Source organism: Lissotriton helveticus, chromosome 4_1 (assembly GCF_964261635.1).
Source record: "Lissotriton helveticus chromosome 4_1, aLisHel1.1, whole genome shotgun sequence".
NCBI classification, from domain to species: domain Eukaryota; kingdom Metazoa; phylum Chordata; class Amphibia; order Caudata; family Salamandridae; genus Lissotriton; species Lissotriton helveticus.
This window is the reverse complement of record NC_136063.1, coordinates 928,448,994-929,025,709: the sequence shown is the minus strand read 5'-3', so window position 1 is coordinate 929,025,709 and position 576,716 is coordinate 928,448,994. Positions and strand designations below refer to the sequence as shown.

The 576,716-nt window shown below is 45.6% G+C and overlaps 1 protein-coding gene across 1 annotated transcript; it reads left to right on the top strand.

Moving 5' to 3' along the window:
- The first annotated feature begins 121,880 nt into the window (after positions 1–121,880).
- On the top strand, positions 121,881–554,898 carry LOC144828917 (cytochrome P450 2J2-like). Its single transcript, XM_078687535.1, has 9 exons — positions 121,881–122,122; positions 179,854–180,016; positions 195,642–195,791; positions 196,284–196,444; positions 274,436–274,612; positions 317,055–317,187; positions 383,466–383,653; positions 478,684–478,825; positions 552,483–554,898. Exons 1-9 carry the CDS (start codon positions 121,964–121,966, stop codon positions 552,659–552,661), a joined length of 1,452 nt encoding a protein of 483 aa, XP_078543661.1. The 5' UTR covers positions 121,881–121,963; the 3' UTR covers positions 552,662–554,898.
- The last annotated feature ends 21,818 nt before the right edge of the window (positions 554,899–576,716 follow it).

The window sequence follows — 576,716 nt, the reverse complement described above, 5'->3', positions numbered from 1 at the left end:
TAACTCTAGTCTGTTCCGTTCTCGAGAATTCTGTTCTGTTTCTGTTTTCAGTATTTTTCAGGTAGTATTCTGTTCGAACTGTTATTTATAATGTTGTTTAATGTATTCTCAATGTCGTGGTATGCCTGAATTGTTTTCCCAATTGTTATTGTTTTTCGTGTATTATATTGTGTTCCGATTTAAGTTTAGAATGCCGCTCTTTTCAAAGTTACGTCAGTTAAAAACTAGAAAGGGTCTGCTGGAAGCAGCAGTTCCTGTTCCGCCTAGGGACAGTCCAGGTCATTTTATGTATCAGAAACATGGCATAAGCGCCATATTGTATTTAGATTTATGGGTAGAGTATACCAAACAGTTAGAAGAAAAGTATAGATGGCCCGTATCGGGTACATGGGATGCCGAATGTATCATGCGAGTAGAAGAAGTATTATGGAAAAAGAAAGCCAGACAGTCACAGAAAGATGCCATCGAGTTATGGCGTAAGGAAGCGCATAGAAGAACGGAAAAGGAAGTCAGAAAGTCAGAGTTAAGTAGAGAATCCCAAGAACGAGCCCAAGAAAGAGAATTAATCGAGATAGGTGAACAAGTCAAAACTGAACAGTCCGACAGACAGAGGCATGCCCTCATTAAGGGTATGTATCCTCTCCTTGCCGAGGGTTTGCCAAAAGCGACCCCAGAGGCATCCAGTAATTTGCCACCACCATTAGTTCCGACCAAGCTACGTCACAAACCGACCGCAGCTGATATTTTCATTTCGTCCTATTTGGATGACACAGTTCCAGAATATGCAAATCCAGTTCGCGCTCCACCAGTCCCTGTAAATCAGGCACTTCCCGCTCTTCCAGGCACCGGAGTACCTGTTACGGTACCCCCGGGTCAGCCCGCCATACAAGTTCAGCCCACGTTACAATTACCGACCCTGCAAGCACGAAGAATGTCAGTTGACGATTCTAGTTTAGGGGCCGCAGGAGGAGGTCCTCCTCAAACCCCGCCGCCACACAAGCGTTTATCAGCACTTGAATTACATGCTCAAGCATCACAGCGTACTCCCAAGAGTAATAAGTCTGTCGCAGAAATCAGGCAAGCCCTTAACGAATGTGTTTATGATCCAGTTCCAGGCGAAAATACTATGGTTTTATATTCCTTACGTGTAAGAAGGGTGACCGAGTATCTAGTCACCTTGCCGAATATGAAAGAAGACCTAGACAGAATATATCGTTTCATCCGTACAGGGGATGATCCAGAAAGTATTAGCGAGATTATGTCTCAAAGAAAAGCCGAGATTCAGCTCATGATATTAAAGTTCCTGATCAATTGTCTAATAAGAGAACAAGATTACTCGACTAAAGATCCCGCCGAAATGAGAACCCTGACAAGGTGGAGTGATAATATAGCCGAGGGTAAGCACAAGACAATTAGCGCCATGGAAAGTATGTACAAGAAAATTCGTAAAGAAATAATAAAGTTACACGAACAGCGTAAGGCAGCACAAGTAAGCGAGAAAGAAAGTGCCTCTGATCCTGAAGAGGAAGACGAGACTCCCGTCAGAATAGCGTATGTAGGAAAATCCAGATTTCCAGATCGCCATTTACGTCTAGAACCTAAGTCTATTTTTCATCATCCAGAACGAGAACGCGCTTCTCTAGAACAAGTATTTCAAGCTACCGATCATATTCTGAAATCACGAGTCGGTTATAGCGAACTAAGTACTATGCACGAACAAGAACTAGCCCGATCAGCAGTCCGATGGATTACTGATTCTACCACTTTTCCAGACGAAATAGTGGCACAAATGTTTCTGAAACTGCCCCCAGCCGAGCAACGACTGGTGGGTATGTATATGATCCAGCACCTCATTACTCTGTATGAGGGTCAACATTCTGATCCAGGCCCGTTACATGATATCCTGAACGAGTTACTCCAGTATAAATGGAGAGGTCTAGGTACCGATTTAATTAGTGTCATTCTAGAACAGCGCCACAAGTATAGAACGTTCCTGAACCCGCATTTTGTTCATGTCTCACCCCCAGAAAGTAAACCATTCTATATAGACAGACAGAATCCGTTACGAGAAGTCCACCCAGTCCAGGGGGCGGGTGGCGAAATGCAACGAGTGTTTGTATACACTCCGATATCAAAGATGGAACTCCTTGAAATGAAGAAATTAATTCCCTGTCATGACAAAGATCCAGCAGGGTTCCATAGAGAATTAAAAGACATGCTCCGTATGGGAGAATACACTTACCCAGATATCATTAAAATGTTAAAGGTCCTGTTACCCGCAGGGGTATATGAAAAGTTAAAGGAAAAAGAATGGGAGGTGGGAGAGAAAAAGATCGATTGGACAGCTCTGGAAGCTGAAGACAAGGCACGAGTACCAGGTACCGGTCTTGGAGATAAATGTAAAGAATTACCAGAATTATTGATTCAAGTTTTACCCAGATTATTGACAACTAGGAAAGAAGACTGGGATGCAATCTCAGCCTGTAAACAGAAACAAGAAGAAGATATTAGTGATTTTTATTCTAGATTCGAGAAATGTTTCAGTATTAACAGTGGTCTCAAGACAAGTAGTGAGTCATACCCTCACCTCTTCGTTACCAAATTAGTCGAGAATACAAGTCCACAAATTAAAAACCGAGTTTTGAAAGTCGAAAGTACCTGGCAAGCAAATAGTCCGTCCCAGATGCTCCAGATGCTCCAGTATCACCAGAATAGAATCAGAGAAGAGCAAGAACACGAAAGAAAACGTATGAAAGACACGAAAATGAAAGTGCTAGTTGCACAATCTATTCCTCAAGACAGTCAGAAGAGGGGTCCGAATCAAGCCAGTCATCCTACAGCTCCCGTTAAAGGGAACTGCAATTATTGTAAACAGCCAGGTCATTTTATAAACGAGTGTGCAGTTCTGAAACACAATATAGCTACTGGTAAGACTAAAGAAAGACCACGTCCGCCTAGACAAGAACAAGTTTCACAGACTCCTCAGTCACAGAATGCACCACAGACAGTTACAGTACCGCAGCCTATTGCTGCAACACAGCACGTTACATCGCAGATGTACCAATATGCACAGTCTGAGTATCCAGAGTACCAGTCATATTCATGAAACAGCCTAGAGAGGGAGGTAGGCTTGCCTCTCATCGAGATACCTGTAGACCAAGAAGGTCCCTATGTTCATAGCCAAGTATTAGGGAAAGACAGAAAATTCCTGATCGATACAGGGGCAAGTAGGACCACAATTAGTCATGCCGAAGTTCCAGGGGCTCCGCTCTCAGGCTCAAGAAATGTTTCCCTTGGATTTTCAGGAAAACCCATAGTTAATGAAATATCTCAGCCAGTTACTCTAGAAGTAGGTCCATTGTCCCGTACTACTGATCTGTTACTTACTAAGTCATGTCCAGAAAATCTGTTAGGTATTAAGACATTGAAAGAATTAGGTGCAGTTATTTGTTGTTCCCCAGAGGGAATACGTCTGTTCCTACGTGACTTTAAGGGTCACTATGTATTACGAGATTTTGATTCAAGATTGTCTAATGTTCCGCAGCATTTATGGGCGCAAGGTCCAACTGATGTAGGTTACATGCAAATCACACCCTATCGTGTGACTCTCAAACCAGGTGTAGTGTTACCCCGAATCAGACAGTATAGATTGCCACCTGAGGCTGTAGCAGCCTTATCCAAAATTATTGACGAGCTCATGGCTCAAGGAGTAGTTGTAGAAACTGACTCCAATGTATGCAATTCTCCGATCATTCCAGTCATGAAACGTACTGATCCGAATGCACCCCCAGTATATCGATTAGTGATTGATTTACGAGAGCTTAACAAATGTATTATTCCTCAGTATCCAGTTGTTCCAGACATTTCTTCTCTGTTAACAGCCATTGATTCCGAAGCCATGTTTTTTACTGTTATTGACCTCAAGAATGCATTTTTTAGTGTTCCAATTCATCCAGACAGCCAGTTTCTTTTCGGATTTTGTTTAAATGGAAGGAGCTATATGTTTACACGCGCTCCTCAAGGTTTCACAGAAAGCCCTAGTATTTACAGTCAAGCACTTAAGAGACAACTAGACAACATTCACATGCCAACTGACACTGCCCTGCTCCAGTATGTCGATGATCTACTGATCACAGCCCGTTCTGAACGTGCTTGCGAGCGAGCATCACTTACAGTTCTGTATTTTCTTGCCGAGATGGGACACAAGGTGTCACCTTCGAAGCTTCAATTCTGTGTCCAGCAAGTGGTATACTTAGGACACTTGCTGTCCAAGAGGGGTAGGCAGTTGACACCCGACCGTATCCAGTTAATAGCGAGTCTTCCCCAGCCCAGAACCCAGAAGGAGGTACGTGCTTTTATCGGCCTTACTTCTTATTGTAGACAATGGATTCCCCAGTATGCATTTCTAGCCAAGCCACTGATACAGTTAACGACACAGGAGGCAGCCGTATCGACTGTCCTCCCTTGGACATCTGACCATACACTTAGTTTCAACGAGTTAAAGAAAGCCCTATGTCAAGCTCCAGTTCTAGCTACACCGAACTACAGTAAGTCTTTTACACTTTTCGTTACAGAACGCGAAGGTACAGCATTATCTGTTCTTACACAAGATCAAGCTGGTCAATACAAGCCCTGTGCTTATTTTTCGAGCACATTAGATCCAGTCGCCCAGGCGTTGCCTGCGTGCCTGAAGTCAGTTGCAGCCACAGCACTAGCTATCAGACAAAGTGATTCCATAGTTTTAGGACATTCCCTGACAGTACAAGTACCCCATTCAGTAGAAGTTCTTTTAAACCGAACACAGACTCAGCACTTGACAATTGCACGTTTAACAGGTTATGAATTGACACTGTTCCAGCCACACATAGGAATTAGACGCTGCAACGTCCTGAATCCTGCTACACTGTTACCATCAGTTAGTTTAAATCCAGACACACATGATTGTGTGGAAGTAGTTAACATTACGACAAAGCCAAGACAAGACCTTACAGACATTCCGTTACCAGATCCTGACCTGACACTTTATGTGGATGGTTCATGTATGAGAACTAGTACAGGAGAACTAGTCGCCGCGTATGCAGTGACTACTGACACTGAAGTTATTGAAACACACCGTATTGACACTCTGTCCGCTCAGGCAGCAGAGCTAGTCGCTCTGACACAAGCCTGTATGCATGCCAAGAACCTGAAAGTTAATGTTTACACAGATTCACGTTACGCATTCGGAGTTGTACACGACTTCGGAGTGCTCTGGCAAGAAAGAGGTTTTATGACTTCTCATGGAACCAAGATTCAGCATGGTCTCCTTATTCAAGCCCTGTTAGATGCCATACATTTACCGACATCTATTGCTATCATGAAGTGCAAAGCACATACGAAAGTTACAGACATTATTTCCCAAGGTAATGATCTAGCAGACCGCACAGCCAAGCTTACAGCACAGACACCAGACATTCCAGTTAATCAGACACATATTCCAGATCTGATTACATGCATGACAGTTAAGGACCCTACACAAGATGTCATAGATATCCAGTTACATGCTACTCCCGATGAAATCAAGAAATGGTCTGTACAAGGAGGGGTCCGGACAGATCAAGGATGGTTAACGAAGGGTAGAGCCACATGGTTTCTCCCCGATTCTATGGTTCAAGTCATTATCAATACCGCACATAGTCCAGCACATTTAGGAGAAAAAGCTATGTTAGACAGTATCCAGAACATTTGGTTCAACAAGCATTTACGAGCTGCAGCCAAGCAGAAAGTCCGTACCTGTATGATATGTTGTCAGTTTAATCCAGGTAAAAGTGTCCCGGTGGAACAAGGTGGTTTCCAGCCCCCTGACCACCCTTTTGAGGTCCTCCAGATGGATTATATTCAGATGGAGCGATGTCGAGGTTTCAAGTATGTCCTTGTAGTTGTATGCGCTTTGTCCAGATGGACAGAAGCATATCCAGTCCCAGATTACACAGCCGCGACCACTGCCAAGCAGTTGGTTCGTGAATTTTTCCCTAGATATGGACTCCCTAGAGTCGTATATTCTGATAACGGTCAGCCATTCTCATCCGAACTCATGAAGCATGTTTCCCTGTTGTTAGGGTACCAGTGGAAGTTCCATTGTGTACGCCATCCGGAAGCAGCTGGACTAGTCGAAAGACATAATCAGACTCTGAAAATCCGTATAGCCAAAGTCTGTAAAGACAAAGGTGTAGACTGGTTAGTAGCTTTGCCAGTCGCTCTGTTCTACATGCGTATGGTCGCACATTCCAGATCAGGTCTGTCCCCGTATGAGGTCGTATTCGGCCGCCCCCCTAACATGTGGGGTACTCCTAGACCCCGAAGTATTACCGATGTTTCATGTAATATGCTGACAGATTACCTAGCTTCCTTGATGTCTGCCCTTAACTCATGTCGTTCACAGGTTGCCGCCGCATTTCCAGACAATACCGAGGTGGCACCGCATGAAATCGTTCCAGGTTCGATGGTCCTCGTCCGCAACTTTGACCGATCAAGTCCGCTGGAACCCCGTTGGAAAGAGCCACGTCAGGTCCTCTTGACCACCCGAACTGCCGTCAAGCTAGAAGGCAGGAAGGGGTGGGTACACCTTTCTCATGTAAAACTTTTCCAAGGACCGAAGCCAGACTTCAAAGACATTGCCAAGAACATTTTCCAGGATTCCAAGGATTGCCAGAATATTGTTTTAAAGGACTGTCCCGCACCAGACTTTGTTACAACCCCTCCCTTGTTAGAGAAAACTCCGCAACAGGAGTATAAGTTAAAGCTCAGGTCTAATAAGTCAGCCAGTTTGATTGTATAAGTCCTCCCCTAGGTGAAACGGTTAGACTGTTTCTGACATGTATAAAATAGACCCCCATAGTGAGAGAGTCAGTCGCAGTTCACTTCATTGCATCGTTTTTCTGAGTTTCATATTATTTCTCAGCCTAATGATTTCCTGCACCAGCTACGCATTTTTCCTGTATTTACCAGTTCCTCATGTAAATATGTCTACTAATGCTACAGTAGAGCACACGTTTAGTGATCTGCCTCCTCACGAATATGCATACCGCCTTGCCATGCGTAATAACACATTCATCCGTATGTTACATTATTCACACCAGACCAGCAATGCTACTAATTGTTGGGTGTGTGGTCGACTCCCCCCTTTTCAGACATCGAAGGGAGTTCTGCCACTCTTTCCTTATCCATTCTCACACAATGGTTCGTGTGGAGCATGGTCCACGTTAACGTCATCCTCAACAGATATGTCTTTTCTTAACAGTACATGTTTTCCAGACAAGCAAGGTTTCCCCCACAGAACAGGTTTAGATTTAGAAAATGAAGTATATAACTTAGGAAATTATTCGTCGAATTTCATGGTCCTGAATGTTCAGTCTGATACTACTCCAGACTTACCTGCTATTTCAGTACTACCAGTCAAAGGCGAATTATGTGTCCGTAGTTATGGTTCTGTACATATAGGTCATAGTGAATGTACTACTGTTATCCAGTATAGGGACAGTAGGAAATCTATTTTCAGAGCTTCACGTCATTCTTATTTTGTTTGTGGTCAAACTGCATATGTCCGTCTGCCCCTCGATTGGGAGGGAACCTGTTACATTGCCTTCCTACTGCCACCTGTTTTTTTAGCCCCACCTGATTATCATAGGAATTCTTTCTTAGTACACACTAGACATAGAAGAGAGTCCCCGATTGTCGATCAAACTGAAACTACTCTAGAACAGTATACAGATTTCAATAAAGGTTTCTTCTTCTTCATAGGTCCTGTCCAGAATAGTAAACTGATCCGTAGGCTAACAAGAACCCTTGAAGCTGTAGTAAATGAGACTGCCTCTGCTCTAGGTAACCTAACCGAAGAACAATCTGCTATGAGATTTGTCGTTTTACAGAATCGTCTCGTCCTTGACGTCATACTGGCCGATAGGGGCGGGGCCTGTAGAATTCTCGGATCTAGTTGTTGCATTTTCATTCCAAATAACGCGCCGTCTGTTTATTCAGCTATAACCAGACTCCATAAAATTGCCCATCTGTTACACCAAGATCCAGGCACCTGGACATGGTCCAGTTGGTTCTGGAATGTAATTTCCGCATGGGGATGGAAAGTCCTGTCCTTCCTAGGTATTGCAGTAGCGATCATATTTAGCTGCTGCCTCTGTATACAATGTGGCCCTGCGATTTGCAGCATGTGTGCTACCTCTTGTATTCCTAGTCCCAAGCCTCGTTCTAAATCCCGTTCCAAGACAATTCGAGACGAGCAAATGGTACTGTATGAAATGATAGACGGTATCATGAATATTGATGTTTCCTGATGTAAACGTAGTGACAAGGAGGGAATGTGGAAAAGTAAATTTTGCCATGTTCTGTGTCCCTACGCCCCATCCATCATATGTTATGTATGCATGATCAATATGCATATGTTATTCCCCATTTCTGATTAAAGACGCAATTACAGTTGTGTCCACCTCTGGTATGCTATTTTCCAGTCCTCGTGAATACTACGAATATCAGGCCTATGTAAGTACTGTTGCCACGTTTCTCAGTGTGCACGTTATTCCATTATAAAGTCCCCGTTTCTAGGCCTCAAAAGGGCCCGGACCACAGATTCAGCTCCTGTCTCCTGAAAGCCTCGCTAAGGAGCGATACAGCCCCCACCTGTATCCTCGACCTTTCACTTACTTCCTGCCTAGCAGTGCCCGGTGCAGCCCGGCTCTGCCTCTGAGTCTGCCAAAAGTATGTTATAGTTCCTGCTATCAGTTCAGTCCTCCTCTTCTGCATTCCTAAGCTACTGAACTGCATCAATAGTTTCCGTCATTGTCTAGCCTTCTCGTCTCCACGTTAGAGAAATACTGTATTTACTGGTCATTTAATATTCTTCACGCACTACATGTAGAATAATGCATGGTCCAGTCTTAGAGTCAAGTTAGCTTTTCCCCTCATGACTTCTAGTTTATATCAACATGTTCCCTAAACATTAGATACCAGATAGGGTTTAGGTACATGTCGCTCCGACCCTCCAGACTCTAGTCTCTACTCCTAGCACAGAGTTCGTAGCCCCCAGCTTCTCCTAGTAATACGTCATCGCTAGTTTTCGCGCACCATTAGGTTAGAGGTCCCGGCTCCTTAGGTAGCCCCCTCCTATGTGTCCGCCCATTCATGACATGTTCTGTTACGTTTGCATCACATGTCTATGTAAACTCCCAGTTACACCCACTTTTACTCTTATCTTTCGCGACTGCTACACGTCACGCCTTCTACTCCACCCACTGTTACGCCTACTGCAATGTAATGCTATGTGTTCGCGCTATGTATATATGCCTGTTTTTTTTATTGAATGTTAGCGCGCTCATTCCAAGCTCATCCCAGACCAAGCCCCAGCAGCTGCTGGGCATCTTTTTCCCCTACTGGGTCCCAGTTGTCCTGCTGGGCCCTGTCATTCTGCTCACCCCATGCAGGTTGTCCTGATCCTGTCCTTATGCTGTAATAAACCTGCAGAAACTCCTACTACCTCGAATCTTGACTCTTATTTATTGAGCTATCTGTTATTCATTCAAGCATTCAAAAATAGGGTATTATTTATTTATTTACCACAATCAAATAAATTTGATGGTAAAATACCGATTCCGGTGTGCATGCACATGTGTGCATGCACACCTATGCCATGTGACAGGCAGACCTGCCCTTAGGGCATGTATGCCTGCCACATGGCACCCGAGCCTGTTTTGGGGGTGCCAGAGGGTGTCAAAGTGACACCCCCTGCAACCTTGTGGAAATCGGTATTTACCGATTCGGTAAATACCGAATCGGTAATGCCCATTCATTCCTATGGGCTTCATAGCCCATAGGAATGAATGGGCATTACCGATTCGGTATTTACCGAATCGGTAAATACCGAAATCATCCGATTCGGTATTCCAGCACATCTGGAATACCTACATGTCGACCCCATAGATTTACCGATTTTTAATTACCGAATCGGTAAAATCTGGTAATTTAAAATCGGTAAATCTATTTCACCTACATCTGGCCCTAGGTCCGCAAATTGTGTCACTGCTCTATGGGCCAGATGTAGGTCGGTCGGTAACGGCCGAAAATCGGTATTTCCGGCCGTTACCGACCGGTATTACAGAAATGGTATGTAGGGCCCTTAATTTTACAGAATCGATAAATTTACCGATCGGTAAATTTACCGATTCTGTAAAATACCGAATCGGTATTTTACCATCAAATCCAATTTGATGGTAAAATACCGATTCCGGTGTGCATGCACACCTGTGCCATATGACAGGCAGACCTGCCCTTGGGGCATGTATGCCTGCCACATGGCACCCAAGCCTATTTTTGGGGTGCCAGAGGGTGTCAAAGTGACACCCCCTGCACCCTTGCTAAAATCGGTAATTACCGTTTCTGTAATTACAGAATCGGTATTGCCCATTGATTCCTATGGGCTTCACAGCCCATAGGAATCAATAGGAAATACCGATTCGGTAAATACCGAATCTTAAAGATTCGGTATTTACACATCTGGAAATACCTACATCTCCCCCCTTCATATTTACCACTTCTTAAATACCGAATCGGTAAAATTCGGTATTTAAGAAGTGGTAAATAAGAATTACCTACATCGGGACCTATATGTTTTAGTGCAACAACTGAGACCCAGTATGCACTCCTCCCAGGTATAGTGTACACTGGTGCCTGTGCATCATTTAAAGTGTGTGGAGACCTCCCTACAGTATTCCATCAGTAACTAGTATACAGAAAGAATGTGCAAGAGTTCCACAAAGTGGTAAGGCAACGGGACATACAGCATCAGCGCGTTTGAAGTATTGATTAATCTTGCAAGGTGTTAACTAAGCTCTATGTAAAATATAAAATTGCCTAAATTTAAAAAGGGCATCCGGTATGTGTCCAAAATGTTTGACTCAGTGTCTACTCAGCAGATCGAGGGGAGGGGAGGGTAGCGGTGCATGACCATAAAATGCTAGCCAGCCATTGAATCAGATGGCTATCCATATCCAGTACATGCCGCTACTACACCATGAGATGTTGTGAGGATTCCTGCTGTACATCTCCCCAGGTCCCACCCAACAATGCCACAAAGGAAGCATGTATAAGGAATTGGTCCAGCAAAGCTCAAACCTGTCAATAGGTCTTCCATTGATAGGAGACACCCATCGCTATATAAGTCCCACTGAATGCCAAGGTTCTAGCTCCCTAAGGGTGGTCAATATATGTCCCACCGCATGCCAAGTAACAGCAATGCTGAGGTGTAAGGCATAGATGAGCAAGTGATGAATAGGTCTCCATGGAAGCACCAACATGCAACCCGAAGTAGGAGCCCACTCTGCAGCAGTTCACTGGCGACGGGCTGAAGAATGAGAAGTAACCCTTCCAGATAGCATTGTGCAAGAAGTGTCAGGGTATCCTCCAGATTGCAACCTGCAAACCAGCGCTCCTACCACTTCAGCGGCCAGGTCAAATAGTAGTGTTCGAAGTTAGACAGACACACTGAGCTTGCCACAGCATGCTGGCAGATAAAGTTTGAGGAGTGTCACTCTGCATTGTGTATTATTCTGGAGAAGATCACCCAGGAGACATTACAAAGAACCAAAGAGAGGTCTATGGCTAAAAATGGGAAGGTTGGCAAAATAATACAACAACCTCCGCAGTCCAACCACCTTTATCATGGGCCACCCTACCCGCCACTAATAGTGGCCAGGTTTGCCAGCATAAGATCTGAGCCCTTAAGGCAGAGACAGCATGCACCAGGTTGCCCACCAAAAGGTGTTCGGGCATGTGATAGATCCTCAAATACCAAAATGTGGCAGGTGAGATAGAAGCTGTTCGCATGATATATCAGGTCTGTAGTATTATTATTGAAGGGTAAAAGACAAGACTTAGTCCAATTTACTTTAAGGCCTGATACAGCGGTATATTTTGCTGGAATGTGTTCAATGCACAAACCAGATCTCATAATAAGATGGGAAAATGCGGTTTGCCAAATACATCTTACTTATTACCACGGACATCTAATAGCACCTGCCAAAATATTTTGTGATACAGACCAAAGATTACAAATCAGTGACAAGTTACCAACGTGTACAGAGATTGATATTCCTGTAAATAAACGATTCTGAAATGCCATGTGTATCCACAGGTATCTACTGCAGTGGATACACTTGTCTTCAGCAAATGTTAATAAAAGAATCCCCTTAGCTTTCTGATAACTTTGAGTCCTTCATGACATGGAAAACTGCCTTTTTCAATTTTAAGGGCTTAGTTCAGAACTTTGAGTGATGCAATCCATCTGGAAGAAATTATGCTCACGGCAGGCCACACTAAGAATACTACTGAAAAGTACTACTGAACTCAGAATGTAGACTGAGAGCAAATGTGACAATGCAAGGTTGACAGAGAATATTAAAGGAGAGCTAGACTTGCCCTTAAAATGAACACATATATACCCAAGTACTTGTTCTGTTCATGACCAGGTTGTTGGACGTATTTTCAGATGAGGCCAAAAACATTTAAACATTTTGCTCTCCATAGAGACATCTATGCACCCCCTAATGTCTGCTTAGCCACTCTCCCTGTGGGCATCTGTTCAATCAAATTCCCTTCCATGCAGATGATTCCCAAAAAAGATTCTTTCTGATTTATGCATCTCATAAAAGACACAATATTGAAGCGACTGGTGGGGTAATTTGATAGAAAGAGGAGCAAGTGTCTATAAACGTGGTTTGAGCTACCCACCTTTATATTCAGTTGAAATCCCTCACATATTGCCTCATATCCATTTCTATGATTGTGTACCTGGGTGCAGAGAAAAAAGCAGAAGTTATTCAAAAAGCCAGGTAAGTCCCTAACAGATTGGAAGTATCATTGTTTTAGGACTAACAAAAATGACTACCATTAATGTACTTCTTACACCCAAGCATGGACAGATCATTTCTGCATTTGTTTAATTTCACAAGGAGTTGTATCATTACTTTTGGATATTAATGGTAAGACATATTGTAATCAGGATTGTAAACTTGACATCATTTTAATAATGGCAAGATTATGCTCCAGACCACAGACACTAATCTCCACATTTCCACAACCATCTTCATTTTGTGAAAGACCTTAACTCTTCTGTCAGTAACTCTGACATCAGCACCTTCCATTTTACCATCCAACACCATCGAAAACCATACTGTCACCAATGATGTCACTTTCACCAAGTCAGTAACCAGTGCTAACTATGATGATACATATTCTCAGGCCTATACCTCTATAGATAAAGTTACAAATAAATCAACCTCTCCAATGCTCAGAGATAGTTTAAATTCATCGCTCTTCTAACTTATATTATATTCTTTTTCAACCGCTAATTGCCTTACCCTAATGGCACTGTTTTCCCATTTCACCCACTTTCTCTCCTTTCCTTTTCATCCCCACTGTACTTACCTGTTTGTAAGTTCCATGGAACGTTGACACTGAGCTGTTCTCTGTGACAAGTTGTCAGTTGCTCTGGCAGTTAGCGCTGACCTGGAATAAAGAGTCTTCACCAGAGGTGTGTGGAAAATTCTTCTTTTTAACACTGCCAATGAGGATGGGATCATGCCATTCCTTGAAATTCATGCTGGATACTATGGCTGGAGGGATTTAATATTAAAATGGAGTACTGACTAGGGGCTGTAATATGTATGTGATGCACTTTCCTTATTTGCGCCACAACGCACCTTTCAAAAGGTGCGCTAGGCACTAACAGACAAAGTGTGCTGCATTACAAAGAATGTGCTGCATCCAAGGCAGCCGTGAACTGGTGCTGCCCAGGGGACAGTGCATTCAAGTGAAATATGGTGCAGGTGGCATGCCATCTGCACTTTTAAGAGGGGAGAGAGATCCCCTTCCAGGCGGGTGTTGTAAGTGACTGCATCCGCCTTCAGGGGGATGTCTGGTGGGTCCATGGGACCCCCTTTCTCCCCTCTAAAGGGTTGCTTTTAGGAAGCACCCTGAAATTGCACCACCTTTTTGTGACATACTCCGTGCCCCTCCTAAGGGCATGTTTGCCCACATCCATAATACAACATGGGTGCAAAAGCAAAGAGCTTGCCTCATTCACATGGGGCTTCAACACCATGAAAATGAGGGAACGCCCTCTCATGACAGCGCTGGCGCTACTTGTGCACCAGCGCTATCAGTATCACAGAAGGGGATGCACAAGCATCTGGGGCCCCTCTTCAATACCATTATGCCCTGGGGCACAAAGTGCCCTAGTAACCCAAATCATGGTAGCAGATTGTCTTTCCCACATGCCATTGAGGAAAGAGCACGAAGAAGACAGTGTGGATCTTAAATGCATTTACAAAAGAAGGAAGGATTTGCTATATCCTATCTGCACATCAACACTTGTCTCTTTGTTGTCCAGGAACAGTAATTATAAATAAATACCAACTTTTGAGTGCAACCTTGATGTCGAATACTTATCCTTCTTAAGGATAAACCATATACCATCCGCCCCACAAAAGTGTTGCAGAGTGTCACATCCATGTAAAAAAAAATAATATCAGTGCACATCACAAATAATCTCTTTCATCCATGTGCTGTTAGCACGCACAGACACGACTTCTTAGTCCAAAGGAATCACGTAGTGTAGACAAATTCCAGATTTTTATTTCTTTTAAAACAAGATTCTTCACAGCCGATGCGCGTTTCGCCCTCTATGGGCTTTCTCAAGGCAAAAATCCAATTTGTACAATACTCTATCAGCCGATGTTTATATAGTTCACACTCCAGGGAGTGTGAACTATATAAACATCGGCTGATAGAGTATTGTACAAATTGGATTGTTGCCTTGAGAAAGCCCATAGGGGGCGAAACGCGCATAGGCTGTAAAGAATCTTGTTTTAAAAGAAATAAAAATCTGGAATTTGTCTACACTACATGATTCCTTTGGACTAAGAAGTCGTGTCTGTGCGTGCTAACAGCACATGGATGAAAGAGTCTATTTGTGATGTGCACTGATGTTACTTTTTTATACATGGATCTTAAATGTAGTCTAGCAGTTGAAGTGCCTGGGTTGAATGAGGATGAGTGGAAGGATTGCATGAGAAAAAATTAAAAATCTGAGAAACGTCATAATTAAATTCTTTTGGACAGGCCAACATATTGCAGGGACCTTCCAGAGAATTTAACTGGGTACTGGGAAGGTAGTAGTGTACTTAGTGTTGAATCAGGAAAGATTACGTAAGTTGGTTCTCCAAACTGGGCTTAGAAAAACAAAAATAATTTTGCCCATAGGGATATTTTAGCTAGAAGCCTGACCCAGTGTAAAATCAGATCAAGTTATGAGTGGCCTGGTCTTGACTAACAGGTGGAGACTAAAGTTAAGTTGTGTTCTAGTTGTGCTGCTAGCTATAAGAATAAAGTTTTGTTAACACCCACCCTGGACATCCCCCGACGCTGCCACATCTCCGGCCACCTGAGGGACCTGCACTGGCTCCCCGTCAACAAGAGGATCACGTTCAGGCTCCTCACCCACACACACAAGTCTCTCCACGACCTGGGCCCCAAGAACCTCAACGACCGCCTGACCTTCTACACTCCCACCCGCCAGCTACGATCGACCAGCCACGCCCTCGCCGCCGTTCCACGCATACGAAGAGCCACCGCCGGAGGAAGATCCTTCTCCTACCTGGCGGCCAAAACATGGAACTCCCTCCCCATCCACCTGCGACTGACCCAGGACCATCTCGCCTTCAGGAGACAACTCAAGACCAACCCAAGGCTGTTCGAGCAGTAGCGGACCCCTTCCCCCAAGCGCCTTGAGACCCTCCCGGGTGAGTAGCGCGCTATACAAGTGTTATGATTGATTGATTGATTGACCCTGTCTCCAGTGGAAGTTCCAAATGAACCATGGTTCAATCAGCTCTTGATTTCTTGGGGCTTTTCAATGAGAAAGGTTTCCATAAAAAGTTTATCCTTGTGCTGATTGATTATCATTCCTGTTGGATTGATGTGAAGTGTGTGCACAACACTACAAGAAATGTATTAATTGATTTTCTGCAAGAGGTTTTTTACAATGAAGGCATACGTAATTTTTTCATTGCTCATAATGGGTTACAGGTAACTTCTGACTTAACATGCGACTTCCTGCAAGAGATGGCCATTCGTCGCCATAAGACGGCATTGTGCTGTGCTAAAGCAAATGGTCTTGTTGAAAGGACTAATCGCATGAGTAAGGAATGCATACAAAGAGCAGTTGTGTGTGGTATGTCTGCGGGGGTGGCACTGCAAGAATAAATCTGATCTTATCAGACTACACCCATTAGTGATACAAAGATCTCTCTATTGGTTTCTCTTAAAGTTATTCAGGCAGAAACCAAAATGGTGCCTAGATGGTTGAAGGGGTGAGGTGAACAGGAAAAAAAATTATGAAAACAAATTAAGATCCAGCAATCAGGGTACAAGCAGAGATATAATAATATTCAAGGGGTCAGCTCCCCACTTGTGAAACCTGGGGATTGGGTACTGGTCAAGAACTTCTGAGTGCAGAAGAGGGGTGTCATTGCTTTCTCAACACCCCACAAGGCCAAGCAGGTGAGTCAGAATGTGTTACTCTGGAGATTGTCCAAATATGGAGTATGAAGAAGGATGTGAGAAGACTTCTTCCTGTCCCACCTTGTGTGCCATGACAGATGGAAGAGTGAAGAAATGAACTCTGCCTACTGATATTAGAAGCCCAGGGTTGCACAAAGCCCTATCATGAGATAACCTTGATCCTTCTGTAGGATATTTATTGGGTGTAACAAAGCTTAGATATCTTCTGTACAATCTTTACCTTTTCTTCCCTATTAGAGAAGAAAACATGTTCTATTCTTGTTCTTCCTCTAATTGCCTTGCACTACTGTCACTGTTTTGCCATTCTTCCCACTTCCTCTCATTTCCTTTTCTCCCCTAATGTTCTCACTTGTTGATAAGTACCATGGACTGCTGATGCTGGATTATTCCCTCGGAAAAAAACATTTTACAGCAGAACTGTGTGGAACATTCTTCTTTTTAACACCTCCCCTCGTACCCCTGAACCTCTCAGTACCAATGGAGTCCTTCTGAAAGATGCAATACCATCTCTTTCCTACTCTAATCACCACTGTCTCTCTCTCCTCTCACTCCAGTCCACTAACTCTGTGAAGGTCCTCCCTGTCTGAGGTTGCCCACACAAACACTAGTCTGTAGTACTGTATTAAAAGCAGACTGCCATCTATTGTGCTATATGCAATTTGCAAAGCACAGTGTGTGTCTTGAAGTATATGTGTCTCTATTCCCTAATCTGAAGCTCTAATACTGTTTACCCTTCACTCTCGACTGTGCGTACCTCACCCTATAATTCGCTTCACCCTGAAATCTCTCCGGGTACAATGAACAATGTATCACACATATACCCGTCTTTCCCTTATTTTCTATCCCTGTATCACGCAGGATATTGGACCAGTAACTAAATACAAATCGACGCGAGCCACCATTTTAAATACTCAGGCCAGAAAATTTGGGACAAACTGCCTCCAAATTTCCGCCATCACCATAAATAGAATTTGCAGACCAAATCGCAGGTCAGTATGCACTAATAATTTGATCAGTTTTAAGACTGCAAAATGCAAATCCATCCTTTAGAGCTACAGTGTAGCGCAAAATGCATCCTTGTGTCTATTTTTTTATAGGAGAATGCATTTTACGGTAACAAAAAAAAAATAGCACGATAAACACAAGTGGCAAAAGCATTTGCCCATTAACATTATTCCTGCATGCTTTGAGTAAAACTTTACGGCGAATGGTGCCTAATTCCATGATGTGGCATAGTGGCGCAATTTCGAGAATTTTGCGTGACAAGCACATGTGAAAACCCCCAAATTATGCAAATTACAGCAGGAGTTTTTCCCTGGCCTAATTAGTATCCAGTCCCCAAAATCAAACATAAGACACATTGCCTGGCAGAGGTGTCACAAAAAGCGTATATTTTCAATCTAAACTTCTGCAGCCACCCCCCACTTGATTTAGACAACAACCTTGACTTGCTATGTACGCAAAGGAGTGTGGTTTACACTCCCAAGCAAACATCATATTCCACCTAGAAAGAACTGATAGAACAGACAGTGGAGCAGCTATTATTTATAAATAGTCTTTGTCCTGTAAACTGATAGATACCTTCTCAGCTACGCCCTTTCAATCTTTCACTGCTAGCAATGGTCCTGACTCACCCTCTAAAGCTAGATTACAAAATAAAGTATCTATTATAATAATCTATTTCTAGAAGAATTGCCACAAACTCTTGCCAAGGTACATCATGCCGCCTCCTGATCATATGACTTGAAATCATAAACTCCCCTCTTGTGCCAGGTGCTTTTCTGGATGTGCTAAAAGTGGAACAAGTTCACCCTCTATTAAAAAGCAAGTAATGTTGTCATTGTCTAATGCTGGTCCTCGCAACCTTGGAAGCCACAGACCCATTGCAGGGCTACCGTTCCTAGCTAGAGTAATAGAGAAATGGGAAGCTGCCCAGCTGGTGAAATTGACTTTGGAAAGCCAGTTACTGGACTGCATCAGTGTGGTTTTAGTTCTGCTCACAGTACAGACACCTCTATGCTTATGATGGCTCCTTACAAATCTTTGATGAAGGCAAACACAGCATCCTAGAATTCCTAAACTCATGCTCAGTATCACTAACACAACGTCCTCTTACCCACTTATGCAGCAGGATGAGTATAGAGTATTCTCCAAATGTTATCTTCAACTAAAGTAAGATTTGTTTGTTGGACACTGCCTATTTTTATGCTACATAAAGTGGAGACAGTGGTAAACAAAAGACACCTACTACCATTCCTACACAAGCTACTTTCTTCATATTGCATGGTACATGAACCATCTTGAAGCTTCCTGGGGTCATAATGGCTGTGATATAAATCAGTTAATCACGCACAATGTTACACCCAGGCCAATACTCACCGCAACAAGCTGCTGTTAGGCCCTCAAACGTCCATCAAGCTCTGGCTGGGTCACTGCCAGAATGAGGGCCATTAGGGGGGGTCAATGTCTGACGCACCAACCTGCCACTTCGAGGGACCAAACCAAGCTGCATCTCTGAGAATCATGCTGATGCGGAAGATGTCATCCCACCTCTTGTGGCAGTGTGAACTGAGCCAGTTGGAGACCCTCGGGGTCTGCACCTTCCAGGTGATGCCCTTCCAGACGACCGTTCTCTGATGGACTTTGAGCTGTAGGCATAGAAGATTTGTAGAAAATTATCATCACAGATATTTAGTTGACTTTTGTGTGCAAATTATGAAGCAACTTCACACCTACCACACACATGAATCAATGGACAGCATAGTTGTACAGACCATGTCACATGTTACGCTCACATAAAGCTTAGAACTCCAAATAGTGTACGCCTGTGAGGATGAACCTACAACCTGGTCATTACATGCACATACTGAGGCTGCCTACTTAGATCAGGTTGACCAAGGGCATCATTGGTGGTACGTAAGGTGAGGGACCATGACAGACAGTACACCGGCCTAAAATCCTCTAGGCAAAACTCACTGTGTCTGACATTTACAAACATCTTTACAGCCAGGCCCATTGCATTGCAGAACGTGGTACATAGGGCATAGTGAGGTACTCAACATAACATGCACTGACCAAGGTGACAAGGTAAGGGCTCGCATGTGTGTCAATCAGAGCTAGTACAGTTTGGGCCTATATAAAAGTGGGCACTACTCAGATGCCTCACATTGTCAGTAGTGTGATGTGGCCTTTCTACATTGTGTATTCACAAGAAAGCACTTTTGCCAAATGAGACACTGTAACTGGGATGCCATTACACTTCTCACCTGCATGTGGAATGTGAATGTGGAGGCAGTACTTACACACGTGATCCTCACCACAATATCCTACCAATAGTAGGATTATTTCTACACTGTACGTTACTCAGATGTGTAGGAGGGGAGTTCAGCTGAAGCTAGACAATACAACATTCTGGCCTTGCTCCCTGTAGGTAGACCCCACTCATCTCCATTGTGGCTCAATATACAAATTGGAAAAAAATATCTATCCCTCTGCCCAATTGACATGTCTCATATCATTTCTGTTCACATTGTAAGGATGACTGTGATTTGGAAGCACCTCCCAGGGAACTGGTGCACAAAGTGTAAATTAGATGCAGAGGTCAGTGGAACAGTACAATTCTAACACCTCATTATGTCTAATTTCTCACTGTATGCACTACTGGCTCAAGGAAAATAATGCTCTACAGACCAATTCACCTTAACTATGTAGTTGTTATGCAAGTCAAAGTAGCTGATATGAATCAGAGCAAATCAGAGAGCCATCTCTGAGGTAATAGTGCCAAAAGAGAGCTACACTCATGCCACTGCAGCCATCCTCTCCACAGACTAAGGGCAGCATATGCAGGTACAAGTATGGGCCATGTAGTGGTCATACAATCAATGCTACTACATTGGCTTGCACTCTGAGGCATATACTGGTCAACATTGACAGAATCTAAGCATTCAAATGGAGTCAAAATTTACACATGTACCTTGGGTGAACCATATAGCCGCCGGTACTGGCCAAGGATTGCGTCCACGAGGAGCTCCAGCTCCTCTGGAGTGAAGGGATTGGCCATTATCTTCTCTGTATGGGCCATGAGTGCTTCCAGGGGTTACAAACAGCAGAAGGTGATGAGGAGGTATAGCAGACAGCAGTGTCTGTAGGCAAGTGACAAGTATTCCTAGATGCTACCTATAAATAGGCCACAATGGTGGTGTCAGTACTAGACTGGCACAGACATTGGTCCGTGTTGCTCACCTTTTACAATATGGGCCAAAAGCAGTGACCGCTGTGGCTAAGCATGCCTACTGTGAGGTTCAAAACGACAGGTGGGGGACAATATAACAGGGCCCGTTGCCTTCCATGGGATACTCATAGGTGGGCTTAGACCGCAGGGTCACATTTTCTCTACCACGTTGCTCGCATTTCACAATTTGGACCTATGGCACTGGCCGCCATGGCCGAGCACGCCAACTGCAAAGTTAAAAACCGCAAATGGCAGACGAGATAACAAGGCCCATTAGCTGCCTTTGAATTCTCATAGGTGGGCTTAGACCGCCGGGGTCACATTTTCACTACCGCGTCTCTTGCATTTTACAATGTGGGCCAATGGCAGTGGCCGCCGTGGCTGAGCACATACGGTGCGGTCACACCAGCTAGTGTTCTCGGTCCTTGCCTAATAAATTGCAGCATAGTGCTCCACTGAGTATCAGGCATCAGTAGCACCTTGTCAGGGGAGTCAATAGTGTGTCACTCATTGTTCTCAGCTTTACCAGCATTGCTCTGCCATACCTCACATGTCACCTTACCAGTTGAGCTGTGTATTGTTGTAGTGACTGTGCTAAGGTGTGTAATGCAGATTCCTCATACATGTACAGTAACTTTTGCGCAAAATGTGTATATATGATGTACACTATGCTGTAACAGACTCAGGTGCTGTCTGGATTTAGGGAATGGCAGACTATGTGGATGATGGTGTGCATCCTTTCCATCAAAATGTGTTATGTTAAGAGATAACAGGAATGTCAATATCAAGCCTAATGCTGTGTGCCACCTGTGATGTGTTCACACACCACATAGCTCAATAGCCATGATTTCGCTATAGACTATATGTCAGTCACCAATTCCACTGCCCCCATAGTGGTAATTTGTATGTACATATTGTCAACGTCGTACCTAACTGATCATAATGTATGACTACAGCTCACACATGCATGACACTGATTCCACATGACTGTTTATCTTGTGCTGGTATGAGTAAACATGTACTCCGTAACCAAATCTTTCCTTTTAATATTTCCACACATGGGTACCCTGGCAGAGGGAGGAGGAGACAAGCTCCTGTCTCCTAGCCTTTTCCAGACCTGTTGACTATGGAGAAGAGAGAAATCATAAAGAAGTTCTGACTAAATTGCAAGCCAATTCAGGAGCTATGTTGCCAGTTGGCGTCTCAGTTAAAAGCTCACAGAACCTATCCCACAGCTCTGACCCCATAGGTGAAGGTGATGGCCACACTGCATTTCTTTGTCTTTGCCACTGGTTCATTTCAGTACACATTGGCTGCATCTGGTGAGATGTCACAACCCATGTTTAGTATGGTGTTACGTGATGTCTTGTCTGCACTGATGCAATACATGGACAGTTATATTTATTTCCCAAGAGGAACCTTCAATGGTACACGCATTGCCCTTGAACCACCTCAAGCATGTGGGCAAATATATAGAAAGTTAGGAACTGGAAACATTATCATTCAATCAATGTGCAAGTGACATGCCTTGTGGATTTGACCATTTCTCATGTCTGTGCCAAATTCCCAGGATCGGCATACAACTCCTCTGGTATGCAGAATAGCAACATTCCCCAGTTGATGTCACATCTACAATCTGAGAGGGCCTGGCTTGTTGGTGATTGAAATTTGTCCATCATTTATGTGTGTGATACATGCTGTCATCCTCAGAAAATTTCAGTATTATGATTGCACATCTGTGTGTCTCACATCTAAGTGACTCAGCGTATCCCAACCGGCCTTGGTTTTTGACCCCACTGAGAAATCCAATAACGTCAGGGGAAGTCCGCTTCAATGAGGTTTATGGGAGGACACTTTGTTTAGTGGAGCAGACTTTCGGGCTCCTGAAGGCCAGATTCCTCTGTTTGGCCAAGACTGCGAGAGCTTTCCTCTACTCACCCAGGAAGGTGTATCACAGTCGCCTGCTGCATGCATCCCTCTGTTTGTGGAGCATGGAGATCAGCAGCAGCCCCAGAGTGATAATCCTGTAATGAACACTGATGATGATAGTGGCAAAGAAGAAGGGCTTTTCCTGCATCAACAGCTCATCAACAACTACTACCCTTGAGAGTAAGTATGCAGAGAGATGTTGTGACTGTGAAAGTTACACTAGCTGCATTTGTGAAGCAGTGAGGATGTGGTGGGTTTGGTGTGCACAACTGTGGGGAACTTTGTTCGGAGCTGTAAGTGGATGAGCTCTTGACTGATGTAGACGTTGATGATGTAGCTTTGTGTTGTCTGATCTTATCCATATACTGTGTCCTCCAGAAGTGGACTGTCATTGTTGTGACATTATTGGACTGCTCCCTGAATTATCCTTGTTGTGTTGCTGTAGGTCCCTTCGACCGGTCATTTTCATTTGGACATGTCAGAGGATTGACGTCAGCTGCACTATCATGCTGTTCTGCAAGGCAAAATGGACATGAGGTGTTCCTGAGAACGTCTGACATTGACTTTGTGAGTACAATACAGGTTCCTAAGAGAGGGGGCGTGGCCAGCTGCTGAACATGGCGGTCGCCTTCTGAAGGAGCTCCGGACCCGGGCATTCATAATCCTGAATATTTGCCGGATACTGCGAGTCCTGTCGTTTGCCGAGTTCGGACGCCGCAGGGGCTGCCAGGCGCCAACCTCCATAGCGCCCTTTGGGTCCCGGTGAGGACCGAGTTGTGGAGAGAGTGGACCTCGTCTGGAGGGGCCTACGCGGTGCCGCGAGACCTGAGATGGCCCAGGCTGCTGTTGCTGTGCCACCCGATGGGGATCGAGCAGTACTGGCGGTAACTTAGGGGACAGGTGACAGGAGACCCGAGGCGGCGTCGCGGGGATCAGGCGACGCCGTGAGCAGGCAGAGGCGGGCAAAACAAAGAGGAGCGCCCAGCGTGACGTAAGCAGGCTGATCTGAGACGTGAGTCCCGAGGTGCGGCCACGTAAGGGCCGGGGACCCAGCGCGGCCTACGCGAGCCTGCACAGTCGGGGGTGAGACCCAGAAAGTGTGGTAGAACAGAGAGTGAGTTGTGCAGCAAGCCCCCACAGAGGAGGACAACCATACGGAGTGACGTGCGTGGCCTCTAGAGGCAATACGGCTGCCATGTAGTGCCGCCTGCAACAACGTACTGTGGTGCGCTAGGAGACGGCACAGAGGCAGGCACTGTGGAGTTGCACAGAGCTGGAGGTGAGGCCATAACGCCCATTTTGAGCTGTAGATGGTGCGCTACCCTCTGGGGAGTGGGCCCTGGAGTGAAGCCACAGTAAGGGACGCCCGGAGTGATTCTACTCCCCTGCCCTTCTGTAGATGTCAAGACCTACATGACTGGAGGACACCGTGTGGCTGTGGCACGAGGCTGTTGACTGTGGCTCAGCATATGAAGGTGTAGACCGGAGGCTTGCAGACTGGTGTCTGACAGGGAGCACCGTGGACTGTGTTGCATACAGACAGCTGGGTCTGCTGTGACAAAGGGCTGGCAGGCAGCATATGAGCCTAGCCCCTCGGCCGTGAGAAGTGTCAATCTGCCCTCAACGTAGCGGACAGAGCGTTTGCACATGCGGCGATGGGCCGTGTAAAGGGCAAGCAACATGATGGCGAGGCTGGGAACGATCTAGTCCCTGACCCTGTGACATCATTTTAACGCTCCAAGCAGGTCAGCTACGTACCACCTACTAATGCAGTGGAGACGTCGGACAAGCTGGATTTAATCCTACAGGAGGTACGGGACTCTAGAAAGGCTACAGAGGCACGCATTATCGCTCTCACGTCTGGCCTGTCGTTACTGCGGGCGGACCATGCCAAAGTTGCTGATAAGCTAAAGGACCATTCAGTGGAACTATAGGTACTGTCCCCACAGCAAGCCCAAAACACCGCCGATATCAAGCAGCTGCAGTTGCAGGTGGCCACCCATATGGACCTCGTGGAGGATGCGGAAAGGAGAGCATGGAGGAACAACATCCGGGTGATAGGGCTGCTGGACGCAGCTCGATATATGGAGGGGTGGCTCAAGGAGCATGTCACCTCAGAGGGCTTCTCTGACCAATTTAGCATTGCTCCAAAAATCGAGAGAGGTGCCCCAAATTAGTTTTGAGAACACCAAGGTTTCGTTGTACCCTGACTACATGCTTCTGGTGCAGAAGCAGCGCTCCTCCTTTTTGTCAGTCAAGAGGAAACTACGGGATTTGAATCTGCAATACGTCCTCCTCTTCCCGGCACGCCTGAGGGTTATTCACGAACGGAAAACATATTTCTTCGAGAGCCCAGGTGACGAGGAGGAATGGTTGGAGGTGATGGAGTTGGGGAGACAATTGATGGCAAACTCCCAGATGTCGACGTCCACTATGCAAGATGGCCGCGCGGCGGGACGCCGCATATCGAGGCGACTGTGCAAAAGAAAAACACAGCTCCGGCCAACGTCTCAACAGATGCAGAGTGGCAAGGAGACAGCGATTCTGGCGGTCTCCTCCTTCTGGACCACGGCACAGATCAGCGATCAGACTACGTCTGAAGTAGACACCCAGAAATCGGACTCGGATGGGAGTGTGGCCCTGTTTCCCTCTGTGACCCCACAGACTGCCTGATTCCCTAAATGAGCGACCAGTATTACGAACTCGAAACTGAATAGTAATGTATATGGCTGCGTTATTATTGTCAATATATTAGCTATGTAGGCATTTTATCACTTGCATTTAAGGCCCGGGGCTGTTTGAGTTCCAGGTTAACACAGAGTAGGAGAGGGCACTGCATGGGTAGGTTTGGCCACATACCCCAAGAAGCGAAAGACTTTCAAGGATGTTACACAGGTTCATGTGTTTCCAGTTTAGTTGGGTGGTCCAGTATAGTTGCACAACCGAACCGAGTATTGGGGTTTGCTGGGGAGGGTAATGGTCCTGCAGGGTGCACTTTCTTGAGGTGGCGCAACGCAACGCCGGTTCCGCTGGATACATAGTGGCCGTATCTAGTTACACGATGCAGACACAGAGTAAATATACCATAATAACGTGGAATGTCAGGGGCCTGGGGTCAGTTCAGAAGCAGCATAGATTGCATACACAGTTATTGAGGTGCAAGGCACAGATAGTATACCTGCAAGAGTCCCATTTGGTTGAGCTGGAGGTAGGGAAACTACGTAAAAAGTGGAGGGTGCAAGTGTTTTCGACTACAAGCTTGTGGTTTGCGCTAACCCTTCCTCTACAATCTGGGTTAGGCATGGAGTGCCCTTCATGTTAGTGGAACAGAGAGTTGACCAACAGGGGAGGTACATCCTGGCCAGGGGCACCTTGGATGGCCAACTGATAGTGCTGGGATCCATATATGCGCCAAACTCGGAACAAGATACGTTCCTATGCAAGCTGTCGGCCATCCTGGTAGGGTGGGAAAGCTACCCATGGGTTATCGGTGGGGATTGTAATGCTGTGATGAACGTCATGATAAACAGGTCGCACCCTCCTCTGCATGGGACGGGGGTTTGTAAACAAGCCAATGCATTGTGTGAATGGGCGAAGGGCTGGGGATTGTGCGATGTATGGAGGATCAGACACCCAACACCCAGAGAATATTCATTCTATTCACCGGTGCACCTGTTACACACATAAATCGACCGGATATACTGCTCCAACAACATTGCGATGCAGGTCCTGAGCACTACATATCTGGCAAAATCCCCGGTTACAGTCCCTTGGAAGTGGTGCTTGGTTGGGGCAGGGTGCCCACCCCGGTACCAACATGGAGATTGTGCCCTCAAATGCTGGAAGATTCGGTGTTCCGTACCACAATATCGGACACCATACAGCAGTACTTCACAGACAACAGTAACACAGCGTCCACCAGGCTGATTGAGTGGGACGCCTTTAAAACGGTAGTGCGGGGGAAGGCAATTGGGGCGACGGTAGGGGCGCGGCAAGAAATCCATAGGTACTTGATAGATGTTGAGGACAAGCTGACTAGATTGAAGCAGGAATCTGTGCTGAATGACGATAAACAAGCCCCTTTGCAGGAAGCTAGAATTAGACATGCCGAACTGCTAGAGTCTCTCCCAGTCATAGACTACCAAAGATACACTCAATTGACCCCCACGGAGGCAGCTAAGGCTGGGACCCTATTGGCAAACCTACTACGAGATGACCCCCTATTGTAGTGATTAATGAGGAAACTAATATTGCAGGAAGTGTGGCGACTACCCAGGGAGAAATTAATGAGGCCTTCCGGCAATATTATGCCAGACTTTATAGTGCACTCGAAGTAAGCACGTCTATAGATGAGTTTCTATCCGCAGTTCAATGCCCCCAATTGTCTGCAGTTGCACACAAAGACCTACTAGGCCCCATCACACAGTCAGAAATTAGGGCTGCCATTAAGGGTCTACCCCGAAACAAAATCACTGGACTGGACGGCCTTCCAGCTGAATTTTATGCCTCTTACGCTGACCTCCTGGTCCCCCAATTGGAAATCTTATATAAAGAAGTACTGAAGGAGGGATCTTTGCCCCTCACTACAGCGCAGGCGCTGGTGGTGTCACTCCCAAAACCAAGTGGTACAAAAGGGGGTGGTGATGGACGGACCATCTGAACCAATCAAACACTCACACCCAGTCAACAGATCTGGGTTTAATCCATCACTGTTCTTTGGCCCACTCTGCCACCCCAGTTCAGACAAAACCGGGCAGGGACCCCACAGATATGGCGGGCTACCGGGCCTCTCTCATTACTGTCGACGGAGTACAAAATGGGCCTGGCCAACAGACTTCTGCCCACATTACAAAAACTGATCCATAAGGACCAGACGGGATTTTTACCTGTGCACAGTATATCCCTGAACACCAGAAAGCTGCACCACTTTCTTGCAGAGGCTCCGAACCGGGAAGATTATGCGGGCTGCATTTTCTTAGATATGTGCCAAGCGTTTGACACGATCAAGTGGGATTATATATTCAGGGCCCTAGCGAGATTTGGACTTCCGGAGGAGTATATTAGGTGGATCCAACTCCTATACAATGCTCCCAGAGCTAGAGCGCGGACAGGAGGGAATATATCGGTAGAATACCAAATACGTAGGGGTACGAGACAGGGTTGCCCGCTCTCGCCGCTTATTTTTATACTGGCACTTGAACCCCTAGCGTTAAAGATCAGGGCGGAAATGACGGACATGGGGATAACTGTAGGTAACATCACACATTTGTTATCATCATATGCTGATGACATCATTCTGTACCTGCACGATCTCCGCTCCCCTGTGAATACTATGGCTGCACTGTTTGCGACCTTTGAAAGACTGTCATGTCTCGCTAGTAATCTGGCAAAATAGACAGTCTTCTTCTTTTAAAAAGCAGGCGTCGCCGCTGGACTTTCGATTTGGCTTGCTGCAATTCAAGGTTGCTCCCCATACATTTAAATACTTAGGCATCAAAATATATAGGACCCATACGGATATGCTAGATGGAAATCTGAACAGAGCTCTCAGAGCCCTACGGTCCAGCATTAACTTCTGGACATCCCTACCGCTGTCGGTAGCAGGCAGGGCGGCAATCGCCAAAATGGTGGTCCTTCCGTGGCTGCTCTATTATTTTACGAATATACCACTTATGCTCCTGAGCAACACCTTTAAATTAATGAATACCTTGTTGGTTGAACTTATTTGGGGGTCGGGTAGGCGGAGGATTAGCCTAAAGAAATTGCAGCGTAGCACATCTGGAGGTGGCCTAGGGGTGCCTGATCTTAGTTTGTATTTTTATGTCTGTCAACTGCAGTGGCTATCCTCTTGGACAGCAGGGCGGAATTTGCAGGAGATAGGGATGACTGAACAAGATATAGGTAAAGGGGCACTTCACACCCTTTTGCTACCTCATAGCAAGCTACCGCGGGACCTCTCCCCCTTCTGCGCATGGCACTGCAATGTTGGAAGGCAGCGCTGCAGTATACAGGGTCCTCTCCTGCATACACCGGTAATATACCTCTTCTTGGCATTCCTTTACAAAGCGGATACCTATCGCTGCGCAGGCTTACACCCTGGACTGATGTGGCGGTCACTACAGTTGCAGACCTCTTCGGTGAGGGACTACTTCTGAACCATGATAATTTCGTTCGGGGAAAAGGGAGCACCAGACCATATGTACTTCTTGCTGCTGCAATATGTCCGGAAGTATTGGGCCCCACAGAGACAGGAGCCGCCCACTAACAACCTAGTCAAAACGCTATATTACATGGGCAGGGGACGCCACCTCATCAAGTGGTTATACATAGGACTCCGCTCCCATGCGTAAGCTGACCCGACACCGCTACGCACTGCCTGGGAAGAGGACACAGACAGGGCCATAACGGATAAGGAATGGGAGAGAGCGATGGAACACCCAAAAAGGGTATTGCGGAATGCTCGCTTTAAATATATTCAAACTATGATCCTACATAGGGCGTATCTTATGCCACGTAAGCTCAACAGGATATTCCCGGCAGAGCGCCACCACTGCCCTAGATGCCAACTAGAGGGAGCGGACCTAGTACACATGATATGGTCCTGTCCGTGGCTTGGAGGATATTGGGCTCCGGTCAGGGGACACACAGCGGAAGTCACACAAAGGGAGATAGATGCTACAGTTGAGGGCTGTATCCTGGGGCTGCGGAAGGGAACATCTAAGTTCAAGGTGAAATATAGATTTGAGAACTTGGCGCTCCTCCTGGCAGTGCGGGCGATCACTATGCGGTGGAAGTCGAAAACGCCACCTACTATCCAAACATGGCACAGCGAACTGACACGGTGGGGAGTTGCAGAGAGCGCTGCATTGAGACGGAAAGAAGCCAGGGGGGTTACACAAGACACCGATTGCGATGGCCTGGGACATTATGTGTGAGGCATGTAGGTCTTTGGGCATAGCCTTTGACACCAAGGCAACAATACATAAGGCGATGGTCCAACCCACGGAGGAGAGTGGCATGGACCTGTGTACCAGGGGAGGTGTGATGAGGATGCTGAGGATAGTGTTTGTGTCAGAGCAGGCGACCAACCCTAGAGAGAGTCACTATGTATATAAGCACGAACAGAGGGTGGGGGGAGGGTGAAGCACAGTTGTTGTTTTTTTTTTAAGCATTACATGTGCTGGGGACACAGCGATACACCTGTATCCAGGAGTTTTGTATTAATGCTGCGAAGATAACATAATGTCATAATGGTCTCCCTTGACAATGCACTGGATCAGTTTTGGACTGGCCAAGGCATAAGAGCACTGCTGGGAATATCTGGAAGAGGGCTTTGGTAATATGTGATATGGACATTGTTGTTTTACGCTTTCTATATTGTCATAATCTGTTCAATGCACAGATGTACAATGTTATGTCCATATATGATGTGGAGAAAACTAAAAATCAATAAAACTATGTTTAAAAAAAACACAGGTTCCTAAGCAACTTGCACAGGGAGAGGATGGATGTTTCAAATACACCTTGGTATTTATTTTATTTTCTGTTGTGGTTCATTGCCCATGTGTTCCATCGTGTTCTCCACCACATTGTGTTTGTTGACCAATACATATTTGTCACTGTTCACATAGATTGCTACCTCTCTGTGGGTGAACTGGATGTAGGTGTACATGTGTCCCACGAAGGTATGCCACAGAGATTAAGGGACACCACTGACAGATGTTCAAAACAATCTTGAAGATGCAGCTACACCTGTTTGGAGTGTACCAGTGCTGAGTTACTGTTTTGATACCGTTTTTGCTGTTTCGGTCTGGCTGTGTGAAGTCATACGTGGGCTACTTAACATGCCTGAGGCTGCATCAATGACTGATCTGTGAGATCGCTCTAGCATTGGACAGTGTCTGATTTTTCCTGTCCCTAATTGTATTTGAGATGTTAATATGTGAAAATTGTAGTACTTGACATTCCACAAGTGAAAGCTGTGCCATGTTACTGTGTGGATGGACTTCTTCTCCTTGTAACTACCTATGGCTGTGACACTGTGATCAAGGTATGTGTGTACTTTACACATCAATATCTGTGTTTGGTAACATGTTGAGTATACTCATCTGCAATGTTAGCTTGCGCTGCACCAAGTGCCTGCATACATTAGTTACCACAAATTACATCTGGTGATACATTAGCAGTGACTTCATAATATACTACATCCATAAACTGGGAAGGTGAACACAGAGGGGTGAAGTTGTAAGTGGTGGTAGTAGAAAACATCGGAGCTGTTACCACATTGTTTACAGTCCACAGTCCAACAGACTCCTGGCATCCAAATAGAAATGTATGACAGGATGGTCAACAATGTCAACTTTCTGAGCACAAAGGGTGACATCATGGTCAGGGCTGCTTCCTGACTTGGGTAGGTGCCTTGCCACTAGAATCTCCCAGTGGGTTCTTCGGACATCCCCACTTACATTTGGGGGGGTCCACCGCTGCAGGCTCTGAGGTGTCTGAGGACTCTGCCTCTGACAGGGCCTCCCTCCCTGTGGCATCCACAGTAGTAGCAGGTGCACCTGGAGGCTGGCCGCAGGGTTGTGGTGTTTTGGAAGGAGGCCTGACAAAAGCTGTGCTGATGTCCTTCAGCACCCCAATAAGCTGGCCAATGTTTTCAATGAGCTGTCCAAACCCTTGGTCCATGGACCACTTCAGCAGTTTCATCTCCCAGAGTTCCTCCAGTACTTGGCCCATCTGTCCTTGGTTGCCTTAATATGCACCAAGGAATCTTGCGATGGTGGCCAGACCTTCAGTGTCCACAGTGTTGTCACATTATTGGCCCCCTGTGGCCCTCCTACCAGCCCAGCCCCCCGGACCTGTGCCATTGGATGTGCCCACACCCTCCCACTGTCCCCAGCATCCTCAAGGAGTGTGCTGTAACTACTCACCTTCAGAACGGTTACTCTGGTGCAGGCGATTGTGGTGGTAGTGGAGTTAGGTCCACAGGTTGTTGGGGCAGTGTTCTGCTTTGATGTGACTGCTCTGGTGGGAGTTGTGGTGGTGGGGCCAGTGAGACTCTCTGACTGTGTCCACCCTGGCTGTCCAGAAGAGCCAGGTTGGTACTCCCCGTCTGCATGAGTGGGAGATTCTGCATCAGAGAGTTCTTGATCCTGGGGTGGGGACTGACTTGGCTCGGTGTTTTGAGTCTCAGCAGATGGTTGTTTGTGATCCACCTGTTGGACAAAGGTTACATTGTAAGGATGTTAAGTGCATTCCCCAAACTTTGGTATGCAGTGAGTAAATGGCTGAAGTTAGACATGATGACCTGTATCCATGGGTTAACCTGTATGACGTGAAATTTCGGTACATCCATTCCTTGTATGTAAACTGACATGAACATAAAGAGTTCTGTACATCTTCATGTTGTTAATGTTGATGGACATGATATTACCTACCAGCTTGATGCTCATCCACTGTAGTTTTTGGCTTGTGTTATGCTCTTTTTGCACTCCAATGTGTTTATCATACAGGCATAGTCCCATTTGTGTGGTCCATTTTGCAGTGCTCATCATATGTGCTGTGTTCTTTGAATGATTGACCAGTCATGTAATGAGGCTGTATTACCTTCATGCTTTCCATCGTATGTATTTACACTTATTATTGTTTGTACGTTGTGATATATCTTGACATTTTATTACTAGAGCCTTGGTGCTAGACAGTTTGATTAGTCAGACATGTACATGAGCAGAGCTGTATGTGCTTTGTGTGCAGTTAATGTGACATGTGGAGCAGCGTAGAAATAGCTGACAAATAACTCTGGGGTGAGAGCAGTGTTGCATCCTGTTCAGTGTAGGAGGGGGGGCTGGTGGTAGATGTAATGCTGGCTGGCCCAGCCCACCCTAGTAAGACGCCTACCTACCTGTAAGGAGACGCAGAGGAGAGAAATGTCAGCAAAATGGCTATGGGGTGTGAGCATTGGACATGATAGTTGGTAGCAATAATTGTGCAAAACAGCAGTCACGGTCCGTGCAGGGAACAGTGGTGGGGCCGGGTGGGAGGAATTCTGACAGACGATGCAGAGGGAAAATTAATTATTTATATAATTTTCCTTTGGCATCATCCCTCAAAATACCACCCCACTCCACCCGGCCCCAACATCCCACCACTGTTACCTGCATGGACTGTAGCTGTAAAACAATTTCTGAATGTGTTGTTTTGCAGTTTTTTAGTTAGTACTTACCAGTTTCAGTTCCCCCAGCTATTCCGAAAAAACTCTCTGGATGCAGTGTGTCAAGCAACTTCTCGCCCCATGCAGTGAATGTAAGTGGTGGCACGGCAGTGACATTGCCACTCTTTTGACAATGATTCCTTCTTCTGCTAAATTCTTTTCTGTTATTGACTTGAAAAACACATTCTTCAGTATTTCCATTCCTCCTGATCGCAGATATCTGTTCAGGTTCACCATAGCCTGAAGAAGCTTTAGATTCTGTTGCGCTTCTCAAGGCTAAACAAAGTCTGAGTATCTATAGTCAGTCATTGAAAGGCAAGCTAGTTTCCTTCTGGCTTCCCACGGGTAATTTATTGCTCCAATATGTCGATGACCTGCTCATTGCCTTGGATACAGAACAAGGTTGCAGAGACAGTACGGTTAAATTGTTAGCACGTTTAACTCAACATGGCCAGTACCATTGTTAAAATGCCCATTCCGCAAACTCAGAAATATGTGCGCGCTTTCATAGGTATCACTTCCTATTGCAGGCAGTGGATACCTGGCTATTCGCTGCTTATTAAGCCCCTGCTTGAGCTAACACTAAAAGAAGTGCATGAAGCCCTTCCTTGGACGCCTGAGTGTCAGCAGTCTTTTGAGCAATTAAAAACTGTGCTTTGCCCAGCTTCAGTGCTTGGTACCCTCAACTATGCTAATTGCTTTGTATTTTATGTCCACAAGAAGGGTGGTTGTGCGCTTTCTGTTTTAACTCAAACATTTGGGTATAAGCAACAACTGTGTGCTCATTTCTCTGTTGTGCTTGAACCCTGTTGCACAAGCCCTCCAGAGCTGTCTAAGAGAGCTTACGGCTGTGGCTGTCTCGATAAGACAGTCAGCTGGACTCGTACTTGATATGGGCCTCACAGTTATGGTACCCCATGCTGTGGATACACTTTTTAATAAAACAAAGACGCAGCACCCCACCAGTGCACGTGTGACAGGTTACAAGCTAACGCACTGAGCAAAGCAGATTACAATCAAATGCTGTGCCACTCTGAACCCAGCCCTGTTACTATCCCTCCCTTCTGAGAATAAGGAGATTGAAATACATGATTGTATATTCCGGACGGAAGAAGAGACGAAAGGACGGGTAGACCTGACTGAGGTTCCCTTATCTGACCCTCAAGGAGAACTATATGTCAATGGCTCTTGCTGTTAGTTACGAGATGGCAATACATCTGCTGCATATGCCATTACAAATGAAAAATAGTCACACACCCATCCATGGGCATGTCACCCTTGGCACAATCAGACAAGACATACATCACAATATTCATCTAAAACTTTGAATTCATTGCAAAATCATCTGCAATGTGTTAATACATCCTTTTTGCTGTTTCAGATTCCCAAATCTGTAATAATATTCTGCATGAACGGTTGTAGCGGAAGATTATTATGGATTTCTCCGCATGTATTTTTTTACGAATGCACTATTTGTCCCCTGATGAAGGGCCTAGTGCCCGAAATGCATTGGGAATCTGAGGTATAGACAAGCAACATATAACAGGTATTCAAGAATAAAAAGTGGATTTCTTTCTTTATTTTTAAAAACTTAACAAACCCTACCAAGGGTCTTGATTATGCCACAGGTGACATGCCCATGGATGGGCGTGCGACTACTTTTCATTTGTATTCACGTTCGTGACCGGAGAACATTGGAAACTGAACAATTCAATGGGAATTGATTACCTTTAGGTTGTGAATGTAACACACTTTTTGGCATACGCCATTACTACACAGAATACAGTAGTTGAGACATCATGAGTTCCCTATCAGGCGGCCCAAGCTGCGGAGCTTGTTGCCCTTATTCGAGCCTGTGAATTGAGTGAGGTACTAGTTGTCAATATCTATACTGACAGTCAGTACGCCTTTGGAGTCACCCTTAACTTTGGGCGGCTCTGGGCAGAGAGAGGGTTCCTTACCTCCCATGGGACAAGAATCTCATACATAGGCTTCTGTCCACTCTGACACTCCCTAGGAAATTGGCCATAGTGAAGTGCAGCGCTCATAGAAATGTTACTGATGATTTGGGTAAGGGGAACACTTTTGCAGATCAGACAGCTAAGGAAATAGCCTGAAATAGGACGAAAAGAATGTTTGTAGCAGGTCCCGCTAGGTGGGTGCCCGAGGTCACCATGTTTAAGGATACACTAGAGAATGTGAAGGAGTTCAGAATGAGGCAACAGTGGAGGAATTAGCAGTGTGGCAAGCAAGTACAGCACAATTGAACAATGAGGGATGTTGGATTGACAAGTCAGGGAAGATGAGATGGATGTTGCCAGATGCATATGTTCTTCCTGTAGTCACGATGGCTCATGGCCCATCCCATATCAGTGCTAAGGGTATTTGCAAGTTGTGGGACCCCCTATGGCAAAATGGCAGCATTTCGAAGACAGCTGCACATTTAGTAAAGTACTGCATGGTGTGCATGATGCACAATCCTGGCAAGGGTACCCCTACACCTCCCGGCAATTTTGCACCTCCCAATTTCCCTTTTGTGGTCCTTCAAATGGACTACATTGAAATGGACAGGGTCAAAACTTTGATAAATGTGTTGGTGGTTCTTTGTGCATTCAGTAAATGGGTTGAGGCTTACCTTACTAAAGAGAATACAGCTGTTGCAACTGCAAAGGCACTCCTGAAGGAGTTCTTTCCCTACTCCAGCTTGCCCTGCTTGATCTGGAGTGATACTGGAAGTCACTTTAGTGCCAAGGTTATCCAATTAGTTTGTGACGGTTTGCACATAAAATAGAAGTTTCATGCTGCAAATCACCCCCAGTCAGCAGGTTTGGTTGAGATGTACAATGGTACTCTCAAACTGACCACGCCCCCAGTGTGTATTTAGCTACAAATGTCCTATCCCTGTAGTGTAGTTCCTATATTCCCAATAGGCTCTGCGCATTGGAATAATATAAACAGCAGTTTAGACGTAGAACTGAGGCCATCTAGGTCCCTACTGACTATATTAGACTTAATTAGGTTTGCCAGCTAGCTCAGAGGTCACTAGAAACTTTCTCGAATGAACAGGAATGAGTTAACTTTCCTGATTAGACAAGAAGGGATTAGCTTCTGACAGTCAATCGTGCATGCTTAATTTCACCAGGAGTGCAGAGAAATAGAGAGACGGGAGTTTTCAATAAAAGGTGTTATTTATTGAGCAGTCTTCTTTCTCATGCAAGAGAAATGAGTTGCCACAATTGCAATACTTATCATGAAGTAAAGTGCATACAGTAAAAATTGTATTATGAAATAATACTGTAAAAGCATTGATATGGTTTCTTAGCCATATGATACTTTAAAACGGATAAAATATATACATACATAAAAACATTGACTAAATGTACTCAACTGGTGCTTCTAAGATACGCCTACCACGGTGTACCTGACCTAAGCCTAATATGTAGGAAGGAGTAAGTAAGTTGCAGTTTAAGTTAAGTTAAGTTTTTGCCAAGAATCTGAATCAAGAATTCTCTTAGAGTTTTAATCAGCTCCGTATCTTGGTTCTAGAATGAAGGAGGTCTTGTATCTCTCTCTCAGGACTCCATCTCCCAGCAACCCGCAAGGGTGACTGGAAACACCGGAGCTTGAATTTCTCGACAGGAGAAAAGACAGCGTCTCTCTCAGTGCGTCAAATGGGAGGGTCAGCTTCCTTCGGCTCTCGCATCAGCTGGGCTTCGGGCAAGTAGATAGCCGCTCTGCTCCAAACCACCATGTGTTTGCTTAAGGCAAAGTTGGTATATTTATACCTGGAAGGTGCCGGGCTTGACGTAAGGTTGGACATAAGACGTCACTAAGAACTAACAGTTCTTTCTGGACTTCAGGAGTTCTTGTGCAAATCAAAACAAAAGCAGGGGGAATTCCCGGGCTGCTGGAGGCTTGGTTTGTTTAAAGAACGCGTTGTACTTTCTAGGAGTCTATGGGAGTAGCCTTGCCGTATTTGAACTGCATTGGCTTTGACTAAATATGCACATGATTCTTATGCCTTTATAAGGATATGTTTCGTTATAACCACATAAGGGCATGAATCAGGGATATCTTGATTAGGGTCCTAGATAGATTCACAACACCCACTCCACGTATTAATGTCCATCATTACTAAATACTAAGCAATACTAAACATATAACGATGCATGTGTGTTTTCCAACCCACCCCAAAATACATAAATTGCATTTGAAATGGTGTATGGTATATACACGAAAATGAGTATTTATACTGTAGGTTTTCAAGCAGTGGTATCATTCAGATAATGCATATATAAATATCGGCTGAATGAATTGCGAAAAATTACATTCATGAAATGGCTCTTAATACAGAAAAGAAGGTCGAGACCATTTCATCACATATTTATACAATACTGTACATGTGCTAGAGGCTGAGGTAAAATATTGTCTCTAGTGTCTCTAAAAATAGAAGCTCTGTTCTCTAAGAATAGTTCTACTTTAAGCAGAGTACTATGTGCCAGAAAAAGGTAAATATTTTGGAAATGGAAAAAATAATTTTGCTTTCAGGGGAAAAAATTGTTCCAAATGTTTTCAGTAGTGTTGTTTATCAAAAACTGAAGGCCGAATTCAGAGTTCAGGGAACGCTGTGTGCTCGTTGTTTTAAAAGTTATTCTCGTTGTTCGGAGAGAACATCATATCAGACAGGGTTGCGAAAAATTGGTCTACAACAGTAGGTGAGAGGTAGACCAAGTTCGAAAAAGCTGCAATAGTGCATATGTGAGAATCATTGGCATCATCGATGTCGGGATCAGCAATGCTCACAGAAGGTTGTACCTGTGTGGTGCTGCTTTCATCTCGTGCTTCACCGCCACCTAATCGTAATGGTGAAGTCTCAACGAATGCCGCCATCAGAATAGGTAGCCGCTGGGGACAACACTTTGCATGAGCCGTTACCGAACCAAGAAAAGTATCGATATCCATAGGTACTGCTGATGGTAGTGTAAGACAGACGTCCAACACGCATTCTTCTCCGCATAGCAGACATCGAAGCACAGGTAAGATGCAATCTTGCCAGATTGGTCTGAATGAAAGAAACCAAGTTGTATTCAGATCTCTTAGCCGGGCTAATCCGAGGACTCTAGTGATTCGGTCTCGGTAGCGTATTGCTAGGATCATTTCTTCCATCGTAGCTGGAGTTTTGTCTGTGGCTTGGCTTGCCATATCGGAGCAGAAGGATCAAAAATAAAATTCCTGCTACGAGTCCCAAAAGAAGAGGCAGGCCGCCGAATAACAAATGCACAAAATTCGGGAAAATGCCCAGAACTGTTTCAAAGGGTGCTAACAGTCCCGAAATTTTTTTCTTAAATACATGTGCGATGCCACTGGTATCAGACATGTTTAAGATTTGGCTTAACATTTCTACGAAATGCACAGGGCAATTTGTCGATAATAGGGTGTGTATCTCTGCCGCTGTCCTTGCAACTTGCAGATCATACGTCTCTTTGGACGAGGTTAAAGGCACAGTTGTCTGTAAAAGAATAGACTTCATTCTGCTTAAAGTATCAATTCGAATAGAAGAGATATTCAAAGAAGGCCATATTGCCGCCTCCATGTCTGGATTGCTGTTTGGATACAATACTTGCATACAGCAAATGACCCTGGAAGTAACGGTTATGAGATAGGCTTTTCCTGGCACCATGCCACAACAGCTGTGGTCACTTATTAGAACATAACTGCTGTTGGAAAGCTGTCTAAAAAAGGCTCTATCTGTGTTACAGGAGTGCCGTGCAGGTGACATGAAAGGTTATTTGAAGCACCTTCGCAGGCTCCATGCAAGTTAATACCTTGACACAGAAGTGTACCGCTTAGTGATTTTTTACAATGGTTACCACTAAGGAATACCTCTTTTTTCCCTTCACTATAACATTTGTGTGTATAAGGTAGATTCCAGGTCGATTTGATGTATCCTCTACCCAACCTTTCATACAGGCCTGCTGGTATATATTTTTGGCAATACTTAAACTGGAAAGTTGTTATCGGAATTGTAATTGTTCCGTGTATTATCCATTCAATGACAGGTCTCTCTGACATTGTCAATGGTAATCTCTCAAGTTTTTCAAAGAATAGTCTGCTCCTTTTTGTGCCAAACTGATTTGTTTATCAGTAAGGTTAAAGATAGAAAATAATGACTTATGTTGATTATACGCCATGGCACGTAGCCTGAACGCAGGTTTTGCAACGTCCAGCCTAGCTGTACAATAGAACGCAATTGGGACTGACCATGTTGTAACATTAGTAAGTCCTGCTCTATTATATCAATAGCAGATGATACAATGCTGTCCAGTGAATAAATTCTGGAGGACAGAGTCGTTAACCCATTGTCCACTACAGAAAGTGATTTTTCCAAATTTATACGATCAATTTCTCGTATTTTTTCAGCAGTTTCAATTTGCGTTACTTTCCAAGCTTCGTTGTAAGTAGCGTATATACCGGCGAATATGAAACGTTTTTGACGCTGTTTGCGAGGTCCCAGTATGAAATCTCGCAAGTCAGCACCGTCTTTAAGTAAAGTCAAGTGTTGCTTAATTTCAACCAGTGTGGATTTTTGTAGCCACTCAAGGCATAGTTTCCCTACACTGTATGTTGTAACTATCCCTGGGTGTTGTCTCTGCTAATATCTTGGGTCTGGCCTGGTCTGTTTTAACTAAGCATGGGCAGATCTAGCGGATTCGCAATCCGCGAAGATCCGCGAACTCTAGCGGATTTGCGGATTTTCCCGTTTTTTGTGTTGGCGCGCGTTCGCGCCGATTTTGGGACAAGTTCGCAATTGCGAACTTACTTTTCGGCTCGCAACGGCCGCGACTATGTTGTTTCTACGTCTGGTTTATCATCACAGGTTCACAGCACCCTCTGTTTCACCACTGCCACCCTCTGGGACACCCATGCCACCCTCTGGTACATCCTCACTGCCACCCATTAGGTTTATTTATCACTGTAGATTATGGTGGTTGAAAAAAGCAAGCACACCTGCCCTTCTTCAACTGCCATCAATTAATTTGTGTTTCATTAATGTGTCAGTAATTTTGAAAGTTCCAGTCTGGCTGGCACCTGCTTCCTTCCTTATCTGTAATTTGCTTTTTGTTGCAGTGAAACATTTTTTTCACAGGACCTTTATGGTCTACTTGTAGCTATTCTATGAGCCTGCTGTTTGGGTCATAGCAGGGTCATAGAATAGTTGCAAACTCTGGAGGGGCCCATCAGGAAGCACTACCTTGAATGTTACTAATGTTAAGTTTGAACTTTTGCACCTGCTCATTGCTTTCAGTTTAGCTAAAATCGTTTTTTTCTGCAATTTCGCGCGTTTTTTGGGGCGCGAATCCGTGCGAGATCGATTTCGGAAGCCGCGAATACGTGCGAATACAAAATTGTTTTTTTTGCAAAGTGTATGTTTGCGTGATCTTGCGCGTGTTCGCGAGGCGCTTCTAGCTATACGTTTGCCAAGTTACCCTATCGGTCGTACACGGGCGCGGCCATCTTGTTGGCGTGACGTAATTCCGTTTCCGCCCGCTATGTGTAATCTCGCAAAGTGTGCTGCTCGCTAGTACAATTTCGCGCGTACTCGCAAGGAAAATCTCGCGCGAACTTACCCACGCGGTCGTGAACGGGCGCGGCCATCTTGTTTCTCATTCATTGCTATGGTTCTGGGCATGCTTTCTCTATCCTCTCTCAATCTCTGCCATCCTTTGCTTGTTTGAAGTTTTTTTGATCTAATTTTACTTATTATCTATCCCTCTATTTTTCTAGCTCTATATTTTTGTGTTTTCTGCAGCTTTTAGTTACTTTTAAACTACTTTTTTAAACTCTTTTCTTTTTTTCTTCACTATTCTATTTCTTGTTTATCATTTAACTCTATTTCTGCCCAGACCATGGTAAAGGGAGCCGGGAAGCACCCTGAGAAGGGGAAGGGTCCCGCACCCCGTGCCCGGCTCCCGTGCGGGCGTTTAAGGGGGGAGCAAGTGGTCCCGAGGGAGATCTTCAGCGCGGAGGAAGTGGCGGCACTGATCTTCCACGTCCAGCGCCGCCTCCCCAAGACGATCCTGGGAGGCGGCAAGATCGCGACTGGCTATGGCATCCGGGAGCGTCGCAAGCGGTGGGAGAAGGTGTGCCGGGCCATGTACAAGATCTCTGGGGTCCGGCGCACATATAACCAGGCCACCCACCGCTGGACCGATGTCATGGACCGGGAGCGGGACTTGCTGGACGCGCTCGGCGTAGAGGTCCCCGGGCTTGGTGAGTAGTAGTAGTAGTACATTTACTACTCTGTTTTATCCTGCTCTGTTATTTGCAAATCTTTGTTCTTTACCAAGAGCAATAATGCTGCCGATTACATTGAGGTAAATTATATTTCAAAATCTTCTATGCATTTCAGGTGCACTGCTCTCCTTCTCAGTAGCCTTGCTTGCTACTATGCTTCTTTGTTTTGTATGTTGTGTTCAGAAGCATTTCATTGGCCTGAGAAATTATGTATGAGTGTAGTGTAAAGAAAAGAACTGCGTAATGCTAGACAGTAAGGGTCATATTTTCAATTACCGGCGCATCCCTGCAAAGTAGCAGGGATGCGGCAGTAATTGTGTGCCATGCCACCACCACCCATTGGCCCAAAACGTCACAGAAGCCTTACGCATCTGTGCCGTAAAGGCAGCGCATTGCTGGAGTTGCGTGCCAACGATGGCGCAGCTCCAGCAATGCTCTGGGGTACCCTATCTCCCCAATGCTGCATCAAGCCGTACGTCGGCTTCAAGCGCGCAGGGTTTGAGTCATGCATCATTGTCCTAAAAGTGACTGATTGACATCTTGTAGATTTCCCTCAGCCACTTTTAGGATTCGTTCCTGCGCAGGTACGCCCTCCCTTGCGCCGGATCGCCCCCTGATGGCGCAGGGCTTTACAACGTGATGCATCGCCCATATGCCCATATGTGTTTTTTTTTAATATATACGCCGCACCAACACCATGGCGAGTCTTTTGTTCTGCCGCTGCGTCACAAAAGGCACGCAACAATGGAGGAAAATGAGCCGCAACTTCCGCAAGGGACTTCTAAATCAGCCCCAACAGACTGAAGTCCAGTCCTTCCTTTAGACACATGGCTATAAGAAAAAATAGTGGCGGTGGTGGCGGGTGGATTGATAGTTTGAGTATTCACTGATCTGCAAGCAGGATGGACTTTGTCTGTCACTTCGCGTGCTGCGCACTGCTGCCTGCAGTGCCAGGCCTAGGCAAACCTCTTTAGTAGTCTGTTTATTGAGTTACATAGGAACTTTCTAAGTCAACGTTCCGCAAATCAGGCAATACGAATAACGTAGTATACCACATGAGATAGATCCCGTGGAATAGTGGTCTATCTATTTGCTATTTTTCCAAAATATTTTGTTATTGTTCTTTTGAAATGTTTGATTTGGTTGAAAAATCTCATCCATGTTTTCTGGTATTTCTTTCTTTCATGTTGTACATCAGCTCCCCCCAAGGGCAAGAGGACACAGGAGGAGGGTGCTGAGGATGCAGGCCAGGATCGGGCAGGCGAGGGCTCCTTTGCTGGCCCCAGTAAGTTTACATTTTAATAAACAGTACCTATTTTTTCCTAGCGTTCCTCATTCGATTTTTTCTAAATCGTCTTTGATCTTCTTGTAGACTGGATATAAATTCTTATCCTGCCTCGAATATGACTCCCTGTGGTATTACTAGACTATTCTTATTAGTCTGTCTGTGTAGCTAACTAAGATTGGACATTTGGCAATTCCATTGGACTCCCATTATATTCAGCAATACCTCTATGCACTGTCTCCTTACTGACTAGATAGTGTGGCAGAGTCATTCAGCTCCCGAAGTCACCGATTATAGATCCCCAATGATCTCTAGATTATCGTACGCAGGACAAGAGAGTAGTACGGAGTCACAGCACAGTCAAGAAGTGTCAGAGGCACTCATGCTTGCAAAAATTCCAAAACCTTTAGCTCATCCACTCTAGTCTAGAGGAACAAAAACCACAGAGTCTATTTAAGTTTAAAAGCTTTATTAAAAGTAAACACATTTATTAAAATCTACTTTGTCATAAAACTATTTAACTGAAAACGGAAAAGTGGTTAGTGCTGACGATTAATTGGACACATTTCTTGTGGTCGAGCCGAGCTCTCACCTTGTTTGAACTTGATCCTGGTCGTGTTCTTAGGAGTCAAGCTTCTGTCTGTTAGGAGAAAAAGTGGTGCGTGTTAAAAATCAAAAGCAAGCATTCATCAGTTGTGCATAAAAGTGCAGCAAGACAACAGCCTTCCCTGGAAAATGGGACATTTTTACTATGGAGTAGACAGTCACAAATTATTACATTGTATTCTGTTTTTTTAACATTTCTCCTAGACCAAATATTATATAGTAGTGAGTGGTGTTGTATTCTAACATTCTTAAATGTACTTTGTAGGTGTAACATCTGGTGACGGGGCCAGCGCGGAGGTGGCTGTGTTGGGCGAGGACTCGGAGGCCTCTGGGGAGGAGGCGGTGCAAGAGCCGGCGGACGGTCCTGTGGGGGATCAAACGGTGGTGGCGGAAACAGGTAAGCTATATATTCCTTACTTATTGAGATTGAAGACTGCATAGTGTGCTTTCTGCACGGGTGTATTACAATTACAAATCAACCAGGTAGTAGCCTCCTCGAAATGTACTTCGACTTAGCTGTGAAGTTTTTGGTGAGAAGAATCCCAATAAGTTCTTAGACGAACGTGATGGATGGGATGAACGAAAAGCGAAAGAAGGGTGTAAGTAAGTGGGACGCGAACTTGTATGATGGCTGGCAAAGAAGAACGATATTTGTTTGCTTGGCCCCCGAGGTGGCTGGGAAGGAAAGAATATGGTATGGTGCATGGCTGGGTCAATGATGAAGCAAGGATGGGTGGAAGGACAGCAGCCTGGGTGGGTGAAACAGAAACTGTATGTGTGCGTATACTTTGACTGAATGGATGCCTGGAGCATGGTATTCTCTGACTCTTAGATAGCACATGTGTATCTAGAGAAAGTAGATGGTCGCCAGGTGAAGTAAGTGTTACCTTGAAGAGCATGTACCACCGCACCCGCACGTCCGTTCCAGTGCAGGGAAGGCAAGGAAAAGAAATTGTAAATGTGTCCAATACTACCATGAATAGTAGCAGTACTTTGTATTGCGTTTGCAATCACAGCATATATCTGGTTATTACGGTGGACACTCCGTACCTCTCTTAATAACTTTAGTTTACTTGTAGTACGTCATTCATGTGTGGGTGTATCACTGTTCACTCAATATTAAGCAAAGCACCTAAAGTCATCTCATCTGTCATTAAATACGTCCCATGTGAAGTGATAGATAATCAAATTAGTTAGCTTCTTCATTTTCCTTTTCTAGTACTCATTTGCACTGTAGGGTGAAAGGTAAATTAATTAAGCAGTAGCCCTTGTAACAGAGTATTCTCAGTGCCACCCGTAATAGAAAAGTAATAGCTTCACCACCTGCATGTACTGGACCGGTACAGTAACGCAAGTCTGTCTCACTCATCATGGTGTGCAACTTTTTTTCTCGGGTGCAAGTTCACTGTGCTGTCCATGTCATTCTGCCGGCTTGCATAAGATAACGTACCAATTTCCCTAAACAAGAGAGAAGAAGAAGAATAAGACTGGTGTACTGTCATAGTCGACTGTAATGGAAGTCCATAGTGGTCGTAGAATTTGTTCATTAAACTACCACTAATGTTAGAGCAAGGATGCAGAAGTGGGAGGTTACATAGATACTGTCCTCAATAGTTATGTACTGTGCTTTCAATTTGCTACTTGTACTCTGTGACCCAACTTTCGGCTCAATCACTTTGTGTTATTAATAAGGAGCATTGGTTACAGACTATGTCTTTCTTTCTTCATATAGTTGCTCCTTCCAAATCAACAACAAGGAGGGAGCAGGCTAGATTGGCCCGGCAACGGAGGCTGGAGGCCACAGTCGCCGAATATCGGCGGCTGGTGGCCCTGGAGGAGGAGGAGGACACGCAGTCGAGCGGGGCAACAACGACATCCTCGACTGTGACCACTGCATCCTCCTCCGTGACTAAGCCAGCGGGACCGAGCCGGGCTAAGAAAGACGACCGCCACCGCCAAGCAACCGAAATACCAGCTGCCCCCCACAGGAGCTGCAAGGACCGCCAACGCCGCCTACGAGTCCGCATGTCCAACCTGGAGCAGGAGGTCCTCAAGTATAAGAACTTGGTTAAGGGCCTCCGCTCCGAGCTTGCCACCCTCCGCAAGGAGTATGATGCCCATGCCGCATCATGCACCAGCACCAGCACCCTCCAGTAGTGGAGTGTCCCTTGCCCTTTTTTTATAGACTTTTGGGGGGTGGGATTTGGGAGTTGGGATCGTTTTGGGACGTTTCAAAGACAATCGTTGGGGTTAGGGTGGGTGAGGGAGATTATTTTGTTAGGGCTAAATAAATATATTTTTAAACTTTATCTGACCATACCTGTTTTTTACTGATTTTCAGTCTGGTGGGTGGGGGGCGGGGGTGTAACAGTAACTTTGTTTTCCTGAACAGTCGTAGGACTTTAGTAGTACAACCGTCAATCTCTTGTCTACTCCGAAATAATACTCCATTATACTACCTCCCACCAAACGCTTATCTTACCTGTAATTTGTGTTAGAAATTAGGGCTAGGCCCAGGGCTGGCTCCAGGTGAAATGGGGATTAACGTTGTCAATCCTGGGCGGGTGACATTTCCTCATTGCGGTGGTACTAGTGGTGTGACACAGTGGCAGTTGCATGCCTATGGAAAAAAAGAAAACGAAACCTTGTTTGTCCTCCTTACTGTAGCATTACAACGGTTACGGTACGATCGAGAAAATAGCAGGTGACAGTACACTAGAACAGTGCCATAATGTAGCCTAACAAATGGTAAAGTATTTGCTTGCAAGTATAACTAGTACTTGCGTTGAATTTATTTGACATTGGCTACTACTACTAGAAGATATAGTACTGAAGCTGAGTAAGTCTAGAAGATATCCTCGTATTCCTTCACCAGCCTGTTGCTATGACCTTATCCTCCCCAGCAAGTGTGTGGAATTATTGATGTCATTTTAGTCAGACATCAAGCAAAACAACACAGCCCGGGGGAAGAGGGTTAGGGTTTGTAAAATGGATGGGAATGGGGGTTTCTTTTTGGGTAGGTTTTGTTGAGAGAAGAAAAAAAAAGCAGAGCATGGACAAACAATAATTGAAGATACAGACAATCTTTGGTTACAAACTAAAGGTAAGCACATGCAGTCACACTCATAGAATAAAAGACAACAATGGATACTGTATCTGTATTGCGTATGTTGTTGGAGTTGTCCTGTTGAATTTGGTAAGTAAGTTGCATGCAGCAAACAATTCCTCTTATTGGCGGCACTCCTCCATTCCAGCTGACGCTTCGTCCATCAATGTGGTGACAGAAGACACCCTGTCCACTGCCTGCCTGGCGGATGTTGACTGAAACCCGGCCTGTAATTATTGAACGGAAAACAGGAAGTGCTATTACAATACCACTGATAAATAAATAAAAGGTATGTACGCTGTGTGGTTCAAAAAATGACACTTTGATTTCCCTAATAGACAGTACAATATTTTTGAAATTGCGTGCTCTGTCTGAGTCACCTTTTTAAGGATCAATAAGTATGGCCAAAATATTATAGCGGATCTTTCCCCTCAAGGTAGGTGTACTACTGTGTTTTAGAACAAAATTTGACCTTCCCAGCAATGCTCCCACCAAGACCCTTACTAAAGCCAGTCGCAAAAATGTAGAAGAACCCCAATCATATCTCCAAAAACGATGCCTAGCAGAAAAATGGTTACAAAACGTACTTTAAAGTAACTGTAGGCCCAAATACAGACCGTGGATTGTATTCAAACCACTTGCAAGCAAGCAAAAGTATCCATAGCCAGCATCGCTCCAACAGTGCTCTACAACAACAGAACTGCGTTGCAATAGAACCCCCCGAAACACATGCAATCCTGCTGCTAGGCCTAACCCTAACGAACCCTAACTTACAAAAAGTGCCAAAACTTGTGTTTCCTTATGGATTTTGTCCAACAAACTTCTAGCCGGTATTAGACCTTCCCAGGAATGCCCCAGGCAAGACCCGCCAACCCACCCGCAAAAAAACACCCGACACAACACCCCCAAACAGCGAAAAAGCTAAATCTCATACTTACAATGTCTCTCGGCCTTCGGTCCAAACGCGGCGCTGTGCAGCTAGGTCATCATCATCATCAATCATCATAACTCCTGCTTTCCACCACGGATTTCCTGAAAAGCAAATGCAATCAAGATTAGACTGTCGCAGCAGTGCTTCGACAGAGACCCTGGCCGCAACCCACCCACGAACAGCAGGAAGCCCCCCAAAACGCTACATTGAGCAAGATGTCAGAAGAAATAGCAAAAAAAAGGCTGTTCCTTATGGATTTTGTCCAAAACACTTCTATCCGGTATTAGACCTTCCCAGGAATGCCCCAGGCAAGACCCGCCAACCCACCCGCAAAAAAACACCCGACAACACCCCCAAACAGCGAAAAAGCTAAATCTCATACTTACAATGTCTCTCGGCCTTCGGTCCAAACGCGGCGCTGTGCAGCTAGGTCATCATCATCATCAATCATCATAACTCCTGTTTTCCACCACGGATTTCCTGAAAAGCAAATGCAATCAAGATTAGACTGTCGCAGCAGTGCTTCGACAGAGACCCCGGCCGCAACCCACCCACGAACAGCAGGAAGCCCCCCAAAACGCTACATTGAGCAAGATGTCAGAAGAAATAGCAAAAAAAAGGCTATTCCTTATGGATTTTGTCCAAAACACTTCTATCCGGTATTAGACCTTCCCAGGAATGCCCCAGGCAAGACCCGCCAACCCACCCGCAAAAAACCACCCGACAACACCCCCAAACAGCGAAAAAGCTAAATCTCATACTTACAATATCTCTCGGCCTTCGTTCCAAATGCGGCGCTGTTCAGCTAGGTCATCATCATCAATCATCATAACTCCTGTTTTCCACCACGGATTTCCTGAAAAGCAAATGCAATCAAGATTAGACTGTCGCAGCAGTGCTTCGACAGACACCAAAAATTACCCACAAACACCCGGAACCCCGCCAAAGAGCACCTCAAAGGCAAGCAAGTCAGCAAAAACGGCAAGAAATTTCCACCTCATATTTGGTCCAAAACACTTTTGTCCATTATTAGAGCTTCACAGCAATGGGCCCAAATCCGTCAACTCACCCGCAAAGAAGTACAACACCCCCACAAGTGCTGAGTCTTTCTTCATTGGGCGTAATCCAGCACTCTGCTTGGAGGGAAATCGCAGTCTGGAGGAGGAGGATAGAGGAGCATGTTCTTCAGAACTTGTGAACCTGAGGAATGTAGACTGCGGCACCTTCAAATCAATAAGCAAACAAGTGAAGACAGTTCTGATGATGGTCTTGTTTTTGGGATTAGGTGATTAAAGTTTGAATTAAATTAACTGTGCAAAACAAAGAAAGAGAGACACAAAGCACACAGGAATAAAAGTGAATAAGGACGAAAAAGAAAGTTCTTGATTGATTGTCTCATTTTCAGGGCTCGGTGTCAGGGAATAAGAACAAGATTTCGTCATCATACTCTGCGAATTCAGGCTGGATGAGGTCAGTGCCACCGAACAGAGAAAAAATCCCCTCATCTACGTTGCTGTCCTCCTCGTCTTCATGCGGCGTGCTTTCTCGTACTTTGTAATCTGGTGGTATGAGGTGCTGATTCATCTTGATCATTGTCAGCCGCTCCACATTTTTGGGCGAGAGGCGGCTCCGTTTGGGAGTTACAATGCCACCAGCAGCACTGAAAACACGTTCAGAAGACACACTTGCGAGTGGGCAAGACAAATAGTTTATAGCCAGGTTGAAGAGCTGTGGCCACAATTGTTTTTTGCCATGCCAATACTGCAATGGCTCATCATTAAGGAAGACCTCTGTTGAGTCATTCAGATAGTCCTGCACCATCGACTCAAGGTCATCAACTGTTCCTCCACTTTGCTTACTTTTTGCTGTGCCTGTGACATTTTTTCGAGAACCATACCCCATCAAACTTAGCCAATCCTCCTCCGCAGCCACTGTTAGTGTTGTCATTGTGTGTGGTGCAGATGATCCAGTTGCCGGTGTCTTTAACGGCTGAGAGGTCACTTGTGCCCCAGCCACAGGTGCAGAAGTGGATTCTTGTGACTGCGGATGGCCTGCTGATGCTGATGCTGATGTACTGGCTTCTCCTTCAATAACCTGCCGTTCTTTTTCAAACCTCTTGGCTGACCAGGCTAACCAATGTTTGTACTTTTGAACATCTGCATCAGCAAAAGGAAAGAATGCTTCGCCTGCCAGCGCCTTTTTGTAGCGTGGATCCAGAATAGTAGCACAAATGTAATGCTGATCTGACTTGATGTTTTGAAGACGTTCATCACCACGTAGGCGATCTAATAATTTCTCAGACAAAATGAAATGTTTTTTTTTTTTTCATCTGTTTCAAACTCAGAAGACACCGCCTTCAGTTGGTGCTCCAGCATGCACAACAATGGGATAGCTTATCCCAAATTACAGTCCTCCTGGCTGACTGCACGCGTGAAGAACTCAAAAGGACGAAGCATGTCTGTCAGGCTTTTAACTATGTCCCATTGCGCCGCACTCATCCGCAGGTCCTCCTTCTGAGATGTAGCCTCTGTGAAGAAATAGTGATCGAGTACCGTATACTGCTCATACAGACGCTCAAGCATGTAGAAGGTTGAGTTCCAACGTGTTGCCACCTCCTGGATGAGTGCTTTCACTGGCATTCTACGTTGAAGTAGCAGTCTCCGCAGATGCTTCCGGGCCTTAAAAGAATGGCTGAAATGGTTGCACATTTTGCGGCAGGTGGCCATTACCTCAAACGCTGGACTCTGTTTATCACTCAAGAATTTTTGAACTACCAGGTTGATACAGTGCGCCAAACACGGCACTCTAACATGGTCACCCATGAACATGGCCTTAACTACATTGGCGCCATTATCCGTGGAAACATAACCAATCTTGCGTTTTAGGGGGGATAGCATTGTCAAGACCTTTTTGTTAAACTCTTCCAAAAGGTTTTCTGCTGTGTGACTTTTTCCAAGCCAAACATGGCTAGTGTTGCATGTTTCCGAGCAGCTTTGAAGACTTGGTCCGGGTCAACACCTGCGTTTAGCTTTGCTTTAACACCTGAAAAAGAGACCCAGTGTGCAGTGATGCACATGTAATCATCCCCTGGGCCACTGGTCCACATGTCTGTTGTCAGATGTATTGTGTGAACAGCACTCTTCTGCAAAGCTGCCCCAATCGCCTGCAGCACATCTTCATGTAGTGCTGGAACCGCAACTCTGGCAAAATAGTACCGGCTCGGAACCTTCCATTTAGGGCAGAGCGTTGCCACTAATTCAAGAAAACCTACCGCTTCTACAAAAGAAAAAGGTAGAAGGTCCACAGCTAGCATTTTAGCCAGCTTAGTGTTATACAGACGCGTCAGTGGGTGGTTGCGTTCATATGGCACGTCTGAAGTAAGCATTGTTCTAATGTTGCCCTGGACCAAGCATTCACGGGCTGATAATGACTTCGTTGACCCAATTTTGCTCGCTGGTGAACTTTTGTGCGTTGGTGTCTCACTCGCTCCAACACTCTTAGTGTGCCTCACATTGGGTGTGCTGCTGACAGGGGTACTGGGTGTAAGGGAAGTCTTTGACACGTCTTCTTCCTCCTCGTCATCATCAGATGAAACATCAACGTTTCCTTGAATTTGCCCTTTCTTGATCGCATCTAGGTGCGCAAACCATCTGACAGTGTGCTTTCTCTCAAGATGACCTCTCTGGCCGCCGGTACCATGGTTGGTACCTGACTTACCACGACTAACTGCAAGCTTACAAAGGGTACAAATGGCAAACTTTGGATTTTTTGGACAAACAGTAAAGAAGTCCCAAACTGGGGACTTGAAGTGTCTGTGGGACCTGGAGGAGGCGGCGATACTGGTGGTGGTGGTCATGAAGCTAATGCCAGATGAAGTGGAGGATCTGGATTGCCCAACTTTTGTACGTTTTGCACTTTCACCGCCACTAATTAAGGTCGAGGTTGACGGAGGTCTCTTCTTGCCAGAAAGAAATATGGAAGCGGGACGAGTTGGTGTACTACTTAACTCCAATGATTGTGGTGTTTCCACTGCCTCCTCATCGACAACATCATCATCATCATCACGCGCAGCAGCTCTTCGGGCTAGGGTCAAAATGTCTGTTTGCTGCATGCCCGCTGGGGCTGCAGTGACCTTTATGATGACTGGGTCGTCGTTGGCAGAGTCTTCATCAGCAGCAGTATCCGCCACTTCTTGTTGAGCCTCATCACACTCCATAACTCTGAGACTTTGGACGAGCTTCCTTTTACGCTTAACTACCTTTGTTGGATCATGGTGTGCCTCACTCTCAGACGGCTGTGGTGCTGGTTCCCAAGTTTGATCCGTATCATCAGAAGGAGGTGTGCTTGAAGAGGATGTAGACACCACCCTTGATCTCTTCCTTGCTAGGGGTGCGGAAGACAATAAAGGATCATCAGGAGGAGTGGCTTCCTCAAATGATACCTCGCCTTGATTGTCGATTTCCTGATGTGCCCCTACTTCGGGAGGAACAACTATTGTGGGCACTTGTGACCCTCCATGCACCTCTGCTTGCGCATCTCCTTGCGCTGCCTCTCCTTCCACATGTACTTGGGCTTGTACTTGCACATGTGATTGTTGTTGCGGCTGTGGTTGTTCAACACTCGTCAGATGAGCTACAACAACCTGTGTTGATTGAGGGACATTGCTGCTGCTTTCTTGCGATGAGCCAACATCACTGGTCGATGGTGATTGAAGAACTATACTGGCTGCCTCTGCAGCACTCAAGGGCTTGGACTTAAGTTGGCGTGGTGGTGGTGGTGGCACTGAGCCCAATGGAGCGGGGGTGCTGCTGCCAGCTTGGTCCCCAGCAGATCCCGCTGCTGCTGCTGCAGGCATACTTTTTTTTTTACTCCCAAAAAAAGGGGCGGGCGGCACACCAGTGTCCTTGGTAACTTGCTTCTTCTGCTCCTTACTGGCACCTTTATTGCTAGAGGAGCTACGGGTTACTTTTTTTGGGGCCATCTTCTTCAGAGCAGGTCAGCAGGCAGCAGTTGCACGAGTTGCAGAGGCTTCTGTGTCCAGACGTGACGTCGCGTGACGTTATGCTGCACACACCGCTGCAGGACTTCTTCCTGGCACTGGTGGTTCTCTTGAGTCTTCTTGTGCACCTAAAAGCAATGGAAGACAGAGGAACATCAGTTCAGTTATACACCCCAAAAAATCGACAAAACACAGAAAAATGAGCACAATCCCATGCCATCCATGATGTTTACATTGAAGACACCCCACAGAAAGACTAGGGACATGCAAGTATGCAACACTCACTACCCCTGGGCATAATGGATGAAAAGTAGGCAAAATAAGTGCAGACCTCAGACACTGCCTCTCCTCAAAATGGCCCCTTACACCCCAAGCACATGTTGCCTGTTCCAGCCAGCACTCAAGATGGCCACCACCACCACCCACATGGCCAGTCCACATCAACAGTACACCCCCAAAAAACAGAAAAACAGCCAGAAATCACCACAATCCAATGCCATCCATGATGTTTACATCAAAGAGAGTGAGACCACACCACAGGCACACTCAGTCCATGCACCACCACCACCCCTGGGCAAGCAAAAGGCCACACCACCAGCCCCCCAAAAACGACAAAAAACAATAAAATAAGCACAATCCCAGCCCATCCATGGCCTCAATTATGTTTAAATTCAAGAAGACACCCCACAGAAAGACTAGGCCCATGCAACACTCACCACCCCTGGGCAAAGGGCCCCACCAGCAGGCCCAAAAAAACGACAAAAAACAATAAAATCAGCACAATCCCAGGCCATCCATGGCCTCAATGGTGTTTAAATTCAAGAAGACACCCCTCAGAAACACTAGGCCCATGCAACACTCACTACCCCTGGGCATAATGGATAAAAAGTAGGCAAAATAAGTGCAGGCCTCAGACACTGCCTCTCCGCAAAATGGCCCTTTACACCCCAAGCACATGTTGCCTGTACCAGCCAGCACTCAAGATGGCCACCACCACCACTCACATGGCCAGTCCACATCAACAGAACACCCCCAAAAAACAGAAAAACAGCCAGAAATCACCACAATCCAATGCCATCCATGATGTTTACATCAAAGAGAGTGAGACCACACCACAGGCACACTCAGTCCATGCACCACCACCACCCCTGGGCAAGCAAAAGGCCACACCAGCAGCCCCCCAAAAACGACAAAAAACAATACAATAAGCACAATCCCAGCCCATCCATGGCCTCAATTATGTTTAAATTCAAGAAGACACCCCACAGAAAGACTAGGCCCATGCAACACTCACCACCCCTGGGCAAAGGGCCCCACCAGCAGGCCCAAAAAAACGACAAAAAACAATAAAATCAGCACAATCCCAGGCCATCCATGGCCTCAATGGTGTTTAAATTCAAGAAGACACCCCTCAGAAACACTAGGCCCATGCAACACTCACTACCCCTGGGCATAATGGATGAAAAGTAGGCAAAATAAGTGCAGGCCTCAGACACTGCCTCTCCTCAAAATGGCCCCTTACACCCCAAGCACATGTTGCCTGTACCAGCCAGCACTCAAGATGGCCACCACCACCACCCACATGGCCAGTCCACATCAACAGAACACCCCCAAAAAACAGAAAAACAGCCAGAAATCACCACAATCCAATGCCATCCATGATGTTTACATCAAAGAGAGTGAGACCACACCACAGGCACACTCAGTCCATGCACCACCACCACCCCTGGGCAAGCAAAAGGCCACACCAGCAGCCCCCCAAAAACGACAAAAAACAATACAATAAGGACAATCCCAGCCCATCCATGGCCTCAATTATGTTTAAATTCAAGAAGACACCCCACAGAAAGACTAGGCCCATGCAACACTCACCACCCCTGGGCAAAGGGCCCCACCAGCAGGCCCAACAAAACGACAAAAAACAATAAAATCAGCACAATCCCAGGCCATCCATGGCCTCAATGGTGTTTAAATTCAAGAAGACACCCCTCAGAAACACTAGGCCCATGCAACACTCACTACCCCTGGGCATAATGGATGAAAAGTAGGCAAAATAAGTGCAGGCCTCAGACACTGCCTCTCCTCAAAATGGCCCCTTACACCCCAAGCACATGTTGCCTGTACCAGCCAGCACTCAAGATGGCCACCACCACCACCCACATGGCCAGTCCACATCAACAGAACACCCCCAAAAAACAGAAAAACAGCCAGAAATCACCACAATCCAATGCCATCCATGATGTTTACATCAAAGAGAGTGAGACCACACCACAGGCACACTCAGTCCATGCACCACCACCACCCCTGGGCAAGCAAAAGGCCACACCAGCAGCCCCCCAAAAACGACAAAAAACAATACAATAAGCACAATCCCAGCCCATCCATGGCCTCAATTATGTTTAAATTCAAGAAGACACCCCACAGAAAGACTAGGCCCATGCAACACTCACCACCCCTGGGCAAAGGGCCCCACCAGCAGGCCCAAAAAAACGACAAAAAACAATAAAATCAGCACAATCCCAGGCCATCCATGGCCTCAATGGTGTTTAAATTCAAGAAGACACCCCTCAGAAACACTAGGCCCATGCAACACTCACTACCCCTGGGCATAATGGATGAAAAGTAGGCAAAATAAGTGCAGGCCTCAGACACTGCCTCTCCTCAAAATGGCCCCTTACACCCCAAGCACATGTTGCCTGTACCAGCCAGCACTCAAGATGGCCACCACCACCACCCACATGGCCAGTCCACATCAACAGTACACCCCCAAAAAACAGAAAAACAGCCAGAAATCACCACAATCCAATGCCATCCATGATGTTTACATTAAAGAGAGTGAGACCACACCACAGGCACACTCAGTCCATGCACCACCACCCCTGGGCAAAAGGCCACACCAGCAGCCCCCCAAAAACGACAAAAAACAATACAATAAGCACAATCCCAGCCCATCCATGGCCTCAATTATGTTTAAATTCAAGAAGACACCCCACAGAAAGACTAGGCCCATGCAACACTCACCACCCCTGGGCAAAGGGCCCCACCAGCAGGCCCAAAAAAACGACAAAAAACAATAAAATCAGCACAATCCCAGGCCATCCATGGCCTCAATGGTGTTTAAATTCAAGAAGACACCCCTCAGAAACACTAGGCCCATGCAACACTCACTACCCCTGGGCATAATGGATGAAAAGTAGGCAAAATAAGTGCAGGCCTCAGACACTGCCTCTCCTCAAAATGGCCCCTTACACCCCAAGCACATGTTGCCTGTTCCAGCCAGCACTCAAGATGGCCACCACCACCACCCACATGGCCAGTCCACATCAACAGTACACCCCCAAAAAACAGAAAAACAGCCAGAAATCACCACAATCCAATGCCATCCATGATGTTTACATTAAAGAGAGTGAGACCACACCACAGGCACACTCAGTCCATGCACCACCACCCCTGGGCAAAAGGCCACACCAGCAGCCCCCCAAAAACGACAAAAAACAATACAATAAGCACAATCCCAGCCCATCCATGGCCTCAATTATGTTTAAATTCAAGAAGACACCCCACAGAAAGACTAGGCCCATGCAACACTCACCACCCCTGGGCAAAGGGCCCCACCAGCAGGCCCAAAAAAAGGACAAAAATCAGCACAATCCCAGCCCATCCATGGCCTAAATGGTGTTTAAATTCAACAAAACAGTTGTATCATGCACCCCTAACCAACCCTGGTCCTACTGGATACTGTGGCTACCCACAATATAATTTATTTAATGTTCTGAAAAAGTTCCAAAATTTTACTTGCAGCAACTGTAATGCCCCAAACAAACTTACTTGTGAAAGTTGATTTCTAATCCAAAAGTGATCCAAAGACAGTCAAAAAGGCCTCAAATCCAAATATCCAGCAGCACCCACAAAAAGTAATTCTTCCAGCTCCAGATCCAAATGAAAGTGACCAGGAGATGGACAAAGCACTGGGAGGAGCCTGCTGGACAGGAACAGGAAGTTGGAGACTGTGGGGCACTTCCTTCCTCCCCCCCCCCAAAATGGACTCCTTTAAAAAAAAAAAGGCCATGCAAATGTCAACCTGAGGAGTGATTTTGATAAAAATCATAATTTTCTGAAGGTTTATCCTGTTTTGCGGATTCACGGATTTTCGACAAATTCGCGAGCGTTCGCGGATTGCGAATTTGCCGAAAATCCGAAAAATCCGCGAGCGGAGCGGATTTTACGCCCATGCTTAGTTTTAACCCCTGTGTTTTGTTCAGGAATCTATCTTGACAGTTATTTGTGTCTGTGGGTCAGATCAACCATTTTTTCCAATCAGGATTTGTTCTGTTTTGATGTAAAATATGGGATACGTCTATCTCCACATCTGTAGTGTTATTACTATCAGGTATGGGCTTTGGAATAGACAGTTTGTTCAAGTCCTTTATCTTGGCTAAACCAAGACAGGTTGTTTGCTGAATGGTGTCATTCAGGAATATTATCTGTTCTGGGATCATGCAGGCTCTAAATAATGCTTCTAAACCTTGTACCTGCCAGTCTTTTGTAGCCCAGATGGTTTTTGTTTCAATGTTTTTTTTCCAAAATTCAAAACCAAATGTAGACATTTTGTCATAAAAAATTTCTGAATAAATCAATTTAGTATTTGTCAACATTGTTTTCATTCCTGTCTTATTTAACATTTTAAAATAAAAAGTTTCTAGTTCACTGTTGTTAAACACTGAGAAGTATGGGAATTTCTCATAAAATGTTTTCGAACTGCCTTTTTGCGGTGTTGGACAATGTTCCCATTGGTTATAATTAAAAACATTTCTAGGTTGAGCAGCTTTATGCAAATAGTGATGACCAAAATTATTGTAGCAATACATTTCTTCATAATTTGATGAACCCTGTAAATAATCATGTTCTGTGAATTTAGCTGACATTACTAAATCTGACATCATATTATTAATATTTTCAAAGTCCCAATCATCAGAGAAAGTACTTGGTCTCACAAAGTCACTTAATGAAACCTTGAACTGGTGTAGATATTTCAAGAGCTTAGTCGGGCCATAAATTTCATAATCCGTTTTGTCCCATGCTACCCCACCGGGTATTGGATTGGCTGTGATGTTCACTGATGACAGTTCTCTTTTCTCGATGTGAGAGGATCTGTGAGGCTTTAGGACCAAGTTGATGTTCTGACTTGCTGTGTCCATTGTACTATATTTTCCATCAATAAATCTACCCAAACATAAAACCATGATGAGCCAAAGCAGGAGGAAAAGTACACCTAACACAATCCAAAATTCAATCCATGGTGAAATCCGATATGTTTCTTGGAGTTGATTAAAGAGTTCAGTTACTTTTTCTTTGAAAGTTTTTGTTGCTGGCATTTCTCCATGTTCACTTGGATCATCAGAAAAGTTATCGAAATTGATGAAGTAGCCAGATGCAGTTCTGTCAATTGTTGGAATTGCTTCCGGATTTTCATTTGTCTTTGGATCTTTCTTTGGTACATTAGTATAGTCCGATCCTACATCATTGTAGGCTGGTGTTTCTTGACGAACTGTTGCAATTTGGGTTTCAAGAGGCACAAGTTCCATGGCTTTGTTGCATAGTAATTTTTTGTTCACTGCAGGTTTATCAAAAGTGATTAGTCTCTCAGTTTGAACCAATTGGATTGTAGCAAGGTTTGGTCTTCTGCTATTTCTTGGGAGTCCACTGGGCCTACTACTTATTATTGGCCACATGATTGTGGTTTCACCAGGTCGATGGATACAACTCTGTTCTCCTTTTTACCAGCAAGGGGCGGTCGTACTACTGATCTTGTTCCGCTGACAGCTAAGACAGGTACTGCTTTTCTGTAAGAAGGCCCAAATTCCTTCTTCACCGCGATCTTCTCTCTGACTAGATCCCCAATCTTTGGAACCCAGACAGGTCTTGCTGGGACAGGTGGTTTTTCTTCAGTGGCTGTTGGCTTTAACTTTATGTTACTTAGACTTCTTCTTGTTTCATTTAAGTCCTGTAAAACAGCCAAATGGTCTTTGATATCAAAGGCTTTTTTTTTACCACTGAAGTCTGACAATCTAAGTCCTGGATTTGCATTCTAGTGCCAAACAATAGTTCGTAAGGAGTGATACCCTTTAGAGAATTTCTTGGCAGATTGTTAAGACTACATTGGACACTTGTTAGTTGTTTGACCCACCCATCACCCGAACCTAATACCCTCGCCGTTATAGATTGCTTTATGTCACGTTTTTTTCTATCCACTACCGCATTTCCCTCAGGATGGAAGGGAGAAGAGTACCGCAATGCAATGCCCATGCTGGCCATGGCCTCTTTGTAAGCTCGAGAGATAAACGCAGGACCCTGGTCAGAAGGTAGCATGCCAATTGCGTATGTGCCGATAAAGACTCGCAAATCTTTTATAGCAGTTCTGGCGTCAGCCGAGCGCTGGGGCCTACATCTTAAGTGAATCTAGTCTTAATAATTATGGGACCGCCTTTTTCCTTCTGCTTTTTTGCGTATAGATAGCCTGATCCTTTCTAATAATGGTATCTGGGCTGGTGTCTCGTCCGGTTCACCACTGCAATCTCTATTGCAGTTCTGACAATTAGTTGCAAAGTTGTAAATTTGCACGCACATCCCCGGCCACCAGTATTGTGATTATAATTCCATTACCGATTTCAAGATCTCTTGGTGCCTCAGACCCTGTCCCATGTGTGCTTCTTGAATCAAGTAAGCCCTCCGGTTCGTGTTTGGAATTGCTCTATCCCCCACTCCAGAGATTTGAGCAAAAGGAACGGAGTTTGCATCAATTATGTATTTATTTCCGAGTGGATAATTTAGAGGTAACGCCGCATAGTTGCCTTTCATTGAGGCTTTTACTTCTAGTAGCGTTTCACCATCTATTTGTTTTTCAGTGCGCTTTTTTTTGACTACGGAAGCCGGTTGAACCGCTGCCGCTGTGGCTCTGTTAGCCAAGGAATTCCCTGCAACGTGAACGCCATCACGTTGATGACTCAGTGTATGTATCACGTGAGTCTTTCGTAGTTCTTTCTGCAAAAGAACTACTTGTTCCCATAGCTTTTTATGCTTTATTGTGGCACCTGTGTCATCTTTGTAACAGTTTTTGATCCATGTCTGCATGTCATTATTGTAAGACCTGACGCAGTAATGCGAATCGCACACTATTAGTGTGGGGAATTCGCGATCAGCATTTTCAAGCGCCATTTTTAAAGATCTTATTTCAGCTCGCTGAGCTGTACAGTTTCTGATTGATTCAGTTTTGGTGATTAGCGGTCTGAATTTACCTAAGTGCCAGCGACCTTTAACAATCGCGCACGCTGCATTGTAAGATTTTTTATCCACATTGTAGTGTTGTGCAAATCTGTCCATGTAGATTACACAGGTGTACTGTTCTAGAGGCAGAATATCGATTGGCAGAGAATATTCATGTTCGTGTCCTAGATTTTCTAGTTTTTTCATTTTCGGATCAAAAGCGTGTTTCACGTCTTCTGCAGCAAGAGAATTTTCCCATTGTATCCATTTTGGATCTGATGCCACAGCATTCGGAATGCGTGGTCTTGTTACTGCCTCAAGGGCTGATACTGCTGTTAAAACAGATATGCTCTTGCCTTGTGCTAGGGCTCTTTCTTTTGCTACAGCAGTTTGAACCGCAGTTAGTATGTTTTCAGTAGAACTGGATTTCATTTCAGCTTGTGTGTACAAGTGTGATTTGTAAGCTATTGGTACCGTTTCTCCCTCATTAGAGGTCAGGTACGTGAATCCGCATCTTCCTGGGATGACTCGGATTACAAGGTTGCGTTCATTTGCGCGTGTTTGCAGTTTTGTTTTAGTTAACATGTCTGTTTGTAATGATCTTAACATTTCTGTGTGTTTCTGAGTCCAATTAATTTGTTTGAAATCAGGTTTTATTAATTCATAGAGAGGTTTAACCCTCTCTGCATAATTTAGAATGTATGTTCTTCCGAAATTCAGGAAACCTAGTATTGATTGTAAGTTCTTCAGCGTTTTTGGAGCTTGGAGTACAGCACACTTCTCTAAGAAGTTGTCTGCTAGGCTTTTGCCTTCACTTGATAATTCATAATCTTAAAAACAGGACAGTTAGATGAGCAATTCATGACTTTTTAAAGTTGAATTCATACCCTTTAGCTGCGAACCCAAGTATTATGGTGTTCACTCTTATTAAGTGAGTCTCCAGGTCGTCATCTGTAAGATAGATGTCATTGACATAAGATAATGCCTCATCATCATATATTTGTAGTAACTCTGTTACCCTTGCTGAGAATAATCCTGGGCTGTTCTTGAATCCATGTGGGAGTCGACAGAATTGTTTTGAGACCCCATTGTTGAGAAAGCGGCCAAATACCTTTGTACTGCAAATGTTTTGCAACAGGAGTTTAAGTGTCTGTAGTCCAAAACTAGACGATATGAATCGCCTGGCTTGGAGACAGGAAACAAAGGATTGTTCATTTGTGAGGTGCATGTTTCAATCACCCCCTGATATTCTAGTTGATCTAAGATCTCCCTGACTTGCTTTTTAGCTTCTTGCTTAACTGGGTACTGCCTTTGTGCAGTAGGTTGACTTTTTAACTGGATTTTGTGGGGAGGAGAATCCTCATCCCATCCTACATGATTTTTATATAATGCAAGGGCTTGGGCCACTGCCCATTTTCTTGCAAATGTGTATTTTTTATGAATTGGAATATGATTTGAGAAGGCAGGCATTATCATTTCTTCGCCATTAGGGCACTCCCTGACAAACTCTGGTGGCCAGTCTTTCTCAGCTAGAAGGATATCATAGCCTTTAGATAGGTTGTCCCAAAAGAGACCCCTTACTTTCCTAGTTTTGTCCCCCTCTATACGCAATGGTATTTCATATAATTTATGGGGTTTGCTAACTCTGGTGTCTGCAGTTTCCACCTGAATGTATTCATTCATGTCCACTGTCTCCAGAAGATTCATCAGGATCTTGCGAGCTATGGTCACTTCTGCTGCGCTGTCTAGCATTGTCTGGGACCACTCTCCGTTTTTCAGTTGTGTCCTCAGAATCCATGGCATGTTTTATATTAATACTAGCTACCTTCTTCTTTGGAAATTGTAATTGTTTACTTTGATGAGCAGGTTCCTTGTCTTTGGACTTGACGTGCTCTTCCTTGCGTTCTGACCGTTCTCTTCTTTCCGATTTCTGTGAGGAAGTCTGAAAAGATCGAGAGGGACGTGTATCAATATCTTGATATCTGTCGGGTTTTCTCAATTTATCCCTATCTCTAAGGTTGTATCTTTTCTCAGAGGGCTCCCTCTGGGGAGACTTGCCTCCTCGTTCTGGAGATCTATCTCTTCGTTGAGGAGACCTTCCTCTGGACTGAAACCGTTTTTCTCTGGGAGTGGATTGTTTATTACACTCCCAACTCTTTTTTTGGAGTGTTCATATTATCTTTAATAAAAGTTTTTTCAGGATTTTCAGTTAGTTGGTGTTTTACTTGTTTCCCACCCAAACTATCTCTACCTAGTTCTTCATAGGATTTTTCTATGATTCTGGCAAGTTCAAAAGGTTGTTCTGCTATATCTGTTTCTTTCAATTTCTGGCGGATCGCCACAGATGCTGCTTCTCCTTTTATGTTGGCTAATAATATAGCCGAGCCCTGCTTGAAGTCTTTCAGTAATTTCATACCTAGAGTTAAAGCAGGTTCTGGACCGTATTCATTTTGAATCTGTCTTAGTACGTCTGGTATAACCGCCATGGATGGAACACCATGTGTTTTTGTGTAAATAGAAGCAAAGACTGTGCCCCAAGTGTCACAGTCCCCCACATGTGGTGCGATCCCCATTGGAAGGCAGATAGTCAGAATTCTGTTTCTCATGAGGTGTAGTATCAGGAAATACTGCCTCTATCTGAGTGATTTTTTTATGCTAACCAGAATGGAATTTGTTCCTGTTTTGCAGGTATTTTGCCAATGGCTGATTGTATATTTTGTGGTGTGATTTTATTTGTGTTCCCCTGGTGAGGGGTTTGCTGTGGAATTTTTATTGCTAGTTGGACTGTTGAAGTCCGCATGACATATTGGACCAATTGTCTATGTATTTTAATTAGTAGCTTTAGCTGAGCTAAAAGTTCCCGGTCTGACATTTTTTCATTGTCTGGATGTGGTGTGTAGCTGGCTAGAACCGGCCATGTGGCTCCTGGTCTACCTTGTGGACCGAACCTGGTAATGTGATTTTGATGTTTTAGGGCGCCATTAAACCAGAGCAGGTGCTCTTGGTAAGTTAATGGGATTTCAACGTCCTCGAACGGAGCGTATTCATCCGGAGGTTCCTCTATTTTGTAATAGTGGAAATCTTGTGTCACAGCGTTTGCTGCTGGAAAATGTATCCATGAATAGAATACCTCTGTCTGCCGATATTCATGGGCCTCTACCACAAATATGACTGTACCACCTCTCGATGATAGTCCATTTTCTATAAGTTTAAGAGTTATAGTTCTTCTTACATTGACCGGAATGATTATAGCATTCGGGTCATTCTGTTGGAGAGTTGTGTCATCTAACAACAGTTGAGACACTAAAACATCTCTTTCTTCATCACTTTCCGTCATTTTTATTAACAGAAAGCTTTTTGTTGCAGATCACGTTTCAAGGAAACAAAGATTAGGTGCACAATATTTTGGAACACTGTATCCTTCAACGTTGACTAAACCAAAAACTAATACATAAGAATCTCTTCCTACTAAGTTGCGGCGGATATTAACCTTTTACCCACTCCAGACGTGTTTTGGAGTTTTTACGGGAAAAGGGGTCTGTGTGAAAAGCACGACTGAGTTACTCTAAGGTCTTGCGTTGGATTATCGCCTTACCAAACGTTGGGCGCCATGTAGTGTAGTTCCTATATTCCCAATAGGCTCTGCGCATTGGAATAATATAAACAGCAGTTTAGACGTAGGACTGAGGTCATCTAGGTTTCTACTGACTATATTAGACTTAATTAGGTTTGCCAGCTAGCTAAGAGGTCACTAGAAACTTTCTCGAATGAACAGGAATGAGTTAACTTTCCTGATTAGACAAGAAGGGATTAGCTTCTGACAACCGCATAAACATGACAACTTTGCTCCCTCAGAATAAAGAGTATATCTCTAGAGTCGTGTGAAAACAATAGACAGCTATTTCACTCAGTCAATCGTGCATGCTTAATTTCACCAGGAGCGCAGAGAAATAGAGAGACGGGCGTTTTCAATAAAAGGTGTTATTTATTGAGCAGTCTTCTTTCTCATGCAAGAGAAATGAGTTGCCACAATTGCAATACTTATCATGAAGTAAAGTGCGTACAGTAAAAGTAGTATTATGAAATAATACTGTAAAAGCATTGATATGGTTTCTTAGCCATATGATACTTTAAAACGGATAAAATATATACATACATAAAAACATTGACTAAACGTACTCAACTGGTGCTTCTAAGATACGCCTACCCCGGTGTACCTGACCTAAGCCTAATATGTGGGAAGGAGTAAGTAAGTTGCAGTTTAAGTTAAGTTAGGTTTATGCCAAGAATCTGAATCAAGAATTCTCTTAGGGTTTTAATCAACTCCGTACCTTGGTTCTAGAATGAAGGAGGTCTTGTATCTCTCTATCAGGACTCGATCTCCCAGCAACCCGCATGGGTGACTGGAAACGCCGGAGCTGGAATTTTTCGGCAGGAGAAAAGACAGCGTCTCTCTCAGTGCGTCAAATTGGAGGGTCGGCTTCCTTCGGCTCTCGCATCAGCTGGGCTTCGGGCAAGTAGATAGCCGCTCTGCTCCAAACCACCGTGTGTTTGCTTAAGGCAACGTTGGTATATTTATACCTGGAAGGTGCCGGGTTTGACGTACGGTTGGACATAAGACGTCACTAAGAACTAACAGTTCTTTCTGGACTCTTGGAGTTCTTGTGCAAATCAAAACAAAAGCAGGGGGAATTCCCGGGCTGCTGGAGGCTTGGTTTGTTTAAAGAACGCATTCTACTTTCTAGGAGTCTATGGGAGAAGCCTTGCCGTATTTGGACTGCATTGGCTATGACTAAATATGGACCTGATTCTTATGCCTTTATAAGGATATGTTTCGTTATAACCACATAAGGGCATGAATCGGGGATATCTTGATTAGGGTCCTAGATAGATTCACAACATCCCAAAGCGTTCTCCTTAGTGTCCCGAGTAAAATGATACATCACTTGTGTGTGTGTCCAATGCAGAATTGGCTAAAAATGTATAAAAAAAAATATAGCGCTTAGAATTCTCTGTGCTATACCATTAATTCCTGTGTTTTAGACTCTTCCCAGTCACAGGCCCTTGCAAAACCCACACAAGTGAGGTCTCATTTTACTCAGGAGGCTTAGGGTAACGCTGTGGATTAGGACATTTGTGCCGGCACTGTGATTCCACCCAAAAATATGTGGAAAATTGTTTTTTAAGGTAAATTTGAGGTTTGCAGGGCAGTCTGGGTAGGAAAACGTTGGGGGATCCACACAAGCCATACATCGCTGGACTCCCCCAGGTGTCTAGTTTTCAGAAATGTGTGGGTTTGGTAGTTTCCCATGATGGCCACCAAGCAGTGTCCAAAAACCCAGGTGACCCCCCCTTGCAAAACCAGGTTGTTTTGTGATAGGTCATTTTGATGTCTTCTCAATACGTTTTGGGCCTTTGGCTGTTGCGGGTACTTGACCCACCTAAACAAGTGAGGCATAATTTTTATCAGGAGACCTGGGAGAATGCTGGGTGGTAGGAAATTTGTGGAATAACATAGACTCCAGAATTTTCCCACGCAGACATTTGAGAAAAAAGTGATTTCTTGAAAATGCTGGGAGACCCACGCAAGCCATACCTCGCTGGACTCCCCCGGGTGTCTAGTTTTCAGAAATGTGTGGGTTTGGTAGGTTTACCAAGATGGCCACCAAGCCCGAGCCAAAAACCCAGGTCACTCTCCCTGCAAAACCAGGTTGTTTTGTGATAGGTCATTTTGATGTCTTCTCGATATATTTTGGGCCTTTGCCTGTTGCAGGTACTTGATCCACCCAAGTGCGTGAGGTACCATTTTATCAGAACACCTGGGGGAATGCTAGGTTGTAGGAAATGTGTGGATCCACGTAGATTCTAGAGCTTTCCCACACAGAAAGTTGAGAAAAAGTGATTTTTTCAGCTAAATTTGAGGTTTGCAGTAGATTCTGGGTAGGAAAATGTTGGGGGACCCTCACAAGCAGCCAGCATTCCCCCAGGCCTCCCGATAAAAGTGGTACCTCACTCGCGTGGGTGGGTTAAGTACCCGCGACAGACAAGGGCCCAAAACTTATTGAGGAGACATCAAAATGACCTATCACCAAATAACCTGGTTTTGCAAGGGGGGTCACCTGGGTTTTTGGCCCCGGGCTCAGCGGACATCTTGGGAAACTACCAAACCCAAAGGGCAGATCAGGGGCTATTGCTCCCATTTGCCTCCCAGGAGGGGCAGAGAGACTGTAGCTTTTTTTTTGGGTGGGGGTATTTGCATGCCAATTCCGGACAGCCCCGCCCTACATATAGGACCTAGTTTCCATAGAAAATCTGAAATATTCTATTGTGAATAACTTTGGCACCGGTTGATGAATCTTCGCAAATTTCTCAAAGAAGATGGCCCGCTCCGCTCCTTCCCTAAAAGTTTTGGGGGGATTCGTCAAGTGGGGGCTGAGAAAAAAGGAGGCTCCCAAAACGTGTTTTCCCCATGTTATTTTCCATAAGATGATTAGACACGGCTACAGCCCGAACGGCTGAACGGAATTACAAGAAATTTGGCAAAATGGTAGAGTCTGATTCACAGATCACACTTTTGCTCAAATGGTGTAAATCCATCCAGTAGTTCCTGAGAAAATCAAAAGAAAAAATATATATATATATCTATAAGCGCGCACCGTGGGCGCACCCGTGAGCGCACGGTGTGTGAATCGGGTGTGCGCGAGAGGAATTCTGATTTGTTGTTAGACAACATTCCAATCGGGGGAAACCAGGAAGTTTTGTCCGCCATTTTGTCACTCCGAGGCAGAAGAGAGCTCAAACAAAAGTTGAGAACGTGAAAAGGGGGCAGGGTAGAGACTTACTGACCACCTAGGCCTTCTCAGGGGGTCCCTGAAGGACCCCAAAGGCCCCCTCAAAAAAATTTAAAAAATTGCGAGGTGCGCGCACGTTGCACGCACCCCCGACGCAGAAGAGAGTCAAAAACAAAAGTGGAGAATGTGAAAAGGGGGCAGGGTAGAGACTTCCTGCCCCCCTAGGCCTTCTCAGGGGGTCCGTGAAGGACCTCAAAGGGCAAAAAAAAATTTAAAAAAATGAAAGAATTGCGGGGTGCGTGCACGTTGCATGCACCCCCAAGGCAGAAGAGAGTAAAAAACAAAAGTGGAGAACGTGAAAAGGGGGCAGGGTAGAGACTTCCTGCCCCCCTAGGCCTTCTCAGGGGGTCCGTGAAGGACCTCAAAGGGCAAAAAAATAATTTAAAAAAATGAAAGAATTGCGGGGTGTGCGCACGTTGCATGCACCCTCGAGGGAGAAGTGAATCAAAAACAAAAGTGCAGAACGTGAAAAGGGGCAGGTTAGAGACTCCCTGACCCCCTAGGCCTTCTCAGGGGGTCAGGGAGGACCCCAAAGGGCAAAAAAAACTTAAAAAAAAAAAATATTTAAAATCACGAGGTGCACGCATGTTGCGCGCATGTCGGGAAAAAAATACCCAAAAAAATACAGTTAAATAGCAAGTTTGAGTGTTTGGATGTTGGTTGGCTCTAAAAAGAGCCGTTGTGCTCATTGAGTGTTTTTTGTACCTACAAGTAAGTACCGATGCAGAGTCTAAAGTTCAAGAGGAAGACTCTGTTTCCCTCATCGGTGAAATGTATACATCTCCTTTATAAATGCCTTGCATGTTGTAACGAAAGTTGTTGTGGTATATAGAACCCATACCATAGTCTCTGAGGAAAGCAGAAACAGACTTATTCACATGTTTCCTTGCTTTCTCAATCTGTGGACAATATTGGTTGGACCAGTTTCATTTTTGCCTTTGGCATATATTAGAATATACAAAGGCAGTTTATGGAAAAAGTGACATCAATTGCCCAACGGTGTCCTTTAAAAGCATTTCCAGACCTACCCCAGTCAAAGTGCCTAGGTCATTGCCACCACAGTGCACAATTATGAGGTCAGGGTGTGGGAGATGCAAAAAGGATTTTACCAATGGCATTATTTGTTGACATCTCAATCCTCTCTGGCCAATCCACATAATATCCACATTTGGTAAATCAAGGTTGAGAAAGCATCTATTGCTGCATACCTTTCACTCCAGAAAATATAGCTGTGTCCTACAATCCACACTCTAAGCATCTTGAAGGGAGATATGGTTGTACTCAGATGGGCTCTGGAAATGAAATGGCAGTTTGAAAAGTAGGAGTTTAGAAAAAAATGTGGATGAGATTCAGTGCACTTGAAAAAAAATGAAATGATTGGTGGTTTCTGAAAATTCAACATTGAAAACTAGGGTGCATGCTTCTGTTTTTTAAAAGGAGAAATGCTAATGGTTGAGAAAAAGTCATTGAAAGGAACATTGCACAGGATAAGCTGGTATATTGAGAAGTCAAACACCCTTGCTGGTTTGGTTTGCAGATGAACTTTTCACCTGTGTGTTCAGTTAGGTGTTCTATGGAGTGTTACCATGGTAACAGGCAGAGAGAGCAGTGGGGGAAGGTTGAATATTATGTGAGATTGAAAGTGTTGCAATGTAGAACCAATTAAAATGTTAGTTTGGTTTTGAATTTGTGTGGGAAGAAATGTAATTGGTTATTTACAAGAATATGTGTGTAAAATGAGAGGGAAGCTATGTCATTCTATGATTCCAGTGACTGTTGCACAATTCAGAGATTCTGCTTAAGAAAATATGGTGTTTGATTGACACTGTTCTAAAACTACAAAAGCATTTTTAAAGGTGAGTTGTTCATTTGTAAGGGGATCTATGTTGTGCACTTTAAGTTAATAAGAAAAATGTGTTCTAGTGTGGAAGCAGGAGTTTATTTGCATAGAGTCTGATTCTACATTTGTCTGCTTTGGGAAAAACATTGTGATAGTTGCATTTGGTATGTTAATGTGTTTGAGGAGATATTTTTTCAGTACAGTGCTGTTGTTAAAAATGTAGAGTGTGTACATGAAGTGGTCTAACCACTTACACACTTGTATATCAGGGTTAGAATTCTCAGATAGTCTCCTTGCAGTCTAGTAAACATTCTGGGTGTGTGCACAAATGCCATAGAAAATCTTTTAGTAGCATGTGGCAGAATAATTTGCTTAGTTGATGTGTTTATAAATATGGGAATACATGTACTCATGGAGTGAGTCAGGCTTTAGGACATGTAGTGCTAGAAAGTTCTATGCAGCATGTGTGTCAGGCCTCTTAATTCCCAAATAGTCTCCATGGTGTGTAATAGAGATCCTGGGTGTGCTGTAGAAATGCCATAGCAACTCTCTCTGTAGCATGTAGTAATCATTTCAGTGAATTTTCCTTTCTACATTCTCAGTCCCACCTTAACCCCTTATACTGCCTGAACACCACTGCACTGTCCTAAACCCTGAAACACCATCCCTATCAAAACCTGCTAAACTCTTTCAACACTACTGTACTGCTCTAAACCCTGAAACAACACTCCCAGCAAGACGATCTTTCACTGTAGTAATCATTTTACTGAATTGCAAGGTATACTGTCATGTGTCTAAGATCACACTGTGAGTTAGTATTCAATTCAGAAAATGGTGGCAGAATAATTTGCTTAATTGATGTGTTTAGAAATATGGGAATACATGTACTCATGGAGTGAGTCAGGCTTTACGACATGTAGTACTAGAAATTCCTATGTAGCATGTGTGTCAGGCCTCTTAATTCCCACATAGTCTCCATGCTGTGTAATAAGGATCCTGGGTGTGCTGTAGAAATGCCATAGCAACTCTCTCTGTAGCATGTAGTAATAATTTCAGTGAATTTTCATTTGTACATTCTCAGTCCCATCTTGACCCCTTATACTGCCTGAACACCACTGCACTGTCCTAAACCCTAAAACACCATCCCTAGCAAAACCTGCAAAACTCTTACAACACTACTGCACTGCTGTAAACCCCGAAACAGCACTCCCAGCAAGAGCCTCTTTCACTGTAGTTTTCATTTTACTGAATTGCAAGGGATACTGTCATGTGTCTAAGATCACACTGTGAGTTAGTATTCATTTCAAAAAATTGTGGCAGAATAATTCGCTTAGTTGATGTGTTTAAAAATATGGGAATACATGTACTCATGGAGTGATTCAGGCTTTAGGACATGTAGTGCTAGAAAGTCCTATGCTGCATGTGTGTCAGGCCTCTTAATTCCCAAATAGTCTCCATGGTGTGTAATAAAGATCCTGGGTGTGCTGTAGAAATGCCAAAGCAACTCTCTCTGTAGCATGTAGTAATCATTTCAGTGAATTTTCATTTCTGCATTCTCAGTCCCACCTTGACCCCTTATATTGCCTGAACACCACTGCACTGTCCTAAACCCTGAAACAGCATCCCTAGCAAAACCTGCAAAACTCTTTCAACACTACTGCACTGCTCTAAACCCTGAAACAACACTCCCAGCAAGACCCTCTTTCACTGTAGTAATCATTTTACTGAATTGCAAGGGATACTGTCATGTGTCCAAGATCACACTGTGAGTCAGTATTCATTTTAGGAAATTGTGGCAGAATAATTTGCTTAGTTGATGTGTTTGATAATATGGGAATACATGTACTCATGGAGTGGGTCAGGCTTTACGACACGTAGTGCTAGAAATTCCTATGTAGCATGTGTGTCAGGCCTCTTAATTCCCAAATAGTGTCCATGCTGTGTAATAAAGATCCTGGGTGTGCTGTAGAAATACCATAGCAACTCTCTCTGTAGCATGTAGTAATCATTTCAGTGGATTTTAATTTCTATATTCGCAGTCCCATCTTGACCCCCTACACTGCCTGAACAGCACTGTACTGTCTTAAACCCTGAAACACCATCTCTAGCAAAACTTGCTAAACTCTTTCAACACTACTGCACTGCTTTAAATCCAGAATCACCATCCCCAGCGAATGCCCATATAATGATGAAACACCACTGCACTGCCCTAAACCCTGAAACAACACTCCCTGCATGATTTCCTACAGTGCCCAAACACTGCTGCTATGCCTTAAAATCTGAAAGAAGACTTCCTGCTATACCCCCTACACTGGTTGAATACTAGTGTAGTTTTCTAAATCCTGAAACAACACTCCCAGCAAGACCCCCTTTCACTGTAGTAATCATTTTACTGAATTGCAAGGGATACTGTCATGTGTCTAAGATCATACTGTGAGTTAGTATTCATTTCTGAAAATTGTGGCAGAATAATTTCCTTAGTTGGTGTGTTAAAAAATATGGGAATACTAGTACTCATAGAGTGAGTCAGGCTTTAGGACATGTAGTGCTAGAAATTCCAATGTAGCATGTGTGTCAGGTCTCTTAATTCCCAAATAGTCTCCATGATGTGTAATAAAGATCCTGGGTGTGCTGTAGAAATGGCATAGCAACTCTCTCTGTAGCATGTAGTAATCATTTAAGTGAATTTCCATTTCTACATTTTCAGTCCCACCTTGACCCCTTATACTGCCGGAACACCACTGCACTGTCCTAAACCCTGAAACACCATCCCTAGCAAAACCTGAAAAACTCTTTCAACACTAATGCACTGCTCTAAACCCTGAAACAACACTACCAGCAAGAGCCTCTTTCACTGTAGTAATCATTTTACTGAATTGCAAGGGATACTGGCATGTGTCTAGGATCACACTGTGTGTTAGTATTTATTCCAGAAAATTGGGGCAGAATAATTTGCTTAGTTGATGTGTTTAAAAATATGGGAATACATGTACTCATGGAGTGAGTCAGGCTTTAGGACATGTAGTGCGAGAAATTCCTATGTAGCATGTGTGTCAGGCCTCTTAATTCCCAAATAGTCTCCAATAGATCCTGGGTGTGCTGTAGAAATGCCATAGCAACTAGAAGTCGTTATTTACCACCAACTAGAAGTTGGTGGTTGGTGGTAAATAATGAAAACCCTCTCTAAAGCATGTTTTTTTGCTTTTAAAGCGGTGCCATGTTGCAGACATACATGCCCTAAGGGCATGTATGTCTGCAACATGTGTACCCATGCACAATTGAGGGGTGCAACAGGGTGTCAAAGTGACACCCTGCCACCCTTCTATGTTTCCCCCAATTAAGGAATCGGTATTTACCGATTCGGCAATTGACATTCATTCCTATGCACCTACAGGCCCATAGGAATGAATGGCAATTACCGAATCGGTAAATACCAATTCGGTAATTACCGATTCATACAGATTCGGTAATAAATTCGGTAATATTAGGTACATCCCGATTGCCAGTTCTTAAATACTGAATCGGTATTATTCGGTATTTAAGAATCGGTAATCTAGGATTACCTACATCAGGCCCATAGTGCTTCTAATTGCTATGTAGTATGCTAGTAGTAGTCTACAATTGTAAAAAAAAAAATTAACATGTTTTTTTTTCTTCACAACAGATTTTAATTATCTACAGAAGGAAAAAACAATATGCCGTCAAAGAGTGAGAAAAGAAAAAGAAATAAACAGGCTTACTTTTCCAAGAAAAAAGAAGTACAGGATTTATCTCAACAGCAATATGTGGAAAAAACAAAGAAAGCTCCTGGTAAGTCAACAAAGGATTTTATAAGGAAAATAACACAAACTAAAAAAAGTGTGGAGAATCAGGAAAAAAAATATCTGTAACTACAAAGAAAAACCAGACAAAAAAGAAAAATTGTGTAAAAATATGTGGTAAAGATAGTGTGTATAGTAATAGACGAAAAAATCAGTTTGTTGAAATTCGCAAGCAAATGTTTTATAACAGAGTTGTTTTGAATTTATAAAAAATATAAAGAATTGTAAAAGAAAAACAGCTTTCTATAAGAAATAAAACATATAGAGACAATTGTTGAGAAGGCTTTTGAATTAGATTTTTTTTTCCTTTTAGTAATCAGTAGGATTCGAACACTAGATAAGCCAATCAATGTTATGAAGGCCCAAAGTAAGTGAAAAAGACTGATTAATAGAACTCATTTTTGTAATGTTTTTTCTGGAGAATGGAAACATAGTTCAAATTGTGAGCCGTTTTTTAATGAAGAGAGTTACCTTCAGAGTAATGATTTGTTGCATGCAGTTGACACCAGTGGTCGAGCTTATGAGGTTAAGAATGGTTGTCCGATTGAAAAAGAGAAAATTGTCCCTAGAAATGCAGAAGAGGTGTTACCTGATGACGTTTTAGGGAGATGTCCTAAGGTTCCAGTGTACACTTGGAATTGTAGTAGTATTTGTAGTGTACGACAGGATTCAATTGATTTTTTTTCGCAATTTCTTACGTAAGTATAGTAAGAAAAATGTTAAACAAAAGATTAAGATGTTGCAAGAATTAGATCCTTGCAAAGTGAGAGAAAAAACAGGTTTGCAAGGTCATTCTCTGGCTTGTCTTTCTAAAAAAAGTATGTCAGAGTGTTTTTCACCATTTCAGGATGTTAGCAGTACATCATACTGAAATAAGAAAATTAGTGAGAAGGTTGTATTATGCAAAAAGTCCAGCACTAATGTTAAAAAAGTTAAACAGTGCTCTTTTGCATGGATCTGTATTACATGTAATCAACATTTGTGAAGAAATTGAGGTTAGTTACTTTGGTCCTGAAGAAGACAGTGCAGAAACAGATACATTAATAGAAGGTAATGTGGAAGAAATTGTACAGAATTTGAGTACAGAAAATTTGGAGCAAGAAATTACAAGGTTTAAGGTCATTTCAGGTGAAAGGCCAAACATTTCTTGTATTTGTTGCAGACAAATTCATTATAAAAATCAGGCCAGGTTAGTTGATCTATATTTAAAAAGTGAAAAGGAGAATAATAATGAGTGGAAGGAATTTGCAACTTATTTGTTGGTAGAGAATTGTTTTGATTTGGGTTCTGATCAACGTTTTTGTAAATATTGTTATAACAAATTAAATGAAAACAAAATGCCTGCTAGAGCTGTACATAATAATCTTGAGTTGGTAAATATTCCTTCTGAACTGATGGATTTAAATACTTATGAGTCTATTCTTATTCAATGTGTGCATCCATTTCAGGCTATTGTTCGTATGGAGCCTAAGACAGGGAAAATGCCTCCTTCAGATTTACAGAGAGGATTAAAGGGAAGGGTTGTATATTTGCCTCTAGATTTAAAGAAAAATATTGAAACAATTGGTGTAGAAAATGTAGAAGAGGAACCTCTAGTTATTCTAGTTAATGGCGTTCCTACGAAGAGTAAGAAAATCTGTCAAGAATTAGTGGATGTTAGGAAAGTGAAAAAGGCAACGATGTATTTGGTAAACAATAATCAATACTATAAAAAATGTATGTAGGAGAAGAGGAAACAACTGTAGAAGAGGACAGTGATTTGTCAACTGCACAAATTGAAAAGGTGGATGTGTCCAGATCTGAAGAAATTTATGAACATTATAGTGTGCATCCACTTCACTCTAAAGAAGTGATGGGGAATACTATTGAGTTATTCCAAATGAAAGAAGCGAAATGAAGTCCCATTAGTGTATGGGAAAAAAGCTTGGAAGCTCATTGTTTCCCTCAGTTATTTCCAACAGGCAAAGGTGGACGATATGATGAACGACCTGTGCAGATTCCTGCATCTGAATACCGGACATCAAGATTATATGCAGAAGATCCAAGGTTTCACCAATGTATTCCATATTTGTTTCATCTTCTGTTTGAGAGTGACTTGTCTGGACTTTCTTATGCAGTGAACCATATACTAAAAAGTGGAGTACATTTGCAAAATGTTTTGGCAAAGGACTTTATGGATAAAGTGCAACAGAAAGATACTGTTTTGGAATCTCAGCTAATTAATCTCATGGCATGTCAGCGTGGTACTAATGCGTATTGGTACCGTCGTCATGGGTAATTGAAATGTATGCTAAATAACTTAGGAACTCTTATATGGTTCCTTACTCTAAGCCAGAGGTCTTCAAACTTTTTGATGCCGAGACCCCCTTGTCAAACCTTTTTAGGAATAAGGACCCCCTTCTGACATAAGTTTCTAGAAACTGGTACTCCTCATAATCAACAACTATCGACAACCATAAATGCGCCTGTTAGACCTGGCATCTTTTGGCATGTTTCCACTGTTTTTTTCCTTTCTGACATCCTAGTTTTTACTCTTTTTTTCTGGTTTAGTGCGTCTGCGCACATTCTCACTGCTGTTCAGTGTTAAAGTGCAAGTGCTCCTATTGTAAATTGCATTATGGAATGGTGTTTCCATGATTGGCATGTTTGATTTACTAGTAAGTTCCTAGTAAAGTGCACTGAGGGAGCCAGGGCCTGTAAATCAAATGCTGCTGGTGGGCCTGTAGCACTGATTGTGCCATTCGCCAAAGCAGTCCTGAAAACAGTTTTCAGACCTGCCACTGCAGTGTGTGTGTGCAGTTTGTAACTGCCATTTTGATCTGGCAAGTGCACCCGCTTGCCAGGCCCTATTCTTCACTTTTCTTACATGTAAGTCACCCCTAGGTTAGGCCCAAGGTACCCCTGTGGGCAGGGTGCCATGTATATTAAAAGTAGGACATGTACTGGTGTGTGTGACATGTCCTGGCAGTGAATTACAGTGTGTTTCATTTTTCACTATGGAAAGGCTATTTGTCCCACAGGATAGAATGGGAGTTTACTTATAACATCTTACAAGCATATCTTCCTATTGGGACAAGATGGAGAAATGGGTTTAGCATGCCTGAACTCAGAATATAAAAATGAATCTTTTAGTAAAGATAATTTTTATGTTCTGTGTTTGGAAATAGCACTTTTAGAAAGTAGGTATTTTGTTGCTTAGCCATCCTGTGTGTCTCTGCTGGGTTTGTGGATTGACTATCTGGCTTTGGAGTGACAGGGGCTGGGGATGTGCATTTCCATCAGACAGCCACTGGGGTGGTGAAGGTGTGTCCAGCCTTTCCTGGATGAGTCAGGCCTGTGCTGAATAGACCTGGGCTACATTTATAGTAGTGGGAGGAGATTTCCTGGCACTTGAATGGGTCTGGTCTGCCTTGGACAATGCTGTCCCCACCTCCTGACAGGAAGCTGGGCCAGAGAGGATGGAACTGGTTTGGCACAGGCACTCTCTGCCCAAAAGCACAAAGTGAAACTGAGTATAAATATTGGGGCCCAGACCCCAGAACTGTAGAACTCGCTGGAATCAAGTAACCTGCCAAGAAGAAGAACTGGAAGAACTGCCAAGAGGAGTACTGCCCCTTTGCTGTGTTGTTGCTTTGTTGGGTTGGCCTGCAGTTGCTGCCTCTGCCTTGGGCAGTGAAAGGACTGGACTAAATTTACTTACTTATTGCTGAGTATCTCCAAGGGCTTGAAGTTGAGCTTGCCTCCTGTTCTGAAGTCAAAGGGACCGCAAATACTTCACCTACCTCTGGTTACCGCCTCTGGAACCTTGGATTCAGTTGCCACAGAGGGGGGAAAGCAACTGACTCTTCACCGACTCTGTTGTTGGCTCCGTCGCTGGATCCGTGTCCCGGAGGCACCGCAGAGGGCACTGTAACCCTGGTCTCACTGACGACAACGCATGCCGCATAGCTGCTGCTTGCACGTGACCTGTGGCCACCACACTCTGCACCACCTCGCTGCACTTTGCCGCCCTGGTCTCACCGATGCCGTCGCTGACTTCGAAAACCATGACCGCACCCTGGCTTGGGGGCACTGCTCGCAAGTCTTCGACACACCGTCCCATCCCACACCACAGTCTGGACTGACCAACACCAGCTCCCAGCAACTGGCACTATTACCTGCACCATCAGCACAGCAAAGATCACCGTCCCCTGGTCTCACCGATGCAGCTGGATGACCGTCACCGAGCCGAACAAATCTTTGTCATCACAAAGAGCCAGACTGCTCCCAAGCAACCAAAAACACTTACAGATTAACTAATAAGGCACATTTGCCTTTCATTCAGGCAAGCAAAGCAGCTGATAAGGATCTAAATTAGCCTTCCCAGGGCAGGAGGGCTGTCTTTTTGAAGGGACAAGTGAAGGTGGGAAATCTGCGACCCCCTTCCCAGGACTCCATGACCCCCCTGGGGGTCGCACCATCCACCCTTTCATCCTTCCATACATCCATCCTTCAACCAGCCACCCTTTCATCCATATATCCATCCTTCATCCATCCACCATTTCACCCATCCATCCACCCATCATTCATCCACCCACCTTTTCACACATCCATCGATCCATCATTCATCCATGCAACCTTTTATCCATCCATCCTTCATCCATCCACCCTTTCATCCTTCCATCCATCCATCCAGCCTTCATCCATCCACCCTTTCATCCATCCATCCACCCATCATTCATCAACCCCCCTTTTCACACATCCATCCTTCCATCCATCATTCATCCATGCAAATTGTTATCCATCTATACATCCATCCTTCATCCATCCACCCTTTCATCCTTCCATCCATGCACCCATCCTTCATCCATCCACCCTTTCATTCTTCCATCCATACATCCATCCTTCATCCATCCAACCTTTCATCCTTCCATCCATACATCCATCCTTCATCCATCCACCCTTTCATCCTTCCATCCATACACCCATCCTTCATCCATCCACCCTTTCATCCATTTAATCCATCAACCCATCATTCATCCACCCACCTTTCCACACATCCATCCATTCATCATTCATACATGCAACCTTTTATCCATCCATACATCCATCCTTCATCCATCCACCCTTTCATCCTTCCATCCATACATCCATCCTTCATCCATCCACCCTTTCATCCTTCCATCCATGCACCCATCCTTCATCCATCCACCCTTTCATACATCCATCCATACATCCATCCTTCATCCATCCAACCTTTCATCCTTCCATCCATACATCCATCCTTCATCCATCCACCCTTTCATCCTTCCATCCATACATCCATCCTTCATCCATCCACCCTTTCATCCATCAATCCATCGACATATCATTCATCCACCCAACTTTTCACACATCCATCCATTCATCATTCATTCATGCAACCTTTTATCCATCCATACATCCATCCTTCATCCATCCACCCTTTCATCCTTCCATCCATCCATCCATCCATCCTTCATCCATCTACCATTTCATCCTTCCATTCACCCATCATTCATCCACCCACCTTTTCTCTGCCTCTCTCATGGAGGGGAGTCAGTATCTCTCTGCGTCGTCTTCCTTCTTCCTCTCTCATGGGAGGGCATCTCTGTGCCTCACTGCTGGGGGCGGGGGGGGGGGGGCAGACAGGCTGTAACAACATCTCACAGTGAAGAACAGACTCTCAGGCACATTACCCCCGCACAGGCGCCAGGTATGAGGGCTCGTGGGACTTGAACCAATGATTTATGGGACGTGTCGGAGGGGGGGAGGACCTTTCACGTGCTTTACTGGCAGGACCCACAGCTCCAGGCGCGCAAGGCCCATTGAACTCAAAGGGCTACAGCCTCCTCCCCAGCCACCCCCCACCTCCCCTCCTCGTGTACGTGAGCCCGGCTGAAACAGCTTCACGGACACACACAAAGCCACACCTGAGTACTTCACAGGTCTTTAAAAGACCTTTTGCTTGTTAATGAGGCTTTGATGTTTTTCACCCCTCGGTGTGAATTAGGCCTCCGTCGTGAGCACCCTCAAACCAGCCCAACGCCACCTGCTCTCGACTGGCCCTTTTATGTGTGCACAATGAGCACAGCAACGCTGCGGGAACCTTTCAAATATGCAGGTATGGCGCTTATGGGTTAAGGCAAACCACGCGTTTCAAGGCACTGCATGCTCTGACAGAATCTGCGACCCCCCTTCCCAGGACTCCACGACCCGCCACTGCTCTAAGCTGTACAGAGTATGCTTGGGAAGATTTACTTCAATTTCTTCGAGAGGCAAATGCAAACATAGCAAATATAGAATACAAGACACCTGGAGAACTGTGCTCTTTGGATCCAGTTAATGTATGCAGGTATTTCAATCATATATTTGAAGCTATGATGTCTTTTATCACAAACAAAAAAAATCCTCCACTTGGAGAGGTTCTGGATTTCTTTTGGAAAAAGGAGTATCAAGCAAGAGGTGCTCCTCACATACATATGCTGCTATGGATTAAAGATGCCCCCAAATTTGGAAAGATTCAGATGACACAGTGATGAGTTTTATTGAACAATATTCTACATGTGATGAACCAAAAAGTACAGAACAAAAGAATTTAAGACATCAAGTCTTACGGTTTCAAACCCATCGTTGTGGAAAATACTGTCGTCGAAAGTACAAATCTAAGGATACGTTCTATACAAAATGTCGATTTGCATTTCCACGTCCAGTATTATCAAAAGGAAGAGTGAACAATTTTATGCCATCTTTGCGACATACTGTCACAAGAAAATCACCGAAAAATACCTACAACTTAAGAAGAAATGGAGAGTCAAAATACATAAATGACTATAACCCAGTCATTTGTCCATGTGGAATGCTAACATGGATATTCAATATGTTGCAGACAACTCCATTGCTGTGGCTCGATATGTAACATCTTACATTACTAAATCTGAAAAGACGGAACTAAAGGAAATGTGGGAAGAAATTTCTCATGAAAAGAGCCTAAGTAAGAAATTGTACAGCTACAGTTTGAAGATGTTGTCTCATCGAGAAATCGGAGCATATGAATGTTCAGATCGGTTATCATCTGCAAGTCTATACTCCAAATCTAGAACAATCATTTGGGTGAGTTTAGGTCTTGGAAGAACACGAAACCGAGTTTTGAAATCTGTAGAAGAAATTTAGTATTTAGCAGAGAGAGAACCAGAAAGTACAGATATTTTGAAGACAAATATGTTGGATACAACTATCCAAATAGAAGTAATCATCACGAGAACGTTTGTCTCTATGAAGTACTGCAAAGCTATACTTTTAAGAGGAATATTACAGAAGATATCAATAAAGGAGTATATGCTGTGATTGGATCTGAAGAATGTTTAGTGAAACAAAGAAAAGGACATTTATTTAATCACCGAAAACTGAGTTTGAAAACTCCTGAGAAAAGGAAATTTTACTATTTAGCTCTTTTGTAACTCTTTAAGCCATAGCGTACAGAACTGGAACTACTTGGAGATTTTCACAGTTATGAAGATTCATTCAACGCAACTAAAAATACTATGGAATGTCCTGTTTTAACTAATTATCTGAAAATGTTGAACGACGAAATACAGCAAGAAGCTACAATTGCAGCAGAGATTGCAAGAGACAGTTCTCACGACAGTCAAAGTTCTGCTTCGTTGAGTCAGGATGCACTAGGAGAACCAATTATTCAAAATGAAGCAGCAACTGCCATGGATGAGGTGGAAACAGCAATGCAACAAGCTCAAGAGGATTTAACCTCTTCAGCGCGACCGCGTTTCCCCCTCCGGTGCTGGGCGGTAATAGAAACGGGCGTGGTCATGACGGAACGGTTCCGTCATGAGCACAGCTCAACCGTAGCTCATGACGGAACCGTTCCGTCATGAGCATGGAAGGGGTTAATAAACTTAGAAGAATTGGAAAAACAACTAAATGTTGAGCAAAAACAAATATACGATCAAGTGACAGAACAGATTGAGCATGGTTTATATCATGAGAAAAAAGAGTGCTCATGTACGTCATTTAAACCTGTCCAACTGTACGTGAGTGGAGAAGCAGGAAGTGGGAAAAGTTTTCTAATTAAAGGAATTGCAACTTATCTACAGAAAATAACTGAGTCGTCACTCTCTTGTGTTGTTACTGCTCCAACTGGGTTGGCAGCACATAACATTAAAGGGATTACTTTACATCGTTTATTGATGCTGCCAGTAGAGCATGAAAATAAATTAGAACACCAAAAGCTATCTGGAGAAGCTTGTTGTGAAGTTTCTAGAGTCTTGAAAAAAATAAAACTTCTCATTATTGATGAGGTAAGCATGGTATCAAATTTAATGCTTGCCTTTGTGCATTTAAGAATGCAACAAATCCTTGAAACAGAGTATGATGTGTTATTTGGAGGCAAACACGTCATAGTTTTTGGAGATCTACTACAACTAACTCCTGTGAAAGGACAGCCAGTATTTAAAACAGTTACACATGAAGACACCAGAAAGTGCCTGGGAAGCATTGGAAATGTTAATATTTGGTCATATTTCGAATATTCAGAGCTCATTACAAATATGCGACAGGCAAAGGACGCTGATTATAAAAGTATTCTTGAAGATATAAGAATTGGAAAAGTGAGTGAACATGGCAAAGAAGCTTTACAGGCACAATTGCTTACAAATTTGTTTCCAAACGAAAATATTCTTCCAGAGAATATATCTAGAAAAATTTCAGAAAAGAAATCAGTGATATGCTTGATGCCAACTCTGCAAGAATGTTCAATATTCAATGAAAAAATGTTAAAGTTAGAAAATCAAGAAATTATAAAACTGGAAGCTATTGATAGAATAGAGCATGAAGGAGCTACTATTATTTTGTCAGAAAAGTTGAAGTCAAAATTGGATTCTTTAGAGAAATCAATATCTAAAACTGCTGGTTTAGAAAAGAATCTATATGCATGTATAAATTGTCAGATAATTTTACGACGTAATTTACATGTGGAAAGAGGTTTAGTAAAGGGAGCAATGGGTAATGTTGTTGATTTTGTTAATTACCCAATTAGAGATGACATTGAATTTTTGAAAATCAAATTTGATGAAATTGAAGAAGTACAACAATTGAGTCATTGTTCAGCTCGATTGTTGCTTGTAAAACATTTATATGTCCGCCGAAAACAGTTTCCTGTTTGTTTGGCATATGCGGTGACTATTCATAAATCTCAAGGTTTAAGTATAGATTGTGCTTTTGTGAATATTGGAAGTGCTGTGTTTAAAGAGGGTATGGCATATGTTGCTTTATCTCGAGTCAGAATTTTATCTGGATTATACCTGATTGATTTTGATGACACAAAGATTAGTGCAGATGTAAATTGTGTAAAAGAGTATAATAGGTTAAGAAGAGAACATGCTCCCAATTTACCTCAATATCCAGTACTTGAAAAGCGTGTGGTAAAACGAAAAACAGATATGAGAAAAATTGTAGCGAGGTTGCAGAGAAAAGAAAAAAACTAGATGAACCAGTGATAGTAACCAAAAAGAAAAAGGATTTTATTGAAGAGGTTGTTGGTTTTCAGTTTGAAAACAGTTCTGGTGTCAACTGCTATGCTAAAGTAGTGGTTAATGTTGTTGTTTTTTTAAACTTTACGACAACAAATTGTTGAAAATCGGGACAAAAGATTTTGTTGTTTGTTGAATTCTGTGTTTGAGAAATGTAGTAGTGATAAAACTAAAATAGAAAGTGTTTCTGATAATCAAAATGTTTTAGACATATGTTCTGGTTTAAATCAATGTTCACAGAATATTCAGCAAGATTGTCAGGAACTTCTAATGTATATGCTTGTTGTATTGCAAGATGAAGGTATAGATATAGAAAATCTTTTTGGCCTTTCTTATAAATGGCAACATGACTGTGACAATCGTTTGTTTTCAAGTAGTACTGAAATAGACACTGAAAGATTTATATATTTGACTTTACCAGACTGCAAATCAGTGTCTTTTAATAATCTAGTTAGAGAAGCAAATCAAAACATGGTCTGTACCCAATGTAACTCACAAATGTTATCCACATTATTTATACAAAGATATGGACAGTATGTAATTTTAATGCTGTAACGATGCACCTGATGGAAGAAAACTGACAACTTTAGTAAAAAATGTTGTGGCTTCTCAACTATCAATATCAGGAAGAACTTTTGTTACTGTAGCAATTATTTTCCATGATGGTCCTTCTACAACATCAGGACATTACACAGCTTATTTAAAATGTACAAAAGGCTGGACTCATTTTAATGATACTCAATTGATTTTTAAACAACGTTTGCCTTATGACTTACCAAATTCTTACCTAGTGTTTTTACAACCAAAATTTTAGGGAAAATAGTTGGCCTGGGAACATTACTGCTGTTAAGAAAGGGTAGTCTGGTGTTGACAAGTACTTTGTGAGTGAGGGTGATCAGGTTCAAAAAATTCTAGTAGTTGAGGTAGAGGTAGTGTAAGTGTATCAGATAGTGGGTGATGTGGCTATCACAGGAGATGTTGATCATCAGTGAGGCAGAGGTGTTTTAGATTTGTTGTAGTTGTGGGAGATGTTGGTGACATTTGTTATTCCATTGTAGAGGTTTCTTTTAATGGTATACAGCTCCTTGCTAAGATAAAGGATGAGCAGAGTGTCATCGGCATACCAGATGATGTTGAGATTCTGATAGCATGCTAGTTGTTTAAGGTTCTGTGTACATGATAAATAGCATCGGGTGGAGGTATAACCATTGTTAGATGGTACAAAAGATGTTTGTGCTTTTGAATCAGAAGGTTGGGAAATGGAGGCTTAAGAGTACTATTAAGTATCTTCCAACTTAAGGATTTCACACACACTATTTGGCCATGAGGAATGGTATTTGAAACAAATAAATTACTATTTCGGGTAAATGTTGTTAGCATATGTTTGTACATAACTTTATTTAGAGTTTATAAAAAAGAAGTAATAATGTTTTGTTACTTTTTGATTGTTGGAGATATCCCATACTTCCGTAAAAAATTGCTGTTCGAAAAAAATATTTAAGATATATTTTTTTTAAAATTTTTACATTCTTAATAAAAATGTTGAATGGGGTTTTTAAAGACAATCTTATTGATTGTCTTTTTTTTGCCCGCTGTTATATGATGAGTACTATTGAACTCACTGTTTTCAGTGAAATTCAATATATTCTGAGAACAGCAAAATAAAATACAATTTTTTCTTCTCTTTCACAGATATTATATTTATAAAAAATATATTATTAACTTTTTATTACTTATAAGGTAAGTATGACAAACAAAAAATACTTTCTCATCATTCTCTTAATTCTCTTTCCCTTTTTCACTTTCTTCACTCTGTCTCTTACTCCATTTCCTTTGCTCATCTTACTCTCCTTCCCTCACTCTCTTTACTCCCCTTAATTCACCTTTACACTCCTTCTTTCACCATCAGTACCCTTCCCTCACTGTCACTTACCTTCTCCTGCTCCCTCTTTCCTCTTTGTGACCCTCACTTCTCTTTTCTTTCTTCCTCCATCACTACCCTTCTTTTGCTCTATCCCTCACTCTTTTCTCTCTCCCCCTCACTCTCTTTCCTTCACACCATCCCTCACTCACTTTCAGTCACTCCCCTTCTCTTACTCCCTCACTTCATTTTGCTCACTCCCCTTCCTTTATTCCCTCCCTCACTCCCCTTTCCTCCATCCGTCTCTAAGTCTCTTCCTCTGTATCAGTCACTATAACTGCCTCACTCCCTCACAGTCCCTCACTCTCCTTCTCTTTCTCTCTCTCACTGTCTCCCTTTCTCCACCAATATTCCTTTTCTTTCCTCTCTCTTTCCATAAATTCTTCTCTCTCACTCACTACTTTTTCCTCTATCTTAATATGTCTCTTTTTCCCTCACTGTCACTGCCCTTCACTCAATCTCACTCCTCTTCCCCTAATTCATATTCTCCACTCTGTGCATCACGCCCATTCCCTTTCACCTGCTCCCATTCCCTCACTCCCTCTCACTCTCTTTCCCTCACTCCATCCGTCAGTCCCCTTCCCTTACTCCCCTTTCCTCATTCACTTTTGCTAACTCCCATTCCTTTAGTCCCTTACTCCCCTTCACTCCATTTCTCTCTCCCTCTCTCCCTCTGTCTCACTCAGTCTAACCGCCTCACTCCCTCTCAGTCACTCGCTCTCCCTCTCTTTCTCTCTCACTCTCTCTCTCTCTCTCTCTCTCCCTCATCCTTCCTGTCTTTCCCTTTCTGTTTCCTTCACTCCTACTTTATCCCTCAGTCCCCTTTCCTCTCTCTTAATCTCCTTCCTTCTCTCTCATTCCCCTTTCGTCACCCTCATACCCCTTCTCTCACTGTTACTGCCTTTCACTCACCCTCAGTACATTTCCCTCACTCACCTTCCCTCACTCCCCTTCCTTCACTCCTCTTTCCTCAATCCCTCACTCCATCTCACTTATTCCCCTTCGTTTATTCCTTCCCTCACTTTTTTTCATCCATCTTTCTCTCCCTGTCTCCCTCTGTTTCAATCACTCTAACTGCCTCACTCCTTCTCAGTTCCTTGCTCTCCCTCACTCTGTCCTTCTCTCTCCCTTACCCTTAATCTCCTTTCCTCTCTCTTTCTATCACTCCTCCTCTCTTCCTCACTCACTTTCCCTCTCTCTTAATTTTCTTCCTTCTCCCTCATTCACCTTCCCTCACCCTCATTCATCCTATCTGTATCTCTTTCCCGCTCCCTTTTCCTCACTCCCCCTCGCTCTCCTTCTCTCACTCCATTCCTTACTCCCCTTCCCACACTCCCCTTCCCTAACTCCCTCCATCCCCTCATTCCCCTTCTGTCTCCTTCACTCCCATTCTCTCACTTTTCCTTACCCCCTTTTCTGATCCTCATACCCCTTCCCTCACCGTCACTCCACTTCCCTTTCCTTCACTCTCCTTACCCTGCTCTACTTCCCCCTCTCTGTCCCTTACTCCCCTTTCGTATCTCCATCCCCGCTTCCTTTCTCTCACACCCCCTCAATCACTCTCCTTTCCTTACTGCCCTTCCCTTACTATTTCACTCCTCTTATCTCACTCATCTACCCTTACTCCACTTCTTTCAGTCACTCTTTAACTTCCCTTGCCTCACTCACCATACTCCCCTTTCCTCACTCATTCCCTCAGTCTCTTCCTCCCCTTCACTCAGTTATTTCAGTCATTCATTTATACACTACACATTCGTTAAAAAAATGATGACACAGTATATTAGAAATATAGCTCTACTTGGAGAAGTGAAGTTAGTTCTAAAAATAACTGTTTTTTTTTCTTTTTTGTTTTGTATTTTTTTGTAGTTTTTTTAACAATTTTATATATTTTTTGGATTTTTTTGAAACAAAAAAGTAAACAGGTAACGAAAAACTACTCAACAGAAACAGGAACAAAAATAATAAAAGAAAAAAATTAATGACGAGAGAATCTGTGCTGCCTCTCCTTTTGCACAATTAAATCAATACTCTGTTCACCATAACATAACAATTCTTTGCAAAATTTGCAATGAATTATAAGATTTCCGAATTCTGGACGGATGACTGGACCAGCAGTTGATGTAGATACACCCGGTGCAGATGAAGATGTGCTGGGGACAGCAGCTGCAGGATTTTCTCTCATATGCTGAGTGGATGCCCGGGCATAGTTGTTAGGGTGAACGTTTTTGACATGACGGACCATAGTGTGTATACTAAACAAATAATGTTTAGTGGGATCTCCTCTTGATAGAATCGAGCCACAGATTTTACATGTAACTTTTGGGGCATTTACTTTTTTTTTGCCGTTCTGCATATGAAAAGAATTTCCAAATAAAAGAGTCTTTGGTCTTCTTCACCTTAGGTTCCTCGGGTACAAACTCCACATCACTATCTGAAGATTCCTGTGCCTGCTGCTGTTCTGCCATGTTGAAATCTTGAAGAAAAGACTGAAGATCCTTCTCCAAAGAAAGTAAAACAGATTATGAGGGAAGTGGGTGGGGTTTTTGAAGATTTGGAAAAGAAACTACTATGAACCAATCAAAAGTATTGTTTTCAAGTCACATGACTTTTACGTGCGCACAAGGTGCGCGCACGCATGAGCACACTGTTTTCGCACGTCGCATATGATTGACACACCCTCGACGCAGAAGTGAGTGAAAAACAAAAGTGAAGAATGTGAAAAGGGGGCAGGGTAGAGACTCCCTGACCCCCTAGGCCTTCTCATGGGGTCTCTGAAGGACCCCCAAGGGCAAAAAAAAAAAAAAAAAAAAAAAAAGTCGAGAGGTGCGCGCACGTTGCACGCACCTTCGAGGTAGAAGTGAGTCAAAAACAAAAGTGGAGAACGTGAAAAGGGGCAGGGTAGAGACTCCCTGACCCCTAGGCCTTCTCAGGGGGTCCCTGAAGGACCCCTAAGGGCAAAAAAAATATATATATTTTTTTTTAAATCGCGAGGTGCGAATACTGTGCGTGCATGCGTGCAAACACCATGCCCACACCTTAAAAAACACCCAAAAAAATAAAAATAAGGCCAGAATTAATTAAAAAATCCAAGATTAGTACATAATAATACATAAACCAAAATTAAAATTTTAATATTGTTAAAAATATAGAACATTTGTATAATAACACAAAAAAGACAATAATACATTTTAAAATTAGCATTTGAAAAACCTTTGAAATTCACTGAAAAAACCATAGGTTTCACACACGTTATAGTTGGGAATTAGCATTTAAAAAACCTTAGAAATTCCCTGAAAAAACCATAGGTTTCACCCATGTTATAGTTAGCCTGACATTTCTCTCATACAAAACCTTTGAAATTCCCCCGTTATAGTTAGTTCAGCTAACTATAACTCGCTCCCGCAATGCACTGCTGATGACGTCACATATTACATCACTCATGACATGGTCAGTGACATCACTCATGACATCACTGATGACATCTCAAATGACTAATGCTAATTCCTAATTATGACGTGTGTGAAACCTATGTTTTTTTCAGTGAATATATATATTACCTACTGGCGGTCGCCAGTAGGTATATATAGTTAGGATTTTTTCTCTATGGGATTTTTGAAAATTCTATGTCTAATAACTTTGGCGTTTGTGGACGGAATTGGATGACATTTTCTGGAAAATGGAACATTTTGTTTCTGAGCAGCCCCTGAAAATTTGGGGGGTGTTCGTCCAGGGGGGGCCGAGAAAAAAGGGGGGTCCCAAAACGTGTTTTTAACATTGAGTTTTCCATAGGGCGGTTGGCCTCACTTTTAGCCCGAACGGCTGAATGGATTTCAACGAAACTTGGCAAAATTGTAGGGACTGGTAGCCCGATGTGCCTTTTGTAGGTCTCAATATATGTGCTCCAGTGGATTTTGAGAAATTAACGTTTAAAAAAAGATATATATCTGTAACAGCGGACCGGGCAGCGCTCCGGTTCGCGGACCTTACGCGTAACGGAACTTCGCGTAGCGAAGCTGATTGGCTCTCCGGTGTCTGTCAACATTCTAAACAGTCCGGTGCGGCCGCCATCTTGTCTCTCGGTAGGATCGAGAGACAAGATGTGGTGAAAAACGAAGGGGGAAATGAAGGAAAGGGGGCAAGGTAGACCCCTCCTGACCCCCTAGGATTGATGAGGGGGATATTAAAGTCCCGCGGGGTAAAAAAAAATTTTTTTGCGATTTTTCGCCCTAGAGGCGCGTCCCGGTATGCGAACCGGGCAGCTCACCGGGCAGCTAACCGGGCAGCTAACCGGCAGCGTAACGGGAGTCCGCCATCTTGTGTTTTTGGAGCGTCCGGTTCGCGTACCGGGTAGCGTCCTGGTAAGCGTAACAAAGAGAAACAATAAAAAAAAAAAATTCCAGCAAACTTGGCAAAATTGTAGGGACTGTTTGTTTGATGTGCCTTTGCAAGGCTTCAAGATATGTGCACGTGAGGATTTTGACAAATTAAAGTTAAAAAAAATATATTTATCTGTAAGCGTGCTCCGGCGCGCTTACGTTATGGGTTTGGTTTGCGCTGCAGAGCTGATACGTCGCGACGCGTCATGAGGCGTCTCACGTGGCTACGTGATACGTCACGTAATAAACAATATATTTTACAGCTATAGATATTAGCTTTTAAAAAACCAATGAAATTCACTGAAAAAAACATAGGTTATAGACCATATATAGTTAGGAATTTGCATTTACAAAACCTTGAAAATTCACTGAAAAAACCATAGGTTAGAGACCATATATAGTTAGGAATTAGCATTTAAAAAACCTTATTTTACCCGCACAAAACCATTGAAATTCCATATATAGTTAGTTGCACTAACTATATATCGCGCACCCGCAATCCACTGCTGATGATGTCACATATTACATCATTCATGACATGGTCAGTGACATCACTGATGACATCACTGATGACATCTCAAATGACATCACTGATGACAACATCCAGTGACTGTATGTTTCTGTAAAGTTTAATATGTCTTACATATTGAAGAATGAGAGGATGTATAAGTGTCTGGATGCAGGATTTAGTAGGTGCATGAATGACTGTATGAGTGAGTGATTAAATGTGTCTCTCTGAGTGCATGGATTAGTGACTAAACTGTCTTAATTTGTGCATCATTATGTTTGTTGTTCTGTAAACTGCTGCATGTGTTGATCAGTAGCTATATGAGTAACTATATGGGTTATTGAGTGGTTGCCCAAGTATTTGTATGGGAGACTGAGTGTGTGTGTGGGTGGCTGGGAGGTGTATGACTTTGTGTATAGATGTGTGAGCAGTTGATTAACTAGATGTATGGGTTCAAAAGTGCATGTGGAAACAGCTGTATGGGCGGGTGACTGTGTGCATGAGTGTATTGGTGAGTGAATGGATATCTCAGTGCTACATGTGAAAGTAAGTACATATGTAAAACACAGTACATGTGAGAGTTGACATATATAAATAGCTGTGCATAAGAGCCAGTGAATGTGTGAGTAGCTGTATGGATCGTTGAGAACTTGTATCAGGGATTGTATAAGAGAGTAAATATGTGTTAGTATATTTTTTAATAAATAAGGTGTGTATAACTGTATAGTTGAGGAAATGGAGGTGTGATTGATTCTTTGCATGACTGACTAGGTGTGTGAGTAACTCCATGGATGAGTGACAGTCTGTGAGTGTCTGTTTACACTGAGTGTATCTAAGGTTATATTAGAGTCTGAAGAGGTTCATCGTATTATCACATGAATGATGTCATCAGTGTTGTGATCAGTAATGTCATCAGTGATGTCATCAGTGATGTCATTTGAGATGTCATCAGTGATGTCATCAGTGATGTCACTGACCATGTCATGAATGATGTAATATGTGACATCATCAGCAGTGGATTGCGGGTGCGCGATATATAGTTAGTGCAACTAACTATATATGGAATTTCAATGGTTTTGTGTGAGTAAAATAAGGTTTTTTAAATGCTAATTCCTAACTATATATGGTCTCTAACCTATGTTTTTTTCAGTGAATTTTCAAGGTTTTGTAAATGCAAATTCCTAACTATATATGGTCTATAACCTATGGTTTTTTCAGTGAATATATATATATATATATATATATATATATATATATATATATATATATATATATATATATATATATATATTACATACTGGCGGTCGCCAGTAGGTAGTTATAGTTAGGATTGTTTTCCATAGGAAATCCGCAACATTCTATTGGGAATAACTTTGGCGCCGAATGAGGGATCTGCCTGTAATTTTCCTTAACTTTGCCTCGCTGTGCTCCGCTCCTTCCCTGAAAGTTTCGGGGGGATCCGTCAAGCGGGGGCCGAGATAAAAGGGGGAGTCCCAAAACGTGTTTTCCCCATGTTAATTTCCATAGGGCGGTTGGACTCACTTTTAGCCCGAACAGCTGAATGGATTTCCACCAAACTTGGCAAAATTCTAGGGACTGGTACCCCGATGTGCCTTTGCTATGTCTCAAGATATATGCTCCAGTGGTTTTTACGAAAATTTACTTTGAAAAAATATATATTGGGCTACATTGGGCTATATATATGTTAGAGCCCAAATGTAGCCCAATGTAGCCCAAAGATGGCCACCAGAAACAAAAAAAACAAATGTAGACCAAATATCAGCCAGATGTAGCCCAACTATAGCCCAATGACAGAATGTCCCAGAGTGTTCTAAAGAACAACTAGAGCGCTAACAGTCTTACTTATGGCAAAAGTATGGCACACCTGAAGTCATCTTGATTGGAATATAGTTTTAACACTTAAAACATTTAATTTGCAAAGGAACAAAATGAGGGGTTTCATTTTGCCATAGAAATTATGATTAGTGCTGAAGAAAGAAAAATTAGGGCACATTTTGAGTGACTTCTCAAATCCTCTTATATTTCATTAAAAAAATTCTGATATGCTGTCTCCCAAGATGGCCACCAGAGACAAAAGAGCCCAAATGTAGCCCAAATATCAGCCAGATGTAGCCCAACTATAGCCCAATGACAGAATGTCCCAGAGTGTTCTAAAGAACAACTAGAACGCTAACAGTCTTACGTATGACAAAAGTATGGCACACCTGAAGTCATCTTGATTGGAATAAAGTGGTAACACTTAATACATTTAATTTGAAAAGGAACAAAATTAGGGGTTTAATTTTGCCATAGAAATTTTATATACACTGGGCAGCCCCCAACCAATAGCAGACCTGAAAGGACTGGCCGAGCGGCACGAGGGGGCCCGAGGTCACTGACACGGACTTCTGAAGTGGTCTGAGTAATCCCCCACCACTTTCCTGCTTGTCGGCACGGACTTACCGTCTGTCCCACTGTCCCAAGCAACCAACTCAGCAGCGCCGGCACAGTGCACTCTGGGGCTGGTAGTTCTTTGCCACTTCTTGAACTACCACAGGTGTGCCGATCGTTTCAGGGGGAGGGGCACTAGTGCTGACTTGTACTTACAAGCAGGAAGCAACACTCAGGTGATGGACTCGTTACAGCGCAGGGCGCTGAAGAAGACACTACTGCCGAAATGCATTCGCCCCCACTGTAACCTGACGGAATAAAGCTGTTTATTTGACCCTGGAAACCCCTCTGGCCTCTGATTTCTTCCTACGAGGGAATGTTTTGCCATATATATATATATTCTCTGAAAAAACCATAGGTTTCACACCAGGTATAGTTAGGAATTAGCATTTAAAAAACCTATTAAATTCACTGAAAAAACCATAGGTTTCACACCAGTTATAGTTAGGTGGAAATTTTACTCGCATAAAACCATTGAAATTCCCACGTTATAGTTAGTTGGACTCACTATAACTTGCGCGTGCAATGCACTGCTGATGACGTCACATATTACATCACTCATGGCATGGTCAGTGACATCACTCATGACATCACTGATGACATCTCAAATGACATCACTGATGACATCATCCAGTGAATGTGTATCTTTCTGAAAAATAAATATTTTTTATATATGTATATCTAAAGGTTGATGGAAGAATAAATGGGTAAATAAATGTCTAACTAGATTTTTTTTGTGTAAAAGACGATTTGTTAACTGACTTATTAAATGTATCTTAGTGAATACATATATTAGCGAGTAATGTTTAAATATTTAAATATCTGTATCTGTGTCTCACTTTGTGTATACGTTGCTGCATGGGTTGGTGAGTAGCTACATGAGTGTGTATATGGGTTATTAGTTGTTTTTTTGAGTATCAGTATCAGTGTCTGTATGGTTCGGTGGGGGATATTACTTAGAGCACAGATGCATGAATGAGTGACTCACTATTTGTATGTATTTTGAAGACAGCATGTGTGCAAGACTGTATGGGTGGATGATTGTGTGTATGGGTGGGTTAGTGAGTATGTGTTTTTATAATTGATTGTTTAAGAGAGTAAATATGTTTCCATGTAGAAGTATGTGTAGTGGTGTGTATATAGCAGTATAATCAAGTAAATGGTTTTTTTGATAGTTTATTTGCATGTGTGAATTTGTGTGTGAGTAACTATATGGATGAGTATTAGTGTGTAACAGGATGTATAGGTGTATGAGTACACATGATGAGTAAGTACATGCATGAGTGACTATATAGAACTGTTGGTGAATAAGTGGATGTGTATGTAGATGTTGGAATTACCTAATAAGTTGTTGTAATTGGTATTGGTTTCTCCTTTTTTAAGAAAATGTTAGTTTCTATTTTTGAATGTGTGTGTCAAAGGTTATTTTATGCTGATAGGAGGTCTGCCACTTTGTCACAAGGATGTTGTCATCAGTGATGTCATTTGAGATGTCATCAGTGATGTCATGAGTGATGTCACTGACCATGTCATGAGTGATGTAATATGTGACGTCATCAGCAGTGCATTGCATGCGCAAGTTATAGTGAGTCCAACTAACTATAACGTGGGAATTTCAATGTTTTTATGCGAGTAAAATTTCCACCTAACTATAACTGGTGTGAAACCTATGGTTTTTTCAGTGAATATATATATATATATGTATTATACGGGACACTGCCTTGGTCCCGTTGGTGGCACCAGCCTGTATGCGCTCCCCCTGCGACGAGGCAAGTTGCGAGAGTATATATATATATATATATATTCACTGAAAAAACCATAGGTTATAGACCATATATAGTTAGGAATTAGCATTTACAAAACCTTGAAAATTCACTGAAAAAACCATAGGTTATAGACCATATATCGTTAGGAATTATTATTTAAAAAACCTTATTTTACTCACACAAAACCATTGAAATTCCATATATAGTTAGTTGCACTAACTATATATCGCGCACCCGCAATCCACTGCTGATGATGTCACATATTACATCATTCATGACATGGTCAGTGACATCACTGATGACATCACTGATGACATCTCAAATGACATCACTGATGACATCACTGATGACATCATCCATTGACTGTGTGTTTCTGTAAAGTTTAAATATGTTTTACATATTGAAGAATGAGTAGATGTATAAGTGTCTGGATGAAGGATTTAGGTGCGTGACTGACTGTATGAGTGAGTGATTAAATGTGTCTCACTGAGTGCATGGGTTAGTGACTAAACTGTCTTAATTTGTGCATCATTATGTCTGTTGTTCTGTAAACTGCTGCATGTGTTGATCAGTAGCTATATGAGTAACTATATGGGTTATTGATTGATTGTCCAAGTATTTGTATGGGAGACTGAGTGTGTGTGTGGCTGGCTGGGAGATGTGTGACTCTGTGCAGATCAATGTGTACTTGTATCAATGATTGTATAAGAGAGTAAGTATGTGTTAGTATATGTTTGAAAATGTAAGGTACTCTATGTTTAAATGGAAAATTGAAAAAATAGAAAATGGAAGTGTGATTGATTCTTTACAGGACTGACTAGGTGTGTGAGTAACTCCATGGATGAGTGGCAGAGTGTGAGTGTCTGTATAGGTGTATGAGTGCATATGATAGTGTTGTAAAGATGAGTGATTGTATGTATGAATGATTGTATGGGTGAATGAGTGAATGTGTGTGTAGACGTAGGAATCAGTGAGTGCGTATGTAGTAACTAGTATTGGTGTGTCAATGGTTTCAAAAATTATACTCTGTATTTAACACTGGGTGTAACAGAGGTTATATTAAAGTGTGAGGAGATGCATTGTATTGTCACATGAATGATATCATCAGTGATGTGGTCATTGATGTCAAATGAGATGTCATCAGTGATGTCATCAGTGATGTCATTTGAGATGTCATCAGTGATGTCATCAGTGATGTCACTGACCATGTCATGAATGATATAATATGTGACATCATCAGCAGTGGATTGCGGGTGCGCGATATATAGTTAGTGCAACTAACTATATATGGAATTTCAATGGTTTTGTGTGAGTAAAATAAGGTTTTTTAAATGCTAATTCCTAACGATATATGGTCTACAACCTATGGTTTTTTCAGTGAATTTTCAAGGTTTTGTAAATGCTAATTCCTAACTATATATGGTCTATAACCTATGGTTTTTTCAGTGAATTTTCAAGGTTTTGTAAATGCTAATTCCTAACTATATATGGTCTATAACCTATGGTTTTTTCAGTGAATTTCAATGTTTTTTTAATAGCAAATATCATAAGCTGTCGAATGTCAAGTACGTGGTAAGTAAAAACATTTTCGTGTTTATGCACACTGATCTGCTTTGAATGCTGCCCCCCCCCCTCATTTCTATTAGGAGTACTCTCTCTTTGCAGATAGTGAAGGGTAGTTAACGCAGGCCTTTGCCCCCGTTGTAATCCGTCGTGCCTGCTTCTCTCTCCATTTGATTGATTGTTCTCTTTGGTTCATTCTCTATTTACAAACAAGCACAGAGTCGCAATACTCTGTTTAGTCTTTGCAGATAGCGAAAAATCGTGCAAAAAAACAAAAGGAATCGAGCAAAATCAGTAGGCCACTAATGGGATCTCTTTTTGACCTCGCTAAAATAGAAACATTAGGAACAACCTGTTAAAAATAGCAATGTGTATGTACATAAGCGGCGTTCATTTGTGTTCACAGTACCCCTTGTTGATTGTTTGAATCGAGCATTGAATTGTTCGAAGTTGGTTCTCTTAAGGATCTTCTCTGCCTGCAAACGAGGAAGAATAGGAATATTCTCTCTCCCTTTGCAGATAGTGAAGGGTAGGTAACGCAAACCTTTAACACGTCGTGCCTATTTCTTTCCTCATTGATTGATTGTTTGCCCGAACATTGACTGTTTGGGAATTGGTTCTTTTTGGAGGTATTCCCTGTTTGCAAATAAACGTAGGAAAATCTTTGCAAGTAGTGAAAGGGTAGGTAATGCGGACCTTTCTCCCCCGTTGTAATCTGTCATGCCTATCTACTCCCCACTGATTGATGCACCTGTTTCACCCGGACCATTTACTAGAGATAGGTCATCTGGCCCGACCAGAGAGCACCCCTAGTGAAAAGGACATATGCAATAATAACGAAGTGATCACTGTATCCTGTTAACAGAAACTTTAGCATGAAACAACCTGGAAAGAAAGGAATAGGAAAACGAAAATCAGTAGGCCACTAATGAACTTTTTATTAAATAACAAACAAAGAAACGATAACAATACGTAATGATAAAACCTATTATTGTCCTAGAAACAAGAAACGTTAGAAGTAAGCCCGTAATAAGAAACCTGAAAACAGTAAGAGAAACCAAGTGTGACATTGCAACGGCCACAAGGCAACGAGGCTTCATCGCCCCTCACTGCCCCAAAACGTGTCTGTCCCACCGCCTGCCACGGCCAAATAACGGCAAACTGGGAAAGATACAAGTCAGCAGACATCCTCCCCATTCTGGAAACTTCCAAAGTGCAACAGGTTTCCGGCTACGCCCAGCCGGAAGCAACACATATAAGGCGGGTCCTGCTGCCAACCGTCGGCCAGGAGATCATCACGTAAGGAGTAGCCGGAGGAGAGGCCGAGGCCAGCGGGACCCGGCCAGGGGGATTGACAACACTGGAGAGTTGCAGGGGGGGGAATGTCTATGTCCTCGACCCTCCCCTCTCTCTCCCAGTCCGGCCGCGGTGGCACTTGAGAGTTGCAGGTTGTCCCCCCACTCTCTCTCCCGGTCCGGCCACCAACGGCCGGGGGCTGGGGCCGACGGGATCCGGCTGCAGCCGATGAACCAAGGAACCCGTTCATGGGGCCAGAGCGAAGGGCGTCCGGCCGCCATCCACCGGAGGTCCGGCCCAAAGACGGACGGGACATTTCTTCTTTCTTTTATAATGGCTGCGACAACACTGGGGGGGCATGTCTTGCACATGCCTCCGACCCCCCCCCCTCGTCCTCATCGCCTGGTCCGGCCATAACAAATGTCAAGCGAGACGCCGTGGGGTGCACTGGGTGGGAGAGACGGTGCGAACAGGCCTCTCCCGCCTCCCCAGGTGGAGGCTTCCCAGCTGCACCCTCAGCGCTCCAGGCGCCCGGAAAAGGGTTCTTCCACTGTGGCGATGCTGCAACGTCTCGCCCGGCAGGGTGGAGCCCGTCCACTCATTTGACCCCGCGATCGCCAGTAGCTACCGAACTCTCAAAATGGCGGTCGACCTGGCAAGAGCGGGCCCAGCATAAAGAAATGGCCCGGTCACTGGTTGACTCCACCACCGTAGTCCTCCACGACCTTGAAGATTCTAGAGGAGCCGCGGGAGTCCCTGACCCCCGCAGACACCCCCGATGGGGAATGACTGCCATGATCGCCCGTGGAGTGACGAAACTGTAGCCGCGGGAAGTGGGCGCTCACATGCTGGCGCCAGACTCAGTTTGAATGACTAGAATCCTGCAGACCTCAGTTCCGGTGAAAGCACGGTGTGACCCGGTAGGAAAAATTGTTGCACCCCCTCCCCTTTTTGACTGATGGTTCAAACCACCGATCCTTTCCTTTGCCCTTTTAACGGAACTTTGGACTGCCTCCCCCCCCCCCCGCGGCGCCCCACGCCGTTATTTGCTGGGCGGCAACTTACTAGACATCACCTTCGTGCCATCTAGATTTCAGCGCGTTCTGCTGCCTTGGAACTATTCGCACAACAGACCGCTACTGACGACCCACCCCAGGCAACATCTTCTGAATTTTCATAATTTGAAAGAACTAGTAACATGTCCTCATCAGGAATTTCCTCTTCAATCATCTCATCAGGAATCTCCTCATGAAAAGTCTGCAATGATGATTCTTGTAACTCTATGGTCTCCAAACATTCGATAAATTCGCCATCAAGAGATTGATCAAAAAAATCATTCAAGTCATCTCCTCCTTGTGAGAATATTTCATTATTGGTGCTGTCAATTTCATTAAATGTAGTGGATAATTCAAAAGAAATTGCCACGGTCTCTTCATTGTTTAAATGTTTTTACTGTTTTTGTTTTGTTGTATATATTTATAAGTTATTAAAGTTTTATATTCCTACTACTTTGTTGGAGTGCTATATATTTTTAATGTGACACATAATTGTAAAAACTTTGATGTACAAAGAGTCATCCCTGGAATCTTCCGCTTCAGGCTCGGTCCCCTCCCCAATCACAATACAGGATGGTTTTCAGATAGTAGGAACGCGTGTGGTTTGACCGATCTCATCGGTGTGGGCCTTGATCTACTATAACTCCTTTGAAGAGGGGTGATTCTTTACAGCTGGGGCCATAAACTACATCTGCAGGGCTAGCTGATAGCCTGGACAATCGGACACAAAGGAAGAGGAGTGTCAGAGGGTGCGGTAGTGAATAGGGCGAAAGGGAGGTGTCGGGCGGGCACAGAGTGTGATTCTCAGGGAAGAGCAGCGCAGATGGGGGGAGGTTTATTGCCGATGCATAAGACAGAGAGCGGGGGTGACCAGTGCCTGGGGAAGATGCTTGCGAGGGTGGGGAGCCATACTACGGATCAACAGCGTGCAGAGAGTGGGTCTGATCAAGGCATCTAAAATGGCTGCCGTGCACGACAAAAGTGTGGCATTTCAAAAAAGGCAAGATGGCGCAGACAATGTTTTTCAACACTTCCTCATTTCCTTTGAATCGAACGTTAACAGACGTTGGTGCATATTACCAAAGTTAAGCGATATTTATCGCTAACGATGCTTAGCAACGAATTTTTTACCGCTAAGCATCGTCAGAAATTATCGCAGATAAACCTTGCTATTATCAAGGTTTATCGCAAATGCGATAAAAAACGGCCGCAATGCATGAATATCGCTAAAAAGTCAGCGATATTCATGCATTACCGAGCTAATGCTCTTAGCCATGTTATCCACCTCCCATTGGATAACATGGCTAAGAACTGCTCAGGGCAGGTGTTAGTTTTTGGAGATATTCGCACTTGGCGCGAATATCTCCAAAAGTTGGTAATAGAAGATAGATATCTTGCATGTTGTAATGCAAGTTATTGTGGTATATGGAACTCATACCATAATCTCTCAGGAAAACAGAAACTGATCCTTTTGGGACCGCCTGAGAAGGCCTAGGGGGTGAGGGGTACTCTACTTTGCCCCCTTTTCACGTTCCGAACTATTTTATTTTACTCTCTTCTGTAATTACACAAAATGGCACCGATAAGATGCATCAGAGACAGACAGTGAGAGAAAGGAGTCCGGAGATGAAGAAGAGATGTCAAATACACATTGGAGATAATATAGTGGGGGAAGGGAAGTAAATATGAGTAAACTTACCATGTAACATAAAAATGTTGCACTCTATACTATAAGTCTCATTTTATACTACAATCACTTCGCTACAACCTCATAAATTAAAAATAAAAATGAATAATGTCTCAAACAATTTTTGATTTCTAAATATAAATTTATTCTTCTGAATTTTCAAAATTTGAAAGAACTAGTAACATGTCCTCATCAGGAATTTCCTCTTCAATCATCTCATCAGGAATCTCCTCATGAAAAGTCTGCAATGATGATTCTTGTAACTCTATGGTCTCCAAACATTCGATAAATTCGCCATCAAGAGATTGATCAAAAAAATCATTCAAGTCATCTCCTCCTTGTGAGAATACTTCATTATTGGTGCTGTCAATTTCAATAAATGTAGTGGATAATTCAAAAGAAATTGCCACGGTCTCTTCATTGTGAGCCATTTTATTTTGAAATTGCTTGCTGTAAATTGCAGAAAAAAATAATCACTTTCATTTATCGTTTTTAGTAATACATAATATAAAACTAACTTTATCAAGTATTTAGTATAACAGAAGGACTGTAAATAAATAACAGAAAACATTTTTCAAATTATCTTAAAGTGTACAACATAGTTCCCCTTACAAATTAACAACTCACCTTTTTAAAAGTAGGAGAAGTGTTAGTACTGTGTAAATCAAACACCAGAAATTGAGCACCAAAAATTCCTCACAAATGTACCTCAGACAGTAGTATCACAAAATGGCTGTGGTTTCCTCTCATTTTAGATATATACATAACCAATTAACTTTCATCACACACAAATACAAAACCAAAGTAACATTTTAATTGGTTCTAAATTTCAACACTTTCAAATGTGTTTTCCCCATGCAATTTTCCATAGGACATTTAGATACGTCTACAGCCTGAATGGCTGAACGGAATTACACCAAACTTGGCAAAATGGTACATCAAACCTAAGAGGTCAGGGAGGATCTACTATGCCCCCTTATGGTCATTTGCCCCTTCGCTTTGGCCTCCTCTTGTCTCTCGATCCTACCGAGAGACAAGATGGCGGCCGCTACGGACTGTTTGGAATGTTTACAGACGCCGGAGAACCAATCAGCTTCGCTAAGCTCCGTAACGCGAAAAGTACGCGAAGCGGAGCGCTGTTACAGATATATATCTTTTTTTGAACGTTAATTTCTCAAAATCCACTGGAGCACATATATTGAGACCTAGCAAAGGCACATCGGGCTACCAGTCCCTAATATTTTGCCAAGTTTCGTGCAAATCCATTCAGGCGTTCGATTATTATTATTATTTTTTTTTTTGCCCCGCGGGGCCCTTTTAAAACCTCCACATCAAACCTAGGGGGTCAGGGAGGATCTACTATGCCCCCTTATGGTCATTTGCCCCTTCGCTTTGGCCTCCTCTTGTCTCTCGATCCTACCAAGAGACAAGATGGCGGCCGCTACGGACTGTTTGGAATGTTTACAGACGCCGGAGAACCAATCAGCTTCGCTTCACAAAGCTCCGTAACGCGAAAAGTACGCGAACTGGAGCGCTGCCCGGTCCGCTGTTACAGATATATATCTTTTTTTGAACGTTAATTTCTCAAAATCCACTGCAGCACATATATTGAGACCTAGCAAAGGCACATCGGGCTACCAGTCCCTACAATTTTGCCAAGTTTCGTGCAAATCCATTCAGCCGTTCGGCTAAAAGTGAGGCCAACCGCCCTATGGAAAACTCAATGTTAAAAACACGTTTTGGGACCCCCCTTTTTTCTCAGCCCCCCCTTGACAAACCCCCCCCAAATTTTCAGTGCCTGCTCAGAAACAAAATGTTCCATTTTCCTGAAAATTTCAGCCAATTCCGTCCACAAACGCCAAAGTTATTAGACATAGAATTTTCAAAAATCCCATAGAGAAAAAATCCTAACTATATATACCTACTGGCGACTGCCAGTAGGTAATATATATATATTACCTACTGGCGATAGCCAGTAGGTATATATAGTTAGGATTTTTTTCCTATGGGATTTTTGAAAATTCTATGTCGAATAACTTTGGCGTTTGAGGACAAAATTGGCTGAAATTTTCAGGAAAATGGAACATTTTGTTTCTGAGCAGCCCCTGAAAATTTGGGGGGGTTTCGTCAAGCAGGGGCCGAGAAAAAAGGGGGGTCCCAAAACGTGTTTTTCCCATGCAATTTTCCATAGGGCGGTTGGCCTCACTTTTAGCCTGAACGGCTGAATGGATTTACACCAAACTTGGCAAAATTGTAGGGACTGGTAGCCCGATGTGCCTTTGCTATGTCTCAAGACATAGGCTTCAGTGGTTTTTACGAAAATCAACTTTGAAAAATATATATTGGGCTACATTGGGCTATATATATGTTGGAGCCCAAATGTAGCCCAATGTAGCCCAATGTAGCCCAATGTAGCCCAAAGATGGCCACCAGAGACAAAAAAAAACAAATGTAGCCCAAATATCAGCCAGATGTAGCCCAACTATAGCCCAATGACAGAATGTCCCAGAGTGTTCTAAAGAACAACTAGAGTGCTAACAGTCCTACTTATTACAAAGGTATGGCACACCTGAAGCCATCTTGATTGGAATAAAGTGGTAACTCTTAAAACATTTAATTTAAAAAGGAACAAAATGAGGGGGTTCATTTTGCCATAGAAAGTATGATTAGCGAATATATGACGAAATCCCACATACCATCAGTCCGCAAAAAAAATCCCGCATGTACTATTAGGCCGCAAATTAAAATAACGAAAACTTTTAGAACGAATATGCCTTTAGCATACACTAAACAACTAAACTACCCTAAACCCTAAAACACTACCCCCAGCATGACCCTACACTACACAAACAGTACAACACTACCCTAAACCCTAAAACACTACCCCCAGCATGACCCTACACTACACAAACACTACATCACTACCCTAAACCCTAAAACACTACCCCCAGCATGACCCTACACTACGCAAACACTATAACACTACCCAAAACCCTAAAACACTACACCCCAGCATGACCCTACACTACGCAAACACTACAACACTACCCTAAACGCTAAAACACTACCCCCAGCATGACCCTACACTACACAAACACTACAACACAACCCTAAACCCTAAAACACTACCCCCAGCATGACCCTACACTACGCAAACACTACAACACAACCCTAAACCCTAAAACACTACCCCCAGCATGACCCTACACTACGCAAACACTACAACACTACCCTAAACCCTAAAACACTACCCCCAGCATGACCCTACACTACGCAAACACTACAACACTACCCAAAACCCTAAAACACTACACCCCAGCATGACCCTACACTACGCAAACACTACCCTAAACCCTAAAACACTACCCCCAGCATGACCCTACACTACGCAAACACTACAACACTACCCAAAACCCTAAAACACTACACCCCAGCATGACCCTACACTACGCAAACACTACCCTAAACCCTAAAACACTACCCCCAGCATGACCCTACACTACGCAAACACTACAACACTACCCTAAACCCTAAAACACTACCCCCAGCATGACCCTACACTACGCAAACACTACAACACTACCCTAAACCCTAAAACACTACCCCCCAGCATGACCCTACACTACGCAAACACTACAACACTACCCAAAACCCTAAAACACTACCCCCAGCATGCCCCTACACTACGCAAACACTACAACACTACCCAAAACCCTAAAACACTACCCCCCAGCATGACCCTACACTACGCAAACACTACAACACTACCCAAAACCCTAAAACACTACCCCCAGCATGACCCTACGCTACGCAAACACTACAACACTACCCAAAACCCTAAAACACTACACCCCAGCATGACCCTACGCTACGCAAACACTACAACACTACCCAAAACCCTAAAACACTACCCCCAGCATGACCCTACGCTACGCAAACACTACAACACTACCCAAAACCCTAAAACACTACCCCCAGCATGACCCTACACTACGCAAACACTACAACACTACCCTAAACCCTAAAACACTACACCCCAGCATGACCCTACACTACGCAAACACTACAACACTACCCAAAACCCTGAAACACTACCCCCAGCATGACCCTACACTACGCAAACACTACAACACTACCCAAAACCCTAAAACACTACACCCCAGCATGACCCTACACTACGCAAACACTACAACACTACCCAAAACCCTACAACACTACACCCCAGCATGACCCTACACTACGCAAACACTACAACACTACCCAAAACCCTAAAACACTACCCCCAGCATGACCCTACACTACGCAAACACTACAACACTACCCAAAACCCTAAAACACTACCCCAGCATGACCCTACACTACGCAAACACTACAACACTACCCTAAACCCTAAAACACTACACCCCAGCATGACCCTACACTACGCAAACACTACAACACTACCCAAAACCCTAAAACACGACCCCCAGCATGACCCTACACTACGCAAACACTACAACACTATCCTAAACCCTAAAACACTACGCCCAGCATGACCCTACACTACGCAAACACTACAACACTACCCTAAACCCTAAAACACTACCCCCAGCATGACCCTACACTACGCAAACACTACAACACAACCCTAAACCCTAAAACACTACCCCCAGCATGACCCTACACTACGCAAACACTACAACACTACCCTAAACCCTAAAACACTACCCCCAGCATGACCCTACACTACGCAAACACTACAACACAACCCTAAACCCTAAAACACTACCCCCAGCATGACCCTACACTAAACAACCACCACAACTCTACACTACACTAACACAACACTACACTACACAACACTACACTACACTACACAATCACTAACCCACGAAAAAATTAACACAAAGCCACTTACCTCTCTCGTCATCGTGGTTTTCACAACGCAAATGCATTTACCATACATGCCTTTAAAACGTAATTCTTTGTAAAGGCATGCGCGATAAATGCACATGCGTTTTGAAAAAATGCGGGATAATGGTATGCGAGGTCAATGACCTTGCGGGATAATGGTATGCGGACTGAAAGTCTGCGGGATAAAAAATGCGGGAAAATGGCTGCAAACCATGATTAGCAGCAGACTTCCCTGGTGAGCACTAGCTTTACTACAGTGATCTAATGAGCAACTAGAGTGCTAACATTCAGAATTTATGGAAAATGTGTGACACATCTGAATGCCTTCTTGATAGAACCAAAGTAAACAAGCATTGAAAATGCAATAGATCTCGCCCTCGTTTAAGTTAAAGCCATTCTGTTTGTAATGAGGTGGCTTTTTAGCTTTGCTTTTATTAGTGTTTTTAAAACTTTCATGTAAATAACATGCATAGGTATGCATATATGTATATGTATGCATGCATTTATATTTATATAGATATTCAGATTATATATGTTTATATATGTATATTACCTACTGGCGATAGCCAGTGGGTATATATAGTTAGGATTTTTTCTCTATGGGATTTCAGAAAATTCTATGTCTAATAACTTTGGCGTTTGTGGACGGAATTGGCTGAAAGTTTCAGGAAAATGGCACATTTTGTTTCTGAGCAGCCCCTGAAAATTTGGGGGGGTTTGGCCAAGGGGGGGCCGAGAAAAAAGGGGGGTCCCAAAACGCGTTTTTCCCATTCATTTTTCCATAGGGCGGTTGGACTCACTTTTAGCTCGAACGGCTGAATAGATTTACATGAAACTTGGCAAAATTGTAGATATGGTTTGCCCGACGTGCCTTTGCTATGTCTCAATATATGTGCTCCAGTGGATTTTGAGAAATTAACGTTTAAAAAAATATATATATCTGTGACAGCGCTCCGGTTAGCGCCCCGGTTCGCGTACCTGACGCGTAACGGAACTTCGCGAAGCGAAGCTGATTGGCTCTCCGGTGTCTGTCAACATTCTAAACAGTCCGGAGCGGCCGCCATCTTGTCTCTCGGTAGGTTTGAGAGACAAGATGTGGTGAAAAAAGAAGGGGGAAATGAAGAAAAGGGGGCAAGGTAAACCCCTCCTGACCCCCTAGGATTGATGAGGGGGATATTAAAGTCCCCCGTGATTTTTCGCGGTAGAGGCGCTTCCCGGTACGCGAACCGGGCAGGCGTCTCACGTGGCTACGTTATACGTCACGTAATAAAGAATATATTTTACAGCTATAGATATTAGCTTTTAAAAAAACCAATGAAATTCACTGAAAAAACCATAGGTTATAGACCATATATAGTTAGGAATTTGCATTTACAAAACCTTGAAAATTCACTGAAAAAACCATAGGTTAGAGACCATATATAGTTAGCTGGACATTTTATTGACATAAAACCAATGAAATTCCATATATAGTTAGTTGCACTAACTATATATCGCGCACCCGCAATCCACTGCTGATGATGTCACATATTACATCATTCATGACATGGTCAGTGACATCACTGATGACATCACTGATGACATCTCAAATGACATCACTGATGACATCATGACACACCAATACCAGTTACTACATACGCACTCACTGATTCCTACGTCTACACACACATTCACTCATTCACCCATACAATCACTCATACATACAGTCACTCATTATTACAACACTATCATATGCACTCATACACCTATGCAGACACTCACACACTGCCACTCATCCATGGAGTTACTCACACACCTAGTCAGTCCTGTAAAGAATCAATCACACTTCCATTTCCTCATCTATACAGTTAAACACAGAACACCATACTTCAGTGACATCACTGATGACATCACTGATGACATCTCAAATGACATCACTGATGACATCTCAAATGACATCACTGATGACATCATGACACACCAATACCAGTTACTACATACGCACTCACTGATTCCTACGTCTGCACACACATTCACTCATTCACCCATACAATCACTCATACATACAGTCACTCATTATTACAACACTATCATATGCACTCATACACCTAGTCAGTCCTGTGAAGAATCAATCACACTTCGATTTCCTCATCTATACAGTTAAACACAGAACACCATACTTTTCACACATATACTAACACATACTTACTCTCTTATACAATCACTGATACAAGTACACATTGATATGCACAGAGTCACACACCTCCCAGCCAGCCACACACACACTCAGTCTTCCATACATCCACTCATTCTTCAATATGTAAAACATATTTAAACTTTACAAAAACACACAGACACTAGATGATGTCATCAGTGATGTCATTTGAGATGTCATCAGGGATGTCATCAGTGATGTCATTTGAGATGTCATCAGTGATGTCATCAGTGATGTCACTGACCATGTCATGAATGATGTAATATGTGACATCATCAGCAGTGGATTGCGGGTGCGCGATATATAGTTAGTGGAACTAACTATATATGGAATTTCATTGGTTTTATGTCAATAAAATGTCCAGCTAACTATATATGGTCTCTAACCTATGGTTTTTTCAGTGAATTTTCAAGGTTTTGTAAATGCAAATTCCTAACTATATATGGTCTATAACCTATGGTTTTTTCAGTGAATATATATATATATATATATATATATATATATATAACCTGGAGCCTAGTGTGCTTTCTGCGCCCACGGGGGCAGATCAGGGGTTATTGACCCCATCTGCCTCCTGGGGGGGTCAGAGAGTCTTATTCCTTCTTTAGGGGGTAGGGTGGGGGATTTAGCATCCCCATTCTGGGCAGCGCTCACCCCTGGCGTATAAAGAAAAAATCCCTGGCGTCTAGTGTGCTTTCTACCCACCATGGGTAGATTGGGGGCTACTGCCCCCATCTGCCCCCCAGGGGGAGCAGAAATGGGGGAGCAAAGGCCCTTGCACAAAGGGCCGATCTCCCCTCCCTGGTGGCTAGTGGGTAGAGCCCTGCTAGGAGATCACCCTCCTGGGGCCATCCCCAATTAGAGATCCAGTAGGGAAGGGTACCATTGGAAAGAGGAGATTCTCCCCTTTCCAACGATACCTCTCCCAAGTTTAGTTTTCAATGTAATGACGACAGTGCGCCATGCGCGTGATCCTCATTAGATTGAAAATGAGTGAAGGGCCCCTGGAGGTTGGGGAAGCTCTTCCCCACCTCCTGAGGCTCCCCCCCAAAACATGGAAATCCCTCTGCTGTTTGCAGCAGAGGGATTTCGTGCCCCTGTCCTCATTGTTTTGAGCTTAACTTACGTTAACAAACCATACCATCGCTTTGTATTGATTAGATTTCGTTTGAATATGGTCCCTTGGCTCTTGGCATTCCCCCTAGGCTATTCGAAGCCTGATTCGCTCAAACCTTGCCCCTGCAAAAACTTTTCAGACCAGGATACATTACATTTTATGTTTTTCTGCACTTTTTACGACCCTCAGCGCAAGTCTCACATTTTACCACTGTTCAAAGACCGACAGTTTGTTCAAGTGAGGCCGGCTTGACCTATCTTCAAATGCTACCTTCCCCCACAGTGTGTTTTGGGGTTGCAAGCTTTCTAATAGCGGCCATCAGATATAGGAAAAGCTTGCCGGCTCTAGAGTCAGTGTGTTTGGTTATTTAACGTGTCCTTAACGAGACAGATCCAAAAGTTTCTGGCCATATATTTACTGCCTGTTTGTACTTCCTATTGCTGCTCTCTCTGAATACCTATAGTTGCTTGAGGAATCTGTAAACTGGTATACATTTTATCTGTCTTGTACATGCATTTTTAGAACAAAATTTCAAATCTTTTCTAAGGTTTTATGTACCAATGTCTTGTAATGAACTGTGCTTTTATGACTCTTAGCTGTCGAATAAAGTATCTTTTGACTTGACTTGACTTGAGTTTTATATAGCGCAAACCTGACCTAAAGGTATCAGGTATCAGAGCGCATTACATGAGCACCAGTTAAGTTACACAAGGACACATTCATTTTTTTGTTAGGCACAGAGAGATTAAGTAATTTGCCCAGAATCACAGGATATTGAGCATCATTGCCGGGACTCAAAGCCGGTTCCCTAGACTTGAGATCGGCCGCCCTAGCTCGTTATGCCACATCCTCTCCCCATGCTTCAAGTCCTGCAGAACTTGTCCCACCCCCAGCCCCAACAGACCATGCCCACAACCTCGGCATCATCCTGAACAGCAAACTGCCAATGAAAAAACAGGTCAACAGAGTCTCATCTTCCTGCTTCCACACTCATGCTCTGCACGATCTTTAGGTTGCTCCCAGTCAATGCCAGAAGAACAGCCACCAAGCCTTTGTCAACAGCAAAATGGACTACGGAAACACACTCTATGTAGGAATCAATGCACGCCTCCTGAAGGGACTCCAGACAATCTAGAATGCAGTGGCAAGACACAGGTTTGGTGGATTCCAATTTAGATAATAATCCCCGTTTAAACCCGCTCTCCGCGCACCGGCCATCCAACTTTCGCCAGGACCTCAATGCGCGCTGCTTCAAGTAAAAAGAGTCTGGTAAGAGACTCGTATCTTACCGATCAGAACGTTATCCTGGGTCCACTCCCATCATCGGACTCACCATCGGACCCACTGCTTCAGGTTGGAACCCTCTGCTCTGGAGGTCCGTCACCCCTGCAGCAGAGTGCCGCACATGGACTCTGCCAACCTCTCCCATCAGAACAGCACCGTCGGTTGAATCGCCCGGATCCCACCACAGCCAAGAGACCTTCGGTACCCCACAAGTGCATGGCGGGCTCCACGGAGACGTTCGTGCCACAGCGGGATCCGGGTCAAGAAAGTGGCGGCGTCTCTGCACCAGCGCAGCAGGAATCCCGATGAGAGGGGTAACTCGCCTGGTTCCCGTGTTGCGAGGACATGAAGATAAACGACGAAGTCTAAATTGCAGCCTGCCTGACCTTAAAATGGCGGCCGCTGCCGACGATCAGAACTAGCAATTGCAGACAGTGTTCAGCTCTCCTACAACAAAACTTGCTTATCCTTTTTCCTGCAATCGTGCAAAGTGATGCTCCTGTCTGTTCTTATTGCCCCATACAGTTTAAACAGGGATTGTTCCTTCTCAAATCCCCAACACATCTCCAAAATGGTAGCAATCTGGGACAGGGCAATAGAAAGAGGACTGAGCAAGTAGAAACTAACAAGGACCTACAGCCATTTCGATCAGCTTAGATCACTAAGACGGCAGCCATCTTGGAACGACTCACCATAACTGCAACATCACGGCGAAATATCATGGAATAGTTCTTTTGCAATACGCCCAAACCAATTGTTATATAAGTAAATTAAGTCTACTCCTGAGGAAGACCAACAGGTAAAACAACAAAACCTGTACACATCCGGAGACAGCTAAGATACATCTAAATGAGACTGGTAGTGGTCTAGAGGACACATCAGAGTGAGGTCACACCTGCAGGAACTACCAGGTGAATTATGTATTATTTACCACCATCAGTAAATATGACCAGAATCAATTTAAAATCAACAGGCATCAACTCTTACGTCATAGAGTACCCCACTAACCTATCCAAGAACGCAGCCAAAAAATGCAAACACAATCTAATTAGGAAAAACCCTGACACACTGATATCTGACCCATTCTTTGATCTAACTAAAGGCACTATTGAAAATGACCTGATATTTTTCACCAGAAAAACGGCTAAATGACGCACTGTCATTACGAAAATGCTCAACATAAAAAATACAAGCAATATCCCTCATGGTACCAAAATATCGATCATCCCATCACCAAGACTAAGAGCGGTACTATGTGTCAGGGTTTGATACCTGGGCGCCTGCCTTATGTGCCGGGTATCACACCGCAATTATGCTGCAAAAACTACAATACCCAGAAGGCCTTCTGGGAAGTGATGTCATCTCATATATTCACGCACAGCGCATCGGAGAGCTGTACGTGATACTGGAGTTGTTGCCTGTTACAGAGCGGCTGCTCTGTCCTTCGCGGTACCAGGGATTGTCTTGCCCTTGGCTCCGGTCCTTCATCCGGAGTTCCTGAGTTCCACGCGTCTCACTCGGCGAATGAGGACGCGTCTCCTTTTGTCGTTTCTCCAGTTTCCCCGCGCGCGGCTGAGGATCGGGGTTTTCAGGTGCCTTTCCCCGCTCGCGGCTATGGCAGGGTCTCATTTGGGCCCCTGGTGCTTCCTACCCAATTCGCGCCTGCGACGGGGGGAACTTTGACATCTTTGACTTCGCTCGGCTGAACAGAAGGGAGGCGCCCGTCAGTTCTGGGAGCCCGGGATCATTGATACCCATCCAGGTAGGAAGCTTGACTTTCCTTTTTATTTCATTTCGTTCCTTGAGACTCTTAGGGAACCTTGGATGTACTATCATGCTTTAGTCCCTGGATCAGGATTTCAGGACTTGGTTTTCTTTTGTTTTGCTCCTGGATTTCAAGACTGTTTCTCTCCCGGCTGGGAGTCTATATCAAGTAGTGTTTGAGGCAAAACTCTGCTCTCTGCCTTCTTTGCTATATGGACTATTTTTGTTTCCTTATATCCCCCCTATATTTTGTGGGATACAAGGGTGTTTAAAAGTGAGTATGAGTGCGTGTATGAATGCTGAAGTTGGTTTTGCTAGTTGGAGATAGGTGGTCACTTACAGCTGGTATTTGTGTTTTTAGGTGGATAGTGTTATTCCTCAACGTAAGAGAAGCATCTTACTTGGAGTTCAGGAAGACGCATCAGGGGAGAACCTAGAAGGTATTGCTCTAAACCTAGCGAGAGATATTGAGAGTAGCAACAGTGTATGTACTGTATTAATCCTATGCTTTTTTGTTACAGGTTGTCACCTTTCCACTGCTGTACCCACCCTATCCCTTTTTCCCTCGCTTAATCACCTTTATACTCTGTGTGTCTATATGGTCAGAGTGTGAGGAGATCAGGGGGTGGACCCACTAGAGCATCATCCTGATCCTGAGGAGCATACGGGCGTGACACTATGCATAACCATCTACAAGAACGGTATTGTGCTTATACAAGCAGCCAACGACGAGTTAGAAAAGTTCGACAACCTGTTTTCAACCTTAAAGGAATGTGTAGATAACACAAGGTCTCAACAGAAACAGTCCACACAAGCTACCACCCTATCTACCATCAGCATTGCCAACACAGACGTCAGTATACCTAGAGACCCCCTAAAGCCGCAACCTACAATGCAGTCAGGTGACTCAAATTTGAAAGGAGGCACAGTGGACGGGAGTGCTGCAGAGATAGGAGGAGAACCAATAATTGACGCTAACACCGCCCCGACGCCGGTACATTGGTATAAATCAGCGCCTCCCACTCAGGATTTGTTTAATCACAATCGTAGGTCATTCAATGGAAACAGCCATCTAACAAAGAAAGATAGGGAAGCCAACATCACTTCCATTAGTTCCGCAGCGTTAGAGCACTGGGACACAAACAAACCTCGAAATAAGCAGATGTGTTCTCCTAATATATCAACTCAGACTCAGAAATCAAAGCCCTTCAAATTCAAGCGAATAATATGGCACAAAACATTCTAAGAGCACTGTAAGTTATGGAAAAAATACTAAAAATCACTGCAAGTATTTCACTCCAAAGTCGAGCTCATTCAAAAATCAGTACATGATACTCTAGGAAAGAATAAAGTGAAAGCCATGCCATTATCAAACAGACATAATCGACCGTACAGAAATCTTAAATATTTGTCGGAGATTGAAACCGAAACCCTACTCCAGTCATATGACAACAGAGGTGAGGAAATTAGATCAGTCCCGATCAATGCAAATAGAACGTCTTGGCCGAAGAACAGGAAACCGAATCTCAACAACCTAAAACAAGTCCAGATAACCGCAAATACTCAGGAGATAAACCCTAGTACCTCAGGGAAACCACTGCTATGCCTGCTGCTCAACTGCCGGTCCACAGCAAAACATGCCTCAGACATCGCTGCCCTCATCATTAACCAGGAAATTGCTGTGGCAATCTTAACAGAAACATGGCTTACGGAATCTTCTTCCCCAGTCATGGATATACTGGTGCCCCCTCACTATAACATTGTGAGATTAGACAGACTAAAAAAGACTGGAGGCGGTATAGCCTGCATACACCGATCTGACATCGAAATTAGCCCAATACAATCAGACCCTCTTGAATCCTGTGAATACCTCGGTATCGGTATAAGAACTGCAGATAATCAAAGATGTAACCTGCATGCGCTTTACCATCCACCAGGCAATAATGCCACCTTCTCAGACCAGTTAATGGAGATTATCACGGCCAACTGTAACAGTCACACAAACAACATATTCCTAGGAGGCTTTAATCTACACTGGGACGACAATAATAACAAACGCACTTAAAGAATTTTTAAGAGATCTAAACCTTACTCAAGCCTGTACAGAACTAACACATTCAAAAGGGGCAACCTTAGACTGGGTATTCTCGAGAAACAAGGATGTTACAATCCACTCGATTTTGCCGTGTGATTGGTCGGATCACCATGCCATAACCTTCTGGATACCCACCATAAAAAAGACCAGGACTACACAACAGGTGAAACTTAAAAAGTGGACTCGAGACACCAAAGACCCTAGTATTGAGCTACTAGTAGAAAGATGTGAGAAGGACCTAAGTCCGCCCAGCAACTTGCTAAACGTCAACGAGCTCACTGATCACTACACTACATCAATGACGAATATAGTCAACTCCACCATGCCTCTAAAACTAAAAAGAATCTCAGTAAAGATAAAAAAAGTCCATGGTTCAATGGGGCACTGAATGAAGACAGACGGAAACTTAGACTAGCAGAAAGAAAATGGAGACAGCATCCATCATCCCCCCAGCTGAAAACTCTCAGAAAAATCAGAAACGAGAACAACAAAAGTGTTTTCAATTCCAAAAAGGAATTTTTTAGATCAGAACTAGATGACGCCAAAAACAGACCCTGGAAACTATTCGAGATGTTAAAGCAGCAATCCAATAAGCTGGCCAAATCTGCCCAAGAGACAGCTAAAACGCAACTGAGCTGCGAGGAATTCACAACATTCTTCACGGACAAGGACATCACTCTGGAAAGAGAGCTCAGGATGGCAGCCGACAACCTCGCTAGCCAAATACTACAGCTGGACGATGCTAACACGAAAAACGATCTTGAGAGTTCGAAAAACAATGCGCAATGGGCAACCTTTAAACTTTATGACCAAAATACCATTGCCAAAACTATATCGTAGATCAAACCAAATAACCACTACAAAGACCCTCTCCCCTCAAAATGCCTAAAAAGAATCAACCATGTCGTCGTCCCTATATGGACAAAAATAATCAATACATCACTATCTCAAGGGATCCTACCAGAATGCCTGAAAACCGGTCAAGTCCTCCCCATCATCAAAGAACCTACAGCAGGCCCGGCAGATCCAAATACCTTTCGCCCAGGAACAAATATTCCATTCCTTGCCAAACTTATTGAGAAATGTGTGCAAAATCAACTGAGTGACCACATTACTAATTTCAATCTACTGGACGACTGCCAATCAGGATTCAGACCAGGCCACAGTACGGAAACAGCAATCTTACATATAGTGGATGATGCGCTGCAGGCCCTAGATCACAATCAAACATGTTTATTAGTCCTTCTTGACCTGTCGTCAGCATTTGACACGGTAAATCATGTAAAATTGCTAGCATGGCTTCAAGGCAGGATGGGAATATCTGGAAATGTTCTGAAATGGTTTGAATCCTTCCTCCAGAACAGAACACAGAAGTTCCTGGTCAATCAGACGCTGTCCCCTTCATGCCTGAATTCGATTGGAGTTCCTCAAGGATCAACACTATTTCCGTCACTGTTCAACCTGTATATTGAACCCCTTACAGATATTCTCCGAGACGCAAACATATCACATCACATGTATGCAGATGACACTCAGATCTACATCAAGATCGCGTCACTGGAAGACATCAAGACAATGAATGAGGCCTTAAAAGTGTCACTACAATGGTTAACTAGCAATCATCTGAAGCTAAATGCATAAAAAACGGAATTCCTTTTAATATCACCTCCAAAGAACCCCACGAATGTGAAGGAATGGACCAATCTGATCACAGCGCTAAACTGCACCCCTACCCTAGTTGACTCAGCTAAATCACTGGGAATAACGCTGGATAAGAACCTAGACATGAAAGCCCACATCAATGCAATGGCGAAAAGTGCCCGGTTTCACCTGAACTATCTCAGAAAAATGAAACAACTCATCACTCCGACGGACCTCAAACTGGCAGTTCAGTCCTTAGTTATTTCAAGGATTGAATATGGATGTACAACACTAGCAGGTCTACCAAAAATTTCTACAGCACCACTAAAAGCCTGTCTGAATGCGGCCTCAAGACTCGTTACTGGGTTTAGAAAATATGACCATATCACCCCACACCTCAAAGCATTAAACTGGCTACCATACGAGGCAAGAATCCAATTTAAGATGGCATGTATTACCCACAAAGCGTTCCACTACAAAACACCAAGGTATTTAGCCCAGAAAATTGAGATATCAGGGGGAAGCAGACCAGCTAGGAGTGCCAAGGAGATGTTGCTGAAACCACCCATCTTTCGGAAGAAGAAAACGTATGACAGAGCGTTCTCCGGGGCAGCCCCCAGAATCTGGAACTCACTTCCTCCAATCATTACAAAAATTCCAAACATGGCAACATTCAAGAGGGAAGTGAAGAGCTTCCTAATGAACAAATTCCTCTCTTAAACAAGACTTTCCTCAGTACTACTCTGGGTCCTTGATGTAGAACTTAATGGAAATACAAATCGGGACCATTTGGAGAGGAGTAGAGGTACACCTCTGTAAACTAAACAGATCCTAAATGTGCTTCTGTTGAAACTGCTAAGAAAGACATAGATCGGAATCTAACTTATATTAACACTACTATACCGTTTGTTTTCTAACTGTAACACATGAAACTGTGAAGCGCTCTGACACCCTTGGGTCACGTTCGCGCTATACAAAACTGTACGCTATACAAAACTCTATAAATAAAATTTTAAAAAAACATCCCACCTCAGAAAACTTCACTGGCGCACGATACAGTAGATATGCCAGTTCAAGATGCTGATGCATGCCTACAAAACCCTACATAACCCTACATAACGAAGAACTAACATACCTCAACAAATGCCTGGCCTTTAACCAACCGACCAGACACCTCCATTCCGCTCCCTTTTGACTCGCAGACACCCCCAGATCCGCTGAGCCAACAGCAGAGGATGCTCCTTTTCGCACCTGGTGGCCAGGACATGGAACAACCTTCCCCTGCACCTCAGAACAGCCCCAGCACCCCATTAATTCAGGAAAGAACTCAAGATCTAGATGTTTGATTGAAGACCACCACACAGCGGTTAACATCTCAAGTGCCTCGAGACCCTCACAGGTGATTTGCTGCGCTTTATAAATGCTTGATTGACTGATTTGTAACAGTGGCAAGTTCCTTAGAGAATTTTTGGGCACTTATTTTTTTCTCCAAATTATGCAGTGAACTTCTCCCAAGCAGCCCCGATATATGTAAGCAGTAGAGTGCCTCTGAGTAGCATGCAGCACTGAAGTACTCAAGCTGTGAGTTTTGTGACTTGAGCAGAGCGGCTCAACCTCTCCCTCCCAGCACAGCGACCATAGACAGTGCACCAGCTACTATTTACTACAGGAGTCAGTCCATCCAGTGCTTAATTAGTGTTGGTGTTTGCAGGTGCTCGGCGCTGACACTTATTTCTCAACTTTGCCACTTATTTTTTAGTCTCCCATGCTGTCTTTGAATTTTTCAGCAGAGCACAACAGCAGATTGGGTAAAAATCCATTACATACATTAAATTAAAATAACACCTTAACCAGGACATTCTTAGAGCTGTGGGTGACATGGAACAATCAAAAGTAACACACTTGTTAGAGTATGAATGTTAGTAGGTAACCCTGGTACTGCCACTGGCGGCACTGGCCAGGTCAGTGGGTGACCCATGTTGCATTTACCTTTCGTGAAATACCTTGAGCACTTGCACTATTTGTTCTTCACAAATTAAACACGGAGTCCACCTGCCTCCAGCTAGACAGTAATATTCATGGCCCCCTCTTTCTATAACAGCTAGTTTGGTTGTGTGCAGTAAGATCAAGTATGTTGTTTTAACTGTACACTTGGAACTAGGCCCACTGACTTGTTTGTGAGTAGTTAGATCAGGCCTGTGAGGGATGTCAAACGAGGGCATGACTGAAGTCACCTTTTACTTGAGTGCCTATCAAAAAACGCTACCCTTTAAGATCCATAAGTACTCCTTTTTTTGTCTCATCCAGACTGGAGTCTAGCTGGAGCATAACATTTTGATGCCATAGCCACCAAAAAGCACTTTGCCTTGTCATTTTAAAAGTACTTGAGCTAAACTAAAATTTGGAAATGTGTTTGAATTTCCAAACTCTGTGGGTAAGGAATGTGGGCTGTAAGAAGACGAGATATATCTTTCTATATGAGCAATTACACTAATAATCATTTCTATACTAATAAATCTTTATTACTACTCAAAGAATCCTTTTTTGCAACCTTAGCAGAGACTGTTTAATAATTATTATAACTTGTGACCTGTAAAATCTCTGTAGGAAAAGCAGTAACCCACTTACTTGTCTGCATAGAATATAAATCTGTGACCTGCATGCTACAATTTGTGCTTAGGGGCAACATTTTAACCTTATATGTTATGTTTTGAGCAAAGCCTGTGACTAGACTGCCCATAGAGCTCTCCAGCCACTGCATTAAACCGAAAGGAGTTTTCTGATCTTCAATTTCAAGGGTTTTGCATCAGTTTCAAGGCCCTTTTCGAGCTTCTTACTATTCAAAAGAAGTCATTTCTGATATTTATTGTAAGAAGCTGGCTTTCTATATAGTGTACCAAAACGAGTACACTGTGCATAGAGTCCAGGTAACTCTCATTGGTTTCCAGAGGCAAAAATGATAACACTACATGCTCTCTTGTGTGGTAGTGTGAGTGAGCAGTTTAGGCTTATCAGAGGATAGTGCTAAGCTGTTGTTGTACTCTCAGAGTCATTAAATGAGGCACACACTCAAGAACAAATCCAAGACCAATTTAGAAACCAATAAGTCATATTTTTAAATAATGTTTGATACCAAGAACTTCATTATCAAGTAAGTACTTTCTTAAATATTTATTTTTACAAGTGAGTAAAAAGTTCACAAAAATACGTCTTTATGCAGCAATGCTTTCCTAGGCATATGTTGCATAGAATTATTTACGTTCAGTTTCTGGGTGTCTCCTTCAAGAATTAGGGTTGTAGGCAGCCAAGATCCAAAGTACTGCCAGCAGTTACTCGTTATCTGCCCTGGGGCATCCGGGTGCAGAGGTGCTGGTTGGGTTGGTAGCTTTGCGCGCTATGCCGGTAAAAAGAAGGAGGGCCGCCTATAAACAGGTGGCAGAGCAGGAATTGGGGACAAGTTCAGGAGCTCCCAATTGGTGCCGGCTTTCCCGTGCAAGGGGCCAGAAACCTGTCTGTGGGGGCAGGCTGGTCTATAACAGTCAGCCAGTACACAAGTGGTTGATAGATTTTCAGGGGGCACCTCTAAAGTGCCTTCTGGGTGCATGTATTAATAAATCAATCACTGGAATCATTGTGGGCTTATTAATCCAATATGTTTGATAGAAAAACATCATTAGTTTCACTGAAGTCGTCATGTAGCTGGGGAACTTGTAATCACAAGTACTGGGTACATACACTCAAGATGGCTTCCCTGTTCAGTGGCAATGTCCAACAATCGACATGGACATCACAGGGGCGATATGTCCTCACATCTAATATAATGCACCCTGCCTTGGAGCTGTAAGTCCTGCTGTAGGGGTGACTTACTTATATTACATGCAGTGTCTGCAGGCATGGTACAAAGGAGGTGTGCCATGTCGTGTCTTCACTTTTCTCTTCACCATGTCATGCAGCCTGCAATGGCAGTTTGTTTGAGTGTTGTGAGGGGTCCCTTAGGGTCCCCTCCCCACAGTACAATACTTGCTCCAGACTTTAGGGACCCTATTTAGTCTCCTTCCCCTAGGTACCAGGGGTACCATTTACTAGGGACTTATAGGGTGTGCTAAAGCTATTGCCAATTGGGGGAACACCTGTACAGTTTTAGGGAAAGAGATCCAACTCTGTGGGCCTAGATAGCAGGAACCCAATGCACTCCTGTCAAAACTGCAACAAATAGCAGGCAAAATGCGGGGGTGACCAGGTCAAATAAAGGGCCCATTCCTACATTTGTCACTTTATGTGGGCCTTATTGCATGGTTTAACTCGTGAGAAATTATCACTGAAAGTCAGTGACCGTTTAGGGCAGTGCAACTCGTTCTGCTGCACCAGGCATCAAGCTTAAAGGAACACCCTTTGCATTACAAGCTGAGGCGAAATAAGAGCAGCCTACAAAGATCTTTGAGTGTCTTGCACTTTTCTGGGGGTAATAACGCAGGCATGATAACTTTGGTGGTTAATGCACATGATGGGGAGGTCTGTGAATTGTCTAGTCACAGTTTTAACTCAAGAAAAAGTAGTACGGTTAATCTTTCTAGTCTACTACAAAGCACAATGTGTAAGAAGCAGATCCCAGATTAGTATTTTGTGTAGATAGCCAGTGGGTTACTGCTTTTTGTCACAGAGATCGTTTTGTTTGTTTTGAAGTTAATAAGTTACAGTCCTTCTAATATAGAACATTGAGCAAAGATGGGGGTATCAAAGTGCTGCATTCAAATCACAAACATAGATTTAGAACATAGTTTTTCTTTCCTCCATCTTTTGTTATTCTAAGATTGCTTAATAGGGTTCCTTTGGGTAGTAATACGATTTTATGTATCCCCAATCTTTTGTTACATTTCAAATCCTGAGTTTATGGCCAGGTTTATTCACACTTTGCTCATATTTGCATCAGGAAAGTGATGCAAATCTTATTCACAGTGATGTTTTGGGGTGAACTGTCCAACGCAAATCCAGATTTGCTTTGAAAAGTAGCTCTAAAGTAAAACATAGAAGCACAGTGCTCTGCTTTGTGTAAAAGAGGCGTACCATGGGTGATACATGGAATTACCATGCACCCACCCATGCATTTAGATACTAATCCCTATCAACTAACTTTTCTAGAAAGGGATTTGCACCAGAAACTTACACCTCCTATAGGCAGGCATAAAGTTGGAGAACGGTTTTATTTTTTCCAAACCTTTGCAACTTTGCATGTGTGCAGCAACTCAAAACACATATACAATGTGGTAAAGGGTTCACTTTTGTCAAAGCATAGACTTTTGTGGCAGAAGTGTACCCTTGCAGCATAAATCTATGATTGACTTTAGGCTAACACTGGTGCTCTATGGTGCAAGGATGGGTGTATTGGCGCAAGGCAGCCTAAGGTATGCCAGCACTACAGGAGAGAGCAATAGCATACATATCGTGGTGTTGTGCTCTCTCCTTTTCACCCAGTGCAGTGCCGTTCAGCAACTTTGGTTAATACACTGTGTAAAAATGTAGTAAATCCGCCCCTTCATTTCTCCAGACCAAGCACTCTATAGTTCTCCTCTCTTAAGTAATATTTTCTATCCATTGATTTACACACTTGCATGACTCATTGTCTTGTGCCAAGGAGAGATGAGGGGCACCATTGGAGGACTGATAGTGAGGAAATCCATGAAGAAAGACGTGATGGCAGGGGATGGGGGCACAACACCTACACATATTGTCGCACCAGGTGCCACTAAACCTAATGTCGCCCCTGCTCGAAGTGTCACAAATGAGGCAAGAGGATGTAATTCATAGTGAGCTAAAGCACATAAATTTCACACATAAGCATTTTGAAAACCTGGCCGCTATATCTGCCCTGGAATCAGGCCAGACACTTTGTTGACATTGCTGCTTTAGCTGCTGACCAATCACCTGGCCCATTCCTTAACTTCTGCCTCTCTTGAGCCCCTGTCCACAGCAAGAATGCGATACACTGCCGACTCTGAGAGACAGCTCAGTTTGCACTCCAGATTCCAACTGTCCTCTTGGAGTTGGTCCCACTTACAATGTGGACTCAAGCCTACAAAGTTAGCCAGTGAAGTTTGCTGCTTCACTAGTGAGTAGGAGTAAAAGACAGGGTTGGACTCGCCTACAGGGTAAACAGGCAGTACCTGATAGGCTGGTCTGACAGATCAGTGTGTGGGCCAGATTTTAGGTTGAAGCCTACCAGACTCCTCAGCTTTCTGCTTGTGAAAAGATTTTTTATGGACATTCTGAAAACTTCCCTGGGAATGGATTCTGTCCATTGCTTACCATTGGTGTTGTACTTTGTAACTACATTTTCTGGCTTTCTATTTGCTGGCTTTGTTTTCGTCCCTCCTGTGGAGCAAAGCTTGTTTACCATCGATCCTTGTATTGCTCCACGAGTACTCGCTTTCTGTAAACAGGCCTTTACATTTTTTTCTTATCTTGTCACATTTGCTGTGCTTTCAAAGACAGAGGTCAAATGTAAGGCTGTGTCCTCCCAGGGAGCTTGCTGTCTACTCTTCTTTCTCTGACTTCAAAGTGAGAGGATTTATGTGACAATATTGCCGGGTACTGGGAAATAAACTTTTTTTTTCTAGCACACAACAACATTGAAATGTTTGTAAATGAACTGTGGAAATATTTCAGAAAATATCAGAATTCGGAAAGCACACATGAAGCAATTTTTTGTAATCCAGAAGTGTGGTGGAAGCAAATATTTGTATAAGTTCAAAACAAATCAGTACACTTGGTGATGCCATTTCTACACATTATCGCTTGTGCAGTAAAATTGTATGTGCAAATGTACTGATCATTTCAATTGAAAATGGGATGTCTGTAATGACAGTACAATACTACACCATATGTACTCCACACCACACCACTCCACTCTACACCACTCCACTATACAACACTCCACTCCACTCTATGCACTTCCACTCTAAGCCACTGCAATCTAAGCAACTGCACTCTATGCCACTCCACTCTACGCCACTCTACTCTATGGCATTTTGTTCCACTCTACCACTTTCCACTCTATGGCACAACACTCCACCACACTCTACACCAGTCCATGCCACTTCACTCTGGGCCAAGCTCCTCCACTCTACGCCACTTCACCCTACAACACTCCATGCCACTTCACTCTATGGCACTCTACTCTACGACACGTCTCTTTATGATATTCCACCACAGTGTATGCCATTCTTCTCCACTTTACGACCCTCCATTCCACTTTACTCCACTCGGCACCCCTCCACTCTACTACACTCTACTTTACTCCACTCTACTCCAGTCTACGCCACTTCACTCTATGACACTTTATGTGTCTCCACTTTATGACCCTCTACTCCACTTTGCTCCACTCTACTCCACTCTACTACATTCTACCACACTTCACTCAACTCTATACCTGTATATGCCATCCCTCTCTATGCCACTTCACTCTACAACTCTACTCTACTGCACGCCACTCCAAATACGACACTCTATTCCACTCCACGATGCTCTACTCTATCCCACTTTACAACCCTCCACTCACCAACACTTCACTCTATGACACTTTATTCGACTATATGCCCCTTCCCTCTACTCCCCTCCACTCAGTGCCTCTCCACTCTATGCCTCTCCACAATCCTGAACTCTACGCCTCCGAACTCTATGCCCTTCCACTCTACGACACGCCATTACACTCCATTCCACAACACTCCACTCTATGACACTCCACGGCACTCCATTCCACACTACGACACTCTACTCTACTCTTCGCCACTCTACTCTACTCATCGCCACACTACTGCTCTCTTCCCCACTTCACTCCACTCTAAAACGTTATACTACACTACACTCCTCTCTATACCAATATGCACCACTCTATGCCACTCCACTCCAATCTACACCACGTCACGCTATGGCTCTGCTCCACTTTACGACACTCTCCTCTGTGCCATTAAATTTTAGCCATGCTGAACAGCAGCCACGCTGGTGTAAAACATGGCTAAAATACAAAGGCAAAGCCAAAAGTGCGACCTCTTGGCTTTGCCAATGCTTGTTTAGCATCAGCAGGCTTGTTTTTACTGTCGATTTACCTAATATTGCCATTTTTTTAGCTATTTTTTAGCTATCTGCTTAGCTAATGGGGCCAACTTTTATTTTGGTGTTGGGTCTATTATTTTTTCACAATCCGACCCTAATAAAGGAGGTTGGGTGTAACATTTTTACTTATAATGTTTTTTTAAATCTTTCACTGAGTAGGATTTTTATATGCTTTAACGGATTTGTGGATCCAGCAATGTTGGGCAAAAGAACATGCTGCTGTCGTATTCTGTAATGTTACACATTATATACACAATAAATACTGTTTGATATTTTGGGAAATAAGACGTAGGTCTTCAAAAAACCCTGAAGACTAGATTGGCACCAATTCCTGGTTTGTTTTTGGTCCCTCTGTGCTTTAAACGAGTCTCAAAATGAGGCAGCAGTGCCCGTGAGCAGTAAATTGCCAGGTGTACAGAGCCTTCCAAGCGATAGGATTGCTGAAAGATGAGACACGCAGAAAACGCCAAAGAACCATTAATATCACATTCCACTGAGAGGCACTCTAACTGAGGAAGTGCAACCAGGAAGTTAAACATTAAACATCAACGGGATAACATTTTTTAACCCCTTGATTGCTGTTTTGACCAATAACAGACTCCAAGCGGTCTGCCCACACCACACCACAAACTCTGTATCCAAACGAGATCGGAGATGTAAGCAGACATTCTGTCGTCGGAAGCCGCTGCAGACAGTGGTGGTGAGAATATGGTGCTTTTTTTAGGAGTCGTGGTGTTTCTGTTGGTGTGGTTTGCACTGAGATTCCGGAATGCCGTTTCAAAAGGGCCCCCGGGTCCCACGCCTCTACCTATCCTCGGTAACATGTGGATGCTTGGCTTCAAGGTGGAGTTTGAGAAACTTATCGAGGTAAGGTAATCATAAGATTTCCAAGCGCTTTATTTGTACTGTGGCGTGGCTTACTGTTCTGCTTTTTGAGTGCCTTTCCCTCCCTTTCGCACAAATAAATTAAGGGGCAAATGTATTAAGATATATCGCAGCGCAGCGTCCAAGTCACCTTGCTGCGCTGCTCTGCATGATAGCGAAAGGGCAGGAATGCACTGTATTTAACAATAGAGGGCCTCATTTACAAGCTTTTGACGCATGGCAGCGCAGCAGGCGTTCCCGTTGCGCTGCGCTGCTGGGCGTGAAAGGCAAAGGGTGGGAATGCGCCATATCTACAAGATATGGCGCATTCCTGTCCGTCTCCCCTGCTCTCATGCACAAACAGCTGGCATGTGCCAGCGCAGGCACCCTTGCGTCTGGGTTGAATCCATCATCGTTCTTTAGCTCACATCGCCACCCCAGGTCAGACCCAGGCATATGCAACTGATGGATTCAACCCAGATCTGTGACTGGGGGTGAGTGTCTGATAAAAATCAGCGCTCCGTCCATCATCTCCTTGTGTTTGCTTTGTTCGCCCTAAGTTGGCAGTGTATGACCAGAAGTGAGTTCCTTGCTCACTTTTCCACCGGACTCAAGCTATCCTGGTTGATGAGGGGTGTTACCCCGAAACCGGTCCCAGGATGCTTGTTTCCGTTCTAGGGAGACCTGGCTTGGCAGTTCCGGCTAGACTGTTCCCATGAGATACAGGGTCAAGACTGATTTGCATATGGCTGGGTCTGACCTGGGGTGGTGAAGTAAGCTCAAGAACGATGATGGATTCAAGCCAGATCTATGACTGGGGCTGAGTGTCTGAAACATTTCAGCGGTTCGTCCATCATCATCTCCTTGTGTTTGCTTTACCATACAGATTGCCTGCAGCAAGCACAAGTACATATAGTCTCCCATACCTCGTAAAGCACGTATACAGCGTGTTTTTAGAAGTTAAAAACCATCCATGTGTGGGCCTTTTTTACCTATCTGATTTGATAATGGAGGTGTTGCAAAATGACATCTGTCCATTTAGTACACCTGAATATTTTTGCTTTTTTGATCACCTGGTTTTGGACTTTTTACTGTGGGTGATTCTCCCTACTTGTGCCTCACTCATACTAATCAAGAGGTAAACCGACTGCACATGTTTACCATCAGTATCTGCCTTTTAAGAGAAGGCTGATGTGATACAGAAAGTTCAGGGGGCACTTGACTGATTGCACATGAACATGTCTGCTCACGCATGTGCACACTTGTGAGGGCTGTGTGTGTGAGACTACTGTCGGGAGCAACTCTGTAACAGCACACAGGTTGCCAGGGGCAGAGAGGACTATGCAGGGATGATATGGGGTAGGCCATATAATATTGCAGGCACTCATAGGTAAAGTCAGCTTTTGCTGAGTGACTCTGTTTGTATAGAGGGGGAAATCTGCCTTAGAGTTCAGTTTAGCTTCCCTTAGACCTTAAAAGTCCAGTTTGATACAAGATATTAAATGGGGATAAAAGTGTGTGACCAGTTCAAATGTGCCCCAAGCAGCTAAATGTACCTCTCATGGGTCGTTTAGAATTTTCATATTTCTCTGGCTCAACCAGAGATCAGGGCGGAGGCCTTTTTTCACTCTGCTGGGCCATATTAAATACTCTGCTCCCCATTACAGGGAACACAGGCTTCCCAACATGGAAGGAGTACATAACAGTGCTTTCCTCAGCTCCTGAGGAGGAAGGCGTGGGGAAGAAATTCTGCATCTGTTTATTAGCATTCACACTGTACTAGGGCTGGGAACAGTCAAGGCCTCCTGAACAGAGGAGAAAGCCTAAACAACTGGAGCCAACACAAGGGTTGGGCTCCTCTTTTACGTTTTGGTGGGAAAAGCCCTGCAGTGATGTAAGCGAGGTGCAGAACGGAGGTTCCAAGGGGAGATGTGACCAGTGACTTGTGGATGGCACCATCTTCACTGTACCAGTATTCTTTTCAGGAGAGTTGTGACAGGGTTGGAGGAGTGATGTGGCACCCTAGGACTGGCCAGGGTTGCCTTACTTCTACAACCTTCTTGCCCACAGAAGATTGCTTTTGACTGGAACTGGACGGCAGTGGCAGCCATGGATAACTGGAAGGACAACCCCCATGATGCACTAAAGGACTATGGACTCTGCACACAGTTGATCCCAGGATCACTAGGTCTCTCTGAAGACCAGTGAGGTTGGCCCACTTACACCCTCTGAGGACCTGTTGTGGAAAATCTGAACTTCTGCTCCCAAGCAAGTGGAAAGGAGCACCAGGGACTGAGGAAAGCTAAGACAGGGAGGCAGTAAAACCAGTGCCCTGCATATCACATCACTTTTGAGGCTAGAAGGTCTGCTTGAACTTTACCTGGTGGCTAGAGATCACCACTAGGAGTAAAATGAGCCCATGATCACCCAAAGTAGCCTGAATAAAGTCCTTTTTGTGGTTGGTGACCTTTGATCCCCAGTGAGGATCAAAGCGTTTGATTATCTGATGCCTCTTTGAAAAATAACCCCCTGGGTGGGCCATGATGTAAAATGGATTTACCCAAAGGAGGGGGTGTACGTGGAGTTCCCGCCGCATCTTTAGTTACCCCAGGGGCCCCCCTCTCCCCAGGTGCTGAAGCAACAGAAACCGGGAGAGCACCGTCATGCAACCCCCCCCCCAAGAAAGATAGACGGGGCCTGGGACCCCAACTCTGGCACCCCTGATGACAAATATAACCTGGGCCTTGTCTAGGGGCAGCAGGGCAGCCACCACAAAGAAATCACCCTGCCTGCATGGAGCAGCCAGAGGAGAAGCACACTGCCACCTCCCACGCCGGCAGAGGAGGATGCCGGGCAGAACTTAAACTGTAATTGAGGGCTGCAGGAAGGCAGCTGCTCCCCTTGTTACAAGTTTGAATTTAGGACCCACATGATTTTCATCAATATTTCCAAGGCACTCCCAAGGCTGGAGCTTTTGTTATATAGCTGGAAGTGCAGCATTCTTTAGGCACTGGTTCTGTGGCTGCATTTTGTGTGGCCTGAAGTTGTATAAAAAAGACAGACACGTTACTTTATTTTCAATGCCTTATTTACTCTTTATGCTTACTGTCATTTTAATCAGTGTTAAAATGCTTTATTGACAATTCTTTATTGACATTAAGGTTTGCATTCTCACATGATTAATGACTGTAGTAAAAGGGTGATGATGTTTACCATGTTGATTGTTTGCCTTTTAACGTGGTGCACCTTTGATAAAGTCAATAGGCTTACCTTACATGATGCGATGACACTTGAGAGAGCCAATAGGCTTTTTAAATTTGAAATGATTCCCCCCTATATTATGATGTGCTGTTTGGTATAGGTGGGGGAGGGGTACTGTGATTTTGAGGGGTCATGGCTCTTTAGGGATCAAATGTGATTTCATATTTATTACATCTCACAATTTTTTATTGATTAAATATTTTAATATGTATGCTGAATGTTAATGTTGAAAAAGCTGTATTGATTGCAGTTTTTTTTTACATGTTTGTCCGTACTTTTATGGCCTTCTCAGGCCAAAATAAAGTATCTCTTGACTTGACTTGATTTCATAATGTAATCTAATGACTTTTTTTATCTGCCTTCTGTATATATTTGTAAGTTAATGCATAGTATTTAGTAGTGTGTGCGTAATAAATGTATTTTTCCTTTCCGAAAGAAAAAGCATGGGCTGAACAATCATTTATTGAGTATTATTATTGCACACAGGCAAATGGTGATTACTAGGCCTTGGACTGCTCTGCTTTTCTACCCTGATAGAATCAAGTGCTACAATGAGGTGCTTCATTCCCAGTAAGAGAAAATTGTGGACCTATTACTAGAGCAAGCCTCACATCTTGCACAGTTAATAACCGAATTTCCAAGCAGTTTCGAATTCACGGAGACGTGGGCATGAGTAAAGAAAGACTGATTCTATCCCCATAAATAACCAACCCAGGAAATATAATCCTTTCAAGACCAGAAATAAGGCATATAATACAATATTAAGACATCAACAGACATCGTTAAAATGAGATGGAGCTACTATATCCTCAATAATACGGAGGGCATATAACGACTATAATATAACTACAGATCGTATTGCAACTTACTCTGCTTCTTCGTATAAGAGCACATCCATTAGGGATTTTTTTTTATTAAACATAATAAAAGTTTGATGACAACGATCTGGACGTCCAAATATTTTTCTGGATCAGAGATACTTCCAGTTTTCAAGACACATATAGACCCCCAGACCACTACACAGATGAACAGTATATTTCTCTTTTGGTCCTGAAGAAGATGATACAAACCTTTTATTTTCACCGAAACGTGCGTAGACCAGTGATCACACTCTGGGAGTCCCACCTAAGAACTAAGTTAAAAGAAGAATCAACCAAAAATTAATTTGATGGACTTGTGAATGACAAAACTGTGATTGTGAGCAGGACCCCATCACAGATGTGTTTTTATTGTGCATTTCTTTGTATGGTATGTATGAGTAGAATGAAAGGTGAGAATGGAAGGATGATTGTGTAAATTTGGGGGATACTATAATTTGTATCAATATTGAGAGCAGCTAAGAATGGATTCTTTCCAATTGAAATGACAATATATTTCCGCTTCATCTGTAAATGTTTTTGTGAATTTAATACAAGTTATAAATAAGTATATGAAAATAAAGGAAAAAAATATTTTTGATAAATAAACAAAACTAGAAAGAAAGTAATATTTGTGCTGAGATTTTGTGTTATGGGGAAATGTCTTGTCTGAATAATTACCATTTTAGAAACTAGATAGGCCACATAAGAGGTTGTTTTCATTGTCTTTATTTCCTCTCCCCTCCTCTTAGGCCTCAAAGTAATTGGGGGTTACCTTTGTGTAAACAAATAACCGAATTTCCTACATTGGTGTTCAGCACTGGAAAAATAGTAATCCTGTTACAGTACGCATTGCTAACATTCGATAAGTTCAGTTTTGTCACACTATACCTATGCATTAATCCTCAAATTTCAGAGTGCAGTGCTCTGAGAGGGGTTCAAATGTTTGTTTATGTGAACTCCAGGGGTGGGAAAGGAAAGCCCCAGCAAACATATGTCATGTGAAAACATTGATGGTTCGTTAATGAGTTACCTGTGTTTATTATGACTGGGTTACATTTTTGAAATGATGTGATGATGGGTGGGCTTTCACACATTGTGTTCCCATTATACTGTTCCAGGCCATAGTGTCCTTTGAACCCCAGTACTACACACTATGCCTGTGTGAGGAGGGGTTTTCGCTATAGGTTTAAGGACACAAACAGGCACCACACCATAGATCTTGGTGAAAGGGTACCCTGCTTCTTGAGTGAGGTGATTGGGGGGGGGGGGGGGGGGGGGGTTGGGGTTCCAGGAAATTCATGCACTCGCCATGGGCACAGCAGATTTCAAGCAAGTGAGCCCGCCTGTTTGGTCAGACCCTAGGACTGAGAGTGGAGGCCCTGTAGATGGATGGTGTCCAGGCACGTCTGTTAGGGATTGTCACTTTGACCTGTGCCTTAGAAGACCACTGCCTGGTGCACTGCTGGTGTACCAGCCTTGGGGTGAGGCCATGAGTTCCCTTGAAGTACTGTCTTGCCAGACATTGTTTTGGCTGGTGGGTACAGGCCCCAGTATGGCGTAAATGGTGCATACCAGCTGGCCAGTTGGGCCCTATCTTAAAAGGGACGTGACCCTGTGCTTCACTGTGGGAAAGGGTTAGTAACGTCTGTCCAGGAAGTTTACTCTGAGCTGTCTCCCAAGCAGTTGACAAGGACTCTACCTGGCAGACTTCTGGTTGGTGCACTTTAGGTGTTCCGGTGGGGCACATGCCTGTGTTGAGTGTGTTTGGAAGGCAGGTGCTCCTGCAATGGCAGTACCAGCTGGCCAGATGGGCCTGATCTAAAAGGAAGGAACCATGTGCTTCAAACTGTGCTAGTGTTAGCCACTTCTGTCCAGGAGGGTTACTTTGAGTGAGCTGTCAAACAGGCAATTGACGACTGTACTCATCAGACTCAAGTGTGGTGCACTTTAGGTGTACCAGTCTTAGGGTGCATCCCTAGGATCCCTCCGAAGTCATGGTTTACTAGGCAAGAACTCAGAACCGAGAGAATACCTTCATCTGAGTGAGATGAAAAGAGGTAGTGTGGGCCTCAATGAGACTTGTTGAACTTCTCCCTGAGGGATCTTTATGGTCTCTGATTGGTTTCGTGTTGACAGCATGGAGGCTGGGAAATGGCCTGCAGGGGGGTCTGGGTGAGGCATGTCTCACGTAGTGTCCAGCAGTGCTTCCTGTTGACCCAGTGGGGCTTTAGGGAGTCCACAGGTGAGGGGGTCCTGTGATGGATCTTCCTGGGTGACATTAGTCCAGGAGCATTCCGTGATCGTACTGGAGTCCGATTAGGAGAGGCAGTCACCCAGAGACGGTGTGGGGAAAGCATAGATCCCAGAAAAACTACTGTGGTGAGTGTCAGAGGTCCTGCGAGGGGCCTGTGTCTGCACATTCGGGTGAAGTGACCCAATTGAGGGAGGGTGATGAATGATGCATTGTGACAGAGAGAGCAAATTTCCCTTATCTACCACATAATTCTAATGCAACAGTATTACAGATAATTGATCAAATATTGGTGAGAGAGGCTCATAAATGACCTATATTTCTTTCAGAAAAATAGTTTATTTCATTTTATAAATATAAATCACATTAGTTTACATCAGTTAATATTTCTTTGTCAGTTCCTCATGAAATACAAAAATTCAATTTTTATAAAGACAAAGCATTTTTTTTATAAATAGTGTAAACAAAGAAAAGCAATATAAAGTGCATATAAATCATAGCTATATACAAATTAGGATTATCACAAATTAATACATGATTCATTAACCCCCTGGAATTTTTTTTTTCCTGTGCCTACACACATACTCAACAATCCAAACATTCTCACTCTAACTACATACACTACCACACCATTTGAAACAAGGAAGTAAACTCATGAGAACAGGTCTCCAAGATCAATGTGAGACACCGCACTTGGTCGACGCGCATTTCGGCGGCAGAAAGCCACCTTCTTCAGGACCACTTCCAATAGAACAACCCAATTATCCAGGGAATACAGAATAGCGTTCTAATATAGGGTTAGGTGTTCATATAGTTTATGTCATCCAGTTAATGATCCCTTTGTAAATATTTGCTGAGATCTAATGGGGTTACTGTAGTTCCTTCATTCAACACGAATCTTGACCTTTTTTTAAAAAGATTATGCAGCTCTGTATAATAATAGATTGGTCCACAGAGTCTTGTAAATCCAGATTCTAATTGGTTTTTTGTATGGGGGTACTCCAACACAACTTTTTCAGAGTCCTCACTTCATTAAGGCGTCGGTAACGGCGTGTCTACCTCCTGGTTCGCTTGTTACCGCTGACTGAGTAAGAGGACGCATAAGCGATGGCTATTTCTTCCCTTGATCCAGCCGGTGGTGGCAATTGTTGCAAAATGAAAAATTCGTTGGCTTTTCTGATCCCTCAATTTTGAACTTTTTACCGTGGGTGAGTCCTACTACTCGTGTCTCACCCACGGTAATTACATGGTAAATGGAATGTATGTGTTTACTTTTAAGATAAGGCTGCGATGCAGCAAGGTTAAGGGTTACTCGGCTGGTTACACCTGAACACATGTGAGGGCTGTGCATGTGAGACTACCCTGTGTGCAGTCTAGTAACTGCACACGGGTAGCGTGGTGCTGAAGGTGCTGTAGGTGCTCTGCAGAGTTAGATATTGACCTGGAGTAGGCCTTATAATATCAGTGGGCACTCTTAGGTAAGGTCAGTATTGTTTACTGTTTTATCTACAGTGACACTGTATTATACATATAGGGGGAAATCTATCTCAGAGTGCAGTTTCACATCCCTTAGGCCTGCACTGTTGCACCACGGACCGTGATTCGGCCCGCAGTGCTGCCCGCTTCTTCCTTGCAGGCCGCGATACTGCCCGCAGCAGCTCCCTCTTTTTCTTTGGGCACGTTGCGGTGCTGCACGGCGACCCGCTGTTCCCGTTTTGGCGTCGCGGGTGCATCCCGCGGTGCCTGCTCTCTCTCTGTGTCGGGCACGCTGCCTACTTATGCGGCGGCCCGTTATCTGACAATTTACATGACAGGAATGGTGCAGATCCAGTTTTGGAGCTGCAGCTTCTTATTTTCACATGTTGAAGCACTATATTCTCACCTTCCTTTCACTGGATATATATTTCTTTCTGATAACAACACAGAGTGTCTGTAGGTCAAAAAGAGAAGAGGGGAAAAGGTTCAACTGTGGTAACTTGAGTGTAGCCTAGCCAAAAAGCAAGTAACTAAGCAAAAAGGTGCAAAAGTGTACCCAGTAGCACACAATTCCTAAATTTGGAAAAGGTGCCCATCAGTTCCCACACGGTACCGCCCTATTCATCATTTGGGCTCTCCTTCTTCCAGGAGAAAGGGTGTAGTCTTTCACTAGTTGTTTTCGTGAAAAACAATCAACCTAATGCGAGTAGTAAAATATGTGAAAGGTAGGACCGAAGATGTTAAATATATCAGGGTAACTGAATTTGCAGTGCAGAAAAAGTGTGGTGAAAAATTAAAGTATATAAAATTGGGTAGCAAATGAGTAGAAAGATACAATTTTAATAAGTTCTCTCATATCTCCCAACATTAATACCAAGAGAATGGACTAGCAGATTTAACAAAATATCCGCAAGCTAGTAGGGTCAACATGTTTCAGCATAAGTGGCTACAGATATGCCACTGCTTTCGTCAGGACCTAGATATAAATGTCTGCTGCAAAAAATTGAAATAATATCACCTGTTTAATTTCAGGTTGTGCTCAGTCTCCTCCAACATGCTGAAAAGGAAGGCACACACACACAAAAAACACACAGAGAGCCATTCACAAGTTAGCAATTTGCACATATATATTTCTTTCTTCATGTCTTCTTCGGGCCATCTTGCCTTCCAATGATTCCATAGCGTTCTTTCCAGAAGGCCTTGGGAATTATCTGCCCTATCAATTTAAAATGGTGACCTTCCTATTCCGTCCACAATCCTTTTCCTTATCCAAGATGGTGGTTACTTGCTTCCTGTTTGGTCACTTCCTGTTCCTGTTTATTCACTTCCTGTCCATGGGTATTTAAATAGCTGGATCCTTCATTCCCTTGCGTTGCAACCCTCTTCACTCCTCTTGGTGTGTCCTAGCTTCTATTGGTATCCTGTGCTCCTGTCAGGTGTACCTTTGATTCCTGTTGGTCTACCTTGTTCCAGATTTAGCCTTCTCTTCTAGTTCGAATTCCTGCCCTTCTTTTGCTCCTTCTGTAGGTTTCTTTCCTTCCTCTTAATTCCTGGAGTTCCCACTTCCACCAGAGGTTTTCCCTATGGGTTTTGTCCTATTGGAACTCCTTTTGGAGGGCATGGTTTGCTTTGGCTATTTCAATGTCAGCAGCACAGTGGCTACCAGAAGAGGTCGCCCTTATCTCGGACAGACCAGAACCCTCAAGAACCGAAGTCTAGAATCTCTTCAACCCTCCAGAGCTGGTAAGAACATCACAAGTCTTGAAATGCACAGTACTGTGAGGTATCAAATGGGGGTGAAAAGTCTGCACACAGTTCAGATATGGAAGTCCCCAGCAGATGTATGTTTATCTTATGGCTCGTCCAGCATTTTCATATTTCTCTGGCACAGCTTAGGATCAGAACCCAGGCCTTTTGTCAGCCTGCTAGGCCAAGTTAATTGCTCTGCACCCAGGCAGCGGGAATAAAGGCTCTCACCACAAAAAAAAGCAATTAATATTACTTGCCTTAGCTCCTAGTAGGAAAGAGTGGGGAAGAAAATATGTATCTTTTAATTAGCTGTTTCACTGTAGCATGGGTGGCAACAGCCTAGGCTAACTGAACAAAGGAGGGAGTCCAGACAACTGGAGCCAACATAGGAGGGAGCTTCTCTTTGATGTTTTGGAAGGAAAGGCCTTGGCAGTGGTGTCAGAAAGGAGCATAACTGAGGCCCCCAACTGTCCCAGCATGGGATGCAGGAGGGTACTGACAGGGCCGGAGCGGTGATGTGGCATTCTAAGATTGACTAGGGGTGCTTTGCTTCTAGAACCTTTCACTCCATTTAAAAAACTCTTATATATCCAGCGAAAGGGAGAGTGCTTTTACTAGAACTGGGTGCTGGCGACAGCCCTGGACAACTGGAAGGACAAGCCTGCTGATGCCCTAAAGGACTAAGGACTAGCCACATTTAACTCGAGGCCAGTGGGTCTCTTTAGAGGCCAGTGAGGCTTCCGTCCTTATACCCCCTGAGAATCAGTTGGGGGAAAATCTTGACTTCTGTGTCCAAGCAAGAGAAAAGGAGCACCAGAGACAGCGAAAAGGAGGAAAGCTATTACAGAAAGCCAGAAAACCCTGTACCCTGCAAATTACATTGTTTTTCTACTGCAACTGCTACTTGTGGCTAGAGCTTGCCTCCAGAAGTAAAATAAGCCCAGAATCCTCCAACTCAGCCAAACGGTTCCCGAGTTAGGACCTTTTTAGATTAGTGACCTATTACCTCCAGCGAGGATCGAAGTGCAGTAATAGCTGAGGTTGGGGTCCCCAAGCTGCTCAACAATGAGGCATGAGATGATGCCTGGGTAGGTCTAGACACACCAGAAAAAAACGGAAGGAAGAGGGTGTGCAGTGTGAAACCATGCTCAGGTAAACAATATGTTCTGAGTCGCTAATATACAATTCTCGCTTCGGCTGCGGCCCATAATACCCCGTGGGCTGTACTTTGCATATTCTTCTTTGCTTTGTGGTGGTCCCTAAACAAGCAGGGGCACTACCAACAAATTAAAAAATGTGATTCAGAACTGCCAGAAGGTAGCAGCTCCCCTTGCTACAATTTTGAAATATGCTCCTATGTTTCTGGGGTCACAGAATTTAGGACTCTCAGATTTTCATCACTGTTTCCAAAGCACTCCCAAGGTTAAAGCTACGGATCTACAGCTGAGAGTACAGCGTCCTCTAGGGGTTGGTTCCACGGCTTAGTATTAGGTGGCCTGAATGCTAGACCTGTCATCCTTAGGGTGGTCTTCCCCCAAATGTATTGCTTGTTTACCTCCTCTTTTGCTGATTCTTTTTGCTGGCTATAGAACACTGAGCACTTTACCCCTGCCGACTGCTGACCAGTACTAAGGTGCATGTGCTTCTCTCCTACACATGGTACTATTGGTGTTTGCACAATTAGCATTATTGATTTACTCGTAAGTCCCTTGTAAAGTGGTATACCATACACCCAGGGCCTGTAAGTTAAATGCTGCTAGTGGGCCCACAGCATTAATTATGCCACCCACACAAGTAGCCCTTTAAACATCTCTCAGCCTGCCACTGCAGTGCCAGTGTGTACAGGTTCCTGCCAATTCGACTTAGCATTTAAAACCCTTTTGTCAATCCTTAATCCCCACTTTTATTACACATAAGTCACCCCTAAGGTAGGCCCTGGGTAACCCATAGGGAAGGGTGCTTTGTAAGTAAGTAAAAGGTAGGACATGCACTTTTAGGTTTTGCATGTCCTGGTAGTGAAAAACACCTAAATTGGTTTTTCACTATTGTGAGGCCTACTCCACTCATAGGTTAACATTGGAAACTCCTTATTATACTTTTAAGCTGTAATTCCTGATTATAAAGGAGTAGCTGTACCATGTTTTATATGTTTGAATGGTAATGATTAATCGCAGTTACTGATAAAGTTGGATTTAACATTACTATTTTAGAAATTACACTCTTACAAGGTGGACATTTCTCTCCTCTTATAGCTCTATGTGCCTGCAGCCTGTCTTCAATACATGTCTGTGGAGGGTGACAGCTTCACTTTGTGCATTCCCTCTAGACAGCCACAAACACAAGAAGGTTAGGTGTGTCTAAGCACCCATCTGCATTCTGATAGCTCTTCTTTAGCAGGAAGAGAGAGAAGAGCTGACACTTACACCTAGCAGAACCGGCGCATCGACCCTGTTGCAGGAGTAGAATCAGCACATTGCTCTCTGAACCAATGCATCGTTTTGTGAGCGTGACGCAATCGAACGGTGCATCACCTTGACTGCATGGAAAAACCTGGCCCATCGCTTTCAGAACCAATGCATCTCGGCTCACGCTTTGTCTACAGAACCAACGCATCACCACCAATGCATGGAGAAAATCGCTACACCACCTTGAATGCGGTGCTCAGCATCAATGAACCAATTATCTGCACCCCACATCTCGCTGTTGTGACCACGGTCAAGGTACCCTGTTCATGGGGCCTGCGTGGCTCTTGTCCCTGGCCGGCACTCCATCGCAATGAGCCTGAACTGTTAACTTTGCCCCGGTCCAGTGCAATCAGAAATCTTCAATTGGTACTTTTTGCTTCTAAGCGCAAGAACTCTTTTTATTCTTTAAAAATTTCTAACTTGACTTACATTTATTGGATTTTTGGAGTTTTGGTCTTGATTTATTTATAACATTATTGTCTATTTGACTAAACCAGTGTGAAGTCTTTTTGTGGTGTTTTCAGTGGTACTACATGTTGTGTTGCAAATATACTTTACACATTGCCTCTTTAGATAAGGCTGACTGCTCTGTGCCAAACTACCAGGTTACCTTTTAGTGTGTTTCCCACCTATGCTGACTGAGATTGTGGTTTCTGCTTGGACAGGGTGCATACCTCTGCCATCCAGAAACCCACATTCTAAGCTGAAAGTGTATACAAAAAAATCAGACACATTTTATGTTATATTCAATGCTTTATCTACTTTTCATGCTCACAGTAATTTTGATCAATGGTAAAATTTATTGAATTTAAGGATTGCATTTACACATGATTAATGACTAGTAAAAGGTTTCTGATACTCTGTTTGCCTTTTAACGTGGTGCACCTTTGATAAAGCCAATAGGTTTACCTTTTATGTTGTGATGACCCTTGAATAAGCAAATAGGTTTGTTATATTGAAGTGACCCCCAATATTACGATGTGCTGTCTCGTATAGGGAAGGATTACTATGATTGTGGGGGGTCATGACCCATAAGGGGTGACTGTGATTCCATAATGTAATCTAAGGTATTTTTGATTTGCCTTATGTATATATTGGTAAATTAATTTGTTGTATTTAGTAATGTGTGTAATTAATGTACGTTTTCTTTTCTTAAGAAGAAGCACTGACTAGACAGTCAGTTATTGAGTGTTATTATTGCTTGACAAGCAAATAATTATTACTACATCACACCACCTTTCCTGAGTAGGACTTGGACTGCTCTGCTTCGCTACCCCGAGAGAGTCAAGTGCTACAATGGGGTGCTTGGTTCCCAGTAAGTGGAAATTGTGGACCTATCACGTGCTCAAGCCTCACATCCTGCACAACTAATAATATTGCCTACAGGAGGCCACTTTTATTTTGGTGCTCAGGCCTATTTTCTGTCCTAGTCTGACCCTGACTAGGCCACTAGAACAAATGGCCTAAAAATACGCCCACAATTCTTTGTCCAGTACACCTTTTTATTAGGCTCACAGTAACTATAAGAATTAAGCATTGGTAAAGCCAGTAGGTCTCGCCTATGGGACCTATTGGATTAGCAATACATTTGAGCCATGTTGTTCAGCATCTCTGATGCTTCCACCATGGCGCAATAAGAAAAAAAAATGTATTGTCATTTTGTAAATGCGTGCGCCAGGCATGTGGATGACTAGAAAATAGTGCATCTTTTTTTTGGTGTATCTCAATCACCAAATAAAAAGAATAAAGTGGACTAAAATATATATATATCTTTTTTAAAGCTTTTAGAGGAAGCAACATGGATCAGGGTGTGGGAGCAACACTGGGGTAACACAAGAGGGGGCTAAGCAAGACAGGCAGGGGGCATGAAAGTATCACAGGGCCTGTAGGGGATAAAGTAACATGGGGCATGTGAGAAGTTGGCCTGATGTGCAGTGTTCACTATTCTAGTGATCACTATATATCAGTCCAAACAACCCTTATTGATGATTGGTTGTAAGTCAACCTTATAGACCAGCTATCCTAGTAGCATGGATACGAGCAGTCTAAGGCTAAGACTCTAGAGGGCGTGTTAAGCCAGCTGTTTTACCATCACATTACCCCTTGAACACCCAGTGAAAGGACACCACACAAGTGTTATGAAAATAAACAGTGTATTTATTAGAATCACAACAACCCTGTACTCTTTATGAGGACAGGGTGCTAGGCACACAACAAAACTCTTACGAAAATACTTAAGTTAGCACGTTATACACAAATGCCCGAGGGGCACGAAAAACCATATACTTTAAAAGTGGAATGCGAATTACTAGCAGGTAAGTAACAGTTCTAATAGGCTTTGGAATCGCTAGGACTGGACTAGGGAATCGTTAGATTTCTACTAGGAGACCCAGGGGACTCGGGTGCAGAGTGTGCACTCTCACGCGGGATGCGGGACAAAGTCTATGGAGGCTAGTAAAGGCAAAGTTAGTGTTCACGGGCGAACCCGACCTGGTAGGAAGAAAACGACAGTGGATCCTGACCCTAGGATAGTGAGGCTATGCTGGGACACCGAAGTGCCGAAGTTACCTAGCCCAGGGGCTGCAGCTGCATAGGTCTGAAAAGACGTCGGGGATCTCGTTGCCGGACCAGGAGCCTGGAAGGAAGAAGTTGCTGGCAGGCGACCAGGGAAGAAAAGTTCGATGGATCCAAGCCTGGATCAAGGAGGAAGAAAACCTGAAAGCAGAGGGGACCAAGTTCTTGAATCACTAGCCAGTGATTAAGTGGGCACCAGGATGGCACCGGGCGAAGTCACCGCAGTCAGGTGAGTGGGCGCTGCTGGGCTCTGCAGTCTCTCGGACCAGGAGGCGTTGTCGGCGACCAGGATGGAGGTGCGAGCTGTCCCACGAAGGTTCTTGCTGTCGACGTCGCTGGACCCAGGATTGGGCAACAAGTCTTGGCAAATGCAAGGCCCACGCGGTGGACCTAAAATGGCGTCTTGAGTGGACCAGGAGGGTCCAGGGTACTTCTCCGATGGAGGGAAGCAAGGGCCAGTCTGGAGCAACCAGACCAGCAGCAGAAATGTCGTCGGGCGTCGTCAGGAAGGCCACAAGCCAGCGGCTAGTAGCCAAACAACGCGGTGAGCAGCAAAAAGCAGAAGGGCCCCACGCAGATCGTGGAGATGCTGGGGGGCGGCTCTTCGGTGCTGGAGCTGCTCAGGGTGGGGGCTTCTCGGACCCCAAAGCACTCACCAGGAATTCACTCGGCGGGCTTGCTGGAAAGAAGTTGTGCAGTCTTGAAGATGGCCGGTCCCTCGAGGTCTCGTCACACCCACGAATCTCAGCGTGACTGATGATGCAGGTAGAGGTCAGAGGTGCCAGGGAAGCCGGTTCTCGTCGAGCTGGGCAGTCTTGATCCAGAGGAGAGACTTGCAGCAGACCGCAGTGTTCTTTAGATGGTGCCTGCGGATGCAGGGTGACTACTCCTTAGTCACAAGGGAGAAATCTTAGGAAGAAGTCTTGAGTTCCTTTCGTGGAAAGTAGTTTCAGGATTCAAAGATGATCTGATTTGGAAGGGGGCCAGTTCCTACCTTTATCCTGTAAAAGGGGGCTGGCACGCGACTAAGTCCTGCCCTATGGGTGGGACTAGGAGGGGGGTGGTTACACCCACTTCCTTGGCGGGCTTTTCCCCAGCACAGGGTCTGGAGTGACCCTGGAACTGGTTCCAGCCAGCCTATGCACAGTGAGCACCGGGGTGCCACGTGCAGTCACCTTCCTCTAAAGCCCTGCCTACCTACAATACACAAAACCCTGTCTGGGACGGTGCTGGCACCGCCCCTGGCAGGAAACCCTTTGTCCTTATCTCCTGCTCTGGGAGGACTCCCAGCAGCAGGAGGGCAGACTTGTGTCTCGGTGGCAGCATCCATTTTGTGGATGCTAAGGCTCTGTCTGACTTTAACCGGGGTTAGGGGTTACATACATGTCGTGTCCCTCTAGAAGGGTGGAATGCTAACCCCGTCGCCAGAATTGGCGAGGGGTTAGTATTCCAATTCGTATGACACCTTACTCGACATGTTTTGATAAAGCGATACCAGAGTCGGCACATAACCGCGAGGATTATAATGCACTTAAGAGTATATGGTATGCGATATCATGGAAACGGCTAAGGGATGGATCCCGAAAGCCGCAGACAGGCTCAGCTCATGCCAGAGCACCATCTCACACGATTCCAAGCACTCTGCCTTCAGGATTGTTAAGGCCTGCCATAGGAGTGACTGATAGGAGATCTGTGTGTCCATTTTTAGGGTTAGATATAGGTATACTATATCTAAAGCAAAGGGTGAGTACACCACCTTGCCCCAGCTGTCGTGCAGCCAGTTGTGTCAGTTTTAGTTAGTCAATCCAGGGGTGGCACAATACATGCTTCAGCCCCTGGGAGACTTCTGGGTGCACCTCAGCCCTGGGTACAGGGACTTGGAGAGGGCCCAGTGCCAATTCAGTACCTAAGTACAATTTGGATAGAGAGAACAGCTAGGCTGTGGGTCTGATTAGCAGGCCCACAGCCAGGGAAAGTCGTAAACCAGTGCAGCAAAAAGCAAAAATCTGGGTGATCATAGGATTGCAGACCCTACTCTCCTACAGGGCAGCCAAAAGCAGCACAGAGAATGTGGATGGAGGCGAAGGAACGTGATAGGAATGGAGGAGTAAACAGGTGAAAGAGAGAGCAACATGGAGGGCAGAATAGAAAAGAAAAGAGGCAGGGGAGCACACAAGGGCAGGCACATCATGTAGTGGGGTGGTGAGAACCACACAGCTAAGAGAGAGAAGCACACTAGGGAGACAGCAGGAAAACACATGCCTGCTCATGAAGGGCCAGATTTACTAAGGGCTTGCATTGCCATTGTGTAACACAAGTCATCACAAGGCAACACAAGCCCATTCATGGGATTTACCTAAGTAACACAAGTCAGAGGATAGGTGGATGGATGAAGTATGGGCATTTCCACACATCCACCCATTGATTTTGGTGCATTCCTAGATTTACCAAGATTTGTAAACAAGGGGGTGGGCGGAGCCTGCAGAGTTTCACTACGTGGAATTCTGCAGACTTACCAAAAACACTGTGGAATTCCGAGGAGTTCTGCATGCAGGCGAAGTATTGCTCACCCCCACCTTGACCTCAATGGAGAATGTCAGCAGCGCTGAGCAGAATGTCGGGGCAGCACACAACCATTCTGCATGCCTGCGAAGAGGTTAGGTGCAACGACAGAACAAGTCGGTAACAAGCTACTACAAGTGGTCACATAAATGAGGTATAATAAGTATACTGTACTCACCACCAATGCTGTGCACACTGCTGAATACTGCGCCTTATACCACGTAGCTCCTCCAGTGGCACAAAGGATTAAGCATTAATCACCTCAGCCTGCCCTTGTTATTTAATTTTCCGCAGCCGTTGCAGGCGGCTTGGGACTGGGCTGACCAACCTCGGGGGTCTTGATGGACTTTGGTGTGTTTGGCTGACGTGGCTGGGGGTCCCGATGGCAGTGGCCCAGTATTGGGATTTACTGCACCGTGCACCCTTACTCGTGAAAGTGGCTGCGCAGCCTTTGACACTCCTCGGCAGCCCGCGACACCGCAGCCTCATCTTCGGTGGGGAGCAGAGAGATTAACAGGAGTGAGGAGGTCATTAGTGCTCGCTCTGATATCATGCTCGACACATAGTAAAGACCGGGTGGCTCTTGGTGTCAGAGCGCATCAATGACGCTGCTGAGCCTTTACCTTTAGCTTGCACTGCAGTTCTATGACTTTGTTCATGGGGGTGAGCAGCAAACATTCTGTGGCCCGTGAGCCTAAAAAAACTCTGCTCGGCCGTTGGAGTTTTCTGAACTACATGATCCAAGCAGAACATGGAGTGGCAAACACTCAGACAACTCCGCTGGCGGAGCGGAGTTTGCTGCCTCCCCCTATTGTAAATCAGGGAATGCATCAAAATGGTACGCCTCCCAGACCAAGGAGAAATATCTTTATTTCTCATCATCGCTTCCTTTTCTATGTGTGATGCATTCTGCATCACACATAAAAAATGGAAATAAAAAAAGGAAAAAAAAATGTGTGTGGAAAGGTGTCCCTTCATGCACAAAAACAATACTGCCTGCAACTCAGGCTCCCTTGCACCATGGTGTAATAGTGCCTGTGTTGGTGCTAGGCAGCACACAGTTCGCCAGCACTAGAAGTCAGCAGAAATGCACCATATCTTAGTAAATATGGCACATTTCTGATGTCTCCCTTCCACGCAAGGCAGAGCAGCATGTTGTCTTGTTGTGCTGGGTTGCGTGAAATGTTAGTAAATCTGTCCCGGAGTGTTTAAACAAAAAGTAAAATGAAGCGCTGGAAAAAGTGAGTAGTGTAAGTACACAGTAATGCTTCCATATTCTAGGAGAAGGGCAAACACAAGAAGAGGAAAGAAAGCCCACACACCCTAACAAATGAGAAGCAAGCAAATGAGTGTGACAATGAAGCCAACCAGTAGTAAGCAATGTGCGGGCTTCAAGTCCAATGTAAACTAGCAATACACCTCGCAACAGGCAACCCATGTGCTATACAGTAGGCGAGACCTAAAAAGTAGTCTCTCCATGTAAAAACATCAAGAACTTGAATTCATCCAACTGGTGTATAAACAGGATTCCTGAAGTTTGTTAACTTAGTGAAGCACCAACCGCAACCCCTCTGGACAAGCCTACATTCACACTAGAAGACAAAATCAACTAAGCACTAATTATGGGAGAGGTCAGATGGGATCATCGTTGGCTCTGTGTCTGTAATGGAATCCTAGCCTCACATTATGTTGGTGGGGAATATTTAGTATTTTATTACAAGATTAGAGGAACCATTATGACTGGTGCAAAGCACATGAAACATGAATTAAAAGTAAGACATTTTAAAAGCAGATTGTTCAGACCAGTCTTTCACTTTCATGACAGCCTCCAAATGCTTGAAATCAATACATTCCTTGGCCACCATAACCACTCTTGAAGAGTAGGCTCCGAACTCCGAGGCATCAATGTCAACCTTTGCCATGATATACTTGACCCACCTTCCTATTGAAGCGGTAATTTCACAGTAATTTCTCAATGCAAAATCTCATCAACCTTTCGTGCAATACCGTTAGTAGTAGAGTCAAGGATATTAAAAACACTCGACTCCCTTATGTCGAAATTTTTATGGCAACACGGAAAGATTAGGAGATCACATAAACTCCTCTCTCTCCCTATAGAAAGAGGGGGACTTGCTGTTCCAAACTGTACACTGTACCACTGGGCTTCGATTCTAAAACTCTCAACTCCTATGTTTTGTAATAGTAATGGAACTACTCATGTTGATACTGATTACATTCCTTCAATATATGAGCTGGCTCTCGGTAAAGCAGCAAAGGGGCTCTTCCTCCAGGCAATTGACACTAAGTATATGAAAAAGAAATACAAGGTTGAAATTATGTTAAGCGCTTGGAAAGTCTGGGAAAAGGTTGTTAAACGTATCCAATTTAAGAAACTTAACAGTTATACGCTATTATGGAAACATAATACTCTTTGTGCACCATCCTATGATGTAATAGCAAGAAAATGGGAAAGGATTGGTATAACTACAATTAGCGACTTCTTGATTAACGATTTTGAAACCACTTTTAACGACCTGAAACAGAAATACCAACTCTCATATGGTGACTACATTAAATTTGCACAGGTAATAGCGTATCTAAGAGCAAAACGTCCCTCTATTCATTTGGGGAGAGTAGAGATAATTGAAGCCCTTAATAACACAAACACTAGAATAGGAGCACTTTATAGGCTACTCCTAATTAACATGTCGGATGACCTGGAAAAAACAGAAACTAGCTGGGCTACAAAATTAAATAATCCTGACGTGGATGTTGATAGGATACTAGAGATGAGCCGGTCTTTGATTATGGCCAGTAACTTAAAAGCCCAAATATACAAAACAGTCTTCAATCTCTATTATACACCCGCCAAGCTCTTTCAATGGGGGAAAAGGGAGAATGACATCTGCCCAAGATGCTCGAAAGATCCCGCCACCCTGATACACATGTTTAGTAGCTGTCCCTCACTTGTGTTAATTAAGAACATGCTCTTGAATTTTTAGGAAGAGCTTTTTGGGCACAGGGTACCAGTTTCAGATACACTCTTTGTCTTAGGATTCGATACTACTTTAAAATTGACTAAAATAGAGCAAAAAATACTATATATTGGTACCGCTGCCTTTAGAATCATTCTGGCAGCTCGCTGGAAGGAGCAAGAATCTCCTAGTTTTCAGATGTGGCTTTCCCGTTTTCTGGCAATCTATAGCATAGAGACGGCTATATATACTACAAGGGGAAAAAGAGCAAGGAAACACGGGGAATCACTCTGGCTTCCTATAACTAATTGGAAATCTAAGCATAATCCTATGACTATATAAGGCTTTTAGATCGCTCCATTCCAGTTGCTTGCTTGTTCTGATGCTCTTTGATATATTTCTGTTGTTTCTCTTTCCTTTAATGAATCTGTAATGTTTTGTGTTATATGATGTATTGTATAGATTCTGTCTGGCTCTGCCTGTGTTGGGTTCGTAATAAAAAAAAAAAAAAAAAAAATTTTTAAAAAAAGCAAAATCTCATCAACCATTTTACCGCTGAAAAGGTGTTGGGCCCTTGACACCATGTATTACCTTCAGGATACTTTGCATAAACATGAAAAATCAAAATAAAATTATTATTTAAGCCAATGAAGAGAGTTGGTGAGTATTTTAAAGGGTATTATTTTATTAGTTAAAAATTAAGGTTCTCTGAGTCTTTATTCATTAGTCAAATATCAATGAGGTTACAGAGTTTGGAAATTAGGAAAAATAGCTTTAAATCAGAACATAATACAGTCTGCATATAAGCATCACATGTAGAAAAGAAAATGTGGCGCAAAATGTCAGCCACAACTCGTGAAGAGTTTCTAAGAAAAGAGTGAGTCTTGCAAGGCTAATCAATAATTCATAGTTGGCAAAAATCTCCCATAAAGGGAAATAAATGCATAAGACAAATAAATCTTTTCAAAACTAATTATTATTCAAAGATTAAAGTTTTAGCATTCTAAATCTACCTTCTGTTCTAATCAGCTGCGCTCTCTGTCTTAGTCTAATCAATCTGCCTGTCTGTGCTAAGGAGTAAGACAGCCCGCCCTTCACAAGTCCACAGAGGAATGTGATCTGCCTTACCAAAAATATGACGTGCAAGGACTTCTCTAAAAAAAATATGAGCAAGAATTCCCACCTCTTTCTGTATCTCCTCGGACGCAATATCCTCCCAAGCTGCACCCGCAAAGTTTTTCGTACCTAACCCATATGATGTCTGGTCTAAACTGCTCCCTCTCAACAGCTCACACGCCCCCTAAAGCCTAAGAGACAACCATGCCTCCAAAGAGGTCATTATTTATACTCTAATTCTTGGCTGACTAAACTAATAATGTTGCATTTTTCAGTAAAGCTTGTACCTGATTGGTTAGCACGGATGGCATGAGGGTCTCACCATCCTGTTTTCATTGCAAATTCCAAACCATACCGGTTTTAACAAAAAAAAAAAGTTAATGATTAAAACATTTATATGTTTTAGCAACGTTTATGAAAAAATGTTTCAGTCTATTTTCCTCCTTCCTGTCACATCGCATGCAGGAAGGATACTTTCTGCAAACACTGATACATTTGCAGGATACCAAGAATGTACAGTTCACAGTGGCCTTGACTCCTTCTGTACTTGAGGCAAGCTGGTATAATCTGCGCATGCTCTCTTCTTTCAATACAATTCACAGCCTTGCTGGATTCACAGGCAGCCATTTTATCTTAGGCCCAAAAACAAAACAAACACAAAAATTGTATTAATTTACTAAATGAATCCCATTATGTTTACCTCCCCCATACTAATACCCTATATAAATGATTACCTAACAAAGCTATTAGTTTAAAGCAGCTTTTCGTATTGTTTGTGCAGAACATGTGCAATGTGCAACATAGCATAATACATGCACTAGTGCAAATTTCAAAGCACACATAGTTAATGCATACTCATAGCAACATGCTCTAATGTTTTAGATAGCTTTCCATGCAAAACGCATTTTGCCCCGCGTGTAGTGTTTGGTGCATGGTTAATTAACATACATTATAAGATGTGTTCTGAACTGAACCTGTTTTGTGTAAATATGCAACAAAGCCAAAGTCTCTTAAGACAGGAACAGGGGTGTAGATTACAAGAAAAATGAGCTGGCGAGAGAGAACACATTCCATGGTTATCTTCAAAAATAAAAAAGCCACTTAAATCACGAGTTTTCTTTTACGCTGCAAAAAACACATGTTAATTCAGCACAAGCATTTCAGACGGACTAGGCCTCATTTCATGTCTGATGTGCCATGTGTTTTCATTTGCACCAAAATGTGCGTGTCAATTTCAATGCAGTCTGTCTGAAGCACAAAAATAAAGCAATGCCTGACTCCAGATGAAATCTGAGCTCCATCAATCCACCCTTCTGATGATCTCAAATCATAATACCTCAAATGATTTGTCAATCATCACACCTATTTAATTTCACAGGTGACATTTTTATTGCAAAAGCTGAGCATATAACAATTTTACTTTTATTTCTAAGGCAAACACAAGTTTTGTATGTAATCAGATCATATATAGCCAAGCTCAAATGTTTAGTGCAGAGTTCTTTAAGTAGCTTCTTGGAACGTTTAGTCTTCTCTAAAATAAGTAACTAAAATAATAAAAGGAGAATTCAACAGTACAGTTTCAGGCATTTCTTTGTTCTTCAACATCAGCTTGCCATCAGTATGGCTCATACAGTGTGGCATTCTGTACCTTTTCCATGCAAATTTGACCACATAGGTGCTGAGAAACTCTGACAGAGCACCATCAATCCTTTGCACTTTTTCAACCTAAGCCTTTCACTCTTATTTTCACTTTGATCAGATTCAGATGTTTCAGCACAGCATCTCTCTGAACAAAGTCGTTGCATCATCCATTATGCAGATCTTGTGTAGAAGCTGCAATCTGGTGAGAAACTGCACGCTTTATATCAACCAGACTTACACAGCAATGGTTAGTGTTCTCATCAGTGTTTTCCACAAGTGCATTTGCATGTGCATTTTCAAGCCACTCCGGTGATGCTGAAACTCAGTCTTTTGCAAAGTGTAACTCTGTGCTGCCTTCATGTTGCTTTATTATGCTTAAAATTTCAGGCAGATAGCTACATTCCATTCCTTGTCCAATCTGTTGTTCTGCACTCAATATCTTTGAGACCTCATTATGATCTGATTTCAGAGAAACTGGCAATCTATACCTGGGCATCAGTTTTTGCAATAACACATTTGCCACTATGCAGTTGTTACTTTTCTCAAAAACAGTTCTGATCCAACCCGGTTGTTCTGCTTCCGAAACATTTTCTTGAGCCTCTTTTAATTCACCTTTGAAGATTCCATTGAATGTATATGCTAACAGAACACAATTTTATGCAACTGAATTAGCATTTCTCTCTCCCACGACAACAGTGACTCCCAATTGAGCAGATATACTGTTATGATAAGGGCAATCAATTTCAAATTTTGGGCTGAGGTAACTACTGAAAGCCATGAAACTTTGACCACATAATGTATAAGGAGCACAGCATGTGCTGCTCTTAATGTGTCATTGTTACTTTTCAAACATGGACCCTCTACAAAATGGACATTGTTGGGCTCAATCAGACGTTCATCCTTAAAGTCTGATATTGGCTTTATGCATATTTTCATGACATCTAGACACTCATATTCAATTTATTCATAAACCAATTCATTTCCTGACATTTCTGTGAAGTTAGGGTCAAAGGTCATTGGAAAATACATCACAGACCCTTGAAGACATTCATGTTTTTGAATAGGCACTGAGAGAGCGCAGCCCTCCCTCTCACTGCAAATTAGTGTATTTTCTTTCAAATAAACTTTAATTCCTAGTGCTGGGGCGCGGCACTTTTTCTCTTTCAACTCTAGGAATGCTTTTGTGCAATTGTTGTCCAATGGAAGCGGATCAGACTCATCCTTGTGTGTCAGCCTCAGTAAAGGCTTAGCCACTAGGGAAAGGTTTAGTAACTACTCTCTACAGCAGTTAACCATTCCCCAAAATTTCCTGACTTATTTCTGAATTTGAGGTGGAAAACCGCAGCGGAAAAACAACCTGCCTGAACACGGCGGATTCCCCACGGCCAACAAACCACACATTGCGAAGATACCCACCACAAGCAGCTCGCCCACATGGACCCAGCGCTACAAGCTTTTCTGATACTCTTCGCGATCCTCCACCAGCAAGTCATGGACCATCATCGACGACGCAGGTACGCTACACACCATTTACTGCCGGAAGGGGAGTACCTGGCAGGGCTGTGACGTTGGGAGGGGGAGTGTCATGTCACAGGAAATACATTTTTCGAACGCACCAAAATATACAAAATTGAAGTACACAACCAGGAATGACAGCGACAAACCACAAAACATGATTTATTAGTTTTATTCAACATAATAGTTGGATAATTTCAGATTATCCAAGAGCATGGGCACTGGGTACAACAGATCATGTACATCATTGGCAGCACGTGAGAGGGCAGAATGCAGTATCAGAACAGCAACAGGGCATTGTGGACAACAGAACAGGTACATCATTGGCAGCACGTGAGAGGGCAGAATGCAGTATCACAACAGCAACAGGGCATTGTGGACAACAGAGCAGGTACATCAGAGGCAGCACGTGAGAGGACAGAATGCAGTATCAGAACAGCAACAGGGCATTGTGGACAACAGAGCAGGTACATCATTGGCAGCATGTGAGAGGGCAGAATGCAGTATCACAACAGCAACAGGGCATTGTGCCCAACTGAGCAGGTACATCATTGGCAGCACGTGAGAGGGCAGAATACAGTATCAGAACAGCAACAGGGCATTGTGGACAACAGAGCAGGTACATCAGAGGCAGCACGTGAGAGGGCAGAATGCAGTATCAGAACAGCAACAGGGCATTGTGGACAACAGAGCAGGTACATCAGAGGCAGCACGTGAGAGGGCAGAATGCAGTATCAGAACAGCAACAGGGCATTGGGGACAACAGAGCAGGTACATCAGAGGCAGCGCTTGAGAGGGGCTAAGTGCATCAACAGTCCATTGCACTGAACATGTCCATCAGAGGCAGCACTTGAGAGGGCAGAATGCAGTATCAGAACAGCAACAGGGCATTGTGGACAACAGAGCAGGTACATCAGAGGCAGCACGTGAGAGGGCAGAATGCAGTATCAGAACAGCAACAGGGCATTGTGGACAACAGAGCAGGTACATCATTGGCAGCACGTGAGAGGGCAGAATGCAGTATCACAACAGCAACAGGGCATTGTGCCCAACTGAGCAGGTACATCATTGGCAGCACGTGAGAGGGCAGAATGCAGTATCACAACAGCAACAGGGCATTGTGCCCAACTGAGCAGGTACATCAGAGGCTACCCAAGTACGTGTGTCAAGCGACCCGTCACAAGGAGATTAATAAAACCTATGTGGTTACATTCGTCAATCTACACACAAACTTAAATGACATGTGACTGATGGCAACTAGACCTCACACCACAGAATCAGGTGGACTGCTTGAACAACCCGCCTCGGACACACCGCCAGCACCAGCAACAGGAGTGTGAGACACAGCCACCGATCTACTGACTGACACATGAGCCCTAGACCCAGACACACCACCAGCACCAGCAACAGGAGTGTGAGACACAGTCACCGATCTACTGACTGACACATGAGCCCTAGACCCAGACACACCGCCAGCACCAGAAACAGGAGTGTGAGACACAGCCACAGCTGTGGTGACTGACACATGTGCCATAGACCCAGACACACCACCAGCACCAGCAACAGGAGTGTGAGACACAGCCACCGATCTACTGACTGACACATGGGCCCAAGACCCAGACACACCGCCAGCACCTGCAACAGGAGTGTGAGACACAGCCACCGATCTACTGACTGACACATGGGCCCTAGACCCAGACACACCGCCAGCACCAGCAACAGGAGTGTGAGACACAGCCACCGATCTACTGACTGACACATGGGCCCTAGACCCAGACACACCGCCAGCACCAGCAACAGGAGTGTGAGACACAGCCACCGATCTACTGACTGACACATGAGCCCTAGACCCAGACACACCGCCAGCACCAGCAACAGGAGTGTGAGACACAGCCACCGATCTACTGACTGACACATGAGCCCTAGACCCAGACACACCGCCAGCACCAGAAACAGGAGTGTGAGACACAGCCACAGCTGTGGTGACTGACACATGTGCCATAGACCCAGACACACTGCCCGGACATGTCCCTGTACACTGACCAACAAAGACCATGCCTGCACCTGACACATGTGAGTGAACAGCAGCTGAGCCAATAGGACCACTGAAATGGTGAGCCACAGGGCTGTATGGACCAGGAGGCAGGGTGGCTCTGGGAGCTGGGGACAGCTGGACTGGAGCGACATTGGGGTGGTCAGGTCTCAGTGGTGTGTGTCTGCGTTTCCTAGTGAAACATAGGGGCACCCCGGACATGCCTGGACTGGTAAGTGGAGTGGCATCACCAGACATCAAAGGTGTATCATGTGCTTGTGGTGGTCTGCTCTCTGGGGACGTGCTAGACCCTGCCTGCCGTTTGCTGTGGGCCTGCCTTCTGCCCTCTGCATCATGTGTAATGGGGGATGCAACAACAGTGTACTCCTTCCTCTGCTTTAGCGGGGCGTGGATGGGAGTAGAGGTATGGGGGGACTCCACCGCTGATACATGTGTTGTACGTTCCTTAAACATCATCCTCAGTGCAGCCAGGGGTGAAATATGCCTGTCCTTGATGGTGCTCGTGTCCATGGGAGAACCCTTGGCCATGGGATGTGCCTTGGAAGTCGGAGGTGTCCTGTCCCTGGAATGGGCCTGATCCCTTTCCGGTGCCCTGTCCCTGGGTGCAGGCATGTCCATTGTAGTGTCACTCTCCTTTGAAGCTACCTTGCTCTTGGGAGGTGCCCTTACCGTGGTACTGTCCTTGTCCTTGGGAGTGTCCCTGCTCTTGGGAGGTGCCCTTTCCTTGCTACTGTCCTTGTCCCTGTGAGTGTCCCTGCTCTTGGGAGGTGCCCTTTCCTTGGTACTGTCCTTGTCCTTGTGAGTGTCCCTGCTCTTGGGAGGTGCCCTTTCCTTGGTACTGTCCTTGTCCTTGTGAGTGTCCCTGCTCTTGGGAGGTGCCCTTTCCTTTGTACTGTCCTTGTCCTTGTGAGTGTCCCTGCTCTTGGGAGGTGCCCTTTCCTTTGTACTGTCCTTGGGAGTGTCCCTGCTCTTGGGAGGTGGCCTTGGCTTGAGGTCACTTTGGTGGGGGATGGCTGTGTAGCATGTGAATCCATTTCCATACACACCCCTACATGATCCTGTCTGTCAACTCCAGTGTTGGACATGTCGTCTTCGGATAAAGAGATCACAGGCTTAGGGGATGGTGTCTGTGCCCTCCGTGCCCTGCCTTGCTGCCTGTGGCTGCTCCTAGTGTCATGACCAGAATAAGAGGCCTGGTCTGAGAACTCACTCTCCCCTGTAACATCAAGTGGTGTGGATGGTTGTACAGAAGTAGCACCCTGTCTATGCGACTGTACAATGGCTGAGGACACAGTGTTTGCCAATGACTGAACTGTTCTGTGGAGACAAGCAACATCACCATGCATCCCCTCCATGAATGCCACCACCTGCCCCAACTTCCTATCGTGGTCTTGGAATGCATTGATCATGTTGGTCTGCCCTACACACAGCTGTCGCAGCAGATCAACAGCCTCTGCACAAAGTGCACTTTGTGTCACTGGGGCAGGGGCGGCGGTTCCTGCACCGAAGGCAACTCTGCTACCCCTCCTCTGGCGAGCACGAGCAGTACATGTTGCAGTGGGTGGCAGTGTGGGCCCTGTGTGCTGTGTCCCGACTGAAGGGGTCGATTACCCACTCCCTGTCTGTGCCAACAGTGCAGACTCACCAACACTTTCAGAGGATGAGGGCGATGGTGTTTCCACATGCGAGTCCTCAGGGACGGTCCTGTCCCCCTCTCCGGGGCTGCCCTCTTCAGTGTCAGTCTGCGTGTGTGTGACCTCTGATTCGGAATCTTTGCCACCGCTCATCTCCGTCGTCTGTGGGTCAGTGCCCTCTGGAAAAGCTGAAATAGAGAGAAACGCGGTGTGAGTAAGTGCCACACTGATGTACTGAAGGACAACAGATCTAGGATTCTATTACATACATTGTACATGTAGCACACATCCTGCACACGTCACACCCCTACTATCTGCACACATGTCATGCCATGGGACCACAGACCTCAACGGCATGTCCTGGAACCCTCAACTACCAAGCAAGTGGGCTGTCCACCTGGCGGACATGGATGCCAACGCATACTCCGCTAATGGCACCAGCATGGTATTTCAGATAAACATACGCACCACGGAAGCCACTAATGTGTCTGAGCAGCAATACATGCATTGCAGGCCCAAGTAACATACACATACAATCTGCTCACCGCTAGTTTGCTGTGCTTCCCCACTCAGCTGGGCGGACAGGTCAGGATGCGTCACAGCAATGATACGGTGCATAAGAGGGGTCATGGTGCGGCGGGCCAGACGTGTAGATCTCTGAATCATCCCCAGTGTCATCTCCGCCACATTCTTGCTAAGCCTGGAGATGTCGTCCCAGCACTTGTGGCAGTGTGTGTGTCGTCTATTGCACAGCACTGAGAACACACTGCTCTCTATGACAGAACATCTTCGGTCCGTGCTTGACTCGGGTCAGACCGCGGCGCTGATCCTGCTGGATCTCAGTGCCGCGTTCGACACGGTCTCACACAGGATTTTACTTCAACGTCTTGGTGAGGCAGGTGTGTCGGGCACTGCACTTGACTGGTTCAGATCTTCCCATCCGTTGCAGCTGGGTGTGCCACAGGGCTCGTCGTTGAGTCCCACATTATTTAATCTTTATGTGAGGCCGCTGGCAGGTGTCGTCAAGCAATGGGGCATCACTATGGTCTCGTATGCTGACGACACTCAGCTGGCGGTCGTCCTAAGTGGTGACTCCGACCTTGATGCCCCCAGATTCCGGAATGGACTCTCTGCAGTGGCCAGCTGGATGAATACCAACTGTCTCCAGTTAAACGCCAAAAAAAACCGAGGTCATGGTTGTGGGCAAGCGGGCTGGCCTTTGGGGTGACATATGGTGGCCCCCTGAGCTGGGTGTGACCCCCATTCCTGTCCTGGAGCTAAAAAACCTGGTGGTATGGCTGGATCCTGCCCTTAGCTTTTCTGGACACACTAAAAAAGTGGCGGCCATCTGCTTTGGCATTCTGCGAGGCTTAAGACCGATTCTGAGGTATTTTGATCCTTCCACCAGGCAGCTGGTTATACAGGCCTCTATTTTATCTTGGCTTGATTATGCCAGCTCGCTCCTATTGGGAGCCAATCAGGCAGAGATCACTCGGTTGCAATGTGTCCAGAACGCCGCAGCCAGAGCCCTGGTGGGCTTACCTAGATTCTGTTCTGCAGATAGTACCATCCGTTCGCTACACTGGTTGCGTGTGGAACAGAGGATCCACTTTAAGACCTTGTGCCTTTTTTTAAGATCCTTAAACTGGCCTCCCCCCAGAATCTTCGGAATCTCTTGGTGCCCTATGTCCCTGCCCGAAACTTGAGATCCTTAGGACAGAATCTGTTAACTGTCCCTCGGTTCAGGCTATGTAGAGCCGGCGGTCGGTCCTTTAGGGTACTGGCCGCAAAATTGTGGAACTCCCTTCCGCTCCATATCCGTGAAATAGATGATCTCCTGAAGTTCAGGCGGGCTATTAAAACCCATCTTTTTTCTCATTTAGTCTAGCCTTCTTGTAGTGCATTCTCTTTCCGTAGCTGCGGTGTTGTGTTTGTTACTCTTGGAAGCGCCGGGACGCCCCTTGGCTGGGGCAGCGGTGCGCTATAAAAGTGCCTGTAACATAACATAACATAACATTGAACCCCTCCACTGCCCGTACATCATGTGCAATCGTCCTCCACGCGGCCTTGCGAAGGGGCAGCTTTACCTGCCATGATGGGAGACAAGAGGGTAACGTAAGTGGACAGTATGACATGCACAAACATCGTAGTAACACGTTTCAACATGCAGCCATGCTCAGCACTATACATGTAAAGGTCCCACAGCACACCGCACGGCCTGCAGAAGACAGGAGCCACAGAACACCTCATGACCAACAACATGTACACCACTGTACTTACCACCTGTCCGGGCGCACCGTAGAGCCCTTGGTAGTGGCTGAGCACACCGTCCACAATGACATCCAGCTCCGCTGCGGTGAAGGGACGCGACCGGGTCTCTCGCACTCCCTGCATGGCAAGGACCTGGACTGTGGCACAACAGCAGCAGCCGTTGGTCAGCTCAGCAGCAGCAGGTCGAGGTGATGGTCACAGGCAGGAGCCGTTGGTTAGCTCAGCAGCAGCAGGTCGAGGTGATGGTCTCAGGCAGTAGCCGTTGGTCAGCTCAGCAGCAGCAGGTCGAGGTGATGGTCACAGGCAGCAGCCGTTGGTCAGCTCAGCAGCAGCAGGTCGAGGTGATGGTCACAGGCAGCACTGGATCAAAGCAGTGGATGTGTGCTTGTGAAAGTCACACATATATAGGGCCCAGAGCCCATGTCAGTGGCACACGTGGCCAGCTATTGGTTCCCCCTTGATGCCTAATTCAAAAAGGCCCAATGACAGGCCCTGGTGTGGCGGTGTACTGTTTCCGCCATTGTCGATGGCGCATACGCGCCCCGCGTTACCCCTTCCCATTGGCTGCCTGTGCACGTGCCGTCACGGACACACATCGGCAACCGCACGTGCGCACTTCCGCAACGGTTGCATCTTTTGGAACAATGTTCAATCAGTGGCGCCACCATGGCGGTGCACGCCTTCCGCGGGGGAGGTGCAGCAGGCCAATACATACTTGTAATTATGGAAATCGAAATGGCAGGTCATGACCCCCCTTACAGTCACATTGCATCATCCACCGTAGACCGACCGTCCCTGCCCGGTGCCCCCCCGCCATGCCAGGCATGTCACCCACCGCCGTGCCAGGCATGTCACCCACCGCCGGGCCAGGCCGGTGCACACCCACCGTGCTAGGCATGTCACCCACCACCGGGCCAGGCCGGTGCACACCCGCAGTGCTAGGCATGTCACCCACCGCCGGGCCAGGCCAGTGCACACCCGCCGTGCTAGGCGTGCACCGGCCTGGCCCGGCGGTGGGTGACATGCCTAGCACGGCGGGTGTGCACCGGCCTGGCCCGGCCGTGGGTGACATGCCTGGCACGGCGGGTGTGCACCGGCCTGGCAAGGCCGGTGTACGGTGGATGATGCAATGTGACTGTAAGGGGGGTCATGAACTGCCATGTCCATTGACATCATCAGAAGGATGTGTTGGCCTGCACCTCCCCCGCGAATGCGTGCACCGCCATGGTGGCGCCAGTGATTGAACATTGTTGCAAGAGAAGCCTCCGTCCCGGAAGCTTCCACATGCGGTTGCCGATGTGTGACCGTGACGGTCCGTGCACATGCAGCCAATGGGAAGAGGGAACGCGGGCCGCGTATGCCCATTTGAAAATCGCGGAAGCAGTGCACCGCCATGGCGGCGCCAATGATGTTATTAATTGGACCGCTGCACCGTGCTGTATAGTCCGCTATTGCGTTATGAGGGTTGTGACCGTGCTGGCGAAAGTGCATATGTCATGCACTATATCATGTGTGTTCATACTATGCCCATTGATGTGCACACAATGTGCTACACATGTGCATGTCGACGTGTTGACGTCTTGTATTTCCCTACACACGTTTCAAATTCTTCACATCTACACAGTACATCAGGCCTGTCTCGCCACATTCTGAATCTGTTGACAGTGTGTAGTTAATGTGTGCTAATAACAATGGTGGGGGTACACATGCATTCTGTGTATGCGTATGTGTGTTGCCTGTGGTTTGACCATGCATGTAATGAGCGGATGCTCACCATTGTCAGTGTCGTCATTGGTGCATGATGACATGGAGTGTGTGTAGCATTATCGTTTAGTGTTTGCACGTGCATGTGTGTCTGTGATGAGGCTTGTAGACATTTGGGTCCTTACACATGTCTTGTTGGCAGTAATGTTGACATGAGACTAAGTTGCATTGTACATGTTGACACACTTCATGTTGCTAGTGACTGCACATTGTTCATAGGGCACTCCGTATTGTCGTAACTTTCTGAGATGTCACACATATGACTATTGTCCACAACATTTATCTTCTTGCTAGTGTTGGCTTACATGTGATGGAGTTGCACAGCCATGCGTTGTTTGTAAGTTGACTTATATTACATCTACTCCCACACAGGAGGGCACCAAATGTCCATCGCCCATACACTGTGCTGGAGGATATGGTTGACGAGGAGGTGATCAGGAAATTCCGGCTAGATCGACGTAAATTGGAGGAGCTTGTAGACCAATTGTCTCCTCATCTGCAGCCACGAAGGACGTATCCTGGTTCCATTACACCCACAGCTAAGGTGATGGCGGCACTACACTTTTTTGCTACTGGCACCTTTCAGTACACAGTTCGACATGCCGGGGGGATGTCACAGTCCATGTTCAGCATGGTACTTCGGGATGTTCTAAAAGCCATGATGCTGTACAAGGATGACTACATCCATTTCCCACGGCCGGCAGAGTTGGCAGCAGTCAAAGCAGACTTCTATGCACTGGGCCAGATACCACACGTAGTGGGTTCCATTGATGGCACACATATCGCTCTCATTCCACCACGGGCACGTGAGCCGGTATATAGGAATCGCAAGCACTTTCATTCACTCAACGTGCAGGTGGTGTGCCTGGCCGACAACATCATCTCCCATGTGTGTGAAAGATTTCCAGGCTCCGCACATGACTCCCACATCATGCGGAGCAGCATTGTCCCCCAACTGATGGCAAATCTGCGTCCAGGACACGCGTGGCTTGTTGGTGAGTATGCTGTGGGGACATTTGTGATTTCTGTGTGGCATGGGGTACCCACCAATTCTGGTTGTGATATTTGTGTCTGTCATCCCCCTACATAGGTGACTCGGCGTACCCAAACCGGCCCTGGCTCCTGAGTCCCATACGTAATCCTACTACAGCGGGTGAAATGCGCTACAATGATGCCCATGGAAGGACACATAGAGTGGTGGAACGTACTTTTGGACTGCTAAAGTCCAGGTTTCGGTGCCTGGATAAGACCGGAGGGGCCCTGCCTTACTCACCAGGCCAAGTATGCAGGATCGTGATTGCCTGCTGCATGCTCCACAACCTGGCAGTGCGCAATAACATTGAACTGATCTTGGACCCTGAAGACCAACAAGTTCCTCGGCCTCCCATCCCACCCATGTCGACTGATGAGGATAGTGGTGAGGAGGAAGGTGTGGACCAGAGGCGTCAGCTCATTGATCGCTATTTCCCTTGAATGTGAGTGACTACCTCCTGTGCCGGTTGACAATGCGTTATGTATGTTTGCTGGTGGTGTGTGGATGTGGTGTTCATCAGCTGCCTGTTCTGGTATGTTATGTTTGCATGTATGTGTGTTTATTTCTCTGGACATGCAAGTCTCCATGATGTGTGTCCTCTCATCCACTGAATTTGTGATGGGTGTGGTTTGTGGAATTTTGCACTGCTGTGTGTTGTGATGGGTGTGATTCACTTTCCTGACGTGTGTTTGCTGTCTCTGATTTTCCCTAGGTCACTCCCACAGCGGCAGGATTCTGTACGACATGGTTCCCTGCACCTGGTCAGGTCTGTTTCTGAGACAATCATGTGAATAAACATGGAGGCAACACATCATTGAGTGTGTAGGTGAAATTTATTTACAGGTTGTGCATTGGTGCTGGTGGATATATGCAAGTAAGTTGGGTGGGGGAGTGTGAGTTGAAGGTCATGGTAGATGAAATGTCAGTGCTGACACCACATTGGGTGATGTCGGGCTAGTCCAGCAGACCTGTGGCAATACTTAGCGTAGTGGGACAGGATAGTTTGCGGGTGGATGGCAGCCTCAGGCAGTGTTACAGTCATTGTCGGCCCCTCTTTGAGTGTGTAGATGGAGCATCCCCACTGCTCTCACCTCCATCCAGCCTCGGATGGCCCCTCCGTCTTTGAGCCGGTACGGAGTCAGCTTGTGGGGCAGGTTGCTCAGGGGCCACATCCGTGTCCAGGAGCACAGGTGGCGGTGGCGGTGGTGTTGCTGACCGTGGCGACTGGACACTTGGTTGAGGGGGGGGGTGTTGCGGTCTAACCATTCCCTCCACAGTGATGTGTGCTGGCCCAGGAGGTCCACTATTTGGCCAAGGCGGCTGTCAATGGACCGCAACACATTGGTGTTATCAACCGAGTCCTGGTGGGCACGATCAGCATGTCCCTGGCCATGCTCATAGGAAGCCTGGACTCTGCCTTTGGGCTTCCAGTGTCTCAGCGGCAGGATGGGGTGGGTGTCCTTCCCCAGCTCGCCCGTGTGAGGTACTCCTGCTTGGGGGATGTTGCCTTGGCTCTCTCCTTTCCCGTCCACTCTCCCTGCTTGGCTGAGATATTGATGGCCCTGCATCTTGCGGTGGGTCAGGCAGGGTGGCACAGGCAGGAGTGGTGGTAATGGTGGTGGTGGAGGTGCTGGTGGTGGGTCTACAGCTCACTGTGGCAGGTGTTGCAGGAGTGACACAGGCCACGGTTGTAGAGGCAGGGATTTCCAGTGAGGCAGATGGCCCTGGCACTGTGCATTGGCCCGCTCCCTCCTCCGCACCGGAGCTGGCTGTGGCATCGTCCCAAGAGAGTCCTGGATGTGAGTGAGGAGAGTGTTACGGCGGGTTGCTGGTTTCAGCAGTCAAATTGCGATCACCTGAGGGACAAGATTTTGATGATCAATACTTTGGACATGACATGTTTTGTTTGCCATACATTACTTTTCAGTGTCCTCTCTCACACGCCCCTCCCTCCACCACCCTCCCTGTGGGCATGGGGGCCTGTTGGGAGTTGTAGTACTATCCTCTCTCACACGACCCACCCTCCACCACCCTCCCTGTGGGCATGGGGGCCTGTTGGGAGTTGTAGTTGTGACCTCTCTCACACACCCCACCCTCCACCACCCTACCTGTGAACATGGGGGCCTTTTGGGAGTTGTAGTTGTGACCTCTCTCACACACCCCACCCTCCACCACCCTCCCTGTGGACATGGGGGCCTGTTGGGAGTTGTAGTACTATCCTCTCCCACACGCCCCACCCTCCACCACCCTCCCTGTGGGCATGGGGGCCTGTTGGTAGTTGTAGTACTATCCTCTCTCACACGCCCCACCCTCCACCACCCTCCCTGTGGGCATGGGGGCCTGTTGGGAGTTGTAGTTGTGACCTCTCTCACACACCCCACCCTCCACCACCCTCCCTGTGGACATGGGGCCTGTTGGGAGTTGTAGTACTATCCTCTCTCACACGCCCCACCCTCCACCACCCTCCCTGTGGGCATGGGGGCCTGTTGGGAGTCGTTTACATTTTGGTGAGTATGTAGCCCACATGCATGGGTATGAGCCTGGGAGCTTTTTCTTCTCAGTTGTGTGAGGCAGGCCATGTCTATGTGCTCGTGGTGCTTGGTTTGTACTTACCAGCCTCTTCTCCTTCCTCAATTCCTTCCAGGCTCTCTGGGTCAAGTATGCCCAGCACCTTTTCCTCCCAATCAGTATAGGGTATGGGCTCCGGAGGAGTGCCGCCGCCAGTGTGATATACTCGCAGATGGTTTTTAGCACGGATGCCTTTGACCCTGGTTTTTAGGTCATGCCACAGCCTCTAGATCTCGTGCTTTGTCCTTGGCACGGTCCTTGACGCATTCACCCGAGTTACTATCCTGTCCCACATGTGATTTTTGTGGGCCACGGTGGTCTGCTGGACTAGTGTCCCGAATAAGTGGGGTTCAACATGGATGATTTCATCCACCATGACCTTCAACTCTGTCTCCGTGAATTTCGGGTTTTTCTTGGGTGCCATGGTGTGTGGTGCTCAAGGTGTGGGTTGATTGGTTTGGGAGGTGCAGGTGTGTGGTGTGTAGGAATGGTGTGGTGGGTGTTTGTGTGGTGGGTGTGTTTGGGTGGTGGTTGTATGTGTGCAATTTGTGTCTGCTGTTTGTCGTCTCGGGCCTCTTGCTAGCAGCTATGCTGTGATGCAAAGGATTGTGGTAGTGGGTGGGAGTAATTTTATAGTCTGTGTCGTGGTTGTGTCCCAATGGTTGTTGGCAGTCAGGTGCTAGGTGGGTGTGTTGACTAGTGTGGATTAGTAGGTGCTTGGGGGGATGTCATTGTGGCTTGTGATTGGTGTTGGTGTTTCAGGTGGGTGGTAGTCCTGTTTCGTGTGTTTTCTATTAACTTCCGTCAGACATTTTGCGATTGGTTTGACGGTAGGGATGTTGTTCGTGTTGGCCTTCCGCTGGGATGCACAGTTTCTCGTTGCATTGTTTCCGCTGCGGCCGTGGATGGAGGTGCGTACCGGGGAACAGGCGGCGTTATCCTAATCGCGCCCACGGAGCCTCCGCTGGTATTGCGGTGGTTGTGGCTGTTCCGGCGGTCATGTTCGTCCGCGGCGGTGGGTGTTTCTTAGGTTCCGTCCGCTTGCGGCGGTCTCCGGTGTACTCCGTTCGCCGCGGACGGAGTTTGATGTGGTCCATCCGCTGCGGTCGGACTTTAGTCCCATTTTTATCCTAATTGGTACGGAGGTTTCTCCGCGGTGCGGTCCGGGGTATCTTGGCCGCTTCCTTGGCGGACGGAACCAGTTTCCGTCCGCAATCCTATTCGGCCCCTAAGTCTGGACCTTCCACTGCTTTCTCAATGGACTTTGTAATTTCAGAATTGTGAGGGTAAAAACTCTCATTTTCAAACACAGCAACCTGTTGGACTGGGTTCTGATTTTGTCTGTGGAAATAATTCACATTTGCTCTGGACAACTTATTTAAATTAATTTTAGCATTTTCCATATTTTGTGGGACCACCTTTGCTTGAAGAATTCCTGCCATTGGTACCTGTTTCTGAAGTGACATTTGCATTTGCTTAGCTGGCACATTTTGCATCTGCATTTCTCTATGTTTTTGTGCATCATGTTTAAATATATATTTCTTCTTCCCATGCTCAAATCTGTTATAAATATGGCAAAAGAATATTTTTTCCTGCAGTACAACACCCATACCAGAATTTGCACAAACCAAAACACCTTTACTTCCATCCTGTGTTCTTTTAATCTGTACCCAATCAACATCCTTTGCTGGCACTCTGCCCTTCAGGAAAGTAATCACTGCTATGTGTTTCTCCATAACAACAGAAAATGATGGTGCATTCATGGAAACCCTTTCATTGTCTCCTCACCTGGCCTTTGCACAGCAACTTTAGATTCAAACCACAATTCAGTTTGCATGGCAATTTAAAAGAACATTTCCAATTTAATGCACAACTATTTTAAAATGTCAACCAATCCATCACCTTGTGGGTACCACAGCATACATTTTTCTCTCAATTGTGGGAATGTGTTCAGAAATAATGCAAGTTCACTTTTATTATGTGGCCTATGAGCATGCACTTCTCCCACCTTTTCTGAGTAAGCAAAAGTTTCTCCCTCATCTTGTTTATTATTTTCCTTAACAAGGTCTGGTGGTTTCTTTTTCTTCTCACGTTTTCTTGCCCATATGTCTCCTAATTTCTCAAACCCATTGAATTTGAAAATATATTTTATTATTTCTGCAATGTGCAAATGCCTTCCTGAAGAACACATTTTCTCATTTGCTTCATCATCCATATGTACCCTGAAACTTTTTTGAAATGGAAAACTTTCTGAAACATCAATTTTATATTTTTGAGCCAAATCTGTCAGTCCATCATGTGTAGTTACTGCACATGCAGCTGTTTCCTTACTCAGGGAAATTAATTATTTCTCCTGACACCTGTTCATATTTTCATGACTTAAACAGCAGGGACTGTTAATTCCTTCATTTTCAAAGGTTGAATTTAAAACATTAAGCTGTCTCTCTTTTTTAGGATCTGTGTTAATATGTTCCCCCATGCTCTCTATCTTTTTAATCACTGCTGCTTCCTCAAAGCAGGTTTGAAAAATGCCATTTTCAAATTTATTCTTTTTATCCTGGGCTGCAAATGTTGTAAAGATCAATGTCTGTACAGTTCTCTCAATCTGTGTTTCTCTCTGTTCAACACCAGCAGTAGCCACTGTAGTACTTGCTGTTACACTAGTTTCAGTATTTTTAATGGGAACCACATAAAGTGGCAGACACTCAGTTAACAATGCATCCATTATTTCATCCCCTGAATCATTATTTCTTTGAAGCTTTTTGTCATCAATAATTCCCTTCTCCTGCATTTGGTGCTTTACCTTTTCATCCTCACTTGCTTTGTCTCTTGCTGTCTTTACCCACATGCTTAAGGCCTCAAATTGTGCAGCTCTAGATGGTGTCTTTATTTCACATAACACTCCCTTAATTTGTCAATGATTTGCAATTCAAAAGTACCATCTTTTGGAAACCTCAAAGGGCCTTCTTGTTCAGTAATCTTGCACCATTGGTGAACCCACATACATGAATGTTGTCCCAAATTGGTAGACATAAAATTAAAAACAAAATTTTCATTTCCCTCCCAACAGTTTTTTTAAACCTTCAAACAATTTCATTTCTGCAATAGTTCAATGCAATTTCTTTTCTCCAATGCTGTAAGTCTCACTTTCAGTCAGTTTTACTCCTACTACTGACCCTCCACAAAATCTTACCGCAATATTTTTCTGAGTTTTCCTAATCAAAGTCTGTTAGTAACAAAAAAAACATTAGCTACTCTGTCTGTTCCACTAAACAAAGGATAGAATTATTTTCACTGCGAATAACACATTCCGCTTACTCTTCACAAAGTAAAAAACTTCTGTTTACTCTTCAACCACTGCAAGTAAATCCCTTTCGCTTACCCTTCACTCAAGCTCAGAATAACCTGCTACTCCTTCAGTGTTACCCTTTCTAAGTGATATAACACCAAAGTTTCACCAGCGAACTCTTTGCTATCAATCACTCTCACTTTTACACAGAAACTAGTCCCTAATTTAACACTGCCAGCCCTACCCAGCTTCTCAGTGTTATTCCAACAGACAAGTAACCTCAGAGCAGTGTGGCTTCCATTTACCAACCGCTATTCCAGGTATCACTGTACCTGTGTTTCCAGACAACAAAAAACAAGACACTAACTTTTCATGTTAGGAACATATAATCAATAATAAAAAATTCTGTCCTATGAAATTACCAATATAATCAATTACACCATCAAATCAAATGAGCAAAATTTCACCAACAGTCAAAACCCGTACTATTTTTAACACAATACATCCTAGCACATTAACAACATTTCACAACCCTATTGATACTCACATCACTCTAGCAATCACCTTCTTGCATCACCTTCCAGTACTGCTTTGCCAGTCTTCAGGTTCTAAGCATTGGAATCAGGAATCAGGACTTGGACATTTATCTAACTTGGGCAATTATTTTACTTCCCTCCTAAGGTCAATGATCCATTAGTTGAATAGTTGATGGTGATATCAATAATCCTTAATCACCAAACTAATCAATAATGACCATCCTCTGGCTACCAGAAACGGATACAGCGGTAATTTCACGGTAATTTCTCAATGCAAAACCTCATCTACCTCTATTTTACCGCTGAAAAGGTGTTGGGCCCTTGACATCATGTTTTACCTTCAGGAGACTTTACATAAACATGAAAAATCAAAATACAATTATTATTTAAGCCATAATTAAGCCAATTATTAAAGGGTTTTATTTTCTTAGTTAAAAATTAAGGTTCGTTGACTCTTTCGGCCACATGCATCAAGCGATTTTGGAGTCGCAAACGGTGCGAATCGGAAAATTCGTCCGTTTGCGATTCCAAAATCACTTTTTGGGATGCCTTAAACAATTTTTTAAAAGCCGCAATTTTTAGCGATTCCTAAAAATGCAATTGCATTTAAGGAATCGCATTTGTGCGATTCCTTAAATGCAATGCATGAATGTTTAAAAAAATGCGAATTCGGAAATAGGAGGAGCAAATTAACACGAGGTTGACCCTCGTGTTAATTTGCGAAATCTTTCAAAAATGCTCAAAAAAGCATTTTTGAAAGTGTCATGTTACACACACACATGTCCTTTGGACATGTGTGTGTGAAACTTGCACTTAAAAAAACATTTCAAGGGTGCAGGGGGGGTCCTTTGGACCCACCTTAGCACTCTTGAAATGCATCAACAAATTGCGATTTGCAAAATAAAAATTGCAAAAAGGCATTGATTCCTATGGGCCTCTAGGCCCATAGGAATCAATGTGATGCCATTCCTTAATTGCGATTCGCAATTAAGGAATCGCAAATACAGAAAATTAAGAAATCTCAAAAACTTTTAAGATTTCTTGATGCATAGGATTTTGCAATTCCTAAATTGCGATTCCTTAATTTTCGCAATTTAGGAATCGCAAAATCTTACAATGATGCATGTGGCCGGTAATTCATGAGTCAAATATCAATCAGGTTACAAAATTTGGGGCCAGATGTAGGTGGCTAAATACCGGTTGGTAACACCTAAATTCGGTACATTTCAGCGTTAACGACCGGTATTTAGCCATGTACGATGTAGGTATTACGGAACGGCATCCGTAATAAGGAATCGGTAAAAATAAGGGAAACCAGTTACCGATTCCTTATTTACCGATTGGCAGACAAAAATACCGAATCAGTAAATAAGGAATCAGTAAAAAATCGCAAATGCGATGTACCAAAATTCGGTAATACCGAATTGGCTAAAAATCGGTATTTAAGAATCGGTAATTAGCACTGACTCAAAGCAGGTGGTAATCAGGTGCACTGCATATAAACAGCCCCAAAATGCAACAGTGTGAACACAATGGCGGCCCTCTACGTGATAGCAAGGCGTCTACGTTTGCGAGCAGCAGGACTGAGGATCTGGAGATGGGAGGAGCGCGTGTACAGACTGCGCGTTACACTGTTCCAACTAACTGAGGCTAAAATCCATGAGAGGTACAGGCTATACCCAAACACCATCCTGGACCTGATACGGGACCTGCACCCACTCCTGGAGCACCAGACACTAAGGGTGATCGCAATACCCACTCATGTACAGGTACTCTGTTGCCTGCACCTCCTGGTATCTGGCAGTTACCAAGGGGTAATAGCTGTGGCAGGTGGAGTCTCACAGAGTTGCCTGTCGGGTTTTTTCCACAAATTCCTGGATGCCATGTTGCAAAGGATGGCACACTACATCAAATTCCCCAGCACCCAGGCAGAACGGCTGAAGACCAAGTTGGACTTTTATCAGAAGGCCCAGTTCCCACACGTCATTGGTTGCATTAACGGGACACTTATACCAATCTGCCCCCCTGCTGTGACTGAGTACATCTACCGCAATCGCAAGTCCACACATTCGATCAATGTCCAGGTCATATGCGATGCGTCTTCCATCATCACTGACATAGTTGCAAAATTTCCAGGGAGCACCCATGATTCATACATATTCAGGAACAGTGGGATCTATACCCGTCTCCTTGCAGGTGAAGTTGGAGAAGGCTACCTGCTAGGTAAGTACACGTGACACCTCCTGAAGTATACACTTGTTGCTGCGATTGTAGACTGTGAATTACTTACTTACTTCTCACACACAGGTGACAGTGCCTATGCGGTGCGCTCTTTCATCCTGACTCCGTACCTGCACCCATCCACCCCAAGTGAAAGGCGATACAATGTTGCACATAGAGCGTCACGCTATGTGGTTGAGCGAACATTTGGACTCCTCAAAAGCCGGTCCGCTGCCTGCACAAAAGTGGAGGTGCACGGCAGTACCAGCCCCTGGTGTGCTGCAAAATCATAGCTGTATGTGCCATGCTGCATAACCTTGCCACTAAGAGGGGGACACCTGTGGAAATGTGTGATTCTGAAGAGGAGGATGAGGATGAGGAAAGTACTCAGCCACAGCACGGCGCAGCAGGTGGTGCAGCTGCAGCAGTTGGGAGACAGAGACGGTCGGAGATCACACAAAATTATTTCTGAGTAAGTAATGAGACAAAGCCAGGTAATGCATTTGTGTCAGGGTGTTTAATAGACCTTACAACAGGCAATTGTCCAGCACACCGTAACACCAGCTATGTGTCCAATGGGTTATGTCACCCACAACTGAATGGGATCAGAGGGCTGTGCCTATCTCCTGCGCCCCCGTACACCAGTGCTGCATTCAGCATGCACACTGTCCTCACCAGCGCTGTGTCCTGCAGCAGAACCATGCCTCACACTGCGCCTCCTGCTCTCTGGCAAGGGGGGTTTCAGTGCTGTGACTGCTTGCCTCCTCACTCTCGTCCACATCCCCTGCACCAGTGGCAGCAATCTGGTTAGTCTGCATCACCTCTACGGCACTGTGACCAGGCTCTGAGTAACCTCACGGCTGCACTTTGCCATTTCAAGTTGCATGGCCACAGATCTATGACTCAACACATGGGTTGCATTGCACAGCCTGTTCATGGACTTGGTGAAGCCTGCAAGTACCTGCCTGTTTCTCCGCCTTGCAGTGCGCTCACCATTTATTCCGCCACATAACTGTCTAACTGCCTCCGATAACTCCTTCATTTCCTCTGCCACAGTATTTTTGAGGAAGTAGATGGCCTCCTTCATGTCGAAAACCTTCCTGTTGTTAGCCACCATCTGTCTTTGAATGGCCCTCATTGTCTTCCCCTGCAGGCGCTGCACTTTGAGCATCTGCCCCGCCAGTCCAGAGAAGACACTGGATCCTTTAGAGTCTGGACTCTGTGACCTCTGTCGCCGTCTACGGTCACCTGTGGTGGTTTCCTCCACGGGGACTGTGCCCCAGATGCCTGTGTCTCATCGCCCAGTGTGGTCTGTTGGGCTTCCTACCTGTCCTCCTCTGTGGCATCTATCTCCCGGAGTGGAGCCACTGTGTACCTCTTTGACCATGGTGGTGGTGGTGAGGATGTTGGTGTAGTGTCTGCAGGTGACATGACTTCCTCCCCAATTCTGTTTTTCTCCCTGGAGGCATCACCAGTCTCCCCTTCTGCAGTCTCGGGCGATGTTCCGCCTGTGGATACAGAATGTACTATTAGCCACTCTTCTGCCAGCATCTGTCTGCAAATAAATTTCACAACTGACATTCTAGATGTCTGTCCTCCGCTATCTTATCTATTGATGTGTGTGACATGCCTATGCTTATTGGGGGCTGGCTGATTTGCTACCAGTTGACAGGGACTACATTTCCCATGATGCCTTGCTGATCTCTTGGATGCTGTTGCTGAGCTATCCATGTCCCCGATGCCACTGATGCTCTCTGGCTGGAGGGTGGACTGTTATAATGAGCTGTCTGCTTGTAGAATATGGAGTGCATGACATCACAGATTGTGGTGTAGCATTCCAACTAGAAAGGATTCAGTTGGGAGCAGTATTTGTTGGTGGTTGCATTCAATAAAGCTGGCGCTTGAAAAACTGCAAGATCTGGACATTTTATCACTGGCGACAAGGGAAAAGCTTGATTGGGGACAAGCACTCACAACCATCAATTCCCCTGTGAACCCATATTCGGATTTTGGACTAAGTTGGATTACAACAGTAATTTCCGAAATTCTCGGCAAGGAACAGTTTTATTGAAGAAACTCTCAACACTTCTATTTTGACAGAGGACTTGAACAATGTATGCATTTTTTTTGTACTTTCTGAATTTAAACTTACTTTTAAATGCTCCGGTGTCGCTCGCACTTTCACGCGATCAGTTTTCACTTGAATTGCTGCTCGTGCTGGCTCGTGAAGGGCTGGCTGGCTTGAAAGAAGTATTCCGACTTCATCACCCTGACCCTGACTCTTGAATACACGTCAGGTCACGCAGCGTGCAACATTTTGATGACACAGCGGCCATTTTTGTTAAGTTAAGAAGCTTTTTTCAGTCGGAAGCTTCATATTTTCAGTACGAGTGTAATGGACGATTTCTCCAATGGATTTGACTGTTTAAATCAGTTGTGTTAAACGCATTTACCAACCATACGGTGAGGATTTCTTTTCTGTTCTCATTTTTCTTGTACATCATTTTTCTTGTACATCATTCTCATTTTTACATCGTTTTGTTGGAAGGGACTTTAGTGAATTGCTAACAAATGAGAATAAGAACATCATTTTCTCAGTTGTTTGTGCTGGATATTCAACTAACAATGGCCACAGCTACCAGTGTGTCACAACCTCCACCATTTCTCTCTGAAGAAGGAGAGCCAATTCTTCCTTGGAAGAGGTGGAGGAATTTGTTCGATTGTTATATAGTTGCCATTCAGGGAAAACGTTTTCAGCCTTTAGGAAACAAGCAATTTTGTTACATAATTTGGGAGTGGAGGGTAGAAACACTTATGACAGTATGGACCTTATACCAATAGGCGGTGGTGATGGTGAACCTGCAGACATATATGATATGTCCAGGACTATGTTGGAACTTTCTTTTGGTCCTAGAATTAATGTTGTTTTAGAACGACACAGGTTTTTTACACAAGTACAAGGTCCTGCTGACCGATTGGGTACTTACGTTGCTCCTCTCAAAACATTGGCACGTACTTGTGAGTTTGGAGAGCTATCTGATTCTCTTGTAAGGGATCAACTTGTAAGATGTACAAACAGTTCAAGAGTTCAAAAAAAGCTCTTATCTAAAAATCCCACGTTATTTGAAGCAGTTGCCATTGTGGAAGGCATGGAAAATACTGCCACTTGGGTTAACGAAATAAGGAAGAATCGGGAGGATGGTAATCAAACTCCTAATGATGACAAGAAAAAGAAACAAGATAGTGTACATACGTTGAGAGATGGTGATATTAATGAGGAGTTCCCTGATGGCGTTGCTAAAGTGTCTGTCAATACCAAAAATAAGACTGTACCAAAGAACTCTCAACCTCAGAGAAACTCTTCTGACGGTCAAGCTCGTTTCTCAACTGGTAGAGACGTTCCACCATCTAATGAACATGATACTCGTCAGCAAAGCTCTTCCGTTCATAAAAAAATGCGTTGTTATAGATGTGGCAGTTTCTCGCATTATTCAAGTGTAGTAACGACCAACAGAAGAGAGTCACGAACGGAGGGTTAACAGGAAACATTTATTCCATTTCATCAAGTGCAGAAACAAAGACCCCAGCCACAGCTGACTCGCATAAACAGGCCATCACGTTTCACTGCCGGCGCTCGCCTTGGAACGCTGTCCGCGGTGACATTCGAAGTGATGTCACTGCAGCGCGTTCCAAGGTGGCGGAGCGGGCAGGGGTGACACATGTGGTGGCTGTCCTGGCTGGATGGAAGATACCACACATCCCCCTTCCCTACAATCTTTAAGAACATGCAATATTTGAAACAGAAAACCAACATGGTGGGAATCTACTTGGTGACATATTGGTCCAGATGTTTAGGGCGACTAACCACCCTTTGGCTACTTCTGCGTGAAGCATGGGGTTCCCCTCTATGCACCCTCGCGGGCAGGTTGTCCCCCCTCCGAGTCGGCTCTTCTCTCGTGACCTCTTCATCAATGTCCTCAGGAGGGAGGTGGTACTTTACCACTCTTCCTAGGTTCCATATCTTCCCCTCCTGGGTTTTTACCGCATTTTTGAACAGCTTTACACTCTTTGTAGGTTTTGTAAACTCAGACCAATGCGCCCTGCCTGTAGGTGCTCTGATTTTTATTGTGTCTCCTACCTTGAACCCTACCTCTTTTACCGAGTGTAGCCTGTCAAACATGTCTTTCCTCTCTATCATGGCTTTGTGCTGCCTGTCCAATCCTTGTAATTCTCTAGCGTGCCTTTTCCACCCCTTCTGCCACCCCATCCAACCTGGTGAAAGTCTCGTGTTGGGCCTCCTAGCTCTGAGTAGTTCGAAGGGGGTGATCCCCGTTGTTTGGTGAGGGGTCAGGCGGTAAGCTTCTAGACGTTTTCTCATCTCCTCTTTCCAGTTCAACCCGTTGGTTCTTGCAAGTTAGATGCTCTCTTTGAGCGTTTTATTGAATCGTTTTACCATTCCGTTGGTCTCGGGGTGGTACAGTGCGCAACGTTTGTGCACAATCCCATTGTTCTCGAGGAAGTCCCCCATCTCTTTTGAGCATAGCTGTACCCCATTCCCCATCAGGAGACTACTGGGCAGACCTTCCCGGAGAAAAAGTTCTTGTAGGAACTCAATGACTACTTTGGTGGTTATTTCTGACACAATCTTCACCTCTGGCCACCTGGAATACAGGTCTACAAGCACTAGGATGTAGGGTGTATGAATCTCACCTGCGAGAGGCCCTAATCTGTCCAATGCCACTTCTTCCCAAGGCCCTACAGGTGGTGGTCTGCATTGAATGGGAGGTGTGTGTTGTTTAAGGACTTTATCGCTCGTGGTGCATGGTATACAGTCCCTGACTTTTCTCTCTATCATGCTGTCCATGCTTGGCCACCAGTAGTCTTCCAGCATCCTCTGCTTGGTTTTGGTGATTCCCATGTGTCCCTCGTGGGCGAGATCGATTAGATATTCCCTTAACGCACTGGGAGGAATCAGCCTTGTTCCACGGAACAGACACTCATCGGAGATAGATAGTTCATCGTTGATCATCCAGAACGGCCGTAGAGCATCATCCTGTTTGTCTCGGTTGTTCCAATTTCCCTTTACTTTCTCATACACCTTCATCAACAGGTCATCAGTTCTCAGGGCTTCTTTCCAATTCTCCTCACCCACGGCTCCTTGGGTGATTACTCACACCTTTTCTGCCAGTGTCTCGTCCTTGTCTTCGTCGTTCTCTTCACCTACTTGTTATTCTTTCATTTCCCCCACAAGGCGCGAGAGGCAGTCAGCAGCCCAATTCCTTGCCCCGGGTACATATTCAACGTCGAACGTATACTCCTGCAGATTTACCACCCGTCTGATTCTACTTGAGATCGCGTCCAAACCTTTTTTGTTGAAGACCTCAACCAGGGGTTTGTGATCCGTCCTCAGATTGAACTTTGCACCCCAGAGGAAGTCCCGGAACTTGTTCACGGCCCAGTATACAGCTAAGGCCTCCTTCTCTATTACTGAGTAATTCACCTCGGATATCTTGAGAGATCTTGACGCGAAGGCTACAGTCTCCTCTCCACACACTCCCATCTGGGTAAGGACCGCCCGAGTCCCTTTGAACTCGCATCTGTTGTTATGACCGTCTTCCTATTAGGTATGAACGGTTTGAGGCTAGGGGCTTCTGCCAGAGCTTTCTTCACCTCTTCGAACTCCCTCTGGCATTCCTCATTCCACACGTATACTACGTCTCTTTTCAGTAATTGTCGTATGGCGTAAGTCCTGCTTGCAAAATTCTGCACAAACTTGCTGTAAAATTCCAGCATGCCCATAAATGATTTAATTTCCTCCTTGTTTTTCGGTGGGGCCAATCCGATTATGGTGTTCTGGAGTTCAACTTTAGGCTGAATGCCTCTTGACGTTATCTTGTGTCCCAAAAAATCGAGCTCCTTACACTTAATCTTGCATTTTTCTCTTTTCACAGTTAAGCCCTGTTCCCTGAACCTCGCCAGCACTTGTCTCAATCTGTTGTCGTGTTGTCTGTTGTCTCCGCCAAAGATAAGCACGTCGTCTTGGTAGCACAACAATCCAGGGATGCCGCTAAGGGTGTTGCCCATCAGTCTTTGGAATACCGATGCAGCCGAGACCAGGCCGAACGGCATCCTCTTGAATTTGAAGGCTCCCATGGGTGTCACCTCTTGGGAATCCGCATGGAGCTGGAAATATGCGGAGGTTAAATCCAACGTCAAGAACACTTTTGCTCCTTCCAATCTGCTCATCATTTGGGTGATGTTGGGCAGCGGGAACTTGTCTACCACGACCTCTTTATTCAGTGCCCTGAGGTCTATGCATAAGCGGACTGAGTTATCCTTTTTCCTTGCTGCGACGATCGGCGCCAGCCACTCCGTAGCTTCCACAGGTTCAATCACCCCTAGGTTGCACAGTTTCTCTAGTTCCGCTCTGACCGCTTCTTGTATGGATATTGGTAGGTTTCTCACTTTTTCTACCACTGGCACAGCATGCTCCTTCAACTTTATCTTGTGGGAGTAATTTTTGAGGCACCCTAGTTCTCCGCTGAACACTTCCTTGAATTCTTCTTCAATGCTACTAGACGTCTCCTCTATTTCCTGCACTAAGATTTGTGGGGTTTTGTTGGGGTTGAGGTACACGCCCAGTTCCTTTTGTGCCTGCCAACCTAGTATGTTATCCCCTTTCAGTGATACGTATATCTTGGAGACTGTTAATCTGTCTTTGTACCCAACTGTGCCCCAGAAGTAACCTTTCATGTTGATGGGGCGATCCCCATACCCCCCTGGCCTGACATCCATTTTGTTCAATTTGAGTTTACCTTTGCTCACCCTTCCAAATTTTTTTGCAGTGATGATTGCGATTTTAGAACATGAGTCAAACATCGCTTCTAAACCTGTCTCCTCGATCGTTATACTGTCTTTGGGATTGCTAACTTGTTCACCCTGCACTTGCAAGACAATTTCATCACACACACTTGTAGCATTTTCTTTCCCCTGCTTCTTGTATCCTTGACCACTCCTGCAGTACTGTCTGAAGTGTCCCTTCCTACCACACTTACTGCAAGTGTATTTCAGCGCAGGACAATTCTTGTCGTTCGCCATGTGTCCTTGCTTGCCATATCTATAGCAGTTACCTTTAAAGTTCCACCCCCCCTTTGTTCTCCGTCTGTTCTTTCTGCACCTTCTTTTGCTCTTTAACTGCTAACACTCCTTCGCCTTCCGTCACCACTTCACTCACCTTGATCTTATTCTCACTGACCTTATTCTCGCTGCCTTGCTTTATCTCATTCACACACTGCATCATGTGTTCAACCTGCTTGGCTACTATCAGCACCTCCCTTAGGGGAGGGTCATCTTTTAGCCATAATTCCTGCCGCACACGCTCTGTCCTGCATGTTAATACAAACTGTTCTCTGATCCTCTCCTCACACGCGCCTCCAAACTTGCATGTGGAAGCTAATTTTCGAAGATCCAAAACAAAATCTTCAATAGATTCCCCTTCCTTCTGACCTCTCTTCCCAAAATGGTACTGTTCCATAATGCTGCTAGTCTTGGGGAGGTAATGCAGGTCAAGTTTTTTCAGACTATCTTCAAATTCCTTCAAACCCCTGGCCTCCTGCGCACCCAGCTCCAGGAGACGTTCGAACACTTCCTCCCCTGCTGCCCCCATGTAGTACGACAACAATGCTATTTTCCTTTCTAGACCCAAATTGGGCCCACATACAGTTGCGTAATTCAGGAAGACTTTCTTCCACTTATTCCACTTAATAGCGGTTTCCCCAGGGCTTGCTAAAAAGAAAGGTGGGAGCGTCACGTTTTGCATGCTTGCCTCACTATAACTTGCGTGTAATGGTTACAGACACTGCACCCCGTGGACCTACACACAGCAAAACCCTTTACCTCAAAGGATAACAATTTAACTTAGAAACAGAGATTAGTGCATAACGCCACTTTCCTTGAAAAAAACATTTCTAGCGTACTATTGAGGACTAGTCCGGCTTAGATTAGCAGTCCACAAGGTGGCGCCGTATCTCCCTTAGGTTTCACCATGAACGTCTTTCCTTAATGCAATAAAAGTTCCTGCTGATCCCTTTCTGCTGTTCCTTTGCCTGTCAGATGACAGTGCTATGGGGAAGATGAGCACTCACTTCTACACTCTTCAGGCTAAGATCACTTTAGTTCATCAGCGGCAGAAGAGCGACTAATTTCTCCACAAACATTTTCTTTTTTCCACAGTATGACCCTGCAAACTCCAGCCGTTAAATCCTGACCCCTGTCCATTACACTGTTCCTCCTGGATTTATTCGAGTACTTCTGGTGGCGCCGCAGTCTCTTTACGAATCCTTCGCTGACGCCGCTCTGCCCGCTAGCAGACGCACCTCCGCTACCACTTTCCATAGACAAGCGTCTCTCAGTAGCACCGCCGTTTCTCAAAGGTGATTCTCCTGACCCACTGCAGCCACTCAGTTACGCTGTTTTTCTCAATCGCCAGCGCACCGCCACAGTCTTTTCATGAATCCTTCGCTGACGCCGCTCTGCCTGCTAGCAGGCGCACCACCGCTACCACTTTCCACCGACAAGCGTCTCTCAGCAGCACCGCCGTTTCTCAAAGGTGATTCTCTGGACCCACTGCAGACACTCAGTAACGCTGTTCTCCTTATTCACCAGCGCACCTCCTTTGCGATCCACTACAGGCTCCTGCCTCACAGTGGCTCCCCCGTTCTCCTTAACTTTTCTGTCACTAACATTAGCGCAGACACTCCTACGCGCCTTCAGTTCTTCGTCAAAATTCAATCTGCTCCTCTCTTGCCAGACACCACATCTGCGCTTTACTACTCCACTCACCGTAGGAGTTGTTACCGTCTGCTTCTAGTCCAACCTCGCACACCAGCCAGTTCAAGTTCCTCACCCGGTTTTCCCGACACCTTCGTCCAAGGCTGCTTATTTTTTTCCCTTTACTTCCACAATTATGCTATACTCCGAGCGTGTTGGGGTCCGTCTTCTTATCTTCAACCCTTTATGTCCTCGTCGCCAGTGTTGCTAGAGACAGTATATGCAATAATTGTGGGATCAAGGGGCATTATGCTCATGTTTGCAAGTCATCCAGGAAAAAGGATTTGAATGAATATGTTTCGGATGTTATTCGCACTGTAGTGGTGTCAAATCTAACTGTGAGTGATGGAGTGATTGAGTCTGAACAAATTAGTATGCCCTTTTGTAACATTGGTGTAGATGGTATTGTATTTAAACTTATGGCAGACTCAGGATCTCCATTCACCTTAATTGGTAACAAAAATTGGGATGAGATTGTAGGATTGGAAAATAAGACACTTTTACCTCCTGACATTCCTCCGGTAAGTTATGGAGGGTCTCGAATTGATGTTCTGGGTATGTGGTTTCAAAAATCACATTCAAAGGAAGGGAAATGGTTGGGAAGGTATATGTAGCTGTGAGGGGAGACAATCTCCTGGGTTGGAGACACCAATGTGATTTAGGGATAATTCTTAATCTGGGTGCTAAGAATCCTCAAGATCAAGTTATGTTGATGGAAGAATTGGTTGGTAACTTCCAACCTGTATCGGTTGATACTGTGAGTGATACAAACAAATATTTTATAGACTATCCTGATGTGTTTTCAGATACTCTTGTTTGTTTGAAAGGGTTCGAGCACAAAATCATTCTTAAGAAATCGGCTAAACCTTGTGTCCACAAAGTGCGGAGAGTGCCAAATATGATGGTTGAGCCATTGAAGTTGGAGATTGAGAGATTGTTCAAATTGGGTGTGATTGAAGAGATTGAGGCTTCCGAATGGTTGGCTCCGGTGGTTTTGGCGCCCAAGGATGGTGGTAAGTCCGTGAGAATGTAAGTGGACTTGCGCGGATTAAACAAATTGATCTGGGTAGATCACCAGCCTCTTCCAAACATTTCTGAATCCATTAGTCTGCTGAAGGGAGCTAAATTTTTTATTGTGCTAGACCTTTCATCAGCGTATCACCAAATTGTACTTCACAAAGACTCACGGCATTTAACATCCTTTGTTACTCCTCTGGGGGCATACCAGTTCCTGAGGATGCCTTTCGGGTTAGCCTCGGCGGCAGCCTGCTGTCAGAGAGTGATAAAGATGGTTCTTGGAAATATATGGAATGTAATGTTTTTTCAAGATGACATTTTAGTTTATGGAAACGATGAGAATGAGCATGAAGATGTGTTGAGATCAGTTTTGAGAGCAGACTTATTGTCAAGAGAGAAAATTTTCAAATTGGCCTAGAATCCGTTACTTATCTTGGTCATGTGATCTCAGGGAATGGTATACAACCAAAGATGGTACTTGCGGAGAGCATTGTTAAAGCTCCTGCACCAGAAGACAAGGAGCAGATTAAATCCTTTTTGGGTATGGCAGAGTTGTACTCTAAATTCGTCAAAGGTTTTGCGAGTGTTGTTGAATCCATTAGAGTTCTTTTTAAAAAAAATTGTAACCTTGGACAATGGTTGTACCTGGAACATGTCCAGATTGTCAAAGTTCACGGAATCTAATGAGGGTTCTGCGATTACTCAGCATTTTGTTCCTCCAAATAAGAACTTGAACACTGGACATGTAAGCAGGCGGCACAAACATTTACCAGAGACGCTCAAAGATTATGTCCTGTATTGATGTATTTTTCTGTTTAGTTCACTCAACATTTTCTTTAGTTTTTGAGTTAACGTTTTTGATGACTTATTATTTATTCTATTAATTACTTTGAAAGGGGGATGTGTTATAATTAGCTGTCTGCTTGTAGAATATGGAGTGCATGACATCACAGATTGTGGTGTAGCATTCCAACTAGAAAGAATTCAGTTGAGAGCAGTACTTGTTGGTGGTTGTATTCAATAAAGCTGGCGCTTGAAAAACTGCAAGATCTGGACATTTTATCATGGATTCTACCAGTTGGCCTAGGGCAGTAGGAGCTGGAGCTTCCCGTGCCTGTCTTCCTCGCTTGTTTCTGCCAGTCAGCCATCTTCTCCTTCGCACGTGCCCTCAAGTCATAACATTGCTTTTTTACGCCCTCAGTTGTGCGATATGTGACGCCAATCGCTTTGGTTTTCTGCTGGATTGCCAGCCAAATGCTCCTTTTCTGGGACTAAGGGACGTTCAGTGATGTCTTGCCAGAGAGCTGGTCATGGTCTTTGACAACTTCCTCTATGAGGACCTCCAACTCCCTCTCACTAAACTTGTGCTTCCTTTTCCTTCCGGCAGCATCCTTCCCCTTCTCCTGTGTGGCCATGGTGCAGTTCCTCTGTGTTAGCTGTGCAGCTCCTCTGCTCTTGCTCCTGCTCCCTGTCTCTCCATCAGCTACAGATTCAGTGCACCTGCATGGGTGTGGCCACTTCCTGGTTGTGAGGTAATGTGGATGCACAGGATTCGTTGATTCGACAATTACAGATTTTTTTAAATTACCGAACCGCTTATTACCGAATCGGTATTACAGATTCGTTAATACCGGTTCAGTAATGGGGATTCGGTAATTTTCTTACTGATTTTTAGGAAATTGCTAATTTTATGCGATTATTACCGAATCGTGTTTTTTACCGATTTTTTTACCTACATCCAAAATATCGAGTCCTTAATAGCGATTCGGTAAAAATTGCTATTAAGGACTCGGTATTTGGGGATTACCTATATCTGGCCCTTGGAAATTAGGAAAAATAGCATTAATACAGAACATATTACAGTCTGCATATAAGCATCACATGCAGAAAAGAAAATGTGGCACAAAATGTCAGTCAAAACTCTTAAAGAGTTTCTAAGAAAAGAGTGAGTCTTGCAAGGCTAATCAATAATTCATAGTTAGCAAACATCTCCCATAAAGAGAAATAAATGCATAAGACAAATACATCTTTATACAACTAATTAATTAGTCAAAGCATAAACTTAAAGTTTTAGCATTCTAAATCTACCTTCTGTTCTAATCAGCTGCACTCTCTGCCTTGGTCTAATCAATCTGCCTGTCTGTGCTAAGGAGTAAGACAGCCCGCCCTTCACAAGTCCACAGAGGAATGTGATCTGCCTTGCCAAAAATATGATGTGGAAGAACTTGTATAAAAAAAATATGAGCAAGAATTCCCACCTTCCTCTGTCTCTCCTCGGACGCAATATCCTCCCAGGCTGCACCTGTGACGTTTCTCGTACATAACCCATATGATGTCTGGTCTAATCTGTTCCCTCTCAACAGCTCACACGCCCCCCTAAAGCCTAAGAGCCAACCATGCCTCCAAAGATTCTTGGCTGACTAAATTAATAATGTTACATTTTTCAGTAAAGCTTGTACCTGATTGGTTAGCATGGATGGCATGAGGGCCTCATCATCCTGTTTTCATTGCAAATTCCAAACCATACCGGTTTTAACAAAAAAGGCGTAAACGATTAATACATTTATATGTTTTAGCAACATTTACTAGGAAAAATGTTTCAGTCTATTTTCCTCCTTCCTGTCACATCGCATGCAGGAAGGATACTTTTCACAAACACTGATACATTTGCAGGATACCAAGAATGTACAGTTCACAGGGGCCTTGACTCCTTCTGTACTTGAGGCAAGGTGGTATATTCTGCACATGCTATCTTCTATCAATACAATTCACAGCCTTGCTGAATGCACAGGCAGCCATTTTATCTTAGGCCCAAAAACAAAACAAACACAAAAATAGTATTAATTTATGAAATAAATCCCATTATGTTTACCTCCCCATACTAATACCCTGTAGAAATGATTACCTAGCAAAGCTATTAGTTTAAAGCAGTTTTTCCTATTGTTTGTGCACAACATGCAAAAATGTGCAATGTGCAACATAGCATAATGCATGCACTAGTGCAAATTTCAAAGCACACACAGTTAATACATACTCATAGCAACAAGCTCTAATGTTTTAGATAGCTTTTCATGCAAAAAGCAATTTGCCCCGAGTAGTGTTTGGTGCATGGTTAAATAACACACATTGTAAGATGTGTTATGAACTGAACATGTTTTGTCTAATTATGCAACAAAGCCAAAGTCTCTTAAGACAGGAACAGGGGTGTAGATTACAAGAAAAACGAGCTGGGAGAGAGAACACATTCCATGGTTATCTTCAAAACTAAAAAGGCCACTTAAATCACGAGTTTTCTTCTACACTGCAAAAAACACGTTAATTCAGCACAAGCATTTCAGACTGACTAGGCCTAATTTCATGTCTCATGTGCCATGTGTTTTCACTTGCACCAAAATGTGCGTGTCAATTTAAATGCAGTCTGTCTGAAGCACAAAAATAAAGCAATGCCTGACTCCAGATGAAATCTGAGCTCCATCACTATGGAGGAAGAAATTGGATTGTAGGGCTTTTTAAAACTGATTAAAAAGTTGAGAAACTTACGGGGGTTTGAAAGTGTCAGTTTGAGCTTCATAGCACTTAAGGCAATTACCCACATCTAAAATCTAACAATTAGAGAAATAGGGATTAAAAGAACTTAAAGAACTACAATGCACTCAGTATAGTTTGGGCTGGACCGACCTAGGTCTCTTTGCAATATGCCCCTGTTTGACCTCCTCTTTGAGGAAAGAAAGGAGCTACTGTTGAATGTTGATGTATGGTCTCCATATGTGGCAAAAAAAGACGTTTCGAATGAGCTCTGCCTCACCTAGCCTTCCTAAAAACCTTACGGTTGAACCTTGCCTAAGGAAGTAAAGTTTTGTATGTAGGCTGAAATTTTTGTGACAAATTATCTCCACACAGGTAACCCTCGGTGCTACCACCCAGTTCTTTGTCATACATTTCATCCAACTTTGGGTTAATACACTTAAGGAGATATTTGCATCTTCCAGCAAACATTTCCATTCCACAAAATGCATATTGCACATTGTGCCCAACCTCGTACAATTGCCATTTCCACCTATTTACCAGAGACCATACGCTCTTCTGTCAATCCCCTTTTTGGATCCTTTCTTTCCCTTGATTAAAAAAGATCTTTTTTTTACTTTAACCTGAAAGAAACCATTGCAGAATTATCTTCTAGGGTCTGAGCCAATTTATATGGCAAATGAGATCTAGGCACTCAGATCACAATTTGTTTTTATTGATCCTTCTCCCTGGGCAACATATTCAACTGCTCACAAAGTTGAGAATGGAAGGTGAAGGCATCTGTATCTCAGACATTGGATATTATATGATGTCGGGCTCAAAATAAGGGTTCCACAGTGCATCTAAAATAATCAAATCTGTTGCTGAAATCGAGAAGGACACTTTATCAGCTCGTGATACTTCCATCTATAAACTGAATGTTATTCATTTTGGGACTTTTGTAGAAAACTTACCCATGGAATAATTCAGATTTATTCTGCCCCGGAAATGCCCACGTACTGTGATTTATTTTCAAAACTGCTTTCTTACCCTTAGGAGGTTCAGCAACACACTTCAGCTGACTTTGACAACAAAGAGCATCCTCTTGGGAACAATGTGGCAAGTGATACGTGATGATGCAGTGGAATCACCAATAATGCTGTGCCTGGAATGCATAGCCCCATCAACTGCTGCATTATAATATGATGTCCTTTGCTAGCAAACACCTCTCCTGACAAGCAAGACTCATGGTGGTCTGACTGCAGACAGCAGAGGTGTAAGCAAAGCCAACTTTTTGAGAATGCTCTTATCAGTGTATTCCTTGGTCTAAAGTAGGAAACAGGTAACCACTAAATATGAACCATCTCCACAATAAAGCAATAGGTTTAATTTAGTATGAACCTAATTAACTGTTCGCTAAGTGAAAAATAGGGAGAAGCTCCTCAGAAAAGTAAGTATCCCTTTATATTGTGTTTTCTTTTTTAGAAATTAACTTAAAAACCTAAGAAACTACCTTACTACTAAATCCTTACTGTAATTTTTAAATTTGCTTTAATAAAAACTGTAACTCACATGCAGTTCCTTATGAGAAACTTGTGAAAGAAAATCCTGCTCACAATAATGTAGCCAGGCAGTCGGGCCGGCATGACTCGTGGGTGGGGGGGACGGGGGTCAGGCAGGGAGGAAGGGAGGGTGTTATTTTAAATAAATAAAATAAAGTTAACTTACCTGAGTCGGCCTGGTCCGATCCTGCGTTGTGTCGTCATGTGTGTCTCTGCTCCTCCACTAAGCCAATCACAAAGCTGCAATGGCAGCGTTGTGATTGGCTGAGATGCCGACCGCACAGGCCTCTATGGGGAGGCCATTTTCTCCATGTAGGCAGTCTACATGGAGAAAAGGGAGAATGCGTATGACTAGTTTAGTCGCCCCTGGGGCCGACCAAACAGTCAGCGCCCTTAGAGTGGGCAAGCCACTCCTCCCCTGCCCTGGAATAAACCCTTCTTCTTTCTCGCAGTGCGAGAAGCAGAAACATAAAATGGTATTTATAATACCATTTTATGTTTCTGATTCTCGCACTGCGAGAAAGCAGTGGCACCCACGTGGAGGAGCCGCCCCTGTAGCCAGGTTCCATTCTGAGGAGAGCTAAGAGACGGAAGCCTGGGTGGACCAAAGCACAAGTGTTCAAAGCCAGAAAAGAGAGTGGACTTTCGCCACGGTCCTCGCCAAAAAGCTGCTCCAAATACTTCAGAAGGTGGATGAAGAACATGTCTTTCACTTTAGAGCATTTTCGTTGTGACTTAACAAGCACCTGGGTTGGGAGAGCAAAATAGCACCCCTGTAACAGTCCAGGGGCTGTGAGCCTGAGAAATATTAAACCAAAATGGGAACTTTGGGGTGAGCAAGCGGAAGTCCAACTCATTGAGCTGGTAAGTTAATATGCTGGTTCCCAAAGCAAGACTCGTTTGGGGATGTTGACATGTTGATGGATGCCCCCTAACATACATGATTGAAAGTGCCATGTACTAAGAATTAGCTTTTTTCATTTGTTTCCTGTAACCTTCTTTCCCCTAGTTAAGCAAGACATACGGAAGCGTATACAGGCTGTGGATGGGGCACACTCCTATGTTGGTGGTGAATGGATTCCATGCTGTGAAGGAGGCTCTTGTTCATCATGCAGACGTGTTCTCTGATAGGCCAGCTGTGCCATTCTTCCAAGATCTTTGTCATTCTGAAGGTAAGGCTGATTTTCTCTAATGTGATAATTCTTTTGGAGGAAAAATTGTATTAAATTTTTTTTTTTAATTTAGGCTTGTTTCTAAAAACCGCATAGAAACTCAAAAGTAGACTTAATCAATCAGTATGAAAAACAATACATCATTTAGAATTGGGGGCTGAATTAGGAGGGCAGGGGTTACCGAGCAGGATTGGAGGACAACAATGGCATGTGTTCCATACTCAGTCAGCACAATGTGGGGGCCGTGAAGGCATGGTTCACGGGAGGTCCGGCTTTAGGTCAGTGTGACCGGTGCGGCGGCACTGGGCGCTGACCTGTGGAGGGGACGCTGACCTCAGCAGGGGTCCTTTGTTTAGCAATAACCTACTATTGAAGAGATGAGGGCCACTTTTGCCCTGCGGTAGGGAGAGAATCATGTCATGGGGTGTGGGGGCGCCAGAAATGATTGTCGTACCTGGTGCCACCAGAGCTAAAGCCGGCCCTGGTTCCTGGAGAGTTGACGGACGGAGGGGGAGATAGATAGGAAAGCATAGGGAAATGTGCAGTGGAAACCTCCATGTTTCACTTCATTTTTGGCACATCAGGCAATAAAGTAGTTCTGTCAGATCAACAATGGGAGCTAGTGTCACTCATTCTGATGGAGGGCTCCTCAAACCATCTCTCTCAGTTAAACTAAAGCTAGTTTGCACTGCAGTGAACAGAGGAATGCTGCAACGCAAATAAATATTCCTAGGCTCCGCAATGAACAGTGGAACAGAAATATGTTAAAACAGATGAACAGTGTCTTGTGCTTAATAGCTGTTTACAGGAAACTAGTCAGCATCGTTTCGTAATAGAATCAGTGTATAAGGGTGTGTAACAATGCAATCTTATGTGAATAATGTGACTTGGCTGGTCCATAGCTGCCGTAGCCTGTGCTTTAAGGTAAATGTGGAGAACTGGCCCAACTTCATAAACCAGTTTCATGTGGTGTTGTTACAAGAAAATTGGGCAATCTGGGAGGGTGTGAGGTGGATTGATGGCATGGTTTAAAGCGACCTTAAAATGTGCCATCTTGCCTGTAGCTGTCCTGAGTAATTTGATTCAGGCGTTTAATCTTCATTAGTCCGATAATTATAATTTCACTCTGATCAACTTTTATAACAATGACTTTTCTATTAAGGGCAATCGAAATTGTACTATATTCTTTGTTTTCATTATTGAGTTGAGTACTTAGCACTTTTCTCCTGGCCGGTCTTTTCTCGTTTTGTTGGGGGGGAAGTTAGCTGCTAACAATCCATTTAACTAGAGGGATCACCAGGATGAATCAACTAAAAGGGACAACAGGTGCAATCTTTCATATATTTTTTGATGTCACATAATTTGTGCAGCGGTACGGATGCCTTTGTTGGTAGAGGCTGTTGTACAACAGTTGATTAAATTTTTGCCTCCAGGGAATTGGTTAATGCTGTACTGGAGGCTACTGTCAACACTAAACCATTCAGTGACCATAACCCTCTCGAGGCCGCTTTAGCAAGACTGTTTGGGCCCGAGTCACAGAACTAACAAGATAAAATCCTAAACTTACTACCATTGTGGTATTCTGGGAAGGCACTTACTCATTTTGGTATTCACAGAAGGCCCTTACTCATTTTGGTATTCACAGAAGTTAGGAGTCCTAACTTTAGGACTCCTAAATGCCTTCTGTGAATACAGAAAGTCTTAAAGTTAGGATTTTTGTCAGTTTAGGAATAGTAAAGTTAGCACTCCTAACTTTAGGACTCTTAAATGCCTTCTGGGAATACCAAACACTCACCCCCAGTCAACTGATCTGGGTTTAATCATTTGATTTGTTCAAACGCTCCGTCCATCATCCCCTTTTGTATCGCTTTGTTCGCCCTAAGTGTGGCAGGGTATGCTCAGACGTGAGTCCCTTGTTCACTTGGCCACTGGATTCAAGATAGCCTGGCTGATGAGGATTATGAATCCGAAACCGGTCCCAGGATGCTTGTTTCCGGTCCAAGGAAGACATGGCTTGGCAGTTCGGGCTGGACTGTGTCCATAAGGCACAGGGTCAGACTGATTTGCATATAGCCATGTCTGAACTGGGGTGGCTGAGTGAACTAAAGAATGGTGATGGATTAAACCCAGATCAGTTGACTGGGGGTGAGTGTTTGATTTGTTCAAACGCTCCGTCCATCATCCCCTTTTGTATCGCTTTGTTCGCCCTAAGTGTGGCAGGGTATGCTCAGACGTGAGTCCCTTGTTCACTTGGCCACTGGATTCAAGATAGCCTGGCTGATGAGGATTATGAATCCGAAACCGGTCCCAGGATGCTTGTTTCCGGTCCAAGGAAGACATGGCTTGGCAGTTCGGGCTGGACTGTGTCCATAAGGCACAGGGTCAGACTGATTTGCATATAGCCATGTCTGAACTGGGGTGGCTGAGTGAACTAAAGAATGGTGATGGATTAAACCCAGATCAGTTGACTGGGGGTGAGTGTTTGATTTGTTCAAACGCTCCGTCCATCATCCCCTTTTGTATAACAAATAGAACCAGCTTTCAAAAAGGGCAACAATAGGGATCCCTGTTGTTACCTCCAAATATCCCTCTTGAACTCAAGCGTGCAAATTGGAGGCAGGATTATTTTGAAGAAGCTTCTGTTGACTTCCGGGCATGGTATAAATGCAGGGGACCAGTATGGTTTTAGGACTGGTCTAGGGGAACCTGAACAGTGCTTGAAACTATATGTTCCCATTTCTAACTATACGGTGGCTTAAGGCTGTTCATTTGCTGTGTCCTTTATGGACCTCTCCTGTGCTTTCAACAGTGTCAACAGGTCAAAACTATGTGAAATTCTGTGTGGTCTAGGTATTGATGAAGGCCTTGTGAACCTTTTCCATGCATTGCATTCGGACCTCTCAGCATCTGTACGCTTTTGTAGCAATAAGGAATGCATAAATTCATTTGGCCTAATGCGGGCGTTTGGCAAGGATGCGTCCTAGCCCCATTTTTGTTCTTAATATACATTAATACATTTGAGGCAGCCTTGCTGAAAGCAGGGCCAGACATGCCAGTGGTAAATAATAGGCCTGTGCATGCTTTGTTATATGAGGACGACGCTGTCATTATGTCCAGATCTCCAATGACCAAAAGAAATTACCTTGTTCTTTGTGCAATTTAAGGAGCGCCTAAATCTCAAGGCCAAACTCACTAATACAAATACTATGGTATTTAGGCTAAAACATTGCAAGTCCAGTTGTTATGCCACTAAAGGCAAAAATGAAGAGAGGATCCCACACTTCTCAGATTTTTTTTTTTTTTTGCCGAGTTTTATATAGCGCGAACTAGACCCGAACTGAATCAGGTATCAGAGCGCTTTTCATAGCACCAGTTACGTTACATGAGGACACGCATTCATTTTAGGCACGGGGAGATTAAGTGATTTGCCCAGAATCACAGGAGGTTTTTGGCATCGTTACCGAGACTCGAACCCAGTTCCCCAGGTCTGAGGTCGAGCGCCCTAGCCGTTAGGCCAACCCCTCTCCCCCTTAGATTTGGGGGTGACCTTTGATTCTAATTGTACTTGAGACCCATGCTTCGCTTAATCTTTGGGTTTCCTATTTAATCTAGCTTCAAGTCTAGGGAAAAACTATTATTCCACTTCTGGAAATTTATACGTGTGAATGTCCACCAAAAATTACATTTGGGGTAAGAATCTGGGGGTTCTGCCATGTTACTTCAGTACAGATAGAGGAAAATTGTGCCTGTTTTTTTTGGAATGTTACATCAGTACAGGTAGAGGAAAACCATGCCCGTTGGTGTATCTTGGGACTCCCTATGGGCAGTTCAAAGTATGCAATTCACAAATAACTTGGGATAGGATTTGTGGAGTACAGCATTCATATCTGTATGGTGCAACAAATTCACAAACTTCAATAAGGTATTTATAAAGGACTCTCTTTTTTGTGACCGTGACCTTGCTATCCCTTGGCTTCAATGTATAAAAAAGTGGCAGTGAATCTGGGCAGACCTTCCATGTTTTTCGCCCCAGCCGGGCTGAATAATAGTGATTAATCTTGTGTTGTGCAAAACAGTTTTTTTGAGTAGCAGGCATATTGAGAGGCAGAAGGTAAAATTTCAAAAGTTGTCAGTTCAAAATTACATCTTGAGCCAGACTACATTTCGCCCAGAGCCATATCTTAAATATGTTCCCGTCTGACTAGGATTAGAATGGGCTTCAAAAGGTGGCAGCTGTATTTTCCCCTTGGTAAGATGATGCAGATTCTATATGTTGCTGTCCTTTTGACAAATTTTCATCACAGAGCCTTATTCATTTTGTGTTTTTTTGTAACTTTTATTTGCTCCTCTCAAGGAGATATCACTTTCAACATTATGGAAGCTGGGGTTTGACAAGTGTAGACCCACAATACTCTACTTACTTATTCTTCCCTGTTAGATTTGGGGGTCTCTGGTTGGCACAGGTATGCACTTGTGACAAACAGGGACCCTCTCCTCTATTCAGGGCAAGGGAATTACCCCTTGAGAATAACCCCTGCTCACCCTCTAGGTTGCGTGGTGCGAGCAGTCAAGTCTAATCTTCAGGGCGTTAAGTTAGTTAAGCATTTATGATCATACACAGTAAAAATATTGACCCACCACAAATGGACACCAGGCTGTAGTTTTTGTATAAAAAATACGTAGGCGTTATATAAAAACACTTAGTTTTAGGCAGAGTTATCACAAGACCAATATAACGTTATGCAATTCAAGGCCACAAGATCTAAAACCAATGGCAAGTGTTAAAGTCTTAAATCGTTCTAGGCTGCTTCCACAAGCTACCAGGTACCAGCGTTAGTCTGTTTTGGTAATGCGCTCACTGTTGTGTGCTTCGTAGTGCTCCTGTACATGGCTAGCGGGAATGAGGGAGCCGTCTTGCCGACTCTCACGCGCCTCGCTGACACGTTCGTCCCAGGCGCGGCGCGTAGTTCGAAGCGTACACCGCTAGAGGTCTAGAATGGAGTGCGCGTTGTTCCCTTCTGTGCGAGGCGTACCTTAACAGTGGACACGAAGGGCTTCTAGAGGCTACGCGCCTTGCTTGCGAGGCGTACAATGTGGGATGGGTAGGAACATGCACGGCTAAGCAGATAGAGACGTACAGTAATCAAGGGGAAAACAGAACGTTGCGGACCCCGAGTCCATGTCGAGCACTGTACCTGGATTCACTTGAGGTTTCTTGGGCGCTTTGGTCCACGCAGCGTACGTCAGGGGGACAAATTGTACTCAGCGAGTACGCACCGGTGGGGAGAGCATACCTTGGGGTCTTTTTACAGCTGGCGGCTTCCAGAAGGCAGGCGTGGCACGGGGCCTCCAGTACGGTCAGTACTGGGGGTCCTTTTCGGGGTGCGGCGCGGCCTCTTTCAGAGGACTAGAGGACAAAGCGGGACGGCCGGGTACGATGCCACGTACGGGCGGCCGTCCAAGGCATAGGATTGCGCTCTTACCAGAATTTCGGCGGGAGGGACGAGGAAGCACTCCGCGCGCTCCAGTAGCAGGCGGGGTGGCAGAGGAGCAGGCGGCCTGACCGGACGGGGAGAGAGCGACTCTGTCAGAGCGGGGCTCTCAGCGGGCAAAAAGGCGTGCAAGCTCCCGAGTGCCACGGCCCTAGGAGGGGGCGCAAATTCAGCTCCGGCGGGAAGGAAACACACGGCTCAGTTTGAAGACAAGACAAGGCACAATGAAGCCACTGGTCCTGGGGTTCAGTTCAGGGGGCAAGCTCAATCAAGCCCTTGGAGATAGTTTAAAGCACAATAAAGCAAAGTCCTCTTTGGTCTTTTCCTCTCCTTTCTCGGCAAGGCACCACTGCAGGCCAGTCCTTCAGCTTCTTCTTGGTCCTTCTAGTTGGGCAGAGGTTCGTTGTGGTAAAACTGGATCTGATTTGTTAAGAGCAGAGCTCCTCTTTTTATACACAGTTTCTTTTGTCTTTTCAGGCCAGGGGGGGCTTTGCATAGTTCAATTCAGCTTTGGAGCACTTTGTTGTGCAGACTCTGGCTTCTTCTTTCAGTGTGTGGGGCAGGGACAGCAGACGCTCCGCAGGAGGTGGAGCCAGCATTGAGATGACAAGTACAGTCAGGAGCACTCTGTTGACAGTCCTCCCTCTTCCTGGGCCAGGTGTCGGGCAGAGTCATCAGTCACTCCCCTGGGGGTGGAGCCAGCATTGTGGTGGCAGAGCACAGCCCTATTCAGAGTCAAGGGGCACTCCCACCACCCACTCTGGTGTAATCCATCCATTCGCCACCTGTCATCCCCAGCCCTGTCACTCACAAAACCCAGGCAGCAGATACACATTCTAGCAGAGGCGGGCTGAAATGGTTAGGCAAGCAAACGCTAGCTTTCTAAAAGTAGCATTTGCAAACCCAGGATATTAAAATAAACTTTACTAAAAGAAGTATTTTATTATTCTGAATTCAGGCATACCAAACTTGACTTTCTACCATGTTCCCTGAGCCTGCTGGGATTATAGAGTGTAATAATTCCAGCAGCCCATTCTGGCCTATGAGAACAGGTAGCCTTACAATCGTGAAACACGAAAATGGCTGTAATTCACTATTAGGACATGCTACACACATCAGGGCTTGTCCTACTTTATGCTTACAATGCACCCTGCCCTAGGGCCTACCATAGGGGTGACTCACATGAAGTAAAAGGAAGGTTTAGAGGCTGGCAAGTGTGTGCACTTGCCCAGCCAACATGACAGTACCAGACTGCAGGCAGGTTCTGCAATGGCAGACCTTAGACATATTTTAAAAGGCTGCTTCTGTTGGTGACGCAACCAGCGCTGCAGGCCCACTAGCAGTATTGGTATTTGCAAACCCTGGCACTCCTGGTGCACTTTACTGGGGACTGACAGTAAATCCAATGAACCAATCATGGAAACCAATCACATATAGCAATTTACAGTAGGGAGAGCATATGCACTTTAGCACTGGACAGCAGTGGTAAAGTGCCCAGAGTCATTAAACCAACAAAAACAGGTCAGAGAGAATATTGCAGGAAGTCAAAAAGTTCAGGGATGACCCTGCAGAGAGGGCCAGGTCCAACATTCCCTCTGTTGATATGTGTGTGACTGTTGGCCTTTTTCTTAAATCAGCTGTCCTTTATCATAATAGCATGCTTTTTTTGATACAGTAGTACTGGGAAAATTTGTCTGACTTCATGGTTACCATTTTGTATCTTTATTTATGTATGAATTTTTATTCTTGTGAAAATGTATTTATTCTGGTGCTTTTATGATCACTTTTACTGATCGAAGACTTGATGATGATGATCACATTTGACTTGGCAGGTAAGCACAGTGAAAAACGTTAAGACAGGGAGGAGTAAGGAGATATACTGAGCTACTAAAGATCTGATGATGAAAGAAACTTATTTATGACCATATTTTATCAAACATCAACATTTCATTGTTAACCCCTTAGCTGTTGAGGATTGTCCTACCACAGTGCTGAGCCCTTTAAAAAATATTTTAGGTGTTTTGAGCTTAAGACATTCCTAACTTTCGTCCAAAAGAGGTATCCAAACCAAATTAAGGTCCTTTTTTCCTACAGGTTGATGATCTAAAGGAACCTAGCGTTTCATGGTTTCCCATTAAGTGATCAGAGAAAATATCCAGAATATAGAATATAGAACCATTGGCTCACTGTATAGGAGGTCATTCTCCCAATGGACAAAGTGATCTCCAGAGGTATCAATTGCTGCCGGGGCCTCAGCTTGCCTCTTCAAGTCCTCTAGGGTCGGGCACTCTCCTTACGCCTTGCAGAGGCCCTCCCTGGTAGGTCAACCCTCAACTTGCCACCCAGCAAGCTCAGGCAGCTCTCTTAGGGTGATAATGTCCTCCGCTGTAGGCACAGAGATGGCCTACCCAGGTACCCAGTCAACCTGCAGTATGGGAACTTCAGGGGATGGTTTCCCATGCACCTTGCCCTTCCTCTTCTTGACAGCTGCCTGGGCTATTGTTCCAGACTCCAGGATCCCTTGATTTCCTTGTTGGGCAGCCATGGACCTTGTGGTCATACTGACCAATTGAGGCAAGCCTAACATCTCCAGGTGTGATCTGAGCTCTACTTCCTTCCAGATGGTGTGCTCTAGGTCACTATCTAATGGACAATCAACAGACATAAAAAAAAAACAACAAAGGTGGTGATGGACGGAGCGTTGACAATACAAACACTCACCCCCAGTCAACTGATCTGGGTTTAATCCATCACCGTTCTTTAGCTCACTCCGCCACCCCAGTTCAGACATGGCTATATGCAAATCAGTCTGACCCTGTGCCTCATGGGAACAGTCCAGCCTGAACTGCCAAGCCATGTCTTCCCTGGACCGGAATCAAGCTTCCCAGGACCGGTTTCTGGCATTACAGCCGTCTTCAGCCGGGCTTGCTTGACTCCAGTGGCAAAGTGAGCAAGGGACTCACGTCTGAGCATACCCTGCCAACTTGGGGCGAACAAAGAAAAAACAAAGGTGGTGATGGACGGAGCGTTGACAATACAAACACTCACCCCCAGTCAACTGATCTGGGTTTAATCCATCACCGTTCTTTAGCTCACTCCGCCACCCCAGTTCAGACATGGCCATATGCAAATCAGTCTGACCCTGTGCCTCATGGGAACAGTCCAGCCCGAACTGCCAAGCTATGTCTTCCCTGGACTGGAATCAAGCTTCCCAGGACCGGTTTCTGGCATTCCAGCCGTCTTCAGCTGGGCTTGCTTGACTCCAGTGGCAAAGTGAGCAAGGGACTCACGTCTGAGCATACCCTGCCAACTTGGGGCGAACAAAGAAAAACCAAAGGTGGTGATGGACGGAGCGTTGAAAATACAAACACTCACCCCCAGTCAACTGATCTGGGTTTAATCCATCACCGTTCTTTAGCTCACTCCGCCACCCCAGTTCAGACATGGACATATGCAAATCAGTCTGACCCTGTGCCTCATGGGAACAGTCCAGCCCGAACTGCCAAGCCATGTCTTCCCTGGACCGGAATCAAGCTTCCCAGGACCGGTTTCTGGCATTACAGCTGTATTCAGCCGGGCTTGCTTGACTCCAGTGGCAAAGTGAGCAAGGGACTCACGTCTGAGCATACCCTGCCAACTTGGGGCGAACAAAGAAAAACCAAAGGTGGTGATGGACGGAGCGTTGACAATACAAACACTCACCCCCAGTCAACTGATCTGGGTTTAATCCATCACCGTTCTTTAGCTCACTCCGCCACCCCAGTTCAGACATGGCCATATGCAAATCAGTCTGACCCTGTGCCTCAGGGGAACAGTCCAGCCCGAACTGCCAAGCCATGTCTTCCCTGGACCGGAATCAAGCTTCCCAGGACCGGTTTCTGGCATTACAGCCGTCTTCAGCCGGGCTTGCTTGACTCCAGTGGCAAAGTGAGCAAGGGACTCACGTCTGAGCATACCCTGCCAACTTGGGGCGAACAAAGAAAAACCAAAGGTGGTGATGGACGAAGCGTTGACAATACAAACACTCACCCCCAGTCAACTGATCTGGGTTTAATCCATCACCGTTCTTTAGCTCACTCCGCCACCCCAGTTCAGACATGGCCATATGCAAATCAGTCTGACCCTGTGCCTCATGGGAACAGTGCAGCCCGAACTGCCAAGCCATGTCTTCCCTGGACCGGAATAAAGCTTCCCAGGACCGGTTTCTGGCATTACAGCCGTCTTCAGCCGGGCTTGCTTGACTCCAGTGGCAAAGTGAGCAAGGGACTCACGTCTGAGCATACCCTGCAGCTTGGCAGTTCGGGCTGGACTGTTCCCATGAGGCACAGGGTCAGACTGATTTGCATACGGCCATGTCTGAACTGGGGTGGCAGAGTGGGCTAAAGAACGGTGATGGATTCAACCCAGATCAGTTGACTGGGGGTGAGTGCTTGTATTGTGAACGCTCCGTCCATCATTTCCTTTGATTTTTCTTCAATCTACAGACATAGCAGGGATCACGGCTACTTCCAGAGAACCTGCCCCCATCCCACTGAAATGGAACCAGAGCCACTCGGTAGTGGTTCTCATGGTTGTCTGCAACTATGACCTGTTGGAATGTATTAGGGATGACCTGCTCTGAGGATGTCAGATGGCACCTCACAGTAGTTATACTGCCTCCAGTGAATCTCTGAATCTCCACCATTTGCCCATTGATGGTGACCCACTGCCTACACTAATAAGTATTGGAAGGCATATGGGCACTATCGCTCTATCCCTTAGGGACACTAAGGGAACCTCTGCTCTCTCTCCCAAACTAACTGGGGCCACCTGCTCCCCAAGAACTATACTAGCCAACCCAGGTTTATGCCCACCTGTGGTGCCCGGGCCCCCTTGGGACATATGGTGTCTCCCTTTGTAGTGTAGTTCCTATATCCCTGATAGGCTCTGCGCATTGGAATAATATACATTATAGTATTGACATAGGACTGAGGTCAGTATGTCTCTATCAAGTACATTAAACTCAATTACTTGTGTGTGCCAGCTAACTCAGAGGTCACAATAAACTTCTCGAATGAACAAGAAGGGATTAGTTTCTGACAACCGCATAAACATGACAACTTTGTTTCCCTTAGAATCGGAATAATCTCAGAATCATGGAAACAATAGATAACCGTTTCACTCAGTCACTTGAGCATGCTTCGTTTCTACAGAGTTTACAAAGAAATAGATAGAAGGGCGTTTCAATAAAAAGGGTTTATTGAACAGTCTTATTTCTCATGCAAAAGATATGAACTGCTACAATCGTAAGATAGAATGTGAAGTATAATACGTACATAGTTGGCGGTAAGATGAAATATTACTGCAATAGCATGGCTTGTAGCTATGACATATATTCATAAAAATACATACATAAATAACTCAGGCTAAAATACTCATCTGGTGCTTCTAAAAGAATCCTACCCCAGTGTACCTAACCTAAGTGTAGTACGAGGGAAGAAGTAGGTGCTATTTAGCTATAGTCTAGTTTAGCTATAGTTTCCAAGATTTGCCAAAAGTCCCTCTAGGTTCTAGTCCGCTCCATACCTTAGAATGAGTGAGGTTGGAATCTCTTTCCGGGTCTCGATCTCTAACACCCCGCAAGGGGAGTGAGAAACTCTGGAGCTGGATTCTCTGCAAGGAGGATGGCAGCGTCTGGTCAGTACTTCAGTTGGGGACCCCACTTCCTTCCAAACTTGGCGTGGCGAGCTGCGCCGTTCAAGTAGGAAGCCGAACCGTGGACCGTGATTATGGCAAGTGAAGGTATATTTATATCTTGAAGGTGTTTAGGAATGCCAATATTGACGTAAAAGTCGGGCATAAGAATGTCATGAAAGAACCCCTAAGGAATAGATGTTCATGCATAATAAATTAGTTCTTGGAGAAATCAATATCCAAGCAAGGGGAAGTCCTAAAGGCTTAAGAGTCTGGTTTTCCAAGAACTCATTGTGACGTAAATGAACGGATGTAGGTGACCATGCCTGTATTTGGTTAGCATGGAGAATGCCTAAATAAGGGCTGGATTTCTATGCCTAAATAAGAGCAATGTGAATTGTACCTATATACGGGCATAAATCGGGAAATCTATATATGGAATATAAATCGACACACAACACCTTGGAGTGTCCATACTTGGAGCACTGTACACTGGGGAACAAACCTCCCTGTCTGTTTATGAAAAAAATGCTTTCTTTTAGAGACTGAGCTCAGACTGGAACTAGTTACCCTTGTTTCATTGGCAATTGTTTTGGAGCCCTTAAGAGAAGTCCTCATTTGAAAGTTTTTCTCCCCCCTCATTCTTTCGGCGGGACCTCTGATGGCCCTTTTTGTGATCCCCTACCTCATTAGCACGCTTCCTGGGGTCAGTGAGCTTAATGCAAATTAGGTGCTGGCGCAGCTCTGTAAAACAGATATTGAACATGTGCTCTCTTAGTTTCAGATCAAACAACCCAGTGAAATCATCAACTTTTATGCCCCACTCAACCCTTCAGGGGCATAATCAAGAAAATTCACCCAACACTGGTTCTGCATCTTTTGTCTCTCCCTTAACCTAATGCAGTACTTCTCTAGGACGAGCCCAAACTTGGTGGCAGGGATGGTTTGCATTGGGATGCACTTAATTGGGTCCCCCACCACTGAGATATCCCTAACCACTGGAGGCATGGGGTTCCTCCTCCTGCTCAGCCATATCATCCTCCTCATTATCATCCTCTGTTCCTGTCAGTAACAGGTTGACCTCTGTACAGGCCTCAGATCTTTCTGATGCTCCAACGTCTTGGTGGCTTTCTTGGTTTGTTGTCTCCTTTCCTTACAGAACTATTTGAATGCAAACAGCTCAAATTCCATTAAAGCAGGTATGGACACAGACAGTCAGGTGGCAATGAGATTTGTAAAAATCAAAAAGAGCCAAACAAGGAGAATTTAAAAGAAACTCAAAATGGTCTTAAATTATTTAGCTGGGATTTTAGTGTTACATAAAATCCCTGTATGGCACTGCACAAACACAAGTGTAACTCCCACTTCAGACACCAACATTGAAACGTAGGTCACTGGTTGGGGGAGGGTGTTGGGGGGGGGGAGGAACTGTACTCAAGCAGCAACCACAATCTCTCTCAGGGTGAAAAACAAGCAAACCCAAAATTAACCTGTGCTTAACTCTCTGGTAGCTTGGCACAAAGCAGTCAAGCTTAATTTAGAGGTAACGAGTTGTGTCAAGTGTTCATGCAGAACTTCAAACAGCAATAAAGTGGAAACACAGCCCATGAAAAATTCCACACCAAATTAAAAAATAGAGCAAAAGTCAATGAATTACTAGACACCAAAACAATATAAATCTAATATTTAAGTGGAAATAGTGCCTAAAAGCAAAAAGCACCAACTGTGGTTATCTGGTTGTGCAGGGCTGGAATAAAGGCACAAGTTCAGGCAGACCACCATGGAGCGCAGGCCAGATACAAGAACCAGGTCAGGCATGCTTAACAAAGTAACTTCAATCCTAGTTGGTCAAGGATGCGTTCTGTAACAGTGGTTCCGAGAAACTACGAGACTACAATGCAAGGTCCTATGTCGTCGATGAGGAACCTTTGATGAGGGGCTTGCAATGCATAGTCCTGCAACGAAGATGCACTGCGCACAGGCAGTTCTGAAGATGCTGCAGGGCTACGATGCAGAGTCCTGCATTGCTTTTGAGGGGCTTGTGATGCAAAAGGCTACGCTCAGGATGCCTTGCGCAGCTGCAGTTTTGAGGAGAAAGCAGGCTGTGATAAGAAGACCTCCTTCAGGAATGCATTGTGCAGCAGCGGTTCTGAAGTCTAAAATTATTAAAAGACATGAGGCAGTGATATTTCCAAAGAATTTATTTTTCAATAACTGCCGAGGACCCAGGTGCTAATGTGGAGGTGCTTCCAAATGCAGAAATGAACATGGGTTTTTATAGATTAGAAGACATATTGCATGAATTGTACAAATGATATATAGCCACTGAAAGTCAGAGCTTAGTGAAACCATCGGGATTTCCACTCAGATGTCCAATCATTAATCAGAATAAGATCCTTAGCAATACATATACATTAATTTATTAAATCAGCACGAGAAGCATAGCAATAGCTTGTCACGTACCCTTATGACTTGGTTATTTCTCAAGGCTTTATGATTACAGCAAAAGTACAGACAGTTCAAGTTCACTTAAAGGCCTACGGCCTGTGCACCTTCTGCAGACTTACTCCTATTGACTGCCACTAAATGAAACCTGAAATAAATGGATTCCACAAATGATGCTTTGACAGACAACTGTTCTGAAGAGCAGCAAGGCTAGGATGCGAGGTTCCACGTCATCATTGAGGATGACATTGACGAGCGGCATGAGATGCAAAGTCCTGCATCCAAGATGCATTGTGCACAGGCAGTTTGCGAAGAAGGTACGGGGGTGATGCAGAGTCCTGCATTGTTGTCGAGGATGGCGTCAATGAGGAGCTTGCGATGCAAAAACCTGGGTTGGGGATGTGTTATGCAGCAACAGTTCAGAGAAGACTGCAGGCTGTGATGCAAAATCCTGCTTCAGAGATGCATCAAGCTGTAGGGGCTCTGAAGCGGAGCTGTGAGGAGATGCCTTGTGCTGCTTTGGTTCTACCCACAGGACCACAGCTGGACCAGCAGAGCACCTTCAGGCCTGCTTCCAAGGGTTGAGGGCTGGGTTGATACTGTTTGAAGAGCAAGACTTTCAACAGACTGAATCCAGGTGCTGGGTTCAAGGTCGTTGGAATATTTTCTGTCTTGAGGCTCTGACCAGGAGGCCAGCCAACTAACCCTCGTGGTCACTCTGGTAGTCCTGGGATCAAGATACAGGCCCAGTCCTCTCACTCAGGCAGCTAGACAGAAGGGCAGCAGGTTAACAGAGTAGCAGTCCTTCTTGCAGATCAGCGCAGCAGTCCTTCTGAGTCTTTCACAGGTCCTGAAGCCTACTGATAAGTCAGGTCTGATTATCCATTATCTTTACCTGGTGTCAGCTTTGAAGTAGAAGAAGGTTCTGGAGGTCTCCACCCCAAGGTGTTTGGGTTTTCCTGCCTCCTTGCCCATGCCCCAGCTTGCTGGGGTCACAATAGACTAGTGTCAAACCATTTATGAGTGTACTCTGGTAGAGTCTTTGTGATGTGCAAGTGTGGTAGGTGACAGCTCCCGCCACTCATCAACTCATAGATGGATCATACTGCCAACACCTATGCTCCTTTGTCTCACTGTCTCGGAGCAATACACAAAGACCAACGGCCAGCTGCACCTAGTCATGTTACCCAGAAACAGGTTATAGGCATCAAATAGGACAATAAAAATGTCTACTTTCTAAAAAGTGGCCTTTTTAGAATTGGTACTTAAAATCTGACTTCATCATTAAAGAGGGCTTAAATTACAATTCTTTAGATACCAAACTCAACATTCCAACCTGCTCCCGATTTAAAGTTATCTTTTATTAAATGTAATAAGGCAATCCAATGGTATCCCTTTGGAGAGGTATGCCTTGCAGTAGTGAAAAATGAATGTACATGTCAAGCTTTTTAAATACAATGCATCCTGTCCTATGGACTGTTTGGGGTCTGTCTTAGGGTGAATTATATGTATTAAAAGAGGAAGGTTTAGGCCTGCCAGGTCGAAATTGCAAATTTAAAACAGCACACACAGGATGTAATGGCAGGGATGAAACATGATTTAAAATCCTACATAAGTGCGTGGCACACCAAGTGCTTCAAGGGCACCAGCAGCATGAGTACATGTAGTACCACTTTACTAGGGACGCACAACCAAATTAAATGTGCCAACTTGATGTAAGACAATTTCACCATGTTTAAAGAGAGAGAGTGCATGCACTTCAGCACTGGTTTACAGTGGTAAAAAGCACAGAGCCCTAAAGCCAACAAAAATAATATTAACAATAAATGCAAACATTTTGGGGTCAGGCCACCCTAAGACTGACAGGACTGACAGGTCTAACAGTGACTACAAAATAGGTTAGTATATTTGGCCCCAAATTATGGTATCCCACTCAATGGGTAAACGTTCTTCTGAGAATCTGAAACTGATGCACTACAAGATGTGTAGAAGTAATATATGCCTATTTTCTGCAGGTATCATATTATCCAGTGGTCAACCCTGGAAACATCAAAGGCGTTTCGCTCTAAAGGCTCTCCGAAACTTGGGACTTGGAAAGAAAAGTCTGGAATGGCGTATCCAGAAAGAGGCATGCAAACTGGTGAAGTTTTTTGCTGCCACCAAAGGTATTGACAGTAGTGAAAATTACAATTGAGCACTTACTGTATTTTATAAATAAGTTGTTACGAAGATCCTCTCTTGATATACAATAAGAACGATGATGAGGTTATGGTTATGATGCCTATACACTGTTGAGGCAAAATGTGGAAGATGGAATCCACAAAGCATGGGAGTCTATTAGATAAGAAATAATTTGTGTGTGTTGGAGGTAATGGTGTGGTATACGTTTAAGAGTTTGTGCAAAATATGTGCAAGTGTTAATTTCCAGATAAGAATGGGTGTAGTATATAGTTATACTTTTAATTTTTTCATTGTATTTCTGTCTTTCACATTGGATTGTGTATCACTGAGGATGTATTTTTCATTCATTGATTAACCATTCTGCGGATGGCATCACCTCACTGTGAACCAAAGGTGTGAGCTGCTGTTATTGATGCTGTGCCCTTTTCTGCAACCTGATTAACAAATACAAATTTATGATACACAATTGTTTGCAGGAAATCCAGTGGATCCTCAGCCCCCAATTTCTGCCTGTGTTTCCAATGTCATTTCCTGGGTAGTCTTTGGTCATGGTTTCTCGTTTGAGGATATCCGCTTCCAACAGCTACTTAAGGCATCGGAAACAATTGCATATTTCCAAGGAACTGTTTGGGGTCGGGTGAGTAGATAGATACTTTCTCTTTTCTATGTAATTTTTGGTATCAGTAGAAAGGGTTTTTGTATAAAGGGAACACTTGTGCTGTGCAGGATAACCGGCTGTCAAGTGGACATAGAACTAGGTGATAAGGTGCTAACAGGAAAGGTGTGACCCTACTAACCCCTTATCTAGCGTTTGGAACTCCGAACCCATACAATTATAGCCAAAGACCTGTGCCCACATATATCAAAAACAGAGTATGTTCATATTATGTACAAATGGACAAAAAAGTCGCCATGAATTTTCTTGTTGCTTTTAATTCTTGTTAGCATAAAGACCAGCCAGCCAACACGTGTTTCATCAGAGAACAGTCCACTCTGACTCTTCAGGGCCACGTCGTATTGACGGAATGAGTAATCCCTTGGCCGGTGATAATTCCAACCCGGTCAGGGTCTGGGATAGCGTGGAAAGGACCGCGTACAAGATAGAAGTATGGGTTTCTCAACTCTGATAGAGATACTGATGAATGCTTGATCCATGTATCAAGAAAACGATAGGATGAATTATCACGTCAATCAGAGTTCAAGCGTAGAGAGTATTTAATTTATTAGTAAACTGTGAGAAATTGCTGGCCGATATGGGGTCGAGGAAGGACGGATAAGTCCATAAGATAATGATCGTCTTAATTAAGAGGTGGTCAAGTGAACATCAGGAAACGGGATTAGCGTCAAGGTTCAAGAGAAAAGGGAGAGCCATGTCTCGGCGGTGATTCAATCTACCCGGCGGGTAGATTGAATCACGGCCGAGACATGGGGTCTCCCTTTTCGGCGGGTAGATTGAATCACCGCCGAGACATGGGGTCTCCCTTTTCTCTTGAACATTGACGCTTATCCTGTGTCTTGATGTTTACATGACCACCTCTTAATCTTGCACTTTTTTGACCCGTACTTTTATCTTGTACGCGTTCCTTTCCACGCTATCCCAGACCCCGACCGGGTTGGAATTATCACCGGCCAAGGGATTACTCATTCCGTCAATACGACGTGGCCCTGAAGAGTCAGAGTTGACTGTTCTCTGATGAAACACGTGTCGGTTGGCTGGTCTTTATGCTAACAAGCATTAAAAGAAACAAGAAAATTTGTGGCGACCTTTTTTGTCTATTTGTACATAATATGAACATTCTCTATGTAATTTTTGTCTGCATAAGCAGTAGTCTCAATCTGAGCTCAATGATGTCCCCACTTCACAAGTTCTTATAATGTATCTTTATGTTGTTGTTATGGGTATTATTCTTGACATTAAAACCATGAGAATTTGTACTGTTTCTATCAACTTCTTAGGGTTATGTTTCTCATGCCATATTGCATGTTAAAGGCAAGCATGAAAAAACCAATTTGCTATTTTATCAAAAAGTCTACCTTTTTCTATTCTTCTTATTCTGTGTTAAGTGTCCTTATATATTTATTCAAAAAAGATACTAATGGTCACCGCCTGCCATGTCCTCCAGACATGTAAAACTATCCAATATCCCATAGTTCTCTCCATAGTCATTGCTTTAGGCAGTGCTAGCAATGCTGCAGTTAACTACTCCCTTAATTTCCTAGGTTTTTCTCTTTCATTTTAGGTCATTGTTTCTCAATGACCTGACTAAGTTACTGTCTCTGAAATGCCAGAAATAAATAAATAAATAAATAAACAAATAAATAATCATGTTATGCCCAGTGTTGCCTGTGGCAACACTGGGCTCCAGTAGCACATTGATAGTATCTGAACAAATCTTAGTGTCCCTTCTGAAACCAGACTGATTTCTACAAAAACAAAGGGAAGTGGGGGGTGAGGGGATGGAGGGGGTTTGTTTCTCTCATAAGTAAATACAACACCAAGAGTTCTTACATCAGACTATAGCCGACCCGCTACTGTGGGTGGAAAGGGAAAGAGGCCCTTTCCTTAATATAGCCCTCACTCGCTCTAGTAGTGACATGCTTCATCATAGAGCTCACCCCAACTCCTGAAGGTCGGGGTGGGCTCAACCATGTTTCCGGGAGCACTTATGAAAAAAAGGTGTATGTGGCGTAACATCAAAGATAAAATTCTTCACCCACTCCTAAAGTATCCTTTATTACTGGAGTGAGACGGATGTTGCGGCTTGCATGGGATGACAGAGAAGGAAGCTGGACCACAGCAGTGCACCTGTAGAGCATTTGTCGGAACACTCAGGTGGGTAAGAGAGAGGGATTGGTGGGCTCCTTCATGCCCAAAAATGTTCTGGTGCACACCTATCATGGAGCTCCAGGCCGGTCACAAAACCTCCAAAAGCGGGTTGTGTCAATGTGCCCTCCCCTCAGGTCATCCCAGCCAAGTAAAGCACTGCAGCGTGGGCTGCGCACAAGCGAGCCACAGCGACACCCGCTCCTCAAAATGGCAGTTCCGTGGATACAGGCCACACTTAAGGGTTGGTGGCAAAACTTGCGGGAGCCCAAGAGCAGGTGAATGGCAGATCACTCAGGGCTCCCACATCAAAACTACTTTTTTTATTTGTCTTGGAGCACTCCATGCAGTACTCATGGTTACAGTTCACTTGCTCTGTCTCTGTTTTAAATTAAATTCAGTTTTATATAGCATGAACACTAGCTTAATGTATTATTAGGGCGCTTTATGTGAGTGCCAGTTACTTTACAAAAGGACACCTTCATTTTTTTAGGACTAGGGAGATTAAATGATTTGGCCAATCACAGGATGTTGTTCCTATGCCGAAAAAACACTTTATGTGAGTGCCAGTTACTTTACACATGGACATGTTTGGTTTTTTTAGGAACATGGAGATTCACTGATTCACCCAAGATCACAGATGTTGTGCAAATGCCAAAACACAAATGATGGTACTGACGCTCAAAAAACCATACCCAAAGCTGAGTTGTGGCCCACTGCCTGGTGTTAAACCAATTCTAGTGATTTGGCAGCAGTGGCACGCACTCCAAGTGGAGGCAGTGTTTGTTTTGTCACTGCAGTGGATCATACTTGCAGTGTATAATGGGAAAGGGCAGAGTTTCTAATAGAGCTCTTTTGCTGTCTGTTTAGATAGTGCCTGCTAAAGTAGCAAGTGTTAATACCAGACCAGAGGACTGTTGTCTACATAATTATCACCTTCTTGGATTCTGAAATATCGACTAGCTTACTGTGAGGACAGCAGCACATGGTGTGGACATTAAGAGTAATGAGGTTCTCTGACTACTGCTTCAAACAGATTAGCGGTGCACCTCTTCTGAGGTCAAACTAAGTAGTGTTTTGCAGAAAAACTATTCAACTGTGGCTGAATGGCCCCAAACTGTACACTCTAATGTGGGCAAGAGCCGAACACCTTTTCGTAATGGTAGCAGTGACACACCTCTGTTTGACCCTCTTCCTGACCACCTATCCCCTATCTACTGATGCATTTGTTCTAGTCATTGCTTGCTGGGTGTAAATATGTGCAAATGATAAATGTATGCTGTGTCTTGTTTTCATATAAGCCTTAAAGCCAATCATTGTCTTTATGCTTTCTGACTTAATGTTCCGTGGTCTTGGTGCTATGCACACTGTTTCTTGCCCAAATGCTGTCACTGCTAAATAAAGGTTTTTAGTTCTCAGCTCTAAACGGCGCACATGCGCTCGAGAAGAGACCTGTTGTTTGTACTTTGTGGGCTTCAGTCCACCCATAGGCTTGCCATTTGCTGGCTCCCTCTTCTCTCCATCATTCATTCTCCTCATTTGCCCATGGCATGCATGCATGCATCATGCTTCTACCTGTCTTTAGCCCTCCCTGAGAGCAGGGACCAAGTACTACTATTGATAGGGAGTGGCTATTTTAGGAAATGTTTTCGGGACTACTTTGTTTTATTTGTGTTGGTTCACTCCATACAGTGCTTGTGTTTTCAGATGACTTTCTCCGTCTCCTTTTTTAATGCAGTTTTTTTATAGCGCGAACACCACCTGAATGTATTATTTGACCTCTTTACGTGAGTGTCAATTACTTTACACAAGGACTTGTTCACTATAGTACATACAGGGAAATTAAGTGATTTGCCAAAGATCACAGGATGTTGTGCTCATAAGGAAAGAGTGCTTTACGTGAGCGCCAGTTACTTTACACAAGGACATTGTTTTTGTTGAAACAGGGAGATGATATGATTTGCCTATGATCACAGGATGTTGAGCTGACACTGAAACTCAAACCAGGCTTCCCAGCTCCATAGTCAACAGCTCTGGCCATAATGCCCCTTCCTCTCCTTCTGTCCTCAACCTCAGATTGCAAGGGCTCCGCACTTAAAAAAAAAAACATTTAAAAACGATCACTTTTCACAAGTACCTGTCAGTGCCTTGCCATATTGTGCTGTATTAATTTCAAAGTTTCCACATGTTAAAGAAATACACCCTTCGAATATGTTATAAACCCCATCACTCGCTTAGTCTCATCTTTTTTTTAAAAAGGGACACAAACGGGGAGATTAAGTGATTTGCCCAAGATCACAGGATGTGGGGCTCATACCGAAAGAGTGCTTTACATGAGCGCCAGTTACTTTACACAGGGGCACGTTAGTTTTTGTATGAACAGTTAGATTAAGTGATTTGCCCAAGATCACAGGATGTTGTGCTCATACCGAAAGAGTGCTTTACATGAGCGCCAGTTACTTTACACAGGGGCACGTTAGTTTTTGTATGAACAGTTAGATTCAGTGATTTGCCGAAGATAACAGGATGTCGTGCCGACTCTGTGATTCAAACCCGGTTTCCCAGCTCCATAGTCGGCAGCTCTGGCCTACTGCCACATTCTCTCCTCCTTGTCCTGTACCTCAAACTGCATAGGCTCTTCACACTTTTTAAAAACGTTTAAAAACTATCCATTTGAACAAGTACCTCTCTGTGCCACATAATGTGCCATATTAATATCAACGTTTCAACATGTTAAAGAAATATACTCTTTCAGGTATTTGATAAACCCTATCATATTTTAAGTGACGTGCTTTGCATGATCTACATTGCAAACACTTTCAAAAGCTTTGCGAGGGTTGTTTGCGCACCCATTTCTAACACTGGTACATACAGCTCCTCTCTGCAGTAACTGGTCTTAGAAGGCACGGTCAGCTGCATACCGGACATCTGCTCCCCCACTGGATACAGCAGTGCAAGCGTGAGCCGAAGTGATTAGCCACTGGATCTGAACTCAGGAGCCTGGAGTAGGGTTTCTGCAAGCATCATTAACTGTGACACAGACTATTATTATTTAAGAATGGGAGAAATTATTTTCCCTCTGGAGATATTTATCCTAAGCCGATAATAAAGGCGCTGGTTGGTCTGCCTATTACCCAGGTTGATGACATTTGATACAAGCCGTATTAATGTATTTCACTTATGAAATCAGCTGGATAGCGTGATATATCAAGTGTTCAAACTGATCTGGTTAATCCAACCCACCACCTTCCATAAATTAGCTGCTCTAAAGGTTGCCAAGCAACACCTGCACCCATCTTTGTGAAACTTGAAATGTTAGAAGTTTTGGGCTTTGTTTGGGCTCTTATTAATTGCTTCAGTAGCTTCGGAGCACTAAAATAAACGAGCAATTCTCATTGTCTTGTTTAAACCTGTAATTAGCTATTTGTCTCCCTAATTGTGTGATTGTCAGATAACTGTGGTGAAGCAGTTCCAGTTTTGTTTTAATAATCTACCGCAAAAACTGCCATCCGTGAAACACATTACAATATTCCCTCTGTTCAAACACACACCTCTTCCCTGTTGTGCCATTTTTGCTAAGGGCTGTAGGTGAGGGCATGCAATCAACGAAAGCAAGCCATAATTGTTGTCCAGCTTTCCCTGTAAAGCCAAACTCTCAATCACAACAATGGCTGAGAGGGTTCTACAGCAGCAAGTGACACAGAGACTCCCCTCGACCAGAAAGAAACCACCATTCCTTTCACAACAAAGGGTTACATCAGTCTCCACCGGTACAGCTCAGTATTCTCCCACTCTACTGAGCATTGTCACAAAAGATGGGCAGACATCGTCCTTGCGCAGCATACCATTCCACAACTGGTCTTGCTATTCTGCAAAAAGATCTGGAAGTGTGTATTAGAAGTTTAAAATATGCTGTACAAAAAAAACCATTTCAAAAGGGGGTGGTGATGGACAGAGTATCTGAGTTAATCAGAACACTCCTACCCAGTCAACAGATCAGGGCTTGATCCATCACCGTTTTTTAGCTCACTGCACCATCCCAGTTCAGAACCCGGCTATATGCAAATTAGTCTGTCCCTGGCCCAGTGCATCATGGGAACAGGGCAGACCAAACTACCAAGCCAATTCTTCACTGGAAAGAAAACAAGCTTCCGGGGACCGGTTTCTGGCATTACAGCCGTCTTCGGCCCGGCTTGCTTGAATCCTGATGGTGCAGTGAGCAAGGGACTCATGTCTGAGCATACCCTTCCACACTCATGGTGGCCAAAAATATTTCAAAAGGGGGTGGTGATGGACAGAGTATCTGAGTTAATCAGAACACTCCTACCCAGTCAACAGATCAGGGCTTGATCCATCACCGTTTTTTAGCTCACTGCACCATCCCAGTTCAGAACCCGGCTATATGCAAATTAGTCTGTCCCTGGCCCTGTACAAAAAAAACCAAGCAAGGAATTTCAGTAACAAGTGTGAAAAATGTAAAAAGGGTAAAAAATGTGGACACTGATGGTCAATGTTATGGAATTTAAAGCCCTTTAAAATATTTTTTAACTCCACATATTTACACTCTACTCAATACCACACAAATACACCCCACATAAATCCATTCTATGCCACACAGCAACAGTGCACATAAATACAGTCCACACCATGCTGCATAATCCCCCTCACCATGATTTCGCTCAATTTCTCACAGTTCCACACCACGCAATTCCACTCTACACATTTCCATTCCACACCACATAAGTCCACAACAAGCAACGTAATTCCACTCCAAAAGTTAATTCCACTCCACACCACACAATTCGCCACATACATTGAATCCACACCACAGAATTCCCCATAATGCACATAATTCAACACCACACCACATAATACCACACCACTACCTGCCATTACATAACACACAATACCCCTCCACATAATTACACATCATGGCACATAATGCCACCCCACAGAATTCCAGTACACTAATAACAACATAATTGCTATCCACATATTTCCACTGTACATCATGCCACATAATTCCAATACACATAACTCCACTCAACACCACGCAATTCTGTGCCACATAATATCACAACAAATAACTCCAATCCAACCAGCATAATTCCACTCCACACCACATACACCCACTCCACTCCATACCACATGGCTAAAAGACATTATCATTGACAACTCCATTAGCTCAGGGACATCTTAAGGATTTCGGGGGCCATTGGCCAAATGTAATTTGGGCAACAGCTTTGAATATAGGATCCAGTTTCACTTCTTTGATGCCCTCTTTGACCAGGTCACTGACAGTGGTCAGGCACACTGGTCCAAATTCTAAATGTGTTTTAATCTAATATTGAAGGACAGTGATGTGTTTTCAATATTATTATACAGAATCAGCTCACTAATAGTATTGAAAATAATCTTTGTGCCCCCCTCCCATTTCTCATATGTAAAATCCTGTTTTAATCTAAAAGAAACATTTTTATGTATGTATGTTGCATCATGTTGACAAACATAAACAGGTCTCTGCAAAATATCTGTAATAGACTCCCATACATCACCCACAATTTTCTTTAAAGAAAAAAGAAAATGGCATTTAAAACTATCTGTTTAAGAAATATTGAAGGTAATCAGGGCAAGACTCTCTGCAAAACAGAGCTGGTTGTATCAGGTATAAGGTATAATCTATATATATAAAAACGAAAGTATGTCTGTCTGTCTATCTGTTTGTCCTTTATGCATTACTACACCATTCATCCGATTGCCATGAAACTTTGGGAAGTTGTTGAGTACACTCCCGCAAAGTATGTCCGAATGAGGTCGCACACTGCTCGTCCCATCAGCGTGTGACCCCGGAGCATGATGGTCGATGTGGTCGGTATCAGCGGGTGCACTTCTACCCGAGTCTTGAGTCTTGAGGGTGTTCACTGGTGTGCTTGCCATCCCTGGACACGTGTTTCACGTTCATTAACGCTCATCAGCAGGGATTAGGCGTGTGCACGGGGTTGCTGCGTGGGCTGCCGAATATATTTGTAGGTCCAGATACCTCTTAAGGCGCGCAGGTGCGTTGTCTCGAGGTCGTCACCTCCACCGGCTCAAGGGAGCCTGTATAAATAGTATGTCCGAATGAGGTCGCACACTGCTCGTCCCATCAGCGTGTGACCCCGGAGCATGATGGTCGATGTGGTCGGTATCAGCGGGTGCGCTTCTACCCGAGTCTTGAGTCTTGAGGGTGTTCACTGGTGTGCTTGCCATCCCTGGACACGTGTTTCACGTTCATTAACGCTCATCAGCAGGGATTAGGCGTGTGCACGGGGTTGCTGCGTGGGCTGCCGAAAATATTTGTAGGTCCAGATACCTCTTAAGGCGCGCAGGTGCGTTGTCTCGAGGTCGTCACCTCCACCGGCTCAAGGGAGCCTGTATAAATAGTATGTCCGAATGAGGTCGCACACTGCTCGTCCCATCAGCGTGTGACCCCGGAGCATGATGGTCGATGTGGTCGGTATCAGCGGGTGCGCTTCTACCCGAGTCTTGAGTCTTGAGGGTGTTCACTGGTGTGCTTGCCATCCCTGGACACGTGTTTCGCGTTCATTAACGCTCATCAGCAGGGATTAGGCGTGTGCACGGGGTCGTCACCTCCACATCGACCATCATACTCCGGGGTCACACGCTGATGGGACGAGCAGTGTGCGACCTCATTCGGACATACTATTTATACAGGCTCCCTTGAGCCGGTGGAGGTGACGACCTTGAGATAACGCACCTGCGCGCCTTAAGAGGTATCTGGACCTACGAATATTTTCGGCAGCCCACGCAGCAACCCCGTGCACACGCCTAATCCCTGCTGATGAGCGTTAATGAACGCCAAACACGTGTCCAGGGATGGCAAGCACACCAGTGAACACCCTCAAGACTCAACACTCGGGTAGCGGAGCACCCGCTGATACCGAGTACATCGACCATCATTTTCCGGGGTCACACGCTGATGGGACGAGCAGTGTGCGACCTCATTCGGACATACTATTGATACAGGCTCCCTTGAGCCGGTGGAGGTGACGACCTTGAGATAACGCACCTGCGCACCTTAAGAGGTATCTGGACCTACGAATATTTTCGGCAGCCCACGCAGCAACCCCGTGCACACGCCTAATCCCTGCTGATGAGCGTTAATGAACGCGAAACACGTGTCCAGGGATGGCAAGCACACCAGTGAACACCCTCAAGACTCAACACTCGGGTAGAAGCGCACCCGCTGATACCGACTACATCGACCATCATACTCCGGGGTCACACGCTGATGGGACGAGCAGTGTGCGACCTCATTCGGACATACTATTTATACAGGCTCCCTTGAGCCGGTGGAGGTGACGACCTTGAGATAACGCACCTGCGCGCCTTAAGAGGTATCTGGACCTACGAATATTTTCAGCAGCCTACGCAGCAACCCCGTGCACACGCCTAATCCCTGCTGATGAGCGTTAATGAACGCGAAACACGTGTCCAGGGATGGCAAGCACACCAGTGAACACCCTCAAGACTCAACACTCGGGTAGAAGCGCACCAGCTGATACCGACTACATCGACCATCATACTCCGGGGTCACACGCTGATGGGATGAGCAGTGTGCGACCTCATTCGGACATACTATTTATACAGGCTCCCTTGAGCCGGTGGAGGTGACGACCTTGAGATAACGCACCTGCGCGCCTTAAGAGGTATCTGGACCTACGAATATTTTCGGCAGCCCACGCAGCAACCCCGTGCACACGCCTAATCCCTGCTGATGAGCGTTAATGAATGGGAAACACGTGTCCAGGGATGGCAAGCACACCAGTGAACACCCTCAAGACTCAACACTCGGGTAGAAGCGCACCCGCTGATACCGACTACATCGACCATCATACTCCGGGGTCACACGCTGATGGGATGAGCAGTGTGCGACCTCATTCGGACATACTATTTATACAGGCTCCCTTGAGCCGGTGGAGGTGACGACCTTGAGATAACGCACCTGCGCGCCTTAAGAGGTATCTGGACCTACGAATATTTTCGGCCGCCCACGCAGCAACCCCGTGCACACGCCTAATCCCTGCTGATGAGCGTTAATGAACGCGAAACACGTGTCCAGGGATGGCAAGCACACCAGTGAACACCCTCAAGACTCAACACTCGGGTAGAAGCGCACCCGCTGATACCGACTACATCGACCATCATACTCCTGGGTCACACGCTGATGGGATGAGCAGTGTGCGACCTCATTCGGACATACTATTTATACAGGCTCCCTTGAGCCGGTGGAGGTGACGACCTTGAGATAACGCACCTGCGCGCCTTAAGAGGTATCTGGACCTACGAATATTTTCGGCAGCCCACGCAGCAACCCCGTGCACACGCCTAATCCCTGCTGATGAGCGTTAATGAACGCGAAACACGTGTCCAGGGATGGCAAGCACACCAGTGAACACCCTCAAGACTCAATACTCGGGTAGAAGCGCACCCGCTGATACCGACTACATCGACCATCATACTCCGGGGTAACACGCTGATGGGACGAGCAGTGTGCGACCTCATTCGGACATACTATTTATACAGGCTCCCTTGAGCCGGTGGAGGTGACGACCTTGAGATAACGCACCTGCGCGCCTTAAGAGGTATCTGGACCTACAAATATTTTCGGCAGCCCACGCAGCAACCCCGTGCACACGCCTAATCCCTGCTGATGAGCGTTAATGAACGCGAAACACGTGTCCAGGGATGGCAAGCACACCAGTGAACACCCTCAAGACTCAACACTCGGGTAGAAGCGCACCCGCTGATACCGACTACATCGACCATCATACTCCGGGGTCACACGCTGATGGGACGAGCAGTGTGCGACCTCATTCGGACATACTATTTATACAGGCTCCCTTGAGCCGGTGGAGGTGACGACCTTGAGATAACGCACCTGCGTGCCTTAAGAGGTATCTGGACCTACGAATATTTTCAGCAGCCCACGCAGCAACCCCGTGCACACGCCTAATCCCTGCTGATGAGCGTTAATGAACGCGAAACACGTGTCCAGGGATGGCAAGCACACCAGTGAACACCCTCAAGACTCAACACTCGGGTAGAAGCGCACCCGCTGATACCGACTACATCGACCATCATACTCCGGGGTCACACGCTGATGGGACGAGCAGTGTGCGACCTCATTCGGACATACTATTTATACAGGATCCCTTGAGCCGGTGGCGGTGACGACATTGAGATAACGCACCTGCGCGCCTTAAGAGGTATCTGGACCTACGAATATTTTTGGCAGCCCACGCAGCAACCCCGTGCACACGCCTAATCCCTGCTGATGAGCGTTAATGAACGCAAAACATGTGTCCAGGGATGGCAAGCACACCAGTGAACACCCTCAAGACTCAACACTCGGGTAGAAGCGCACCCGCTGATACCGACTACATCGACCATCATACTCCGGGGTCACACGCTGATGGGACGAGCAGTGTGCGACCTCATTCGGACATACTATTTATACAGGCTCCCTTGAGCCGGTGGAGGTGACGACCTTGAGATAACGCACCTGCGCGCCTTAAGAGGTATCTGGACCTACGAATATTTTTGGCAGCCCACGCAGCAACCCCGTGTACACGCCTAATCCCTGCTGATGAGCGTTAATGAACGCGAAACACGTGTCCAGGGATGGCAAGCACACCAGTGAACACCCTCAAGACTCAACACTCGGGTAGAAGGGCAACCGCTGATACCGACTACATCGACCATCATACTCCGGGGTCACACGCTGATGGGATGAGCAGTGTGCGACCTCATTCGGACATACTATTTATACAAGCTCCCTTGAGCCGGTGGAGGTGACGACCTTGAGATAACGCACCTGCGCGCCTTAAGAGGTATCTGGACCTACGAATATTTTCGGCAGCCCACGCAGCAACCCCGTGCACATGCCTAATCCCTGCTGATGAGCGTTAATGAACGTGAAACACGTGTCCAGGGATGGCAAGCACACCAGTGAACACCCTAAAGACTCAACACTCGGGTAGAAGCGCACCCGCTGATACCGACTACATCGACCATCATACTCCGGGGTCACACGCTGATGGGACGAGCAGTGTGCGACCTCATTCGGACATACTATTTATACAGGCTCCCTTGAGCCGGTGGAGGTGACGACCTTGAGATAACGCACCTGCGTGCCTTAAGAGGTATCTGGACCTACGAATATTTTCGGCAGCCCAAGCAGCAACCCGTGCACACGCCTAATCCCTGCTGATGAGCGTTAATGAACGCGAAACACGTGTCCAGGGATGGCAAGCACACCAGTGAACACCCTCAAGACTCAACACTCGGGTAGAAGCGCACCCGCTGATACCGACTACATCGACCATCATATTCCGGGGTCACACGCTGATGGGATGAGCAGTGTGCGACCTCATTCGGACATACTATTTATACAGGCTCCCTTGAGCCGGTGGAGGTGACGACCTTGAGATAACGCACCTGCGTGCCTTAAGAGGTATCTGGACCTACGAATATTTTCGGCAGCCCACGCAGCAACCCCGTGCACACGCCTAATCCCGGCTGATGAGCGTTAATGAACGCGAAACACGTGTCCAGGGATGGCAAGCACACCAGTGAACACCCTCAAGACTCAACACTCGGGTAGAAGCGCACCCGCTGATACCGACTACATCGACCATCATACTCCGGGGTCACACGCTGATGGGACGAGCAGTGTGCGACCTCATTCGGACATACTATTTATACAGGCTCCCTTGAGCCGGTGGAGGTGACGACCTTGAGATAACGCACCTGCGCGCCTTAAGAGGTATCTGGACCTACGAATATTTTCGGCAGCCCACGCAGCAACCCCGTGCACACGCCTAATCCCTGCTGATGAGCATTAATGAACGCGAAACACATGTCCAGGGATGGCAAGCACACCAGTGAACACCCTCAAGACTCAACACTTGGGTAGAAGCGCACCCGCTGATACCGACTACATCGACCATCATACTCCGGAGTCACACGCTTATGGGACGAGCAGTGTGCGACCTCATTCGGACATACTATTTATACAGGCTCCCTTGAGCCGGTGGAGGTGACGACCTTGGGATAACGCACCTGCGCGCCTTAAGAGGTATCTGGACCTACGAATATTTTCGGCAGCCCACGCAGCAACCCCGTGCACACGCCTAATCCCTGCTGATGAGCGTTAATGAACGCGAAACACGTGTCCAGGGATGGCATGCACACCAGTGAACACCCTCAAGAGTCAACACTCGGGTAGAAGCGCACCCGCTGATACCGACTACATCGACCATCACACTCCGGGGTCACACGCTGATGGGACGAGCAGTGTGCGACCTCATTCGGACATACACCCCCGCAAAGGTTTCTGGCATAACATTTTTTTAAATATCGGCCCCCCAGGGCCATCATAATCTTTCGAATACTGTTGTACGCACCAGACGGAAAAACAACAAATCGTGTATCCACAAGCACTCGAATAAATAATTAGAATTAAAACACCATTAGGGGTAGGGCCTAACATCTGAGGCCACCAAACCGATGACCAAACTGACGGAGCCTTCCCTATCACCAGTACCTCGGTCTTAGTACCGCTCAGCTCCAGACAATTACATGCCATCCACTCAGCCAGTTCTTGCAACCAGGACATAAAGTTAGAGGCAGCTTCAGACTGAGCTTGAGTCAGAGAGACCACCAGCTGGGTGTCATCAGCATAGGACAGGGCATTAATCCCAAACGTATCCGCAATTTGTGCCAGGGGGGCGACATAAAGATTGAACAAGGTCGGGCTCAGGTTAGATCCCTGAGGCACCCCCTGCGTCAGCTTGATGTTCCTGGAATAGTGAGCCCCTTGCATAACTCGGACAGAAAGGATTCCATCCACTTAAAAGCCCCGTCAATAACACCGCCTCTCCTTAAATCCTGCAGCGGGGTATGGTGGGCGACAGTGTCAAAAGCGGCACTAAGATCTAACAAAATTAGGGCCGCTGTTTGTCTGTCGTCCACATGCTTCCGAATAGTCTCGGTGGAGTACAATAACACACTCTTCTAAATTCCATCCCCAGGATTCTCAGGTAGCTCCGTACCTGTACTTCCAGAAAACATAGAATGAAACACTAACTCTTTGGGGCCGATTCCGATCTCGCTGGAAGAAGGCTCCGTCTGACTCGGATCCGGAGGGCTTTCTGACTGACTTGTACTCCGGGGCTCTGACGGACATGGGTCACTCGGAGCCCCATTGAAGTCAATGGTAGCCTGTTGTACAACGCGAGAATATGCTCCCATTGACAAGCCTATGCACAAGGGCGCCCCCTGTAGTGGGGATGTGTCTGTGCCACCCGCACCGTATATGCATGTGTAGGGGGGTCCCTTGGGTTCCCCCCTGTGATCGACTCGTACAACTATGGGTGTTGGGGGGTCGGCATGGACGCCCAAAGTCCGCTTCCTGGAGCTTTTACGTGATGGAGGCTCCGACTCATTCCAGCTGTCCGACTCGTGCATCGTACTGGCCTGGTTGGAAATTGCCTCCAATACATGGCACGGTTTGCCTACGGATGAGACGGAGCGGTTCGGACCCGGAAACGATTCGGTCGGAGATTTAGCGTTTCTCGCATCGTGCTTGCTCGCTCGTACAGCTGTACGGGACGGTCGGAAAACATGCGTCTGGTACTTTTTCCAGCCGGATCGCATTCGGAGCCCTTCAGAGCGAGTTCGGAATCGGCCCCTTAATGTTAAACATATAGTTAATAATCAATAATTATCACCAAACTAATCAATAATAACCATAACTCTCCTACCAGAAAAACAGATCCATCGGGTGTGCCCGGGATAAATCCTCCACATAATTCAGTAATGCCCATCCACATTTACCCACATTTTCATCACTTTTCCCTGTACCCGCTGGGGGTCATGTTTTATAATTCACTCAGAGGTCAATTAGTTATTTTCCTGTAGTCTTTTTCAAAACAAAATGTATAGCCTAACTAATCTTTCATGGAATCAACACACTTTCCTCTGGTTGATGGACAATTAGTTGAGTTAGTTGATGGTGATATTAACAGTTTTCTAACTAATTCATATATCTTAGTAAAATAACCACATACTTTGGGTAAGATTAATTGTTTTATCTAAATTTCAGACAAGAAGGTGAACGCTCTTTCAATACAAATTCACTGTGCAAACACCATCATTTTCACATGGAAGAGATAAATCTATTTATTTATTTAGTAGTTTATAGAGCGCTCAGCTACCTCCGACGGAGGTGTCCCGGCGCTGAAGACTTTTTTCTCAAGAGGATCAGGGGGATGAAAAAGGGAAAAGGGAAGATTAGATGAGGGAAAACAGCCAGGTCTTGAGTTTTTTTCGGAAAAGGGATTCTGACGTCATAAATCTTAGCTCTAAGGGAAGCTGGTTCCACAGTTTGGAAGTGACCACTGCAAAGGCCCTATCTCCCATGCGTGCCAAACGGTAACGAGGACAGATCATAAGGCGGAGATGGTTGGATCTGAGGTTTCGGGGTGCATGTGAGAGCTTCATTCTGTGACGCAGGTAGATGGGGCCTCGATCATTCAGAGCTCTAAAAGCCAAGATTAAGGCTTTAAAGTGAATGCGGAGTCTGATTGGGAGCCAGTGGAGTTTCATCAGATGGGGTGAGATAGAATGGCGAAAGGGAATGTTGCAAATCAGCCTAGCCGCTGCATTCTGGAATCTCTGTAGTTGGTTTACGAGGTATGCCGGTGCACCTACATAAAGACTATTAGCGTAGTCCAAATGAGCGGTGATGAGGGCATGGACTAGTCTTTCGAGAGTCCAGAGGCAGGTAGGGGAGGATTTTTTTTTGCATGCAAAGCTTTCCAAAGCAAGATGAGGTGACTTTGTTTATTTGTGTCTTGCAGGAGAGGGCAGAGTTAAATTGGAAGCCTAAGTTACGGGCAGCTTGGACTGGTTCCGGGGGAGGATTGAGTTCAGCAGGCCACCAGAGAATGGCAGGAGTGGGAGATTTCTGGTTAAAAAATAAGACTTCCGTCTTTTCTGTGTTGAGCTTTAGGTTATTGGCAGACATCCAAGTGCCATGCAGTGCCGAAAGTTGTGGAATGATGTTTCGGCGTGGTCTTTAAAAGAGAACACTAGTTGGGTGTCGTCAGCGTAAAAAGTTACTTTGACGCCCCAAGATTCAACCACTTTTGCTAGAGGTTTAAGGTATACGTTGAACAAGAGCGGACTCAGGGCGGAACCTTGTGGAACGCCCCAGATCAAAGGTTTCTTGGAAGACAGAAAGGGGCCTAGCATCACCTGCTGGAATCTGTTCGTCAGGAAGGATTTGACCCAGGTGAGGGGAGTTCCACTAACCCCTACCTCTTGCAGCCGGGTAAGTAGTATGTCATGGGAGATGGTATCAAATGCATACCATCATTTAGCAGATACAGCCAATGACACAAACTCATCCAATAAATCTAAGCAAAAGGAGTGGATAGATGAAGAGACAAAAAGAGTTCAGAGGCAAAAATACATTTGCAAAGAAATATGCAAAGTATGAGTCAGAATAATATTTACCTATTTGAAATACTGAAAACCACCCCTCTGGCCAAAGGACTGGTGGGGGTCCCCTGAGTTAGAATCAGGAGACAAAGACTATCAGACAGGACCAGGACAGGACAGATACTTTCTAGACTTCTCTACAAACCTGACGTACCACGGCGCATACCTCTCTTATACTCTCTCCCTCCTCGATGTTCTTCTGGAATCTTCTAATCTAATCAGGCTGTCATTCGGATCTGAATCGTACCAGACTGCTCTCTCCTTTTCTTTTTTCTTGACCTTGCTCAACCCAGCTTCCCTCTCTCGACCCAGCAGCAGCAAGCTTAACTTGACTTCTCTTGGTTTCGGCAATTTATTTTCCCACTAGCATTCTAAAGTCACTCTAGTTATAGTCTTCATTTCTACATGTCCCTCCCTCAATAGCCCATATATTAATAAAATACGGAATACGATTGGACAGGGCTAGGGGAGTTTTGATCACACTATGCTGACATATTCATTTTTATTAAGGTACCATTGTTTCACAAACCCTTTCCCTTTAGCTCATTCATGCTTCCTTTCACATTCATATATTGTTGCAACTTTTAATAACAATTTCAATGTATACTCCATAAACGAGGCATACACGTCTTCACTTTCCCACGTCTTCTGTCCTTGATATTTGGCATCAGTTCACTTTTTCGGTCATTGGATCATATTCCGAGTCTACCGAGCATGAGCAACTTCATCTTCATTCGACTCCATTTACACTTCCTGTCATATGCGAAATAGGCCCAAATGCACACGATTGATAAAATTATCATAAACAGATGTTGTTTTCTCAAACGTATAATCCTCACTGTTCACCACCCACTTCTACTCTATCCCATGTTATTATTATTTTTCTGGGCAAAAGCATTAACGTAAGCAGCTTTCTTTTTAGTTCAGGCAAGCAGATGCCGGGCATGCGGTTCCGCAAGACCACATGTTAGTCCTCCTTGCGCATGTGCAATGATTTACCTCCAAAAGCGAGCTAGTCACGTTATCTGTACGTGATTCTAGCTTGCACTTGCGCAAATCGCTTTTTCGAAGTTAAAGCGGGTTTTATTCTCGTTGCACTTTATTCCACATAAATTAAGCATGCGTAAAACTACAACTTTTAACGGTTAATAAAAGTTAATGAAGGATTTGTTCCGAGCAAGTTTTGTTTTCTTGAATCCTTGCTCCATCAATCCCCCCTCTGATGGCATTTTTGAGCCATCAAAAAATACCCATCATTACCAAGTGCCAACTTTGTTTATCTGATATCAGTGTCTTCTTCTCTTTCTACAAGTTCATCACTTATTTCTTTCCTATCTAATTCTTTCATCTTATCATATAGACTTCCTTTAATTTCCTCTAATTCGATCTCATCCCTTTTTCTCTTTCTTCCCATTCTATTATTATTTGTTCCAGTCACCATTATGTTTCCGGTTCTACCCTTGCAACACTTATATATCATCATTATCATCAGGGTTACTATTGCTACTGATATTATTGGTATTAGTGTTTTCCCTAGTAAAGTACTTCCAAAGGTAGAAAAACAATTATCTATAGAGGAAATACTTTTACTTAGTCTTTCCCAAACACCGTCAACCCCAAATTGGGTTAAATCTTCATAAATCTTTGTAATATTCTTAATATATCCCTAAATACCTTTACTTTTGTCTGGGATATATGTACAGCAGAGTTGAATTTTCAACATGGGACAGACTCCACCCTCTTTTGCCAATAAAATATCAAGGGCAAGTCGGTTTTGCAAAAACATAGATCTAATTGCAACCATTTTCGTGTTGATCATCAAGAATCCTCCAGCAGTATCTGTGATAATCATTCAACTACTGTCCTTGACTTAACTAATTGATTTCATTGTTCTTAGTTATATGATATACCTTCAGAAATGCTATTCCAAAGTAACATCTACCATACCATTGTGTAGGCAACCTATAATAGGCATTTTTAACACACATGTAATAAATACCTGGGAAAACAGGATCAGTTCCACCTTTTAGTCCCCATCCCCCCATTATTAGGAAGGTATGTTCACATTCACTAGAACCAATGAAAACGTTGTTATAATGTGTTTTTAGTGTATGAAGACAGAATTTCCCCAATCTTGACAAGTCCAGGGACATTGCAGCATGAGTCTCGCCTTTCTTACAGTCCCTCTCCTGATTAGCCCATGGCAGTGCATGTGCATTCTGTTCACCAGCTTTCTTTTGGAAATCCTGCCTTCTCTCCTCCACTAAATTTAGAAAATCTTTCTCTTCATCACGTAAAATGCATGTTAAATTGTTCTTGTGAGCATATGTTATATATATTGGGTGTGTTGTTAAGAAGAACTCGCCCATGAACTCTGCATCTTCAATACTAAGCACTGCGTTCATGTTTCTTCGAATAGGGATTTCTGAAAACACCAAATCCATATTTGAATAGTAATACTGCAGCTTTCCTGTTACATAAAACAGACTGGACACAACACTACATGACATACCATATGTTAATGTAAGATGGTGATATGTCACCCGCTGAGACAGATGAAGGTAATTTCATGCAAACATAACATTCACTCACATCCATTGTGTTAACGTATTCATAAAGGAATTTAGTAAACACATTTAACGACAAATCTCTATTTGATTTGTCATGATGATACATGCTCTCATCCATTTGCTCTGAAATAGTAGTAGTAATTCCTTTTGTAACTTCATTCACTCATTCACTAGTATTTGTGCTATTTTGGTTGTTCGTTACCATTTGAACAGGTATTACAACAGTTAACAACAACCACATCAATATTAAGATACTACACAAACAAACACATCTTTATTTTAGCCCAGATTTCGGATGTTCAGTCACTTCAGTTTTTGCCATTTTTAATATTAAAAAAATTATCTAATTTACCTCTTCTAAAAAAAATCCTAGGAAAAGTAGAATCTTGACCCTTTTTCTTTTATCTTTCTTCTTTAATTATTCAATAATGTCCACACTTAGTGTCAAAGTCTTTTCCTTCTAAGGTGGTCTCAATTTGCTTACATCAATTCTTTCAACAACAATATTTTCTTGTTCTTTATTCAGATCTAGATTTTCAAGTACTCTAGTATTATGTGCGTCCATTCAGGAGCTTTATATTTTCTGCTTGGAATTCTCACTCTTCTTGACTTTCGTATTGGATTGTTTTTTTTAATGGTTCTTGCTCAGTTTGACTTGAAACCTCATTTATTTGCTCTTGTTCTTTCCCTGTTTTCCTTCTCAGAAAATGCCTTAGTCTTTTCACTCCACTTGGCCAGTATCACCTTTTCTAACCCTCTTAGTTTGTACTGCTTTTTCACCTTCTTCGCCCATTTAGAGTGTTCTTTTATTTTCTCTTTCTTTTAGCTGAACTTGTTCTAGACTTTCTGATCTTCCTCTTTCTGCTGACTGAATTTGTTCTGATCTTCTAACCTGTCTTCGTCTACTGACTGGGCTTGATCTGGATTTTCTGTAGCTAGTTCTTCTATTCTTTGCTCAACCTTTTCTGGTCTTTAATTCTTGTGTTTGTTTTGTTTCAACAGCAGTTTCCCGAGACCCAGTAACTGGTGCACACTCTACTCGACTGGTACTTGGTTGTTCATTGTCGATGTGCTCTTCAGAGTCTGTTACTCTGATTTCTTTGACTTCACAACCTTCAGCATCTGGTTCTTCGCTTTGTTCTACCAGTTGCTGCTCATGTCGTTCAGGTGGACTTGGGACTCTTTGTGTATGACTGGCATGGTTCAAATTTTGTAAGCCAGCACACTTCACTGCTGTCGTCGTGACCAATATGATTTGATATGGTCCTTTCCATTTAGCTTCTAAACACGTTTTTCTCGCATGTTTCTTCACCAGGACCCAGTCTCCTAGACTTAAATCATGAGCTTCATTTGGCTGTGCTATGGTTGTGTTTTCTCCAACCTGATGAGACACAGAATGTGCCAGATCAGCTAGTCCTTTGAAATAGTCTAACACTAGATCATCACTTATATTCATCGGTTTGTTTCCCAGTACTAATGCTTGTCTCATTGCTCTTCCCATGATATTTCATGTGGACACAATCCTATTCTTCTGTCAGGAATGCTTCTAAGACTCATTAATAGAAGTGGCAAAGCATCAGGCCATTTCAGTGTTGTGGATGCAAACACCTTTCCTAGCCTAGATTTTATTGTGCCATTAAGCTGCTCAACCACTCCAGAGGCTTCTGGTTGATAGGCACAATGTAACTTCTGCTCAATTTTGAAAGCTGCACAAACTAATCAAATTATCTCATTGTTAAAATGAGGTCCTCTATCTGATTCCAAAGTGACTGGAAATCTGAATCTAGGGATAAGTTCTCTCAACAGTAGTTTAGCAACCGTGAGGCTGTCATTTCTTCTTTTGGGATACCCATCGAGAAAATAGATATACAACAACAAGGACATACTTCAAACCATTCCCTGGTGGCAATTGTATGAAGTAAAGCTGCAGTCTGGTAACTGGTCCTTCTATCTTTTCAATTTTTCCCCAACTGCCAACCGTCTTTCTATCTGGATTTTGCTGTTGACGTATCAAGCACCTTTGGCGGAGACTCTCTGCAATTATCCTGAACTTTGGATTATACCATGTCTGCCTGAAGTGTCTAATCATAGTATCTCGCCCAATGTGTATAGCTCCATGATATACCCTCACCATCTTTGATAACAAACAATCTGGCATTATTGGCCAACCATCTGTAAACACCCATACCTCATTGTCTGCTCCTCTTGTGCAACCTGATTTAATCCAGAGTTCCTTTTATCTTGCATCTGCCTCATCCTGCAACTGCCTAACTTCATCCCATGTTTCAAAAGAAGAAAAGAACATTAGGTGGCAATTGGTAACTTCTTTTTCCAACCATCTGTTCAAAGACATTGTATTTTGAGCACAAAATTGTGCAACTTGATCAGCATATCTGTTGCCCTGTGTCACATAGTCATTTCCTGACTTATGTGCGGCACATTTGACCTCTCCAATTTCTTTTGGTAATTGTGTTGCTTCCAATAGTTATTTTACATTTTTACTATTCCTGATAGGAGAACCTGAAGAGGTCAGAAATCCCCTTTGCATTAATATTTGTCCAAAGTCATGCCCAACACCAAAACCATATTGACTATTCGTAAATATGGTTACTCCCAATTTCTTCCCAATTTTGCTTGCTTTTGTCAAAGCGACCAATTTGGCTATTTGTGCCGACTTGACTCCTCTTAAACAGGATGCTTCCAGGATAGCGACCACAGTATATACAGCATAGACAGAACTCAATTCTCCATTTTCTTTCCTCAGACATGATCCATCAACAAACATCACAGAGTCTGATTCTTCTAATGGGAAATCAAGAATATCTAGTCTTGGCTTTGTACACATTCTGTCACATCTAAACAATTATGATCAACCTCCTCTTTTACTTCCTCACAGTATGGATCAGGTAAGGTTGCTGGATTCACTGTGGTGCATCTTATCACACTTACATTTTCAGCGCCCAGAATCTCTCTTTCATACTTAGAAAGTCGACTAGGGGTCAGGTGCTGAGTAAGAGTCCTTGGATCTCTGCTGAATGTGGCACATATACTTTTATGTGATGTCCCATCACAATCGATTCACTCTGTTCCAGACTCACACAAGTAGCAGATACTGCATTTAAACAGCCAGTCAATGCCACAGCCACTGAATCCAAAGTGGCAGAATAGTATGCCACTGGATGTCATTACAATCCACGTCTCTGGGTTAACACTGAAAGTGCACATCCTCCCTTTCACAACATAACAAAGCAAATTCTTTATATAATCTGGCATTCCCAGTGCAGGCGCTTGACACAAACAATCTCTCAATTTTATGAATGATTCCTTACTCTCATCATCTCACTCATTCTGATCTATCACATCTTTTTATATCAATCTCTGTAAATGCTTTGTAAACAGTTTGAAACTGCTGATCCAATGGTGGCAGCATCCAACCACTCCCAAAAACATTTGTACTTCTTTCTTAGGTTTAGGCAGGCTCATTTGTCAAATCATTTTTATTATTTCTAGTGTCACTTTTCTGACTCCTTTTTCTATCTTGTGTCCCAAATACTGAACTTCTTGTTGACAAAACTGTAATTCTTCTGGTGACACCTTAGGTCCTCTTTCTGCCAAATGGTTCAGTAAGGCAATTGTATCAGTGACACAAGCGTCTCGTGTTTTCGATGCCACCAATAGGTCATCAATATACTAAACCAAAACTGAATTTCCTGGCATAACCAATGTCTCCAAACACTTTTTCAGAATCTGATTGAAAGTCGAGGGGCTTTCTGTGTACCCATGAGAAACTCGGCCCCTTGCCAAAACACGATCTCCGAACCGGAATGCAAAAAGATATTGGCTATCTGGATGTAAAGGAATCGAAAAGAATGCTTGGCACAAATCAATCACTGTGTACCAATGTGCATCCCAAGGTATCTGATAAAGGATCACTGCTGGATTTGGTACTACTGGACAACAGGGTACTACTATCTTAATATTCTTCCTCAAATCTTGCACTATTCTATACTTGCCACTAGGCTTTTTAATCCCCATGATTAGCGTGTTACAAGGACTGGTCATTATCTACTTCAAAATACCTTGTTCAATCATTTGATCAATTACTGGAGCAACTCCTGCTTTTACTTCAGGACTCATTTTGTATTGGGGTGTGTTCGGATAAGTCGCACCCTCTTTCACCATGATTTTAATTGGGTCTACATTCACTATCAGACCAATTTCTTTTCATGAAAAATCCAACAATTCTGACCTCACTGTGTTTTTCAGCTCGTCCGGCACGTTGTTTTCTGAAAGTAGTAAAAACATCTAATCCACTTATGTCCCTTGCTTCGCTTACATCATCTTAAAAGCAACATCCTCATCAGGTGTTTGGAAAGCAATACCATCAGGTGTACGTTAAATGGTGCAATTCATCTTGCACAACAATTCTCTTCCTAACAGATTTACTGGACCCGTATTTCATACCACAAACATATGAATGTCTCCGACATTTCCGATATTCACTTCTATTGGTTTTGTAACTGGGGTCTTTATATGCTTATTTGAGACTACTACAACTTGGATAGTGTCTCCCGAGAGGGGTAGGTTTGGAATTTCTGCTGCTCACAGTGGAAAGGCTAGCACCAGTATCCTCTAGAAAAGTGATGTCATTACCTTCCACTTTTCCATCAACAAATGTACCTGACTGATCTACTACCAAGGATGCGCCAAGCACGCACTCTTTCTCCCCCCTCAGGCACCGTCATTGACACGAGTCTGAATCACTTTCATTACTCTGCATCCAATATTGTAAAACCATTTGTGTATTCTTACCACTCTCTCCATGAAATCCGGCGTTCGCACTGTATCTCTGCATCTGAGCGTTCACATAGTTTGGCATAGGGGCTTGTGGTACCTGTAATTGAGGAGTAACTACCTGCTGCTATTGCTGTTGGTTCACAACCACCTCATTCTGCATCTGTGGATTTGATTTACCCCATCCTTACAATGTCCATGCTTTCCGTACACGTGACAAGGGTATTTCTTTTTCACCTCCTCTCTAATCATCCATCCTTTTCCTTTACCTCCATTAGAGACCTGACCATTCTGATTCTGACCTTTCATCTGGTTATCATTTTGAGACCCAGAGTTTGCCTCTTGTTACTCTGCCATATTCACTTGTGCCCACATAATTTTCTCTTTCAGCTTTCTGTGTTTTGCATCAATATCATCACTACAATACTTTGCATACTTTAAAATATCATCTATGGTTTTGCTCTGCCAACAAAGCATGTGTTGCTGAATCATCTGACTGATTTCTGGTCTTAATCCATACACACACCTACATACAAAATGTCCCATATCCTTATCAATGATATTTTCTAATCCATTATACTGTTTGAATACCTGCAACAACCTTTCATAATATGCATTTACTGACTCCTTTGGTTCTTGAGTTGTTCGGTCTATTTTTACGCAATCTGTTTCTGTAGGAGGAATTCGCCTTTCAAAAAAGTGATCACCTGTTGATATTTTTTCATCACATCCTCTGAAGGTACACCAGTTGTAGCTTCTCTAGGATGCTCTCCAGTCAGCCAATCAACAGTAATTCTACACTCTGTCCACAAATCAGCTGGTACCACTATGTCAAACATCCCATCCAAATCTTTCAGTAAGACCTTTGAAACTTTTACAAACCTCCCTACCTGCTTGTACCACTCAAGCGGTTTCTCTGTCAATCTAGGAAAAGCATTTGTAAAGTATAAAATATCCTGTCTAGTCCAAAGAACATGAACATATCCACCACCAGGAACTTCTCTCATTGGACATACTCTCTCAACTTGTTCTGTCTCTCTTAATGGAAATGTAGATGTTTCTGTTGTAGCTGCTTATTTATTTATTTATTTATTTATTTGTAAAGCGCAACATTCATCCTGACGGATATTATGGCGCTGTCTTGCGGAACACATGGATAAGAAACACAAAGGGGTGCTATCGGTCTATATTGGCTAGAAAGTGTCTGTTTTCTATTGGAAGAGTGTATGTATGAACTATAAATGTGGAAAAGGGGGAAGAACAAGAAATAGGAAAAGTAAACCCATCAGCCCACCCATTGGCGGAGCATCATCATCTGGGATTTTAGAATACAAACTGGTATCCACTAGGTACCTCACCGTGGGAGAGTGTGAGGGAACTCTCGTATTGGATCCACCAGTGATGGAAAGCCAGACAGCAGTATATCATGAGCTGTGGGAGATGAAAAAGTTGCAGTGCTCAAAGAAAGTGTGTGCTAAATAGAAAGTGGTGATTTAAATTTGACTAGCATGGTGCCTAATGACTAATTTTATTCTGGCGGTCACCATGTTGACAAGGTTAAAAGCAGAGTGTGGATGGATGAAACCAAATATTACCATCCATAGATGAGTTAGTTGGTCGACATGTTTCAGCCAAAAAGGCTTTCTTCAGGACCTATTGTAACACTACTGCAACTGTGAAAAATAATAAAAAGTACCAAGTACATACCATGCAAAAGCAATAAACCTACCATACGTGTGCATACTTTGTGGTAGGAAATGAAGTCATGGTGTGTAAAAAATGTATCCGCTCCTAAAACACATTAAATAGTAAAGACAGACACATATATCAATTGTGTAAATATGAAAACAACATATATGTAATGAGACATATAGCAGCCACAGAGTCATTGCTCAGTTAATGTTCATTATGTAATCACTCACCCAAAATTTACTTGGGGGTGGCCTCACTTCGCCTGGCGCTCGCTCATGTAATGAGGCCCCGCTCTAAAGAAATTGGAAAGAAGGAGAAAAATATCATAACATCAGCTTATGTATGATATGGATCCATTTCATAGATCTCCTGGTGTTCCAGAAAGGCAGAAATGCAGAACAGCAGTCCTCGATGGCCTAGCCAGCCGATGATCAGAAAGGTGTTAAGACATTCATCAGTTAAATTTGTGAAAAGAAAAAGACGGCTTGCGTCTGTAGTTGTTTAACAAACATGGCCTGACAATAGGCTCAATAACCTGAATGGCACCTATTTGGTTAATCAAATAGGAGATTGTTATAAATGAATGTCCATTTGCCGGGAGTATAATTATGTTATCTTTATTTAAGTTGAGTTGCTAATCAAGTTATCAAGATGGAAAGATAAAACCCCACCAGGAGTGACCTCCTGGCCACTCAGCCTGCCAGCGCCAACTGCCAGTTGACACACAGGCTGAGCCCCCAACATTCCATGATGTCACTGAGGATTCTGGCAGTGACACCATGTGAGGCACAGGGGAAAGGAGACATAGATAAATACAACACATCTCCTTTTTTTAGGGAAATTATAAAAGAGGTATTGGAATAAGCAACAACAACATCAGTGTACACATCAACATCAGTGCACACCATACTTTGAAAATAAAGCATTTATATTGAAAAGGAGATATTAACATAAGATTCTCAGATAATCAGTCCCATCCCCTTCCCTTGGGAAACACAACACAACACAACACAACCACCAAGAAGACTAATTCGGTTTCTTCTCCTTCACCACATCTGTAACAGGGTATGAACCACCCTGTGAACTAAAACCGGAGTACATTCTGCTCCGCCAATAAAACATAACAGGATACGCACTTAACATAGACATCACCCACACAACAAAATAACCCACACACTATTACGCCCACGCATCACACGCTCAACCCAGAAACCAAACAAACCGACTGGCCAGGTCAGTAAGCGGCAAAAAGGTCCAAACTCATGGCGTAACAGTACAACACCCAAAAATTTGAGCATTCTCCACTCCGTAACAGGGTACACATGACCCTGTGAACCACACCCGGGACAACCATTGCCCACAACCACACGTGTAACAGGGTACACATTACCCTGTGAACCAAAGATTTTAACAAGTTGGAGCACTCTTCGCCCCGTAACAGGGTACACATGACCCCGTGAACTGTAACTGGGATCACCATGACCCACAACCAAACATTTAACAGGGTACACCATACTTTTGAAACAAACACAACACCCTGTGAACTGAAATCGGAGCATTTAGCTTCCACACCAACTACAAAAGGGTACTCACCACCCTAGTGCTGGTACACTTAGCTTCCATTACTTACTGCCCTGTGAAAGATATTTGGGATATTGAGCTCCCACAACCTTACAGCCATAAGGGTAGACTAAAACTGAGGCATGCGCTACCACACAGACACTAAATATATACTTAAAGCCTCACTATTTTTAAGGAACCCTGGCAAGGCTCGCAAGCCTTATAAATATAACTAGGGCAAAATGACGACATAAAATGTAAATCTCTCCCTAAAAGCAAGTCGCAACTTCCATCATCATCCTCACATAACAACATAGTCATAGTAAAATTGTACAAAAAACAAAAACACAAGCTCCGGTGAACGATTTTCCACCCGAGGTCCTCACCGCACCGAGTGCTCTGACGATTTCAATGCTGATGAATTTACTGCTGGGGTGTATGTTCGATACAGTCTTGAAATCTGTACGATGTAAAGTTCACAGGAGTATTCCGACGCTCGGTAAATATCCTTATACCTCTGGTAGTCAATGCGTGTGGCAGTCATTGTGTGTGGCAGTCAATGTGCACTCCACGGAAGCAGTCAAAATGGCAGCACGTAAGACACGCAACACCGGGTGGCTCTCGGCACGCCAGTGCTGGCAAACGTGTATATGCAGCTGGCAAACGTGTATATGCAGCTACGCACAAAGAAGACAAAACGTCACAGAAGGCTAACCGGCTGTCCGGCTGAAGCTTGTGAAACGGTGAGCAGCGCGTGTTCACTTTGAATTTTAAAATGTCAATACAGCCGTTCAGGATTGCCACTCAACAGCCCCTCCGTTGTCGCAACTCGAGTGTCCCAAATTAAATGTTACTCCATTGCGCCGAACTGTCACTCGTTTGCTGTGCACATCTGAATCTCCGTGACACCAAACAGTACTGCATCGTCAATACAGTACTTTTATTTTAAAATCGCTGTATTGCTAAACTCCATGCGCTGTATTGCCACACTCCAGCTGTAACACGCCATCACCTGCTCACACCATGTGCTGCACTCTCTCTTTGTGTAGCACAATATAATATATACTAGATCGGTGTCTTCTTGTCTTGCCGGTACGCGTAGTTATTGTTAATTTAATTCACTTGAGCAAACAGTACACATGCATAGCCACTTCTTTTGCACAGGTCAGCACGGTCAATTTTAGTTAGCAGGACGACTCACAACAGGGCAATCATAAAACAACGATCTTCACTGTAAGCTGACACTTACTTCTTAGATGGTTATACGCCTTTTGCTTGCAGGCTGTCAATATGGCAAATGACACTGGTGGGGTTAGGCAAGGCGTTTCTGTTCGTGTAATTAGCTTAGTTTCAGTAGTATGTTTTTAATCACAGTCTCTTCCCAATGCTGTGGATTCTTTTCCGTAGTTCCAGTTACTCTTGTCTCTGTAGGTCTCTGTAGGTGTATGTAGGCCCTTTCATGTAGTTGTAAGTTCCTTATTTCTCTTGTAGATAGGCTCTTTTCTGCACGCTGTAGATTCTCCAAAATGTCGCCAAAATGTTATAAATGAATGTCCATTTGCCGGGAGTATAATTATGTTATCTTTATTTAAGTTGAGTTGCTAATCAAGTTATCAAGATGGAAAGATAAAACCCCACCAGGAGTGACCTCCTGGCCACTCAGCCTGCCAGCGCCAACTGCCAGTTGACACACAGGCTGAGCCCCCAACATTCCATGATGTCACTGAGGATTCTGGCAGTGACACCATGTGAGGCACAGGGGAAAGGAGACATAGATAAATACAACAGAGATCTGCAAAAACAAGGTAACAGATCTATGAAGAGAGAACTGCAAGTCAAGATAACTAGTTTTTAGTCACTTAGCTTAATAAAAACGAAGTTCTCAAGATAAAAATGTGGCCATCAAGACTTAAATTGTAAACCACCTAGCTGTTACAGTATAGGGTTAAGAGTATAAGCCTCCCATGTTTGTAGCCTCTAGCACACTCACCTGTCCGTCGGTACCTCAAGCCCCTACTGAGTCGAGGGGAAGGTAACTAGACGGACAGGGAGATCCGTGTAAATACAGGTTAGGCGGACCTGAGAGGGAACTGCAATTAAGCACCGACCGCCAGTAGAGAAGCGGCCTCTTGATTGGTTTACAGTGTGTGTAAGCACTCGCTATTGGTTATAGCGCTAGCCAATGGGGATGGAGTATGAGCCCCATCGTCCAATGAGAGCCAAGAGAGGCGTCCAAGGTCATGTGTTGTCGTGGTATTTTATTATCATACTTGCAAAGTTGCAATTGAGCAAAATGTCAATTGAGCACAGACCATCTGCGATGTATGGGACTCTCCTCATTGAATCCCAGCGGACCGAAAACAAGCCGTTGCTCGCGAGGAGTCCCTCAGTAGAAACACAACCTCTGAAAGGTTTACAGCGTGTGTAAGCACTCGCTATTGGTTAAGGCGCTGGCCAATGGGGATGGAGTATTAGCCCCATTGTCGAATGAGAGCCAAGAGGGGCGTCCAAGGTCATGTTTTATCGTGGTATTTTGTTTTCATAATTGCAAAGTATAAAAATCAAAAGTACGAAAACAATCATTATGAATGGAAACGATGTAAAAAAATGAAAAACCATCTTAGAATATGACAACACGGTAAAGGGAGCTACCAATGTAGATCGCGAGCAGCGTTGCAAGTGCTAAGGCTCGCTATTGGTTAGGTGGATGGCCAGTGGAGAAGAAGTATTCACACAATGGCCCAATGAGATGTTGATAGTTGCCATTGGAGATCATTGGGAGAGGAAAAGATCGTCATCTCCTTAGTTAGTTGATGGACAGCAAAAGCTCATAGAAGTAAAAAACCTTCATAGAAGGATCACAACAGAGTTACTGACTCTTATAAAACTGTATATGTTGCTATTGTGAGTAGAAATTGTCAATCTATAAGGACTGGATACTCACAGCTACAGAAATTTTATGACAGCCATGAGAGTTGCTACAGTTGTCAGTAATAATCATCAAATCTGGACCCACAGGATCTCATCGTTTAGCCCTCCAGTGACACAATTTAGTTTAAAAATCCACTTTTGTTTCTTCACAAACAAATGGTGAGAAACATCACTAACATGCTGGGGAATGAAAGGTTTTTCGAGTACTACCCACTTCAAATCTTCAACATTGTGCTTCATGGTGAGGAAATGATTTGTCAAGCGTGTTGCCTGTCGATTTCGCCTAATAGTGCTTTTGTGTTCCAGTATCCTGAGCTTTACTTTTCTCGTTGTCATTCCTATATAGCGAAGGGGACAAGGACACGATATCATGTAAATCACCTTTTCGCTATTACAATTAGTGTGATGTTTCAGAATTCAAGGGCGTGCTGTACCAATGTCCACCGTTAAAGTCTTCTGAGTTTGAGGACACACAGAGCAACCCCCACAATGCTAATGGTCCTGAACTGATGGTAAATTCCACAAAGTGGTGATAGAATCCTGTGGGAAGGAGCAAGGCCTGGTATGTACCAGACCATCACGCAGATTTTGGCTTCTCTTGAAGGCGAACAAAGGGCAGGGGATAGTCACTCCAGCAGTGTTCAAAATCCGCCAATTTTTGCGGATTATTTTCTGTACTTGTGTGGAAGCTGTACTACAAGTAGTTACAAAAGTCAGATTCTTCAAAGGAGGTTTCGCAACTGGTGGGGCAAGTAAGGCCTCACGATGGTTGTTAGAGGCCCTCTTTCTTGCCTTGCGTATAAGAGCATTCGGATAGTTACGTTTTCTCAGCTTATTGCTCAGGTCCCTAGATAGATCTTCATAGTCACACATTTGAGAACAATTTCTACGCACCGTAAGAAACTGCCCAAAGGGCAAATTCTCTCGCAAAGAGCGTGGATGGTGGCTATGAAATTGAAGCAAGAAGTTCCTTGACATAGGTTTGCGGTACAGTCTGCTGCCCAGGTGGCCATCTTTCAGAAAGATGAGTAAATCCAAGAAAGGAAGCTCTGTCTCAATGTGCTCAAGGGTGAATTTGAGAAATTGGTTCTGGGCATTGAGCCAGGTCTGGAATGCGAGTATAGATGTAATATCCCCACGCCACACTACCAGGACGTCGTCTATATATCTTTTCCACAATATCGTTTGTGTAAAAAACGGATTGTTGCGGTCAAGTACAGACTGTGTCTCAAAGTGATGGAAGTAAAGATTCGCCAGACTGGGGGCGAAGATGCTCCCCATTGAGGTACCCGATGTTTGAAAGTATAGTGAGTCCTCGAATTGAAAAAAGTTTTCGGTCATGGCTATCCTGGCTAGCTCCATAATAAAGCTAACAGGGGTAATACTTTCAAGATTTTGGGTTTCCAGTAGATCTCTAACTGTCAGCAGAGTCTCCTCCTGAGGGATACACGTATAGAGCGATTCAACATCAAAACTGACCATTATGTCAGTATCGGTGTAGAAATCAACTTCAGGCAGTAACCGCAGATTAGGGGTAGGGTGCATATAGGTCTTTAATCTCTTTTTCCCCTCAGACCCTCTATTCACTGTTGTTTTTTGTAGGTTATATTGGGTGCCTTCAGCTGCTCACACTTACGTCATAGAAAAAAACTGGGTTTTTATTTTTTTCCGAAAAGTTACATAGTCCTCAGTAAGACTTAGGTCTAGGGGTAATTTGTTCCAGTGTTTAGACTACAGGTATGAGAATGATCGGCCTCCTGCTCTTACATTCTTTATACGTCTGGGTCTGGCTAGTGTTTGGTGTCGTGATCTTAAGCACCTTGTGGGAACGTAGAATTAGATTTAATCTGGCAAATTCTGGGTCCAAGGTTATGGAGTGCCTTGTGCGCATGACTCAGCAGCTTGAATCTTGCTCTTTGGCGCATAGGTAGCCAGTGGAGCTGTTTCATGCATGCAGACGCTGAACTAAATCTGCGTTTGTTACACACAGGCTTGGCAGCTGCATTTTACAGCACTTGTAGGCGTGAGAAAAGGTAATCTGCCATGCCCACATACAATGCATTTCCATAATCTAATATGCTGATGAGTAATGCCTGTGTAACCGTGCTTCTACATTCTAGTTGGATCCACGGAAAAAGCCTTCTTAGGAGCTTTAAAATCGTAAAATCTCTTCCACACAGAACCCGCACATGATCCTGCATTGAGAGGGTGTTGTTGATGGTTATACCCAAGTTTTTTGCACAGTGTTTAGGTGCTGGAGCATCTCCCAGGGATTGTGGCCACCAAGTGGCATCCCAGATTAGGTTGGCTCCTCCGAAGAGCAGTATTTCTGATTTACCTGCGTTTAGCTTAAGGCAGTGCTCGGACATCCAGGTTGCCATCTCTGAGAGGCAGTTATTTAACTTAACCCTGGTGTCCTCATGCCTTTCTTCAATGTTTATCATCAGCTGAGTGTCATCCGCGTAGGAGCAGATACTGAAGCCCCATTTCCTGCTTATCAATGCCAGAGATGACCCATAGGCATTAAAAAGTGATGGGCTCAGGAAGGCTCCTTGGGGAACACCACAGCTGATGCTTTTTGTTTGCGAAGAGAACTGGCCCATTTGTACCATCTGAGTTCTGTTCCTCAAAAATGAGTTAAGCCACTGAAGAGCTTTGGCATGGGTATCCTTTTCATAGAGAATTTCCAACAGGAGATTGTGTGAGACCATGTCGAACGCCGCAGACAGGTCCAATAAGATCATGGCAATAACCTTTCCTTGATCAGTCAGGGATCTTATGTCGTCTAGGATGGCTAGGAGAGTGGCCTCTGTACTGTAAGTGGCTCTAAAGCCAGTCTGAGAACAGTCCAGTTGTTCGTTAACCTCCAGGTAGTTGGACAGTTGTCTGTTCACCAGCTTTTCTAAGACCTTAGAGAGGTATGGAAGCTGAGAAATGGGCCGGTAGTTATCTGGGTTATGAACATTTGTTGCAGCTTTTTTCATCAGAGGAGTCACTACAGCCTGTTTCCATATTTCTGAAAATACTGCTGTGTCCGGGGATCTATTAAGTAGGTGAGTGACATAGGGGCATATTATTGATGTAATCTGGGAGAATATAAAGTGGGGGCATGGGTCGAGGGGGGGATCCTGATTTTACTTCCAGCATGGCTTTCTCAACCTCTGGTTCTGTAAGAGGGGAGACGTTGCCCATCTGTATTGCGACCTCTGGGTGTGGGGGTAGGTGTTCCCAGTTAGATATGGCAGAGGAAGAGTTAGTATCAAATGAGGAATAGATTTTGTTGATTTTATCAGCAAAACATTTGCTGATCTTTTCACATTTTTCCTTTGAAGGAGACAAAGTTTGAGACAGGCTGGCTGGTTTACAGAGCTCCTTCACTACCTTAAATAATTATTTTGACGAGTTGCAAATCACGTTTATCCGTTGTGCAAAATACGTCTTCTTTGCTTTTTTGATGGCATTATTATAGATGCTTAATTCAGCCCTACATCTTAATGTGTCTATTTCCTGTTTAGACAGCCTCCAGGAGTGTTCTAATGATTTACACTTCCTATTCAGTATTCTCAGATCCTGTGAGTGCCACTTGTCAGATGGAGGTTTATTTGTTAGTTTAGGTTTAAGTTTGAGAGCAAAGGTATCTAAAGTACTAGTGATCTCGGCTTCAAGTTTTATTGCTTCCGCATTAGCTTGCAGAGTATCTTGAGTAATTAGGTTATCTGGGGTAAAGTGGGCCTGGAACAGGTCCTGAGTGACAAGTTTCCAGGCTCTGTTTGCCACTCATACAATCTTCAGGGGTTTGGTTACATTCACCGGCAGGTTGAGTGCAAAAGATATGAGTGAGTGGTCTGTCCAAGATACGGGAGTAATCTCCTGGATATTTGTTGACTCTATGTTTGAGAATAATAGGTCTAGAGTATGCCCAGTGCTATGTGTGGGGCCTTTGACCTATTGATTGAGCTGGAGAATCTGCATGTCTCTTTCGAGGTGCCTTGCTGTGGTACTGAGTACTTCCTCAAAGTGTACATTAAAGTCTCCAGTAACTAGGTAATATTTATATTTCAGGCATAAAGGGAAAAGTTGAGTAAAAAGTTTAGCACTCAGTTCGGTTTGGTGGCCTGGGGGGTTTTAGATTACTGCTTCCCCAAGCAAAGTGTGACCTTAACTGGATGCCTGAAACATTAGTACTTCGTGCTCTCCAAATGGCACCAATTCAGGGTGGAGACAGGCGAGATGGTCTTTAAACAGGACAGCCAGCCCCCCTCCCCTCTGTCTCAACCTATCTTGTTTCTATACACAGACAGGCTTGCCTTTGGCGCGCCAGCGGTGCGCCCGCTGTGTGAACGCTGACACATAGGTCCAATGTAGGGGGAATCGTGGGAAAGTTCCTCCTCCCCCTTCTGGACTGGAAGTGCCTCACCGTAGTCCCTGATGCTGCCTGACCCGCCCTCCACACAAACGGCACACAGCTGAGATGGACCCGGGCAGGGAAACTAGGTGCAGCCTGCGGTCAGATGAGGAGTGAGGGCTAAAACAAGTAAGTACAAAGAGTGAGATAAAATCAATGTGCAGAGCTTAAAATAAGATTTTTTTTTAATATTAGCAGTTCGTTTATTTAAAAATGCAGATTCAGTGAAAACAGTTCAGTTTAAGTCTTTATATGATGCAAAATGAACAGCGCTAAGAATGTACTACCGCCCGGCAGCCTTTCCAGGTTACGCTGCGCGAACGCTGACACTTCGGTCCTATGTAGGGGGAAGCACGGGAAAGTTCCTCCACCCCCTCCTGGACTGGAAGTGTCTCCCCGGAGTCCCTGATGCTGCATGCCCCGCCCTCCACACAAATGGCACACAGCCGCAGTGGACCGGTAGAGGGAAACCAGTTGCAGCCTGCGGTCAGATGAGGAGTGAGGGCTAAGACAAGTAAGTGGAAAGAGTGAGATAAAATCTAGGTGCAGAGCTTAAAATATGTTTTTTTCCCCAATTCTTTTTATTGAAACAAAGCATCAGTAAAAGACACAGCACAGAAGAATATTGTCATTGCCAATATAACACATTCGGGGTACAGGACACAAGAATACACACATGTCAGAAACCTTACGGGGATGAGGGTACATCAAAAACAACATCCCTGGGTGGCACACAGATCTCTCCTCTATATTTATTCCAAGGTCCCCATATTGAAGCCCACTTTCGAGGGCAGCCTCTTCTCCCGGAACATACTCCAATCTAAGTTATTTTTCCAGATCTCAAGGGTGGGAGGCTGTACGGATCCCCACTGCTGGGCAATATTCCTTTTCGCTATCATGAAACTCAAAGTGGCCCACTGTGTCTGTGCAGAGTTAAGGTCAGTAGGTTCCCATATGAAAAGGAGGCATCTCCTCGCCTCTGGTAGCAAGGAGACCCCAAGACCTCGTGTATAGTGTTGTGAATCTTACGCCAGTACTCAGTAATATATCGACACTCCCAGATGATATGGAGGAACGTCCCCCCAAGACCACACTTCCGTCTACACAATCCGGTATCAGACAGACCCATCTGTACAAGGTGGGGCCCCATGACGTAGACCCTATGTAGTATTTCTAACTGAACGTGTCGCAGCCGTGCAGGAATGGCGACCATTTTAGGAGAGGACCCAGCCGATTGCCAGTCCTCATCGTCCAGTTCTATTCCGTCTCGCACCCACTTATCCCTCAACTCCCTAAGTAGGTCCGCCCTGTGATTAATTCGCTTCCTATAGATCAGGGAGATCATTTTTTCGGGGAGGTGACCATCTAAAATTCTATCCTCGAGAAGTGAGGCCTCCGGAAGGTCCGCGTCCACAGGCAGGAACGCCTGTAGCGAATGTCGAATTTGTGCATAGCGAAAATACTCAGATCTCGTCAGCTCGAATTCAGCCTGCATTTCCTCAAATGACTTAATCCTCCCCTTGCCCCAGATGTCTTTAATGGTGGAGATCCCTATCAGGCAGGGCCGGACTGGCAATGCCAGGCACCGGGCAATCCCCCGGTAGGCTGGATGGGGTGAGGGACGGTTTTTCAGCAGGGGGGCGGTTTTGTTTCTGGGGCCGATATTTGGTCCAGCAGCGATAGTCAGAAAAAAAATCAGAGAAATAAGTTCACGAGTACCAACTCACTCTCTGCATGCATCTCTCCTCGATCTGTGCAGGAGAAAAAAAGCGCAAATCTGGATTCTCTCTGCATCTGCATAAATAATGACATGCGAGCACTGAGCACCATTTAATGGGGTGGGTGAGTCGCGCGCAGATGTCTCCGCCGCCGCCCGTCTGCGTGGTCTCTTCAGGCGGCTGGTGGTGATCAAGCGCATTGGGGCTCGCCGTGACCAGTGACTGAGGCCAGGTCGCGGAGCATTCCAGAAGTAAGCCAGAGCATAGACTGAGACGACGACACCTGGTGAGAGAGGCACCCCTTAATTTAATTATTTCTAGCCCCCTCAGGCACCCCATAATTAAATGTTTTCTAGCCCCTGCAGCCTGCCTGTCCCACTCCCTGGCCTGCTGCCGACTGCCTGCCTGTCCCACTCCCTGGCACCTGTCTGCTGCCGCCCGCCCGTGAGTCACTCACTGAGTCAGAGAGAGTCACGCTAACAGTCACTCTAGTGCCGGTCTGTCTTTGTCCAGATTCCGGCGTCCAGTCGTTTGCATTTTTTCAAACTGCAAGTTTCTGGGCCGGGATTAAACAAAAGGTATAGGCCCCAACCAGCCCAGCCGGCCCAGCCGGCCCAGCCTTGGCCTATACCTTTTTGTTTAATCCTCAGTCCGGTTCTGCGCAGGATAGGCGCAGCGCACTTGAGCCGGGCCCCTGAGTGTGAATTCATTGTGAGCAGGGCAGCCAGGCTGAGGCCTGCTGAGCCTGTTGGTGACTGTGATCAGGGGCCAGGTGGACGAGTCACGACCTGGAGGGGGCCGAACTGGCTTCCGGAGCGAGGTGGTGGTGGCTGCCTGCGGTCTGCCTGGCATGAGTAATTAAGTAGAGTTGTTCAGGCCTGGTTGAGTTGTGCTCCTGGTCTCGGCTCGGTGGCGGGCCGCGGTGCCTGTGGGCCTGGCCGTCCCTGACTCCCCAAACCAAGACACACACTGGTGAGTCCTCTCTGGGTACAACATAGAGTAATCTGGAAGCACTGTGGGTTAATATTAAAGAGGAACAGACAATGTATAGCAGTGCTACATGAACACGCTTACTCCAGGGATCAAATGGGCACGCCACGGCGAGGTTTGTTGCTTACAGCAGGTGATAATTTCAGGGTGTGTGAGGCATGGAAGGGCATGGAGACCAAAGCATTCCATTTCCCTGTAGAAGTACGTTCACCAGTGACTATAAGAGTGAATGGGTGTTGAAAATCTACTCTTTTCTCCACCTTGAATTCCATTTTTCATTAGCTCTGCACCAATGATGCATACATCTATTGAGCTGTCAATTCTTGTTTCCATCCGTGGTATCGCTCTTTGTGTCCCATCACACCATCCATGGGTGCCTGTATGTGGGCCCTTATTAGTGCTTTATGTGAGCAAAAGTGTACCTTCGTGTGTTCTATCTAAGGATGTTCTGTTGCGACTATATTTTGGTCTCTCAGTGTCCATAGGTACAGTTATGCATGTTAGCGTGTGTTAAAAAATTCCTCTATACTTCTTGGCTTGGCATGGGTGCATGACCTGTGTCTGATTATGCATGTAGGTACATGTACTGTTTGTGGGAATAAGTACCCATACGTCATGAATGGAGGTCTTCTTGATTATCTGTTGGCTTGTGTGTGTGGTTGAGCTCCTGTATGTTTGCCTCTGCACATAGGTACTTTTCTGTTGATTGGTCTTTTTTCACTGGTATACGTATGTACATGGATGCTTGTGTGTCCAGGTGCTTGTCTGACTGTGTCTGTTGGTCTGTGTGCAGAGGTATCTCTAGGCATGTTTATCTGCATGTGTGCATAAGGTGCCTGTAGAAGTGTTATCACCATCAACCCCCTCTCTGTTTATTCAACTGTCCATCCATATATGCTTTAATATCGTGTTTGTGATTAGATGCACATTATATGTTGCAATGCGTCTCTGTATGTGTGTTTTTCTGTCTGCTTGCGGATCTGCATGCACAAATGGCTGTGTGCCCATTAATCAAGATATGCTTGCTAAGCTGTGAGTGCTGGTGCGGCTATGTCTTTTAGCACTCAATAGAAGCTATTTTTTTCACGATTTGGAAAAGACAGTGGGACTATACACACCATTCCTTTATCTACCTAAAATACTTCTTCCTCTGCAGAAGGTCTAAAAATTAAGCCACCTTCTCTGCACCTATTGTGTATCCCGCCACACCCAATCCATCTCTCCTTTTGCCCATCCAACCATCCATGCATCTATACGTGCATGGTATATGAATGTATATTTTTAAGTTTAAGCTGACTGTTCACTGAAATCCTTAATCGATGTGCTTGGTGCTTGAGCACTTCATGTGATGTCTTTGATCATTGCCCCTCAAACGCAGAATGTGTGACATTTTAGTTATGAAGACTTGTAGCCCTCCACTCAGTACTGCCTAAAAAGTTGGTAATTGAAGTATTGATAACATTGATTTTGCAACTCATCCTTAGAGGAAAACAGCAGGCAACCCATGTTTCACATTGGCATTTATCACAGAGATTTCGCCAGGCTGTGAAGGAGCGATCACAAGACATTTGTAGGCATAAACCATTCTTTCTGCATACAACCTTCAGCATCACCCATTAGCGACAACCTTGTAATTGAAAGTAGGGACACCCCTCAGTTATATCACCTAATAGAAATGTGCAAATGATAAATTAACAGTGGAGTTATACAAGAGTGCAATGTGCACATTTTATCAGTAGTGATAGAAACAAAATAAGACCACACTTCCGTTGTGAGTTGCTGTTGTAAGTAACTGGAGCGAAAGTTGGGGTCAGCCAATCTGCTTATAATACATTTTTCAGCACAAGCCCCAACTTGGGGCTTGTGCTGAAAAATATATTTTAAGCAGACAAGTTATATATTTTTTAATTGTCCAGATTTCAGTCAGGATTTATTTAACAAGAAAGCTCCTTTCTAAGAAAAGAGTTTGCGCTGTTGAAATGCGCACTTGTGTGTTCAGTGCGGGGTGGTGCCACTGCCTTCTGCTAGGGCCTGCTTTTTTGCTGTGAGGAAACAGAAACGGGCCCAATCAGTACCGCTTGGCTAGCGAGTTGGCACTTGGCAGCCATGTGCCAAATAACACTGTCCTTGGTGCGCGTAAACAGACACACACAAACAGGGAGGCGGCGTGGCTTCATGGCTTGTTGACAACAAGACGTAGGGACATGGCTGGTTTTGCGGCTGGTTGACGTTTCCTGTATTTGGCTAACGTGGGCGCCAGAGAGCAGCCCATCCAACACCCTTCACTTCCCCCAAAATACAACTTAACAACAATCATTGGCATAGCCAATAGGTCTCGCTTTTGGGACCTCATAAGTATTTAGTTATGCAGCACTATATCCTTCATGGAACAACATTAACTGTTGCGTGGCTAAACACTTATAAGGTCCCAAAGGCTATGCCAATGCTTGTTTTATATAGTGCTTCCTACCACATTTTCTATTTCTTAGTGTTGTCAGTAGCAGTTATTGCTTTTAGCCCGTTCACTGTTATTAAGTTTATAAATCTTGGAATCATGGGACGCTTAGTTAGTGTTAGTTGACTTACATGCTGGCATTGCCTGAATCAAAGTACAAGTGCGGGGAGGACCTGGGTGGACGGAGTGAGTACCCTCACTAATTTAAGAGAGCGGACACTACCCCTCGACTTGAGTAAGATATGTAATTCTTTTTATAAGAAACTGAAACTCGTGATATCCCCTTACTTGTACCCAATATCTACAATTGTTATATTATAGCCAGGGCCAATAGAATTATACGTAGGTTGCAGTAGGTTGACTACATTATGTGGCAGCAAAAGGCAAATAATGCTGCACATGTTGTGTTAGCATAAGTTTATTATTTTAGCTTTTTAACACATGTAAACACTTTTTTTTCAAATGTTGTACCCAGTTTAATAATCCAAATACAGAAATAAGGAACATAAAGGGGACCAGTCAAACTTTAGGAAGGACCCTCCACTGTGCTGCAATGCGTTTCTGCATTTTTAGTAACTTTAGTTCCGTGGGAATTAAATTTTTTTGTTGTTGTTAAAATCTGCAGTTGATAGGTCATTTGTGAAATGCAACAAATCCATAATTAACGCGCAAAACGCAGCAGCCTCAAAATCGCATGATTCTCCAGTGTCTTTAAGGTCATCATCAACTATTTACTGTGCTTTGAAAGTAGCTAAAATTGAATGTGTAATGAAAAATGCCCTGTAAAATTAATCATTTTGGTCATTCGTTTTCCCAAATTTTCTTGAAGGAGAAAAGCCCCCTAACCCCCCTGGTAGCGGTGGGGCTCGCTTGCTGCGCTCGCTCGCAACGCGTCGGAGGGGGGGCTGGTCTGGAAAAAGTTGCCAGGGCTGCCTTCAGTTCCCAGTCCGGCCCTGCTATCAGGTCCCACTAATCAAACCCTCTCGTCTTCCAGAGCTTACCCAGCCGCTCCGAATCAAAGAGTGGGGTAGCTAGCGTCAAGTTGTCCCTCCATCCCAAATAACTTGTGTCATCGTTCCAGATCCGAACAGCATGATTAGTCGGCCCTGTCAAGTCCAACTTCGCTGGCTTAGAGTACAGTGCCGTGTTGTAACTGCCTCCGGGGAGAAGCCATTTATCTATGGCGTAGCCGGGATCGGCGATGGGGCCATAAGTTCCATGATTGATCACGGACAGCTGGGAGGCCCAATAGTACCGTTTAATGTCTGGGAGTGCAATGCCTCCATCATACCAGGGGAGCGTTAGCTTAACTAAATCGATACAGGGTCTGCCCTCCCATAAAAAACTACGCTGTAACCCTTCCACCTCACGGAAATAACTGGCCGGCACTACATCTAGGGTATTCTGAAGGGCATAAAGGAAACGAGGCAGAGCCATCATTTTGAAAAGAGCCGCTCGCCCCAAAAAAGAGAGCGGAAGTTTTCTCCAGTTAGCAATGTCACTCCTAAGCCTCTGCCAAGGAGGAAGGAGATTCTTGGCATACCTGACTGCTCGGTCAAGAGAGGTGAAAATCCCCAAATACTTGAACCCCTCTGTATTAATTTGAATGGGACAGTTTCGCAGAGGGACCAGGGGTTCTCCTTTAAGGACAAACCACAGAGATTTCCCCCAATTAATGGAGAGACCGGAGTTCTTACCAAAAGAGGCCAGAACGTCGCACACGACAATGAGGGACGTCCGGGGAGAGGTTAAATAAAGCAGAATATCGTTCGCGTACAAGGAAATTCGGTCCTCCCAATCAGGGGACCACCGAATGCCGGGATAGATGGCTCCCAGTGCAACGAAGCCGCTAGGGGTTCCAGGGCCAGTGAGAAAAGAAGGGGAGAGAGAGGGCAGCCCTGCCGAGTGCCCCGACCAATACGAAAGGACACCGAGACCTGATTATTAACGACTATTTGGGCGAGCGGCTCAGTATACAGCAAGCGCACCCAGCCAATAAATTCAGGGCTAAATCCAAATTTAGTCAGGACCACCCACAAATAGGACCATTCCACGGTATCAAAAGCCATGGTTGCATCAAGCAAACAATTACGTCTGCTTCCTGCAGAGTGTGGGTCCTGGCTATCACGCCATGCAACCTGCGTAGATTTACGGCCGTGTTTCTATGAGGAATAAAGCCCAATTGATCTGTATGGATGAGCCCACGGACCACTTTCACCAGCCTATTAGAGAGAAGGTTGGCCAGAATTTTGGGCTCAGCATTCAATAAAGAAATAGGCCTATAAGAGGCACAATTAGTCTTGGGTTTACCCACCTTATGGATCACCACCACTGACGCAACTCTCTGGTCACTGGGCAGGATCCCCTTTTCTCGGGCCTCAACAAACATACATTTAAGGTAGGGAGCCAGCTTATTGGGTCTGAGCTTGTAGAGTTCAATTGAGAGCCCATTGGGTCCCAGAGCCCTACCCGAGTTCAAGGAGCGAATAGCTTGGGCTATTTCGTCAGCTGTAAGGCACTATCCATAAAATCACGGTCTTCACAAGACAGACAAGGGAGCTGTATATCACGAAGCAGCAAATGAGAGTCCTCCTCCGGTCGATCAGAGACCGAGGTATAAACAGTTTGAAAGTATGCCACAAAGCTATCGATGATACTCTGCGGATCCGTAAGCAAAGCTCCCTCCTCTGTAACAAGCTGTGGGACGACACGGTCAGCCCAGTCCTTTTTGTCCAACCAAGCAATAAGTTTCCCTGCCTCATCCCCAAGGTCGTAAAGCCTGCCCTTCTGCTCCGTGCCTAGAGCCCTGGCACTATCAGCGACCAGTGATTTATAATCATATTGCTAAAGGCTCAAGAGATGTAATTTAGCTTGCGTTACCTCCTGTTCCAGTTCCCCCTCCAGACAACCAATCTCAGTCTCTGCATCAACAACCTCTCTATTCCTTTCCTTTTTTGTTCCAGCTATCAGTGACAGAGCCTGATCCCTAATGACCGTTTTAAAGGCTTTCCAAAGGGAATGGAGGAGGACACAGAACCTTTGTTGTCCATAAAATAATCATCTAGAGCTTTAATGAGGTCCTTGCAAAGTTTGGGGTTACGTAGATACCAGGGGTTGATGGGGGCTACCCTACCTGCCGTTCCCGAAGCGATACAAAGTCGGAACCAAAGCGGGGAATGATCAGAGATACCCCTGGCGAGATGAACAACCTCGGTGACGTGAGACGCCTGAGCCGCTGGGACCAAGCAGTAATCCAGGCGTGAGAGGCTGCCATGGGCACCGGAATGAAATGTGTATTGCTTCTGATCAGGGTGGAGCAATCTCCAGCCGTCCACTAAACCCATTGCGTCAATAAAGTCGGGTAGCCATTGCATGGCGCGCCCCATATCCCGCCGGGGATGTCTATCCATAGCTCCAGAAAAAACTGCGTTGAAGTCACTCCCCAAGATCAAAAGCCCAACCGGCAGTTCGAGAAGTAGCTTTCCCAAATCAGCAAATGAGGTGGACTGCATACCCGGGGGGACATAGACAGACAAGAGGGTAAGAACATGCCCTTCCCACCGACCTGTAATGCCAACATATCTGCCCTTGTCATCTTCCCACGTGGAATCTATCATTAAAGGGAACGCCTTCCGAGTTAGGATGCCCACCCCCCTGGAACCAGATGTGAATCCCGCATGGGCCACCAACTTGTACCCCATTCTGTGCATAGCCTTACATGAGTTACCGTCTAAATGTGTTTCTTGAAGCAAAACCACATCCGGCGCCTGGCATTTAAGATACTGAAGAACCACACTACGTTTAATTTTGTCCCCCAACCCATTCACATTCCAACTCAGAACCTTCAGTTTCCTACCCCCCATCATCATGTATGAAAAGGAAGTGACAATCCTCTGTCTGCTGCATGCTAATCAAGTAAAAAATGCTGATGCCATCAACAATCCAGCCAACTGGTGAAACAAACTTCCCTCCCCAACTCCCCCTATCCCGCTGCCCTGCCCACTAGGCTTAGAACTGCCCATTGAAAAAGCAGAGTGCCTGTCACCTATAACATTCAAAAGAAATAACAAAAAGGTACTTAGGGGGATACATCATAAGAGCTCCGGTCAGCACCCAAAAAGGCATAATGATGAGTCTGTAGGAATACAGTTATGCGAAACATTATACCTCTCACCCCCCCAAATGAAACAAAGGATACATCATGTCCCACTTCCCCCCACACTCACACACCCCGCCCCCCCCCCCCCACAGCTAAGACACACGGCTGGACGTCCATTCAGGAAGGCTGAGCCTCTGAGTCACCATCTCTCCCCCGGTCCGCTCGACCCGGAGGGCCCCGAAACTCAAGCCACTCCGACACTGTCTCCGGCTGATCAAAAAACCATGCCCTACCATCCGCCTCAACTCTAAGACGGGCCGGAAACAACATAGAGTACTTCATGCCTCTCTCCCTCAGGTCGCGCTTCACAGACAAGAAGGATTTTCGTTGCTTCTGCACTCTTTGTGTGAAGTCAGGAAAGAAGGCAATAGCGGCATTCTCATATTTAATGGTAGCACTGGGTCTTGAGCACTGACGAACAGCATCTGTCTCTGTAGTTCAGGACTCGGGCCAACATGGGCCACGGGGAAGCGCCCGGTCTGAGACGGCTGCCCCGGACCCTATGTGCCCGCTCAATGACAAAAAACTTACTGAGGCCCTTCGGCTGCAGGTGCTTGAGAATAAGATCCTCAACAAACAGGTCTGGGGCCAGCCCCTCCGACTTTTCAGGTACACCCAGAATGCAAAGATTGTTGCGACTGAGGCAGCCTTCATAGTCATCCAACTTGAGGTCCAAGGCAACACGTGAATCACGCAGCTCTCCGACCTCCCTCTGCAACTGGGAGACGTCTTCCACGAGACTGGAGGTGGTAAGTTCAACCTGTTTTAACTTTTCCTTCAGTTTCCCCATATCTGCACAAATCAGGTTAATATCTATGTCCATTGAATCCATCTTATGCTCCAGCGAGGTTTTAACCCCAGATATAGCGTCCATGACATCCTCAAGAGAGAGCTCAGGTTCATCTCCAGTCAGTGCTCCCTTCACCGAATCCTCCGACAGCTGTCCCTTTGGCATATCCTTAGTGATTGTGTGCCTGTCGAGCTTATTTGATTGAACCGGTTTCGACCCCCTGGTACTAGTGCCCTTTACACCCTCCATGTCCCGATGAGCAGAGCGCTATCAGGGGTAGCCTCCAGAGACAGCCAGGGAGCACTATCAACACAGTAAATCCGGACAAGGGCCTTCCAGAATCCACAGCAGCAAGGATGAACAGCACAGCCCACCAATATTATGAGCTCTGAGACGGGCCCTGTGCTGGCACGCCGCGTCGGAGAAATGACAAAAGGGTCAGTCCACCCCCGCAGGGGACACCGGCTGCACCTCTGCAGCACTATCAGATATCAATGCCCATTCACTGCTCCCCATACAATGCCGTATCCAGAAAAGTTCAGTGCACCATCCGCTGACTGCCCAATAGTCCACCACACCTCCAGAGGATCGAACAGCAGAGGGGAGCGGCTGAGCAAATAAAGGGGGGAGAGGGACTCTTCCCCCAACTCGATGTCTGCCCAAGGGAGTAGTGTTCCGCAGTCCAGATCCACCTCCACACACCACCTCAAAGCAGTGACATACCACCTACGGTGAGGGCCCCAACCTCTCACAACAGGCCCGTCACACTCCTGTAGACTCAGCATGCAACAGTTTCCATATGACACCAGTGGAGCCCCCCAAAGCAGCGCAGCGTCACAAGGGCCCAGTCCGAAGGGGGCAGGGGGGTTCCTAGCAACACAGCAGCCGTGGACAAGAAGCGATTCCAGGGCCAGCCATCTGCCCCGCTCCTCACAGCACCAAACAGTGGTGCCCTCCACCATACAGCGCAGCCTGCGCTACCAACTTAGCAGGCAGATCAAGATGTCCATCAAGGGGGGGGGGGCCTTCCACCAGGCCACAAATGTATTCAGAGGTGTCCACGAAGCTGCAACCCAACCCCACAGCTCCCCGATCTCAAGGACGCCAGCGTCACCAAATTGTCTCAGCGGTAAAGGAGAAGAGAAGGGGAGGGGGAGGGGGGAAGAGACAACACCCCGGAGGATCAGCAGTCGAAATGGGGGGGTGAGATCCACAGGCTCCACAACACCTCTGGCCCCGGGGGGAACACTCCAGACAACCGGATGGAAAGTCAGGATAGATTTAGGGCTCACCGATCACGGAGCTCTAAGACTACGTGGCCATTTCGGATCATGCTTGGCCACGCCCCCCTAAAATACATTTTTTTTAAAAGATTAGGAATACGTTTATTTAAAAATGCAGATTCAGTGAAAACAGTTCCGTTTAAGTCTTTATATGATGCAAAATGAGCAGAGCTAACAATGTGCTACCGCCCGGCAGCCTTTCCAGGTTCCGCTTCATCCCTCTTTCTTATCCACATATCTCTTCGGTCTGCATCTCCCCATTTCTTCTAAATATACATTCATTCTTGTATCTGTGATCTCCTTCATGATTCATTCAAACTTTACAAATCCTTCTCAGTAAATTCTGATCTATATGGTTTTTGCATTTTTTTTTATTTTTCTACATCTATTCCAAACTCTGAAGCCACCTGTTGGAAATGGCCCTTTTTGCATGGGTATCCCCAAACATTTTGCTTCTTCCTCCTATTTTTCACTGATCTGTTTGTGTTAGTTTTAGGACTCTGGGCACTTTACCACTGCTAATCAGTGCTAAAGTACATATGCTCTCTGTGTAAATTGTGTTATGGACTGGTGTTTACATGATTGGATATTTGATTTACTTGTTAGTCCCTAGTAAAGTGCACTGAGTCTGCCAGAGCCTGTAAATCAAATGCTACTAGTGGGCCTACAGCACTGATTGTGCCACCCACGTGAGTAGCCCTGAAAAGGTAACTCAGACCTAAAATTGCAGAGTCTGCGCACAGTTTGTAACTGCCATGTCGACTTGGCCAGTATACACCCTTGCCAGTTCGTAACCTTCCCTTTTCTTACATGTCAGGCACCCCTAATGTAGGCCCACGGTAACCCTGTGGGCAGGGTGCTGTGTATGTGAAAGGTAGGACATGCCCTGGTGTGTGTGGCATGTCCTGATAGTGAATTACGGCCAATTTCGTTTTTCACTATTGTAAGGCTACCTGTTCCCCATAGGACAAAACGGGGAGTTTGTTTATAACATCTTATAAACAAAACTGGCCCGGGGAATTAGGTAGGGAAATAAAGTTTAGTATGCCTGAACTCAGAATCTAAAAATGCATCTTTTAGTAAAGGTGATTTTTACATTCTGTGCTTGAAAACACCACTTTTAGAAGTAGGTATTTTCTTGCTCAGTCATCCCATGAGCCTCTGCCGGAATGTGAAGTGCCTGTCTGGGTTTTGGATGACAGAAGACTGGAGAGCAGGAGTGGCTCCAGATAGTCTAGGTGGGTCAGGAAAGGGCTGAATAGACCTGGGGTGCATTTGGGGAAGGGGGGAGATTTCCTTGCACCTCATAGATCCTGGTCTGCCTCTGACAATGCCGTCTCCACCTCCTGCCAGGAAGTCACACCAGAGAAGGCAGAACTGGTTCTGGCTGGGCACAGACTCTCTCTGCCTAAGAGATCAAAGGATGTTGGCCCTGACCCCTGAACTTTAGAACTCTTTTGGATGCTGTAAGAAGGAACTACCACTTTGCTGTGTGCATTGCTTTGTTGGCCTACAGTGGCTGCTTCTATCTTGGGCAGTGAAAGGACTGGACTGAACTTTCTGCAATCTACTTTTGTGAGTTTCTCCAAGGGCTTGAGGTAGAGCTTGCCCCCTGTTCAAGAAGTCTCAGGAACAGCAAACACTTCAAGCTCTTCTGCCCTCAGCGCTCGGAACTATGTGTTTTGGGCTGCAAAAGAGGAAAAAGCAATCCAATGCTGGCTACGACGCTGCTCCCGAGTCCGTATCCTGAAGGCACAGCAGAGGGCACCGCCGCACCGCGATTGTGGTCTCACCGACAACGCCTGCTGACGGCGCCACTGAGCCTCTGCTCACACCTCAACCTGTGGGCACCGCACTCCACACCGCCTTGCTTCCCGGTGAAGCCTTGGTATCCCCGAAGATGCCGCTCCACGCCAAAATCTAAGCTGCTGCTTGCACCTTGGTTCGAGGGCACCGCTTGTAAAGTTGCACGACGCACCGCTCTCATCCCACACCGCAGCCTTGGCCTGCCGATGCCGGTGCCATTGACTCCAGTTCGTCAGCCGATGACAGAACTTCAGCAACGACACCGCAGCTGCTTGCACTGCGACCTGCCAGCACCGCAACGAGCACCGCATTCACTTCGCACCGGGACCCTGGTCTCACCGACGCCTCCATCTGACTCTGCCACCAAGCCGCTGATACACCACGACCGGAGGGCGCCACACTAATGCACTTCGCACCTTAGCGCCCAACGCCTGTCGATGCCAGCACTCCTGACTTCAACAGAGAGGGGTTTGATCAGCAACGCGTGTGACTTTGAGTGCCCCAACAACTCCTGCACTGACCTCCAGAACCGACACCTCCGGACGCCATGCTTTTGGAAACCGACGCCCTGCATTTCTTAAAAGGTACTGTTTTGCCTGTCTTCCTGACACTGTAGCTAGCACGCGACGCCGCGGTCAACCAGAACTGTTTGGATTTATTTGCTCACGGACAGAGCTATCGACATCAAGGAACTGTTTTTCAAGCATATTTTGATAACTGAAGATTTTTAAATACTGTAGTGTGGATTTTTATCGTTTTTGGTCTTGTCTTAAGTATATAAACATATTGGACATTTTTCTAAACTGGCATGGTGTCCTTTTGTAGTGCTTACACTGTATTATTGTTGGGTATGTGCAAGTGCTTTACACACGGTAGGATAAGCCTGACTGCCTGTGCCAAACTACCAAGGGGGCGAGCAGGGGTTATTTTATGAGTGTAACTCCCTTATCCTAACTAGAGTGGTGGTTTCTGCCTGGCTTTGGCACATGCCCTAGCCTATCAAAAATCCCATTTCTGACACCACCTCTACTATTTTCTCGTGAAGATTCTTTGCTCTCCGTGTTATACAGCACAAAAAAAGAACGATTCTTCATCTCCCTAGGAGCCTAATCTGTCTGAACTTATTGTGCCTAGAATCATTTCCTCCAAATCCACTCTCAACTTGCTTACATCTATATTTTCTTTTCTGTTCCTTTTGCCCACTCCTCTAGGTCTTCTGGGAAAAACCCTGGTTCTTTCTTCCTTGTATCCACGGGTGAAATTCTCTTAGAGGTTTCAGTCACTGTCTCAAGATTTGGGAGATCTAATACCGAGACATTCGAATCACTCTCACTAGTTTGATCTTCTAATATCACTACCTCTTTTCTAACACCACTCCGTGGGACTGTCACTGTTTGTAATTTCGATGTGTCTCGTTTATCACCATACAATGGAATAACATGACCAAGTACTGTCAATGCTTCGGCATTCAAACCTAACTGATTTATTTTCTGAATGATTTCTTCTTTTGTCTTATTCAATGCATCTTTTTCTTTTTCTTGTAATACTCGGGTGACTGTTGGATCATATAGAACCTGTAGAACTAATGGAGTTTGCATCATTGGTGCACTTGGAGTTGCATCTCTGGCATTCTCTTGATAAGGCTGAGGTCTTTTAAGCAAAATGTCCTCTAATAACTTATCATCAGATTCATCACACCCTACTCCTGTCATACCTATATGTTTTGTTTTTCTTTACATTTACTTCCTATTTGATCCTCAGCCATCAACACTGGATACAAGCCCTCTGTTACTACAGCTCTTCTCCATCTTTTCATCTGATTCTCTCGAGTTTCAAAAGGGTAGGTGGACAAAAATCCTCTATTAATTTTTCTACCCCCTCTGTATTTCTCTCGTTCAAATGACTCAACTTCCCATTCTTTCAAAGCTTCATACTGTGTTAACCTAGGATTTGGTTCTAATGAATACATCCAATTTCTCAAATTCTGAAGAATCCTTACATTGAACGTACCGTGGTCTGGAAAGCTAGAACACCATCACCTTTCGTATATTCTACCCAATTTTCCAACCAGACACCGGTATGATATCCTTGTTCCATCATCATAAAAGAAGAAGGCGTTTTAGGAGGTGGAATAGGAATTCCCTCCCTAGTTATTACATGCTTGTCCTTCTTAAAGACATTTTTGATTTTGTTAATCAACTTCATTTTCCCCGACTTATGTGACTAACTAATTCAGCAGGCAACATCCAGAAACTCTTCCGTATTTTGACGTATGCGATTTGTTAACACTCGTCCTATACCAGCACGACTCACACTAACAGTTCAATCAGAGCTTACTACGTATTTATTTCCACAACCAATACCAGTGCGGTTCTTGTCCACTGGCCAATCAGAGCTTTTAGCACACCCATTTGTCTGACCAATGCCAGCGCGGCTCTTTGTGACATCAGTATTACTCCTACTACTGCCCCTCCTTTTACAATCTGCACCTGTTACACGCCCGCTGCCTCAACCAATATCAGCTCTGCTCTTTGTGGCGTCAGTATGACTCCTGCTACTGACCCTCCCTTCAGAAGGTAATACAGCAATGTATTTTTCTAACTTTTCTTTATCAATTTCTGTTAGTAACAATGTAAAAACAGCGCTACTATGTCTGCTCTGCTAAACCAAAGATAGTTTTCTTCATTTCTTCAAAGAGCGTTTTTTCCTTACACTACGAGTAAAAACCACTGTTTACCCTTCAATTAGGCTCAGGGAGGACCTAATCCTCCTCTGGGGATAAGGCCAGAGTTTTGCAAGCTGACTTTTTTTTAGTTAAAAAAAAGGTCTTTGGACTCCTCTGAGGATAAGGCCAAAGTTTCAAGGGTGGACCCTTCGCTATCACTCACACTCTACTTTTATACGATATACAGCCTGATTCATGTACGGGCCGTTTTGCGTGGCCCTAATAGCGAATCATAGCGACTCGCTATTGAGGACACGCAAAACGGTATTCATGTAGGAATTGCTAAATAAATAGCGATTCCTACATGTTCTCTATTTGCGAGTAGAAAATTGCTACTCGCAAAAAAAGGAATAACTCCCCATTCATTCCTATGGGCCAAAAGGCCCATAGGAATGAATGGGGAGTATCCCTTATTTGCGAGTAGCAATTTACTACTCGCAAATAAGATAGCGATTTTAAGGGTGCCAGGGGTGTCCAAAGGACACCCTGTAGCACCCCTAAAATGCACAATTGAACAGGTGTTGCGCACACACATGTCCAAAGGACATGTGTGTGTGCAACATGCAACTTAGAAAAATGCTTTTAAAAGCATTTTTCTAAGTTTTTGCTATTTACAGAGAGGTCTGACCTCTCGGTAAATAGCGGCCCAAATTTGCAAAATCGCAATTTTTGAAAGTGTCATGAATAGCATTTAAGGAATCTCTAATAGAGATTCCTTAAATGCTAATTCTCGCATATTAGCTAATTCTTCATTAGCGATTTTTGCATTTGGGATTGTGAATCCCAAATGCCAAAATTGCACTCGCAAAAGGCAAGATTCTGAGAATCTTGCCCTTTGCGAGTGCAATTTAGCTTCATGAATCAGGCTGATAGTCCCTAATATAACACCTACAGCTTTTAGGTAGTATTACAACAGACGAGTAACCTTCTGAAGTGTGGTTTCCTTACCACACTCTTCTTAAATTCCATTCCCGGGATTCTCAGGTAGCTCCGTACTTGTACTTCCAAACACACAGAACACAGACCGCAACACTAACTCTTAATGTTAAACATATAGGGCCATATGTAGGTAATTACTATTTACCGATTTTTAAATACCGAATTTTATCGATTCGGTATTTGAAAATCGGTAAATAGTATGTAGGTAATAATTCGGTGACATTTACTGAATCAGTAATATTCGGTATTACCGATTCGGTAAATACCGATTCGGTAATTCCCATTCATTCCTATGGGCCTGGAGGCCTATAGGAATGAATGGGAAGCCATTCACTATTACCGATTCGGTAAATACCGATTGGTAATAGGGGGAACATATCCAAGGGTGGCAGGGTGTCACATGGACACCCTGTTGCACCCCTGAATCGTGCTTGTGTGCACATGTGGCACACATACATGCCCTAAGGGCATGCATGTCTGCCACATGGCACTGACAAAAAAAGCAAAAAAATGCTTTTTTAAAGGTATTCGTTATTTACCACCAACTTATAGTTGGTGGTAAATAACGAATCCTGAATGCAAAAATGCACTCACTTGAGTGCCTCCTACATAGGTTTCAGGATTCGGTAATTTACCGAATCAGTATTTTATGAATTCGGTAATTTACCGATTCCTTAAATTACCGATTTGGTAAATTACCGAATCCTGACACCTGCCTCCTACATCTCACATCCCTAAATACCGGTCGGTAATGGTGAAATTTACAGAATTTCACCGTTACCGACCAGTATTGCCTCTCCTACATATGGCCCATAGTTATTTATCAGTAATCAATAATTATCACCAAACTAATCAATTGAAACCATAACTCTGCTACCAGAAAAACTGATCCAGTGGGTGTGCCAGGGATAAATCCTCCACACAATTCAATCCACCATTACCCAAATTTTCATCACTTTTCCCTGTACCTGCTGGGGGTCAAGTTTTATAATTCACTCCGATGTGGATTAGTTATTTTCCTGAAGTCTTGAAATTTTTTAAACAAAATGTATAGCCTAACTAATCTTTCCTGGAATCAACACTCGTTCCTCGTGTCGATGGATCAATAGTTGAGTTAGTTGATGTTGATATTAACAGTTTTCTAACTAATTCATATATCTTAGTAAAATAACCACAGACTCTGGGTAAGATTCATAAGTTTGATCTAAACTTCAGACATAAAGTTGAACGCTCTTTCAATACAAATTCACAGTGCAAACGCCATCATTTTCACATGGGAGAGAGAAATCATTTACAGATACAGTCAATGACACAAGCTCATCAAATAAATCAATGCAAAAGTAGTGGATATATGAAGAGACAAAAAGAGCTCAGTGGCAAAAATACATTTGCAAAGAAATATGCAAATTATGAGTCAGAGTAATATTTACCTATTTGAAATACTGAAAACCACCTCTCTGGCCAAAGGACTGGTGGGGGTCCTCTGAGTTAGAATCAGGAGATAAAGACTATCGGACAGGATCAGGACAGGACAGATACTTACTAGACTTCTCTACAAATCCGACATACCACAGCACATCCCTCTGTTACACTCTCTCCCTCCTCGATGTTCTTCCAGAATCTTCTAATCTAATCAGGCTGTAATTCGGATCTGAATCTTCCCAGACTGCTCTCTCCTCTCTTTTTTCTTGATCTTGCTCGACCCAGCTTCCCTCGCTCGACCCAGCATCAGCAAGTTTTACTTGACTTTTCTTGGCAATATTTTTTCGCACTCTAGTTATAGTCTTCATTTCTACATGTCCCCCACTCAATAGTTTCAAATATTAATAAAATACGGAAACTATTTGGACAGGGCTTGGGGAGATTAATCACATTATGCTGACATATTCATTTTTATTAAGGTACCATTGTTTTGCAAACCCTTCCCTTTTTGCTCATTCATGCTTCCTTTCACATTCATATATTGTTGCGACTTTTATTAACAATTTCAGTACAGGCTACATAAACGAGGCATACACGGCTTCACTTTCCCACACCTTCTGTCCTTGATATCTGGCAGCAGTTCACTTTTCCGGTCATTGGGTCATATTCCGAGTCTACCGTGCATGCGCAACTTCATCGTCATTCGACTCCATTTTCTCTCCTTTTCATATTCCAAATAGGCCCAAATGCACACTATTGATAAAAGAATCATAAACAGATGTTATTTGCTCAAACGTATAATCCTCTCTGTTCACCACCCACTTCTACTCTATCCCATGTTATTATTATTTTTCTGGGCAAAAGCATTAACGTAAGCAGCTTTCTTTTTAGTTCAGGCAAGCGGATGCCGGGCATGCGGTTCCGCAAGACCACATGTTAGTCCGTCTTGTGCATGCGCAAAGATTTCCCTCCAAAAGCGAGTTAGTTATGTTATCTCTACATAATTCTAGCTTGCACAGGCGCAAATCGTTTTTACAAATTAAAGCGGGTTTTAGTCTCGGTGCACTTTATTCCACATTAATTAAGCATGCGTAAAGCTTTCTTCCCACGTGTCAGTGTTTGGTGTATATTAGTTTTGTCTCATCTACAACTTTTAACTGTTAGTAATAGTTAAAGAATGATTTGTTCCGAGCAAGTTTCGTTTTCTTGAATCCTTGCTCCATCAATACCTTCTTGTGGACCCCAGTGCTGACCCTGTGGTTTGCCTCCTCAGCAAGGTCACTGGGGTCAGAGAGATTACTGTCAATCACGTGTCGACATAGATCTGGAAAACAAAGACTAAACGTGCTCTTTTGCAATCAAGTTGTACAGCCCCTGATAATCCTTGACTTCATTGCCCTTCACCCCACCATCCAGTGCCTTGCAAAAAGAATCTGCACAATCTACCCATGTCTGTAGGGATAGCTTCTGACTCTACTGAACTTCCACTCTACTTCTCTGGGGTCAAACCATATTTCCTCATCAGGGCTTCTTTAATGAGGGAGATGTCTCATCCTGTCGCCCGCATCTAGGGCCAGTAGGGTGACCCTTCCCTCAGTAGGGATATGTTTCCACAGACTAGCCCGTCAGCCTCCAAACATCTATCTATGTCATCTACCTCTTCATTGTCAGGCACCAGACCCTTGGGAATGTGGACCCTCTTGTCAGATGACACTGAAGAAATGCTGCCACCATCACTGCTGGACTGAGCCTGCCTGGCCCTTAATGTCCAGCTCTTTCAGACTCAGCTCCTGAGCCAGCATTATTTTCCTTCCTTCTATGACCAATCTTTTCTCCTCTAAAGGTCTCTCGTTCTCCATTTTCAGATTTTGCAAACTATTACTTTAACTTTCTCACCTCCCTCCTATCCTTCAGCTCCTCTGGGGACAGGTCTCTGGATGATCCTGCCCCACGCAGGAAATTGCCCCCATCTCCACAGGCAGTTTCAGACTCCTCTATGAATCAGGGTCCACTTCCTCCTCCTCATCCAGTTCCACATCTTCCTCTGGGGATACATCCACAGAAGCATGGGCTTCTGCTCAGTCCCTCAGAGCATTTTGCAGGACCACATTCCTGGTGATGCCATTTTCATAAAGTCCTATTTCCTGGTAAAAAATCCTTGAGCTGGGCCACAGTATAATTATCTAGGATGGCCTGCTCAAAACCCATTTTTGCACATGCAGACGTAGATGTAGATCCTCCAGTCAGAGACAAGATTTTGGGAAAAAACTGAAATGCCATTCAGGGAGAATTGAAAAGAGTTGAAACTGTTTTTTGACATGGATAGTAGTGCACACCAATTACTGGATGGCACTGCACAAATGCATGTCCTATCCTCACCACTGGATAAAGAAAGCGCATTTTCCACACCCCCAGAGCTAAAATACTCGGACTACATAGAGGCACAGTTGGCTCACAGGAACAAACATGGACAGTCCATCAAAAAGCATGAGCCTACGGGGAAAAGGATGGCCTGCCTCCTATAAAGAATGTGGACTGCAACGTACTCAGAAAGGGAAAGGGGGTCAGGTTTACCATAAGAAACCGCCCCCGAGGAATCGCAGAAGTACCTTAGTGGCGGACGAACATTCCCCCTTAACTACTTTTTAAACTCTAATTTTTAGTACTGTCTAACCAACGTTTTTCCTTTTTTAACTTATCACAAGTACTAGAGTCCCTAGGCTGCTATAGATATTTTTAACTGCTTTTATTGCTGCTGTTTTTTTGTAATGGTTTTTATTAACTGTACAATAAAGTATTACTTACTATCCTCACCACTGATCATCAATGTTAGAAATTGGGCTTCAAGTTGGCAGAGGTATGCACCATGTCCAACCAGGAATTACAATCCCAGTCAGGGTAAGTCAGATACACATCATAAATTAACCTGTTCTCACCCTCTGGTAGCTTGGCAAAGAGCAGTCAGGCTTAACTTAAGAGGTAATGTGCAAAGTATTTGTGCAACACTTAAATCAGTAATACAGTGAAAACATCACAAAAAGACTCCACACCAGATTAGTAAAACAGAGAATCATTTTATGAATAAAACATAGACCAAAACAAAAAAGATCTAATAAGCAAACCGGAGTCATGAATTTTTAAAGATTAAACTGAATTGTAGTGCTCAAAAGCATAACGCTCCAACCAGGGGCACCTGGTCGCTCCTGACCGGGGTAAATCCAAATGTTAAGGCCCACCACGAAGGAGCGCAGGTTGGATACTGTGACCAACCTTGTACTGCTGCAAAGTACCTTGGTTGCATTGCCAACGAGGATTCGATACATGGAGCAGATGCATCATCGTCGATCCTCGGGATGTAACTGATGCCTGTGTTCCGATCTGCTTAAAGTCGGAGATGTGTCAGAAAAGCAGGTAATGTGCTGACGGTGATGCCATGTACTCGATCCTCGCAGCAGCTGTGATGCGTACTTGTCAAAAGAGAGGCACCAGTTCTGAGTAGTGCAACAACAGGGATGCATGGATTTTCACTGAAGCAGCACATTCCCCCCACTTTCAAGGACACAGGACTGGATTGGCACCAATTGGCAGGGTAAGACCCTCAGATGAGAAAGTCCAGGTGCTGTAATGGGTGGTTGTACATCTGACATCCCTGAGGCTTAGAACAGGGGGCAGTCCCTTGGAGTCACTTTGGTTCTGGGTTGTACAGCTGCAGGCCCAGTCCTTCTCACCCCCAGGCCAGGAGGGCAGCAAGCAGAAGGTCAGCAGAGCCCAGCAGAGTGACAGTCTTTTCAACAGCACAGCAGTCCTTCTTCCTGGAAGAATGTCTTCAGATCCCGAAGTGTACTGAGTTGGTGGTGTCAGAGGTCCATTACTTATACCTAGTTGTTATTTTGAACCAGGGGAGACTTCAAAGAGATGCTTTGAAGTGCACAGAGCCCCCGACTTTCCTGCCCTGGCTATATACTCACAACAGGGGGTATTCAGGCCTTTGTGTGGGGTTAGGACACAGACCTTTCAGATGTAAGTGTCAGCTTCTCCCTCCCATCCTGCTCAGGATGACCTATCAGGATGTGGATGGCCCATCCTATGGGAGAAAAAGGTCTTGCAATAGTGAAAAACGAATTTGAGAGTTGTTCACTACTTACGCACGTAAAACTTAAAAGGGCTACCCAAGTTCTACCTTAGGGGTGATTTACATGTATTAAAAAGTAAGGTTTGGGCTTGTAAGAGGATTAACTTGCCAGGTTGACATTGCAGTTTAAAACTGCACACACAAGCTCTGCAGAGACGGACTGAGACAGGTTCAAAGGACTACTTAAGTGGGTAGCATTTAATTTATAGGCCCTGGGCACATGTGGTGCACTTTACTAGGGACTTATAGGTAAATTAAACATGCCCATTGTGGATAAACCATTGTTACCATGTTTTAAGTATAGTGCACATAAACTTTAGCACTGGTTATCAGTGGTAAAGTGCCCAGATTTCTAAAAGCAGCAAAAACAAAGTCAGCAGAAACAACAAAAACAGGAGGTCCGAAAGCAAACAGTACTGGAAAATCAAAAAGGTTGCCAGGTTTAACACCATGGTTTTTCCATTCAGAAACTTCATGATATGTGCCTTCTAGGTGGTGTTGCAAAGAAGCATATTTATAAGTCAAGAATTCTTAATCTTAGATGGTATAATGTTGGCTTTTTCTGTGTTAATGCCTAAAAAGGCCACCAGGTGCAGTACTTGCTGAGCAGGGTCTCTTTCAGGCAGAAAGGGTCCTTCGCTGTAGCAGAAGTATCAGTCCACACATTGAAAGGGAATGCAGCAATTAATTTTTTTAGCACTAGAATAAATACTCTTTTTTTAAATAAATTTTTTTGGGGGTTTTTTAAATTCAAAACATCAACATGCAAATTGCTACTGTTTAAATCAGCAATATTCAATTTAAAGCCTCCAATCCTTATGCTTTGGATATAGTATCACAAAGTGGTCAAAGTCCAGCAACTAACCTCCCCACCCCCCTTCCCAGTCATCCATCCAACAGTTTCATCTTGTGGGTTTCTGTAATAGTGTCCATGTTTTGTTATAGCAGGCTCTACCCTGGCATGGCCGAGACTCACCGTCCAGACCATTGGCAAATAATCTTTGAAGGTTGCTTGTTCTTGTTTTCACCATTGACATGGCACTCCTTTCTTGGTCAGTTATGTGCCTAGCATAAAAAAAGATGATAAAGAGAATTTAAATTGTCTGTAGAACTTCACAAAGTTGACACATCTTTGGATTTCTTTGATGTATGAGTAATTTCTCCATTGGGGAATGTATTGGAATTTACTTGTTCCCACGCAGGCTGTGTGCTAATAAAGTATACCCTAGAAAATCACTGGGGGTGCCAAAAGATTTGCATACATTTAAGGCCTCATTACGATGTTGGTTGGAATTGCCTCCAACTGTCTCGGTTACAGTCTCGGGAAAAACCAACCTCAAGTTGGTGGTTCCAACCACCTGATTACGATGTGACCAAACACTGTTTAGGTGCATACTCCCTTTTCTCTATGGGAGCTTGAGCTGTGGCTGTAAACCAGCTGTAATACAGGCTCCCAAAGAGAAATGGGTGTGTGTGCAAAACCCTGCACCCTGTGGCTCACACCCCATGGTACCTGCCACACAGTGCGAGGATTTACAGGGGGGCACCCTAGGTACCCCCTCGGCCACCAACTGTAGGCTGCCGTGGCAAAGGGACCCTGCTAGTGGCCCCCAAAGTCGCGTTCCAACAGCATTTCCATATTGGAAAGGCCAGCACGGAAAGGCTGTCGGAAACTGAACTGACATTGTAATCCTGACCGCAGAAACGCCATCCATAGGGGATTATGGTGCGGTCCCAACCAGCCGGAAGACTCCGAGAGCTGACCAGAACCAAGTCGGAATGACCGGCTGGTTTACGCTCTGACCGCCAACATCATAATTCGGCTGTCGGACCACAAACCGAATGTGTCGGTCGGAAAGCCTCCGACCATGGTCGTAAAGTGTCAGACTAGTGATCCGAGACTTTCCGATCAAGGTCATAATAAGCTCCTTAGTGTTTTTGTAGACAATATTATATTTAACATAGACGGTGTTGATATTCAGAGAAGACGGCAATGAAGATCAGTACTTATTAAGGGTACACCATGAACTACATTTCCAATATGCCATGTAATGCCATGTAAAATGTCATTAAATAGTTGCTGGAAGACAGTGGGAGCATTACACAAGATGAGGGCATGAATAATTATTTGTGATGCAATAGAGCTCTCTTAGTTTCATCAACTGCTCATACATGCCATAAGTTGTGCATCAATGACATCAAGTTTCAATGTGCCTGTATCTCCTGAGTAATGTGTCCAGATGTCAAGTGTGTACAATCAACTCGTCAAATTGGTTGTGAGGTTGCTTTGTCTTCTAATGGAAAACCACACTATATAAAGGATCCCAAAGAGGAGACAGCAACATTTGTATTTGGAAATCAAAACTGTCATCTGTTGGTTTACATTTGAACTCGATTTTTGCTTACTGCTGAGGTTTGAAAGGGATAGTCTTCCAATAGCTGTGGACCTTGCCAGAATGTCCAAGCAAATCAAAGCAAAAACACATTTTGCTTTTCATCTTCTTTCCTTCTCTGTGACACTCAACTTCTTCCATACCCTTTGGATTTTCACTGATTATTTTGTAGAGACAAAAGAGTAGGTATAGTTACTTTGGTGCGAGTTAAGAAACGTGACTGTTCACTTTTCCGGTACATTGTTCTTGTTCAATTTGCAAACATAAGTTTGTTAAGATATATATTGTGGTAGGATGATTTGCTACCAAAAGCAGAGTCTTTCTCAAAACCTCTCATAAGCCTTAATAGAAAACAGATGCAGCTGCCCCATCATTCCAGAACGTTCCAGGCAAACACTGCATAAAATGAGTAACATATCAAATCAATTTCTGGCGTCTGTGGTGACTATGCTCGGCAGGTTGGGATCGAACCCCTGTAAGGCAGGGGCATTGCAAACATCCTCTTTAAGAGAAACAAACCACCTCTGACACTCAAGGGTCCATTAAATTTGTTCTTACTTTTTAGCAATTTTCTGATTTCATACTTATTAGTGGAAAAATTCTTCACAAACTTGTTTTTAGGCAACAGGAACCTCTCTTATGGGACCCAATAGTTCTGTTTTGGGTCTGATACCGTCTTGTGTGATCTCGTGGCCTAAGTATGTCACCTGTTTTTGTGCAAACTTACACTCGTTGTAGTCCGCTGTCAAACCTTTTTCCTCCAATTTGTGCAATACATTACATAAATTACGGTCATGCTCCTCTTTTCTGTTACCCATCACCAAAATTTCATCTTGAAAGATGAGCAGTCTCTCGAAGCCCTTGAATAACACACGCATGAAGCTCTGAAACATTGCGACTGCTGATGCTTGCCCAAAGGGAACTCCTTTAAATCTGTAACACCCGAAAGGAGTTATGAACTTTGTAAGTACTCTGCTTTCTGGGTGTAAGGATACCTGGTGGTAGGTTGCCGTGAGTTCGATGGTGGAGAACCACCACATGTGTTTTGTACGAGCCAACATCTCATTGATCTTGGGCAGGGGATGCTGATCCACTTGGATGCTCTGACTGAGATTGCACAAATCGAAGCAAAGTCTTAATTTGCCATTGGCTTTACTGGCTGCGACCAATGGAGCAATCCACTCAGAGAATTCAGTGGTTTATATGATCTCAGCTTTGTGCAAAGCTTCAAGTTGTGTTCTTACTTCATATCTCAATGTAAAGGGTATGTTCCTTACTTTGTGTATGCATGGTTTAGCATCAGCCTTGAATTCTATTCTATGCTTAAACCCTTTTAGTTTCCCGATGCGTTAAAAATCTCGGGAAATTTCTTGGACATGAGAAATCCTGGGTTATCTTCTGCCTTTGTAAGTAGTTTCTGGTACTGGGCTGTTGAGATCCAGGGTGATACCTAACTTTGCTTGATCCCTTCACCCCAATACCAAGGGACATGTGACCGACACATACAATTTGCTTAGGTTGTCTCTATTTTTCAAAGCAAATTTCAATTTCCTGTAGCCTAACATCTCGATGGGTTCCCCCGTGAATGTTTTTAACCCCTACGGTGCTCATGACGAGCTCAACTCATCATGAGGTACACCTCTCGTGTGTTCATGACGAGCTGAGCTCATCATGACCACACCCATTTCTATTATGGCCCAGCACAGCAGAGTAATGACTCCAGCAGCCATGGTGTTAAAGACACATCCGATTGGGTTAAGTCATGACCCAAAGTGTGTACAAACTTTTCCTTCCAGACATCCTTATTAACTATGGTGTATGGCGATCTTCAATCTGCCACGATTTCTTTGTCAACGCCCCCTATAGCCATATTGCATATTTTCTCGTCACCCGTGTCTATGTTAAGTACGAGGGTTTCAACCACATTGAGAACATACATGTTAATATCAGAGTTGTCGGAAAAGTCAGAATCATACTCCTCCTTCTGCACAACTAACTTGACTCTATTGTTACCTTTCTTCCTTCTGCAAACCTTCATGAAGTGTCCTATAATGCCACAATTGCTTCATTTTTGTGAGAGTGCGGGACCCCTTTGTCATCGGCTAAATTTTCAGTACTACCTCATCTGTAGCACTTCTTCTGTGATGAAGCCTTCAAGAAGTTCTGGAGCTTCGAGGCATCTGTATTACTCCACATGTGGTTGGGCTGGCTGAGATTGATGCTTCACTCCACTTATTCTTGCAACTGTAGAAGGTTCCTCTTGCTTTGATTTGCTTTCGGCCTTTAATGCTTTGGCACACCTACCAGTTAATTTGGCTCTCTTAACTATAGCAATGACTTCCTGTAGGGGCTTTCCCCCTTTGCCCATAATGAGTCCTGAATAGTAGGATTGGCTGAGCACATGACAATCAGATTGTCAGGTAGTTCTCCTCAGTGACATGTTAGAGCCAAATTCCTGAGAACAGCAATGTAATCCTCCATTGACTCGTCCTTGCCTTGTTTCCTGTTATAGAACCTGTACCTATCTACTGCAACACATACCGTAGGCTTGTAATAATTGTCTAAATCTTCCAATGCTTCCAAATAAACATCCCGCTGATCACCTGAGCAAATCTTTTGTATGTATGCGATTGTAAACTTTGAGCCCCCCAGCTCCTAAGCAGTGCAACAACATTTTCTTTTTCTTCTCCGGAGTTAAGTCGTCCTCCTCATCATCAAATGTGGAAAAAAATGGGAGAAATACTCCTGCTACACCTCCTATTTCAATACAGGTTCCCCAGCAGCAGGTAGAAATGCTAGCGGTGGTGATAAATTGAACACTTTGCCGCTGCCGCGCGACACGCAGGGGAGCATGGTCGGGACAGCGCCCTAGTCCCACACGACGGGCGAGCAGAGCTCGTAGCGCGTCATCCCCTTTGAGTCGCCCTCCTCGCCAACAGCCAATAGGGAGGGCTCGCCTGTGGAAAGGGGCGTTCCTTCCGGTATAAATCAGGCCCAGCAACTATGCTCGGCCTCTTTTCCCGCACCTGGGTCCCTAGGCTCTGCGCTGATCGGTCGATTGCTTTCCGGTCGTCCTGTGCCTGCCTGCCACGTTGGTCTTGCCTCGGGTTGTTTCCCATCGACGTGTTTTGCGGTGAGTGCTGGTGTTCGTGAGCCCGATTGCGGGCGTTTTTGATTATAGAGGGGCATTTCCCATCGACGTGTTTTGATTGTAGAGGGGCACAGAGCGGTAGGGGCAAAGAGCGGAAGTTTTGGGGACGTTGGTTGTACCCGATGCCGAGCAGCAGTTTGGGTGGCCTGGGGCGCCGAGGGAGAGCGTGCACGGGATGTTTGGTCAGGCCGTGTTCATCGAGGGTGCTGCATCTGTTAGAGGCTGTTTGAATGTCTGGACTAATTTCCAGGGTCGTGTGAAAGGGGCCGCGTTGATCTTGTCTCCCGCGACCAGCGTTTGTCAGGCGGTGTCCAACGGTGGGAAAGATCGGACTAGGTTTAGGTAGGCGGGGTGGACATTTCATCCCCATAAGGGGATGGGTAGCAGCGACGCCTTACAACGCATTCGCAAACGATCGGTTTGCCAGTGTGGTTGGTTTTCAGGGAGAGAAGGTGGCCTAACAGTTAGGGCGGTGGACCGCGGAGCTGGGGATCCGGGTTCGAGTCTCGGTAGACGCGCAACATTACGTGATTAATTCTCCGTGCCTGTAAAGTGTGAAAGATTGTATTGCAGGAACAACTCACTTTGCTCTGACAGTAAAATTCTTCGAACTAAAGTTAGATCGTGTTCCTACTTTGAGACTGTTCCAAAACACATGTTTTATGCTGGCTCTAGCAGCAAGCTTGTATTAGATAATCTGATGATTAAAGTGCAGAATGTATCGCATCTTCCCTCACAGCATTTATGTTGTCTGTGAGTCACACTGTACATTACGCATGACTGCGTACAAGTGAACTATGTCAAAGACACAGTGAAATGTTTTTCTCATGGAAACTATTTAAGGTTTTTAATTGATTCAGGTGGCTTTCAGATCTAATTCATTAAAATGCAAGCAGTTTTCACTATTGCCTTCATTTTCCCACCAGAATTTCCCAAAATGTAGTTGATTAGAGACTAAAAAAAAAAAAATGGTTCAATTCAAATGTAAGTTTATTTCGATTTGAAAGAAACGTGAAACTCAAGAGAAACATCCGACCGGCTGGGGGGTTATGATGACAAACAGTCGGTGCTGGGCGCATGGGTGGCTCTTAATTGTGCAACTTGGTTGTTGATATTTAGTCAAGTGGAGTAAGGTTGCTAGATTGTGGAGTCGGATTTCGGGGACACGGAGACGTCTACATGCATGCGGGGAAAGCCACGAGGTGCATCGAATTATTGTGCGTGTACGGGTTCAAACAGGCGGGTGGGCAGAGCGAAGCGTACGTATTCTGTATTATGGCCAGGCAGTGTTGATTCGGGCGGGTGACGGGAGTGTCCATGCAGCCTCGGTGTTTATGGGTCATGGCGCCCACATGTTTCCCCAGCGCTGGCTGCGGGAGGATTCGGTTTTTCTCGGGTCTGTGGCCCCATGTGCGCTGAGCCAATTCCAACATGGCGGATATTTGCTATTGGGGTATGGTAAGGAATTGCGGATTGCAGTGGTGTTGTGGAAGAGTGTCCCGTCCGCTGTCGTATTAGGCGGCCACTAGCGTGAAGCGAGTGCACCGGCCAGCTTAGAACAACCAGTGTTCGTGGGTCGCCTGTTGAAGGTCAGCGAACGATATCTCGTTTCCATTGTTTCCTGACCTGTCCTTTCAATTTGAGGAGCTCTAATTTCAGAGAACGGGGCTTCTTTGAGTGAGGAATTCAGAAGCCCGTATCACATTTGTTCAAAGTGTCCCCTCCTTGGGCGTTACGCTTCTGTAAATAGGTCGCAATAGAACTATACAGGCTGTCTCTGCCGAAGTCTGGCCGAAGTCCTCGGAGATGCAAGAAGTAGGCAGTAAGATCTTTTAGCTCTCTCATCGTGGTTTCCTCGTTACACGGGGACGTTTTCATTGAAGCCACCTTTCTTCATAGTACGCGATGTAGTCCAGGAATAGGTTTCGGCTGCTTCAGTGTTCAGCTCTTTCATTTAGGGGTCGGTGCTTTATGAAGCGTAAGCTGTTTTCCTTTACGCACAGCAAAACTCTGAACAAGGAAGGTGCAGGCTTATACCCACTTCTTCCAGGTTTACAAAGACGACATGGTCATTGGCTAGCTGACAGCCGTGCGCACGAGTGAAATTCACAAACATGAGTTTGCACTGTTTTGGGAGGGCGGGTTGATGACGAGAGTTTGATAACGCGAGCCCCGACCTTCCAAGCACATGAGGTCGCACGTGCTGGGTATTCTGGGATTTGTAGTTCTGTGGCTCGGAACGCGCGCGCGAAACGTGAAGCACGGTGAGCCCGCTGAATGCGGCCCAACCAAGGGCGCACGTAATCCCCAGCAATTCGAAGTCATTGACTTCCCAACTATGGCGAGGCGCTTTATCGTTTTACTATAGTCATGCACACCGGAATATCCAGACTATCCCCTGGCACGGCGCGAGTGATGTTTTGCTGCACACCGCAGAGTGAGGGCTTAGTGTGAATTAATGCGTCTTGAGCGATGGTCATTATTAAGTCTGTCTATAATGTGCGCAACGCCCTGTTAGCTGATGCCTGCATCAGTAATTTTCCCGAGGTCGCAAAATCGAGCGTGAAACCGCGTGGCTCCTGCTTTACAAGTATTTAAGACAACAGCATCCCATACTGTAGCACAGACCCGTTCTGACCATAGCGCTGTCATGATACAACCTGTGCTTAGAGTAGTGTCGCCCGACTGGTAAATTTGCTGCTTTTGTTATTGCATCCAGCTATATAATACAAGTAACATTACACCTACAACAAGCCTGGACTATTGGCTTTGTCGGTGGTTGTTAATTACACAAGATAAATAAGCAACAACCGTGGCTTTATCTATAATATTGAAAATGCGTCAGTGCTGAAATGGTGACACTGTGAAAGAACTATACTGAGTCCCTTGGAAGTTACAATAAAGGCAGCGAAGAGTGGCCCAGCTTCAGAGTTAAGATCTTTTTCCATCCTGAGGGTGAGGAAAAAATAGCGAGACAAACAGAGACCCGTCTCATCATCTTCTTGTGATTAATGGCCGCCTTGGAGCACTACCTACTCCAGGCTTTTTCTGGTAGCTATAAAGCGCCAGCTGTAAAAGGTTTTCAGAGCGCCTCCATGCATATATCCCTTGCATGCTCTACAGTCTATTGATAGATTCCGGGGCCCTGTGTTATCCCTGTGACGCCTCCCAGAAGCTGCTCGTACTTTCGGTCTCTCCATAGTGCCCGCATGTGACGACACCAGCTAGCTACAGACACCTGCATCACTCAGCAGCCGCTTAAAACCGCCTGCGCCACGATATCACCCTTTCAAAGTCCCAGTAGGTGGGGCCTTTAATCCGATACTGAAGATGCTGAAATTGGAGGTCAACAAGTGGAGCGGGACCAGTCAGCACCCGCAACAGGCCCAGCGATGTCATGGGGGTCAAACTTCACAAGTGCGACACGAGGTCACGCATAGGTTTCCACGGGGAAGCAACCATTAAAATTCGGAATTCAGAGTATCCCCAATGTAAACATAATTTACCAAACGGGTATTTTGAGGGCCTTGAGTAATCCCCTCAGTAAAGGGACTGGCATCATTGTTTATAATGTCACGTATGTTTGCCACGGGGATTAAAATTCTCTCCCTGACTTGTAAGCTGAGCTGCACATCTGTGATACAGCCTTCATCGGATGATGGAGAGTGAGATATTAAAGGTTAAACCATAAAAACTACGTCACCCGAGGTGTTGCCCTGGGTGTGTATACCTTTGTGTATGAATTGGTCGGGGCCATTCAAGTTATACCTGTGTCAAGAAACCAACACTGGGTGAAAGGGCACAGCTTAAGAATGCCAGTTGTCTTTGTCTGTCCCGGCACTTACCCAAATAACAATTTAAATAAGTGAGGCACCGTAAGAATGCCAGTTGTCTTTGTCTGTCCCGGTACTTACCCAAATAACAATTTAAATAGCACTATTTTATTCTTTATAGCACCACGCATCCCAATGCAGGATGGCAGAGCAGGGTTGGGTAACATGCACGTTTACAGGGACAATACATTGTGTAAGTGGGTGAATAAAACAGTATGCATAGTATTACATGATACAGCGAGGGTTACAGGTACAAGAGTCCCTTGTTCAAGTAGCAAAGGCAAACAGCATGGAGAAGTAGCATACAGTGTTACAAGTGGAAAGCGACGTGGGAAATACAAAAGAGTACCACACGCAGGTGCAAGGATAATACTGCAATAAATGGCAAATACTTCACAGGGACTGCACCACTCTTTCCGAGGCAGGATGGGAGCGCCTGGAGGTAACATGCACACGTTACATGGACATACAGGCACACGATACATGGACATACATTGCGCAAGTGGGTAATTACAGCAGTATACATGAGGGGTTACATGAGACGGCGAGGGTTACAAGGGATAGGAGTACCTCCTCCTGATAAGTGTACCTGCCAGGCCATGCTATAACATTCCAGGTAATGACCTTGCAGGGTTTAGCCAGGACATGCACTGCATAATTGTTTCGGCTACTGTGTTCACGCAGCAAGCAATTAATCCTGATCACATGGTGACTTCCATAATGCTTTCGCTTGCTTGGTCACATATCACGGGTTTTCAGCACCAGATACAGTAAGGCAAATAGTCACTGGCCGAAAACAGCATACGCTTGCTCATTAACCAGATAGTAAGAAAGGTGCACTAATACGACAATTTGAATTTGGCCGAAAACAGCATACGCTTGTAATTAAGCTGATAGTAAGAAAGGTGTACTAATATGATAATATGACATCTTGAAATAATACCCTTAAGTTCCCTGAGGGGAAGGATAGAGCCTGAAGCGAGGTCATGGCACTTGAAAGGCCTCTAGCAATTACCGTATTTACAACATTGAACGGGAAGGACGTTTTGACGGTAAATCCATTGTCATAATGGCTACTATGCCGTGCCCGCATTACGGTTACATGTTACAAAAGAGTACTAAACACAGGTACAAGGATAATACTGCAGCACACATGGCAGGGACTTAGGAGAGACATGCCTTGACTTTGTTCAACCTACATATAAGTACAGGCACTGTAAGATTGCCAGATATCTTCTCTGTCCTTGTACTTACCCAAATAACGTTGATGAAGCACTATCATTCCTTATAGCACTACCCTTCCCATTGCAGGCTGGTAGAGCGCTTCTAGTAACATACACATTAGACATGTACAATACATTGCATAAGTGGGTAATGACAGCAGTATACATAGTTTCATGTGACGGCGAGGGTCACAAGGTACAGTCATCTGCATGATACATGAGGGCTTTTCACTGCAGGCATTAACCTTATGCCTGCCATACCCATCCCTTTTGGTTCCCGGGACCAATATCACCGGTCTTCCATTAGCATCCAATAAAATATTGCAAATAACATGCAGAATGCATCAGAGAAGCAGGGACAAAGCAAGGATGTGCGGCTCCCCTTGTAGATATTGACAGGTGAACAGCTTAATTCAAACTGCAGGATTCACAAGAGGTGGAGGGCCCTGGGCCAGGTACACTATAAGAGGGTGCCCTGAGTCAGTGAATTATGGGTGATTCAGGTCCCAAGGTGGCAAGATCAATGTTGTGGTAACTAGTCCGGGAGAGTGAGACCTGCCCTTGTAGCACAATCAAGTGCGGGCAGGTTCAGATGGGGCGTTACCATGCGGTAACCGGGTTCCAGTATGTAGTAAAGCACTTTGAGGCTAAAACAAGAACAGCACCCTGTGTACAAAGGTGTGTTTTTTAAGGGCGTGGCCTAAGAACAGTATCTACGCAATCCCCATTAGAGGTGCGGCTTGTGTAACTAAGGGCGTATCTACGCAATCCTCGTTCGAGGTGCGGCGATGTAACTAAGGGCGTGTCCTAAGAACAGTTTTAAGATATCTCCATAGTGGTGTGGCAAAGGGGACTATGATAGAGGTGCACGAAACAGCGTCAGAAAGTAGCTAGGTGGGTGGGGGGCTCTGTCATCGACGGGGGCCTCCTCCAGAGCTGTGGCGGAGTACAGGGCGATCTGGAAGCAGGTGGACAGTAGGGGTACCTCTGCGGCAGAAGGATACAGTCTAAATACCTCTGCCTGGCACAGTAAGGGTGCCTGAGCCAAGAACCTGGAGCCGAGGGGGTTCCAGAAAATAGCGTCGGCGCCCCGTTAGTCCTTCGGGCGGTCGGGGGGCCTGAACCGACCGGGGGTGTGCCTCATCGCTCCGCCCTGACAGGGGGGGCGGGGTGTAACGAAATAAAATGGTAATTTACTGCACCGTCTGAGCATCGACTCGCCGTGCAAGATGGCTCCTTAGGCATGCGGGTCAGCGAGGGGCTGCCGCATTGGATCGCCTGTAAGATGACCCACCTTATGCTACCTGTTGTACGAAATAAACCTGCAACAGTGCTTTCCCACAAATATGTCTCGTGAGTTTTCCTGGTATATAAGTGTTAATGTGCGCAGAGCGGAGCGAGCGCTGGCGGTGTGGGCACTATGCCGCTGCCGCGCGACACGCAGGGGAGCATGGGCGGGACAGCGCCCTAGTCCCACACGACGGGCGAGCAGAGCTCGTAGCGCGTCATCCCCTTTGAGTCGCCCTCCTCGCCAACAGCCAATAGGGAGGGCTCGCCTGTGGAAAGGGGCGTTCCTTCGGGTATAAATCAGGCCCAGCAACTATGCTCGGCCTCTTTTCCCGCGCCTGGGTCCCTAGGCTCTGCGCTGATCCCACCCTGAACCCTGACCCAGCTGCAGAGCGGCGGGCTAAAGTTGTGAATTTGTTAATGGTCATGTTTTTGTGTTGCAGGCGGAGTCACAGGGCGATCTGGAAGCAGATGGACAGTAGGGGTACCTCTGCGGCAGAAGGATACAGTCTAAATACCTCTGCCTGGCACAGTAAGGGTGCCTGAGCCAAGAACCTAGAGCCGAGGGGGTTCCAGGAAACAGCGTTGGCGCCCCGTTAGTCCTTCGGGCGGTCGGGGGGCCTGAACCGACCGGGGGTGTGCCTCATCGCTCCGCCCAGACAGGGGGGGCGGGGTGTAACGAAATAAAATGGTAATTTACTGCACCGTCTGAGCATCGACTCGCCGTGCAAGATGGCTCCTTAGGCATGCGGGTCAGCGAGGGGCTGCCGCATTGGATCGCCTGTAAGATGACCCACCTTATGCTACCTGTTGTACGAAATAAACCTGCAACAGTGCTTTCCCACAAATATGTCTTGTGAGTTTTCCTGGTATATAAGTGTTAATGTGCGCAGAGCGGAGCGAGCGCTGGCGGTGTGGGCACTATGCCTGAAGCCATGGTGGCGGAGGTAGTGCACTTAGTCACCAGGTGGTGTCAACAGACCAGAGGGGACAATACACGCAGTGATGGGGGCGTGACTTTGGTGAAAAGGGGGGTGGATTTCCCAGTGGGCACCGGTGGTGGCAGTGAGGGTATCAATGCCCAGGGCGCAGAATCTTAAACGAACAGGAGGCAAGAGAACCTTGGAGAGGTAATGGCAGGCTCAGTCACATTGCGCTGGCAGAAGAGAGACAAGTGCTCTCACTCGCCGAGTAAAATGTAGCGCGAGGGTGTAGGCGTGTAGCCAGACAATTGGAATAGAGACGTATACGCGCGGCAGTGATGCAATTGGCCACTAGGTGGTGTCCAGAATGGAACTCCACCTCACGAAACTGACGAGGGAGCTCTGCAAGCCAGATGCCGGGTGTGACGTAGCGGGCGTGGAGGAGGGAAAAACAATGCGCACGATTTACAGCTTAGGAGAATTCCTGTCAGGCACACAGCTGTGGGTAGGAGACTGCAGGCAAAGCACTGTTAGGTGCACCAGACCAAACTAAGGAGAATTCCTGTCAGGCGGGCCTCTCTGGGTGGCGGACATCGAAGAAGAGTCAGTTTCAGGTGCACCAGACACCAATGGTCCGAAGGAGGTAGCAAGGCTTGAAGGATCTCACAGCGTACACTTCAAACGAGGTGGAAAGCACTGAAGCAGGCCTCTGGGGAACGCACTGTGTATCCAGGTATAACCACTCCCAACCATGTGGGGAGGTGGGAGATCACTGTGGAACCGCAGGCGTAGAAACACTTCTTTCAGCAGGCATTCTAGAACGCCAGCTGATACGTCACAACACAAGTGGCACTTGCGGGGGTACAGGTGCCCAGGAGGTGGGAGAGGGGAGGAAGGGTGAGGGGGGGCCTACATTACAGACGCATTGTTTACACATTTTTGTACCAAGGCTGAGCATGAGTGACTTCTTGCTCCATAAGACAGAAACAAGCATTTGGGGAGGCTATAGAAGGATTGTGATTGTAAGAGTTTAGAGAATTAATGCAGCCAGATATGTTGTATGGCTGGAGCTAATATAGACTCATTTTGTGGGCAATAAACTAGCAAGTTAAGGACGTGTGAAGAATTATCAATCAATCAAAAATATTTATTCCAACATAAGCCATAAAAGAAAAAAAAAAAGAATAACACTATACTAGTACAATATGACACTGCATAAATACATTTTTTCGAGACAGTTAAAACGTGATAGGATAAAATGATTAGTGCCTTTTTAACCTTTACCCTAATTTGTGTATTATCTGCTGAGTTGTTTATAATAATCATGATCATTCTGCTACACTAATTGGATAAACAACCACTGCGTAATAATCATATCATTTAAAGTGCCGATCATTGTAGGCACTATTCATAAACTGCACTTTGTAATACTTGTATTAGTACTATATTGATACTACAGAAGTGCCACGAAATGCTCTTCACAAACCTTTTCTATGGAGAGATACTCAAACAGGTAAGCTTAATACTTAGCAGTAAATGTGGTAGGGACCAACAGGAGTGGATGGAAAAAGGGTAATACTTACTAATGAATGGTAGGGGTTTAGAGAGTAGTAAGGAGAGATGTTAGGGAGGGTTAGGGAAGAGTTTAGGGTGGGGCATGCACCCTACCACAAAAAAATAAGCCCTTTACTTTTTACAAACTACACTGCTGCAGTTACTATAGCAAAAACGGGACCCAAAACAGTAGTAAATGATTCCTGCTCAGAGCTGGAGTATGTCCATCACCACGCATGGCCAACCACTGGTACTAGAACACACTCCCATAGAAAATAATCAAGCTAGGTACTTAAAATAAAACCTCATGGAAAATCATGTTACGTGTTTAAAAGTATTTCAAATAGTTAAGAATATAAATTAATTTAATTTATTTAATGTTAAGAAAGATCTAAAAATATATATTTTTCTTATTTCATTTAACAATATTGTAACAACCTCTTTTGAATATATAAATTAATGTAATGTAACATTCGGTTTACGATTTAAATACTTTATAGGTTTTTATATCGACACACGACAGCTAGAATCTGCATAATGGGCCTTGAATCAGATCTGGTGTATATTACACGGGGTACAAGGCAGGGATGCACCTGCTCCCCCTTGTTGTTTTCATTATATATCGACAATTTTTTAATGATGTTAGAGCAAATTGCAGGGATAGAGTCGGTAATTTGGAGACAAGAGCACTATCTTGTGTTCGCATATGCGGACGATGTGGCAGTGGTTACTCCAAAGCCTATGATGGCCATGCCTAAGATAGAGCAGCTGGTGCTTGAGTTTGGAGCTGTTTCAGGATATAAACGTAATGTTTCAAAGACTCAAATTTTGTGTTTAAATCAAGCCGGGTATGACGATCATCGGATTTTGAGTGAGGTATCATACCTTGGGGTCATAATAAGGACATGCTAAAAGGCACTAGTGGAGGTCAACTGGGGCAATATTTTAAATTCTGGACGGAAGCAAATAGACCAGTGTGAATGTCTAAACCTCTCACTTGTGGGAGGATGCAATGTTCTTGACATGTTAATATTACCCAAGGATTTATATTTTTTTAGATCTGTTCCGCTAGAAATCTCCTCTATCCAATTGACAGCACTTCAGTCAATATGTGCTAGGTTTCTATGGGCGCAGGGGAAGCCTCATAGAGCAATGCAATATATGATTCTCCCTCGTGAGAAAGGCGGTTGGGCAGTGCCAGATTTTACTTTATACTACTTTGTGGGTATACTACAACATATGAAACTTTTATTAAGGGAGTAGAACCATTTAGCATTGCAGAGGCTCCCTCCAGATATCAAATGCTATTGGGCAGGGATGAAAAAAAAGCGGTTATTCGTTAGCTTGGAGTCAAGCTACTATAAAAGAACAGGTTTAAGGTTTTAAATGCCACTTATAGGGTGTGGAAAGCTGTGTTATGGAATGTTATAGATTCGAGAGGGTCTCCCAGTATACCCCGTTCACAGCTACAGCTACAGCACTTTTGCCACCTATATTTTGGGATAGGACCATTGATAGATGGCGGATTAAAGGTATTCAATATATTAACACACTGGGTGTGAGGAAATTTGTGGATCCACGTAGATTCCAGAACTTTCCCACACAGACATTTGAGAAAAAAGTGATTTTTCAGCTAAATTTGAGGTTTGCAGGAGATTGTGGGTAGGAAAACTTTAGGGGACCCATGCAAGCTATACCTTGCTGGATTCCCCTGGGTGTCTAGTTTTCAGAAATGTGTGGGTTTGGTAGGTTTCCCTAGATGGCCACCGAGCCCGGGGCCAAAAACTCATGGGACCCCCACTTGCAAAATCAGGTTGTTTTGTGATAGGTAATTTTGATGTCTCCTCAATAGGTTTTGGGCCCTTGCCTGTCACGGGTCCTTGACCCACCCGTACGGGTGAGGTATCATTTTTATCGGGAGATCTGGGGGAACACTGGATGTGAGGAAATTTGTGGCTCCACGTAGATTCCAGAACTTTCCCACACAGACATTTGAGAAGAAAGTGATTTTTTTCAGCTAATTTTGAGGTTTGCAGGGGATTCTGGGTAGGAAAATGTTGGGTGACCCACGCAAGCCATACCTTGCTGGTCTCTCCCGGGTGTCTAGTTTTCATAAATGTGTAGGTTTGGTAGGTTTCCCTAGATAGCCGCCGAGCCCGGGCCAAAAACTCATGGGACCCCCCTTGCAAAACCAGGTTGTCTTGTGATAGGTCATTTTGATGTCGCCTCAATAGATTTTGGACCCTTGCCTGTCGCGGGCACTAGGCATACCCACACAAGTGAGGTACCATTTTTCTTGGAAGGCTTTGAGGAACGTGGGGTGTGTCAAATTTTGTGGATCCACACAGAATCCACAACTTTCCACCACAGAAATGTGATGAAAATGTGATTTAGACACATGTTTAGGTTTGCAAGGGATTCTGGGTAACAGAACCTGGTGAGAGCCAGTCAAGTCACCCCATCCTGGATTCCCCTGGGTGTCTAGTTTTCAAAAATGTATAGGTTTGCCAGGTTTCCCTAGGTGCCGGCAGAGCTAGGGTTCAAATCATACAGCTCGGCAGTATGCAAAAAACAGGTCCGTTTTCACTGTGAAAATGTTGTGTGTCCACATTGCATTTTGGCCCGTTTCCTGTTGCGAGCACTAGGCCTACCCACACAAGTGAGGTATCATTTTCACGGAAGACTTTTGGGGAATGCGGGGTGGGTGGAATTTTGTGGATCCATGCAGATTCCTGCACTTCCCACCAGATAAATATGAGGAAAATGTGTTTTTTTTTACAAAGTTTGAGATTTGCAAGGGATTTTGGGTAACAGAACCTGGTTAGAGCCCGACAAGTTACCCTATCCTGGATTCCCCTTTGTGTCTAGTTTTCAAAAATGTACAGGTTTGCTAGGTTTCCCTACGTGTCAGCTGCCCTAGGGCCCAAAATCCACAGGTAGGCACAGTGCTACAAAAAAAGTCGGAGCCTAGTGGCCTTTCTGCCACCCTAGGGGGGATTCGGGGGAGGGCGTTCACCCCGATTTGCCCTCAAGGGGGTCAGAAAGACTGTGGATATTTTGTTTTGGGGGTAGAGGGCATTGGTATGACCATTTTGGGCAGCCCCCACCACACGCATAAAAAAAAGCCTGCCTAACCGCTGGCACATAGTGGGCTTTCTGCCCCCCCAGGGGGCAGATCAGGGGCCACTGCCCCCATCTGCCCTCCTGGGGGCAGAAAGACTAGAATTTCTGTGGGGGTGGGGTGGGGGTATTGTCATGCCCATTTTGGGCAGCCCCTACCCCTACACGAATTAAACAAAAAAATCTAGTGGACTTTCTGCCCACCCTGGGGGGCCAGATTGGGGGCAGAAAGACTGCCATTTTTGTGGGGGGTGCCCGTTTTGGCGTTTCGGGCAGCCCCCATCCTAAAAAACAAATGCACAAAAAAATACCTGGTGTCAAGTGGGCTTCCTGCCCCCCCCGGGAGGGCAGATTGGGGGCTACTGCCCCGTCTGCCCCAAGGGGGTGCAGAAAGTCTGTAATGGTGGTGGGGGTGGGGGCATTGGCGTGCCTGTTTCGGGCAGCCCCCACCTTAAAAAAATGTGCAAAAAAAATCCCCAACGTCAAGTGAGCTTTCTGCCCCCCTGTAATGGTGGTGGGGGGAGGGGGCATTGGTGTGCCCGTTTCAGGCATCCACCACCCTAAAACAAATTATGCAGAAAAAAGCCTGGCATTTAGTGGGCTTTCTGTACCCCTGGGGGGCAGATTGGGGGCTACTGCCCCATCTGCCCCATCGGGGGCAGAAAGGTTGTAATAGTGGTGGGGGTTGGGGCATTGGCGTACCCGTTTTGGGTGGTCCCCACCCTAAAAAAAATTGTGCGAGAAAAAACTCTGGCGTCAAGTGGGCTCTCTGCCCCCCTGGGGGGCACAGTGGGGGCTACTGCCCCATCTGCCCCCCAGGGGGGCAGAAAGGCTGTAATGGTGGCAGGGATGGGGGCATTGGCATGCCCGTTTCGGGCAGCCCACACCCTAAAAAAAATGCACCCAAAAAAAATCCCTGCTGTTTAATGGGCTTTCTGCCCCCCCCCCCCCCCAGGGGGGCAAAAAGACTGAATTATGTCTGTAATTGTATGGGGGAGGAAAGGCTGAGGGCTGAGTTAGCCCCCTGAGCACGTAGAAAGTGAAACTGAAATGAGCCTAAAGGTTCATTTCAGTTTCAGTTTATGTGCAATGACGACAGCGCGACATGCGCACTGATCATCATTGCACAGAAACCAGGGAGGGGGCCTCGGGAGCTGGGGAAGCTCTTACCCAGCTCCCAAGGTCCCAGGGGAGTAATAGAAATCACTCTGCTGTCTTCAGCAGAGGGATTTCGTGCCCCTTGCCTCATGATAGAATGGTTCCGTCATGAGCACAGGGGCACCGATGCTCATGACGGAACCATTCCGTCATGACCATCAAAGGGGTTAAATATTTCATAATTACATCATAACATTTTTTGGCTAAACATTTTTTAAATATTATTTTACATTTGTAACTATTTTTAAATACTTTAATTTAACATTATTTCCAGTGGGATTTTATTTAAGTCTATACAGGGGATTGCCGTTCTAGTGGTAGGCCATGTGTGGTGCTGGATTTGGTACTGTTTCTTTTTGACAGTAGTAACTTACACTCATAAATATGGCTCCACCCCATTTTCAGGGGATTGAGACAGGTAAGTTCACACTTTTGAATAACTTTACACTCGGACTTTGTGAATCGGTAATAGTGCTAACGTTACTCAGATGTATAAGAGTAAACTTACATGTGCAAATTACTCACAAGTGTAAGTTACCTTTGTGAATAGCCCCAAGTGCGAGCACACTGATACAAGGGTAGAAGGGTGACATTCTATAATATCATCACATGGAAATATATTGTTTGATTCCTAATGCTTTCCATTTAACAGAGCATAAGTCACTAGAGGAGGAATAAGAGACACTTGCCAGTACTCCTTTTCTACCAAAGGTACATTTTCTTTTTGGGTTCAGAGGAATTACTGGGTTTGACTCCAACAATATTGTTGTGACCACAACTTGACCTGATAAAAAACGTTACTTACAGGTGACAGTTTTTCTAGCTACAAACTCTTCTAGATTTACCCTTGAACAGCCAAAGCCATTGGTGTTGCCCAGCAAGCTGTGGGTTAACGGCTATGGTTGAGAACCATGCTCCCAGTCAAAAGTCTAAAGAGCACAACCTTCATCTGCTCTGAGTGACTTTAGGCATGGCATTCAGCCACACTTTTCTCCAGGGATGACTCCTGCCCTAAGGCAGAGGAGCATCTCCCCACTGCTCAAAAATTAAATTATAATAACGTTGTTATTATCATTTTATTTTTTGTAGCTGAGGGGCTGGGTTAGGGCTGGGCTGATGGCACTAAAGGAGGAGTGGTTTGCACACTTCCTAAGTGCACATGACTGTTTGGCCGTCCTTCTTGGGCCGACCAAACAGTCATATGCACTTTGCATGTTCCCCACCAGGCTGCATTACACAACCTGGTGAAGAATATGCAAAGCCTCCCTGTCCCCTTCTGAGCACTAAACTAGGGCACTCAGACCAATCACAACGCTGCATTGGCCCAGGGGAGCCAGGGCCGGACTGGGAACCAAAACCGGCCCTGGCTTACTGCTCGGCCGGCCCCCCAGAGGGGGAGGGGCGAGTGCGGCCGAGTTGTTTGTTACGGCCAGTTTCGGACGATTTTGTTAAAGGGGGCTAATATTGCCAGCCCCCAGTAACAAAAACAGCCCTCCAGGGGCCCAAAACCGGCCCCCACCATGGCGGCCCACCGGGGAAACGCCCGGTGCCTTCTACGGCCAGTCCGGCCCTGAGGGGAGCCCGGGAGCTGGGTGCTTCCTGCTGCGGGACTGCAAGAAGAAGGAAGCTTAACAAGACGGAGGAGAGGCGGTGGCTAGCAAACAAGTAAGTGTTCATTTTTTTTCTCCCCCGCCACCCCGCCGCTCCATCGCCATTCCCTGCCAGCTGCTACTTCTTTTTTCCTAGCCTGGCTGCACCCATTGGGTATTACCCCTCGTTGTACCCTTCATTGTTGCCCCAGTATGTACCACCGTGCCAGAAATATTATTTCTGTTACTAGACACTATTCAGCAGAGTTTCACAGCAATGTGTTAAGTCTAACTATCCATTAGCTCTTTGGATTAGTCTTACATAATGTACATGTTCTAATTCGTTCATACTGTTTCGCTATCACAGACATTTCATTGGCAGGAGCAGAAAAAAAATGTTTTCTTAATTCATACAATTACTTCAGTTCGTATAGTTCATGACTGTCGTAAATGACAGTATGGCTTGCAGTACAAAATGGTGAACGGACACAAATGAACTGTGTTAATATACAATGCATAAAATCATCATTTCATAGTCGCAAGTTGTGAGCGCCCTTTCTTCGTACCAAGCAAGGAATAGAGTTCTGTTTCATGTCTTTCTTAACATGCTTTGCTTTGCTCTCTATCCACGTAGCTGTATGATTCCTTACCATGGTTGATGCGCCACCTTCCTGGACCCCACAAGAATGTATTCAAGGAGTATAGACAAGTTGCCGAATTTGTAAGAGAGGAAATTGCAATTCATCGTAAAAACTGGACACCTGATGAACCGCAAGACCTCATTGACTACTATTTGGCTGAGTTGTTGGAGGTCAGTATAACATTTTGCAAAGCATTTTTTCTGGTTTGTGCAAATTTCAGAAAGATCCCTGAATGATTCAAAAAAGATTTGAGAAAAAATACTTGTGTAACAATCTAGAAAAAGCTGACCCACAAATTCAGAAAACGCCACAATGTAACAAAAGCCACATTTGTACAAGCTAGCAAGTGTGTGTAACAAGCCCAAGCAGTAAACATTCCTTTTTCAAAATGGACGCTTACCTACCAACTCAGACTGGTGAAAGCACACAGAGGTCTACCACAGGAGCGGTCAGTGCAGGTAAGCACCGTGGAGCGGAGGGGTGGGCAGGGGCGAGGGGGATGTCGACAGATGACGGAATAGGGCAAATTAAATAAATACATAACTCCTATTCAGTCGTCTATTGACATCCGCAGCAGCACCCCACCCCACCGCCCACACCTGCATCAGCCGCTGCTGGTCTACTATAACTCTGTGTGCTGTTCTCTGCTGCCATTATGGTAGAAGGAACCAATTTGCAAAGTTAGAGTTTTGGATCTCATTATTGGTGCTTTTAAGTGGAACAGCCTTCAAAAGTAGATAGACCCGTGTCGTGTCCCCAGACCCAGGAAAGCATGCAGGACACGATGGTGTTGTACAGGTATGCCTTTATTCTTGTTCCTTACAGCATATGCAGATCACGACCTCATGCTTCGAGGTCCAGTATCAGAATGTCTCTCTCCCCACCCCTTGACCGGATGTGGTGTCCGGTGTCCCCTCGCCCCTGCGCTGCCCCAGGGTCCTAGTGCCCTTGTCCTGGACAGGACATCTCCCCCCCTGTTGCAAAACAAACATTTTGAGAAAGGAAAGAGAGAAAGAGAGAGAGAGAGAGAGAGAGAGAGAGAGAGAGAGAGAGAGAGAGAGAGAGAGAGAGAGAGAGAGAGAGAGAGAGAGAGAGAGAGAGAGAGAGAGAGAGATGTTGTTCGATGGCCCAGAGGCCTCTTCGTTTACACCTCTTCAATTAGTCTCTTTGGTTCCATGTGTTTCCTTCTTGATCGCTGTTTTCTGATATCCGCTTGAGCTTCTTCCTTTTGTGTGCCTTTCTATAGTTCTTGCTTTGACCTTTCCGCTTCTCTTGCGTCTGCCTTGCTGACATGCGAAAGGTGCCCTGTGACGTGACACTGGCCAAACTGCCGCCTTTGCCATCCATTCTTTTGCTTTTGTCATCTTCAATTTGCCTCCGGGGATCTCGTTGCTCCATTTCCTCGCTTGTCCTTCTTTGACCATCGCAATGCCTCCTTTCTTTCTTTTCCGTTTCGTCGCATGTCTTCCTTTTTTCTCCTGAGCCTTTGTTGTTGCGTTTGCTGTTTGAGCTCTTGCAGCAGTATCTTCTTGTTCCACGCTTTTTCCTTTCTTGTGTGTGATAGTCTCACTCTTCTTCATTCTCTCATTGCCACCACCTGTCTTCGGTAATTTTTTTTTTTGTTGATGTTGTGTCACCTTTGCTACCAGTTCTATTTCGTTGCCATCTGAATTTGGCTTTCTGCGCTGTCCCCGGTCAGCATGTGCTGCGTCGTCCTCGGCCGTCATAGCAAATCTGACCTCTTTCAATTCTTTGTGGTGCTCTTCGGTCCATGTGACACGTTTTCCTTTGTTTGTTAGCCCCTTCGGTGGGGTGCTTGTGATGGCATCATCTTCTTCCAGTCTTTCAGTTGCCATGAGACCCATCATTTGCGTTGTGACGTTGCTCAACAGGCACGGCGCTGTTTCTTCTGTGAACTTTCCTCGCTCCATTTCTTTTGCGTCTGCTGTCGCTCTAGCCTCCGCTCTTGCCAGGATGTTTTCCAGTGATGTTGGCTCTTTTAGTATTTTTGCACGGAAGCTCCTGTCACGGCATCCTTCTATTATCCGCAATCTTATTGCTTGTGTGTTGTCAAATTTGTCAAATTCACAATGTGTTACAAGTTTCCTCAGTCTGGTCGCAAAGTCATCTGGTGTTTCGCCTATTTGTTGAGACGCAGTTGCGAAATTGTATTTTTCAAGATCAATATTTCTTTACTGGTCAAATTTCATTGTTAAACATTTCTTTAGTTCTTTATAAGTAGTTGTTTCCTTTGTTGGTAGCGTCACTAGGAGGTCCCCAATGTCATCGCCTGCATAATTTAGTAATAGACCCAGTTTCTTTGCCTCTGTCACATCAGTCTCTTCCATGTATCTCTCCAGATGTCTGATCCAATTCTCCCACCTTATTCCTACTTGTGGCTCCGACAAGTTGAATGGTGGTGGTGTTCTGTATTGTGCACTTTGTCTTTCTGGCTTGGGGTCTGTCATTTCTTCTTTTCTGTGCTCTTCTTGACACTCTTTCGTGTGCGCTTCCAGGTATTCTTTTGTTGTTTCCCGTGCTCTTTCTGGCACTCTTCTGTTTCCTGTGCTCTTCCTGGCACTCTTCTATTCTCCGTGCTCTTCCGGCACTCTTCTGTTCTCCGTGCTCTTCCTGGCACTCTTTTTTTTTTTTGTTATTTCTTCCACTATCTTTTCTTTTGTTGTTTCCCGTGCTCTTTCTGGCACTCTTCTGTTTCCTGTGCTCTTCCTGGCACTCTTCTATTCTCCGTGCTCTTCCGGTATTCTTCTGTTCTCCGTGCTCTTCCTGGCACTCTTTTTTTTTTTGTTATTTCTTCCACTATCTTTTCTTTTGTTGTTTCCCGTGCTCTTTCTGGCACTCTTCTGTTTCCTGTGCTCTTCCTGGCACTCTTCTATTCTCCGTGCTCTTCCGGCACTCTTCTATTCTCCGTGCTCTTCCTGGCACTCTTTTTTTTTTTTTTGTTATTTCTTCTACTATCTTTTTCTTTGCTTTTTCCCGTGCTCTTTCTGGCACTCTTCTGTTTCCTGTGCTCTGCACTTTGTCGTCTTTATTTTCTCTTATGTGTCTTTATTTTCCTTTCTTTCTTTTTACTTGTTGTCTTTTTCTCTTATTCACTGTTTTTTTTGTCTTCGCTTGTGCTTTATTAGCGCTCAATTCCTTTAGTTCGATTCTCTTATTCGTCCTTGTCACCCTTTGTTCTTTCTTTATTTTCTTCTTTGTCTGTGCTTTGTTCTCTTGTATCTTCTTTATTTGCACCTGTTCGTTGTGCTGTCACCTTCTTTTCTGTTCTTTGTTCTATTGCTCCTTGTTCAACCCTTATTTTCTTATTTTGCCTCTTTTTGCCTTTGCATATGCTTGTTTGTGCCTTTTTCTTGATTTCCTTTCTTTTCTTTCCTTTGTCCTTTTATTTGCCCCTTTTCTTCTGGTGTTTCTCTTATGTACATGCCCACTTGTCGTTATTTGTCCTTCTTTGTGCCTTTTCTCCTCTTTGATCGGCACTTTCTGATGTTTTTCGCCCTTTGCCTGACTTTAAGATGGCCGCCGCGCTCGTTCTCTGTTCCTATTGGCTTGTACAGCCTGATTCTAAGATGGCCGCCGTCTTCTCGCGGGACTTCGCGGCCAATCGCGATGCAGCCTGACCTCCAAATGGCCGCCGCGCTTGTTCTTCGTCCCTATTGGCCCTCGCGCCTGGCCCCAATATGGCCGCCGAGACTCTCGCGAGAGCTCACGCTGGCTTTTCTTTTCTATCTTGAAGCTCGCGCTCTTTGGCTGGCGCTTACCGGGCTCGTTTCTTCTTCGTGTGCGGCGGTCGGGGTGGGCTCCCACGTCGCTGCTTTCTTCTGGATGGCGCTTCACTCTTCCCTCTTCCTTCTTGACCACGACGCAATCCAGGGTGGGCTCCTGGTTCAACTCACGATGTTCCGATGGCACAGCATGCGGTCCGTCGTCCTCGTCGCCAGATGTCGTGTCCCCAGACCCAGGAAAGCATGCAGGACACGATGGTGTTGTACAGGTATGCCTTTATTCTTGTTCCTTACAGCATATGCAGATCACGACCTCATGCTTCGAGGTCCAGTATCAGAATGTCTCTCTCCCCACCCCTTGACCGGATGTGGTGTCCGGTGTCCCCTCGCCCCTGCGCTGCCCCAGGGTCCTAGTGCCCTTGTCCTGGACAGGACAACCCGGACAAATGTGTACGTTTGCAGTGGACACTTATCCTTGCAGGCAGTTTGCCACCTTGGAATTGCAGGTAACTTTGCTCCTATCCACTGCAACTGCATTTCATATATTTAAGGGGGAATAGGAGGAGTTAGTTCTTGGAAAAAAAAAATCCAAGGTGAAATATGTTACACAGGCCTATTTGCATCACAGTGAAGCATGCTGGGTTTTCCACATTGTGGGTTACACGTATGTATATATATATATATATATATATATTTAGTTACACACTAGAGGGCCTCATTTACAAGGCTCATAGCGGCACTTTTGCGCCACGGGCATCACTTTTTTACTCTCTGGTGGCGCAAAGTGACCCAGCATATTTACAAGGCCACGCAAAGCCACTTTACCTGGCATTTCATGGCCTTGTAAATATGTGTCCCTTTCAAGCAGAACACTGAGTGAAAGGGGTGTTCCCACGCAACACCCATGGAATCTGAAGCATTCCCAGATTACGAGGAATTGTAAACCCGCAAATGCGTCAGATTCTAACACTAGCCGAAGGGTGATGTTGGTGAGGTGCAATGAAGAGAAATATTGTTATTTCTTCTTGATTTTTCCTCTTTCTATGTGTGCTGCATTCTGCAGCACACATCAAAGAGGAAAACACCTCGTTTGATTGTTTTTGTGCAGGACGATGTCCCTTCCTGCACAAAAACAATCACCTCCACATGGCAGCTCATTGTGCGCCAGTGCAGGGGAAAAGGACAGGAATGCGCTGAATATCATTGAAACATGCATTCCTGCCCTTTCCTTTTGATGCAGGGCAACCCAGCAAGACTCTTAGGTGGCATTGCCCTGCACCAAAACCTTGTAAATGAGGCCTTAGAGTATGCTTTGATACATACAAATGTTATACATTTTTTGGAGTACTCCTGGAATACTTTGTGAATATTCATAGGTCTTCAAGAAACCATCCACTGTAGTGGTAGGAGCACGGAATCATTACTTTTTAATGTAGAACAGTCTAAAACTTTCTTCTTAATGTATAATGTTCAGAGATTTTGTCTAAGCGTGAATGAGCTTTACTAGGATGAACTGAATAACAAACACATTTGTTTTTATACGAAAACATTGCGCAGTGAACCCTAATGACATAGAGAGCTGAATGGACATACATGCATTTGCATATGTGTGACATCATATTAAATTAGACACCTCTTGAAAGAATTGCCTGCATTTGGCAGAAAATGTACCTGTTAGCAATGTCATGAAGGAGTTTTGAAAGCAGAACTTCTTACCATTAGTGATGAATTCTATTGTCATAAGGAGTATAGTGACTGGAGAGACGTTGAGCTCTTTCAATTGATGTAGACTTAAAACAATTTAAGCTCCCGAAATCTTGTATCAACAAAATCTTGCATCTTGCTATCTTGAGGAGAGGAGTTGGCCTAACGGCTAGGGTGGTCGACATCGAAGCTGGGGAACCGGGTTCACATCTCGGCAAGGACTCTCACCATCCTGTGATTCTGGGCAAATCACTAATCTCCCCGTGCCTAACAAAACTTAATGTGCCCTCATGTAGTGCAACTGGTGCATGTGTAAAGCACTCTGAAACCCAATACCCTTGGGTCAAGTTGCGCTATATAACACTCTGTAAAATAAAAAATATCAGGTATTGGATTAGGCAACAAGAGTGCAATGGCTTTTGGGGTTGACCTGTTATTATCCCATTCCTTGTCCTCACTATAGATCTACTTCCGCACAGTCCCTCCCTACAACCCTTCCATCCACTGGGGCATTCTAAAACTCAGAGCTTAAATAGCTACCTGAGTCCCACGCCCCCCCAGCTACCGTATAAGACGCTGAATACTAGCGCCTTTTACCAGACCTGACCACTACTCCTGAGGCGGAAATCCGGGAGAGCACGCATTACTTTTAAAAAATTTTATCGTGTAATTTGTTACCTTGTGTATTGTGATCTCCTCTATTTTATCATGCCGCAGGGCACTTAAGAAGCTTCACAGGCACGGGTAGCTGAGCCTAACGCTGCCGCGTTGCCTTCACCCTTTCACTTCCTCGGCGAGCACCGCGAGGACGCAGGCCACGCTCCTTTCAGGCCACGCCCCCCCAGCTTTCGTCACCCCCACCAACCACCTATAAAAATGTGCCTTGGCCGGAAGCGCAGTGGACGAGCGCAGCGGGAGCGCCGTTTGCGCGCCAAAGGCGCGCCTAAGGCAAGCCCGTCTGCACCCGTCCGCGCCAGGCCGAGCCCAGAGCCCATAACCCCTGCAACACTCACCCGACTACCTCTAAAATACTCCCAGGAAACACTGCATAGGCTGAGGGTCCTCCCAACAGCTTCTTGCAGTGGCACTATTGCCGTAGAGGAAGGTCACTCCCGCTGCCCAAATTGCTCCTATAGGTTCAACCCACACTCCTCCCTTAAATCTCTCTGCCTCGGCATGGCCCTGCTTAATTGTAGATCCCTCCCCAAGCACCTGACCGAAATTAATTTGCTCTTGCAGGACTCGGAAATCGAGGTACTTTTTTTAACAGAAACCTGGCTCACCCAAGACTCGGAGCCAGACATCATCCAATCACTACCACCTGGGTACCTTATAAAGTTTCACAACAGACCCACTGGCATTGGAGGGGGGATAGCGATCATTTACCGAGACTACTTGTTATGTCAGTTGAAAGAAAGCCCCATCTTGGACTGCGAAAATGTACATTTCACAATCCACTGGCCCGCTTCCACGACCCTCTCAGGGATACTAGTGAATCGCCCACCAGGTCCGCAACGACGTTTTGGTGACTCCCTAATAGACACTCTGTCCTCCCTCGCATGCGGTTCCCCAATTTTCACGGTATTGGGAGACCTGAACCTCCACTTCGACGACCTCTCTAACAAGATAGCCGCCGAGCTTAAAGCAGACTTATCCTCTATAAGTCTCCAGCTACAAAGCAACTTACCCACCCATATCAAGGGCCACCTGCTGGACCCCATATTTACCAATCTCACGAGACTGGTAGTAAAACCCCCTATCCCGCTCCCATGGTCAGACCATTTTTTAGTTCCTTTTAAACTAAAACTCTCGGTTGAGGCTCCTGAGAGGCCCCCCCCTCAACCACCATCTCGCCCGTGGAAAAACTTGGATATAATCGCCTGGTCAAAAGCACTGTCCTCCACCATACCTGCACTGGACCCAGATCCCTCCAGAACAGACATCCAACTACACGAGTGGATCAACCAATCTCTAGACGCCACCCTGCCAATCAAATCCCTCCCCAGCACAAAGAAAACTGCCAAATCCCCGTGGTTCACCCAGGAATTACGAAATCTTAAAAAGAGTTGCAAAAAACTAGAGCGCCTCTGGAGAAAAAAATGGACGACGAAATGCAAAAATGAGTACAGGGACGCCATTAGGCTCTACAAAAACTCTATAAAAAAAACACAGGCTACCTTCTTCGAGGACAAGATATCAGCAGCAGCCAATTCCGCGAAAGAAACTTACCGGATAGTACGCCTGCTCACAAAAATTCCAGACCCCCTACCCAGACCTGACCCTACGGGCACCAGATGTAACCATCTGGCGTAGTTCTATTCATCAAAAATCGACAAAATCCTCACCTCTCTCTCTGGCCACCCTCCCTTTCAAATCCCCGCTACCCCACCCCTTGGTCCAGAGGCACCAGGCCTTAGAACCTTTCCCCAGATCACCACAGAAACTTTTCTGTCCACCCTACAAACTGTAAAAAGTGGTGCCCCTTCAGACCCAGCTCCCATCAGCAAATTAAAATTAGTCGCCTCCACGGTGGCCCTTCCTTTTACCCACCTCATCAATGCCTCCTTTAATCTGGGTTCTGTTCCGGCTAACTGGAAGAAAGCTACGGTCAAGGCTCTTTAAAAAAAAAACCACCTCGACCCAACGGACCTAGCCAACTTCAGACCCATATCACTTCTCCCCGCTATCAGCAAAGTTGCTGAACGAATTGTCAACCACCAACTCTCTAATTTTCTGGAAGCTAACAACCTCCTCCGCCAATCCCAGACAGGGTTTAGACCGGGACGGGGAACTGACACCGCTTTGCTAGCCGTTGTTGAGGAGGCTAGAACCATCATAGATGCAGGAGGATCAGTGGCAGTGATCCTCCTCGATCTAAGTGCCGCCTTCGACACAGTGGACCATGCCATTTTTATCCACCGGTTAAGTTTGATAGGAGTCGCCGACTCCACCCTGTCCTGGATCAAATCCTTCCTGGAAGAAAGAACCTTCCAAGTGTCAGATGGCACTGCCACGTCCAAAGCCCGGCCACTTCAGTGTGGGGTTCCCCAGGGCTCCTCCCTGAGCCCCACGCTTTTTAACGTTTACATGTCCCCTTTAGAGGGCATCATCGCCCCATTTGGCATAAAAACAGTCATGTATGCCGATGACACCCAGCTGGTGGTTTCTGTTAACCAGCAGAACAATAGCCTAGACAATCTGGCTACTTGCCTCGACAGCGTTTGCAATGGATGTGTGAATCCCGTTTAAAATTGAACGGAGATAAATCTGAAATACTTCTCCTGGGAAATCGACACAAGCTCCCTCCATCCCTCTCGTGGCCCCCATGCATGGGAACACCTCCTACCCCCAAACCTGAGGTCAAAAGTCTGTGCATCTGGCTGGATCAAGAACTCAATTTCAAGACTCAGGCCAGAAAAACCGCAGGTACCTGTTTTGGCTTCATCCGAATGGCGCGAAAAATCCTCCACCTAATCCCCTTCCAATCAAGAAAACTATTGATGCAGGGGCTGGTGAACTCCAGACTGGACTACGGCAACGTCCTGTACCTGGGGGCACCAGCATCAGTTATTCACAGGCTGCAATGCGCTCAGAAAGCTGCAGCCAGAATCCTAACTGGAAGCAAGGCAAGATGTTCGGCCAAACCTGCACTCAAAAACCTACATTGGCTACCTGTGAAAGAAAGGATTACCTTTAAGACCCTATGCATTTTGCATAAATTAATGCACGACAGAGGCCCCCGATCCTGAGACCCTTGATCAAACCCCGCAAGTCCAACAAACAACTAAGATCAGACTCTCTGTCCCTCGCTAGCGTTCCAAGAATAAAAAAGGCCTGTTCCGCGGGGCGTCTGTTCTCTTACAACGCCCCTAAGCTCTGGATCGCCCTCCCACTTGCTTTACGGAGAGAACACAACCTCCTGGCCTTTCGGAGGCAATTAAAAACATGGCTCTTCCCTTAAACACCCCAAACTCTTCTCTTCTTTTTCCTTTCCTCTGGAATTCGGTCATGTCTGCGCTGGGACGCCCTAGGGTAGCTACGCGCTCTACAAATCCCAACTCAACTCAACTCAACTCAGTGTTGCCAAAAGGTGGGCTTTGGTAGGGTCCTGCTTCCTAGGACCATAGAACCTGGCACCACTTCACCCCTTGGTGGGTGGAGTAGACTTATGAGCTGACAGTTCTCCCTGAACCTTGCATGGATCACAGTAGTAGCTGCTAGGCTAATGAATGCTTGATGAGTGATCTGATCCACAGTCTTGTGATTTTTGGGCTGTCTCTCCTCCCAACCATAGGGCAATGAGGAGATAGCTGGGAGGTGGTAACACTCTACTGAGTCGGGAAGTGGGTGTCCCCAACCTTAAAGCTAAGCCTGGAGAGAAACAGACACTAAAAGTCATCACAGGCTTTCAGGAAGATCAAGGGGATTGTATTTTGGGTCTACGACAAATGTAAATATATCACTCCACAGTCTTGGAGAAGACTAGAGAAAGATCATTGGAGGACCTGACAGATTGTATGTGGTAAAAACAAGTCATAGATCTTTATTCAGAACAGAAAATAAGATTTGATATTTAAAACTTCCAAATTCACTAAAAAACCTCTGGTTGCTATGGTTATGAGCAAGTTATCCATAAAACCCCTCCAATCGGAAGATACTTGTAACAAGGAGTACAGAGATGGGTGCTAACCCATGCATTTTTCTCGAGACTGGATGTCCCCATGACCATTAAAAGCATTTCTGGGAATAACAAGGAAAAGGACCTTCATGTTATAAGCCTTTAGAAAGCCCCCAGCCCATAAGTCAATCAAGGGGTGAAGCACGTGTTGGCTGTATCTGATACACTACCAAGGGAAATTACAGCTTAACTTAATCCATTACTACACTTGAGCAAACGTGAACTAAAGTCCAATTGGCAAATATGCAATGATGTACCATGTAATAAAAACAAAACGATAAAACTCTCAATAAAGAAATTTGAAACAAAAAAAAACTTAATCCATTACCATGGAGAAATACGTCAAAATATGATTTGATATTTTGGTTTATTACCAAGGAGAATTAAGCAGTACTTGATTTTATTACCAAATAAACGTATGAGAAGATATGAGTTTGTCATGATAAGAGCAAAAAATATAAATATAAGCCAGAGGGTACTATGGGGTAGATTAGGATCGCGGACGGACTTGAGTCCGTCCGCGACCCCAGAGGAGGAGGGAACGTCCACATGGGCTGCGGCGTTCCCTCCGTTCAGATTAGGATGTGACCGCCAGGGTGGCGGTCACATCCTCTATCTTTAACATTGCGGCGGGTGCATCTTCAAGCTGCACCCGCCGCAATGTTAAAAATCCATGCATCGCATTTGGGTGCACAAAGCGGCAGGCACCGCGCGGTGTCTGCTGCTTTGTGCACGCAAATGCAGGGGGTACCATAGGTATCCCCCATGTGCTCCCCCCACCCCCCCTTTACCCAAGGGGTCCCCAACGGCCCCCCGAAGTGAAGGTCCGTATGCCTTTCCACGGCGGAAAAGCTGCCGCGGAAAAGCATACATTTTACACCATCCTAATATGGCTGGCGGTGTCTGATAGACATCGCCAGCCATGTTAAAGCTTTTCCGCTGCGGTCGGAAGGCGACTGCGGCAGAACAGCTGCGGACAGATTTCAAGACCCACCGCCATACTAATATGGCGGTGGGTCTTTTGAGGCTCCGCAGCGGTTTTCCCGCATCCTCCGGGCCGGCGGTGGCTTCTGCCGGCCCGGAGGATGCGGGAAAACTGCGATCCTAATCTACCTCTATGTTTGTGAAGTGTGGAAACAGTTGCATTGAAGATCATCTTATCTTTCGCTTGAGAAACACATCTCTTTTATGAAAATAAACAAAATATGTGTGATGAACCGCAAGGGAAAGAAATGTCCTATGTGCTATACATAAACGTTGTGATGCTATAACTGTACAATAACAGACTTTTGTTCATTAGAGACCCTACAAAAACATATTTATTTTGAAAAATACATACTCACAATAGTAGAGTTTAACTGAATTAAGAGGAAGAGTTAGCTCAACCCTAAAGAAGTGTAATATGTTACCCTATTACAAATCGCTGAATACTAATATCAAAGGTATTAGTGAGTAGGTTAGAGGAAGTCAGGCCTAAGATTATATATATATTACTACAGTAAAATATATCTGCACTCTGCGCATTGATGTACCCAAGCTCCAAAGGTGGATGGTTGACAACTGTTTTAAGCTCAAATCTCAGGAAAATAAGGGTATATTCACAAGCCCTTATCACTTCATTACGTTCCTGTGGCAATAAACCCTTCGCCTTCTGTACAAGGCTAAGGTAAGCCACTTAATGTGGCTTAACGGTGCCATGTAAATAAGGACCCCTTTCACTCTCCACTCTCCACTTTGCATGAAAGGGACGTGCAAAGGATGTTGCGGTGGGCGTTCCGCCTGAATACCCATTGATTTTGCTTAATTTCTCCTAGTTTTTGCTGTTTCTATGGGTGCTGCATTGTACTGCACACATAGAAACATCAAATCGCCATGAATGATTGTCCATGTTTAGGAATGTGCCCCTTCCTGCACATAAACAATCATTTAACTCCGTGGGTGCTTATGACGAGCTCATGAGGCTCAGTGGTGTAGTGTAGTTCCTATATTCTAGGAGCAATTGGGGTTGATACGCAGATAGGTTACTAGACCATATTGTGGCTTATGTTAGCCGACTAAGGGGAGAGGTTTTGAACAGTGAAGATCAAAAATTAAGGGGGTCAGGGAGGCAAGTAATCCTGCACATACATTCAGTTGTATCTGTGCTGACTTTTAAAATATTAATTGCTAGCAATGTTGTCATTTGATGGGAATCACGGTTTCGGGTCACAGGTCTCAGGTCCTGTGATATATCATGTTGAACAGACTAAAGAGGTGAATGGTAAGGTTTATGAGAAAAAGTATATATGCATCAAAGAGAGTTTGAAAGGTGAGATGACATCCCCTTTGATTGGATAGAGGTGATTTGTAGAACGATACCGTAAGAGGACTTTTTAAATTTGCAGAACTTTCAAAGATTAAATGACTAGATATTCCTTGACAACTGAATATTTTCACGTGTTTTGGTAGTGGGGTACATAGCTTAACAGAAGCCAGTCTAGTACAGTGATATTCTATTTTACTCGTTAGAGGTGCACGTAATCAATTGATACCGGGTATTTCGAGGTGAATTGGGTCTCATATTAGCCAAATGGGATGGGTTGATAAATAGTATGTAGGAAACATTAGTTCTTTCCATCCCTAGGACTCAGGTGATTTACATTAGTGGTTACAGGGTAGAGATTTACATGAAAGGGCCAATGTTATTGTATAACAGTTGTATACTGAGCAGAGAGGGAACCGGGGACCGCGGTCCGAGGTTAACGTGGTCGGCGTGGTTGGCGTTTGGCGACGGCGACGGCTGGGGAGTGCCGGGTCTTTGGGCTTGGCTTGGTGAGGGCTCCTGCGGAAGGCTCCCGCGTGCAGAGGAGGGTGCGGAGGAGCAAGAGGAGCCACGGATAAGCTGGGAGGGAGAGCTGGTGCGCGGGAAGTGTGATATCACAGATTGTTTCCTGGTGTGGCAGGCAACGGTTATGAGGAGAGCCTCTGTGTAGAGGTACGAACATTCCTGAAGGTGGCTAAGAAGTTACAGAGGCCACAGAACAATCGTGGGTTGCCTCCAAAACACGGCCTGGAGCCAGGAGCCAAAAACAAAAAAGCAAAAAAAAAAACTTTAAAAACATTAAAGCTCTAACTTCAAAAGCTTGTGAGTGACTCTTAGTGTGATAGTGCTCTCTGACGAGCTGACATAGGGGCATCACTGGCAGTTTGGCAAAAGGAGCAGAGGAGCTAGAGAACTGAGGGGATTAGTGTGAAACATGGGGCCCTGGAGCGCATACTTCCCCTTCTCGGTCTTGGTCTCTGATGAGGTGAGAGGAGTAGGGGAGTAGGGGAGAAGGCAAGGGAGAGGGGCAAGTCACAGTTACTGACAAAGTTCATCAAAACTGTTCACTAAACTGTTTACTATTGTACTAGGAACAAATAAGCTGTTTACAAGTTGTTTATCTGCTCAGGACTAATATTCTGAGTGTGCTGCAATGCAGTGTGCTTGTTGCGGGGGGCTGATTACTACTGTTGAATCTTGTAAACACTCTCATAAAATAATAATGAGCTCAGGAAGGGAAAGGCCACTGGGTCCTCCAGCGGGAAGGCAACAGAAATCCCAAGCACCAACTATATTAAAAAAAAAGCCAAAGCACAACCTAAGAAACTGAATCAGACGCTTATATCACCTATAGCGAGGATGTTTGAAAAATCCTTAAAAATCCCTCACAAATTTGATTTCCTAGAGGATCCAACTGGAGCTATGATGTCAATACAAAGTGACCCTGAAATAATAAAGACCGCAGAGAGGTGAGTATCAAAGAGCTCCCGAAGTAGGCCAGCCACAAAAGTCTCCATCTTGCCAATAGCCATGGTTTCTGGTATGCCTGTGATGCGCAGGTTGTTGCGGCATGACCTCGACTCCTAACCCTTGTTTTTGGCACTGATTAACCCAACACTTTATCCATCTGCAGAAGTTGTTCCTTCGTTTCCACTTGGAACTCATGAAAGTCGGAGGCTTTATTTTCAAGTGTATCAAGTCTGGTCTCATGAGTTCTCACCTGGGTTTTAACAGCGTCCAGCTGGGTAATGAGCGCGTGTCAATGTTACGCAGACTGGACAGCATTTCAAGTATCAATGTGCATAAGTCCTCACCGCGATCCTCTGTCTGCGGCTCCTCAGGACTCTCTGCTCCGGCCTCAAGGTCGGACTCCATAAGACTAGTGGTTCTCCGCTGGTCGAAGGTTAGCTTCAGCTGTTTAGCGTCCTGATTCCCCATGTCTCGTGCAGACGTCACCAATCTCTGTAGAAGAGCCCACCATCATCTCGCGGCACGAGCAACACACCCACAGTCCACTCACTCCTGCAGCTCACCCACAGGCGAACCCCAAGCCCACAGGGGTAATGCACAGCCACAGCCTGTAGGGACAGCCAACAAGGTCCGCCCACACCACAGCCAGAAAAGGGGAGCACCTGCAGTTTCCAACACACTCCTTATATAGGCCTTGCACTCTATTGGATTGCCAATCTGTCCAGGTCACAGCAGCACCAGGGTAATGTCAACGAAGCGTCCCTACAGTGAAATCCTCACCCACTCGGCATCATAGCAAGGCATCCCACCACCAAGCCTCTCTCAACAAAATGGCCTGCGCAGCACGCCCAGGTCCACAGGCGCAAAATGGTGTGTGAGTCACGCCAGGTTTTAATCCGGAACCAGCTAAGGACCTTCTCAGGGCAGAGGTAGCTTCTTCCACTTATGGATATACAAGGCCTGGGCGCCGAACCAATGTGCGCCGCCAAACTCCAGCAGGCAGGTCCTCATGGATATCCAGGGCCTGGGCGACGAACAAATGTGTGCCGCCAAACTACAGCAGGCAGGTCTCACGCCCAATCGGGCTGCAAGATGGCGCCACAAGGCGCTGCTACGCCACACGGCCACTCCGGAACAGAGTTCAGGGATGTAGGACACAGCGATCGATGCCGCACAGATTCGGCTGTTAGTGGATGAATGTGTTACACGGCATTAGCTCCCCAAATGGCAGGATAAAAGCAGGATAATTATACGGCCGACGGAGCTCACTCACATAGTGGCCATTTTGCAGCATGGCAGGCAACGCCCCCCCTCCCAGTGAGATTGTTCATGAAGCAATGGGGTCGAGGAATAATTGTGATTTTATTTGCCTAGGCCTCCTGCTTTTATGGTTATCCCTCTGGTTGAAGGATGAGCTAGAACAGAACATACTCATAGTGTGGGATTGTATGAACCTGGACCACGTCTTGTATTCCATTGCTGTCATTCATTAGAAGAAATCTTACTGAACTGGGCATACCAGAACTTTTCTGAGATCACGACTGCATAGTGAAAGGGGACATGGCCTGGCTGAAGCAGGCTTTTTCCTCAAGGGTGACAGCGTAGCGAGAAGCCTCTGTTCAGTCTAATCGCTCATTGTAAAAATTCATCATGGTCAAATCAGTAAGTGGGATGGAATTTTATTTGAACCTGGGTATGTTGCTGACCTATTTTAGGTTAAATCTGTTTTATCAATTGATGTTCTCCAAGCGGGCTGGACAAAAGTAGGGGAGCCTCAAGCATGCATCTGCGATAACATCTCCACTCCTGACAGCTTACATATCGAAATGATTTGCCCCAGATTTAATAGTTTACACCACCAGTACATCTGCCTGCTGCTTTGACCCTTGAACTTCAGAAAGGTGACACCTGCGTTCCAACTCTTACAGTCCTACAATGTGTGTTTTTCTTTGTCACACTTTTTATCTGGTAAATTACATTGGCGATTAGTTCATTTATGTGCTCTTCAGATTTTAATTACCTTGATGTATTGTCTCACATTTTGTAATGCTCCCAAGGAGCTAATTTTTGTTTCATACATTGTTGGTGTATGTGTTTTCCTCATTTTGCAGTTGTGTTGTAATTTTTTTTTGTTTTTGAAGATATATTTGCTCTTACGTAGAGAGTTTCTCTCTCTTTTCATTACTGTATTTTTCATGTGTGGACTTTTACGATTTTTAGGAATACAAATAGAGAGTTAGCCCCACAAAACCAGGGACAGGGCTCAATACCAAAGCTAGACCTTATGTCCCCCTAACATAAATGAAACAGTCCCACATCTGACTCACAGACATCACTCAATAACCTTCAAGGCCCAATTCAGTACCACAACAGTATAGTGAGATTTCAAAATGTACATAACAAGGCGTTCCCCCCAAATTCAGATAAATCCTTACATCTATATCATAAATTGTTAAAATGAAATTACAATAGAAATCCCTTCGCAATAGTTTAAAAAACCCTACTTGGTTTTCATAATACGGCGCAACGCATATCAGTAAAAAGTCTCTTCTCAACAAAATAACAATAAGGGAGAAACATAAAACAGACACAATTATCAATATTGACAACTGATCTGTTAGACCTAGGGTGTCAAAGCATTTTGTGTGGTGATTACATCACCATCTATATAGACCGCTGCTTCTGCAGTTTTAGTTTTGTGAATTATGTTGACGTGTTTCGATGGTCTGGACTAGTAGGTCTCTACCTTCTTTGGGGCAAACATATTGAATCCCACACACAAAGAAACATATAGCGTTGGGATTATTATTCGAAAGATGTACCTTGGACCTCACTACTGTAGTAGTAAGTCTTTCTCTGGTCTTTCATCAAAGTGAAAAAGTTACAGCCAGTTTGATAAAACATATTTTAAAAACATATTAAGAAGCTCCATATAAGGCATGGCTGATACCCTAACTTAAAACAATCCTAACCACTGTAAGGGGTACTCCCTCCTTGTGGAAAGGCCTTCCTGTTGAAATGGGCATGGGTCTGCCCTTGATTCCCCACCACAGGGTTCAAGGGCTTGGCTACTTCACTGTTCTTCTATGGCCTCCTTCAACTTGTTAATGTGGAGCCGCATTATCCTCGTACAGCATTTTTTCATGACAAGACCCTGTGGTGGAATCAATCAAGGACAGGTCCCAACACATATTTCAACAGGAAAAACTATCCACGAAGAAGGAGAACCCTGACAGTATTTAGCATTGTTTTAAGTCACAGTTACAATGAAATATGGAACTGGGTGCCAGGTCTGGAACTAACATTACCCACTGTAGAAGGGAAATATTATTGCAATATTGTATATCAATTGTAGGGTTTTTTCATTAGTTTTCTGCATGTGCTACTTCACAATGGCACTTAGTACCAGTTCAGGTAATGCTCTTAAGATTGCTGTATAAGGCAGCTCTATGTTCCTGGTTCAGAATTATATGTATGGATCTGTGCTGACAGTATGGGATGTTGATGCAGCAGTGGTTCTGGGTTCTATGCTTGCTAGGGGTGCTAACAATTATTTTACAAGTTCAATGCAAGGATTGCCTAGAAGTAAGACCATCTCTAATAATTAACAAACATAAGAGTATGTCATAGCACACTCAACGGGAATACATGTGAATGTGACAGAACTGGCCAAGCAGGTCCTTATCTAATTCTAGGTACTCTGTAGTAGAACCAATCTTAGCTGCCCTCTCTGGTGGTCAGAGTGTGGACACCATACATCTATCAGCTGTTGAACAACAAATACGTGCCTCCAGAAGAGTGTTCATAGGGGCCAAAACCTTGTGAATAATGAGGCCAGTGAGTGTGTATCTTGTGTCAGAGTAGATGTTACTGAAGATGGGAATAATGAAGCTGTTGAGGGTCTTTTTGAGTTTCAATGTGTGTTGAATAAATCCTGGTCTGAATGAAAATATTAAATAATTTGTATACTTTTCCTCCAAGCAGAATAGGATTAGGTTATTAGATGCTCTGCAAATAGAATGATTGAACACATTACATTTCCAAAATACTCTGGCCTGTTGAAGTGCAAATGTGATGACATCTTGAGGTGGGATCACTCTTAAGTATTATTTGATTGGCCTACCCAAAATAGAGATATCTGCCGGGATGGTGGTCAAGAGTAGGAATGAGTCGGCAGCTTGATTCACACTGCTTGGAGTCGGAAATAGGATTAAGCCAACAGAAGTGTGCTGATGAGCTCTAGCTCAATGGTGACATAAGGATTGATACCTGGGGCACCCCAACAGAACCAGAAGAATGGACATTTCTGACACCAAAATATCTGAGGTTCTCACCTCTGGATTTTTATCTTTGGCTATCTTTGGTGTACTGACCATTAATGCAGGAGATACCTATAAAATTGGGCCAAAACTTGAGAGACGAAATTTAGGCCTATAGTTGTCGGCGAATGGTAGACGTCGGCTAGTGAATTTTAACTTTCTATACAGGGTATACCACACTCCGTTGAGTTTGCAGAGATGGGGGACTCATGATTGAGAAGTGGTGCCAGAGATGTAACACACCAGAGGTGGGGTATTTCCATGTAGCATAGGAGTGTCCAACAATAAAAAATTACTGGCGAGAAATTTTTATTAAGCTAAATATCATGATAGAAGACAGCCTAGAACCAGAACCATTCCAGCATTGCTGGGGAGGGTGCAGAATATCCCCAAACACCATAGAAAGTTTACGGCACTAGCATTGCGGCTGGCGAAGTTGCTAGTGGCATTGTGCTGTGGCAGAGGCAGATCACCTAAAAGTGCAGATTGGGTGAAGGACCTAGTGTGGTTTAATATGCAGTCAAAGATGGGGAACTACAGCCTTATCTGCCAAAAACCAGAGACATTTGGGACACCTGAGACATTACTTAATGACGGAGGCTGCAGAATCGAGCACCAGTAGTGGTGCAATGCCTCCACAGCCATAATGCCAAAGAAAATGTAAGTCTGCTGAGTGCCTCCCGGCAGGTCAACGGATGAACAATTTCAGGATGTTATGAAGTGTGATGACTTGTCGATAGGCTTTTTTGTTCAGGATGACAACCAAGTGTAATGTATTAAACTTAACCATCCATTAAAGAGGTTTCTGCTTTTCTTATATGCTACTTGTAACCCCAAACGAAAATAAATAAATGAACAAAAAATCTAATAAGCCTTTAGGCGAGCACTCACTTGCAAATCTTTCAGCCTCCTGGAAGGGGTTGTCAAAATCTCCATCCTCAATAAAGTTTCCAGATATTAGATGCAATTTTCTGTTACGAAGATTGGGGAAGTGTCTGGTGATACGTTCAAGAACTTCGAAAAGTTGATATGATCATTGTAACTCAAACTCATTACTATATGATATAACACATTTTACTCTCCTGAGAAGATATCCATCTCTTGTTAACATATCCCCTCATTGCCCTAGATACTCACACTTCTCATTTGAGTAACGTACCCCTTCCCAGAAGGATTGAACTCCCCCTAGCCCCTTTTTATTATTTCTTAATGTAAAATCTCCTAGTACCACTCTAGAGTGCCAAATTTATTCCTGTCTGGTTACCTCTAAGCTTTCCCTCGTATCACAGCTACATCCACTGATCAATAGTTCAGCTTTGTAAAATGAGCAGTCTTACAGTTAAATTTTTTTGATCTAAACAGTTGTGGCTGGTATCGGGGCAAAGATGCGGGCGGAAATAAAAATAAAAAATTAAAACACTTTTATTTACCTGAATCCCGCCGCTCTTCTGGCTCCACTGCAGGCACAGGCTCTCAGATTGCCCTGCTGCTAATCCTGACGCTGCTCTCACAGCATGAGAGCAGCATCAAGATTGGTGTGAGCGCCCTCAATTTGAACTCACTGGGAGTCCGTGCCTGCTGTATACAGCCTGGCAACACAGCTCGGGATGGAGACAGCTTCAGTGCGCATGATGGTTTGGGCAGCCTGAGACGGTTGGCCAAACCGTCATGCACACTGATAACAGTGCTCACCACTACCCCTCATTGAGTGTCATCCCCTGGCCCCACCCCAACAAGACTCCATGGTAGGAATAAAAATAAACAATAATGAACATGCTTTATTATAATTTAATTTTTCAAGTTTTTCAGCTGCTGCTGCTGCTGCTGGTGGAGAGTGGGGGGCGATACTCCTCCATAGCAGAAGAGTAGACGTTAGATCCAGCTGCATGAAGCAGGGTCTTAACACAACCCCCATGTCAGCAGGTCCTAGATTCAGTAGCATGCTGTTGGTATAAGCCTTTGTGGTGTCATGGCTGGGACTCTGTAGTAGAACCAATCCTGTGAGAAGATGGCCTCCATGCTGCTGCAGATAAAGGAAGAGACACACAATTGATGTATTGAATGCAGAATAAATCAAAACATTCACCCCCAGACAAGAGATCTGGTTAAATTCATTATTCTTTAGCTCGCCATGCCACCCCAGTTTAGACCTGGCCATATAAACAATGGATTTAGGCCCAGATCTCTGTACTGGGGTGAATGTATGATATTGTTCTGCATTCTGTCCATCAATTGGGATTTTTGCATTTGTCACCCTGAGTGGGACGGGTATGCCCAGACGTGAGTCCCGTACTCTCCATGCCACTGGAGTCAAGCTATTGTAGCTGATGAGAGGTGAAACCCTGGAACCTGTCCTAGGATGCTTGTTTCTAGTCCAGGGAGGACCTGACCTGGAAGTTCAGGCTGGACTGTTCCCAATGGGTGCAGGGTCAAGACTGATTTGCATTTGGCATGGTTCAAACTGGAATGGCATGGGGAGCAAAAAAACTATGGATTTAGGCCCAGATCTCTGTACTGGGGTGAATGTATGACATTGTTCTGCATTCTTTCCATCAACTGTTCTTTTTGCAGCTGCAGATAAAGGGGCATCTCCCTCCTGTTTTCAAAGTCTGGTCCATGTATGAAGGTCTTTAAATAAAGTATGTGAGGAATGCAGTGCAATTTCTTTCGCTGTTGTGGACCTCTTAAGGTGCTCACAGAGCCATGGAGGAGAGGCCATAAATACATTTGCCTCCCCAAGTTTGCATCAAAATAGATTAAACAATCAGAGTGAAAAAGGGATTAACTTATCAAACTGCTCCTGAAAACTGTTATCCATGTAAAATATGGCCAGCGATGTTTGCCCCGTCTCTTATAGCTCAAGCCACACTGCACTCCTGCTATTACTCTTGCAATTCCAGACAATTACAAATTATTGAGACTGGACCGCCCTCTGAAAATTGGCGGTGGAATAGCTGTGGTGTATAAGGAGGAACTAAGAGCTACGATTTTAGAGGAATTTAGTTCCCCTGATATTGAAATCTTGATTTTCAAAATACAGTCATCTTCTAAGGAGAACTACAAAGGTGCCTTAGTCTACAGACCACCAGGTCCATATAAACAATTCACTAATAATTTAGTTGAACTACTTGCCCCATATATTGTTGATAACGATGAGTTCACATTAGTTGGAGATTTCAATGTCCATTGTGAGAAATCGGATTGTAGTGACGCTCAATCACTAATAACCGACCTATCAACTTTAGGTTTATTGCTGAAAAATAGTGGCCCTACTCACCAGGCTGGCCACACTTTAGACCTAGTTTTCTCCAATGTTCAGACGATATTATGCCCACCCGCTACTCAGATGAGCTGGACCGATCATTTCATCGTGGAATTTACCACACCCCGTAGAGAACCTAGTCCAACATACTCCAGCACTTTGCCTTGCATTCGTAGACAGTGGCATAAGGTTACTATGTCTACTTTTACAGAAAATTTTATTCCTCCTGTCTTTCGGCCTTCGGATGACATTGAAGTAGCTCTCATGAAATTCGAAGGCGAAATAAGGATAACTATTGATAAAACCGCCCCACTAAAGCTTTTTAAACCCAGGCCAGCAAAAAAGCATGAAGTCTGGTTTTCTGACCACTTACGAACTCTTAAACAAGGAGCCAGGAAACTGGAGAAAAGATGGAGAACTTCCCATCTCCTTGAGGATAAAGAAAGATATTGGGCTGCACTATCCTCTTATCACAAAGCAATACGGTGTGCACGGAAAGCACACATTGCTATCCAAATACAGGAGGCTGGGAACTCCCCTAGAGTTCTTTTTCAGATAGTGCAGACACTTGCTAAACCATCAGCATGTGAAGCCCCTGACATGTCATCGCAAAAATTGTGTGACGAAGTTTCCTGTTTTTTTACTAGCAAAATTGATAGAATTTATGACAAGATTTTATGTACAAATCAGTCCACACCCACCAATATGACATTCCCCTCTGATCCTATAAATTCCATCGTGGACATACAATCCCTGGACAGTTTTCCCCTTATCTCATGTCTAGAAACCTCTACCCTTTTAAAACGGATTAAGAGTGGAAGTCCAGAGGACGTTATTCCTGCTAAGTTAATGCCTATTCTGGAAGAACATTTAAGTCCACTGGTCACAGAACTAGTAAACCTATCACTCACGTCGGGTACTGTCCCCAAGGAATGGAAGCGAGCACTCGTCAGACCTACCAGGAAAAATACCACCATACCTTGGTCTGACTTGAGTAATTTAAGACCCATCTCTCTGCTACCCTTCTTGGGGAAAGTTATAGAAAAACACGTTAACAAGCACCTGTCCATACACATCGAACAAGTAAAAGCTCTTGATGAATCCCAATCAGGATTCCGCCCCAGATATAGTACTGAATCCACCTTGCTGTCTGTTACCGATGACCTCCACGCCTACCAGGACAAGGGTCTTTCTGTCATCCTGGTTCTACTAGATCTATCGGCAGCGTTCGACACCGTGTCTCATTCCATCTTGACTCAACGGTTGTCGAACGCTGGCCTTAAGAACAAAGCCCTTGATTGGATAAGGAGTTTCTTAACAGATCGCACCCAGACAGTCACCATGGGTGCATTTCGCTCGGCGGAAACAGAGATTTCTAAGGGGGTGCCACAAGGCTCATGTTTGAGCCCCACGCTCTTTAATATCTATGTGGCACCCCTGGCAGGAGTGCTGCGTAGATACGGGTTTGTTCCCGTATCTTACGCAGATGACACTCAGCTCCTGTTCCCTTTTAAGACTCTTTCCGCTGAGGTTAAGAACTCTTTCTCATCTGGTATGGAGGAAGTGGCTAATTGGATGTCCAACAACTATCTCCAATGTAACGTCAGCAAGACGGAGATCATGCTATTTGGGGAAGCCAAGATACTTTGGACCCCTGACTGGTGGCCATCTGAGTTGGGAGCAGTCCCTGAACCCAAACAGGTAGTGAAGAATCTTGGAATTCGACTTGATCACGACCTGTCTTTAAAACAACATGTCAGCTACATTTCGGGGATATGCTTCCACACCATTGGCTTACTCCGCAAAATCTTTCCACTCTTACCCAACTCTACAAGAAAAACTCTGGTTCAGGCACTTATCCTGAGCCGGATTGATTATTGTAATGTGTTGTTACTCTCTGTCAATGAAGGAGTACTGGACAAATTGCAGGTTGTTCAGAACACGGCGGCTCGCCTTGTTCTGAATGCCCCCCCGAGAACTGCATCCAAACCCCTCTTTGAACAATTACACTGGCTTACAGTCAGACAAAGGGCAAAATTCAAAATATGCTGCCTAATCCACAAATGCTTGAACGGACAAGGACCCACCTACCTAGAAAGGAAATTCAAACCATATGTTCCTTCACGATCTCTCAGATCAAGCAATAATTTTCTTCTTGTGGTTCCACATGTTAAAAAAGTTAGACACGGAGGTAGAGCCCTGTCCACCATGGGTCCCAAGATGTGGAATAAGCTTCCTTTGGCCCTAAGGTTATGTAAAGAGCACCTAACCTTCCGGAAACAGTTAAAAACTATCTTGTTTAAAAACGAAATCTAAACATCTCTCCATTGTGTAGTTGCTAATTTACTGGGCATAAAGCGCAGAGATACTCCTGGCGGAGTGATTCTAGCGCTATACAAACTCATAAATAAATAAATAAATAAATAGCTACTCTGATCATTAGGGTTCATGTTGCCCACGTCCTCTCATCCACCTGTACTAAACTCAAAGGACCTACCTGGGCCTACATTATAAAATAGTCTATATAGGTTGCCATCTTCACACACTGTGATTTCTCATTTATCTGGGTTCATTGTAATGCATAGTGGTTTCATACAAACCTCTGCAAACCTGCTGGAACTGGTGAGAGCAGCATACTTTCTCTTCTTGCCTTCCAGGATGGCAGAGGCTGCGCTGTCAGTGTTTCCTCCTCCCTTTCCGAGTCTAGCTCTACTAAGGGAGCATTAGACCTGAGAATATGGAGGAGCTTGATTGCAGTGCTTAATTTGTAAAAAGAAAATAAAAACTGCCAGGGCTCTTGTCAGGTGGAAACTGAAGCTTGCTCCACACATTGCCCTTGCCATGCTGCTTAAGATAATAATAGCACAACTACTAGCTATCACACTCCGACAAGTGTGACAATTTGGACTATTTCAGGCCCCCAAAGCTATAAGAATGGTTTGGATGGCAGGGAAGCGTCATTTTTAATGTACATTGAATTAAGAATGAACTATTATTGTGGTCATCTCTAAATTAGCCAGACAGCGCCACCTTGTGGCAGACTGTCACAAAAGCCAGTTTTGATAATTAGGTGCTGGTGCTGAGCACTGGAAACCACTGGCTCAAATTAAGCACTGATTGTTTGCTTACTGATGTGGAGCTGGCATTCTCAGTGATCTTGACCTTAGGACTCGATTGTCCCCCTCTCTCTCTCCCTCTCTTCTATCTCTTTCTGGTAAGGTGCCCACTTAATCTCATTTCCTCTGGTTGCACCGATTCCAGAAGAGCAAAACTGTTTTCCAAACTTTGAAAAATAATCATCTAGTTTTACCAAACTAATATCCACGATATAACTACTTATGTTGATATAGAACATTGCCGTAGGGTTACAGTACCTAAAAACGCCATGTATGCTTGATTATGCATATCCGCGCCTTGCGGAAATGGCCATTTATGACATTTCCGGCATCTTGATGGGAAAAGTGCTGATTAGTTTGCTCAGCCTCAAAAGTTTACATTCTAAATGCAACTGCACGTCTTCTGCTTTCGTTACTTTCAATCAAAGAGGGGGAGAAGGAAGGTTCGTGGTCCCTTCAGCTTCCTAGGCTAATTACAAAAAACCAATGGTGGGGGGGAGAAGGGATCACTTATCCTGAGTAACCAGTGTTATTCGATTCCGGGTCCAGAGGGGCAGAGCAAGCACAACCAGTGCATGACCGCCGAGGAGCTGGTCTATTCCCTCCCCCTGGCCACCTGATGATGTTGTAAAATTTATACAAAAGAGGTTCTACCAGACCTCCATACCGGCCAGGTACAATACCTAGACCACCTTTGTTAAAAACAGGTACATAATCCTTAGGTCCTGAAGAAAGCCCATCTGACCCATTCTGGGTAACCAAAGGGCTGAAACATGTCGACCTTTTTATTGGACACATAAAAGTGCGCAAGACTCCCAATCACTCTTCCTACGCACGCCATTATTTTAATTAGCCTCATATCTAGATTAAATAAAATTCACTTTTTATGGTTATCAGGCCTTTTTAAACATTTTTCTTTAAACCCACTTATCACAGTTGTCTCTCATCACTACTGTATTAACCAGTGGTTCACCTCCTGGTGGAGGAAGCACAACAACTAACCCTATGATGATGCTATCACGTAATAAGTGAGGCGGAGAAACAAGATATACCGCCAACCGATCCTAAGTACGTGAATGAGGGTTTTTTATCGGCATAGGAACAAAAATTAAGAATAACCCTGGTTACGCAGGACAAGTGATCCCTTCTCCCCCCACCATTGATTTTTCGTTTTCTGCTTTCCTCATGATCTCTGACCCAGGCACCTGTGCACTCCTTTGATTTACAAAGTCATGTGATATTTATTTGGAAGTCTTTATGTAATACACAAGATATAGGTGCCTTGCTTAAAACTTTTGCTTCAGTATGCTATACAGGGGGACCCTTTGGCATACTAAATCCGCGATTCCCAGATAATATAGTTTTCTTTCCTTAATAAATCTTATCAGATTTATATTATGTGAAGTTTGATTGCTTTTATCGACTGTATGAAGATTAGTACTGATATTAAAATTGTCATTTGGGCAGATGATGATGAATAGATCAAAAGTTTAGGTGGGTCGTGGGTGTGAAGAATGGTTCCTGAGATTTTAGGGTTTAGAATGTGTGAATAATCCACAACTGATGGCTGTAGACTAGATAAGTTCAGAGAAAAGAGGGCAGAGAGCATCTGAATGCTTTAGCACAGACTCTTGTGGTTAAACATGTGTGTAGAATTGTTACTCCTGATAGACCTGTGTGCACCACTTTGGACCTCCGTGAGTGGTCACTATTTCGTGTGGTTATTCTTGTTAAAACATGTGATTGTTAACTATGTTATTTTAACCTTGTGTTTATATTCTTCTTTCACCCTTCTCCCTTTCTTCTTCTTTTCTTTCTTTCTCACCTTTCTTTCTCTCTTGCTTTTCTACCTTTCATCTCCATTCTTACAAAGTTCTGAAAATGATACTGTTTTATATTAGTATTGTTCTTTCAACTCTAGGCATTATTTTTCCTCTCAATCTTTATCTCTTAGTTGTTATACCTTTTTAGATATAATATTTCACTGTTTTATATATTACGCTTACATAATGCTTGAGTAGATGTATCTCATTTCTGTTTTACAAATTCATTCAATTAAGCATTTCTAACTTTTAAAAACATAACGTTTGCAAAAGAGGTGCGCTGATCTAGCCTCCTCGAAACCACTGTGAACCCCAAAAGGCTGTGACCAAGAATTCCGATTATAAAGGGGTCAGTGTGCAAGCATGAAAGAACTATTCCTCCCCAAAAAGCATATTGGAAAAGAACTGTTGGATCCACCTTTACCCTTCTTCCTTTCTACCCTTCCCCTCCACGGATGAGCTGTGGCACAAGATTGCAGGCACGTAATTGTGTATCTAGTGGTAAATGAAGATGTAGCAAGGACATGGTGGCAAAAAAACTACGGGGCATATCAATAAAAACACGCGATAACTATCGCTAAATGCAATAGCAGCGTATTTGCAACGCTTTGCTAACAGGCGATGTGAAATCCGGTGATAGACAATGAGAATGAGCATTAGTGTGCAAAATCCCATGATAAGGGAACTGCGTTAATGAAAATGTAGATAATAGGGAGATGTGGACTTAACCTTGTGATCCACCTCCCATTATACAGATAGCTAAGTCAGAAAAAAGGAGACGTTAGATAACAGCGATAACCACGGTTAGCGTGGCTTTTATTATCGCTTTGCTTGTCCTGGGCCGGCTTGCAAATACAGCGATGTCTGGTTAGCGAGTTTTTCCCTGTTATTTCTGGGAAGCAACACCTACTTCGCATCTCATTAGCAATGCGGGCTGAGGCGGTAACGTAACAGTTGCTAACATGCGCTAGTGCATGTTAGCAGTGCTTTGATGATAATGAGTTAGAATAATCTCCGCTTTTCCGGCGCTATGTGCCGGAAAAGCGGTGTTATGTCTCTTGTTGATATGCCCTCAAATGTTTAAAAAGTCCCAACTAAAGGACCTGCTGCCTATGTGATGTACCACTGGTATGGCAAAAGCACATACAAATATTTTGGGTCAAATGTGCTAGCAGTGAGGATTTAGGGCAATTTTCATAAGAAGGTATCTTTGAAATCAAGCACTTAAATAACTTAACAAAACAAGTGATTAATCCTAAGTATAAATTGATCCGGACCAATGTGCAGCCTTTCTAAATTGGAAGAAGGAAGCTATAAAGTTTAAGCAAGAATCTCAGTTACTGGAATTGAAAAACACCCTTGAGAAACTGGGATACCCAATTAGTCACTTGAGGGACTGAGTTAGGGCATGTGACCACTCTGCAACACCTTCTTTTATTACTGAGAACCTAAAAGCATGGAAGAAAACTTTTGTTAAATTGTTGTGTGTACTCTACATCATATTGAAAATTGTCCTTTACAAAACATTAATTAATTCGGCTCAAGCAGCGGGTCTAATTTCTGTAACTTGTGCATGTTCTACCTGATAACTGTAACAATATTAACTGATTTGCAATATGCCTTTGCGGTCCCCTACGATTTTGGGATTCACTTTGGGTTCCTTGCCTCTGCCGGAGTCCCTATCAAAAGGGGAACCTATCTAAAATATTTGGTGAATGCTCTTGAACTGCCATCTAAACATACTACTGTTAATCATGCTGCTCATCGGCCTCCACAAGATAAGATGTCTAGAAGCAATTCCCTTGTTGATCAAACAAATAAAAAGTCTTCTTTATCGGTACTGAAGTTACTTTGTATGTGTCTTAGGTTTCCAGGCCACTCATAACCTCCTTAAATTATCTTCCTCAACTACACGTAACTATCCCCAATATTGAGATACTTTTGTGGATAAAGAAAGACTGTAAAAGAGACTCAGATGGTGAGTGGGGGGACAAGAAAAGGAGCGGTGAAAGCCCCGAAAGTGCTGGTCCCAAACCTTGCCTGACGGTACCATTGTATCATCCACTAAAGCAGAAATGGCATGGTTTGTCCTGAAAGTACTCATTGGTATGCCCCCTCTGTCTCTTCCACTGCCCAACAGTACTGTCATTCATGTACAACTTTCCAAGCCTGGCACGTTGGAAAGATTAAAAAAAACAAATGATGGACAGAATGCTGAACAATGCAAACATTCACCCTCAGTCACAAATAACTTGGTTTAATTCATAATTATTTTTGCTCACCATACAACCCCAGTTAGGACCCAGTCAAATTCAAATTCGTCTTGATCCTGCTCCTCACGGGAATAGTCAAGCCTGAACTGTGAAGCCAGGTCCTCCCTGGAGTAGAAACAAGCATCCTGGGACCGTATTTGGGGTATCACACCTCATCAGCCAGGCTAGCTTGAATCCAGTGGTGCAGTAAGTATTGGACCCATGTCTAAGCATACCCTTCCCACTTGGGTGACAAAAGCAAAAAGACAAGATGTTGGATGGAATGCTGAACAATGCAACCATTCACCCCCAGTCACAAAGATTTAGGTCTAATCCATTGTTTGGAACCAGCCATATGCAAATCAATCTTGACCCTGCTCCTCATGCGGACAGCCCAGACGAAACTGTGAAGCCAGGTCCTCACTGCACTGGAAGCATGCATCCTGGGGCCAGTATCCCGGTATCACCCCATACCAGCCAGGCTAGCTTGAACCAGTGGCACAGTGAGCAAGGGACCCACGTCTGGGCACATCCTTCTCACTTAGGGTGACAAAAGCAAAAAGAACAAATTATAGATGGAATTCTAGTCAATGCAAACATTCCCCCCAAGTCACAAAGATCTGGGTTTAATCCATAATTTTTTTGGCTCACCACACCACCCCAGTTAGGACCCAACCACATGGAAATCAGTCTTGACACTGCTCCTCATGAAAACAGCCCTGCCCGACCTGCCAAGCCAGGTCCTCCCAGGACCAGCATGCACCCTGGGACAAATTTTAGGATGTCACCCCCAATCAGCTGGGATAGCTTGAATCCAGTGGCACAGTGAGCAAGAGACCTACGTCTGGGCATACGCTTCCCACTTAAGGCGACAACATCAAAAAGAACAAATAAAGGACAGCTTTCTGAACAATACAAACATTACCCCCACTCACAAAGATTTGGGTTTAATCCATAGTTTCTTTCTTCACCGCGCCACCCCAGTTTGGACTCGACCATATGCAAATCAGTGTTGATCCGGCTCCTCATGGGAATGTTCTTATGTTTAAGAACTGGTTCTAGTATGCATCTCATGTGAATGCATTGAAGCCTACCCATGTTCTCAAACAGACACATTCTCCATAGCCAAGAAACTGCTTAGAGACTTTATCCACAGGTTCACAATTCCTCTTCAGATAGGGAGTGACAAAAGTACTCCCTGTATCCTGTCTTTAGTCAAAGATTATTTGACAGATGTATTAAAAATGGGTCTAAAAAATCACCTCAATTTGTGACCAGCATTTCTGAGACCAGCAAAGAATTTTATGGACCGACCTGTGCAATAATAGGTCAGTTTGTAAAATTCTGATTTAGAGTAACTCACTCTGATTTAGAGTAACTCACACTTGGTGACAATCACACTGTTGGGAGCAGTAGACCACACCCAACTTTCATTGAGCATACTATCCTGAGTCCTGGGAGATTATAAAGATCAACTGACTTTTAAGAACAAGATAGCTAAGATATGCAGGGAAACGAAGCTTAAGTGGCTCAACACCCTACCATTGGCACTTTGGTCAATTCAAACCACTGCTAAGCAAAAGTCTAAACTGAGTCCCTACAAGACATTATTATTTCATCCAGTGGTTCTCCCCAGTGTCTCCTGATTTGCTTGAGTTAGATCTGAATGATGATGTGACCACGCAGCACTGATTTGCCGTCTCAACAGCTTCCGTACCCAGGTACAAGCTGTCCTGCCCACCTCCCCAGCTATAGCCGTTCACAGTCTGCAGCCTGGGGAATAGGTGTACCTGAAGGTTCATCAGTTAAAATCAGCACACTAACCCCATAGTGAAAACCCTACCAGCTGCTGCTTCCCACAGACACTGCTGTAAAGTTCCAAGGACAGCATCTTGGATTTAAGCATTGCACTACGACGGACCATCGAACTGAGAGGCTCCAGACCTGCTGACCGAACTCCTCTTGCATCTGTTTCTGTCAGCAGAGGAAGTTTTGCAACTTCTCTGTGAGCTGATACTGCCTCAGCAGGGGTCTGTGCCCCTGACTAAATAAGCTGTTGCTTCTGTGCAGTTGCAAAGTTCTCACTGTGAAGAAGTCCCTCCTGATGGCCACAACTGCAGCCTAGGACCCTGGTAATGAGAAACCTCCCAGCTATGTAAAACATTAAGTGGTTTCACAGGCCCATTTAATTTTCAGATTGCTTGGTTTGCTCACCCTGTAGATATGCCTGGGGACCGGGGTTGGCAGTTGAGAAGCAATCAACAGCACTGACCTCGTTGCCTACCTCCGCTACAAATGATCACTCTACAAATGCAATACTTTCCTTCAAATTATGGAGCAACATTTGAACCGCTCTTCATGCTGGATGTGCCTGTCCCTGCCAATGGATTCTAATGTAGTAATGCTCATAATTATGTTTACTTTTGATTGGCATGATTAATGTGATGATTTACATATTCATGGACACTACATTTTTTAACTTGATTATCAAATCAATTGCCTTCCACTGGCTGATCGGGTAATGCTCTTGCCTGACCAAGGCATTTATATCTTCTGCTGTTCATCTTACTGCTACTTTCCATGGACTGTTGTAAGACCCTGTTCATAAGGCCACAGGGCAGAGAGGGCTACTGGGCCTCAACTATGGTGGTTAGGGTAATTTGCCAATGGTCACAATATGGCTGTGCAAACAGGCCAAGTACAACCCTTATTGCACTTGACCCTCAAAGAAGTGAGGGCAAGGCTTCCCAGGGAAAAATTTAGAGAACAAAAGCTCAGAATTCAACAGTCAACGAATAGACACAGTACCAAACTGTCCAGGCCATTGTTGTTGCTTTGCTAAAAAAGAAGAACTTTAATCTTTCAGCAAAACGCAACAGTTCCCAGCTCAAAAGTAATGTCATATCAAATTATAACCTAAATTGTATTTGTTAGAAGAGGGTTTGTTAGTAGGTGCAGGTGGGTAACTGCAGCTAGTAATAACACCACAACCATATATAAGGTCCAGTCAAGTCGCAATAAATTAATCCTTCCTCAAGATTGGCTACACGCAGTCATGCTTAATTCAGGAGACAGGTGTGTCAAAAATGTAATATCAGCAAAAGAGTAAATGAGTAGGACATAACACACAATAAAAATCCAACACCAATTTATAAAAATATAGAATATTTTTATGATTAAAATTACACTAAAACTACAAAAATGCAATGTAGGGAACCGGAGAAGTGAATTTTTAAAGATTAAATGCAAAAATGTGCTTCCTAGCGCTGAAAAATTCAAAGCGGCAACTGCAGATATCTGGTTGCACCTGACCAGGACAAAGTCAAAGTTTCAGGCTGTCCACGATGGAATCGGATGAGTAAATGGCAGTGACTTGCATCAGTGTGAGGCCTCAGTGAGTCCTGGAGGTCTTTGTCTTTATCGTGGATGGTGAAGAGCTCCCGAGCTTTCAGCAGGGCAAACCAGAAATTCAGGCCAAGTCATAGTTCGATGTCACCGATTTGACTCTTGTCATCGACATTGCTGAACTTATGAAACTTTTTGCAAAAATTTGTACCAATGATCTCAAACTTCTGGATCTTCATCCAGAAAGCCTCTTTAGGTTCTTGCAGGGGCCACAACACCAGCCAAGGGTCCAGAAGTTCAGAAATGTCTCTTGGAGGTTTGGGACTACAATTCTCACAATGCACCTGGCCAAATCCAGTAAAGTCCAGGTGAAGCTGGTCAGTTGGGGTTGTCCTAAATTGAGTTGTTGCAGGTGACTCCACTTATCTCTTTTCTACCTGTTGCTGTCAGGGAGTCCACACCTTCATCTTTTGAAGCAAGGCAAAGCCCTCTTTAGTGAAGCCCAGAGTGTGCAGGAGGTGTAAGCCCTGTATTGCAGTCCTCTTTCTGCACATACCAGGGATTCAGCAGGCAAGTCCTCCTTCTCTTGTTATTTCCAGGCTGGGATCTGAGGTGTTGTGCAGTTCTCCCATATTTATTGCAGTTTCTCTTCTGGCAAGAATAGGGGGCACCCCTGACCAATGGTGTTCAAGTTGTTATCCTCCGTGATGACCACTTCAGTGTGGCATTTTTTTTTGCAGAATGCTCTATTTACTATAAATCTAAATGGAGAAAATCTCTCTTGGAGGTTCAAGTCTGGCTAACCCAAACCACAGATGTGGCTAACTTTTCCCTACACTCCCCTTCTAGACCCTCTCCTAATTGAATTACAGGAGCTTCCATCTGGCTGGGGGTGCAGGAAGTGGGGTGGGCCTGGTCCCTGTCCTAATTGTCTTTCTCCCTTTGAAGACCAGTTTGGCTACCCAACCTCCTTCTTGTCCTGGCATCTGCAGCTGCAGATCTCCTCCCACCAGAACCTGTACCTCTATGGATCCTCCCAGGCCACTACAAACCTCATCGGGAGCAGCTTGGCTCAGTTTGTCAAAGGCTCACTAATCAGAAGAGGCTGCTACAGAGATGTTTTTGGCAACTTCAAGTAAGCAGGTTCTATAACTACTTCCCCGCAATAGTTATAGTAAATCTAACCTTGAAAAGTTGTATGATTTATTGTAACTGTTATTTTGATATCTTAAATTATTGTCCTAGCTCACTCCTGTGAAACGTTAGGCTTTATACAACTTTAATAAAGACTTCTTATATCAGCTATGGAGCTACCAACACTACAATGGGGAAACGAAATTGGCAGTATTTCCCTCACCAGGGCATATAAAACATCTATTATAATGTCTCTGCTTTTTATAACAAGGCAACCTACCCTAAGGACACCTAGAACAGACTCTAATGGGGACATGTCTGTAATAGAAAGGTAGTTTAAGATGTTGGAAGTACTTTTAATTCTAAAGTCAAATTTGGACACAGTTTTATTTTGAAAGCAGCCTGCAAAGCAGGGCTGGCTTTAAAATGACGCAAAAGACACACAATTGATGGACGGAATGCAGAATAAATCAAAACATTCATCCCCAGTCAAGAGATCTGGGTTAAATCCATCGTTCTTTTGCTCACCATGCCAGCCCAGTTTAGACCTGGCCATATGCAAATCAGTCTTGACCCTGTGCCTCATGAGAACAGTCCAGACCGAACTGCCAAGCCAGGTCCTCCCTGAACCAACCATCCTAGGACCGGTTTTGGGGTTCCACCCCTCTTCAGCCAGAATAGCTTGAATCGAGTGGCACAGTGAGCCCGGGACCCACGTCTGGGCACTTAGGGCGAGGAAGCTTAAGAAACACAGTTGATGGATGGAATGCAGAACAAATCAAAATATTCACCCCCAGTCCAGAGATCTGAGTTAACCCCTTCCATGCTCATGACGAGCTCAGCTCGTCATGCAGCACAGTGCTTGTGTGCTTATGACAAGCTGAGCTCGTCATGACCACACCCGTTTTTATTGCTGTCCAGCACAGCAGGGGAAACTCTCTAGAAGCGATGAGGTTAAATCCATCATTCATTTGCTCATCATGCCACCCCAGTTTAGTCCTGGTGATATGCAAATCAGTCTTGACCCTGTGCCTCATGGGAACAGTCCAGCCCGAACTGCCAAGCCAGGTCCTCCCTGGACCGGAAATATGCATCCTAGGACAGGTTTCGGGGTTTCACCCCTCATCAGCCAGGATATCTTGAATCCAGTGGCACAGTGAACCCTGGACTCATGTCTCGGCAGACCAGGCGCACTTAGGGTGAGGAAGCAAAAAACACACAATTGATGGACGGAATGCAGAACAAATCAAAACATTCACCCCCAGTCAAGAGATCTGGGTTAAATCCATAATTCTTTTGCTCACCATGCCATCCCAGTTTAGACCTGGCCATATGCAAATCAGTCTTGACCCTGTGCCTCATGGGAACAGTCCAGCCGGAACTGCCAAGCTTGGTCCTCCCTGTACCGGAAACAAGCATCCTAGGACTGGTTTCGGGGTTTTACCCCTCATCAGCCAGGATAGCTTGAATCCAGTGGCACAGTGAGCCCGGGACCCACGTCTGGGCATACCCTGCGCACTTAGGGCGAGGAAGCAAAAGACACACAATTGATGGACGGAATGCAGAACAACAGATTTATTCAAGAATATAGGCAAAAAAATGTTAGCCAATTGAAAAATAATAAATATGACTTGTATGACGTCCAAAATAGATGCAGGTCCGTAGTTTCGGCTAGATGTAAAATTATCTCTTGTTGTGCCACCCATTGTGTTTTTCCAACATCTCAGAGGGCTGAGATTTGTTTAGTTGCCCATCTCCTTCCTTATTCCAGTACTTTTATGACTGGACTCCTGACTCATTTAGAGCTTTTGCGATGACATTTATTATTTTTCTATTGGCAATTTTTTTTTTTTGCCCATATTCATGAATGAGATCTTAAACGTTTTTCTGTTGTATGCTCTGTCAATTGTTGTGTTTATCCTGTTGAACACCATACTAATTCTATTTGGTCAAAATTCTATTGACGCATTTCTTTGGCATTTATTCAAGAGGATTTATTAATTGCCTCTCCTGGTTTTGTGTTTTGTCCAATCAATTTTTCTGCGAATGTATTTGCCTCTGCCATTGTTTTTCTGTTTACACTGATAATTGTGGTGTCCGATCTTGTTTTGTATGTAATTGTGTGAGCACCATTTGTTTAAGATTGTATTGTATTTTTATATGATGGTCTTGCTGAAAAATTGCATACATTTTCGATGGGTATCCATATTCTTCTATTTTTCAACTTTTTATGATTTGTTTTTTGTGATATAATTTTCCTTACCATATTTGCTTCTTGAATTATTTTCTATATGTGTTATTTATGCTTTGTATAATTATATACTTGAACCTCTGTTAGTATTATAGTATTCAATAGTTGTGGCCTCTAGTCCGAGCAGGGCTTCTTGCTTCGGAGGAAACGCAGCTTCACGTCCAAATATCAGCAGAAACAGAACTAGTCTCTTGAGTCCATGGTGGATTGCATGGCAACATTGTAGTATTTGATCTTGTAAATGCTTTAATACAGCTTAAACAGGACGCACTCAGAGAGACCGTGGGAATCTCTTCATTGAACTGGTTAGCATTGGCTTCACTGTCTGTGCTCATCAGTTTTCTCTGGGTGCACCTCATGCTACGAACATGCTCAACGTTTTCTTCTGGACAGCATATTAGAGCAGGGAAATGGGAGAATTTGAAAACAAGTTAGAGGAATATGTGTTCCTCATTGATTTATATTGAAGGTGAGACAATTTTAGGTAGTAGACAGCTGAAACACAGCCATTTTTGGCTTCAACAATCAGAAGTTTCCTGCCTGATTCAGGCTTATTGGAGTGTATGGGACAGTCTCTTCTCCTGGAAGGCCGGACATGCGCCTTATTTCTATCAGGAGCAGGCTTCTAGGCTCTTCTGGCACACCATCAGTTTCTCCCGCAGAAAGTACAGACTCTAGGTGATGTCTCTTCAACTTTAGGAGACTGTCTGTCAGGCAGACACCAGGCCTAAGTGCACAGATGCTCTTTGAACTGCTCTCCTTGAGCAAGAAGAATGTCAAACTGGAATCAAGGGGAGTGGTATGGAATCCACATTTTAAACGTGGGCTCTCATAGAAAGTTACAAAGAAGGTGTCAAAACAGGAGTATCCCAAGCAAGGGTGAAATGAAGTGCAAGATTTCTAAACCATTGCTGTCATTATCTTTCCTGAAGCTCTAATCAGAAACAGAAAAAAGGATAGGCCCTCCCTAGATACTTCTTCACCTTGAACAACAGAACATGCAGTTCCTCCCCTCACCCTTACTTTCTACCAAACTACAGCATTCTCAAATTCTCAATTAGTTGTTTTGTTTTTGAACAAGGTGCTCATTGAATTTTTATAGGTAGCCCTGTCTCCATTCACCCGCAGGTGTGCAAAATAACAATGGATTGAGATGTGACATGAGTAATTACTAGTGGCTGAGATTAATTCAAGCATTTATCCACCTGAACTTTGACGGGTATACCTAGACATGGTTCTTGTGCATAATGTGTCACTGAAAGCAAGCAATTCCTTGCTGATGAACCCTAAGAAAGGCAAAACCGTTCCTGGGTTGCATGTGTCCAGGGAGGACCTGGCTTGACAGTTTGAACTGGACTGTACCCATTGTAGCAGGGTCAAGGCTGATTTGCATATGCCTAAGTCCCAACTGAGGTGGCATGGTGTGCACAATAATGACAGATTTAGATGCGGCCTGAATAATTGCCAATGATTGAGATTAATTCAAGCATTCCATCCATCACTTTTTTGTATACTTTAGTGTGTTGCCTTAAGTGAGACGGGTATGTCTAGACATGGGTCTTGTGCACACTGTGTCACTGGAACCAAGCTATAACTTGCTGATGAGCCCTAAGTAGGGTGAGAACGATCCTGGGTTGCTTGTGTTCCAGCTCATGGAGGACATGGCTTGGCAGTTCAGGCTGGACTATTTCCATTGGAGAGGGGTCTAAACTGATTTGCATATGGCTAGGTCCCAACTGAGGCGTCATGGTGTGCAAAATAACAATGGACTTGGATGGGTCCAAAGTATTAACAGTGGCAGAGGTTAGTTCAAGCATTCGATCCATCATTTTTTTGTCTACTTTAGTCCATTCATCCTTACTTCGGTGTCTGGTTCTCCACTCTCCAGCTACCACAATGCAGGCACTACTCTTCCACTGTCTGGGGAAGCTGTCCTCATCCCCTACCTTGTGCCATGTTAAACCAGAGGCATCTAATACGGATCCCCAGCCCTCAGGTCTCAGAATCACACTCACTGCACATACACCCACTCAAACATTCACACAGGTTGCCGGTGCAAGGTTCCAAGTTTCACATAAAAGCAGACTTTATATGAGAGAGGCCAGTAGGCTTTCCTCTCCTTGACACAGAGAAAAATGTCTGGTTACACTACTGATTCACAAAACACAGTGCGTTGCGGCCACCACATTATGTGATGCACCCTGTACCTGGACAGTAGTCCAAGCCGCACTGAGTTCTTGGTGCTCCCCTTCAAATCACAGAAAGAATATTAGATGTTGCCTTACCAGGAACAGGCCCAGGCATCCATGCACATGCTAGATGAGCATGATGGCAGATCTAAAATAATCATCTGAATGTCAGTTTCACATGCAATTAGGCACTCAGGGCAGATGTACGTGTCTGTTTACCATGCACAACATGACACAACAATTGGTTTGGGACTTTGGAACGTGAGAGTCTTGGGTATAGTGAAAGTAGAATGATCATAGCCAAGCGTACTGAGCCAGTCCCTTAGTCTGTCTTCACTAACGCAAACCTATTGAGAACAATCTATATTTCCGAAGCTCTGATGGTACATAGTGGGGCTGTCATAAGACCTGGCTCATACTTGCAGGAATAAAGCCTGTGAAGGTTTCCCAAGGACTAATCAGTATCCTATAACTGCTAAGTTGTATCTGGCGTAAGATACACTCATACAAAACTCCTTACTGACAGAGCTTATCTAGAGCTTACAAGAGAAATATCCCAAATTGCCTGATTCTTTACTAACCTATTGATTATCCAGGGAGTAGCACAGTCTATCTATGAAATCCAACAGTTAGCCAAGGTATTAGATGAGGCTGGAAATTTGATTGAAATTGTCAATAGATTGATCTTTGACCAATTAGAAACACAAGCTGCAATTTTACAGACTAGGACAGCTCTCAATGTTGCCTTGGCTGCCGAAGTTAAAGTGTGTACACTTGTAGGGTCAGAATGTTTTTTTAATGTCATCCAAAACTTTACTTTAGGCATTCACAAATAGATCGATCAAATTGATGAAAGTGTAAAGAGCTTACACAAAATGTATCATGGACATGTTCTGAAGGGTAGACCATTTGGTCTTGGTTGACAAGTATTTTTACACTTTTAGGAATGAAGGTTCGTGAATTTACTTTTTCATCCCTATGTTGATTCATTTTATTATCTCAATCTGTATTGCGTATGTCAACAGCTTCACCAGAAGCAAGGGTACTTCTCCATCCTACTATCTTACCCCCCACAGATAATCTTTTGAGCCTGATGTAAACTTGGAAGGTAATCCCTTAATGATCATTGACGTATCTTATGTTGAACAAAAACATACTACAAGAGGAAGGAGTTGATCATGTAAACCATTGCCTTACCATAACTGTAACAGCTCCTCCCATTTTTCTAGCTCTTGCTAACTGAGCTCAAAGGAAGTACCATTATCTGACATTTTGAGTCTCTCGTTCACATCATGGTTCCTTAGATGAGAAAGTGTTGGCTAGCTCGCTCTGTCAAAAATGCTTACATTTCTGTTTCAACTGAAGGTCATCTTCTTCCTTTCTCATGACTTTAGACCTAGATGTATATACTCTCTTTGTTTTGTGAAGTTATGTGATCACAAATTTGTAGTCTGTAAGTAAAACAGTGTGGGTCCAATTACGATCTCAGTCATAAGGCCGCCGACCTTAGGTAGGAGGCCTTACAACTAAGATTGATGGTTTCACTTCCGGCCGGCTGATTACAATTCAGAATTGAAACCGTACGGTTATTACGGCAGGGTTCCAATGGCCTCCAGGAGCCCATCTGCCAGTCGGTAACCGACTCATAATCCAAATGGAAGATGTTTCCGCCTTCTGGATTACGATGCATGGTTTCCGGCTGAGTTTCCATGCCGGCCTTTCCGACATAGAAACCCCTGGCAGGGTCCCCTTCTGTTTTCGTCCTCCGGTTGGGGTCTGAGGGAGCCCCATAGGCATCCCCTTGTTGATCCCTGCACCTTGTGGCAGGCACTTTGAGGTGCCTACACGGAGTGCAGGGATGAACACAGATTCTAGTTCCTCTATGGGAGCTTGTGTTACGTCCGGGTTACAGCAGTTACACGAGCTCTCGTTGAGGAATGGGAGTATGCGACCACACCATGTGTGGTCACATCGTGATTAGGCGGTCAGGACCGCCCACTGGAGGTCGGTCGGTCCAGTTTCCGCGACGCTGTGGGGCGATCGCAAGTCCACCGGACATCAAAATAAGTCCCTATATATTTACCTTTGCTAAATAAATTTGCTCCGCTATGGTTTGCAGTGGGACCCTTTTGCTGACTGAATCTGTGATTAATAGATAATAACTTTTTTTGTTAATGAAACCCATTCAGACTTTAATTGGTGCACAGATTTTCTTTGACACTCTAGAGTCCAATGAAAAAAATATTTAGATACCATAAACTGAGCTTTTGAATGATGTTTGACAGTCTTAGTAGTTTTAATGCATTTAATGATCAAATGCAGGAGAGGGCAGACAGTCTCCATTTAGGCACTTATGCGCCCTCTGATCCAGATCATCATAATATGACCTGGATACTATGCAGCAAAAATATTATTCCAGATTTCTCAGAGCAGTACTTGGAAAGATTATTTGGATATGATCAGGTGTGGAGCAGCAACCTCACTATCTCCTCCCCCATTATATGTCCCTGCATTTGGTCGGATCATTTTTTGATAAAATTCACTATCGTTATGGTAGGCGATAATAAATCGCCGACAATGGCTGGTAGCCTTATCAGGAAATGGAGTACTATTGACAAACAAGCTTTCCTAGACAATTTAGCTAATACTGTCCCTACGGATAATGTAGATCTTGTGCAGGCTGAAATGAACATCTCCCGCTGGCTGCTGGATGCAAGCGATATATATGCTCCCCTGAAGAAATTCAGAACGGGTCATCGCCCGGAATCCCAGAAATGGTTTTCCGAGGACTTGAAAGCAAAAAAACTAGACATCCGCCATAAGGAACGCAAGTGGAGGAGAAATTATGATCCTCAGGCCAAATCCACTCACACAGCCGCTCGCTCTGCCTATAAACAAGCTATCGTTCAGGCCAAGGCACTTTATTTCTCAAATCTAATTACCGATTCCCAAAATAAGTCCAAGGACATTTTTGCCATCGTCAATAAGCTTTCTAACCTGGAGAGAGTCACCCCTAATATAACGGTGTCTCAGGACTGGTGTAATTCACTTAATCTTTACTTCCGGGACAAAATTTAGCAATTAAAGCCAGTATTCCAGTTACTGACACTATACTGAACACCACCCCTCTGATTCCTAGTGATCATGTTTTTGATCACTTCCCACTTATCAATGCGGAATCCTTACAAATCCTTACTACCAGAGTGAAATCCGTCTCCCCTAGGGATTGCTGTCCCCCTTATATCTTAAAGGAAATCTCCTCGGTTCACCCTGCCCCTATCCTGACGTTTCTTAACGCCTCCCTCATTCAGGGGGTGGTTCCTAAAGCCTTCAAAGAGGCAGCAATTATCCCTCTGCTAAAAAAACCAGGGGCGGATTCTTCAGCCTTGCCTAATTACAGGCCAATTTCTCTTCTCCCCTACTTGGCTAAACTCCTTGAAGCCCATGTCACTACCCATCTTTCCAATTTCTTCGAGGACTCTAATTACTTAGACCCCCACCAGGCTGGGTTTCGGCCAGGCCACTCCACCGAGACTGTTGTCACCGCTGTCATGGATTCTCTCCGTGTCAACGCAGACAAGGGAATACCCCAAGCCCTGGTCCTTTTAGATCTGTCTGCCGCGTTCGACACGGTCGACCATGCCATCTTATTGGACCGTGTCGAACAGGCAGGCATCCGGGGCCCGGCCCTTAATTGGATTAGGTCTTTCCTTAGTGACCGTACTCAGGCGGTCCGCTTGGCCCCCTTTACTGCTTCCAAAATACAGACAACCTGTGGGGTTCCCGAGGGTTCTTCCCTGTCCCCTCTTTTGTTCAACCTATACCTTGCACCTCTGATTCAATCCCTGGGAAAGTTTAAAATCGCCACCTTCAATTATGCCGACGACTTACAGCTCATCTTTACCACCGACAGCTCTTCTGACTCAATCAGGGAATTCCAGGACACCATGCTGCACATCCGTTGTTGGATGGATGCTACTCATTTAAAATTGAATCCAGGAAAGACGGAAATAATCCTCAATGGCAAAAGCCAAATATGCTGGGGCCCCCAATACTGGCCGCCGGAATTAGGTCCTGTACCAACCCCTTCTACATCAGTTAAAAGTCTAGGAGTGATCACTGACAGTGACCTCACATTGAAAACTCAGGCGAGCGCGGTGGTATCCTCCTGCTTCCACCAGCTTCGCAGGATAAAGAAAATCAGTCGGATGTTGACCCACTCGGCCTTGATCCGGGTGGTGATAGCGCTAGTCCTATCCCGCCTGGATTCTGCCAATTCCATCTATCTGGGTCTTCCACTGCACCTTGGCAAACGTCTCCAACTGGTTCAGAACAAAGCCGCAAGACTGGTCTACCTACGTCCTCGTTGGCAATCAGCTAGGCCCCTGCTCAAACAGCTCCATTGGCTCCCTTTCACCCAACGAGAACAGTTCAAGATGGCGTGTATGGTCTTTAAGTCCTTAAACATCCGCAGTTCCCAATTTTTTAATATTCTCCTGCCCAGATATGTCCCTTTCCGTAATCTCCGGTCTGCTAACCTTCACCTTTTGTCCACACCTATTTTTAAGTTGCAACGCCAGGGCAGTCGCAGGTTCGCCGTCTTGGCATCTAAACTTTGGAACTCCCTTCCTCTGGAGATTCGCTCCTGCCCTGACTTCCTTATGTTTAGGAAACAGCTTAAGACTTGGCTCTTTCCATCGGCCTAGGCTTCCCTATTCCATCTGGGTCAGACTCTTAGTCAGCGCCATGAAGCCTTAGGGTGTACGCGCGCTTTAAAAATAGCTGTTAACATAACATATGCTTTTCTTAGACAAATTTACCTCGGAAGCTGGGTGTACTTGATTTTAAGTTGCACAGGATCTGTCAGAAAATTATAGATTGGTGCTGGGGTTCGAATCACTCGCAAAATCACAGCGCACGTTATATAACTACTGCACGAGAGTTACTTTAGTATTGGTACTACTGGTTGTTATGTAAAGCCTAAATGTGAAGGTGTGTTTTTTATCCTTCTCCATTCTTTCCAGGGAGAAAACAGCGCCTTCAGTGAAGAAAACATGATACAAGTTGTATTTGACTTCTTTATGGCAGGTTCTGAAACTACTACTGCCACCCTGGCCTGGGCATTGCTCTACATGTTGGAAAATCCTGATGTTCAAGGTACTTTTGTTTTGGTTGACCTCACGGTGTCCTGTGTACAGGCAATCCAGAAGGACAGGATTGCATAATGAACTACTCTCATGATTATCTAGATGAGGACCGATTAAAAAGCCTGCATGCACCTTTAAGAGGGACAAAAAGCATAACAAAATGATATAAGTGTCACTGAAAAAGAGACAAGTTGTTAACTTAAATGGTAGTGCCATTAGGAGAGGATTAGCAGATTTACACTAAGTTTATAGGTGAGGTATTTACAGTCTGACATTCTAACTTTTGTTTATCACTAAGATCCTGTTCTCTTTTTCACTGATACAGTTTTAGCTCCACTGGCATGAGCCCTACATTGACAGCAAGTATTCCATGCAGCGGCCATCCCAACACGTTTTTAGAAATAATTTCTAAACACAAATTCCCAAAGTCTGGAGAGTAAAAAAAAAAATGTCCCTGTTGCACTCAGATATGTCCACTAGCACTCTGGGGAACTTTCATATTTTATCAGTCTAAGTACGCAGGATACGTGGTATGCCTACAGGACATAGCTTGAGGGTTAGGTTTTCAATTTTGCTTTACCTAGCAAAGGCTGTTCCTTGTTCGGGTTATGTGGGAAACAAATGAATGGGGAGGCTTCCAGTGTGCATCAGCTGTACTGTTAGTACCCATCTGTAAATATTACCCAGAGTATTTATAAATGGCGCTCTAAAGCCAAACCTTGACGCTTTAGTGCTGCTTGGCGAGTCCATGTTGTAGACGGCCCTAGGAAATCTCACTGTGCGGTTATGTGAACATTCTAAAGATGAATATGTGTTATAATTCTTAATAACATATAAAGGTCCACCAACATGACATGGTTGTCATAAATGGGTATGCTCTACTTAATTCAGGGAGCTGGGAAGGTTGATCAGATCAGAAGGACCAGGATGGTGTCAGATTTTTAGGATAATGTCTAGCCGTGTAAGTGATTATGCTCGTGCTCATCATATGCAGTGGTCGAAGTGGGAAAACAAAAGTAGGGGAACTGTGGGTGGAGAATCAGGGGGCGGGAATAACCGAAGATTGAATCAGTGGGCGGAGTCAGGGGTGTGGCTAGAAATAGCAAAACATACCAATTTTTTGTACGTCTACCATTTCACTGACCAGTTACAGCTTATAACATTATTTAATTAAAAGAATGGATATGTTTATTTGAGGTTTAATTCAGGAAAAAGCAAACACGCATAGGGAATACAGGTTTATGTAAAGCATGTGAAATACAAGCAGGAACAACATGTTACCTTAATGCTTTTACTCTCATTGTTCAGAAATCCATGATTATTTTTTGTCTCAAACATGGAGGTCATGAATACAGGGCTCCATATGTACACATGTGTTAAGCAAGGCTCAGAAGAGAAAGGGACTCTTCAGGAGAATCTAGACTCAAGGAAACCCACAAAGGCTCCTTCATATTCATGTCAGCCAGCTAGCTGCTCAATCATAATATAGCAAAAAGAACAACTGGTGGACAGAATCCAGAACAATATCATACATTCACCCAAGTACAGAGATCTGGGCCTAAATCCATTGTTTCTTTGCTCACCATGCCATTCCAGTTTGGACCCAGCCATATGCAAATCAGTCTTGATCCTGCACCCAATGAGAACAGTCCAGCCCGAACTGCTAGGCCAGGTCCTCCCCGGACCGGAATCAAGCATCCTAGGACCGGTTTCTGGCTTTCAGCCCTCATCAACCAGGATAGCTTGATTCCAGTGGCATGGAGAGCACGGGACTATTGTCTGAGCATACCTGTCCCACTCGGGGTGACAAATGCAAAAAGAACAATTGATGGACAGAAGGCAGAACAATGTCATACATTCACCCTAGTTCAGAGATCTGGGCTTAAATCCATCATTTTTTGCTCACCATGCCATTCCAGTTTGAACCAAGCCCAATGCAAATCAGTCTTGATCCTGCGCCCAATGTGAACAGTCCAGCCCGAACTGCCAGGCCATATGTATTCAAGTGTCCTTTCATTCGGGAAGTGAACACCAAGCAGTACCCACTGAACTATGCACATAACATATTGCTCTTTGATATGCATGGTACATGTTCTTTGCAGCAGGCATATTACCACTCTGCATTACCTTAGATGAGTAAAACAGCCACTAGACAAAACATGCTCCCATCTCTCTCCAGCAGGTACATTGATCACCAAAGTTATCTTGGCACTTGTATTGTTGACCGAAACCTGCTGAATATACAAAGAACTTTGCAGTGTTTTTAAAACTCCTGCACTTGTACAAAACCGGTCCCCCCCAAACTAAACTGGCCCCCTACCCTTCCAGTCGCCCTGGGAAACGCCTGCTCCTGCCCTTTTCCTGCTCCAGTCCAGTCAGTACTCCTGCTCATGCTCGATCAACACTCCTGCTTCGCCAATTCCCCTGCCCCCTCCCTTCTCCTGGCCCGTTACTTCTCCTGGCCCGTTACTTCTCCTGGCCCGTTACTTCTCCTGGCCCGTTACTTCTCCTGGCCCGTCACCTCTCCTGGCCTTTTCCCTTCTCCTGCCATGTTCCCTTCTCCTGCCATGTTCACTGCTGCTGCCCTGTTCACCGCTCCTGCCCTGTTCACCGCTCCTGCCCTGTTCACCACTCCTGCCCTGTTCACCGCTCCTGCCCTGTTCCCTGCTCCTGTCCTTTCACCGCTCCTGTCCTTTCACCGCTCACGCCCGGTTACTGCTCTAGCTCATGCCCCGTCACTTCTCCTGCCCGTCACTTCTCCTGCCCCATCACCTGTCCTGCCCCATCACCTCTCCTGCCCCGTCACCTCTCCTGCCCCGTCACCTCTCCTGCCCCGTCACCTCTCCTGCCCCGTCATCTCTCCTGCCCCGTCACTGCTCCTGCCTCGTCACTGCTCCTGCCTCGTTCACTGCCCCTGTCCTGTTCACTGCTCCTGTCCTGTTCACTGCTCCTGTCCTGTTCACCGCTCCTGCCCTGTTCACCGCTCCTGCCCTGTTCACCGCTCCTGCCCTGTTCACCGCTCCTGTCCTTTCACCACTCCTGTCCTTTCACCGCTCACGCCCGGTTACTGCTCTAGCCCATGCCCCGTCACTTCTCCTGCCCCGTCACTTCTCCTGCCCCGTCACCTCCCCTGCCCCGTCACCTCTCCTGCCCCATCACCTCTCCTGCCCCGTCACCTCTCCTGCCCCGTCACCTCTCCTGCCCCGTTCACCGCTCCTGCCCCGTTCACCGCTCCTGCCCCGTTCACCGCTCCTGCCCCGTTCACTGCTCCTGCCCCGTTCACTGCTCCTGTCCCGTTCACTGCTCCTGCCCCGTTCATTGCTCCGGCCCCGTTCACCGCTCCTGTCCTTTCACCGCTCAAGCTCATGCCCCGTCACCTCTCCTGCCCCGTCGCCGCTCCTATCACGTCTCCTCTTCTGCCCCGTCTCCTCTCCTGCCCCGTCTCTTCTCCTGCCCAGTCGCTTCTCCTGCTCAGTCGCTTCTCCTGCCCGTTCCCTGCTCCTGCCCCGTTCCCTGCTCCTGCCCCGTTCCCTGCTCCTGCCCCGTTCCCTGCTCCTGCTCCGTTCCCTGCTCCTGTCCCGTTCCCTGCTCCTGTCCCGTTCCCTGCTCCTGTCCCGTTCCCTGCTCCTTTCCCGTTCCCTGCTCCTGTCCTGTTCACTGCTCCTGTCCTGTTCACTGCTCCTGCCCCGTTCACCGCTCCTGGTCCTTTCACCGCTCCTGTCCTTTCACTGCTCACGCCCGGTTACTGCTCTAGCTCATGCCCCGTCACCTCCCCTGCCCCATCACCTCCCCTGCCCCGTCACCTCCACTGCCCCATCACCTCCCCTGTCCCGTCACCTCCCCTGCCCGTCACCTCTCCTGCCCGTCACCTCTCCTGCCCCGCCACCTCTCCTGCCCCGCCACCTCTCCTGCCCCGTCACCTCTCCTGCCCCGTCACCTCTCCTGCCCCGTCACCTCTCCTGCCTATTCTCCTGCCCCGACACCTCTCCTGCCCTAGTACCTCTCCTTTCCTGTCGCCTCTTCTGTCCGGTCACTGTGGTCACTGCTCCTGCCCAGTTCACTTCACTCCGTGTACAACATTGACAAAGGTGTCAAGTTCCCCACAGTACTCTGCTTGGGGAAAGCTCCTCTCTAATCAGCGACTCCGATCTCAGGGGCACCTGATATGTTAAAGGTACTTTTTTAGAAGTAGGGGCACGCCGTGCCCTTCCGTCCCCGCCCACTTCTATCACTGATCATATGTAAATGTATCTCCTGTTCATATCATTTAAGTATTGCATGGCTCCTGTTTTCATGGACAGATCTTTAACAGTCCTCGACCTCAGATTCTATGGATTATGGTAAGTGTTGCATACATAAATACTTGCACACTGGTCTATGTATTTCATCCAGTTTATTGGTGAATACGTTCTTCCTTCCATGTGTCCACCAACCAACTGCCTGTACATTCCTTCATGCTCGAACATGAACATCCCATGTGTCACATGGCTACGGCGGTGTTCCACATCCCTAAGCAACATAACACACCCCTCCCCTTTCCATTATAAAGAGAAATAATTAAAAAAGAATAGAATATAAACGTACTAAAACAAATAATCCTACTTACCATAAAACCGTCCTAAACTAAGGCATTAACAGAGCAAAGCTTGATAGCATGTAATGATTTACATTGTTTCTGACCTGAATGTAAACCATGTTTTATGCGTAAAAACAATTATTTATTGTTGACAAAATATTCCTTTAGCCAACACAAAACTTTCCTCCTTCTCACAGAAGTTTGACAGGAGTCAATATCCTCTGTATCCCCAGAACAAGGTTCAACCTCCTCCAACGCATCCTCAGTGTCTGCGCCAACAGGCTTGTCATTTTCACAGATTCGTCTTTTGCAGCCTTCGTGGAATTCTTACTCTCCATTACTTGTCCTTCCATACCAGACATATCACCTGACGCATTCCCTTCAAATTCATCCTGTAATCAATCATATTTATCCTCCTTAGCTCCATCAATCCTTCTTTCAACTGCAATTCTATTTAAATTCCACACTTTCCCATTCCTCAATCTTATAGCATTATGCAAAACTTCTTCTGGTTCAAAAAAACAACTGTCACCCTTTACGACAATACCTGTTTTTAGGTCTCGTGTCTAGCGTTTCAGTGCGCAGCACTGCTTGTGCAGTGCAAGACCTCTTGTAAGGGGGTTTTGAAAGCTGACCACACGCAAGTGCGTGTGATCAGGCTTTCCCCTGCAGCCATTGAGTTTCACATGTTTTTTTTTTTTTAAAAAGGCACGCGATTGGGAAAAGGCGGGCGCATGTGCCATCTTTGCTCCACCCATTCCCGTCCGTGGCTAGCACGCGCAGCAGCGCGCGTTCGTCTCGCTGCCTCTGCCCTGCTACCTCGCCCTGCTCCTCTGTGGTGTCTTCACTTTCGCCCATGCGGCCGTGTCACTTTCACGGTAGCACGGCCATTGCACAACAGTCATCTTAACACTGTTCGACTCCGCTTTCATTTAGTACACTAATGCATTCTGGGAGCTGTAGTCGGGGCATAAATTACAATAATTGTATTCTTGTAATATGTTTTTTTTTGTTGCTTCGTAGCGCTATATGGTTGGTAAAAAAAAATGCAGTGCTTCTGCTTAGCAAAACTCATAGTCACCCCACCCCCCATTGGGAAGGCCAGCCAGCCGGGCAAATGTTTGTTTTTTCGTACATGAGTAGTTCAGTAGGAGCAGTCTCTTGTCCCCTCAGATGTGTTCTTTTTGTGGCGGTTTCATGTTCCTGGGAGAGACCGAGGTATCTGATGTGGGGGTGGGAAGGTTGCGCATCAAAAAGAGAACCCATAGCAACAGCAGTCTCCTCCGGGCCTCTGCTTTTCACTGCATACTTACTATTTTTAGAAATAGGAAAGAAACAGCGTCTAAATTTGGAAGCGTTTTCTGTAAAATATAAAATACTTTTTCTTACTCCAGCAGCCCCCGGTCGTCCTGCGGATTAACGTTTTCAGATGACTTTAGGAACTGCTTGAAACAATTTCAGTGGTAAACCCAGGCCTCGTGTACCAAATCCCATGGCCTGGTGGTACATAAATGGTGCCAACCAACTCCACCCCGTAGCCGCATAGGTGCACAGATTGGCCGATAGGCAGGCGTCATGCCACGGGTGCTGGCAAAGTTGAATGGGAAGAAATGAACATGCCAGCCTTTAATTTGTTTGTAATGGGGAGATTAGGGTTAAACTCCAGTATGACGAAATTCTTTAAATAGAAAGGAATCTGGCTTCCTATTTAATCCAGGCAGTTCTCTGGGAACCACAGTCCAGCCTGTGCATCTTGTGCGTGCATGCACCAAGAACTCGCACCCTGCACACCTGGGGCTTACTTAGAGGTTGGTAGATTGATACTCCGAAAAAAACGTGACAGATTATTGTAACAAGTGCCATAAAATATTATCGGGGCCACTTGAATTATGCGGAAGTAGAGGAAAAAATGATGTGGCGCAGGTTTTACAATAATATGCCGACAAGAAAAGGTAAATTATGAGGCGTAATGAGACCTATTTTCGAATGGTTTTACCACGTTATCTTTAAAATCTTGTACATACTATCTGGGTAACTGTTTCACCTCATCAGTACTAGTCTGACACCCAAATGTAATATAGCAATAGTCAGCGGAAGGGTGAAACCACTGCGCCTTCCTCTCCACTAGGCTTCAACAGGTTTTGCTTCAGTTTACTTATTTTTGATCCATGTGAGCAGGATTTTTTGGGGTCAAAATATTCGTTCTGTGGCAACTGGGGCAGATCTGTAATTTTGCAGAAAGGAAGTGGCCGCAAAATGACATAATTCCAGTGGCCCCAAATATGCACTTGTAATAAGGTGTCAGATATCCATAATGTTTGTTACTGGGAACCAACCTGCCAAACTGTAAACAAGGTCCCTGGTCCCTATGAAGGGGCTTTATCAGTGGTGATGCGTGGAGTTGATATGTCAGGCGTGCTGGGCAGGGAGCCCTCATAGCAAGACTCTAAACATTGTTTCCCTAGCTACGAACTGCCAGTGATGTAAGGGACAAGGTAACTGTTGCTGAAAACAGCTGTTCTTGACTGTGCTGGCTTAGTGCACACTTATTCTCAATGGTGCTCCTGTCAGCATAGATATTTGTTCTCTCAGTGGTGCTAGTGTCTTTAGCTTTGTGAGGTTAGTGATAGTGCCCTAGTATATTGAGTACCTGTTCTCAATGGTGATCCTAGCATCACAGCAATCTTTGCGCACTCAGATGTGTTTGCATAGCACTCACTGCTTTCTATGGTGCTAGTGTGTTGCTGATGGGCTCTCTCAATTCTCTAGTGGCAATGTGCTGGAATAGTGTAAATCTGCTCTAAATGGCGCTCAGTATCGTTATTTTTTAGCTATGTGGTTTGTTTATGTTTATGCACATTTATAAAGCGCGCAACTACCCGTAGGTTTCTCAGCTCTGAGGACTAGACCCAAGAAGGTAAACGTAGCGCGTTTATTGGTTGAAAAGCCATGTCTTCATCTGTCTCCTGAAGGTGAGCATGGTACTACTGGTCTTGATGTTGGGGGGAAGTTTCTTCCAGAGTTTAGTGGTGGCACACATAAAGGATCTGTCACCCCAATAAGGCTGTTTTTGTACGGGGGACAATTAGCAGGTTTTCGGTAGAGGAACGCAGTTGTCTAGGGGGGGGTTGTACGGATGGAGGGAATGTTTGAGAAAGTCAGGTCCGATGGAATGAATGGCCTTGTATGCAACGCAAAGAGCCTTAAACTTGGCTCTGTTTCTGACAGGCAGCCAGTGGAGTCGGCGGACCACTTTGGAGATAGGTTTAAATTTGGGAGTGCCTGTCAGGAGCCTGGCTGCTGTGTTTTGTACCAGTTGGAATTTGTTAAGAACTCTTTCTTGTGCATTAATGACTAGGCTGTTGCAGTAGTCTACTTTGGACATGACAAGTGTGCTGATTAGTGTTGTGGCAGCAGTGGGTGGGTGATATGGAAGAAGTTTCTTTATGATTTTAATGATATAGAAAGCTGAGGAGACTACTGAATCAGCGTGGTGCATTAACGACAGATTAGTGTCGAAAATGACTCAGAGATTTCTAACTTTTGTGACTGAGGGGGGTGTACCCAAATCTGATAGCCACCAGAGGGAGGACCGTGAGGGAGTGAGCTTGCCGAAGATCATCACCTCCGTCTTGCTGGAGTTTAGTCTGAGGGAGTTGTTTGTCATCCAGGTGCTTATGGCCAGCATTCCCTGCTGGAAGTTGGCTGCCACCTTGGCTCCATCGTTGTGTATTGCCAACACCAGTTGGGTGTCGTCGGCGTAGGATGTGAGACGCAGGTTGTAAGTTTCAATGACCCTCGCAGGTAGATATTAAATAAGGTCGGGCTTAGTGAGGATCCCTGAGGCACGCCACCAGGAAAAGTGAATGGGGGGAGGTGAAATTGCCAAGTGTGACTGATTGTGAACGATTAGCAAGAAATTACGGGCACTGGCTGTGTGTGTAATGCCCTAGGCAGTGACACGGTCGATCAAAGTGGCATGGTCGACCGTGTCAAAAGCTGCAGAGAGATCCAACAGGAAGAGAACTGCGGCTCAGAGAATTTTTTTTATTTCATTAGAAGCTTTGATAAGGGCGGTTTCCATACCGTGTCCCTTTCTGAAGCCAAACTGGGTGTCATCAAGTAAGTGGTTTTCCTCAATAAAGTGTGTCAATTGGGAATTCATCATGACTTTCTCTGCAATTTTTGCTGGTAGAGGTATACATGCGATGGGCCTGTAGCTGGATATGTCCGCAGGGTCAAGGTTGATCTTTTTGATGAGGGGCTTAATAACCGTCTTTTTCCAGATGGAGGGATATATACCAGTTTTGAACATGGAATTGAAAATGTTAGCTAAATTAGATCCTATGATAACAGGGTTGAGATTAAGGGTGGCCGGTGGACATGGATCCTCTGGAGATCCTGATTTCATAGTAGAGAGGAGATGAGTGATGTGATATGGGGAGATTTGCTGAAATTTCTCAAAGGAGGGGGGGTGAAAAATGCTGGTGGGGGAAGAGTCAGAGGGAGTGGGGGGGCCTATAGGTGCACTGATTTGACTGGTATCCACTGTGGTTGTGTTGGAAGAGTTATTTAGAGTGAAGTTATTGTAGATGGTGCTGACAGTCTCCTGAAAGTGTGAGGCTAATGAGTTGCAGAGTGTCTGGGAGGCAGGGATAGGAGGGGTCAACCCTTGGCCTGATAGCTTGGAGACGACATGGAATAGTTGCTTGGCAGAATTTTGTGCAGATTCAATTTGATTACAGTAGAAATTGCTTTCAGCTGTGATCAGAAGTTGTTTATAATTAGCTAGGGATTGTTTGTAGAGGGATTTTTTTTGGGTCTTAGTTTAAACGCCAGCGGCGTTCTTGATGTCTGCATTTTTGTTTTTCGCGCCTAAGGGTCTCGTTAAACCAAGGTGCAGAGACCGTGATTCTGTTATTGGACCTGTGCTTGGTACGTACCGCCAGGTTGACCGCGTTGTTAATCCAGAGTGTGTAATATTTAGCAGCTAATTCGGGGTTGTCAGGGGGAAGATCGGGCAGAGAAGCCGGAAGAGAGGATTGAAATTTGAGGGAGTCAGTGTTATTCCATGCTTTGAATTGACTGGGAAGTGAGGGATTGAGGTGAGGGTGGGAAATGGTTTTAAATTGGATATCAAAAAGGACTGCATGGTGATCAGTCCATGGTAGTGGGAGGACATTTCCAAGAGTTAGGAGCTGGTGATTAGAGAAAAGTTCATCTAACGTGTGTCCAGCGGAGTGTGTGGGGGAGGCGACGATTTGTGTGAGGTCTACCGCATCGAATTCGGCTAGTAGGGCTGCGGTGTCTGGATCGTCGTGTACCTCCAGATGAAAGTTAAAATCCCCCAAGATGGAGAAGTTGTTTTCACCTGCCACTAGTTCAAGTAGGCATCCCATGGAAGAAAGGAAATCAGAGTGTGATCCAGGGGGGCGTTATAGAAGAATACCTTTAAAAGGGGGGAGATGGGGGATTGTGATTGAGAAGCTGCAAGCTTCGCAAATATTAGTTGGGACTGATTCCATCATAATTAAGTAGTGTCCCTGGTGAATGAGTGCAAGGCCTCTACCTTTTTTTTGTAGTCTGTCGTATCGACAGACAGAATAGCCTTCTGGGGTAGCTGTAGAGAAATCGGGCCCAGAGGCAGGGTCACCCCAGGTTTTGGTTATAGATAGAAGGTCCAAATTGAGATTTTCTATGAGGGTTCGAATTTAATATTTGTGTTTTGGGAGGGACCGGGTATTTATCAAGGCAAAGTGAATGTTTGCCTGTGTGGGGGCATTTTTGGGAGGAGGATGGAGTGCCTGGAGAGTATCGAAGGAGAAGTGGCAATTTAGGCAGCACGGGGTGGGGTGGTGGTCTGATTTACCAAGATTTAGGATAGAGCATTTTTGTAGGTGTGTTCAGGTGGGACGCATGTTTTTTAATTGGTCAGATGTGTAGACTAGTGGTTTCTCGTAGGTAGTTATGGAAAATGGATCGGGGGGGAACTGGGCCCGGTCCAGACGCGGACGGTCGCAGACGGGCTTGCCTTTGGCGTGCCTTTGGCACGCGTGTCTGCTGCGCAAAAGGTAAGGCATCACTTTTTATAGGTTTGGACGGAGCGCAACAGCTGGCGTGCTGACCTCTGCGCTGCTAGGGGAGGAAGTAGTATTCACTTCCGGTGCGCACTAGTGTCCAGCTTCCCTCCACAACAAACTGAATGCCTCAGCGGTGGACCGGGGAAGAAGGTGAAATCAGGTGAGAGCAACTAGTGCATTTAAAACAATAAAACTGTGAATCTAGGAGTTGTATTTTAAAATTGTTATCGGCCCGGTGCAGGTATGAAAAGCAAACCATGCAGGAGCCCTTTACCAGGCGCTCCGGGGAGATCGCGCTGCAGCAATGAATTTACCTTTACTTGGTTGTGGTGGCAGTGTTGTCAGTATACTTGGGTGGTGGTGGCATGTGCTGTCGCCTCTATCCTTGTACCCTCTCTGTTGGTGATGTTATCATGGTGCTCTCTGTGGTAGTAGTCTGCTGCCGTTGTGTTTGTTTTATGCGCTCTGTGGTGGGTGTGTACCAGTATACAACACACCCATTCCCTCTGCTGGTGCGGTCAGTATTTTTGTGCGCTGTGGTGGTAGTGTGGGTGCATAGGTGTTGCTGTGGTTGTAGAACTGCTGTTAGTCCTGCTGGGTTGGACACCACTACCCCACGTTGGCTGGTTTAGCAGCACTACTGACTGTTATCACTGCCATCTGTTGGTAGGATGATGTATAAAAGCAGCAGCACCTAACTATGTCAGCTGAATCTGTGCTGCCAATGATGGTCCTGGGCCGTTAGGTGTCGCTGCTGTGTGCGAACACAGAGGCGTGATTGGCGATGAAGTCTTGGTTGTTTCATCAACTAAGGTGACCCCAGCAAGCTGCTCGGGCTTTGGTGGGTGGTGGTCAGGTCAGAGCACACGCTCTTTACTCTTGAAAGCAGCATGTGCCAAATACATAAGAAGCTACGGAACACAGTATGAAGCGCCTCTGCTATTCACGCATCCAATTGATTTCATTCTGAAAGCTGGACGTCTGCATTTTTCTTGGGGAACTATTTTCAGCATCAGTTGGCAATCATGGTATGTGTTCTGCACAGAAAACACACTTGGCAAAACATCAAATTAATCCATGGCTGTAGGGAGTGGCAGTAGTTGATAGCATCTTATCCCACGTGCATAGACTGTATTTCCTATAACACATTTGCCCCACTATCACATACTAACATTATAAATAACCTTGTATATATTTATTGCTTTTAAAACAAAATAGATAAAAACAATGCCATTTATAATACCAGCAACTTTAAACTTTGCTACTGCGAGACCTATTGCACTGCAAATGCTTGTTTTTCATGCACCCAATCTTCTACCTCTATACAGGGAAGGTTTCACCCCATATTTGAAGTTGTAATAATTCTTACTTCTAGTATGCGTCACTTCCATCCGGTTTTGCACTTCTTCTTTTGACCATTACATAACTCTTGTAGAACATGGCCAACCAGGATTGTATGTAGATCTGGATTTTTCTCTCTCATGATTACAAAAGGGGGTAACCCTGTAGCATCATTACTTGTAACCCGATATGACCACACAGTCTTCCTAACTGTGTAATCCAATCCTTATTATATGTCATGGCCAACTGAATGGTGTTTTTTTAGTACTCGGTTAAATCTTTCCAACACTCCGTTTCCTCTCGGGTTATATAAATATGTAGTTCTGTGCCTTATTCCTAGTTTTTCAAAATATGTTTTAGACTTATTAGACTAGAACTGAACACCATTGTCACTTAAGATGCAAGATGGAATGCCTTCTGATGTGAAAGTGTCATCTAAAAACACTAAAAACAGTAGCAGTTTCGGGTTTCTCCACTACTCTAACCACAGGCCACCTGGAAAATAATCAAGCAAAAGAATCACAAACGTCTGTGAATCCCCCACCGGTCCCATAATGTCAACATCAACCGTATCCCATGGTTCTGTAAGACAGAAACCATCAACCATAGCTGGGCGCAAGGCCTGCAAAGATTTATCAGCACTGGAGCAAGCACAACAATCCCTCACCACTCTTACCACAATTCCCACATTTTTGTTTAACCACTGGGCAATTTCTGCTGGATGCCAAATGATCTTTACTGCCACATCGATAGCATCTCGCTTTCTCCTTTTCTCTTGCTTTGCTCCTAATAACTTTGGTTGGTACTTTCTTATCTGAAGTGCTATTAATCTTCCCCATTACTTCAGTCACCTGCAATTCCTGTCTGTGTGCAACACCAAACCTACTTGAAATTTCAGCTTTGCGTACAATAGCTAAAATGTCTTCCAATGGCGCATCTCCACTGACCCAATGCCTCTCCTGTATGGCGTGATTACAGGCATGCATTAGCACCTGATCTCTGATTAGCTCATCATGTGATATTCTAAACCTGCAGCCCAACGCCAGCTTTTTAGTTCGGAGAGGTAGTTGAACACAGTTGCTGACTTACCCTGCTTCCTTGGGAAAAATTTCAATCTAGTTATCCCCATCCAACTTTAGGTGCACAGTAATTATCTAGAGGCATCAATGAAAGATTATACACATTAACATCACCTGTAGCAAAGCAGGATCTGCTTCTTATGGTTACCCCTACTTTTTGGTTTTTGCTCCCACTGTTTTGACTAGTCTGGCTGGGATCCTGCTATTTAAGACCCCAGTCTATCTGCTTTCTCCTATAAATTGACATGTATGTACTTTGGTACAACTCCAGATTGGATACTAGGGTACCCTTATCAGTCCCTAGTATATGGTACACATGTACCCAGGGCATAGGTACCTCAGAGGCCCCCATGGGCTGAAGCATGTATTATGCCACCCATGAGAGACCATGCAAAATGGAACCTCAGGTCTGCTACTGCAGCCTGTGTAAGCTGGTGCTTAAACCACTTACGAAAGATATAGGTTCACTGTATCTATATATATATATATCACTACACTTAAAACCTTAAAATTCACCCCTACAGTAGGCCTTAACAATCCTGAAGGCAGGGTGCTGGGTTTAACGTGAGAGGATGCTCCTGCACAAGGAGAGCCCCTCTACAGTCTTCGGAGACCATTCTCCCGGTCTGTACGTGATACTGCCAGACATATTGGTAGAGGTGCATTATAACCTTGAGGTAAATGCTATCTCGAAAACGACTGCAGCAAAGTACGTCGTGTTTGGTGTCAAACACCTTGGAATCATACCTCCACACCAGTAACTGGCGTAGGAGCTCATATTCCTCCCTTGAGAACCGAGGTTCTGGGGGGTACCTAAGACTACCGGTACCAACTTTCTCGAGCCTTACTGCACAAAATGGATGCTGCCAGCCACAGACACAAGTCTGCAAACCTGCTGCTGAGCCAAGTTTGCAAAGAGGAAGGTCGGACAATAGGTATCCTGTCACAGGGAGGTGTGACCACCTTCGAGACAGGATTTAGTGTAGTTGGGCTGGGTGGGTGCACGGTCTTCATGCCAGAAAGTCGGCACGAGAGGCACATTTTGTGTCCCTGTGCATAGTCCAGCTCAAACCAGTTCTGGGGGCCATTTGCTCCTGCTCTGGCATGAAACTGGACAAAGGACATGAGTGTAGCCACCCCTCTGACCTGTCCTTCCCCTAGGAGGGTCCCTAGAATCTGCCCAACCCTTTCCCGTGGGTATAAAATGGGTTACCTGGCTACAGGACATTAGATTTTAGGTTAACGAGATTCTGCAAGAAGATACCACTACACGACTATCTGGACACGCTGGACTTCCCTTGGGGTGAAGGAGTCACTCCCCTGCAAACGCAGGCACCGTAAAGCATCTGACCAGTTTGCTGCTCCAGAGCTCCTGCAGACTCCGAAGTCTCCAGCAACACAGGAGGCGGGTTTCTGAAGGTCTCCGAGGTTAAGCTGCCCCCTACCTGAGTTTGAGTTGGATATCCCTCATAAGGACCGTATACCCTTACTCCATCTGCAGATGCACGTGCTTGTTGTCGTGCAACAATTCCGTGCATTGGGTCAGTTGTAGCGTTGAGCCCAGCACATCTTTTTCGAGAAGGACTCCGGCATCCTCACACTCTGTGCCCCGCTAGATGGTACCCTGTCAAACCACTGGAGGTCCCCTCGACACTCCTGTGCCTTCAGCCTGTGGGTCCACTTGAGGGTCAACTTTGCTTTATTTGGGCTCCCCTTGTTGCTCCAGGCCTGGCCTGACTCCTCTTGCTGTGGTGAGTCTTTTGGTCCTTGCTGGGCCAGATAGACACCGAATGTGACCACCTACGTTGTTTGCCGCTGCCACCGTTTTTTGGTGCTCTCGCCGGACACTGACCCCTCCTCACGCGACATCCTTTGTGGGACAGCTCGCCTCCGGCTCCTGGTTGTCCTAGATGTCTCCAGTTCCTCACAGCTGAAGAGTCAAGTTCACCGTCAACACACCTGTAGCACCTGACATCAGTGGGCATTCGTCTACCGAGCCCCTGGTCACTTCAAAGTGATCCAGACTCTGTCCCCTCTGCTTTCAGGTTCTTCTCATCTAGAATCCACTTGTGGATTCCACCAGACACTATTCGTACTTCCAGCAGCAGCATTTCTTTGTCGACATCCATAGAAAGCAAAGAGGGTTTCTGACGCCACTTCGCACCTATGCAACCAGCTCCTCTGAGATCGGTAACTCTGGTACAAAGGTATCCATGAGTGGCAATTTTGCTGGTAGAGGTATACATGCGATGGGCCTGTAGCTGGATATGTCCGCAGGGTCAAGGTTGATCTTTTTGATGAGGGGCTTAATAACCGTCTTTTTCCAGATGGAGGGATATATACCAGTTTTGAACATGGAATTGAAAATGTTAGCTAAATTAGATCCTATGATAACAGGGTTGAGATTAAGGGTGGCCGGTGGACATGGATCCTCTGGAGATCCTGATTTCATAGTAGAGAGGAGATGAGTGATGTGATATGGGGAGATTTGCTGAAATTTCTCAAAGGAGGGGGGGTGAAAAATGCTGGTGGGGGAAGAGTCAGAGGGAGTGGGGGGGCCTATAGGTGCACTGATTTGACTGGTATCCACTGTGGTTGTGTTGGAAGAGTTATTTAGAGTGAAGTTATTGTAGATGGTGCTGACAGTCTCCTGAAAGTGTGAGGCTAATGAGTTGCAGAGTGTCTGGGAGGCAGGGATAGGAGGGGTCAACCCTTGGCCTGATAGCTTGGAGACGACATGGAATAGTTGCTTGGCAGAATTTTGTGCAGATTCAATTTGATTACAGTAGAAATTGCTTTCAGCTGTGATCAGAAGTTGTTTATAATTAGCTAGGGATTGTTTGTAGAGGGATTTTTTTTTGGGTCTTAGTTTAAACGCCAGCGGCGTTCTTGATGTCTGCATTTTTGTTTTTCGCGCCTAAGGGTCTCGTTAAACCAAGGTGCAGAGACCGTGATTCTGTTATTGGACCTGTGCTTGGTACGTACCGCCAGGTTGACCGCGTTGTTAATCCAGAGTGTGTAATATTTAGCAGCTAATTCGGGGTTGTCAGGGGGAAGATCGGGCAGAGAAGCCGGAAGAGAGGATTGAAATTTGAGGGAGTCAGTGTTATTCCATGCTTTGAATTGACTGGGAAGTGAGGGATTGAGGTGAGGGTGGGAAATGGTTTTAAATTGGATATCAAAAAGGACTGCATGGTGATCAGTCCATGGTAGTGGGAGGACATTTCCAAGAGTTAGGAGCTGGTGATTAGAGAAAAGTTCATCTAACGTGTGTCCAGCGGAGTGTGTGGGGGAGGCGACGATTTGTGTGAGGTCTACCGCATCGAATTCGGCTAGTAGGGCTGCGGTGTCTGGATCGTCGTGTACCTCCAGATGAAAGTTAAAATCCCCCAAGATGGAGAAGTTGTTTTCACCTGCCACTAGTTCAAGTAGGCATCCCATGGAAGCAAGGAAATCAGAGTGTGATCCAGGGGGGCGTTATAGAAGAATACCTTTAAAAGGGGGGAGATGGGGGATTGTGATTGAGAAGCTGCAAGCTTCGCAAATATTAGTTGGGACTGATTCCGTCCTAATTAAGTAGTGTCCCTGGTGAATGAGTGCAAGGCCTCTACCTTTTTTTTGTAGTCTGTCGTATCGACAGACAGAATAGCCTTCTGGGGTAGCTGTAGAGAAATCGGGCCCAGAGGCAGGGTCACCCCAGGTTTCGGTTATAGATAGAAGGTCCAAATTGAGATTTTCTATGAGGGTTCGAATTTAATATTTGTGTTTTGGGAGGGACCGGGTATTTATCAAGGCGAAGTGAATGTTTGCCTGTGTGGGGGCATTTTTGGGAGGAGGATGGAGTGCCTGGAGAGTATCGAAGGAGAAGTGGCAATTTAGGCAGCACGGGGTGGGGTGGTGGTCTGATTTACCAAGATTTAGGATAGAGCATTTTTGAAGGTGTGTGCAGGTGGGACGCATGTTTTTTAATTGGTCAGATGTGTAGACTAGTGGTTTCTCGTAGGTAGTTATGGAAAATGGATCGGGGGGGCCCTGGGCCCGGTCCAGACGCGGACAGTCGCAGACGGGCTTGCCTTTGGCGTGCCTTTGGCACGCGTGTCTGCTGCGCAAAAGGTAAGGCATCACTTTTTATAGGTTTGGACGGAGCGCAACAGCTGGCGTGCTGACCTCTGCGCTGCTAGGGGAGGAAGTAGTATTCACTTCCGGTGCGCACTAGTGTCCAGCTTCCCTCCACAACAAACTGAATAGCTCAGCGGTGGACCGGGGAAGAAGGTGAAATCAGGTGAGAGCAACTAGTGCATTTAAAACAATAAAACTGTGAATCTAGGAGTTGTATTTTAAAATTGTTATCGACCCGGTGCAGGTATGAAAAGCAAACCATGCAGGAGCCCTTTACCAGGCGCTCCGGGGAGATCGCGCTGCAGCAATGAATTTACCTTTACTTGGTTGTGGTGGCAGTGTTGTCAGTATACTTGGGTGGTGGTGGCATGTGCTGTCGCCTCTATCCTTGTACCCTCTGTGTTGGTGATGTTATCATGGTGCTCTCTGTGGTAGTAGTCTGCTGCCATTGTGTTTGTTTTATGCGCTCTGTGGTGGGTGTGTACCAGTATACAACACACCCATTCCCTCTGCTGGTGCGGTCAGTATTTTTGTGCGCTGTGGTGGTAGTGTGGGTGCATAGGTGTTGCTGTGGTTGTAGAACTGCTGTTAGTCCTGCTGGTTTGGACACCACTACCCCACGTTGGCTGGTTTAGCAGCACTACTGACTGTTATCACTGCCATCTGTTGGTAGGATGATGTATAAAAGCAGCAGCACCTAACTATGTCAGCTGAATCTGTGCTGCCAATGATGGTCCTGGGCCGTTAGGTGTCGCTGCTGTGTGCGAACACAGAGGCGTGATTGGCGATGAAGTCTTGGTTGTTTCATCAACTAAGGTGACCCCAGCAAGCTGCTCGGGCTTTGGTGGGTGGTGGTCAGGTCAGAGCACACGCTCTTTACTCTTGAAAGCAGCATGTGCCAAATACATAAGAAGCTACGGAACACAGTATGAAGCGCCTGTGCTATTCACGCATCCAATTGATTTCATTCTGAAAGCTGGTCGTCTGCATTTTTCTTGGGGAACTATTTTCAGCATCAGTTGGCAATCATGGTATGTGTTCTGCACAGAAAACACACTTGGCAAAACATCAAATTAATCCATGGCTGTAGGGAGTGGCAGTAGTTGATAGCATCTTATCCCACGTGCATAGACTGTATTTCCTATAACACATTTGCCCCACTATCACATACTAACATTATAAATAACCTTGTATATATTTATTGCTTTTAAAACAAAATAGATAAAAACAATGCCATTTATAATACCAGCAACTTTAAACTTTGCTACTGCGAGACCTATTGCACTGCAAATGCTTGTTTTTCATGCACCCAATCTTCTACCTCTATACAGGGAAGGTTTCACCCCATATTTGAAGTTGTAATAATTCTTACTTCTAGTATGCGTCACTTCCATCCGGTTTTGCACTTCTTCTTTTGACCATTACATAACTCTTGTAGAACATGGCCAACCAGGATTGTATGTAGATCTGGATTTTTCTCTCTCATGATTACAAAAGGGGGTAACCCTGTAGCATCATTACTTGTAACCCGATATGACCACACAGTCTTCCTAACTGTGTAATCCAATCCTTATTATATGTCATGGCCAACTGAATGGTGTTTTTTTAGTACTCGGTTAAATCTTTCCAACACTCCGTTTCCTCTCGGGTTATATAAATATGTAGTTCTGTGCCTTATTCCTAGTTTTTCAAAATATGTTTTAGACTTATTAGACTAGAACTGAACACCATTGTCACTTAAGATGCAAGATGGAATGCCTTCTGATGTGAAAGTGTCATCTAAAAACACTAAAAACAGTAGCAGTTTCGGGTTTCTCCACTACTCTAACCACAGGCCACCTGGAAAATAATCAAGCAAAAGAATCACAAACGTCTGTGAATCCCCCACCGGTCCCATAATGTCAACATCAACCGTATCCCATGGTTCTGTAAGACAGAAACCATCAACCATAGCTGGGCGCAAGGCCTGCAAAGATTTATCAGCACTGGAGCAAGCACAACAATCCCTCACCACTCTTACCACAATTCCCACATTTTTGTTTAACCACTGGGCAATTTCTGCTGGATGCCAAATGATCTTTACTGCCACATCGATAGCATCTCGCTTTCTCCTTTTCTCTTGCTTTGCTCCTACTAACTTTGGTTGGTACTTTCTTATCTGAAGTGCTATTAATCTTCCCCATTACTTCAGTCACCTGCAATTCCTGTCTGTGTGCAACACCAAACCTACTTGAAATTTCAGCTTTGCGTACAATAGCTAAAATGTCTTCCAATGGCGCATCTCCACTGACCCAATGCCTCTCCTGTATGGCGTGATTACAGGCATGCATTAGCACCTGATCTCTGATTAGCTCATCATGTGATATTCTAAACCTGCAGCCCAACGCCAGCTTTTTAGTTCGGAGAGGTAGTTGAACACAGTTGCTGACTTACCCTGCTTCCTTGGGAAAAATTTCAATCTAGTTATCCCCATCCAACTTTAGGTGCACAGTAATTATCTAGAGGCATCAATGAAAGATTATACACATTAACATCACCTGTAGCAAAGCAGGATCTGCTTCTTATGGTTACCCCTACTTTTAGTTTTTTGCTCCCACTGTTTTGACTAGTCTGGCTGGGATCCTGCTATTTAAGACCCCAGTCTATCTGCTTTCTCCTATAAATTGACATGTATGTACTTTGGTACAACTCCAGATTGGATACTAGGGTACCCTTATCAGTCCCTAGTATATGGTACACATGTACCCAGGGCATAGGTACCTCAGAGGCCCCCATGGGCTGAAGCATGTATTATGCCACCCATGAGAGACCATGCAAAATGGAACCTCAGGTCTGCTACTGCAGCCTGTGTAAGCTGGTGCTTGCACCACTTACGAAAGATATAGGTTCACTGTATCTATATATATATATATCACTACACTTAAAACCTTAAAATTCACCCCTACAGTAGGCCTTAACAATCCTGAAGGCAGGGTGCTGGGTTTAACGTGAGAGGATGCTCCTGCACGAGGAGAGCCCCTCTACAGTCTTCGGAGACCATTCTCCCGGTCTGTACGTGATACTGCCAGACATATTGGTAGAGGTGCATTATAACCTTGAGGTAAATGCTATCTCGAAAACGACTGCAGCAAAGTACGTCGTGTTTGGTGTCAAACACCTTGGAATCATACCTCCACACCAGTAACTGGCGTAGGAGCTCATATTCCTCCCCTGAGAACCGAGGTTCTGGGGGGTACCTAAGACTACCGGTACCAACTTTCTCGAGCCTTACTGCACAAAATGGATGCTGCCAGCCACAGACACAAGTCTGCAAACCTGCTGCTGAGCCAAGTTTGCAAAGAGGAAGGTCGGACAATAGGTATCCTGTCACAGGGAGGTGTGACCACCTTCGAGACAGGATTTAGTGTAGTTGGGCTGGGTGGGTGCACGGTCTTCATGCCAGAAAGTCGGCACGAGAGGCACATTTTGTGTCCCTGTGCATAGTCCAGCTCAAACCAGTTCTGGGGGCCATTTGCTCCTGCTCTGGCATGAAACTGGACAAAGGACATGAGTGTAGCCACCCCTCTGTCCTGTCCTTCCCCTAGGAGGGTCCCTAGAAATTGCCCAACCCTTTCCCGTGGGTATAAAACGGGTTACCTGGCTACAGGACATTAGATTTTAGGTTAACGAGATTCTGCAAGAAGATACCACTACACGACTATCTGGACACGCTGGACTTCCCTTGGGGTGAAGGAGTCACTCCCCTGCAAACGCAGGCACCGTAAAGCATCTGACCAGTTTGCTGCTCCAGAGCTCCTGCAGACTCCCAAGTCTCCAGCAACACAGGAGGCGGGTTTCTGAAGGTCTCCGAGGTTAAGCTGCCCCCTACCTGAGTTTGAGTTGGATATCCCTCATAAGGACCGTATACCCTTACTCCATCTGCAGATGCACGTGCTTGTTGTCGTGCAACAATTCCGTGCATTGGGTCAGTTGTAGCGTTGAGCCCAGCACATCTTTTTCGAGAAGGACTCCGGCATCCTCACACTCTGTGCCCCGCTAGATGGTACCCTGTCAAACCACTGGAGGTCCCCTCGACACTCCTGTGCCTTCAGCCTGTGGGTCCACTTGAGGGTCAACTTTGCTTTATTTGGGCTCCCCTTGTTGCTCCAGGCCTGGCCTGACTCCTCTTGCTGTGGTGAGTCTTTTGGTCCTTGCTGGGCCAGATAGACACTGAATGTGACCACCTACGTTGTTTGCCGCTGCCACTGTTTTTTGGTGCTCTCGCCGGACACTGACCCCTCCTCACGCGACATCCTTTGTGGGACAGCTCGCCTCCGGCTCCTGGTTGTCCTAGATGTCTCCAGTTCCTCACAGCTGAAGAGTCAAGTTCACCGTCAACACACCTGTAGCACCTGACATCAGTGGGCATTCGTCTACCGAGCCCCTGGTCACTTCAAAGTGATCCAGACTCTGTCCCCTCTGCTTTCAGGTTCTTCTCATCTAGAATCCACTTGTGGATTCCACCAGACACTATTCGTACTTCCAGCAGCAGCATTTCTTTGTCGACATCCATAGAAAGCAAAGAGGGTTTCTGACGCCACTTCGCACCTATGCAACCAGCTCCTCTGAGATCGGTAACTCTGGTACAAAGGTATCCATGAGTGGCAATTTTGCTGGTAGAGGTATACATGCGATGGGCCTGTAGCTGGATATGTCCGCAGGGTCAAGGTTGATCTTTTTGATGAGGGGCTTAATAACCGTCTTTTTGCAGATGGAGGGATATATACCAGTTTTGAACATGGAATTGAAAATGTTAGCTAAATTAGATCCTATGATAACAGGGTTGAGATTAAGGGTGGCCGGTGGACATGGATCCTCTGGAGATCCTGATTTCATAGTAGAGAGGAGATGAGTGATGTGATATGGGGAGATTTGCTGAAATTTCTCAAAGGAGGGGGGGTGAAAAATGCTGGTTGGGGAAGAGTCAGAGGGAGTGGGGGGGCCTATAGGTGCACTGATTTGACTGGTATCCACTGTGGTTGTGTTGGAAGAGTTATTTAGAGTGAAGTTATTGTAGATGGTGCTGACAGTCTCCTGAAAGTGTGAGGCTAATGAGTTGCAGAGTGTCTGGGAGGCAGGGATAGGAGGGGTCAACCCTTGGCCTGATACCTTGGAGACGACATGGAATAGTTGCTTGGCAGAATTTTGTGCAGATTCAATTTGATTACAGTAGAAATTGCTTTCAGCTGTGATCAGAAGTTGTTTATAATTAGCTAGGGATTGTTTGTAGAGGGATTTTCTTTTGGGTCTTAGTTTAAACGCCAGCGGCGTTCTTGATGTCTGCATTTTTGTTTTTCGCGCCTAAGGGTCTCGTTAAACCAAGGTGCAGAGACCGTGATTCTGTTATTGGACCTGTGCTTGGTACGTACCGCCAGGTTGACCGCGTTGTTAATCCAGAGTGTGTAATATTTAGCAGCTAATTCGGGGTTGTCAGGGGGAAGATCGGGCAGAGAAGCCGGAAGAGAGGATTGAAATTTGAGGGAGTCAGTGTTATTCCATGCTTTGAATTGACTGGGAAGTGAGGGATTGAGGTGAGGGTGGGAAATGGTTTTAAATTGGATATCAAAAAGGACTGCATGGTGATCAGTCCATGGTAGTGGGAGGACATTTCCAAGAGCTAGGAGCTGGTGATTAGAGAAAAGTTCATCTAACGTGTGTCCAGCGGAGTGTGTGGAGGAGGCGAGGATTTGTGTGAGGTCTACTGCATCGAATTCGGCTAGTAGGGCTGCGGTGTCTGGATCGTCGTGTACCTCCAGATGAAAGTTAAAATCCCCCAAGATGGAGAAGTTGTTTTCACCTGCCACTAGTTCAAGTAGGCATCCCATGGAAGCAAGGAAATCAGAGTGTGATCCAGGGGGGCGTTATAGAAGAATACCTTTAAAAGGGGGGAGATGGGGGATTGTGATTGAGAAGCTGCAAGCTTCGCAAATATTAGTTGGGACTGATTCCGTCCTAATTAAGTAGTGTCCCTGGTGAATGAGTGCAAGGCCTCTACCTTTTTTTTGTAGTCTGTCGTATCGACAGACAGAATAGCCTTCTGGGGTAGCTGTAGAGAAATCGGGCCCAGAGGCAGGGTCACCCCAGGTTTCGGTTATAGATAGAAGGTCCAAATTGAGATTTTCTATGAGGGTTCGAATGTAATATTTGTGTTTTGGGAGGGACCGGGTATTTATCAAGGCGAAGTGAATGTTTGCCTGTGTGGGGGCATTTTTGGGAGGAGGATGGAGTGCCTGGAGAGTATCGAAGGAGAAGTGGCAATTTAGGCAGCACGGGGTGGGGTGGTGGTCTGATTTACCAAGATTTAGGATAGAGCATTTTTGAAGGTGTGTGCAGGTGGGACGCATGTTTTTTAATTGGTCAGATGTGTAGACTAGCGGTTTCTTGTAGGTAGTTATGGAAAATGGATCGGGGGGGCCCTGGGCCCGGTCCAGACGCGGACGGTCGCAGACGGGCTTGCCTTTGGCGTGCCTTTGGCACGCGTGTCTGCTGCGCAAAAGGTAAGGCATCACTTTTTATAGGTTTGGACGGAGCGCAACAGCTGGCGTGCTGACCTCTGCGCTGCTAGGGGAGGAAGTAGTATTCACTTCCGGTGCGCACTAGTGTCCAGCTTCCCTCCACAACAAACTGAATAGCTCAGCGGTGGACCGGGGAAGAAGGTGAAATCAGGTGAGAGCAACTAGTGCATTTAAAACAATAAAACTGTGAATCTAGGAGTTGTATTTTAAAATTGTTATCGGCCCGGTGCAGGTATGAAAAGCAAACCATGCAGGAGCCCTTTACCAGGCGCTCCGGGGAGATCGCGCTGCAGCAATGAATTTACCTTTACTTGGTTGTGGTGGCATTGTTGTCAGTATACTTGGGTGGTGGTGGCATGTGCTGTCGCCTCTATCCTTGTACCCTCTGTGTTGGTGATGTTATCATGGTGCTCTCTGTGGTAGTAGTCTGCTGCCATTGTGTTTGTTTTATGCGCTCTGTGGTGGGTGTGTACCAGTATACAACACACCCATTCCCTCTGCTGGTGCGGTCAGTATTTTTGTGCGCTGTGGTGGTAGTGTGGGTGCATAGGTGTTGCTGTGGTTGTAGAACTGCTGTTAGTCCTGCTGGGTTGGACACCACTACCCCACGTTGGCTGGTTTAGCAGCACTACTGACTGTTATCACTGCCATCTGTTGGTAGGATGATGTATAAAAGCAGCAGCACCTAACTATGTCAGCTGAATCTGTGCTGCCAATGATGGTCCTGGGCCGTTAGGTGTCGCTGCTGTGTGCGAACACAGAGGCGTGATTGGCGATGAAGTCTTGGTTGTTTCATCAACTAAGGTGACCCCAGCAAGCTGCTCGGGCTTTGGTGGGTGGTGGTCAGGTCAGAGCACACGCTCTTTACTCTTGAAAGCAGCATGTGCCAAATACATAAGAAGCTACGGAACACAGTATGAAGCGCCTGTGCTATTCACGCATCCAATTGATTTCATTCTGAAAGCTGGTCGTCTGCATTTTTCTTGGGGAACTATTTTCAGCATCAGTTGGCAATCATGGTATGTGTTCTGCACAGAAAACACACTTGGCAAAACATCAAATTAATCCATGGCTGTAGGGAGTGGCAGTAGTTGATAGCATCTTATCCCACGTGCATAGACTGTATTTCCTATAACACATTTGCCCCACTATCACATACTAACATTATAAATAACCTTGTATATATTTATTGCTTTTAAAACAAAATAGATAAAAACAATGCCATTTATAATACCAGCAACTTTAAACTTTGCTACTGCGAGACCTATTGCACTGCAAATGCTTGTTTTTCATGCTTCCAATCTTCTACCTCTATACAGGGAAGGTTTCACCCCACATTTGAAGTTGTAATAATTCTTACTTCTAGTATGCGTCACTTCCATCCGGTTTTGCACTTCTTCTTTTGACCATTACATAACTCTTGTAGAACATGGCCAACCAGGATTGTATGTAGATCTGGATTTTTCTCTCTCATGATTACAAAAGGGGGTAACCCTGTAGCATCATTACTTGTAACCCGATATGACCACACAGTCTTCCTAACTGTGTAATCCAATCCTTATATGTCATGGCCAACTGAATGGTGTTTTTTTAGTACTCGGTTAAATCTTTCCAACACTCCGTTTCCTCTCGGGTTATATAAATATGTAGTTCGGTGCCTTATTCCTAGTTTTTCAAAATATGTTTTAGACTTATTAGACAAGAACTGAACACCATTGTCACTTAAGATGCAAGATGGAATGCCTTCTGATGTGAAAGTGTCATCTAAAAACACTAAAAACAGTAGCAGTTTCGGGTTTCTCCACTACTCTAACCACAGGCCACCTGGAAAATAATCAAGCAAAAGAATCACAAACTTCTGTGAATCCCCCACCGGTCCCATAATGTCAACATCAACCGTATCCCATGGTTCTGTAAGACAGAAACCATCAACCATAGCTGGGCGCAAGGCCTGCAAAGATTTATCAGCACTGGAGCAAGCACAACAATCCCTCACCACTCTTACCACAATTCCCACATTTTTGTTTAACCACTGGGCAATTTCTGCTGGATGCCAAATGATCTTTACTGCCACATCGATAGCATCTCGCTTTCTCCTTTTCTCTTGCTTTGCTCCTACTAACTTTAGTTGGTACTTTCTTATCTGAAGTGCTATTAATCTTCCCCATTACTTCAGTCACCTGCAATTCCTGTCTGTGTGCAACACCAAACCTACTTGAAATTTCAGCTTTGCGTACAATAGCTAAAATGTCTTCCAATGGCGCATCTCCACTGACCCAATGCCTCTCCTGTATGGCGTGATTACAGGCATGCATTAGCACCTGATCTCTGATTAGCTCATCATGTGATATTCTAAACCTGCAGCCCAACGCCAGCTTTTTAGTTCGGAGAGGTAGTTGAACACAGTTGCTGACTTACCCTGCTTCCTTGGGAAAAATTTCAATCTAGTTATCCCCATCCAACTTTAGGTGCACAGTAATTATCTAGAGGCATCAATGAAAGATTATACACATTAACATCACCTGTAGCAAAGCAGGATCTGCTTCTTATGGTTACCCCTACTTTTTGTTTTTTGCTCCCACTGTTTTGACTAGTCTGGCTGGGATCCTGCTATTTAAGACCCCAGTCTATCTGCTTTCTCCTATAAATTGACATGTATGTACTTTGGTACAACTCCAGATTGTATACTAGGATACCCTTATCAGTCCCTAGTATATGGTACACATGTACCCAGGGCATAGGTACCTCAGAGGCCCCCATGGGCTGAAGCATGTATTATGCCACCCATGAGAGACCATGCAAAATGGAACCTCAGGTCTGCTACTGCAGCCTGTGTAAGCTGGTGCTTGCACCACTTACGAAAGATATAGGTTCATTGTATCTATATATATATATCACTACACTTAAAACCTTAAAATTCACCCCTACAGTAGGCCTTAACAATCCTGAAGGCAGGGTGCTGGGTTTAATGTGAGGGGATGCTCCTGCATGAGGAGAGCCCCTCTACAGTCTTCGGAGACCATTCTCCCGGTCTGTACGTGATGCTGCCAGACATATTGGTAGAGGTGCATTATAACCTTGAGGTAAATGCTATCTCGAAAACGACTGCAGCAAAGTACGTCGTGTTTGGTGTCAAACACCTTGGAATCATACCTCCAAACCAGTAACTGGTGTAGGAGCTCATATTCCTCCCCTGAGAACCGAGGTTCTGGGGGGTACCTAAGACTACCGGTACCAACTTTCTCGAGCCTTACTGCACAAAATGGATGCTGCCAGCCACAGACACGAGTCTGCAAACCTGCTGCTGAGCCAAGTTTGCAAAGAGGAAGGTCGGACAATAGGTATCCTGTCACAGGGAGGTGTGACCACCTTCGAGACAGGATTTAGTGTAGTTGGGCTGGGTGGGTGCACGGTCTTCATGCCAGAAAGTCAGCACGAGAGGCACATTTTGTGTCCCTGTGCATAGTCCAGCTCAAACCAGTTCTGGGGGCCATTTGCTCCTGCTCTGGCATGAAACTGGACAAAGGACATGAGTGTAGCCACCCCTCTGTCCTGTCCTTCCCCTAGGAGGGTCCCTAGAAATTGCCCAACCCTTTCCCGTGGGTATAAAACGGGTTACCTGGCTACAGGACATTAGATTTTAGGTTAACGAGATTCTGCAAGAAGATACCACTACACGACTATCTGGACACGCTGGACTTCCCTTGGGGTGAAGGAGTCACTCCCCTGCAAACGCAGGCACCGTAAAGCATCTGACCAGTTTGCTGCTCCAGAGCTCCTGCAGACTCCCAAGTCTCCAGCAACACAGGAGGCGGGTTTCTGAAGGTCTCCGAGGTTAAGCTGCCCCCTACCTGAGTTTGAGTTGGATATCCCTCATAAGGACCGTATACCCTTACTCCATCTGCAGATGCACGTGCTTGTTGTCGTGCAACAATTCCGTGCATTGGGTCAGTTGTAGCGTTGAGCCCAGCACATCTTTTTCGAGAAGGACTCCGGCATCCTCACACTCTGTGCCCCGCTAGATGGTACCCTGTCAAACCACTGGAGGTCCCCTCGACACTCCTGTGCCTTCAGCCTGTGGGTCCACTTGAGGGTCAACTTTGCTTTATTTGGGCTCCCCTGGTTGCTCCAGGCCTGGCCTGACTCCTCTTGCTGTGGTGAGTCTTTTGGTCCTTGCTGGGCCAGATAGACACCGAATGTGACCACCTACGTTGTTTGCCGCTGCCACCGTTTTTTGGTGCTCTCGCCGGACACTGACCCCTCCTCACGCGACATCCTTTGTGGGACAGCTCGCCTCCGGCTCCTGGTTGTCCTAGATGTCTCCAGTTCCTCACAGCTGAAGAGTCAAGTTCACCGTCAACACACCTGTAGCACCTGACATCAGTGGGCATTCGTCTACCGAGCCCCTGGTCACTTCAAAGTGATCCAGACTCTGTCCCCTCTGCTTTCAGGTTCTTCTCATCTAGAATCCACTTGTGGATTCCACCAGACGCTATTCGTACTTCCAGCAGCAGCATTTCTTTGTCGACATCCATAGAAAGCAAAGAGGGTTTCTGACGCCACTTCGCACCTATGCAACCAGCTCCTCTGAGATCGGTAACTCTGGTACAAAGGTATCCATGAGTGGGGTTGCTATTCAAACTCTGAAGTTCCAAGGGTTGTCTTCGTAATCTGCTAGGAAGGGTCCTTAATCTCTGATTTTCCAACGTGACTTTCCCATTGAATTGTACAGAGCACACAGTCGTGATCTCACTCTACACCCGCCCTCTGTGGGATCCCTATTCACTCACTGCGGGTGGTTCTTTGGGGGTCCCTGCAATTCTACACCTCCTAGACTAAGTCTAGTCCCGAGTCATGGTTCTCATACCACTTACTTAGTATATGGTTTGGTCTCCCCCTGGAACCCACTCTGTATTATGCTACTTATGTTTGATTCTTTGCAACTGTAGTATTTGATTTTTGTTCTATCCTCTTGTAGAGGATACTAGAGAGTGTTATAGATAATAAATACATATTTTTACAATTACTGAGTGCTTTCCCTTTCATTTAACCAATGCCTTAAGGTTACATTCTGGTAAAACAAGGTGCTTAACATTCCTTCAATACTTAGCCTGAAGGCTGCTCTCCATAGCTACCACTAGGATAGCTTTCAATAAAGGTTATCGTTGAACTAATCACCATGAGAGTTGTTCGGACTGGTACAAGGTGCCCACTTTAGCTAGTGGACAGCATATACCAGGCCAACTTCTCACATTGGTGTGCAGCGGTTGGGATTCAAGTCTGCATTGTTTTAGCAGAAAAATTTTGTATTGATTAACGGAGAAACCACTAGTATCTAGGAACATATAATACTAGCTTAAGATAGTAAGTTCTACTGAACTTGGGGTTGGGTAAGTCAAGGGTCTAGCACACCATTTCTCCAAACTAAGAGAGTTTAGTTCTCACTAAGTTAGTTAGGTGCCTACACCACACCTCACTTAGTATGCCTTCTACTGGGAATACCACTGGTGGCATCCTGCCTACTAAATATGATAGCTTTGCATTCACTTAATTGAAAGCCATGTGTGTATCTAGGAAGCTGAAGATAGGGAGAAATGCCAACATTCAACGTCTCATAGATGCATTACTGCTTGATGACATTAGGAAGACTCCTGGGTCAGATGAGCAGGATAGTGGGGTGGTACAGAATTGGAGGATAGGTCAGGAGGGGACACCTTCTATCACCTAGAGCCCAACTCTGTACAGGAGGATCAAAATGATCCACCCCTGAATAACTCAGATCCCCCAGAAGAGGAAGAAGAAGAGGGTCAAGAGGACCATCCCTTTATTCCTCCAGGGAGAGTGCGGAGTTTACCAAGGAGAACTAGATCTCCCTCTCCTGAGTCAGATAATTTTAGACATTCTGTAGGAACCTCTTTTTCTAGTAAGAGGGATAATTCTTATGATGGGGAATGCCAAATCCTAGAGTTTGAGACAGTTAAGTTTAGGCTCAGGCAACAGCAATTGTCCCTGGATAAAGAGTCCCTAGAGGTTCAGAAGACTAGAAAGAAATTGGGACTAGAGTCCCATGGTGGCAGCTATGATATCCCAAGGGTTAGGGAGCACACCTTTCCTTTGATCATAGGAACCTGAGCAAGATTGTCCCTCCATTCCATGTAGGGGATGACATTCAGAAATTGATAACTGCTTTAGAGAGGGTGTGTAAAGTACAGAAGGTCCCTCAAGAGCAGTGGGCAACTATCTTGTGGCTCTCCTTTGCTGACAAGGGTAGAAATAAGCTCCTCACTGTTAGAGAAGCGGATGCTGATACATCATTCAGTCCTTAAGAGTGCTCGCATTGAAGGGTTTGGCTTAACCACTGTACAACACAGAATTAGGTTCATAGTCACACAGAAAGCACAAACTCAGGACTGGGTAGACTTTGTTGATTGTGCCACTAAGGCTCTGGAAGGCTGGTTACTTGGTAGCAAGGTGAATGATTTTAAAGGATTGTACAACTTGATTATGTGGGAGTAGATCTTTAATAATTGCCAAAAACAGTTGTTGCCTCAGAACCTGGTGGACTCTGATCTGACTTCTCCCCAAGAATTGGGAAAGAAGGCAGAAAAGTGGGTCAGAACCAGGGTGAACCAGAAAACTCAGACCAATGCTGGTGACCAAAAGAAACCAGACTCTAAGAACTCAGATAAGGGTGGGGACAAAAATAAAGATCACAAGTCTTCATCAGGGCCCCAAAAACCTGCATTTGTGGGAAAGTCACAATCTAACAAGGGAAAAGGCAAAAGGAAACATTGGTGACATATCTGTAAAGAGAATCGACCCATTGGACAAAAGATGCCAATTGTCCGAGAGCCAAGGAAGCTACTCCTACCGCCACTGCCCCTAAGGCAATGGCTAGCCCTAGCACAGTTTCAAGTAGTGGTACACAGAACAAGGGAATAATGGGGTTAACATTGGGCTCTGAGATGGGTTCTGGCCTAGTCAAAACTCCAGCTCAGGCTGTACTAGTCTGTGATGGAGGCACGGATATTGCCTCCTTATTTGTTAGTCTAGTAACCTGGGCAAATACAGACAACAGCCTTTAATAAATGGTAAGGAGACCATTGCATACAGGGATACAGGTGCAAGTGTCACAATGATGAGAAAAGATCTTGTGGACCCTGACCAAATCATGCTTGGTGAAATGTATGAGGTGATCAATGCCAGCAATGTCATGACAGACCATTCCTTGGCAGTTGCTAATTTCACCTGGGGAGGGGTAACTGACCCTAAGAAGGTTGTGGTAAGTTTAGACCTCCCAATGGAGTGCTTTTTGGGCAATGATGTTGGAGACTTAAGCCTGGGCTGAAGTGGAACTCAGGACTCATGCAGCAATGTTGGGCATCACTGCAGATGTGCTTGCTGTTACTAGGTCACAGGCCAAACAGAAAGCCACTGAACAGACCCTGAATCCTGAAATGATTGGCCATGTGCCTTACAAGAAGAAGAGCTGGAGGGGTAAGGCTGTATCTTCCCCCCAGGCTCAGAGTGAGGGTCTGTCTTTTGAGGAAGATGACTCCAGGCCTGTGGAAGGAACTACCCCAGATGAACTTGAACCTGATCAGGTTGAGTTTTGGGGGTCAGGGGGGCCTTCTAAGGCAGATCTGAGCCAGGAGTAGCAAACCTGCCCCTCTCTTGAACCCCTCAGACAGTAAGCTGCTGTTGAGGTTGCAGGGAATGTCAGTGGATCTCACAAGATCTGTTGGGATGATAGACTTCTATATTCAGAGGGTAGAGACCCCAAGTCTGGTGCCACCAGGAGGTTGGTTATACCTCTGAAGTTTAGGAGCTTTCTGCTCATCCTAGTACATAACATTCCCCTAGCAGGACACTTAGGCCAAGGCAAGACTTGGGACAGGCTTGTCCCTCCTTTCACTGGCCTCATATGTCAGAAGACGCAAAGGAGTTTTGTCGCTCCTGTATCACTTGCAAGCCAGTGGTAAGACAGGTGGTACTACAAAGGACCCCCTGATACCACTACCTGTGGTGGAGGTTCTCTTTGAGAGGGTTGGGATTGACATAATTGGTCCCATGAACCCTCAAACAGCATCTGGACATTCTTACATTCTGGTGGTGGTGGACCATGCTACTAGGTATTCAGAAGCTATTCCCCTTAGGACCACCACAACACCTGTGATGGCAAGGGTCCTCCTGGGGATTTTTTCCAGGGTGGGTTTTCCTAAGGAGGTCTAAACAGACAGAGGTCCAAACATTATGTCTAGTTACATAACTGCAATGTGGAATGAGTGTGGAGTTAACTACAAGTTTACCACACCCTATCATCCTCAATGGGTTGGTTGAAAGGTTCAACAAAACCCTAAAGGGCATGAAAATGGAGCTCCCTGAAAAGCTCAGGCGAAAACGGGATGTTCTGGTGCCCTGCCTTCTCTTTGCCTAGAGAGAAGTGCCACAGAAGGTGGTTGGCTACAAGCCTTTTTAACTTTTGTTTGGTCACCCAGTTAGGGGTCCACTGTGTTTGGTGAAGGAATGGGAGTTACCTCTCAAACCTCCCAAACAAGATATTGTGGACTATGTACTCGGTCTCCGCTCCAGGATGGCTGAGTATATGAAGAAGGCGTCCAAAAACCTTGAGGCTAGCCAGGAATTGCAATAGACCTGGCATGACCAAAAGGCTGTTTTGACTGTTTACCAGCCAGGACAGAAGGTGTGAGTGTTGGAGCCTGTGGCACCAACAGCTCTCCAAGACAGATGGAGTGGACCCCACGCCATACTTGAGCAAAAGGGAGAGGTCAGTTATTTGGTGGACTTTGGAACTCTTAGGAGCCCACATAGGGTGCTCCATGTGAACAGGCTCAAGCCTAATGTTGATGGGGCAGACATGGGCTTGCTCATGGCTGCTGATGAGGGACAAGAGGAAGAGAGTGACCCACTCTCTGACCTCTTCTCACAGAACCCTGATGATGGCTCAGTAGCTGGTGTAGCTTTGGCAAGCTGGTTCACTGAGCAACAACAGACTGATTGCAGGAAGGTCCTCAATCAGTTTAGGCAAATGTTCTCACTGACTCCAAGTCAGACCACCTGGTGTACCCATGAAGTGAAAACCTACATGTGAACAATAACATTTACAGGCAACCTGACCATATCAGGGACTGCATCAGGACTGAGGTCCAGAAGATGTTGGAATTGGGAGTCATTGAGCCCTCCACTAGTCCTTGGGCTAGTCCAGTGGTTTTGGTACCAAAACCTCACACCACAGTTGGTAAGAGAGAGATTAGGTTTTGTGTTGATTACAGAGGACTCAATGCAGTCACTATTACTGATGCTCATCCTATTCCAAGGGCAGATGAACTTGACCTAACAGCTGGCTACTGCCAAATCAGATTAGCCGAGGATGCCAAACCAAAAACAGCATTTTCAACCCCTAGTGGGCATTACCAATTTGTGGCAGATGCCTTTTGGTTTGAAGAATGCACCTGTCACATTTCAGAGGTTGGTGAACAAAGTTCTCACAGGTCTGGAAGACTATATTGCAGCTTATCTATATGATATTGCTGTATTTAACTCCACATGGGAGAATCACCAGGTCCACCTGAGAAATGTTTTCGAGGCCCTGCAAAAGTCAGGTGTTAGAAATGGGATTTCTGGTTGGCTAAGGTTTGCACCAAAGCCAGGCAGAAACCACCACTCTAGTCAAGATAAGGGAGTTACACTCCTAAAATATCCCCTGCTCACCACTTTGGTAGCTTGGCACGAGCAGTTAGGCTTATCTCAGAGGCAGTGTGTAAAGCATTTGCACATAACCAACAGTAATACAGTGTAAGCACTAAAAAAGGACACCACACCAGTTTAGAAAAATATCCAATATTTTTATATACTTAAACAAGGCCAAATACGAAAGAAATCCACAGGACAGTATTTTAAAATTAGTTGCGCTGCAAAATGTCTTTAAATTGCCAAGTTACATTGAAAACACAGTTCGTATGAGGCGGTAGCTCGGTCCGAGCCTACCGTGATGCTGAAAACAACAGAGTCTCGCAATTCCAACTGACCGCGTTGGTACGGGCCAGCAACAGCGGAACAGGGTTGTTCACAGTACCTTTCTTAGTGCGGCTCACACGGAGGTGCGAGTCGGTCTTGGCATCCGTTGCAGTTGCGATGTGAAGTGGAAGCGGTGCACGGTGCGGTGCCTCTCGATGCTGTGTGAGCAGCGGCTCGGTGACGATCGTCCAGACGGCATCGGTGAGACCAAGGCTTACGGTGCAGGTCGAGACGGTGCTCGATGCGGTGCTGGCAGGTCGCGGTGCAGGTAACAGAGCTGGTCGTGGCGTCCATCGCGGTTACTGTGCAAAGTGGAAGCGGTGCACGGCGCGGTGTCCCTCGATGCAGTGCTGGCAGTGGCTCAGTGACGATCGTCCAGATGGCGTCGGTGAGACCAAGGCGTGAAGTGCAGGGCGAGACGGTGCTCGATGCGGTGCTGGCAAGTTGCGATGCAAGCGACAGAGCGGTTGGTGGGTATTGGCACTGGCCAAGCTGGACAGCTGTGCGTGACGAGTCGGTCACAGGTGTTGAGCCCAGGCAAACGAAGTGAAGCGAGGCAATGCAGGCTGCGGTGCCTCTCGATGCGGTGCAGGCAGCGGCTCGGTGACAATTGTGCAGACGGCGTCAGTGAAACCAAGGCGTGCGATGCAGGGTGAGACGTGCTCGATGCGGTGCCTTCAGGACACAAGGCCGGCGACGGAGTCAGATTAGTGAGTCTGTCGTGGTTCCCTCTTTTCCGTGGCAACTGAAACAACAGTTCCAGGAGCAGTACCCAGAGGTTGGGGAAGTCTTAGCAGTCCCTGAGACTTCTTAACAGGAGGCCAGCTCGGTTTCCGGCCCTTGGAGATACTCAGCACAAGTAGAGAAAGTTCAGTCCAGTCCTTTCACTGCCCAAGGCAGAAGCAGCAACTGCAGGCCAACCCAACAAAGCAACAACACAGCAAAGGGGCAGAACTCCTCCTGGTAGATCTTCCAGCTCTTCTTCTTGGCAGGTTCCTTGATACCAGCGAGATCTAAAGTCTTGTGGTCTGGGCCCCAATATTTATACCAGCAATTCATTTGTCCTCTGACGGTAGAGGGGCCTGAACCTAGTTAAACCAGTTTGGGGTGCATTCTGCCAGGGTGCACCTTCTCTCTTTGTCAGTGTGGGCCAGGGTCCTCAGATGCACCATAGGAGGTGGAGCCAACATTGTGGAAGGCGAGCCCAGCCCTATTCAGACCCAGGTGCTACTCCTCCCACCCATCTATGTGTAGATGTGCCTATTGAGCCCTGCTGACTCACCCTGTCTCCCCCAGCCCCTGTCACTCACAGACCAGACAGTTAATACACAATCTAGCAGAGGCAGGCTGGATGGTTAGGTCAGAAAACACTAACTTTCTAAAAGTGGTATTTTCAAACACAGAATGTTAAAACCAACTTTACTAAAAGACGTATTTTATCATTCTGAGTTCAGGCATACTAAACTCGAATTTCTACCATGTTCCCTGAGTCAAGATAGGATCATAGGATGTAATGATCAAACTGCCCATTCTGGCTATGGAGAACAGGTAGCCTTGCAATTAGGCCTGGGCGGCAAATTCCGTACCGCTCGCGGAATTTGCAGAGCTTGGGTAATTTCGCATTCCGCGGAAAATCCGAAATTTCCCAAAATTCTGCTTTCCGCAATTTCGGGAAATTCTTTGCTTGTTCGGGTTCTCAAGATGCTTGTTCGCGAGATATTTCCCCTGAGCACGCAAACAGCGATTGCGAGCAGTAAAAAAGCATTGCGAACAAGCAATTCCGCGTGTTTGCGGAATGTCTGTGTGTTCGTGGAGATTTTTTCGCGTTTCGCGGAGATTTGCGTAATGCGATTCCGCAAATTCCGCCCACCCTACTTGCAATAGTGAAAAACGAAGTAGGCTGGAATTCACAATCAGGAACATGCAACAAACACCAGGGCATGTCCTACCTTTTACATATAATGCACCCTGCCCATGGGGGTACCTTGGGCCTACTTTAGGGGCGACTCACATGTAGAAAAGGGAAGGTTTAGGGACTTGCAAGTGTGTGCACTTGCCAAGTCGACATGGCAGCCCCAGGCTGCGCACAGGCTCTGCAATGGCAGGCCAGAGTTACAGGCTGTTTGCGTGGGTGGCACAATCCAGTGCTGCAGCCCACCAACAGCATTTGTTTTATAGACCCTGGCACTCACAGTACACTTTACTAGGAACTCACACATAAATCAAATATGCCAATCATGGAAACACCAATCCATAACACATTTTATACAGGAGCACTTGCAGAATCATTACACCAGCAAAAACAGAGTCAAAACCGGGAGGTCAGAAAGCAAAAAGTCAGGGGAAACACGCCAAAAGATGCCAAGTCTAACAGCAGGCCTCACTATCAAGTCTACTAAGTGCCAGATAGGGCAGAGTCATGTTGTGTACCTGGGCCACCTTGTGGGTGTAGGCCAATGTTCAACGATTACAGAGCAAAATCCAGACCATCATGGAATGGGTTGCTCCAGCTACCCAGACTCAGGTCAGAGCTTTCTTGGGCCTCACTAGGTACTACAGAGGATTTGTAAAGGATTATGAGTCCATAGTGACTCCCTTGAATGATCTTCCATCAAAGAGAATGCCCAAGAAAGTTCAGTGGACAGTTAACTGTCAAAAGGCATTTGATTACCTCAAGCAGGCCATGTGCACTGCTCCCATTCTGCAAAGTCCTGACTATTCCAAACAATTAATTGTTCAAACTGATGCATCTGACTTAGGGGTAGGGGCTGTGTTAGCACAATTGAATGCAGAGGGTCAGGATCAGCAGTAGCTTTTATTAGCAGAAGACTGACCCCCAGAGAGAAACGTTGGTCAGCTATTGAGAGGGAAGCCTTTGCTCTGGTTTGGGCTCTGAAGAAGTTGAGGCCAAAATTGTTTGGAACTCACTTCATTGTTCAGACTGACCACAAGCCCCTCTTGTGGCTAAAGCAGATGAAGGGTGAAATCTCGGTGGTCCATTTCCCTACAGGGGATGGACTATACAGTGGAACATAGACCTGGGAGTAATCATGCCAATGCAGATGGACTCTCCAGATATTTCCCCTTAGAACATGAAGACTCAACTGGGCAAGGTTAGTCTCATCTCCTTTTGTTTGGGGGGGTTTGTGTAGGAAAGTAGGACCTGCTTCTTATGGTTACCCCCACTTTTTAGGTCTCGCCTACGCAGTGCGCATGCGCTTCAAAGGCAAAAAGACCTTTTGCAATCGCTTTGGCTTTTCAGCCAAGCACGTGCACGCGTTCCATTGCCTTCAATGGCAACACGTGCACGTTTGGAGATTTACTTGAGGGAGAGAGCGGCTGGCGCCATATGATCCCGCAAGTGAATCGCGCAGGCCCCCTCCACTCACCCCTCCCGTCGCGCGCGCTTGTGTTTATTTGGTCACAGAGGATGCTGCTGCCTCTGGGGCGCGTGGCCGGTGCTGACGTCACTCCGGGGCCACATTCCTCCCTGAAGTGACGTGCTCTGGGCAGCCGGCATAGCTCACGCGCCTCCCCTTGCACAAGCCTGTGTAGTGCCCTATGTTTTTGAGGCAGGGAGAGATGTGATTGGCTCACTTACGGCTAGATGATGTTAGATGATGTTGCTGCCTCTGGGGCGCGTGCCGGCGCCGACATCACTCCCGGGCCTCATTCCTCCCTGAAGTGACGTGCTCTGGCAGCAGCCGGCATAGCTCGCGTGCCTCCCTCTGCACAAGCCTGTGCGGCGCCCTCCGCTTCCCGCATGCCTGCAGGGTTACAGCACCCACTCGGCATCCGAGCGCTGTGCATGTACAGCAGTGGCATCACAAGGACACGTTCATATGTTTTTGAGGCAGGAAGAGATGTGATTGGCTCACTTACGGCTCTTCTCTCTGTCTCACTGCCCCTCATGCTCACCTCCTCCCTCACTCTGCTTGCTCATTCTCCACGTTATCCCATCCCTTCTGTCTCCAACACCACAGCTTTCATTCAAATACATGAAAATGAAATGACTACGAAGAACGTTAACTATCTGAGTGCCCAAAGCTCCCCCTGAGCGCATTCCCCCAGTTCAGATGTATTCTCTCCCTCATTCTTGTGTCTCTTTCCCTTCCTTTCTCCTCACGCCTGCCTCCTGTATCACTCCTTTCCCCTCACCACCTTCCTCGTGCATCACTCATCACTCCTTACCACCTGCCTCGTATATCACTACTTTCTCCTCATCACGTGCCTCCTATTTCACTCCTTTCTCCTTATCACTTGCCTCCTAGTTCACTTCTTTCTCCTCACCCCCTGCCTCATGTAAAATATTGCTCACTCCCTCATTCCTCTGCTTCATGCCTCCGTTCCCACCTTCTCCCCTCATTCCTGACTCTTTTTAGCAGTTTTCCATGTTTCTCAAATATTTCTGATTTCCTCTCTTCAGGTTAACATTTTTCTTTCCAGATTTCTTTGTATTTTCCAACGACTGTGAACATAAATCACCGTTTAGTAGAAATGGCAGAAATTCTCATTTATTAACACAAGTTGCCACAGTTTCATCTTCTCTCCCCTCGTGTCACTTTAATCAAAATCTAAGCAATACAGAAAACTTTTGTTATGCCCCCCTCTGCGGCACCGGTACACTTCTAGGGTTCAGGCAGCCTGGCTAATGCTAACTCGGCAGCCTGAACCCTAGAAGTGCACATACATATTCAGGAGAATGGACAATTCAGGGCCAGACTGGAAACTTAAATAAACCCTAACAAAAATATTCAAATCACCAAAATACTATAGGACGCAGCAACAACAATAGGGTCACAAAGGTCTTCCTGAGTTGGGACATGACAGCCGTACTGCGGTGGACGCAGCCCAGCCCTATTCTGAAGCCTACAAGGGAAATACCAGTCCTGTCCCGAAGGCAAAGTTTCAGGCACTTCATCCCTCAGGCTGCATTCCAAGCCATCTTTTTTTGCCTACTGCACCACTCCAGACATGAATCAACCATATGCAAATCAGTCTTGGTCCTACGTGAATATTAACCAACCTGCACGTATCAGACAACGTATGAGGGGGTGGGAGGGGTGGTTGGGGGTCAGGGGGCGACCACTGGGCCAGCAAGGAAGTGCAACTGGACACTATCATAGGGTTTGACGTCATTTGCCACTGGGGTCAGTCCTACTATAGCATTGCAAACTGGGCCAAGTATACATTTTTCTGCACATTACTCTGGGTAGTAGTGGGCACTCCTAGTCAGAAGCTTCTCATGGATGTAGTGTATGGGGCAGGGGCTCTGACCTCAATACACAGACACAATAACATAGTGTCCAGCACAATGCTGCTCTCATTTAAAACAAGACACTGAACAGCAAGGCAACTATGTTTAACAAGCATTAGCTTAGCCATAGGTCTCTCTTTTTGGACCCTATAAGTATTTAGTTATGCAGCAGAATATCCTTGGTGCAACAACACCAACTGTTGCATGGCTAAATACTTATAAGGTCCCAAATTCGAGACCTATTGGCTATGCCAATGCTTGTTGCTTTTTGCTCCCACTGTTTTGACTAGTCTAGCTGGGATCCTGCTATTCAGGACCCCATCCTATCTGCTTTCTCCTATAAATTGACATGTATGTACTTTGGTACAATTCCCGATTGGATACTGGGGTACGCTTATCAGCCCCTAGTATATGGTACACATGTACCCAGGGCATAGGTACCCCAGAAGCCTGACATGGGCTGAAGCATGTATTAAGCCGCCCATGAGAGGCCATGCAAAATGGAACTTCAGGTCTGCTACTGCAGCCTGTGTAAGCTGGTGCTTGCACCACTTACGAAAGATATAGATTCGCTATATCTATAGATATCACTACACTTAAAACCTTATACGTCACCCCTATAGCAAGCCTTAACAATCCTGAAGGCAGGGTGCTGGGCTTTACATGAGAGGAGGCTCCTGCATGAGCAGAGCCCCTCTACAGTCTTCGGAGACTATTCTCCCGGGCTGTCCGTAGTACTGCCAGACATATGCAAAGGGTGCCTTATAACCTCGCAGAAAATGCTATCTTGAAAACAATTGCAGTGAAGTATGTAGTGTTTGGTGTCAAACACCTTGGAATCATACCTCCACACCAGTAACTGGTGTGGGAGGTATGATTCCTCCCCTCAGAACCGAGGTTCTGGGGGTACCTAAGTCTACCGGTATCAACTTTCTCGAGCCTTACAGCACAAAATAGATGCTGCCAGCCACAGACACGAGCCAGCCTTCCTTCTACTGAGCCAAGCTTGCGCAGAGGAAGGTTGGACAATAGCTATCCTGTCACAGAGAGGTGTGACCACCTCCCAGAAAGGATTTAGTGTATTAGGGCAGGTTGGGTGCACGGTCTCCATGCCAGAAAGTCTACATAAGGGGCACATTTGGTGTTCTTGTGCATAGTCCAGCTCAAACCAGTTCTTGGGGCCATTTGCTCCTGCTCTGGGGCAAAACTGGACAAAGGACATGGGTGTAACCACCTCTCTGTCCTGTTTCTCTCCTAGGAGGCTCTCTAGAATCTGTCCCCCTTTCCCGAGGGTATAAATGGGTTACTTTGCAACAGGACATTAGATTTTACTTGGAGAAGATTCTGCAAGAAGATACCACTACACTTCGACCATCTGGAAACGCTGGACTTCGCTGGACCTCCCTTCGGCTTGACTTCGTCTTCTCTTGTCGTCACCAGTCTCGACTCTGTCTGTGATCCATACAGGCTCTGTGCTGGACCCTATGGACCGCCAAGACAACAGAGGAATCTCCCTTGGAGTAAAGGAGTCACACCCCTGCAAACGCAGGCACAGTAACACATCTGACCGGTTTGCCGCTCCTGAGCTACTGTGTACTCCGAAGTCTCCAGCAACACATGAGGTGGATTTCTGAAGGTCTCCGAGGTTGAGCTGCCCTCTCATTGGGTTTGAGGTGGATATCCCTCATGGGGACCGTATACCTGAACTCCTGTGCACTGCGTCCATTTGCAGCTGCACATGCTTGTTGTCGTGCAACAATTCTGTGCATTGGGCCATTTATAGCCCTGCCCCAGCGCATCTTTTTTGAGAAGGACTCTAGTATCCTCGCACTCTGTGCCCTGCTAGCTGGTATCCTGTGAAACTGCCTGACGTCTGCTTGCGACTCCTGTGCCTTCGGCCTATGGGTCCACTTGAGGGTCAACTTTGCTTTATTTGAGCTCCCCTGGTTGCTCCAGGCCTTCCCTGACTTCCCTTGCTGTGGTGAGTCTCCTGGTCCTTGCTGGGCCAGATCGACACCGAATTTGACCACCTACGTATTGTGACGCTGCCAAGGCTTGTTGGTGCTCCCGTTGGACACTGATCCCTCAACATCCTTTGTGGGACAGCTCGCCTCTGGCTTCTGGTCATCGTAGATGTCTCCGGGTCCTTGCAGATGAAGAGTCAAGATCACTGTCAACACACCTGAAGCACCTGACATCGGTGGGCATTCATCTACCGAGCCCCTGGTCACTCCAAAGTGACCCAGACTCTGTCCCTAAGCTTTCAGGTTCTTCTCATCTAGAACCCACGTGTGGATTCCACCAGACACTTTTCGTACTTCCAGCAGCAGCATTTCTTTGTCGAGATCCATTGAAAACGACGAGGGTTTCTGACGCCACTTCGCACCTATGCACCCGGCTCCTCTGGGATAGGTAAATCTGGTACAAAGGTCTCCATGGGTGGGGTGGCTCTTCAAACTCTTAAGTTCCAAGGGTTGTCTTCGTAATCTGCTGGGAATTGTGCTTAATCTCTGATTTTCCAACCAGGACTTTCCCATTGAATTATACGTAGCACGCTGTTGTGTTCTCACTCTGCACCTGTCATCCGTGGGGTCCCTATTCACTCACTTCAGGTGTTTTTTTAGGGTTCCCAGCAATCCTACACCTACTAGACTAAGTCTAGTCCTGATTCGTGGTTCTAATACCACTTACTTAATATATGGTTTGGTCTCCCCCTGGAACCCACTCTGTATTGTACAACTTACGTTTTATTCTTTGCAACGGTAGTATTTGATTTGTGTTCTATCCTCTTGTAGCGGATACAAGAGGGTATTATAGATGATAAATACATATTTTTATAACTACTGTGTGGTTTCCCTTTCATTTAACCAATGCTATAGGTTACATTCTGGTAAAACAAGGTGCTTAACATTCCTTTAAGGCTTAGCTTGAAGGCTCCTCTCCATAGCTACCACTAGGATAGCTGTCAATGAAGGTCATCTTCGACCTAATCACCATAAGGGTTGTTTGGACTGGTACAAGGTGCCCACCTTAACTAGTGGACAGCATATACCAGGCTAACTTCTCACATCATCCAAAACAACCGTTTTGGAAATTTGATTGTATACTTTCAACCCTTCTAGCCCTAAGGAATGCAGAAGTAATCATTTTTCTTGGCAGGAGCCATCGTTCCACCTTCATCCACTGCCTCAATATAATTGGACAAGTATGCCTTCCACTCCAATCACTTCAAAGAAGGCTCCGACCCAGATGCCCAAAATGCTTACAGTGGACTAGTATTATAACTTTGTGTACTCATGGTGAATGGACTTGTCCTATGTCCTTACTTCACCTTAGGGCTCCCCTGTCCTGCTCTTCACCATTCAATGAGCACAAGTCAGGAAGATGTGGCATAGGAAGAAGAAGAAGAAATAAAAATAAAATAAAATGTGCTTTTCAAAGCAAGGGAAACAAAGGAGTACTCACAGTAAATGTGAAGAAAAACGAAGAATTCAAAGTTGATTCATAACGCAGCACAGATCAGACGATCCTCTCTGATCACGGTAAAAGTAAAAACAAAAATGTCCCCCGAGTGATGTCATGCAACTCGACCTCGCAAGATGAGCTCACTTCTTTGCTCAATGTCATAGTGTAGATGAAAGAGGCACAGCTGACGAGCGCTGAGAAACGTCACTCGGTACTCCAGGAATGGCCAGTGTCGCAAAGCAGAAGTGAGCAGTACAACAAAGATGCAGAAACACCGCGCTGCACAAATGGTTGGTGGTGCTGTGCAGCAGGCGCACACTGAGGAGGCCGTTGGAAAACCCCAGACCCTCTAGCACAGTAATGACGCACTCTAATTTGCCACAATAACTCCTGCAGTAAAACAAGCACTCCAATCTGCTGCAATAACTCCAGCCACAATAAATCAAACTCCTCCAACACTTCTCCCTGCATTAAGTACTCAGTAGGTGATGAAATGCAGCCACAAGCAATAAGATCAGCCCATCAAAGTAGTGTCCCACTTAGGTTCGTTTAGCTCCTCAGCCCTCGTCCCCACGATGGTGTATGTATTCCATTCAGTTTATTGGTAGCTGAGGAGCATCAGTGAGCACGTCCTTCCTTTCATGTGTCCACCACCCAACTGTACATTCCCTCATGCTTGAATATAAACATTCCATGTGTCACACCGCTACGGCGGTGTCAGGGCTGGTCCTAGGACTTTTGGGGCCCCAGGCAGAAAGGAAAAGTGTGAGGCACCCCTAATTTGCATACAGCGTGCAATCACAGAAAATGACATCATAGGAAGTGCAGTGGCAGCTGCCTCAGAACAGGTGTGGTAGGGTGAAAAAATAAGTAAAATAAACTTTCCTTCCCCGCTGCTGCCGCACGTCTATCCTCCGTCCTCTTCTCTGAGCACCGGAAGCACTCGGGCTCCTGGACTCTCCCAGCCAATCACGACTTTGCATGAGCAGCTTCGTGATTGGTAAGAGCATCCTGTTTGGCCGCTTGGGAAGTGCCTGAGAGCCTGGGCATGTTCTCCACTGAGCAGTGCAACACAGCAGGTGAAGAACATGCTAAGTGCACATTACTGTTTGGCCGGCCCTCCCGGCCAAACAGTCATGCACACTTAGGGAGTGCAAACCACTCCTCACTCTGCTCTGGTGAGCTCAACCCTGCCCCTCCTAGCTCAGAGAACCGCATAAAAAGATAAAATGATAACAGCATCTTGTTAATATCATTTTATTTTTATTTTTGCACCTGCCTCCCACTTGGACAAATTGTGTGCTCTTGGGCAATCACTTTTTTTTAACTTATAGCTGTGCTCCCTTTTTGACAAGATTGGGAGTATTTTGATTCAATTTAAAAACTGCTTAAAAGCATAGGATTACAACATGGACTAAGGGCTTGATTACGACTACAGTGGTCCATTGGAACGTCATAGTCACAGTGGCGATCCACCAGGTGTACTACGACTTTGGCGGTGGGACTTCCATAGAACAGCTACAACTGCTGGGGATCCATGATCCAAGAGTGGTTGCGCAGCATTCAGAGGCTGCAATATGCTTGTGGTGCCGCTGCAGCACCGCCAAGCATATTAAGAGGTGCCTCACCACCATCCTTTACATGGCGGTGAGACTGCCATGAAGAGGGTGGTGGTGAGACAACAGAGGTTAAGGCCCCTTGTACCTCTGTGCATGGGAGTGCATGTGCCCCCCTGTATTTTTGCACCCCCTGTTCCTGCACTGGAAGGAATGCATAACATGGTGCATTCCTTCCCGTGCAGGAAAGTATTGCGGTGGTCCCACAGCGGTGCCTTTCTAAGGCTCTCCGATGAGCCTTAGAAAGGCACTGCAGTGGGGCTACTGCAGCACATTCGCCTGCCAAGGATTACAGTTGTAATATGGCAGGCGGTGTGAGGATGGCTTTGGCATTACTACAGCAGAGCGCTCATGTGGCGCTCCAAGGGAATACTGCCAATGTCATAATCAGGCCCTTAATATTACCATGGAGAGAAGTGCCCAGCAGTCACATGGTATATTCACCTAAATGCAATACTGTAGTAAATGTATAGCCAGGGCCACTGAAACTATGCAATTGTGTGGCCATGGTGGTTCTCCCATAAATATGGAGTTGCCGCATTTGCCACATAATCCAACAGCTGCCACACAATCTACAGATTTTAACCCAAAAAATATTTCTTACTCAACCGGTTCAAAAGTTACTAAGACCCAGCAACATGTGTTGCCATGCAATTAAATGCCCATTTCAAAGGTTCACTAGTTACCTATTTGTTGTTTATTACTATATTTGGGTGTTAAACTGATACTAATGAGGGGCAGCCTATGCACCGACAGTGTTACCAAGTGTAAAATGAGAAAACAATGAAGTAATACTATGACAAAATGTACTGCATTACACTGCATAATTTGTTTTTACCACATAATCTAGTGAACTCTGCCATTCAATTTGCCGGTCCTCTTCTGCATAATTATAATTGACCTTGTGAATTGCCTTTGAGACCTTTGTTACACTCTTGGCTCTACTAGGAATTGTTAGAAGCTTTTAACAAAAACTAAAAACAAATTGCCTTTGATGCCTGACTACAATATGTGGTCTATGATGTATTGCTTTCTTTTCTTGACATTTTCTCTAAATTAGCAATAGTATCCAGCAAGGTTTGCAGATCTTTGTGGCCCCAGACTACCAAACAGGTCCACGTACAGGTTCTTGTGCAGCTAAAGCAGCTGAACCAGTGGTGCCTGGCTCACTGACAGACACCACTGGTGCCTGTCTGTGAGTTGAGCTTTTTCTTCACTTTTTGAGAAAAATCTCTGCAATATACGCCTCCCTGGTGATCTTTTCTAGTTGAGCATTCTAAAAACTAGTCAGAAATGTTTCCACTATCTTCAGTTCATTGACGTTATTTCAAACAAGACCGTCTATATAAATGTTGTTTCTTACTCTTACCATAACTCTTTTTATTTTGTCTCCTACCTGGACAGTAGAATATCTTATTTATGTCTGACCTGGCCGTAACACTGCTTTCTGGAAGAAGTTTCCCACAGTGAACAAATGTTTGCTTTATTGCTTGCAATCCTGGCCCAGAATCCCAGAGAATAGGGCCTATTTGTCCATCTGCCTATGAGGTGCTGATGCACTGATGTGTGTTGAGAGGCATTTAGTTTGAGTTCTCAGTCATCCTCACATCCACAGCATAAAATAGATACCCATGTTTGTACTAAATGTGAAAGTGGAGACTAGCCTTCTGTGGAATAGGAGTCCAAACCATGTTAGTGTAATTTTGTAGGATGTGTCTCTTCTAGCCACATCCGAAGCAGTCGCCATCCTTGGAAAGGATGAAAGTCTTCTTGAATCCATTTTTCTTGTGTACCTGATGAAAGCACCAATTCTTTTAGGCTTGAATGGTGACAGGCAACCCCAAGAATGAACATTACATTTTCTGTCAGGTTTTTCTGGCAATGTTGCGGGGGCTTGTGACATGGCTGTTTGGAAAAAAATGACATAATGCATTGTCTGCCCAATATACATAACATTTACTCAAGAATTAACCAAAGGGTAACTATTACATTGAGCCACTTTACCTTGGGAGAGAATCAATAGGCAGTTTGTTATCCCTTCTCCTAGTTTGACATCCCCATGACTGTCAGGATGCATTAACCTGATCCAATAGGATTAATGTATGCTTCCACACTTCAGCATATTCACTACAACCCAAAACAGTTGTAATATGTTACCAGTAGACTCAGCGAAAGGGAAATAGGATAAGAGAAAGAAAACCTAGATACTGGAGATGGCCATTACGACTCATTAGTTTTGTTGAGCGTGGACTGCAACTGCCAGATGTTTGGATCTCGTATAAATAATTAAGAGAGTGTCAATGTAATGCAACCAATTATACCATGGTTGGAATACATGCCATGTACTCTGGCCCTTGCTCCTCCTATCAGCCCATAAATGAACTGGCCCAGTTGGTGGCAAAAAGTTGCCCTTATTTATACACTGTATCTGTTTGTATAGTCTGCCATTATACATAAAGGTATTATTATCAACACAAAAATCATTTTCAAGAGCATTTCAGTGTATGGAAAAAATGCAATTGTTCTTGCTCACAGTACGTTGCCTGCAAATAGCCATGGCGGGCGCGTGATTGACGTTAGTGTATTGGGCACTGACATCGAGAGTTATAATGAAAAAATCTTCTTCCCATGTTATCCCATTGATGTATGACAAAGTCACAGTTAAGGAAGAGCCTCAACATATGGGTATGAGTGCACAGAGGCGTGAATTACCATTTCTCATCTTATGAATGTTTTTAGTTGACTGAGAGGACAAGGGAGTCAGCAATAATAAAATAATTCAACTTTCATGTAGCCTATTTGCCTACATAACGAGTAAAAGGAATTGAAAATTGAATGTAAGTAGTTTATTGACATTTAATAATCAATCCATTATATATGCATCTCAAAAGCTTATAAAATGATACAAGATCACAACTGGCAAGTTGAAATATCATAATAGGCTCAGTCTCAGCAGAATAAGATATAAAATAGTCACAATCACAACAATACAAAAGCTAAGAATTAGAAACAAGTTTTCCTTAAAGGAACTCTGAATCTCTCTTCTAAACATGACAAAGTTCTAAAGTCAAAGTTCTAAGCTTAGAATAGGAATGGATTGTGGAGTGAGGTCTCAGGGACATTAGAAAATGTAAGAAGGTGTCAGTATAGTGAAAACTTCCCTAGAAGTCTTCCAGAATTGGAATACGTTTAAAATGATGCTGCACACTTGTAAGAATAAAAGACGCAGAGAGGTCTTCATCCTTTGAAGCCAAATAGAATCTGCTCTACCTTCTAATGATGTGAACACTAATTAAATCCAAAAAGTTTCAGAAACATTCATATCTCTTCCCACGTCACCAGGAACCAACTAATTCACGCCTCACTGTGTGTACCTGCAGCATTCTTCGAATTCCTCATCCCACAGAACTTGGACAGTTACTGCAAACTTGAGCATCTTTTAATCCCGTATACACAATGAATAGAAGGCTACATCTGTTCATTAGGTCTTCAAGTTCTTGTAAAAATTTCTCTTCTCAGGTCTCTCTATCAATAATACAACAATACTCCTTTCTCTAGCTATGAAATAATGAAAAATGCACCAGCAAGAGAAGGAACACGCTAACCAAGCAAAATACATTTCAAAATTAAGGCCTTCAGTTAGGCTAACTTTAGTCAAGAATTTCACTATGAACTTTGAATATATGATTATACATTCACATATAAATGAATGCAAAACGTGAATAAATAAGTTTATGGTTACATATACAAAAGTCATTTTCTAAAAAAATGCACTATAACGTGAAACACAGGTGTAAATGTGAATGAACATTACATGCCTTCATGCTTACAGACATATATGGATCTCTAGATTCTAAAGTGAATACATTTCAATCAATCAATCAATCATGAAATTTGTAAAGCGCGCTACTCACCCGCTAGGGTCTCAAGGCGCTGGGGGGAGGGGGAGTCGCAACTGCTCGAAAACCAGTTCTTGAGTTGTTTCCTGAAGGATAGATGATCCTGGGTCAGCCGTAGGTGGGTGGGGAGGGAGTTCCATGTCTTTGCCGCCAGGTAGGAGAAGGATCTTCCTCCGGCGGTGGATCTGCGAATATGTGGGACGGTGGCGAGGGCGAGGCTGGCGGATCGGAGCTTGCGAGTGGGTGTGTAGAATGCGAGGCGGCTGTTGAGGTACTTGGGGCCCATGTCGTGAAGAGCCTTGTGTGAGTGGGTTAGGAGTCTGAACGTGATCCTCTTGTTGACGGGGAGCCAGTGCAGGTATTTCAGATGGGCAGAGATGTGGCTGTGATGGAGGATCTCCAGGATGAGTCGTGCAGAGGCGTTCTGTATGCGCTGGACTCTTTTCTGGAGTTTGGCTGTGGTTCCGGAGTAGAGGGTGTTCCCGTAGTCCAGTTGGCTGGTGACGAGGGCCTGGGTGACCGTCTTCCTGGTTTCAGTGGGGATCCACTGGAAGATCTTTCGGAGCATGCACAGGGTGTTAAAGCAGGACGATGAGACGGCGTTGACTTGCTTGGACATCGTGAGGGAGGAGTCCAGCATGAAGCCCAGGTTGCGAGCATGGTCCGTTGGCTTGGGGGCAGTGCCCAGGGCACGGGCCACCAGGAGTCGTCCCAGGCAGAGGGAGAATGTCCCAGGATGAGGACTTCCGTTTTGTCTGAGTTCAGTTTCAGACGGCTGAGATTCATCCATTCCGCGACGTCTTTCATTCCTTCCTGGAGGCTGGCTCTGGCGGTGGTGGGGTCGTTGGTGAGGGAGAGGATCAGCTGGGTATCGTCAGCATAGGAGATGATGTTAAGGTTGTGTTGGCGTGCGATGACTGCGAAGGGGCACATGTAGACATTGAAGAGGGTGGGGCTGAGCGAGGAACCTTGCGGAACGCCGCAGATAACTTCGATGGCCGCATAACGGAACGGGGGGAGGCAGACTCTCTGGGTTCTTCCGGCGAGGAACGAGATGATCCACTCCAAGGCCGTTCCTTGGATTCCGGTGTTGCTGAGGCGTTGTATCAGGGTGCGGTGACATACTGTGTCGAAGGCTGCTGAGAGCTCCAGGAGGATGAGTGCTGCTGTTTCCCCGTTGTCGAGCAGGGACATGATGTCATTAAAAGCTGCGATGAGGGCGGTCTCGGTGCTGTGGTTTGCTCGGAAACCGGACTGCGAGAGGTCGAGGGATCCGTTTGTCTCGAGGAAGGCGGAGAGTTGTTTGTTGACGGTCTTCTCGATGACTTTGGCAGGAAAAGGGAGGAGTGAGATGGGGCGGAACTTCTTGAGGTCCGTGGGGTCCACGGTGGGTTTCTTCAAGAGGGCGCTGAGCTCGGCATGTTTCCAGCTCTCCGGGAAGGTAGCGGATGCGAAGGAGCTGTTAATGATGTCCCGGACTTGGGATGCGATGATGGAGTCGGCTTTGTTGAAGATGTGGTGTGGACAGGGGTCGGTGGGGGAGCCAGAGTGGATGGTGTTCATCGTGCGCGTGGTGTCTTCGGTGCTGACCGGGTCCAGTTGCAGAGGGTGATGGTGGGGGGCGCTGGTTCGGTGGTTGGGTGGGTGGTCTGTGCGCCGAAGATGTTGTGTATGTCGGCGATCTTGCGGTGAAAGAACGAGGCGAGTGAGTCGCAGAGGTCTCGCGAGGGTGTGATGTCGATGTTGCAGGCGCTGTTGAAGAGTTCCTTGCTGTTGTGGGTGTTGTTGTCCAGACGTTCTTTGAATGTTGTCCTTTTGGTTGTGCGGATCAGTTGGTGGTGTTTGCGGGTGGCGTTCTTGAGGGCTGTCATGTTCTCCGTTGTCTGGTCGTGGCGCCAGGCTTTCTCGAGGGTGCGGCAGGTTTTCTTGGAGTTTTTGAGGTCACTGGAGAACCACGAGGTTTTCTTGCTGCCGGGTCTGCTGGGGGGGTCTTCAGAGGCGCGAGGTCATCGGCGCAGTTGGTGAGCCACTGTGTGAGGTTGCGGGCTGCTTCGTTGGGGTCCTTCGTGTTGGTGGGAGGGTTCTGGCTGAGGGAGGTGGTGAGTTGGTCGGCGGAGATCTTGCTCAAGCTTCTGCGGGGAACCTGTTGCGGGTGGTGGTGGGTCGTGGTTCTCCTGAAGTTGAAGTGGACGCAGCTGTGATCTGTCCAGTGTAGTCTGGTGGAGTGGCTGAAGGAGATGTGCTTGCTGGAGGAGAAGATGGGGTCTAGCGTGTGACCGGCGTAGTGGGTGGGGGTGTTCACCAGTTGCTTGAGTCCGAGGTTGGCGAGGTTGTCCAGGAGGGTGACGGTGTTGCTGTTGTTGTTGTTCTCCAGGTGGAAGTTGAGGTCTCCTAGGAGGATGTAGTCTGAGGAGGTAAGGGCGTGCTGGCTGATGAAGTCTGCAAAAGCTTTACTGAATTGTGTGCGTGGTCCCGGGGGTCTGTAGACAAGAGTGCCTCTGAGGGTGGTCTTGGGGTCGGTGTGTATCTGAAAGTGGAGGTGCTCGGCGGCGGTGAGGGTGTCGTCAGAGTTGTTCGTGATTCGGATGGTGTTTTTTTGGCCGATGGCGATGCCTCCTCCGGTTTGGTTGACGCGGTCCCTCCGGGTGATCTTGTAGCCCTCCGGGATGGCTATGGCAATGTCGGGGGCTGAGGAGGCGGTCATCCAGGCTTCTGTGAGGAAGGCGACGTCTGGTGATGTTGTGTCAAGGAGGTTCCAGAGTTCGACGGCGTGTCTGTGGACGGAGCGGGTGTTGAGCAGGATGCACTTGAGGTGATTGTTGCTGGTGCCTGGCCTTGCGGGTGTGGTGCAGGTCCAGAGGAAGGTGAATTTGCAGGCTTGGCAGGTGAAAGGTCCATGGGTGCGTTTCGGGTTGGCACGGTAGCAGGCGGGGTTCTGGCCGGCGTTGAGAGCGTTGAGGGTGGCGGCGTCGTAAGTTCGTCGTGTGGGCTGGCATCGTCGGGGGCCAGGGGTCCTGGCGATGGGCGCGGTCCAGGTGCGGACGGGCGCAGACGGGCTTGCCTTAGGCGTGCCTTTCACGCGCCAGCGGCGCGCCCGTTGCGCGCTGTCGCTGCGTGGTCTGCATAAGAGTGCTGACAGGAGGGAGGAGCAGCTGGGTGGCGGGAGCGGGGCGGCGAATGGGGATACGGGGGGGTCCGGGAGGGCGGGGCCGCAGGGAGCAGCGGCAGGAAAAAAACGAGCGGCAGGAGGCAGCGGAGACTAGGGGGAGCAGGCGGCAGCGGCGTGGGGGCGACCTAACCTGAAGACAGGGTCAGAGGTTGCTCCCTGCGCTGCTGCGAGGCCTCCTTAAGAGCGCTGACAGGAGGGAGGAGCAGCTGGGTGGCGGGCGCGGGGCGGCGAATGGGGATACAGGGGGGTCCAGGGGGGCGGTGCCGCAGGGAGCAGCGGCGGGGAAAAAACGAGCGGCAGGAGGCAGCGGAGACCAGGGAGAGCAGGCAGCAGCTGCGTGGGGGTGACCTAACCTGAAGACAGGGTCAGAGGTCGCTCCCTGCGCTGCTGAGAGGCCTCCTTAAGAGCGCTGATGGGAGGGGGAGCAGCTGGGTGGCGGGAGCGGGGCGGCGAATAGGGAAACAGGGAGGTCCGGGGGGGCGGGGCCGCAGGGAGCAGCGGCGGGGGAAAAAACGAGCTGCAGGAGGCAGCGGAGACCAGGGAGAGCAGGCGGTAGTGGCGTGGGGGCGACCTAACCTGAAGACAGGGTCAGAGGTATGCGTTTAAAAGCTGCACACATGTTAATAAAGTGAAGGCAGACAGTAAGTATGGTGTCAAGTGCACGTATATGGCTTTCACTTTTATGACATGTAAGGGTGGAGTCTAAATTACACTGCTCCCATTCCCCCTCTAATGGCAGGAAAAGCCATCACAATAAACATGTGATTCAACTCAGATGATCAATCAAAACCTTATGTATTTCATTATTTTATCTGGACTCTTGCAGAAGGTTCATGTCATCATAGTTTTCACACTGACTCTCCGCTAATTCCACATCTGTTTTCTTTATTTTACATCCTCTCCTTGCCTTTATACTCTTATATCCCTTAAAGATCATAACCAGAAATATCGCACAAAGAGCAGTTATTACAAGGGGCCTCAAAATGGGAACTGGTATTCCATTTCCCAGGTTTCCAAACCATCTGCCTACAGGGGCAAATCAATTTTCCCCGGCTTCCCAAGAACCTGTAGCATCTAACTCCATCAAGTCTTTCTTCAGGTCAGTAATGTTCTTAATGTATTTCAACTCTTTACTCTTGTCAAGTATGTAAGTGCAGCATTACTGGACCTTTAACATCCTGTAGACTTCACCCTCTTTCAAATCTTTCTTCAGGTCTGTAATGTTCTTAATGTATTTCAACTCTTCACTCTTGTCAAGTATGTGAGTGCAGCATTACTGGACCTTTAACATCCTGCAGACTTCGCCCTCTTTTGCAAGAATGATGTCTTACGCAAGACGATTCATCAATACCATAGATCTCATAGCTACCATTTCAGTATCTACAACCAATGAGGCATCTGCTGTACTGGTGGAAAATGTATCTACCATGGTGGACAGTTTCCTAATTTTTAGATCACTCAAGATTACACCTACAGATAGCATCATTGCACCAAAAATGTCTCCCACAATTTCAGCACCGCCACTACCTCATTTGATTCTGGATTTTGTTTCCCACACAGGATCATTAAAATGTTCCACATGATTTAACTTGGGGAAAACTATGCTCAAATAACATGTACTATAGCATCCCCTGGGCAATGTGAAGTATGCATGCTCCCCACACACAAAATAAACTCCAGGAATAACAGGATCTTGTCTTCCAAGAACATAAGCCAAACTCCTACATACTCAAAAATATGGTCACTATCACTCCTACCCGTGTACTTAGTGTTAAGAGGCGATTTATCACTAGTCACAAACAAATTCCCTTTGTGTTGCCAATCTGGAGGTAGTAATGACATAACTACTAAATCTCCATATTTCTCTTCTTTCATATTTCATGGTTCTTTATATCTCTCATCCCATCCTGCATTTTCCCTTTCATATTTTGTTCTCTTACTGTCTTGTCTTAAATCCAAAAATGTCTTCTCAACTTCAGATAGATAACAAGTCAAATTGTTTCTATGAGCATAAGCTGTATCCAGTGTCACATTCAACCATGGACACAGTTAACTGTATCCATTGTCTTAGCATGATGATGACAATTCAGGTACTTGAACAAAGGAACTTCATTAAGTACCAAATCATAGTTTACATAAGAATATTGGAAATGTTCCTTTCCATGAAACAGACTTAACAGAAGGCTACACGTAGCACCATATGTAAGAGGTATATGACGATGGGTAAGCACCTCTGACACTGATGCAGGTAGCTGTGTACAGACATAACAATCCTTTGCGTTCATAGAGTCAACATATTCGTAAAGCAATTTAAAATAGGCATTTGAAGCATTATCTGCTCTAGATGAATTTACATGTAAAGCTCTATAATCCTGTGAATGCAAACTATTATTTGTAGAACCTTAGGTGCAAGGGGTGTTTCTAGATCCAGTCTTATCTAAATTTAAGGATGTGGGTGAATACAATCTCATGAGCAAAACAATTGTTACTGCAACCACAGCTATTAATACACCTATTATTATGAACCAACATCTATTAGTGGTAAAACTTTCCATACCTTCTCTAAAATTAGAACATTGAGTGGAAAATAGCAGCAGCAGAGTCTTCTCTGTGTCTTCCCACTAGTGCTAATTGCAAAATAAAGTTAAACCGATGTGCAATGAAATTATTTACAAGGGCTTTGTAAGGCTTCTCTAGCTCTACTCAGTGTTCTTCTACATGACACTCTTATGCTCTTTCTGCAGCCTCGGGCCTAGGTAATCCTCTTAATTCTTTTTGACAGTAGCCCACTGTTAGAACCTGAGATGCCAGGTCACCTAGGGTAGCCTGGCCTAGGGGTAAGACATGCAATTTCTAGAGGCACAGTGTGAAGGTTGCAGACCACCCAAAAGTAAATCCACGCAATAGCACACAAAAACAACACTACACCAAAATATAGGAAAATAAGTACTGCTTTATAAAAATAATATTTTCTGTTCTCTCATACTTTAGAATTTACAGTTCAGTACTTTACAATCAATCAAGTGAAAACAATCCGCTAAAGTTTTGGGAGAGAAAACTATCACACAATATAAGCACAAGCAGATGTCATGGAATTAATAGCAACCTAATTAGCAGTGTTAACTGGCATTAAAAATCCACATTAACAGTAACTTTCATCACATTTGGATGTCATGTACGTCAGTAGTGCCACCTCCAGAAATGTTAACCTGCTTCAGGAGCTATTATCAAAAGAACATTGCATCAGACACCAACATTAGTATTCTGCATTCAATTATGTAAATATTCCTGAAAGGTATAATGAGACTCCAGCATTAATTAATTTTGGCTTCTTATAACCACTGTTGACTAGCTTCTTCACTTGTCCCCCTCTGTAAAGGAAACAGACATCATAACCAACAATATTACCCGGCTTATTAATCTGGCAACTTTATCTTGTCTCAATAACCAATGAGGCTTTCTTATATAATGCTTAAGTACTTTGGGAGAGTTCCCCCAGTCTCAATACCGCAGTCTAATCAAACCTGCCCTTGAATTCACACTATGGACTTGTTTGTAGTATTCTCAGCTGTGGGACCTTCCTGTATCATGGTCCAGTCTCTACTACCCAGATCCCCACCTTACTTGTAGCACGTTGTGGGTAGCTGGAGCTCACCACTGATGTTCTTTCTGTCAGCGTCGCCTCCTCACCAGCCTGGCCACGCAGGAATACACATCTGCGCTGAGGGGAGGTCGCGCTGATCCGCTCCCGCTGTTAGGAGCTCTCGCCGATGGCTCACTGTTTCTTCAGTAAGGGGGGGGGCGCTGGGGGTATCAGGCGCCTACACCACGAGGCAAACGCGGGGGTTAATGATTCTCCGAAGGCGCCGACTCTCTCCAGACCGTTAGCCTGCTCACGGGGCATGCGCGGGAAGCTAGCGGCTCCAAGGAAGCGCCGCCTCGTTCTCCACTTGCTGGCCGCTCACGGAGCATGCGCGGGAAGCTAGCGGCTCCACAACACTACCGCTGCAGTCTCCTGGCCGCTACCACGTCCAGGCGCTCTCTTCCCTCTTCAGTCGGAGGATCGATCACCCCCTGTCTGTACTACCAGGATGAGGGCAGCAAGCCCAGCAGCTTCCTCAAGGCGATCGCGTCACCTTCCTCCCACACCTCACAAGGATAAGCGGGCACTCGACAGCAATGGCAGGTGAGGGGCAGATTGTGAGAGGGAAAGGCAGATGACAAGCTGGGCTAATCCAAACCCACTGGCACACACCAACCCCAGGGGGCGACTAGCAGTCCTGGGACAATTGCCAGTCCCTGGACAGGGGCTGGGGGTAAAAGAAGGCACACCCCTCAATAAGTCTCACCAACTGGGCAGAGGACTGCGCTCCGCAGCGCGGCAGTCTCCTTCTCCTGAAGCTGCCCCTGTATAATTTTAGACAAGGGGCCAGCTAGGCTCCCAGGGTCTCCAGCAACCTTCAACAGCGGGGCCAGGACAGGTAACCAAAAGGGGAGTAGTGGGGTGGATCAATAGGGCAGCTTCCCAGTCCAGGAGGTCAACCCTAAGTCTAACCTCTTCCCACCCTTAGCTACAGCCTGTCCTCCAGCTGACTTCCACAGGTAGACAAAATGGCTGCCCCGCATTCCGCCTTTTATAGGCTGCCCTTCAGTGGTCCAGAATGGACCAGAAGGTTCTGGAATGCCCTATGCTGGTCTATGGGTGAGTTCTGGACTTGGCAGTTAGGGCAGTTGGTAGCCACCATTTTGTGGCTCCAACTGTCCCTGTCAGAACAGGCCTCTGGGCCTGAGGTAAAAGATTATGGGGGGAAAAAGAACACCTATCCCCTTGACCAACACCTATAAAAAGTAGTAGACACAAAAATATTAAGGGTATGAGGGGCAAAAAGGGGACAAAATAAAGAATAATGAGGAGGGACTACGCAAAAAATCCAGACAGGTCTAACACGCGTCCCCCCCAGCTGAAAGTGGGGAGGACTACCCAACCCCTTGGGAGTCCTCTTCACTAAGGCGGAAATACCTGGAGAGACCGTCTGCATTGGCGTGGTCCACTCCAGGCCGGTGTTCCACCCGGAAGTCCATTCCCTGTAGGGAGATGGACCACCTCAACAGCTTGGGATTTTCCCCCTTCATTTGCATCAGCCAACGAAGGGGGCGGTGGTCAGTCTGAACCAGGAAGTGCGAGCCAAAGAGGTATGGCCGCAGCTTCTTCAGAGCCCACACCACCGCAAAAGCTTCCCTCTCAATTGCACTCCACTTCTGTTCCCGGGGAAGCAGTCTCCTGGATAAGAAGACTACAGGCTGATCCAGGCCCTCTTCATTTAGTTGCGATAACACTGCCCCAATGCCATGTTCGGATGCATCTGTTTGAACAATGAACTCCTTGGAGAAATCGGGAGCCTTCAGGACCGGTGCTTCACACATTGCCTGCTTCAACTTTTCAAAGGCCTGCTGACAAGCCTTTGTCCAAACTACCCGTCGAGGTTGTTTCCTGGAGGTGAGCTCTGTGAGGGGCGCTACAATAGTGCCATACCCCTTCACAAAGCGACGATAGTAACCTGTGAGGCCCAGGAAAGCTCGGACCTCAGTCTGTGTCTTGGGGGGTTCCCAGGCCATGATTGCCTCAATCTTCGCCTGCAGGGGCTGCACTGACCCCCTACCCACCAAGTGTCCAAGGTACACAACCGACCTCTGCCCAATCTGGCATTTGCTGGCTTTGATGGTCAATCCAGCTTGTTTCAGAGCCTGGAGAACTGCTTGCAAATGTTGCAAATGGTCCTCCCAACTGCTACTGAAGACAGCAATGTCATCCAGGTAAGCAGCAGAGAAACTCTCCATTCCAGAGAGGACCTGGTTCACCAGTCGCTGAAATGTGGCAGGGGCGTTCTTGAGCCCAAAGGGCATCACACAGAACTGGAAGTGTCCCTCAGGCGTGGAGAAGGCTGACCTTTCCTTTGCTCCATCTGTCAAGGAGATCTGCCAGTACCCTGAAGTGAGGTCAAAGGTACTCAGGTATTGGGCAGCTCCTAGCCGGTCAATTAACTCATCCGCCCTAGGGATTGGATGAGCATCAGTCTTTGTAACTGAGTTCAGTCCTCGGTAATCCACACAGAACCTCAGTTCTGGTGTGGTGCCCGGTGGGGCGGCTTTTGGGACTAGCACCACCGGACTGGACCAAGGGCTGCTGGAAGGTTCTATCACTCCTAGCTCCAGCATCTAGGCAACTTCGCCATGGATGCTAGCCTTCACCTTGTCCGACAGCCTGTAGGTCTTGGACTTCACTGGGGGGCTGTCTCCTGTGTCCACATCATGGGTACACAGGTGGGTTCTTCCCGGGACAAGGGAGAACAGCGAAGAGTACTGCCCCAATACCTGGCGGCAATCCTCTCGTTGCTCAGGAGTTAGGGATGGGGAGAGAATCACTCCCTCAACCGACCCATCCTTCTCTTGGCATGAAAAGAGATCTGGGAGAGGCTCGCTTTCTGCTTCCTCAGCACCATCAGTCACCAACATCAGGATGACCTCTGGCCTCTCATGGTGGGGTTTGAGGCGATTGGCATGCAGCACCCGTAGGGGCTGCCGCGGGGTCTTAAGATCCACCAAGTAAGTGGCCTTACCCTTTTTCTCCAACACCTCAAATGGGCCTGTCCAACGATCTTGAAGGGCACTTAGCTCTCCAGGTTCCATCACCCATACTTTCTGGCCAGGCTCCAACTCCACCGGGTGAGCATTTTGGTCGTACCATTCCTTCATGACTGCCTGACTGGCCTCCAAGTTGTCAGCAGCCTGCTTCCACAACTTGGCCATCTGGCTTCTGAAGGCCAGCATGTAGCTCACCACATCCTGGGGAGGTTTTCTGGGAGACTTCTCCCATCCATCCTTCACCAGGCTGAGAGGCCCACGCACAGGGTGCCCATACAACAATTCAAACGGGCTGAAGCCCACTCCCTTCTGCGGCACCTCTCTGTAAGAGAACAGCAAGCAAGGTAGGAGGACGTCCCACTTCCTCCGTAAGCTCTCCGGCAGACTTCTTATCATGCCCTTCAGGGTCTTATTAAACCTCTCAACCAGTCCATTGGACTGGGGGTGATAAGGAGTGGTGAACCGGTAGGTCACCCCACACTCCTTCCACATTGTCCGCATGTAAGCTGACAGGCAGTTGGTCCCCCTGTCAGACACAACCTCCTTGGGAAATCCTACCCGGGTAAAGATTCCCATCAGGGCCCTAGCCACCACAGGTGCAGTAACGGTCCTCAGAGGGATGGCCTCTGGGTACCGTGTGGCATGATCCACCAGAACCAGGATAAACCTGTGACCAGCTGTTGTTGGTGGATCCAATGGCCCTACAATGTCGATGCCCACCCTTTCAAAGGGGTGCTAACGACAGGAAGTGGTTCCAGGGGAGCCTTTAGCTTCACCCCTGTTTTCCCACTGGCCTGGCAGGATACACATGTCCTACAGTATGTGTTGGACGCCGCTTTCATCTGAGGCCAGTAAAAGTGGAGAACAAGCCGTGCAAAGGTCTTGTCCTGGCCTAAGTGTCCTGCCAGTGGTATCGCATGAGCCAATTCCAGCAGAAAGGCTCGGTATTGCTGCGGGACCACCAAGGCCCTTGATGAGCCAGGTAGAGGTACCTTAGGTTCACTGTAGAGGAGGCCATCCTCCCAGTAAATATGGTGGTGTCCCGTAGCATCACCTGCTGCCTGGGCTTCAGCCTGACGCCTCAGTCCCTCAAGGGTAGGGCACTCCCTCTGCCCCTTACAGAATTCCTCTCTGGTAGGACCTCCCTCCACATGCCATTCAGCAGGGATGGGTAAATCCTCCAGAGAGTCTACTCCCCCCTCCATGGACTCCTGGCCTACCACCGCAGGTGGCCGATCTGTCCCATGGGGCGTGGAAGCCGAAGCAGGCTGTCCCTGTCTCCGATTCTGTCCCTTTTTAGCAGCGGGTTGGGCCATTGTTCCAGGCTCCAACCCAGGCGAACTCCCTCTCCGGGCAGTCGCAGACCGTGTGCTTACACAGGCCCAGTCAGGTGTACCCAGCATCGCAGAATGCGTCCGGTATTCCACCTCTCTCCAAGTGTTGTGCTCCATGTCATTCCCCAACAGACAATCAACTGGCACGGCAGGGCTTACGGCAACTCGAAGTGAACCTGCAACCCCTTCCCACTCAAAGGGAACCTCAGCCACTGGATAGTGGCCCATTCTGCCGTCAGCCATCGCGGCGGGGTGGAGTACATTAGGAACAACCTGCTCTGGAGACACCAGTTGACTTCTCACCATAGTCATACTGGCTCCTGTATCTCTCAGAGCCTCCCCTCTTTGGCCATTGATGGTAACCCATTGCCCATACTTTGTAGTATTTGGGGGCACCTGGATCTTTGGTACCATCTCCCGCTCTCCCAGGGACACTAAGGTGACACCCGCCCACTCACCCCCCTTATCTAAGGGCAACTCCTCCCCGAGCGCTACACTAGCTACTCCCGGTGACTTTCCTCCGGTGGGAGGGGGTGGTCTCTTTGGGCATCTGACATCTCCCTTATAATGTCCAACACCACCGCATTCAAAACAGTGGGGAACCCTTGGCTGCTGGCTTTGGCCAGGATTAGGGTTTCTGGGCGGGTTTGCCCTAGGGGTGAAACCTGCTCCCTTACCTTGGAAATTATTTTGGGGACCTTTGGAGAACTCCTTCTTTTTATCTCCTCCCTCTTTCTTCTGGGGGGCGCCCTGTCCGGCTTTTTGAGAATCCCCTCCAGTCCCCTTTGAGGACACCCGGGTACTTGCCCAAGTGTCCGCCTCCTCTGCAAGCTTCCGGGGATCGGTCAGCTTGCTGTCCACCAGGTGTTGGCGCAACTCGGGAAAACATTTCTCGAGGAGGTGTTCTTTCAAAAATAGATTGTACAGCCCCTCATAGTCTTTCACCTCGCTGCCCTTGACCCAACCCTCCAAAGCTTTCTTGGCGTAGTCTAAAAAGTCTACCCAATTCTGGGTACTCATTTTGTGACTTCCCCTGAATTTCTGTCTGTACCTTTCAGGGGTAAGTCCAAACTTTTTCACCAGTGCCACCTTCATTGCAGGGTAGTGGGTTTGCTCATCCTGCTCCAGAGCCAACAAAGTGTCTCTGCCAGCAGGTGGCATGTATTTATACAGCCCACCTCCCCAGTAAGTTTCTAAGATCCCGTGAGCCCTTAAAGAAACTTCGTAGGCGGCCAACCATTTGGCAATGTCATCACCTGGGGTGTAACTAGCAATGACATCTTTGGGTAAATAGGGTCTGGATTCCCTGGTGTTCACTTTATTTTCGCTGCCACCATTATCAGGATTGGGAGACCTTCTTAGTACGGCTTGTAGGTCCATCTCCTTGATGGTTCGCTCATGAGCTAACCTCCTTTCCTCCCTTTCCATATCCATCCTAGCTAATTCCAGCTTCATTCTCCTCTCCTCCCTCCTATCTTCTAGCTCGGCTTCAGTTAAACCCCTGTCTGAGACGCTGCTGCTTGCCCTTGAAGGTATCCTGGGACCTGTCAGCAGATTCCCACCTCCCACTTGGTTCAACAATGCAGCCTCAGGGACAGTGTCCCCTTCACCCTCTTCAGTTTCTGGTTCCTCCCTTAAATGAGCTTCCACCCATGCCCTTATGCTTGTCAGCAACTCTCCTTTCTTGGCACCTTTATTAAAAAATACCCCTTGATGCTGACACCAATCTCTGAGTTGGACCACAGTATTGGCTTCCAGCTCTTTAAAATTCAATTCCATCTTTCGCTATGGGATAGAATCAACTCACAGGAGAAAACCAAGAAGTAACCTGGGGTTAACCTCCACCCACCACCAGAAATAAATTTAGAAAAAACAAAATTCAAATTAGGAGGGCCGCAAGGAGAAAACTCCTGGTGTAGGTTAGTGTATTGCGTTAAATTACTAGTGAGTAGCTGCAACCAAGTCAGTATCCCACCGCTAGGCACCAAATGTTAGAACCTGAGATGCCAGGTCACCTAGGGTACCCTGGCCTAAGGGTAAGACATGCAATTTCTAGAGGCACAGTGTGAAGGTTGCAGACCACCCAAAAGTAAATCCACGCAATAGCACACAAAAACAACACTACACCAAAATATAGGAAAATAAGTACTGCTTTATAAAAATAATATTTTCTGTTCTCTCATACTTTAGAATTTACAGTTCAGTACTTTACAATCAATCAAGTGAAAACAATCCGCTAAAGTTTTGGGAGAGAAAACTATCACACAATATAAGCACAAGCAGATGTCATGGAATTAATAGCAACCTAATTAGCAGTGTTAACTGGCATTAAAAATCCACATTAACAGTAACTTTCATCACATTTGGATGTCATGTACGTCAGTAGTGCCACCTCCAGAAATGTTAACCTGCTTCAGGAGCTATTATTAAAAGAACATTGCATCAGACACCAACATTAGTATTCTGCATTCAATTATGTAAATATTCCTGAAAGGTATAATGAGACTCCAGCATTAATTAATTTTGGCTTCTTATAAACACTGTTGACTAGCTTCTTCACTTGTCCCCCTCTGTAAAGGAAACAGACATCATAACCAACAATATTACCCGGCTTATTAATCTGGCAACTTTATCTTGTCTCAATAACCAATGAGGCTTTCTTATATAATGCTTAAGTACTTTGGGAGAGTTCCCCCAGTCTCAATACCGCAGTCTAATCAAACCTGCCCTTGAATTCACACTATGGACTTGTTTGTAGTATTCTCAGCTGTGGGACCTTCCTGTATCATGGTCCAGTCTCTACTACCCAGATCCCCACCTTACTTGTAGCACGTTGTGGGTAGCTGGAGCTCACCACTGATGTTCTTTCTGTCAGCGTCGCCTCCTCACCAGCCTGGCCACGCAGGAATACACATCTGCGCTGAGGGGAGGTCGCGCTGATCCGCTCCCACTGTTAGGAGCTCTCGCCGATGGCTCACTGTTTCTTCAGTAAGGGGGGGGGCCGCTGGGGGTATCAGGCGCCTACACCACGAGGCAAACGCGGGGGTTAATGATTCTCCGAAGGCGCCGACTCTCTCCAGACCGTTAGCCTGCTCACGGGGCATGCGCGGGAAGCTAGCGGCTCCAAGGAAGCGCCGCCTCGTTCTCCACTTGCTGGCCGCTCACGGAGCATGCGCGGGAAGCTAGCGGCTCCACAACACTACCGCTGCAGTCTCCTGGCCGCTACCACGTCCAGGCGCTCTCTTCCCTCTTCAGTCGGAGGATCGATCACCCCCTGTCTGTACTACCAGGATGAGGGCAGCAAGCCCAGCAGCTTCCTCAAGGCGATCGCGTCACCTTCCTCCCACACCTCACAAGGATAAGCGGGCACTCGACAGCAATGGCAGGTGAGGGGCAGATTGTGAGAGGGAAAGGCAGATGACAAGCTGGGCTAATCCAAACCCACTGGCACACACCAACCCCAGGGGGCGACTAGCAGTCCTGGGGCAATTGCCAGTCCCTGGACAGGGGCTGGGGGTAAAAGAAGGCACACCCCTCAATAAGTCTCACCAACTGGGCAGAGGACTGTGCTCCGCAGCGCGGCAGTCTCCTTCTCCTGAAGCTGCCCCTGTATAATTTTAGACAAGGGGCCAGCTAGGCGCCCAGGGTCTCCAGTAACCTTCAACAGCGGGGCCAGGACAGGTAACCAAAAGGGGAGTAGTGGGGTGGATCAATAGGGCAGCTTCCCAGTCCAGGAGGTCAACCCTAAGTCTAACCTCTTCCCACCCTTAGCTACAGCCTGTCCTCCAGCTGACTTCCACAGGTAGACAAAATGGCTGCCCCGCATTCCGCCTTTTATAGGCTGCCCTTCAGTGGTCCAGAATGGACCAGAAGGTTCTGGAATGCCCTATGCTGGTCTATGGGTGAGTTCTGGACTTGGCAGTTAGGGCAGTTGGTAGCCACCATTTTGTGGCTCCAACTGTCCCTGTCAGAACAGGCCTCTGGGCCTGAGGTAAAAGATTATGGGGGGAAAAAGAACACCTATCCCCTTGACCAACACCTATAAAAAGTAGTAGACACAAAAATATTAAGGGTATGAGGGGCAAAAAGGGGACAAAATAAAGAATAATGAGGAGGGACTACGCAAAAAATCCAGACAGGTCTAACACCCACCATTCCCAAAAACATCCTGACTTCTCTCCGAGTGTTTGGCGGATTCCTTTTCAGAATTGCCAAGATTCTTTCTTGCGGACATCTTTCTCGCTCCCTCCTCAATGTGATTGCCAAGATACAGAACATATTTTTGACAATACTGCAACTTACTCGGGAACACTTTATGTTCATTGTCAGCCAAGTGGTTCAACAGTGCAATGGCATCTTCTTGAAGATTTCTCTTTGGGCTAACGCTCCCACCCATCAAAAACAGCTGGTTGTGTCAAAGGAGACAGGAGGTGTGTATCAGTGTAGGCTTCAATGTCCCAAATGCACATTTTTAACCCATCACATAGCGGGCATATGTAGAGTCCAATGAACTTCACGATATACTTTGTTCCGGAGCCATGTTATGTATAGGGCATACTGTCCCACTTTGTGCCACAGCGCAACCTTAACTGGTTGCGCCAGGAGAAGACTGAGGCAGTGTGCTCTTTTACAGTCAATGCACTGTTCAGAGTGCAGGTGCAACTTCTTCTGCACTCTGGACAGAGTATTAGTGATACGTGGACAGCCTATTTGAAGCCACCAGTCTGCCTTTCACTGGAGGTAGAGACCCGGCCTCACCATGAAAGGTGGCAGGGATAACCCCAGAGGTGAATGAAGTGAGTGACTACACTCACTGGTCAAAAGTGGGATGCTTGGAAGTTCTCTGGAATCGCCTTTCCTTTCTTTCTAAGGGGCACACTGGCTCTGAGTCAACTCTTTGTGACATACAATCAGTGTGCCTCCTGGCAGCTTCTTTGCCATTGTGTCAATGTTGATAATACAATGCCGGTGCAATGACAAAGGGCTCCCATCATTTAACTGGTGCTATTCCCTCCTGGAAATCAGGAAATATCCCATTGTGATCTAGATGCCACTTAGATTGCACTGGATCTATCAATTTTACAGAGAGTATTGCACAATTATTTGTCACCCCTTCTGTAATACTCTGTACTTAATTTGAGCGAGTGATTTTTAGTGCTCGGCACTGGCTAGATGTCAACATCAGAAAAACAAATGAAGGAGTACCACCAGCAAGAATTCACAGGTTGATATAGGGGTGGTAGGTTTAGACAAAGAGGAGAGAGTCTCCTTTTGTTAGAAACCCCTCACTCATCACCTAGTGATGACATGCTTCATCATCGGGGTCCACCCTAATGACCTAGCGTCATCAGGGTGTGCTACAACACCTGATTACAGTGGAGCAGGTTGTGAGTGATGGTGCGTGAAAAAAAGGTAAGTGTGTTAAAAATTGTCCTGGTTTGAACTTGAAGAAAATAAAATTTTTATTGGCAAGCAACTGGACAATGTTAAAATCGTGGCGAGATAAAGTGAGGGCAGTAATGAGCCCGTGTATCTCTCTATGTGTTAGGTCTACATGTTTCAACCTTCGAGGTTATGATGAACCAGGTTTTCTTCAGGACCTTAGAACCAAATTGGTGGACGGTCTGCGTCCCCTAAAAGACGCACCCTATCCTACCAAATGGGACCACTGAAGGCAAAAGTGTGCCCGTGGTATCAGCTCGCGCCGCAGTGGGTGAGCTCCAAAAATCAAAAAGCTCTCAATCGAGTGTTCGTGGACTTCATAGGGCAGGGGAGGTTACCCTCGTAAACAAACATATTAGTTTGGTGGCGAGGACTCTGGCCGGTAACCTACTACCTACACCGCCCCGTTTTTTTCACGCACCATCACTCACAACCTGCTCCACTGTAATCAGGTGTTGTAGCACACCCTGATGACGCTAGGTCATTAGGGTGGACCCCGATGATGAAGCATGTCATCACTAGGTGATGAGTGAGGGGTTTCTAACAAAAGGAGACTCTCTCCTCTTTGTCTAAACCTACCACCCCTATATCAACCTGTGAATTCTTGCTGGTGGTACTCCTTCATTTGTTTTTCTGCAGTCATACCCAGGGGTACAGGAGTATTCCCCGTTCACCTTGGTGAACATAACCCTTGCTCTCCTTTTTGTTCCTTTATAGATGTCAACATCACCACTTATGCCAGTCCACCACATTGTAGTGCTATGCGTCTAATATAGAAGCAAGCACAACAACAGTTGTTTATTAATTCAATATACATTAAAATGATAAATAGATGCACTCCAAGCCATTTTTACAGCTCTGGGGTCTGGAATAGTCTGTACTGTTTGATGGTTAGTAGTTGAATTGGTACTGTCACTGGGAGCACTAACGGGGCAATGGGAGGAGCATGGAACAATGGCCTACTGACGAGGGCCCTGGATCTTATCATTTTACAAATTAATCACTAGAAATACCAAAGTGCCTCAGACGTGCAAACAACTAGCGCACACACTTGTTGGGACCCAGTGTACTTTCTATTATGCAGCCCCAGGTATACATAAAACCAACGTATTCACAGACGCACAGACACAGGAGCCATCTTGCACACCATAGACATGTAGCAAAGGACTCCAATTTACATGGGACCAATCAGACACAACTCTAAAAGCCTTGAGGGAGGCCCCTCAGGAGTAACATTGAAAAGTCCAACACTCTTAACTAAGAATTAAGCTACCAATACTGTCTGCCACACTTCTAAAAAAAAGAGTGCAGTTAATGGATCAGGTGCTGTTTACGCTTCAAACTGGAGAACGCTCAGTCAGTTTAATGAATGTCGAGCTCAATGAGGGAAAATACACAGGGGAACATGAAGGGCATATATATCTACACCATTACTTACTTGAGCGAGTTTCATATCTAAGGTAAGTTTGTTGACTATACATTTTGGACTGTACTAGTATTAAGGCCTTATGACACCAGTGCTAAATCAACTTAACCACACAGGCTAAGGCCCAGGAATGACTGACTAAAGGTCTTCCACAAATACATTTAAAGTTTTGGAAAACGTTGAAGCTTAGTTTGGCATTTGCTGGTGCTCCCTGGTCCTTTTCACAACAAAAACTTTTTTATTCTCTTTAGATCAAGTCAAAGATGAACTTGATGCTGTGCTAGGCCTCAACCAACCAGTCAATTATGAGGACAGGACGCGCCTTCCCTACACCAATGCAGTGGTCCACGAGATCCAGCGCTTCGCAAATCTGGTACCTGGGGCAGTAATGCATGTCTGCAATAGAGACACAACATTCATGGGCTTGCCTGTCTCCAAGGTAAGTCAGAAATGTATTTATTTGGGATCATTCTTGTTATTTGAGTGGACATGTTGCGAATGTTTGCAGACTCATATGAGCAGAGATAGGGACTGAGGGACTAATTTTGATTTCCAAACAGTTTAATTTTTGCAGGTTTCTGTTACTTAATGCAGACTAACCGTGGTGTTCACTTCAGCATCAAATCCACTTTGATACTTTAAGTCTGCTGTAGTAATGCACTAAGCTATGTTAAGTAAAACAAGTTTGTTAAATGACCGACAGGCACTTTCAGGGCCCGATTCACAGAACTAATTTAAGACAAAATCCTAAACTTACTACCATTTTGGCATTCACAGAAGGCATTTACTCATTTTGGTATTCACAGAAGGCACTTACTCCTTTTGGTATTCATAGAAGGCACTTACTCATTTCGGTATTCACAGAAGTTAGGAGTCCTAACTTTAGGACTCCTAAATGCCTTTTGTGAATACCAAAATGAGTAAGTGCCTTCTGTAAATACCAAAATGGTAGTAAGTTTAGGATTTTGTCTTAAGTTTGTTCTGTGAATCGGGCCCTCAGTGAGGGCGTGGGTGAATAAATTAGTGAGCCAATCTATGTAGTGCACAACAGCAATCGCAATGTCCCTTCATGCTGTCCTTCACTGCAGGAGGTGAGAAGCAAATAAGTGAGGTTTCAGGAAGTTACAGTGCTGTGTAGGAACCTCTTCGGTTGTAGGTGTGGCCCGCAAACATTTTACACAGAACACCCTATCCCCATGAGTACAGCCAATCATCTTAGGGATCTAGAGAAAAATATGCGAAGAGATGTATTAATAAGAATAGATGTAGAAGACACTTTATGGTCGAGAGATGTATGAAAAGGGCACTAGGCTTACGTTTTACCTTGCCTGACAATGGTAGCCGTTTTTCTATGTGTTTGTTGATATATCACAATCTAAGTGACACAGGTAACAGAGTATAATTCATGAAACACAATATAATCAGTGTAGTAAAATAATCGTTGTTTGGACAAGAGTGGGCTGTGGCGCCATCAACAATGAGGGATACATTTTAACCTGGAAGATTGTATTGTATTATATAGCATTTGCTACCCCTGATTGGGTGTTGAAGCATTTTCTTCGATGATAAGTACGCTGATGATAAAGCCCATCTTATAAAGTTCATCTGGTTTAACTAAACTTAGTGAAGATAGTTTGAGTAAAGAAGCAAAGCCAGTTGGTCTGGCATTCGTTGCCAGCCTTTTGACTTTGTCAGTGCTGGTTTTATTTGGTCATGGTCTTCTAAAAGTTTATTGTTGCAGAAGTTTTCAGGCCCTAGCCAATAAAAATCATCAAAATTCAAAAATATATTTTTGGTGTTAAAAAGAACACATTGCCATACTAGACCCTTGGTGTAGATGTGTTCCTTGTGAAAAGAGCAGAATGTCGTCACTCACAGTGATGTTAGCCAATGACTTTAGTGGGCTGAACAAAAATGCCACACCATGCTGTAATGGGTGGAAGATTTACAACAAGGGGTGGTGATGGACAGAGTCTCTGAATTAAGCAGAGTACTCTCACCCAGTCAAGAGATCAGGGCTAGATCCAACACCGTTTTTTAGCTCATTGCACCATCCCAGTTTCAGAACCTGGCTGTATGCAAATTAGTCTGTCCCTGGCCCAGTGCATCATGGGAACAGGGCAGACCAGACTACAAAAGCCAATTCTTACACTGGGAAGGAAACAAGCTTCCGGGGACCGGTTTCTGCCATTTCAGGCGTCTTCGGCCCGGCTTGCTTGAATCCTGATGGTGCAATGAGCAAGGGACTCACATCTGAGTATACCCTTCCACGCTTAGGGTGGACAAAATGATTTACAACAAGGGGTGGTGATGGACAGAGTCTCTGAATTAAGCAGAGTACTCTCACCCAGTCAAGAGATCAGGGCTAGATCCAACACCGTTTTTTAGCTCATTGCACCATCCCAGTTTCAGAACCTGGCTGTATGCAAATTAGTCTGTCCCTGGCCCAGTGCATCATGGGAACAGGGCAGACCAGACTACAAAAGCCAATTCTTACACTGGGAAGGAAACAAGCTTCCGGGGACCGGTTTCTGCCATTTCAGGCGTCTTCGGCCCGGCTTGCTTGAATCCTGATGGTGCAATGAGAACCCCCTTTTCTGTATCGTTTTTGGCCACTATAGGTGTGGCAGGGTATACTCAGACATGAGTCCCTTTCTCACTGCTCCATCAGGATTCAAGCAAGCCGGGCCGAAGAGGCTGAAATGCCAGAAACCGGTCCCCGGTAGCTTGTCTCCTTTCTGGTGAAGAATTGGCTTGGTAGTTTGGTCTGCCCTGTTCCCATGATGCACTGGGCCAGGGACAGACTAATTTGCATATAGCCAGGTTCTGAGCTGGGATGGGGCAGTGAGATAAATAACGGTGATGGATCAAGCCCTGATCTTTGGACTGGGTAAGAGTGGTCTGCTTAATTCAGACACTCTGTTCATCACCACCCCCTTTTCTGTATCGTTTTTGGCCACTATAGGTGTGGCAGGGTATACTCAGACATGAGTCCCTTTCTCACTGCTCCATCAGGATTCAAGCAAGCCGGGCCGAAGAGGCTGAAATGCCAGAAATCGGTCCCCGGTAGCTTGTCTCCTTTCTGGTGAAGAATTGGCTTGGTAGTTTGGTCTGCCCTGTTCCCATGATGCACTGGGCCAGGGACAGACTAATTTGCATATAGCCAGGTTCTGAGCTGGGATGGGGCAGTGAGATAAATAACGGTGATGGATCAAGCCCTGATCTTTGGACTGGGTAAGAGTGGTCTGCTTAATTCAGACACTCTGTTCATCACCACCCCCTTTTCTGTATCGTTTTTGGCCACTATAGGTGTGGCAGGGTATACTCAGACATGAGTCCCTTTCTCACTGCTCCATCAGGATTCAAGCAAGCCGGGCCGAAGAGGCTGAAATGCCAGAAACCGGTCCCCGGTAGCTTGTCTCCTTTCTGGTGAAGAATTGGCTTGGTAGTTTGGTCTGCCCTGTTCCCATGATGCACTGGGCCAGGGACAGACTAATTTGCATATAGCCAGGTTCTGAGCTGGGATGGGGCAGTGAGATAAATAACGGTGATGGATCAAGCCCTGATCTTTGGACTGGGTAAGAGTGGTCTGCTTAATTCAGACACTCTGTTCATCACCACCCCCTTTTCTGTATCGTAATGGGTGGAAGAGCATATGAGTGACACTATACCTGACCAACAACTGAAGATGCCTGGCAAAAAGTCTCCAAAAGTAAATATATTATTATAATTTTCATAAAGCATACAGGTCTTGGCTAAAGCCATACCTAAAAGCGTAGCCTACATTCTGAATAGATGAGGTATTCAGAGCATGTCCACTTTGAGCATTAGTTTATGATAGAAGCTATGACTTACACAATAGTCTGGATGCTGATAGAAGTTAACTTGCCTTAATTTCCAGTCATTTATTGGCTACTGATTCAATTGTGCAATGGTGTCAAAACAGAGTGTTTGCGATGTTTAGTACCCTGGTGCTCTAAATATTGAATACATTTCAATAAACATACATTGGTATATCGCAGGATTTGCCAATTAGGGCCCTGATTATGAGTATAGAAGCTATTTATTGCACCTAATATATAACGTTACCACAGAGAACGTTATTTATTGGGTGTGATAAATAGCGCATATTACGAGTTTTTGGGGAATAACATGCAGACAATGGTGTTTAACGCACCAAAATCCACATGATATGGTAAATATCGTATACTTTTCCACTGTTATATTTCGGCAGGTTTGACTTGCCAAAATTTAACAAGGGTTGAGGTAATTATCACTTTCAATAATTATTAGATACGTTGAATACCTTCCAATTCGTAATTCCGACCCACACGTCGACAGGCGTTGACACACGGGTCAGAATAAACTGACCAACTCATAAGCATGCCCTCAGTGAACAAATCACGTTGAGAATGGGACGCTGCTGGTAGAATTCTGGCCTCGGTGTCGGGGGTAACTTTATGCTGTCACAAAGGGAGGGTGTTAGAAATGGGATCTACGGTTGGCTAAGGCTTGCGCCAAAGCCAGGCAGAGACCACCACTCTAGTGAGGGCAAGGGAGTTACACGCCAAGATAACCCCTGCTCACCCCCTTGGTAGCTTGGCACGACCAGTCAGGCTTATCCCGAAGGCAATGTGTAAAGGGTTTGCGCAACACACACAGCAGCAACCCGCTGCTGTGTGTGTGGTGCTGCACACCACAAAAAGGAACTCCACACCAGGTTTTATATAAAAATAGCCTTTGTATTACCATAAACACATTAGATCATAATCACACATATACACTGTGCCAACTGGCACTGGGCAGTATTTACAGGGGGTTATAAACACATGACAGATCCACATGGACCACTGTCAGAATCAGCACTTAGTAGAAATAGTAGATGTAGAACACAGAATAACTGAAACACAAAATAATAATTGTAGAACACAACCAGTAACCACTGGTAAAAGGTAGGAACACTCTACGCAATACTAATCACCTTAGGCATTGATCACGCAGGAAAACATAAACTCACTAGCATAAACCCTACTACGCAAAACAACCTCCTAATCATAACACTAGTAGAGGTATCGGGCAGGATGCATAAATTAATTACGCACAATCACATTAGGCATTACGTATCACAGGATAAATACTTTAGGTGTTGACCATCATAAACACAGTGCGTCCCAGGCGGGGCACACACTGGAAAATTGTGCCCACGCCAACTGGCCTCTCACAGGGCTCCGACGCCCTATGTCCAACCACAGTCAGGGCGTGCTGCCTAGGCAGCGATGGCAAAGGTGCGCAAGAGTTTGGGCCTAAACGTGGCAGCTGCCCACTAATTGCTGGGCAGCTGTGAAATCACCAAGAGTGACACAGGCATTTACTGTGCCCTTGTAGAAGAACCGCGCAACATTGCAGCTGCCCTCTGCCAGGCGGGTCATCTGTAGAAAAATGGCACTGGCCCAATAAATACTGGCACTCCTCGTGCCTGGTGAGCCCCCCTCCGGGACTCTGTCAAGAAAATCGCCCCCAAGCAAATCAGCAAATACTTCCTTTCCCCCACTCCAACATTTGTGTGTGTATGGTACATCACATGTTGACTTAATGTATTCTTTACCCAACCTTTCATACAGGCCTGCTGGTATGTGTTTTAAGCAATACTGAAACTGGAAAGTCGTCACTGGTATCGTGATGGTGCCATGTATTATCCATTTAACTGATGGTTTCTCAGTAACGGTAAATGGTAATCTCTCCAGTTTTTCAATGCTCAGCACCGTATAGTCTGCTCCCCTCTGTGCCAACGAGATTTGTTTATCTGTAAGGTTATATACAGTAAACAATGACGTAGTGTTGATTAAACACCAAGGCACATAGCCAGAACGAAAGTTTTGCAACGTCCAGCCTAATAGCATTATAGAACGTAATTGAGACTGGCCATGTTGTAGCATTAGCAAGTCCTGTTCCATTATGTCTATGGCAGATGATACAATGCTGTCCAAAGAGTAAATTCTGGATGACAGAGTTGTTTTTTTTTTTTTTTTTTGGGTTCAACCTGCTTTATTGGAGTAAACAGAATATGATACACAGCTTGGTTCGCCCACAACCCGGAGGCCGGCAGCAAAAATTACGAACAGTACACAGCCCAGTAGCCGGCATCCCGGGGGCCCGGCGGCGTATAGAAAAGACATACATGATACTGGTTCAGCAGTCCGGGGAGTAGGGCAAGCAAAGGATAAGCAGCAGTTGAACAGGGTTTTGTGGTCAAAAAGATGAAGTTGCTCACCTTTATATTGGTTGTTAAAAACAAGAACCCAAAACTTCCCAACTCAGATTATAACTACGAGGCCGACTGTGACTGTACTAAAGTGCAAATAATGAGTGGTGCAGCAAGGTGGGTCAGGCAGACCGTAGCCCATGGCGGAACTGATGTCTGGGTCTGCTATCCTAGTGTGGCAGAAGCCTGCAAAGGTGTGTCCCATGGACGTAAAATATAAAACGGGGTATCACCTAGCAAGATCGTGTAACGGGCTGTGGATGCAGAAAGGAGAGAATAGTCATGCCCAAAGTGGAGGGGGGGTGTGGGTCAGGCCACGCCTGGGCGGCCTAGTTCGTGCAGGACATTGCAGGGGCATTAGAGCGTGTGGGGACGGAGAGAGTCAGATGTCGCAGGAGGGATCAAGGGGCTGCGATCCGGGAGGGACATCAGTGCGCTGAGGAGGGGGAGGCAGGTCGTCTGAGCGTGCATCGCCGTCCGGGCGCGTGAGCAGATAATGCGTTAGTGGCTCCCAAATATCCCTGGGCCTGCAGGAGAGAGGCACCAGTTCGGCAAACGTGGTGTGCTGATCTTGGCAATATGTCAAATCTGTAAGCCAGTCCTTAAACTTAGGGGCTCTTCCTCTGCCCCAGCGGCAAGCAACGCGTCGCTTGGCTAAGAGCAAGGCGGTGTCAACAAATTTCCGGCATCCTTTAGGCATTTGCATCGTGTATCCGAGTACGGCGACCACGGGGTCAGCGGGAACCGCCGCACCCACCATCTCCGCAATAGCCCCCACAACCAACTGCCAGTAATGAGCAACCTGAGGACAGTCCCATGCCAGGTGCAGGAAATCAGCGTGGTCAGCACGGCAGCGGTCACAGCGGTCGCTGTCAGCCAAACCAAACCTGTATTTCCGAGCCGGAGTATAATATATTCTCTGAAGGAATTTGTAGTGAATAATTTTCAATCTGCTGCTAGCAGATACACGAGAGGTGAGCGTGCAGCAGTATTTCCACTGCTCATCAGTAATGTCGATGGCAAGCTCAGCCGACCAGCGCAACCTAGCATTAGAGTCCGGCTCAGGGGCAGCTACGCGGATTTGGCGGTAAAGACCGGAGACCAAGTGGGTCCCGTCTTGTGACCCCAGCAGGAAGTGCAGTGGCGCTAGGGTATCAGGTTCATTGGGATAATCAGGTAGGATGTCCCGCATCCCCGCACGCAGCCGAATGTAGTAAAAGAGTTCAAGGCAGGTGCGCGACTGCGCCTTGAAGAACATTTCTTCAGTCTTGAAACTACCCTCATGGAACAGGTCGCCCCAACAGGCGATGAGTAATTTGTCACATAGGTGACGGAAACCACGTTCCGACAAGAGAGATAGTTGTGGGTGGTAAGAAAGTGGCAATTTAGGAGAGTAGGGTAGTGGGCATGACAGGCGTTTAGCGATGCGGCGCCATGCGTCCAACGTGCAGGAAACTGAGGTGTTCGCAGTGGTAATGGAAGTCTCAGGACAGTACAGCAGTCCGTTGAGCGGTATAGGGTGTACGATCCAGTCCTCAACCGCTAAGTGCGGCATGAAAGGAGTTGGAGCCATCCAATGGTAGGCAAAGTGTGCTTGTGCACATTGGTAGTAAGTTTCAAAATCAGGGACGTCAAAGCCACCTCTATCGTAGGGGAGGGTCAGCGTCGACCATTTTAAGCGGGGGGATTTGCCCCCCCAGAAAAGCCTGCGCAGTTCCGTGCGAAGCGTTCTGAAGAAAAAAGCGCCAGGGTAATAGGGGATATTAAGGAATAGATACAGGAAGCGAGGTAAGATCACCATTTTAATGAGTGAGGCTCTACCCGCCATGGAGAGTGGCAGAGTGATCCACCTATCCACTGAAGCAGTTAATTTGGTCATGGCTACCCCATAGTTGGCACGTAACGTCTCTTCTCTATCGCGAGAGACACGAATCCCCAGATATTTAAGATCATCGCTACACCACTCTAATGGGTAATCGAGAGGGAAGAACTGTACTGCGTCAGTGAGGGGAAAAAACTGCGACTTTGCCCAATTGATGTGGACACCTGAAACCCCTCCGAACATTATGAATTCTCTAAGCAGGGGATTAAGATGCGTCTCAGGATGCTTAACATATAGTGTGATGTCATCAGCATATAGGGACACATCTATTTGCCGCTGCAGACATAGCACTGCTCCCTCTCGGTGTAGCTGCCGTAAACGACAGGCTAGAGGTTCAACCGCGATGGCAAACAGTAGGGGAGAGAGCGGGCAACCCTGCCGAGTGCCTCTAGTAAGTGCGATAGGTAGTGACAGGCGGCCATTGATTAGCACTCTAGCAGTGGGGTCAGTATACAAGAGTCGAACCCAAGATATAAACAATTTGGGGAAACCCATGCTGGCTAGAACCGAAAAAAGGTAAGGCCACTCGATCGAGTCGAATGCCTTAGTGGCATCCAGGAACACGGCTGCGACAGGGATGTCGGGGTGAACCGTGCGAAGCAAGGCAAAGAGGGTGCGAAGATTATGGGACGTAGATCTTCCCGCCACAAAGCCAGATTGATCAGGCAGGACCAACCTGGTCATGAGCAGCGACAGTCGGGTGGCCAAGACCTTAGCTAGAATCTTGACATCGCAATTTAGGAGGGATAGTGGTCGGTATGACTCACAGGTGGTGGGGTTTTTATCCGGTTTCAGAAGGGAGGTGATCACCACCTCACGCATAGAGCGGGGAAGTATCCCATCAGCTAGGGATTCCGTGAAGACTTCGCGGAGCACCGGTGCCATTATGTCGATGTAGGTTTTATAAAATTCGGCCGGTAAGCCATCGAGCCCCGGCGCCTTACCATTCCGAAGGGACATGATGGCCTCGCGGATCTCGTCTAGCTCGATAGGAGCCGCAAGAAACTCCCTGTTCCCATCGCTGAGCCAACATAATGCCACCTCGTTGAGGTATTCAGTGTACGGGGTGTGTTCCATTGCCGTAGAAGTATATAGTGTAGAGTAGTGCATCGTGAAGGTGGACAGTATTTCTGCCGGGTCCCTGACTATAGTTCCGGCGTCGCCAGTGAGCTCAAGTATAGTGTTGTGCACCCGAGATGGTCGTGTGATTGCAGCGAGCACTTTTCCTGGCCTATCACCCTCACAATACTTACGAGCCACCCAGTGTTTGCCCCGATATTTCACCTCCCTGGCTGCTTCCTCCTCAAACTCCGACAGTGTCTCCCTAAAGGTGGCGTGTAAGCGCGGGTCAGAATCTGTGGTCATGCGGTGTTCTAGAGTTCGCAGGCTGCGCTCCAGTGTAGCTATGGAGTGTAGGATATCACGCAGTACCCCGTGACTCTTGGAGATGCAGAAGCCCCGGATGGTGACCTTAAAAGCCTCCCAGATGTTCTCAACTGATTCTACCGAGCCTTTATTCCGTGGGAAAAAATCTGCTATTTCCTCACCCAGCTCTGTGCGGAAGACATTGTCCAGAAGTATATCAGGACGCAGTCGCCACTGAGGTCGTGGATCGTCCCACCCAGGAATGCTGAATTGCATAGACACAGGGCTGTGATCGGAAAAGGTTCTAGGCAGGTGTTCTATTCTTATCAACTCTGCAGTAACCTCCCTGTCAACTAGAAAATAGTCAAGGCGCGCCCATGTCCCAGTGTGTGAGGTAAAGTGTGTCCCTTCCCGTCCCTGGGTATGCAGGTGTCTCCAGGCATCCAAGAGCCCACCCTCCTCCATGATTCCCTCCAATGTCGCTCTAGACCTGGGCTTGTAGGAGCTAACACCATCTGCCCTATCCATGGGGGGCACCAGTGCGAGGTTGAAATCTCCACCCCATACAACATGTCGTGCCCCAACAGCTACAATCTTCCCCCATAGCGTAGAAAAAAAGGCAGGAGTATCAACGTTTGGTGCGTACATAGATACAAATACATAGACATCGCGGCCAACCCTTCCCCACAGTAAAGCATAACGCCCTTCTCTGTCCACCGCCTCTCCGAGACGATGAAACGGCACTCCGCGGGAAATGAGCACCGCAACCCCTCTTGCATAAGTCGAGTATGAGGAGAAAACACGGGCACCAGCCCACTTTGTCCCAAAAGTGGCATCGCCCTGAGCAGGCAGATGCGTCTCCTGCAACATAGCAACTTGTACATGATGTCTGTTCAGATAGGCAATTATATTTCTGCATTTCCTAGCATTATTCAGACCCCTGACATTCCATGATACGCATGTCAATCTTGCACTCGCAGTCGATACTGCCATAGATGCAGCAAGACTATATGTGAAAACACCCAAAGGGACACAGCGTCATGGCCACAGCCATCCCGCCCAAAACCCAAGGAAACACCATATCAGCAGAGAAAGATACAGTCTGAGCAATAGCAGCCTCGTAAAATCCAGCCTCCCCCCACCCACCCCAGCATCCCAAACATGCCAGTAGCCATGAATCCCACCCTCTTAGTCCCGCCCCAACCTCACTTCGAGCCGCAACAGCAGCAACAAAAAAACACAACCATGTAATGGGGAGCACCCAGTAGGGGTAAGGCATAGAGTGCGAACTGCCACCACCTGGTCCTAGCTCCAGTACTGTACTACCCTCGGTGGAGACTAAGACCAAGGGAGTGGTCCTTGGCGTACATTACCACTGGGGGTGCAGTGTCCAAGCATGTCCATCATTCTCCCATCACTCCAGCGATCGAAGTCCCACACGCTGTTGAAGAGACACAGATTTCAAAAAATCTTCTGCTTTCTGCGGGTTAGTAAAGAAACGTTGCTTACCCTGATGGGTAACTCGCAGTTTCGCCGGATATAGGAGGGCATAGTCAATTTGGGCCTCTCGCAGCTTTTTCTTTACGGGCAGAAACTTGCGCCTTTCGTCTTGGACCATCGGTGTAAAATCAGGGTATATTGAAAAAGTGACCCCATTATACTGCAGCGACTTTTGAGTGCGGGCCGCCCGGAGGGCCGTGTCGCGATCCCGATAGTTCAAGAGCCTTGCAATTATAGGCCTAGGAGGTAAGCCAGGCTGGGGGATCGGCGCCAGTGATCGGTGGGCCCTCTCCACTATGAACTGAGGAGAAAAAGCGTCCTCTCCGATGGAACCCCTAAGCAACTTTTCCACGTACAGCTCCATTCTGCCTGTGGCTGTGGATTCCGGAACATTCGTTATGCGGATGTTGTTGCGGCGACTGCGCGCCTCCAAATCTTCGTTCTTCGCCGCTATGACGCGCAGCAAATTGTCCATCCTGGCCAATTGCGACGTATGGGTCGCGGTGGTGTCCAAGTTGTCGGAAAGCCGCTGCTCCGCAGTTGTAATGCGTTCCTCATGGCGGTCAACCTTGTGCACAAGGGCATCCAACCGAGCCGTTACCCCATCCACTTTTTCCACGACAGTGGCAAAGCCTTGTCGCATCTCTTGGATCAGACTCGTGAGGTCCGCCGCAGGGGCCGGGGGTGGGGGGGGAGTGGGTTGTGGAGAAGACGTGCTAGGCCCCGGGTTCAGCGGCGTCGATTTAGCGCCTCTGCGAGCATTGTCGAAACTCAGTTTGGGCTGGCGGTGTTCAGGGCGCCCCATGGTGGCTTCCAGCGACAGACCACAGACCCGGGTGGTCAGTAGCAGGGCAAGTCAATGGGCCGGTGAAGGAGTGGTCAGTCGAAAGGGGCAGGACGGCCCCACCGCAGTGTACTTCAGTAGGATAGTACAGGAGAGACGGCGACGAGCTCCGCCAGTCTGCGCCCTCCCAGGCTCCAGAGAAGCGAAAGTGGATGTAGGAGCACTCAGGGGACACCAGTGTTGCCCGAGGCGGAACCCAGGCTTCAGGGCCCGCAGCGGGTCCAGTTCAAGAGGATCCAGGCCAGCAGGACAGACAGCAGCGGCCAGCAGCGAGGGAGAGAGCCCCCTCGGGGATCGCCACGCAGGGGGGCAATCCAGGGCCCACTCTCAGGAGGGAGACGCAGCAAGCCCCCGCCCCGACAGTATCTCCAGGTCTGGCCCCGGCGTAGGGGCCCGTCAGCAGGGAGCACGGGGCAGAGGTAAGTCCCAGCGCGGTGGGGTCAGGCCTCAGACCCTGCAGGACCGCCAAGATCCGCCGCGCCGGCCAGTTGCGGTGGCGAGGCGGGAAACAGTTCGGGCAGGCCGCAGCCCCGTCCAGCATGGGAGAATCAACCCCCCCCAGGCACCAACAAACCAGGGGCCACCAGCGGTGGGAAGGGGGGGAGGACGCAGCTCAGGTCAGGGCAGCCAGTCGTCTCCTACCCTCACAATGATCGCCGCACGTCTTCCCAGTAGGATCGCAGGCTGTGGCGGCGAGGTGCGGCCTGTAGACTCATGGCGATCCCCAGGGTCGCGTAAATACAGCAGCCGTTCCGGCGCCTGCCCGAGCTCCAGTGGCAGGGTCGGTCAAACTGCTGGCCTCCGTATCTCCGGTTCCGGAGCACCCAGAGCCGCCAAAATTGGAGCGAGCGTGGGGAACAGTGCAGGAGTCAGGATCCAATCTTTGTGGGGTGATTTAGCACCCCGTGGCGCAGGATAAGAGAAGGATCATGCGCCAAGGAACGGGAGCTGCGCGTCTAGGCAGCCATTCCGTAAGCGCGCCCTCTAGCGCCTGGATGACAGAGTTGTTAACCCATTGTCATCTACATCGAGTGATTTCTCTAAAATAATACGATCAATTTCTCGTATTCTTTCAGCTGTTTCCATTTGCGTGACTTTCCAAGCTTCATTGTAAGCAGCGTATATACCGGCGAATATGAAACGGTTATGACGTGGATTACGAGGTCTCATTAAGAATTCTCGTAAATCAACGCCATCTTTAAGCGAAGATAAGTGTTTTATTTCTGGAAGTGTGGATTTTTGTAACCATTCAAGGCACAGTTTTCCTACACTGTAAGTTGTTATTATCCCTGGATGTTGTCTTTGGACATATCTTGGATCTGGCCGAGTTACTGTGAACCCTTTTGTCTTGTTCAGGAATCTTATCTTGACAGTTATTCGTGACTGTGGGCCAGATTAACCATTTGTTCCATTCAGGATTTGTTCTGTTCTGTTGTAAAAAATAATTTACGTCTACCTCCTCATCTGAAGTTAAATTACTATCATGTGTGTGCCTAGGTATGGACAGTTTGTTTAAACCTTTTATCTTAGCAATGCCAAGACAAGATGTCTGTTGAACAGTGTCATTTAGGAACATCATTTGTTCTGGGAAGATGCAGGCTCTGAACAATGCTTCTAAACCTTGTACCTGCCTGTCTTTTATGCCCCAAACAGTTTTTGTCTCAATGTTGTCTTTCCAAAAGTCAAAGCCTAAGGTGGACAATTGAGCATAAAAGGCAGCAGAATGGGGATTTCATTAAGGGAAGTTATTCGGTTCGCTGTTACTTAAGATGTATAATGTGCTTCTCCACAAACATATACTACATGTAAATAATGACTGTATACGTAGCACAGCGACGAGTCTGCTGGTACCTTTGGACACATTTTCAAGATGTCAGATATAAACCTATTAATACGTGTTCATGATGACTTATGATCATACATGCATGCTGTGTTAATGGAATCATACATAATATGTAAGTAACATTGCGCGAATGTATATGGAACTTTGAAACTTGAAAATTAATAAAGATATGTTTAAAAAAAGGCAGCAGAATAAATGTGTTTAGTATTTGTCAACATACTTTTCATGCTTGTCTTATTCACATTTTTAAAGTAAAAACTTTCTAGGTTTGTAACATTAAAACCTGTGAAATATGGACATTTTCTAAAAAACGTTTTAGAACTACCTTTTGGAGGTGTTGGACAATGTTCCCATTGATTAAAAGTTAAAACATTTCTAGGGTTTGCAGATGTATGCAAGTAATGATGGGCAAAATGATTAAAACAATACATTTCTTCATAATTTGATGAACCTTCTAAGTATTCATGTTTTGAAAATTTTGCTGACATTTCTAAGTCTGCCATCATGTTATTAACAGTCTCAAAGCCCCAATTATAAGAAAATGTGCTAGATGAGACGAAATCACTCAAGGGAACCTTAAATTGATGAGGAATTTTTAGCAGCTCAACAGGGCAATAAAGGTCATAATCAGTTGTATCCCCTGCTGTGATGTTTACTGATGACAGGTCTCGTTGTTCACGATGAGATGATTTGTGTGGCTTCAGGAGGAAGTTGATGTTCTAACTTGTTGTGTCCATTTTAATGTGTTTTCCATCTATCAGCTTTCCCAAACTTAACACAAGAATCAGCTATAGCAGGAGATAAAGTACACCTAACATAATCCAAAGTTCAACCCAAGGTGAAACCAGATACGTATTTGTAAGCTCTTGACCAAGTTCCTTTATTTTTTCCTTAAGATTTGTTTGCTGGCATAGTTTCAGGATCACTGGGATCCTCAGAAAAGTTATCGAAGTTGATAAAATAGCCAGAGGCAGTTCTGTCAATTGTTAGTATTGCATCCGGATTCTTTGAAATCGTTGGAGCTGGTTTTTTTGGTGACATGTTTGTATAGTCAGATGCTACATCATTGTTGATGGGAGTTTCTTGACAAACTGTTATTTGGGTTTCAAGAGGCACAAGTTCCATTGCTTTGTTGCATAGTCCTTCTTTTCTCACTTTAGAATCTTCAAAGGTGATGAGTCTTTCAGTTTGAATCTCTTGGATAGCAAGATATGGTCGTCTGCTACATCTTGGGAGTCTACTGGACCTACTACTTATTATCGGCCACATGGTGTGGTTTTACCAGGTCAATTGACACAGACCGGTTCTCCTTCTTTTCAGCAAGGGGCAGCAGTAGTACTGTTCTTGATCCGTGGATTACTAGTACAGGTACTAGTTTCCGATAAGAAGGCCCAAATTCCTTCTTGACGCTATTTTCTCCCTGACCATATCCCCAATCTTTGGAATCCAAACAGGTCTTGCTGGGACAGGTGGTTTTTCTTCAGTGGTCGTTGGCTTCGTGCTGGTACTGCTTAGTCTTCTTCTTGTTTCATTTAAGTCCTGTAAAACAGCCAAAAGATCTTTGATATCAAAGGGCTTATGTTCCACCACTGAAGTGTGACAATTGAGGTCTTCAACCAACATTCTAGTACCAAAAAGGATTTCATATGGAGTGATTCCACCCAGAGAATTTCTTGGCAGGTTATTAAGACTACGTTGGACATTTATTAGATGTTTGACCCACCCATCACCCAAACCTAATACCTTAGCTGTTATAGATTGCTTTATGTCAGGGTTTTTTCTCCCCACAACTGAATTTCCCTCAGGATGGAATGGACTCGAAAATCGCAATGCAACGCCCAAAATGTCCATAGCCTCTTTTTAAGCCCTAGAGCTAAACGCAGGACCCTTGTCAGAATGTAGCGTGCCGATTGCGTATGTGCCGATAAAGACTCACAAATCTTTTATAACAGTTTGGGCGTCAGCTGAGCGCTGAGGCCACATCCAAATGAATCTCGTCTTAATATTTATGGGACTGCATCAGTCCATTCGGACGTCCGCATGTAGATAGCCTTATGCTGTCTAACAGTGGTGTCTGTTCTGGGCTGGCTATGCTGTAGTCAGGAATCTGGTGGTGTTCAAAGCTGTGGTATTTGTAACAGTCATCGCAATTAATTCCAAATTCGTATACATGAGCTTTCATCCCTGGTCACCAGTACATCTCTTCTAATTCTAGTAGAGATTTAGAGATCCCTTGATGTATCAGACCCTCTCCCATATGTGCTTTAGAAATGAAAGCACCTCTCCTGTTCCTGTTTGTAATTACCCTATCCCCCACTCCAGGGATTCGAGCAAAAGGAACAGAGTTTGCATCAATTATGTATGTATACTCGAGTGGATAATTTAGAGGTAACGCGGCTCCGCTGCCTTTGCTCGTGGCATTGACAGCGAGCATGGTTTCGCCGTCTATCGTTGTTTTCGAACAATTGATTGTAGCTACGGAAACCGTTTGCACAGCTGCCTTCGCGGCTTCATCAGCCAATGAATTCCCTTCAAGGTGAACGCCATCACGCTGATGACTCAGTGTATGAATCACATGAGTCTTTTGTAGTTCCTTCTGGAAAAGAACTACTTGTTCCCAAAGCTTTTTATTCTTGATTGTGCCACCTTTTGTGTTTTTAAAACCATTTTGAACCCAGGTCTGCAGATATTCATTGTAATTCCGGACGCAGTTTTACGAATCGCACACTATGAGTGTGGGGAATTCGCGATCGGTATTTTCCAGTGCCACCTTGAATGCTTGGAGTTCAGCTCGCTGAGCTGTACAGACTCCTAGTGATTGAGTTTTTGTTACTGTTACGGCGGGATTTTTGATCTATGGCTATAGGTCTGGATCCCAACTCAGGTCGACTGAACCGTTGATACCTGTCATAGAGTAAAAGGCAATACGCTACTAGGTCAATCAGTTAAGGACTTACACCACTCTAAAGAACCACTTACTACGAATAAGTTTTAAAAGTTTATTATAAAGCCAAAGTTAACTGGAGATACAAACATCTCAAAATAAGGTTCAAAAGATATACTGGTATCAATACAAACATACATTTTCTAAAAGCTCTTAGTCGGCAGAAGAATATTACCAAAACCAATTCAAAAATCATCAGAGTTGCAAGAATAGACACAAGCTGTAGCTTATGAGTCATTTACAGAAAGGAAGAAAATCTAGATTAGACTGTCCCTACACTAGACTAAGTGACATCCCTACTTAGCAAAATCTTAACCTAAAAAGGTGTCAGCAGTGGTGACTTCCAAAGAAGATCACTCACTTCCCTTAGTCTTCGTTGTAAATCGGTGTCTCGCAGTTAACCTATCTGCCTACCCATCCGCTCTCTTAGGTTCCTCAGACCATCTGCCCTAACTCCACCCAGGGGTGCTGTCCCTAATACAAAATCACATTTACAATAGAAACGCCCTTTAGAGACGCCCCTCACGTGGTGTCAGTTCTGGCATTTTCCATGCTGATACTCCTCTGGGCCCATCGTTAGCGTTGACCTTGCTTCTCAGACTCTTCTCCGGCAGGACGGTACCCCCCAGGAAATTCCTGAAGCCTCCTCCAGGCCTGTGCCTGGCGCCCTGAACAAAACCCTATTCATCACCCTCTTGATTGGAACCTCCTCGCACCTGCAAACAGACACTTGTGCAGTGGGCCCCAAATTCCGGCCTCCACCATATCTTCTAAGTCGTAAACCATCAAGCAGGCTTCGCAATTTATGCTTAACATGACATTTCTCTAACTAACACATGCAGATCAAAAGAAACAAACTTATCTATTCAGGCCTATTAGAATTACATGAAACGTGTGCACTCTATAAACCTTTAATTTCTTAGTTTAAACAGTATTCTAACTTATTACACACAATGGTTATATGAAACACTTCTATAACATTTTTCAGTTCTATGATCAATAATACTTTGCATTACAACAACATTAAAATCCATATCACGTGAAAGTATAACATCACCTTTCATCTTCTGTGAACTGCCATGTGGCCTACACATTTCTTCGTTTAGCAGTGTTACATTCTCCTCTACAACAGCCACATAACATGTTATTTCAACATCATTATAACATCTTTACACACTTCTACATTAGCTTTTCACACTGATATATACAGTCTATTCTAGTTAAACACTCTTATGTATTTTCTCTCTATAAATTTGACACTCTTATGTAATCTTTACTAAACTAATGCAACGTGCTTGTAAATATGGTGCACTTCTAATTTTTTCTCGATTTGCGCTCTCTCAGTTCCCCCCTTTGATGACTTTTAGTAGTCATCACCATCACAACACCATCCTTAAAGTATGACCTAAATCAAACTGAACTCGTTGCAGTACTCTCTTGTTTCATCATCTCTAGAGCCCTCAGACTCCGGTACTGATTATCCTGCATCGCAGCTAATCTCCTTTCCTGCTCTCTCATGGATCTCTGCAACCTATTTGATCTATACCATTGGTACAGCCGCACCAATCCCCACAAAGTGATTATACAAACCACTATTATGATGATAGGTTTCAGTATGTACCAAATGAAACCCTTTCCTAGGTTGGCAAACCAACCTCCAACTTTACCCATTCCATGACCTACTTTTTCCCACACATTTACCTGTGTCAAATCCTCAATCTCATGATGAATTTCAGTGATATTCCGTATATACTTTTCTAGAGGTTTTGAATTGTCTGGAATGTAAGTACAACATTCCTGAACCTTCAAAGCCTTACAGACTCCTCCCTCTTTGGCTAACAGAACATCTAGAGCAAGTCGGTTCTGAAGAACCATTGCCCTTATCGACTGCATCTCTCCCTCCACCAGCATTAATGATCTAGCAGTACTGGCGGACAACCTATCTACAACTGTTGCCAATCTTCTGATCTTGACATCATTCAGTGCTATCCCTAAAAGAGGAAACATAGCACCAAATACGTCTCCAACTACCTCCTCATCGCTTACATCCCTTCTTCCTCTAGCTTGAGTTCTTCCCTCTATAATTTCTAGATCCTTAGCATGGTATATTTTGGGGAAGACAATTGCTAAGTAACATGATCCATACCAATTATCCGGTAGTTTCACGTATGCATTTCTTCCACAAACAAAATATACATTCGGGATCACCGGCATTCCCTTCAAGAAATCTTTTGTATAATACTCTAATTGGAAAGCATGTTCACAATTTACTTCTCCCACAAACACATTCTCATCATAGGTTTTACCCCTATATATACACAGTTTCCCTTTCTTCTCTCGATCTAAAGCTATTGGACCATTACTACCCTTTCTTTGGTGTGACCTTTCTTCCTCTGTCCAATCTGTTTTCCATTGGCCTGAAGCTTTTAAGAACTTCTGTCTCCTGTACCGATCATCCACCTGCCCTATAAACCTTTTCTCAATTTCTGACACTTTACAAGTCAAATTATTTCTTCGGGCATGTGAAGTATCCAACGTTTTCCAAGGAATGAAAAATGTCTTTAGTCTATCTTCACTCTTATAATAATCCCACTTATTCATATGCTTGTAGTTTGGAACTTCTGGTAAAACAGCATCAAAGTTTGAAAAATAATATTCAAACCCATCACGTTCATAGAATATACTAAGCAACAAACTACATGTAATTCCATAAGTCAATGGAAGATGATGATATCTAATACCTTCGTCTACAGAGGCTGGCAATTGCATGCAGACATAACAATCTTTAGCCTCCATAGCATCAATATATTCATAAAGCAATTTAGCATATGCATTTGATTTGAAATTTCCCTGTGATTCATCCACATGCAACCTACGAGTCTCTGCTGCTAGTAAAGCTTTATATTTCTCTGTATTGTCCCCCTTTTTACCAGCAGTATTAGGTTTCTGTGTCGATACAATTTTTGCTTCCTTTGTAGCCTTTTCTTCATTTTCATGTCCCACTACATATGATATGGTAACTACTAAAACTATAAGAAAAATTACTCCCACTAAAAGTGTGCCTACTATGCATTTTGTCCTGCGGTTTGGGTTGCCAGCCTCCATGATCTCAAGACAGTGTAGTTCTGGTTTTCTTTCACAACACAAAGTCTCTTTTTCTTTGCTTATTCAGTCTCTCCGAACCACATCTGGAAGCTGATAATCCCTTCAGCAAGATCAGTCTTTAAGTTCTAAAGCAAAAGACAACCCTAGCCCTTCTCCGTCCACTAAATAGGAAGCCCCTAAATTTCTTCTTCTTCCACTTGGCGCTAGGTCAGCTTTCAATCTGTTTATTTACAAAGTCTTTAACAATCTGGAATCAGACGTGTACCAGCGGCTCTAATCACGTATTCTAATATTTCCAAACGAAGAGTGATCTCCTCATGCGTTGGCCTCGTTGGACAAAAAGTCGGAAATTCTATTCTGTTTAAAACCATGTCTCTTATCCCGCTCAGATAAGGAGGATTGGGGATAGTGAGTGTCAGCAACCCTTCGACCTCCACTCCGGGTATCACCAACACTATTTCCACTGTTATGATTGGGTCAGTACTGATCAATGTCACTTCCCTCAACCTCCCAGATCTCCGTGCACTGGACATCTGTAGCTAGGTAGGTCCACTCAGGAGTAGCGTATCTTCTGCAGGGCACTCGCACCCTCCTCGATCTTCTCGGACCTTCCTGTTCCTGTCTTTGTGCACCTTCGTCCAGATTCGAGTCTTCAGATATAGGAGCAAGAGTTCTCTCTGGAGTTGGCTTCAAGCTCGGCCTCTTCTTTCCTTCAGGCCAACTAGCTTCTCCACGCCTTGTTCTCCTATTTCTTGTCCTCACACTCGGTTCTTGATCACTCTTGTCTTGATCTGTGTCTGAGCCGTATTCACAGCAACTTTCTCCTTCGGTGGCAACTTCAGTTTCACTGTCGTCCTGTCTTTCTTCTTCTGGATCTGTAGCACTCCCAACTTCTTCCGACACCCCCACAGCTTGACTGATCCCCTCTAGTGGTTCGCCGTCCACAGCTGGATTTTCATCTGTGAGAGGAGCTGTTTCTTCTAAGGGTGCTGGAACTCTTCGAGTATGGGAAGCATGAATCCAGTTTGGCAGCCCTCCACACTTTACAGCAGTATTCGTTGTCAGGATTATTTGGTAGGGCCCCTTCCAACGCACATCTAGGCAGTTCTTCCGCACGTGCTTTTTAATAAGCACCCAGTCTCCAGGGCACAAGTCGTGACATAGGTCTCTTGAAGATGGAACTTCAGCAGCCTGCACCTAAAGAGACACAGAATGAATGACATCAGAAAGTCCCTTGCAATAATCCAAGATCAGGTCATCCGTAATATTCAACCAAGGTGTAGTTGGAACAGACGGAAGTCTCATTGCCCTCCCCATTAACACCTCATGTGGAGAGAGACCTGTCCTCCTGTCTGGTGTGCTACGCATACTCATGAGTACCAAGGGCAGAGCATCAGGCCAGCTTAATGACGTCGATGAACATACTTTGGCTATTCGGGATTTTAGAGTTCCGTTTATCTGCTCCACGATACCTGAAGCCTCTGGTCGATAGCTACAGTGCAACTTCTGATCAATGTTCAATGCAGAGCAAAGCATCTTCACAACTTTGCTGTTAAAATGAGTTCCTCTATCTGATTCCAAAGAGGTCGGCACCCCAAAGCGTGGGATCAACTCTCTAAGCAACAACTTTGCTACTGTGAGTGTATCGCACCTGCGTGTAGGGTATGCTTCGACCCATCTGGAAAATATGCATACAACCACCAGAACATACCTGAGGCGGTTGCTTTTTGGCATCTCAATAAAGTCTAATTGCATTCTGTTGAAAGGCCCCCCAGACCTCCCAATGTGACTCATTGTAACTGGTGTTCTTTTCCCTACGTTCAATTGCTGGCAGGTGACACACCTCCGACACACTGCTTCTGCTGCTATCCTAAACCTAGGATTATACCAAGTCTGCCTAAATAACCTCAGCATGGCATCTCTTCCTAAGTTGATTGATAAAAAATTTATAATGCGCAAAACAATAACCCGCAGGTATCAAGGCGCCTAACAATAACATCTAAAAATGGAAACATGCATCCTTACACATAGGCTTGCAGGAAGAGGCGAGTTTTAAGGGCACTTCGGAATTTCTGTAGGGAGGGTAGGGACCTGAGATCCAGAGAGAGATCATTCCACCATTTAGGGGCCAGGGTGGAGAAGGCCCTGCCACCCCACTTGGCTCTTCGTATGCGGGGAACTGTCAGGAGCAGTTTCCTGGAGGAGCGCAAGTCCCTTCCAGGAGCGTAGTGGGAGATGATGGAACCAACTCCCGTGTCGCTGTTCTTTGCAATGGCTCTATAGGTCATGCATAGGACTTTAAACCGTACTCGGTGCTCTACCGGTAGCCAATGCAGCGCTTTCCTGGCCAACGTGGCCGAGGAGAGTCTGGGAACATCCAGAACAAATCTGGCTGCGGCATTCTGGACTACCTGCAAGCGCTGCAGCAGGCTCCTGTTTAGCCCCGCGTACAGCGCAATACAGTAGTCCAGTCGTGAGCCGATAAGTGCGACAGCTATTTGCTTTCTGGATTGCTGAGAGAGATATTTCCTGATTCTTCGCAGGGTGTGGATTAAGCCCCAACAGGTGGAGATGGTTCTACTAACCTGTCTGCCCATATCCAGGGCAGGGTCTATCATCACCCCAAGATTCTTAGCAGATGTTGTGGGGGAAGGGCACTCTCCTAGCGAGTCAGGCCACCAGCTGGCTGACCAGATGTTCTCTTTCCCTCCAAACACCATCACCTCAGTCTTCTCCCCATTCAGTTTGAGTGAATTCTGGATCATCCACTGACCAACCGCCTCCGTGCAAGATCTAAAGTTGGAGGCAGTTGGTACATCTGAATGGGAAAGAGAGACGAGGATTTGGGTGTCATCTGCATAAGAGACTACCTCCATCCCGAAAGTTCTAATTAGTCTGGCTAGTGGGGTCACGTAGATGTTAAATAGGGTCGGACTAAGAGCCGACCCTTGCGGGACCCCACACAGCACCGGTCGGGATGGAGATAGGAACTCCCCCAGTTTGACTCTTTGTTCCCTTCCGTCAAGGAAGGAGGTCAGTAGATCTAGAGCTGCGTCCTTCACCCCCACTTCCCTCAGACGAGATGTAAGTACTGAGGGGGAGAGGGTATCAAAGGCCGCAGTTAGATCTAACAGGACCTGGAGGGTGGTCTGGCCCCCATCCACTTTCGTGCGGATCTTATCAAGCACAATAGTGAGGGCCGACTCAGTGCTGTATTCCCTCCTGAATCCGTGCTGGGAAAAGTCCAGACAGCCCGAGTCTTCCACGAAGGCAGCGAGATGCTTGTTTAGATGTGCCTCAAGCATCTTCGCAGGGGCTGGGAGCAGTGAGATCGGACGGAAGTTTTTTAGGACCTCCGGATCAAGGGAGGCCTTCTTGTTGAAAATTAGTACGGTTTGGTGAACATTATCTGCGCCATCTTGCCTCTTCCCCTGATGCCACACTTTTCGTCGTGCGCACCCGCCATTTTGTTAGATGCCCCGATCAGAACGAACCCTTTTGCATGCCGCTGGCCCCTGACATAGCCCTTCGCCTTCGCTAAGCCCGCACGCTGACCAACCCCCTGCTTGCACCTGCCTTGAATCATAAACCCCTCTTCGGCGCTGCTCTGCCCCAGGCCCTCATCCTGTTCCCAGCGCGACACCTCCCTGCTTCCCTTTCATGATCTCCGGCCCTTAGATGCAAACCCCCTTTTTCCCCGTGTGCCCGTTTTGTCTTCCCCGTTCCCAGGCCGACACCCAGCTCTGCCGATACCATCCCTTGCCCCTCCCCGTACAATAGAAAGCTCCCCCCCCCATCAAAGGATCCCCGGGTTGATCAAAGCCCCCACTCCATGAGATCCGATCAAACCCCCCACATTCCGTGAATCGGCGGAATATCCAGCTGCGCAATATTCATCACCTGTTGTGACTAGGGTGGGGACTTCAACTGTAAATGTGTGTGGGAACGGGCCCAAAGGGGATTTCCGGGAATGTCTTTTCCATACATCAAAGCTTTAACATGAATGTGTAATCTACAATAAAGTCATAAATGTGTGTATAAGAGGCCAGGCCTCAGGGATGCAGTTAGAGCACCTCAGAACGATACCTTCTGTCCGTTTCGTTGTGTTCTCCTCCGGAGAGAATAAAATCCTTGTTTCCTGCTTTCCAGTCTCCAGCGCCTGCCTCTTCATTGATTAAATAACTAGAGGGTCACAGAGGCAATACCGCCGGGCAAATATCGATTGTCCCCGACCCGACTCAGGTTTTTACAATTGGCGTCCCAAGCGTGGGGCCCATCAGCGACTCGTGGATCCAGTGGGAGAGGTCCCGACGACAGAGTGAACGACTGCAACGATCGGGAGAGCTCTTGCCCAATAGACCCTCGTCTGGCAGCCGATCATCCGAACTTCACTAGTTCCGAACAGACCTCTCTCGAGTGATCTACGGTCCTGACTGGGGACCATCAGGAGTGCCGTGAGAAATACGAGAAAAAGAGGACGATCGGGCGCTGGATTCGGAAGACAAGAAACTGTCCACATGGTCCGGGTAAGGTCGTGTAACCACGACAAGTTGCGAAATAATTGCTTGATTGTTTGATGGTTCAAAAAATATTAGTATTGCTCTTTATTTATTTGGAGACACTGTCTACAAACGGAGAAACAACGGGCTCTCTCTTTGCAAACAGTGGAGGATAGGTAGGGCAGCAGCCGTGCTTATTTTTTCTCCCCCACTCAATAATTACCTGAAACTGAACTGTTGTTCGCAAAATATTGTTTCCTGGAGATTCCCTGTCTGCAAACAGGGAAGAGACCACCCTTTTTGCAGATAGTGAAAAGGGTAGGTAACGCAGATCTTTGCGGACCTACTCATTCTCCCCATTGTTATTTATTGGTCTTTTGTTATCTTTGTTCCATGAGGTATTCACTGCCTGCAAACAACGCAGAATAGAAATATTCTGTCCAGTCTTTGCACCTAGTGATAAGATAGGCAGTGCTGACTTTTTAGTCCCTCGTTACGAGCCGTCATGTCTGTCTTCTCCCCACTGATTAATAGCCTGTTTAGCCCGGACCGGGTGTTAGAAGTGGACCATATAGCTCCGCTAGAAGGCACCCCTAATAAGGACATGTTCATAAGCTATGGATTAGTCACCATAGCCTATAATAAATTGTGGCACAGGTATACCGAAGAGAGTCAAAACAAACAGTGGCCACTGGCAGGATCCTTTGACCTTGATAAAATAGAAACGTTAGAAATAGCCCTTCGAAATAATAAGACAACGCCAATTATGCTCGATAGTCTCGGTATGTGGCGCAGAGAGGCTATGCGACGACAGAGAAAAGACGAGGACAAACCAAGTAGAGAAATATACCGACAGGACAACCCCAGGACACCGCTACCCACAACTTATCCCCCGACACTATGCAAAAGATGACTAGACTTAGGGTCAAACCAATGCGCTTTTTGTAGGTATGTCGGACACTGGAAAGCCCAATGCCCGACTCTACTGAGCGTGAGTAAAGGCAAAGGGCCGACAGGAACGACTGACCGGCAGTACGAGAAAAAGCGCGAGACAAAGAAAAACCCGACTTACATAGACAGACCAGACAGGACCACCACGTTTGATTATGCCCGATGGCACAGATTTCGCCAGGACAATTTAAGCGGCATGCTTAAGTTCTCCTAGGTCGGACAACGTCAAGACGGGAACCCAGCCTCGTTTCAAATTCACAGACGGAAAAAGATAATCATGACCAATAACTGTTTTATATTCGTCTTGAGTCTTTGTATGTCGTACTTGTACTGTCCCCCGTCTGAGTTTGTGTGTATGTAATGTACAAATCTGCGTCCTCCCTCTACACGTGTTTCCGTGTTACTCAACCTCTGTTAGCAGAAACTTAGCATAAAAGCAATCTGGAAAGAAAGAAATGGTAAAACAAAATCCGTAGACCATTAATGAACTTGAACTTTTAATTTAACACAACAAACAAGGAATAATAACGGTAAACTGTAGAAAATGAAAGTCAAACAGAACATTCGCCCCCCCCCCCCATTCTGGAACCTTCCAAAGTAGGGCAGGGTTACGGCTACGCCCAACCAACGGCAACCCATATAAGGCGGGCCCGGCCGCCAACTCTTGGTCAGGAAATCTTAACGTATGTGGGAGCCGGAGGAGAGGCAGGAGCCAGCAGCCCGGGCTGTTGTAGGTAGTCCCGCCACATGTCCAGAGAAGAACGAGGCACCTCTTCCTTTTCTCTTCCGTCACAGCCGCAGCAGCCCTGGACGGCGGGATGTCCTGCACGTACCTCCACAACAATTTGTCCAAGTTGGGCTGGGAGGGAGAGGCGACGCGGACGAGCCTCTCCCACCTCCACCGATAGGAGGTTTCCCAGCCCCCGGCCCGACGCCGAACACCCCCAGTCAGGCGATGGTGCCAATACTTCCACAGCACCGAACACACCATGGTGGCACCCCAATACTTGCGCAGCACCGAACGTACAATGGTGGCCATACTCCCACAGCACCGAGCACAGGACTTGGGGAACACCGGATGTGGAGAGACCTTCATGCGGGGCGATGAAAAGGAGCGGCATGGGGTGCACCGGGAGAAGGAGACGATGCGAACGAGTCTCCATCGCGCCCCCCCAGGTGAGGGCATCGCAGCTGCACCCCAGCTGAACGTCCCGCTTTCTCAAAACAGGGACCTCTTCCTTTCACTCCGAAGGATCTCTCCCACTCTTGCAAACTCGACGAGAGTGGCCCCTGTAGGGCCTCAAAATGGCGTCTGGGTCCGCTGGAAGGCGGGCCCCGGCCACTAGAGCAACTTTGTCCTGCAATATAACTCGAGCATTTGCCCCCTGGAGCACGAGCCCCCATCTCCGACAGCATCTCCGCAGCCTTGAAGATCCTACAAAGGTCCCCGGCGGAACCTTCGGCCTCTGCAGGCTTCCGGTAAGGGACGGCTGCCTTGATCGCCAACGAAACAAACATGACATTGCCACTCCTTCTGTTAGCATGAATTCTAGAACTGCCGAAAAGGACTCTGGTCCAAACTGCCAGTAATGGGAAACATTTCCCCTGATGCTGCTTCCGGACTAAGCCGGCCCCGCCCAAAATGGCGCTGGTATCAATCGGAACTTACGAACACCTCGTGGTGTTCCTTCGCACTAATATAAACTTGATGTTCTGAGATTTTATATGATCCTTTGTACACTTGGCTAGAAAAGACAAAGAGAACTCACTCAACGAACAGTATGAAAAGACCCCCGTTACAAATGTTGATTACAAATGTACAATGTATTATATTTTTATAACTGATGTAAACCTCATTTACGACGCACACGTACGGTATGCATATAGGAAATCTGATTACAACTATTATGATTATGCTTCTAAAATTATGAAATTAAATGCCCTCGAACCCCCAGCCAATTAATAGACGTTTTAGTTTCTTACAAATGAAGGAGTAAAACTTTCCGATGTTTTTATTGCTGCAAACGACACCCCCACTGTACGCACTTTAGCCATTGGCACGACCGGCCAAATACGACCGCACCCTCATAATCCACATGCTGAAATGATTTTGTAAAATAAAGTCTCTTGAAACTATGGACGGGTATTGCATGCTTTATTTTGAAAAATGTGGGATCGGTGGGAAAGTTCTTTTCTGTGCACCCTACTCTGCTCTCTCTTTAAGGTTAAAAGAAGATGGTTGCCCAGCCTTGGAGGACGGATCGGATCGACAACACGACGCCCCGCCTTCAAAGTACGCGACTGACCCATGAGCTCTCGCGGAGAAGAAGACTTTGACTCCCAAGGATGGGTAAAACGAACGGTGTAAATGAGGGAATGTAAAAGGAGGGTGAAATGAAATAATGTAAATGTTATAAAGTACAACGTTCCAAAGTATCAGGGAACGGAGCTGACCCAAGAACCGAAGAACCTTAGAACGCCACAGCGTTGAAAGAGGTTTAAGGATCCCGATAGTGAGATACGTCCTTTGACTAGATACCTCGCACTAGGCACCTCTGGTTTCCTTTTTTTTACGTTTCCCCGCACACGACCTATATGAATACACTACCCCCCCCCCCGACTCCAGAAACCATATCCCCGGGGACTCTGCCCCGAGGAGGAAAGACGAGTAAGAGGTAAGTAAAGGACTTATGAATCCATGTATTTGAATATGCGCGAATGCTGTCTCCCCCACCCCCTCTTTTCCTCCCTCTGCAGGTCACATCAGAGATTACGGCCGAGGTGTGGCGAAGATCTGAAGCCTTGCCATGTCCGATACACGAAGCGAACTAGCGCCGCAAGGTGGTGTCTAAGCACGCCTGCAACCTACTCACGTATCGAACAAACCCGTAAAATTAGCACAACCTGATAAAAAGTGATCACCCTTGAACCTGACCGGACGAATGAACCCATGTCATGTATGATGCGAAACTATGATGGAATGTGTGTGTGTGTGTGACTGAGGCGTTGACCCAACTGGTCGAAGGACCGAGAATGCGAGAAAGTGTGACGAAAATGGTACCTCCTTTCTTCTTTCCTTTTTCTCAAAGCACGTCCCCTCTACCCTGTCTAATGCTCAAACTGCATGATTACAAGATTCTAACGCAGACCCGCGAATGCCCTTTACTGTGTAATGCACTAAATAGCATTTCTTGAATACGCTGCCACCCTCTCTGTGGCACGTGTACTATTTAGCCTGCCGTTGCACTCTCTCTCTCTCTCTCCCTCTCTCTCTCTCTCTCTCTCTCTCTCTCTCTCTCTCTCTCTCTCTCTCTCTCTCTCTCCTCTATTCTTGCACTCCCACTCTTCCGAGTGATTAGCCCCGAAATTGGCAGACTGCCACCCCTAGCACACCACCTAATTGGCTTCAAATACCGTCAGTATTTGCACAAAAACTTGTCTTTAATACAATCACCCTGAGACCGTGTCATTACCTCTCCTTTTCCGCTAGAAGTCAATGGACCAAGGTTGGGCCGTAAGGGAAAGGACAGGTAAGACGACAGAGGTTCCCTAATCTGGCCCGAAATAAGGGAACTACATGTCAACGGCTCCTATGGTATAAAACAAGGACCTTAGAATACGCGACCCTCCCCGCCCCGAATTGTCGCAATACCCAAACCGGAAAAATGATCACCCCTGTTACCTCCCCTGTATCAGCCGCCCAAAAGCTGGAATTATGAAACTACCCCTCATTTCCGGTTGTGAGAGATGGGTCGATTTATGCCCTTACCAACAAGTTTCCTATGTCCCTGGTTGTTTCCCATAAAACCCCTGTCCTTCCTAATTAAGTAATCGGGCTGTAAAAGGTTACGTAGGACCCAGAATGATGTTTTACAAGGTTAACAGACTAGTCCAAGGTAAAGAAAGCATCGAAATGAACCCCGTAGTAGTTGAAAAGCAGGATGCACCGATAGAATAAATGTTTAGCCATGTTCGTCTCTCAGCAAAATAAATGTTTAGCCATGTTCGTCTCTCAGCAAAATACCTGTGTAGTACCATGTTGACGACTCCCAGTACCCTTTGTAAATATAAAACTCTAGAGAACGGCATATCTTAGCCAGGTTCGTCTCACGAAGGGGGGTCACCATCGGATGAACTGTCGTGACTGTAATAAACAATTGTAAAGGAAAGTCATAGTAAATCCATCAGGCCCGTCACCGGTCATTCATATGCCGGTCGTGACCATTAAATATAACGGACATTTTCATTCTTTGCCTGGAGCTAGGAGAGAAATAGACTTTTTGTTATCTTCATCTGCAAATCCTCTAAAGACTGTCTTTTCAAACTTGTTTAAGGGTACTGCTGTTGGAGGAGAGAAGGACCGGATGTGGGAGCACGAGGCCTGACTGCAGACTAAGGAACACCTGCGACATCAGCCAAGGCGAGACCACGACAAAAAAAAGAGCTGCAGGACGAGGCACTGTTTTCGACAACATGAGAAGAAAGGGTCGACCTGATGCCCCTGCTCGATGTCCAGTGCTCGTCGACGAGTCCCCGCTCTCTGAATTCGGTCGCACGCCCACCTATTTGAAGTCTCTCGTTCCCCTGGTTTGTTCCTAATTTGGCCTTGCTCCATCCCCCTTTTTCCTCTGACCTACCCTATGGACTGTTTTGTACGCTCTTCTTTCATCTGAACTTTCTGACAATCACCTCAAAGGACACGGGACGAAAAGGACCTTTCCAACCAGAAACGCGAGGAAAGGGTCGTGCCCTGCAACACAGAACTTAGAACAGAGCCGGACTTGTAGCTCCACCGCCGGTGCTCAACAGCGCCAACGAAAGACAACAAAGAATACTGAGAACTCGTTAACTACGAACATTTTGACATCCTCAATCACCGTTTCTGCTGCGCCTCATTTCTCTCCCAGCCGCCATTGTATTGATCATGCTCCAATCCGAACCTGATATATATGTAATCACCTGCCAGTATGAAATGTACTTGCTGCTCTTGCCACAGAATCGTTTTTGTATTGCATTTCTATGACTTTCCTGCTGAACAAGTTTATTTGTTTACAACTCTTTCATCTAGGGTCCCTACCGTTTTCTTTCTCATGCCCACCACAGTAGAGCCAAATAGAAAATGAACCAGCAAGATGTCTTGAATATGTTAAAGGGAGGACTGTTGAAAATTAGTACGGTTTGGTGAACATTATCTGCGCCATCTTGCCTCTTCCCCTGATGCCACACTTTTCGTCGTGCGCACCCGCCATTTTGTTAGATGCCCCGATCAGAACGAACCCTTTTGCATGCCGCTGGCCCCTGACATAGCCCTTCGCCTTCGCTAAGCCCGCACGCTGACCAACCCCCTGCTTGCACCTGCCTTGAATCATAAACCCCTCTTCGGCGCTGCTCTGCCCCAGGCCCTCATCCTGTTCCCAGCGCGACACCTCCCTGCTTCCCTTTCATGATCTCCGGCCCTTAGATGCAAACCCCCTTTTTCCCCGTGTGCCCGTTTTGTCTTCCCCGTTCCCAGGCCGACACCCAGCTCTGCCGATACCATCCCTTGCCCCTCCCCGTACAATAGAAAGCTCCCCCCCCCATCAAAGGATCCCCGGGTTGATCAAAGCCCCCACTCCATGAGATCCGATCAAACCCCCCACATTCCGTGAATCGGCGGAATATCCAGCTGCGCAATATTCATCACCTGTTGTGACTAGGGTGGGGACTTCAACTGTAAATGTGTGTGGGAACGGGCCCAAAGGGGATTTCCGGGAATGTCTTTTCCATACATCAAAGCTTTAACATGAATGTGTAATCTACAATAAAGTCATAAATGTGTGTATAAGAGGCCAGGCCTCAGGGATGCAGTTAGAGCACCTCAGAACGATACCTTCTGTCCGTTTCGTTGTGTTCTCCTCCGGAGAGAATAAAATCCTTGTTTCCTGCTTTCCAGTCTCCAGCGCCTGCCTCTTCATTGATTAAATAACTAGAGGGTCACAGAGGCAATACCGCCGGGCAAATATCGATTGTCCCCGACCCGACTCAGGTTTTTACATTCTTTAGCAGAGGTTTCACTACTGCACTCTTCCACTCCGAGGGGAAGACACAGTCTCTCATAGCTAGATTCATGATTTCTAGCAGAGGCGGTAGGAAGGTTTCCCTACACTGCTTAATGATTTTCAGTGGGCAGATATCTAGGGGGGAGCCAGATTTGGTCTTATTAAGCAAGATCTCCAGATCTTGTAAGACCAGCGGGGGAAAGGAGTCCAGGGTGCTCAGAAGGGAGATATCTGTGGTGGTCATGTTCATCTCAACCCGAGCAGGGGGCCCACTGATAGATGCTCTTTGTTCCTCAAGAGCCAGGTAGATATCCTGTATTTTGGTGTGAAAGAAGGAAGCAATTTTATCACATAGATCTTGCGAGGGTACAACAGGGTCAGGAGTTTGTAGGTTGACTAAGGAGTCAACGATTCTGAAAAGCTCCTTCGGCGAGGAGAGCGAGGTTGTCATGGCCACAAAGTAATCTTGTTTGGCCTGCACAATCTTAGCCTTGTATTTCCTGACCAGGAGTTTGTGAGCTTCCTTGTTCTTGAGGTCCCAGCCTGAGTGCCAGAGCCTCTCCATCCTCCTCACTTCTTGCCTGAGGAGTCTGAGGGATTCAGAAAACCATGGGGCAGATGGTCTTTTTCTGGCTCGGCGGCGGGTCTGTACTGGGGCCAGTTCATTCAGGGCCTCAGTAATAACCTGTTCAAAATGACCAACCGCGGTCTGAACACTGTCCATGCCAGTGGTAGAAAGACTGACAGCCCATGGCGCAAAGGAGTCATTGCTGATATTCCTAAAATTTCTGGCAGTTTCCACTGAGTGTTTCCCTATTTTACTTCCATCCATCCTATGGCATTCCAAAAGGAAAGGGACCGCAAGGTGATCGGACCAAGACAGATACACCGGATCCTTGATGGTCAAACGATGGTCATTAGAGAAAATACCATCTAGTGTGTGGCCCGCACGATGGGTAACCCCACTAACTCGCTGCGTGAGTCCACAGGACGCCAAGGCCTCAATAAGACATGAGGTATCAGATAGATCATGCCGTTCTAAATGGTAATTAAAATCACCTAAAATGGAAAAAAATTCTCGACCAAAGTAGGGTTCCAAGGACTGGAGGAAGTTGTGCGTGAAGTCGGTCCTCGGGCCAGGAGGTCGGTACAGCAGAATTCCGTTGAAAAAAGGGCATTGCACTTCCTTTATGATGAAATAGAAAGCTTGAAAGTTATCCGGAAAGTCGGGTATAGGTACTGTGTGGCATTGCAAGTGGTCTTTGAAGAGGATCGCTATACCCCCTCCCACTCGTCCCTGTCTGTCCAGTCTGGCCAGGCAGTACCCTTCCGGGACCGCTTCGATCAGATCAGGACCAGATGAGTCTTTAGCCCAAGTTTCAGTGATGAACACTAGGGCAGGCTTTCTGTCTAAGACCATCTCCCTAAACATTATCTTGTTTTTGACAAGGGAGCGGGCATTGATCAAAATGCCTTCTACTCCCACTGTCCTGGGTCTACAGACGGCGGGGTGGTCAGAGGAAAGGTGACGGGGAACAGGACTAACAGGCCCACGCGTGTGGTAGCAGCCACATCGTAAAGGGAAATGAAGTTCGTCAGGTTCACAGGAATGCGAGCACCACAAACTTCGGGGTTTCAGGCGTAGCATCTCCTGGTGAGAATATCTACACGAGGAGGCAAAAGCTTCGTCTAAGTCCAGAGTCCAGCCGCCTAGCGCGTCCCCAGCGCGGACGGGCGCAGACGGGCTGGACTCTGGCGTGACTCCGGCGTGGCTGCGGCGTCCATATCCAGCTAATTAAGTAGGGCTCTAGCGAGTCCACGTGTCGGCTCCAGCGAATGGCTGAGGAGTGCTTCTTAGACCCACCCAAGATGGCGCCCCAGGTAAACAGAGCGCGGGGACCGGGCCGCCCAAATGGCGGTGAATGCAGCAGAATTTTAAAGTGCAGGAGATGCGGTCCGGGTCTAAGGACACAGGTAGGGGTGACTATGAAATCTAGGCAAATCTAAACTAATTATTAAAACCGAGGTATAAGTGAATAAAATTAGAAAACATAGACGACAAAACGGGGCTTTTTTAAAATTACAACAGGCTTCTAGCGAGTAGCGCTATGTGCGAGGCGATATCCAAACAGCGTGTACTGGACCATGTATCTGTCGTGCCATTGGACTCACTAGTTCATCAGGTAATACTGCCCTTCCATCTGCTGAAACCCACAAATCCATGTCACTTTTCACACAACCTGCTGTTTCCCATGCCTTTTTCTCAGTATCAGGTGCTTTCTCTTGCAGATCTTTTAAATCATCCCAAGTATCGACTGTTTCTAGCATCATGTTTAACTCTGTCTTTTCCTGAGTCCCACCTACTTCCACTTCCGTGAAAGAATATCCTTGCTCCGCACAGTAGCGGGCAACTTCGTCTGCATATCGATTACCTTGCGACACAAAATCTGTATTTTTGGTGTGGGCTACACATTTAACAACCGCAATTGCTGCTGGACCTTGTAGTGCTTCTAACAACAGTCGCACAAATTCCCCATTTCGAATAGGCGAACCAGAGGAGGTCATGTAACCTCTCTGAGACCACAATTGCCCATAATCATGAACTACACCGAAACCATATTGGCTATCGGTATAAATGGTGACTCTAATTTTGCTACCTGCTAAACAGGCACGTGTCAATGCAATGATTTCGGCTACCTGAGCGGAGTGTACTCCTTCCAGGCAAGCGGCTTCCACAACTCCAGTAATGGTGCAAACAGCATAAGCTGCTCTCAACCGACCAGTATCGTCTCTTAAACATGAGCCATCAACAAAGAAAATTTCATCAGGGTCAGTCAACGGCTCATCCACAATATCTGGTCTTGGCTTGGTGCATAGTTCAGTCACATCAAGGCAATCGTGATCTTCACATTCTTCGCCTTCTATATCATTAGGAAGTGGCATCAATGTAGCAGGATTCAAAACAGAGCACCTCTTAATGGTCACGTTCTCCGCAGCAAGAATAACTTGCTCGTAGCGCGTGAGCCTATTACTGGTTAAGTGCTGTGTCTTGGTCCTGGTCATTAACAGTTCTACAGAATGAGGTACATACACCACTAATTGGTGTCCCATGACGATATTTTCACACCTTTCAATGCTGACACCTGTTGCAGCAACGGATTTGAGACATCCGGGCAACGCTGCGGCTACCGGATCTAAAGTAGCCAAAAAGTATGCAACTGGTCTACGGGCATTTCCATGAGTTTGTACTAAAACTGACAAAGCACAACCCTCTCTTTCGCAGCAGTAAAGTGAAAATGGTGTTTCGTAATCAGGCATCCCCAAAGCTGGAGCACGGCACAAGTCCTCTCTCAGCTGTAGGAATGCCATCAAACAATCCTTGTCCCATGGTACCGGATCACTCACCTCCTTGTGCGTCAATTTTTGTAAGGGTTTTGCTTTCAGGGAAAAGTTAGCTATCCACTGTCGGCAATAACCCACCATCCCTAGGAACATCCTGACTTCTCTCTGTGTTGTAGGCGCGTTCATCTTCATTATCGCCTCTATCCTATCTGGTGACACCTTGCGCTTTCCCTTCTCTATCCGGTGACCCAAGTACTGTACTTCTGTCAGACAGTACTGCAATTTGCTCGGAGATACTTTATGCCCATTTTCAGCTAAATGGTTCAACAAAGCGATGGTATCTATCTTACAAGCTTCTTCCGTTCCTGACGCAACAAGTAGGTCGTCTATGTACTGGACCAGAACCGAGTTCTGTGGCAGTACTAGACTTTCAAGATTTTTCTTCAATAGCTGGTTGAAAATTGATGGGCTTTCTGTATACCCTTGTGGGATACGACACCATGTTAGGACACGATCTTCCAGCTTAAAAGCGAAAAGATACTGGCTTTCTTCATCTAATGGAATTGAAAAGAAAGCCTGACAAAGATCTATCACAGTGAACCACTCAGCTTGGAATGGTATCTGAAACAATATCACTGATGGATTCGGTACCACTGGACAACATGAGACAACTATGTTATTAATCTTTCGAAGATCTTGCAGTATTCTAAATTTCCCACTAGGTTTCTGCAAACCCATAATCGGGGAGTTGCATGGACTACCCACGATTTCCTTCAGTATTCCCTGTTGAATCATAGAGTCGATTACGGGTTTTATTCCTGCAATCGTCTCTGGGGTCAATTTGTACTGAGGCGTTCTTGGATATTCAACATTTGGTTTTACCATGATCTTCACTGGTTCTACTCCTTTGATCAATCCTATCTCTTCTCCAGTAAAATCCCATACCTCTGATGACACTGTATCTCGCAAATCCCGAGGAAGGTCCCCCACAGTCAGGGTAGGATACAGTTCTACACACGCTCTCGAATTTGCAACTTTAAAGGTAGCATCCTCGTCTGTAGTCTGTACCTCTACTCCCTGAGGTGTGCAGTATATTGTGCAGTTCAGTTTGCACAATAAGTCCCTTCCTAACAGACACACAGGACTAGAAGCACATACTACAAACTGATGTTCATAGTTGTGGTTTCCTATTCGCACTAGCACTGGTTCCGTCAAAGGGTTGGTCATTCTCCTATTTGCGACTCCTACCACTTGAATAGTTTCCCCCGACATTGGTAGATCTGGAACCACTGCCGATCTCAAAGTTGATCGAGTAGCTCCGGTATCTACTAAGAATGTTGTAGGACACCCTGCCACTTCAGCCTCAACAAACGGTCCTCTTTGATCCACCTCTAGAACTGCCCCGAGGGTACAGTCCTCCTCTCTACTTACACGTTGTCCCGTCAATGGATCAACGTAGTAACACTCTTCTTCATCTATAAAAAGAGGCATTTGTCTATAGATCTTTCCCCCTGTCATAATCTTTGGTGGCTGCGGCAACTGGGCTCGTGGAGCCGAAGTCCCCCCTTTGACCACCTTATTTTTTGGCACTATCACCCTTTGAACTGGAACTTCTAGTACTTCCTCCTCCTCTACTTCTAGCTCTCCGTTTTCAGCGTTATAGGGGCACTCGCGTTTCCAATGTCCCACCTGGTGACACCAGTGACACTTTGTCGTGTTTTTCAATGTAGCAATGTCTATTCTAAGTCTCGAGTTTTCCTCGCTGTCCTTATTCTGACTATTTGGTTTCCGTCCCATTGTCCCTGTTCCCTGTTGCTGCTGTCCACCCTTTCCAGCCGACTGCATCTGCACCATCATCAGTTTCTCCTTTAGTTTCTTTGCTTTGGAATCTATTTCATCACTGCAGTACCTTGCGTATCTCAAAATTTCATCCAATGGTTTGTTTTGCCAACAAATTAAATGTTGCTGAATCATCAAACAAATATCAGGTCTCAACCCCAAAACGAATTTCGATACAAACTGTCCTATGTCTTTGGGATCCATTACATCTAAACCACTGTATTGTTTGAACGTTTTCAGCAATCGCTCATAAAACTCATGAACTGTCTCTTTGGGTTCCTGTCTTGTTCGGTCTATTTTTACCCAATCTATATCTTGTGGTGGCACCTTCTCCTTCAGCCATGTCATTACCCTATCATATTTTAACATTACTGTTTCTGATGGTCCATTAGTACGTCCATCCCTTTCTGGTTCTGCGGTTGGCCATTCAACACTAACCTTGCATGCTATCCACAAGTCTCCTGGGACCACAATGTCAAATAAGGTGTTCAAATCAATCCACAATACTTTTGAAATTTTGACAAACCTCTCTACCTGCTTGTACCACTCTACAGGATTTTCCCTTAACTTCGGAAATGAGTTGGTGAATGCAGCCAAATCTCCCCTACTCCAGGGCACATGTACATAACTCCCATTCGCTATTTCTCGCAAAGGGAATGCCTCCATCTGTAGTAGCCTTCCCTCCGGTGACATCACATTTGCGCTCCGCCTGACAGTTCCCTTTTTGGACCACCTATCTTCCCATTTATCCAGATCTCTCCATGCTCTTATTCCTGTGATCAGTTCCCTAATGTGTGTTTTTAATCCAGTTGTCCTCCTCTCATCTAAGTCCTTATCTGAATAATGCAACCTATGGTTACCCTGCAATGCCTTTGTTCTGGAAAAATCTACCATATACTTGTCTGCCAGTTCAGACAGTTTCTCATGAGTTGCTCTTGCCTTTCTAGTGACATCCTTTGCTATAAACAGCAGCTCATCTTGTTCGTACATGTCAATCCTTTCTAAAGGCAACACACCATCAATTATTTCGTCCAGGTCAGATTTGAAGCTGGTCACATCGAGTCTTTTGGCTTTTATCACAGCTTTCAGTATGCTATCTCTAGAGAGTCCATTTACATCTCTCCCATCACAGCTCTGAGTCCTACATCTGGGCTCAGGCGTGTTATGGGGAGTCCTCCCATGCTCCCATCTCTCCAGGTCCCATGCAGTTCCATCCTCTCTGGGTGTATGGTGAAACACTTCTCTATTTCCCATAGTCCCACATTTCCAGTACTGTACGTTACCATCAGGTGCATGGGGAGTGCACTTAAACCTATCCCTGTACTCTTGTGTCTTTTGGTCTCCCTCACTTTGAATGAGACGAGACGTCTCTCCACACTCCGCACTTCTACCTTTTTGCTCCTGCACATTTCCACCGTCAATATGACGTGTAACTCCTCTACTCTCCTGACTTTTACCGTCCCACTCCTGACTGCTTTCGCTAGCCCCGCAGTGAGATAATGTCCCGTTGCCTCGACTTCCCCATCCAGCTTCTGCTCTTGACCTGTCACTCGGTGCTTCTGTGGACCTATCCCATTCCCTCAAGTCAGCCCTCAACTCTTTATAGGATTTCGGCCGTGGTCCCCTCAGGTCCATCGGTCCTCTCTGACCCCCCTGCTCTGATACGGGATCCACTGCTGAATCCAATGGGGTGCTCCACGTTATTGGTCCTGGCAATTTCCTCCAGGCATTTGTCGTGTTATTCCTTCTTTCCATCTGAACTCTTTCTCTGTCTAGCCGTACCTGTTCTTCCTCTCTCCCTTTCTCTGGGTGATAAACCGACACTATAGGACCTATGGTAACGGGTACTTGAAGAGCATCTGACAATCCATAAGACTCAACCCTCTCTGTTGCTGGCATCTTCTGCACCACAACCCTTCCGACTACTCTCTGTACAGGACTATGTTGAGGCGTCTCCTCACCTTTGGTAGGTACCCAATCCGTTATAGGGAGTGGCCTGTTCTCTTCTATGTCAACCCTATCTTGCTTTGGGAGTTCAGTACCTTCTATCTCCCTATTGTCCAGAGGTGGTCTATCTATCAACAGCCTATTTATTAGACCATCCTCCGACTCGCTCTCATCATCCTCTTCTATGGGTCTCTTTTCTCCTGTAACCTCTCTCACTGGGTACAACTTATCCACCTCAATCGTCTGTACTCTCCATTTCTTAGCTTCCGCATCCCACTTGGCATCTTGCACTGCCCTTACTGATCGCCTTACCCTTTCCTGGCGTCTGTTCTGACTCCTGTCGTGCGCCGCCCTAATCCACGCATTAAGCGCCTCAAACTGTGTTGGTCTAGGCAAAGGTCTCAATGAGGACATAACTGCTTTCAGTTGATGCAACACCTCTAGTCTAAACGTTCCGTATTTCGGAAAAGTCAGTTCCTCATTCCCTTCTGTAATCTTACTCCAAGTACCAAGCCACAGTATAGTATGCAACCCAACATTCGTTGCCATATAGTGAGCTGGTGTACCCTCTGGCGGTGCCTCTTCCCCGTAATAAGATTCTCTTCTTTTTCTCTTAAAGATCGCTCTCAAACATTTAAAACATTTCATGTTCAAAATCTGCAAAATTTCTATTTTCTCCGCGTTCGTTTACTTCCTGATGACAATCCACCAATCCCAGCGCAGTTCTCGCTAACTGGCCTACCACAGCGCGGCTTTCGCTGACGTCACACCAACCGGCCTATCACAGCACGGCTTCACACCAACCGGCCTATTACAGCGCGGCTCTCGCTGACGTCACTCGTCCCCCTTCGCAGCAGTTCCCCTCCTTTCTCCGCTCGTCTCCCGGTCATGCATGCGTTACATTCATACTCTGAAAAATGATTACTTCCGACCAAGCGATCACTTTCCTTGACTGTACGCCCACAGTCTAACTGTAATTGTCACCTTAACTGACGAAATGTCTTTCCGTGTATGTCCAGACAATCGCCTTAACTGATAGGTTACTTACACACGGTAACTTTCGACCTGCGTCCGTTACCCACACACTCACTCTTGCGTTCCCCCTATCTCGGTCCTGCGGGCGATCAATGGTACCTCATGACCCCCTTCTCTGGTCGACAACTACTCTGGATGTCCGATACACCCGAACCACTTAAGCTTTTCTCCGAACTTAAGATTTTCCCAGTTTGCCAGGTTGCGCGCGCTCACAACCCTCTCTCACTCACACTACAGGCATTCAACTCCGCATGACATTACAATACAAATACAACACAAAACACCGCAATCTGTCAACGCATGACCCTTGTTATACTCACTCTCGTCCGACCCTGCTGCTTTTCTCTCGCACCGTCAGCACCTTCTTCGGCAGGCGATTCTTCCGCTGCTCATCTCTCGATCTCTAGGGACCTTGGGGTAATCTTAACCTAGTCTAGATCACCTTCCTCTAGAAGGTAACCATCCGTCTCTGCTACCAACTGTTACGGCGGGATTTTTGATCTATGGCTATAGGTCTGGATCCCAACTCAGGTCGACTGAACCGTTGATACCTGTCATAGAGTAAAAGGCAATCCACTACTAGGTCAATCAGTTAAGGACTTACACCACTCTAAAGAACCACTTACTACGAATAAGTTTTAAAAGTTTATTATAAAGCCAAAGTTAACTGGAGATACAAACATCTCAAAATAAGGTTCAAAAGATATACTGGTATCAATACAAACATAAATTTTCTAAAAGCTCTTAGTCGGCAGAAGAATATTACCAAACCCAATTCAAAAATCATCAGAGTTGCAAGAATAGACACAAGCTGTAGCTTATGAGTCATTTACAGAAAGGAAGAAAATCCAGATTAGACTGTCCCTACACTAGACTAAGTGACATCCCTACTTAGCAAAATCTTAACCTAAAAAGGTGTCAGCAGTGGTGACTTCCAAAGAAGATCACTCACTTCCCTTAGTCTTCGTTGTAAATCGGTGTCTCGCAGTTAACCTATCTGCCTACCCATCCGCTCTCAAAGGTTCCTCAGACCATCTGCCCTAACTCCACCCAGGGGTGCTGTCCCTAATACAAAATCACATTTACAATAGAAACGCCCTTTAGAGACGCCCCTCACGTGGTGTCAGTTCTGGCATTTTCCATGCTGATACTCCTCTGGGCCCATCGTTAGCGTTGACCTTGCTTCTCAGACTCTTCTCCGGCAGGACGGTACCCCCCAGGAAATTCCTGAAGCCTCCTCCAGGCCTGTGCCTGGCGCCCTGAACAAAACCCTATTCATCACCCTCTTGATTGGAACCTCCTCGCACCTGCAAACAGACACTTGTGCAGTGGGCCCCAAATTCCGGCCTCCACCATATCTTCTAAGTCGTAAACCATCAAGCAGGCTTCGCAATTTATGCTTAACATGACATTTCTCTAACTAACACATGCAGATCAAAAGAAACGAACTTATCTATTCAGGCCTATTAGAATTACATGAAACGTGTGCACTCTATAAACCTTTAATTTCTTAGTTTAAACAGTATTCTAACTTATTACACACAATGGTTATATGAAACACTTCTATAACATTTTTCAGTTCTATGATCAATAATACTTTGCATTACAACAACATTAAAATCCATATCACGTGAAAGTATAACATCACCTTTCATCTTCTGTGAACTGCCATGTGGCCTACACATTTCTTCGTTTAGCAGTGTTACATTCTCCTCTACAACAGCCACATAACATGGTATTTCAACATCATTATAACATCTTTACACACTTCTACATTAGCTTTTCACACTGAACAGGCTTGGGGGGAAGATGGCGGCTGAGTGAGACGCTCGGTCGGAGCGCTCCTCACAAAGAGACCTGGGATACGGATTACGAGGTGTAATCAATGGCGTATACAGAACCATGAAATAAGAATAAGAAGCGGAGAACACGAGATATAAGCGGAATCACAGACACGGAGAAGCAGAATGTAAGCGGAGCGGAGCACAAGCTGAACGAAGCGAAAATAATCCCCAATAGTAAAAACGGACAAAACGCCATATTGCTAGCTTACAGCCTCACAGCCTTGCAGTCTTGCAGCCTCGCAAACTCAACAATTGGGGTAAATGGTCGGTTACCTTTTTGAGAAAGAGTTGGCGGCGGAGCCCGCAGGAAATGCTGTTTCTTCGGCGGGGGGACAGGGAATCGTCCCGGAATACTCCGTGAGCCTCGTCAGTGTTTGGGCTGAGGCAGGGAAAGGGAAAGCGGCACACAGAAGGGCGTGTGGAAGACTGGGCTTCCTGTTTCGAGGGATCAGTGGCAGAGACAGCATCAGCATCGGCACAGGTAACGGCTGTAGCGAGGGAGAACAGAGAGCTCAGAGAGTGGTATCAAGTGGAATTGTAGCTCAAGAAGAAGTTTGCGCAAATGAAATAAACAGTAAGGCAATAAAACCAAGTCAGACTGAGGTGACAGGAGAGTTAAATGAGACGCTGGAAAAAGTGAATTTGGAGAAAAACATAGCCAAAAGTCAGAAAAAAAAGGCAGTGTTCAGCTTTAAGATTCACATGAATAAGAAGGTACAGGAGGAGGAGGATAAAATAAAAGCTTTGAGCAATGGAAAAGAAATAGAAGCTAAAACACAGATTCTCCAAGGTAAAGATGACACAAAGAAACTAGACACTTTGAAAGAGAAAAGTGAAGTGGTTGTGACCTCAACCTATTCTCTTAGGAACAGAAACTTTCTTAAACAAGAACAATACCCTAAGAATATCACCCCCAGGGAAGTTAAAAGAAGGAAGACAAAAAAATCATCTCTAGAACGCACAAAAAAGATCCTAAAACTACCCGGAGATAAAGCTGATACAAATCAAAAAATAAAAATTACTCCTTCCTTGAGAACTTTTTTTAAAGTCCAGGTACAAAAGATAAAAGAGGCTGAGGATATAAATACATTGGCACCAGCAGTGGATAAATTGAAAGGAAAAAATTTATCACAGGAGGAAGAGGGGGAAGAAAATCGCGTCTTACAAAAGGAGTCTCTCCTAAATTCACAAAGCAAACCTCCGAACTCGAAACTTTCTTTAAACTCGGTAACTAAGGCTGGAAGAGAAGTAAAAAAACTGGATACAACAATACCCCAAACAGAACAGCAAGAGCAGCAAGAAATGGCTGAAGGAGGGGTATCAACAACTAAGGTTACCTCAGTCACTACTCAAGAAGATGGAGATTTAGAAGATTTAGAAGTCACGTTGCCTGGTAATAATGAGGTAGCAGGGGAACAAGTAACCGAGAAGGAAGGTCTGATGAGCCCTAAAAGTTCTAGGAGGCAAACTAATGATATACTTGAGAAAATATGGAATGAAATGAGGGACAAATTCGCCATATCTGAGGCGAAACAAGACAAAATTCAAGAAGTATGTGAAAAATTGGATTGTAAACTAAACGCACTTGGGGAGAGAGTAACAGCTATAGAAGGAGAAGTGGCTAAATTGAACAATAGAGTGGAAAGCAACAGAAAGGAAATCTACACACTGAGACAAGAGGGGAAATCCATAAATGAAAAAATGGAATCTCTGGAAAATCAAGCTAGAAAAAATAACATAAGAGTTTTGAATGTTCCAGAAAATAAAGAGGGTAGTGATATCAAGAAATTTATTGTGGAACTACTTGTGGAACATTTCCCATGGTGTGAAGCAGAATCCTTAAATGAAGACATACAAAGAGTTCATAGAGACCCTTATGGAAAGCCTAAAGAAAGAAAAAACCCGAGAAAAATTCTTATAAATTTCAAAACGTATACCTTAAAGGAGAGAATTTTGGGCGAAGCTCTGAAAGAGGGAACCTTCAAAAAAGACTCATGGTCATTTCGAATTAGATCAGACATGTCCAAAGCGTCTCAAGACAGACAATGGGAGCTAGGAAAACTTATGCCAGAGTTACAATCTTTAGGGGCCACGGTACAAATGAAGTTCCCTCCCTCCTTAAGAATCATGTGGAGAAATAAAATGAGGAACATTAAAGATCCAGAAGAGGGAAAAAATCTGATTTGTCTAATGAAAGACACTGTCCAAATGGAAAATTCCACAATTTAAAAGAAAAAACGCTTTTATCCGCAAATAGAATATAAATGAAAACAAATGTTAAAGATAATAGACAAAAAATAAAACACCTAAAAAAACATAAGACTTCCGAGTATATTTCCCAGGTCCAAGAAGAGGAGCGGAAAGGGGGTAAATGAAAGCCCCTAAGAAAAAAGAAGAAGGAGGCTTCCCCGGGGAGGGTAAGAACAAATCACTAAAACCAAAAAGCACAAAAAACAAAAGTCAAAAAAAGGGTGGGGAGCAAAATAGGGAAAAAAAACTAAAAAATAAATCCTTGATATTGGAAAAGAAATGGAAAAAGAAAAGTGTAACATTAAAGTCGAATGCTACCGAAACGTATCGGGAAACCTACCGGAAAAAAATGATGATCAAAGAAAATGGGGGAGACTAGTAGAACCATAAAAATATTATGTTGGAATGTTAATGGTATGAGAACAAAAAGCAGAAGAAATAAAATCTTGGAATATCTCAAAATATCTGAATGTGAAATCATCATACTTCAAGAAACACATTTACTGAAAGAAGAATGGGACCAGGAAATGAAAAACAGAGGATGGGTAGACGCATATATATGTACAAAGCAAAGTTGTAATATTAAAGGGGTAATTATCATTCTAAAAAAATCCCTAAAGGCAAATATTGAATCGTCACAAGTTGATAAGAAAGGAAGATGGGTAGTAACCAAAATAAAACTAGGAAATACTGCATATACAATAGCAGGATATTATGGCCCCAATCTTGATGATTCAGAGCCCTTACAGAATTTGTATACACAACTTCTAACAGCCGATACCCCGGTAATTCTAGGAGGAGACTTTAATCTTATTCCAGACCTTAAAAACGATAGGTCTCCCCCAGGAAAGAATGTTAACTCATCTAATTTACCGAAAATGAGAGAGTGGTTAAGCATATATAAGAGAGATCTAGACCTAATTGATGTATGGAAAGAAAAAGGAGACAAAAGCCAACCGTTTACATTTTACAATAAAAGGCTAGGACACAGGTCTAGAATAGACTTTTTTCTAGTAGACAGGAATCTACTAACAAACATATCAAATCTTATACACATTCCAGCTCATTTATCAGATCACTCAGCCATACAATTAACACTAAAAATTAAAACAATATATACACAGAAAAGATTTACAGTGGAAAGAGCTATGTTCTCCGAACAAGAAATAGTACAATCCCTTAAAGAAGAAACTGAAATCTTTTTTGAGAATAATAAAACAGGAACTTCCAAACAAATAGCCTGGGACACGTATAAGGCAGTAATTAGGGGTAAACTACTTAGTTTGGGAGCGTACAGAAATAAGAAATTCAAACAAGAATTACTGGATATAGAGAGAGGTATCAACATCTTAGACACACAAATACACACAGAAATGGATTTGACAAGGAAGGAGAATCTGCAGAAAGAGAGACAGAAACAAAAAGAATGTTTAAATAATATTCTTGACGACAGAATGAAAGCAAAATGGGAAGCAAGCGAGTTGGCTAAACATGAATTCGGAGAAGGATGCGGGAAATGGCTTGCATGGAAATTAAAGACAGACTGTACAAGAAACAAAATAAACATCATATGTAAACAGGATCAAACAGGACAAACTACGAAGGAAGATGAAATTAGAAAAGAGTTTGAGACTTTCTTCTCAGAGTTGTACACGGAAGATATAAATCCATCTAAAGATCAAATAGAAAAATACATACAAGACTTGCCCATATTGAAATTATCAGAGGAGGAGAAAAGGGAGCTGAATAAGGAAATTACACCTAATGAGGTTAAAGAGATAATAAAATCGCTGAAAAAAGGGAAAGCAGCGGGACCTGATACACTGCCAAATGAATTATATCAGATGTTAACAGACACACTAGCTCCACAATTAACAGAATTAACAAATTTAATATTAATACAGAAGGAAACATTGCCAGATACATGGAACGATGCAATAATAACAATACTTCTAAAGCCAGGAAAAGACCCTAAAAAATGCGAATCATATCGACCGATATCTCTGCTCAATGCAGATTATAAAATTTTCACTAAAATCATGTCAACAAGATTAGGAAAGATCATACCTCAACTCATACATACAGATCAGAAAGGGTTTACAAAGGGAAGACAACTACATGAATTGTCACATGAACTTATAAGCACCATAGATTTAGCTATATCGAATAACAATCCTCTAACAATACTAACGGTCGATGCTGCTAAAGCTTTCGATAGAGTGAACTGGGCTTTCCTAAATAGTATAATGGCTAATAACAATTTAGGGGAACCCTTTCTTCATGTGATAGGTGAAATATATAAAAACCCTAGATCCAGAATTTTGGTAAATGGAAATCTTACAAATAACATAAAAATTGCTAGAGGTACGAGACAGGGGTGTCCCCTTTCCCCTTTACTTTTTAACCTGTATATAGAACCCCTAGCTACTAAAATTAGAAACTGTAATGATATAATCCCCTTTAAATATCAGGGTTGGGAGAAAAAATTAGCATTATACGCAGACGATCTCATGCTATTTACAGAGGAATATGAGAAATCTAAACCAGCTATAGAAAATATCATGTCTGATTTTGGACAAGTTTCTGGTTATTTGGTAAACCATACTAAAACAGAAGTAATGACATGGAATACCAATTTTCAAAGCCCCTACATAAAAAAAGAGATAAGATACTTGGGCATTTTGATAAATCAAAACATAGACAAAATAGCACAAAACAATCTAAACAGAGTAGCCCGAGACGTAAGGAAACTACTTAAAGTATGGTCTAGTCTGCCCTTAAGTTTTATAGGGAAGTCAAACATTATAAAAATGAACATCCTCCCAAAATTTACCTTTTTGTTTAATAACATTCCACTGCAATTCAAAAAAACTGAACTCAGAAAATTACAGGGAGAACTATCAAGTTTCATATGGGCATCTAAGGGAACCAGAATATCATGGAGGAAGCTAAGGAGAAAAAAAGAGAAAGGAGGTATTGCAAGTCCGGATCTAATGGAATATTGCAAAGCATTCCAATTCAAAAACATAAGGAATCTTCTGGGGATACACCATTACTACCCAGAATATTTGCAAATAATTACAGAAGCAGAGGATCATTATTTGTACAAATTCGGACATCAAAAATACTTTAAAAAAGTTAAACTAAAGGTCCTTAAAGAAGCACTAAAACTCTGGTCACAAATTAGACAGACTTTAAAAATTCCCTACTATAGTGCACTGGCACCAATATGGAATTCTCCAGGAACCCCGATCTGTCTGAAAGACGTAATGGCAAATCCACTAAGACAAAACAACATCAACTATTGGGGTCAACTACTAAATGGCTCAACATTGATCTCCTGGGAAGAAATAAATAAAATTACTAATGGGACAATATCCAAATTTAAATATTATCAGTTGAACAGTTGGGTAAGAACAATACCATCACAGGATAAAGACAGCAAAAATCTGGAAAAAGAAATGACAAAAACCTTACCCATAAAAAAGGAGGTAGCAAAATGGTATTGGACATTTTTAACAGAAGAAGAAGAAAGCTACCAAATAGCAATACAAACGTGGGGAAAAGATTTGGAAACGGACGATTTAGAGAACCTATGGGAAGAGTCAGTAGAGAAATGCTGGTCAACACTAAAATCTGTAAGACTGAAAAGAAATCACTTGTACACCCTGCATAGAGCTTATTGGACCCCGAAAAGACTCTCAAAATTTAAAAATGCAGGAATTAAGAAATGCCCGAAGTGCGGGGAGGAAAGGGCAGATGACATCCACATGTTCTGGAGATGCCCAACAATAAGAACATTCTGGGAAGCAGTTGGTAAGACGCTAAACCTGATATTCAGAAAACATCTAGAAGTAAGTGAATTTCTTATTCTTTTTGGGATTGGTAACACAACAGATCAAATAGGGCTGACAATAATGGAAAGAAAGCTACTTTTTGTATTAATGGTAATAGCAAGAAGAGAAATATGCATTAAGTGGATTGTTCCAACAGCCCCCTCACATGAGGAATGGATGAATTCTGTTATCAAAACAAATAAACTGGATAGAAGGGGTCATAGGAGTAAAAGGTTTAATTATTGGGAAATTATGGAAAAACACGTAAATCCATAAAAAAAAAAAAGATATAACACTCTGTCCTATGATTAAGCGAATACACAGTCTGGATTATGAGTATGATACTCATAAGAGTAGCCAAGGTGGCTAAGCTCCCTCTTCCCTCGCCTACAGACTTGTGGATATGTAATGGCAAAGGGGTCTCCTCTGAGAAAACAAGGAGAAGGAACATCATATGGCAAGTGAGAAACGGGCGGTGACGGTACGGAAAATATTTCCAGAGGTAGAAACCAAATTTTCCATATACATAGAAATTTCGCAATATGAGGATTAAAAAAAAACAAAAAAAACAAAAAAAAAACATGGTATTTCAACATCATTATAACATCTTTACACACTTCTACATTAGCTTTTCACACTGATATATACAGTCTATTCTAGTTAAACACTCTTATGTATTTTCTCTCTATAAATTCGACACTCTTATGTAATCTTTACTAAACTAATGCAACGTGCTTGTAAATATGGTGCACTTCTAATTTTTTCTCGATTTGCGCTCTCTCAGTTCCATAGGTCTAAATTTACCATCGCGCCAGCAACCTTTAACAATCGCGCACGCAGCACTATAAGCTTGTTTACCCCCAATCACGGGCTGTGCTGATCCGTCTGTATATATTATACAGCCGTAATGTTCTAGAGGTAGAATTTCAGTAGGCAGGGGACATTCTTGTTCGTATTGGAGAAATTCTTGTGTCTTCAAGTATGGGTCAAAAACGTATTCAACGTCTGTTGCAGCAAGAGAATTAACCCATTGTATCCATCTCAGATGTAGAGCTTTTGCATTTGGAATGCTTGCCTTCGTCACTGCCTCTAAGGCAGGTCCAGGTGTAATGACTTTAATGCGTTTACCTTGTGCGAGGGCTCTCTTTTGCTACAGCAGTCTGAACCGCTGTCAGAATTTTTGCTGTTGAAGTGAATTTAATTTCAGCTTGTGTGTACAAGTGTGATTCGTAAGCTGTTGGTACCTTTTCACCTTCATTAAAGGTTAGGTACGTGAATCCGCATCTCCCTGGGATGATTCGGATAACAAGGTTGCGTACATTGTCGCGTGTTTGTAAGTGTGTTGCCAATATGTCTGTTTGTACTGAACGCAAAATTTCTGTGTTTTTGAGTCCAATTATTTGGTTTGAAATCAGGTTTGATTAGTTCGTAGAGAGGTTTAACCCTTTCTGCGTAATTCAAAATGTAAGTTCTTCCGACGTTTAGGAATCCTAGAATTGACTAACTTTTTCCACATTTTTGGAGTTTGGAGCCGCTCACATTTTTCTAAAGTTTGCGGCCAGGCTTTTGCCTTCACTCGAAAGTTCGCATCCCAAGAATAGGATGTTGAGGTGGGAAATTCTTGATTTTTTTAAAGTTGAATTTATACCCTTATGAGGCGAAACCAAGTATTATGGTGTTCACACTGTTCAAGTGCCTGTCCAAATCATCATCTGTAAGGTAGATGTCACCAACATTGGATAATGCCTCATCATTGTACATTTGTAGTAACTCTGTTACTCTGGCTGAAAATAATCCGGGACTGTTCTTGAATCCCTGGGGGAGACGACAGAAGTGTCGGTGTGTCCCCATTATTGAGAAAGCGGTCAAGTACCTGCTTTCTGGCCCAATGTTTTGACAGAAGAAACCGTTTGAAATATCTAAAGTAGTTTTATATTTCTTCCGAACTATATTATTCATCAGTGCTGCACTGTGAATTTTGTACTGCAAAAGTTTTGCAACAAGAGTTAAAATGTCTGTAATCCAAAACTAGACGATATGTTTCGTCTGGTTTGGAGACAGAAAACAAAGGATTGTTCATTGACGAGGTGCATGTTTCAATCACCCCTTGGTATTCCAGTTGATCTAAGATCTCCCTGACTTGTTTTTAGCTTCCTGCTTTACTGGATACTGCCTCTGAGCAGTAGATTCATTTTTTTACTTGATTTTATGGTGAGAAGAATCCTCATCCCATCCCACATGATTTTTATATAATGCTGGAGCCTGGGCCACAGCCCATTTTCTGGCATAGGTGTATTTTTTATGAATAGGAATATGATTAGAGAAGGCTGGCATAATGATCTCTTCTCCATGTGGCCACTCCCTGACAAATTTAGGTGGCCAGTCTTTTTCAGCCAGAAGGATGTCATAACCCTTGGATAGTTATTCCCAAAAGAGTGCTTTTATTTTTCTAGTTATGTCCCCCTCTATTCGGAGTGTTACTTCATATAACTTATGGGGTACACTAATCCTGGTGTCAGCAGTCTGAACCTGAATGCATTCATTCACATCCACTGTCTCCAGATGATCTTTGAGGATCCTGCGAGCTATGGTGACCTCTGCTGCGCTGTCCAGCATTGTCTGGGCCCACTCCCCGTTCTTGAGTTGTGTCCTCAAGATCCTCGGCATGTCTGATTTTAATCCTTGCTACCTTCTTTTTGGAGAATTGAGTTTTCTTAATTTTTGGAACGTGTTGATCGTCTTTGGACTTCGCGCGTTCTTCTTTTTGTTCTGATCGTCCTCTTCTTTCGGATTTCTGTGAGGAAGTCTGAAAGGTACGAGAGGATCGTGTATCAGTATCTTGATATCTATCGGGTTTTCTTAAATTATCCCTATTTCTAAGGTTATATCTCTTTTCAGAGTGCTCCTTTTGAGGAGATCTACCTCTGGACTGAGAGCGCTTCTCTTTAGGAAGGGATTCTCTACTATTTTCCCATTTCTTTTTAGGAGTAGTTAGATTGTTTTTAATAAAAACTTTTTCAGGATTTTCTATTAGTTCAGGCTTTACAGGTTTGCTTCCCAAACTATCTCTTCCTAGTTGTTCATAGGATTTTTCAATAATTCTGGCAAGTTCATACGGTTGCTCAGTAATATCAAGTTCTTTTAATTATTGGTGGATTGCCACTGATGCTGCTTCACATTTAATGTTAGCTAATAAGATAGCTGAGACCTGTTTGAAATCTTTCAGTAATTTCATACCTAGATTCAAGGCCGGTTCTGGCCCATATTCATTTTGAATCTGTCTCAGAACGTCTGGTAAAACCGCCATAGACGGAACACCATGTGTTTTTGTGTAGATTGAAGCAAAGACTGTACCCCAAGTGTCAGTCCTCTACGTGTGGTGCAATCCCCATTGGTAAACAGATTGTTAGAAGCCTGTTTTTCTCATGAGGTGTACTGTCGGGAGATACTGCCTCTATTTGAGTAATTTTCTGGGCTAACCAGAATGGAATTTGTTCCCTTTTTTGCGGGCAACTTACAGATTTACTGACTGTATAGTCTGTGGTGTTAATTTTTTTGTGTTCCCCTGATGAGGGGTCTGCTGTGGAATTCTTATAGCAGGCTGGACTGTTAAAGTCTGCATGACATATTGTACCAATTGTCTATGTATTTTAATTAATTGTTTTAGCTGAGCTAACAATTCTACATCTGACATTCTTTCAATGTTAGGATGTGGTGTATAGCTGGCTAGTACGACCATGTAGCTCCTGGTCTACCTAGTGGACCGAGCCTGGTAATGTGATTTTGATGTTGTAGGGTGCCTTTAAACCATAGCTGATGCTCTTGGTAAGTTAGTGGAATTTCAAAGTCCTTGAAAGGAACGTATTCTGCTGGATGTTCCTCCATCTTGTAGAATTGGAACACATGTGTTGGATTTGCCTGTGGAAAGACAATCCATGAATAGAATACCTCTGTCTGCCGATATTCATGTGCCTCTATGACAAATATAACGGTACCAGCTCTCGGTGATAGGCCATTTTCTATAAGCTTTATAGCTATGGCTTTCCTTACGTTTTCCGGGATGATTATAGCATCCGGGTCATTTTGTTGGAACCCTGTTTCGTCTAAAACCGGTTGGGTTGCAGTTCTTGCAGCTCCACTGGTTGTGTTGTTGTTGTTATTCGACATTGTTTAATGAGAGTTTTTTGCAGAGCAAGTTTCAAGGAAATAAAGATAAGGTGCACAATATTTCGGAACACTGTATCCTTCAACGTTGAACAAAACCAAAAACTAATACATAGGATTTTTCATCCTACTCAGTTTAAGGCAGATATTGTATCCTTTTACCTACTCCAGACGTCTATTGGAGTTTTTACGGGATAAAGGGGTCTCTGTGAAAAGCACGACTGAGTTACTCTAGTATCTAGTGTTAAATTAGTGCCTTACCAAATGTTGGGCGCCATGTAGTGTAGTTCCTATATTCCCAATAGGCTCTGCGCATTGGAATAATATATCCTATAGATTAGAAGTAGGACTGAGGTCGACTAGGTCTCTAAAGAATATACTAGACCTAATTGTGTGTGCCAGCTAGCTCAGAGGTCACAAGAATCTTTCTCGAATTCACAAGAAGGGATTAGTCTCTGACAACAGCATAAACATGACAACTTTGTTTCCCCAAGATAAAACGTATCTTCAGAGTCGTGGAAACAATAGATAGATATGCCTGGGATATGGCAGCGGAGAGACGGGTCCTGCCTTCCTAAGGGGCTGGCAGTTGATTATTTCAACCCAGACCCCAGACGCCGGGTCGGAAATATCACCGGCTTTACAGACCGTTACCCCATTTGTGCTTACAACCCTGTAGAGTCACGGGCTCCATGTCTGCTTGACGAAACACGTGTCGGCTGGTCATTTGCTTTTGAAGTTACCTTACAAACAAAGAAGGTCAAATACAATCCTTTGAAAATAAAAAGACTTTCTATCGTGTCCACTTGTTTCATTTACTACCTATTGTGTTCTTTTGAATAAGCATGATACATGTATACACCTCGCTTAACGTGTGCACAGGATTCTTGTCATAATTACTGAGTGGGCCCTGGCCACTCTCTGCAGAGGTTTCGGGGTCTCCTCGGACCTTGCTGCACCGTCTTCATTAATGTTGTTTTTTTACCTAACACACACTGCTACCAGTTAAGGTGACAAACTTCCTGTATACGTCAAAACCCTCCACAGAACCCGCACATACATAAATAAAAGAGTCTATAAGTACTCAACTGGTGCTTCTAAAATACACCTACCCGGTGTACCTAACCTAAGCTTAGTACGAGGGAAGAAGTAAGTGAGGTGTAGCATAAATGTAGTATTATTTTGCCAGGAATCTGCCCAAGATTTCTCTCAGGGTCTAATCAGCTCCGTACCTTAGTTTAGAATGGAGAAGGTCAGTCTCGGGACTCGATTTCCCAACAACTCGCAAGGGTAGCTTGGAAACACTGGAGCTGGATTTCTCAGCAGGAGAAAAGATAGCATCTCTCTCAGTGCGTCTGCTGGAGGGTCGGCTTCCTTCGGTACTTGCTGTAGCAGGGCGCGTCGGGCAAGTAGATAGTCGAACTGCTCCAAACCACCGTGTGTTTGCTTGGGCGAGTGTTGGCATATTTATACCTTGAAGGTGCCGACTTTGACGTACAGTTGGACATAATAACGTCATCAAAGAGTCTCAGTTGTTTGAAAACTCCATGAGTTCTTGGACAAATCAATATTCAAGCAAGGGGAAGGGGGAACAGCCATTACAACGTGGGTTTTACCACGTGTTGCTTTTACATCGCATGCATTACAACGCATGCGATGTTACAACGCGTGGTAAAACCATGCATACCATTACATCGCATGCGCTTTTACAACGCATGCGATGTAATGTGTAATAGCGGCGTCGGCGGCGGGGCGGCTATTCGCATCGTTGTGAGGAAACAGGCTGTTTCCTCACAACGACGTGAAGCAAGCAGGAAGGAGGAAGCAGGATCCGTAGGCGACGCTGGAGAGAAGAGAGGTAAGGGGGTTTGTGCATGGGGTGGGGGTTACTTATGTAGGGTTTAGGGTAGTTTGAAAGTAGTGTGGTAATGTTTGTGTGTGTTTTTAAAAAAACGTTTTAGTGTGTGCTGTGGTGTGTTTATTTAGTGTAGTGTATTAGGGAGATTAGTGTTGTGTTTATTTAGTGTAGTGTATAAGCGAGGGTGGTGTAGTGTTTATGTAGTGTAGTGATTTAGGTTTTAGGGTAGTGTAGTGTTGTAGTGTTTGTTTATTGTAGTGTTTTAGGGTTTAGTGTAGTGTAGGGGTGGGAGTAGTGTGGGTAGCGTAGTAGTGTTTTAGGGTTTAGGGTAGTGTAGGGGTGGGAGTAGTGTGGGTAGCGTAGTAGTGTTTTATGGTTTATGGTAGTGTAGGGGTGGGAGTAGTGTGGGTGGCGTAGTAGTGTTTTAGGGTTTAGGATAGTGTAGGGGTGAGAGTAGTGTGGGTGGCGTAGTAGTGTTTTAGGGTTTAGGGTAGTATAGGGGTGGGAGTAGTGTGGGTGGCGTAGTAGTGTTTTAGGGTTTAGGGAAGTGTAGGGGTGGGAGTAGTGTGGGTAGCGTAGTAGTGTTTTAGGGTTTAGGGTAGTGTAGGGGTGGGAGTAGTGTGGGTGGCATAGTAGTGTTTTAGGGTTTAGGGTAGTGTAGGGGTGGGAGTAGTGTGGGTGGCGTAGTAGTGTTTTAGGGTTTAGGGTAGTGTAGGGGTGGGAGTAGTGTGGGTAGCGTAGTAGTGTTTTAGGGTTTAGGGTAGTGTAGGGCTGGGAGTAGTGTGGGTGGCGTAGTAGTGTTTTAGGGTTTAGGGTATTGTAGGGGTGGGAGTAGTGTGGGTGGCGTAGTAGTGTTTTAGGGTTTAGGGTATTGTAGGGGTGGGAGTAGTGTGGGTAGTGTAGTAGTGGCTTTGGGTAGTGTAAGGGTGGGAGTAGTGTGGGTAGTGTAAGGGTGGGAGTAGTTTGTTGTGTAGGTGTAGGGATAGGGATGTAACTTACATTGCATACTTTTACCATTAGTATAGCTTTACCACGCATGCCTTTGCGTTGTAATGGCATGCGTGGTAAAGCATACTCGTGGTAAAAGTATGCGATGTAATGGCATGCGATGTCATTGACATCACGTTGTAATACCCGCGTTGTAATGGTATGCGTGGTATTACAATGCGATGTAATGACATACATCCAAGGGAAAGTCCCTGGCTGCTGTAGCTGAGTTTTCCAAGAAATTGTAGTGGATTTTCGGAGCTCGTGGAAGTAGCCCTGCCGTATTTGGACTGCATGAGCTATGCCTAAATATGGTTATGATTTCTATGCCTATATAAGGATATGGTGATTTATACATATATATAAGGGCATGAATCGGGAAAGCTACAATAGGGTCCTAAAATGATACATAACAATCAGGTCACATTTAAAAGCAAAAAGTTCAGGGCTAAACCTGCCAAAAGGGCCAAGTCCAACCGAGGGCATCCTGAGCTCTTTGCCCTAGGTCTCACACTAACGGCCTCATTAACTACAGAATGACGCGGCATGGCGGTGCAAGCCATTCTGCTGCGCCGAGCTGCATCATTTTAAAAGCACAGTGATTTTTTTTGTTGCATTTTTATATAGCACGAATTCCACCCAAAGGTTTTAGAGCACTTTACATGAGCACCAGTTGCATTACAGACGGATACATTAAATTTTTAGGCACAGGGATATTGGTTAATCTGCTACAAATTTGGCCGCTTTAGCTGTTAAACCACATTAACAACAATACAACACATCTATGTACTTTCCCCTCCTCTGGTTCACAATTGGCTGACATGCACCAGCGCGGGCACTCTTGTGTCATGTTGTAAGGATGCCTGTATTGCAGGGATTATTTTCTGTGCAGGAAGGGTCACCTTCCTGCACAAAAACAATAATGGCTGGCATTTTCCTCTTTCTATCCGTGTTGCAAAATGCAAGAGGAAAACGTTTTTCTCCTCATTGCACCACTCCTACAACTCCACAGGGGATGCGTCGGATTCTGATGCATTCCCAGCTTTACAAATGTTGTAAATCTGGGAATGTGTCGGGTGCCATGAATGTTGCATGTGAACACTCACAGCAACATCCATGGAACACCCTTTTCACGCAGAGTAATGTGTGAAAGGGGCCCATATTTACAAGGCCATGAAAAGTCACACAGGGTGACTTTATGTGGCCTTGTAAAATGGTAAACCCATTGCGCTACCGGTGCACAAATGTTTTAGCCTCCATCTCCGTGAAAGCTCTGACATGACTGAGATTAGCTTCTGTGAGTGTAAAATATGGAATTTGCTGGGCTTAATGCATTTTGACTTATGCGTCTCAAATTGCTGGCAAAGCGTTCTAGGTTTATAGCTCATGCAGTCACTGCGCTGAACAGACCCTCAAAGATTTAGCAATTTGCACAAAAAATTGTGAAATGTGAACTTTTGAAAAAATGCTTAATTTTTATAAAAGGCCCGTAAAATCTTAATTAAACCCTCGGTTTTCCCTTTATTGACCCTTCACCCGTAATTGTTTTCCTACTGCCGCCATTGCCTGACTGGGGGACCACGAGTGCCAGGCTCCTTAGCACCAGGAGGTGCTTTAAAAAACAGCAAGGGCTCTCGCAGTGCGGGACTCCCGGAATTGTTTTCCTTCTGCCGCACTGTCGCCATTGCCTGACTGGGGCACTGTTAGATCTGGGGGTCTCTAGTTAGCAGCGGTAGGTACCAATGTCCAAATAGGAACACTTGCTTCTAGTCAGGGTAAGGAGGATACACTCTTTGGATAACCCCTGCTCACCCCCTTGGTAGCTTGGCACGAGCAGACAGGCTTATCAAAGGCAATGTGTAAAGTATTTGTACCAACACTCACAGTAAAACAGTGAAACCACCACAAATGGACTCCACACCAGTTTAGAAAAATAAAGTATCTTTATTTAAACTACACAAGACCAAAATGACAAAAATCCAACATACACTGTTCAAGAATATGATTTTAAGAGAGTTCTAGGGTTTGCGTCAAAATAATCCAGTTGCATCAGATTTAGCCCAAAGTACCTGTATATGCGGAAGAAAAAGTTCCTAGCGGCAACTGCATCGTAGAAAAACAAGCGATGCGTCACTCCTGAGACCCTGGGGAGGCGGTGCTACAACACCGCTGCACGCAGCAGGCTTGTTGCGACAAATCCGATCTGTATGGGGAGCGATGCGATACCTTGTGTGGATTCCGGGGTGCAGGTGCTCCGGTAGAAGCGTCTCGCACAGGCACGATGAAACGATCTTCGGAACGGCGATGATCTTCGGTACAGCAGCGATGCGCGGCACAGCATTGATCCTCTTCTGCCACTGCCCCTCGATGCGTTGACGCAACAATGTTCGCAGCGACGGGATGTGGTCCGCAAGCAAGTGATGCGACGGTCTTACAGCAGCGACAGGCACTTCGACGATATTCGCAGTGACAGGAATCTTCCTACACCGGGGCAATGCGCTCCGCAAGCGAACGATGCGTCTGTTCTTGCAGTGGCAACAGGTGCTGCGACAATCTTTGCGGCGACTGGAATTCTTTTGCGCTGTCGACGATGCGCTCTGCAAGCGAGCAATGTGTGCAAATTGTAGATCTTCTTCTTTTCTTCTTTTCCAGCTCCCCAAACAGCAGGAAACAACCTCCAGAGACCCCACAAACGGATCACGTACTCTAGGCAGGTCAAGAACTCACACAGAAGAGTTCAGGGGGGAAGCTGGGGATGAAGTCCTTTTGTTCCTGGGACTTCTTAACAGGAGGCCAGCTCTTCTCCGGCCCTTGGAGATCTCTTCAAGCAGGGGCCACAGCAACAGCAAAGTCCTTCCCCTCTCCTTGGCAGAATAGCAACTGCAGCTCAGCCTACAACACACAGCAGGACAGTCCTTCCTCTTCAGTCTTCCAGCTTTTCTCCTTGGCAGAGGTTCCTTCTTGATTCCAGGACGATGTAAAGTTCTGGGGTCTGGTCAGTCCTGGAGCACTCTGTTTACATGACTCCTTCTTTCCTTTGAGAGAGAGGGGCAGGGTTGTCAGCCGCCCGGCAGGAGGTGTAGCCAGCATTGTGGAAGGCAGGCACAGCCCTATTCAGGCCCAGGAGCTATCCCCTCCCACCTCTCAAGATCCAGATGAAGCTATTCAGCCTAGGGCTGACTCACCCTGCCTCCTGGAGCCACCCCAGTCTGTGTCACTCACAAACCAGACAGTCAATTCACAAACAGGCAAATGCAAACAGAAATGTCAAACAAGAAAACAGCCACTTTCTAAAAGTGCTGTTTTCAAACACAGGATTTAAAAAACATCCTTCCTAAAAGATGGGTTATTAAATTCTGCATTCAGGGATACCAGACTTTAATTTTCTATCTTGCTCCTATGGGAAGATATGCAAGTAAACATTATACACAGCATTCCCCATTCTAGCCTATTGGTAAGATAGGCTTTCAATCGTGAAACAAAATTGGCAGCATTTCACAATCAGAGCATGTCTCCCACACTAGTACATGCTCTACCTTTCATATACACTGCACCCTGCCCAGGGGGTACCTTGGGTCTTCCATAGGGGTTTCCAATGTATACAGAAAGGGAAGAGTTAGGCCTGGCCAGTGGGGACACTGGCCAGGTCATTATGGCAGTTAGCAACTGCACACAGGCACTGCGGTGGCAGACCTGAGAAACCATTTTAGGGCTACTCATGTGGGTGGCACAATCAGTGCTGCAGGCCCACTAGTAGCATTTGAATCACCAGCCCTGGCACACTCAGTGCACTTTACTAGGGACCTATTGATGAAACAAATCTGCCAATCATAATTACAATTCATACAGAGAGCATATGCACTTTAGCACTGATCAGCAGTGGTAAAGTGCCCAGAGTCCTATTGCCAACAACCACAGGTCAGGAAAAACAAGGGAGAAAGAAGCAAATAGTTTGGGGATAACCCTGCAAAAAGGGCCATTTCCAACAGGGACCACGAGTTCCAGGCTTCTTAGCGCCAAGAGGCGCTTTAAATAACACTGAGGGCTCTGGCAGCATGGAAAGCGCGCTGGCGTGCCCGGCCCTAAGGCGGGCCTGTCTGTGACCATCCGTGGCAGGGGTAGGCTGGGCTAGACCCCCCCTCTTGGCCCTACGGAAAGAGTAAAGCCACTGTAAGAAAGCCATCTTCTTCAAACCTTCTATTAGTAAATACTAACTTGGGGCAATGGGTAAAAGGAAATTACCACCTACTAGCGAGAAGAACTCTTTGAAAAGCATCCTGATTTCCAATTACTTGAAAAGTGGTATGGGGGTGATTAATAATGAAATTAGTCAAGTATAGGATCAACTGGCAGCTACTAAGACTGCACTAGGCGCTGCCATAAAAGAGTATTGGACAGATTTGCCAGTATTTGTGGATTCAGTTCTTGATACGGATACAGAAATGGAAATTGTTTCAGAGGCACTGGGAAACTGTATATACAAGAAGGGTAAGGAGAACAATGTTTTGAAAATAGTTAACCCCTGTATATCAATGTCTCCATTGGAGATATCTGCCTTATCCAAGAACTTGAATTCTGTTTCGCCACCGGCTAAAAAGATTAAACAACAATCATTGACAATCATTGCACCATCATTAAAGCAGCCTGTAAATTGGAAAATCAAGACCAAGAAAGGCACAAAAACCCTAGGAGATGTTAAAGGAACAGGGGCCCATGAATAATTGAATCATGCACAAAATGTGCAGAATTTTTAAATCCTATTTAAAAAACTGAACTGAAAAATTGATAATATTGAAAGATGTTTGATGTTGGAAATCAAATCAGTGCAAACAATGTTACTTATCTAACTGACCTGGTCACAGAATTATTACCTTCAACACCCCCGCACAAGGTGACAACCGAAAAAGATCCGAAGGAGAGGCTAAAAGAAGGGCAAGGTTTCCCAGTTGCAACTGAAAAGTGGAACGCCTTAATGTACAATCTGTGGTAAAATCTAGGGACTATAAAACAAGTAATCCTAATTATATAAGGACTTCAGGCGTAAATCAGGAGAATACATTAAATGGAAACTTATGGCCTATGAAGCCTGGTGAGGCCATACACCATCTACCACTGCAGGCAACTACCTACGTCATCGTCCTGAAAAATGTCCCGAAAATAGAAGATAACATCACAGAGATATGGGGTCTTTAAAAAATCTGGTTGTTCACTGGTTTGATTCAAATACCAATTTTGCCACAAATGTACTCTATCAAAATATAATAATGTTGTGAAGAGTTAGCTGGGTGGGCAGCACTAGGAAATCATGTCATGAAGATTGTGTAGTTGTGAATTTTAGTAATAGGGAGCTTGTGGGGTCCCTGATTGATGATCTTACAAACAAATATGTTGGGCCTCCCAACTACCCGGACGAGATTATAACTGCTGGCCCACTCTGATATTTTTATGAACCTAGAAATGAGTCTACACAATCCAAAGACAAAGCACCTCATTACATTTATCCATTCCTGATACCTCCCATGTACAATAGGTTTGCTCCCTTAAGAGACTGTATTGAAATTAATTGACAGAGGGAGACTGTAGCGCGATTGTTAGGTGGTATTAGCGATCATACTCTCAGTAATACTATAGAAAATATTCCTTGTAGTCTCCTGTTAGAAATGGGGGTCTCTAGTTGGCAGAGGTAGGTACCTTTGTCCAAATCGGGGCCCTTGCTTCTAGTCAGGGTAAGGGGGATACACTCCTAAAATAACACCTGCCTACCCCCTTGGTAGCTTGGCACGAGCAGACCGGCTTATCTCAGAGGCAGTGTGCAAAGCATTTGTGAACACATACTGCAACACAGTAAAAACACTACAAATGGACACCACACCTGTTTAGAAAAATATGTAATCGTTGTCTAAACTTAAAACAAGACCAAACGGCAAAAATCCACGGTACAGTATTAAAAAAATCCTTAAAAATAGGTTATTCACTTAAATGCAGTCTCTAGCAGCCATTAACTCTACTATAGGTTACTAGGACATCGTGACAGAAGAAATCCCAAAGTACGGAACTGACCGCGAGGTGCGTTGTGTCGGGCCAGAGTCAAACAGACACACAAAGAACAGAACCTTAGAAAAGCAATTAAAAATAAAGACGGCTCACGGCGTCTGGGAGGTGCGGCTTCATTGGCGCTGTGCGGCGTCTGTTCCTTACGACCCCAGGGGAGGTGTAGACTCTGTTCTTTACTGCAGCACAGGGAAGGTGAGATGACAGTTCCTTATTGCATTGGGGAGGTGACATCATGATGGAGCCGAAACCACTGTTCCTTACGATGTTGCGATGTCGATGGATTCGGGGACTCACCCACGTCGAGGATCGTCTCCGCGAAGATGAAGTCGGCCTCGGAGTTGATGCGGCACAGCAGCAGGCTTCGGGCCAACGTCGCAAGTCGGAGCAGCGCTCACGGCTTCGGGCAGGTTACGGCGTTGCTCACTGGCGTCGATGTGGCACGGCGGCCGGCATCGGGTCTACTTCGCAAGTCGGAACAGCGCACACGGCTTCGGTGCAGATTACGACGTCACTCGCCAGCGCCGGTGTTGCAATTTCCTTCTGTAGCAGCTAAAACAGCAGTTCTAGATGCAGGCAGGCAGAAGGGGTGACGTCTTTGTGTTCCTGAGACTTCAGAACAGTGTTCCTGTCTGTGCCCATCCGTGGCAGGGGTAGGCTGGGCTAGACCCCCCTCTTGGCCCTACGGAAAGAGTAAAGCCACTGTAAGAAAGCCATCTTCTTTAAACCTTCTATTAGTAAATACTAACTTGGGTCAATGGGTAAAAGGAAATTACCACCTACTAGTGAGAAGAACTCTTTGAAAAGCATCCTGATTTCCAATTACTTGAAAAGTGGTATGGGGGTGATTAATAATGAAATTAGTCAAGTATAGGATCAACTGGCAGCTACTAAGACTGCACTAGGCGCTGCCATAAAAGAGTATTGGACAGATTTTCCAGTATTTGTGGATTCAGTTCTTGATACGGATACAGAAATGGAAATTGTTTCAGAGGCACTGGGAAACTGTATATACAAGAAGGGTAAGGAGAACAATGTTTTGAAAATAGTTAACCCCTGTATATCAATGTCTCCATTGGAGATATCTGCCTTATCCAACAACTTGAATTCTGTTTCGCCACTAGCTAAAAAGATTAAACAACAATCATTGACAATCATTGCACCATCATTAAAGCAGCCTGTAAATTGGAAAATCAAGACAAAGAAAGGCAAAAAAAACCCTAGGAGATGTTAAAGCAACAGGGGCCCATGAATAATTGAATAATGCACAAAATGTGCAGAATTTTTAAATCCTATTTAAAAAACTGAACTGAAAAATTGATAATATTGAAAGATGTTTGATGTTGGAAATCAAATCAGTGCAAACAATGTTACTTATCTAACTGACCTGGTCCCAGAATTATTACCTTCAACACCCCCGCACAAGGTGACAACCGAAAAAGATCCGAAGGAGAGGCTAAAAGAAGGGCAAGGTTTCCCAGTTGCAACTGAAAACTCCGAGCCAAAGTTAATATTACCTATAAAGGAACGCCTTAATGTACAATCTGTGGTAAAATCTAGGGACTATAAAACAAGAAATCCTAATTATGTAAGGCAGTGGTTCCCAAACTTTTTTGACCCGTGGCTCCCTTGACCTAATTGGCAGTTGGCCGTGGCTCCCCACCATTTTTTTACCGGCGCACCACGGCGCACACTTTGGGAACCACTGGTCTACATGAAGAATCAAGCCTAGACGTGAGGAAGGATTCAGTGTAGCCATCACCATTTAAAACTTTATTTGCAATCGCAAAGATCTTATAAAGTACATCGCAATGCATGCAACACCATCATAGAGTAGCAAGTCGTCATGTACGGAAGGAAGATAACATTTCTTGGGCGTGCCAAATACAACATTCATGCTCTTGGGTGTACTTGAGTTGCATGCACTGGGCAAGTCGAGACGCTGCTTCAGATCTGCAGCTGGAGCCCAACCTGCTCGGGCGAGGCAGCTCTCCCAGGCCAACAGTGATCACACAGCACATGAAACGAACTCGCAAAGTCGAAACCCCTCCATCACCGACTGCCGCATCCGCTCAAAGACTGCTATGGGCACAGCAAAATGACAAGTTGGCATTTCCCAAGGGTACCTTCCTTCCAGGTGACGCGCAGGGGAATATTGGTGGCCTTAATTAGCAATGCTAATGTGGAAACATTTGTGTGCGATTTTAGAACAATGAATAGATCGGGGTCCCCAAAGCTCTCAAAATCACTAGCATTCCCTTTTAAGATGCCAAAACCATCTTGGAGAATGCCCATCATATTGATAATCTGTGCACTGTACTACACGGTCACATAGATCACCTGTCTCATTTACAGGCAGAAATTCCACTTTTTTTTTTCTCTGTCAACACATTTAACCTAATTTTGTCAGAGACGAGCGTGGAAAAGGGGAAATTGTTATCAGCATAACTTGGTTTACTCACAGGGTCTCCAAACACAAGGGATCCTGAATCTGGGATACATATTAAGAAAGAGGTAACTAAATGGCAATTGCAGATAAAGGGGGGTTATATGTGTATTATGAAAAGACATGACTCCAAGGCGGATGTAACTTTGACGATGTTTCTATATTTTACACTTTATTAAAAAGTCACCCAATGCATTTCAGTAAAAAACCTTCAGGGGTATCTATAAAACAAAAAGAATCACCTTCGTTAATTTATTTGTGTTATACATATTACAAAAACCGTACAAAATACACTTGTATTCTATAGCGCTATTTAACTAAAAAAGCGCTACTATTCACAGTTCCTACTACGTCACCAATTATGCTGATAGCACTTTAAACATGAGCCTGTATTTCAGTTCTCTTGCTGTCCAGCCACCTGGCTTTACTAGAATTCAAGCTTTTTTGAGCAAGTTTGTGACCCCTCTAATCTGGCATTAATTTACAATATTCATTTTCACTGCAAGACTGCTCACCATAACATGCTGATCTGTCTCTAAGCGAGACCATATTTAAAAGAAAATGTATCTTCTCGCGTTTCACTCTATTGTCGTCCATTTTATAATGAAGACCCGCAAAATGCTCCCTCTCCTCTTGTGCATAGAAACAGCTTAACTACATCAAACGTCACCTTTCCTTTATTCCACCAACTCGCCCCAGGAGAATTGTCACGTGCCAAACAGTACACGCTAAACTCAGCACCGGATTTCTAAGATTGCTCATTGGCTTTTCCAATGCAGTTAATTAACCAAACTCCATTACCCAGAATGCCCCAAACAAAAGATAAAGTTACACTCAAACTTATGCTCCCCGTCCTGGTGAACTGAAATGCTAATATTCTATACAAAGCAGTATTTCAAGCATAAATCAGCACTTGAACTGACAAAGTTAGTGCTGTGCATATAACATTTAACGAGTGCATGATGATTACCAATGAGCATTAAAAAAAAGTCAGTTGCTGAATTAATTGTTACATGATCAAAAGAAATGTTTCAAAGTCTTTCATGACAAAGCAACATCACTCCTGCGTCTGCAATATCTTGAACAATGTGTTCATATTAATGTTCCAACATGTAAACCAATATTTCATCATTTCACTTCTCCTGGGTGCAATCTCTCCGGTTTTGGACAGAAAGTTCATTCAATGACAATTGCAGATTGGTAAAATGCACACCTCACATTAGCTGTAATCACAGAGCCCCCGCCCTGGCCCGCCTTATCTGCACAGACAATGGGAGTTCAGTAATTAGCAGCTTGTTACTGGGGCAGCAGGAGCAGGTAAGGCGCTGGGGCTGATGAGCGCAGCCCTGGAGCCATTCAGTTGCAGAGGTCGAGGGCTGGGATCAATTGACCTGGCAGCAGTTTTCACGACCCACATCCTGCACGGCGTTGCGGCGCCCCTGGCTTCTCATCACGGCGCACCAGGGCGCCGCGGCGCACACTTTGGGAACCACGGATGTAAGGACTTCAGGCGTAAATCAGGAGAATACATTGAATGGAAACGTATGGCCTATGAAGCCCGGTGAGGCCATACACCATCTACCACTGCAGGCAACTACCTACGTCATCGTCCTGAAAAATGTCCCGAAAATAGAAGATAACATCACAGAGATATGGGGTCTTTAAAAAATCTGGTTGTTCACTGGTTTGATTCAAATACCAATTTTGCCACAAATGTACTCTATCAAAATATAATAATGTTGTGAAGAGTTAGCTGGGTGGGCAGCACTAGGAAATCATGTCAGGGAGATTGTGTAGTTGTGAATTTTAGTAATAGGGAGCTTGTGGGGTCCCTGATTGATGATCTTACAAACAAATATGTTGGGCCTCCCAACTACCCGGACGAGATTATAACTACTGGCCCACTCTGATATTTTTATGAACCTAGAAATGAGTCTACATAATCCAAAGACAAAGCACCTCACTCCATTTATCCATTCCTGATACCTCCCATGTACAATAGGTTTGCTCCCTTAAGAGACTGTAGTGAAATTGATTGACAGAGGGTGAATGTAGCGCGATCGTTAGGTGGTATTAGTGATTATACTCTCAGTAATACTATAAAAAATATTCCTAGTAGTCTCCTGTTAGAAATGGGGGTCTCTAGTTGGCAGGGGTAGGTGCCTTTGTCCAAATCGGGGCCCTTGCTTCTAGTCAGGGTAAGGGGAATACACTCCTAAAATAACACCTGCTTACCCCCTTGGTAGCTTGGCACGAGCAGACCGGCTTATCTCAGAGGCAGTGTGCAAAGCATTTGTGAACACATACAGCAACACAGTAAAAACACTACAAATGGACACCACACCTGTTTAGAAAAATAAGTAATCGTTGTCTAAACTTAAAACAAGACCAAACGACAAAAATCCACGGTACAGTATTAAAAAAATCCTTAAAAATAGGCTATTCACTTAAATGCAGTCTCTAGCAGCCATTAACTCTACTATAGGTTACTAGGACATCGTGACAGAAGAAATCCCAAAGTACGGAACTGACCGCGAGGTGCGTTGTGTCGGGCCAGAGTCAAACAGACACACAAAGAACAGAACCTTGGAAAAGCAATTAAAAATAAAGACGGCTCACGGCGTCTGGGAGGTGCGGCTTTATTGGCGCTGTGCTGCGTCTGTTCCTTACGAACCCAGGGGAGGTGTAGACTCTGTTCTTTACTGCAGCACAGGGAAGGTGAGATGACAGTTCCTTATTGCATTGGGGAGGTGACATCATGATGGAGCCGAAACCACTGTTCCTTACGATGTTGCGATGTCGATGGATTCAGGGACTCACCCACGTCGAGGATCGTCTCCGCGAAGATGAAGTCGGCCTCGGAGTTGATGCGGCACAGCAGCAGGCTTCGGGCCAACATCGCAAGTCGGAGCAGCGTTCACGGCTTCGGGCAGGTTACGGCGTTGCTCACTGGCGTCGATGTGGCACGGCGGCCGGCATCGGGTCTACTTCGCAAGTCGGAACAGTGCACACGGCTTCGGTGCAGATTACGGCATCACTCGCCAGCGCCGGTGTTGCAATTTCCTTCTGTAGCAGCTAAAACAGCAGTTCTAGATGCAGGCAGGCAGAAGGGGTGAAGTCTTTGTGTTCCTGAGACTTCAGAACAGGAGGCAAGCTCAGTTTCAAGCCCTTGGAGATCTTTTCTTCAAGCAGGTGACAAATCAAACAGCAACGTCAATTTTCTCCTTTCCTTGGCAGCAGGCACTGCAGGCGGACCCCAGACAGCAAACAGCACAACTGCAGTATTTCTCCTCAGCTTCTCCGGCTCTTGTCCTTGGTAAAGGTTTCCTCTTGATTTCCCAGAAGTGATCTTTGAAATCTTTTCTATCCCTGAGACTTCCATTAGGAGGCAAGCTCTACTTCAAGCCCTTGGAGGAAACTCTAACAGCAAGATGATGAAAGCACAGGCGAGTCCTTTCTCCACCCAAGACAGAAGCAACCACTGCAGGCCAACCCCAAAAGCACACAGCACAGGGGCAGTACTCCTCCTCCAGCTTTCCCGGTCCTTCTTCATGGCAGGTTTCTTAGTTCAGCAGTGATCTAAAAGTCTGGGGTCTGGGCCCCACTTTTTATACAGATAAATCCTTTGTTCTCTGAACCAGTTCTGTCTTCACTGGTGCAGCTTCCTTGCAGGAGGTGGAGACAGCATTGTCGAAGGCAGACCAGGCCCATTCAGGTGAAAAGGAAATCTCCTTCCCCTACTCCAAATCCAACCCAGGTCTATTTAGCCCAGCCCTGACTCATTAGACTTCTGGAGCCACAGCCCTCTCCGGCCCCCTGTCATCCAAAAGCCAGACATGCAATACACAAACCTAGCAGAGGCACATTGGATGGTTAGGCAAAAAAATACCTACTTTCTAAAAGTGGTATTTTCAAACACATAATGTAAAAATCACCCACACTAAAAGATGCATCTTAACATTCTGAGTTCAGGCATACTAAACTTTATTTTCCTATCTTGTTCCTATGGTCAGTTATGTTTATAAGATGTCAATAACAAACTTTCCATTCTGGCCTATAGGAACAGATAGCCTTGCAATAGTAAAAAACGAGATTGGCAGTATTTCACGATCAGGACATGCCACACACATCAGGGCATGTCCTACCTTTCCCATACAATGTACCCTGGCCACAGGGGTACATTTGGCCTACCTTAGGGGTGCCTAACATGCAGAAAAGGGAAGGTTTGGGTACTGGCAAGTGTGTGCACTTGTAAAGTCGACATGGCAGTCCCAGACTTTACACAGGCTCTGCAATGGCAGGCCTGAGTCACTTTTTACAAGCTGCTTCTGTGGGTGGCACCGTCAGTGTTGCAAGTCCACCAGCAGCATTTGATGTACAGGGCCTGGGCACACATAGTGCACTGTACTAGGGTCTGACTTGTAAATTAAATATGCCAATCAATGAATCACTAATCCATAACAATAATTTACAGGGAGAGCATATGCACTTTAGCACTGACCAGCAGTGGTAAAGTGTGCAGAGTCATAAAACCACCACCAACAGGTCAGAAAAAATATAGGAGAAAGGCAAAAAGTTCTGGCATGACCCTGCAAAAAGGGCCAAGTCCAATATCTCCCATTACACAGAGCTTTGTCTATTTCATCATGGAATGTTGCAGGGGTAAAAAATAAGTTACATGATTGGGAATGGCTTAAAACTAAACAGGATTGTGCCCTAATTTTGTTACAAGAAACTTCGCATATGGAACCCTTTTTTATTAATGAGTTCATAACGATTTCTACACAAGCGATTCCTTCAAAGGTGGGGAGAGCAAAAGGAGGCTTAGTGGCCTTAATTTCAGTAACCTCACCTTTAATCTTATGGAAGGACTATACCAGTTTTCATGTTTCTGTACTAAGGGAAAACAATGCTTAATAGTAATACATTTTTATAATACTGTATTTGATAGTACAAGACACAGGGCAAGTGAGACATTGGAAGTAGAGCTAGATGACTTTTAAAGGGGGTGAGGGGTGATTATCTACTCATCTGGGCTGGCGATTTTAATTGTGAAATGTGTAAAGTTTTAAATGGAGCACAATGCGGGCATTGTGAGCAACATAGTGAGCCAAGCCCTCATTTCCCAAATAATACATATGGAGAAGCAATTAATTCTGCTGTATATAAATATAATCTGGAAATTTTAGAGCGAGGTGAACACGATGGAGCGACCAGCACCCAAACGTATGAAGGAGCGAGATCCTCTTCGAATATCGACCATGTCCTAGTATCACAAAACTGTAAGGGTTCTGTAGATACATTCTTCATCCGGGCTAGCCCGTTAAGTGATCATAACCTGTTATTCCTGATCCTGAAGCTGAGTCTGCCCAAACAAGTAAATGGACGGATAGCTGATGTAGATATTAAAACACAAGGAGAAAACGGCGTTTCTATTAAATGGTCAGTTGTTAACCCTAACATGTTTATGGAAAATGTAATTGGTAAAAATCAAAAAGATATTAATACTAGCCTGGATAGAATTTTCTTAAACATAGATATAGTAAGTGTTTTTTTTATAACATAACAGCTGAAATATCCAGTGAATTGAAAATTAAAAATAAGAAAAATAGTCATCATAATCCCAGATGGTTCGATTGGTACTGCTCAAAGATTAATAAGGATTTAAAAGTTGCCCTAAAAGCAAGACCAAGAGATACTGAAAGGATCTGCACATTACGGAAGAATAATAAGTATACTTTAAATAGAAGAAAAATGGAAATTCAGGAGAGGGCATGGGAACAACTGATCCAGCAGCTCAGACACGTGACCCAAATTTATTCTGGAAAACCATAGATCATCTCTTTTTTAAGGATACATCAGCGATGAAAATAGAAATCCTAGTAACTCCTGATGAATGGAGGATGCACGTTGAGCGTATCTTTAATCCTGATAATGAGATCTTTATAAGAGATGGAAATAGTCATGATACTTTGTTGGACAATGTTAAAATAGAACCCATCGCCCTAGATGAAATCAAAATTGCCTTAAATAAAAGTGCAAATGGCAAAGCTGCGGGACCAGATGGGGTTCCAATTGATGTTTTTAAATCTAATATAGATTTCTGATTACCAATTCTATTAAGCGTTTTTAATGCAACCCTAGAAGGAGTGTTGCCTGTAACTTGGGTAGAAAGCATAATTGTACCCATTTTTAAGAAGGGCGATAGAGGGAGCGCAAAGTGCTACCGTCCAATATTCCTCCTTGATTCTACATCTAAACTGATGGGAAGAATTATGTTGGGAAGACTGGAAAGCTGTGTGAACGAGAACAATAACCTAACTGATGCTTAGTATGGATTTAGAATGGGCATTTGGACGGTGGAGCAATGTGTTAACCTCGAGCTATTGATAGGGAAATACACCCTTGCTAAAGACAGTTACATGTCTGTTTTGTTGATCTCACCAGCACTTTTGAATTAATTATTCACGTTAAATGATGGCAAACTTTGAAAGGGAGGAGTGCTCCACATGATATTATATTTTTTGTATCCCAAATATATACTTTTTTAACTTCAAGAGTGCGGTTTGGCTCAAAAGGTGACTGCACAACCGATTTTAGAGTTACGCGGGGGATACGACATGGATGCATCTTAGAACCCCTTTTATTTTCCCTATATATTAATAATGTTGACCTTTCTTTACAAAATTTAAGTGCAGATGCCCCCAAAGTTGGTAGATGGGTAACCCCAGTACTCCTATATGCAGATGACGCAGTCCTATTGTCAAGGACTGCAAATGGCTTACAATGTCTAATAAAAAGTTTTACGCAATTCATGACTGAAAAAGACCTACAGCTGAATCTTAGTAAAACCTTTGTCATGACTTATGGGAAAAACAGATTGAAGAATAGGCAACACTATGCGGGGGTGCTCAAAATGAAAGAATATCTTTTTTTACTTATTTGGGCATTCTATTTAATAGGAATGGTACATGGGGTACACACATCGATCTATGTAAGCTAAAATTCCTACAATCAAGTGAGGGCATTTTTAGGTTTTCTACAAAAATAGGTCATAAACAGTACTGGAAATTCTTACATCATATAGGTGTAAGTGTATTACAGGCACATGCTATGGAGCAGCCATATGGGGAAGGGCAAATACATCCTAGTTGCAAATTAAGAAAAGTAAATTCTTAAAAAGTCTTAGCTGTCCCTAATTCTACTGCCTCATATATAGTCCACAAAGAGCTGTGTGTTTCTTATATTAGTGATTTTATTTGCATGGCAGCGCTCACATTCCAGCATGGAAATTGGACTAAAGTTGAGACCAAGTTTACGAAGGATATAATAATGGATTGCCTTGCCCTTGTTTACAGTAAATAAAATACAGCGGTTACAGAATATTACTAATCTCCTAAAAGAATGTAAGGTGGACTTCGATCCTCAGGATCCAATGCCCATCCAGGATTACAGTAAAAGGGATCTGAAGATAAGGCTAGCAAACTCAGGAAATTAGCAAGAAATGCGGAAGAAGGTTCAAAGCAGAGTGTCAGATATTTTTGTGAAGTCCCACTCTTGATGGACATTCAACTGTACCTCATCTTGGGAAGAAATTTACAGCATAGATTTTATCTGACAAGGTTAAGGATGGGTACCTTACACTATCATGTAGCCTTCCCTAGAATGGGAAAGTCGAGTCACAATCTTCCAAGCTGTCCCTGCGATGGAAAGTCCTTACAGACCACGTTGCATTTTATCCCTTTCTGTAGTTTTTATCAGGACTTTAGGAAATCTGTCTTAAAACCCCTATTTTTAGCTGATAAATTGTATTCCTACAAAAATAATGCTTTTAACTATATTTCCAGCCTGGAAAAAATTAAAGTCTGCAATACAGTTATTGCTTTCATACTAATGGCAATCAGGAGAAGAAAGGATAATTCCCGTTTGGAAGCTCTGATATATGAAAAGCTAGTAGACACTCCCGAATGAAATCAGCTATTGTTTTGTACCTATGCACTTTATTACTTTAGTATTATGTTTACAAAAGTAGTGTGAATTTGAAACTCGACAAATTAATTATTATGTACTATCAATAAAACCAATACAACTTTATTTCGGTTTTGTTTTGCAAACCATAAAAGTACAGATACAACAGTACAAAATTCATTATCAAAAGGAAACCATCATCAAGATACAAAAATACAAAGTTAGCAGCAATTTATAACAGTACAAATTTTGCCAAAATGTATTAAATACAGATGCAAAAGGATTTTAGTAAAACTCATTACAAATCCAAACATTTTTTGTACTTTACAATAGATTTTAAAAAGTCTAATACAAAAAGGATACTATCACTATGTAATAATTGTAGATACATCATGGCTGTTCTGATCTTGCGAAAATTAAGTTTCTTTAAAAGCGACACCAGATAGCGTTTGCGGGGAAATTCATATAATTTACATAAAAACATAAAATGCAGCATATCCTGCGGAGACTTTCCGTCGCAGCCGCAGGGAGCTGCTTCTTTATTAAAAGTAGTTTTTTTGTGGTCTGACAAGCAAATAGTAAAATTGATTCAATCGAAATCTAGTTAATAAAAATTTCTCATAAGAGGTCAGGGAGCCCATTAAGTAAGGCTCAATGAATGGAGATGTTTTTAACATGATATATGTCCTGACACTCGGTTTCTGAACCTCTATAGCTTTCCTCGTCATTTTCCTTTCCATGAGGAAAGCCGTTTTTATTGCCTCCACATCCCTCTTAATGATATGATCAGGAGTTTCAAATAACTCACCACGCCCTAGGCTTAGAAAGCTTGTCTTCAGATATTTCAGCCAGGGTATAGCAGATGAGTTGTCCATAGACAGACAGTCTTTTAGAATCATGTGCGTAAGGGGGATATCAGGGTTTAACTGAAGTTGCTCTCCCCGAATATACCCCCAAATTTCGCTGCCAAATGTTGCTGTGGCCACTGATTTGGCATTATATAATTGCAACATGGCGCCGGTAGGCTTTTTTCCCAGTTTGGATGCAAAATTAAATATTGATGCATTCACCCTAGCAACGTCCCCTTTCTTTTTTAAAACATGCGGGCCCCAATTAACTTATTGTCGAGGAGGACTCCAAGATAGGAGAATGTGCTAGATATGGGAATTATTGCATCTCCCACCTTAAATTGAAAATTCCTTCTTGGTGGCTGGCCTACCTGCATGATAAACAATGTGGAATTATTTATTGTTAAATCCCTGTCTGTCATGAAGGACTTGAATGCAGTTAAAAGTGCTTGGAGGCCTCTTTCGGTCCTAGATATGAGGACCGCATCGTCCGCATATAATAGGACCGGGATACCCCGACGTCCAACTCTGGGGCAGTCAGCCCCCACCTCCTGTAAAATGCTATCTAGGTCATTAATATAAAAGTTAAACAAAAAGGGAGCCAGAATACATCCTTGTCGGACTCCCTTTTGATATTAAAATCCTTCGTCACACTCAGATCTTGAAAGAATCTTACATTTGCTCTGGTGTGTCTATGTAAATCTTCTAGATACCACCATCAACCCCCTTTGCCTTCATAAACTGCCACAGCTTCTGTCTGTTCACACAGTCAAAGGCTGAGGACAGGTCCATGAAGGCAAGGTGGATGGTCCCCTTGTATGCCACTGTGTATTTGCTTAATATCAAAAAAAGGTTGAGGCATTGGGTGGTTGTGGAGCGTCCTCTACAGAAACAATACTGGGAGACGGACATGATGTTATTGTCCTCAACCCATGTAGTAAGTCTCTGCAGGAGAACCCTTCCCATTACTTTCTCCATAGAGTCTGAGTGATATGGGTCTATAGCAGTGCGGGCTGCATTTGTCCCCTTTTTTAAAACAGGTACAATGGTAGAAACCCCCCAAGACTGTGGGCATCCACATTGAACCGCAGCATTAAAAACGGATTACAAAATAGGGGCCCAGAAAGAGGGGTCAGATTTACATAAGTCAGGAGGAATCCCGTCTGGGCCAGGTGCTTTCCCGACTGTTAGACCTAAAATTCCTTCAAGTATTTCACCCCTATCAATTATAATTTTATTGCCAATAAAATCTGGTACCAGTCTGTCATTCTCTTCCACATATGCTCGAAATGAGCCTACCAATCCTCCTTGGATATATGACATTCAAGACCACTTCCTGTCTCCTGGACAAGAAATGTTTTTTTAATGTACCCCAGAATTTAGAACTGTTCTTGAGAGTTTCAGGATCCAATAACTCATTCCATGCCTCGTCCATTAAGGTCTCCTTACGTTTGGCTAGCGCTATTTTATAGTCCCTGCGAAATACTATTATGTCACTTGCACTCTAGGGTTAGAGGCTAAGGCTGCCCTTAGATTTCTAGCTGCTTTTGAGCAGTGCTGGTCAAACCATTTAGGGCCCACATTAGTCTGTTTCTTAACTGGTACAGACAACAGCTCCAGGACCCTATCAGAGATCGTCTGGAAAGCTACTAACACCTTTGTATGTTGTTGCCCCCCTGTGTGCAGGTGACAATTTCACCAGCACACGCAGCTTTGATATCGTTATAAAACAGCTCTGGGGTAACTTAGGTCCATATGAGTCTGTGCTTTCCATCAGTTGTGCTCAATTCTCCCGGTTTACGGTTTGACCCTATTTTTGTAACCCAAGGTCCTGTTATTCGCACTCCTCAATTAAAAAAGAATCTACAAATGTCTGCATAGGGGATGAAATCAGCTCAAAATCAATGAATGTCCCCTTCCCGTGGCCCTTAAAAGTGGGTACCCCAAATCTTGTATAAGGGTCCATCAGAGCCATGGTGGGTGTCATATCAAGGTCATTCATCATGTCATTAAGCAACTCCCCCTCACACGAGTGCTCAAAGTGAAATCCATGAATTCGAGAACAGCTCAACTCAGAAATACATGTAAGCAGGGGGTTACCACAGGATGTATATTAAATTCACCCATAACCATAAGGTTGTGTAGGCTATGACTCATAGACTTATTGATAAAAGTATTCAGAGCAAACACAGGACTACGTTCCGAACATGAAGAAAGTGAGTTATAAAAATTACCAGACCTACCATACAGTTCCCTCCTTTTAAGGTTAAAGCAAGAATACCGGGATTAGAGGTAGGGACTGTGCATACTTTACATGCCAAAGCTACAGAAACATAAGTAACCAATCCCCCCTTTGATCTTCCCCTGTTGGAGACCGTTGCTGAAACAAAGTATGCCTTGTATACTTCCAGAAGGAGATCACATTCCACCGACCACGTTTCTTGCAGATAAATTATCAAAAATTGCTTAATATAAGCAATCCAGCTAGGGTTCCCTATCTTGGCAGCTAACCCTGCAATGTTCCAAGAAATAAAATTGTTTGAACTCCCCCTATGTAATCTGTCCTCTACAGCTCCTATATTATTCATCCTCCCTCCTCCCAGATCACCAGTTTCCTCGAGTCAATCGCAGGCTTCCAAGCCAGATAGGATTTCATACCTGTTATGGACTGGAAGTCCGCGCCCGGTAATATTTAGATTACTGTGTGTGATCTGTGGTAACAAGGGGGGAGCATAGTCGGAGAGGGATCTCGCCCTGGACCAGTCTCCTGTCCGCCAGTTTTCCTCCCAATTAGATCTTACCGGGTCCCTCCATGGTAGTGGCCTATAAAAAAACCCTAAGGGTAATAATTTAATTGCAGTGCCCATCAACTGTTGGCGTAGGCCTCTTGATAATAAGCAACCTGCAATATGAGGATTATCAAAATTAACAATGATACAGTCCCCACTTCCTGTCTTATTGAATCTACCGATCCAGTTAACCCTGCGTACCATTATTATATTGTTAGTGATATTCACTCCATCAGGGGTGTTCTGGCTGAGCCAACACATTGTCTTGTTCAGCAGTTGTTCATAGCTTTCAATCTCTCCTGGAGGGAGGACAGGGGCATGACTCAATGTGACCACATATGTGGGAGATCCATGACCATAGGTCTTCGAGCCACACTGGGTCCCTCATCCGACCTCTGAATTAAATTGGGAGTAGGTGATTTCCTCCTGGTACATAAGGCTTGTATTGGGGGTGTTTTTTCCTCTCGGGTTTCCAGTGGGATTACTGGCACCACCTGTTACCGTGGGCCTTATGCTGATCGGCACTGATTCAGCCACCTTGTAATTGTTGGCGGCTATTTTGTCCGTCATGCTTAGGGATGGAGTATTAATATTCTGTGTGTCTGCTGTGCCTTTTACGTTCAAGAAATTAGCCAGCGAAGACTCCAGAAGCAATAACCTACATTCTACCCCACTCAGTTTTGATATGATGGGTTCCAACAAGGTTTTTACCATACCCTCTAGTTTCCCCCAGAAATCTCCCTCACCATGCCCAGTATTCGATATTCCTCCATCACTCTGGGCATTGTTAATTGGATCTCTCTGGTCCTCCTTTCCCGTGTCATGTATTTCCACCATTGTCACCCCTTTAGTTCCTGTACCTGTATGTCCCTGTTTAGTTACTTTGGTTTTTTTGGGGATGACACTGGGTTTTTTTGGACGGGTAGAAACTAACTTTTGTTTCTGCACTCTACCCCGTAATCTATACTTGACCGGACTAGGTATCATTTCTGGCGTCCCAGAGAGCATACTGCCATTTAGTAAGGATATATCATCCTCTATCTGAGGGATCCTTTCTTGTGCAGGGGAAGGGGGGATTTGGTTCTGGGAATTTGTGAGGGCTGGAGTAGCAGATAACCTGCCGAAAGTGGGGTCCAGGGATAGCCTACGCTCTCTCAGTATAATTTCCTTGTTGATGACTGACTCTGCCCTAGTCAGATAAGCATCTAGTGTCTCAACCATCCCCGGGCCACCTCCAACTTTCCGTCTTGCCATTGCGGGACACTATCAGTTCAAAAAAGACCCAATACTTAAATACTTATAGCAGTAAACTACCCTTAATTCGGGAAGAATAATGACCTAAGGTGTGTTATTTTTTTTTTTTAAAGTAATTTTTATTGTAGTCATGCCAAGATCAGGCCAAAGCACAGATATGTATCACAGTAATCATTGAGCCGTCGCTTATTATTTCCTATTACGTCATACACAGCCTGTAAGCCCACAACCCGGGGGTTGGGCGGCAATAAGTTCGTAGCCCCCCCATGCCTGATGCTAAAGTTGCAGGAGTATCAAGCTGCAGAAGTGTGTGCATGACTACTTTTATCCCTCAACTAACCAATGCGATGAACCCTGTTCCCCTCCCCCTTCGAACTAAAACTGAAGACCTCCCCGACCCCCCTCCCCTCCCCACCACCCATCTAAGGGCCGCTAGCATTGATTGTTCCTGCTTATCTAGGGCGCGTACCTTGTCTACTGATTTCCCATGCTTACGCGCCGGCCTATCAGCTTATCCCTCCTTCCCTGTCCGTGTCGGGGGTCTCAACCACCTCGTCCTCCCTGCTATCTCTAAGGGCCTGTACCATCATCTCCCCCGATGTCGCTGTCTCAGTCGCCCCCTGGTTAGGGGTCCTACGCGCTAGCTGGAATCTGTGTGCGCTGTCGGCGGTCGCCCATTTCAGAAATTCGTTGAGCCAAAGTCTGGGGGTCGGACCCACCCTCGCCTTCCAGTGCCTGGTGATCTCTCGCTTAGCCACCATCAACCCCAGATCTATACATTTGCTCGTGAGTTTGTTTTTGGGGGTGTGAGGGAACCAATGCAAGATACACTCCGCCGGGCCAAAGTCTATGGTCCTGTCAGTCACCTCATTCAAAATGTCACCTATGGCCTGCCAATATTCCCGAAGGGCCGGGCACGCCCACAGCATGTGCACCAATTCAGCCCCCTCTTCCGGACAGCGAGGGCATGTCGCCTCTATCGTTCCAAAGTACCTCTTAATCCTACCCGGGGTCAAATATGCCCTATGTAGTATGTAGTAGTGGATAAGCTGAAACCTAGCGTTTCTTGTACTGTTGCGGGCCCTACGCACTAGCTGCGCCCACGTCGTGTCAGGAATGTCTTTACCTAGGTCAGCCTCCCATTTGGCTTTCAACGACGCGAGAGGAGGGAGGTTCTCACGTATCATTCTATTGTAGAGGCACGTTACTGCTTTGATTGTACCCGCCGACATCATGGTGTATTGGCATGCCGCTGCCGTCTCAGGTTCCGCCAGCCCCATGCCCCAATGGGTCTGGATTGCTCCACACACCGCCGCGTGAAGTAGATATCCCCCCCTCGGGAGGTCGAAGCGTTCTAACAGTTCTTGGAACGGGAGTAACGCTCCATTCTCGTAAAGGTCTCCGACAACCTGCACGCCCGCATCCTCCCACTGCTGTAGGAGTGACCAGTCACCTCCATGTGGCAACGCCGTTAACATGCCCAGAGGGATCTCTGGGGCGTACGGGCGTCGAATTCCCGCCCTCTACTGCGCTCGATTCCAACATTGACGGTACGTGCGTTGTTCTAGTGACAAATCTCGACCGTCAATCCGCTGTTGAAGAGTTATGTAGGCCAAAATATGGCGGGGCGTGCCTTTCAGCCTTCCGTCCTCCGGGCCCCGAAATACTCGCGCCACCTCCTGCGTGAAGACCTGCAGTTGGGCCGCCAAATAGTAAAGCTCGTAGTCCGGCACCGCCAGTCCCCCCTCATCCTTCGGGCGGGCAAGCGTTGCCAGCGCCACCCTGCATCGTCCTGCTCCCCAGACAAACGCTGTTATCTGGGACTGGAGCTGCCGGAAGAAGGAGCTAGGTATCCAGAGTGGGAGCGTGCGGAAAAAGTACAACAGCCGCGGTAGGGCAACCATCTTCAATAAGGAGATCCTGCCGGCCACAGAGAGCGGCAGCGTGGCCCAGAAGGACATGCAGCCCCTTAGTCCTCGCACGCAACGCCCCAGATTACCCTCAAACAGGTCCGCTGCTCTGTGATAGATGTGGACCCCCAAATATTTAATGCAGGTAGGTTCCCAGGCCAGCGCCGGCCGGTGGCTCAGCCAAGCAGTGCCCTCTCGCAGTGGGAATAAGCTCATCTTGGGCCAATTAACCCTTAATCCCGACAGTGCTCCAAACCGCTCCAGCAGTGCCTCTGCGCCCTCCAAGTCGGCGGCCCCGTTGTTCAGGAAGAGCAACAAATCATCGGCGTATAGTGAGATGAACTGCTGCCCATCCCTGGCGCGCACCCCGGCGAAGTGCCGTCCCGTTCGGGCCTCAGCCGCTAGGGGTTCGATAGCTAGCGCGAACAGAAGAGGGGACAGGGAGCAACCTTGTCGGGTGCCCCTTTCCACCGGATAGCGGTGGGATACCGTCGCCCCAACTCTTACCCTTGCCACTGCCTCCGCGTAGAGAACCCGCGTCCACTGAATGTAGCCGGCGCCCAATCCAAAGCGTTCCATAACCGCATACAGATAGTCCCACTCCAGACTATCGAAAGCTTTTTCGATGTCAACAGAGAGGACCAACGCAGACCCGACCTCCCCATCCAGATCATCCATGAGGCGAACAAGTCGCCTAACGTTAATCGTGGTGTTGCGGGCCGGTATGAACCCGTTCTGGTCTTCGTGTATCAGTCCCGGCATGTGTGGCAAGAGCCTCGCCGCCAGGATAGAGCTCAAGATCTTATAGTCGGCGGTGAGCATAGAGAGCGGCCATTAAGACGCGGGGCTACTGCCATCCCTGCCGGGTTTTAGTAGCGGCACCACGATTGCTTCACGCATGGACTGCGGTAGGCGGCCAGCTGCCTTGGCCTCTTTGTAAACCATTTGGAGCCGTGGCGCTAAGGTATCCAAATATTTACTGTAGAATTCTATGGGTAGCCCGTCTATCCCCGGCGACTTGTTGCGAGCCATGTTCTTCACTGCCCTCCTAATCTCCCCCAGTTCGATGTCCAACCCCAGCTCCTTCGCCTGCTCCTCCTCTAGCCGCTGCAGGGGCAAGCCGTCCAAAAAGGTCTCGGCCGCTCCCCTCCGGTCGCCTGGGGCACTTTTATATAGGCCCTCATAATACTTTTGGAACCCATCAACTATACCCAACTGAGTGTACCTCACTAGGCCTGCCTCATTTTGTAGATGTAGTATGGGAGAGCAGCGTTTAGTGGGGTTCGAGAGCCAGGCTAGAAGGGTGCCCGATTTATCACCGTCGACATGGGATCGCAGCACATATCGTCTATGATCAAAGGCGCGGATCCGCTCCACCTCGATCGCCACCGCCTCCCTAGCCGAGCAAAGCCCCTCCTGGAGATCCGGACGACCGGGCCGCCTCCTTTCTGCCTCCCTTAGGTTGGCATCCGCCTTATCCAGATCGGCCAACAACACCTTCCTCATGCCTACGTACTTCGTAATACAGAGGCCCCTCATCACTACTTTAAAGGCAGCCCATTCCGTAGCCCTAGTGGCCGCCGTCCCCTCATTCTCCGCGAAGTACAGGGCCATCCCCTCCTCCAGGGCCGCACCAAGTAGGGGGTCCTCCAGAGTCTCGGGTCTCAGTTTCCAGGTCGGTACCCTGGGCGCCTCCGCCACCCATGCCAGCCGAACCAAGAGTGGATTGTGGTCCGAGATCGTTCTCGATAGGTACTCCGACCCAGTAACGGACGACAGTACACTCCGGGAACACAGTACCGCATCCAATCGGACATGCAGGTCGTGGAGCCCTGAGAAGAAGGAGTAATCCCGGTCAGTCGGGTGCTGCGCTCTCCACACATCCGTCAATTCCCAACTCTCCTGCCACTCCCTTCTACCTCTAGACAGTCGGTGTACCGGGGAATCCTGCAGCGGGGGGTGGGATCTATCCAAGGAAGCGTCCGCTATGGAATTAAAGTCGCCCCCCAGTAGGACCGGGCCCGCTAGGGAGTGAGCCAGCGTCCCCGACAGTTTCGCAAAGAAAGCCAGTTGGTCGATGTTTGGGGCATATATACTAGCCAGCACAATGTCTCTACCCCTAAGCTTCCCTTCTACCACTACATATCTCCCCTCCTGATCTATCAGCTGACGTGTGAGTTGGAATGGTGTGCCTGCCCTGATCCAAATCAGTACTCCCCTAGCATAGGCCGAATAACAGGTGTGAAAGAGCTGGCCCCTCCACCTCCTCTGCAGCGCTGTCCCCTCCTGCTTTGTGAGATGCGTTTCCTGTAACAGTGCAATGTGCACTCCCCTCCGCACTAAAAAGGCATGCACTTTGTGTCTACGCTGCATAGTGTGTAGCCCCCTCACGTTCCAGGTTATGCAATTCAAAAGATTCACATTAGCCATTGTCCCATTGATCCTGTCGGAATTCACTCTTCAGTGCTAGCCCCTCGACGGTGGTGGTTCCCCCCCAAACAAATCAAAACCTCCCAACTGCCCAACCCTTGGCATGCCCAGGGTCAATGGCATTAAAGAGAGCAAACAAACCCCAACTGTGGAACCCCCCCTCCCCAGAACAGGCCCCAATACCGAGATATCAGCTCCCATCCAAACTCCCGCACCTGAATGACCCAGGTTGTTGCTACACAGCCGTAGCCGTGGGTGCCTTAAGGGCCTACGGAGCACGGCCTTGTCCTGAAGGGAGCTGCGCCGCCCGCCCCCCCGCCCCTTCCCCAATCCCCCATGTATTTGTCTGGCTACGAGCCCGGCGACCTGCCCCAGCCCTCATGTTTGCCGTGTGACGGGCCCCCGCCCAGTGCCCCAGTCATTACCCCTCGCCTACTGTGTGCAGTTCAGACATTCAGGATCTCCTCCGCCTTCTGTGGCGTCACCAGTGGGCCTTTGGCACGATGGATGCCAGAGAGGTCCGATTCCGATCCTGAGGCCGACACATGCGTGTCCGTGTCCGTACCACACTTAGAGCCGGGGCTCCCAGTCCGCGCCAGCATCCCCACCTCCAGCAACGCGGCCTTCCGTTCAGCGTCAGTCTGGGAGGCCGTTGGCTTGCGCGTCCCCTGCTTCCGTTTCCTCAGCCTTTTCGATTTCCGTGGGCCTGCAGACGAGCGCTCCCGTTCCTTTTCCCTTTCCTCCTGTGCCTTGGCGCCATCCGTTCCTGCCTTGTATGTTTCCCACCAGTCCCAAGCGTCCGCTGCTGCACTGAAGAAGAGCGTCTTGTCGTCCACCACTATCCGGAGCCTGGCCGGGAAGAGCAAGGAGTAGGAAATCCCCTCAGTTCGCAATTCCCTTTTAATCGTCAGGAAGGAGGCTCGCAGCTTCTGCGTTTCAAAGGTGAAATAAGGAAAGAGCGTGACCTTGCTGTTCGCAATCTGAAATGGGCCAGCGTCCCGAGCTTTTTGCAAGAGCAGGTCTCTGTCCTTGTAATGTAGCAACTTGGCTATGATAGGTCTGGGCGGTAGCCCCGGCTTAGGAGGTCCAGACGGGACCCTGTGGGCTCGCTCCAGTGTGAAGAATGGCGACAGCCCCTCCGGTGCTACAACTGTCTTCAACCACCCATCAAGATAGGCCACCATGTCCATCGTCCCCTCCATCTCCGGCACGCCTACAATCCGAACATTGCTGCGCCGGCTCCTATTTTCCGCGTCTTCTGCTCGCCTCTCCAGGGCTTGAATGCGGTCCAGGGCTTCCGTAAGTTTACTCTCCAGCACTTTTCGAGCGGGCGCCAGGCATTTTATCGTGGTCTCATTGTCCTTGACCCTGTCCTTCAGCTTATCGTGGTCCGCCCGGAGCAGGCCGAGCCCCGACGCCACTTGCGCAATGTCATTGTGGAGCGTGTCGCGCGTGGCCGTTATGGCCTCCAAGATGCGATCCTGCAATCGCTGCAGGTCCGTTGGCTCAGCAGGGTCACCCTCCGCTACATCCGACGTCGCCGCCCCCTCCGCCCTGGCTCTCGGCTTCCCCATTATGGCAGGGCCTTGTCTTAGGCGACTGTACGGTGCCCGGTGCCCCCTCAGGGCCTCCTCTGTTTCTCTGGCTCCAATCGGCTTTGCAGCCCTGTTGCGTGGCCACTGCTCCCCTCCTGCGCCTGTTGCTGTGGCCCGGGGGGGAAACCAGGGCTCTCAACCGGCCCTCTGCTTCACGCGCCCTCCAGGACCTTTGCTGCAAGCCCCTCTCTGCTACGTCCGCAATGCGTGTGCTTTTGCGCCCCGGGGAGCCTGGCGCTGTTGGCGCTCCTTCGCCGCTCTTCGGGCCACGCCGCCCGGTCCCCTCAGTGGCACCAGTTCTCCACGGTGGGTCGCCGCCTGTGTGGGGAGGTTGGGGGCGCCCGCCCCTCCTATACAGCTTCCTTCCCCCCCCGGTCTGCTGCACAGTCTCGTCCCTCTCACCTCCGTACTCGGCTGGGGCCCGGGACAGACTCCTGCGCCTCTGGCTCTCTTGGTACAGTTCGCGGCCCCTCAGACCCGCCAACAGAGGCTCATCCGGGCGGCCGCCTCCTCCAGCGCCGCCACCCGCGGCACCACAATGGCCGGTCTGTCCCGCTATTCCAGCCGCGTCTCACAGGGTCGGCGGGTTCTCCGGTCCTAGGGGGGTCCGCCGCAGGATGCCTTGTGGCCGGCGGCCGCGCCCGATCACCGGGCTACGGCGCTGTGAGCGGCCTGGCCAAACTCTGCGTCTTCAGTTCTTCGTCGCGGCCGCCATCTTGAGCGCCGTCCACCCCCAGCTCCGGCCGCTCCGGTGTTCGGCGGCCGCGCTCACTCAAAGCAGCCCCCGCAGCCGCTCACACCCGCCTCTCCAGCCACCACAGTATGCTCGATCAGCGCCGGGGTTCACGCGGGCTCTCCGCCGATTTTTTCAGAATCTACTAGGGGAAGAGGCACAGAGCTCAGGGCTCACGCCGCCATCACCCTTGGCGCTCAAGCCACGCCCCCTGACCTAAGGTGTGTTATGAATCACAACAGCACCAACTAATCAGTACATCACCTCAATCCTAGTATGAATTATAAATACACAAAATTGTACCTTGATAACTGGTGAAAATTGTTTCTGTATTTAGAAATAGAAAACTAAAAGAAAAACCGCTGTTACAGCTACATTAAAATACTTACATGTAAAATAACTTTAGGTTCACACATTAAGTCATCAGAGGGTTAATCCGTGTTATACTGAGTATCCACGTATATCAAGTTCCAATGGAGTCTATAAAGAGTGCCTTTCTGCTATTTACACAGATCACGATACCGTGTACTAACAGAAATATGAGGACTTGACTGCAATACAGGTTTTTAGGGGGGTGGCCCGGCCCGGCCTCTTCTGGCCCCTGACGGCCCCAGATGGCCCGCCCTTTGCCCGGGCTTAGTCCGGCGCCGCCCGCGTCACGCGTCGCGGATGGTGGGGAGGGTTAAATAAAGGAAGAGGGAGGAGCTAACTCGCCTCAGGTGATCCGGGCGCACCGGTTAGTGCTGGGCTGCATGGACAGGTAGTCCTAATTTTTCCTCGTTGCAGGGAGGATGACGGGGAGTAGGCTGGCGTTCTCCCCCAGTTAATGCCCAAGCAGAGATGTCCTCGACCACCAAACCGTTCAGGCCCCTCAATAGTGACCACACCGGCACGCCACAAAGGTGATTTCCGCGCAGCGGCACCCGCGCCAGCGGGTGCGGCAAGGTGTAATATCCAGCGGAGCTAACTCACCTCAGGTGATCCAGGCGCATCGGTTAGTGTTGGGCTGCTGGGACAGGTAGTCCTAGTTTTTCCTCGTTGCAGGGAGGATGACGGGGAGTAGGCTGGCGTTCTCCCCCAGTTAAGGCCCAATCAGAGATGTCCTCAACCACCAAACAGTTCAGGCCCCTCAATAGCGACCACACCAGCACGCCACGAAGGTGATTTTAATCATATATACATTATATATATATATATATATATATATATATATATATATATATATATATATATATATATATATACTATACCTTTTTATATAAGTGTATTTTATTATTATTTATACATGAACTGTGATTAATATTGTAGTAGTGATATGACTTGTTTCTACAGGTGTCCCCTATTATTGTTAATATTTTGACTGTAACTGACATCAGAGCAGTAACTTGTATAGGAAACTAAAGATGGAGTATCAAGATGTAATGAAATGTTTTAGAATGTTTAGTGATTAATAGCGATGTGATTTTTATGATTAGAATGCTTTTATGGTTGTATAGACCAACCTGTCTAAGTGAAATAACTAAATGGATGAACCTCTCCCATCTTAAGTTGAACAACGACAAGACAGAGATAATGATCTTGGGCAATAAATCTCTCTACCATTCCAAAACCCTATGGCCATCCTGCATGGGTACGCCACCCGTTCCGAAACAGGAAATTAAGAGCCTAGGAATATGGCTAGATGAAGGCCTCAATTTTCACGCCCAAGCAAGGAAAACGGCTGGGGTGTGTCACAGCCTCCTACGGTCAGCTAGGAAAATTCTACCCCTACTCCCTGCACAATCCCAAAAACTCCTAATCCATGGTCTCGTGCTGTCACACCTGGACTACGGCAATGCCCTCTACTTGGGGGCTCCTAAAAAAGTACTGTCAAAGCTCCAGACAGTACAAAATACCGCCGCCCGCCTCCTCACAGGAACTCATCGCCGCTGCTCAGCCAAACCTGCTTTGAACACCTTGCACTGGCTACCCTTCAGGAAAGAATACAATTCAAAGAGCTCTGCACTACTTACAAAATCCTACATGGTAAGGCCCCCCCAATCCTACAAAACCTAATCACACCGCACACCACCAAAAGAACGCTCAGATCCTCAAACTGCAATCTAGCTTCTGTTCCTAGAATTAAGAAAGCCCGCTCTGGCGGTCGACTGTTCGCATATAATGCTTCCAAATTATGGAACACACTACCCCCAGACATCAGAGCCCAACCCAACCTCCTCTCATTCCGAAGAGCACTTAAAACCTGGTTGTTCCCGTAAAACTCCTTCTACTTCTGGTTCTTGTCATTCAGCGCTGGGACGCCTACGGGCAGCCACGCGCTCTACAAATCGGTAAAATAAATAAATAAATAAAATAGAGCCTAATTGAATTGATTTGAATTGAACTGACCCTGCGCTGCCTTGCTGGGCCAATAAAAGGAGAGAGATGTTTTCCCACTCCCTCTGTTCCAACAGCCAGGAGCAAAACAAAAGATTGCAGGAGACCAGGACTAAACAGGTATGTTATTGTCCCGGCCTCCTTTGGCTGCTACACCCCCACCGTGGTAGTTATCTACCCTCATCTCTCACTCCCTCCTCAGTCTGAAGCCTCGCCGCCCCCCTCTCCCCCGTCTCTCCTGCCCAAGAACCTATCATCACGGACAATTAGCGTGAAATACATTGTGTAGGAGGGAAGCTATTTCTTTAGCCCCGTCTGCCCTGCTCACAACATATATTAAGGTGTGAGGAAGGCAGAGGGTGCTAAAGTAACCACTCCCTCCAGCACCATCTATTTGATGCTGGGAAGCATGGCGGCATTGTGGTGAGTAGCAGTGATGGCCGGCATAGTTCATGGGTAAGGTGGCGGGTGTGCGGGGTCGCATGGGGATCGCGATTGAGCAAAAGAAATTAATAGATAATTCACTTACCTTGCCGTCGCCGTGTCCCACATCTCTGCTCCTGCTCTCCTGCCTCTGACTTCAGGAACAGGAAGCAGGCAGCCAGGCTCCCTTTCCTAAGCCAATCACAATGCTGCAATGCATCATTGTGATTGGTCTGAGCGCTGTGATACAGTGCTGAGACAGGGGCTGGAGGGGTAGGCATGTTCTCCATGCAGGCTTTAATGCAGCCTGCATGGAGAATGGGGAAAGTGTGCATGATTGGTTTGGGCAGCCCGAGAGGGCCGACCGACCTGTCATTGCGCGCTTAAGAGTGGGCAAACCACTCCTGCCCTGCTCCAAGAGCAGAGCAGCCCCGCCTACCTGCCTGCCCGCAAAGCAACACAAACATAAAATGATAATAATTGAAAGTTATTATCATTTTATGTTTTTGTTTCTCGTACTATTTGAAAGCAGAGGCGCGATGTTCCCATATAGTGGAGGAGCCGCCACTGGTGAGTGGGGACAGAGAGAGTGCAGCTTTAAAATTGAAATCTGCATTCTGTAACCAAACATTTGTACCCAAGCTCTTCCACGCTGTGCAGTGCTGGTTTGCTGGGCCAACATCTGGGCCACGGTATGTTTCTGACGGGCGTATTTTCGGCTGTCAAAAATACGGCAAATTTAGCTTTTTGGGCCTCAATTTTTTTATTTTGAGGGTGCAAAATTTGGGATACCAGCCCGTAAAATCCTGGGAGGGTCTTGTAATGTTTGTGTTTAGCTGAGGGCACTAGGACCTCCTCGGCTGAGGAGGTATGAGGAGGGCGAGACACAGGAAGAGGAGGGGCGTGAAGGGGAAGGAGTCAGTAAGGGTTGAGCAGTGAATAAGAGAGGATGTGATAAGTAAAGCATGCCAGTAACCCGATCCTGAGTCCGTGCCTTTTGTAGTTAAGACACTACAGGTCTGACTGAAAGCCGCTGCCCGCGCGACACGCAGGGGAGCATGGGCGGGACAGCGCCCTAGTCCCACACGACGGGCAAGCAGAGCCCGTAGCACAACAACCCCTCTGAGCCGCCCTCCCCGCTAACAGCCAATGGGGAGGGCTCACCTGGGGATGGGGGCGTTCCCGGTTGCACAACAACCCCTCTGAGCCGCCCTCCCCGCTAACAGCCAATGGGGAGGGCTCACCTGGGGATGGGGCATTCCCGGTTGTATAAAGCAGGCGCAGCAAATGTGCGCGGCCTCTCTTTCCTGCGCCTGGTTCCCGAGGCTCTGCGCTGATCCCACCCTGAACCCTGACCCAGCTGCAGAGCGACGGGCGAAAGTTGTGAATTTTTAATGGTCATGTTTTGTGTTGCAGGCGGAGTCACAGGGCGATCTGGAAGCAGATGGACAGTAGGGGTACCTCTGCGGCAGAAGGATACAGTCTAGATACCTCTGCCTGGCACAGTAAGGGTGCCTGAGACAAGAACCTGGAGCCGAGGGGGTTCCAGGAAACAGCGTCGGCGCCCCGTTAGTCCTTCGGGCGGTCAGGGGGGCCTGAACCGACCGGGGGTGTGCCTCATCGCTCTGCCCTGACAGGGGGGGCGGGAGTATAACGAAATGGTAATTTACTGCACCGTCAGAGCATCGTCTCGCCGTGCAAGATGGCTCCTTAGGCATGCGGGTCAGCGAGGGGCTGCCGCATTGGATCGCCTGTAAGATGACCCACCTTATCAGCTACTTGTTGTACTAAATAAACCTGCAGCACTGCTTTCCCACAAATATGTCTCATGGTTTCCTTGGTATATAAGTATAATGCGCAGTGCGGAGCGAGCGCTGGCGGTGTGGGCACTATGTGTACACTGAAAGGTGTAATGCTGTCTCTTCTGCCAGTATTTTGATTTTACTTTGTATATTATTACACCTCTCCTTTTTTGGGGCTGAATGGAGAGTGAGCTGTTCTTAAAAATGCTAATGAAATATTAAGACACCTGTGAGGACGAAGTGACAGACTGTGTAACCTCTCCAACCCCCCACCCAGAAAGAAACTTGCTTGTCAAAAACAATAAATAGGTTTTGCTATTGAACAGTGCATACACAGAAACGTAAGGTCCATGCGGACACCCAACATACACACCATTTTTCTGTGCTTACATGCAGATTTAAGTCACAACACGTGCAAAAGTAAATAAACACCCACTAATTAAAGGCATGCACAAATATAAACAGAACAGCTCACATACAGGCACCTGTGCACATTCAAGCACCAATATATACCAGAAAGCCCACCTTCAAACTCTGAATCACACATACTTAGGCCAACATGGAGACACCGACGGACATTCATGTCCACATGCAGAGCATACCAATCACTGGCATTCATACACCTACAGACCAAGATATATAAGGGCAACAAAAAATAAAAACCAGCAGCCATTCTGATTCAGACCCCCATACACACAACCCCACACTTATAAGCATTTTAGCACACATAGACTTGGTCACTGTTCACACCAATTGACGTATAAGGGCAACAAAAAATAAAAACCAGCAGCCATTCTGATTCAGACCCCCATACACACAACCCCACACTTATAAGCATTTTAGCACACATAGACTTGGTCACTGTTCACACCAATTGACGTACAAACACACACAAACAGACTAATACTGGTGTAAACTGAACACATGTAGGCAAACATGCAATCATACTACATGCATACATGAGCATATGGACATAGGTGAATGAATAATGTATGACTTGATTGATAACGAATGGTTCATAGGATGAATGTGTGAATTCATGGAGGAACGCATATATATGGAATGAATGTGGTTGGTGCATTCACACATTCAACCATGTACGCTCATCATTCATTCATCCACCCACCTGCCCACCCATTCACCCAACCACCCATTCACAAATTAATATATTCCATAACCCAAGCACTCAAAAGCTAAATTCGTTAATCCGTCTGTGTTTATCAGTGTACTCACATATTCATCCATTCATTAAGCCTTTGACTCATTCACCTATTCACCTCCACCCAAACACAAAGTCGTCAATCAATGAAAAACCGTATTCACTACTCTAAAAAACCCATGAAGAACCATTGGCTTTGTCTGGGTTTGTTTTAGAGGCTGCATCATCTGTCTTTTTCTCTGTATTTCTGCATTCCTTAGGTTGTGATGCCTTATGTATTTTTTGTATCCCAAATGAAGCAGATTTGCAAACAAGGTCATGCAATCTCTTAAAAGCTGCTGTTCTGAAAGTGTTTTGTGATTGTTTCTGACACTTAAACTTCATAGTGTGGTAGAGGTAACATTCAGAGCATTTGGGAGGATGAGGTTAGCCCCTCCCCCCCCCTCAACCCGGACACTTCATGCATGGTTGGCACACCACGAGCACTGCACAGTTCTCACTATTTTTCACTATTTTTGGAACACCGTTTTTAGAAGTATTTTACAGAATTATTTTGATATGTGTGTGGAAAAATGGCTCATATGTATTTTTGTGCTAGAATATCTCAATACAGATTTAAAAGCTGTTTTCTGCATCTGTTTTTAGGTTTTGAGATAAACACATCAATGCATCTCCCTCACATCTGTAACTGAACCTTGACTTTATTTTTCAGTGAATTTCAGTTGTTTTTTTAATGATATACCAACTTCCTAACCTTTAGAGACATCTTTTGGCCCATAAATGTTCGCGGGCTGTAAAACTGATCTCTCCTGACCAATGCATGCATCAGATCCTTCACTTTACGACTTTTCTGGCATGCTTTATAACGGAACGTTTGTGGGTGTTGTAGTGTCCTAGCATGGACACGTTCTAGTGTTCAAGTGTCTGTATTACCCTTTACACCCACCCACCACAGACGTCATGGTGTCACATGACGCTGTCAATAAATGGGGCGGAGCGCACGTGCTCGAGGCCATTCCCACTACCCCTAACTGGTGTCTGTGTGCATGTCTGTGCTGCTGTTCACCATGCGGGCCTAGGGCCCTCCCCAACACTACACTGGCGACGAGGCCGGTAGTGCAGCCCATGCCTGCCACTACCCTCGGCTAAACAAGAAGAAAAAGGGGAAGAGAGCTGCCCGCCTAGAGGGCATCCCCTGCAGCAGGGTGCAGCGCGCCGAGAAGCCGGTGGGCACGTCGGAGCCCCGCAGTGACCGGGAGTCCCACAGCACGCCGACCGGAGCCCACCCGCGTCGACCGCCACCAACGAATGCCACCAAGCAACAGCGGACCGCCCAGAGCCCACCTGCGACGGCCGCGAGGCTGAAGACCCCCACCGGAGAGGTGCACGGGCCGGGCGGAGCCCACCCGCCGCGACCGCGACGGAGCATCTGGCCCGCCGGCCGAAGGTGAGCCCCAGGGGCGAAGTGCCCGCCATGAACTGTGCCTCTGAATAAGCAGGACCAGCGGAGCCTACCCGCGGCCTGCCCGAGTCGTCCCCCGCCCCCGCCGCGTGTGTGCTTAGAAGCGGCGGGGCACAGAGACTGCAGACGGCGTGAAATACAGTGCGGCCGGACCCGCAATCACCAAAGACTACGAGGGGGAGGGAGCGGAGTAGCTAACCGCCTCCCGACCCCCCTCGCAATGTGATCCGGGCCAGCGGAGCCCACCCGTGGCCCGCCGGTAGCGACACCTCGAAGAAAGACTCTGCAGCGCCAGCGGAGCCCACCCGCGGCCTGCCGACGGCACCCCCCGCGAGGAAAGACACTGCAGAGCCAGCGGAGCCTACCCGCGGCCTGCGAGGTACATGGCGAGTCTCCGCCGCGCAGCGTGTGGGAGGAAAAGCTGCTGCGGCGGGAGACCGGAAAGTGGAGCCTGCAGCAGCCGGTAAATAAGCAGAGCCGGCGGAGCCTACCCGCGGCCTGCCTCAAGCGTCCCCGCCCGAAGGCACAGTGAGAGGAGCGACGCGCTTTTCCCCCCCCCTCACCTGAGGGAAGCATCTACACCCCAATGCCCCCACAAGCGGGAGCTCACCCCGCACAGTGACACACCACACTGCCGCAATCATCAGCCCCTCTCCCAAGCCCCCGGAGTGCAGCAGGACAGCTTCGGAACAGAGCCAGTAAGCTCCGAGGGCAGTGTCGACTTTTCCCCGCCCCGCGCAGCGGGTGCAATGAGGAGCTGCGGGGGTGGGCTGCAAGCAAAAAAGTGGAGCTGAACGCCGCGGGCGCTGACACAAATATGCCCCCACCTGCCAGAATAATGAAAACGCCTATAAGCGGCCAGCACTGCTGAAAGCAACCCTAACTGTGCGTAGGGACACTGGCGGCCACGCACAGACACTCCTATGTGCCACATCTCTAAAAGTGAAAGTGCCGGTGCACCCGGCAAGAACCTGAACATGTGCCCCTCTGCAGCAATCAACCAACTGTGAGGCGCCTGTGCCTTTCTGCCCCCAAAAGTGAAAAGGAAAAAGACTCACCGGGAGGACAGTTGGAAACGAGTTCCCAGCAGCAGCCCCAGCCCCCTGGGCAATGAGTGAAACAGTAGAGTGCACCTCAGGGAAGACAAGACCCACAAGACAGTCGGCTACCAAATCCAGCAACACTGCCACCCAGTGGCCGAAAGCAAAAGTGCACTTACATCCACCAGTACCAAAACAAGCATTGCACAACGCAAGCCCAATCAGCAGCAGCAAAGGGGCATCAGACTGAGTAGCGCCCCCAGGGAAAGCATCTAAACTCCCGCAGCAAGCAAGCATCTAAACTCCCGCAGCAAGTAACTGCGCAACAGCGCAAGTGACACCCACACCAGCAAGGAGTCGGCGGCTGCCACTTCCAACGCGACGTGGGAAAAGGCACCAATGCCTCACAAAGCATCCAAGCACTGACGTCTGGAGGAAACGACTGCCAAGCACTAAAAGAACGTCCAGGGAAACGACTGCCGCGATCAAAGGACGGAGAGAGCAGCGACGCCTTGTGGCCACAGGCGCTCACCGCAGCATCAACTACTCCCGCCAACGGTCCAAAGCATCAAGTACCTGACGACAGCCAAAGCAGCAAGTACCCAACGTCCTGCAACAGGCGTCCCAGAACCCTGAACAGTAAGTGCGCAAACAACGCGCCACGTGGCGACGCACAGCCACCGCAAGCAGAAAGAAGAATGCATGCGGCGCCATCGCGCAGAACAATCTTCGCGGACGACCCCACGACATGGCGCCTCCAAGGAGCCGATCCGCAGAACGATCGCCCATCAAGTGCCGACCCGCGACAGATCCATGGCGCCTCCCAGGAGCCGATCCGCAGAATGATCGCCCATCAAGTGCTGACCCACAACGGGTCCCCAGGAACTGTTGTAGCGCAAAGTCCGACAGGACGACCGAAAGCAACCTGCCAGGCATCGGCAGAAGTGGACCACCAACCGGTCCAGGACGTTCAACCATGAACAGGTCTACAAACATGGACCCCCGAACGTCACCAACAAGCATCAAGAAAAGAAAGCATCAAGAAAAGAAGGTTCGCGACACCAACTCTGGCTGCTGAGGAAGAAGGAGAAAGTGTCCCCGACGGGGACAAGACCAGGGGTACACATGCAGAGTGCGCGCACTGCATGGAGGACCCAGGTCAGAAGAGAAGACACAAGATCGGTCCAAGTGATGTCGCGAAAAGGAAGGAAGAAAAGGAGAGACCCGAGTGGCACGTCTGCCACCGCGAAAAGGAAGGAAGTAAAGAAGAGATCTGAGTGGCACGTCTGCCACCGCGAAAAGGAAGGAAGAAAAGAAGAGATCTGAGTGGCACGTCTGCCACTGCGAAAAGGAAGGAAGAAAAGGAGAGATCTGAGTGGCACGTTTGCCACCGTGAAAAGGAAGAAAGTATATCCATGTGGCCTGTTGCCACAGTTAAGAGTAGAAGGAGAAGTCAGTGCGAAGCAACGTCCTCACAGGGAAACAACTAAGGAAAGACAGAGAGGAGTGCAGGAAGACGAAGACCACTCACTCCCGAAGAGAAGTAAGGTGACAAGTGCCAGGACAACGGTGCGAGGAACACGAGGCCGGAAGAACACCAGTGGCAAAGAAGACCAGCTGACAGACGATGTTTCCGCACACCCAGGATCTGCGGAGAGGAGCAAGCGAGACCGTTAGTGACATCCACCTTTGGGGTCACACGGACACTGGACACATGCCAGCCGTGGTGACTCAGGGGCAGAGGCCTCCGGGACGCAGTCCCCGCGACGAGAGACGGTCCTCCGACGCCCATCCGAAAGGTCCGGGGAGGGCGAAGACATCGCAAGCAAAGACAGAAACCAACAGCTACCTTGGGACGAGGCTGCGGAATCTGAGGTGAGACACATCGTCTCTTCCATACCCCCACTGACGGCGGCGCAGGAACAACTGATGTGGACACATCCAGCCCAGCGCGAATCCGAGAAAGAGGACCTCAAGGATATCCCGTGGCAGGGGAACACCGACGAGAGGGGTCATCCTAGTGAGAGGGATGCCTTGCAACGGATCTGCCTTTTGCCAAGTAGGACACAGAATACAAATAAAGCTAAGGCCAAGGCCGGAAATCGTGCATCATTCCCCGGCGAACCACCAGAACTCTAACTGCACCCATCACCGTGGAAGTGAGCAAAAGAAGGGCTGTGAGGACAATTTGGTCGCAGAGTCATCAACAGACTGTTTCCATCGAGCACCACAAACCGGTGCCACTGTGAACTGATGTTACCCGCAACAGGTTGAACACCATCTGTGATTCCAAGCAGCGGCGGATTGAAAGACACTGCGGAAGCTGAACACTTTACTGCATCCTGATACATGTTATTTTCCCCACAGGTTGATTTCTGAATGTGGGTCTTTGCAATTAAAAAATGGGAGGGATGTAGTGTCCTAGCATGGACACGTTCTAGTGTTCAAGTGTCTGTATTACCCTTTACACCCACCCACCACAGACGTCATGGTGTCACATGACGCTGTCAATAAATGGGGCGGAGCGCACGTGCTCGAGGCCATTCCCACTACCCTCATCTGGTGTCTGTGTCAGGTCATTTACTGCTCCTAACATGCGGGCCTAGGGCCCTCCACCTCTAACCCTACAGGTGTGTCAATGTTGTAGTAATGTCTTTCAGGTTCAGGCTGCAGGATTAAGGCTGTCTTTAAGTTGTATGGTTGGGATCGATATCCACTGTCACCTACGTACTTTCAGAGTATGACGTTTCACTGTTTGTGACGTATGTCACCTATGAACTATGAGCCAAGAACGTGTCACTTCCATCTTCCATCTTTTCTACAATCTTCATTTCAAGGGATAGAAAGGAGGTGTCATTATACTAATGAATGCGTTACTATTCGATTTAGTTTCTGTCTTTTACCTTAGTTTCTTTTTTATCTAGTTTATTTCTATGCTCTGTACGTTATAATCGTTTCATATATTTTGGTGTACCATTTCGTTCATTACTGTACAGCCCCTTCATTAAAAGCCCTATATTAAATTCAATAAATACACATAAATATAATTGAATCACAGGTTAACCTTGTAAGACGTTTTTAGAATGCAATAAAAACATACGTTTCACTACAGTTTCATAAGATTTTTTTTGCTCGTTTAAATTCTTGTGTGGAGCTACCTTGCTGATATAAATAGGAGAAAAGCCAAGTAGACTAGTACACATATAGTACTGGAATATGAATGCAAACCATACGTAATTAGTAACCTTTGCAGAGGTTGGCCTCCTGTACATCGAGGATATGGTGAATTTAGCACTCCATCTTTTGTGGGCTAAGATCTGGAGTTCCCCTTTTACAAAATTTTCACGCTGTGTTTTAGTAGATTGAATGAAACTTTGTCATAGAAATAATATCACTTGGTTAGCATTTGTGAAGAAATCTTTCTCAGTTTTGGATGTCCCTCAGTTATATCACACACTGAAAGAGTTCACTGTGCCCACTTAGGGCCTTATTACGATGGTGGAGGGACCGCCACTGACAGGCTGTCGGTGGGAGTCCCTCCGCCATCGTAACAGGGATGTCCGCCCGCCAGATTACAATGGCGGGCAAACGTGACAGTCGGAAATACTGACCGCCACGGTCCTGACGTGTGGATGTGATTCGCCCGCACATCAGGCCTCCATGTAGTCCCTGAATGGTGGCGGTGGCTGTCAGGCACCGCTGTAGGAATTACGATATCTCTAGTCGTTCTGCGGCGGTCAACCCGCTGCAAAACAGCTGGCGGAAATGAATTTGGGGCCCAAAGTTCCCCCTTCCCCTGGGCCTAGAACATGGGCCCTGGGGCACCTATGGTGCCTGCCTACATATCCCTGAACCATGTGGCAGGCATGGTGTCTGCCACGTAATGCAGGGATATGTCAACACCCTATTTTTGTATTGCGGTGGGGGCTGCTGACCGCATCCCTGCCGCAATACAAAATTTAGGGAATGTGACCGCCGTGGTGGCGGTATCATCATAATACGATATGTGGACTGCCTCCTTGTAGGTGGGCGGTCCCAAATACGAAACGATGGCGGGAGGACTGAAGTCCGTCCGCCATCGTAATCAGCCCCAAGTCTCTGATCCGCTCTTTCTTCCTCGCTCATCGCAATTCCATAAGGTATGCAAAAGTCCACAGTCCATGAATACAATTCGTTCCTACATGGAGCTTGTTGTTTCAGAAGGAGTCGCACCATATTTAGTGCTGATCCCAATCAGGAACATAGATTTTATTTGACGCGTTCTAGTCTACGAACCGTCAATTATCTAATCTATTATGTGGTCGCTTTCGCTCAACAGGGTTCTTGATATTCGTCCTTGCCCTGCTTCTCTTGCGACACTATTAGCCCACAATGTATTATGCACTTCATGTTCTTTAAGATTCTACCCTGCCCCATAAGTCACATTTCGATACCAGTTTTATTGTCTAATAATTGTAATTCAGCCCGACAGAGTATGAAGCTTTTACAATGTCTGCCGTCCGAATTTATTTGTCATGTTGTTATCACTTTTATTCATTCTGCATTAAGGATTATGAGAGATCATGGTACTTTGGCAACCAGTGAATCCTAATTTTTCCATTCTATAAAAAAATATTGGATCTCCTTTGCATTTACTGTATCCATGTTGCTGCTATCCTATGTTCATTTATAATCTTCTTGTTTCGCACATTTGCAGGATCTAAGCATATCAAGGTTCTTATATGATTGTATTTTAAATAATATTTGATATTTTATACTTGCTTTATAAAATATTTTTACTATACCCTTTATGGCGATTGAAGGCTGGATAAAGTTTTACTGACGGAGTATCCTTTGCTTTTCCTGCAGGGTACCGTTATCTATCCAAACCTAGGCTCGGTGCTCTATGATCCTGAGCAATGGGAGACACCCCAGCAGTTCAACCCTGGCCATTTCCTGGACAAGGATGGGAAGTTTGTGTGCAGAGAGTCCTTCCTTGTCTTTAGTACAGGTAAAGTCCTCGTCATAACTTCGCTGATATGCATTTTTAGACATAAAGAACGGAAGACGGGTAATCATTAATTTTGATTTGTATATTCTATTTCAGCAGGGGAGGCTCCTCCGTAATAGCAGAGGAGCGTCGCCCCACTGCCGGCAGATGAAAAATAAAACACTAAGAAAACATTGTTATTATTGTTTTATTTATCTCTAAGTATCTGCGCTGTTTACATGGGAGTATGTTTTGGAGGGTTAGGCCGGGCCATGGCAGGTAGGAGGAGGGGTATGTGCACTTACAAGTGCGCATATCCATTAAACTGGCATGTGCATTTACAAGTGCGCATACCCATTTGGCCGGCCTTGTTAGGATGGACAAACTGGCATGTGCACTTATGTTTCCTCAACCCAGCAGTGTTGCAGTTGGAGAAATGGCACAGGCTCCAATGCACTGTCTGAGCAGCAAACAAGGCTGCTCAGACCAACCTTGGCGCCGCTGTCATAGAATAAGAGCAGCATCTGGATTGGATGGGAGCACATGCTTTCAGGACCATCCTATTTTCCTATGGATTTTGAACAGATTGCCGTGTTTGGTCCTCCCATGAAACAATTACTGTCGAAGGCTTTCCTGCTCCATTTGACTTTTCCATGATATCATTTTGAATTGATTCTAAGACGGACTTTGGCCTCTTTGGACTTCTGTATTTATTATCTGTGTAAAAACTGCCAATTTCAATCATTCATTGACTAATTTGGTTTTTTGACTTTAGTTTCTACTTTCATTTGAAAGTGAGGACACTACCTGTAATTTTGAGGAGATATTTGTATGCAAATTTGGGATGAGAGGCACTAAAGTTGTTAAAGCATCAGACAGTTTTTTCAATATGTGATTGAAAACCATTGGGTTAACGATTCTTATTTATTTAAGGAAGTGGGCCTTTAATGTGAGTGGTAGGGTTATGTTTTGCAATCGCTAAGTGGACTATTAACATGGATTGATTTGACACACATATGTATTGGACTTCAATGTTAAATAGAGTAAGGTTTGGAAGCGCCAAAAAGCCCATCCCAAACATGAATGAGCTGTGTAAATATAATAAGTCGGGTCAAGTCAAGAATAACTTTATTCGGCTAGAGTTAACCATAAAAGTATAACATACATGAAGCACACATGACAAGTGTATATACATAAAAGTCCAATAAAACCATGTAACTCACATATAATAAGTCCAACAGTCATTGAGTCACATCTAAATCCACGTGTCAGCCAGATGCTTGAAACTTCATTCTCAATACCAGATTGCTTAACTTTTTTCTCTTAATCCGCAGCTGAAATGTACTGATCGTGAGGACCTCCTGTGATATTTTGTGGAGGAATGAGCCTTCATTGAGCATTTCAGTGATGAGGGGTGTGTAGTAAACCATTTCCGCTATATGGTGATTTGAGTGAGTCATTAAGGTGGACGGCACGCTTGTGTGAATGGTGTACTGCTGGGAAAATCGCTCATTTAAGTGAAAGTGAGTTCATTTCTAGAATTTGCCACTAACTCATTTTTTTTTTCATGGCCTTTCTGTCGGTAAGGAGGCAGCTGTTGTTTAACAAGAATTTGTCAAAGACAAAAGTGTATTTTTGAGAATCTCCTTGGCATGCCCTTGTACAATATCAGGTCATTAGAGCATAAGGTTTGTCTTACCTAGGGCTAAAACTCTACTGTACTTGTGGAGAAAGCTCTATTACACCTGTTTTGAGTTTCAACATAGGTAACGTCTCATAAACTGCCCTATATGGGGCTGCAGTCTCAGGTTGGTAACTCTTGAGATGCTGCACAGACGAGGATACGATTTTGCGGTCTGTCCTGAACTTGTTAAATAGCATCCCAGCTTTGGTGAGTTTTCATTGTTGTCTCTCAGATGTGGGGCTGTGTAGGGATTAGTGTGCTCAAAGCTGTAAACATGTTTTAAAATTGAGATGCTCTGCTTTACCTGGCCTTTTTGGGGCAGTCTAGTTCAAGGAAAAGTATTTTGTGCTCTTGTAGTGTCTGGCTAAACAGAGAACTTGAGTACAAAACCAGTACTTCGGGGGAACTTGATAGCACAACTATGCCGAATGAAGAGAATCTGTTACGCTGCCTCAGGAAAATTATATTTTGGGTAATATCTAAAATTAAAAAGATATCTATTCAGAATGATATTGAGGCTTTAAGAAAGCAACACATGAATATTTCGTGCTCCTAGCCTGATATATGTGATCTTGGAAAATAGACGACTGAATAGATAAATTATGGATTTAAGCGTCAGCTCGTAAAATGTGGTTATAGTTATAGCCAGCTTGTGCAGGCAGTATAAAAAACATGCGGATGTTATGCCCTTGCAAGCCTGATGCCACCTACTCTACAGATCATGTTATGCTGGCCTCTCCGTTGTATAACATTGTATAACATTTTATGTGATGGTATGCTGAATGGGATGGAGAACTGGAGATAGTTAACCAATGGAAAGCCATAGATACACCCTTTTATTGTGGAGGAGTTTAGCGTTTTAAATGCAATGATATGGGTTGTAATAAATATGCAGTATTAATGTGCACGTTTAAAGAAAAGAAAATTGCATTTAAAACTATGTTGAAATGTACACAGCTGCCACAATTACACGTGCTAGGCCTCAAATGGCTAAAGTAGCACTTCTAAAAGTCTTGTTCACTTAGAAATGATTAGACACACTACATTTTATTTTTCCAACAAGGAGATAAGAAAACAAAAAGTAAATATAGCAAAAATAGTTAGCACTTGACCCTTACATAGAAAGGCTTTTCATAATGAAGATTTCAATTTATAAAGTTTTACATATTTCAGCAGAATGTTTCTTTTTAAGCAAAGCTTACTGTGTTACGCAATTAGAAATTAGTCTTTTTTTTTAAAAGCTTTGTAACTTTACATATTGAATCAAAATGTGAACTTCAGTTGGACCATTTCCACTAACTTGTACTTTCTTTTCAGAGCATATTTTCCTGCAAAATGTTTTTTTGTTAAAAAAAATTCAAACTTTTACTTAGCTTATTGTGTAGAATTTAGCTTCGTCAGGTTAGAAGGGTGTAGGTATTTATGGAAACGAAGTGGCAAAATGAAATGCTGAACCATGCTCGACATTAGCAAAACCAGCAGAGTAAGTGATGGACGATTGTTCTCTCAGTGATATGTTGAGGAGGGACCGTGGGGCATATTACCAACAACTATCGATAATTATCGCTATGTTGGCTTAGCGGCAATATTTTTATCGCCGAGCTGCGGCGATTTTGATCGCTTAGGAACCTTGCTATTATCAAGGTTTATCTCATAAGCGATAAAAATCGGCCGAAATGCATGAATATCGATGAAAAGTCAGCGATATTCATGCATTACCGAGCTAATGCTCTTAGCCATGTTATCCACCTCCCATTGGATAACATGGCTAAGAACTGCTCAGGGCAGGTGTTAGCTTTTGGAGATATTCGCGCTTAGCGCGAATATCTCCATAAGTTGGTAATAGGAGATAGCGATGTTAGCGACTGTTTCCAGTCGCTAACATCTTGGCACGCCCACTTTGCATGTCATTAGTGATAAATATCACTGACATGCAAAGTGGGGCCCAAGATGGTCGCTATCTCCTACTAGCTGTCGCTAACTGGTGTTAGCGACAGCTAGGTAATAGGGAGATAATTTTATCTCCGCTTTCTTGGCTTTTAAAGCCCAAAAAGCGGAGATAAACCCCCTTCATAATATGCCCCCGTGTTCCTAGGAAAACATCGGAGGGAGATTGGATAGAAGATACAAATTGTTGACTGTCGTAAAATGTGTTGTTTATGTAAGTGTGTGTTCCTAGATTAGATTAGGCAGGCTAGACAACTCTTTGATTTCCAACCCTTTGACCAGGCCTGATCTTAGCTATGCCCACTTGCCCACACCCTGTGCCACGTTGTTATCGATTTTCATTGTCTGTATAAATGTATGTACGTCAATCAAATGAGCTTGCATTATATGTAAAGTTCTCTGATACCTTTGAGTCTAGCTAGCACTGTATGAAACCTAAAAATAAATAAATAAGTATGAGACTCCACTGAGTTTCTTGACCTTCACTTTATGGGATGTTCTGATTCACTTTATGGGATGTTCTGATTGAATTCTTTTGATCATCCAAATAGATTTGTTGCTGAAACTTTATGCTTGCTCTCACACTCTCTCAACATAAAGTTGTTTATGAGTTTTAACTGACTCCTTTCTCCCATTCCTAGAATAGGGATTCTTTCCTTTATGGAACACACTTACTAATTATATATTGATTTGATATTAACCAGATTTTAATACCTACTGATGAATTTTTATTTATGACAATAAAAATAAGATACTAAAGCATTTTAAATGAATAAAACGCTTACAACTTTTTTAACTCTTCATTAACACAAATTTTATTGATATTAAAATTGTTGATATTCAGATGATTTGATTTTTCTTTTCTCACCAAAATGGCCTAGGTCCATCGACCTGACTGAGCTGGAATTAGTCCAGATGACAGTAAAACAGAAACTTTAAATTAATTCTATTCTCACTCCAGCAAACTTGGTAGCAGAAATATGTTTGCGCTGAGAAGGAAAACTATAAATAATTACCTGAGTTAGATAAAGACCATGTCCCATTGCCCAAAACCTAGAATCTGAAGACTGGCAAGGTAGGATTTTCAATGCAGTTGGTGTATTGGAGGTGTGAGTATCAATAGGGTTATGCTTCATGAATATTGATTATTGTTGTGTTTGTTATTGATGAGATATTGGTGTACGCTTGTTGAATCAATTGGTTGAATTGGTGATGATTATGTGCTTATTGAGAAGCACTTGAAAAGGTTATCGGGCTTGACGTAGCCTAAGATCCCTGCAGAGATTAAATAGACATTGAGAACTGTAGAATACACTATATTCTCTTTAGAGATTTGTGGTGTATGTCGTGAGGTACTATCAACTATACAATTGAGATGGGAACTGTACTAATATTAATTGATGTTAGTGAAAGCTACCTACACAGAGGTGAAACTACATAGAATAGGGGGATTTCCCGCTGTTCAAGATTTAATTTGTGTGTGTCAACTCTTTTTGGTGAGAAAAGTTGGAGGAGGTTAAAATCTTAGTACTCCAATTGCTGAATTGTATTCATTCTCCTTAGATGAGCAGACAAAGGGTTTGCTTATTTGTATTTGTTGAAGTTGTGAAATTGTGTGTATGAAAGAAACTGTACAGGAGGGTGAACTGCTGCGAGGATACATCATAGTTTGCCGCTCTGTGATTAGTTGGTTGCTGTGTTGTTGCACAACTATTGGTAACTGACGAAACAGAGTTCCACGCTGTTATAGGTCAGATTGTTGTGTCGCATTGAGATTGGTTAGTGAGACTTCAGTTAATAATGCTTTACAGAATTGGGGAAAAGAAATCTGGTGTTTATGGAAAAGAATCAAAACATTTGGGGCCTCATTTATGAGAAATGATGCATTGCTGCATGAAAGCAGTGATGCGTCACTTCTCAGTGCACACTCCTTGCGACATACCTGAGTCGTCATATTTACTGTATGGCGCATCATGTCACAAGGAGTTACAGATACGTAAGTATTTCTGACGTATCTGTATGGCGTAAAAGTGACGCATTGCTGGAGTGTGTCACAAAAGTGACACAACTCCAGCAATGCGTCCTTTCACATGGGGCAAGCCCCATGTGAAAGGGCCTGCGTCAGTCTTACGCCTGCCGTGAGGCAGGAGTAAGATTTTGAGGCAACGGCGTCCTAGAAGTGACTGTGAAATCGTATAGATTTCACTGCGTCTCTTCTACGAGGCTTTTTGCGGGGGAATGCCCCCCCTGCATACATTATACCTGATGCAGGTATAATGTAGCACAGAGGTTTACAAAGTGATGCTTCTGCTTAGATGCGTCACTTTGTAAATAGTGCGCAATAGAAGGCATGTTTTACTCCGCCGATGCGTCACAAAAAGTGACGCATCGGAAGAGCAAAACTGACGCAAGGCCTCATAAATGAGGCACTTGGTTTTTTAAATTTGCTGTTTGCTATTTATTGGAAAATCCAAAAACATGAAAAGTTTAAAAAGTATTAAGAATTTGGTGAAAGGTGATGTGATAATTCCGACACAGAAAGGTGAAGAGGATCCTCCTGAGTGTACGCCTGCACATTATATTACAATAAATGTGGATTTACACATGTTTATGGCTTTGTCCGTGGGTCATGATCACTGACAAGGAGGGTCTTTGAGTTTTCCAAATTATTGTACATTTGAACTTAGATTTATTGAAAGATTGAGGGATAAATTGTATGAAATGGAGCCACCTCCTAGACACGCACAGTACAAGGCATCAGACATTGGGTAGAAAACAGCGCATGCTAAAGAGAGGGAAAAATAGCGGAACAAAAATAGAAAAGCAGTGCATAAATATGTTGGAGGGGATGAGAAACAAAAGAGATGGAGAAAAGCTATAGTTGACAGGAGTAGGCTGTATTCAGCCATTATTACTGACAAAACCAAGAAGCCCCAAAAAAAAAAATACTGAGAAAAGATGACGAGGAAGCTGCAAAGAAAACCAGTCACTGAGTGTGTTTCAGGAGATGAAATTTTGGATGCTGTGTTAGTTCATGTCCAACACCTTATGTGGCCCAATTTAGTTCCAATGGAAAGACCATTAGACATCACATAGCCTGCTGTACAACCTGTTTTAAGCAAGTATTGTATCTGCACAAAATAAGACCGCATCTACAGTGATGCCTCCAAGTGTGATTGCTCAAATTGTAACTGTATCAGCACCTATGTCTAGGGTTATGACAGTACAACCAATAGAGATTTGCACACCTACTACTCCTAATAAAGTCGTTTTAAAACAGTGTTCCAAGGAGCTGTTGGAAGAGCACGTGTGAGAGGGTTTATACCAGCATCAATTAATTCACAATATGTAACTTGGACACCACAGCAAACAGTGTAGCACCAATGAAACAGGATGAGATAAATTTGTTAGAAGATGGGATTTTTTCCCCATGGTTTGAGGAGATGGCAGGGGATTAAAAGACAGAGAGTCAGTTTATCATTACACAACAGACAGAGGAGGAGAGACCAATAAATGTCCTGAGAATAAAATAGAATTCGAATAAATAATAAGAGGTTGTTTAGAACTTGAGCAGTGAACTAGTAACAGGAGAAAGAGCTAATATATCTGTGGAAAAATAAAACCAGACGTGCAGGAGTTACACATGATAACTTGAATGAAATAGCCTGTTAATATGATGTTGATAGTTCAAAAAGTGTTACATTTCAGAAATGTTTCTGGGTACAGTTAGATGATGAGTCTATTGAGACAATGCGTTTCTTCAGGAATGCAATTAAACATCACTGAATTAGTGAATTGCATCCGTAGATGGAGTGATTTTCAGAAATTAGAAAGTAAATGGGCAAAGAAGACTAAAAAGAAAAAGATACAAACAGGGTAAATCTTGCAACTTTTACAAATAATTTTCCAAAATTGAGAGACATACCAGTGCAGTAGTACACACAGGTGACAGATTTGTTAAAGTGCTTTCTTTGACATTGTAGTGTCAAATGATTTGTGGGCGGAATGTTAAATTGTTGTACCATAGCCACGTGCATAGCAAATTAGAGATGCTTGCATTAATGCACCATTTCGTGAGGTTATGGAGAAATATGAAGCAGTAAGTATGTTTCGAAAAGGTAAAGTTCCCCCAAAAGATATTGATTGGGTAAAGATTAAAAAAACTTCAAAGGAGCCAACAGAGTCAGTTTATGATAACTATGAGCAGTTGCTTCAGGTGCTTCCGCAGCACAGTGAAGGGAGTATCCTGATCCTAGTAATATGGGGTAATTTTTATGTCTCAATTTACAATTCGGTTAAGATCAGAGATCACAACACCCATACAACAGAGTGAGATTTTTTGGTAAGTAAAATTGTTGTAACAAATCCTGAGATATTCAAATTATTGCAGTGATAAACAAGAGATGAAGCAGAACTAGATTAAAGAGAAATTCAAATTAGCCCAGATGAAATTTGCTCAGAACAGTTTCCAAAATCAGAATTATTTCTTTGCAGGAAATGCTGGGTATGCAAGCTGTTGGTCTACAAGCTGGAGTACAAGGTATGCAAGGAGGTTTCGTTCCACAGAATAGAGGCAGAGGTGTTCCGGCTGACCCAAAGGCGAGTGTAGACATTACAACGTTGAAGAAAATTACCCCTTGTCAACTTTGTAATAAAATCGGGCATTGGAAAAGGGAGTCTAGGCTTAATCCTGATAGACTAAATGGAAATGTTCCTACGCAAGTAGGAAATCAGATGCAGAATGCACCCATTCAGCAAATGGCAATGAAAAAACAGGGTCCAATGATGTCAGTACCACAAGCTCAGATTGTACCTGAAAATATGTGAAACCCTAGATTTAATCTAAACCAGATGCACAAAGCAAATTTAAATCCATTTCAAAATCCGAATACATTTTAACAATTCCCAATGTTAGACAATGACAGTTTTGGTTCCGACAATTCCTAATGACGGTGCCTCAAGAGGGAGGAAGACTGCATGCTTGGAGCACTCTTGGAAATAGACCAGAGTGGACCATCTGTGGAAGGATAAGTAAATAGCAAACAGGTGTCATTTCTGATTGACAACGGAGCTATCAGATCTATTTTTAAACCAGAAGAAGAGCCAGAAATACCACTCTCCGGAAAGAAGATCCAAGTCGTAGGCGTTTCAAATAAACAGAAAGTTATCTGACTTTCAGAGTGAAAATAGGCTCATTCGAAGAAAGTCATCAGTTTGTTATCTGTGATTCCAGTCCTGTAAACCTATTAGGGAGAGACCTATTGTGCAAGTTAATTTGCACTATATCCTGTACTCTGAATGGTGTCAAATTCTAAACACATAATGAAGATGTGGCATTTAAAAGGGCTTGACAAGAAACAGATGTAGGATTTTATTCTGTGAGTTCATTGGGAGAGCTGAATCCCGGTTAAAAAGAAACAGTAAATCCAGTGGTATTTCACAGGGATGGATATCAGATTGATTAAAGGTGTAGAACCTGTCAAAATCAGTGAGCCTTAACGCTGTGTATCTGAGACCACCATATAATTTGACTCCAGAAGCAATCACAGGTATATCCCCCATAATGGAAGACATGTTGGAGAAAGGGATTTTAAAGGAAATCATGTGAAGCCCTCGCAACTTTCCAATCATGGGTTTACAGAAACCCAGTGATAAATATCAGATTGGGCAGGATCTACGCAAGATTAACAGCATTGTTGTTCCATGTTGTACCATGGTACCGAATCAAGCCATCATACTATTTCAAATTCCATGTAGTCTAGACTGGTTCACTGTAATAAATCTGTGTCAGGTCTTCTTTTCTGTTCCATCGCATTAGGACAGCCAATATGTGTTCTCTTTTATGTTCAGAGAGAGAATTTGCCATGGTGCCAAGTACCACATGGCTATACAGAGAGCACATCCAATTTCAACGAGGCTCTTAAAAAGAATCTGGCATCCCTGAAGATGCCTCACAGATCAGTTCTCATGCAGTATATTGATGGCCCTCTTGCGGCTTCAGAAACATGAAAAGCTTGCAAACAGGGTAAAATTGCCCTTTTGAATTACCTGGTTGAGAATGGACACAAGGGGCCTTATTTATGAACGCCTTACAAAGCTGTTGTGTCACTTTTCAGTGATGCTGCGACAATGTAATCAATTCGACATACTGTGCCCTATTTACAAAGTGACACATTTAGGCAGATGTGTCAATTTGTAAATGCCGGTGCTACATTATACCTGTGTCAGGTATAAAATATGCAGGGTGGGCGTTCTCATGTAAAAAAGGCTTGTTGAAGTGGCACAGTGAAATCTATGAGAATACCCGTGCCACTTCTAAGGCTTGACTGCGTCAAATCCTTACGCCTGATTAAAGCATGCTTAACGAGTCTCATAGGGACTTCAGCGATGTCATTTAACATGTCATGAGTGATGTAATATAAGATATCATAAATAGTGTGTGATGGGGGAGCTAGTTATGCTGATTTTGCCGAACGTAGGATCATGTTTCCATAGGTAAAGCATTCTTTGTTTGCTTATACCTTTGGTGTCATTTGATGAATCTTCACAACCATTTCCAAATACTCTTCCACCTCAGCTAGTAACTTGAAAGTTTTGGGATGATCCATCAAGTGGGGGCCAAGAAAAAGGTGAGGTCCTGGAATGCGTTTTCCCAATTCATTTTTCAATAGGGAAATTAGACATAGCTACAGCCCAAACGGATGACCAAATTTACACCAAACTGGGCAGAAAGCCTGAACTTACCTGAAAGTGTGTTTTTTGTGATTTGTTGCAAATCCATTCAGTAGATTTCAGATAATAAGGCTAAAAATACAGTTTATTTCATGCCGCGGTGAATCCGAGAGCCGACAGATCACAAGATGATATCTGATTTGCTGACACCACATCAACAGTGATGTGGCGGCATCCATCTTGGGACTCAGGGGACTCAATTCCTTGTTTGTCCTGTCAAAAACTTAAAAAAAGATATATGGGGAAGGGTAGGGTTATTCTGCCCCCCCAGGCCTGGTTGCTGTGGTCCCTCTGAGCAAAAAGAAATATATTTTTTTAAATGTTGCTGCAATAACATTTTAAAAACCCCATGGGGGTGGGCCAGGAGCAGGGGGTGGTGGTGCAATGCTTTTTAAAGGGGAGGAGGCAGGTGGCCCCCTCACAAAGCCTTTTTCAGGCCCCTGGCCCCATCCCCTGGGGCAAATCACTTAATTAAGGGGTGCACACAACCCCCCCTTCCCGAGCCTCGTTGACACTCTTGGTACCCAATTTCCTGGGCGATACACATTTGAAAGGGGAGAGGGTGTGTAACCCCATCCCATGCCTCTTCAGGTCCTGGGCCAACATGTCCCAGGGCAGATATTTTTAATAAGGGAATGGGGGCACGTGGCTCCCTTCCTTGAGCTTATATTGGGCCTGGGAACACTATTCTCGAGAGCCCGATATTTTACAGTGTCCCGATGAGCCCACACCTGGAATACTGTGGGTCCATGCACGGGATAGTGTGATATACCCAGTCCACACTCTTGCGACAGTTGTGCAGAAGTTTGCTACCCCCAGCAGAAACAGTAAAAAATGCAAAACGAAAGTGCCAGCTCCCACTAGCGCCTTGTGTGTTGCTGGCCAGGGTGCCGCTGGTGCCATGGCGGCCCTGCGGCTCTCCCCAAGGCCCTCATCATTGCCAGTATTGCCACCTGGGGCACTCACTTAACATTTTAAAACATGGCTGGCTTTCTGGGGCTCCTTTGCTCGTTTGCAACCTCCCAACAAAAATTGAGCTGTGGGTGACAGAGTGGGCATGCAGCACCCACTTAATAAAAAAATGGCCTTTCCTGTTTGGCACCCACAATGGGTGTGCAGGGGCCCTGGGGCACTCCCTGTAGCCGCCAACCAGTATTAAAGTTTTGGGTGTTGTGGGACACTCACAAAAAATAAAATAGAAAAAGTGAATAATAAATGATTGGCCAGAGACGCTCATTTATTATTCACTGCTCTGACAACGAGTGCCCCATAAGGGCCTAGAGTTTTTTTAACTAAATATTTTGCTGCTAGTGGTACCTCTATAAGAGGCAGGGGCAGCACCAAATTTATTTTTATGTTCTAGAGGACTGCTGGAAATGCAGCAGCTCCCCTGCAACATTTAAAAAAAAAACAGTAGGTCTCCTGGGCAATTAAATCAATGCCCCCAGGAGAGCATACCATAATTTTGAGCACTTCAAGCTGATGGTTTATGATCTTCAGCTTGAGTGCAATGCTCTATTGTGGTTGTTTCTATGATTTGATTTTTTGGGCTGAAAAATATTAAAAGAAAGACTCGGAGACGTTGATTTATTCAGCAAAACTTTATTACATATTTTTTCGCACAATCATTTTATTATTCAATTATTTATTATTTTATTATTTATTGCGTGAATTAGTGAAATATACATTTGATGATAGCTATTGATTAATTTTGAACTAAGATGATAGACTGCGTAATATATATTGATATGTCAACTCTTGAGAAATAGGCCCACTTTTATATTTTGGTGTTATGACCCTTTGACAAACTGCATGCTGAGCATGGCCAAAGGTTGTGCACTGCGGGAGGTAGGGAGATTGCAGGGGATTGGGCACAGGACCTTGCCACAGGCCAGGCCTGGCACCCAACCCTACCCCATGCACTGCCAAAGGTCATGCGCAGAGGAGTGGTTAGGTGCCAGCAATGGGTTGGGGCAAGCCTGCATAAGGCCAAAGGCCTTGCGCAGCGGGGGTAGGGCGCTCGCTGGGGGTTGGGTGCAGGGCCTGGCCAGAGGCCAGGCCCTGTGCCCAACCACACATAGTGCACAGCTATGAACATGTTACTTTATGTTAATAAAACAGAAAATTCACAGAAAAACAATGGTTAAAATGATATTATAGTTAGGAATTGTAATATTATCTTACTTTATACTAAAAAAACATAGAAATTCACAAAAACGCAAAGGGTTAAGGGGCGATATAGTAAGTTGAAAAAGTCAGTTAAAGCTTACAGTTTCAAACTAACAAAACCACTGAAATCCACCAGTTTTAGTTATCTCAAGTAACTATAACTTGTGGCCTAAATTAACTATGACTCATGCCCTCACCATGCAGATAATTATCTTACGTTACATCAATTATGACGTGTTCTATGACATCATTGATAACATCACTACAATATCTGAAATGACATAATTCATGACAAAACTGTGCATGGTACAAGTCTTGGAGGAAAACACCCGGAGTATGGCTTGGCACCCACAGAAGACCGCAGCTCTCCTGCTTCATGAAAACATTCACACAATCTTTGTGACCTTCCATTGGCTGGGTTATTTGCAGTAGGAAGCATCAGCAGCACCCTCAGCCTCCCAGTCAGTGGCATCAAGTAATCGCCGAAGCTGCTTCAGGTAGCCGAGTCACCCGAAACTCCAGAGCATCCCGCCCACTTCCCCTTCAAACATAGAGGTCCTTCAACTGAAGATCCTAGAGAGCATTGGGTCCCTGGCTAAGGACCAAATACATTTTAGAGACAGAATGAAAAAGTCAGAGGTGTATTTTCAATAGGAAGCCAGTGGGTCTGGGCAAGGATTCGAGCTCGGATTTTGTTTAAGCAGTAGATGCGTATGTTAATATTTATTTAGGGGTAAAGGGGGAGGAGTGGGTTTGTTGTAGGTAGTGTTGGTGAGGACACATGTGAATAATTGGGAGTCATTGATTTGTGTTTGCTTAGGGTTTAAGTGGTGTGTGTTGGTTGTAGGTGGTTGGGTGGAAACAGTTGGGGAAGGGGTGGTTATAGTTCTGGGTTTGTCTAAGGCAGCATTTGCTAAACTCTGGGTTGCAATGTGAGGCGGATTTTTGGTGAGTCGGGAAAGTATGAGCAGTAAATAAATCTGCCTTTAAATTCTTTGTTTATTTTGTCTCATTTGCTGGTGTTTCAAAGACAGAGGTGAAATGTTCGGGTGCTTTATTCTTTTAACATGGGGATTGGTCTTAACTTTTTTTTATCTCTGAATTCAATGTGAGAGGAATTTTAAAAGCTAATTATGTTAAGTTTTACTGGAGTACAAGGAGTGTGAATGGAAAGCCTGTTGGATGTTTTATTTGTTTGCAACACATAACACACTGTAAATACCTGTAAACGCACTGTATGCAGTCAGCAGTTAGGAAAGCAGAAATTAAGCAAAAATTCTGAAGTATACTGGAAACAGAGATTGTAGCAGGATCAAAATAGATCAAGGCACTTTAAATGGTGATGCACAATGATGAATATTTTTCTCTCTAGTCTGTGTCTGAGCTCCCTTTTCAAGCTTACCCAATGTGGGTGGCCTAACTTCTGCAATCAGTGTAAGAAAATTGATTATGCTGAACCTATGATATGCCCCCACTTCCTGACCTGATGTATCTTAAGCACCTAGCACCCTTCCATCGGTGATAACTGTATCCTGTCGTCTCCTCTGAAGTGACCACTAAGGAATAATTACTACCTAAGGAATAAGTTATGCTGTCTGTCAAACACTACCTACTTTCTACTCTTTCCTGAGTAGGAAAGTATTGTCTGCTACCTCCTCTAGTACCTGTCAGTAGCAGTTTTACCAAAGGGACTAACTGCTAGTCCCCTTAACAGGCCCAAACGAGGAATATTCCACAGCAAACATAAGATTGTTATTCTGAACAGAGTAGGTGAACCAGCAAAACTCATACTTCTAACCAGTAGACACTCACCTTAAGACTATCCCCAGGTACCATACTGTATTCAGAAAATTTTCTTAGCAATCATAGCAGTGCACAATAAGTGGTGTCATGTGAATGCTGTGACTATGTTCCATTTAGGAATTAATGGAGCAGAGCCACATATGAGCTCCACCCTTAAGCAATGATGTTGGTTTCTGTCTTTTCTCACCCCTTGGCACAGATCTGCAGCATCACTCTTCACGTTGCTTAATATAGTCCTGTTGCACCTGAAGGGGATCCTGGAGAGGGAAATTAAACTCTCCACTGCTGAACATAAGAAGAGGTCACTGTCCAAAGATAGATTCCACTCCAGCTCCAAGTTGCGGGTCCTTTTGTGGTCCTTCTTAAGGAGACGGTCCTGAGCAAAGTCATGTTCCTACTCAAAGTCTTCCTATAAGTTGAAATCAAAGTTGGACCAAAACTGCAATAAGGTCAAGCATGACTCAACCCTATCTCATCACTTTAAATCAGGTGAGAAGGCATGAGGGTGTCAGTCTAAGGTCAACTATGTGGGGCAGACGAGTCTGTTCCAAAGGATGTGTGCACTTTTTCAAGAACTTTATAGTTTCTTTAATTCTTCAATACATTTTAATATATTCCAAAACTTTCTTTTGTGTATTTTCAGGTGGCATTTATTGATTCTTCAATTTCATATTTAAACATAATTTGTTAAACATAAATGTCATCCTTTCTGATTATCTCCATAAGCTGTCATTGATATCACCCAATGCATTTTGGGTCTAGTGGTGACCCTTCATCAGGGGTCTGTGAAGGAAGAAACGGAAACTTTGTGAGCTAGTCTCAACTAGAAAATTACATAATTATTTACACATACATTACTATAGCTTTAATCAGCACAACTTGCTAAAGTATTTAAGGGTATGGAAATGAATGCAATGAATATCTGGGAGCATGTTCCTATAGCGGTAGTTGTACCAGAAAAATAAATCCGCTAGCAGATGTGTGCAATATTAATTTAAAGGGCAAAGTTACTTACTAAAATGAAACGCTGCCGTGAGTTCAGTCGGAATCCCGGGGTGACCAGCTACTGACGTAGCTAACACGTGACATGAATAGACTTATGGTGGCCATTTTATTAAGAACAGGGTCTGGAAGTATGGTAGCCTGTCTGTGATAGGCTAAAATTACCTCACGTGATATCATTATCATGTTAGTTTTACCGTATTGATTTTAGATTTATAATAATACGGTGCTTGATTATAGCAAGTTTCTATCGATACCATTCATAATTCCATAAATCGCCATGCGAGTTTAGTGGTGAAAATATCGCTCGGTTGTTTTGTGGCGGCCATGTTTGTAAAGTCAAGGAAGTTTAAGGCGGCCATAATGATGCGGTGAATAATACGAGATGTTCAAACAAAATCATGTAACTGCCATGAATAAGAGTCTATGGGAAGGATTGACTGACCTCGTGGGTGTGAAGTGTATTAGACTCGGGCATCTATGGGCGGGCATGAAAATGGTTTGTGACGACCAGGAAATATGGAGTTTCTACTCTAGCTAAATGTTATGTCTGTAAACTATAAAATTCTGTAAAATAAAGAATAAAAATAATAATAAAAAATAATACACAGCAATATTAGTGGTTGTCGAGTAGTGGAGCTGCCGTTCCAGCCGTGGTGCGGAGGTGTACCGCGAGTGTACCGCGAGTCGGAGGAAGGAAGGAACCAGAGCCGGGGGAGTCCGACGGTGATCCTGCCTGCCCGCTTCCTTGCTCTGCGCGGGAGGCATGAGCTGCGGGAGGCCCAGCGCGGTAGCGGCGGCGGCAGCAATGAGAAGCCGCGAGCCGTGTGGAGTCGCGGGAGACCAAGGCCAGCCCGCGGCGACTCCGCCGGTGATCCTGGTGATCCTGCCCGCCCGCTTCCTCGCTCTGCGTGGGAGGTGCGAGCCGTGGGAGACTCAGCTCAGTCCAGTGCGGTAGCGGCAGCAGCGGCGACAGCAGTGAGGAGCCATGAGCCGCGTGGAGCTGCGGGAGACCCAGCCCAGCGGCGTGTAGCACGCGGTGGATGGTAGCAGCAGCGGCGACGGCAGCGGCAGTGAGGAGCCATGAGCCACGGGGAGCCGCGGGGAGCCGTGGGAGCCATAAGCCAAGGGCCGTGAAGCCTTGAAGCCATAGGATTCCTACCTTGTGAAGAGACGGGAGTAGTGGGATACACAAGTCAACTGCGTCTGGGGGTGAGCGGCGGCGGGTGGCAGCAGTTGCGGCAGCGAGCAGTGGCTGACACAAGCCAGAGCCGCAAGTGGTGGCGAAAACAGTGAGGCATCATTTTAAACCCTTTTCGCCTGAGGGAAACAACTCCTCCGAGCCCTCACAAGAAACGGTGGTGCTCGATTACTTTGCTCACTCTTTCTGTGCCACGTGCAATTTAAAGTATTTTATTTTTGTGACTTTTCTTTACCACATTTCAATGGTGTGAGTTATAAAGGCAGACTAGAAGCGCACCCCACTGCCGTTCCCATATAAATGAGGCCACTATTGCACACAAAAAATAAGCACGTTGAAATGTAAAAGACCAACACCGGATCTCTTGCGTCTGTTAGATACTCCAATTCCCCCTGGTGCATTTGACAGTAATTGTAGCTACCCCCTCCCATTTTTGGGTGAGCGCATGGTCACTCGTTTTCAGTTTTTCATCAAGACGCAGTGAGCAAGAAGATCACCATAAGTTCACGGTTAGAAGTATACGCGTGACCGAAGGAGTGCTAAGGAATAAAACTGGAAATGAGATCAGGGAAAGTTCGTCAAGTGGTGACAGGCAAAAAACAAAAAAAAACTAAAAAAGCACTCGAGGAAGGCTCTCTGACAAATCAAAGAGGGAAGCCTCCAAGCTCAAGAGAGAGGCTGGTCTCAGCACCGACGTCCGAAACAACAACGCTGAGTCTGAGAAGGAAAACTAGAATATATAAATTCTTTTATTTAAAGGATCCTATGGCGGCGATCAATGCACCAACAGCCGAGGCCTCCAAATTGCCAAGCCCCATCGTTCCAGATAGCTCATTGTTCCCCTTGGCACAAGGTGTGACTAAAATCAATGATGCCCTAACAGGGACCCAACTTCCACAAAATCGAATGACACATTAATGTCAGAATAAGTCGGTAATAGTAACACCTCTAGTGCACCAACCCAAAACTCCAACAAACACAAGGGATACAAAGAGAAGCACAGTAAATAAGGGAAGTACAGAGGACTCCTTGTTAAAGTTAAAACTAATGAACCCAAGCAGAAGTATAAAACTCGGAGATATAGCAACGGAGGGAGTTACAAACGCAAAGGTCCCTACAAAGGAAGCAATGGAGGAAATCTTAAAACTCAGTGATTCATCCAAGCCGCTAGCACAAGAAGAGGAACCATGGCTAAACTCATTCTCCTTATCTAATGATCCCAAATTGTTAGAAATCATGGAAACAACAACCCAGAATAAAGATCCCCAAGGGAACGCCCTACTAGCAGCGACTTGTAATAAAGCTCAACAGAGTAGCCTGGGAATGGTGGTTTCTACTCCGCGAAGCCCCTTGGCTAATAAAGACCAACAACGGCTTGTACTGGACGATAGCGGAGGTACTCCAACTAAATTGAATCATTTGAACCTCTCAGCACCTATAACAATTTCTTCTGTCACTATGATTGACCATGAATCAGAGGTTTTGCAAAAGCCCCAAGAACAACAGCCAAGCACCCAATGGAGCCAGTCCTTGCTAGACACCCTAGATCAAGCGATAAGGGTGCTGTATTATCAACCCGACAAAATGGAAGTTCAAATAGACCTCATAAACCTAATCGCTGGCCATATCTCAGACATTAACGCCAAGATGGATTCACTTACGTCACTTCTAACCAACAGGGGGAAACCGGAGCTCTATACTCACAAAGACAAACAACAGTCCAACTGTGGTTGCGAAGCATAACCGAGAAACTGGCAAGTCTTCCGGACATTTTAAATGACATCTTAGGGGCTGTAAAATTAACCCGTAACAGCAAGCAGAATAAGGAAGCGCAATATAATCTGAACCTGCCGGCAATTTCGAAATGCAATAATGCAATAACAAATCTAAGAAGTAATGCAAAAGAAGACCTTGAGCAAGCGGTACCGGACGAGCAACCAGAAATAACAGTTAATTCAATGGAAGCAACACAGTCTTCCAACAAGTCCATGATCCATATAAAACCAACAAAGAGGCAAAAAAAAGGGCAAGGAAGGCTAAGCTTAAATATAAAAAGCAACAAAGCATAGACCCAGGAAAAAACTTTTCAATATTTAAAATGAAAACTCCCCGCGGAGGCAAAAGTAAATCATTGAATATGTCTCTATGTGGAGAAGTAGAAATCAACGCACCACAACGGAAGTATTCCTCAGACCCCATCCCAACGGAAGGAAGCCCTGTCTCAGGAGTAACCATCTCCCCCCCCCTTCAAAAAACCAAGATGATCCAACACCCCCTCCGTAGATCAAGGTCGTCGATGGACTAATGAAACTGAATCTAAAAGTAGAGAGGAAACGTGACATGATAATACTGAAAAACCTGAACGAATTAAAGGTTCAGGATAAACAGGATCATTTCAAACAACAGAGACACTTGTACCTGTGGATAACATGCGTCAAAAAAGTGCAACGGGGGAGGATTCCCCACAGGGGACAAAGGGTAGCAAAACACAGTACGCAACCAGAATACAGGAAGATATAAAAAACAAAACACACCCGGAAAAAATAATATCTGAAAATGCAACCGAGCTACATCCCTTGAAAGTTACAATAATTGGTAAGGACCGCAGATGCACGCTACCCTCCAGGGAAGAACGAGAGCAACAAGAATCACTTGCAAGGTGCAAATTATTCACAATTCACAATTCTGCCCGAAGACCATCCTTACCATACAGAGGCATTTGAATTAAAATTGACATTTGTGCCCGAATATCCCACAAAAGGAAGGCAGGATATCCTTAATCGAGGGAACCTGTTAAAATTGTTCAATGAAGTCGCAGAATTAAAAGGGGTAACCTCCCAGGATTTAATAGCCGTTGAATTTGAACAAAAAAGACATGGGGAATTACTTTATTGCTACATAAACGTCCAAGGTATCTCTATCCCGTTTTTAGGTAGTCTAAGAAATCCAAAAAAGGAAGATAAAGACGGGAAAAGCCAGAGCACATGCGTTCGTGGCGCTCATGCCACCACCCCAGCATCTTCAATCAGCGGGAACAGGGTCAACACATTAGTACGTACGCAACACACGGGACATCGAATGATGGACAGGATGGATTGGTCATGGGTACCAATGGCATCAAGCAAAAAATATACCTAACGAAGATCCTAATATTCCCAGGGCAGCGGAGAAGCGGGACCAAATCCAGAAGGAAAAAAGGTCGCATAGTGTAGCGTTTTGCTCTTGGAATGTCCACGGTGTTCAAGAAATGGCCCAGGACCATGAAACCCTTGCCTTCTTTCAGCAACAAGATATAATCTTGCTCCAGGAAACATGGAAATTGATGCCCATTTCAATCCCAGGATTTAAAGAACATCACATTTTTGCAGAAAGATTTTCACCTTTTGGGCATCCACGAGGGGGATTATCAATATACGTAGTCCAAAAGTATGACTGGTTAACAGAAGAACAGGACCTGGGGGTTAATTGGGATCAAGTGATCAAAATTAGTGATAGGTCCCCATTAGAGATCCAAAAGTGGCAAATTCTAGTGATTAATGTCTACATCCACCCTGAGAGGAAGACCCAGAAAGAAAAATATTCAACATTAATGTCCCTGATAAAAGCAATGCAAAGATCCTATGCGCAATGCCCAATGTTCATCTCAGGAGACTTCAATTGCAACCTCACAATTAAAAATCAGTCTGAAGGGAAGATGCAAGCGACCTGTGGTGGACAAAAAATAACAAATACATTAGGAGACTTGGGATTGACAATTTTGAATGGTGAAACAAAGGGCGACATACCAGCAGCTGTCACATACTTGAGTGGCAAGGCTCACTCAACAATAGACTTCACAATCGCTAGTAATGAGTTACTTCCCTGTATTGAAGTATTTCAAATCGATCAACGCATAGAAAGCGATCACTTCCCTCAAATAACGAGAATAAACATCTCTCTCAGTTCGGCACAAAGAATAAACTCTCTCATACAACACGCTGAAAAGTTCAACCAAAAAAACTAAAATGGCGAGGAGGGGGGTTGAAAAGTGTCCAGGACACAGCAAGGGTTTATGTGAGTAAATTAGGGCCTCAGTTAGAGGAAGATCGCGTAATCAACTGGGAAAAGTTGGCCCAGGACCTTATCTATAAATTTCCAGCTTTGTCGGCTAATCAAAGAGGATTAAACACCAGGAAGGAGCCTTGGTTTAACGTGGATCTACGAGATCAAAAGAGAAGGGTCGCAAGAGAGGTTAGATTACAGGCGCGGGCAAAAAGAATGGGAAAAAGCCCAAATAAAAGCAAACTAACGGAAGTAAGGAATGCATACAGGAAGATGTTGAGGATTGCCAAGACTACACATAAGGAAAGCATCTGGAATAAATTATTGTGCGCAGGTAAATTTCCAAATGGTAGGGACTTCTGGCGCATTATATATGATCTGAATAAAGGAGCAAGTCTCCAACAAGAGGCAGAGATTGGAGAAGAAACTTGGGTTCAACACGTGCAAAACTTGTACTACAACACAGACCTAAGCACCATTGAAGGTTCCCGGGGGATGGAGACAGAAGTGGGGAAAAGAAAAATAAACCTGTGTTCGGATAACAGAGAACATGAAGACTGGGAACAAGAAATTGGGGGCAAAGAACTAAATCCATTAATCACCAAAAAACAATTGAGGGGCATAATATTAAAATTAAAGACAGAAGGAGCAGCAGGTCCAAATAGGCTGCCCAATGAGCTTTTTAGAAATGACCCAGACTTCTGGTCAGAGATCTTAACGCCTCTTTTCAATCACATATACACACATACAGACGTCCCTGTCTCTTGGAAAGGGAATATAATTCACCCGATATTTAAACAAGGAGACCATCGCAACCCAGCAAATTACAGGTTGATATCCTTAATTGATGTTGAGGCCAAACTTTACGCTTTTTGCCTCCTAGTACAGCTACGAGACTGGATGGACAACACAAACATAATTCCTAAGTTCCAAACAGGATTCAGGCAAGGGATGGGAACCATAACAAATGTGGCTATTTTGTCGATTTTAACGGAAAAAGCAGTAAATAAGGGAACACGGTTGTACGCATGTTTCGTTGACATAAAATCTGCTTTTGACCGAGTGAGCAGAGAGCACCTGTGGGCAAAGTTAAACACATAGGGACTCCCGAGTCAACTATTAAAGGCAATAGTCGCCCTTCACAACAACACATGGGCAAGAGTGAAATTAGGTGATGGATGCAGTACAACTTCGAATATTACCATGCAACAAGTCTTAAAACAAGGATGCATGTTAGCACCAAGCCTATTCAACCTGTACCTCTCAGACATTAGCAAAGTTATGGAAGCTGCCGAATGTCACCCACCGATCATTGCCAACAAGCCCATCAACATATTACGATACGGGGACAACATAGTAGTGCTAAGCCAAACACCAATAGGCCTACAAAGAGCAATAAATAAATTACCATCCTACTTGAACCGGGAAAAATTGGAATTAAATAAAACAAAATCAAAAGTCGTTTGCTTAGTGGATCCCAAAAAAATCAAGTTCAAATGGACGGCGAATGGGGCAACGGTGGAAGAGTAAGGGTCCTATAAATACCTTGGCATTACAATAAGGCAAGGCTTAACACACAAGGAGCACAAATCAGCAATAAAAGTCAAAGTGCAATCGCTAATTTTTGCATATCGATTGTTAAAACCAAAACTGGACTGCCCGAATCATAACCACCTCCTAAAGGTTATGGCTGCTCAAATTCAGCCCACCCTGTCTCATGGCTTAGTCATCTGATGTGGCAAGGAGGCTGACCTACTAAATGACCTTCAGACAAAGATCTACAAGGCCGTTTTCAATCTGCCAAAATCTGCCTCCCCATCACAAGTGCGGCTCGAATTTGGCCTTCAACATCAGAAATTCCGGAGCTTGAGCGGCTTCGTGAAGCTTTACCAAACATTTCGCTCCGCTGACCCAGAGACCATGGACAGTATATGCTGGGAAGAAATCACGCATCAGGTGGACAATGAAACACAGAGTACCTGGGGAATGTACTTGAAAACCTGTTTGGCAGATCTTGATTTAGAAACAGTATGGGAAATCAGGGCTGACAAAGCAAGTATTAGTAGAGCAGTCAATGAGGCAGCAAAAAGGAAATCCTTTCTGGAGGATAAAAATACAATCTCTAAATGTCGGCATGGGTGGACCATCATTACCTCCTTTAAATCTCCTAAACTGCAAGCATATTTATTATCACACTTTAGCGGGCATTTAAAAAAGAGTTATATAGACTATCGGATGGGACAGCACGTCTCAAAAGATCTACTGCCATTCTGGAAACATAAACATCAAACACAGCTGTGTCGACTACGTGGATATAAAACAGAATCCTTATCCCACCTATTATGCGCATGCCCAGCAGTCATAGACCTGAGGAGACGGTATTTAAAACCCATCTTCAATGAACAGAACATTCTCACATGCAGACAGGCAGTGATAAGCTGGCTGGGAGGCTCCTCCATAATTCTGGCCTGCCGGGGAGTAAAATTCCTGGCAGAGGTAAGAAAACTCTTATGGCAAGCCGAGCAGGAAGAAAACTGTAATCTCCCTGTTTTCTCGGGATCGATTCTAGCGGTAAGAAAACCCCCACGATAAGCAATGATACAGTTAGATACTTGTTTAATAAACACAAGTACACTTAGTTTAGGGAAAACAATAGTACAGGCAATGCTTAGTCTTGCCAAAGGAAAGTATGTCATACGATACCCATCAGTCGTTAGCCCAGGGCTCTGTAGGGCTGTGGTCCAACCGTCCTCTGCATGGGCACCGGTCCCGGTGTCCACCCAACAGAGGACACTGTGCAGAGTAACGGCCGAAAATGCCGTTCGAGGTCGACTGATGGGGCTCTCTCGCCAAGTGTCGTCGGGGTCTGACACTCGTCTCGCGAACACCCGGCCGGGCGCTCCACCGAGCGGTCAGAATAGGCACTCAAGTCCCCAAAACAGAAATGCGGCAACCACCTCCCTTGGTGGGCGTCTCTGTACCTGTTCGTCACGTGAGCGTAACATCCAACGCTCTACCCTGACTCCAAGTCTGGATACTGAAACGAGCAGCCGCTCGCTTCCTGCAGCAGAGTCCCAGAGGTCCGTAATGCAGGACTCCTTCCGATGCCGAACAATGCACCCGGCTCCGTCGTCCCGGGATCCAAGGGCCAGAGGGACACAACGGACGGCCGGTCAGCGTCCAAAATAATCGACAGTGGCCCTTCGTCCATTGCGCATTAAATACGCCTTTCCGGGTGCGCGAGAAGCGCGCTAGGCAAGCCGGTCTTTGTAGTTTTTTGATTCTCTGACGCGTGGATCGTCCGCTTCGGCGGTGGCGGTCAGCGGTGTCCCACCGCGCACCTAGGATTCCGCCAGTACATCCCCCCTCAACCCCCCCCCGAACACGAACCGCGGAGGCAGGGTGGTTTCTGTGAAAAGCAGCAACCAACCGAGGGGCGTGGATGCCCGCCTCGGGCTCCCATGACTGCTCCTCCGGCCCGTACCCCTTCCACGCCACCAGATACCAGAGCTTGTTGCCCCTCCATTTGGAGTCCAGGATCCCCGCCACCTCGTACTCCACTTCGGCGTCCATCGAAACCGGCCCGAAGGCACCCGACTGCTCCGAGCGGAAGGCTTCAGTAGGGATACGTGGAACACCGGGTGGATTCTCAGGTGGCCAGGCAAACACAGGCGCACGTTCACAGGGCCTAGGCATTTAGAGATGCGATACGGGCCGATGAACTTAGGTTGAAATACGCTGCGCTTCCGGAATCGCAGATTTCTGGTGGATACCCAAACGCAATCCCCCACCTTATACAGAGGACTGGGCCGTCGCTTCTTGGCCGCCTCCAGGCAGGCACGAGATCGAACCAGAGTCTCCTTGATGCGCGCCACTCTCTTAGTGGCTTCCGGCACCCTAAGGACCTTCACAGGGTGAACGAAAGGCAGAAACCTGGGGTGATGGCCATAGTTGGTGTAAAACGGAGACAACTTGGTTGAGCTGTGGGTGGCGTTGTTGTAAGCGACCTCCGCTAGCCATAGGTGATCCACCCACTCCTCCTTCCCCTGGTCGACGAAGCAACGCAGGTACTGCTTGAGTGACTGATTAAGGCGTTCCGTCTGCCCATCCGTCTGCGGGCGATAGCTCGTCGACAGAGCCGATGTGACGTGTAGCGCCGAACACCACTTCCTCCAGAATTGGGCAGTGAACTGTGCGCCCCTGTCCGACACGATAATTGTGGGCAACCCATGCAACCGCACCACGTTATTCAGTAGGAGCAAGGCTAGCTGGCCCGCCGTGGGTACCTGCCTGCAGGCCACGAAGTGCCCCATCTTCGTGAGATAGTCCACTACCACCATGACAGCTGTACAGCCCTGATCCTTCGGTAACCCCACGATAAAATCCATGGAAATGCTCTCCCAGGGCTTACTGGGCGACGGAAGTGGTTGCAGCAAGCCCTGTGGCTTGCGATGGTCCGTTTTCGCGGTGGCACCGACCGAGCACTCATCCCCCCATCTGCGGACGTCTGAACGCAGCAACGGCCACCAGAAGTGTCTTCCCAGGCTGGACACGGTCTTTACAAACCCCAGATGGCCCGCGCAGGGGGACGTGTGGCACCATTCAAAGGCCTGCTTCCGTAAGCGGGGAGTGGGCACCAACAAGCGGCTACCATGCACCGGCATACCTCCTACCACCCTCCATTCCTTATGACACGAGAGCCACCATTTCCAGGCGAACGATTGTATCCCCTTCTGGATGCCCTTAAGGAACTGGTCCGGCTGCACCGCCCCAATCACCGCGCCCGGTGGTATGATGGAGTGCACCGGCGCAGGAGGTGGAGCCAGAGCAGACGTTTGACGGGACAGCACGTCCGCCTTCCTGTTTTCCGAGCCCGGTCTTTAGGTGATATGGAAACGAAAACCGGAAAAGAACAGCATCCACCGCATCTGCCGAGGCGACAGGTGTTTCGCCGCCGTCATGAACTGCAGATTGCGGTGGTCAGTGTACACCGTGACATCATGCCTGGCCCCCATCAGCCAGTGCCTCCACTCCGCAAAAGCGTCCCTTATGGCCAGAAGCTCCTTCTCCGCTATGTGGTAGTTCCGTTCCGCGGGGATCAGTTTTCTGGACATGAACGCCACGGGGTGTAAGATTCCGGAGTGTTGGTGCCGTTGCGACAGGATGGCTCCTACTGCGACCTCGGAGGCGTCCGCCTCCACCACGTATGGCAAGTCAGGGTTCGGATGTGCCAGGATAGGGGCAGAAATGAAGGCCTTCTTTAGCGCCACAAAGGCTTCCTGAGCGTCCGCGTTCCATTGGAAGGGCTGTGACTTACGCAGCAGTTGTGTAATCGGGGCCACTAACCCTGAAAATCCGTCGATGAAGCGGTGATAAAAGTTGGCAAACCCAATGAAGCACTGCACGTCCTTCACCCCCTGTGGTGTTGGCCAATCTTCCACAGCATTGACTTTGCGCTCTGCCATTTCCTGTCCCTCCGGACTCAGCATCACTCCCAGGAACTCCACGGATGTGACGTGGAAGTCACATTTTCTGAGTTTGCAGAACAGCAGGTAATCTCTGAGTCTCTGGAGTACCGTGGCCACGTGGTGTACATGTTCTGCCTCAGTGTTGGAATAGATGAGGATATCGTCAATGTACACCACGACGTACTCATCCATGATGTCCCTGAATACTTCGTTTAAGAAGTACTGAAAGGCCGCAGGGGCGTTGCAGAGCCCGAACGGCATGACGAGGTACTCGAAGAGGCCGAATCTGGTCTTAAATGCCATCTTCCACTCGTCGCCGTCGCGCATTCGCACCAGATGGTATGCCCCTTTGAGGTCCAGTTTAGTGTACACCCGGGCCTGTTTCACCTGTTCCAGTAAGACGTTTATGAGCGGCAGAGGATACCGATTCTTTACTGTGACCGCGTTCAACTCTCTGAAGTCCACACAGGCCCTCAACTCACCATTGGCCTTCGGGATGAAGAAAAGGGGAGACGCGGCTGGAGACTTGGAGGGTCGGATGAACCCCAACCCCAGGAGTTTATCGAGATATGAGCGCAGATGGAGGTTTTCCGGTTCCGTTAAAGCGTACAGCCTGCCGCTGGGGATACTGGCACCTGGAACCAAATCGATCTGACAATCGTAGATCCGGTGCGGGGGGAGGACCTCAGCCCGGGCCTCATCGAAGACGTCCTGGAAGGCACGGTAAACACCGGGTAACGCAACCGCCTTCTCGGCTGCTGTGGCCACCGTGTACTCCGTTCCAGACCCGAGTGCGAGCCCTTTCTGTACCGCACAGTGTTGACTGCAATACGGCAATGTCATCCTGATCTGGTGGGTAACCCAATCCACGGTCGGGTTATGCTTCTCGAGCCACGGCAAACCCAGGATGATCCTGGACCTCGGGGCGCGGATGATGTTGAAATCGATGCTCTCTTCGTGAGCTACCCCGTATCTTACCGGTAGTACCCCAGTGTGATGCCCTATGGGGCCGGTAACCAGTCGTCTTCCATCCACGGCATATACGTCCTCAGGGCGATCCTTGGGCACAAGTGGGATCCCCAACCTACCGGCCTCCTCTTCGTCCATAAATAGGCCAGTGGCCCCTGAGTCAACCATGGCTTCTACTGCCTTCCACCGGTTGTCTATGGATACTTGGACTGTGACGTAGAGGTGCTGTGGTTGCGACCGAGAAGGACTCGACAAAGAAGGGATGGTAGAGCGACTCCAAGAGGACCCTTCACTTCTCAGGGAGTCCGTTAGTTTTCCGACTGGATGTCGACTGCTGCGGTGATTGGTTTAAAGGACCTGTTGCGGCTGGATTTTGGTTTGGCAGGGCACTCACGGACGTAGTGTCCCTTTTTGTCGCAATACAGGCAGAGGCCTTGCTTACGGCGGGTTTCCTTTTCCGTAGAAGCAAGACTCGCCCGAATGGCTCCGATATCCATGGGCTCGGCCTTGGCAGCGACGACGCCCTCTATGGCTCCTGGCGTTCCTGGGACTGGCATGGGTTTCCCTTTCCTTTTGTGGTCTCCTCTGCGTTCCCCCAGCCTATGATCCAAGCATAGGACCAAGGCAATAAGACCTTCACAAGTTTTGGGCTGGGGGTCGATCTGCGCCACAACATCCTTGAGCTCTTCGCTCAGTCCCTGGTGCAACACGGCTATCTGTTTTGAAACCGGCCATTTGGTTTCTGCAACCAACCGGCGAAAGGTGTTCAAATATTGTACTACGTCGTGGGTGCCTTGACGTAGTTCCAGTAGTTCACGGTCCGCCGTATATGTATCCGCCCGTCGGTCGAATACTTTCAGGAATTCCTCACGAAACGCCCCCCAATCGCAAATGATGGGGTCGTCCCTGCTCACCAGGGGCATCTCCCATTGAGCCGCGTTTCCAGCGAGGTAGGAGATGAGAAAGGCCACTCTGGCCTGGCTCGTGGGAAACGCCTTGGGTTTGCAGGATAGGTGCAATGCCACCTGCGTCATGAATAATTGTACTGACTCGGGGTCTCCGCTGTAGCGTTCCGGAGTGGCCAGAGGAACGGACGCAGGCATCTCTACCACCACCACCGGAGTTGGAGGTGTTACTTGACTGCTGGCATCAAAGGGATTCCGCTGCGTTGCTTCAAACCTAGCTTTTAGGTCCGCCGTTTCCTGTCTGGAAGCCGTCAGCTCTACTTGGACGGCTGCCAAAGCCGCCACCACATCATCCAGGGTGGCCATGGTTTTCTTGCCTCGACCGGGAGAGGATTGGTTGGAGTAGGTCGATTATTATGTAATCTCCCTGTTTTCTCGGGATCGATTCTAGCGGTAAGAAAACCCCCACGATAAGCAATGATACAGTTAGATACTTGTTTAATAAACACAAGTACACTTAGTTTAGGGAAAACAATAGTACAGGCAATGCTTAGTCTTGCCAAAAGAAAGTAAGTCATACGATACCCATCAGTCGTTAGCCCAGGGCTCTGTAGGGCTGTGGTCCAACCGTCCTCTGCATGGGCACCGGTCCCGGTGTCCAGCCAACAGAGGACACTGTGCAAAGTAACGGCCGAAAATGCCGTTCGAGGACGACTGATGGGGCTCTCTCGCCAAGTGTCGTCGGGGTCTGACACTCGTCTCGGGAACACCCGGCCGGGCGCTCCACCGAGGGGTCAGAATAGGCACTCAAGTCCCAAAAACAGAAACGGGGCAACCACCTCCCTTGGTGGGCATCTCTGTACCTGTTCGTCACGGGAGCGTAACAACCAACGCTCTACCCTGACTTCAAGTCTGGATACTGAAACGAGCAGCCGCTCGCTTCCTGCAGCAGAGTCCCAGAGGTCCGTAATGCAGGACTCCTTCCGATGCCGAACAATGCACCCGGCTCCGTCGTCCCGGGATCCAAGGGCCAGAGGGACACAACGGACGGCCGGTAAGCGTCCAAAATAATCGACAGTGGCCCTTCATCCATTGCGCATTAAATACGCCTTTCCGGGTGCGCGAGAAGCGCGCTAGGCATGCCGGTCTTTGTAGTTTTTTGATTATCTGACGCGTGGATCGCCCGCTTCGGCGGTGGCGGTCAGCGGTGTCCCACCGCGCACCTAGGATTCCGACAAAAACAGAGAAGAATGTTTCACCAGTTCAGGTCCCTACGGGCCAACCAGGTCACACACGGACAGAATGTAAAACCGATAAAGAGCCCACTTAGACGGCAGGACCACAGAAGCTGGCCTAGATCCAAATTTTAACTGCTGTATTTATAACATTGTATACGTTAGTCACTCACAAAGTTATAAAACTAATGGGTAATTTTAATGTAGCTTGATATTAATTGTTTTTATACAGTCATTTTTATTCTATGGGAAGATTGTAAGGATTTTAACTAATCATACAATAAACTTTTTTGATTTGATAGTGCTCATTAGCACATGGGTTAACCATATTAGCTTTAGAATAATGCTATGTATAACATTGCATAGCTATGCAGGAACAAGATAGGCATAGTTCATATAAATCATGATCATAAACTTCAAAGAAAGCAGGATAGTTCTATCCTGTCGTTCATCCCATGTGGGTACATGCTGTCCAGTTTTCTTATTCAGTGGTACTCTGATCTTAAGCTTTGTTTCTGAGGATCAGTATCACCCCTTATGATAATAGCTTCCAAAATCGTGAATCTTAATTGGGCTATATTGTGTCCTGTTTCAATCCAGTGTGCGGCGACTGTAGATTTCAGATTCTTTTGATGTATATAACTTTTGTGTTCTGTCATTCTTATTTTCACCTTCCTCTCTGTTTGACCCACGTAAATCTTTCCGCATGGGCATTTAATTCCATAAATAACATTTTTTGTGTCGCATATGCTTGAATGTAGTAAAGATATTTTTTGACCCGTCCTTGGGTGAGTAAATGTATTGCCTGGGATGACATTATTACAGTGTATACAGTTTTCTCATCTTTGCATCCCCTTATGTGGCTTCTGAGTGATCTTTCTGTTTTGGCTTGTTAACAATTCTTTTAAATTCTTAGATCTACTGAAGGCGAAAGTGATTTTCTCAGAGAACAGCGGTCTTAAATCTGGTTCTTGGGTTATCAGTGGCCAGTGTTTGCTCATTATTTTTGTGATTTTGCTCGCTTGTGTGAAGTACTTCAGTACACATACTGTGGGATTCTTTTCAGATTTAGGTTTGCTTTCCAATAGGGAGTCTCTACTTAAGTTTGCTACTTTCGTTTTGGATTCCTCAAGGATATTGCGTGGATAACCTCTTTTGAGATATTTACAGATCTGTCTTTCAATCGTAGAAGTAACATCATTGGGATCTGAAGTGATTCGTTTAAGTCGAATAAATTGGGACAAAGGCTAATGTCTTTTTAAAGAGGTCTGGTGAAATCTTCTGACTTGTAGACAACTATTTCGGTCTGTACTTTTTGTGTAGACATTTGTTTTTATTGTGTTGTTTTCAATGGTGATCAGAACGTCTAGAAATGCTAATTGATGGTCATTGATCTGGTGTGTAAATTTGATACGTTCATGACATGTATTGAGTTGTGAGATGTTCGCTAGTAACTTTTGCTTTTCTCCGCTCCATAGTATAAATATGTCATCGATGTATCTCTTAAAGAGGATCAGAACTTGTTGCCAGTTTGGATTCTTTAGGATGTGATCAGATTCGAATTTAGCCATAAAGATGTTTGAGTAGGACGGTGCCCCCACAAATCCCATTGATGTTCCGCTGCATTGTTCAAAATACATGTTTTTCCATTGAAAGTAACTATGAAATAGTGCAAAATGTAGGAGTTCTAATAAAAACACTTTTTCCGAGTTTTCATCTTCGTTTTGAAGTAGACAACATTCCATAGCTTCCAACCCTTCATTGTGTGGGATTGAAATGTATAACGCTGTTACATCGACTGAACATAACCATACTTCTTCATTTTCAGTCAAGTTTACAGTTTTCAACATGTTTAGAAATGCAGTTGTATCCATTATGTGTGTCTGCCAAGTTTGTACTAAAGGTTGTAGAAACCAGTCTAGATATTGGCCTTAAGGTTCAGACCGTGAACCACAAACTGAAACTATCGGTCTAAATGGCGGGGTGATGGGATTTTTGTGCATTTTTGGTAGCATGTAAAATTGCGGTCTGCGTGGATACTTTATGTTAAGGAATTTGTGTGTTTTTTCAGTGATCCACTACATTTGTAATGCATGTTCAAGGATAGTTTTCAATGTCATCTGGAATGTATTTGTTGGATCGTGTTCTAGTCTCCGGTAAATATCGGTGTCTTGTAGATGGGTCCATACACTTTTTCATAGAATTCTGTGTTCATCACCACAAGGGCTCCCTCTTTATCTGCTCTTTGGATCGTTAATTCTGATATTTCAGTCAAGCTTTTTAATGTGCTCCATTCATTCCTTGAGAAGTTGCTATGTGTCCCACTTTTGAAGTTGATTGCTTTAATTTCTGATGTAATGACTCTTTCAAATGCATCTATGGTTTTATGCGATGTAGGGGCACAAGAAGTACTTTTGACTTTGAATTCTTTGGGATCCTGACCAAATTCACTGGCCATGATAGGTTGAATGTTGCTAAAGAAATTTTTAAGACGTAAGATGCTTACAAATTTGAAGATAACTATTTATTGTTTCCTGGGGTTTAGATTTTTTTTTTTTAAACAATTTTTATTGCGAAACTGATACACGGCCATTTAGCCCACAACCCGAGGGTCGGGCGGCAACTTAGACACAACATATACATGTAAGCCAAACAGAGGCCCAATGCGGATAGATATTGCCCTGTGGTCAGTCGCGCTTTTTCTTTATTACAAATAAGGAAACTATATAACAACCCCCAATATCAAACAGCGTCCCTCCCCCTCTCCCCTAATACAGCCTAGCCCACCCAGTGAGCCAAGGGCAAGATGACACAAATATAGGATCAAGTGTTCTCGATGTGAGCTGTGCGTGTCGTCTACGCTCCATCCCCCCCCGCCATTAGTGCAGCAGCAGTTCAATTGTTCATGTAGGAGGGAACTACATGGAGTGTGAAGGAGTATGCGGTTAGTCTGATGCATTACAGGGATGCAGGAAGTTCCGCAGCTTCGCTGCCCGTGTCACTGGCGGAATTGTGATCCCGCAGGGCCTGTACCAGTGTTTCCCATGCCTGCGCAGCGTCCAGCGCCTTTTCATTCTGTTGCCGCCTCGCCAGCTGGTAACGCAGGGTGCTCTCTCCCTCTGCCCATTTTAGGAACTCAGTGCGCCATTTAGTGCCCGTCGGACCAGCCCGTGCCTTCCAGCGGCGCGTTATTTCCCGTTTCACCAGGATAAGACCCATATCTATAAACTTGCTGGTTACCCGCGTCTAAGGGGTATGTGGGAACCAATGCAGAAGCGCCACCGCAATGTCAAACTGGAGAGCACGTCCCGTCACCTCTGCAAGGGTGTCCCTAATCGTCGTCCAGTAAGAGGTCAAGGCAGAACAAGACCACAACATGTGGGCCAAGTCTGCTCCGATCGTCCGACACCTAGGGCAAGCCGCAGTGTCTGACGCAAAGTATTTCTGAATTTTCTCCGGGATGAGATATGCTCGGTGTAGAACATAAAAGTGAACCAATTGGAACCTAGCGTTCCGCAAGCTCTTCCAGGCCCGATGCAGCAGCTGGGCCCATGTGGTCTCCGGGATGGGTTTCCCTATGTCCGTCTCCCATTTATTCTTGAGCGCCTCCAATGGAGTCAACTGCTCCTGGGTCATCCTAGAATATAAGCATGTTACGGCCTTGACCGTCCCGGCTGCCATCATCACATATTGGCATGTCAAGGACATTGGCGGCTCCTCCAACCCAGACTGCCAATACGTCTGCAGCGCCCTTGTGACCGCCGCATGCAGGAGGAAGTCCCCTCTGGAGATGCCGAATCGATCCATTAGGGTCTGGAAGGGCAGGAACGCACCATCGTCATATAGGTCCCCCATTACCTGAATACCGGCTTCCTCCCAGGCGCGTAATTGGGACCAGTCACCACCGTGGGGGAGCGCGGTAAGCATTCCCAATGGGATCTCGGGGGCGTATGGGTGGGTTATTCCCAATCTGCGCTGGACACGGTTCCAACACAGTCTGATGGTGCGTTCCTCCTGCGTGAGGTCTCCCACCGCCAGTTTCTGTCGCAACGCAATGTAGGAAAGGACGTGCCGGGGGACACCTAAGCCTCTCTTCTCCTCCGGTCCCCGGAACTCCCTCGCCACCTCCTGAGTGTAAACCTGTAGTTGAGCAGCTAAGTAATACGTCTCAAAATCTGGGACCGCCAGCCCCCCCTCCGCCCTTGGTCTCATGAGGGTCTGAAGCGCCACCCTGCGGCGTCCCGACCCCCAAAGGAACGCTATCACGAGTGACTTCAAATGTTTGAATTCAGCTGGCGGTATCCTTATTGGTAATGTTCTGAAGTAGTAAAGAAGACGGGGGAGCGCCACCATCTTGAGCAGCGCAATGCGTCCCGCCACCGACAGCGGCAGGGTAGCCCAGAAGGACATGCTGCCCTTCAATGCCTGGATGCAGCGAGATATGTTGCCCTCCAACACATCGGCGGACGAGTGATAAATATGGACCCCCAAGTACTTGAAGCAACAAGGCGCCCATTGAATCTCCCTGGGTTCTCCGCCACGCACCGGGAACAAGCAAGTTTTCGACCAGTTCGCCCGTAAGCCTGATAACTCTCCGAAAGACGTGAGTGCCGCATCGGCGGCGGCTAATGCCTCTCCAGCATCCTCCAAAAATAGCAACAGGTCATCCGCATAGAGGGAAATGAACTGCTGCCCCATCACGGCACTAAGGGCCAGATGTAGGTCGGTCGGTAACGGCCGAAAACCGGTATTTTCGGCCGTTACCGACCGGTAATCCTGAAATGGTATGTAGGGCCCTGAATTTTACAGAATCGGTAAATTTACCAATTCGGTTAATATGAGATGTAGGTGGGACTCTTCTGAGTCCCACAAGCCGTACAGAATCGGTATTTTACCATCAAATCTATTTGATGGTAAAATACCGATTCCGGTGTGCATGCACACCTGTGCCATATGACAGGCAGACCTGCCCTTAGGGCAGGTATGCCTGCCACATGGCACCCGAGCCTCTTTTGGGGGTGCCAGAGGGTGTCAAAGTGACACCCCCTGCACCCTTGTGTCAGTAGGTATTTACCGATTCGGTATTTACGGAATCGGTAATGCCCATTCATTCCTATGGGCTTCAAAGCCCATAGGAATGTATGGGCATTACCGGTCGGTATTTACCGAATCGGTAAATACAGATTTTTACCGATTCGGTAAAAGGAACATCTGGATGCTCCTACATGTCCCCCCTTCTCATTTACCGATTCCTATTTACCGAATCGGTAAAATTCGGTAAATAACAATCGGTAAATGAGTCCTACCTACATCGGGCCCTTAGTCCTCTGTAGTGGGCACCGGTGCGAAACGACAGCGCCAGGGGCTCCACTGCCAGTGCGAATAGCAGAGGCGACAGCGAACAGCCCTGTCTCATGCCGCGCTCTACCGAGTATTGCCGGGAGATCAACGGGCCCGATTTCACTCTCGCCACCGCCGAGGCGTGAAGTACCGCGGTCCAGCGCAAGAAGCCTTCCCCTGATCCGAACGCCCCTAACACCCTGTGGAGGTAGTCCCATTCTAGGCTATCAAAAGCCTTCTCCAGGTCTATAGAGAGAATCATGGGTTGGGAGGCCTCAACGTGGCTATCCTCAAGCAGGCGAAGCAAGCAGCGGATGTTCATGGTGGTGTTGCGCTTGGGGATAAACCCCGCCTGGTCGTCGTGTACTAAGGAGCCCATGTGCCCCAACAATCTCGACGCCAGTATGCTGCTCAGTATCTTATAATCTACGGTGAGCATCGATAGCGGTCTGTAGGATGCCGGGTCATTAGGCTCCCTACCCGGTTTGGGCAGAGGTACCACTAGGGCTTCCCGCATCGACCCCGGGAGGTATCCCAGGTGCATTGCCTCTTTGTAGATCAACAGCAAGCGCGGAGCAAGGAGGTCCATGTAGGTGGCATAAAACTCAACCGGAAGTCCGTCGAGGCCTGGGGTTTTGTTGCGTGCCATCCTCTTGATGGCGCTGCGGATCTCCCCCAGCTCCACCTCCCTCCCCAGCGCCTTGGCGCTTTCAGGCTCCAGAACAGGAATAGGTAATTCCTGCAGGAAAGTGTCAATGTGGTCGGCATCCACCTCTGCCCTACTTCGGTACAGTGTTTCGTAGTAGTCCGTGAAACAGTCCATGATCTCCGGTTGGGTGTAGACCCCCACTCCCGCCGCAGCGCGCATGGCCACCGTGGGGGAGGAACGCCTCGTAGGATTAGCCAGCCAGGCTAGGAGCGCCCCCGATTTATCGCCCTCAGCTAACGATCTAGTGAGGAAGGCCTTGTAATCGAAGCTATGTAACCTTTCGACCTCAACTGCTACCGCTTCTCTCGCGGCCGCCAACTGCTCTCCAAGTTCAGGTCTGCCGGGGCGCCTGAGCTCCAGATCTCGGAGGGTCCGGTCTGCCTTTTCTAGGTCCTCTAAGAGAACCCGGCGCACTCCCACCTTCGTGGCTATGCAGTAGCCCCTGACAACCACCTTGAAGGCATCCCATTCGGTGGCCCTAGCATCAGTCGAACCCTCGTTGTCATCGAAGTAAGTGGCAATCCTGTCCTCCAGTCCAGTTCGGAATACCTGATCCTCTAAGAGTTCGGGCCGCAATCTCCACGTAGGGACGCATGGCGCACCCGGGAGCCACCTAAGGTCGGCCAACAGGGGGTTGTGGTCGGAGATGGTCCTCGCTAGGTACTCGGATCTTACAGCCGCGGACATCACGTCCGCCGTTCCCAACAGAGCGTCCAGCCGCACGTGCAACTCGTGCAGTCCAGAGTAATGAGAATAGTCCCGGGTATGTGGGTGTTGGACGCGCCATATGTCTGTCAGTCCCCATTCAGCCTGCCAGTCCAGCCTAGCCCTAGCCACTCGATGTGTGGGCGAGGTCTCCAGGGGGGATGAGATCTATCAAGATCCACGTCCACCACCGAATTGAAATCGCCCCCAAGCAAGAGCGGTCCCGTCATGTAGTGGGCCAGTGATCCCAAGAGCGTCGCAAAGAAGGCCAGCTGGTCCGTATTGGGCGCATAGACACTGCAAATGTTCAGCTCTCTACCCCCCAATCTACCCGCAATGGCAACAAATCTCCCATCTGGGTCTATCGTGTGCTTCGTCACCTTCAGTGGAATCCCCACGCGCACCCAGATCAGCGCCCCCCTAGCGTAAGCCGAATATGTGGTGTAATATACCTGCCCCCTCCATCTACGCTGTAGGGCTAAACCTTCCGCTTTCGTGAGGTGCGTTTCCTGTAGCAGCGCAATCTGAACACCCCTGCGCCTCAGGTAAGCGTGCACTTTGTGGCGTCTGGTCATAGTGTGTAGCCCGTGCACATTCCAAGTAATGCATTTCAGGTTGGAAAATTCAGCCATTATCCCACTGCTTTCCTGTTAGTCCTCCCCCGTCCCCTCCAATCCAGAAAAAACACAATAATCGCACTGCACCAACGGCGTCCCATCCACGAAACCAAAAACAGTGTAACCCCCAACCATGACACCCTTCCCTCCCCCCCAGAATAGGACCCAGAGATTGCCCCTCAGTACCCATCCAAACCATGTTCCAAAACCAGAAAACTAACCTGTCGGTAGCCACCGCAGGTGTGCCTTATGGGCAAAGGAAGGGGCAGAGCACCGACGGGAGGGCCCTCACTTGCTCAGGCCACCTAGTGGCGATCGAGCCTAAATTACTGGCACAGGCCCCAGGCTGAACCCCAACTCACGTAACATTCAATTATTCAGCAGAGTCAGCAGGGGTCGTGGCAGTCCATGTCGCGCAGTCCTCCCAGCGCCACCAGGAGCGACTCACCCAGGCTCACCCTCGGCCATCAAGTAGTTCTTCCGCTGTGCCTGGGGGGACCACAGGGAGGGTCACGCTATCAGCCTGGGAGTCCTCCGTGTCCGAGTGTTCTCCACCACCTCTCGTCTCCGGTGCCTCGGTCAGTGGTTCTCCCTGGGAACCCGAGATGCTGGACAGCATCTCAAGTACACCACGCCGTTCCGCCGTTGTCACCACATCGGACGGGCAGCCAAAACCCCCCCGGCGGTTGCGGACCCTCTTAGATCTTCGTTGAAGTCCAGCCTCCGCAGTGGTTTGGAAAGAAGAGGCAGGGCCATCCTTGCCAGCCCTATAGAGCTCCAGCCAGCTGCACACCTCGTCAGGGGTGTCGAAGAATTTGGTCCTGCCATCCAGGATGATGCGGAGTCTCGTCGGAAAAAGCAAGGAATACTGGAGACCTTCGTTGCGCAGTTCACGTTTGATTGCCAGGAAGGAGGTCCGCTGACGTTGAGTCTCATAGGTGTAATCCGGGAAAATGCTCTCCTTGCTGTTGTCTACCTGGTATGGCCCATTTTTCCTGGCGTTGTTGAGGAGCAGGTCCCTATCTCGAAAATGCAGCAATCACGCCACCACTGGGCGCGGTGGCTGGCCCTGCTGTGGCGGTCTGGCCGGAACCCTGTGTGCCCGCTCCAGAGTGTAAAAGGAGGAAATCCCCTCGGGCGCTACCTCCGTCTTAAGCCAATTTTCCAGATAGGATATCATGTCGCCATCCTCGACTTTTTCTGGCAGGCCCACCACCCTGATGTTATTCCTCCTGTTGCGCCCTTCCGCCTCCTCCGCCCTCTTCTCCAGCGTATCAATTCTCGTCAGCGCATCTTTCATGACGACTGCCAACGTCTTCTGCGCCGGTTCCAGGGTTCCAATCGAATCCTCCACTTCCTTGACCCTGTCCGAGAGCTTGCCATGGTCAGACCTGAGCAATCCCAAGCCCGTCACCACCTGGGCGATGTCCCGCTGGAGCGCCGACCTCGTGTCCGTTATGGCCGCCAAGATGTTGTCCAATTGCTGTTGTAGACTCGGGTCGGTCGGCACCTTTGGGTCCATCCGGTCACTCTTGTCCGGAAGTTCGGTGTCGGAGGTGGCCTGCGCGTTCCCCTTGGCGCCCTTCGGTTTGCCCATGGTTGCCCCAAGCGTCAGCCACTAAAAGTCTTGGGCCCCAAGGAGTGACCTCGCTCGGTCCCCGGGAGGCTCCTCAAACCCGGTCCAGCCTCCGCTCGAGTTCACAGTCGGCACCAACCGCATGGCCAAAGGCGAAGCAGCCAGGCCCCGTCTCAGGCCACGCAGTCAGCGGGCAGCTCGATCGGATCCCGTCAGTCAGGACCATGGGCACCGCAGCAATCGGCCTTCCTGTCCGCCATGGTCGAGGCAACTCTTATGTGCACGTGGTGCAGGCCGCTTCGTGTGCGCGAACGTCCACGTTCCAACCAGCCTGGCAAAAGTCGGGGCCTCACCGGGAATAAGGATAGTCTTAGGGGGAAGGCGGGCCCCTCACCGGTCTTCCTGCACCACTACTTCCCACCTGCGCCTCTAGCAGCCACCGCCGCCATCTTGGGGTTCAGGCCCTCTCTTCCGCCATGGTGGATCGCGTTCTCCCGGCGGTCAGCTCCAGTCCCCTGTGCGCGTTCTCCTCCGTTCCACAGGGCCGGTCCACGTTAGAGGTCCCCGATGGGCACAGAGTAGCAGGCGGCAGCTTCCCCCGGTCCGGTGAGGGCGCAGGAGAGGTTCCCGGGCTCCGTCGTCCCGCAGTGCCCTGGGGGGACCCGTCGGGTGCGCACCAGAGCCAGCGGGGTCCGCCAAGTGCTGGAGGCCACCGGTGATCCAGGCGACCGGAGCGCCTAGCACCTTGTCAGGACTAGGAAGGCGGCGGGCCGGAGCCCTCCGGTCCCGCAACCCGCGAGGGCCGCCGAGTACCCTACGAGCTCCGGGCCGGGGCGGGCGCCATGATGGAGGCTGCGCCACTCGCTCCTCGGCTGCCCGGCCAAGCCCCTTCTCCGCTCCTCCGGTAACTCCGAGGCACCCTGGCCGCAGGTCGCCACGCAGTGCCCTCGCACCGACCCCCGGATGAGGATCGGGGGAGCCCTGGAGCCAGTATACCAGGATAAAAGCGGCTCGATCGCGGAGCCGAGCGCTCAGGCGACCTCCGCCATCGGCGCCCTAGCCACGCCCCCTGGGGGTTAGATTGATATGCTGGCACAAATGTGGTTCCTTTATTTAATCGTGCTATTTGTGCTTTCGTTAGTTGAATGTTTGAGATGTTCATTACGAGATTGTTTTCTTCTTGCTCCTCGTCATTCGCATGGCTCTTTCTTCCTCTGTCTCTTTTTATTTTTATTTTTTTCCCTCCTGGTTTTTCTAATGGAGCCTTGTTGGCTGCCGGACTTGTAGTTAAAAAAGATGCCTTTTTGCTTTCTCTGTTGGTGCTCCTTTTGAGGTACTTGCTAAAGGTATTCTATTTTGTGCCATGTCTGAGACAACACTTTCTTGTGATGAATTAGTGTTATCTTTCGGTTGTTGCCATTTCCTTTGGTTATATACTTCCGCCCAGGAATAAACTTCTAATTTATAATCTATTGTATCCCGTCGGTATTTCTTTACTTGTCTTTCTTGAATTACATTTGCATATCTTTCAAGTTTTTGGTTGATATCATCTAGAATTTCATGTAAGTCTTCATGTTTGGCCAGTTCTTGTTTAATCCCTGCTAGTTCTTCTTCCAGGGTTTTTATCATTGTAGATAGTTCTTCCACGATTAGCAGGATCAGATCCAGAGAACATTTATTTAAAATTTGGTACCATTTTATTTTTCTAAGAATGCCTTGTTATTCCTGCATAGCATTGGTTTTAGCGCAATTCTTAAACCTCTTGGGATACGTTTGTTCTTGTGATAATGTATGAGGGTTGTGTCATGGAGCTGTTGGTTTATCTCTCGTTTACTTACATATGCCAGTTGTTTCAATAGTTGGTCGACTGCGCTTAACTGTGGCTCCAGTTTCCTGTATCAGTCCATAGATTTGTTCAGCTTCTTCCGATGTATATGCTAGTGTTTCCGCTTTATTTTGTGTGATTTGAGCTATTTCCTCAAAAAACATTTTTAGATGTGGTGCACCGCGAAGAGGGGTTAGGCAAAAATTCAATTAGATATGAGTTCTTCAGAGCACTCGTGTTAAACAATATTTTCAAGAAATTTTAATCCAAATTACTAGTATGCTACTCCATCCAAGCACTTTGTCTGAAAGTGCTAATCAAATATCAACTATGTGGGGCGGACAAGTCTGTTCCAAAGGATGTGTGCACTTTTTCAAGAACGTTATAGTTTCTTCAATTCTTCAATACATTTTAATACATTCCAAAACTTTCTTTTGTGTATTTTCAGTTGGTATTTATCGATTCTTCAATTTCATACTTCAAACATAATTTGTAAAACATAAATTTCATCCTTTCTGATTATCTCCATAAGCTGTCATTCATATCACCCAATGCATTTCGGGTCTAGTGGTGACCCTTCATCAGGGGTCTGTGAAGGAAGAATCGGAAACTTTGTGAGCTAGTCTCAACTAGAAAATTACATAATTATTTACACATACATTACTATAGCTTAACCACATTGGTGCTAAGGCAATTCCCGCTGGGTGCTGACTTCATTGAATTCCCATTGTTCATGACAAGGTCAGCTCGTCATTAGCACAGCTCCAGTGGGCCTCATGACGAGCTGACCTTGTCATGAGCATGGAAGGGGTTAAATCAGCACAACTTGCTAAGGTATTTAAGGGTATGGAAATTAATGCAATGAACATCTGGGAGCATGTTCCTATAGCTAAATTACTGTATTGAGTCATATGGAACCAATTTGTCAGGATCGGCTGACTGATGTACCTTACTGTGCGAGCAAAAATATTGTATCGGGGGGGGGCGTGGCCAACTGCCGACCATGATGGCAGCTTAAAGCGGGAGCTCCCGCAGGCTACACGGCCCGTTTCAAGTATCCGGCTTTCCATCCGTCATTTTGCCCGCTCGAAGGAGCGACACTGGCTCAGGGACCCAAGCGGTGCAACCTGTTTCAGCCCCGGTGAAAATCGGACGCCGGGAACTGCTCCGTTCCGCGCCGACGTGCTGGGGCCTGTGCCTGCCTGGCTGCACCGACCTAGGGTAGCTGGTGAGCCCGGGCGGAAGTTCGTCCTTCTCGGCCCGGACGTGGTGGCGGCGGACGGCCGCCGCCGCACTCTGACTCGGAGGCTGACCGACCATACCACTGGTCTGGAACGTGCCCCCGGTGTGGACTGGGGGTACTGCTGGGACTAGAACTGCCCGTAATACTTCCTGAAGGCAACGCGGCTCTCGGTGGGATCGAGAGCCTCCCTGGGTCCCGGACGGCGCCATCTTGCAGAGACCGGACGGCTGAACGCGCCGTTCTTGCGCCTGGGTGCGACGCTCTGCACTGAGGAGCCCTCCCTTATTCCTGGGGGGCCGCTGCTCTGAGGCTAACCACACACTGGCGAGGGGGCTAGTCGGAGCCCCAATAACCTGGCAGGGGGCATCATTGAATAGCGCTCTACTTGCGTGGACAATCCAGCGTTAGTGAAGCAGTAGCGGAGCACGAGGAAGGACGGTAAGGAGCCATAGGGGGCCCACCGGCGGGAACCGACTGTGACCACACCGCAACGCCGCACCAGCTCGCACCACGATCTACAGGGGGTGCAGACTCCTCCTCACAGCGGACGGCGCTAACGCTTCCCAAAGACCGGTAGTGACATCTCCGAGATCTGTGGGGGATACAGGGCGCCCCTTAACACTGGTGCGGCACCCGATCGCTTGCCAGATATCTGCGGGGATTGACCGGCTTATGGGCTGAGGGCTGACCCTTCAACCGGATACATTTACCTCCATAGTCGCCACAAAGCGATGGCCGGCAAGAACAATAGAAGTGCGTCAACGCAGGCGAAACTGGACAAATTTGCGTTCAACCATCAGGGACCACCCCAGAGTGGCGGCCGCCATTCTACTGGAGTGCCCACTGAGATGGGAGGTGCTCCCAAGGTGACATTAGAGGACGTTATGAAGACCCTCACTGAGGTCAAAACGACAGTGGGCTCCATCTCCTCCGAGGTCACTCTGCTTCGGGCGGACTTCCAGAAAATGGCGGAGAGGGTGTCGCAAGTGGAGGTGGTAACGAAATCGCTCGTTGAGGACACCTCAGAACTACAGGTTGCCATGGAGCGCATGGAGAAGGTCACGAAGCAGCTACAGGAGAAGCTTGATGACCAGGAAGGGCGCTCCAGGAGAAACAACGTCCGCATCCTAGGCCTGCCGGAATCGGAGGGTAAAGCAGCAATGGACCTGTACGTTGAGTATCTAATCAAAAACCAGCTGAAACCTAAAGGTCTGTCCCATTTCTTTTCTGTTGAGAGGGCGCACCGTGTTCCTGGTGGAACGGCCAAACCGGGCGCCGCTCCGAGGCCTGTACTTGCCAGGTTGTTCAATTTCAGGGACAGGGACGCAATCCTACAAGCTGCAAGGATCTCCCCGCCTGTGAAAATCCAGAACTCGACTTTGGCCTTCTTTCCGGACTACACAGCGGAGGTGGCCAGGCGTAGGAAGTCATTCACGGAGGTCAAGAAAGCACTGCGCGACAGAGGCCTACAGTACTCCATGCTTTTCCCCGCCAAATTGCGAGTTGTGGCCGAAGGAAAAGCGTGGTTCTTTGACATGCCGGAGGTGGCTAGAGACTGGCTTGATGGCTGGAGACAGGTGGGCAGACCTCAACGCACGCACCGCGACAGACAACGACAGCGCAGCGGCGGGCCACCGGATCGACCGTCAAGAAGCCCCGTGCACGAAGAAGGAGCGACGGCACTAGACTCTGATCTTGAAAGGGACCCACTTGATTCTGGACAGCCTGTGCGGGGCTGACTTGCTTGGACTGCTTGAGGGTCAGCCTGCTATAGCCACTGGTACCTTGAAGCTGGTGGAGCTGAGTAGGGCGGGCACTGGCCGATGCCTGTGGGGGTCTCACCACCCCACGAGCAAGTAAGGTGGATAGGGATGGGATTAAGCACTCTGCCAAGTTGGGGATACGGGCGGGAATTCCGTGGGGCAGGGGAGCAGGGAGGGGGGAAGGGGGTAAAGTTTTAATGTTTGTCTTTTTGGTTTTGGTCATCACACATTTCACACGTTCTGAAGTCACTCTAGATCGGGGCATACTCCTCGCCCTCATCACACCAGTCATCGACACATTGCTGCCAATAATCTCAAACCGGTCTCATGGCTGACTTAATTCAGGATCCACCCGCTGGGAATGCCGCGGTAACGGTGGGGGTACCCCCTCTGCGCATGCTCACATGGAACGTCAGGGGACTGGGTGACAAAATAAAGAGGGGCCTGGTGCTGCAGGCCATTAAACGGCAGAGCCCGGATGTGGTATTACTCCAGGAAACACACCTTACAGGGTCCACGTGCAAAGCGCTTGATCGGCGCGGATACAAGATGGTAACGCACGCAGATTTCACTTCAGGGTCCAGGGGGACAGGGATACTACTGAGAAAGTCTTCGCCCTTCATACTCACACACCATACTACTGACGACCAGGGGTGCTTCGCGGCGATACAGGGTCAATGGGAGGGTAGACCACTTAATGTGGTATCGGTGTACGTCCCCCCGGCACTACACTCCGTGACATTGCCTGCACTGGGTAAATTTCTGGTAGACCTCCCTGAGGGTGACACTATCATTGGGGGGGACCTGAATGCCATCGTAGACTCTGCGTTAGACGCCTTTCCCGCTAGAGCGCGCTCTAGAGGACTTTCACCTCTTCCTGAATTCCTGGATGCGTTGGGCATTGTTGATATATGGCGACATCTGCACCCCACGGCGACCCAATACACCTTCTACTCTACGGTCCACAATAGCCTATCTCGCATTGATTATTTTCTGTTCCTGGGGGGAGGATTGGGCATGGTTGACAAGATAGACATTTTGCCGAGGGGCATATCTGACCACTCACCGGTCGCTCTCACCCTCGCTACTAGGGAACAAAAAACCGCACGGCTATACCCCATTTACCCAAATTACCTGAAGGTCCCTAAAGTTCGACGGAAATTGAAACTAGTGACGACACAATACTTTGCAGAAAACAGTGGCTCGGTGACCTCACCGTCGATTCTGTGGGAAGCCTACAAGGCCGTCCTGCGAGGGGCGGCGATAGCGGCCATTACGGGACACAAGCGTGAGTCCCGGAAGGAACTCCCGGAGCTAGAAATGGCACTCCGCACTGCTAATGCGGCACACATGGCGGACCCTTCCCCGAGCACGACACACGCGCTGCAGTTGCGACAGCGGCAATACCAGGCACACCTGAGAATGACAGAGAAGGGCTATATGGCGAATACTGCACATAGAATTTACGACGTAGGAGACAAGGCGGGGAGAATGCTGGCATGGTTAGATAGGAGGGAGGGAGGCGCAAGAGGGATTCCAAGACTCATTAATACTGATGGCCACGTCCTAACGCACCCGGAGGACATAGTACGGGCTCTGGCACGTCATTTTCACGCCATATATACACCGGAACGTGTCGTCACTGCACAAATGGCGGCGGAGTCGCTGGCGACCATTGCCCTCCCCGGCTTACCGCCGGAGGCAGCGCAGGAGTTGGAGGAGGATCCTTCTGAGGAAGAAATCCAGTCGGCGATTCACTCGCTGCAATCAGGCAAAGCATTGGGACCTAATGGGTTACCGGTGGAATGGTACAAATCGATGGCCACCGAAATTAGTGGTCCCCTGCTAGACATGTATTTGGATAGTAGGGAACGGGCTGAACTGCCACTAGATCAACGTACGGCCACGATCGTAGCTATACCTAAACCAGGTAAACCCCCGGATGAATGTACCTCATATCGCCCGATATCATTGTTAAATATAGAAGCCAAAATCCTGGCCAAACTTCTGGCCAACCGCCTGATGCCACATCTGAGCTCCCTGATACACCCCGACCAGTCGGGCTTTCTACCCCATCGGAGCACGGCGCTGAATCTTAGGAGGGTTCATGGAGTGATGGCGAGGTCACACCTTCTCACCGAAAGAGCGGTGATCCTTTCGCTAGACGCGAAAATGGCTTTCGATCTAGTGGAATGGGAGTACCTCTTCGAGGTGCTCGCTCGTATGGGCTTCGGGTCGAAATATATCTCCTGGATACGACTGCTTTACACTAATCCAGTGGCGCAGGTGGTGTCCAATGGCCACATCTCGCCGGCGTTCCCGTTGAGCCGGGGAACCAGGCAGGGGTGCCCTCTATCGCCCCTGCTCTTTGCGTTGGTGCTTGAGCCTTTAGCTATCCTGATCAGACACACGCCCTTGTTTAGGGGCATTCAGTGGGAGGAGGGATGGGAAGACAAGATCTCCCTATATGCCGATGATATGCTCGTCTACATGGTCGACCCTGATGCCGGCATCCCAGCCCTTTTGGACATTTGTAACGCGCAAGGGGCGACTTCAGGCTATACCCTTAACTGGTCGAAGTCGGTGCTCTTTACATTGAAGGGTCCGGCACCGAGGCTGCCGGTCGGCTGCCCTCTATCGGCGCCGGTGACCTCCTTCAAATACTTGGGCATTGTCATTGTGCATTCGGTACCGGATTTCTTCGCTAACAACCTAAAGCCTCCCCTGGACCGCCTGCGCGCTGACGTAAAGCACTGGGCGACCCTGCCCCTCACCCTCCTGGGGCGCGCAGCCTTATTCAAGATGATGGCACTCCCCAGATTTCTGTATATACTGGAAAACACCCCTCATGTTGTCCCTCCGCGATACTTCACACAGATTGCGGCGTTGGTCTCCAATCTCCTCTGGAGCAATGGTACAGCGCGAATAGCCTACGACAAGTTGGTAAAAAGTTGGTATGAGGGAGGGATCGCGCTTCCCAACGTTCAGATGTATTACTGGGCGGCCCAGCTTAAGGTAGTTAATCAATGGGTTCATGCCCCGAGAAACGACCCGGCATACAGGGCAGACTGGGCGCAATTGGGGACAGATTCCATGCTATCGGTACTGTATAATAAACCGCGGCTTAAACACCTGCATGGCCCGACACAGCATACAGCAACCCTTTGGCACATGGCACAGACACGCCTGGGCTGGGCGGGCAGGCTTACCAAAATGACGCCACTGTGGGACGCGAAGTCACTGGGTAACCTTAGAGCATGCAAGGGGTTCACTCAGTGGGATCTGATAGGTATCTCCACGGTGGGGGACCTTTGGGACAATGACACAGTGATACCATTCTCGCAACTTCAACAGCAATATGACCTCAGACCCACTGAAACGTTCCGTTATGTCCAAATTAGACACGCACTGCTGCGAGCGATCCCACAGGGCACTGATCTGCCGGACTCCTCGCCGCTGGAGGACAGGCTGCTGACAGAATATATGCAACAGAGCGCCACATCCCTCACCTACAAGAAACTAATCAACAACTTACCAGATCCCACGACAAAACTTAAGGACCGGTGGGAGGGTGAGTTGGGTGCGATGGACGAATCAGAGTGGAATGCGGCCTTGGCTTCTCCAAAAGAAGTAGGCATCTCGGCCAAATTTCGACTGGTTCAAATAAAAATTTTACATCGCATATACTACACCAGGACACTACTCCATAAAATACACAGAGCACCCACCCCCTTTTGCTTGAGGGGTTGCGGGGAAGAGGGAACACTGTTCCACACACTCTGGGACTGCCCCAAAATACAGGGATACTGGACACGGGTATTACGCACCATATCCCAGACACTTAAGGTTTCCACCTTGCCAGACCCGCGTAAATGTCTTCTAAATATATGGGACCCCAACGATCTTAACAGATACGGTATCATATGGGCCACACTTGCCATGACAGTGGCAAAACGTGATATTGCACAGAAATGGGGGGCTCCGGAATTGCCCACTGTGGACAGATGGGCCGAACACATGGACATCCTAATGGTCACGGAACGTACTGTCTATGTCCTTCGAGCTGCTCCCAAGAAATGGAACAAGGTGTGGACAGCCTGGAATGCTTATAGGGGGGACATTTGTGAGCTCTTACCTGAGGGAGAGGACCTTGACTCTGAGGAGGAGGAGGAGTGATGGCGGGGACTACGACATTATGTTACTCTGTACTAATTATGCCAGCGAGTTGAGGAGATTACAACTAGTTCAGATATTGGGCAGTGAAGCGTGTTGGGGAGAGGAGAATTCTGAGTTCTAAATGGAATGTGATGACACTAAGTTGGGTTGTGGGGGGGAAATGTTTATTATAGGTTGCTAGATATTTTTTGCGGGTGGGACATCGTGGAAGTACTACTTGACATGTTGAACACTAGTGGCCTTATGTACTGGATGTGCGAACATCATATGCAGAATTGCGCCAGGCGAATTGAGAATGTGATGTAACAAACTTGCTACAGCCTATGATTCTGATTTGAAGTCGTATACACATGTCTATGCAGACTGTATGTATCATTTTCACTGATTGCACCACCTTTATACTAATAAAAGAAATTTAAAAAAAAAAAAAGTACCACAAAAAAATATTGTATCGGGTTTTGCGACACTAATGTGACGAAAATAGCGGTAGTTGTAGCAGAAAAAGAAATCCGCTAGCAGATGTGTGCAATATTAAATTAAAGGGCAAAGTTACTTGCTAAAATGAAACGCTGCCGTGAGTTCAGTCGGAATCCTGGGGTGACCAGCTACTTACGCAGTTAACACGTGACATGAATAGACTTATGGTGGGCATTTTATTAAGAACTGGGTCTGGAAATATGGTAGCCTGTCTGTGATAGGCTAAAGTTACCTCACGTGATATCATTATCGTGTTAGTTTTACCGTATTGATTTTAGATTTATAATAATACGGTGCTTGATTATAGTAAGTTTCTATCGATACCATTCATAATTCCATGAATCGCCATGTGAGTTTAGTGGTGAAAATATCACTCAGTTGTTTTGCGGCAGCCATGTTTGTAAAGTCAAGCAAGTTTAAGGCGGCCATAATGATGCAGTGAATAATACGAGATGTTCAAACATAATCATGTAACTGCTATGAATAAGAGTCTATTGGAAGGATTGACTGACCCCGTGGGTGTGAAGTGTATTTAAATCGGGCATCTATCGGCGGGCATGAAAATGGTTTGTGACGACCAGGAAATATGGAGTTTCTACTCTAGCTAAATGTTATGTCTGTAAACTATAACATTCTGTAAAATAAAGAATAAAAATAATAATAACAAAAAAATACACAGCAATATTAGTGCTCATTAGCACATGGGTTAACCATATAAGCTTTAGAATAATGCTACATATAACATTGCATAGCTATGAAGGAGCAAGATGGCATAGTTCATATAAATCATGATCATAAACTTCAAAGAAAGCAGGATAGTTATATCCTGTCGTTTATCCCATGTGGGTACATGCTGTCCAGTTTTCTTATCCAGTGGTCCAGTGTCAGTCTAAGAGTCATACCCCACAAGAAACAAGGGTCTTCCAACTTTGCTGCTGTCCTGAAGCTAGTCACTGCATACCCCAAATTCTGAAGGCCATCGCCAACCTGCAGCAAATTAAAGCTTTCATGGAGGCTATTAGGCAGCTTATTCCGGCACTTCTGATTCTATCTGGTGTGCCTTTGGCCCCATGGAGACACAATGTGCTCCAGTTGGACTTCCTGCTGGTGGGCCCACTCTCAGTGCCAACAGGCCTGTTCTGGTTCATGCTTCTGCTTCAGTCCCAGGGTCCATACCAGTTTCCTCTCTATTGGCACTGATACCAACTCTGTTGGCACTTACCCAGGACTTGATCCTTATCCCAATCTTGGCTCATTCTAGGCCTATGTGGTGCTATGATACCACAAAGGCACAATTAGTACATGTTCACCCAGCAGTCAACCATCTGCCACAACTACACTGTTGTGGCAGATGTACCACTGCTATGTTGGGTTGATCGCCTAGGAGTGGTGGAGATCACTGCCCTCTGGTCCCTAGTGGAGAACCAGCTCCATGTCACCTTTTTAGGCTTCTGGCTGTTCAACTAGTCCTGAAAGCCTTCCTGACATTCATCAAGGGGAGGCTGATGCAGGTCTTCATAGACAGTACAGCCACCATGTGGTACTATAACAAGCAGAGCAGAATGGGGTCCAGGGTCCTCTACTATATTTTCAGATATTACATCAGAGAAACAGTAAGAAATGTTTGTCTAGTTCTGTTTCTGCACTGAGCTGTCTGAAAATGAAGCACTAACCTAGAGAAATATTGAGTTACATGAATTAACTTTACTCCCTGCAATCCCAACATGATATGGCCCCAGTTCTTATAAATTTAGACATCCTGTGCTGTGAAATTAATGAAAATGGATAGCCCTTTTTTGTACCATGAATCTAGTATTGTGACACACAGATACTCTTTGGAGGACACAATGCTTTTTGCAGCTTTTGATGTGTACTCACATGAAGTATTAGGATGTTGACCAAAGCAGCTACTTTTCATTGACTTTTTGTACCTTACACAAATGATTCTGCAGCATGTGCAAAAATAGGATGGCTTGGTTCATGGCACAATCCTACTTGCTTACTACCTTTGTCAAAATCTGAAAAGGCACTAGCATTTGGCTCAGGTGCAACTGGTCCCCATTTGGAAACCTCCATTGTCAATTCTACGGCAGTTGCATCCACTCACCTTAGCAATACCTAATTAAGTGTTGCAGCATGAATATGGTCCATTTCCTATGTGTTAGGACCTCCTGTTTGAGGGCTTTAACGCTGCTGAGTTTTATTTGCACACTGTATGACCTTCAACTGCTTCCAGGCTTTGAAGGAACGGCTAAAACATGCATACATGTGACAGGTGGCAAGTATATTTTTGACTACTTCTTTAGTTTCTGCAGAAAAAGGTTGAAGCAATGAGCTGAATAGTACCATACTTGAGTGTCCCCCATCAGCCATGGCTTTGATACTACTATAGTTAGTTGCAACTAAGTTAAATGTTGAGACATTCGGGATGAAGCCTTTAATAGATTTTCATCTTTATTAAGAATGTTTGCTTCTATCTGCTGTAGAGAACATTGCAATTGCACCTGTTACATGCAACAAATGCCTTGAAAAGCATCAGCAACTGTTAGATCAGCAGCTAGCCGTTGCTTGTACCCCCCTGAAAAAGATTCAACGTGATGCACATATAGTCTGTTGACTAACAGGTTGAAATGACTATAATGAGATAGATTGACTGCATGGTGATCTCCTTGTGGGATTGTAGACCAGTTCCACCACTTTTTTTTTTGTTTCTTTTTATTTGAAAAAATATAAACAAGCAAGGCAGAAAAATTGTCATACAAAGTACCAGTTCAAACGAGGAAGGAAAAGACATCACAACAAAATCAGCAATCAATATAAGGAAAGGGAGGGGGGACATGGGCCGACTCAATACACATATAATGAAATAGCCAGAATGTGGGGTCAGGGGGAGGGTGGGACATCAGTGTTATCTACTACAGGCGGTGTACATATATCCCCACGATAACTATTCCAAGGTCCCCACACTCTACACCATTTCCGGGGACGGCCCTGGGCCAAATACACAGTTTTTTCCGTGAACATACACCAGTCCATGTTTTCCTTCCATACTTCGACTGTAGGAGGCCTCTGGGACCCCCACAACTGAGCAATATCTCGCTTGGCAATCATGGCCCCCAGGGTCGCCCACTGAGTCTGGGCTGCATTATAATCAGTGGGTTCCCGGGCATTTAACAAGCAGCGCCTGGCTTCCGGCAAGAGAGCAGCACCCGTCACTTCCTTCATTACCTCATGCACCCCGCTCCAGAAAGCAGCAACTTCAGGACATTCCCAAATAATAAGGAGAAATGTCCCCACCTGCCCACACCCCCGCTTACATAGGCCCTCCTCAGAAAAGCCCATTCGAACCAAACGGGGGCCCGTGACGTATATCCTGTGGAGGATCTTAAGTTGTACCAGTCGGAGTCGAGCTGGAATCGCGACCTCCTTGGGAGAGGAGATCGCAGACTGCCAGTCCTCGTCATCTAACTCGGACCGTCACGGGTCCACAGGTCCCGGAGATGCAGTAGGAGGTCCGACCTATCGTTAATTAATTTTTTGTAGACAAAGGAGATAGTACTATCAGGCACATGACCATCCAACAATCTATCTTCTAGCGGGGAGGATTCCGGAATTACACCCCCCACTGGGAAAACTGACATCAAGGCATGGCGAACTTGAACATAGTGGAAGTACTCTGTGTCACCAATTTCAAACTCCGTCTTTAACATCTCAAACGATTTCACCTGACCCTTGACCCAGAGGTCTCCCACCTTACTAATACCAATGAGGTCCCACTTATCGAAACCCTTGGTCTTCCACAATTTACCAAGCTTATCCGAGCCAAAAAGTGGGGTCGCTAGAGTCAAGCGGTCTTTCCATCCCATAGAACTAGTTGCGTCCTGCCACATACGTACTGCCGTCTTCGTAGGCCCCGACAAAGCCTTAACCACCGATTTTGAATACAGCGCCCTATAGTAATTACCCCCAGGCAACAGCCATCTATCCATAGCAAAAGCAGGGTTCAATTCGAGACCATACATACCATGATTAATGGCACCCAATTGAGACGCCCAATAATAACGTTTGATGTCAGGGAGAGCAATACCCCCGTCATACCACGGGAGCGTCAGTTTGGCAAGTGCAATACGGGGTCTACCGTCCCATATCAACTTCCTTTGAAGACCCTCAACTGTACGGAAATAGCTAGCAGGAACTATGTCAAGAGTGTTCTGGAGAGCATAAAGAAAACCAGGCGGAGACATCATTTAAAGAGGGCCGCACGACCAAGCGGCGAAAGCGGAAGCTTACGCCAACCCGCGACGTCCTACTTCAATCTAGTCAAGGGCGGGAGAAGATTCTGTTCATACCGAGTGGCGGGGTCCAATGAAACATAGATACCGAGGTATTTAAACCCCGATTGTGTCACCTGAATGGGACAGTTACGTGGCAGAAGACGGACGTCACCAGAAAGAACGAATAGGTAGGATTTCGTCCAATTAATAATCAGGCCCGAGTTTCTACCAATAGAGGTCAAAACATCACACAAAACCATCAATGACTTCCGGGGCGAGGTCAGATACAGTAAAATGTCATCTGCATAAAGCGAGATGCGATCTTCAAACTCAGAGGACCACTGAATACCCTTCATCGAGGGCTCCTACCGGATCCACGCAGCGAGGGGCTCGAGGGCTAAGGCAAAAAGGAGCAGCGACAAGGGACAACTCTGACGAGTACCTCTCTCAAGACTAAACGGAATAGAGACACGACCATTCACAACAATTTGCGCAAGGGGGTCCTCATAGAGAAGCCGCACCCAGCCAATAAAACCGGGTCCAAACCCAAATTAGTCAACGCGGCCCATAAATATGGCCATTCCACGGTATCGAAAGCCATCGTGGCATCCAACGACGCCAAGATGGCCGGCTCACGCAACGTCGCAGCCCTTGCGAGAACGCCGTGTAGACGCCTAAGATTCATGGCAGTGTTTCTATGCGGGATGAAACCGGATTGATCCGGATGTATCAACCCGCTAATAGCGGTGATCAATCGGTTAGCCAGTAATTTTGCGAGGATCTTAGGTTCAGCATTCAAAAGAGATATCGGCCGGTACGATGCACACCTATCTCTTGGTTTCCCTTCCTTATGAATCACCACAATGGTAGCAAGACGCTGATCACGGGGGAGAGAACTACACTCATGTGACTCCAAAAACATATCCCTTAAATAGGGAGCCATCTTGTCAGGCCGCAACTTGTAAAGTTCAATAGGCAGACCGTTGGGACCCACAGCTTTCCCTGAACGCAGGGAGCGAATCGCAAGAGCCACTTCATCCGCGGTTATTGCAGCGTCCATTTGTTCCCTGTCAACATCAGAAAGACGCGGTAAAGCAATATCACGCACCAATAGGTGTGAGTCCTCCTCCGGCCTATCTGACACGGAGGAGTACACTGTCTGGAAGTGATCCGCAAAACATTGAACAATCTCTTCAGGGTCGGTGACCCGAGCACCACTCGCCGTCTCGATCACAGGCACCACACGACTAGCTCTATCTTTCTTATCCAGCCACGCTATCAGTTTGCCTGCTTTATCTCCCACATCATATAGACGTCCCTGTTGTTCTCTACTCATGGCCTTAGCTGAGTCAGTAACCAACGCCCTGTATTCCAACTGTTTTAGTCGCAGAACATGTGTCTTAGCACGAGTAACCTCCTGTTCCAGGCCAAGCTCTAAGTCCGCTATATCCGTCTCGATCTTAACCACCTCCTCATCCCTCCGTTTCTTAACGCCCGCGATTAACGACAGGGCCTGGCTCCTAAGGACAGCCTTGAAAGCCTCCCAAATCGACACCGCAGACGAAACAGAACCCTCGTTTTCCAGAAAATATTGGCAAAGAGATTTTACCAGGTCAGCACGAGTTTTAGGGTTCCGGAAATACCAGGAATTAATCGGGGCTACCCGTCCCTCAGTCCCGGAATTCAACTCCATTCGAAGCCATAGCGGAGAGTGATCGGAAATTCCCCGAGCCAAATGCTTAACCTCAGTAATAGAAAGTGCCTGTGCAGCAGGCACTAAAACATAATCAATCTGTGAAAGGCTACCGTGAGCGCCCGAATGAAACGTGTACTGCCGCTGAGCGGGGTGTAACAATCTCCAGCAATCTACCTGGCCCAGAGTGTCAATGAGATCGTGGAGCCAATTCTGTGCCACCTTAAGATCCCTAGGTGGATGTCGATCAACCATACCAGAAACCACAGCGTTAAAGTCGCCACCTAATAGCAGTGACCCCTCGGGGAGAGCGAGGATAACCCGCCCCAAGTCCGCAAAAGTAGTTGACTGCAGGCCAGGGGGGACATACAAAGAAACCAGGGAAAGGGTCCGGCCCTCCCACCTACCCGTAAGAGCGACATAGCGCCCTCTATCATCGTGGCGTCAATCTCCAGCGGGAGAGAATTCTTAACAAGGATACCAACCCCCCTGGAACCAGAGGAAAACCCAGCATGGGCGACCAAACGATACCCCTTCCTATTCATGGCATGAGAAGTATTACCTATCAAGTGCGTCTCCTGAAGAAGGACTACATCAGGGGAGAGACGTTTCAACAACTGAAGTACTACCCCACGTTTTATCCTATCCCCCAACCCATTCACATTCCAGCTCATCAGTTTCCACCCCCTACCCCCCATCCCGAAAGAGAAAGAAGATCCAAACCCAGTAAGAATCCAGCACTTCAATCAGAAGGTCTAACAATACATTGCCTTGCATAAAAACAAACAAACTCCCCAACAGAACCCCCATCAACATCCCGTTACAAACCCCCCCACCCTGCACCCCTGCGTGAGACTAGAAAGCCACCCCAACTTGCAGTGTGCCTGTCGCCCCCACATCTTACTAAGCTACAAAAAGTCAATCAGAGGAGGAAAGAGACCCACCAATAGCCCCGCAACCCCCCTGAATGTCACATCAAATCTCATAACAGAATCAGCGAACCACAGTTCGAGGCCAACTAGAGACCCCAGAAACCAGACAACAGGTGTCTATTCCTGTTCCATTGGTCCACCTTCCGCCCCACCAGACTGTTCCTCCTGTGCACGCTGGCTCGGCAGAGTGTCCAGCCAGTGGGCCACCCCCTCCGGTCGATCGAAAAAATAAGTCCGCTCCGCATGTTCGATCCTCAACTTGGCCGGGAAAAGCATAGCGTACTTAAGGCTCATGTCACGCAGTCTTCTCTTTACCCCTAGGAAACCAAGTCTCTGCTTCTGGACCGATTGGGTAAAGTCCAGGTAGAAGCTGATGGTAGTGTTCTCAAACTTTATAGGTCCACCCATCCGTGAGGCCTGCAGGATAGCGTCTCTATCACGGAAATTAAAGATTCTTGCGATGATAGGCCGCAGTGGGGCACCCATCTTTGGTTTACCGCCCGGAACTCTATGGGCCCGCTCGACCGTAAAAAACTTACTCAGTCCCTTGGGTGCAAGGTGGCTAACGATGAGATCTTCGACGAAGAGGTCAGCTGCCGGATCATCCGCCTTCTCCGGAACTCCGATGATACGGACATTATTCCGCCTAGCCCATCCTTAAAAATCCTCCAGGCGACGCGCAAAGAGGTCATTGGAGGCCTTCAAATTGCGGACCTCTGTCTGTAGGTCAGTGACATCACCCGTCAGACTGGAAGTTTTAATGTCCAACGACTTTACTTTCTTGTTCGTTTTCATCAAGTCCGTACGGATCAGGTTGACATTTATCGCCACAGTATCGAGCTTGTGGGCGAGAGTCTCCATTTGTTGCCCAAGGGAGGATTTGATCCCATCGATAGCGGCCATAACGTCCTGAAGGGTCAGATCTGTTGCCGAAGTCGGTGGATCTGTCGTGTCCTCCAGCGACCTGCCCGGTCCACCGGGGGATCCATTAGCCTGGGCATAGCAATCCATGATGTCAGTCTGGGTATAGCCACCCCGCCGAGTGGTCTTAAATTTCTGCTTTTCCCCCTCCGGTTTCCCCGCCATTGCGGGATGGAGACCGACTTGGAGCGGTTAGACTAAATAGAAGGATGGCGGCCCCTGGGACCCCCGAGCGGTGGCCCAGCTTCAGCCAGAGGGCACCGGCCAAGTGTCTTCCCAAAACCAGCAAGGCAATGAAAGAGCACACTCGAGTGCAGCGCAGGATAACAGCCCTCAGCACGGGGGGGGAAGTTCCCAGTCGAAGATCTCTATGGAAGACAAATCGAAAGTGAAAGTCAACCGGACCGGTCGTCCCTGTCCACTGTCAACTACAACTCGGGCAACATGCCAACTCCACAGCCGGGCATCACGGAGACGTAGGCCGCAATCTTCGGAGCACCACAACACCACTTCCCGGGGTCCAATTCGGGATCTGAATGCAGGTTTCGCCTCACCCGTGGTTCGTCTTCACGAGGACATCAATGAGGGACAGGATAGACGACAGGATAGATGCGGGAGGTTACGAGGGTCTTGGGAGCCCTAAGCTCATGCGGCCATCTTGGTTGCGCGCGAAGCTCCCCCTCCCAGTTCCACCACTTGTTGGTGCTACTGTGTCTCATCAAAAGTAGAAAATAGGTCCAGCTTGGAACCTTCCATGTTTTACAAAGAATCTCCACATATTCCATAAATCCAGATCCAGGCAGAGACATCAGCCACACCCCAGGAGGTGGAGCCAGCATAGTGGAGGGAAGGCCCAGCCCTATTCAGGTCCCAGGTGCAACTCCTCCCTCCCATCTAGATGCAGATCTCCCTATTCAACACGGGGCTGACTCATTCTGTCTCTTGGAATCCCCCAGCCCTATCACTCAAACTCCAGACAAGGAATACACAACCTAGCAGAGGCAGGCTTTGGATAGTTAGGTAAGAAAATGCCTACTTTCTAAAAGTGGTATTTTCAAACACAGAATGTTAAAACCAACTTTACTAAAAGATGTATTTTATCATTCTGAGTTTAGGCATACTAAATTGGAATTTCTACCATGTTCCCTGAGTAATTTAGGATTATAAGATGTAATAACCTAACTGCCCATTCTGGCCTATGGAGAAAAGGTAGTCTTGCAATAGTGAAAAACGAAAATGGCTGTAATTCACTAATAGGACATGCTACACACACCAGGGCATGTCCTACCTTATACTTACAATGCACCCTGCCCTTGGGCCTTCCATAGGGGTGTCTGATATGAAGCAAAGGGAAGGTTTAGGGACTGGCAAGTGGGTGCACTGGCCAAGTTGACATGATTCTGTGGGTGGCACAACCAGTGCTGCAAGCCCACCAGCAGCATTTGATTTACAAGCCCTTGGCACATATGGTGCACTGTAGTAACTGACAAGTAAATAACCCAATCATGGAATCACTAAATAGTACATCAATTTAACATAGGGAGCACTTGCACTGTGGCACTGAATAGCAGTGGAACAGTGGCCAAAACAGATAACCAGCAAAAACATATCAAAACAGAGGAGGCAATCCGTCAAAATGGAAGGGAGACTTACGCCAATGATGCCATGTCTAACAATCACTTCGTCCTATCTGCTCTGGTTCTTCTCTATGGTAGCAGCCATCTAAGATTTGGTCTACAATTCCCCTGTTTCACTCTTCCTCATTGCTAACTAGGCTTTTCCTTGTCTTCTGTTGCAGGAATCAGGGTTGCCCTGCCATTTCACCTCCATTTGAAGGAGGTGTTGGAGAAGATGTGGGAGTGGTCTTTTTTTACTCTGATGAGATTGAGGAATACGTAGTGTTTGCAGTGATGGCTCGCTGAGGGAGTGCTGCTGGGCAGTGAAGCAGGGCAGGGGAGGGGCAGGATGACCCTGCCCATCCCCCACCCCACCCAACTGCCCCGCAGCACTCCCTCGGCGAGCAGCCACTTGAGTGTTTGATAGAAGTTCATTCAGCACATCCTGCCTCTGGAATGCCAGGTGTAGCAGACTCCTCTTGTTGCTGATGAGTTTTCTGGGACAAATAAGCTTGCAGGGACAATGCCATTTCAGAATCACTGGTCTTAACCATAACGGCAGTCACTGCGGCACTGATAGACATCTGCCTTGATTTTAGTGGTGGTACCAGTGTTGATCCAAGGGTGGTCCTCTTCTCAACATCTTGTTGCCCAAAAAGGGTGTGGCAGGTAGGCTGCATTGCACACCTTGGCAGAAAAAGGGTGACAGCTTGAAGAAAGTGGCGATGACACACTTCTCTTTACTGGCCACTTTTCTGGCAGGAGCCTCTTAAGTCCCATCTTCTTTACTTCTTGTTGCCATCTTCTTCACTTCTTGGTATTAGAGAGGTTTCTGGGCTCCAGTGACAGCTAATTCACAGATATCTCTGTATCATGCACCTGCAGGCAATAAAAATAAGAAGGAACTCATTGACACTTGGCAATTCTATTCAAGGTAATACAAATGATCATCATCATCCTGACAACAATATACATGTAAACTAACTGTTTTGTTAGACGGGGTACTTAAAGTAAGTGGAAAGCCCCAAAATAAATGCCTGGTGTCACTCAGGGTTCTATGGGACTCCTGTGGGTGCCAGGGGATGTTAGCAATCATTGATAAATTAATTAAAATAATAACAGTTATAGCCGAAAGGGGTCAATGCATGTAGCAGAGCAAGTGGAAAAGAATGTTAAGAAATGGGAAATAAATACCTGAGAAAGAAGCTGGCAGACAATGATTACATTAATTAAAAAGAACAACCATCCACTGCAAACTACTCCAAGCAACCACCACCAAAAATAAATATAACAGAAAACATAAATGAAAAAAGTAAAAAGTAACAAACTAACATTGGCTCCTAAAGGGCCATAAAATTCAATGCTCCTAGCAAAGGCCTTTAAAATGGTGGACAAATGATTATTAGTCAATGATCAGACACACAATTGTTTCACAAAATGGTAGTTAGACGCATGGCCTAGAAAGACAAGGCATGGAGATCAAAGACAAAATGGACGCTTATGCGGCACACATTTGTTTCACAAAATAGGGATTGACCACATGGCAGTAAAGGAGGCGGCATCGCGAGCAAATTAAAAATGGCAATCCATGACACACCCACTTGGTTTAAAAAAATGTTGGACAAGCCGATGGTCTGCAAAGGGAACATGGCTGCCTCCACTGCTTACTGGCTCTGGATCCCCTTCTCCCACCTCCAACAAACACTGTCAGCATTTCAGGGAAAAGATGCAAAAATATATATTAAATCCCCAAATGTTTCTGAGCCCATCCATAGTCCTACACACCACCACCATTAAACCAACAAGAAGAGTTAAAAAAATTAAACCAACATAAAAATAATGACAACACAGCAACATAGAAAATGAAATAAATTATAAATACATTTAAAAACTGTCCCAAACAGAAACAGCTGCAGGCACAATTACACCAGCCAAGGACTTTTAAAAGTTGCAAAACTGCACAATAATCAGCCATCAAAAACACACACACACACACAAAATGGTGGGCAAGCATATGGAAAAGAAGGTGGCTGAGAACTAATGAAAATATTTAGCTACATAGACCTTGGCTCCTGGAGCCACCCCCATCCTAGCCACTAACAGACACACACATACAAAATAACACCTACATTTGGCATAAATTCAAGGCCATCCGAAAGTCCTAATAATAGTAATAATAATATTAATAAATAAAAATATCTCTAGCACAGCAGCAATGACAGTGTTCAAGATACATGAAAAAAATACTTCAATGGCCTACAGCAGAGTAGGCCCCAAACAGTAAAACACCAAAGCATAATGACAAATCTGGACAACAAAAACAAAATGAAAGGAAGTAAATCCCCAGGCCTTCACTATCCAAAATATCCCTAGACCTTACATTGTTATGCTTTAATTCTACTTCCAGATGGGTCTGCCTGCACCTCCTAGTCCAAGCTCTAGGCGAGAAGTGAACACATTTAAAAAAACATTTTTTAAAAGCAAAATAGTGATGCCTTCCCTCAAATACCAATACTTACAAATATCTGCAGGATGCTGTACACATAGAAAGAGGAAGTAACAAGGAGCAATAAAGATATTGCTTCTCGTTACGCCTCACCTGAGAAGGCGCATCTTTTTGGTGAATTCCCAGGTCTACCATTTCTGACGAATCTGGGAATGCATAAAAAAACATGGGAGTTGCGTGGGAACACCCACACAATGCCCATGGAGCGCCTTCACATGGCAGAGTACGGCAATGCAGTGATTTGTGCTGCGTTGCCTTACTCCAGATTTATGGATCCGATCAGAACCACGCAAAGTAGCCTTGCGTGGCTTCATAAATCGTATGTAAGGTTTGCGTCGCTCTTGTAAAAGATTGTGTGGTTAAGACTGATGTAAACCGGCTTCTAAATAGGCACCTAAGTCTTTCACGTTACTATGCTTTGTCAGAACTGTTTCCAGCCTGCGCTTTTCTGTTGCCAGTATTTATCAGATATTAGTAGTTCTGTTGGCTTTATGAAAGCATGCAAAGACCATAACTACGACTAAGATGCAAAACACAGTCGATAGTCAGTCGAAAGCCCACAGGTGCAAACATGCTGTAATGCACAAATAGGGCAGGGTAGCATAACTTTTTAATTTTTGTTTTTGTTCAACAATAATGTATATTTATTTCTGGTTTCGGTTGTGGTCCCCTGGATGCTGCACGGCCAAGGTATAATTGATTACGTTAGTAATGGATAAAGGTAAGTTTTCTTCTCAACTGTGTTTTCAAAAAGCAGTACAAGTATGCCATATGAGAGGAAATAAAATTTATAGGGGCATATTATCAAGGACCGGTGTTAAAATTATCGCCGTTTTATCGGCAGGAAACTGCTGATAAAACGGCGATAATGGGCTTAATAATACCCCCTTGTTAATTCCCATAGAAGCCCATGTTCTTGTGTTAACATGAGCTTCTATGGGAATTAACAAGGGCGTATTATCAAGCCCATTATCGCCATTTTATCGGCAGTTTCCAGCCGATAACACAGCGATAATTTTAACACCGGTCCTTGATATTATGCCCCATAGACTTTTATTTCGAAGTCTTATTTAATTTAAATAAAAATATAAATTGCGTTGTGACGAGCCAGAATTGACCTTGTCAAAGGGCTGCTTTTTTATCCACTTTCAACCGTGCTGCATACCAGCCACTTCTGCTGTACAACTCACCTAAAAAACAATGACAAAGGCTATAGACCTTGCATAGGAGAGACCTAATGGCTTTGCCAGTGCGTGTTTTTTTTTTATAGGTTCAGCATCTTATCTAAGCAGCCATGACAAAATGCTGGTGGTGCGTTGGACACCCTTCCTTGAGCACACCATGGATGATAAACTATGCAGCCTTTGCGTGAATATGCCCCTTCGTATTGTTGCTCAAAGGTGCAATGAAGTACGACTTTTTGCCAAGGCAAAAGAAAACCTGAAATACTCTGTCATGGGTAGGACAGGAGGACGTATGTGCTAACATGCTAAGATGTCTTAAATTCGGTTTTTTTCAGGTTTCAAGAATGGCCTGGGAAGCACACATTGGGATAAAAATATATTGAGATGCTTTAGCTAATTGAACGATGGATCGTCAGATTATCATACATTGATAATCTCGAAGCAAATTGTCTTGACATTTATGGAAGATTTCGCAAATGCAATTGGAATATAAATTGGAAAATTTGTAAAATCATATCTGCTGTCTATTCAATATGTATGGAGCTTCCTTTACATACATCTGCAGGCCACGCAAACACATCTATAGTATAAGTGAAAAGATTCAGATATGTGTGAGCTAATTTGTCACAAATCAAAAATGTAAACACAGTATACTCTCCATATACTCATAATGCGTCGCTCCACCCCGATATAGACACACACTTGAAGACTTACATACATCATGGGAATATGATTAGTCATGGGCCCTGGACAGGATATTGCCCATTCCTTGAGAGAGTATGTTATATGTAGTCTCTTACATTTGTGATATACGGTGAGACATCCATGGCACATACTGTTACGTGCAGGGGCGTCTCCTTCGCTAAGGCGGAGGAGTGTCGCCCCACTGCATTGAAGCAGGAAAAAATCAAGTGAAAATAACATAATTGGATAATCATTTTTTTTGCCCTCTTGCTGCAGCAGCGTTGCATGAGAGGTGGGGATGCAGAGCAGGGGAGGAGTAGGAAAACCTCCTAACTGCCAAAGCAGCCATGCACACTCTCCCTGTTCTCCATGCAGGCTGCATTATAGCCTGCATAGAGAACATGCCCAGGCCCCCTGTCCCTGGCTGAGTGCCAAATCACGGCACTGAATCTGACTGAGTGCCGAATCACGGATCCAAATCACGGCTCTCAGACCAATCACAACGCTGCATTGCAGCTTTAGGATTGGCTTAGGGGAGGGAGCCTGGTGGCCTGCTTCCTGTTCCTGGAGTCCAATGCAGGAGAGCAGAAGCGAAGACGCTGGACCCAGCAGCAAGGTAAGTGTTTATTTATTTTTTTACATTGTGACTCATCGTGCCCCATCTCCCCTACCCCACCCCCCCGCCCACCCGCAAGTTGTGCCAGCCGCCACTTGTTAAGTGCCATTGGCTTTTGTTCATGTAGCCATTAATCTGTGCCCCTTACCCCCTCTCCTGCCCACCCCTCACCGCTCTTCTAGATTTAGGCCTTTCCCTGAACAGCATCCCGTGTTAAGTGGCCCTTTTCTGGATGTGATCTTTGTATATTAAGGAGCATGCTGTATTGAGGGCCACATAAGAGCCTTATGATGTTTCCTTTCGCCATGTAGTGTTTCTGATAACTGAAGCTGTTGTGCTGTTGGACTGTATTGAATCAGAACTTGAATTAATAAATAAAGATATAAAAAAACATGGCTATGACTCAAAAATTCAAATGATCAGACAGAGATGGTAAATGCATGGGCATAGCTTAGTCAGTAATGTTTGGGGGATGTAAGGCAGAGATTTCCCAACAAACAATGAGGTGTACCCTACTAAAAAGGATATGGTGGGCTGATGCTACAGGACGATGTTAATTCACAGGGTTAGGGGCTTTCATTTTCAGTTATTTGGAAGAGTAACACCATCCTGTTTGGGACCTCTGTGGGATAGTCTGGATTCTGTTGTCCACTTTAATCTAGTTCCTCCTCAGAGCAATATAGGACAGTGGGCCCAGGAGAACAGACTAGCATAAGCCCATACCTAACATCTGCAGACCAGACTTTGGATGGGCAGCGAGATTAGGCCTTTTAGTACCTCAGATTGCATAAGATATGAACATCTTTATGATACACTAAGAGGGACTGTGAGAAATTTGACATGCCTTTGGATTTATTTTAGAGCTCTCACTCATGTCACGTCTAGAACATTCGGAGGAGCATTGGAAGCAGTCGGCAACAGGGCATCCGCCAGAGGGGTAACAGAAGGAATTTTGCCACTGGTGATAGCAACAAAAAAGAAAAACGTCTGGAAGTCATATTACCAGGATGTAAAGATATAATACACCTGAGAAGTATATGCCGCACAGCAAGAACTAGCTGGACTCACAGCGATAAGTCAGTGGGATATGGGACACGAAGCACATGTCCCACAGAGATCCTAACAGAATCAGTTTGTGCAGTCAAACAAGCATACATATCGAGCTGTATCCATTTGATAAGTCAAGGCTCCAGATTCACGGAGTCAGTGGCCTGACAGAAGCTACAGAATATTCTGAATTCCTGCTTGTGCTCCCATAACTCTGGTTGGAGTAGTTATAAGAATTTTAGAGATCCCCCAATCTTTTTACCTGTTACAATGAGTATATGCAAACTTAAAGGTCCTGATGAAGATGGATACCATTGATATTGTCCATTGAAACGTACGTCAGCCAGAGAGTGTGACAACCCAGACATCAGCACAGCAACCGAGGGTGGATGCTGCCACCCAGTTTTTGAACCATCTGTGCATGCAGTGTTGGTATGGGGCGTAGTATGGTAACGTGAGTATGTTAGTGATATGGTTGTGGGTCATTTGAATGAGGTGTGAGTGCAGGGGATTGTTTTTCTCTTTTCTATTCTAATTTTATAGCAACAGCCTTTATATTCTGAATACAGATACAACATTGAATCATGATTGTTGCAAGAAATGAAATGTTGTCAATGTCAATTTTCAAATTTTGATAAGTATGTTTCAAAAAAAGAAAAACATAATAAAAAATGAAATATCAGTAACCGAAGTTGTTGTGTGGAGAGCAGTATCTTAGCAGGACGTGACCGCAGAAGGATGAAAGAGTCTGTTGGAACCTTGGCGCAGGTTCATGTCGAAAAGTACTTGAAAGCAGAGGGACAGAGTCTATGCCACTCAGGACATTCAGGAGGCACAGAAGACGAAGGATTACAGGGCTTGGTAGGGACCTGTTCTCAAAAGTCAATGTTGAATTACTGCCACGTCAGACACTTGCAACCCCACTTAAATTGCTGCTTGAAGTCATAAATAAGAGGAAATGATTTGAGCTTGATAAAGGTGATGGATGTGTCCCGAACAGATGCAATGGCACGTGGGTGGGAGAAAGTCTGCTGTTGTGGGTGGCAAAGTGAAGCAAAGGACGTCACTGGCTGAAGCAGTGTCCATAGAGTCTCAACCGGAGCGTCTTGCGCGTTGTGCTACTACTATCATCCTCGCAAAGAGCATGCGAATGGCAGGCTGGGGCCCATTATTATTACCAGGCCGCCTGGGGACACAATGACCCGACATGTCGGTACTGAACATTACTTCATAATTAATGGCATATTTTGAGTACCCACCTTGGAATGCCGAGAGATTTCTCCCTGTATGTCATGGCCATTTGCAGGGCTTTTCACACAGCACTGCCAGGCTTTACATGGCATTCTTGTATCGAGATGGTACCAGTGAAAATGGTGGCAGACCCTCATATCTGAATTGGACAGTCCAGTCCTACATTTTCAGTAGCATCACAGCTGTCTGGTGTCCCTTTGATGTCTTCGCCATTGAGACAGCCTTTTTCCACTGCCTTTGTAATAGGACAGGGGAACACTATTTATGGGAGGATGGTACTTCCATCACCTATAAAAGACTCTTTTCGTAAGCAAAGATTTAATAAACATGTTGGGCTGAAAATGGTTATCCAGTGCATGCTCCCTGAGTTTGGATGAACTGCTCGGACCTTCATTTTGATGAATATGACAGTCATCAAATCATCATATTTATCTTTATTCGGTCAATCTTGACCATATAAGCACAATAAAATACATAGACACAGATTTCACACTTCAATAAAAAAGTGATGGAATTAAATTTAAGTTAAAATATTTTCACTCATTAAAATCCTAAACATGAAAGTCAAAAAGATCCGTGGGGTAGAAAATGTTTCTTGAGGGACGATGGTCAGGTAAGAGGTGGCCAGGTGTACGAGGCTGCTTTTCTAAGTAGAGTCTTTCTTTGTGGCTTTCACAAAGCATCTGTCTGTCTCTCGAGTAGGCTGTGCTAGCATTGCAAGGTCGAGCAGAGCTCCTTCACCTTCAATACAACCAGTTATGTTATTTTATGTTATGTTACTGGGCACTTATGAAGCGCATGGCTGCTCCACAGAGTCTCCCAGCACTGGAAGGACCCTGAGACTGACAGTGCGCACACAAACAGGTAGACCTCATTTAAAGTTGGAAAAGTCAGGTTTTTAATATTTTTCTGAAAGCAAGGAGAGCCTGCTCCTGTCTTAAAGAAGGAGGCGGGCTATTCCATAACTGCAAGGCCACCACTTGAAAAGAGCGACCACCCATGCGTGAGCGGGAAAACTTTGGAATGGTCGACAAACGCTGGTCCTTAGTGGGGCGTAGTGCTGAATTCTATTCATGATGTAGGGAGCACCTGTGTTGTGAAGGGCCTTGAAAGCCAAAACTAAAGCTTTAAAGTATATTCTCTCCCGCACTGGGAGCCAGTGCAAGGACCTCAGGTGGGGGGGGGGGGTTATATTCGTCCTGGGGCCTACCATGAGTATGGCTCTGGCTGCTGCATTTTGTACCACCTGCAGGCGGCCAAGTAGATGGTCCGAGAGGCCAAGGTACAGTGCAATGACGTAATCCAGCCTGGATATAATCAGGGCCTGGAATACAGTCTTCCTGTGTGGAATTGAGAGTAACAGGAGGAAATTCCTCAACATTTTCAGTAACTCAAAACACGTGCCAGCCACCGGTTGGAATGGGGCTTCATGGAGAACCAGTGCTAAATTAGAACCGGTGCTTTCCGTCGCTCAGCACCGGCACTTTATCAACAACACCGGTGCTTTTCATGAGCACCAATTAAGTACGCATTCATATTCATTGATGATAGGCACCAGGAGATTAAGTGATTTACCCAGAATCACAGGATGTTGAGCCAATGCAGAGCCTCGAACCTGGATCCCCAGCACCGAATTCAGCAGCTCTGGCCATTGTGCCATATCCTCCCCCCACTTTCATGGTTAGTAGTTGGTTCTGTTTTATGTAGCGCTAACATGAGAATTGGGCTGGTGCTAGCTGCCTCCTGACGAAAGCCCCGGCACTTAATTTCCATAAATTAACCACTGGATACAACTTACGGAAGCCTGCCGTGAAAAGGTTTGAAAGAGTTCTAAAGCCTCTGGCTGGAGGATGATCCTGGTGAAGATTGGGGAGGTTGAGTTTTTCCTAGGAAGATACTGGTCCTTGGCAATTCTCTTCCAATGGCAATGAAACTTCTTGTATATTTCTTTATTGGTTATGTTTTAAGGCCCAGCTATACTAGTAATGTGTGAGGAAATCTGTACTTAGGTTTTGTAGACATCAATAATGTAAACCAGGAGGAATCCCAAGGCATGTATTACGTTTCCGGTATGTAGCCAGCAACAGGGCAGAAGCCACCAGCAGACCACCTTCCTAAGTGTTCAGTGGGTCTCTTTCTCCTACAGTTCCCAAGTCATTCATACCTCCAGGTTCTTTGCTTACTCAAAGCAGATGTGTATTCTACCGGTCCCAGGGTAAGATGAAAAGACGGTTGGCGAAACTCTCGTAGTTGGTTTAGTCTAAAAGGGACTCTGGCAGAGCACTGGCTTCGAATTTTACAAATTGCTACAGGTGCTATCAAGGCAATAGTTGGAGGCATGCTGTGTTTCTATTGTGGTATTTTCCATATCTAAAGTGCAACAAATGCGAGATTTTCCTTAATTAACTATATTTTTACAACTATGCCGCCATGCAAAAAATCCAGTGATGTTGTTTCAAATCACTAAAGAGTTGCATAGTATGCCTGAAGTTAAGAGACAGCAGATCATTCTCTTGTTTACAAGCGCTCTACTGCCACCTTGTTCAAACTGTTCATGTGTTTCAAAGAGAAACTATATGCTGATTGCTGAGGTCTTTTCAGGGAGGCCAAACCTGTACAAAGATAACCTCCTAGGCAACACCAACTGTGTGGAGTTTGATGGGCCTTTCCCAGTGAGGCTCTTCAAGGTAAGGCTACCACCATCCTCCTCAATTAGGAAGGGCAAGGTATTCCCAGAAATTGTATGTATATATCCTAAGGGCTGGTTGCATTTTCAAGAAACATTTTTAATGTCTTACAGGACATGGAATCCTACAATTCCTCTATAAAAGCCAGTCTCTAATTTCATTGTTACGGTCTAGGTGTGATGCTCTAATCACTTGTAATAAAGATCTTGCATAGCTGCTCAACTGTAATAAGTTCATACCTTTTAGTTCAGATGTGAGAATGTCTGCTGTCAGAGCCAGCACCCAGGGTGAAAAAAGGTAATGGGGCATAATTACAACCGTAGCTTAAACTTGGAAAAAAGGGAACCTGATGTTCCTTCTTCTGATATATTTCTCTAATAATCAGCAGAAAGAAGATGATAATGGCAACATGTTAATTTTTCAACACTATAGGTCATTGCAGGATAGATAGAATCCCTGCATATTTTTTACATCATCAGGGCTACAATTACTAACTGCGCTGTTAAGTGTTTAATTTCTTGGTACATATTTTGCTTTTAGTCTTCTTGTATGCAGGAGAACATAAAAAAGCAAGACACCAAAGATTCAAGTGGTTTGGGGAGTTGGTGATGTGAACATGTATTATAAACAATAAAGTACCCCCTAACGAACTTTATAAGGATATTACCTCAGAGTGTCATGACCTTATAAAAAGAACTCGGCGTTTTCTTGAGTATGGTCATGGAACTCGCCGGTGACTTGCAATATCCTTACAATGCATACTACTACATACTTTATCTGATAAATAAGCTAACGATCTTGAAAGCATAATTTGTCTGATAAATATTTTCTCTGAAATCCACTTTTCATATTTCATTTCTTCGACCAGGAATATATAAGTTCATATTTCACTTAATAAGAGACATACATTGGTCTGCAGGCATCCTGTGTATCCTGTAGTGCTGTTAGCACTCTAGTGGACGCACGCTTTCACGCATCCCTACATCCGCTGGCCAGGCGTGGCCTGCGGGGTGAATAAATGGAAGGCGTGCGCTCGGGCACGTCACTTCCGACGGAGACTGAGTGTCCTGGTCACTGGCTGTCGCTGCGCGCTGCCACCCCTGCGCAAGCGACCATCTCATCAGGCAGGCCCTAATCCCTGCCATACCACATTGGCGACGAGCGGAGGGGGCCCAACCCTCGCCCGTTCACCTCGGCCAAAGCGGAGCGGTCTGCTCGCTCCCGCGGTGCACACCGCGTGTGACCCAGCGGCTTCACCGGACTCCCAGGGGCCGGCGTGCTCCTCCCTGCCGGCCTCCCGCCTGCCAGAAAGTGCCTGCCTTCACCCCTGCTGCCCTGCGGTGAGGGCGTGTGCCACCGCGCTGCCTACAGCCGCATTGCCGAGCCTCCCGTGGAGAAGATTGCCGTTTGCCACGCATCTCGCGTGGTACGCGAGGCTTACGAACCCTGCCATTCCTCACGCTTCTGGGGTGAGAAGCAGGAATACTGCCAGGCCAACCCCACCATCACTGTGCACCTCATGTTTCTGGCCTGCTGAGGCCTGGGGAGGCCTAGTAGCACCTGGAGGAGACTCAGCAAGCGCTACCGTCCCGAATAAGAACTCTCCCTGGCTAGCCACGAGGCACGTGGTTTTGGCGGCAAGCATAACGATGGGTGAGCGGACGGAGCGACTGCCGGCTACAGGTACGGACATTGCCGCGTCCCCGCATAGGAACCCCTACCCTAGCCGTTTGTGGGAATCGCCGCCATGGGGGATGGTGATGCTGTGGCGCCCGTCATCAACATTCCATTTCAGCACGCTGCTGCTGGGGTGCTACCTCCGTTCAGTGAGGCAAGTGACCCGTCCACGGCCTCGCCCCGATAGAAAATTTGGCTGGAAAGATTGGAGAATTACTTTGTGGTCACGAGGGAGACGGATGACGCAGTGAAAAGGTCCCTCCTCCTTCACTACGCGGGGGACGAGGTTTTCAGACTCTTCAAACACCTCCCTAACCCGGGCGCAGCAACCACCTACGCTGCCGCAGTCACAGCCCTCAACAACCATTTTGACCCCCAGCTAAATGTGGACTTTGAGGTCTTCAAGTTAGGGCAAGCCCGCCAGCGGGATGGAGAATCCATGGACCAATTCCACACCCGAGTGAGGGAGCTGGCCAGCTCCACCGATGAGGACCAACCAAGGGCCATACGACGTCAACTGATCCAGGGATGCCGAGACAAAACGTTAAGGGGTCATATCTTGCGTAAACCGGGGATTTCCCTGGAAGACATCCTCATCCTAGCTAGAGCTCACGAACTCTCGGATGCCAGAGTGACGGCCATGGAACAGGCCCTACACAAAACTCCCGCCAAAACCGACACCGTCAAAGTAGAACGTGCTGACGCAGTGCGGCCTCGGACATGTGGCCAAGCACAAAAGGGATACCGGAGGGACCCGCCCCAAGCCCGCTGCGGATACTGTGGGCACGAACCCCATGCGGCCAAGGACTGCCCGGCTCAAGGACAAACCTGCGGGAACTGCGGAATCCCGAATCATTTTGCGTCAGTCTGTCGCAGGAAGAACCAGCCCAGGAACTCCAAGAAGCCATGGACGCCCACAAAAGCCGTCCGTCAGCTATCGCTACAGACCCACCCCCGGAGAGGGCTGAAAAACACCTGCCCACAATCTATGACGATTCGGACTCGGAAGATGAGGAAGCATATGTGATCTCCTTTGCCTGGGAACTGAAGCAGAGGCGACGGCCACAACCGACATGTGTGGTACAAATGGGGGAGAATGAGGTAAAAGCTATCATCGACACAGGCGCCACCGTCAACGTCATGGGGCTGTAACAATTTAACAAGCTACGCCCTCGACCTGAGGTCCTGCACTCAAAGACAAGAATCTTCGCCTATGGAGCGGACACACCACTACCTCTAAAAGGAAAAATTGTGATACCCATTCGGGCAGATGAGGCAGAAGTAACAGCGACAGTACACATAATTAACCGGGAAGCCGACACCTTGCTGAGCAGCCACACCGCTGAGGACCTGAAGCTGATCGCGTTTGCTAACCGTATCAGAGCCCATCAAGTGGACGAACTGCTGGAGCGCTTCCCTGAGCTGTTCAAAGGACTAGGGTGCATCAAGTGCGACCCCATCAAACTCCACATCGACAAGTCCGTCACTCCCACAGCCCTACGCCACAGGCGGATACCATTTCACCTTCGGCCGCTAGTGGAAAAAGAACTTGAGAAACTCGAGAACCTGGGAGTTATCGAGAAGGTAACAGGACCCACCCCATGGGTCTCCCCCATGGTCATAGTCGAAAAGCCCAAGCAACCAGGTGAGATCCGCCTATGTATCGATGTGCGGCTGCCGAACACCGCCATCAGAAGAGAAAGACACTTGACGCCCACTATGGATGACATAGTAGCCGATGTGAATGGCTCGAGATGGTTCTCAAAAATCGATCTCAATGCAGGCTACCATCAACTGCCCCTCGCAGAGGAAAGCCGTTTCATCACTACGTTCAGTACTCACCTTGGCCTCCGGCGATATAAGCGCCTCAATTTTGGAATATCTTCGGCAGCGGAGGTATTCCAGAATACCATCAGAGAACTCTTGTCGGGTTTGCCGGGGGTAATTAATGTCAGCGACGACATTCTAATCCACTCTGCCACCGCGTCTGAACATTACAAACACCTGCGTGATGTTTTGAAAAGACTGAGCACACATGGAGCAACCCTCCATAGAGACAAATGCCAATTCTTTCAACCCTCAATTGAGTTCTTTGGTTATGTCTTTAACCAAGAAGGAGTGCAAATTGACCCAAGAAAGTCCAAGCCAATAAAGGACGCTCCGGCGCCGAAGTCACCAACGGAGGTGAGGAGTTTCCTCGGGATGGCTACGTACTGTGGCCGGTTCATACCAGGCCTGGCAACCCGCAGCGAACCCCTCCGTGCACTAACGAAAACGGATGCCAAGTGGCAGTGGGGCCCGAAAGAAAATGAAGCCTTCCAGGGGATAAAGGATGCCCTCCTTGAAAACGCAACACTAGCATATTTTGACCCCGCCAAGCGGACCGAAGTGATTGTTGACGCCAGCCCGGTGGGCCTAGGGGCAGTTCTGACCCAAGAATATGAGCCCGGCCAATGGACGGCCTTGGCCTGTGCCAGTAAAGCGTTAACCCCAACCGAAACCAGATACGCTCAAATTGAGCGGGAGGCCCTGGCAATCAAGTGGGCCTGCAGTCATTTTCACCTCTACCTGCAAGGACACCCATTTGTAATGGTGACCGACCATCAGCCCCTAGTGCCTCTCTTCAAGGGCACCGCCCCCCACCCCCCACCACGCATTGAGAGGTGGGTGATTCAGCTTCAAACGTATGGCATGGAAGTAGTATACAGACCGGGAGCCAAAAATCCGGCCGACTACCTGTCGCGCCACCCACTACCTCAAGAGCCAGCGCCCGTTGATGATGACTGCGAGGAATACGCCCAGTGGGTAGCGCTCACGTCCTGCCCTCAATGCATGACCATTGAGGAGATCAAGGAGGCAACGGCGGACGACAACCCGTACATGAGGTCGCTGCAAGCCGTGCAGGAAGGATCCTGGACCAACTACCTACACCCTCCCGACACCTGGACAGCTGCGGACAAGGAAGCCCTCACGAAATTCTGGCACATCCGCCACGAACTCAGCGCCACGGAAGAGGGTGTGCTGCTGAGAGGGACACGCCTGGTAATACCAAAACGCCTCAGGCACCGAGCCACCCAGCTTGCTCATGGCGGCCACCAGGGATCCACGAAAATGAAGGCACGCATGCGGGAGAAGGTGTGGTTCCCTGAATTGGAAACGATGGTGGAGGACTACGTAAAAAACTGCATGTCCTGCCAATTGACGAGCGATCCCGAAAGGCCGGCCCCGATCATCACTGAGGAAGCATGCACGACCCCCTGGACCAAAATCAGTCTGGACTTCGGGAGCTTCCCGGGAGAGGGACACACGCTGGTTGCCATTGACTCGTTCTCCAAGTACCCCTTAGCTGAGAGGGTGCAATCCACGGCATTTACACACGTGGGGCCGGCGCTGGAAAGACTGTTCTCCATGTTTGGTTACCCTGAGGAGATAAAAAGCGACAATGGACCACCGTTCCAGGGAGCTGAGTTCGCCACATTCTTGAAGAGCAGAGGCATTACCCACCGGCGCATCACACCCCAATGGCCGCAAGCCAATGGGGAGGCAGAAAGATTTATGCGGACCCTCAACAAGATGTTCAGGATAGCGGTGGTAGAGGAGGCCGACCCTGAGCAAAGGCTGCATGAGTTCCTGAGGGAATATCGAGGAACTCCCCACTGCACCACCCAGAAGAGCCCGTGGTCCCTCATGTTCCAAGGCCGACGCCGAGACCTCCTTCCCACAGCCCCGGAGCCGGCGCCGGTCCTGGACAACATGCGGGAGAGTCAGGAACGTCGACGCCAAAACAATCAGCGGGCGAGCCAGCGGCGTAGAGCAACACCACGACGGCTATGCCGAGGAGATCGGGTAGTCATCAAGAACAGACGCCCGGGAGGAAAGTTCCAGACCTTCTACGAACCAGGTCCCTGGACTGTAACGGCCACAAAAGGGACTATGGTGACTGCCAGAAGAGAGGGGGAGGAAGTATCAAGGAACACATCGTGGTTCAAAGTGGTTCCCCCTGGGCCGAGGGCAGACGCTGAAGATGCGGATGGGGCCAATGAGTCACCCCGAGCCGCGACACAAGAGGGAGGAAGCAACTCATCAGCCGAGACCCGAGGGCCAGTGTCGGAGTCTGAAGGTGGACTCTCAACCATATCCACCCCCATCAGAAACCCATCCCGCAACAGAGAGCAAGGACCGGATCACACCCCGCGATACAACCTGAGGCCCAATCCACCACCCAGCCAGAGACTAAAGGACTATGCCTGTCAGCTGAGACCCTGAAGTCGTCATCAAAGGGACACGCAAGTACAGAGCGATTGATTAAAGTTGTTGTTATGTAACGAACATTTATGGTCTGGACATTTTGCAAAAGTTTCCATAGTTGGATAGAGATGTAGTGCTGTTAGCACTCTAGTGGACGCACGCTTTCACGCATCCCTACATCCGCTGGCCAGGCGTGGCCTGCGGGGTGAATAAATGGAAGGCGTGCGCTCGGGCACGTCACTTCCGACGGAGACTGAGTGTCCTGGTCACTGGCTGTCGCTGCGCGCTGCCACCCCTGCGCAAGCGACCATCTCATCAGGCAGGCCCTAATCCCTGCCATACCGCATATCCCACTTCACACAACAGTGCAGCAAATGGCTTGAAAATCTCAACAAAAAAAATGCTGGCCTGTTAGGCCTGGCCTCACTTATGTTAACAGTGTCATATGTGCATAAGAGAAGGGTTCTCTCCTTAAACTGAAGCATGTCGTGGCTGAATCTGTTATATGTATCTTAAGCCCGAAAAGAGTAAGAATTCAGGGTCAACCCTTTACAGGTCCTAAATGAGACAATTGGAATCCTTTGCAGTTTGTCTGTCTGTTTTCCAATAGTTTCATGTTTCTTTTTTTAAGTCAATGGTGCAACCTACCTAAAACTCAGAGGTAATGTTCAGAGGATCCTACAAAGATCTTGTTACTTAACTCATTCACCAAATGTGATCAAAACTCTACTGATCATCTTGTGCTTCTACTGCAGGTCCTCGCGTATGTCTGGGAGAACGCTTGGCAAGGGTGGAGCTCTTCATCTTCTTTACCAGCCTTATACAGAACTTCAAATTCCAGCTTCCAGAAGGACAGACACACATCAACATGGATTCCATCATTGGGTCCATGCGCCAGCCACATCCGTTTAAAATTTGTGCTGTTGCTCATTAAATATCATTGTCAATTGTACCTTCCTATGAAGAGAACTACAGTATGCTCTATGGTTTTTCATGACCATTGTGTTTTTATTTGGAATTTTCTACCACTGGATTTGCTCTTTCCAAATCTCTGACTTTTTTGGCTGACTGTTAGTGTTTTGGATTTAAATAATATAGAACATTTGTAGGAAAGCTTGACTGCTATCTACTTGTTTAATATCATTATGCAGAACAGTACGTAATGAACACATTGTGAAATACTTAGGGGATGATTTCTATTTCAGCAGGTGGCCCGTTTCTTTACCATAGCAATGGAATAAATTACTCTGTTGCATTGACAGAGATGCCACCCGCTGAATTTAGAAATCACCACAAAACTAGCGGTCATTTCTAAAACATTGTCAGGAATCACTGTAACGACGATTCCTATTGATGCTTTTCGCAGTTTGGTAAAGAGCTCCATCAACCTGACGGAGTCTTGCACCAAACTGTTCCTGTTTTTATTTTTTTAAATGAAAGCCCAAAGAAGGATTTCTTTTTCGAAAATAAAAAAGATAATGCCCCCTCATCATGGGAGCCATTTTCCATGTGAGAGAGGCATTTTGTGTTTTTTACTGTCCCTTCCCGACAGGGATTGCCTGGTGGTCACAGACAGCAAAAAAAAACGCTATATTTCTGCCCATCCTAATTGAGCAGAAGGAGGTGTAGCCAGTTTTCCAAAGGCCCTAACTCAGTTGGGCCATTGGAGAAGTTTGGCTACAACTATGGCGGAGTGGTCCCCGCTTTAGTCAGACCTATGATCCACCTCCATTAAAATATGGCTGGTGGCCCACTGGGTTAGCAGGTAAGGAACACAGTCACCATTGCAACAGAGTTCCCTCTCCACTAACATCTAAATCAGCGCTTTAGTCTCAACTGCTCAAACTATTCTACAGTTTAATGTTCACTGTGTAGTTTTTTTAAATTATATCAGCAGAAAGCTTAGTTTTATACAAAATGCTTTATTGTTTAGGGATGTTTGCTCTGATATTCTAATTAATTTCCTAGTTTGTAGTACCTGTAATACTAGACAGCATTTGTAGCTGCTGCAATTGATGATAGGTCAGGGAATAATATAGAAGTTATGGCCTTTTTTGCTTTCATGAAGGACACTAACAAAGAAAAAATATCAAAACTTTCTATCATACATCAGCAGCGACCAGAATGCCCAGCAGTTTAACATACACTAATATCAACCCATTTCTCTAAAGAATTTTGAATCAAAATATTGGAGTTATAGCAGCTATTGCAGTTCTCTTGCTATTTGCCATAGTTAATTACTTTGCGCACTCACTACACGTTAAGATTGGTAATTAAGTTTCAGTACATGGACATTTCTCAGTTCTGATACTTAGGGCCTGATTTAGATTTTGGCAGACGGGTTACTCCATCACAACAATGATGGATATACTGTCTACTGAAATATAAATCCTATAGTGTTATGAGCCCCAATGTATCCCAATATAGGCCTAGGTAGCTACATGACCTTTTACCTACATTTGCCCTACCTTGCTCTACATAACGGCTCTGGCGCTGACCTTTTGCCTAGTTATGTGCTGAATAAATGTTGTGTGGCTTTCTACGAAAACTAGCCTAATTTACTATGCATGAGGATTCTTAGTATAACACAGCAGGATTACCATCTTCTGTATAATAACTCTGTATAAAAGTCACTGCTATCGCAATCCTTGAAAGACAGGCCTAAAGTATCATTACACATCTAGGTAGAATCCTTGAGGGTGTCTTTTGGGTATATAAGCACCACATCTTCGCTTGGGCAAACAAGGGTAGAAGCTTCCATGCTGACATGAGATGCTGGAGTCTCTACACGCAGAAACTCCAGCATGCAGTGGTCTGACATCCCTTGCGGGGTGTATAACTCGAGACCATGATGAGGTCCTTCATTCTTTCCCATCATGTAATGGGGTTGGTTCTTTCCTAGGGGGATTCTTGGCTTAACACCTAAATAAATGCTAGGAACACCTAGGTACACTTAGCTAGGGTTAGCATTTTAGGAGTACACTTGATTATTGCTATGTATCTATATGCCTGCAAATATTCACGGTTTTACCACCATGGTAGAATTCTACCTTGCATTTACTCTGTCAATGCTTGCAATCGGATATATCTTTTTCTGTCTAATGGTTGTCGCAGAACACATATGTTATACTAGAATGACCCTGGTTCAATAAATGCTCATTGAAAACATTCCCATTGTTTATTCTGTGTATTTCTCTGAGCCCAAGTGATCACAAGTGACTGAGTGAAAAAGTAGTACACTGTTTCCACGCTACCTGAAGGATCAAGGGTTGTCATGTTCAATTGTTGCCAGAGACTAGTCCCTTCTTGGTAAAGTTAGGGGGCTTATGATGGCACTGTGAGCTAGCTGGTCTAAAGGCTAACATATGCTTTGGTGGTGTCTGGAATCAGTTTGGACGCCAATCCTTTGGATTATTTTATCTAAACACGCAGATCCTATACAGATTTATAGGAACTACGGGCCCGATTCACAGCACTAACTTACTATCAAAATCCTAAACTTACTACCATTTTCGTATTCACAGAAGGCACTTACTCATTTTGGTATTCACAGAAGACACTTACTCATTTCGGTATTCACAGAAGTTAGGAGTCCTAACTTTAGGACTCCTAAATGCCTTCTGTGAATACCCAAAGTCTTAAAATTAGGATTTTTCTCAGTTCTCAGTTCTCACCCACGGAGGATGCCTATATACTGCTACCACTCAAGAGAGTTGTAGCATCTGCGGCACATGTCCAAAACAGGGAAGTGCATTGAAGGGGAGGGTTGGGATACCTAGAGGTCGGGGTCCTCTATTTTCTGTTGTGGTTAGGTTGGTGTTTTGTTTGTTTATTTTTGTTTGTCAAAAGAACCAGGCAATTACTGAACCTACCCGGAAGGGAGGGGCAATTGGTAGAGAACCGCATTATTTCTTGTTTCCTTCTTTTGGTACCCTGATAATCTCCCTCACACCTCTGTTCGGATCTGGAGCCAAGGGACTATGATTGCAGAGTCTGAGCTGGTGAGACTCCCTACCATGAGACCCATTTTTTTTTCCTTTCCTCTATCCCCATCTCTCAAAATCTGTTAGGGTGTGGTGAAAGATTCTATCCTGACAATGCCTGATGTAACCATCATACTTACTGCCACCTCTTCCTTTTTCCGAGCTTTCAAGGTATCCCCATCCTGGAAGAAGAAGAAGACGATAACCTAAAAAGAGAGAAGAAGGAAAACTGAAGGCTCTAAGGAGGAAATAACTAGCTTTGTTAAAACCAACATTAATTGTACTCCAAATACGCCAAGATTAAACACATCCAGCCTCCCCGATTCTTTTTCTGCCTATTCCTCCCACAGTTGGTGTCAGAAGTGAGATCAGAGGAAATGGAGGCAGTTGTGAAAAAAATGGAGGAAAGTCAAGGCAAATTGGAGAAAAAAATGGAGAAATTTCTAGTGGTGGTGGAGTAAGATAGAAACTACACAACACATTAACCAAGCAAAGCTAAACCCAAGAAACCATAAATGGGAAGTTGGAGGAAGCTCTCGGTCAGCAGAGAAGTCACACCAACCCACCCTCCGTAGTCATGCAAAAGTATGTTAGCGGGGAAAAACCTGATTACTTTTCCTCCAACCTTGAAAGAATGGCCCGAGGGCGACGTGGCCGTTGGATAAGTGGGGAAAGTATCTTGGACCGCTTCTCTCTGGTGACCTCTGGAGACTACACAACACGTTTTCATGAGGCTGTGGCCTTAAAACAACCAAATAACACCTAGGTAGCTAAAGCTATGATTAACATCTTCTCCCGGGTGGCGTTTCCTCTGGAAATCATAACTGACTGGAAATCATAATTGACCAAGGTACACCCATTATTTCTAAACTAATGAAGCAGGTCTTCCAGCCACTCAAAATTAAACAAATATGCACTGATGCGTGCCATCCTAAAACAAATGGGTTAGTGGAACAATATAACAAACCTGAAAACGACCCTGAAAAAGTTGTTAGATTTAGAAACACGGAAATTGGAGGATGTGCTACCCCTGGCTCTATTTTCCATCCACTGTAAGCAACAGAAGAGTTCAGGATATTCGCCCTTTGAACTGCTATATGCTAGGCAGCCCCGGACATGGCATGGGAAGAATGGGAAGAGGAAACAGATGGGTCCAAATCCCTTTGAGAATATGTGGTTAGTTTAAAATCCCACTTAAATCAGATCTGAAACATTGTAGAAACCCATCTAGAACAGGCGTAAGCTTCCCCAAAAAATCAATATGATAAAAGAGCCAAAGAGAGATCCCTTGAAATAGGCGATTTAGCCCTACTAATGATGCCTATATCTGACCACAAATTATTAGGACGCTGGAAGGGTTCCTTCCTGGTCGTAGAAAAGGTGACCCCCATTACTTACCGCCTTCAAATGAACCCTGAGAATAAAAAAAAAATGAAATATTCCATATTCATCTGTTAAAGGAATGCGAGGGTGCTAGGCCTGTTCTAGAGGGAAAGGTAGAAACAACCGTCCCATTGTACCAACAAAGCATGGAACCAGAGTTATCTGTCCATCAAAGGATGGAAATGGAGGGACAGTTACAGCCTTTCCAGAATGTGTTTTCCTTAATCCCTGGGAAAACATCATTGCTAGAACATGCAATTCAAACATCCCCAAGACAAAAGAGTATGCCTCCGTCCCTATCGTATCCCTAAATTCAGCAGGGAATCTATTGACAATGAAATACAACAAATGCTAAAAATGGGAATAATAGAACCATCTAAGAGTGAGTGGAATTCCCCCATTGTGACTGTTCCCAAACCTCATGGATCCATTAGATTTTCCAATGACTTTAGAGAAGTTAATAAAATATCCTGGTTCGACTCTTACCCCCTGCCTCTTGAGGAAAAGATTATTGAAAGGCTAAGAGAAGCCCAATACATCAACACATTAGAAATGTGTGCAAACTGTTATTGGCAGGTCCCCTTACGGAATCATGTCAAAGACAAAAATGCCTTTTCCAGTTTGCGGGGATTGTATCGTTTTACTGTGCTTCCTATATGACTGCTTGGAGCACTTGCCACTTTTCAGAGGCTCAGAATATAGTTCTCAAACTCTGTGAGGCATTCACAGCAGCTTATATCAGTAATATAATCATCCATAGTTCAACTTGGGAACAACACCTGACTCATCTAGCAAAGGTCTGCCAAGTTTTAAAGGAAGGTGGCCTAACCATAAATCCTACCAAAAGCCGCTTGGCTGCCCAATCAGTGAAATATCTGGGATACCTTCTTGATGAAAGGTACATTAAACCCCAAGAAAAGAAAGCTGTGGCTATCTCAGGACTACCTTTCATAGAAAGCAGAAAAGATCTTAGGGGCTTTTGGGTATATTAGGGTACTGTAGAAGATTTATCCCCAACTTTTCCCAAGTGGCTGCTCCTTAACAGATCTGTTAAAAAAGAAGATACAGACCGAAAAATAGCTTCTGCAACCTTCTTACATGACCCTCAATTCTTTACAACACTTAAAACAGGGTCTTACTTCAAAAACCATCCTGCTCTGTCCTGATAATATGAAACCCTTTATCCTACAAACCAAGGCTTCTGACACTAGACTAGGGGCTGTATTATCCCAGATGGACTCCCAAGGACAGGAGAGCACTGTTATTCACATCAGCCGAAAGGTATTTCCACAAGAAAAAAATAAACAGTGGTGTAAAAGGAAGCCTTAGCCATCAGGCGGCCATCGAATCCCTAAGGGATGACATTGAAGGTAGAGAATTTACCCTGTATACCGATCATGCTCCTCTGGAATGACTCTCACACAATAAGGGACACAATGACATAATATTATGATGGTTTCTGGCGTTGCAACCCATTCGATTTACCACTTATCATAGAAAAGGAGAAGATCAGACTAATGCTGACTATATTTCCAGATATCCACTAGAATAATTTCTTGCAAGCAAGAAAGTTAGGGAAGGGGACTGTGAAGAGGGGAAGGATACCCCAGAAGAAAAAACCCACCATCCAACCACAAGGGGACAGAGACGCATTTTATTTTGGTTTTATTGGTGTTTGTGGTTTTATTGGTGTTATTGGTGTTTCTGGAGGGGTGGCCAGTTAACCATTAAGTGAAGACAGTATCAAGGCATGTCAGTTGTCTTGGCCGTTAGTTGAGTTTTTATTATTAGATCATTCAGCTTCTCTAGATTAGAGACAGTCCATTGTATGTGTAGCTAGCATTAGCCACACTGAACTTTCAACTTCTAATTTGTTATACATGCATAATGGCATCTTGTTCATTTGCTAGCAACACCTTTTCGGAAAATTTCCTCCACACCGGAGGGGGATTGGCTTGGTTAGTGATCTCTTTTAAAATGTCTGGGATTGACATGCAAATCCATTGGGGCCATGAAAGACATGTTGTCAGCATTCTCTGCTCACGCTTTGATAGAAGATTTTTGCATATTTTCTGAATTTACGGATGTTAGGGCATTCGAAGAAATACAATTTTTTCCATATAAAGTACTATCTGCCATGACTGATTATTTTAATAACAATAAACTAGTGGATACTTCCAAAATTAATGATGGGGATAGTTTTAAAGGATTTATTAAAGGCGTCACTATCTCCAACATGGTACATGATATTTTTTTTAAATTCTAAATTGAGTTCTTTAGAGGAACTAATTACTAAAATTAAGAAAGTGTTCATCTCTTCTTTACATATTAATTTCAAAACACAACTTCAAGAACCTTGATATTAATCTAAAACTCTTGTTAGCTTAAGATCTGTCTCCTTATTACCAAACAAAAATTATTCTTTCAATGTAATGCTTTTAAATCAGGTCATATCATTGAAAACTATCTCCATATTAAAGGAGATAAAAACAGATACATGGCTTAAGTCGTTCAAATAGCACTTGATTATTTCGATGACTGAAGTAGCTAAAGAATTCAGTTTTTTTACTTAAAGCTTTAGAGCAAACCTCAAGATATTCAAGATGTTACCATTGATAACTTTTTACCGAGTTGTAGATTACCATCTCTGCCCCAGGCTGATAGTGATAATTTGGAAGATCCTATTACAATAGGGGAAATAACTGTAGCAATTCAATCCTCGAACAGTAAGAAAACTCTGGGTCCAGATGGTATTCCAGCAGAATTTTATAAATGTTTCAATACACAATTATCTCTAGCCTCCTCTCCCTACGTCATGCACTCACCCATACCGCTTCTCTGTAAGTTTCCTTTAAAGAGCTACAATAATTTTTCTTCCCAAACTTGCTAAACACCATACAGGAATTATCACCCAATTTGACTAATTGACCAAGATTGTAAGATTTATGCCAAGCTTTGGGCAACCAGACTATCTCCTGTTCTGGAGACTATTATTCATCCAGATCAGATGGGATTCTGGAAAGGCAGATTTTTGTCTTGCAGTACTAGACTACAGAGTCCTAGTTTTCCATTTTTAAATAAAACTACACATCTGACGGGTCTGTTAGCTTCAGAGGCTGAAAAAGCGCTTGATAAATCACCTAGTCTGGGCCCGGTAACATCCGTGCACAGCGGGGTAGAGAGCTATGATCAGTCCCGCTATTCATCACTCACCCCCGCAGCAGGGCCGCAGTACAGTCCACGAGACAATAGGCAGCGTTCAGCCCCTGTCTCCCACCGTGTCTCAGTCCGATGTCCTGGCAAGTGGAGGCTCCTCTCCCCGTTAACAGGCACTCACCGCCACAGTGCCACTTAATTCATGCCGGCTTTTCCTTGAAGCGTGCGCACTGCCAATTCTGGGACTCAGGCGCGGATGTGCGCAATTTTGAAATGGCAGCCGTGGATTTCGCCACTCTCTTCCCCGATCCGGCCACAGCAAGAAGCGCCCCCCACCTGCGCAGAGGCAGCGAGCTAAGGACAGCCACTGCACCTACCAAGGCTCCTGGGGCGATGCTGAGGAAGGAGCTGTAGTTCACGCCTCAGGCGGGGAGGTGCAGACCGCCAGCCGTCTCTCCTCCACACTCCCGCCTCGAACGCCAATCCGCTGCCACCGGGTAGTCACTAAACTCCAGGTCCCGGTTTATCACACCGCACCAGGCCGCCGCCTGCCGCAGGACGTCGGTGCCTCAGGATGCAATCCTCCACAGCCAAGACTCTGACACCAGGAGCCTCCCACTGCCTTCGCCTGTGTTTGTGGTCCAAAAGGGTTGTGGATCAGTGTGCGGATCGACTGGGTTTAGCTAAGGGAGCAGGGAGCCCAAACTATATCCAGAGATGGTGGTGCGGTGCGTTTCCAGTGGTTAAGGACTGCGGGGAGACGCGCCAGTTTCTGCAATTTTCCCTCTCCGACAGGCACTATCATAATAATGCAGCACGCGCTTGGAAGTGGTAATTGGGCCACAGTGGGAGCATAATGACCCAGAACAGACGAGGTGAACGCTGGAAGGGGACAGGCGTGTGAACACCGACAGGCCGCGCGAGCGTAGGCTGCTCTCAGGCAGGGGGTGGTGTCTGGCATTCCTGGCCCCCTTTGATTCGGTACTCACGCAGACAGGCCACCTACAATGAGTAACCTTTTGGCGGAGTGATTCATAGTGCAAAGTGCACTTTGAATCAATCCGCCAAAAGGTTGAATACTAAAGATTTACCTGACTTTCACTGTGGCCATACATCCAAGAACCAGCAGTTATCCTTTCCCTCGATGCATGAATGGCGTTCGACATGGTAGAATGGCCTTATTTATTTGCGGTCCTCAGACATCTGGGCTTTGGCCCAAAATTCTGTGCATGGGTACAGTTGTTGTACTCGCATCCTCTGGCACATGTGGTGGCTAACGGGCATATCTCAAAGGACTTCCCCCTCTCACATGGAAGACGCCAAAGGCTGTCCACTATCCCTATTTTAGTGCTTTTAAACATCTGTGAAATCTTCGGCCGGGTGTCAGGCTATACTATTAGCTGGTCTAAATCGATCTTGTTCGTCCTGAGGGGCCCATCCCCACTGCTCCCAGTGGGTTGCCCACTAAAAATCGTGGAAGATACCTTTAAATATTTGGGCATTTATGTAACACCTAAGTATGAGGACTTTCTCCAGAAAAATCTGTTGCCCCCCCCCCCCCGGACCGGTTTAGGCAAGACGTGACACACTGGCATAGCCTGCTACTGACCTTGCTGGGCAAGGCAGCCCTTTTTAAAATGATTACACTCCCCCGGTTTTTATATGTTTTGGAAAACACTCCATTTGTTGTGTCACTGAAATATTTCAAAAGGATAGCAGCGGCCATTTACAATCTATTCTGGGGACATAAACCAGCGCGTATAGCACAGGAAAAATTGGTAAGGAGCTGGATTGACGGCGGGATAGCTCTTCCGTATATACAGTTGTACTATTGGGCAGCCCAGTTAAAAATAATCAATCACTGGATACATGCACCTCAGACAGATCCAGCGTTCCAGGCGGACACACAGGGGTTTGGAGAAGCAGGAATGATGTCTGTATTATACAATAAAAGCAGATCATCCTCCCTCATTGGACCGATGGCACACACAGTTCACATATGGTATGCGGCTCAGGTCAGACTAAAATGCAAGGGAGTTATCACCCAGATGACACCACTTTGGACCGCACAGCAGCTTGGGTGGCTTAAAAACAGTAAAGGATTCCGGGCATGGGACCTGATAGGTATTTCCACGGTGGGGAATCTATGGAAGAGCGGTGAAATGGTTTTTATTCCCACAGCTTAGGACCCAATATGAGCTAGCACCCACTCAGATGTTTAGGTACATGCAAATTAGACATGCATTACATTCGGTTCTCATGCCTGGTAACACCATACCAGAAGCCACCCCCTTAGAGGACAGACTACTGACGGAATATATGCCCAAAAAGGCTACTTCCTTCACCTATTGCAAGCTAATCAACAATATGCCTGACCCGACGCAGACGATTAGACACAAATGGTCCACTGACTTGGGAGATATCGACAATGCAGATTGGCAGACGGCACTGTCGTCCCCACGAGAAGTAGCCATGCCATCAAGGCTTTGTTTAGTGCAGTTAAAGATACTTCACTGTCAGTGGCGTCACTAGGGGGGTGCGGGGGGTGCGGACCGCACCAGGTGACACCATCATATGGGGTGACACCGTGACGTGACCAAAATGCCAAATATTACTGTCTGTCTCTGTGTCGAACACTTCAGTTGAAGGAAAGTAGAGGGCGCTGATGCTGTGGTATTTATTACTATATGGCCGCTGACGATGAATCATTCTTTCCAGTTGTGGAATGGAAAGCAAATTATGAAGTAAATTATGACGTTTTCCCTCAGCTGAAGTTAATTCAAAACTAATCATGACATGTAAAAAGGAAACTATGCTGCTGGAAGTCAACATGGTCTGCAGAAGACAGATCCTTTGGCACGAGGTCAATGGTCCCAGCCTGTTCCCTGTGCCACTCAACTACGTTCCTAAAAGACAAGCGACTGCTTTAACATTTTTATTCCATAAATTGCGACAGTCCCATGATGACTATTGATCAGAGATGTGACTGAGCATAAATATTTCTGCGGTAAAGCACACACTGTGCGATGCACTTATGTGAGGGCAGATACCTTATACATTTCCATTATGTTATGTTATGTTATTAAATCATTTATTGAGCGCACTAACACTGATTAGTTTCTTGGCGCTAATTTGACGGCAACACAACAAAGGTGAAGAAAGGTAGGATTAAAAGGCTTGTCTGAAAAGCCATGTCTTCAAGGCTTTCCGAAAAGATAGAAGATCTTGGCAGAGCCGGATTTCCAGTGGGAAGGTGTTCCATAAATGAGGAGCAAGTATTGCAAACCTGCGTCCACCAGAACGTTTAAGCTTGAACGGGGGGATCTGAAGAAGGCCCAGGTGGAGAGAACGAAGGTTGCGGGGGGGGACATAACTGGTGATTAATTGATTAATAAATTCAGGGCTTCTACCATGCAGTGATTTAAACATCATGCAGCCAGCCTTAAAGGCACAGCGTTGTGTGATCGGGAGCCAGTGCAATTTAATGAGAAGGGGGGCCGCTGCTTGCCACCTAGGTTGCTTCAAAACTATCCTGGCAGCATAGTTCTGTACCATCTGGAGACGCTTAAGAAGATAGCCTGGAAGACCCAAGTAGATGGCATTGGCGTAATCCAGATGGGACAGAACCGTGGCGATCACAACCTGGGTAGTGGCTTCAGGCGTGAGTAATCGCCGAACTTTCCTGATTTTTTTCAGTTGGTAGAAGCACTTAGAGACCACCTGGCCCACTTGTGCCTTTAGAGAGAGATCATTGTCCACGATGACTCCTAGTGTTTTGGCCGATGGTGATGGTTGTGGGGCTTGGCCCAGATCTGCGGGCCAATATTGGGGACCCCAGTGTTTGGCACTTTCCCCGGTCAATACCAGTTCTGTTTTACCTGGGTTTAATTTCAGTTGATTTTGGTCCATCCAGGATTTAATAAACCTCATGGTCGACTGGAAGTGGCTGACAGATTTTGCAGAGTTATCAACGGTGAAAAGTAACTGCAGATCGTCTGCGTAATTAAATACTCTCACCTGTCTGTCCCTCAGAGTTTGTATAAGGGGGAGTATGTAGATATTGAAAAGGTGAGGTGACAAGGAGGAACCCTGTGGCACTCCGCATGGGGTACGTTGTTTAACACCGGTTAAGTCCCCCAGGCGCACCGCTTGAGAGCGGTCCTCCAAGAAAGATCTCAACCAGCAGGCTGCCGTGCCCTAAATGCCGGCCTGTCCGACACGGTCGACCAAGATGTTGTGGTCGACCGTGTCGAACGCGGCCGACAAATCCAGGAGCACCAGTGCCTGGGGAGAGCGTCTGTCTGCGCAGTCTCGGAGGGTGTCCAGCACTGCGGTGACCACTGCCTCCGTTGAATGCGCAGGCCGAAATCCAGCCTGATGGGGGTCAAAGCAGGAGGATTCCTCCAAAAAGTTGGAGAGGATTTTCGCCACGTGTGCCTCTAGGATTTTTGCCAGATAAGGCAACAAGGAGATGGGCCTATAGTTTGCCTTACATGCCGGGTCAACACCAGGTTTTTTTAAAAGAGGTATGACCGTGGCTTCTTTGAAGGCAGACGGGACTATGCCCGACAGGAGGGAGTCATTAAGGAGAGCAAGAACTGGAGTAGGCGGAGAAGCATTCTTTCAGGATGCGGGGGGGGCAGATATCCAGTGGGGAGCCGGATTTAACTCTCATCAAAAGTTCCGACAGCTGGCCAAGAGTTATGGGTGGGAAGTTGGTGAGGGTGGCAGAACCAGACTTGATTGCCATGCCAGTCGTGGTTGGAATCTTTGGTTGGAGAATACTAGCTTTGATATCTATGATTTGATCACTAAAGTAATTGTTGAGTGAATCACACAAGCACTGGGTAGGAATTACTTTAGGGCGGACATTTTCCAAGTTAGTCAGTTCATTAAAAACCGAAAAGATATCTTTGGATTTGTTTGTTGATTCCAGGATACGAGAGGAGAAATACTCTGTCTTTGCTGCAGAGATGGCATTCGTGTAGGTGCAGACTAAACATTATAGATCATTGTAGTTCATGAGATGTGTTTATTTTACATTTTTTGTTTTTTTTCATTTCTGCAGATTTTTTAGACCGCCCCTCATATTTTTACTTCTCTGCAGCTTTTCACATATTTTACTGGTGTGTTGGGTGAGTGCATGTGACTGGCCAGGATGTATGACGTTACAACGCATACTTTTACCACGCATACCTTTACAACGTGGTATTTACAACGAATACCGTTACAACGCATAGCGCTTTGGGGTGCTGGATAGTGGTAAGTATAATTTTCTATTCCAACTCCAGTCCCCGTGGACACTAGGGAAGGTGTTGGATAGAAAATTAAACTTATTACCTATCCTAGAGCGCCCCCCAGCGCAATGTGTTGTAATGGTATGCGTGGTAATGCCTGCGTTGTAATAGTAGTGCGTTGTAAAAATTTCGTTGTAAACGTTACATACCGACTGGCCTACTGTCTAATAGCTGACTGAACACAAACACTCATACAATGCTCTTCACCCTTAAGATTGGTGGAGTGAGGGGGCCCCTCTGTGGGCAATCACATTTCCCCTTGAGTGCCGCTCTCTCTATTTATATTGCGTGTGTTCCTCTGCATTAATCTCCGTATGGTCCCGTTATTTGGCACTGGCGGACTCAGGGGAGATCGGGAGGTCCATCATGGGGTAAGTTGTGAGGGGGTGACACCATGTTACCGCACTGGGTGACACCAACCCTAGTGACGCCGCTGTTCACTGTACATACTACACCAGAGTGACCCTCTACAAAATAGGGAGGGCCACACATCAGTTTTGCTTAAGAGAGTGCGGGGTGGAGGGCACCTTTTTTCACACCATACGGCAGTGCCCCCAAATAGCTGCTTACTGGGTCCAAGTAATGAGAACAATGTCACAGGTTGTTGGAGGTGTCACTTGTGCTGGAACCAAGGCGTTGTCTCTTAAATCTGTGGGAACCGAATGATCTTTCAAAGCCAGCTCAAGATTGGGTAACGTTGGGGATGATGTTTGCCAAACGTAATACTGCCAGGAAATGGGGATCCGGGGAATCACCGACCCTCCGAGACTGGTGCACAGATATGGACGAGGCTATAATGGCGGAAAGGGTGGTATACATTAACCAAGGGTGCCCCAGGAAATGGGAGAAGTTGTGGGGAGCATGGAACAAATTCAGGGGCTATATCTGTGACCCACCCATGCCGGACGTGGACAACGTGTCCGAGTGAGGGGAAGGATAGGGAGGTGGAGTTAAGCAAGAGGCCAACAGTAACATGTATGATGCAACATGTATTATTAATGTGTATAATGTCACCGACATTTGTTTCGATAAGCAGTGATCAATGTGAATGCAATGTGACTTTAGAATGCCCTGATTTTCTCTCAATAAAATAAAACAAAACAAAAAAAACTATGGAATCATTTTATTTTTGTTTGTTCTAGCTTTATTTTGATTGTTAAAGCATTATATTTTCCCCATCTGCATCAACATATGTTAAAGGCGTTGCCTCATCTCCTTTTTAATTATATAGGATACAAGACAAGGTTGCCCCCATCTCCTAATTTTTATTAGCAATTGACTCATTGTTATGTCTTATTCGTAATTCTGAAGATAGCAAAGGAATTACTACAAAACTAGGGCAAATAACAGTGCGGACAGTGGACATCCCTGTCTGGTGCCCACTCCACAGTGCATGTGTCTGATATCACCGACCCAGTTCTAGCCCTTAAACAGGTCTAGCATACAGCAGGGAACCATTTAACGAATGCGTGTCTTAGCCCTATCCCAAGTAAAGTAGCACAAAAGAGGTCACAACAAAGCTAATAAAATGCCTTCCGAATGTCGATAGGCAATGCTAGTGAGTCCAGCCGAAGGTGCCCTCGCATGTCCAGGAAGTGAATTTACTGGCAGATATTAGGTAAGGGGCTACAGGTAGGAATTAACCGTGTCTGATCAGGATGTATCAGATTACCATCATGCAGCAATAGGATCTTGCTCAGAATTTTATAATCCACATTAAGCATAGACAGGGTGTGGTAGGAGTCAACCAGAACCAGGTCCTTGTCTTCCTTATGTAAAGGTATAATTATTGTCTCTCGCAGGGAGGGCTGCAGCAGCATTTTACCTCCATTTAGAACTTCCACTTGTTTAGGGGTATTTTCAGCAGAATAGGTTGAACAAAACTTTATAGGCAGCCCATCTGACTTGGCGACCTTGCCCCAAGCCATCTCCTTAATTGTGTCCCGCACTTCCTGGATAGTAATATCAGTAAAAAAAAAAACAATCAGAGTTAGGGAGGAGGATTACGTGTCTAGTCGTTTCCCCAAAGAAGTATGCTAAATCAAAAATGGACTAGAACACTTGTAACTACGTTGTGCCAAATGATATAGAGAACCCTCATAAACGTTATGTTTATTCGGAAATGCGGTTTATTGTGTTCTCCGCCCCACATAAACGTTTGTGGCAAGTCATTGGGTAATCTATAATGCGTTGTGCCAGCCTCAATCCTGAGGACTACTCTGGAGCAACGTGGCAGTGTCCAGAGAAGAGGTATAGAAGTCACCACACTGAAGGTTGATAGTTAATAAACAAATAACACCTCTATTTATTTTATTCTGAAAAGGTGTAGTTTGTCATTTAAAAACCAATTGGGTATACTCAATGATCATGTTACTCGATCATAGTATATCTCTTAGAACATACACACAGTCAACATGTTTCAGCCCCCTGTGGCCCAGCCGGGTCTGTGGGGCTTTCGTCAGGACAAAACAATTTTAAAATGTACTCACACTTTTTGTGTAGTATTTGGATGGTGGTATTTCTTATCCACCTATTTCATTAATTTTGAGGTTATAAGTTACCTGCAAAGAATCAACAATTAATTTTCAAATCGTGATGTATACCTCCATATTTGTCCTGCATTTTTTGCTACAAATAACAAATCATCCAGATATCCTGGGTTCAAACATCAATGGATAGACAGTAAAGGCGAATCACTCTTATGGAATATAAACAGTGAATTGGTGGCACGTGAAAAAGGAGTCTTACGTACTTTGTAACATTAAAATACTGTAAATCCTACAATAGTTGGAAATTGGTAGGAATAAAGTCTTTGCAATTACCTCGGTTTGAAGCGAAGAATGGCCGCTTCGGGGGTAAGAAGACTAATAGTCTCAGGCTAATATGAAAATAAAGGAGAAGACATAGGAAAAACGGAGAGAAAGCAAACATTTTCACATAACTCAGACCATTAAACAATATACGATATTTTAAGAAGAGGTCTTGATTATCAAGACCACGAGAGTTAAGTATGCTCTATTACGAGGTCCTACCTGCACGGATACACGTGTTTCGCGTCTGGTGCTGGCGCTGCCCCCGGACGCGGAAACACGTTCATCCCACAGTTTTGTATTCTCTGTGCGTTACCTCGACAAAAATAGATAACGGACTAACGGACTCAGGGACTTTTCTCCAAAGTCGGCAAACTAACAAAATACAGTTTGAAAAACTATTAAACTCTCTCGAAAATTACCAATTAGTATTTGCTGTTATTTCTATGAGTAGGTGGAAAGATAAAATCCAGGTCAATAATCGAGGTAAATAATCTACATAGTAAACAGAGTAAACAGACTTGAGAATTCTCAAGAAAAGGGAGAGAGGACAATGTTCTCATCGGGTCATTGAAATTATTATCACAATGATTGCAAGTCTTTCTATCAGTGCTATAATGTTCTTACTATACCGTGCATTAGAAATTGTGATAATAATTATGGTTGAGAGACTTACAATTTTCTTGATTTTGAAAAACTTACAGTTTACTTGATATTTCGAAGTGGACACTTATTAAGCAAACTGGTGCCATGGGACAACATCGTTCAGTCCAAAAATGTGGGTTTTCAAACGGTCGACCCACCTCTGTTCTCGTTCATAAAGAACTTTCTCCGCATTCCCAGTTTTATCTGTCAACATTTCAATGACAGTCCATTTAAGTTCTTCCACTGTGTGGCCTCTTTCCACGAAATGAGTACAAAGTTTTGTGTTGTTTTTCTTTAAGCGTATGTTACTTTTGTGTTCCCCAATCCGTAATTTTATTTTCCTACAAGTCATTCCTATGTATCTGCTCCCACATGGGCATGTGATCATGTAGATCACATGTGATGAATTGCAATTTGTGTGTTGTCTCTGGGTCCACATTAGTGTCTCCGTAAGTTGTAGAGTTTTAGTCACAGTTGTGGAGTCACATACTCGACATGTCCCACACGGATAGTGTCCGCTAATGGTCGTCATGTGGATGTTTCTTTCTATCCTGTTAGAACTTTGTTTTTTCGGGCGCGTGTGGACTAGTAGATCTTTTAAATTCCTTGTCCTTCGGTTGGCAAATCTAGGTTTTGGCCATTCCAGATTCCCTGAGTTTAGTATACGCCAGTTCTTATTGACTATTTTTTTAACCATATAGGTAGCTGGACAGTATGTCGTCACACATGTCACCAAATTTGGGACAGGATCTTTTTGATTAGTTTCAAGTAGGGATAGCCTTGGTTGATTTTTGGCTCTTTTTTGACATTTTGCAATCGTAGTTTTCTTGTAGTCTCGAAGTAGGAGCTTCTCACTCAATTCACGTGCTTGTTGGTTATAGTCAGTTTTTTTACTGCAATTTCTTCTGATTCTTAGAAACTGGCTATAAGGCAGATTGTCTCTCAGGGGCTTGGGGTGGAAACTTTTATATGAGAGCAAGCTGTTTTTTGCTGTTGGTTTTGTAAATGTCTTTGTTTCCAGATGTCCATCCTTAGCAAAAATTGTGAAGTCTAAGAAGTCTATGCTTGTATTGTCTGCTGTAAACGTGAACTTCAGACACTCATCTTTTGTATTGAGCCATTCCACAAAGAGATTAATGTCTATTCCTTTATTCCAAACCATCAGAACGTCATCAATGTAACGTTTCCAGTACAGGATGCTTGAAGCAAAGGGATTGTAGTCTACAAGGATTTTGTCCATTTCCAGTTGACTAACAAAGACATTTACTATCCCTACTTGAAACTAATCAAAAAGATCCTGTCCCAAATTTGGTGACATGTGTGACGACATACTGTCCAGCTACCTATATGGTTAAAAAAATAGTCAATAAGAACTGGCGTATACTAAACTCAGGGAATCTGGAATGGCCAAAACCTAGATTTGCCAACCGAAGGACAAGGAATTTAAAAGATCTACTAGTCCACACGCGCCCGAAAAAACAAAGTTCTAACAGGATAGAAAGAAACATCCACATGACGACCATTAGCGGACACTATCCGTGTGGGACATGTCGAGTATGTGACTCCACAACTGTGACTAAAACTCTACAACTTACGGAGACACTAATGTGGACCCAGAGACAACACACAAATTGCAATTCATCACATGTGATCTACATGATCACATGCCCATGTGGGAGCAGATACATAGGAATGACTTGTAGGAAAATAAAATTACGGATTGGGGAACACAAAAGTAACATACGCTTAAAGAAAAACAACACAAAACTTTGTACTCATTTCGTGGAAAGAGGCCACACAGTGGAAGAACTTAAATGGACTGTCATTGAAATGTTGACAGATAAAACTGGGAATGCGGAGAAAGTTCTTTATGAACGAGAACAGAGGTGGGTCGACCGTTTGAAAACCCACATTTTTGGACTGAACGATGTTGTCCCATGGCACCAGTTTGCTTAATAAGTGTCCACTTCGAAATATCAAGTAAACTGTAAGTTTTTCAAAATCAAGAAAATTGTAAGTCTCTCAACCATAATTATTATCACAATTTCTAATGCACGGTATAGTAAGAACATTATAGCACTGATAGAAAGACTTGCAATCATTGTGATAATAATTTCAATGACCCGATGAGAACATTGTCCTCTCTCACTTTTCTTGAGAATTCTCAAGTCTGTTTACTCTGTTTACTATGTAGATTATTTACCTCGATTATTGACCTGGATTTTATCTTTCCACCTACTCATAGAAATAACAGCAAATACTAATTGGTAAATTTCGAGAGAGTTTAATAGTTTTTCAAACTGTATTTTGTTAGTTTGCCGACTTTGGAGAAAAGTCCCTGAGTCCGTTAGTCCGTTATCTATTTTTGTCGAGGTAACGCACAGAGAATACAAAACTGTGGGATGAACGTGTTTCCGCGTCCGGGGGCAGCGCCAGCACCAGACGCGAAACACGTGTATCCGTGCAGGTAGGACCTCGTAATAGAGCATACTTAACTCTCGTGGTCTTGATAATCAAGACCTCTTCTTAAAATATCGTATATTGTTTAATGGTCTGAGTTATGTGAAAATGTTTGCTTTCTCTCCGTTTTTCCTATGTCTTCTCCTTTATTTTCATATTAGCCTGAGACTATTAGTCTTCTTACCCCCGAAGCGGCCATTCTTCGCTTCAAACCGAGGTAATTGCAAAGACTTTATTCCTACCAATTTCCAACTATTGTAGGATTTACAGTATTTTAATGTTACAAAGTACGTAAGACTCCTTTTTCACGTGCCACCAATTCACTGTTTATATTCCATAAGAGTGATTCGCCTTTACTGTCTATCCATTGATGTTTGAACCCAGGATATCTGGATGATTTGTTATTTGTAGCAAAAAATGCAGGACAAATATGGAGGTATACATCACGATTTGAAAATTAATTGTTGATTCTTTGCAGGTAACTTATAACCTCAAAATTAATGAAATAGGTGGATAAGAAATACCACCATCCAAATACTACACAAAAAGTGTGAGTACATTTTAAAATTGTTTTGTCCTGACGAAAGCCCCACAGACCCGGCTGGGCCACAGGGGGCTGAAACATGTTGACTGTGTGTATGTTCTAAGAGATATACTATGATCGAGTAACATGATCATTGAGTATACCCAATTGGTTTTTAAATGACAAACTACACCTTTTCAGAATAAAATAAATAGAGGTGTTATTTGTTTATTAACTATCAACCTTCAGTGTGGTGACTTCTATACCTCTTCTCTGGACACTGCCACGTTGCTCCAGAGTAGTCCTCAGGATTGAGGCTGGCACAACGCATTATAGATTACCCAATGACTTGCCACAAACGTTTATGTGGGGCGGAGAACACAATAAACCGCATTTCCGAATAAACATAACGTTTATGAGGGTTCTCTATATCATTTGGCACAACGTAGTTACAAGTGTCCTAGTCCATTTTTGATTTAGCATAGTAATATCAGTATCCAGTTGCTCTGCCACAGTGGGGCCTAAGACTGCAGGAGAGGAATTTGTAATGTATCGCAAAATATCCACAAAATATCCACCTCATTCACCTCAGTGTCCACGGAGTACAGCACACAATAATATAGGCTAACATGTTCTCCAACTTATCTCTCTCCACATGTGAACTTGCAATATAGGCCCTGTAGTCATAGTGCAGTAAACGCTCCACTAGCACAGTTTCTCCCTTTCAACATGTAGCCATTCCCTGCACTCTGATGTCTCTCCCAATTCCAGGGAATAACCATTCAAACCGCCTCTTACTGCCTGATAGCTGTATGATCATTGTGCGATTAAGTTAGAAGTAAATAGCTTTCAGGCTCCTTCATCTGGTCTGAGACAAACCCAGGAGTTCATACCCAGAGCATGGGGCAAACTGAGTGTTAAAAGTTTTGAAAGCGCTGTAAAAAAATACAATGTATCAGTTGCCGCTGGATGTGGAGGAGACGACGACTCTTCATAATTAATGGCTTTCTAACGCCTGTGATCAGTTAGCTCCTCAGAAAAAATGGACACCTAAATGGGTTTCTCCCACTGCTCCCTGGTATTCAGAAAAGCTTAGGGCTAAGAAATTGGTATGTAAATACGCTGAAAGGAAATGGCGCAAACATTATGCAGAACTCGACAAAGAAAGGTATAAAACCTGTATCTCTAGCTATAAGCAGTCTCTTTTTGAAGCAAAGAAAGAGTACTAATTCTAAAGAACTTTTTAAAACCGTTACTAAACTGTCCAGTCCTAACACTCCCAAGAAACAGGGTGATCCAGAATTCTGTAACAAAATTGTGGAATTCTTTAAAATGAAAATTGAAACCATATTTTCATCTCTGATTGGTCTGATTAAAAGTAATCAGTCCGATTCCAACATAAAGGAAGTGTTAAGACCATGTCCCCCGTTGGTGCCATTGGAACATTTTACCCCCCTGGAAATGTCAGATACAATTAAACTGCTGAACTGTATTAAAACGGGTGCTCCTAGTGACCCTTGTCCAGCCTGGATTATCAAGCAAATTCCTGATACAATTAGCCCTGCTTAACTCTGTTTTAGCATCCGGAATTTTTCCGAAAATATGGAAAAAAGCTTCAGTTCTTCCATTATTAAAGAAACAGTCTTTGGATCCCAAGGATCCTAACAACTATCGACCGATCTCTAGGCTTCCTCTGCGAGCCAAATTACTGGAAAAAGAAATGAATAGCCACCTCAGTGATTTTCTTTGTGTTAATAACTCATTAGATCCATAGCAATATGGGTTCCGAGCCTTGCACAGCACCGAGTTGGCTCTATTAAAATCTACGGAGGAAATCAGAGGAGCCATGGATAGGAGAGGTAATGCAATACTAATCCTATTGGACCTATCAGCGGCCTTTGATACAGTTCACCACTCGGTTCTGCTTAACTGGCTATCTGAAAAAGGTGTAAGGGGTTCGGCCTGGAAACTTTTACAATCATTCCTGTCGGATAGGTTCCAAAGTGTAGACCTAGAGGGTAACATATGAGAACCTTTTTCACTTCCCCTTGGGGTGCCACAGGGCTCGGCTCGTGGCCCTATGCTATTTAATATCTATGTGGCACCCCTGGCCGGCATCATTAGGTCCTTTGGCTTCCAGCTCACCTCCTACGCTGACGACATACAAATTGTGTTGTCGCTGATGGAGGGAGCGGAAAAGGAGGCCGGCGATCGCTTCCTTGACTGTATGGAATCCATCTCAGCCTGGATGTCCGCTAACTGTTTTAAACTAAACTCGGCTAAGACCGAGGTTTTAAAATTTGGCAATAATCCACGGGGTGTGGACACCAGAGTGGTGGCCGGAGTAGCTGGGCCTGTGACCGGTACTTTCAAGGAAAACCAAGAATTTTGGTATTGTGGTGGATAATAAACTCACCATGGGGGACCAAGTGAGCATGGTGACTTCAGCATGCTTCATGGTACTCAGAATAATCAAGAAAATTAGGTTCTTCCTGTCTGAGAGTAGTCTGAGGACTGTGGTTACTGCACTCATATTGTCGCGTCTGGACTATTGCAACAGTTTATATCTCAATGTTCAAAAACAACATCTGAACAGGCTGCAAGTGGTCCAGAACACGGCAGCTAGATTGCTGACCGGAACACCTAGGTTCGTTTCAGTCAAGGGAGAGCTTAAGAAATTGCATTGGCTTCCAATACTGCTTAGATCACGCTTCAGAGCACTTTGTATTGTTTTTAAAGCGGTGAATGGGACAGGTCCTGAGTTCCTTAAATCTAAACTTTCATGGTATATTCCAAAGAGAACTCTAAGATCAACCGGGGCCAAACTAGTGCGAACCCCCCCCCCCCTTTTAAGAAAACTAATTGGGGAGGCAGAAGTTTTGTTCACTGTGCCTCTAAGGCATGGAATGAACTTCCCTTCCAACTTAGAAACGCCCCAGATCTTATTTCTTTCCAGAAGGGTTTGAAGACATGTTTTTTTCTCACCACTAGGCCTTATGCTTTTCAGGTAACCAGTGTTTAGCGCCAGGACACCCTGGGGTAACAGTATGCTCTATAAGCATTAATAATATAACATAACATATGTAGTTGGTTGGGCATCCCTAGCTTATTGGAGATACAATGGACTCATTCAACCACCTTCAGTGCCTCCATTGTAACTCCCACCGACGATGCTGACCCTGCGTTTTCCAGTCAAAAGTTAGTAATCATCTCCCCAAGTGAGGCCCAGAAAGCCAGGTCATCAAGCAGGGTTTGGATTAGCTGCCAAGTTGGGACACAAGATCTGTGAGGAAAGTGCATTGGAAGGGGCAGTGGTCTGAATAGGTTCTTGCCAGATACTCTGCATCAAACACCCGTTCATACACTGTTTCACAACAGAGCACCCCGTCCAAGCAAACTTCCAAATCATATAGACCAGATCAAAAGTAAAAGGAGGAAGACTGGACCCCAGGGTTCTGCGCCCTTCAGCAATTGGTAAGGTCACTCTGCTGAATCCACGCACAAGAAAATCAGGACACTTTATGCTAAGGTGTTGAGCGCAACTGGGATGAGACCTGTTGAAAGTGAGGTCCGCCACGCAGTTGAAGTCCCCCTAGATATCACCAAGAAAGGTAGGATTTCCGCCAGAAGGGGCGTTAAGCTAGTCAAAAGGAGGGTTGGTATCCTCCAGCCCAGGCAGTGTCGAGCCCGCGAGCTCGAGGTGGACCTCCTGCTGGATATTGCCTTAGGACATGGCCAGATTCCACCAGATCTCAGGGAGGACGCATTCTCCACCACCCTTGTCCATTTCTTGGCTGCCTGTTGTCTGGTAGGTTGATTCGCCCCTCTTCAACTGGAGTGCTGGTGCCACAGGCACTGTAGCTGAGGATGTTCTCTGTATTCCGGTTGCAATGTCTCCTTCTTATAAAGTTTCAACCAGTCCCGCGCTGCAGCAGGATCTGTGACAAAGAGGACCTTTTCCTCTGCTTGAATTCTCAGATGAGCTGAAAATAGCAAAGACTAAAGCAACCCCAGCTTGCGAAGCTTCCTCTTCAATTCGTTGAACGAAGCCTTCTGAGTTTGGACCTAGAGGATAGAGTCAGGGTAGAGGGAAACCCTAGCATTTTCCACTGTGAAGGTGCCATTATTGCGTGCTTGTTGGAGGAGGAAGTCCTTGTCATGGAAATGAAGTAGACGTGCCAACACCAGTCATTGGGGGCCCCTGGCTTAAGTGGCTGGGCAGAAACTCTATGCCCACGTTCCAAGGCACAGAAATTGAACCGACCCTTCAGGGCCACAACCTCTTGGATCCAGTTAATGCATGGAATTACCCTCCACTCTTTCCAGCAGCCCAACAACTCTAATGTTATTGCGGTCAGCTCTCCCCTCCTAGTCATCAATACTGGCTGCCAAATGCAGGGTGTCGGTCTCTAGGTCCAAAAGACAACGGTTTATATTCAGGGTCTCAGGTGCTAGGGTTTAGACTAAGGCTGTTTCAGGCAGAGACCCGCTCCAACATTTTCTTAGAGTCTTCAAGAAGGAGGCCTGGTTTGAACGTGATAGAGTTGATTTTACCCTCCAGTCACTCTCTGGTGGCATGAATTGCAACCATGAGTTTATCAAATTTGCTGTCGAAGTGGGAGGCATCCCCACCTCCAGCACCCTGCTTGACTTCCCTGGGGGGCACCCACTGAAGCATCAAACTTAAGTCTCTGGGTGTGACCCATGAGGGAGGAAAACAAGGCAGATCAAG

What these genes read in the sequence shown, in the direction of transcription:
- LOC144828917 (XM_078687535.1), top strand. Translation starts at nt 121,964, where the DNA reads ATGGTGCTTTTTTTAGGAGTCGTGGTGTTTCTGTTGGTGTGGTTTGCA. An exon ending in AGATCTTTGTCATTCTGAAG is followed by an intron (nt 180,017 to 195,641) that starts GTAAGGCTGATT and finishes TATTTTCTGCAG; the next exon opens with GTATCATATTATCCAGTGGT. An exon ending in GTTTTTTGCTGCCACCAAAG is followed by an intron (nt 195,792 to 196,283) that starts GTATTGACAGTA and finishes AATTGTTTGCAG; the next exon opens with GAAATCCAGTGGATCCTCAG.